This window comes from Schistocerca piceifrons, chromosome 1 (genome assembly GCF_021461385.2).
Source record: "Schistocerca piceifrons isolate TAMUIC-IGC-003096 chromosome 1, iqSchPice1.1, whole genome shotgun sequence".
NCBI classification, from domain to species: domain Eukaryota; kingdom Metazoa; phylum Arthropoda; class Insecta; order Orthoptera; family Acrididae; genus Schistocerca; species Schistocerca piceifrons.
The window spans coordinates 794,937,430-795,423,130 of NC_060138.1; the positions used below are offsets into that span (position 1 = coordinate 794,937,430).

A 485,701-nucleotide genomic window follows, 5' to 3' on the forward strand; every position below is an offset into this window, starting at 1 on the left:
ATTCGGTGGAAGTTGAGAAACCAATCATGACTTGCAATATTGATTAAAATGGCTTATAAAAGTCACAGCTACATTAAATTGATTTATGAAATGAAAATCTAACCTTATTTTGGTGTGATTCATGCATGGAACCTTAGGGACGTTCACCTATATTCCGTTAATACACTGTTATTAGATAATCCATCCAGATGAATATTAAGAGAATGTAACTATTTATAAAATAATCCGCCAAGCTTTTAGTGCATAGGTAAATGCCTCAATACTTCTATGTTGATTAATATGTTGAAGATAGGTAATTTTTTAGTATTGCATGTGTTCATTTGCAATTATTTTGTGGGCCGGTATAGAAAAGCAAATATCCTTCGGTAACAGCACAAGTAGCCCATTATTGTTGAAGGTTATCATAGACAATTGGTCTATAACAGCCGCTTCTTTGTATTAATTTAGCCCGTGAAGCGGGAGAGACCCCGCAGGAGAGGAAAATAAGGTTGATTTTGCTTTACAACATGCCCCACAGTTAATACTAGTACTTAGCACGGAATCTTTTGAACCAATTTTCCAAAAAAAAAAAAAAAAAAAAAAGAATTCACTTCGTCTTTTTCTGTGTGTTCACAAATATGTATGAGTAAATACCTTTCTAAATGTACTAACGAACTAGTTTGTTGATTATATACGCGTTCAGAGTTTTTCAACTTATGTTTTGTCCAATTGACATTAATATTATAGATTCTGAAATCGTAGCAAACAAATGAAAATATAGACACAGAGAGCTATCTGAACTCTTTGTTTCGTAGCTTGTATGCTCCTTCTTCACTCGTTGATTTTTGTTACACTCTATGATACACTCTGATGGAGTGGCCTCGAACAACGAAGTCTAACCTCCTTGGTCTCGAATGACGCAAGTGATGTAAAGGTGATCTGTGGTGTTTGAATGATTGCTGGTACTGATGCTAGTGTCGTATTGTGTGACAGGAAGTTAAGTGCAGGTTAAACGTTTATTACTTGGCTATATGTGTGTAAGTTTCTGTACCACACAAGTGAATGACTGTGTTTTTAACTGATATTGTGAAATAACAATGCCACCCAAGCAGAGAAAGATAGCGATTATGGGGTACAGGTCTGTTGGTGAGTAACGTTGTTGCATTGTAAAATTTGTATTTACGTGCAGTGCAGTGAAGTGGAGTGACATCTGCGTTTTTTCCACAGGGAAATCATCCCTAAGCATACAGTTCGTGGAAGGGCAGTTTGTCGATTCATACGACCCTACAATTGAAAATAGTAAGTATTGTTCATTATCAGCTTTTTGTACACTTAATTCATCACTCATCCGGTAAAATGAAGGCTGTTCGTAGTATCTTCGGAACTGACGCCGATAGTTGTCTGCTATGCTGCCGTTCACACATTAGATTGCGACACCTAGCTGAGCTAGTTATTGCCAGCCAGTGGAAAATGAGTTCACTATGTGGCTGTTTTTGCCCACAACATATCTGTTTTTCTGTTGCTCATTTGGGCACGTTCTTCAGAAACAACTAGTGAATGAAGGCAATTTTATGCCTAAGACGCATCATATCAGTCTTCCATTTATTTAATTTTTTCGTACTGAATTGGCATTACATGTTACAGCTAAAATTGTTGCTGTAGGATTTTCCATAATAAAATTTGTCTTATCCTGAGTGTTTTTAAGTACAGTGAACTATATGTTATCTTGGGAAAGACTGAGCTTGATATTTGTAAACTTTCAAGTGGCAGTAAATGTCAGGTGGCTTCTATTATTTTGCTGTTGCTATATTTCATATTAACTCAAGACAGATTGACTTCTTAATTTGCTAGTATTGCAGGGTGTTTCTTGTTGTGGATTTGTAATTCAATATTTTCATATGAACTTGTCACAATATTGTTGCATATCCACGAAGTAGATGCAGTGCTACAGACATTTTTAAACAGAACTGTTGATGAAACATGTTTTGTTGTAGTGTTATGATTGTGCTGGCTAAAGATGACAGTGAGACATGTTGACACATACACTGTTATATGAGATTTTCAAGGCTGTAAATTTTGACTAGAAGTCCAATGAAAATCTGAACTTTTTCTGGCTCCTATCACGTGCACTAGTGTGTTATGGTTCATCTGCTTGTAAGCACCCATGATACACTTGTTTATGTAACCAGAGCTGTAATTTTATGTAGCACTTGCATACCATAAGGAGGAATACTCTGTAAATATCCTGCAAAGGTACCTCGAGTAAGTTTATATTCATTCTCAAGATGTAGGCTAGTTATGATAGTTTTTGTAGTATTTAATGTATGATGGATGTGCTGGTTCTGGTGTTTTATAGAAACTACTATAATAACCATCACATAAATAGTGACTCTTCCTCGGACTTTGGGAGGTAGATTTTAGCTGAACAAGGAAAGCTGCCTTGGAGATAGATTTGAGTAATGTGCAAACTCAAAAATTCTTGCAAAGTAGTGTTAGTGTATCAGTTGATTAATTCAGATGCTGTTGATTGACTACAACTGGCCATTTGAGATTGAGCTTGAAGAGATTGATTTTGAAATGCTCTTACTTCTGGTGAGGCATGGCTTCATTTATTCGGAGTACATGGACTTGCAAAACAAACAGTGGTGTTTTCAAAATTGTTGTCAGTAACGTGAAGAGTATCTCCATACTGTGAAGTGTGCTATGCATTACTGTAACACTAATTACCAGACCAATCTTTTTTCATAACTTTTGACAGCTAAGTGAACAAAATGCGGTAATGTCTGCCCCTGAGAAAAGGCTTAAAATTATTTCATGAAGGACAGTGCAAGACTGCATATATTGTGTAGACACCATTATTCTGAGGGTATGTCCTATCATCAAAAACAACTCTTTTTCAGAACTCCAATATTGACTGCAAGAAAAATTTGTGTAGGTTACTGGCTACAACTGTGAGCAGCTGATGGCAAAAAAAATCTTTTCTGTAAAATAAGAGTACCTGTACCCAATGCCTGCAGCCATGCTTAATCAGAAAAAAAGGAGTATTTCAGGATAGGCTTCTCCATTAGGCCCTGGCTACAAAAACCATTTGAAGGACTCATACCGAGCGACTGTAAGTGAATTATGGTCAGTCGATCCACTGCCATTACTTTTTAATGCCTCATTTTGACTGATCACAGCATCTGTAAGCAGATGCTACTGAACATCAATGTGAACTGCTAAATGGAACAACAATTTTGTCATAGTCCTTTTCTAGGCCATTCCTAACTCATTTAGTTAATCTAAAACCATTGTGCCACCTGCCAAAGTCCAGGCAGTAGGTCATAGCATACACAGTGATTGGAACCTGCCTCCCAGTATTGGTTCACACACAATCCCAGAAACAGTACTTTTGTTGTACCCTGTACTTCAACTTATATGAAAAGCTCTCTACAAATGACAAATGGATAATATAAATATTGGAGACTCCTAAGTCTAAGTTTTCATTACATTCATTTCCAAAAATTTTCCTTGAGGTGATGCTATGGCATAGTGAAGGTCTTTGTCTTTTTTACAGTGATAGAACTCGAAATTTGAAATGATACAGGATCATTACCCACTGTATTGGAATTAAGATACATTTTAAATTGTACTGTCAGATTAGAAGAATCTAGAAGCTACTATGTAATGCAAAATTGACCACAAGATGTCACGGGAGGCAGACCTGCCAGCATAAAATGAGGTGGAGGTAATGTGTAGCCAGTAGAAAAGCAGCAACAGGCAACGGGTCAGTAATTCAGGAGAGCTTATTGACTGCGAATGTGGACCAGTCATTGAATGTCACCTGAGTGATGAATCCATCAGGGACATTTCAACCCATCTAAAGCTGCCCAAGTCAACTGTTGCTGATGGGATAGTGAAGTGGAAACATGAAGGTATAGCCGCAGCTAAACCAATACCACGCAGACCTCATGTACTGATCAAATTCGACTGGGACCATCGAGTGTTGCAGAGAGTGGGTGCAAAAAATTGCTTGAAATCATCTGAAGAAGTCAGCTGGGAGTATCAAAGTGATGCCAGCAGTCCACCTAGCACTGTGACTGTGTGTAGCAAGTTAAAAAGAATAGGGTACAGTGTTCTCACAAGCGACACATTTTTGTAGTCGATGCCAACTGGCGTTTAGGAGGTGTAAAGTGATACCACTAGAGAGTGGATTACTGGAAATGAGTGATTTGGAGCGATGAATCATTCTAGATCCTGTGGCAATCTGATGGAAGAATTTGGTTTTGGCAAATATGTGTGTAGTTCCAACAGTGAAGTACAGAGGAGGGGATATTACAGTATGGTAGTTTTTATATGGTTGGGGTCTGATACCCCTATTACGCTTCAGAAAACATTAAATGCAGGAGGAGATGAACACATTTTACAGCATTATGTACTGCCTACAGTATGCATGACAATGCATCGTACTGTAAAGAGTCTCTGAGGCAATGGTTTGAGGACAACATTCCTGAAATGGGCTCGTCTGCCTAGAAATTAGACCTGAACCCAGTGGAACTCCTTAGGTAAGAGTTACATTGTCACCTTTGCCCCAACATCCAACATCACTCCCGTCTCTGATTTTATAACGAGCATTAAAAAAGAAATGAAATGGAGGCATAATTACAGAAACCAGTACCTATATGTTAGAAGTACTGACTCTGGCTGTTGACACACTTGTTCCAGTGTGACACAAGGCAGTGAATGGCTGTCTCATAAAATTCCGGGGCTGCGATGTTAACCAGTTCCACACATACAGCTGGGTGTCGTTGTCCGAATCGTTTGCCCCTCAGAGCCTTTTTAAGGGGACCAAAAGTGGTATAATCATATGGAGAGGACCAGACTGTGTGTAGGGTAGCCGAGAACCTCCCATTTGAATTTCTGCAGGGGTGCCGTGACTGTTGGCTGTATGTGGCTTTGCATTGTTGTGGAGCAGAATGACCCCACGGGTGAGATTGCCTGGTCGTTTTGATTTGATTGCTTGGCGAAGGGTGGTCAAGGTTTGTGAGTAATGCTGGGCATTCATTGTTGTCCCATGCTGCAGGAAGTGGATCAGAAGGGTCCCCCTTAAAAAGGCTCTGAAGGGCAAATGGCTCACCTCGGACGACGACGTACAGCTGTACGTGCAGAAATGGTTAACATCGCAGCCCCAGGAATTTTATGAGACAACCATTTACTCACGACCTTGTCACAGTGGGAAAAGTGTTTCAATAGCCAGGGTCAATACTTCTAACATACAGGTACTGGTTTCTGTAATTATGCCTCCAGCTCATTTCTTTTTGAATGCCCCTTATAGCCCCTTGAGGAAGAATACACTGCAATTCTTCGAGGCATTCAGACACCTCATTGAAAGTGTCCTCAACAAAGTTCAAGCCACTATAAAGGAAAGGGGTGGACACAACCCATATCAATGTTTGCTGATAGCAGCCCAGATACTTTCGATCAAATAGTGTATTTAACATTTTAATGTTTGTTTACAGTTCCTTCATAGTGACTACTGCTTGACATGTATATTCAAGAGACTTAAATATAGATTATTCTGAATTTAAAATACAAGTCTGTTTTTACTGAGGTGGAAATATTGATACTTTGGTCTATTTACTTTTTAAAATCTTTATTAAAGATAAAGTAATTAACTATATTTGTTGATACGTGGTGTAGCTAATAGTCAGTTGACAACGAATTCAAGAAGCAGTGAGCAATAAACAGAATTTTGATGCAGTTGTGAAAGGGTGAAGTCAATGGGTCAGTAAAAGTATGTAACAGCCAGACTATGTAACATGCGACAAGATGTCTTCTGCTGCCATCCTTGCCCCCCCCCCCTCCCCCCCATTTCTTTTCCTACGTTATTCTGTTCAGTGATTTGCCTGTGTATCTAATTTTTAATGAAGGTATTGTTAGTTTTTGGAAAATCCAGGACAGAATGTAACAATATTATTGTTAGTTTTAAATTTTTATACAGTTATGAAATATTTGGTGTTTTAATTATGTAATCCACATGTATAGTTTTCCATAGGTAATAATTAGTATTTGGTCTTCAGTGTTTACATTTTTAAGTGGACTACTTTAATTTTTCTTTCTTTTTTTCAGCTTTTACAAAATCGACTCGTGTCAACAGTCAAGAATATGAACTTAAACTAGTGGATACTGCTGGTCAAGATGAATATTCAATATTTCCAGCACAATATTCAATGGATATTCATGGTTATGTACTTGTGTATTCAATTGACTCTGCAAAATCATTTGAAGTTGTACAAATAATATATGACAAACTACTTGATATGACAGGGAAAGTCCAGTTAGTATTGCTGCACAATTATGTGGAGAACCTTTTTACTTAATATTGTTGAAATAACTTCTTGTTAATTTAGAAATGTGTTTAGTATAGAGAACTTAAAACTTTAACTTATTCTAATTTCTCTTCAGATCTAATTCAGAATAGATGTTTTTGTATGGTATGTTAGGAACTAAAACATAACATTGTTCACTTTTTTACTCACATTGTAGTATATAAATATTAGCTATCATCTTGACGTTCATCAGGATGACTGACACAGGCGTCTCACTTTTAGCAAGTATGGCAACAATGATGTCACAGATTCGACAGTGTGAAGTGATCAAAGACAATTACACAGTACAAAATTTATTTGTGGTAATTTAAATAAGAGCCAACAGTCTTGCTGCCGTGGTAACACTGGTTACCATCATATTACCAGGCTGGGCTAGCACTTGGAATTATCACTGTGCCGTTCTGCCAGGAGCTGTTGGCGAGTGAGGTGCACTTGGCCCTTGTGGAGCCAGTCAAGGAACTACTTGATGGAGAAGTAGTGGCACTGATAATGACTAGTCGAGCAGTGTGCTGATTACCTGCCCTTCCCTATCCCCATTCGCTGATGGCTAAGGCCTGAGGGTAACACGGCAGGTGGGGTTTAGGCAGGAGCAGACAAAATAAATGACTTTCTTTTCCTACACACACACACACACACACACACACACACACACACACACACACACACACACACAGAGAGAGAGAGAGAGAGAGAGAGAGAGAGAGAGAGAGAGAGAGAGAGAGCGTGTTTGGGCTAATACGTCACATGACGTAAGTCCACAATACCACCAAACCATCAGTAAACAATATTAACTATCAGACATCTGAAATGTGCAAATTCATACTTTATGTGAATTTATGTTGTTGTGGTGGTCTTCAGTCCTGAGACTGGTTTGCCGCAGCTCTCCATGCTGCTCTATCCTGTGCAAGCTCCTTCATCTCCCAGTACGTACTGCAGCCTACATCCTTCTGAATCTGCTTAGTGTATTCATCTCTTGGTATCCCTCTACGATTTTTACCCTCCACACTGCCCTCCAGTACTAAATTGGTGATCCCTTGATGCCTGAGAACATGTCCTACCAACCGATCCCTTCTTCTAGTCAAGTTGTGCCACAAACTCCTCTTCTCCCCAATTCTATTCAATACCTCCTCATTAGTTATGTGATCTACCCATCTAATCTTCAGCATTCTTCTGTAGCACCTCATTTCGAAAGCTTCTATTCTCTTCTTGCCTAAACTATTTATCGTCCATGTTTCACTTCCATACATGGTTACACTCCATACACACTTTCAGAAATGACTTCCTGACATTTAAATCTATACTCGATGTTAACAAATTTCTCTTCTTCAGAAACACTTTCCCATTACCAGTCTACATTTTATATCCTCTCTATTTCGACCATCATGTTATTTAGCTCCCCAAATAGCAAAACTCCTTTACTACTTTTAGGTGTCTCATTTCCTAATCTAATTCCCTCAGCATCACCCGACTTAATTCGGCTACATTCCATTATCCACGTTTTGCTTTTGTTGAAGTTCATCTTATATGTTCCTTTCAAGACACTGTCCATTCCATTCAACTGCTCTTCCAAGTCCTTTGCGGTCTCTGACAGAATTACAATGTCATCGGCAAACCTCAAAGTTTTTATTTCTTCTCCATGGATTTTAATGCCTACTCTGAATTTTTCTTCTGTTTCCTTTACTGCTTGCTCAATATACAGATTGAATAGCATCGGGGAGAGGCTACAACCCTGTCTCACTCCCTTCCCAACCACTGCTTCCCTTTCATGTCCCTCGACTCTTATAACTGCCATCTGGTTTCTGTACAAATTGTAAATAGCCTTTTGCTTCCTGTATTTGACCCCTGCCACCTTCCGAATTTGAAAGAGAGTATTCCAGTCAACATTGTCAAAAGCTTTCTCTAAGTCTACAAATGCTAGAAAGGTAGGTTTGCCTTTCCTTAATCTAGCTTCTAAGATAAGCCATAGGGTCAGTATTGCCTCATGTGTTCCAACATTTCTACGGAATCCAAAGTGGTCTTCCCCGAGGTTCGCTTCTACCAGTTTTTCCATTCGTCTGTAAAGAATTTGCGTTAGTATTTTGCAGCCGTGACTTATTAAACTGATAGTTCGGTAGTTTTCACATCTGTCAACACCTGCTTTCTTTGGGATTGGAATTATTATATTCTTCTTGAAGTCTGAGGGTATTTCACCTCTCTCGTGCATCTTGCTCACCAGATGGTAGAGTTTTGTCAGGACTGGCTCTCCCAAGCCTGTCAGTAGTTCTAACGGAATGTTGTCTACTCCCGGGGCCTTGTTTCAACTTGGGTCTTTCAGTGCTCTGTCAAACTCTTCACACAGTATCATATCTCCCATTTCCATAATATTGCCCTCAAGTACATCGCCCTTGTATAGACCCTCTATATACTCCTTCCACCTTTCTGCTTTCCCTTCTTTGCTTAGAACTGGGTTTCCATCAGAGCTCTTGATATTCATACAAGTGTTTCTCTTTTCTCCAAAGGTCTCTTTAATTTTCCTTTAGGCAGTTTCTATCTTACCCCTAGTGAGTTAAGCCTCTACATCCTTACATTTGTCCTCTAGCCATCCCTGCTTAGCCATTTTGCATTTCCGGTCGATCTCATTTTTGAGACGTTTGTATTCCTTTTGACCTGCTTCATTTACTGCATTTTTATATTTTGTCCTTTCATCAATTATATTCAATATTTCTTCTGTTACCCAAGGATTTCTACTAGCCCTCGTCTTTTTACCTACTTGATCCTCTCCTGCCTTCACTACTTCATCCCTCAAAGCTACCCATTCTTCTTCTACTTTATGTCTTTCCCCCATCCTGTCAGTTGTTCCCTTATGCTCTCCCTGAAACTCTGTACAACCTCTGGTTTAGTCAGTTTACCCAGGTCCCATTTCCTTAAATTCCCACCTTTTTCCAGTTTCTTCAGTTTTAAACTACAGTTCATAACCAATAGATTGTGGTCAGAGTCCATATCTCCCCCTGGAAATGGTTCCTGAATCTCTGTCTTACCATTATATAATCTATCTGGAACCTGTCAGTATCTCCAGGCTTCTTCCATGTACACAACCTTCTTTTCCCCCCTGCGGGTTCGGGGGTTAGAATAGGCCCACGGTATTCCTGCCTGTCGTAAGAGGCGACTAAAAGGAGTCTCAAATGTTTCGGCCTTATGTGATGGTCCCCTCTCGGGTTTGACCTCCATCTTTCTAAATTGTTCCGAAGAGCGAGCCAATTGGGGAAGGGCGCCTTACATGGTGCACTGTATCTGTCATGCATTGAGACCTTTAGCCGGCTTTCTCGTCGTTACAATGGTGTCCAGCTTGTTTTCCATCTCTTGGGCGAGGATACATCCATGGGTGCGATTTCCACGCTGCACTGTGCAGTGTTGCTTTCGCTGCGACGACCACCTCATACATTTTTGCACCTAAGATCCAGCACGGTAGCCAGTCCGTTGTGGTGGGGCCGCCATGTACCCTGTTGGTTGTAGCCCCCTGACAACACAGGGATCGCTCTACTGATGCCTGCGCCGTTTACTCCCCATGTATGCCAAGGAGTAGATGCCCATCTCCCTGGGGCATCAGGACTCCCGGCAATGGCCATCCTGCCAGGTGGCCCTTGCTGTGGCTGGGTGGCGCCCATGGGGAGGTCCCTTGGTCGGAGTAGGTGGCATCAGGGTGGATGAAACGCAATGAAGCGTGGCACATCATCTGTTGCTGGTGGCCAGCCACCAGCAGTCTCTAAGCGTTCGAGGGCTCATTTTAAAGGTAACGTTTATGACCCCAAATCGTTCCCATCCCTGGCCACACCATGGGAGGAATGAAAGGCAATGAATGACAGTGACACGTATTCGCCCCGGTATCTCGTCTGTACCAGAGCTGATGGGGAATCCTTTGTATCCGTGAAGTCTCAGTTCTTTGTAGAGCATTTAGAGGACAAGTTTGGGGAGGTGGAGGGCTTGTCCAAAATGCGCTTTGGGTCAGTTTTGATAAAAACGGCATCCTCCGCCCAGTCACGCAGGTTACTTGCTTGTGACAAGTTGGGGGATGTTAACGTTACCATCACACCACATAAGAGTTTAAATATGGTCCAGAGTGTTATTTTCCATAGGGACCTACTTTTGCAGTCTGATGACGAGCTGCGCGCCAACTTAGAGCGTAGATGTGTTCATTTTGTCCGGCGCATTCATCGGGGTCCGAGGGACAATCAGGTTGCTATCGGTGCCTTCATCTTGGCCTTCGAGGATGATACATTACCGGAGAAGGTCAAGGTGATGGTCTACCGTTGTGACGTCAAGCCCTATATCCCTCCCTCGATGCGGTGCCTTAAGTGCTGGAAGTTCAGCCATATGTCTTCCCGCTGCACTTCCAGCCTCACATGTCGAGATTGCGGACGCCCATCTCATCCCGATACTCCATGTGCTCCGCCTCCCATCTGTGTCAACTGTGGAGAGCCTCATTCACCTTGCTCGCCAGACTGCAGGATCTTACAGAAAGAACGCAAAATCATGGAATGTAAGACCCTGGACCGACTGACTTACACTGAGGTTAAGCGGAAATTTGAACGGCTACATCCCGTGCGCATGATGGAATCTTATGCCTCAACTGTCACTCCTGCTCCAGCTCCTTTAGCTGCAACACAAACAGTCAGCTCTCAGATTCAAAGGACCTCACCTGCCCCCTTGACGACGGGGGCCCCTTCTCTCGCTGTTGCTCCCACACCATCTACCTCGGGAGCAGCACCCACTAAACCACCGGGGACACCAGTCCCCACTTCTAAGCTGGAGAAGCGTAAGTCTTCTTCGGCTTCTCTCACTCGGAAGGGATCCCTTGGGTCACTCCCTTCCCAGGTTCCTACCAGCGGCACAGCAGACACCAACCAGTGGCTGAAGAAGCCACAGGTCGCTGGTCGTCGAGCTTCGCGATCATCTTCGGTCCCGGAGACTGACTCCAGTAAGCCCTCTCAACAATGACAACCAAAGGAACAGCGACAGAAAACGACATTGAAGACCCGTAAGACCAAGGCACCTGCGGTGGCACCTACTCCACCGCTACCTACAAGCTCTGCGTCTGAGGATGCGGTGGAGATTCTTGCATCCGCTGAGGACCTCGATCTCGCCGGTCCCTCAGACGCAATGGATAGCACTTGCACGGGTGCTCCATAGGAGGCAGCAGGTGACCCAGAGGCGTAATCTGCCTTCCCAGTCCCGTCACGCCTTTCTCTGCCATGGACAATACCATCCTCCAGTGGAACTGCAGCGGCTTCTTCCACCATCTAGCTGAGCTCCGACAGCTTATCAGCCTTCACCCTTTCTTCTGCATTACTCTTCAGGAAACTTGGTTTCCAGCAATGCGAACCCCTGCCCTCCGTGGCTATCGGGGTTATTATAAGAACCGGGCAGCTTATGAAAGGGTGTCTGGTGACGTCTGCGTATATGTCCTTAACTCTCTTCACAGCGAGTCTATCCCTCTACAAACAGCTTTAGAGGCTGTCGCTGTTCGGGTGTGGACGCCATAGGCTGTTACCGTCTGCAGTCTTTACCTTCCACCGGATGGTGATGTCGCGCAGCATGTCCTGGCTGCGCTGATAGCCCAATTGCCTCCACCTTTCTTATTACTGGGCGACTTCAACGCCCATAACCCTCTGTGGGGTGGGTCAGTGGCGACAGGTCGAGGCGCCACCATTGAGCATTTATTAGCACAGCTCGATCTTTCGCTGTTAAATGATGGTTCCTTCACACACTTCAGTGTGGCGCATGGCACGTACTCCGCCATTGACCTTTCGATCTGCAGCCCTAACCTCTTACCATCTGTCCAGTGGAGAGTGCATGACAACCTGTGTGGTAGTGACCACTTTCCGATCTTTCTGTCACTGCCACAGCGTCAGTCTTCTGGGCACCCTTGCAGGTGGGCAATGAATAAGGCTGACTGGGACTTGTTTTCCTCCATTGCCACTATTGTGCCTCTCTCTAATGATGGCATTGATGCGGTGGTTCAGTCAGTCACCACCAGCATCGTTACTGCCGCCGAATCTTCCATTCCCAGTTCTTCTGGGTCCCCTCGGCGGCGGACTGTGCCTTGGTGGTCGCCTGAGATCGCTGAAGCGATTAAAGATCGCCGGCGGGCGCTCCAGCGTCACAAGAGACATCCCTGCATTGAACACCTCATTACCTTCAAACGTCTGCGTGCGCGGGCCCGCCGCCTTATCCGCCAAAGCAAGCAGGAGTGCTGGGATCGGTATGTGTCCACCATTGGCCTTCATGTCTCTCCATCGCAGGTCTGGGCCAAGATCCGACGCCTCTATGGCTATCGGACCCCTGTCAGCGTCCCTGCGCTCTCACTGAATGGAGTAGTTTGTACAGACTCCGACGAAATTGCAAACCGCTTGGCAGAGCATTTTGCTCTGAGTTCCGCTTCTTCCAATTACCCCCTGGCCTTCCGCTCCATTAATGAGCGGATGGAAAGTCAGAGCCTTTCTTTTCGCACCCACCATTCTGAATCTTACAATGCTGCATTCAGTGAGTGGGAATTTCACAGTGCCCTTGCTGCTTGCCCTGATACCGCTCCTGGGCCAGATCGCATCCACTGTCAGATGCTGAAACACCTTTCAGTGGACTGCAAGCGACGCCTCCTCGACCTTTACAATCGTCTCTGGGTCGAGGGTGAGTTTCCGTCACAATGGCGGGAAAGGATTGTCATCCCCATTTTGAAACCGGGCAAGAGCCCTTTGGAGGTGGACAGCTACCGCCCCATTAGCCTCACCAACGTTCTTTGCAAGCTTCTCGAACGGATCGTGAGCCGGCGCTTGAATTGGGTACTGGAGTCTCGGGGCCTTCTGGCTCCGTCTCAAGATGGGTTCCGTAAAGGCCGCTCCGCCATCGACAATCTGGTGAGTCTGGAGGCGGCCATCCGTACTGCCTTTGCCTGCCGTCAGCACCTGGTCGCTGTCTTTTTCGACATGCGGAAGGCGTACGATACGACATGGCGTCATCACATACTTTCTACGTTTCATGGATGGGGTCTTTGGGGCCCTCTGCCGATCTTTATCCGAAATTTTCTGTCGTATCGTACCTTCCGCGTGCAAGTCGCGGCCTCCCATAGTTCCTCCCTAGTCCAAGAGAACGGGGTACCACAGGGATCTGTCCTCAGTGTCTGGCGGTTTTTAATCGCAATAAACGGGCTCGCTGCGGCGGTGGGAAATTGTCTCCGCTTCACTGTATGCTGACGACTTCTGCCTTTACTACCGCTCTACTGGCATTGCAGCTGTTGAACGTCAGCTACAGGGCACTATCCGCAAGGTGCAGTCTTGGGCTGTAGCACATGGTTTTCAGTTTTCGGCTGCCAAGACCCGTGTTATGCATTTCTGCCGGCGCCGAACAGTCCATCCTGAGCCACGGCTTTATCTTGCCGACGAACTCCTTGCTGTGGTGGAGACCCACAGGTTTTTGGGTGTAGTTTTTGATGCCCGGCTGACTTGGCTGCCTCATATTCGGCAGCTTAAACAGGCGTGTTGGCGGCACCTAAATGCTCTGAGATGCTTGAGCCACACCCGCTGGGGTGCCGACCGATCTACCCTGTTACGGCTCTACCAGGCGTTAATCCAGTCTCGTCTGGATTATGGGAGCCTGGCTTGTGGCTCAGTATCCCCATCTGCGCTGCGGGTACTGGACCCAATCCTACACAGCGGAATACGCCTTGCCACTAGTGCTTTCCGGACCAGCCCAGTAGACAGCATACTTGCTGAGGCAGGTGTCCCTCCATTGCAGTTCAGGCACCAAAATTTACTGGCCGCTTATGCTGCCCATGTTTTTAGCTTGCCCGGGCATCCAAACTATCGTCTCCTGTTCCCGCAATCGGTCATCCATCTGCCAGAACGTCGGCCCCGGTCAGGTTGTACGATCGCGGTCCGCGTCAAAGAGCTTCTCTCCGGGCTTAGGGTTTTCACTGTTCCACCTCCTTTTCAGGCCACTTTGCGTACACCCCCATGGTGTGTTCCTCGCCCTTGCCTTCGGCTTGACTTGGCACAGGGCCTGAATGACTCAGTCCCTCCAGAGGCCTTCCGCCGCCGCTTTTATTCCATCCTGGCCACGTATCAGGGCTCTGACGTTGTTTACACTGACGGCTCGATGGTTACCGGTTGTGTCGGTTATGCGCTAACTCTAGGGGACCATTCCGAACAACGTTCCTTGCCGGCTAGCTGCAGCGTTTGCACTGGTGAGCTGGTCGCCATCTTTCGAGCCCTAGCTCCTGCTCAGGTGAGTCCTTCATGATCTGTAGCGATTCCCTGAGCGGTTTACGAGCTCTCGACCAGTATTTCCCTCGTTCTCGTCTGGTGATGGCTATCCAGGAGTCCCTGCATACTCTTGCCCGTTGCGGCCGCTCTGTGGTCTTTGTGTGGACCCCCGGTCATGTCGGTATCCTGGGCAATGAACATGTTGACCGCCTGGCGAAAGAGGCCACCAGGCAATCATCTCTGGATGTTGGCCTCCCAGAGACTGATTTGCGGGCAGTCCTCTGCCGAAAAGTTTTTGCGCTTTGGGACGCTGAATGGCGCGATCGGATCACACCCAATAAACTCCGTGCGATTAAGGAGACGATGACTGTGTGGCGGTCATCCATGCAAGCCAACCGCAGGGACTCAGTCGTCCTTTGTCGGCTCCGCATTGGCCACTCCCGGCTGACACACAGTTACTTACTGCGTCGGGAGGACCCTCCTCTGTGTCGCTGCGGGGCGGCTTTGACAGTGGCCCACATTTTGTTGGCCTGCCCCCTTTAGCTGTGGTCAGGCGGACATTTGCGCTCCCTGATACGCTCCCTGCCCTTTTAACTGATGACCCTGATATGGCTGGCTTAGTTTTACGTTTTATTCGGGCAGGGGTTTTTTATCATTTAATATGAGTGTTTATGTTTTATTTTATTGTTTTGTGTTGATTCTGGCCTTTGGCATACGGTTTTAAATTGAGTTTTTAATGTGTTCTCGGTGGTTGGCGTTTGCTTTTTTTATTCTATGGTCGGCCAACCACTGCCACACTCCGTGTGATTTTAATTGGTTATGTCTGTTCTTTGTCTGAGTTTTTCTTGTCCTGTGTTGTCTGTTTTCTCTATTATCCGATTTTTTACTCTGTGTGGTAGTTTTTAAGTTTTGGAACAAGGGACCGATGACCATTGCAGTCTGGTCCCTTTAATCCCACAAACCAACCAATCAACCTTCTTTATGATTCTTGAACCAAGTGTTAGCTATGATTGGGTTATGCTCTGTGCAAAATTCTACCAGGCGGCTTCCGCTTTCATTTCTTACCCCCAATCCATATTCACCTACTACATTTCCTTCTCTTCCTTTTCCTACTATCGAATTCCAGTCACCCATGACTATTAAATTTTCGTCTCCCTTCATTATCTGAATAATTTCTTTTATCTCCATCATACATTTCTTCAATTTCTTCGTCATCTGCAGAGTTAGTTGGCATATAAACTTGTACTACTGTGGTAATACCCACTGTATCTAACTTTAACCTATCCATTCCCTTTTTAAATTTTCTAACCTACCTACCCAATTAAGGGATCTGACGTTCCACGCTCCGATCCATAGAACGCCAGTTTTCTTTCTCCTGATAGCGGCGTCCTCTTGATTAGTCCCTGCCCGGAGATCCAAATGAGGGACTATTTTACCTCCAGAATATTTTACCCAAGAGGACGCCATCATCATTTAACCATACAGTAAAGCTGCATGCCCTCGGGAAAAATTACAGCTGCAGTTTCCCCTTGCTTTCAGCCGTTCGCAGTACCAGCACAGCAAGGCCGTTTTGCTTAGTGTTACAAGGCCAGATCAGTCAATCATCCAGACTGTTGCTCCTGCAACTACTGAAAAGGCAGCTGCCCCTCTTCAGGAACCACACGTTTGTCTGGCCTCTCAATAGATACCCCTCTGTTGTGGTTGCACCTACGGTACGGCTATCTGTATCGGTGAGGCACACAAGCCTCCCCACCAACGGCAAGGTCTATGGTTCATGGGGGTGTGTGAATTTCTATGTATAATTAAATATGATCCACAGAACCAAGTACACACATAGAACATAGTTCTTTAAACAAATAAATATTATAAACATATGAGGGCAAATAAGTATGAGAGCAAATTATAAAGTTTTTGCCCCTATTGTTTTTATCTAAAGTAAGGTACTTACAGCTAATGACATATGTTATACTTGCTATTCTATGTTCCTTAAACTATTTCTCCCCATAGTTCCCACATCATTTCACACCTTTGTCCCATCGCAGCACTAAATTTGAGATCCCGATGCTGTAGAATTTGTCTGGCTATGGAATTACCATCGGCCTGCTGCTTTGGCTTCATCATTACTTGTTAATTGCTGTCCTGCCAGGACCTTGTTCAGTGGTCTGAAAACATGGAAGTCACTAGGGGCGAAGTGTGGACTGTATGATGGGTGGTTCACAATCTCCCAGTGAAATGCCCGGAGATTTTTGGCAGTTTTGATTGCTACATGCCGTCATTGTCCATGTAACGAATCCCAGGGCGCCTTCTCCTGGTGGCAGCCCTCAGATGTAACAGTGTGGAAATATAACTTGTTGGCATTGATGGTTGCACTATATGGCATGAAATCCAGCAGGAGCAGTCCCCACTATAGCTATCCCAGGAGGCTGTTAACATAACTTTCCCAACAGACTGTGCTGAATGGAACTATGTGTCACAGGCAAACCTAGATGCTCTGCTGCTTGGATTCTGGCATGAAAAGTCCATGTTTCATCACCAGCAACAATGTGGCCCAGGAAACCTCCACCCTCCTTGGAGTACCTTTCCAGATGGTTCAGTGAGGACATCATTCACTTGCCTTTCATCATGTCATCCAGCTGCTTAGGCACCCACCGACATGAAACTTTCCTGTATCCTAAGGGCCCGTGAAAAATGTCATAAGCACTGGCTTATGGTATGCCAAGCTCCCAACTCCTGGGCAATGGCCACGATGTGCACACATCTATCTGCTTTCACCATTGCATCCACGTGGGAAATGTGGTTGTCGGTCAGTGATGAATGCCGCTGCCGCCCCCCCCCCCCCCCTCCCCCTGACAGCTCATTGTCATGTAGACTTCATGGCATTTCTCACACTACCAGCACCTCAATTCATCCCTTGCTCTGTAGAAAATGAATTGCACTTCGTTGCTCTAATGCCGTGGCCGTGTGTTGCACAACCTCCATCTTTAACAACTGACAGCAGAGCCATGTGGCGGAGCTACCAGCAGGTAGGGCTGGCACAAACCAAAAAAGGTCCAACGCTGGGAATGGATATGTTGACATGGCATCTACAGCCGTGATTTGGCTAAAAAAAATGTAAGGGCAAAGACTTTCTGATGTACCCTTGCACTTGTCAACCAAAATCCGCCTTCACACAAACCTATATTGGTGGAACACAGAAAAAAGAAGCCATCATTCACTAACAAACAAAACTTGTAGAAAGAAATAAATCACCCATTATTTGCCACCCATCACCCTCCCAGACCTCAATCCCATCTGCCACTCAACTAATACCTATTCCCAACACTAAGTTTAAATGTAATGTTACCATAAAGTAAATGTTAAACTACTTCAAAAAGAAAAAATGAAACCAAAAATACTCCAACAACCCCCCCCCCCCCCCCCCCCCCACCACCACCACCACCACCACCACCACTTTCCTGCTCCCCACAGAAACAAACAAAACCTGTGTAACTACCTTAATACTCAAACTGAATTAAACAACCTAGTCCCAGTTAAACTCTGCCCTTACCCATCCACACCCATCACTAACTCAACTTGTAACTTTTGTCCTAAACATTTTGCCTGTAGCATTCAGCATATACTGAAACAGATAAAATTATTGCTCAGACATCTTACTTTTAGATGAGACAGCAAGGTGAAAGAGCACCTCTTACTCTTCCCTAACACAGATTAAATGAGCCCCCAGTATCCCTTTATTTATTACACACACACACACACACACACACACACACACACACACACACACACACACACAAAAATCACCTAAGAAGGCAGCTGCATGAGAGAGAGAGAGAGAGAGAGAGAGAGAGAATAATAGACATTGTTGACTGTTTACTTTCTGTCTCTCTCCCACACGTAACATTCCAGGTGCTGACTACTCTGCTCACTGGGGTGAGCACTACACTGAGCCACTATTTATGCTTCTGACTCTTTCATAGGCCAGTTTATACACTTGGGAAACTATCTGGCACTTCTCAACACAATGCTTGCCATTTTTGCTTTGGAAGCATTAGTGGTGAGAGTGCAAACTGAGCTACCACTATTTGAACAATTATTTACCACCAGGCAGGCCACTTACATCCCTTCAGATAAGTCTTAAACCAACAACACACCTCACCACCCCCTACCCCTCTCCCTCCACTCTCCCAGTTTCATGGGGAAGTAACATTTTGTCTGGTAGGGGTCTTCAGTGACGGTACTCCTATACGTTTCAGTGCCACACATGGCACCTTTTTGGCTGTCAGCCTTTATGATGTGTTGTCCCTAGCTTTTGGCTTTGCTACATTAGTCGCCCCATGATCTTTGCAACAGTGACTTAAGTCATTCCTGCATTAGAGAGGTAGCCAGGTAAGAATAGGATATTGGAACTGCCACAATGTGGATTGCAAAATGTTTAGCACTTTGTGGTGGTCACTTCCTTGTCACCGCTTGATGGTCCAGTTACCTCTTCAAAGAGAAAACTGGCAGTTATACATGGGAGCTGATCAACAAAGACAAGCTGATTTCTTTTCACAGGTGTTTATTACTCCATTTCAATGTTTGCATGATCTTTTTCAAAGTACTCCTTTCCTGCTTGAATGCTGTTTTTAGAGCATCTCTGCCAGTTCTCTTGACACACAGTGAAGGCCATTCTTTTTGAGGTCCTTCAAAATTGCGTCGCATTTCTTGACCACTACTTCAGACTTCTCATATTGAATGCTGCAAAGCTTTGCCTTTAGTGATGGAAATGGAGGGGGGGGGGGGGGGGGGGAATATTACAGGCAGCAACATTGGGGCTATAAGGCAGATGCGCTGCATGGGTAATGTTGATGGTGCCAGAAATTGCTTGACTTGATTTACAAGATAAAGTCGTGCATTGTTGTGATTAAGTCGCCACTCTGTCCAAGAAGTCGTCCTTTGAAGTCCTTGACGAACCATCTAAACGCTGTTGCATGAGGCGGTGCACCTTCACCTTATGCTTTCTGCAGCTATTCGTTAGTTTTGGTTGCTGTATAGTTTAAATGCACACAGAATTTTATTTCGCCATACTACTACTATCACGTCACCTCCGTTGTTTATTATGCAAAGAGTGTCTACAAAATAGAGCATTACTAGCAACCTACCACTACAGGTGTGTTGCCGCCTATGGAATTATACATAAAAGCCCGCTCTTTTCAAACATTCATGGTACATGTGGGAAACTATTATGGAAGGTACAGGAAAAAGTCATTCTGTCCCTGTTGATCAGCCCTCGTCCCTCTGCTGTCACCTTCACCATACACAATCACCTCTGCTGCTGGAACTGCTATTACTAATTCTGCTGGCAAGTTTCACTGCAAGTCAGTCCAAAGGTGGTCCAAAAACATTGCAACAGTTGTTCAGGAAAGTCTTAGGGCCCTGCAACATCATAGGCCACTGTCCTAACTTTTAAGTTGATCTGCACTAAAGCTCGCTCTGTAATGAAGCACAGTAAGAAGGAATACTGGGAGCATTACATCCCATTTTTGGGAATGTATGTTTCTTCTTCCCAGGTGTGGACCAAGCTCTGTTGTCTTTTGGGCCACCGAAGGTCAACAGCTGTTCCTTCTGGGTGTTCTTTGTACCAATGCGTCCAGTCTTGCTAAACATCTTGTAACTCACATTGTGGCAGCTCCAGTGTCCTGTTCTTACCAGATTACCCCTCTAACACAGGAATGATACGTTGAAGATGTCTTCCTATGTTTCAGCCACAAGCCAAATTATACACAGAACCTTTCTCTGACTAGGAACTGCTTCAAGCTCTTTCCTCATCTCACAGTATGACCCCAAGCTATGATTAAATTGATAATCAGATGATCCAACATCTGAATGTACTCATAGCCTACATCTACTCAGGGTCATCAACTGTATGTGGCTCAAAGGTGTCCACCCTTTAACACGAGATTCTTTTGCAAACACAGAGCCTCAAGCTACTGCAGCACCTACTTTCTTTCATATGCTGCATTCTCTCTCTCTCTCTCTCTCTCTCTCTCTCTCTCTCTCTCTCTCTCTCTCTCTCTCTCTCTCTCTGTGGTGACAGCCTTGTCAATCTGGCTGTTCCCTAGGCTCTGCTTTCCTTTCTTGTAATATTCTTTCATTCTTCACCTTCTTGGCTGAAGTAATTTGTGGTACCCTTTTCAATTTGGCCTTCATTTTCCAAATTTTTCTGCGGTACAGACCAACTGGGGAAAAACATCTTAAATAGTGCCTACTGCTTGCAGTGTTAAAGATCTGTGCACAGTATGTGCTTAAGCTCTTATTTGTGCTTCAAAGCCAGTGCGGTAGCCAATACAACATGTGGGGATGTTAAGTACCCTTTCGGTTTAGCCCCCCTGACAACACAGGTATCACACTTTCTGATGTTTGAGTTACTAGTTCACCACACAAACCAAGGAGTAGATTCCTGTGTTCATGGGGCATCAGAGCTTCTGGCAATAGCCTACATTCCAGATGGCCATTGCTGCGGCTGGGGCTCCTATGGGTTGAGCCCTTGATTAGAACAGATGGCATCAGGGTGGTCATTTGATGCATGAAACACTAAACACATGAAATCAGTAGCCATTTTAATCCAGGCATGTCAGGTATAGAAACTTCAGTGCAAATAGCTATATTCCTACTACTTTCCCTACACTGGCTATTCCATGGGAAAAGGGACAAGCTAGACGTCTAGGAGCGAAACAATTTAACAATTATTAGTAAGTAATCAAACTGATGGAGACATTTTTATTGCGACAAAGCTGTTATCTTTCGTGAAGCGTATTGAAGATAAATTTGTAGAAGTTGAGTTATTGACAAAAATGCAAAATGGATCACAATTTATTAAAACCACATCTGCTGCACAATCACAGCTCTTCAGGCGTATGCACATCTGAGTGACATACCAATGACCATTGCCCAAGCGACTGATAACCCAGCAGTTTAGATCCTTTACTCCCCAAACCAACCAATCAATCATTGCCTCACACAAGACTTTGAATATCACTCAAGGAGTCACCTTCCACCATACCTTTGGCTTCAAAGAGATGAGATATGGGCTAATCTTGAGCAGGGGTGTGGGTGTGGTGTACATTTTGTTGGACACATCCAAAAAGATAACAAGGATAATAAAATATATACAAGAATCTTTATCTTAGCCTTAGAAGGGAATGTCCTCTCAGAAAAAGTCATTGTATACAGGTGCGATGTGAAATCTCATGTCTCACTGTCCGCGAGGTGCTTCCAGTGCTTGTGCCTGGATAATATGTCATCCTGCTGCATGGCAGATCCAAACTGTAATAACTGTGGGTGGTCACTCCATGATGATAGTTCTTGTGTGAAGAACTGCCTTTGCATGTCACTTGCACGAAACAGTGTCGTCCACCTTCACTGGTTGACCCAATCTTCTGGGAAGAAAAGAAAATACAGGAATGTAAATCTATTGACCACCTGTCTTAGGTATACTGAAGTGCATAAAAAATCTGAACTATGTACTGTTGATATAACATCCCCATTATGTGAAAGTCACAACTATCACTCTCGCTGTCTCAGTTGTCTTTAAACAATTTCTCCCACTGCCATTTGCTCTTGTGGTTCTCCTGGCACATCTTCAGGAACCACTTCCCACACTTGGCCGGAGGAGCAGCTTCCTCCTCTGGTGTGTACCAGTAACAGGATTCCCTCTCAGGAGTTCTCTCCCTGGAAAACCACATGTCAGAGGCCCAAATCCAGACAGTGGCTGAAGGAACCGCAACCTGGTAATCCCAGGGCAGCCTGTTCTTCATCCACCCACACGTGTGTTGAGGATAGGCCCTCACAAGAATCCCGGCAACCAATGGCTGCAAAGAAGAACCAGAAGAAGAATCATGACAAGGCTACTCCAGTGCCCCTGGAGGCACCCATGCTGTATAATTATGAACCGATGCTCATTGGTGTGGTTCCAACTGCATCAGTGACAGGCAGTGATCCTGGGGTGTGACCAATCCTGATCCCTTCACGGCTAATAGGGACACTTGTAACATGGCCATTCAGGGAAACTTTAATGGATATTATTATTACCTGCTGGAATTAAGACACCTTATTTTCTCCTTTGCAGTTTGTATTGATCTATGAGAAATACATGTCACTGATGACCATTCACCAGTGCTCCATGGTTATTGTGCATTTTGTTGGAAGTGGCCCTGAGAGAGCAATGGAGGGGTCTGCACATTGTTTCACATAGATCTGATCAGTGAGTGGGTTCCCCTTCATACCACATGGGAAGCAATAGCAGTGCAAGTGCAAACAACCTATGTTACCATCTTTGCAACATTTTCCTGCTGGAAGGTTACTTACTTACTTACTCAGTGTTGACCATCTGTGGGCGAGTAGCTCTCCGTCTGGTAGGGGCCTTCTACTTATTCAGCTTTTTACTGGCTATGATCTCTCTCCCCCTCAATGGTGGTACTTGTACCCACTTCAAGGTCACCCGTGGCACCTTTTCAGCTATCAGTCTCTCTCTTCTCCCTCGCGGCCACTTTCTGGTGATCCTGTGACTTGCTGCCACCAGGTGGACTGACTATCACATTGGGTGCTCAAAGAGCCAACTGGTGGTTGTATGCCTCTGCTTTTACCTCCACCCTCTCTCGTCAGATTGCATCAACAAGATGTCTCTGATGCGATCATCCACACCACTAGAACTGCTACTCCCCTTTCTAAATGACCTCAGGCTGGCACCATGGTGACTCAAAGCATTGCAGCAGCTGTGCATGATTTCCAAAGAGCCCTGCAATGTTCCAAGCAACATCCTTTGCAAACCAGCGTATCACTTACAAGGGAACCTCCCCATCGCACCCCCCTCAGATTTAGTTATAAGTTGGCACAGTGGATAGGCCTTGATAAACTGAACACAGATCAATTGAGAAAACATGAAGAAGTTGTGTGGAACTGTGAAAAAATAAGCAAAATATACAAACTGAGTAGTCCATGGGCCACATAAGCAACATCATGGACGAAGTGTGCTTAGAAGCGCCGTGGTCCCGTGGTAGCGTGAGCAGCTGCTGAACGATAGATCCTTGGTTCAAGTCTTCCCTCGACTGAAAATTTTACTTTCTTTATTTTTGCATAGTTATTATCTGTCCGTTCGTTCATTGACATCTCTGTTCGCTGTAATAAGTTTAGTGTCCGTGTTTTGCGACCGCACTGCAAAACCGTGCGATTAGTAGACGAAAGGACGTGCCTCTCCAATGGGAACAGAAAACATTTGATCGTAAGGTCATAGGTCAACCGATTCCTCCACAGGAAAACAAATCTGATATATTCTATACGACACTGGTGACGGCATGTGCGTCACATGACAGGAATATGTTGTCGACCCACCTAACTTGTACACTTGGCGAATGGGTAAAAAGATTCTTCTACCTTGCCCGATTTAAGTTTTCTTGTGGATGTGATAATCACTTCCAAAAAAGTGATGAAAACATAAGAGTTTGTCACATAAACTGAAAATAAAAAATTAAAATTTACACTTGTTGGAAGATTTGAACCTGGGACCTTTCGTTCCGCAGCTGCTCACGTTACCACGAGACCACGGCGCTCCTGCGTTCCTATCGTCTTTATTGTTGCTTATCTCCCTTGAACTACTCAGTTTGTATATTTTGTTTATTTTTTCACAGTTCTACACAACTTCTTCCTGTTTTCTCAATTGATCTGTGTTCAGTTTGTCAAGGCCTATCCACTGTGCCAACTTATAACTAAATCTGAGGGGGGTGCGATGGGGAGGTTCCCTTGTTAGTGCTAAGGCTCAGTAGCTAATTAAATTCAATAAGAAGGAGTACTGGAATCATTACATCTACTCCCCAAGAACAAATACCCCTCCTTTCCAGGTATGGGCCAAGCTTTTCTAGTCTTCTGGGCCACCAATGATAAACGACTTTTTGGGTCTTGGCCTTCCGGGTGTCTTTCAACTGATGTGCCAGTTCTTGTTAAATGCTTTGCGATAGTATCAGCATCCTTATCCAGCTACCTTTCTGCTGCTCCCCACAAGGGCCTTGCATCACTTTTTGTTAGTATGTGCTTGGCCAGCATGGAGCTCTGGCCCTTGCAGCACTACTACCTTTTCTGTGATGCAAGTATGTCCTTCCATTATTCTTTTCCCCCTGCGGGTCCGGGCATTAGAATAGGCCCGAGGTATTCCTGTCTGTTGTAAGAGGTGACTAAAAGGAGTCTCACACTTTTTGGACCTCTGAGTACGGGTCCCATTCTATAGTTTGTCCTTTCAAAATTCTGAAGAAGGATGCCTTGCGTGGTGCACGAGTGCCCTTATGTTATATCTTCTGAATCTCTTGTCATGGCTTTGCGTCTCCACCTACGATTCAACTATTTGGGCGAGGACATTTTCCGGGGTGTGTCATCTTCTTCCATTGTCTCCTGTCTCTTTCGCCCCCGTGGCAATATTGGATTTCTCTGCACCTAATATCCAGCACGGTGGCCAGTATATTGTGGTGGGGTCGTCATGTACTCATTTAGTGGTAGCCCCCTGGTAACACAAGGATCGCTCTGCTGATGCCTGAGTGTAAACTCCCTACATATGCCAAGGGGTAGATGCCTGTCTTCCTGTGGCATCAGGACTCCTGGCAACGGCCATCATGCCATGTGGCCTTTGCTGTGGCTGGGTGGCGCCCGTGGGGAGAGCCCCTGATTGGAGTGGGTGGCATCAGGGCGGATGACCCGCAATGAAGCGGACTAAGTCATCTCTTGCTGGTGACCTTACGGTACCAGCAGTCTCTAAGAAGGGCAAGATAGAATTTAATGCCAACAGGAACGACCCTAAATAGTTTCCCTCCATCAGTACACCATGGGAGGAACATAGAGCTACAGAACGGAGAGAACCATATTCGCCTTGGTTTTTAGTCTGTAGCAGAACTAATGGGGACTCTTTTCTACCGATGAAGCCTCAATTTTTCTTTGAACACCTTGAGGATAAGTTTGGAGAAGTGACAGCGCTGTCCAAGATGCAAAATACCACAGTCTTGATTCAGACAGCATCCCCGGCCCAATCCCGAGCATTACTCGCCAGTGACAAGCTGGGTGATATTCCTGTTTCCATCACTCCCCATAAAAGCCTCAACATGGTCCAGGGGTTATTTTCCATTGTGACATCCTCTTACAGTCTGACAACAAGCTCCGTGCCAATTTAGGATGGCGGGGAGTTCATTTCATCCAGTGCGTTTATAGGGAACCCAAAAATAACAGGGTTGCTACCAGTGCCTTCATTTTGACCTTTGAGGGTGATTCATTGCCTGAAATGGTCAAGGTGGTGGTTTACTACTGTGACATTAAACCATGTGGTGTGCTGGAAGTTTGGGCACGTTTTCCCGCTGCACTTCACCAGTTTCACATGTCGAGACTGTGGATGTCCAATGCACCCAGATACTCCATGTGCGCCACCTCCCACTTGCATCAACTGTCTAGAGCACCACTCCCCCTGCTCGCCAGACTGCCCAGTACTCCAAAAGGAGTGGAAAATTATGAAGTGCAAGACCCTGGACCAGTTGACTTACACAGCGGCTAAACGTAAATTCGAAAGATTACAACGCTTTCGGTTGACGTCAACATACACTACAGCTACATCACCATCGCTGTCCCAAGTGCCAGTGGTTCCTCACTCCATGCCATGAACAGTGGGCCCTCCAGGCCACCAGAATACATCTGCCCCTTGGTGGTAGGGGGCAAATCTTCCTCCATTGCTCCCAAAGCACCTACTTCAATAGCAAAGTCCCCCAAACACAGGGGACATGAGTCCCCTCCTTCCTGCCAAAGAAGCAACAGCCTCCTCTAGCTCCTCTCGTGCGGAAGGGGTCCCTTGGGGTCCTCTCTTCCATGGCAGACACTCGTCAGTGGCTCAAGGAGCCAAAAGCTGCTGGACGAAGAGCTTCACGGTCTTCCTCTGTGCCTGAAGCTGCTTTGGAGAAATCTTCCCAGCAAGCTCCTAAAGAGAAGCGAGAGAGCAAGCAAACTAAAAAGAAGTCTGCTAAGAAACAGGACCCTCTGGTGGCCCCAACACCACCATTCCCTATCAATTCTGCAGATGCAGTGGAGATCTTAGCGTCCCCTGCTGACCTGGATCTCACTGATGCCTCATCCTCCACAGAAATGGCTACAAATACTCAGTCACAGGCAGCAGGTAACCATGAGGCATAACCTGCCTCCATAGGTGCTTCGTGCCTTCCCAGCCTCACGATATCATCATCCTCCAGTGGAATTGTGGAGGTTTTTTCCACCACCTGGCTGAGCTACAGCAACAGTTAAGCTTTACACTTGCTTTCTGCATTGCCATCCAGGAAACCTGGTTCCCAGCATTGCGGACCCCTGCCCTCTGTGGCTATAAGGAATATTGCAGGAACCGTAGCAACTGTAATAAGGTGTCAGGTGGATTTTACGTCTATGTCCTGAATTCAATATGCAGTGAACCTGTGCCCCTCCAAACCCCTCTTGAAGCTATGGCTGCGAGGATAAGGATGACACAGGAAATAACTGTCTGAAATGTATATCTTCCTCCAGATGGTGCAGTACCCCTGAACGCATTGGCTGCACTGATTGATCAACTCCCTAAACCTTTCCTGCTTTTGAGATGTTAACACCCATAACCCCTTGGGTGGCACCGTGCTTACTGGCCGAGGCAGAAATGTCAAAAATTTACAGTCACAACTCTACCTCTGACTCTTAAATACAGGTGCCCCCACACATTTCAGTGTGGCACATGGCACATATTCGGCCATTGATCTCTCGGTTTGCAGATGTACAGCAGCACACTCCCCTGGGGCACCTCATAGCCTTTAAGCAGCTATGTGCCCATGTTCACCTGCTTATAAAACGACGGAACCAGAAGTGTTGGGAGAGACAAGTCTTGACCATTGGGTGCCATACGTCACCTTCCCAAGTTTGGGCAAAGAAACGAGACCCCAACAGGTTTTCCTGGTATTAACATAAATGGTGTTATCTACCGACGCAAACGCAATTGCCAAGCACTTTGCTGAGCACTATGCTCGAGCCTCTGCATCAGAGAATTACCCCCCCCACCAGCCTTCTACGCTCTCACACGGCGGCTGGAGGGAAAGTCCTCTCGTTCACTTCACGCCACAGTGAATCCTATAATTCCCCATTTACGGAGTGGGAGGTCCTCAGTGCCCTTGCACATTGCCCCGACACAGCTCCTGGGCCTGATCGGGTCCACAGCTCGATGATTAAACATCTCTCATCTGACTACAAGCCACATCTCCTTGTGATCTTCCACTGGATCTGGTGCGATGGTGTCTTTCCATCGCACTGGTGGGAGAGCACCATCATACAGTGCTCAAACCTGGCAAAAACCCACTTGATGTGGATAGCTATCAGCCCATCAGCCTCACCAACATTCTTTGTAAGCTGGTGCGTATGGTTTGTTGGCGGTTTGGTTGGGTCCTGGAATCACGTGGCCTACTGGCTCCGTGCAGGGTGGTTTCTGCCGGGGTTTTCGGCCTGGGTTGCTGTACCACTGATAACCTTGTGTCCCTCGAGTCTGCCTTCCAAACAGCCTTTTCCAGACTCCAACATCTGGTTGCCGTCTTTTTTGATTTACGAAAAGCGTATTACACAACCTGGCGACATCATATCATTGTCACATTATATGAGTGGGGTCTCAGAGACCCACTCCAGATTTATCCAGAATTTCCCTGTCGCTTCGTACTTTCACATGTTCAAGTTGGTGCCTCCCATAGTTCCCCCCCTAAATCCAGTAGAATGGGGTCCTGCAGGGCTCTGTGTTGAGTGTATCTCTATTTTTAGTGGTCATTAGCGGTTCTAGCAGCAGCTGTAGGGCCGTCTGTCTCACCCTCTCTGTATGCAGACGACTTCTGCATTTCGTACTGCTCCACCAGTAACTGGTGGTGCTGAGTGGCGCCTACAGGGAGCCATCCACAAGGTGCAGTCATGGGCTCAAGCGCATACGGCTTCCAGTTTTCAGCTGCAAAGTCATGTGTTATGCACTTCTGTCAATGTTGTTTCGTTCATTCAGAACCAGAACTTTAGCTTACTGACGATCCCCTCACTAAAGTGGAGACACGTTGATTTTTAGGACTGGTTTTTGATGCCCGATTAACTTGGCTTCCTCACCTTCGTCAGCTTAAGCGGAAGTGCTGGCAGCACGTCAATGCCCTCCGCTGCCTGAGCAACACCAACAGGGGTGCAGATTGCTCTACGCTGCTGCAGCTATACAGAGCCCTTGTTCAACCCCTCCTTGACTATGAGAGTGTGGTTTATGGTTCGGTGGCACCCTCAGTGTTGCGTTTAATCGACCCAGTGTTCACATAGTGGAGGGAGCTTTTAGGATGAGTCCTGTGACCAGCGTCCTGGTGGAGGCTGGAGTCCCTCCATTGCAGGTCAGGCATGCACAACTGCTCGCCAGTTATGTTGCACATGTTCCTAGTTCTCTTGCCCATCCGAATTACCGTCTTCTTCTCCCACCCACGACAGTTCATCCTCCGCATCGGTGGCCCAGGTCAGGGCCTACAATTGCAGTTCGCGTCCAATCCCTTCTATCTCAACTGAAGTCCTTGCCTTTACCACCTATCCTTGAGGTCCATTTGCGTACACCTCCATGGTGTACACCTAGGCCGCGTCTTCGCCAGGACTTTCCACATGGCCCAAAGGACTCAGTTCACCCCGCGGCTCTCTGCTCTCACTTCCTCTCTATTCTTGACATGTTCAGAAGTGGTTTACACTGATGGCTCGATGGCTAATGGTCACTTTGGCTTCGTGTATGTCCATGGAGGACATATTGAACAGCATTCCTTGCCCAATGGCTTCAGTGTTTTCACTGCAGAGCTGGTAGCTATACCTCGTGCTCTTGAGCACATCTGTTCAGGCCCAGGGGAGTCATTTCTTCTGTGTACTGACTCCTTGAGCAGCCTACAAGCTATCGACTAGTGCTACGCTCATCATCCTTTGGTAATGACCATCCAGGAGTTCATCTATGTCCTGGAATGGTCCAGCCGTTCAGTGATGTTTGTGTGGACCCCAGCACACGTCGGAATCCCAGGCAACGAACCTTACATGCTGTCCAAACAGGCTACACAGAAACCGCTTATTGAGATCGGCATTCCAAACTGACCTGCATTCATTTTTATGCCACCAGATTTTTCAGCTTTGGGAGATGGAATGGCATAGCCTCAGTACGCACAATGTGTGTGGCAATCCTCCATGCGGGCCTCTCACAGGGAGTTTGTGGTTCTCTGCCAGCTGTGCATTGGTCACACTTGCATGACCCACAGCTACCTCCTGCACCATGAAGACCCGCCTCAGTGTCGATGCGGCACCCGGTTGACAGTGGCCTATATTCTGGTGCGCTGCCCCACTTCGACTGCCCTGCGACAAAATCTTCGGTTACCAGGCTCGTTGCCACTAATCTTATCTGACAACGCCTCATCACCTGATTTAGTTTTACGTTTTATTCAGGAGGGTAGATTTTTTCATTTGATCTAAGTTTTAGCGCATGTCCTTTGTCCCTCTGTGTCTTCCACCATAGTGCTTTTAGGGTGGAGGTTTTAATGTGTTGCAGAGTGGCTGGCTTCTCCTTTTATTCTCATAATCAGCCAGCCATGATAATCTGTTTTGTCATTTTAATCTCTTCTATCTGTGTCTTGTGTTTCTGTTCTTTTCTTTTCCCCTTTTGTCCATTTAAGTGTTTGTTGCCCTTCTGTCATTCTTGTGGTTTTTCCTTTCTCTCCGTTTTGTGTTGTCTGTCTCACTTGTTTTAGCATCACCCTCGTGGCATTGTTTTATTCGGAACAAGGGACCGATGACTTAGGAGTTTGGTCCCTTCCCCCCCTCTTTTTTTTAAATCAACTAACCTGCCTTTTTATGGGATGGCCTTCTTGGTGCCAGTCGTGCTTGGGTTTGGTTTATGATTTTGGACACACTTTTTCTCTTCTGGCACTTCACGTAACTTTTCATCCTTCTACATGGGCTCCATTGTTAGAATTGACATACCATTCCTCTTGCAAAATTTACAGACATGCGGGTTGTGTGGGGGTGGTTGCTCAGTATTGTGTACATGCCCCCTTATGTGCCTTTCTATCTTTGCACCCTTCCTTTTTGGCAAAAATAGTACACCCAATACCCATTGAGTGAGGGGGGGGGGGGGAGGTTATTAAATGTGTGTGTGTGTGTGGGGGGGGGGGGGGGGAGCAGACTAACAAGTACACACACAGTGATAGCCACCTGACCACACAGGGATTGCACTATTGGGCCCTGAGCTGGAAATGCCCTGTGTGTACCAAGGAGTATGTGCCCATCATGGCTGGGGCATGGGGTATCCAGGGCAGTGGTTAACCGGCCAGATTTCTGTTGCTGTGGCTGATGGTCTTGAGAGGAGAGCCCCTATTTGGAGTGGGTTGTACAAAGGCAGATGACTTGCAGATGAAGCAGCTCAAACTGTCTTCTGCTGGTGGCCGCACGGCCCCAGCCATCTCGTCCGAAAGAGAGGTTTAATACAATGCAGGGAGATATGACCGCACAATGTTTTCTTCCCAGACTACTCTGTGGGAGGAATGTAGGGCTAAGAGACAAGGGGAGAAACACTCCCCACAATACTTAGTTTGCTGTAGGACAGACAGGTATTCCTTTTCATCAAAAAATCATAAGTATTTGTTGAACACTTTGAGGGCATGTTTGGAGAAGTAGCAGCAATTTTGAAAGTGAAAAGTGGTTCAGTTCTGATTAAAATGGCATCACCTGCTCAGTAGCAGGTGCTGCTCTCTTGATACAAGCTGGGTGACTCTCCTGTAACTGTGACCCCCCCCCCCCCCCCCCCCCATAATGGTCTCAATATAATACAAGGTATCATCCACCACAGCCTGCTTTTACAGATGAGTGACGAGTTATATGCCAGTTTGGAGTGATGGGGTGTGTATTTCGTCTGTCATGTCCAGCAGGCGTCAGAAAACAGTAGGGTTGATATTGGGGCCTTCATCTTGGTCTTTGGAGGTGACTCTGTGCCTGAAAAGGTCTAGATGGTGGTGTATCAGTGTGATGTGAAACTGTATGCTCCCCTGCCATGCAGTGTTTCAAATGCATGACATTTGGGCACATGTCTTTGTGTTGTAACACTAGTCTGTCTGTATGGACTGTGGGTGTCAGTTGCATGCGAAAACTTCTTGTGGCCATCTGTCGCAGCTGCGGGGAGCACCATTCCCACTGTTCAGCAGACTGCACTGTCTTCCAAAGGGAAAAGAAAATCCAAGAATAGAAGACCCTTGACCGGCTCACTTACCAGGAGCCCAAGAACAATGTGATCGTTTGCATCATGTATGAATGACAATGACCTTAGCTACAGCTAAGGTGAAGTCATCTTCTCTAATGACAGCACCCTGCCCTTTATGCCTTTTACGCCAGACCCTCGTTGCTACCTGACTACTTGCGTTCCCCGTGTGGTTAGGGTCCCCTCTTGTGCAGTTTCCGCCACACCCACTTTAGGAGCTTTGGCTCCTCACCCACCGGTAAGATTGATCCCCATCTCAGCCAGAGAAGCAACACCCTCCTACGGCATGCCTTGCCATGTAGGAGGTTCCTCAGTATGCTCCCCTCAGGATTCTGCTTATCTGCAACTGGCTACCAGCCAGTGGCTGAAGGTACGGATTGCTGGTCATAGGGCTTCGCATTCCCGCTCTGTCCATCAAACTAGGGCAAATAGGCCCTCGCAGACATCAAAATCGTCCGAAGAAAAGGGAACTAAAAGAGGACCTTCAAGACGGAGGAGGTTCCTATTATCCCCATGCTATAGGACACCACCTGTTCCAGCTCTGTAACTGAGGCAGAGTTCCTGGTGACCCCTGTTGCACCAGGTCCACCCACACAACCCGCTTCATAACCAATGTGTATTGATGCCATAGTCTGCAACTGTTAGTAGCTGGCGACCCTGGAGCATGACCTGTCACCTTGATCCCTTCACGCCTACACAGGTTACCTATAATGGGATTCTCCAGTGGGACTGTAGCAGTTTTTTACATCACCTGGCTGATTTCCAATGTCTCTTATGAGTTTCCCCTACTTTCTGCAGTGCCCTCCAGGAAAATCAGTTCCCAGCTTTGCAAACCCGTATTCTCTGCAGTCATCAGGGCTATTTGAAGAATTGACCTGACTGTGACAGTGTGTCAGATGGAATCTGGATGCACGTTCTGAACTCTGTGTACAGCGAACATGTGCCATTCAAAAAGACTTTAGAGGCTTTGGCTGTTTGTGTGAGGATCTCTCTGCCTTTTACTGTCTATAATGTTTATCTCCTTCTCAACAATGATGTGTATCAGACCGTGTTATCTGCACTGATTTCTCAGCTTCCCCCACCCTTCCTCTGGCTGGGTAACTTCAATGCCCACAATCCTTTGTGGAGTGGAACTATGACCATTGGCCTCGGTAACCATCAAAACGTTTCTTGCAGAGCTTGATCTTTGACTCCAGAATACTGATGCCCCTACACACTTACTGTAGCATATGGCTCTTATTCATCCATTGATCTTTCCTTTTGCAACCCTGCTCTTCTTTCCTCCATTCATCGAAGAGTCCATGATGACTTATGTGGCAGTGATTGTTTTCTGATTGTCCTGTTGCTCACTGAGCGTCATCTGTCTGGGTGTCCATCCAGATGGGCCCTCCACAGTGTTGTTTGGGATGCGTTTGCCTCTGCTGTCACCCTGAACACCCTGCCACATAGAGGTATTTATGTGGGTGTCCACAGCACAACCGTAGCCATTCTATCAGCAGCAGACTTACTTATCCTCAGGATCCACCCATTGGGAACAGTACTTTTGTGCACTTCAAAAATCGCCATGGTGGTTAGAGATCACAGACGGGTGCTCTAATTCCATAAATGTCATCCATTGATTGAGCACCTCATTGCCTTTAAACAAATGCATCCACCACCTAATAAAACAACAGAAACCAGAATGCTGGGAACAGTATATTACTACTATTGGGCCACATACCTCACTTTCACAGGTTTGAGCAAAGGTTCAAATGGCTCTGAGCACTATGGGACTTAACATCTGAGGTCATCAGTCCCCTAGAACTTAGAACTACTTAAACCTAACTAACCTAAGGACATCGCACACATCCATGCCCAAAGCAGGATTCGAACCTGTGACCGTAGTGGTCGTGCGGATCCAGACTGAAACGCGTAGAACCGCTCGGCCACACCGGCCGGCAGCAAAGGTTCGACACATGTATGGACACCAGTCCCCCACAAGTGTACCTGATGTCTCCCAGAATGGTAGTGGCCATAATGACCCAGATGCTGTTGCAGAACACTTGGCTCAAGCCTCTGTGTCCGAGAATTGTCAGCCTGCATTTTGTGCCCTCAAACAGTGGGTGGAGCAAATTCACTTAACTTTTACTATACGTCTCTTAGAGCTGTATGACACTTCATTCAGTGAGTGAAAATTCTTCAATTCTGCTGACCAAAGTGGCCGAGCAGTTCTAGGGGCTACAGTCTGGAAGCGTGCGACTGCTACAATCGCAGGTTCGAATCCTGCCTTGGGCATGGATGTGTGTGCTGTCCTTAGGTTAGTTAGGTTTAAGTAGTTCTAAGTTCTAGGGGACTGACGACCTCAGCAGTTAAGTCCCATGGTGCTCAGAGCCATTTTCTTCAATTCTGTACTGTACCTCTTTGCTGTGACATAGCTCTAGAGACAGAGCGCATTCACAGCTAAAAGCTCCAACACCAGTCAGTGGATTCCTGTCATGTTCTTGCCATTTCCAATCATATTTGGAGTGAGGGTTAATTCCCATCTCAGTGGTGAGAAAACATTATCATCCTGGAACAGTGAAACTGGATGAACACCCCCTCGAAATGAAAAGTTATCATTGAAATAGTCTCACTCGTATCCCCTGCAAGTTGTTAAGAGTGCATGGTGAGCTGGTGGCTGTTGGTACCTTGAATGTCAGGGTCTTTTTGGCTCTGTTCCAAGGCAGTTTTGCCAACTCCATCCTACTGCTGACAGTTTGGAAGTCTGCTATCCAGTCAGCTTTTGCTCAGTATCAACATGTTATCACTGTGTTCTTTGACTTGGAAAGGGCATATGACACCACAAGGCATCATCACATCCTCACTACTCTACATGAGTGGGATCTCTAGAGCCTGCTCCCGATATTTCTCTGGAACTTTGACGTGCCATGCTTTCTGGGTTCAGGTTAGTGCTTCCCACAGTTCTTCCATGCGTATACAAGAGAAAAGTGTCACCCATGACTGTATTGTGTGTGTCTCTTTGTCTAGTCACTGTCAATGGCCTAGCTGGACAGTCACCCTGCCTGTATCCTGAAGATTTTTGCACTTGCTTATGCTTCTCTATTGTGTGCATTGCTGACTGCCAACTGCAAGTGTCATACGAAATGTGCAGTCGTGCTCTCACCTATGGCTTCAGATTTTCAGCCACCAAGACACACATCATGTACTTCTGTCACCATCGTACTGTCCATCCAATCACAACTCTACATCAACTACCAATTCTCAATGTGCTAGAGTCTTATTGCTTTCTGGGTCTGGCCTTCAATGCCCATTTGTGTGGCTTCCTCATCCTTGCGAACTTAAGCAAACATGCCGGTCACACCTTAATGTTCTTTGCTGCCTCTGTACCACCAGCTAGGGTGCAGAATTTACTACAGTTTCACGGCTTTATAAAGCACGGATCCTGTTCCATCTTCATTACGGGAGTCTGGCATATGGCTCAGCATTGGGGATGCTGGAGCTGACACACCATTGTGGGGTTTGACTTGCAGCAGGTGCCTTTCAGACCAGCTCTCTAAACAGCTTACTCACAGAGGCTGGGGTCCATCCCTACAGCCCAGGTGCCAACAACTGCTGCTCAACTATGTAGTATACATTCTCTGCTCCACTAAGCATCTGCACTACCATGTCCTTTTTCCTTTTAGGAAGATGTATGCTCCACAAGAGTCCTATGACTGGGGTTAAGATTGCAGTTCATAGTGTCCCTGCTCTGAACTCTGATCTCACGTACTGTCACCTCTTGTCAGGTAGCAGTCTTGTATGCCCCCATGGGGTGCACCCTGTCATTGGATCTGTCTTGATCTATCCTTTGGACCAAAAGACTCTGTTGGCCCCATCGTTTTTTGCTGGCATGTTTCTGATGATCCTTGATGCATTTATAGGTTTGAAAGTAGTGACACTGATGGCTCTGTGGTTGACTGATGAACCAGTTTTACCTTCACACATGCAAGGTGCAGTGAACGAAGCTCCCTGCCAAATGGGTGCAGTGTATTCACTGCAGAATTGGTGGCTAGCATTCATTCTTGCACTGGTGATACATTCTTAATCAGCAGTGACACCCATTGGTTGTGGCTATCCAGGATCTCCTCTGTGACTTCCAAGCTGGATGGTTGGTTGTCTTTGGAACCTAGGTCATGTTAGTATCCCAGCCAATGAACATACTGATGAGTTGGCCAACTTCACTATCAGGATGCCAACTTTGAAGATAGAAATATTGGAACCAGACCTTCAGCTGTCTGTAGGGATCAATTGTTAGAGGCTTAGAATATGGCTTCATGTGCCCTGGTTTATCCAAACTGCGAGCAGTAAAGTGGCCGACCACCATGTGGCAGTCTTTGTGCTTATTGTAGGAAATCTCCCATGCTGTTGGCTATAGTTGGCTGACACATGACCAAATCCTGTGACATGAGGATCTGCTGTCTGTGTGGTGCCTGTCTGATGCTCCCCACAGGAGGTTCACCACACTTTGGCTCAGCCTTTGCCACACCTTTGCCATTCTGTGATGCATGTCTCTCATCCTGCTATTCTTTTTCCCTCCCTTGGGGAACATGTCTAGGATATTTTTAGGAATGTGTTCTTAATTTTCAGTAATCTGACATCAGAACAGTACATCCGCTGTTTTTTCTTTCTTCATTCTCCATCTCCTATCCTTTCTCCGCTTTGGCATTTTAGGTTCCTCTTTGCTTATTCTTCCTCCCTGTGTTTTTCTGAAGGCCAGCCCATGTGTCTGGCGCGTAACAGGTGACTAGATAACATGTAATTCCCAGTCCCATGTCGATAGGCGGGGTTCACACATGCCCCCTGGTAGAGACCAAGCCTAGGGAGGGTGATTGCCTGAGCTGTTGCCTTCTGTCAGGAGTTCGGGAAGTGTGTGTGTGTGTGTGTGTGTGTGTGTGTGTGTGTGTGTGTGTGTGTGTGAACAGTCATCAAAGGCGGGTGAGCCCCACCCCTGAGAGGGGCACTCCAGTTGGAAGAAATGCACCATCAGAGGCATTGGCTCCTTCCTGCCGTATCAATTGCAATGGTGACCATGCATCCTCGTCTCAAGAATATCCCTTGTATTTCGATGAGTGGCCCTTCTAGAAGATCTGGGTGAAGGAAAAGTGCCCTGTCACCCACAAGTTGTTTGCTAGTGGAAAGCCCTGTGTTTTACTCTCTGGCACTTGCAGCACTGTTCTTGTTGCACCTCACTCCACGAAGACGGGGGCAGTCAGACTTGTGACCTCAAATTCAGCACCCAATGTCATGATCAGCATCCCTGTCTCCTCCTCCTTCCTCCTCCTCCTTCCTCCTCCTCCTCCTTCCTCCCCCTCCTCCTCCAGCTGTGCAAAATCTCCCAAATTTTTGTCTCTGGCAGCAAAATCACCTGCTAGACAACCGGCAGGCTGGAAAGTACAGAAGGAATACCCCTATGAAGACATTTTACGTCCATCCAGCCAACAAACATCTAAGTCTTCATCTGTGAACCGCAAAGGCTCCAAGAAATCACACAAAGGCAAATGGTCTTATCCTTCGCCAACTCTGGGATCCTCTTCAACAGTGTCACCGCGTGATACTCTCACCCAGCTAACCTCCATTTCACTCGTTGCACACCCCGAACTGTTTTTCTGCCCTAGAATCCGCAGGCCGACCCAGTGAGAATGCTGACGCTTCTTTAGATCTTGTGGAGCAGGATCCTCCAGCCTCTTGAGCCCAGTATTAGTGAGTCTTTGAAGGCTGGCACTTGGCAGCCACCAAGGTGACAACACTTCATTTTTTCCCCCCTCCTCTTTCCCCCATCATGACTCTCCTCCAATGGAATGTTTTGCATTGTTAGACCCAACAAGAAAGAATTGCAGAGTCCACTTGTTTCCTGCCTCCAGGAAACATAAGTGCACCCTCGCAACTGCAGTTACCTCTCACATTTCTTTCCAGTCCATTTTGACCTTCCTCCCAAGGATGGCATTTCATCTCAAGGGGAATTGTGCCGCTTATCTGCGATGACTTTCATAGTCATATTGTCCCACTGAATGCTCAGCTGCAAGCACTCAGCCCGCATATACACATAATCCCCTTTGGGGCTCTTCCAGAACCTGTCAGAGAGGTGCCATCTTGGTTGACCTTCTCTGTCAATTCAGCCTCATCTGCCTTAACACTGGAGCACCCAAATCCCTTTTGTACTCCACACGTGCACGCACGTGCAAACACACACGCGCGCGCGCACACACACACACACACACACACACACACACACACACACACACACAACCCTCAGGGGCTCAGCATTTATTTGCTGAGTAGGGGCGTGGCGACCCAGTGGTTCCTGAGCTGGGGACTGGTAAGTGCCAGGAGTCTCCTGTCACTGTAAGCTCTGGCATGCTTCAACGACCACTGTATGGTGAGGCAGTGAAACGTTTTGTGTCACAGGGAGTGGAGATCTAGGCTTGACTGAACAATTATGAAGATGGTAAAAACCTCTATAAAAAAACTCCTCAATGCCAAGATGTTCTGTGCGCTGATGAGATGCTTGGCTGTTGAGGCGGAACAGTCATTAGCAGGCAACATCTGGGGATCCTGCCGCACCTCAGTTGTATACAGCTTACTCAGGCATGTAGGACTCTGACTGAGTGGACCCTTGTTTTCCTAGCTGCTTGTGGGATCAACGTGGAGCCCTTGAAAACATCTTCCCCTCCCAGTGGGGAGGGTGTACAGCCTGGGAATATTCACACCCAGTTCTCCGAACGAATGAGGGAGGCTAGCCCTAGAGGTAAGCTGCATCAGTTGAATTATAGTAACAGGGCTCAAGGAGTCATAAATCAAAATGTGTTTTCAGTCATTAAGAGGAAGACGGGACATCTCGAAAAGTGTCCTCCTCCTATATATATTAAGGCTTGGAAGGACTTGCAGGGAACTTGAAGCCTATTAAGCAGCTGCAGAATGGTTCCCTAATGGTTGAGACTAATAGGGCAAAGCAGGTGGAACTACTTACGAAGGCTGAAAAATTCGGTGAATATGATGTAACTGTTGAATTGCATATCTCACTTAACTCTAACAAGGGTGTGGTCACATGCCATGACATTATGGATATTGACATAGCCCAACTTAAACAGGAATGTGCATTACAGGGGATAGTGGATGTAGAGGAAAGGATGCGTAGGAATAATGAAGAAATTGAGAAGACCGCCACCTTCATTGTGGCCTTTAATTCTCTAATGTTACCTGACCACATCATGGTAGGTTTCCTCCGACTTAGGGTTAGGTCTTATGTACTTAACCCTATTTGGTGCTACACATGCCAGCATTTTGGTCACACAACACTTGATTTGCAGGGGTGAAGCAACCTGTGGGAAATGTGGAAAGGTGGCCCATGAAGCTGGGACTGACTGCCCATATCCAGCATTCTGTGTTAACTGCTCTGGGAGCCACCCAGTTTGGAGCCAAGAATGCCCTGCTTTTGCAGAGGAACGAAAAATTCAGGAAATAAGTCACCAAGCAGATTCCCTATGCTGAAGCCAAAAAGGAATATAAGTGCCGAAACCTCCCGCCTTTACCATTTCTTATGCTTCTGTGGCACAGAAACCTGTTCCTAACGTCGCCGTCTTGACACGATGTCATCCAGCGCACAACCATCCACCACTAGCACCTTTGCTTGCATATGTGTATGCAAAGGCAAAATGAGAAGGAAAAGCAGTCCAAGCAACCGCCACAGAAAAGACCAGCAACAGTTCCGTAGTAAGAGTCAAGAAGGCACACAACAATCGAGAGTGCCTCTCAGCCCCCCCCCCCCCCCCCCTCCCCCCTCATCCTCGAAGGAACAAGGTGCAGGGAAAGGTTCACGACGTTTGGGTCAAAAGCTGTCCCGAGTGCCGTCATACGTCAGCTCTGCGTACATTAAAGTGTCGGCCAACTGCAAAGAATCTTGCAGCCTTTCGGGTGGCGAGGGCAAAGTGTTGCCAAATTATTCAAGATAGCAAGAAGAGGTCATGGCAACAGTTCCTGAGCACAATTATTTATTCCACCAAAAGTTCCATTGAATGGGAGACCATCAGGAAAATTTTTGGGAGAGGAGGCAGGTGCCCATGGTTGCGGTAATGGGGAACGGCACTCTCCAAACCAATCAGTCAGGCATTGCCCAGACTGTGGCGACGTATTTTTCCACAGTTACTGCAACAGCCAGTCAGGATCCAGGTTTCCAGTTGCGGTTGCTGAGCAGGAGAACAGTGTCCCTCAAATGTGACTGTCTTTGAAATAGCTGTTAATAGCACTACGTCCATGGTGAAAAGTCCTGTCTAGTGTTCTTTGTTTGTGGATGACTTCTCTGTGTTTTGCTCTTCTTCAAGCCTCACAGCGATAACACATCAGTTGCAACTAACTCTTCAATGTTTGGATGAATGGACACAGAAGAGTGGTTTTAAATTTTCCGTTGAGAAGTCTATTTGCATGTTCTTTTTAACTATTCTTGTTTGATTTTAAATTTTCCTGAGTTGAGGATTAGGGGGACTGTCTGTACAAGACACAGTGAGGTTTCTGGGCCTCATATTTGACTCTGAGCTTGTGTGGTTACCACCTGTTAAGGACCTGAAAAAACGGCTACTTAAGGCTTTAAGTATTTTAAAATGTCTTAGCCACATTATGTGGGGAGCAGACAGGTCTTGACTGCTCTGGTTTTACATGGCATTTGTGCAATCTCGGCTCGATTATGTGTGCACAGTGTTTGGGTCTGCGGGACCCTCTTATTTAAAGATGTTGGATGTGGTGCACCATGAAGGGATTCGGTTGGACACTGGGGCATTCTGAACAAGCCCCATACCAAGCCTCTGAGCCGAGGCCACTTCACGTCAGAAGGCTACTTACGTGCACCAAAACACTGTCCTCACCATACACACCTGCCTACCATACCATTGCTCAGCCTCCACTGGAAAGACTTTTTCGTAATTGGCAACAGGCAACCAGGCCCTATGGGATTCGTGCACAGGATTGCCTTCTAGAGGTGGGTGTGGCCGGTCTTCATATTTTACATCGCGTTGGGAGCAGATTTCCGCCTTGGATTCTCTAGAGACGCAGTCTTATTTTAGATTTGATGAATTTTAAGAAAGATCGTATGTCAGATTTTACGTTTCAATTTGTTTTTTAATATTTTAGATATACATCTCAGTTTCACAGTAGTACACACTGATAGCTCCAAACAAGGGAATTCCCTTGGCTGCTGTGTTGTGTTCCCTGACCATGTCACCAGGATTTGCCTTCCTGATGAGTATAGAGTTTTCTCAGCGGAGCTCCACACAATCCTGAAGGCACTGGAGCAAATGCGTCGTATTCGAGGCAAACAGTTTCTCATTTCCTCTGATTCCCTTAGTGCCTTACAATAGTTACAGAACCTGTACCCAGCTGAGGAGCTGGTCCGGCTGATATATGTGACCTACTGTACTTGCTCTAACAGCAGGGTAGGCAGCTGTCGTTCTGCTGGGTGTCAGGTTGTGTAGGGATATGGGGAAATGAACAGGCTGATTGGGCTGTCAAGGAGGCCTGCAGAGAACAGGAATCAGCACAGTGCCCTATTCCCTTGCAGGCTGTCATTTCTGCACTACACAGGAAGTGGATGCTGTTGTTGGACAAGGAATGGCTGGTAATGATGGCCAATAAGCTGCAGTTAGTGAAGTCAAAAACCTGGCCATGTCATTCCTCCTGCCAGTTTCTCAGGCAGGATGAAATGACCCTCATGCGTCTTAGAATTGGGCACTGCCCTCTCACAAATAGCTTTTTACTACAGTGAGAGGATCCCCCATTTTGTGATGCTTGTGGCGTGCACATGTCTGTCCGCCATATTTTAAGAGGGGGCATTTTATACCGTGATGCAAGGGCAGAAGCAAATCTGCCCTCTATTTTAGCTGATGATGAGGTGAGTGTGACTAAGGTTGTAAAGTTTTGTGATATGTCAGGACTCTGGCCTAAACTTTTAGGCTGGAGGTTTTAGTGTGTTGCACAGTAGCTGGCTTCTCTTTTTTTACTCTTGTGGTCAGTCAGCCGTGTCCATCTGGTGTATTGTTTTAGCTCGTTATACTACTTTCTTCCCGTGTCATTAATGTTTTTCACCTATTTCCATTTGGACCTCTTGGTCTGCAATTCCCAGCTTGCCTGTCATCTCAAGTGGTCCATTCTCTCTGAACAAACTTGACAAACCATTTCCAGTGTGCTACCTGTTTGCTAACTCCTACCCCAATGTGTAAACCCAGTTGGATGTTTGCTAAGGCCGACTGGAGGCTTTACTCCTCCCTGGTGACCTTCGATGAACGTTTCCCAAATTGTGATGACCAGATAGAATACCTAACAAACGTTATTCTTACCACTGCAGAAAATTCCATTCCTCGCACTTCCTTTTACGTCATGTCCTGGTCCTTTGGTAAACTAAGGCGTGCCGTGGCACAATTCACTCTGCATTTTTAACAGTCATTCTATGATGGTGAACTGCATTTGTTATAAACAGTTGCGTGCACAGTGTTGTCACATTATTTGGGTTAGCAAGAAAGCTTGCTGGATTTCATTTACTAGTTTTTTCAACAGTTGCAGTGGCTTTTCCGCCGTGTGGACCAACTTCCGATGGTTCTCTGGGACCAAGGTCTAGTCTCCAATTTGTGGCCTGACCATAACAAATGATCTCATTGTGGATCCCATTGCTACATCTAACACCTTGGGCTGCTATTTTACGGAGATTTTGAGCTCCACCCATTTTCACTCTACCTTCCACCATCGGAAACAAGTGGAGGAGGCTTGGGTGATATCCATCTCCTCTCAGAATCGTGAACACTACAGTGTCACCTTTGCTATGCAGGAGCCAGATCATTCTCTTACTTCATCCCGATCTCCTGCCCCAGGGCCAGACGATGTTTACATTCAGATTTTGGTGCACCTTTCTTTTGCAGGCAAGCACTTTCTTCTTTATACATACAATCGTGTCTGGGCGGATGGCACGTTTTGCAGATGCAAGAGTGAAGCCACTGTCATACCCATAACTAAGCTTTGTAAGGACAAACACTTTCCTGCTAGCTACTGCCCTATTTCTCTCACAGTCTGTGTTTTCAAGGTGATAGCACGTATGATTCTTGCTTGGCTGGTATGGTGGCTTGTCTCGCAATTTACTAACAACTGCACAATGTGGATTTCATGCAAGCCATTCTGCAGACGGCAGTCTTGTCAGTTTTTCAACTCGTGTCCTGAATGGTTTTCTGTGAAAGTACCAGATTGTGGCCATGTATTTTCTTTTGGAGAAAGCCTAAGACATATGTGTGAGTTTAGCCTTCTAGGGCAACTTTATCCAGGAAAATGGGGTGGCTCAAATCACTGTCCTGAGCATCATCCTCTTTACTATCACTATTAACCCTATTATGGCCTGTCTCTTGCCTGGCATCTCTGCTCCCTTTTTGTTGATGATTTTGCAATCTATTGCAGTTCTCCATAGACTTGTCTTCTTGAGCAGCGTATTCAGTTATGTCTCAATCATCTTTGTTCTTGGAGAATCAACAATGGTTTTCGCTTTTCCACTTATAAAGCAATTTGTATGAATTTCTGGTAGCACAATGGGTTTCTTCCACTGTTTTTGCATTTCAGGCCTGTTGCTCTTCCATTCCCTGAAACTATGAAATTCCTGGAGCTCATATTTGATAGGAAACTTTCTTGGTCCTCCCATGTGTCTTACCTGGCTGCCCGCGGTACCCAGTCCCTCAATGTCTTAAATGTCCTAAATGGATTGGACCACCTTCCTCAATTTGTAGCTGTCCCTTATCCATTTGTAACTAGACTATGGGTGTTTCGTTTATGCATCTGCAAGTCTGTCCGTCTTACGCTGTCTAAATATACTCCATTATTGTGGAATCTGTTTGGCCACTGGCACCTTTTTCACTAGGATGGTTGAGAGTCTTTAAGCAGAAGCTGCCGAACTGCTGCTGTTATACTGACATTGTGTTCCACCCATCGGATATGCCCAGCCATGCATCCTTTGCCTCCTCCTTTGAAGACTCCAGTGACTGCCAGTATGGAGAGTATTCCTCTTCTCTGATACCTCCTGGAGTTCACTTTTGGCTATTGCTCCAGCAGCTTAACTTCGCGCTACCTGCCACTTTCCCGATGGGTGTGAACCCTTCACCATCTTGCCTTGGTGTGGCGGCCCATGTTCGCCTCAAACTTCATTCGCCTCCTAAGGACACTACTCCAGATTTGATCTATCCCTGTAAGTTTCACGACCTTCACATGGAACTTATTGGTAGTATCTTTGTATACACTCATGACTCTTGGACTAACCATGGTGTCGGATGTGTCTTCATCATTGGCACCAACCATTTTCAGTATCGGCTTCCAGAGCGCTGCTCAGTATTTACAGCAAAGCTCTTTAGCCTACATCAGGTGACACAGTACATCTGGTGACACGGGCTCTTCAATTCTGTCATTTGCTCAGATTCTCTCTGTGCCTTGCAGAGCCTTTGTGTGCTGCACACAGCCCACCTCTTAGTGCGATGGATCCAAGAAAGCTTCCACTTGCTCACTCTTGAGGGAGCCACTGTGATATTTACGTGGATCCCTTGTCACGCTGGTCTGACAAAGTGAAGTTCTGCCAAGCCTGCAGTCCTCCTACCTCAGCCCATAGTTTCTTCTATTCCTTCCGATGATCTCCGTGTTGCTATCTGCCAGCAGGTGGTATCACTTTGGCATCACAACTGATCTTCCCATCATGGGAACAAGCTCTGGGAAATTAAACCTGTCGTGGCTGCTTGGCCAACCTCCTCTCAGCCCACACTCGGAGAGTTCATTTTAGCTAGGTTGCGTATTGGGCACTGTCGTTTTAGCCATTGCCATTTAATTGGAGATCCCCCAACCAGTTTGTGCTCATTGTCATCAATCTTTGACAGTTCGCCATTTCCTCTCTGAATGCCCTTTTTTTTAACCACTTACTTTTGATGTCTGAGTTAATGGCCTTTTTAGTGAACGCCACATGGGTTGTTGACTGCATTCTACTTTTTATCCCTCGTAGCAGTATGGAGGAGGACATTTAATCTTTAGTTTGGGATCTCCTTTGTCTCTATGGTGTATTTTGTGGCCCTTCCTCCAAGAGCAAATCCTTGTTCTTAGCTCCCTTTCCTTCTTTCAGTTGGGCTTAATGCATAGGCACTTTTAACTCCTGTTTTTATTAATGTTCTAAGATTCTGACATGGGTGCATATGACCTTAGTTGTTTTTGCACCCTAAAACAAAACAAAACTGGCCTGATGTGGTGGTCCACATTCTACTGGGCTGCTCTAATTTAGCTAAGAGTACATTGGCCTCATCAGCCGTTGAGGGATTGGAGGGAAACCTCGCTGCTGCCCCATCCCAGGGGGCCCATTTGCTGCCCTTGCTTGGTGGTCTGGCCTGGCCCATGCCCTTCCCACCTTTTTAACTCATATTCTTTTACATCTGTTGGTTTACTGTCTTGTCACCATTGTTCTCTTTTCTGAGATTTTATTAACTTGTCTGCATTGATAGTTTTCTTGTGGTAGAGGAGGATGGGGAAACACAGGTCAGTTACAGAGAAAGCATCTCTCATTGTGCAGCAGGTCATGAGGGGCCTCCAGCTATTTTCTGGGCAGAGTTTAACCCTCTTACCACTCTCTCTTCTACTTACTGTTATCGATTGGTTTTATAGTGGAGGAAATCGATATAAAGCAGGGTTCCTATGAAATAATTAAATGTCTGAAGCAACATGTGTTGAATTTACTATGAAAGTAGTAGATACATATAAGACATAGACAATCATGATGGGCTTACATAGATTCTTTCGTAACATGAGTAACAAAATGTGTTTGCATTTCCTGGCTGGAAATTTGTATAAAGGCACTCAATCTAATGTTGTATTATTCCATTCAGTACTTTTCCATCCCCTGTTCTTGTGATTACCTCAGAAATTCTCTTCGGCATTGATTTTGTTAGGGTTTGTAATTCATGCGGTGAAATTATTGCCCACTCTTCTCGTATTGCTCTTTTCAGCTCACATACAGTCTCAAATTGCCTTCATTGTAACAAACACACAGTGGGGTATTCCCCAAAGGTTTTCCACGGGGTTCAAATCCAGGCTATGTGCAGACCAGGGCACTGCAGCGATCTCTTTATCTTCAAACCAGTTTTTGATGTAGCAGACACATCCACAGATGCATTGTCTTGTTGAAACATTAGGATTTTGTCCCCTAAGTCCTCATACATTCTAATCAGTTTTGTCTCTAGCATCTCAGGATACATGTTGGAGCTCATTCTAGTGTTCAGCAAAGCAATGTGTAATTTGCTGTTAGTGCAGAAGCCTGCTCAAATCTATCCCTTCCACCACAAAATTTTCTGCTCATCTTACCTCCTGTTCTGTTCTCAGATCATGCAAATTAAATTGAGATCCATTCAGCCCATCTAAATTAAACTTCTTCTCATCACTGAAGATCATTTCATCCCATTTTGAAGTCCATAACATACATTTTTCATCAAACTTCAATCTAGTCTGTTTATGTATGGATGTTAGAGCAAGTTTCTGCTGTCATTTCTTGAATGCTAGATAGTTGTCATATGACAATTTGTCGCACATGTCTGGCATTTACTGGCAACTGAAAATTGGCAACAAGTTTGTGGCCCTTGCTTTGTCCAAAAGTAACTGTTTCCACGTGTCAGATAATTTTCTACTGTGCCCATATTTTCCTTTTTGTCCATATCGTGTGCCCAGTCTAATGAAATTATCAATCACTGTACTTGAATAGTTCAACTTCTTGGTGATTTGATGATCAATGTGTTCCATTTCATTGTATGTACTGGTTTTTGCTTTTTCATCATATGACAAGTGTTCCTTGCATGGCGTTGTCACAGTCCTGGTTTATATACACAATACACACAGTCATCAATAGTGTCTGTTTCATATCTGCAGTAAAGGCTCGCACACACACATTAACACTGCACATTGCTGACTGTCTTTGTATACCGAGTTCCACTATCTACCACCTGTCCATAATGGACCAACAGAGGCTGAATCATTTATGTCTTGTTATATACTGTATTACCAGCATCAAATGTGATGTCATTTGACTGCATTTGTCAGTATACCGGATCTCATACTATTGCACATTCACTCTACCCAAGTATTCCAATCAATAAAGTTAATTTTCCTTCAAGTGCCCATGCCTTTATATTTATTTCTTCTACTGTATTGATTCTTGGTTACTATCAGGTTTACCAGGATTGCCTTCTGTGTCCTCCTTCTGGCTAAGTATATAGGTTATTCCAGCTAAGCATATAGGTTAGAGGGAATGATGACCACGTACTTTGGTCTCTTTAAGTCTGTCAGTCCAATCAGATCCTTTCTACTGCAGAAATAACAAGTTGAAGATGTCTGCCTGTGATTCACCTCTGCCAAGCCGGATCATATGATGAACCATACAGACTGCAGACTGCTTCAGACACTTTCCTCATTTCACAAGTTGGTCCCAGGCCCTGATTCAGTTCATAATCAGATGATCAAACACCTGGATGTTACTCAAATGCTGTGTCTGCTCTGGGTCTTCAACTGTATTTGGCTCAAAGGTGTCTTCCCTTTGCAATGGCAAGACAGTATCATCATCCCCATCCTTGAGGCAGGCAAAAACCTCATGTCTCATGACAGCTAACAACCCCTTGGGCTCACAATTGGGCTCTGCAGACTGCTTGAAAGGGTGGTTGCCTACAGGTTTTGCTTGGTTCTTGAGTCTCAAAGCTTTTATCCACCTACTGGTATGGTTTCTTGGAGGGATGATCAACAACTGACCATCTGGTCCAGAAACAGCTATTTTCAGGCATTTTTCTAAATGTCAACACCTCAGTGCAGTCTGTTTTGACCTACGTATTGCATATGACACTGCTTGACGCCATCACATTTTACTTACTCTACATTACTGGGGTTTCGAGGCTCCCTGCCAATATTAATTTGTATGTCTTTATCCCAGATATTGTTGTGGGAGTGAATTGGTATTTCATTCAGCTCTCCATGTATCAAAGAGATCGGCATCGTACAGGGTTCTGTCCTGAGTGTGACACTCTTCCTTATTGCAATCAATGGATTAGTGACATCTGTTGGGCTGCTGGTCACCTTTGCACTACATGCTGATGACCTTTACGTTTGATACAGCTCCCATTCCATAGTCCCAGGTGAATACCAGCTCCTCAGTACCCAGAACTCTCTGTGGGTACAGAGGATTTGGAAGTATTTTCACAGACCCATTTTTTGAGCCTCTTTTTTTATAAGGAGCTGAGTTGGCTGCCCCATATTTGTCAAAGATTAGTTGCATGTGAACACTTAAGACTCTTTTTATTGCCTGTACCTTTTGTGGTGTAGATTGTGCTACTGTTCTCTGTACTTACAGGGCCCTGGTCTCATCCTGACTGGATGATGGTTGCCAGGCTGCATGGAGTTCTTTTGGCCCCTGACACATTCTGGACTAATTCTATAGAGTGTCTCCTTGCTGAAGTTTGGATCTTGCCTCTTCAGTTCCAACAGTACCCACTCTTGGTCTCCTGTGCCATCACTGGTCAACAATTCCCTGATCATCCAATGTATCCCATTCTTTTTGGACATCTGCCCTTAGGTTAGATTGCCAATTGCAGTCTGCATTGCAACCCTCTGCCAGGATCTCCACCTCTCCTCCAAGGAATGTGCAGCCCATGTTTTGTCACACGCCCCTCCTTGGTTGGTGCCCAAGCCATGAATTAGGACCAGTCTGTTTCAACGTCCTAAGGTCTGCTGTCTCCTTGATGTACTTTGCGTCTGTTACATTCAGTTCTTCAGGAGTTTCGGGGTGCTAACATCTTTTACAGTGACAGCTCTAAAACTGTGGGTAAGACAGGATATGCTTTTACATCCCCTGCCAGTGAGAAACATCATTCGTTGCCAGGAACATGTAGTGTTTTTACAGCTGAGCTGATAACCGTTAATAGGGCCCTCCAATTTCTTAAATATGCTCCCTTGATCACATTGTAATGTGTAGTGACTCAATGAGCAGTCTTCAGATCATTGGCCAATGTTACTTGTCACCCAATGATTTCTGTTATTCGTGACCTTCTCGCTGAACTTAGTCATATGATTGCTCAGTTATCTTTCTTTGGTTCCGAAGTCTTTTGGTTGTGAGTATCCCAGAGAATGATCTGGCCAGCAGGTTGGCTAGATGAGTGATTTTTGCCCCCCTATTCACTTTGCCAATTACAGGTGCTGATATGTGGGTGCAAATAAGATCTCTGCTCGCTCAGAGATGGAATGACATCTGATTGGCTACTAAGTCCTCTAATAAACCCCATACCATCAAGGAGTCTGTTGCTGCATGGCACTGTTCTTTCCATTCCTTCCAGAGGGAATGCACCGTTCTGTGTTGCCTCCACATTGGTAATACCAGGCTACAACAGTTTTATTTCACACAATAAACCACCATCACGTAGTAGTTGTGGAGCCTTACTTGTACAAACAATAGCTCATAGTGTTGTGGAAGGCCTCCTTGTTCTGGCCCTCCATGCTGAGCATGGCCCTCAAAAATTCTGTGCCTCAAATTTTGGCAGATGAATCACATACAGTTGAACTAGGTCTGTTTTCTCTGTGAAAGTGGCTTTTATTTTCAGATACAAGGTTTTGAGCTACCTTGAGGGCAAGGGCAAAAGTGGCTATGGTTGGAACATGCTGGTTCTGGGTAGGCCCTGATCCTTGTGTCTTGACCAACTCACTCTTTCATCCACCTCTTACTCTGTTTTAATTGCTTAGAGATGTTATTTGGCTCCTTTTCAGCTGCACCCCATTTTCTGTTTTATAGGTAGCACTCTGTTAAATACTGGGAGCTCTTTAACACTTTCACTACACAGGAGCAACCAAACAACCCCTTGCAATGACGAGATAGTATCATTGTCCCCATTCTTAAGCCAGGCAAAAACCCAACGTCTACAAAAAGCTACTAAAAAATTAGCCTCGTGAGTGTACTCTGGTTACTGCTGGGAAGGATGATTGCACACAAATTACTCTGGGTTCTTGAAACTTGGGGTGTTTTGTTCCCTTATCAGTGTGATTTCCCAGAGAGACAATCTACAACTGACGATGTGGTTATGTTGGAAATAGCAACTGAAATGTTTTAAAGGCATATAACAATGTTTGGCAATCACACTTTAGTTATCCTCCATGATAGGGACTTTCTAGTTCCCTACAAATGTGTATTTGTTTTTATCTCACTAGTTCCCCCCAGTGGGCTCGCCACACTTTGGCAGGTTCGTGCTTGGCTACCACAGGGCCCGAACCTTTGCAGCATTTTTTGCCTTCCGTGGTGCATGTCTATCCTCTTGTTCTCCTTTTTCCCCTCCCTTGGGGAACATGTCTGGGGTGTTTTTTGGAATGTTCCTCATTGTCTGTAGCTGACAAAAAGACAGTCTCACTACTGTTTTTCGTTCCCTTTTCCTTTTTTTGTTCACTTTCTCCTGTCCTTCCTCAACTTCGGCATTTGAGGCTTTTTTCTTCTTCCTTCCTGTGCACTCCTGAAGGCCGGGCCATGTGACTGACACACAACAGGTGACTCGACAATGCATAATTCCCAGCCCTAGGTCGACAGGTAGGGTTCGCACGTACCTCCTAGTACAGGCCAGGCCCAGGGAGGGGTGATTGCCTGAGCTGCCACCTTCCCAAATTGCCAATTGGTCTTTCTGTCAGGTGTTTGGGAGGTGTGAACAATCACCTAAAGAAGCAGGTGCGTCCCCTTGTGAAGAGGGCCCCCCTCCTCGGAGATGCTGACGATTGTGGGAGATTTTCTTGCAGTGAGCCAATCGTCACCTTCACAGTCAATTTCTACTAAAGGTAAACGGAATGAAGCTAACGATTCAAAGACCCTACCAGCTACACCACCTCATGATTTCATGTACTGAAGACGGTAAGTCCTTTGCTACGATAAACCCGTTTATTATCCAGGAAGGTGTTGGCCCTGTGAAATCCTGCTCTCATTTACACAATGGCATTTTACTTTTGGAGACCGCTTCTGACTCTCAAGCACAACAACAGCTTGGAGCTTTGCTCCTCCACAGCTATTCTGTTCGTGTCGACACCCATCAAACACTGTATTCTTCCCGTGGTGCTATTTACACTAGGTGTTCGATGGTCTGACCGAGGCAGAAATCCAAACATACCTCTCTGATCAAGGTGTCATTGCCGTCCATCAGGTGATGCCCCCTTAGTGCCCTCGCGCACTCTTTTTCTCATCTTTGGCAGAGTGGTTCTTCTGTCCAAGATCAAAGCAAACTATGAAGTTATCCCAGTCCGACCATACATTCCTAACCAAAAGCGCTGCTACCAGTGTCATCGTTTCAACCACTCTCGAATGTCTTGTTGATACCCAGCCAAATGTGTAACCTGTGGTAGGGGTGCGCAGAAGGGCGATTGTCCCCGCCTCCTTCTCTCACGTTGTATCAGCTGCAATGGCGATCATGCCGCCTTCTCTCAAGATTTTCCTTGTCCAGGAGATCAGGGTAAAGCAAAACGTTCCTCACCCGGTCACTCACAAGTTATTGGCAAGTCGCAAACCCTGCTTTCTACCATCTGGCTCTTATAGTACTGTTCTTGCTACATCTCGCTCCATGAAGAACATGGCCTCGCGGACATGTGATCTCAAACTCAGCTCTGAGGCCCAGTGTCATGGTAGCATTGCCACCGCCCCCCTCCCCAAAGATCCGCTTCGACGGTGTTGCCATGTGATACCTTTGCCCTGCGCTGGGCTTCACAGGCTGACAGCACAAAACAGCCTATGCTTCTGTGGACATCATGGAGCAGGATCCTTCTGTCTCTGTGTCCTGTAGCAGTGAGTCTTCATAAGCTGGCTCTCAGCAGCTGCCTTCTCCACATCCCTGTTTTCAGCTGTCTTCTCTTACATCAATTGGGATTGATGTTTAATCATTTTTAAACTCCTCTCTGTCTTCATGTTTAGTTTTAACATGGGCACCTATGACCTCAGTTTTTGGGCTTGTAGCCCCTGTCAGGCCACGATCACTTATGTGCTGTAGGTTGATAATTTTTTAGTTGTAAGGGTGTCTGCTTTTCCCTTTCACATGGTTTCCAATTATCTTCAGTAAAAATGCGCACCGTGCGTTTCTGTTGTTATACCGTGGTCCATAGTGATCCAAAACTCTGCTTGGATATCCAGCGTTTGGACATTGATACAGTCCTGTTTTTTCAGCTGCCTCTTTGATAAAAAGCTGAGTTAGCCTCTGCATATTTGTCAACTACAGACCAGTTGCGTGCGCAGGCGTAATGCTCTACACTTCCTTGCCCACACCTCTTGGGCTGTGGATCATGCTACTCTTCTGTGTTTACTGGGTACTGGTCTTGTCCCAGTTTGACTGTTATTGGCAGGTTTATGGCTTGGCAACACCTTCAGCTTTTAAATTGTTTGACCCAGTCCATCATTGTGACATTTGACTGGACTTTTCCCAGTAGCATTCTCCTTGCTGAAGCAGGAATCTTCATCTTCTGTTCCACTGGTACCAACTGTCACTCACTTAAACGATTACCACCTGACAGTTTCCTCGTCATTCAACGTACCATATTCTTTTTGCTTATGAGGGGCATCGACCCCAACACCCACCCTTGAGTGGGATTACTATTTTGGAAAGTACCTAGCAGCCCTGTGCCAGGACTCCCATTAACCTCCAGAGAATGTACTCCCCATTTTTTTATGCGCACACCCCACCCCACTTCCGCCCCTCCCCGCCTCCGCCCCTCCCCGCCTCCGCCCCTCCCCGCCTCCGCCCCTCCCCGCCTCCGCCCCTCCCCGCCTCCGCCCCTCCCCGCCTCCGCCCCTCCCCGCCTCCGCCCCTCCCCGCCTCCGCCCCTCCCCGCCTCCGCCCCTCCCCGCCTCCGCCCCTCCCCGCCTCCGCCCCTAGCCTCCCCGCCTCCGCCCCTAGCCTCCCCGCCTCCGCCCCTAGCCTCCCCGCCTCCGCCCCTAGCCTCCCCGCCTCCGCCCCTAGCCTCCCCGCCTCCGCCCCTAGCCTCCCCGCCTCCGCCCCTAGCCTCCCCGCCTCCGCCCCTAGCCTCCCCGCCTCCGCCCCTAGCCTCCCCCTCCCCTCCCATCCTCTCACTCTTGCCTTCACTTGGTATCCAGGCAGGAATTAGGAACAATCTGTCCTATGGTACTCAACGTTGTCATCCTCGTGACCTTTTAGCATCTGTTCCTTTCACTTCTCCAAGAGTATCAGGGTGCTGCTATCATCTACTGGTGGGTCTAAACTACGGATATGAAAGGATACGCTTTACATCTCGCACCTGTTAGGAATGAGATTTCTTGCTGGGAACACCTTATGTTTTCCAGTGGAACTTATACCGTTTAAACCCTTTAACATGTTGATTTTTTCAAATCATGTTCCAAAAAATTATTTTTTTATCAATGAAAAACCTCCTATTTTGAATGTAGATGTATAAAGATAGCTTTTGAAGCCCAAAATAAGTGTTACAAAATTTTGAAGACCAGCAGTAAAAAAAATCCTGAGTATATTCGTGCACTGGACTTGGACTAAAATATCCTGAAACTTGAAGTCAATTTTTAGTTTCTGTGTAGCCATAAAGTCTAACCATGCACATCACAATAGTTTGGAGGGGCTGACTGGAGCGCAGAGGATGCACTTATTTCATACTCCTGGCAAGTGCTTGTCACTCAGCTAACGAACTGTCATCATTTTGTGTCTAATGAAGTAACATCCATCTTCCTCACTTTCTAAGCAGCTAATTTCAGGATCACTATGGCCATCCTTTCTCTGAAAACATTGCCTAAATAGCAATACAGGAGAGAGGCTGAAAGCACACATTTTGTTCTAGAGTATCCAAAGCTGTAGACAGTGAGGGTGATATCTAGTGCCAACCATCTCAACCAAAACACAACAGCCAGCCTACAAATGTAGTACCAGATGCCACCCTAGCAGCCCAACACTTAACTATTTGTGCTGAAACAGATTTAAGTGTGGTTTAAATTTTTTTTTTTTTTTTTTTTTTTAAAAAAAAGGTGTCTTCATAAGTTGCCTGTGTATACTCGGGATTTTAAGTTTCTGTCAATAATAATAAAAATGAGAACTCGGAGTTTTTATGTTAAGGAATTAAAAGAACCCTTAATTTTGTTAAACTGGCCTCGTGTGAATGTGTTATAACTTGTAGTTAGTCAGTGAGCAGTTCATCTTGCAATGCTCTGTCACATGTGTGACCTGGTGCCAGAGGCAAACTTCTGTCTTTTTTGTAGTCAGATCTGCCTTAATAGACAGCACCCCATGACTTGAAGGCAATGTCAATTCAATTATGGAAACCAGGCAAGGATTGTACTGATCCTAACAGTTACTGCAGTGTAGCCCTGAACAGCTGTATGGATAACACTCTAAGAGTGTGTGGACATTCATTGCTTTGTCTGGCTCCTGGAGATGGCAACACAGGGCTCCTTATGCTGAAACCATTTGGTTGATGTGTTTCTTCACCTCAAAAAAAGCATACACACAAGTACAAAATCCTTACGATATTGTGTTGGTGATGCCTTGTCTGATTGCTGTATTCAGGAGATGGGGTTCCCCGATGCAATCACTATCAATAGCATCTCCTGTACAGTCAGGAGTCCTGTTAAATGTAAGTTTTGGGATGACTCTGCAGCCTTATACTGTATCTCTGATCGTACATGGGCAGTGAAGCAACTACAGGTGACCATCAGGAGGCTGGAAGCTTGGGCCAGTAAAACTGGTTTTAAGTTCTCACTAGAGAAGACTGTACATTAGTTTTAACCATGCTCATTGAAGTTTTAACCAACCAGAGCTCACAATGAGGGACAGTATTTTACATTTTAAGGACCCTGTGCATATTTTGTGCCTACAATTTGACTCGAAATTAACCTTGGATTCTACACCTGAAGGAACTACGAACAAAGAGCTTCAAATCATTGAATATTTTGAAATGCCTTGGCAAAAAAGTGTGTGGAGTGTGCCTCCTGCAGTTTCATATGGCATTTGTCGCATCACTGTTAGATTATGACACCATAGGTTATACATCAGCCCGTATTTCGTACTTCAAGGTGTTAGGTACTGTCTATCATGAGCGCATTCGGGTATTGACTGGAGCCTTTTGGACCAGCCCACTTCAAAGTCTGTACACAGATGCAGGTGAACCATGACTCCATATTTGGAAGCCCCTCCTTCTGCTCAACAGACCATAGAAATCTCAGCACTGCCCCAGTCATTGGCATTTAGTGTGACGGTCCTTCCAACTTTCAAGCATCTGTTCAGGAATCAGCCCCATGTGACCAAGCCATTAGGGATATGCGCCACTGACTGTTTCAAGGCTATGGGGTTATATCAGACTTCCGAATACACAGCCAGGGTGGAAGCCTTGGTCTCTTCAAATCTGCAAAATGATTTTAAGTTTGACTCACTATAAGAAAACTTTACACCAGATTACATTCTTATAACACTGTTTTCCTCAGTTTTAATTACATACCACAGTTTTATCATCATCAAGTAAATAAAAAAAATTAAATTTGCAGCTTCGGCATTTCCTGGTGCGTGCTAGGTCTGGGGAACCCTCCATCGTAACTCCTTCACCAGCTGTCTCTTCCCATCCATTTTAAGGGTAGCACTCTGTTTAATGCTCTTTAATGTCTTGACTGTAATGGCTCAGGTGTGGGATAACTGTGGATGGGACGGTTTCCGTCACTTGCAGAGGCCCAGTGACACATGCTTGCTGCCTTAACCTGTTTCTCTCATTTTGTTTTTATTATTGGCAGTTCAACTTATGTCCATTATGTTTTTAGTCTTATCGCTTTTAGTCTTATCGCTTTTACTATTGTGAATCTCCCAATTAGGAGGCATCATTTGCTCTGTAACTGTCTTCGCCTGTAATTGAGTTGCCGGAGATTGGATGCAGGTGGAATTTCTCTTGCATTTAGTGAGCCCTGGGAGACCCTGAGTCTGCTCTGATCTACAGATGTTTAAAAATATTGAAACACAGTGCGAAATGTGTGTTTGAACATACATGGAAGTACTAGCAAAACCTGCAGGTTGCGCTGTTGTATTTGACCATGAACGACACCTATGCAATATCCTCAATACATGACAAGTGTCAGCCATAGTCAGAACATTGTTCTGTGTGGTTGTGAATGCATTACGTCAGAGCTAAGCGAATTTGAACATAGGCGAATTCTTGATGCTTCTATGGTTTGTTCTTCCGTGACCGAGGGAGCTGAAGTGTGTGGTGTTTTAAAGAAGAGGATTGTGACGAAAGAAAAGATAATGAAAACTGCAAAAGTCACTAGACAACTGAAGGTCCCATGGTCAAACACTGTCAGCATCAGAACAGCACGAAGGGAGTTCCACTAGCAGAGAATGGCAGGGCAAACTGGAATTCCAAAACTATTCATCAGTGATGATGCAAATGCCCATAACAGGAAAATGTGCTGCTGAAGCCATGAAACCTGGACTATGGAGAAATGGAACAGTCATTTGATCAGATGAGTCTTGCTTCATGCTGTTTCCAACTTACGACTGACTTTACTCACCAACAGTAAACCAAGCCAGAGGTTGAATTAATTCTTGGGCAGCCATATCGTGGTATTCAATGAACCGTTCAGGTCCATCCCATGGTACAACGTTTGTTCCCCAATGGTGACGCCGTGTTCCAAGAGAAGGGTCTCTGTTCATACAGCTCACATCATCCAGGGCTGTTTTTGCATGAGGATGAACTGTCCCGTCTCCCTTAGTCTCCACTCATTGTCCATGCCCTGTATGTACCAGGCCAATCCATATAATTCTCCAGGAACTGCTTCTCAGTCCTGACATCACTATTGCCTTCAGTGCCTTGATTTTACCACTCATACATATTTTTGTCATCAGAACATGTTTCAGGCAGACATCACTGACTCCAAAGAACTACCTCTGAACCGAGGGACTCAATAACATCTTTATTTTGGTCCTCAACACACCAAACAGTCAACCTAAAATCAATCCCACCCTCCCCTATCTTATCAGTCTCCAGTACATGATAAATTCTCAGCAAACTTCATTACATAAATAAAATTATTTTGGTGTGGTAAAGTCACTAATATCCATTCTGTCTCTCATGAGCACAAAACCTGACAGACTAGTGATGACAAAAATAAGAAGTCAGAAAACAAATATCTCAGATCACCATACTAGATTTCTCGAACCAGGTACCGCAACGAATATGCTGCCAAAAGGCGTTTTCACTATGTCGTTTCGTATATTCGTCTCTGTTTCTAAAAGTGGCAGGTATCATTAATTTCATATATGTGGCACTAATTAGGCCATACTGTTATAAAAACTTAATGGTGTTACCCACGTAACACACAGAGCGAGGTGGCGCAGTGGTTAGACACTAGACTCGCATTTGGGAGGACGACGGTTCAATCCCGCATCCGGCCATCCTGATTTAGGTTTTCCGTGCTTTCCCTAAATCGCTCCAAGCAAATGCCGGGATGGTTCCTCTGAAAGGGCACGGCCGACTTCCTTCCCCGTGCTTCTCTAATCCAATGACCTCGCTGTCTGGTCTCCTTCCCCAAACAACAACAACAACAACAACAACAACAACAACAACAACCCACGTAACAGTAAAAAATGTCGTTCAACAAGTAACGATTAAATTTGTTATATCCATGTTGGCAACTACTGATAATCATAATCCAAAAACTAAATGGTCTCACTACTATCTATCTTCAGGTACTCACTAATAACGGGATAATAAATTACAAGAACTCTATATTAAACTTTATAGAGCTCCATCACAGGCTACCAAATGCCCACTTCATACACACGAATCATTTCAAATACACCGTCCATGCACGACATCAAATAACACAACATTGTTAAGGGGGGACATTCATGAAAAACACACACTATTTCAAAAATGCACCAAATCCACAGTTTTGGAGATATGGTAATGAAATTTTGTACCACACTTTACACGAAAGTATCACATTTACATATAAAATCCTTTGATTATATATATTCAACTTTTTTAATGAAATTTGAAGTTTTATTTTCAAAAAATAATGTATGTTCCTTTTTTCAGAAAGTATTCAAGAGATTTCTACAAAAATTTCTCTGTTTCATCTCTCTATATGTTGTAAGCTTCTCTCATGAGGTTTTTGGAAAAGGTCAAATAGGAGAATTTTCATAATTTTTTAATTATAATTCCACAAGTACAATTTTAAATTCATGCAAAATTCCAAGCACATTGCCCCATATCTCAGCTTGCAATCAGAATTTCAAAATTTGCTCTTGAGACAACGTTTATAGGTTTACAGAAACGTGTATAAAATTTTACGAGTATAATTCTAGAATTCATAGACTCTGAGGAAAAGGTACATAATCTTTTCAGGAAATGCAATTTAAAGTTCAACCTAATTTTTTTCCTTATGTCACTTCTTCAGAAGGTATCTTTGTACTCTGGGTCGTCTTTCCCTTCAAGGCTTCTCGTCTGTTTCTTGTTGTCTGTCTTCTTACCTTTACCAGATCTTCAACTGAATTTTCATCTGCAGAGACGCCCTGTAAATCTATTTCTCTCAGGATTTCTTGAGTAAAATTTTCTATCTTGAAGCCCATTCTTTCTAATACCTTCATCCTCCCGACGTTCCCATCACTAAATACAGTAACTGCATCATAAGCTGCACTTCTGACAACTGCAGCAGATGCAAATTTGTTTTTAGGGCATCGTTTCCATATGAGTGAATTTAGAGTGTCATTTGGATTTAGCCATGAACACACTTTTTGAGAAGTGCAGGATCAGCCAAAGATGATCAATAAAACCAAAGAGTGTGTATCACGGCCTTCTAGATGTATCCTGCATATGTTGGGTTGAAAGTAATACACAGAATCATTGTTCACTGAGCTGGTATTGAAGTGCTGCTTCAAAATGTGGGCGTGGCAGGTAGGGCGCGTCACACTTTTAATTAATTTTCAGGCACTTCGGATGCAATTTCAACATTGAAACTTTATTGTCCATGAGTTGTACTAACAAATAAAAAATAAATCAAAAATGGACATTTTTGGTCAATTTCATCAACGTCCCCCCTTAAGTCAAGAAAAAACTGAAGCCTGGTACTACACAGTTCGGTTGGCCGTGCACCCATAAATCATTTGAATTAGTGGAGGAGAAAACATAGGGAGAACAGTATGCAAACCAATCAGTTTAGAGTTAGCATATGTGTAAATATATTTTGTTAGTTATTTTAGTTGATATCTTAACTGTGAACTTAGTGAGAAGTGTTACCAATTAATTAGTAACTTGGAAAATGTCAGTGCCTTTAAAAATAAACTCCTAAAAGCGACCCATACTTGCCATCAACAGTATTAAGACATGCTGGTGAGCCAAAACATTATGACCACTTGCTTCATAGCAAGATGGTCCACCTTCAGAATGCAATACAACACTGGTTCTGCATGGCTTTGACAATTCCTTGGTAGGTTTACAGAGGTATGTGATACCAGAGGTCTATGCAAAGATCACACAATCCCAGTAAATTACAAGCCACTAATTAGACAGAGTGGATCTGATAGAATTCCAGACATGTTCTATCAACTTCAGGTCAGGCAAATTTGGTAACCAAGACATCGATTTAAGTTAACTATCATGTTCCTCAAATAACAGTTGCACGATTCTGGCGTTGTGACATGGACAGTTACCCTGCTGGAAGATGCAGTCACGGTTGGACAAGACCTCTAGCATGAAGGGGTGCAGTTAGTACTCTATAATCTTCATGTAGTCAACAGCTGTTGTGTTGCCTTGTCTTAAAATAACAGGTCTCATGGGAGCCCATGTGAATGTCCCTCATAGCATAATACTATCTCCACCGACCAGGGTCTGTGGTGCAATGTGTGTTTTGAGCAGCCATTCACATGGATAATGTTGTATCTGGACACAACCATTAACTTGATGTAACAAGAAACATAATTCATCTGTGCGGGTGATAAATTTCCATTGATCCGTGGTCCAGTCTTGATGATCCTGTGCTCACTGCAGTTGTAATTTGGCATGTTGTTGCGTTAATGTATGAACGTGTGGGAGTCATCCGCTTTGGATCCCCTTGTTCAACAGTGTACCCTAAATTATTTGATCTGAAACTCATGTACTTGCAAAGTTGTATTCGTTGTGGGATCACACTTCCGAAGAATTTTTTAAATGACCCTATATTCACCATTGACTGTATTATTTATTGTAATATCGACTACTGCAATTTCAACCTTCGGTCATTTTCCAAGTGGTAACAGGCAATTGAAAACTACTGCTTTGTTTTCAGCACCCGTAACCACTGGCATTCTACGGATCGGAGCGTGGAATGTCAGATCCCTTAATCGGGCAGGTAGGTTAGAAAATTTAAAAAGGGAAATGGATAGGTTGAAGTTAGATATAGTGGGAATTAGTGAAGTTCGGTGGCAGGAGGAACAAGACTTCTGGTCAGGTGAATACAGGGTTATAAATACAAAATCAGATAGGGCTAAAGCAGGTAAGCTACTACAAACACATAGTGAACGTATTATAGTGGCCGAGATAGACACGAAGCCCATGCCTACTACAGTAGTACAAGTTTATATGCCAACTAGCTCTGCAGATGATGAAGAAATTGAAGAAATGTATGATGAGATAAAAGAAATTATTCGTGTATTGAAGGGAGATGAAAATTTAATAGTCATGCGTGACTGGAATTCGGCAGTAGGAAAAGGCAGAGAAGGAAAAGTAGTAGGTGAATATGGATTGGGGCTAAGAAATGAAAGAGGAAGCCGCCTGGTAGAATTTTGCACAGAGCAGAACTTAATCATAGCTAACACTTGGTTCAAGAATCATAAAAGAAGGTTGTATACATGAAAGAATCCTGGAGATACTAAAAGGTATCAGATAGATTATATAATGGTAAGACAGAGATTTAGAAACCAGGTTTTAAATTGTTGGACATTTCCAGGGGCAGATGTGGACTCTGACCACAATCTATTGGTTATGAACTGTAGATTAAAACTGAAGAAATTGCAGAAAGGTGGGAATTTAAGGAGATGGGACATGGATAAACTGACTAAACCAGAGGTTGTACAGTGTTTCAGGGACAGCATAAGGGAACAATTGACAGGAATGGGGGAAAGAAATACAGTAGAAGAACAATGGGTAGCTCTGAGGGATGAAGTAGTGAAGGCAGCAGAGGATCAAGTAGGTAAAAAGACGAGGGCTAGTAGAAACCCTTGGGTAACAGAAGAAATATTGAATTTAATTGATGAAAGGAGAAAATATAAAAACGCAGTAAATGAAGCAGGCAAAAAGGAATACAAGCATCTCAAAAATGAGATCGACAGGAAGTGCAAAATGGCTAAGCAGGCATGGCTAGAGGACAAATCTAAGGATGTAGAGGCTTATCTCACTAGGGGTAAGATAGATACTGCCTACAGGAAAGTTAAAGATACCTTTGGAGAAAGGAGAGCCACTTGTATGAACATCAAGAGCTCAGATGGAAACCCAGTTCTAAGCAAAGAAGGGAAAGCAGAAAGGTGGAAGGAGTATGTAGAGGGTCTATACAAGGGCGATGTACTTGAGGACAATATTATGGAAATGGAAGAGGATGTAGATGAAGATGAAATGGGAGATACGATACTGCGTGAAGAGTTTGACAGAGCACTGAAAGACCTGAGTCGAAACAAAGCCCTGGGAGTAGACAACATTCCATTAGAACTACTGACGGCCTTGGGAGAGCCAGCCCTGACAAAACTCTACCATCTGTTGACCAAGATGTCTGAGACTTGTTAAATACTCTCAGACTTCAAGAAGAATATAATAATACCAATCCCAAAGAAAACAGGTGTTGACAGGTGGGGCAAGAATGACCCTACGAATTATCTTAGAAGAAAGATTAAGGAAAGGCAAACCTACGTTTCTAGCATTTGTAGACTTAGAGAAAGCTTTTGACAATGTTGACTGGAATACTCTCTTTCAAATTCTAAAGGTGGCAGTGGTAAAATACAGGGAGCAAAAGGCTATTGACGATTTGTACAGAAACCAGATGGCAGTTATAAGAGCCGAGGGGCATGGAAGGGAAGCAGCGGTTGGGAAGGGAGTGAGACAGGGTTGTAGCCTGTCCCCGATGTTATTCAATCTGTATATTGAGCAAGCAGTAAAGGAAACAAAAGAAAAATTTGGAGTAGGTATTAAAATTCATGGAGGAGAAATAAAAACTTTGAGGTTTGCCAATGACATTGTAATTCTGTCAGAAACAGCAAAGGACTTGGAAGACCAATTGAACGGAATGTACAGTATCTTGAAAGGAGGATATAAGATGAACATCAACAAAGGCAAAATGAGGATAAAAGATGAACATCAACAAAAGCAAAACGAGGATAATGGAATGTAGTCGAGTTAAGTCGGGTGATGCTGAGGGAATTAGATTAGGAAATGAGACACTTAAAGTAGTAAAGGAGTTTTGCTATTTGGGGAGCAAAATAACTGATGATGGTCGAAGTAGAGAGGATATAAAATGTGGACTGGCAATGGCAAGGAAACTGTTTCCGAAGAAGAGAAATTTGTTAACATCGAGTATAGATTTAAGTGTCAGGAAGTCGTTTCTGAAAGTATTTGTATGGAGTGTAGCCATGTACGGAAGTGAAACATGGACAATAAATAGTTTGGACAAGAAGAGAATAGAAGCTTTCGAAATGTGGTGCTTTCAGAAGAATGTTGAAGATTAGGTGCGTAGATCACATAACTAATGAGGAGGTATTGAATAGTATTGGGGAGAAGAGAAGTTTGTGGCACAACTTGACTAGAAGAAGGGATTGGTTGGTAGGACATGTCCTGAGGCATCAAGGGATCACAAATTTAGCATTGGAGGGCAGTGTGGAGGGTAAAAATCGTAAAGGGAGACCAAGAGATGAATACACTAAGCAGATTCAGAAGGATGTAGGTTGCAGTAGGTACTGGGAGATGAAGGAGCTCGCACAGGATAGAGTAGCATGGAGAGCTGCATCAAACCAGTCTCAGGACTGAAGACCACAACAACCACCACCATTGGATATTGCAGTAGTTGATATTGTAGTAAACAGCACAGTTGATGATCAATATGAAGTCATTTAAAAAAGTTGTGCGTGCACCAACATTGTACTCTGTCATTCGATCTGCCTCAAATTGTGCATATCCTGCTTTAGTGGGGAAATCTTTGAGCTTCTCATTTTATGATGAGATATGGATGCCCATGTCCTTGTCACCCTCTCATGCTTTTACTGTCCTTCAGCCACTTCCTATAGATATTGAAGACAGTAGTATGTGAACAGCTGAACAGCTTCACTGTTTTTGCGATGCTCATTCCCAGGCTCTGGGCTATAACAATCTACCCTTTGTCTCTTGAGTGAGTGCATTATTCTATTTGCAGCCCATATCACTCAAGTGATTCCCCATTTGTCTCTGCTCTGTTTGCAGTGGGCAGTGGAATAATGCTTCGGCTCATCAGTGTATATTGTCTAAAGCTTTTTGGCCTTATTTTCGTAAAAACTATTATTTATATTTCTCTTCCAAATCGTGAATTGAATTCAGTAGTTACCTGTTGCAGCATTGGTGGGCAATATTTCTGGGTAGTTGCTGTTTCACTAGTATCTCTATTGCTCTGAGGATTTTTCTCTCTCTCTCTCTCTCTCTCTCTCTCTCTCTCTCTCTCTCACACACACACACACACACACACACACACACACAATTGCTATTGGTATATTGCTATTGTATCCGTAACAAGAATCTTAGTTTTCTGTGTTTTAGAAGATTGTGTCTTAAGAAGCATAAGTGCCATTTTCTTTGTTAGAAAATGGGAAGGATTTTAGATGTGCAAAAACACTCTTGATAGTGCTTTTCTTAGGTGTGTTTACACACCTTGTCATACATCTTGGAGGTCAGTTTGTTTTTTATCAGTGTTTCCCGTAGCATTAAATTCTGTTTGTGCCTTGTGTTGGATTTATGGTGTAATCTTAGGTTTGGAAATATGTTGCTAGACGTGGATTCAAAACAGATATTACTATTTGATCATCATATTTCAGTGGTAGTGCCTGATCCTTAATCTGGTTCTTCAGGTTTATGTATGAAGAGCATTCAGTAAGTAATGCAACACTTTTTTACTCGGCTGATTTCAGTTGAAAAATCGCAGAATTTGTTGCGTGATATCGTGGAATATTCCTGCTTCAGCTCCTATAGTTTCATGAACTTCTGATAGGTGATAGTGCTGTTCATGGTCTCCAAAAAGGCATCTGTAATTGAGATGTGTTCCAAGAAGAGAGCTGTCAATAAGTTTCTTTTGGGAGAAAATCGGAGCATTGCAAATATTCACAGATGCTTTCAGAATGCCTGGGGAGACCCAAAAGTATGGTGAGTCATTGGGCGAGGTGTCTGTCATTGCAACAAGGTTGTGCAAACCTGTCCGATCTCCCATGTTCTGACCCACTGCACGCAGCTGTGACCCTGCAGTGTTTGAACATGTGGACACTCATTCGAGTCATTCGAGGTGACTGACGGATCACAATCAAACATCTCGTTGCACAACTGTATGTCTTTGTTAGTGGTACTTACACGCTTGTCCACCAGTTGGGTCACTCAGAGATGTGTGCCTGCTCCTTTCCTTGCAGCATATTATAAGACAATAAAGAGCAAAGAGGGACCATCTGTGTGAAATTGCTTGCGGATTACGAGGCTGATTGTGACAAGTTTTTGTCAATCATCATCCTATGCTATGAAACGCGAGTTCATCAATTCATACTCGAAACAAAACAGCAATCCACCTCTCCTTCGTAGAAAAGTTCAAAGCAGCATCCTCAGCTGGTTAAGTCATGGCGACAGCTTCTTGTACTCTGAAGGGGTTATTGTGTTTGATGTCCTCCCTCATGGTGCAATTATCAACTGTGGATTGTATTGTGCTACCATCATGAAACTGAATAGATTAGATTCAGCTTTCATTCCATAGACCTAAAAAATGAGATGATTCTTGTGGGTGTGTAACTTGTCAGAAAGTATAAACATAAAAAATACGAATATAATATTTACTACCCTGATCATTTGTCAGGGATTGTCAAATAGGTGAATACAGTGCAGTAAACTGGAACAGCTAATATTTACAGAATGAAACACTGATATGCACTATTGAAGAAACAACTACAGTGTGGTTGTTGCAACAAAAATGAAAATGAACTTCTCCTTTTCCGTGACAATGCAAGGCCTCACACAGGTCTGTCCACCCAAGAGCAGCTCACATAAAGGTGGGGAATAATATGTTGTATTGGAATCCTGAATAAAACCAAACCACTTTCAGAAAAAAATGTGTTGCATTAGTTGTTGAACTTCCCTCATATATTCTCCATAACTTTTATCTTTTATATGGAGGCTCTTTATATAGCACATGGACTACTGTCATTTTTGAGTAATACTATGAGACAGTCATCTCAAATTGCTGCCAACTGAACCTTAATCAGCCAACAAAAAAATACGAGGTGTAAGTGAGACTTTGTTTTCAGTGTGTCTTAGGATAACTCGTGAATTTTTTCCCACATTCTTACTCATCAGTGTGTTCACCCTTAGTGGCATGGATAATGTCTAGTTATAATTCCGTTTCTCACCACATACAATTCAAGATCTCTATAGGGACACGTTCAAATGCATTGTGAATGCGTGCTTTCAAGTCCTGTAGGTCTCTGTGATTTGGTACATCGGATCCTTTACAAAACCCCACGGGAAGAAGTCTATGGTGTAAGATCAGGGGATTGTGGCAGCCATCAAATTGGACCATCTTGGCCAATCCACCTATTTGGAAACTTCTCATCTAGAAATTGGCAGACATCTAGGGACCAGTGGGGTGGTGCTCCATCCTGCAGGAATATGACATCAGGTTCCGGGTGTTCCAGTTGTGGCACAGCAACCTCTTGTAACATGTGCAGGTAAACATTACTGTTGATGACAGACTTGATGAAAAAGAATGGATCAATAATGCAACTGTGCATTAGTCCGCACCAAACATTGACCATGGGACACTTTCCATTCATGCATAACACAAAGATGCTGTGAACTCTATATATGAACGTTATGATGATTTAATTTCCTAGATACGTGAAATGTTACCTCATCGGAAAACAAATCTTTTCCAACAAGCTTACCATATCCACTGCAAACCATTCAGGTTGAGGTTTGTTCGTAAGCTTTAATGCCTTAAGCAGCTGCACCTTTTAGGGATATAGCCGTAACCTCTTATGCAAGACATTGTGCACTGTTGATCATCTCATTTCAACTCTCTGTTCCCCAGCCACTGTATGCACTGATTTTGTTGGACTCCTTGAAAACATCTGTTGTACCTACTCCATGTTGGTGTGTGAAATAGATGGGTGATCCATGTCTTGTTTATGGGGAACACTACCTGCCTCCTTAAATGAAATACGGCATACCAAGTCCAAGTAGTTGCCATCCACAGTGTTCGAAAGTTTCATTGCATTTGGGTATTGGATGTTGCCTGTATGAACCAGACCACGCACTGAGCTTTCTCCTGTAGCATCCACATTTTATCAGGTTTTGAAGTTCAATTTTGCATAAAAATTGTGTTACCTGGAAGGTAAAAAACTCTATCACATGTTGCAAACCATTTGTTAATATCTAGTATAGTCTGAAAGTTATTAAAGTCTTAAATTGTAAAGATAATTTATGGGCACCCTGTGTTTGTCAGTCGAGTGTCTTAACTTAGTAGTTTTACAATGTTATTATGTTTGACTTGAGAATCAGTCATATAACTTACTATTTAAGGAGTGCAGTATTGAGATTGAGATGGTGACTGAATTGTTTCAAAATAGTTTGAACAAGTGGTGCTGTGCAGCTTGGTGCTGTGCAGCTTGCAAGTATTATATGTATGATGAGTATTATATGTATGTTGATGTAAGCTGCTTATTATGATTACATTTTAAAATTATGTAAATTTGTTGAAACATTAAAGTGCATCATACTGATGGTGCATTTTCTGTGGGATGAACATCATTTATAAGACTGAACGCCACAGACATTGAACATCCAGTTTTTAGAGACCAATAGAAACATCCATGAATCTTGACACAGCAGTTAAATATTATGCACTGCACATAGTACAGTGTTATACAAAAAATTTGAACTTTAGGGAACAGAGTTTACAATACACTGATTAACTTATCATCTAAATGAGCCAATGCAAATGACACACATTAAATCACGTAATGCATTATACTGAAAAATGTTCATTCCCTATGGAAAAGGGGGCAAGTTTTGTGTCATTGCTATGTATCTGAAATAAAGCAATAATTTTTCGGATTCAAAATATCGAAATGTATCTGTACAAAAAAGGGGAGGTGTAAATTGCAGAATCAGAGTGTCTTAGTGGATGTTTTGAGGTACCATACTTGAAAAATGTTGCATCTTGAGGTGCTGGTAAAATAGTTTATTTGTACAACCAGTTTATTGTTTGACCATCCAGTTCATAAAGTATTCACAGTATCATGTTAGGCAAAATATAAAATTGTATTTCTCCTAACATGATGCTGTGAATACATTTATGAACCTGGTGATAGTCAGATAACTGAAACTGCTTGTATAACTGAAGTATTTCACCAGCAAAGGTGATAATGTGAGATTTTTCAAATAAGTAAGTTGTGGAGCACCACCTCCTAAAAATATGTTTTGAGGTATAGTTGTGTCATTATGTTGCTGTTGTGCATTACGTTTCACATCCAAACATTGATCTGTCAACACAGTATTTTTTAATTTGAGGTCACAGTGGAAATGACTTGATACAGAAATTACAGCAAAAAGAAAAGAATAGTGTGCAGTTGTAGATTGTATATTTTCACCAATCATTAAATTCTACAAATGGCAAATGGAGAAAACTGAGAGAATTTTAATCCTCTTGGCTTTTATGATGTATGATGAGTAAAATGATTGTATTTAGTAAAATTGTTTTACAGTGTTCCAATTGTTTTGGTTGGAAATAAAACTGATCTGCACATGGACCGAATTGTAAGCAGTGAGGAAGGGAAGAGGTTGGCTGATTCCTGGAAAGCTGCATTCCTTGAGGCGTCAGCAAAACAGAATGAGGTAACAAAAATTATTACATGACATTCTGAAAGCTTTATCCTGAAGTAGAAATTACATTTTAATGATCTTACATTTTAATGATCTACGTGTTCCTGGTATCGTGCATCTACTGCTGCCATTTGTGCTTTAGGCCACAGTGCCATCTGCTCCTGATATTTTGTATAATTATGCAGTCAGTAATTTCCCCCAGTTTCCTAATATCTCAAATATAAATATGAGGATAATTTTATTGAATGCAACTAGAAAATTTATCATAAATGTTCATGGAATTAATATGTCTAGAGTATCTGTGTTTATGAACATAATGACAGTTCACTCAGAAGAGTCATTGGATTTAATGCATAGGGTACTGGATACAAATTATGGATAAATGCCAAACAGTATGCCCAGACAATTTGATTAAAGTTTGCTCTTAAATAATTCTCTTTTCACTATGCCCCATGCCAGCCTCCTTCATATTGACCTCCATCTTGCTGATGGCTAACTTTTTGTGTTGATACATTCAAACTCGACAACAACAAAAAATTCTTGCACTTGGGTGATTAACATCCTAACCATGTCACTTATGCTCTCTACTACAGCCCTGTCTTTTGTCGGAAACATAGCTTTTCCTTTTCTGGCTGAATCATTGCATAATAAATAATTCACCATTGTTTTTGCCTTCATAATAATGCCACCTGTCTGGGTTGGAAGCAGCTTTACTGCCTGATTTAAGCTGGCACCTAAATTATTGCTTATCACTAACAGCAAAAGAGTGTACCTTTTGTGAAACAGTGATTGCTTAACATGTGTGTGTCAGTAAAAACACTCTATAGAGCTTTGATTTTATTAAACTCTTAGTTTATGCTGAGATCAACATAACCACTATTTGCCCTATTCCCCGCCCCCCTCTCCCCCTTCCCCTCCCCCAAACCATTGCAAAATTATGGTCAAAACCAGATGTCCTTGTATGCCAATTCCTGTTGCTCCATAATCACTCCTCATTTCCCTTGAGCATGTTCCAAGTGGAAGATTTATCCTCTAATAACCTCCTTTCGCATCCAGTAGTAGCCCACCTGAAAGAGGAGGTTGAGAGGATTTCACTGTCTGTAGCATTTTCTGGCATACACCTGGCACCTACATTGTACTAAATTTTGAGTACCTCAAGGCATTCTTTCAGCTCTGGCTTGTCAGGTGAGTCCAGTGACAGTTGCAGTCAGGCTCCAGGGCCTGGAGACAGTGGTCTTGTGTGTGTGTGTGTGTGTGTGTGTGTGTGTGTGTGTGATATTTTAGCAGTCATTTTCATTCGACCTGTGACTCAGTGCCTCATCTATGTGGTGAGTAGCAGTCTATCCTTTCCATATTGTTGTTATTCCATTCAGGGCTTTCATTATTTGACATATTACATTTTTATGGATGGCAATTTCACAAATAAAATTCCATGCTCTCTGGAAAAAAAACACCTTGACCTGCAAAATTCTGTTCATTAATCCATATGCATTCTATTTTATCATTATGACGTAACAAGTAATGAAAACTATCTACAAAGGACAGGAAATCAGTGACAGCACTTTTTTTTTTTTTCCTGTCTAATTGAATGTGAAAAGTCTGACTCAATAATATAAACTATTGCCTCTACTGAACACATACTTCATCCTTGTAATACATCAGTAAATGGACATAATCCTTCTTCATAATCATAACATTTACTTATCTTCATAATGAATCCTCAATACTTCATAATAATTCTGAATATTTGAACTCACAACTTCCTCTCATTCCAAGAGTATGTAAGTAGTGCAGTTGCCCCGTTTCGTAAGCTCTCAAATATCCCACAGACTTACTTTCCAGCTATCGTACTCCGCAAGTAATACCCTTTTGAAAAACTTCACATAACTTCCTTCAGTAACCTGAAATTTTCCCCTACAACATCTCTAGAGATATCTTTGGCTTATTCTCTGCTACTGTGTCCTGGTGGACCTGGGGCAGTTTGACACCATGAGGACAAATGAATTGTCTTATATCCATGTGGTGCCTCAGTGTATAGATTGTTTGGGTCAGTATCACATAATGTAAATACAGGAAAAAGTCTCTACCATCCTATTTTGTTGTGACACTTAGACCATGCTATACTAAGTCACTGCTGAACTGCCACTGATTACATCTACCTTTACTAAGTGTGCCCAGTTCCAGTTATTCACATAGTTCACGTAATATAAGTCTAGTCTAAAAGTTCCTCAAATCTGTTACCTAAACTTAATATCTACTGTATTCACTCTACCTTATAAAATTCCTGTTTGCAACAAAAACTTATGGCTATTTTGGTCTTCTCAAAAGTCCTCTCAGTACCCGTGGTGTCCCATATCAAAGCAAAACATGATCTTGTTACTGGCATGTGTAATGACCCTTTTGATGGCATATCCAAAAAATTACATTGTACAACTTGGTACTTGGGGCTGAGAGACCTGGTAATTACAGTCTGTGTATGTTACCTGAGATACTGGGTCAGATCTCGGGCCTTCACCAAATACAACAGAATTTAAACTCGAAATAGTCATGAACAAGGCAGTGTAAAGTTACGATGATAAGAGAAAACAAGAATTCAAAGATACAAGAATGTACGCATTCCACAAGTGGAAAAAAAGTCTGTGCTGCTGCTCCCATATGTTGTTTTCCCACTTCAGTCACCACTGTCATTTGAATGAAGCATACCTTCTACAAACCATCCCACTTCTGACTCCTGAATTAAGTGTTGCAGCAAGATGGGCTGTAGTATCGATTCCCCATGTGGATGTCAATGTGTAGCAGGTTGGTGATGTGGTACACACTACAGATCCCTGGAAGAGACCTTGTGGTCAGGATGTTGGTCTCTCCCACCCTGGGTATCAAGGGTTCCTTTACAGCTTGAGAGACAGGAATTACTTTATGGGTAGCTGCAAACAAACAGTCTATAAACATAAACAGTTATTTATTAATCCATTAAATGTGAGCAGTCATTTGGTTGTGCCCTCATCTCTAACAGGGTTTGGAATGGCTTTGAATTATTTCTACTCAGCATGACTAACGAGCCAGGTTGCCAGCGGTGCTTCCCACTCAGCTGCTTACACAGGAATGTGCAGACTCAGAGGGCCCCCGTTCTGATGCCATCCCTCCTGAAATGTTCCTCACCCTGTCCTTCCACTCTGCCCTGCCTCATTGCACCCCCAACTATGGCCAACTCCCTGCTCCCCACCCTCCTGTGATGGCTCCTTTTTTCTTTCTCGTTCCCTCTGGCAACGTCCCGACTCCTTCGGTGCTTCTCCTTCGGTGCCTCTCCTTTGGTGCCTCTCATAACATCTCCATCTTTGGCTACACACTACTTAACAAGTCTCTTCTGGCTTGTAGCTTCAAACCATTCACTTTCCTGAAGAAATAATTTGCTGTTAATTATTTTTTAGTTTCTGCTCAAATGTTTCTTTTTTAACTCATACTCTTGTTCAGTTTCCACGTTGAACTGTTACTTTCCTAAATTACTGTCTTTCTGGTCATTGGTAGGCAAGATTTACCGCGTACAAAAGACCACTATTCTGTGGTTGTTCATTCTTTATGGTGTAGGGCAACAGTACTTTGTTGTTAATTGCTGAAAGAGGGAAACAGGACAGAAAATAACCCACTGAGTGGATGCTGAATCTTTATCTTTTATAGTAAGAATTGAAGTGACAGTTTATTACATTGTTGTTTCTTGGGATTTCACCTTTGTTGCTGCTTAAGAGAAACTAGGGGCCCTCTGCAGCTCCCCACAATTTATTTTTCCTTCTTTTGCGTGCATATCTTGTGTTTGCAATAATTGAAGATTTTGAATATACACACAATTCTTTAAATTTGTTTAATTTGTTTTGAATTTATAGACTAATCATGTCTACATTACTTAATCTCCCTACCTTTCCTTTGCTAGTCTGTTGCAGATATTTTTCACACGGCATTGTTGGAAATAGAAAAAGCCAATGGCAATGTACAAGAAAAATCGAGTTGCACCATTTCTTGAAAGAAGATTATTTTAGCTGAAGTTGCACATATAATATACAAATGTTATTTTTTGTTTCTTTTGAATAACATTTTTATTGTAATATTGTGTTTTATAGGATTTATTTGTACCAATTTATCGATTATAATCATGTGATTATAATCTCTCAATATGATATGTATCTAATGTGTATATTTTGTATTTAGGGATGGTATATGTTGATTTAATGTGTTGTACACTGAAATTATTTTAGAGAAATTTGTATAAAAGTTCTGTTTTAATAGTAATTTGGAAAATAATCTGTTAAATATTTTGCTTGTGTACATATGTGTAAAGGTTGATCACTTACACAGAACTGACAGGTTAGCAATATCTTTAAGATTTTGAATGACACGTCCAGTGTTACTGTGTGAATGAAACCATTTAAACCATGTAGTGCTACAGAATTCTGAATAAACTGTCATAATGGTTTATTGTTTGTTTTGCATATAAACCACATTTCCTCAGGAAACATTTTAAATTGATATAGGTTTGACTCTTTTTGTTGTGTGTGTGCTATGAGAAAGATAGATTTCAGAATGTCACTGTCTCTTGAATGGAAAATATACTCTCATTTGCAAGAGAACATAGACTGATCACTAAATAATTTACAGTTAATACTTAGGAACCAATTCTCTGAAAAATAATTAATTTTCATGAATGTGAAAATTATTGACTCTGGAAGTATATATGTTAACTGTATTTTTAATTTTGTTTGACAAATTGAGACAGGTATACTGTAGCACTAGTCATTTTTATTCATGCTTTAGTAATCTTTAAAACTAAGGTTTCTCTCACAAAATAATGTTTTAATCAGACAGAATCAAGAATGTTTATCGCAGTAAAAACCTTTCCTTAACCTGAAAGAACTGGAGAGCTGGGTGGTGGTAAAAATGTCGGTATCCCCTGTCCTAGTTCCCACCCGTTCCCTCTGCCTTTTGCACATTTATTCAATATACATTACAAATTTGCCTGCAGCCATTTAGTTTGAGAATTTAATGACTGTACAACTGTGTAAAAACAGTATGCTAAAGACAGAAGCAACACTATTTTGAACAAGCAGATGCCTCGTCAGAGGAATTTCCAAAGGCTTGCCACAAGGAACCATAGGTGATCCAGTTGTCTGGGATTTTATGTTGCATTCACTCCTTGCGAAGCTTAGAAAATAAAGAATAGTCTGATGGTGTGTAGTTGTTTTTATGACCCTTGTCAAGGGAAACTAAAGAAACGATCTGGAAAAAGAAAGAGGTTTTTCTTTTAGTTCATATAGAAAGACATAAATTGTGTGAAGGAGTAAAGTTATCTTTAGCATTAGGAATTTCTCTTGCTTGAAGTACTCAAGATAAGCCAAATTCTTTTCTTTTCAACATGTTAGAAATACTCACTCAAAGTGCAGCAAGCAGATTGTTTTAGCTGATCAAGTATTTTGTTTACCTGCTGCGACACATGTGAAACATTTATGTATCTGAGATGTTGCACCTTGTCCCGTTTGCCAAGACAACATACCCTGAGATTGGAGGTATTTGTCCTGTAATTAGAGATAGTAGAACAAAACAATTAGAGCTGATATCTTTTTATTTATACAACACAACTTTTCCATGCAGGTAATAGTATTAACAAAATCAGATCACTCCATACAGTGTTGTCTGCAGCCGTTGTACTAGTTTCATAATTTCTTTATTTTACATAGTGAAATTATTAAAGTAACATGAAGGTAGGAGCAGAATTAATGTGAGGAAAAGTTGGCATATTTAAAAATACAAGCTAATAGGCTACACAGAGTCAAAAAGGACTTCACAAATTTGGAATTATGCAGATTTTTATTAAGATAACTTAAAGAATTACTAGATGTATCATTTTGTAGCAAACCACCTCAAATTTGGTTCACGTATTGCATCAGACACTCATCCCGCCACCAGGAGTGCCAGTGTAGTGCACAGTTAAAATGGCTACTTTCACAGGTGCAGAGCATGCTCCATGTGTGTTTTGGTTTCATGAAGCAAACTCTGCAACAATTGCTCGGTGTACGTTTTGCACTGAATACACTAGAGTCTCCAAGTGGGCTTTAAATTTACTCTTCGCACAAGAACTGTGTTGAGACATTGTTCCCTAAGATGTGTCACATCACAAGGTCACCCACATGTTGATGATTATGTCAAACAAGTTAGAGAGAACTCTGCCCGCAGTCCACAAAAATCAACATGGCATGCATCACGTGAGACTGGCATTCCACAAACAACAATTTGGTGAGTATTGTGTAGACATTTAGCTTGAAACCATACAGATTCACAATGGCACAGCACGTTAGCAATGCTGATAAGGTTGCTATTGTGGAATTCTGTGTGGAAATATTGCATCAGAAAGAGGGCGACAAGATATTCTTGAATACAATAATCTTAAACGATAACCAACATTTCATATCAGTGGCATGGTGAACGCATGGAACAGTGGAAATCCAGATGCAATCCTGGAACATGTCCGTGACAGACCGAAAGTCATTGTGTTTCATGCTCTTAGCAAACTGAAAGTGTACGGCCCTTTCTTCTTCATGGAGACCAGTCACTGGTTTTGTAAATCTGGAGGAAATGCTTGAAAACTTTTTAATTCCACAGATCGATGAAGATGACAAAGATGGGATGGTTTGCCACCAGCAAGACAGTGCACCACCTCATTTCCTCATGGAAGTTAGAGCTTTCCTCGATAATCAGATCCCTGGTTGGTGAACTGGCCATGAAAGACCAGTTGCATGGCCACCTTGCTTCCCAGACTTGACGCTCACTGAATTTCTTTCTCTGGGGGTTTCATTAAAGACCTTTTATGCATTCGTCCCATACCAAACAATTTAGCTGACCGAAAAATAGAATCTGTGCTGCCATTGCACAAGTTACCCCCAATTTGCTGCAATGAGCGTGGGAAGAAATTTATTACTCTTAGGATGTTTGGCGCATCACAAATGGTAGTCATGTCGAACCAAAATGATACTTGACGCTTTTGTGTGAAACCTGGGTTGGTTTGCTCAAAAATGACACATCTACTGATCTTGTAAGTTATCTCAATACATTTTTGTACCATTTCAAAGATGTGAAGTCCATTTTGATTCACCCTGTACTGTGGATTAAAGCAATTGTTTACTGTATATTGTAGTGAACCTTAGAAGGGATGAAGATTCAGGGAATGCTATTATTATTTGTGAAGTAGTGCCAGAGCATAGAAAATTTTCTCAGTTTTAGACAATGAGTTATCACAACGCTTTCATTGATAGAAAATGGGTGTTTCATTAAATACCTTAAATGAAAGTATTGTTACTTTACTGAAGGTTAATGAAAGATTTAAAGATTAAGACTGGTTCACCTCATTTGATGTGAGCTATTATAGTAGCTGTAGATATTGAGGTCAGTATCCTGTAAATCTGCCAATTTTTCTTGTCTCTGACATCTATAGTTCCAACATGTTCCTTCAGTGTACACATGCCTCAACCATTTCTGTACCAAGAATTATTATGTATCCTTTGGTTATTCTTCAGCCAGTGACAAGTAGTTTACAGCTGCAGTCACTTTCACACTTTACATTTTAAATGAATAATCTATTTGTGAAGTTCGTTTTTATAAAAATAAAATTGGAGTGATAATAGGTAACACTTCCCAACTGATAGTGAAGGATCACCCTAACTTTTCAAAATTTGAAGTTTTGCTTAACACAGTTTTAACTAATATGTTAAATTTAAAATTTAGTTGGAAAGTTTTGATAGAGTGTAAATGCTTTAGGACAAAAGGAGGGCACTCACCAAAAAGCAGTAGCTCAGGAGGAGGCGGCCAGTTAGCCAATTAGGAATCCATCAGGGAGAGGTGGTAGGTGCATACGATAGGCATGTGTTCAACAGTTCTTAGAGACCGTGGGGAATGGCACATACTGAAGTTGATGTGAGGATGTGATTGACAGGACAGAGGAAGGGGAACTGTTGGGTGGATGGTGCGAGGACTTTCACTTACGGAAGACTGAGGGCAGGATGATTACAATAGTGAAGGATATGTTACAGAGATAACTCCCATTTGCATAGCTTAGAGAAGCTGGTGTTGTGGGGAAGAATTCAGGTGGACCGGGTTGCAAAGCAGCTATTGAAATTGAGCATATTATGTTCATCTGCATGTTTTGCCACTGGCTGGTCAACTTTGTTCTTGGCAACAGTTTGACAGTGGCCATTCATCCTGGTGGACAGCTGGTTGGTAGTCGCACTGACATAGGAAGCAGTGCAATGTTTGCATCATCGGAGTTGGTATATGACATGGCTCCTTTCACAGGCGGCCAGGCCTCTGATGATGAGGTATGATACGCCCGTGGCAGGACCAGAGCAGGAAGCTCTGCGTTGATGGACTTTGCAGGTCTTTCACGTTGTTCTTTCACAGGAATATGATCCCTTTGGCAAGAGGTTGGGAATGGGAGTGGTGTTTGGATGGACAAGAATATTGTGTAGGTTGGGTGGGCAAGAAACACAACGTTAGAAGTGAGAAGGTTCTTGACACAGGGATTATACACTGTGGAAGACAAAGGTGCAGTACATGCCCAGTCCCTCCACCCAGCACTTCCTGCTCCAGTCCTGTCACAGGCCTGTCCTATCACATCAGAGTTTACCCATAACCTGCATAAAGTGTTAGCAGCAGGTGACCTGATTCTGTTTTATTTGAATACCTTTAAGCCATTTAATCCATCTAGTCAGTGTTACGTATGACATTTTTCATACAGAAATAAAATTGTAGTACAATCACCAGTTGTCTTTTTTAGATTAGATTAGATTTACTTTCATTCCAATTGATCCCTAGTGAGGAGGTCCTCCAGGATGTAGAACATGACAGAAAAATGACAATACATGACAAATATTAACAACTCAAACAAATAAGCTAATGTACCATTCCACAGGTCCCAAGTAGAATGATTGTAATTTTTTAATGAACACTATATGAAAAAATCATTTTACAAATACTAATGCACTGAATTTAAAATAAAAAAAGTTTTATTTATTAGTTTATAAGGTAATAAATGTGTAATACAACTACTACAATACTTATTTACAATAAACACATTACTGCACTGAAATTGTGCAGAAGTTATATTGTACTTACATATATACACACACAAATCAGTTGGTTCTGCTGAGAAATTCATCAATGAAGTAGGAGGAGTTGGCCACCAATAAATCCTTTAGGCTTCTCTTAAACTGAATTTCATTAGTTGTTAAGCTTTTTATGGCTGCTGGCAGGTTATTGAAAATGTGTGTTCCTGAATAATGCACACCTTTTTGTACAAGACTAGTGACTTTAAATCCTTGTGAAGATTATTCTTTTTTCTAGTATTCATTCCATGAATTGAATTGAGCTGTTGGTTTGAAAAAGTGATATATTTTTAATGACAAATTTCATTAAAGAATAAATATATTGGGAAGCAGTAGTTAGTATCCCTAGTTCCCAAACAGGCTTCTGCAGGATGTTCTTGAGTTCACAGCACATATAACTCTTACTGCACATTTATGTGCCCAGAAAACTTTAGCTTGGCTTGATGAATTACCCCAAAAAATAATCCCATATGACATTATGTAATGAAAGTAAGCATAGTATGCCAGCTTTTTCATTTTTATATCCCCTATGTCTGACACAATTTGCATTACAAATAGAGATTTGTTAAGACGCTTCAACTGTTCTGTGGTGTGCTTTTCCCAGCTGAATTTATTGTAAAGCTGTAATCCCAAGAATTGAACACTGTCCTCTTCTTCTATCTGCTTGTCGTCATATGTTAGGCATATACATGTAGGACACCCCTCACAAGCTCTGAACTGCATGTAGTGTGTTTTTTCAAAGTTTAGTGACAAGGAATTGGCTAGGAACCAGTGATTAATGTCCACAAATATTTTATTTGCTGATCTTTCTAAGACTACAACCGAGCGAGGTGGCGCAGTGGTTAGCACACTGGACTCGCATTCGGGAGGATGACGGTTCAATCCCGTCTCCAGCCATCCTGATTTAGGTTTTCCGTGATTTCCCTAAATTGCTTCAGGCAAATGCCGGGATGGTTCCTTTGAAAGGGCACGGCCGATTTCCTTCCCAATCCTTCCCTAACCCGAGCATGAGCTCCGTCTCTAATGACCTCGTTGTCGACGGGACGTTAAACTCTAACCACCACCATCTAAGACTACATTTGATTTGCTATTTATTGCAATGTTTGTATCATCGGCAAACAAAATGAACTTGGTATCTGGTAATGTTACTGATGAAAGGTCATTGATATACACAAGAAAAGGTAAGGGCCCTAAAATGGAACCTTGTGGGGACCCCACATGTAATTAGTTCCCAGTTGGATGATGCCTGATAGCTTGATACATGTCTCTTTCCTAATAATACCCTTTGTTTCCTGCCAGAGATATAAGATTTGAACCATTTTGCAGTATTTCCTGTTACACTATAATATTCTAATTTACTTAAAAGGATATTGTGATTTACACAGTCAAATGCCTTTGACAGATCACAAAATATACCAGTTGCCTGCAATTTTTTATGTAATGAATTAAGCTCATTTTCACTGTAACTGTAGATAGACTTCTCAATATCAGAACCCTTTAGAAATCTGAACTGTGACTTTGACAGTATGTTATTTGAGATAAGATGGTAATAAAGCTGATTGTACATTACTTGTCTAAAATTTTTGAGAATGCTGGCGAAAGTGGTGTAAAGAGTATGTAGAAATAAAACAAATTTTATGAACATAATGATATTTGTAATGAATTGTAGCCCCATCTATCCCTCTTCCTTTTTGTATAATTGGTATTTAACTTGTAATACTTACTAAAATCTCTGATAAATTGTTTTCAGACTACAAATTATGCAGAAGTGAATGTGTCTTTCTCAAACTGCCACTTGTACAATATCCCTTAATCACATTTTGTGTAATGTGTTGTAGCAATGCAGCTTGCCTTCACGTAAAAATACGTGCAATGAACTCGTGCTTATTGATAGATAACAAAATGAATATTGGACATAACAATGTTACATGGACCTTGTAAGAAATAAATTGCATTATAGTGATAAACACAATAATCGTTATTTATATATCAGCTGCATTTTGATGTAAATTACGTAGAATTAGTCTTTGTTTCTTCTAAATACAAACTCCATATTCAGGCATAGACACCATTCAATGCCAATGGACCACCATGCCATCCTTTGCAAGTATCATCATTTGTGTAAATTATGGAGGTGCATGAGGTCAGCAGACCACTCTTCTGCCCTGTATCAGATTTCCACGACTTGTAGCTGCAACTTCTCATTCAAGTAGCTCCTCAGTTGGCATCACAGGGATGGGTACAGCTTTTAGTCATCCTTCCACAAAATAAATATCCCTAGCTGTACCAGGAATACCCTCCGCGAACCATGGACCTTGCAGTTGATGGGGAGGCTTGCATGCATCAGCAATACAGATAGCTGTGCTGTAGGTACAACTACAACAGAGGGGTATCTGTTGAGAGGCCAGAGAAAGGTGTGATTCCTGAAGAGGGGCAGCAGCCTTTTCAGTAGTTGCAGGGGCAACAGTCTTAATGATTGACTGCTCTGGCCTTGTAACAATAACCAAAGCGGCCTTGCTGTGCTGATACTACGAATGACTGAAAGCAAGGGGAAACAACAGCCATAATTTTTCCCAAGGGCATGCAGCTTTACCATATGGTTAAATTATGATGACATCCTTTTGGGTAAAATATTCCAGAGGTAAAATAGCCCCCATTCGGATCCCCAGGCAGGGACTACTCAGGAGGACATCGTTATCAGGAGAAACAAAACTGGTGTTCTACAGATTGGAGCATGGAATATCAGATCCCTTAATGGGGTAGGTAGGTTAAAAAATTTAAAAAGGGAAATGGATGGGTTAAAGTTAGATATAGTGGGAATTAGTGAAGTTTGGTGACAAGAGGAACAAGACTTCTGGTCAGGTGACTACAGGGTTATAACTACAAAATCAAATAGGGTTAATGCAGGAGTAGGTTTAATAATCAATAAAAGAAATAGGGGCCCAGGTAAGCTGCTATGAACAGCATAGTGAATGCATTATTGTAGCCAAGATAGACATGAAGCCCACGCCTACCACAGTGGTACAAGTTTATATGCCAACTAGCTCTGCAGATGACAAATAGATTGAAGAAATGTATGATGAGATAAAAGAAATTATTCAGATTGTGAAGGGAGATGAAAATTTAACAGTCATGGGGGACTGGAATTCAATAATAGGAAAAGGAAGAGAAGGAAAAGTAGTAGGTGAATATGGAATGGGGGTAAGGAATGAAAGAGGAAGCTGCCTAGTAGAATTTTGCACAGAGAATAACTCAATCATAGCTAACACTTGGTTTAAGAAGCGTGACAGAAGGTTGTATATGTGTAAGCGGCCTGGAGACACTGGAAGGTTTCAGATAGATTATTTAATGGTAAGACAGATTTAGGAACAAGGTTTCAAATTGTAAGACATTTCCAGTGGCAGATGTGGACTCTGATCACAATCTATTGGTTATGAACTGTAGATTAAAACTGAATAAACTGCGAAAAGGTGGTAAGTTAAAGAGATGGGATCTCGATAAACTGAAAGAACCAGAGGTTGTAGAGAGTTTCAGAGACATAATTAGGAAACAATAGACAAGAACAGGGGAAAGAAATACAGTAGAAGAAGAATGGGTAGCTTTAAGAGATGAAATAGTCAAAGCTGCAGAGGATGAAGTAGGTTAAAAGGCAAGGTCTAGTAGAAATCCTTGGGTAACAGAAGAGATATTGAATTTAATTGAAGAAAGGAGAAAACATGAATTTAATTGAAGAAAGGAGAAAATATAAAAACGCAGTGAATGAAGCAGGCAAAAAGGAATACAAACGTCTCAAAAAAGAGATCGACAGGAATTGCAAAATAACTAAGCATGGATTGGTAGAAGACGAGTGTAAAGATGTAGAGGCATACCTCACTTGAGGTAAGATAGATACTGCGTACAAGAAAATTAAAGAGACCATTGGAGAGAAGAGAACCACTTGTATGAATATCAAGATCTCAGATGGAAAACCAGTTCTAATCAAAGAAGGGAAAGGAGAAAGGTGGAAGGAGTATATAGGCGATCTATACAAGGGTGATGTACTTTAGGGCAATATTGTGGAAATGGAAGAGGACGTAGATGGAGATGAAATGGGAGATATGATACTGCACGAAGAATTTGACAGTGCACTAAAAGACCTAAGTCAAAACAAGGCCCTGGGAGTAGACAACATTCCCTTAGAACTACTGATAGCCTTGGGAGAGCCAGCCCTGACAGAACGCTACCATCTGGTGACCAAGATGTATGAGACAGGTTAAATACCCTCAGACTTCAAGAAGAATATAATAATTCCGATCCCAAAGAAAGCAGGCATTGACAGGTGTGAAAATTATTAAACTATCAGTTTAATAAGTCACGGCTGCAAAATACTAACATGAATTCTATACAGACAAATGGAAAAACTGGTAGAAACCGACCTTGGGAAAGATCAGTTTGGATTCCGTAAAAATGTTGGAACATGTGAGGCAGTACTGACCCTAAGAATCATTGTATAAGATAGATTAAGGAAAGGCAAACCTATGTTTCCAGCATTTGTAGACTTAGAGAAAGCTTTTGACAATGTTGGCTAGAATACTCTCTTTCAAATTCTGAAGGTGGCAGGGGTAAAATACAGAGAGCGAAAGACTATTTACAATTTGTACAGAAACTAGATGGCAGTTATAAGAATCGAGGAGCATGGAAGGGAAGCAGTGTTTGGGAGGGGAGTGAGACAGGGTTGTAGCCTATCCCTGATGATCTTCAATCTGTATATTGAACAAGCAGTAAAGGAAACAAAAGAAATATTTGGAGTAGGAATTAAAATCCAGGGAGAAGAAATAAAAACTTTGAGGTTTGCCGATGACATTGTAATTCTGTCAGAGACAGCAAAGGACCTGGAAGAGCAGCTGAACGGAATGGGCAGTGTCTTGAAAGGAGGATATAAGATGAACATCAACAAAAGTAAAACGAGGATAATGGAATGTAGTCAAATTAAATCAGATGACACGGAGGGAATTAGATTATAAAATGAGACACTCAAAGCAGTAAATGAGTTTTGCTATTTGGGAATCAAAATAACTGATGATGGCCGAAGCAGAGAGGATATAAAATGTAGACTAGCAATGGCAAGGAAAGCACTTCTGAAGAAGAGAAATTTGTTAACATCGAGTGTGATATTATGGAAGAATGCTGAAGATAAGATGGGTAGGTCGTGTAACTAATGAGGAGGTACTGAACAGAATTGGGGAGAAGAGGAATTTGTGACACAACTTGATTAGAAGAAGGGATCCGTTGGTAGGACATGTTCTGAGGCATCAAGGGATCACCAATTTAGTATTGGAGGGCAGTGTGGGGGGTAAAAATCACAGAGGGAGATGAAGAGATGAATACACTAAGCAGATTCAGAAGGATGGAGGTTGCTGTAGGTACTAGGAGATGAAGAGGCTTGCACAGGATAGAGTAATGTGAAGAGATGCATCAAACCAGTCTCTGGACTTAAGACCACAACAACAACCAGAAATCCCCTCTTCCTCCCTCCCTCTCCCTCTCTCTCTCTCCCCTCCTCCCCCTCTCTCCCTCTCCATCTCTGAAGCCATCTCTTTCATCATTTCCTACACTCATCCGTACTACAGCTGATCCCTCTCGTCCTGGAGTTTTAATTTTAACATTTCCCATTCTCCTCCCCAAGGAAGGAACTATTAGTTCTGAGACCTAGGATGATGTCAACATTTTTATTTTTCTGTCTCTTTTTTTTGGTAGTACTAAACATTTTGCATTCTGAAAATAAGTACAGGCCAGGAATTCTGTCTCATGAGTACACTTTTAATGCTCTGTGTTTTTAAATTAGTACCCTTACTGTGTCGAATAGTAAAACAAATTTGAGGTACCTTGAGATACAAACTGTTATAAGAACCATTTACTCCTCTACATAGGTACTTTAATTCCCTGTCAAAGTTCATAAAAGGGTCCATACAAAGGCAGGACAATCTGTATTACCAAGCAACTATTCCAGAACCAGTTCAGGTTACCTGACACCTTCCAGATTCAAAAGAACTTTGATTTTCAATCATTCGTGTAATTATTGACTGAATTTAAAAATTGAAAATGCTGTCAATCTATGGAAAGTTTACTGCAATAGGGCAAGTATTACCGTTGCAAACTGTGTGTGTGTTTGTATTGAGGCAGTGTAATTGATGGATCACAAATCAGTCTTTCAATCAGTATATGAGGATGGGAGCACTTAGTGACTTCCAACAAATTTTACACATAATAGGCATACACACAGAATGATTAAAGAAAAACTTATTTATCATTTAGTACATTTTTGCTGTTCATGCAGTAAAACTTAAGCATCAGACGTGATGTTTTAATTTATTACTTATTGCTACCAACATTATTTGGGACGCAGTTTGCAGACAGTATCCTCATATACTACTGAGTGTACATGCAAATACGTATGATTGTATGACACACTTAGATATTTAGATGTGTGAAAACTAGTTTTGGTTAAATTGCAGCACAAATTACACACACTATATTCATTCAGCATTTCATAATTAGAGCATTTTGCAACTGCCGAGCTTCAAGCAATATTACAAACTTTTTCAAAACTTTATCTTGCTTACTTACTTTACTTTTTTGTTACCAGAGCTGTCAATCTTTTGGCCCAATTCGGGGCTAAGTCAGAAGCTTCAGGCTTGCTTAGGCAGAGGCCGTCTAGGGAGCAACGTGCAGGATAATTTTAGCATGTTAAATGATGCGCCATGTTTTATATTTCTCCATAGCTGCATTTAGTGTCATCAGGTTGTAATAGGCTACGTTTTACCAGGCTGATTTTTACAGGGGCTGTACCAGTTATGGTAAAGTTCAACATTTTCCATGAGTTGTAGTTTAATTCAGCACCATTTAGTGGATGTTCTTAAACAGAGTAGCCAACAGGGGTTCATCTAAGGAGTAATCGAGGAACCAATATCTTGATTTTAGTCTTTTTAAGCCATAAAGACTACCTTATAATTAATTGTGCTCATCAAATGTTGCTTTGAACTGCTCGTTATGTTCATGAGCTGCCCTACAAGAACTGCTGAAATCTAAAGCTTGGTAGAGCTTTTCCAGTGGAGTGGGCTTCATGCATGCTGTGACTGGCCTTACAAGTTTCGTTAAGGCTTATATTGATTTTCTTTGCTTGTGCCGTTCTAGGCCAGGCATGACGTGTACTCAGCTGCAGAAAAGCCAAGTACTAAAGTAGTGGTTCTAAGCACAGTAGACTTGGTGCCCCACTTATGCCAGTGATCGCTCTAAGGACATTATTTCTTGTAGCTACCTTATTTCAGTTTTCTTCACTTGATGTTTGTACGAAAGGGATCTCACTTACATGCTTAATGTCAAATATTTAACTTTGTAACTCATTTGTAAACTAATCAGACCTCTGAAAGTGTTTTGTATATGAGCTTGATTCTTTAAAGAATCTGGGGTTTACTGGTCTTTACGAAGATGCCAGGATAGAAAGTAGTGGAACAACATGAAATTTAAAACTGAGTTAAAGGTTGCCAAATTTATCTCTATTGAACCAGATAGTTCCAGATGCCTGCTAATGCCCTCTGCTAGATTATTCTCAGTATTATAAAAAGTCTGTGTCCCCCTCCAAAAGGAGATACGTATAATTGTTATTTATCAGCTGCTAGTACTGGATAAATAACATCTGAGAGAAAAGAATCTAGAGCACACCAGTTTATTGGAAAGTCGCTGCTTCTCTCTCCACAAGATGCAATATGGAGTGGCTCAAAATGTTATCCCAATTTCAACAGTAATTATACAGGTATATGGTAAAATATAATAGTAAAAGTGATATTGTAGCCTTGGTTCTTTTTGCAGTACAAGACCATAGTACGCCACTTGTCACATATCAGATGTAAAGAAGAAATAAACACTCTTCGTTGAACAGTTGTAATTATTATTTATTTGCCAATGATGTGTTTTTCCTGCTTCAGTATCTTCAGACTGGCTGATACTAGATAGTGTTAGGCACGTGGGGTGCCAAGCATACAGACCGTCCCAGCAAATAATTGCCCTTTTCAAATATTCAGAAACATTGCATGATTTGTCACTATTGCATGCAACATAGTCCAGTGAATACAAAACAGGATCAAAGTTACATAGGTTGGTCACCATATAAACATGTTGGAGGTGTGTTGCTCATATTCGGGCTACACAAATAATTTTTGTGTTCACTGGACTATGTTGCCTGCCTCAACAAGGACACCATGCAAAGTTTGCAAATATTTGATGAGTTATTTGCTGGGAAATTTTGTATCATTGGTATACATGTGTCTAATACCTCCTAATATCAGTCAATCTGAAAATCCCTGAATCAGGCGAAAGATGCCTTTGGTAAATTAGCAATTATTGCAACCAAGGCTATTTGTTTCTTCATCGTATATTACTGGTTGCTGGCACTAAGAGCTGGAAAAAGTTTTTTTGCATACCAGGTATTAAGCTGATAATCAGGCCTGTCCCGGTGGAGATTGCATTATAATCTACCATAACCTAGGCTGATTTGCAACTACTGGGAGGAAGCGGAATGCCATGTCCATTCCAATAAATCATCCTTATTCTGGAATGATAAACAATTTCCATAAGTAACAACAAGTTATCATAGTCAACAGAGAAAATTGTAGTTACAGTAATACAAAGGTTTTGTGTGTCAAAGAGGTTTGTGATTTTTTTTTAAACAAATAGTATTTTTAAGTGTGAAATTTCCTTTTTGCTTAAACACTGAAGACAAACTTTTGCATAGCTACTCCAGTAAAAGTATTAAAGCTCTCTGTCATTAGAATATTAAGGACCTGCTGGGTGAAAGTTTTTTTATGTTATTCTTTAGTTACAGGTGTAAATGTTCAAAATTATATATTTTCAGGGTGAACTGGAACATGCTGCAAGTGCACAAAAAGAAGACTGGGCCAGATGACTATTGAAAGTATAGTGAGAGAAGCCTCCAGAAAGGTGTTAAGGCAGTCAAGGCATGTAAAATCTCTCTCAGAAATGTATCTAAAAAAATATAGAATATCTACTAGTACACTCTCTAGGAAGTTAAACAAAAAAATCTTTTGAAAAAAGGTGTACAAACTATTTTTATGGTAGAAGACTTTAATCAGTGTTTTATTTAAATGTGTAGAATGGGATCAGCTAATAAAACAATTAAGGTTAGGTATGTTGCGAAGTGTTACTCAGACCAAAGCAGAAGAGTACAGAAGAGGTTTCAAGGCAGTAGATGTGGATACGAGTGGGTGAAAATCTGTTCTCACTTTATAAGGATCATTCTGTACATTTCAGTGAAGATACAGGGTGTTCGGAGATTCCTGTTACAAACTTCTATGACTTGTAGAGGGGATTGAGTGAATAATATTTTAAATAAAACAAACTCAAATTATGGAAAGTCTAGGATGGAATGTATCAATATTATGAAAAGGATTGTTGCTACTCACCATACAGTGGAAGATGAGTTGCAGACAGACACAACAAAAAGACTGTCAAGAAGTGAACTTTCGACCAACAAGGCCTTCATTGAGAATAGACAATATACACTTACACTCATGCAAACATAACTCACAAGGCCCTTGTCAAAAATAGACAACATACATTTATGCATGTGTGAGTTGCGTTTGTGTGAGTGTGTGTGTGTGTGTGTATGTTGTCTATTTTCGATGAAGGTCTTGTCCGTCGAAAGCTTGCTTTCTGACAGTCATTTCGTTGTGCCTATCTACATCTCAGCACCTCCGCTATATGGTGAATAGCAATTATCCTTTTCATAATATTGTAATATTTTAAATAGGAACCCATGTCCAGAAATGTACCATTTCCATGGTACATCTATTTTGAAACCATGCTTGCAAGGTAGGTTTGCAACTGAGTAATGCTTATGTTGGATTGGCTGATGTCATTTGACTTCTGCGCTACCTTTCTGACCTAGTCTGAGGCTCATTCATGTGTCTGTGAGTGTTAGGACAACATGAATGAGTACATGTTTGCAGAATATACTGACATGATCCTTCTGTAAGCCAAAGTCATGGCAATGGAAGAGCTGCTCATTGTTTTTATCAAGATTGTTATGCACAATGTCTGTCTCTGTTGCATTCCCTTTTTGCCACAATTATGCAACAGCTTCAAGAAAGGGGCACCTTCACCATCAGCAGCTGTGACTGTGGTGTTCCAGGGAGACACTGCACACCCGAATTGGAAGAGGCCATACTGCATCATGCTGAAGAGAACACATCAAGGAGCACATGAGCGATTGCACACGCAGTGGATATTTCGACCAGCACCATCTGGTGTATTGTGGATGACCAGCTACTACATCCATACCATCTCCAATATACCATAGCACCTCAAAACTGACAGGCGTGAATGAGACTCGAACTGGGTGAGGGAAGTAGGATAGAAGTGAACTGTCATCAGCTAATCTGACGTAAGTACCACCACTATAACTGCCCTGTTGCAAACCTACCTGGCAAATATGTTTTCTAATGGCTATTGCGTGGAAACAGTAGGTTTCCAGACATGAGTTCCTATTCAAAATATTTTTTAGTCAGTGCCCTCTACTAGTCCTAGAAGTTTGTAACGGGAATTTCCGAACACCCTGTAAAAAGAGAGCTAGATCTGAAGTGACAAGAGAAGTTATAGCAAACTACTTTAAAAATTAGGAGGAAACTGTGCATTGTGTCCAGCCTAGTCATATAATCAACTGTGATGAGACAATGGGCTCTGGTGCTGTCCAAGTGTGGGTCAAGAGAGGATGTAAACATCCACATAGAATAATAGACTTGTTTTAAACAAGTGAGCCTTTGATGATAGCTGCTGCAAGAGATGGACATCTGCTGTCTTATGCAGTTTATAAGGCCACTCGTCTCTAACCAGCGTGGACAGAAGGTCAAGTGAATGGTGGAGCCTACAATAGAAACCAATGTGGGCCAATGTATCTGAAGCCTGGTTTCATACAGTAGCTTTGCTGTACCTTAAGCAGCCAGAAGAGGTCTCGGTTCAGATAGGGGACAACCTCTAAAGCTACAGTTCCATGTTTTTAATCTCCCAATATGAGGAGAACAATATTAAATTAGTCTTGCTCCCCTCAGATGTAACACACATCTGCCAGGCTCTAGATGCAACTTTCTTTTGCCCAATGAAGATAGCTGAGTGGAAAACACAGACTGATTGGATGAAAGGCAGTAGCGGTGTTTGTCCAAAAATTACCATCATTACAATGTTGAGGGCGATGTTTGAAAACATGGGTGTGAAAATTCCAGACACCATTCTTGCAGGATTTTGTGCTTCTGGCATCATACCCATTAAAGAAGTTTGCAAAGTGAAACAGGTGACTGACAGCAGATGTTGTCAGACAGCTTTGTGGAAAACCTGAAAGAAGTTCGTCATAGCTCTGTAAATTCTCAACCCAAAAAAGTTGTGTAGAAAACTGAGTGTTCTTGAGAGGACACCAAGGAAGAGGAAGATGTTTATCCCCTAGTTTAGGAGCAAGAAACTGTAATATCTGATACTACCAGTATTGTAGAGGAACATGAAGCTGGAACTTCTGAGACTACTGTAATGTCATTGGCCAAAAATGATTTTGTCTTGGTTCAGTTGTCTCTTACAGGTACTAACCATTCAAAATTGGATGTAGAAAGGAATGAGGCTATGGAACAACATAATGCAGTTCGAGTTAATATTATGAGGAAGAAAATTAGTGAGACGCAAAAATATTTTTATTTTCCTGATGTGTACATGTGCGGTGTCAAAGGCACAAATTGTGATTAAGGTGAAAGGAATTGATTTATGATGAGGAAAAATGGTATTTCAAACTCTTGAAGGCATCAACATCATGTAAAGTAATATTTGGTAGTAAGTAATGAATGTTGAGTTTTGCTTTTCACTCATCATTGTCTTATGGACCCATTGAGAGGCAGAATGTTTAATAAAGCGTGTTTGTCATCGTAGTTCCACTTTCAGGAGGTCAGGATCTGTGCTATATGGCAAGCCCTTAAATTCTGCCTTGATGTCCCTCACTGGAATGGCAGCCAGGGTGTAAAAGGGCATGAGAGTGCAGCTACCTTAATCTGTGACTCACTGTGAGTTCAGCTCCCAACAATGAATAGTAGTGATCCCTGCTCAGACCACTTGGCAACGGGTGCCAAATGGGAGCTGGCCTCCTCTGCGATGGGTGGTGGTGCAGCCATTTTTGATTGCCAGTCTCTGCTCGTCTTCCAACAGCTGACACTGGATGGCAGTGGGAATTTGACTTACTGTGGCAGTGTGTGCAGGTTTTTGTTTGGACATCCCAGTTGTCCAAGCACTACCCACAGTGCTGGTCACTATGGCAGTTTGCACATGCAGACCCACACTTTTCAATGCTATGGTCATTCAGCCCTGACCCATAGTATTGGTATCTGTGACATTGCCTGTCTCCCCACCTACAGCTTTGACAGCAACCTTTCCTCTATTTTCAATGAACGCTTGCCAGTACCAGGCTGTGTCTCAGTCCACAATCTGTTCATTGTTCAGGCGAAACAGCACTGCTGCCATCTCCCACTGTTTCCGTACTTCCTCAAACAGCTTGAAGTAGCGTTGTGGTGCCATGGCCAGCACCTCTGCATCACATCCACTGCATATGTATCCAGATCCATGTTCACAGGCTATGCCATCATACGTTGGGTGCTATAAGGGAAGCACCAATGGAAAAGGCTCCACCAGAAGGCAATGCGTCACACCCTTCACTGCATCTCTCCTGTCTGCTCAGCTCAGTATCTCAGTTCAACGATTGACAGTTGACGACCAGCTCATTCCGTATTCCTGAAGATTCTCTTTCTTGATGTGATCTACAGAACACAATGAATGAATGAATGAATAAACTAACTAATTAACTGATTTCTGAATATTTCATTAGATTTCTTTTCACTAATGGGACTACTACATTTTGCTTGTACGTGCATTATCTGCAAAATGAAAAAAATTGCATCTTCTGAAACTGCAAGTATATCTGAAGCAATACAGGACACAAGGCAGAACCTTGTGATAGCCACGTCTGATTTCTTTAAATTCGAATCCCTACTGATATACGATCAACACTGAACTGACATGCCATGCTTTCTGACATATAAATTAAAAACCATGAACCTTCTGTTTGTGCTAGTCCATAATATTTTTAACTTTTGTATGAGAATATCATCTCTACATAATCAAAAACCTTGGCCATGTCACAAAATATTCAGAATTTTTTAGTGCTTTATTGTCCTAAAGTGTTGGAAAATGCAGCTTGGGTGCAGTAACACAGTACCATAATTTGCAGCTGAGTTAGCCCATCTTCTGACCGTACTGTAGTAGATCTCTCAGACAAAAACTGTGCCCAATAACTGGAAAAAAGCGCAGGTCACTCCCATCTACAAGAAAGATAGCTGAAGTGATCCATAAATGTATCATCTAATATCTTGACACCCATTTGATACAGAATCTTCAAATCTATTCTCAGTTCAAATTTCTGAAACTATGTCGTGTGAAACCTAACTTGCACTTTTCTCACATGACATTCTGAAAGCTACGGATCAAGGCTGTCAGTTAGATGATGTTTTTCTCGATTCCCAAAAATCATTTGACTCATTACTGCACCTACACTTATCAAGAGTATATGGATACATTAATACAATAAATTTTACTCATTTGAAATTGCTGAATAAGAAAAAAATTATTTTGTAGCTTGAAAACAGTACACAACATTAATTCACATTTAGAAAATCAACAAATCCCAGAGGTAGTACAACCTAAATGAACTTGTACCACTTAGCGCGAACGATGATCCACTGTGTCTGCCAGTGAGTAGTTGATGCAACGATGTGTTCTCTGATGGCAGTGCGGAGATTGGTTGGCTGGTTTGAGGAAGGAGAACAATCAGCGAGGTCATTGGTCAGCAGTGCAGAGGCCGAGTAACACTAGCAGTAATGGGCATAAATGAGTTTATTGCTGCCTACAAGATAATTATTAGCATCTTCATAATCTACTAGAGCACTCGACATGCTACTTATCATAAGTGAGTTTACTGTTGCTTAGTCCCATTTCTGTGTGGATGGTAACTGGTGGTATGATGGTGGCTGTGTGGCATGCCAAAAAACGATTTACTCAGTGACTAATTCTTTTTTCATACTTGGGCAACTGAACCTGCCCTTTATAAACTTAATTGTGCTGTTTGCTTTGGGATGTGCGAAGTTGTGCACTGAGTCAAACACTTGTTTCCACAAAAAAACGGGTACAGAATGGCCAAGGATTATGCCCAGAGACATTGCACCACAGTAAATTTTTGATCCTGCTAGAGGTACTTTTATGAACTGAGTCCCTTTTCTCCATTTGCCATGAGTTCTTGTAGCTATGCATTGGCTGCTTGTGCTGCATTGAATGTATTAAAGCAAAATAGTTGGCAACTATGTTATCTGCCCTCTAATGTTTCTCAAATCTGTAGTAAAACAATGAATAAGTTCTAATTGCTAAAATTACTTTGGGAGGAGAAAGTCTCCTTAGTCCTTTTGAAAGCAAAAGTATTTGATCTGTGGTCTGTGCATATTGCCAACAGCTGTGCTTCCATGTATGGGTGGAAGTGCTGGATGATTTGGGATATTATGAGCTACTCCCAGTCATAAGCTCTCCGCCTGGTCTGAGTGTCAATCAGCTTATGGAAAAAAAACTGGGGGTTGCCAGGCCCTCTTAACTTTCTAATGGAGTGCCATGTGCCAGCCGATTGCCAGCTCACTAGTGTCAACACTCACAGCAAGGAGATCCGCTTGTACCGGGTGTGCTTTTACCTGTGTTAAAGCACACTGCAGTTCATGTTTTGTATGACATTGATTTTCTCGTTAAGGAGACAGATGCCTGATGCATTAGTCATTTCCAGAGCATGCACTTGCCATCATTCAGAATCAAACTGTAACCTGCCAGGGTATTAAATAAATTCATAAATGTTCCAATTCATAAATGTTCTTCATCTTCCACTGCTATTTGTGAAAAGACCAGTACCGTCATCCAGAGGAGTGAAACAAAACAATAATTCATGCAGCACTTTGTCTGAAAAATGTTGCCAGGATTGCAAAGCGTTTTTTGCCTAAAGGGTGTTCATAGATATTTGAGCAGGCCACAAGGTGTTGTTACCACTGTCTTTGGAATATCATGTGGCACCACCAGCACTTGGTGGTAAGTTTTGTTGAATTCTATTAAAACTGAATATGGTTGCACCAGCTAGTGCACTCATTAAAACTTTAATATTGGGAATGAGGTAGTGACACATTTTGGAGAGATGTTTTATGCAGTGTGTCACTGAAACCACATATTTTAATCATATGCAAGTATGAATACAAAGACCAGCGAAAACAGCATTCTAACTTTGCAAACACTTAAATCGATGTGGCAGCTGTTGGCCATTCATCCTGCAGGACATGTGACCTCAAGGAAACATCAGTATTTTGTCACATGAGCACACAAAAGTCAAAACGACGCAGCACAAATACAACAGAATAGTACATGTCTGAGGTTAATATGCGAATAGTACCGTATTATGCAAAGCCATGCCTTCACATACCTTAAATAGAATGGAGAATAAAGTGGCTGGATTTCTTGAAATTTTTTCACCAAAAATGGTACAGAAAAACTGCAAGCATGGAATTGTAGCTGCCATTCATGCCTGCAATATTTTATGAAAGAACTATTCCACTGCATCCAGAATGAGATTTTCACTCTGCAGCAGAGTGTGCACTGATATGAAACTTCCTGGCAGATTAAAACTGTGTGCCCAACCGAGACTCGAACTCGGGACCTTTGCCTTTCGCGGGCAAGTGCTCTACCATCTGAGCTACCGAAGCACGACTCACGCCCGGTCCTCACAGCTTTACTTCCACTGCAGTTATACAACTCAAAAAAGACTGGTATTTTTGCCAACTCATGAAAATGGAATGACCTGTCCGATCCACAAAGTTCACACTATGGTTCAATTGTAAGTTCCTAATACCTTCAGAACCTAGCGTGTCAAATGATTTCCAGCAGTCACTTATGATTGTTATCCCAGGGAGGATCTCTTCCTTGAGCTATCAAGACATCCTCAGTCCGTGGTTCCACAGGCAGAAGGAAGATTTTTGTAGAGCCTTGTTGAATTCCACCATACACTGACTGTCCAAGGATTATATGGCCTTATTGTGTTTCCTTTTACTAAATTCCTTCTCATCTAGTTCAATGGTGACACTTTGTCTACCCTAACTGTTGTGAATTGTTAATCACATACTTGATAGACATTTCACAACAGAAAGAAGATGAGTTAGTCACCATTCATGTGGAGAAGACAAAATGTGAGATAAGTCTCTCAATCTTCAGATAAGTCATGAACATCCACATGGTGCAGAAGTTAGACATTTTTCCGTCTGTGATATGTGAGTTACCAAATCAAGTAACAGTATCAGCAATCATAAATAAATAAGAATAATGAATAAGGTCGATCTTTTATTATACTTATTTTATTCAATAAACTTAACTTATAATATTTAGTGAGTTGATATGAGAAGAATTGCACTAACTTTTCCTTTGGCCCAGTGTCACAGAAGTAAAAGTACGTGAACACATTGCCGAGTACTGAGTTGTGATTAATTATCATTCATAACATTCATGTGGCTTGTAAGAGTATTAAATCATCCTGTCATTCACTTGTCACAACACAGTGTCCTGTGTTATGGGTGACTGACAAAAGCCAGCTGAGGTATTTATCATATTGATTTAAGTGTTTGCGAAGCTAACATGCTTTATTTGGTAGTTTTCATATTTAAACTTCGCAAATTATGAAAATATGCAGTTTATTGGTACATCACATGAAAGAACTCTCCAAAATGCATCATTTTTAGTATGGTTTGTTGTGCTGAACTGTCGGGAAGTGTGACATCGACAGATTACCATAGTACCCAATTTATGCCCTTTAAAGATATGCAAAACAAAATTACGAAAAATACATGTTCCATTTCAATTCTCCATAAACCTTTCATTCCAGTTCCATCACTCATACACCTTCTTCCTCCATCTTGACAGTCCACTCATTATCGACCTGTTGGTGGCTCCCAACCAACAGCTTTCACTTGCCGTACATGCTGTTCTTGTGTGACTTACAAATGTCTCATTCAGTTTTAAGTTGCCGTAGATTTTACCTGTAAACAACATTTCTGCACTGACCACCTACTACGTGAGCATGTAGAACACCTTGGACTTGGAGACTAAAGGGTTAAGACAATATTCTTGTTCCGTACAATAGAAAAATTTTCATCATTTCTCCGATTGGTGGCAAATGAAGCATGCTTAGTGTTTATGGTACTGGAGGACTGGTTGTTTTGCTGACCAGCTGACCTCAAAAACCAACAATGTCACCAAACCTAAACCAAACCAAGATAGTCCAAGTTTTCTGAGGGCTCAAGTGCACATGTGGCTCAATGAGTGCCATGAATTAGATGAGTTATATTCTATAGTTCATTTTCAGTTAAAGGTTTCACAAGAACATAAACATTAGCTTCCTTACATTGTTAGATTAGTCCAAAATTTTTTTCAGTAAGATAAGAACTCAAACAAAAATTAAAAATGCTTTTGACACTTTCCAGTCATTGCTCAAAATAAAGGGCAAATCCCCATTCAAACCATGAATTGTGCAGTCTATCAGTATATGGTGAACTGGTACCTGTAGGTCTACATGACAAGCACTGCACATTAGTGGCTCTTCCCACTGGAGAAGAAATCCATGTACCAAGGGACAGTGCCCACACTGGTGATACGTTAGGACTTTGTCTTGCCTCACTGTCTAGAAACAGCTATGCCACCACTGGATAGTCAGTTTTATGTCACATGTTATTGTTCCTCACCTGCAGCCAAATTTCTCCCAGTGTTCATAACAGTGAGCTGGTATTAATCACGGTTCTGTTACTATATTATGAGAAGGAAAGTTGCTACTCACCATATAGCAGAGATGCTGAGTCCCAGAAAAGCACAAGAAAGAGACACTCACAATTAAAGCTTTCAACCATTACGGCCTTCATCAACAATAGACAAACACACACACACACACACACACACACACACACACACACACACACACCTGACTGCAGTCTCAGGAAACTGAAACCACTGGTGTGTGCGTGTGTGTCTATTGTTGATGAAGACCTTAATTCCCGAAAGTGTTAATTATGAGAGTCTTTTTGTTGTGCCTATCTGCGACTCAGCATTCCCGCTATATGGTGAGTAGCAACTTTCCTTCTCATAGTATTGTTACATTTCATCCTGGGTATTCCTTTGTTTTGTTACTGGCATCCTTAGCTGTCAAATTTGTTAACTGATTTCCCTGAATTTGCACATGCCCTTGTACCCAATGGAATGATACCACAAGCTTCCCATTTTTCAAAGAGGAGGGAATCCCCTATTATAGATTTGTTTTCATCCTTGGTACTTTTGCTAAAGAGTCTTGAATGGCACTCGGGAAAGCAAAACAGACAAGGAATTGTATGGTGGAGTGTCATCTCATTGATTCAGTGCTACGGTGATCATGCCAATTTTGAATGGTAAATTCCTTTGGTAAGGAAAGACAACTGAACATCCAAAGTTATGCCCCTGATAAGATTCAGCTATTTATCCTATGAGATGGTTTCCTCATCATTTAAAAATTTAGGTGAACAGAGATATAAAAATATATTCTGAAGTACTTTTATTTTAGTGCTCTCATAAATCTAACACAAGTGTGGCCTCCTAAACAATGAAGGTAGTGCATGGTTCCTCTCTGGCATTTCATCCACATTTGAAGAGTAGAAGCGGAAAACTTTCTAAGCGCCAAATCTCATGTGTCAGGAGCATCGAAAAACAATTTATCTCTTTTTGTACATAACTTATTTGCACCCAGACAACTGCAAAGGAAGAAAAAAGGAAGACAGAATTTAAAGTCCCATTGACATTGAGGCCATTAGAAATGGAGCACAAGCTCACGTTACTTTATGGATGGGGAAGGAAATGTAAATCTGGATGGCTGGATTTGAAGCATCATCTTCCTGAATACGAGCCCACTGTGCTAACCACTGCAACAATAGAGAAGGTACTCTGATACCATAGAATTACGCTGCCTTCCTCACCAATGCAAAAAATAATAAGTTTCATGTGACAGAAATTTTGAATAAAGAATTATGAAAGTTTCTGTTCCAAGTCTCATTAATACAGAGGCACTACATTTTTTTGTGATAATACAACTAAAGAAATACTGCAGTAATATTTTAACTTGTAGAATTTTAGTCAATTAAAACCATTTCTCATTTTTTTACAAGAGCATAATGGAATGAAATTCATAAAAAAATCCCTGTGCATTGTTTTTTTTTTTTTTTTTTTTTTAACTCTATTCTTGGGATCAGATGTTGCAAATTTTACTGTATAATTTCCTGTGTTGATCAGGACGAAATGGGCACATTGTCAACAGATCTTTGTTTTTCAACTGATAAAAATGGCTAGTATTTCTGACGAAGTAAGGCATGGCATACATCAACCATGCTCTTTACTCTTTTGCATGCATTGACATTTTTCCATTATTCTGTTTCAGAGTAAGAATTTTTAATGGCCTTAATCTTACATGCATGCATTGACAACAATGTTTCACCAAAACCTTTAAAATCCAAGAAGTTATTTGTTTGTATTGGCATTACTTGGAATGGGTTCATAGCTTTTTGGCACAAAGACCATGCACCTTCTAGAAATGAAAGTTTGAAATATTTTCTCCACTTGAAATGAGTCAAGGGGCATGCAGCAGAGTAAGATGAACACATCATCACTGAAAATGGGGTTTTAAAAACAATGGCACTTGGAATATTTTCCATTTCCACTCTTCATTTAATGCCACTGAGTGAGCTTTGGCCAACTCTCAAGCTGTTCCAATAGAGGGCAAGTAACATTAAGGGAGGATGCAACAGGAAGCCACACGTTTTACACACTTTAGGCAAGAAGAATTCTTCATCCAGGAGGTCCATTCCACTTAAAATCTGTGGAAGGGACATAACATTTGTTTTCTTGTAAATATGTACTATGTATTCTTGTTTTAAGGCACATTCTACAGCCTTTATGATCCCCTCACTATGGGATGAAATGTATAGGAAATCTCAAAGAAAGAATAAGATTTAACAGTGAATTGACTACAATGCCATTGTGAGACTGTGCACAAGCTGAGAATGGGAAGAAAATAGACCACATCCCTCTGAAGGGAAACATCTTTGTGTTTTTTTTTATTTATTATTATTATTTATTTTATGGCCTTCATTGGACCACTGTAGTCAAAAATACAAAGTTCTAAACAAGTTGTTACACATGGATACAATTTTGTTCGACAATAACTTAATATATTTAGGTAATATAATTATTAGAGGCTATTCTTATATGAAAGGTGTTTTGCTCTTCTGTCTGCCCGATGTTTCTTCATTCTTTCAGATATTTTCTTTCTTTCTTCATCTGAGACAACTCTTCCTGTACTCCTTTTATTGATTTTCATCTGTAGTCTGGTTTGCAGGTCTTGCAGTATTCTGGTTTTCTCTGTCTTGTTTTTTAGGTCATCTACTGTAATTTGAAGTTCTTTTATATCTTCCTCAATTTCTGTGATCCATTTAATGTCACTCTTGCTATTCCACAATTTTTGTATTATTTTTTTACTAATTCTGTTTTCTGGAGTTCTCATCAGATGTCCAAAGAATGAGACGTGTTTCTTCCTGATTGTGCTCATGACTGGTTCTATTTTCTTATATACTGTTTCATTTGATGCTATTCTCCAATGTCCATTTATTTTATACTGTTTATTTATACATGTCCTAATTATTTTTCTTTCTATTTTTAGTATTCTGTCAATTTCTGCTGTATTAGTTGTTTTGAAGATAGTTTCAGCTGCATATGTTATTTCTGGTTGTGTAACTGTTTTATAGTGTTTTAATTTTGCATCTATAGATAGGCTTTTTTTGTTGTATGTAGTTTTGGTAATGTAATTTGCATAGTTCAGTTTTTTTATTCTATTTTGCCATGATGGCTTCTCATTTAGATTGTATGTTATTATTTCGCCTAAATATTTAAATTTATCAACAATTTTGATTTCCTGTTCTCCTATTGTAATTTTGTTTGCAAGTGGTGGATCAGTTAGCATAATCTCCGTTTTTCCAAATGATATTCTAAGGCAACAACAGCAAAACGAGGATAATGGAATGTAGTCGAGTTAAGTCGGGTGATGCTGAGGGTATTAGAGTAGGAAATGAGACACTTAAAGTAGTAAAGGAGTTTTGCTATTTGGGGAGCAAAATAACTGATGATGGACGAAGTAGAGAGGATATAAAATGTAGACTGGCAATGGCAAGGAAAGCGTTTCTGAAGAAGAGAAATTTGTTAACATCGAGTATAGATTTAAGTGTCAGGAAGTTATTTCTGAAAGTATTTGTATGGAGTGTCGCCATGTATAGAAGTGAAACATGGACGGTAAATAGTTTGGACAAGAAGAGAATAGAAGCTTTTGAAATGTGGTGCTACAGAAGAATGCTGAAGATTAGATGGGTAGATCACATAACTAATGAGGAAGTATTGAATAGGATTGGGGAGAAGAGAAGTTTGTGGCACAACTTGACCAGAAGAAGGGATCGGTTGGTAGGACATGTTCTGAGGCATCAAGGGATCACCAATTTAGTATTGGAGGGCAGCGTGGAGGGTAAAAATCATAGGGGGAGACCAAGAGATGAATACACTTAGCAGATTCAGAAGGATGTAGGTTGCAGTAGGTACTGGGAGATGAAGAAGCTTGCACAGGATAGAGTAGCGTGGAGAGCTGCATCAAACCAGTCTCAGGACTGAAGACCACAACAACAACAACAACAACAACATTCTAAGGCCTACTTTCTCTGCTATTTCTTGTAGTGATTTCACTTGTTGCCTGGCTTCTTGAACGGTGTTGGCTAGGAGAGCAAGATCATCAGCAAATCCCAAGCAGTTTAAGCTAATATCATCTTTTGCACTTCCAATTCGTATCCTCTTTGGATTGTCCTTGTACCATTCTCTCATTATGTATTCCAGTGCACAGTTGAAAAGTAATGGTGATAGGCAGTCACCTTGTCTTAAGCCTGTTTTTATGAGGAATGGTTCCGAAATTTCTCCTCTAAACTTCACTTTTGATTTGGTGTTGGTTAGAGTGAGTTGTATTATTTTAATTAGTTTAGGATGGAGTCATAGATTTCTTAAAATTTTTAATACTGAAGGTCTGTGGAGACAGTCATATGCTTTTTTAAAATCTACAAATGTTATTGCCAGAGGTTTGTTCCGTTTCTTGTAGTATGCCATAATCAATTTTAAACTAATTATCTGCTCTGCACAGTTTCTCCATGGTCTGAAACCTCCCTGATATTCCCCTAACTCCTGTTCTAATTGCTCCTTGATTCTTTCATATAGGATCTTGGATAGAATTTATATGTGCAATCTAGGAGAGAGATCCCTCTGTAGTTGTCTGGGTTGCTCTTATCTCCCTTTTTGTGTAGTGGGTGGATGATAGCTGTGGTCCAATGTTCGGGAAATTGTTCTGTTACCCAAATTTTTGTTAGAGCCATGTGTAAGGAGGTCTTGACTGTGTCAATTGCATATTTCCTCATTTCAACAAAAACCTGATCTTCTCCACATGCCTTATAATTTTTTTGTTCTTTAAGAATTTCTTCTACTTCTTGGAAAGTTGGAGGGTCTAGTTTGTTAGGTTTGGTTTTTATTGGGGTATTTATGTTGATTAGTAAGGGTTCTTTGGGTTCCTCGCAATTCAGAAGTTTGTAAAATGCTTTTGCCATGATTTCTGCATTTTCCTTGTTACTGTGTGTCATTCTTCCATCTTCATCTTTCAGTATTAGTGTAGGGGCCTCATATTGTTGTAGCTGTTTCCCAAAGATTTTGTAGTAGTTCCTGGAGTTGGTTTTATGATAATTACCTTCTATAGACTTTATAATATCTTTATGAAATCCTCTCTTGACTCTTCTAATATTTTGAGTGAATTTTTTTCTTTCATTTTTTAGGTTGATGGCATTTTCTTCAGTTTTATGTGTTTGAAACTTTAACCATGCTTGGTGTCTATCTTCATGGAATTTGTCACATTCTGATGTCCACCATGCATGTTTCCTTTGTGGGTTCAAGGGAGCTAGATTCTCTGCTTCTTTTTTTAAGATTAGGCACTAGTTGTTCTAGATCATCCATTAATTTGATGGTTTGTGTTATTTGTTGGTATTTATTATTTTTAATTAACTGATGTGGGTCAAACTTTCTTTTTATTTTATTAGTTTTTCCGGTCCTCTTCTTTAACAGAGTGAATTTGATTTTAACTTTAACTATATAATGGTCTGAGCCTGTGTCTACTCCTCTCAGTACTTTAACATTGTGGATCTCCTTATGAAAATTTTTGTCCATACAGACATGGTCTAGCTGCCACTCGCCCTTCCTCCAGTTTGGATGTTTCCATGTTTTAAGTTTACTTGGCTTCCTCTTAAAGTATGTTGATTTAGATGTAAGGTTGTGTTCTCTGCAGAGTTCTACAAGTCTTTGACCGTTTTTGTTTGTAAATTTATGTGGACTCCATTTTCCAATTATATCTTTATATTTCCTTTCTTTTCCCAACTGAGCATTGAAATCTCCCAATAAGATTTTTACATTCTTTTTATTTACTCTGTTCACAGTTTGTTCTAGAAGGTCCCAAAATTTATCTACCTCTTCCTTTGTTTTTGTTAGACAATTTTTTTCATTTGTTGGGGCATGAGCATTTATTATTGTATAGGTTTTATTCATTATTTTAAAGCTTAGAGTCACAATTCTTGGTGATACTGCTTGGAAATCCGTTACTGAATCTATTATTTTTATGTTTACTAAAAACCCTGTTCCAAACTGGGGACATTGTTTCATTGCCCTCGGTCCTGGTTTCCCATTATAAATTCTGTATCCTTGTGATTCGAATGGGTTCTCTGTGGTGTTTCTCATTTCTTGGATCCCTGTTATTAAATTTTTTTATTTATTTAGTTCATCTGTGAGCTCCTTGAGTTTTCCGGTCTGAAGTAGTGAGTTTATGTTGTGTGTTGCTATATAATTTATTTGCTCATGTTTAATCTTCTTTTTGTGTTTTAGTGTGCATTTGGATGGTTGCAAATGCTCCGATTCGTTGCTGTCTTCTAGTTGACTACCCACCGAATCCGATGTAGCCTTTTCCTGCCTTTTTGAGCAGGACGGTGGAATTTTTTTCCTAAAAGACCTTTCCATTTTTGACTGTCGAAGGTTGTCAACCTTAGTTGGAGCAAGCTTCGATTTACAACTCAGGTTGTTAACCGCAGAGGGTGTGTTTGGTCCGCGAGAGCTATTTTATTTCACTCAAGTCCGCCAGTAAACCGGTGAGGACTTCCCTATCCGCCACCTGGGACGCGCCACGTAGGAGTATCACCTCTCCTCCTAATATGACAGCATAGTAGGTTCGTGTGTTTACCATAAATGATTTAGGGAAAATATGGAAAACCTTAATTTGGGAGCTGGACTGCCGTTTAAATCTTACTCTTTGCAAATGTCAGTCAGGTGAGTTAATGACGGTGCAACCTCACTCATGCACCACAAGATGATGCCACCTGGTGGCAAGTGGCAGTTTACCAGCTCAGCATGAAGACTATAGGGCTGATCCTAAAAGCTCCTTTTGCCAGCCTGAATCCCATTGTGGTGAACAAAGCTGAATTACATATTTATCTATTTATTCTTCACATTACAGCCTATTACCTACAAATCTAATATAGGTCATACATTCAAATTATTGTGGATGGTAATAAATATAAGTATTAATTATTTGTTTCTCAATTAAGATAATCAGTTTCTGAAAATATAATGTGACTGGATAGATAAAAAATCTACTCACCAAGTGGTGGCAGGAGAACACACATATAAAGGTATTAAAGTTTGCAAGCTTATGGAGCCAGTGGCTCCTTCTCCTGGCAGAAGGATAGAAGGGGAAGGAAGAGAGGTGAATGAAAAGGACTGGTGAGGTTTAGGAAAAGGGGCAGCATGAAGGAAAGTCACTCAGACTGTAGATGAGTCCGTTGTTATTTACGAATTTGCATATAACTGTTTGTTTACAGTTCACTACACTCCAGAGCCTTTTCCCAATCGTCCTTTGCTGATTTATTTCCCAATTTGACAGCAACTTTATTTCCCAATCTCCACTTACCTTGCTTATATGCAATCCTTTCACATTTCTGTGTGTTTGTTTCTTGTCAAACCACTCTGATCAACTTTGACTGCCATCTCCTACATTAATGTATACGCCAAACACAATATGTTACATTTTCTCCAGTGACTTCCTCATTCTGTTGGCCCAGTTTTTAAAAATTTGTCTATTTTCATGACTTTCCCAATCAATTTTTTTTTCTTTTCCAATCATAATATTTTATATCATATGGACCACTTTTTTGGTGAGAAATTCTTGCCGACTCATTACTTCTTGTTAACCCCTGCCTGTTCTCACAATTTTTGTATGAGCTTTTTCAATTTTTTCCTTGTTTTTATTCTGTTTTTCTGTCTTTTTCCATTTTCTGCTTCTCCTTTTTGCCATCCCCACTGTCTCTAATACTCCAAACCTTCCTTTTTTGCCATGATGAATCCCATCATGTATTACATCTTTTCCTTCTGAAAACATTCTTTCGCACTATTAAAACTGAGGTCCCACATTCTGTTTTTTGAAACATGCTTGTCCCTTTGAGTTACTCTCAAAGGCTGAACATTGAAAATCCCGGTTTCTGGATGTAATCCTGCTCTATACCAGCCTCTTTTACAGCAATCTCTTGCACTTACCCAGATAATCTGTGACCTATATGCTTCATTTGCCAATTCCCACTCTCCTCCTACAAGAATTTGTCTTTCCTTCTCATCCCATATGGTAAGTCTCTTGACCCAAGGTTCTGGATGACTTTTCTGAATTCTACCCTTTTTCCTTCATTCCTCTTCAACCTTTCTGCCAGAGGAAGGAGAAGGAACCACTGGCTCTCAAAACTTGCAAACTTTAATAACCGCTTGGTTATTTGTTATGGTTGTTGTTGTTGTTGTGGTCTTCAGTCCTGAGACTGGTTTGATGCAGCTCTCCATGCTACTCTATCCTGTGCAAGCTTTTTCATCTCCCAGTACCTACTGCAACCTACATCCTTCTGAACCTGCTTAGTGTATTCATCTCTTGGTCTCCCTCTACGATTTTTACCCTCCACGCTGCACTCCAATACTAAATTGGTGATCCCTTGATGCCTCAGAACATGTCCTACCAACCGATCCCTTCTTCTGGTCAAATTGTGCCATAAACTTCTCTTCTCCCCAATCCTATTCAATACTTCCTCATTAGTTATGTGATCTACCCATCTAATCTTCAGCATTCTTCTGTAGCACCACATTTCGAAAGCTTCTATTCTCTTCTTGTCCAAACTATTTATCGTCCATGTTTCACTTCCATACATGGCTACACTCCATACAAATACTTTCAGAAAGGACTTCCTGACACTTAAATCTATACTCGATGTTAACAAATTTCTCTTCTTCAGAAACGCTTTCCTTGCCATTGCCAGTCTACATTTTATATCCTCTCTACTTCGACCATCATCAGTTATTTTGCTCCCCAAATAGCAAAACTCCTTTACTACTTTAAGTGTCTCATTTCCTAATCTAATTCCCTCAGCATCACCCGACTTAATTAGACTACATTCCATTATCCTTGTTTTGCTTTTGTTGATGTTCATCTTATATCCTCCTTTCAAGACACTGTCCATTCCATTCAACTGCTCTTCCAAGTCCTTTGCTGTCTCTGACAGAATTACAATGTCATCGGCGAACCTCAAAGTTTTTATTTCTTCTCCATGAATTTTAATACCTACTCCGAATTTTTCTTTTGTTTCCTTTACTGCTTGCTCAATATACAGATTGAACAACATCGGGGAGAGGCTACAACCCTGTCTTACTCCCTTCCCAACCACTGCTTCCCTTTCATGTCCCTCGACTCTTATAACTGCCATCTGGTTTCTGTACAAACTGTAAATAGCCTTTCGCTCCCTGTATTTTACCCCTGCCACCTTTAGAGTTTGAAAGAGAGTATTCCAGTCAACATTGTCAAAAGCTTTCTCTAAGTCTACAAATGCTAGAAACGTAGGTTTGCCTTTCCTTAATCTTTCTTCTAAGATAAGTCGTAAGGTTAGTATTGCCTCACGTGTTCCAGTGTTTCTACGGAATCCAAACTGATCTTCCCCGAGGTTGGCTTCTACTAGTTTTTCCATTCGTCTGTAAAGAATTCGTGTTAGTATTTTGCAGCTGTGACTTATTAAACTGATAGTTCGGTAATTTTCACATCTGTCAACACCTGCTTTCTTTGGGATTGGAATTATTATATTCTTCTTGAAGTCTGAGGGTATTTCGCCTGTTTCATACATCTTGCTCACCAGATGGTAGAGTTTTGTCAGGACTGGCTCTCCCACGGCCGTCAGTAGTTCCAATGGAATATTGTCTACTCCGGGGGCCTTGTTTCGACTCAGGTCTTTCAGTGCTCTGTCAAACTCTTCACGCAGTATCATATCTCCCATTTCATCTTCATCTACATCCTCTTCCATTTCCATAATATTGTCCTCAAGTACATCGCCCTTGTATAGACCCTCTATATACTCCTTCCACCTTTCTGCTTTCCCTTCTTTGCTTAGAACCGGGTTTCCATCTGAGCTCTTGATATTCATACAAGTCGTTCTCTTATCTCCAAAGGTCTCTTTAATTTTCCTGTAGGCGGTATCTATCTTACCTCTAGTGAGATAGGCCTCTACATCCTTACATTTGTCCTCTAGCCATCCCTGCTTAGCCATTTTGCACTTCCTGTCGATCTCATTTTTGAGACGTTTGTATTCCTTTTTGCCTGTTTCACTTACTGCATTTTTATATTTTCTCCTTTCATCAATTAAATTCAATATTTCTTCTGTTACCCAAGGATTTCTACTAGCCCTCGTCTTTTTACCTACTTGATCCTCTGCTGCCTTCACTACTTCATCCCTCAAAGCTACCCATTCTTCTTCTACTGTATTTATTTCCCCCATTCCTGTCAATTGCTCCCTTATGCTCTCCCTGAATCTCTGTACAACCTCTGGTTCTTTTAGTTTGTCCAGGTCCCATCTCCTTAAATTCCCACCTTTTTGCAGTTTCTTCAGTTTTAATCTACATTTGTTATGGTACTTATAAATATTTTAAAAAATGATGATTCTACAAAAGTTCTACAGCTACGATTATTCTCTACCACTACAAAACTACAATAAAAAACTTAACCAATTACCCAGCTATTAATACTACATTAACTTATTATCATGCATCTAAACTGTTCATGTTTGTTTCCAATGCTGGTTCTGCCCTCATACTGTCCTGGTCGACAGCCATTAGCTGCTGGATTCCTTGGGATTAAGGTTAGAACATCAGCAGTGTTTCCACTTAACAAGTGATTCCATGTTTCACTGTAATGTCTTAGAATTCACTCGTCTGTGATCACTTGTACCAAAGCAATGTAGATTCTTGAAAAACCATGCCATTCTGTGGTTGCCGATCTCAGTTGTCTTCTCTCCAACTGATAGTATCTCATCTAGCTGGGATGGCAGCATACTGCTGTGCAGTTGAGTGCCTCATAAAGTTTTCCTTGGCCTTCCTCGATACTGCAGCTGCAGTATTATCTAAGATGTGCCAGACTGACTCATTCCTCAATGCTGCTCTGGGATCCAGCATCCTCTATGCATGATGATCATTACCTACCCCATTTTCACGGACTGCACAGTCTCATAATGTATGGCCTGGAGTGCCCACATTGTTGCAGGTGCAACTATCATTAATCTGCTTCTTGATTTTGTACAGATAAGTAGCATACCCACCATGACCTGTCAGGTAATGTATCAGGCCATTTGACAGCTGAAGAAGTCTCTGTTTCTCTCTCTCCCTGATGATAGAGAGAAATTTGCATGTCCACTTTGAGTGCCTGAAGACTTCCATTCATTTTTCCACAGCTGCAATATGTGAACTTTTATTAACTTTTTTGTTCTGGCCTCAGTTCCAAGTATGCTTTGTACTTCCATTTCATTGCCTTTCTTTAACCAATAAAGTGATCACCTTTTCCTAACTCCAAATCCAGTGAGCCTATTCCAAGATTTATTAACAATGCATCATTCAGGGTAATGTAGTAGGTGCCTGTTAATCTTAGCTGCACTCCTCACTGAACTCTTCAGGATAATGAAGCTATCTGCCTACACAAGTTCCAATCTATGAGCCCATCACTTGTCTCATATCCTACAACTGATGCTAATATAGATTCATGGTATGCTCTGACAGTGTTCAAGGGAGGTCAAAATTTCCTATTTGTGAAGGTTATATAATTTTGTTCATTATGTTAGTAGCTTTTCTGCCTGCCTCCTGTATACAATGTGCCATGTCATGACATTTGTGCTGCTTCTAATAGTTACATCATTTAATTTTATCTTAGGATTTCTTGCTTGATTGTGGCCTAAGTTACCAGAGTTCGCGGTCATGTGTGTCTGAGGTGTGCTTGCTTATGTGAATGAATGGCATGTGTTTCTCTTTTTCTGATGAAGACTGAGGCCAGAAGTTTATGTGTAAGTGTCTTTTAATTGTGCCTGTCTGCAAGTTAGTGTGTTATTTTTATGGTAAGTAGCAATCTAGATTTTTGTACTATGTGGATATTTCTACCTGGAGTTTCCATCGTTAGATTCCCTTTCAGCAAGAGATACATGGTTTTGTAATGTGCCAGTAACAATTTGACACTTGTACACCATCCTTCAAGCTCGTGGAGTGTTGCATTACATTTATCATATATAATTCTTCTGGAGTCACCACTTACAATGAACAGCACTTTTTTTAATGACACTACCACCATTTGACTGTAATAATTTTTATTTTATTGTTATATGATCCATGTTTCAGCCTTAGGACTTGTATTTCATACCAGTTGGATGTCTTTTGACATATAAGGTTTTGTACTTGACAATTGCCTAAGACCAAAATTTAGAACATATAACAATAAAATTAAAATTATTACAATCAAATGGCAGCAGCACCACTCAAAAAATTTACCATGACTGTGGCTTCAGTCAAAACAAAAATTATGAAATGAACAGCATGTCATCTGCGAATGCTATCAGTCCACTTACATCACTGCTATCATGCAACTTCCATAGTATGGGTTCCAATGTCATACCCCAAAACTCTGGGCCACATTGTGGTCCCTACAAACAGCCTTTTGTTATGGTCTTCTTCCTAGGCATATTAAAGTTGCATATCTCCTGTGGTAATAGCATCTTAGACAGTTATAAAGTGCCTCTGGACACTCCAACTCCTAAGGTGACCAAAGAAAGATGGCCCATAGGTTACTGAATCCGCCAGTAATATCACTCATCATTGCTTAAGTGTATGTAAAGCCAGTATCTGTCACTAATGAGATTGCCTTATTAATTGTGTCTGCAGTTGACTTGCCTCTTCTAACCCATACTGATGAGGGCTCATCTCTTGTAGTAGTCTATGATTTTGTGATCTTTTGCATAATAGTTTTCCAAACTGTTGAATCATATAATGTGTACCCATAGTCCAGATCATATAGATCATAGTCCAGACAATATCACACAAAAGCCATGCTGAACTGTAGCAGACATGCTCTTCCACACCCCCAAATCCTATGGCCAAGGCACTTTAGGGCCTGGGTCTTGTATCTTTTAGGCCTTTTACTCCGGCTTTCATGTGTCTGATAACTATGTCCGTTTCTCATTGAGTGATGCAAGTAACTCACTGAATTTTGAAAATGGTAGGAGCTGGTCTTGTACATAGTTCAGATGAATTGAAGTGTGACTTGAGAGCAATGGTCAATACGAACAGTCTTTCTCTGATGAGAACTTGAAACCACAACACTTGGCACATTCCTCCAATATGTTAACTGTCAACCAAGGAGTCAAGTCTCAATTTCAAGAGCCAATGCTAGCAGGAGTTCACCATGTGTTTAAGGTCCTTTTGTATGGCTAATAAGAGGGATGCTACTTGAACATATACAGCCTTTCCCATGCTTAAGGAGAAGAACTGAGATTTCCTTCTTCCATGAAACTGAATATTGACCTCTCTGCCTGTTTGCTACCTAATTATTGCAAACCATTGCGAAGGGCATTAGACAGAGCAGATTCCATCTCTGACTAGAACAGACAGTTGAATTCATCTTTGTGGTTGGAAATGAAATCCCACCTGTTAATAATTTTTCTGATGAGAGAAAATCTGGGTCCTAGCTAGATGAGGCTGAAACTAGTGTAATGCTCTTTCATTGCTACTGTGACCACACTTATGAATTTAAAATTGTTCTTACAGCTTCCCATACTTCAGTGTAACTGGTGATGCACTTAATTGTCTCCTAGAACTATCACCCTGCATTTGTTTTGTTCTTCCTAATAATGTGATTGAGAAAAGTGGTGGAGTGGTTAGCATACTGGACTCACATTCAGAATGATGGCATTTCACATCCACATCCAGATTAAGATTTAGTTTCCTGTGATTTCCCTAAACTGTTTCAGACAAATGCCAAGATGGTTCCTTTGAAAGGGCACAGCCAATTTCCTGCTCCATCCTCAACAAAAGCAAGTGGAGCTTGTGCTGTCTCTAATGACCTTGTTGATGATGTGATGTAAAACCCTTTTCTTCTTTCCTAATAATGCATGAGGCTTTTGGCCTCTGTGACCAAAAATTCAAGAGATTCTTTGTAGTCATTTGGTATCTGAACAGGATTTAAATTACGATTGAAGATGAGATTATTATAAATTAAACATGCAGCCACAGTCACAGATGGGATAGAACTCCAGTATGTACTTTTAAAATAATTCATTGTAGGACTTGCATTAATCCACTTTTGGGAAACCACAGGAAACTTAAATCTAAATGGCTGACAAGGATTTAAATCCTGCACCTTCAAATTATGGGTACAGTGCTTTAACCACTACACCATCTCGCTCAATAACCCTTGCAGAACCAAATGCTCTGATTGTAGAATAGTACTCCTCACTTCACCAAAGGACAGGCTATCACCACAGATGGCCTAAATAGACACAGCAACAGCTTGATATATCAGTGTCATAATGTGATCCATAAATTCCTAGATTCTGCCACAAAGTTGAAAAACAGACAGTGGCTGTGTGCCATCCAATTTACTTAGGTGAACATCTATTTCAGCAACTCCTTTGGACACTGCTTGATTTGGTACGTGTATTCAAATCTGAAAGTGATCACTGGTGTTCAAATCATTTACCACTTTGAGCAGTCTCGATGAGGGTAGGGGAGCACATTGAGACTGATGTTGGAGAATGATCCTGTAACAGTGTTGAAACGCATTCTTTCCCCTGTTTTCAGGATGGTGATGGATCTATTAGTATGAATTTCTGAAGAGTTTGGCCCTGGAAGATATGAGGGTAGAAGTCACACAGCATGATGTGTGGGCTTGAGTCTCCAAATAAAAAAATGGTTGAAGTTGTTGTGTGACAACTGTCTAGGACCTTATGCAAAGGAAAGTAATGCATGCATTGTTTCAGCTATTACTTGCAAGATTGCATTGATGGGGAGATGCTATGAGTGGTTTCCATCACTGACAACTATTAAAATGCCACATGCTGCTGCAGCCATTTTTCTTGGTATTTGATTCTGATGTCTTGTGAGTGGTAGTTTGCCAACAATAACATGCTGATACAGTTGGGTCATAATCATACAGAGTGCTCAGTAGGACAACAAGCACACTTGTTGAAGAGAAAGTTGCTCTGCAGGAGCCATACTGGTTTAAAATATTTGGGTTTGAACTGTGACCTTTGAAGTAATTTGCTTGACATGGGTCATAAGAGTAATTCCTGTGATGGAGATGTCAGTGTCTGGAAGCCTGCCAACTTTAATTGCTTTTATTCCCTAATGTTCTAATCTGATCCAGCATTATTCACTCATTAAGTGTGCAAAATGTGTGTATATTGTTTTGTCTCCACGAATCATGGATCTTGCCGAGGTGGGGCGACTTGAGTACCTCCGTGCTACAGATAACTATCCCATGGTTGCAAATACATTGGAGGGATATCTGTAGACAGACCAAATAAACACACGATTCCTGAAAAGGGGCAGCAGTGTTTTCAGTAGTTGCAGGGCCAACGATCTTGATAACTGACTAATCTGGTTTTGGACCATTAGCCAACCTGATTTTGCTGTTAGTATTGCCTATGGCTGAAAGTAAGGGGAAACTACAGCTGTTATATTTCCCCATGACATGCAGCTCTACTGTAAGGGTAAATGATGATGGCATTCTCATGAGTAAAATATTCCGGAGGTAAAACAGTCCTCCAATCAGCTCTCCAGGTGGTGACTACTCTGGAGAATGTTTCTATTAGGAGAAAGAAAGCTGATATACTACAGGTCAGTTGTGTGAAATGCCTTGATTCCTTAATCAGTCAGGAACATTAGAGAATTTATAAGGGGACATGGATAGGTTGAAGTTAGGTATAGTGAGAAATAGTGAAGTACTGTGACAGGAAGAACAGAGCTTCTGGTAAGGTTTGTATGGTGTTATCAACACACAATCAAATATCGGAATTGCAAGAGTAGGACTAATAATGAATAAGATTGTGAGTAAGGTACTGTGAATAGCAAAGTGGACTCTACTATAATCCACATTTGCACGACAACCAGCTCCACATATGATCTAAGTGTAGCATCTTTGACTAGTAATCAAAATTTTCTGGGCCCCAGGTTCAAACATCATCACTGCTTGAATTTCGAGTAAAAATCATTAGCAAAGGCGGCCAAAGACTTATGGCAAAAGAAGTCACCATTGTTCTGCCAACGACCATTGTTCTGCCAACGGCCTTGTTAAAGAGGGCGGAGGAGCAGACAGAGGTTCAGAGCACTCTCTTGCCCTTGGGGTGGGAAACTGCCCCTAAAAGGTGGTAGGAACAGTAATAGTCAACAGCATGAGGATGCAGGAGGCTATGGAAACCACTGCATTAAAGACACATTACGTGTATTCACAGGACATGTGGTCTGTAATTGAAAAGTGTCATGATGATCTCTCCATTGCCAAAAGATTCCAAACTAGACCCCCACTCGGATCTCCAGTAGGGGACTGCCAAGGGGGAGGTGACCATGAGAAAAAGATTGAATAAACAACGAAGGGGTAACATTATATGAGTCAAGGCATGGAATTTCAGAAGTTTGAATGCAGTAGGGAAGATACAATATCTGAAAAAGGAAATGATAAGACTCAGTCTAGATATAGTGGGAGGCAATGAAGTGAAATGGAAAGAAGACAAGAATTTCTGGTCAGACGAGTATAGGGTAATATCAACAACAGCAAAAAATGATGTAATGGGAGCAGAATTCATTATGAATAGGAAGGTAGGGCAGAGAGTGGGTTGCGTTGAACAGTTCAGTGACATGACTGTTCTCATCAGAATCAATAGCAAGCCAACACCACCAACAACAGTTCAGGTGTTCATGCCAATGTCACAAGAAGAAGATGAAGAGATAGGGAAAGTACATTATACTGAAATGGTAATTAATTACATAAAGGGAGATTCCTAACAGTCATCAGAGATTGGAATGTGGTTTAGGAGAAGGGGTAGACGAAAGGGTTGCGGGAAAATATGGGCTTGATAGTGGGAATGAGAGAGGAGAAAGACTAATGGAGTTCTGCAATAAATTTCAGCTAGTAATTGTGAAAATGGATGGGAGATGCAAATACATCATGGTCAGACAGAAAAATCAGATACTGGATTATAGGGCATACCCAGAAGCAGATATACACTCAGATCACAATTTAGTAATGATGAGGAGTGGGCTGAAGTTAAGAGAGACTAGTCAGGAGGAATCAATGTACAAAGAAGTGGGGTATGAAAGTATTACAAAATAAGAGATATGACTGAAGTACTCTGAGGCTATAGGTACTGCAGTAATGAATAGCTCAGCAGGCAGTTACGTTGAAGAGAAATGGATATTTCTAAAAACGGCAATCACAGACATTAGAAAGTTAAACATAAGAACAAGGAATGTAACTCCGAAGAAACCTTGGCTAACTTAAGAAATACTTCAGTTGATCAACAAAAGAAGGATGTACAAAAATGTTTAGGGAAATTCAGGAATACAAGTCACTCAGGAACAGAGTAAATAGGAAGAGTAGGGAAGCTAAGGCGAAATGGCTGCATGAGACATATGAGGAAATTGAAAAAGAAATGACTGCTGAAAGACTAATTCAGCATATAGAAAAGTCAAAACAGCCTTTGGTGAAATTAAAAGCAAGGGCAGTAACATTAAGTGAGTAATGGGAATTCCACTCATGAATGCGGAAGAGAGACCAGACATGTGGAAAGAGTACACTGAAGGCCTCTGTCAGGGGGAGGACTTGTCTGATGACGTAACAGACGAAAAAATGTGTGTGAAATCTTATGGGACTTAACTGCTAAGGTCATCAGTTCCTAAGCTTACACACTACTGAACCTAAATTATCCTAAGGCAAACACACACACCCATGCCCGAGGGAGGACTCAAACCTCCGCCAGGACCAGCCGCACAGTCCATGAGTGCAGCGCCTTAGACCTCTAGGCTAATCCCGCGCAGCCTAACAGATGTAGAAACAGGAGTCAACAGGGAGGATATAGGGCATCCAGTATTAGAATCAGAATTTAAAAGAGCTTTGGACACATTAAGATCAAATACGGCAGAAGGGATAGATAACATTCCATCAGAATTTCTAAAATCAATGGAGGAAGTGGCAACAAAACGACTATTCATGTTGGTCAACACTAGTGATCTACCATCATACTTTCAGAAAAACATCATCCACACAATTCTGAAGATAGCAAGAATTATCACACAATCAGCTTAACAGCTCATGCATCGAAGTTCTGATGTTGCAGTTGATGCTGGAAGCAAGACTGAAAAAAAATTAAGATGTGTTCATAAGAGTTATTGACCTGAAAAAAGTGTACATGATGTCAAATTCTGAGAAAAATAAGGGTAAACTATAGGGAAAGCTAGGAAATATGCAATATGTACAAGGAAAACAATAAGACTGGAAGACCAAGAACAAAGTGTAAAAATGATGTATGATATCGGTGTAGTCTTCCACCCCTACTGTTCGATCTATATGTCGAAGAAGCTAATGATGGCAATATACTAAAGGTTCAAGAGTGGGATTAAAATTCAAAGTGAATAGATATAAACGATAAGATTCACTGATGACATTGCTATCCTCAGTGTGAGTGAAGAAGTAAGCACAAAAGAGAACAGCGAGAAACTTAACATCAAAACTGAGTATCACCAAGTAGACAAAGTTAAGGAATTGTGTTGCCTAGACAGCAAAATAACCCATGATGGATGGAGCAAGGAGGACAATAAATCAGGCTAGCACTGGCAAAGAGGGCATTCTCAGCCAGGAGAAGTCTACTAGTACCAAATGTAGGCCTTAATTTGTGAAAGAAATTTCTGAGAATGTACATCTGGAGTACAGCACTGTAAGGTAGTGAAACATGGACTGTGGGAAAACTGGAACACAAGAGAATCAAAGCATTTGAGATGTGGTATACTGAGGAGCGTTAAAAATTAGGTGGACTGATAAGGTCATAAATAAGGAGGCTCTCTGGAGAATCTAAGAGGGAAGGAATATATGGAAAACCCTGACAAGAAGATGGGAAGGATGACAGATCATCTGTTAAGATCTCAGGGAATAACCTCTATGGTACTAGAGGGAGATGTACAGTGTAAAAACAGTTGAAGAAGACAAAGATTGGAATACATCCAGCATACAACTGAGGACACAAGGTGCAAATGCTATCCTGAGATGAAAAAGTTGGCACAGGAGAGGTATTTGTGATGTGCCACATCATACCAGTCAGAAGATTGATGAGTCAAAAAGCTTCACACATGACGAAGGGATTCAAGGAATGTATGAAGAGGTAAAAGATTTATTCAGACAGTCAAGAGAAACAAAAATTAATTGTGACAGGGCTGGAATTTGATAGTAGGAAAAAAGATGAGGAGGGAAAGTAGTACAACATGAACCAGGTGAAAGGAATGAAAGGGGAAGGCATGCAGGCCCGGATTTAGGGCGGCAGGGAGGGCTTGGGGGCAAACCAGGGTATCTGTCGCAGCAGCAATTTCATGGGACGCCAAATTAATATTCTTGAAGAAAAAAACCTTGTTTCATAATCGCTTAGCATCCAGCACATGTTGGACTATTGATTATTCATATGATTTTGAAATGCGTCCCAGCTGGTTTTTTGAACACATTCTAAGATGATTTCTGAACAAATCATAAGTTGATTTTTGAAAGTGTGCATAGTGTACGTGATGTCTCTGCCAGGGGAAACCCATTGCATCTAGAAATGAAAAAATTCCCCGCAGACAAAAGGGGGCGTTGCTATATGAGCTGAGTGGAATAAACCCAAATGGGTAAGTGCCAATCGTTGTTTGTTTATATAGTTGAATGGGTGTGCGAATGATCAGCATTTTAGCGAAATCCCTGGATTCAGATCACCTGAGTGTAAATAAACGACTAATGGGTAAGAAAGAGTACATATTATCTTCTTGGTGTATCTAAGAAAATGAAATTTTGACATAAAATTTTTGTCAGATCACTACACTACCAGTTGTAGAGTCCCTGGTTAACACAGTTCTACTCTTGGAATAATGCGAAGAATGCCTTGTACAAACACGTAATAACACCCTACTGGAGAATAAATGCAGGATAACTGAACTAGTGATTCTGGCAGGATTAGTGAAGTAAACCAGAGAATAAGTTTTGACAATGGCAGGAATAGTTATAGAATTAGTGATGACAACATTATTTGTTAGAATGAGGAAGAAGAAGAAAAGGGGATGTCACACAAACTACATGAAAGAATAGGAAGATTCTAAATTTATATAAAAATTTTTGTACTACTACCTTTTGATCTCATGCTTGAGAAACTGGAGCATATGAATGAAATGTGAAACTATTTCCTAACATAAAACTTTCTGCTTGTACTAGACCTAATAGGCATTTGATATTGGTACTTGGTGAATTATGTTCTGTCTGTTATTTATGTAAATGAGGTACATAAAAATGACCATTAGTGCCAAAAGTCTTGCTTATTTAGTGTGTGTTACAATTGCCACAATATCTGAATGGTCTATTTTGTTTTATCTAGCAGACAGTGACAAAATAGATGTAATCAAATTGAGAAACTACACCGGTCTTGGATGCTATTCGTATTAACAGCTTTTTCAGTATTGGACGACGACAATTTGATTTTTCATGTAGCAAAATATTTCATGAACTTTGATGAAGTAATAGATTCTTCCGCAGAAAGGAAAGCATGCCATGTAAAGCTGTAGCAAGATGAGAGGGAACAAAAATGCTGAGACCTAAGGATTGAAGAAACATTTACTGTCCTGATTGTGTCTTGTCTTCACTGTTTTTATGTTTCCTATATTTAAATTTATAGCACATAAAAGAGAAAGTTATTAGCTAATAGGCAATAAAGAGTGCAAACTTTCTGAAGAGTTCTTATTCTCCTGATCACAAATAATCCCACCCACTATTAACTGTGAGTTTTTTTTAAGGGGTGTAGGATGTCAAGCAGGCTGACTGGGAGCAGGAGAGGCACCACAGGGCATTTTAATTTGCACTGTCCTGAATATAGGGTTGATGGCTTCCATTAAGAAATTTACAGGTTTGAATTCCACAGAGGGAAATACAGTGACATGTGATAGAAGAATGCTGTGTCAAGGGGCATGGCACTGCACTTTGGTATACTAAAGACTGAATAAAATGTCTTACAGTTCCTCAACCTCTTCAGAAAGAAGTGCATTACAAAGTGAATATATTTTTGAAAAATCGATTTTTTTAAATTTTTGATGTCCTATCTCAAACACTCAAGGGGCAGGGGAGGGGGTTGCCACAATCAAGTTTTTGCCCCGGTTTGGAAAGTTCATAAGTCATTGTTAACACTTTGTTTAAGAATCATGAAAGAAATTTGTGCATACATGGAGGAAACCAGGAGACATGAGGTTTTGATGGATTATGTAATGGTAAGACAGAGATTTGATACCAGTTTAAAATGGCAAAACATTTCCAAGACCAGCTGTAGACTCTGGCCATAATTTATTCATTATCAACTGCCGATTAAAACAAGAATTTGCAGTATGGCAGGAAATTAAGGAGATTGGGCTTGGACAAACCAAAGAACATTATAGATGAGATGAGAGATAGGATACCACGAGAGCAATTTGACCAAGCACTAAAAGGCATAAGTCGAAACAAGGGCCATGGTGCAGACAACATTCTCTCAGAATTATTGAAATGACTAGGAGAGCCAGCCATGACAAATTTATTACACCAGCTATACAAAATACATGACGGGTGAAACACCTTCAGGCTTCAAAAAGGTTATTTCCGATGAAGGCAAGTGCTGACATGTGTGAATATTAACAGGACTGTGATATTACCAAACCATTAGTTTAATAACTCATGACTGTTAAATACCGACGTGAATTATCTAGAGAAGAATGAATAAGCTGATTGTAGCTGACCTCGGGGAAAATCGGTTTGAGTTTCAGGGTAATGTATGTACACATGAGACAATTCTGACCCTATAAATTATCTTAGATGAGAGACTGAAGAAAGGTAAACACACCTTTGTAACACTTGTTAATTTTTTTAAGGAAAAGGCACAGCTTTTGATAATTTTGCCTGGAAATTCTGAAGGCAGCAGACATAAAATACCAGTATGGAGAACAAAAACGTAACTACAGAAACCATAGTGCAGTTGAGAAGGGAAGGCTGTAGCCTCTTCCCTATGTTAATTAATTAATCTGTACATTGAGCAAGCAGTAAAGGATATCTGGAAAGAGAATTAAAGTTTAGGGCGAAGACAGAAAAACTGTGACATGTGTTGGTGACATTGTAATTCTGTCAGAGATGCAAGGGATTTGGAAGAGCAGTTGAATGGAATGGATAACATCTTGAAAAGAGGTTATAAGACGAACAACAACTAAAAAATTGGCACACTAAAAGTAGTAAAACGATGATCGTTTATGAAAAAACAATATTTGTAAACATTGAATATAACTTTATACATTAGGAAATCTTTTCTGAAGGTATTTATATGGTGTGTAGCATGCATGGAAGTGAAACACATATAATAAACAGTCTAGAAAAGAAAAGAAGAATACTGAAGATTAGATAGGTTAATTGAATAACTAATGAGAGGGTACTGAATCAAATAGGAAAAAAATTTATTCATTCATTTCTTTCAAGTGTAACTGGCCTGAATATAAACAATTGCAGTTTTACATACTTAGTTAATTATTCGTTCTTTCTTTTTGTATTCATTCTTTCATATGAAAACACTTTAATATTTTAATTTACTGAGCTGTCCACCCATTTTTTGAGTGAAAACTGTCTGCTTGTTTGAAACAGAGTTGTGGTATACTACTGGGACAACTGGGGAATTTATACCAACCAGAAGAGACCTCCACGGGGGTCACCGCAGTTAAAATAAACATTATTCATATTCATTTAATTATGCACTGCTTAGATTAATTCTTTTCATTTTCATAATTTAAAACTGATTTAACATATTTCTTGGATTGTTACAGGTGCAAGTATCATGTAACTAATGAAGATGTTGTATCTATTGTTGGAGGTACAAAGTTGACCAAAAATGTTCCCTCAGACTTACATGAAGAAGAAAAGAGCATTGCCAAATTGTAGTGACTGTTTACATTCAGTTTTATTGAAAAGATGTAGTGATGTCCAACAACCCTCTCAGATTGCACAAGCATCCTGCGCATTCCTGGCTGCCAAATGTGAAGGCTGCTGGCAGCGCGTAAGTGAAATCACTCAAACCCACAGACTGAGTAAAAACATTCATAAGACAGAAGTAACTACGAGAAACTTGTGTCAGTCGATTGTCTCCCACCAAGTGAAATCACTCAAACCTGTAGAGTGAGTGAAAGACATTCATATTGCTGACGTGACCATAGACACTAGTTTAGTTTCATTCAACTGAAAAAGCTGACTGAATGAAAAAGCGATTGACTTGTTAAAACTGGTCAGTCACCTCATCACTACTAAAGCATTAAGGAATAGTCAGTTTGATAATGGAAGAAAGTTTGGAGGCAGGAGGGGGGTTAAAACTGTAGAAGACATCAGCTTGAGTAAAATAAACAGGTTTACATAGACGTAAGTTGCTGCAGTTGTGCACAGATGTTAGCAGCTTATGGTTAGCACAGATGACTCTCAATAACAGGGACCCACATTTGATTTCCACTTGGGTCAGCGATTTTCTTCACTTGGAGCTCAGTTTATGTGTTGCTGTCATCGTCATCACCATTGTCAAGGGGCAAGTCTGTGGAGGAGGAGGAGGAGGAGGAGATTAGTGTTTAACGTCCCGTAGACAACGAGGTCATTAGAGACGGACCACAAGCTCGGATTAGGGAAGGAAATTGGCTGTGCCCTTTCGAAGGAACCATCCTGGCATTTGCCTGAAGTGACCTAGGGAAATCACGGAAAACCTAAATCAGGATGGCCGGATGCGGGATTGAACTGTCGTCCTCCCAAATGCAAGTCCAGTGTGCTAACCACTGCGCCACCTTGCTCGGTGGCAAGTCTGTGAAGTTGTGTCAAATAGAAGACTTGTACCAGGCGGCCGAACTCCCCGACAGAAGATGAAGAGCCTTGCTCAGAACAGACTAGCGTAGAGGGCTGCACGAACTGTGGACCACCACTGTCACAGAATTTACTAATCTGAATTTGTAACTACTATTTCAGCTCACCCAATAGCTCCTGAAAATACACCCATCTATCTCAAAATAAAGTAACAAACCATATTCTGCCTCGTTTGACAGAATAAGTTCTTGGATTTAGTGATGGTGGCTGTTATTTTCACCCACTATTGAGAGAGAGAATTTTGTATACAATTATCCCAAGGTTGTGAACGATTTGATATCAATGTAAACCTGAAACTTAAGTTTGTATTGTTGCTGTTCTACAGTCTGAAGACTGATCTGTTGCAGCTCTCCACACTATAGGAAAATTGAAGTCCCTTTCTATGACTTATACCCCCCCTCCCCCTTCCCACCAATGCCAAGTCAACACTTCCTTCATGCCTCACAATGTTTTGTATCAGTGATCCCCTTCTTTTACTCAGGTTGTGCCATAAATTCCTTTCCTCCCCAGTTTCATACAGAACTTCCTCATTTCTTATCTGTTCCAACATCTAATCTCCAGGATTCTTCTGTAGCACCATATGTCAAAAGTTTCTAGTCGAAAGTTTTCAAATTACAGAAAAGAGCAATTCGTATAATAACCAAGAGTCACAGTAGGGCTCACTGCCTTGAATATTTCCAAACGCTGGGAATCCCAACTGTCCCCTGTGAATACATTTTTCAAAGTATTATGTATGTAAAAAAAAAAATATTGACTGCTATGTTAAAAATTCTTTAGTACACAGCTATGAAACTAGAAACCAATACATTCTGCATCTAGAGAGGAAAAATAAAGTTAAAACTCAGCAGAGCTTGTCGTACAGTGCTGTTAAATTATATAATAAATTACCCCAAAATATAAAAGATATTGACACAATTGAATAGTTCAAAACAAAACTAAAAAAAAAAAATATTAAATAAAAGTTATTACACAGTAACGGACTATCTGAATTAAAACATGTAGTGTAATTAAAGTAGCCTGTAATTTGAACACACCAGATATGTATAATTCACGTTGTCCTACATTAGCATGACCACTAATGTTGTTTATTCTTTGATCTTCCCTGATTGTTATGTGTATCCAGAGATAACCACTCACTCATGATTTTCTGTGTGCTACATTTGTTAAATGTTGGGAATAAATATCTTGTTATGAGACCCACAATTTATTGGTAACATCAATGTGGCCATAAAATAGCTACACTAGATACATTTGTTAAATGTTAGAAATAAATATCTTGTTGTAAGACCCACAATTTATTGGTAACATTAATGTGACCGTAAGATAGCTGCACAAGATACAAGGTGATTAGTAAGAAACAACCAAGCTGCATGACATGGTTAAGACTCAACCATACCACAACTTGAATCGTATTTCCTATGTGATTTACATAACATACTAGACTTTGGCAATGGCAGCACCAATAGCTGCAGATGAGGTGCCAGCGAGAATGGTAGTCAGCCTCATTACAGTGAAGCCACCACCATTCTGGCAACAAAATCTGATGCTTTGGTTTGTGCAGCTGAAGAGCCAGTTTGTGCTGCCACACATTATTACCGACAAGACCGAATACAGTTTGTTGTCACTGCATTAAATGAAGAGATGGCCACTGAAGTGCAGGGCATTCTAGCCACACCTTCAGGGAGAAGAGCAGTAAACAGAGCTTAAAAATATACTGATCAACTGCATGTCGTAGTCTGAAACTAAGAGATTAGTGAAGTTCTTGCTGACTGAAGAACTAGGTGATAGAACATCATCACAGTTGTTACGTTGTCTGCGGACATTGGCAAAAAGCACATTCAATGACGACATTCTGAGAAATATTTGGTTGTCACACCTGCTATCAGATGCACCAAAGCTACTCACAGTGTGTACTGGAGAATTTGATACACCTGAACAGTAGGCTGGCTGCACTGTCGAAATGATCCATATGTGAATGTGGCACCTGTGGCCCACAACCTGTTAATACCACCACAGTGACAATTGTCTTCGAACACAGAACTTTCTACATAAGTCACAGGTTTGCAGGTGAGTACCAGCCAACAATGATGCTATTGCTCAACAAGAGTCACAGTTGCTCACCATCAGCTACAAAATTCTGCTGATACCACAGATAATTTGGTACACAAGCAGGGAAGTGCAAGCTGCCATGCAAAATGGGAAATGCGATGGGAAGTCATTAATGACAATTGACTCTCTGGCTAACAGCTGTCAGCTTTTTGTAGCTGAATAATACACAAAACAACTATTCTAGGTGGACACAGGAGTAGACATGTCAGTTTACCCAGCCACCAGCTTGCCTCACCATAGTCGTGACATTTAAAATCTGCTGCCAACAACTCCATCATTCAGATGGGCCTCCAGCAAAGATTTGGCTGAAAGTTCATAATTACTGATATTGTGCACCTAATACTAGGAGCAGACTTCTTGTCATTTTTCGGGCTGCTCACAGATCTTCGACACCATCGTCTTCTGGACATGACGACCAACTTAAGCAGCCTGGGTCAATTTTGTCAGTGACTGTGCTGGTGTATGAATAACAACACGAAATTTGCCATATATTACACTTTTTAGGTGGTTTTCAGAAATTATGTGACATTCACTCACGCTTGCGCTTCAACACACTACAGTGCACCAAATGCTGACAAATCAAGGTCCACCGACTCACGTACGACTACTAAATTAGAAACCCAAATGTTCATGGCAGCGAAACAAGAGACCAGCTTCATGTTGACATAGGGAATCTGCTAACCATTCTAGCAGCAGCTGAGTTTTGCCTCTATGTAGTGCCAAACAAAACTAATGGATGGTGCCCCTGTGTCAATATTTGTCAACTTAACAGTTGGACTATACATGACTAGTAATGTGTGCTGCACATTGAGGACTTCACACATAATAGGCATGGTAAATGTGCCTTCTCTATGATCAATCTAGTGCTCACATGCTACAAAGTACCAGTCATGCCACAAAATGGACATGTGTACACTATTTGGACTTTTTGTTTACACTTACAATACGTTATTAATGACCAGTTCAGAGGCACAATATTTTGAACACTTACATCAGCTTTCCAACAGTCTTCGCACCACAGTTTGCTCATTAATTTGTTTTCAGAACAACAGATGTGCAATTTCTGAGCTACATCATTAATGCCCTTGGAATATAGCATCCACAGGAGAGGATCGAGGCAAATTACTCATAGCCGGCTACAATATGCAAAGTTATGCCGATTTCTGGGAGTCACGAATTTTTATCATTGCTTCATTCAGAACCATGCCCTCTTTGTGGTACTACTACACAATTTCCTAATTGTACATGTAAATCTGGTGACGAAGTAGAGTAAGCTGACGAAGTACTACCAACTTTTGTTAAACTGAAATCTGCTATTGCGGACACCACACTGTTGGCACATCCAATTCCGCAAGCACCTCTTGCCCTCATGGTCGACACTTCTGCAATAGTTGTGGGTGCAGTGCTGCAGCAGCAGACAAATCAATGCTGGCAGCCATAAGCATTCTTTAGCGAGAAGCTTTCTCTAGCACAACAAATATGGCCCACTTATGATCAAACTATACATTGTGTATGCTGCCATTAAAATGTTTCGACACATGATGGAGGGGCAACCATTCACCCTTCTCACTGGCCATAAGCCTCGCATGAACGCATTTCGACAAAGACCTGAGAAAGCTTCGCCATGCCAGTTCCATCAGTTACATTACATTGGGCAACTCATGACCAACATCATACACATCGACGAGGAAAGGAACTTGCAGCCAATGCCCTATCTTACATCCAAGAGGTCAAGAGTGCAATAGATTATGAAGCACTTGCAGCTGCACAACAACTTGATCTGGAGTTACAAGAGATTTTAGTACAATGTTCCAGCCTACAGTCACAGCACATCCAGCTACCGACAATAAACACATGGATACAATGCGACATATCAGCTTCAAGAGTACACCCTTTCATGACAATTGGTTTTCGCCAACAAGCCATCACTTCATTACATCAACTGTTGCCTGCGGTGGTCGGTGTCATGTCTTACCACAGTTTATTGATTTACATGTTGGCCAAAGTTTTCCCCTACAGCAGATATCACAGCTGAGAGAGTAGCTATCACCTCTTTCCACGGGTGGATCGCCCTTTTCGCAGTTGCTTTATGTATCACCACGAATCAGAGCAGACAATCTGACTCATACCTTTTGAAAGCTCTCCCTGTATTGGTGGGCACAAAGAGGACTGGACCTACAATGTACCACCCAGTGTCAAATAGACTAATAGAATGACTTCATTGGAAAATGAAGGCGACATCATTTCATTGTCACAATGGACAGTGTTTGACAGAAACCCTACCCATCGTTCCACTGGGCACCCTTGCAATTATAATAGATGATTTAGGAACTAGGATGGCCAAGCTGGTATAAGGACAATCAAGCCTTTGGCAGCACTCCAAAGTGACGTAGTCGAAGCATCAGACTTTGTTACTAAGCTGCAGCTGCACATAAGGCAGCTGCCGTCCATTTTTCAGAGAGTTGTCAAAATGCAAGCAGTTTTGCATTCGATACAACGATGTGCATAAACCTTTACAGTCACCATATGATGGAGCTGGCAACATGTTCAGCAAACGTCATAAGCAGTTTAAGACATTGGAGGAATTTCAACCACAATTTCAGTTGCAGGTTAAAAGTCCACTTACTGCATGACCTACATCAGCTGGGACAAAGCACCTGGACAATTCAATGCCAAACACCCTTCCGCAATCCGCATCCTAGCATAGGAGCACTTCAACCACCATCAAGCAATGATGCCGGTGAAACCAAGTAAGTTGTTATAAGGTTTGGGTACCATGTATGATTCACTCAATGATATCATTGACAGGGGGGGGAGGGGGGGGGGGAGGCATGTAAGCTGTAGGGAGAGTGAACATAGTGAAAATTATCGTGACACAAAAGGGTTCCAAGTCAGAGATGTGTAATGCATGTTGTTCAGTGTTAGTATGACCACTAATGTTCATTCTTTGATTTGATTTGGTTGCTGTGTGTATCCTGAGACATCACTCACTCACTCACCATTAGGCTATGTTTGTTATCTGCTGGAAATAAATATATTGGTGTAAGATCCAACACAACCCAACACTACTGCCTGTCTGTTTTATGTCACACGACTGAAATAATGTAAATAGAAACAGTTCTTCTGGCTGAAGCAATTGGTCAGGAAATAATGTGTCAGTTATAATAAATAAATCAACAAAAAACAAATTTAAATTGATAATTTATTTTAAATTCTCACACGAAAAGGACACTTTAAACCATTGCACAAAAATGTAAGCAAATTCTTGCCTACTAATTTAGTTCACTTTATCTCAAGATCAATCACAATCACTTCAAATGCTGTTTTGTAAGCCCACAACACATACAAAATAACTTTGTTAAAATCACTAAATCTCTGTAGTTTCATTTTTAAATAAGTAAGCCAATTTTAAAATATATTGATTATAGTATTTAATAACATACATTAGCTGAAAATGTAATACACTTGTATTTCTTTAACTCATTAACATGGTATGGTTTGAAAATTGCATGGCAACTAAATGAATAATGCAGCAGTTCAATTGGACCCATGAAAATGCATTTTCAACAATGATACTTAAAAATCAATACAATATTTTGTATTAACATATATTTCAGAAATAAAATGATATAATGATTCTTTACTGTCCAACAACATGACAGGCTTTTCATATACTGAGAAGGCTAATTAGTCAACACCACATTAAATATATTGTTTGAGATTAATTAAGTAGAAGCTCTTTGTCAATATACAATTCATTCAACTGTTTCTGCCTTGTCAGTTTCTATTCCCTTTAATCAGATTGTTGTCATCAAAGACAAAACTAAATCATCCCGTTTCTTACAGGACAATATCTGATATTACAATAAAAAGCTGTATCAAGACCGAAACAGTTTCACAAAAGTTAACGTACATTCTTTGTTTTCAACATCAGATAATGATGAAACAAATATCAAAGGACAAATATGTTACTTATATCTCACAATAACATCACATTTTCAGTCTTTAGGGTATAATAAATTCATTTTTCATTTTTAACTACAGAGCTACCTGTAGTACTGATAAAGCATCATAAGACACAGCAGGAAGACAAGGAACAAAACATTTTAATATTTATATTGTGTAGTAGTCGCAGAGATAGGTATCAAAAGTACTAAATTCTGAGACTAGATTGTACTGCACTAATAACACTCCATTTTCAAAAGAATTTTCTGTCTGGTTTGTGAGAATAAAAGAAAATCGAAGTGCCTGTTTCACTCCCTTTCTTGCTGGTATTCGTTCTATTACATACTGGAAGTGTTTAACATGGGGCTCCTTTGAAGAAGTGAGTAGTGTGTTCACTGTTTTTAATAACCTATTGTATGTAATCACTAAAACATGAAAAAAAGAATTATTTAATGTAGTTTACAAGATAGAACCAAGTCATTTTTAGGCATAGTGTATTTTAAAGCCCATATTGACCATCAACTAGATCCATATCGATTATGCCATAATAAGCAACTGACACAGAGAATAAACTGCGACCAGAAAAAAAGATGAGTATTACTGTTGTATCCAAGAAAGCACACTGATAGCCATGGACACATTAACAATATGCAATATAAATAACAACTTATTTAACAAACTGCATAATAAAGAGAATATGTATGAAAATAAAATCTGCAAAATATATTAAAAATCTGATGTTATTAACAAAGAATGTTACAATTAAAACTTCATAAATAGGTTAAGCTCAGACGGAATTCAACATCACGAATCTAACATTTATTTTGACATTTACAGAAGTTCAAGACCCACGAACAACTGATATGATGTAGGAAGTCTGACAGCTTGAGTACAGCAACTAACATCATAGCTCAAAGCTGTCATTAAATATTGTGATCTCTATTTCCAACTACACACTCTAGACTTTCTAAAGAATCAAAACACTCTCACAATATTCCTGCTTCGTTTTACAAATGACTAAGATATGCCTATGTCACAGGAATTACAGAAGTCCACAGGTGCATATGTTATGATAATATACAAGTCTGAAATGCAAGTAGGAAACTATGATACCTCACAATCAAAAACATTTCCAACATTATATAATGTGCTATTTTAAACTTGTTATATTCAGCCTTGCTTTGTGTTTGATCTGTAGTATAAATTTTAACATAAGACACAACATGTGGGGAAATGAACACTTTAACATGGCAGTAGGTGAATTTAAATGATGGATCTTGATAAATGATTACAGCCAAGGAAAAAAATGCTCATTTTAACAAATACATTAGTACCCATGTTCCAGAATATATAAGAGGAAAAATATTCTTGCTATTCCGAGACTTATGGCTACTACAATAAATTTCCTGCCATTGATTCTCTGTCTCTTTGTACTCTGCAAAATTCAAACACGACTGTTTTACTTATTTTGCAAGTACTCAGTGATCACCTATTATCCCTTGTAACTTTCTTAAGATGATGGAGAATATTTGGCACTACATGTCAATCACAAATCTTTATTTTGGTTTTTCCTGAATACATAACACCATAGGATAGCATTTCAGACAGTTACATTATCATAAATATGACAAAAATTTTCATTAAGGGGAGTGGCAAGCTAAATAACAAAAAAGGATCAGATCCCAAATATCCAAGTGCTTTTTCACAGCACTAATATTAGCTTAAACTTGTTCAAAAACTGAAATAACTGCAAAATGCAATATATTATCAACACCAACATCTATAAATTAATGTTTTAAGATTTTATCACATGGTATAACTGTTTTAAATATATGAGACTAACGTGTTATACAAAATCTGCAGGTTCTATTAATGTTTACACTTGTGCAAGTCAATACAATAAATTTTAATAGCTATACAGTCTGTTGATACATCAATTCTTATAAATATTATTTATATGGAACAGCAACATTCTGATAACAGAATGAACAACGCCATCAATGAATCAAAAATTCCACTCCCCTTGCTAACATTGAACAACGCCATCAATGAATCAAAAATTCCACTCCCCTTGCTAACATATACTATCATTTTAAAGATAATTAACTAGTCACATTTTGTACTCTAAAAGTATTCTACACACACAAAAGATTCAAGCAGATTAATCCTGCATACTAGCATATCTGCCAACATTATTCTTTTTGGAAATGCAAGAATTCTAAGGTTACAAGCTCTTGAAACCCTGATATGTTCAGGAGGTTTTAGTAAAATAAATAAACAATAAATTAAACACAAAAAATAAACATTAGAATGTCATCCAGTATATCTTTTAAAAATCAGGTTTATATTACGCTTTATCCCATTTAACAACAATCAACTAACAACACTACAGTTCCAGTACATGTATTGTCACCAACAAGTGCCACAGTACCTTTAATACAGATATGCAAGAAACACGTAAACAACAGCATTACACATCATATAATGATATCAATATGTCTCATAAAACCCAAATTCTCATTAACACACCTGAAGTAAAGACACCGTGAAACAGTAGAGTCTTCAGTTAGAATATTAGAAAGTGACCAGTAGCAAATATTATTCATCAATTACATTGATGCAGCAAGACGACATTTACTGTAGTAATCACATCACTACCTATGTTACCTACTGTTACGCATTTACAGCTTTAAGTAACATGAGCACCTCTTACTAACTACTGGTCCAGCCCAAAACAACATGGCACTAATCTACTCATTCATTACTAATCTAAAATATCTTATTCAATATCTGTGAATCAAATACTCTCCTAGAAATTGTGTTATCACCCACATTTAATATATTAAACTACCACAGCCCATTTAATTAGTATTTAAATAACTGTAAGGTAATGAGATTGTGCGAGTGCAGAAGGGAATATGTAACACATCACGAAAAGGATTCATGGACAATGTGGGAGGATTTAGACAAGCGTATCAATGAGTACCCAAACACATACAACTGCACACCGACATTAAGATTTCAACAAAATACACAGTGTATGTTTCTAGAGGAGGCACAATGAACTTAGCCTAATGGCAGTTTCAACATCAATAGGAAATTCTATTCAAGTTTTTAGCAAGCTCCAAAACATTCTGAATGCTCTAAACTTGCTATTATTCAGATACAGTAAGCTTGGCACCACTACCATATTTCTCAATAATTAATCACAACCGTAAGTCAGTGAAGAAAACACTCCTAAGAGTCAAACAAATGAAAGATTACCATGGAACGACAGCATTTATATAAATGATACGGTAACTATATATTACAAAAAAGGGGACATCTTAGCATCAACATTAAAAAAAATTACTCTCTTAATTACACAGAGATTATGGACGAATATTATAAAACTGGATTTTTCATCCTCTATTCCCAATCTGAGGTACATTAACACAAGGATTAGATCTAGTCGATCAAAACTATTTGAAGTGTAGTGAACTATGGAATCCCATGGAAGGTTGCTTGTTAAAAATATAATAGCACATCTATACCCACTATACAAAGGAATGATCACAAAATTTGCCTTTATGCTTAATATCAAAAACCAAATTCCACTAGTTTTGCAAAAAGGGGACTGACAAATTTAACATTTGGAGGTCATTTTTATAAAACTGCTGACAAAAATAACTTCATTAACTGAATATTACACTCATCTCTTTCTTTAAATACTATTGCAAGCATTTGCAACTTGAACCTTTGGTCATGGAGGCGGAGGAAACAAACAATACACTAACGTAACAAGCAGTGGCACTTGGAAAATCATCACTACAGAACAAAAAAATTTAATGTTAGCTTTGTACATTTTTATGTGTATAAAATACATAAAGAATACTGATTAAGTGTTAACAACACAAACAAGTTAGGCCAAAAATAGCATTACATATATAACTGGAAGCACCTCAGGAAAAATAAAAATAAAAAGTGAGAGACTACTGGAGTTAAACATTGCTTAATTCACACATATTACATAATGTTTAACTTCATGAGTGTGTTTTCAAAATGCAGTGTTCAACAAGTAAGGTTACATGTGTAACCTTCAAAAATTAGTAGGCCTGCTTTACAAAAGAAAAAGGACACAAAAATAGAGTATAATGTTTCAGGCCAGGATCTTTGACTGATGTATAACACACTATATTAAATTTGTTTATGTTCTGACATTGCTTTAAAATTATTTTCACATAAGTCAGGCAAGCTTCTTCATTTAAAATCTTATAAATAATCATAAAATAAAATCACTGCCATGCCCAATGGTTCACTTGAAACAAATCTGAAAGTTAAAAGTATACAATAGTGTCTTGGAAATAGCTACGAGAGAAGGCAGAGGCAATCACTAAGTCTTCTAACAGATCACCTGTTTTAGAATAACATGACATTGTTACAAAGTTTATTACAATTTGGATCATTTCTTTTCTCCTCTTTACTGCAAAGCTTATACCTGTATTTGAAATTGATATGGTGCAGTAATAACAAGGCTATATGAAGTAATACATATAAAACATCTGAAAGAATATTTAAAACAATGTTAAAATACACCTTACAAAGACAAGAAGCATACATGCACTTCTTAAAAAAAATACACTTTTGCTACTCTAAATTGTCTGGTAAGTTTGGTCTCATTAAGTCATAGTTTATCACATGCATTATATTAGGATTGTCCTCTAGCTTATTCACATCTAATTTCCATCTATACATACTGAGATACATAATTTTGGTATTGTGAAGTGAATGACAAAAGATTTACACTTTTAAAGTGAATCATTATTGGCATTTTAAATATATCACAGTTCAGAAAGTTAGCAATGTCTGAGAGAAGCACCAAAAATGAATGGAAAAATTGAATGATGCATGTAACTTTTTCTCAGCCTTTCTATGAAGTGTCCTCCAATGCATGAAGTGCAAGAGTGAAGATTATTCCTTAATGCATAATACTGAAGTGCAACATCCCTGGCTTGGTCTACAGAAATATATATATATATATATTATATGTATATGTTTATATTTATATAATTACACACAGAAACTGCACCATTGGTTATAAATTGACAAGTTTGTTTCTTAGGAAATCACTGGCAAGACAAATATATTGAGCACATAAATTAACACAGAAACCTTTTTGTGCTAAACATATACTTTCTGCATTACCATTCTGTTCAAGTGATTGTCTAAATATGCAATAATAAATCAAATGCAAAATACTTTTTATAAAGAAAAGATATGGACATTTAGTCATCAAACTGTACTATAACTTTCAGTTACCTTCACATGAAAACATTAATCACAGAATGGGCTGCAGTTTTGTAATTTTATATGATAATGCAAAGTTGTAAATGGGAGATTCAGTCTTTCAGCAATATGACTGCAGAAGCTACCACAGCAAAAAGTGCATTCGTAAAATATTCATAGACAAAGCATTATTACAATAATCATTAGTAGTATTACTTTGTTATTCTTCTTAAAGGAAACAGATCACATCAAATCAGTCAACCACTGTGAATTCCCTGATTACTCTGCCACTGCTGCCACTTCAATACCACCAGTTTTAAAACAGCATGTATTCTACGAGAAAACACTATACGAAACTGCAGTTAATGGAAAACTATGAATCCAGAGAGCTACACACTTTGGTAAAAAGAAACATTTTCCATCAAAACACTTATTTCAATCTAAGAGCCATTTCTCTTTCACATTTTGATACAGCGCTCTATACAGTCAAAAACTTCTCTAAAAGTCTGCCCGGCAATAAGTAAGTACTCAGTCATCCAATGCACACTTTTTGAAATGATTTAAAGGTTTTGGCCTTTCAATAGTACCAATAGATAATACATGTACAATACATACTCCTATGTTGGATTTTGAGTGGGTCTAGGTCTTACTGATAAATTTTAGCACAGGACAAAAATAATACAAAGTGACCATACAACAACTACTTACACCTACTGCCGGGCAGTTCAGTATTGCGAATGTTCAAGCATTTCATGCTTTTATAAACTACCACAGTTGACTAGTTACCCAAAGTACTTATGTCATTTTGAGAATGATATACACATAAAATATATACATGTGTAGATCAACAGTTGAATGATAACAAAAAACATAACTTTCTTGCAATGTACACTCTTGTGCAGTCTGTCACATTTATGACAGAATAATAAGGAAAGGTTTACACTGACAGCCACAATAGGCAATAGAAGACAATTACATCAAAAATCCAAGGAAAACTGTGTGTCACTACATTAAAAGTGCATTATGACAACACAGTAGAACAAATGCTACTGCAAATTTACTTAAAATTATATATTCTGACAGTGACTTTCCTTGGCTGTCAGGAGTATTTCAGATTATACAGTTTAAAAGTAACCATGAAAAGATTGTCTGTAGAATGTGCACACTAATAAATAATTACATAACTTAGAACAGACTTCAAGAAGAATCATATCCAGATACAAAATCAGACTGATTAAAGCAGTGTAGACAAACTTTATATTACTTCTTCATATCGGTATTTGGTAGATTATTATCTGTATCTTGCAGAGCCTCATCACTTTTCTCGCCCTGGCTAAGAAGTGTTGTTTCTAGGGCACACCACATACCAGTACGAGCTTTCTTGGAAGCAATGCTTAACTCTTGAATGCTGGCTGCCAATGCCAAAATATCTGAGGAGAAAAAAATGTAAATACAATAACAATGAGATAAAAATCTGACCAATGGAATTTGAAAGTAAATCAAGTGTTCATGATACATTAATATAAACTAAGCTTATTGGATAAATGATTCAGGGACCACAACATTGTAAGAACACTGACACACCATTGAGACAAGCCAAGACAAATATAAAACTCTCAAAGCAAAATAAGAAGGAGTCAGTTGGACAACACAGCCAAAACGTCAATGAGATAAGACTTTCCAAACTATTTACCAATGGGGGATGGGAGAAAATGGGAATGCACGTGGCTAAAATGACTTAAAATTTATGAGTCAAGGGATATTTTAAACCTTCAAAGCAACAGTTTTTAGCAATTCTGTTCCAGGGTAAAGACTGGAATTTAAATGTGCATATGCCTCTGCTTTTTTTAATGGCTTGATGAACAATAGCTACAGTGTTCTAGAATATTTAGCTGCCTTCTACATAGATTCATGTGCCACTATGCACATTTTTAAAATTTTTTTTTTTCCCACAAAGACAGTTTGTAGTTCCCGGTATCTTCTAAATCACTCACTTCTAGCCAGATTTATACGCAAAGCCATAACTGAACAGAATATACCCGTTGGAATGCAAATACGATGAACAATCAAGTGCACAGTAACAACGACTGTACATGCCACCTCAAGTACCAGAACAACACAAAAGCAACAATACTGCTTACATTATTATAGCCCAAATACAATAACTGCATGAGTGACAAATTGCAGGAGCAGTGCTGCCAGTGTCCAGCCAACCCTGCTTGGCAAAACTCTGCACAAACTTGCAAAACAAACAACACAGTGAGCATATGATGCTGAAGATAAACTACAACTAACTTGTAGCTTGCCCTTACCACTTGACTCACTGAGAAAGGTATTTCAATCAGAATACTGAGGATCATTTACCATGGAATACTAGTGAATGATTCCTCCTCCCCCCCCCCCCCCCTCTTGAACTGTCCTCAGGCTGTATTACGTTTCATCAAAATATATCAGCACAGCCGCAGTGGACATGATGTTGGAATACACATACAAGATGTTGAACAATGGAAAATTCAGGATGGAATGTAACAATACGAGAGAAGGAAATTTGCTACTCACCATACAGCGGAAATGCTGAGTCGCAACAGGCACAATAAAAAGATTCACACAATCATAGCTTTCGGCCATTAAGGCCTTCGTCAGCAGTAGACACATATTCACACACACATTTATGCACACACACACTCACGCAAGCGCAACTTGCATACACATCTGCATTCTCAGAGAGCTGAAACTAGCTGGCCGAAAGCTATGATTGTGTGAATCTTTTTATTGTGCCTATCGCAATTCAGCATCTCCACTATATGGTGAGTAGCAACTTTCCTTCTCTCGTATTGTTACATACAAGATGTTGAATACAAGTATGTCTTGGACTTTAGCACAAAGCAAAAATGGCAGGGATTTTGCACAGATTCAGAAAAACAACATGCAGAAATATTTTGAGTTCTGCAAGGAATGAATGTGGACATTTGTGGACTCAAAGAGTTCTACTTTGAATGCATCACTAACAACAGCATATTTGTGTATACACAATAAATTTACAGCACAAGTCACTCCCCATAATTTCTAGTGAATCGGAATAATATATTACTACAAACTGCTCGTCTACCATGTCAGAGGTGATACATTTTAATTAAATTTATCACAACATAACAATACAGTCATCCATTATTGACACATACTTATTTTGAAATCCAGCGTCATACCTCTTTTGTGTCAATGTAGTATTTACAGTTGCATGTGTACACAGTGTTACTGTGCATTAGCCTGTTCTTCATATTGCATTTCACTGGGTGCATATTTCTGTTCAGTCTGTTTTGTGGATTACTTTTGTGTGTGCTCAATTCCTACTTTCATTTCTTATGAATATTCTTGTTCTTAATATCAGATGGTTGGTGTGAAGCTAATGCCCATAAATGGTCAACAACTGTGGAGCAGCTAGTCACATTTCACACTTATTATTTTTTATTTATATCATATTTTAAAACGTCTCAGTATTACAACTACACAGTGTCTCCCTCCTAAGAGTCGTTCTCTGATGTTTTGACAGATATTTGCAATGTGTAGCTGGAGTCACCTCTAAGAAATACTTGCATCTATGCATTGCACAATGTCAATTGAAAGTGTTGGTTTGTTTCCTGTTATGAACAAAATGATTTTTAAAGCGAAACTGAGTTGCCCATTTGATAGAGCAGCTCCTAATAAATCTTGTGTGATTTTTTTTTTTTTTTTTTTTATCAATTGCAGTAAAACACAAAGAATAAGCAGTATTCCAGTGGTGATAGCACCCTTCTGGCCTGGCCTGACAGCTACCACTACACAGCAGCACTGCTCAGTTTCTGTTGGGGTACTGGTTATTAATCATGTTTTACTGTCTCTGTTAATACATATCGATAAAACAAATACCACATTACCCTAATATAAGACCACTCTATCAAATGGGGATGTAAAATTCCCCTTTAAATATAATTTTGTTTGTAATGGAAAACATACTGAGGCTTTTGTGACACTGGGCATCACACGAAAGACGTGATGAGCAATATTCATCTGGGGTGACTCCAGCTACATATTACAAAAACAAAATTGCAGAACTCTGCCGAAAAGTGTCTGGACAGCTCTCAGGAGGGCTACCTTGTATAAGCTGCTCAACAGCTATTTTTCTGACTTGTTTATCTTTCTTTTCTGTGTGTTGAGTTTTCTGCCTTAAGTTTTAAAAATGTAGGGTGCAACAATTTTGGGAAGTGACTGTAACATCTGTTTGCTGTCATTTACATTATATATTTCATTGTTTTGTGAATGGTTTCTGTTCTTATCTGTTCTCTTTTGTTGTGTTTTTCACTATGGTGTGCTAGTGATCACAGTTATTTCTACCTATATTATTGTGTAGAATTGCTCTTTTTACAATAGGCACACTCCAAAATCATTCTCAGAAGCGCATCTGTTGAGAGGCCACACAAACATGTGGTTCCTGAAGAGGGGCAGCAGTCTTTACAGTAGTTCCAGGGGTAGCAGTCTGGATAATTGAGTGATCTGGCCTTGAAACATCAATCATAATGGTCTTGCTGTGCTGGTACTGCAAACGGCTGAAAGCATCTCTTCAGATGATGAAGACATTGAACATATGTATGGTGAGATAAATCATAAAAGAAGGGTGTATATACATGAAAGAGACCAGGAGACTCTGGAAGGTTTCAGATTGATTATATAATGGCTAGACAGAGATTTAAGAACCACATTTTTAAAATTATTACGGCATTTCAGGGGCAGATGTGGGCTCTGGCCACAATTTATTCTTTTTGAACTGCAGATTAAAACTGAAGAAGTTGCAAAAAGGAAGGAAATTAAGGAGACAGGAACGTGGTAAGTTGAAAGAACCAGAGGTTGGTTAGAGTTTCAGAAGGAGCAGTAGCAAGAACTGACTAGAGCAGGGAAATGGAATACAGTAAAAGACGAATGGGTAGCTTTACAATACGAAATAGTGAAGGCAGCAGAGGATCAAATAGTTAAAAAGACAAAGCCTAGTAGAAATCCTTCGATAACACAAAAAATATTGAATTTAATTAATGAAAGGACAAAATTTAATAATGCTGCAAATGAAGCAGGAGAAAGGGAATACAAACATTTAAAAAATGAGGCTGACAGAAAGAGCAACATGGCTAAGGACAAGGATTTAGAAGCATATTTCACTAGGGGAAAGACAGAAACTGTCTACAGGAAAATTAAAGAGGCCTTTGGGGAAAAGATAAGCAGCTGTATGAATATCAAGAGCTCACATGGAAAACCTAAGCAAAGAAGGGAAAGTTGAATGGTGGAAGGGGTATATAGAGGGTCAAGACAAGGATAATGAACTTGAAAGCAGTATTATAAAAATGGAAGTGGACGTAGATGAAGACGAGATGTGAATATGATACCGCAAGAAGATCTAAGTGGAAACAAGGCCTCGGGAGTAAACAATATTCTGTCAGAACTACTGACAGCCTTGGGAGAGCCAGTCATTACAAAACTATCCCATCTGGCGTGCAAGACCTATGAGAAAGGTGAAACACTCTCAGACTTTAAGAAGAATGTAGAATTGCAATTAAAAATTCAGGTGCTGACAGGCTTGAAAATTTCCAAGCTATAAGTTTTATAAGTCATGGTTGCAAAATACATTAATTCTTTACGGAAGAATGGAAAAGCTGGTGGAAGCTGACCCCAGGGACAATCAGTTTTGATTCTGTAGAAATTTAGGAACACGCGAGGCATACTGACCCTATGACTTATCTTAGAAGATAGGTTAAGGAAAGGCAAACCTACATTTATAGCATTTGTAGACTTTTGACAATGTTGACTGGAATACTCTCTTTCAAATTCTGAAGGTGGCAGGGGTAAAATACATGAAGCAAAAGGCTATTTACAATTTGTAAAGAAACCAGATGGCAGTTATAAGAGGGAGGGACACGAAAAAGAAGCAAGGGATGCAGCCTATTCCCATGTTGTTCAATCTGTATACTGAGCAAGCAGTAAAGAAAACGAAAGAAAAATTTGCAAGGAGAAGGAATAAAAACACTGAGGTTTGCCGATGACTTTATAATTCTGTCAGAGACAACAAAGGACTTGGAAGAGCAGTTGAACAGAATGTACAGTTTCTTGAGAGGATATAACATAAACAACAACAAAAGCAAAACGAGGATATTGGAATGTATTTGAATTAATTCAGGTGATGCTGAGGGAATTAGGTTAGGAAAGGAGACACTTAAAGTAGAAGACGAGGTTTGTTATTTCGGCAGCAAAATGACTGATGAGGGTCAAAGTAGAGAGGATATAAAATGTAGACTGGCTATGGCAAGAAGTGTTCCTGAAGAAGTAAAATTTGTTAAGACTGCATATAGTTTTAAGTGTTAGCAAGTCTTTCTTGAGGGTATTTCTATGGAGTGTTGCCATATATGGAAGTGGAAAGTGGATAATAAACAGTTAAGGCAAAAAGAGAATAGAAGCTTTCAAAATGGGATGCTACAGAAGAACATTGAGATTAGATTAGATATGTTGGTCATGTAACTAATGAGAAGGTACTGAACGGAATTGGGGAGACAAGAAAATTTGTGATTTAACTAGACCAAAAGAAGCGATCAGTTGATAGGAGACATTCTGAGACATCAAGGGATCATCAATTTAGTACTGGAGGTAATTGTGGGCAGTAAAAATCATAGAGAGAGACCAAGTAAGCAGACTCTGAGAAATGTAGGTTCTAGAAGTTATTCAGAAATGAAAAGGCTTGCACAGGATACAGTAGCTTGGAGAAGAGCTCCAATGCATATTATGGAGTCCCTTAAGGAAAAAGGTCCATGGCTGGAAAGAATTCCAGTGTACGTCCTGCAAGGGGTTGCATGTGGAGACGACCCTGCATGTGGCTATTGAGGATCTATGCAAGTTGTTGTTCATGTTGGCACCAATGGTGCCTGTCGCTTGGGTATTGAGGAATGTGCTCACAAATGTACTCTTTGGTGCTGTTCGCTTTATTAAACAACTTTGAATGATTTTCTTTCTTTCTTTTCCTTAAAAGAGAAAGAGAGAGAGAACAGTGGCACTCTACTACACATGTTTAATCAAGTACTATTTTGAGTATTTTATATTTTAAACAAGGTCAGTCCATGTAATCTCAAAATGTAGTTCCATTTTTAATGTCTTTAATTTCAAATATTTTTCTGGACGTGTCATCTAAATAAATAGTTAGTCATTAATGTTTCCTTTTGTGTTAAGTTTTAGATCTGAAGATTATCATTCCTTATGGTCGAAACTAGTAAACCAGTGTGAATATGTGCAACTGTGACTGAAAGAACATCACTGACAATGTCACTCATTATTTAAAGTATGTACTGTATTGTCAGCCACACATCTCTACCAATCTCTCACTATTATACCAATGAAGATGCCATTTTCCCACTGCAAATCTACATTATTATTATTATTATGATACTTAATGATGTTCTTTACCTCTATCATTCCTGATCTAGGTTTCTTGCTGTAAACTCACATTAAAAGAAAGCAGTGTTCACTGTATCAAAAATGTTTACACTTTTCATCAGGTGTGCTACATTTGTTATGGTACTGTTAGGTTTCTCATCAATTAATTGTTCTCATTACATATCGCATTAGCAACATTAGGTACATATATGACATTTTTACCATGTTGCGGCTTCCATGATATTTAGAAAGAACTCGAAAGGTGGCTAACTGAGGCTTTACAATATGTCAATGGGATAAATATTAACCCTACGAGCTGGTAATTTCCATGCTAACCTCTTGGCTACTGTCAGTAGTTTACATGGCCAGATGGTCAAGGAATATAGTGTTTTCTTTAAATTGCTCTGGAAAAGTATTTATATTATATATTAATAAAATTTTCAAAAACTGTTAACAACAGATCTTTATTACAATTAAAACATATATGATCCATAAAATGAACTTTCTGTGTAGTACAATCTGAGGTGATCTTAGAAACAAATTCTTATACCATAGTCTCCTCCCATGAGTTTCCAACAATTTTGTTATGACACAAAGCCTGAAATTTAAACGCACATTTTCCTTTGCTTTCTAATGGCTTGATAAGCAATAAATGCACTGCAGACTGAAATATTTAGCAGCTTTCTAAATATCTTCACAAACCACTTTACATGTTTTTTCTTTCCGCAGAGGCAGTTCACGATTTGTTCCATCTTGCTCACTTTCTGACAAAGTTAATAACAGAATGTCAGTACAGATATCCCTACACTTAAGATAATGAATTAGTGTTGCCCATCATCATTAGGTGATCTGCAAAGCTGCAACTGCTTAAGTACATGGTTGGGTTAACACCACTGTAGACGCTAACAATACATGAATACCTGTGTGGGTACCCAGCTTGAGGGGCTGAGGAAGCTCCCACATAAAACACAGATCAAGATGCTATATACACATACACCAATCAGGCAGAACATTATGACCACCCACCTACTATCAATAGCAGTGTCACATGACAAGGAATGACAGCTAGTCAGAAACACACATGATGCATTTAGTATCAGTGAGCGTGCTGTCCATGTATAGAATGGGGAAGGCGCGCTATCTGAGTCTGAATGATGGCAGATTGTGATGGTCCGGAGGCTCAGCATGAGCGTTTTGGAAACTGCATGACTTTTTGGGTGTCTAGGTTAGGTTAGGTTAGGAGTGGTGCTATGGTGAGTGTCTTCAATGTGTGGCAAAACCAAACCAAGGTAAAACCATGTCCAGATGTCATGGTGTTGGGCGGCTACCCATCATTACAGATGTCGGACTTTGTAGACTGGGCAGATTGGTAAAACAGTTGCGTTACCGCCACTGTAGATGCTAACAGTGCACAAACACCTACTTGGGTTCCCGGCTTGAGGGTGGCGAACTGCAGCAGAACTGACACCAGACTTTAATGCTAGGCAGAGTATAAGTGCGCCTGAACACACAGTGCACTGGCACTGAACACTCCTAACAATGGAACTCTGCACCCATAAACCCACGCATGTGCCAAAGTCAACAGCGCAACTGCAATGGGTACAGGACCATCAGCACTGGACACTGGCGCAGAAGCAGAGCACTGCATGGTCTGATGAATTCTGATACCTTCTTCATCGTACCAATGGAAGGGCGTGAATCCTTTGTCTTCCAGGGGAACAGCTGACATCTGTACTGTGGCACAGATACATGGCTCCATTATACTCTGGGGAACATTCATGTGGGCATCCATGAGTCCAGTGGTGCTCATGCAAAGCACGATAATGCCCAAGGAGTACCTAACATTGGTTGCGGACCACGTACAACCCTTCATGATGATCATGTTCCCGAGAGCAGTGGCATTTTTCAAGAAGATAATGTGCCACGTCACAAGGCCAGGAGTGTAATGGAGTGGTCCGCGGAACCCAGCAACGAGTTCCAATTGATGTGCTGGCCCCCTCAACTCACTAGATCTGAACCCGATCAAACATATCTTGGATGTGATTGAAAGTGGTGTCAGAGATCATCGGCCCCTCCATGGAATTTACAGGAACTGGGTAATTTGAGTTTGCAGATGTGGTGCCAACTCTCTTTAGTGACCTACTAAGGCCTCATTGCTTTCATGAAATGATGTGTCACCTCTGTTATCCACGCTAAATGTGGACATATTGGCTAGTAAGTAGGTAGTCATAATGTTCCAAGTGATCAGTACACGTTTAACCCCACTTATGAAAGTCTAATATAAACCAGGTCACAAACACAGACTCTGCAATTAGATTGGCTTTTGAGACTCCTGTTATCTTCTTCTGTGGAAACAATTAACTGCACAGAATAAAAGTCAACTGGAGAAAAGACAGATAATAACAAAAATAACAGTAATTTACAAGTAGATGTTACATTAATATAGCAAAGATTCTGAGTCACAGATAGGCACAACAGTAAGACTGTCAGAAAGGAAGTTTATGGCAAACAAGGCCTTCATTGGAAACAGACAACACACACACACACACACACACACACACACACACACACACACACACACAAATGCAGCTCACACACACACAATCACTGTCTCTGGCTCCTGAGGCCAGAATGTGAGCAGGAGGGCACAATGGGAGAAGCAACCATGTGGTGTGGATGGATAAGGAGGAGGCTGGGGCAGGGAGGGGAGGGGATAGCATGGTAGGGGTTGGGGGATGGTAAAGTGGTGCTTGTGGGAGCGTACAGGGACAAGGCAGTGAGAGGGTAGAGCAGATAGGTGCAGTTGCGAATAGGGGGGGGGGGGGGGGGCTGAAAAGGAGAGAAGTAAAAAGACTGAGTGCCTTGACGGAACAGAGGGGTGTATAGGGCTAGATGGGTAAGGACAGTGATTAACAAGTTTGAGGCCAGAAGGGTCATGGGAATAAAGATTATATTGCAGTGAGAGTTCCCACCTCTGCAGTTCAGAAATGCCGGTGTTGATGGGAACAATCCGGGTGGCACAGGCTGTGAAGCAGTCATTGAAATGATGAACATTGTGCTTGGTGGTGTTTTCAGCAGCTGGGTGGCACAGCTGTTTCTTGGCCATAGTTTGTCGATGGCCTTTCATGCAGACAGACAACTTGTTGATTGGCAACTCCATGGAGTGCTGTGTGCACAACGACCATATATGTTAAATTAAAAGGAAGGTCAGCATTGGCCGTGATATTGATGTTTTATTGATACCAGAATTGATTTTCGATCGCATAGTGATCATCTTCGGTGCTGTACACATTAAACTCAGACACTGGTATCAAGTTATCAATAACCAAAACTGAGAAGTAATCACAATAACTGAAGCCGCTGTTTACATCACCTATACAGCAGACCTTGGTGTCTGCTGTCGAGGTCTGCTGTATAGGTGATGTAAACAGCGGCTTCAGTTATTGTGGTCACTTCTCAGTTTTGGTTATTGATAACTTGATACCAGTGTCTGAGTTTAATGTGTACAGCACCAAAGATGATCACTATGTGATCGAAAATCGAGTCTGCTATCAATAAAACACCAATATTACGACCAACGCTGACCTTCCTTTTAATAAGACAACTTGTTGGTTGTCATCCCATGTAGAATGCAGCACAGTGGATGCAGCTTAGCTTGTAGATCACATGACTGGTTTCACAGGTAGCCCTGCATTTGTTGGGATAGGTGAGGCTTGTGAGCGGACTGGAGTAGCTGGTGGTGGGATGATGTATGGGAAAGATCTTGCATCTAGGTCTATTACAGGGATATGAGAGCATGAGTTGTGTAGGTATGAACAGGGATATTGTGTAAGTTCAGTGGGCAGGGGAATACCACAGTGGGAAGGGTTGGATGGATAGTGGGTAGGACATTCCTCATTTCAGTCCTGGGTGGTATTGAGTTACGGGGGGGACTGCTGCTCTGTGGCTGGACATATGGGTTTTGGGAGGTTGTAGGTGACTGGAGAGACAAGGCACGGAAGATTTGTTTTTGTACAAGTTTGGGAGGGTAATAATGGCTGTGAAGACCTCAGTGAGATCCTTGGTATATTTCGAGAGGGAATGCTCGTCGCCACAAATGCGATGGCCACCGGTGGCTAGGTTGTATAGAAAGGACTTCTTGGTATAGAATGGGTGGTAGCTATTGAATTGGAGATCTTGCTGGCAGTTGGTAGGTTTGATAGGGACAGAGGTACTGGTGTAGCCATCATGAAGGTGGAGGTCAACATCAAGGAAAGTGACTTGTTGGGCTGAGTAGGACCATGTGCAATACAAGGGGGAGAAGGTGTTGAGGTTCTGGAGGAATGTGGATAGGATATCTTCACCCTCGATCCAGATCACGAAGATGTAATCAATGAATATCAACCAGGTGAGGGGTTTGGAATTCTCTGTGTTTAGGAAGGATTCCTTTAGATGGCATAGAATGGTGCCATGTGGGTACCATAGTTGTACCCTGGATTTGTTTGTGGGTGATGTCTTCAAAGGAGAGATAATTGTGGGTGAGGATATACATGTTCATGGTCACTAGAAAGGAGATTATAGGTTTGAAATCCGTTAGGTGCTGGGCAAAGTAGTGTTTAGTGGTAAGGCCATGGACATTAGGGATATTAATGTGAAGGGAAGAGGCATCAATAGTGACGAGCAGGTCACCATGTGGTAAAGGAACATGAATGTGGAGAATCGGTGGAGGAAATGGTTGGTGTCTTTGTTATAGGTTTTGGATAATAGGCTGAAGGCATTGGTCTATTGAAGCAGAATAACCGGCCACAATGGGGCCTCCTGGGTGGTTGGGTTTATGGATTTTAGGAAGCACGTATAAAGTAGGAGCTCTGGGAGTGGTAGGGGTGAGGACAGAGATGGACCCCAGGGAGAGGTTCTGGGATGGGCCTACAGATTTGAGGAGAGACTGGAGATCCTGTTGAATTTTTGGAACAGGGTCACTGTAGCAGTGTTTGCAGGTAGATGAATCCAACAGCTGGCAGAGTGCTGCCACGTAATCTTTACAATTCAAAACAACAATGGTGGAATCTTTGTCAGCAGGTAGTATTATCAGGTAGTTTGGGTGTTGAGAGGTTTGGGAAAAGATGGTGAGGCAAGGTTGAAGGTTAAAAAATTCTAAAAGTTAACAGGAACAGTGGTGATGGATCATGGTTGGATAGAGGAGTCAGTCAGGGTTCAAGATTGGTCTTTGGTTGAGTCAGATTCCTACAGTTGGTGGCAAAAAGTGTTCTACTGTAGGGACCAGGTGAAAGATAGAAGCCCTTTACCAACCCCTGGATGACAGAATTTGGGAGTGGGGCAAAAGGCGAGGCCTTTGTACAGGACTGTTACTTCTGTGGGGCTAAGGATTTTGGAGGAAAGGTTCATGACTGTGTTTCTGGTCTGTTAAGGTTCTGAATTCTACACAGTGGTGAGAGGAAGTTTTCGAGCGTGGGATAAATGTAGTAGGGCTGTGAGGCAAGGTTTGTCAGCTAATAGGGGATTTGGGGGAGGTTTTGGCAGTAACTGTAGAGGTGGTGGATAGAGGTAGTTCAAGTTGGGAGTAGGAAGTGAACAGGATGGAGTGTTTTTTGATGTGGCGTTGTGAATGTAGTTCTAGTTACTGGACGGCACGAGTTTCAATGAGTGATATGAGATCCAGGAATTTGGGATTGCATAGCAGGAGAATTTTATGGATAGTGTGAGGTATTGCAAGGTGGTTTGTGATACACGCGTATTGACTGGACCTGTCAACCGTCCCTGTAGTTGTACTGATGCAGCTAAAGTCAGAGGTCGTGCTCTTTCTGAGCATAGAAACAGGCCTCTGCCCACACACTTGAATGGTGAGCTGTGGGCTGTCGATTGGAGAAGTTCCCTGTGCAGAGGTTTTGACGGAATCACTTGCAGCGGACGTTGGCTGCACTTCGGCAGTTGGTATTAGACAGTTGTTTTGATGTACCGGGGAGCGGCAAACATGAGCCAGTGAGGTGCCTGTGTTCGAGTGGGAGTGCTCCACGAGTGTTTTCAAGTTGTTACTGTGTTCTACTTCAATCAACTACTTTAACTGCCTGTTAAAATTTTCTTTGCTCGTACTTTGAAAAGTGTGACGGGTGCTGTCTTTCTTGCACCATTGTGGATTAATATTTCTTCCTGCTATCTGTTGTAGAAGCAGGAAGATTTATATGTAAGTAATGAAACGTCCTGAGTGTGCTGCTTGCTTAACGTTGTCAGCTGATGGCTTGTGTTTACTGGTGGCCGGTTTCTAGCTAATGGCTTGTGTTTACTGGTGGCCGGTTTCTATGCTGACAGCAAAATGCACTGGTAAACTGTCTGCAACAGAATGGGTTATATAATTTTGATTCTCGAGTGCTGAAAAGGTAGATGTCAGCTCAAGGTACTGTATGTGATCACGTATTATTGCTTCATCATTTCCAAGGGTAGTGTTGTTGGTTATTCTCTTTGATGACAAGTACGTAAAGTTCAAACTTAAGTGGTTAAATTTTAAACAGAACAAACAGTAGATTCTATTTAATGACAAAATCAGAGTACCAATTCATGTGTTATATTTTAAGGGAACCACCTGTTGTTGTCTCGCTCAATGTGGTTGTTGATTTCGGATTTAAATTATCTTTACTCTTGTTACTTACATAACAGTACTTAAGGAAAATTGGCCTATTAACATGTAGTAAGTCATTTACATTCCATACCTAAACATGTGTGATTTAATTTATCTTGGTTCAGTATTGGTCTTGTAATTTTAAAAGGGTTTGATTCCAGATCACTTTGGAAAACTTGCTAAATTTGAGATTCAAATTTTAGGTCATTCATTTCCTATGACTTTTTGGAGTAAAAATTTTATTTGCACAAGCTAACTGTCCTTAAACAACCTATGCTTTGCTGAAGGCTCTAGTGTCCATGTTTTGTAGTCCACATATTTTGCTCAGTTAAAAAATAAATTTTAAAGACAACACTGTTTGGCATTAAGCAAACATTGTAGTGCATACTTATTATCTCGTCATGTGCATTAATAGCTGTTGGTTTTGTCTTAGGCTGATAATACAGTGGATGTCCACTTCGCAAATCTGAAACAGTACCCATTAGCTTTAATTAAGATGTCATTGTATGTTATTATTGCCTTGTTTTCTTCTTTTTTTCTTTTTTCTTTTTTTAATATGTGTGTCTAGTGCCTCAAAGTAATTAAAGGAATCAGGCTAGTTTTGTTTAGAATTTTCTAATTGGCTTAGTGCCACCAATCAATAATGTCCGCCCCGGTAGCTGAGTGGTCAGCGTGACAGACTGTCAATCCTAAGGGCCCGGGTTCGATTCCCGGCTGGGTCGGAAATTTTCTCCGCTCAGGGACTGGGTGTTGTGTTGTCCTAATCATCATCATTTCATCCCCATCGACGCGCAGGTCGCCGAAGTGGCGTCAAATTGAAAGACCTGCACCAGGCGAACGGTCTACCCGACGGGAGGCCCTAGCCACACGACATTTCCATTTTTATACCAATCAATAATGTTAATGTTTTTTTATTATTATTATTTGAGTAAAACACATCATGATTTGGAATCATGATACAAGCAATCCTGTTGAATGTGCTAAATATCGATGTCTACTTCTTCAATGATGTCAATAAATGTTTTGTAAATCTATCGTCCAGGGGCTTTCCACTCAAGGATCACTGTATCCAAGCTATCTCCCTCTAAACATTTTAAAGGGCCATTAGATACAAAGCAATTCCATCTACCTTCACCAATCCTGACCCACATCTCCCTTCCTACCAGTGTTGGCCTCATTGATATGGTTTCGCAGGACTATGTTGGCAAGGATTAAGTATTGGCCGAAACTGAACAGATGGAGGTGATTGTGGCAGCTGGAGATGGTAAGCCCATTTGAGAGGATTCCATGAGCCAAGCAACAACACAACAATGGTATGTGGGACTGGGTCCCGGTTAGTGATGAAGAAATTTTTCTGTATTGACGCAGATGGAAGGACTACGGATCTGTGTGCATAAAACCAGAATCCACCACCTAAAACCTGATAATCTTGCTGCTGACAAAGGCCCAACCAATGTTTTTCTGAACCGCAAGGATTACATGGCAGAACTCCAAAATGGTTCAAATGGCTCTGAGCACTATGGGACTCAACTGCTGAGGTCATTAGTCCCCTAGAACTTAGAACAAGTTAAACCTAACTAACCTAAGGACATCACAAACATCCATGCCCGAGGCAGGATTCGAACCTGCGACCGTAGCGGTCTTGCGGTTCCAGACTGCAGCGCCTTTAACCGCACGGCCACTTCAGCCGGCGGCAGAACTCCACCAGCTGTCAGATTCATCTACCTACAAACCCTGCCGCAGTAACCCCATTCCAGAAATCCAGCAGGATCTCCTCAAATCCTTAGACCCATCCCCGAACCTCGCCCTAGAGTCCATCTCTGTCCTCACCCCCACCAACCCCGAGCTCCTACCTTCTACATGCTTCCTAAGCTCGTAAACCCAACCTCCCAGGACGCCCCACTGTGGCCAGTTACTGTGCCCCCCCCCCTCCCCCCCAAAATGAGAGAATCTCTGTCCTTGTACACCAACACCTTCAGCCTATTATCCACGGCCTATCCTCCAACATGAAAGATACAAGCCATTTCCTCTACTGACTCTCCACAGATCATGTTCCTTTACCACATGGTGCCTTGCTAGTCACTACTGACTGATGTCACCTCCCTTCACACTAACATCCCTAATGCCCATGGCCTTACTGCTATTGAACACTACCTTGTCCAAGGCCCAATGGAGTCCAAATTTATAACATCATTCCTAGTCCCAATGACCAACTATATCCTCACCCACAATTACTTCTCCTTTGAAGACATTACCTACAAACAAATACAGGGTGGCTATGGGTACCTGCATGGTACCACCCTCTGCTAACCTATTCATGAGCCATCTACAAGAATCCTTCTTAAACACCCAGAATCCCAAACCCCTCACCTGGTTCAGATTCACTGATGACATCTTCGTGACCTGGATTGAGGGTGAAGGCACGCTATCCACATTCCTCCAGAACCTCAACACCTTCTTCCCCATATACTTCACCTGGTCCTACTTAATCCAACAAGCCACTTCACCTGGTCCTACCCAACCCAACAAGCTATCTTCCTCAATGTTGATCTTTACCTCAAAGATGGCTACATCTGTACCTCTGTACATATCAAACCTACCAACCACCAGCAATACCTCCACTTTGACAGCTGTCAGCCATTCCATACCAAGACGGCCCTTCCATTAAGCCTAGCCTCCCAGGGCCGTCACATTTGTAGTGACAAAGAGGCCCCTCTTGACATATACCAAGCGTCTCACGTAGGCCTTCAGAGACCGTAATTACCCTCCCAATCTCCTACCATGCCTTCTCTCTCCAGTCACCCCCCACCTCCCAAAGTCCCTCCATCCGGCCACAGAGGAGCATGTCCCACATGACTCACTACCATCCAGGACTGGAGCAACTGAATCATATTCTCATCCAGGGTTTTGACTACTTCTCACTGTGCCCTGAAATGAGGAATGTTCTACCCACAATCCTTCCCACTCCTCACACAGTGTATTCAGCTGCCCACTGAACTTACACAATATCCCTCTTCATCCTTACACAACCACTGCCCCCTACCCCTAGCCTCATGGCTCAGCCCTGTAACAGATCTAGATGCAATACCTGTCCCATACATCATCCCACCACCACCTACTTCAGTCTGCTTACAAGCATCATCTATCCCACTAAATGCAGGGCTACCTGTGAAACCAGCCACGTGATCTACAAGCTAAACTGCAACCACTGTGCTGCATTTGACATTAGCATGACTACCAACAAGCTATTTGCCATCATGAATGGTCACCACCAAACTGTGGCCAAGAAACAGCTGGACCACCTAGTTGCTGAGCATGCTGCCCAATAGGACATTCTTCATTTCAAGGGCTGCTTCACTGCCTATGCCACATGGTTTGTTTTCGCCAACACCAGCTTTTCTGAACTGCACAGGCTGGAACTCTCCCTGCAGTATATCCTACGTTTCTGTACCCCTCATCCTTCGTTAGTCATTGTCCTTACACATCTAGCCCCTTCCCTGTTCCCATTCCGGCACAACACAGCTCTCTTTCTACCAACAGACCCACAGTCTTTTTACTTCACTTCTTTTTTGCTAACATCCCCCGTCCACCATCTAACCTCCCAACTGCACCTAACTGCCCTACCCTTTCTTCACCTTGTCCCTGCATGCTCCCACAAGCAGCACTTTACTGTCCTCCACTACTACCCTGCTATCCCTCCCCCTCCTCACCCCAACCTCCCCCTTACCCCCACTACCCAGCTGCTTCTCTCATCATGCACTCCTGCTCGCAGTCTGGCCTCAGCAACTGGAGACTGAGGACGTGTGTGTGAGAGAACGTGCATGTGAGTACATTGTCTATTTCCGAAGAAGGCCTTGGCTGAAAGCTTACTTTTTGACAGTCTTTTTGTTGTGCCCATCTGCGACTCAGCATCTCCACAATATGGCGAGTAGTAACTATCCTTTTAATAATATTTTCATATTCCATCCTGGATTTTCCATTGTTTGAAACAAGAATACAATTTTCCCACTCACTTCTCTCAATACAGATATCCAGTTGCTATTTCCAATTAGTATATTCAGGATACTTTGACAGTAGTTTCTCCCTGGCAATGATGATTATTTCACCAATGTTAAGATAAAGAAGGAGTGGAAGAGGTAACTGTGGAATTTGTTTTAGTATGGTATAAGCTGTACTTATGCTCTCTGGATAATTTTTATCCTTTTTTTGCCCAAGAGAAAAATTTTTTCTTGTAATTATCCAACTGGATGATGTAAACGATTACCATACTGGCCACTTCAGGCGATGAACAATGCATATTCCTAAAAAATTCTCTCTCTCTCTCTCTCTCAACATCTTAACGACGAACAAGGTTCTCCAGATTAAAAATCACCTACAGCAGGTTTTAGACAGGCACAAACACAACATTGGTATTCCGATCTTATTCATGCACCTATCCATAGTTTGCTGAAAGGATGAAATGGGTAAACTTTGGTAAAGATCAGAAATAAATTGAGTTCTGACTCAGCTGCTGTCATTCAAGAAACAGAAGCAATATGTTCATGGTTAGAGGATTACTTTATGTAGTAGCATTACAGGAGATGCAACCTGCTGCATGACTCAAGAGTCTAAGCGACAGTCAGTGGCATGGTGTTCATTGTCTTACTCGCCATCCTCAAGTCAGCTGACAACATCCCAGACTAAGACATGTTAAGATATGTTAATCACCTTTTTCACGAGTGAGATCATGACCCGTCATAAATTTCTACCTACGGGAGGCAGGGAAGACAATCATGCCATTGACTGTCGCTTGGTCTCTGGATCACGATGGTACCAACAGGTTTCATTTCCTGTGGTGGTGTATATATCCAACACAGTGCACGACCACGGTGCTTTGAGCGATTCCACAATAAGTGTTTACTGACAGTTTCCAACAGCTTTACACCTGATGTCAGGAGAGAGTTGCAGCTAATGGTGATTACTTTGAAGGTCAGTAAAGGTATTTTATTTGTAAACCTTGTTTCCTTTATTACCTGAGAACATTCATCAAATTTTCCAGAAGCCTACTCTAATTAAAAGAATATAAAATATACCTTTGTCTTCTTGAATTCGTGGAGTGGGAATCCCTGCTACAAAACTGTGATGGCGGTTTGTAGAATTAATTATTTCATCTCGACGGCGTGACTGTACTTTCTTTATTGCTTCAAGCCATGCCTCCATTGATGCATGAATATTTGAGTGAACAGCTTCACCACGAAGACGTTCCATTTTTGCAATGAGTGTTATTACCTAATGAAATGGAAGTCATGGGCAGCATTACTAACTATACCAAAACATTAACAATGCTATCAAATGGAAACTAATAGACAAAAAGTAACAAAGAACATGTGTATGTACTTGGGCAATAACACTATCTGAAACAAAGTACCCGGACACCTATTAATGGGCATTTACATGGGTGTGTCCACCCTGCGACTTTATGATGGCTTGAACTCTGCCGAGGACACTTTCAATGAGGTGCCTGAATGTCTGTGGAGAAATGGCAGCCCATTCTCCCCTTGGAGCCAAATCCAGAGAAGGCAACTATGTTGGACACTAGGCTATTGAGAGAAGTCGTTGTCCCAACTCATCCCAAAGATGTTCAATTGGGTTTTGGGCAGGACTCTGGGCATGCCAGACCATTACAGTAACGTTGCTGTCCACAATCCACTGCCTCCTAGATTCTGCTTCACAACAGGTTGCACTGTCACGCTGATATAATAATGATCTTCAAAACGTTCCTCTGCTGTATGCAGTGCAATATTCTTCTGCATCCAGTTTTTTATTATGCACAATAAGGCCACACACTAACCATAAAAAACACCCTCATACCCTAACACCACCTCCTCCATACTTCACTGCTGGCACTGCACATGATGACATATGAATTTCTCCAGGCATTTGCCAACCTCAAACCATTGCATTGCATTGCATTGCCACAGAACATATTGTGATACATCACACCAAACCACTGATTCCAGTAATCCACAGTCCTGACACATCACTCTTACAAATACCTCAAGCATCACTTAGAATCGGTTACCGAAATGTGTGGCTTATGAGGAGCTACTCGAACATTGTACCTCATTCTTTTGAAGTCCATACACACCGTCACTGTGCTAGCTGGACTTTTGGTAGTACTTCAGAACTTGAGAGTGAGAGCTTTCACTGATTCCATGTGATTTCTTACAACCACTCTGCCCAATCCTCAACAATCCTTGTCTGTCAGTAAATAACGTGTGCCTATTCTTGGTTTAGTTGTGGTTACTCCTTTATGTTTCCACTTCAATTTCACATCACCAACAGTCAACTTGGACTGCTCTGGACGGGTTGAAAGGTCCCTAATGGATTTGTCCCTCCACTGAGAAGACTAGCTCACGTTTGAAGTCACTGAGCTCTCCTAACTGATCCATTTTGCTCTTACTGCTTTTCTACTGACAACACAATAGCCCCTGACTCCTGTTACACTAGCTGGTCTGCCTCTTCTGACAGCTAGGGGTCAATTCCGTGTGATATGGGGTGTCCGGATACTTTTGATCAGACGCGTGTGTATAAAGGGAGAATATCAGGTAAAAAACATAGGTAACTTGAAAACCTTCTTAACTCTATGCTTGGCAGGTCACTAAATACTTTTGGAAAGACAGCCTAAACATCACATAGATTAACAAAAATTTTATACCTAGGCATGGTTTTGCTGTCACCCATTCTGAACAAGCAGACCTGCTTAAGAGAACGTTTTCTTTCCTAGAAAAATATGCTCTAATATTATGTAGAAAAATGTTAGCTAGATTCAAAAAAACACCAACATTCCACCAGTTAATTCAAGTTAAACATTATTTACATAGAAATATCACAACAAAACTGTTCTTTTTCACTAAAAAACTGAAGACTAAAAATATAAAACTTCACATAACCTACAGAAAACTTATGTCATCTGCATGTCTAGAAACAGTTATTACACAACAGACACAAAAGTAATATTAGAACATATTCTTGTAGAAAGTTTGTTTCCCTTGGATAAGGATCATTCATTATCCCTTTCTGGTGCTCTAAAGATCATACTTGTCGAGTTAGGAAACACCACGTGAAGCTAATGTGAGGTAACACAGCTTGCAATAACTGACAAAATAAATATTACACAACAAGAGAAAATAATTATTGCAATATTCCTTAAAGTGCGACTGCTGTCGTATCATGAATAGGCAGTAACATTTTTAATAACATTTTATCAGTCCATGTATCCTGTGTATTAACTAAGAAATCAATGATTACATGACTCCTTGCAAGTACAAAAATCGGTCTACACTCCTGGAAATTGAAATAAGAACACCGTGAATTCATTGTCCCAGGAAGGGGAAACTTTATTGACACATTCCTGGGGTCAGATACATCACATGATCAGAAACTTCCTGGCAGATTAAAACTGTGTGCCTGACCGAGACTCGAACTCGGGACCTTTGCCTTTCGCGGGCAAGCGCTCTACCAACTGAGCTATCGAAGCACGACTCACGCCCGGTACTCACAGCTTTACTTCTGCCAGCACCTCGTCTCCTACCTTCCAAACTTTACAGAAGCTCTCCTGCGAACCTTGCAGAACTAGCACTCCTGAAAGAAAGGATATTGCGGAGACATGGCTTAGCCACAGCCTGGGGGATGTTTCCAGAATGAGATTTTCACTCTGCAGCAGAGTGTGCGCTGATATGAAACTTCCTGGCAGATTAAAACTGTGTGCCCGACCGAGACTCGAACTCGGGACCTTTGCCTTTCGCGGGCAAGCGCTCTACCAACTGAGCTACCGAAGCACGACTCACGCCCGGTACTCACAGCAGGAGAGCTTCTGTAAAGTTTGGAAGGTAGGAGACGAGGTGCTGGCAGACGTAAAGCTGTGAGTACCGGGCGTGAGTCGTGCTTCGGTAGCTCAGTTGGTAGAGCGTTTGCCCGCGAAAGGCAAAGGTCCCGAGTTCGAGTCTCGGTCGGGCACACAGTTTTAATCTGCCAGGAAGTTTCATATCAGCGCACACTCCGCTGCAGAGTGAAAATCTCATTCTGGATCACATGATCACACTGACAGAACCATAGGCACATAGACACAGGCAACAGAGCATGCACAATGTCGGCACTAGTACAGTGTATATCCACCTTTCGCAGCAATGCAGGCTGCTATTCTCCCATGGAGACGATCGTAGAGATGCTGGATGTAGTCCTGTGGAACGGCTTGCCATGCCATTTCCACCTGGCGCCTCAGTTGGACCAGCGTTCGTGCTGGACGTGCAGACCGCATGAGACGACGCTTCATCCAGTCCCAAACATGCTCAATGGGGGACAGATCCGGAGATCTTGCTGGCCAGGGTAGTTGACTTACACCTTCTAGAGCACGTTGGGTGGCACGGGATACATGCGGACGTGCATTGTCCTGTTGGAACAGCAAGTTCCCTTGCCGGTCTAGGAATGGTAGAACGATGGGTTCGATGACGGTTTGGATGTACCGTGCACTATTCAGTGTCCCCTCGACGATCACCAGTGGTGTACGGCCAGTGTAGGAGATCGCTCCCCACACCATGATGCCGGGTGTTGGCCCTGTGTGCCTCGGTCGTATGCAGTCCTGATTGTGGCGCTCACCTGCACGGCGCCAAACACGCATACGATCATCATTGGCACCAAGGCAGAAGCGACTCTCATCGCTGAAGACGACACGTCTCCATTCGTCCCTCCATTCACGCCTGTCGCTACACCACTGGAGGCGGGCTGCACGATGTTGGGGCGTGAGCGGAAGATGGCCTAACGGTGTGCGGGACCGTAGCCCAGCTTCATGGAGACAGTTGCAAATGGTCCTCGCCGATACCCCAGGAGCAACAGTGTCCCTAATTTGCTGGGAAGTGGCGGTGCGGTCCCCTACGGCACTGCGTAGGATCCTACGGTCTTGGCGTGCATCCGTGCGTCGGTGCGGTCCGGTCCCAGGTTGACGGGCATGTGCACCTTCCGCCGACCACTGGCGACAACATCGATGTACTGTGGAGACCTCACGCCCCACGTGTTGAGCAATTCGGCGGTACGTCCACCCGGCCTCCCGCATGCCCACTATACGCCCTCGCTCACAGTCCGTCAACTGCACATACGGTTCACGTCCACGCTGTCGCGGCATGCTACCAGTGTTAAAGAATGCGATGGAGCTCCGTATGCCACGGCAAACTGGCTGACACTGACGGCGGCGGTGCACAAATGCTGCGCAGCTAGCGCCATTCGACGGCCAACACCGCGGTTCCTGGCGTGTCCGCTGTGCCGTGCGTGTGATCATTGCTTGTACAGCCCTCTCGCAGTGTCCGGAGCAAGTATGGTGGGTCTGACACACCGGTGTCAATGTGTTCTTTTTTCCATTTCCAGGAGTGTATATGCATCAAAACATACAGCTGAAATAGGATCAATCATGAACGCACAAAATAGTCTCTCCATTGAATGCGATAAAATTCCTCTATTATTTTGAAAATATGTGATATGCGATTGCTAACCCACTCTTTCCCCTTCTAGTACACGTTTTGAATTATTGCTGAAATAAAGGTAGAGTCCATCCAAAATGAAATTTGATACATTCAAGCCAAAGCATAAGAATAGTAATACAGGCCAAGTCAAACATTAGCATATCGCACAGCCAAATCTCCATTATGAATGGGTTTTCATTCAATTTATATTTTAGTGAGGAATTATGTCCTGAGTTTTTTAATCTTCTGTTTCCCTTATCACAAGTGGCTCAGCCTAAGAGGCAGTAATGTAGTGATATCCAAAGGAGAAGATACTTTATACCATTGAGAAACTCAAGGTTTTTCAGCAGCATTTAAATTTAATGTTGGCACTCTGCAAAGTATGAACAGTTATACTGGAAAATAAGATGGAACTATCATTGTGGAGAACAATGAAACAAGACAAAGAGGCTGTGAATATACCAACTGCTTCTGGCAGTAAAGACAGTTAGTTCTACAACGTCCTCATTAATTGAAGGTGTTACCGAGTATTAAATGACGATGGTTAGAGATATTTCACTATTGAATGCGGACAGGATGAGAAGGTAAATATGTTTGCATTTAAATGTTAAGAATAGATTGGATTATGTAACACCAAATAAAATAAAGATTTCAAGGACAAATAGTTACTATGAGATCGGGAAAGCAAACTATCACACTTAGAATATTGCTTTAGTTTTAATAGGATCCACAAGGACCACAACATTTCTGAACAGTAACACTGTGCTGCACTGGCTGTCATTGGTGGGACTGAAATATCCCTTTATTTTGCATTCATCATAGTGACATTTTGCTCATAAAGGCATTTTCCAACACAATGTTTAGTAGAACCCATCAAATGTCATTCAACGTTTTAAAAAAATCTTAGAGAGTAACCAGACTTGAGAAATGAAGACATGGCACTAAGAGGTTCTCGAACAGATGTGACAAAGCTACCACCCATAAACACAATAACTCCCCCACCGCACACAGAGACATAAATAAGAAACAGAAGTCATCAGAACTTCAGCTATAATTTTCAAAACCTTCTGGCATGACGCAATACATTCTCATGACATCCGTGAAAAGTGAGATGATAATGTTTTGAATTAAGATCTGAGTGTAAAAGTTATTTTTTTCTGTGTTTGAAAGTAACTGTAAGCTGACCAATGAACATCAATAGATATCGAATTATGTAACAACCTAGTGCAGACCAAAACTATATCTGCAACATGACCACAATTCCCAATAGTATAAAGCTGATGAACGTGATTTCACTTTTTCATATTTGTTAATAACAGCCACACATATAGTTGCAGATGATATGCTGTATGCCAGAGAAATGACAACAAAAAGACAGAGAATATGCTGGAAATAATTGCAAGAAACGAAGAACCCACACTATGACTTGCACGTAAAAACGGTATTATAAAACTATTCACAGAATACAATATTTGGGACCAAACAGTACACATGTAATAATGTTTTGTAATGTTTATAACTATGCTAATTTTACATGTATTAGAATAAAGAAAATCCCACTGATGATAGCGATATTGTTGCTGAAACCCACTAATGATGGTGATATTGCAGATAAAACTAGTTTGTGAGAAAAAAAAAATTACAATAAAAGTTCCATAAAATTTCGCACGTGCAGCCGCATACATTCAGCTTCATCTTCCAATACTTTAGCTGAATACTGTCCAGCCATCTTCAGAGTGAGCCAAGGTGACTAATGCTCAAGCAGTAAACCACTGTGTATGCAGCCAAAGTACTTGAGCATTAGTTACCTTGCCTCACTCTGAAGATGGCTGGATGGTATTCAGCTGAAATATCAGAAGAAGAAGAAGAAGAAGCTGAATTTATGCGGCTGCATGTCCAAAATTTTATGGAACAGTCTTTGTGCCGTGAAAACATGAAGGTACAGTAAAAGTGTTCTGCATCAAGGCAGAGCCATAGTTCCACAATATTGTTAGAATTATACAAATTTGCACAATTTAAATACACTACCTCTATGGAGCAACAAGCATAATATGTTGAAAACAGACAAACATCCTTTGAAACAACTGTAATTTATGGTAAGAGGTCTCTTGAATCACAGCCATATTTCAATACAAATACTATTCTGGTGGAAAACAATCTCACTTATGAGTCTTGTTGTGGAAAACAAATCATAATTTGAGCAGAGAAAAAGTACTATATTCACAGTAATACCAAACTCCAAATTTGGCTGAGAATACTAAAAACCAAATATTGTGTATGTGCATATGATTTTTAACTTTTCACATTGAAGCATCTAAATAAAATACACTTACCTCAAAAGATAATGATCCAGTATACAGAGTGAGTGAAAAATGACTGTACAACTTTGGAATGATATAGAAATTTATTGAGATAACTTTCAAAATCGGAACATGTGTCATTTTGTAGCAAACAACTTCAAGTTTCACATAAAAGTGTCAAGTGTCATTTTGGTTCGATGTGATTACTTCGGCAAACATCCCAAGGGTAATCAATTTCTTCACTCACTTGTTGCAGCAAATTGGTCAGGTTGGCTAAATCGTTTGGTTGGGGGAGGAACATACACATGGTCTTTAATGAAACCCCAGAGAAAGAAATCCAGTGGTGTCAAGTCTGGGGAGTGAGGTGGTCGTGTGATTAGCCGTTCACACCCAACCAATCGACTCAGAAGCAATCGCAGTACTTACCAAACAGTCTTTTGTGGAATTCCAGTCTCACGAGATGCACATCGCGTTGATTTTTGTGGAGTGTGGGCAAAGCTCTCTCTAACGCGTTAGACTTAATCATCACCACATCCTGGGCAAACTGGTGATTTATCATATCACAGTGTACAACCCGTCTTGACAAATTATTGTGCTCGGAGTAAATTGAAGGCCTGCTTGGAGGTTCTTTAGCATATTCGGTGCAAAACTTATGCCAAACATTTGCTGCAGAGCTTGTTTCATGAAATAAAAATACACAGGGAGCACACTCCACACCAGTGAAAGTAGCCATTTTAACTGTGCACTACCCTGGTGATCCAGGTGGCGTACTGATGCACTGTGTGAATCGAACTTGGTATGAAATGACATCTACCGATTCTGTAAGTTATCTCAATAAATTTCGACATCATTCCAAAGCTGTAATGTTCTTTTTGACTAACACTGTATATGTTTTCTGTGTACCACTGCAAATATCTTCCCTTCATTTATTCCTTTTTTTACACTTGCAGGCATTACTACCTACCACGCACCATAGTGCGCCTTGCAGTGAATATAAACACTGTACAAATATTAATTATTATAAATTCTAATAAATATAAGCTATACCCTTGCATGTTCACGAAGCTGATCAATTATTAGTCGATCAACTCTTGAAGGTGTTGGTGGTAATCGAGGTACAGGTATATTATTAGCTGAAGATACTTTTTTCCCTGGGTTGTGCCGTGCTAAATCTGCTTCTGTTTTCTTTCGTTCCTTTTCCAAGCTCTTAAACTGATCATAGCACTCTTCTAAGCGCAGATGAAGCTCGCTTGAGGGTCCACTTCGCCTAAAAATTAATATTTCTTAACAAACAAACATCTATTTATCTATCTATCTTTTTCTTTTCTTTTTTTTTTTTTTTTTTTTTTTTTTTTTTTTTTTTTTTTTTTTTTTTTTTTTCACATATCCATCCGCACATACACAGACACAAGCAGACATTTGTAAAGGCAAAGAGTTTGGGCAGAGATGTCAGTCGAGGCGGAAGTACAGAGGCAAAAATGTTGTCGAAAGACAGGTGAGGTATGAGCGGCGGCAAATTGAAATTAGCGGAGATGGAGGCCTGGCGGATAACGAGAAGAGAGGATATACTGAAGGGCAAGTTTAGTATATCCTCTCTTCTCATTATCCACCAGGCCTCAATCTCCGCTATTTCAATTTGCCGCCGCTCATACCTCACCTGTCTTTCGACAACATCTTTGCCTCTGTACTTCCGCCTCGACTGACATCTCTGCCCAAACTCTTTGCCTTTACAAATGTCTGTGTATGTGGGGATGGATATGTGGAAAATAATAATAATAATAATAATAATAATAATAATATATCTATCTATCTATATATATATATTTCTTGCAAAGGTTCTGTGTAGCTATATTACACACAAAACTCACCGAACTGATCGAAAACCGTAAACATGTGAAGGAATTCCAAATAATCCAGGTACATCAAATACTGGTAGCCCATCTGGTCCGACAGGTCCCGATGTGGTAAGATAACCAAGATTTGCCCTTGCTTTTAACAATTCAGTGCAAAATTCCGGAGGATACGTTGTTCCATCCAGTGGTGGAGGTGGAATCATTTGATGCAATGTTAGAGATGCATTTCCATACTGGAATGGATGGAAATTAGATGCACGATTGTCAGTATTTAAATAGTTTGCATTTTCTATTGCTGAAGATTGTGTCAGCAAGCTGTTGAAGTTTGTAGCAGAATTGGAAAATGATGAATTTCTTGCACAGTTCAAAGTAACATGACTTGCACCAGTTCCACTACTTTGTACATTTTTCATTACTGCATCATTTGCATTGCCATTTAAACGATAATTAACATTTCTGTCTGCGGTACTTGATCCGAATCTTGATGTATTGTTGTACACATATCCCGTGTTGCCTCCCGAGTCTGGGCCACAGCCAACAGATATTGCCTACAAAAGATTTTTACAATTAATTGGAGTGTCAAAACAATAACATGAACAACTGCTGTTTTGGTGTCAGAAATTTTGCAATTATTATGACAATCACTTCGTGTACCTTGATGCCAACTATGTACCTTTTTCTTAAGTTCAAATTGAAGGTATCAATTTTATATATAAATATAATGTAATTGGGTAGATAGATTGGAGCCTTTGTGGTAGAAGGGTTGAAAGGGGTTGAAAGGGAAGGAAGAGGGGTGAAGGAAAAGGACTTTGTAGTGGGACTTTGAATTTCACCGCGCTACACTCGTTCCCTCAGATAAAAAAATATCCCGTCGCAGCGGTATGAGCGCTCGACGGCAGAGAAACTACTAAAACTGTAACTCTTTTTTTGTTTTCTATTCGTTTCTTAATTGTCTCTTGATAGCCGAAGCTGAAGGCAGACGTGATCTGATGAAGACGTAAAACAAAAACTTATTAGCTAGTCTTGATCTGATTTTAATGTGTAGACATACTGTGGAAGTTGTTAAGAAATTCGGAGGATGGAAGTAGTAAAGTAAATTAAATTGCATACAGTATCAAGATAATTTTAATTGGTATAAATTAGTGATTCCTGGACAATTGCAAGATTTCGGAGCAGACTTTTCACGCAGAAATGAAAGAGATTTTTGAAGACCTGGACGCCGCACGAAAGAAGATAAGTTTACCTGGTAAAGGATGAACTCTTATCTACGTCATTTCCCCCTGTCAGTTACATTTTGTTATTCTCTGTTCTTTTTCAATACTTTTTGTAGTGGAAATTGGTTTAACTTTAGCTCAAAAATGCCACAAGGACCACCCCAACAATAGCTTTTCTGTAATACGAAGTCCGATTTGCTTTTCATTCTTTCCCTTTTTTTCACGGTCATTTACGATACTAAAACCCCTTTTTTCACCATTTTTTCCCACATTTTCAACCTTTTTCTTTTCTTCTCCTTTTTTCTTTTTTATTAACCACTACAACTTGAGAGGTTTAGGAAAAGGAGTAGGCTTTACGAAAGTCACCCAGAACCACAGGTCAGGGGACACTCAGTGGACGGTTAGAGAAGGAAAGACAGACTGTTGGGGACTGGCAGAAAATGAAAGATGTAGAAAACTAAAATGGAGTGAAGAAAGTAGTCGTTACCATGAAGAAATGCTGAGATCGAGGAAATTAATGTAAATTAAGGCCAGTAGGTAGGTGGCGAGAACCAAGGACACGCTGTAGCGCTAGTTCCCACCTGCACAGTCCTGAGAAACTAGTGTCTGGGGAGGAAGCCAGATGGGGCATGTGGTGAAACAAGCACCGAGGTCTGACTGTCATGTTGTAGAGCATGCTCTGCAGGATATTGTGTGTTGCCAGTATACACCCTCTTTCTATGCCCATTCATTCTAACTGATAACTCGGTGATGCTGATGTAAAAGAGCAAACAGTGTTTATGTAACAGCTGGTATATAATGTAAGGTTTCACAAGTGGCTCTCCCTTTGATGGTATATGTTTTGCCAGTTACAGGGCTGGTATAGGTGGTGGAAGGATGGTCCATAGCCCAAGTCTTGCAGAGGAGGCAGTCACAACGGAAGAAGCCATAGGGTGGGAGATGGGTGCAGGAGCAGCACAGGGTCTGATAAGCATATTATGGAGATTGAGAGGGTGATGGAAAGCTATTCTAGGTGTGGTGAGCAAAATCTCGGACAGAATGGATTGCTCCAAAGTTGTCTTTTGGAGGGATCAGCAGTACGAGGATGTGATGTGATTGCCAGGGACATCTGCTTTTGAACTAGGCTGGAGGGGTATTAACATCTAGTGATTACTAAGGTGACAATGGTGGTGTTTTGCTGTAAAGAGTCTGCTCCTGAACAAATACGTTTGCCTTGAATGCCAAGGTTCCCCCAACAATCAGTCTTTCCTTCTCATCCTGTCCGGTAAGTCTCCCCTGACTGTGGTTCTGGGTGACCTATCCAAAATCTATCCCTTTTCCAAAACCTCCCCAGTCCTTTCCCTTCTTCCTTCCTTTTCAACCCTACTGCCAGAAGAAAAAGCCACTGGCTGAAAGCTTGCCTAAGGTGTGTGTGTGTGTGTGTGTGTGTGTGTGTGTAGTATAATTCTTGACATAACTTCGACAATTAACACTGTCTTTTTCAATAACACTTGCACAAATGGATTTGCTACTCATTTGAATTCCACCCTAGTACTTCCTTTCCTCTTTAACCTACCTATTATATTCTCCCTGACAAACAGTGTAAATGTTCCATTAATTCACACTTGAAACACTTCAGTTTATCATCACCAAAGCACTTTGAGAACACATATGCTTATTTGGTCCCCTCCCTCAAATCAACCAACCGACATATGCACTGTCCTGATAAAGCTAGGTCTTTAGCCTTATTTGTTATCCAACTGATTTTTTTAACTTGCACCTTAGCCACAGTAGTAAATCAACACACTATTTCAGGTGGGATCTTTTTAACACAGTCCCAATAGTGCCGGTAAATTTGTTTTCATGTTTTGTTTTGCATACCTTGCACAAAGTTTTCCAATACACCCACAGTGCAGCCATTTGCCTTTAAACGAGAGTGTCCAATACAAAGGTCTGTATTTTTTTGATGTTTTATTCTGTGGTTGCAGTTAAGACATTCTACAAATTGATCATCTCCAAAGAAAAGGAGCATGTATGAACCAAGCTGGGGCGGCTCATTCTCATCTATTTAGGATGAATTTCAGTTGGCGATAAACTGAACAAAAAGAAATTCAGGTATTCCAGTTGATGCATTTGACCTACACACACGCATCACAATTACTTTAAAAAGCCATACAAACAAAATCATTTCACAAGTTAGATTAATAAGTAACATACATTATTGTCCACCATATAGTGGAGATGCCAAGTCGCGATAGGCACAACAAAAAGATTGACACAATTATAGCTTTCAGACATTAAGGCCTTTGTCGGCAGTACACACACACACACAGCTTGCACACATGTCTGCAGTCTCAGAGAACTGAAACTACACTGTGAGCAGCAGCACCAGTGCATGATGGGAGTGGCGACTGGGTGGGGGTAAGGAGGAGGCTGGGGCGCGGAGGGGGAGGGATAGTATGGTGGGAGTGGCACACAGTGAAGTGTTGCAGTTAATATGGAGGGCAGGAGAGAAGGTGTGGAGGGGGGAGGGGTTAAATAACGGAAAGGAGAGAAATAAAAAGAAATTAAAAGACTGGGTGTGGTGGTGAAATGATGGCTGTGTAGTGCTGGAATGGGAACAGGGAGGGGGCTGGATGGGTGAGGACAGTGACTAACGAAGGTTGATGCCAGGAGGGTTACGGGAACGTAGGATGTATTGCACGGAAAGTTCCCACCAGCGCAATTCAGAAAAGCTGGTGTTGGTGGTAAGGATCCATATGGCACAGGCTGTGACCACAGTCCACCATCTAGAAACTGATCCCGACCTTATAATCCTACCTGCAGACAAAGGCTCCACCACCGCTGTTTCGAACCCCAAGGATTATGTGGCAGAAGGACTCCCGCCTACAAACCATGCCACAGTGATCCCATTCCAGTAATCCAGCAGCATCTCCAGTCACTACTCAAATCCTTAGGCCCATCTCAGAACCTCTCCCCAGAGTTCATCTCTCTACTTACCCCTACCATTCCCCGCACTCCCACCTTCTACATGCTTCCTATAAGTCCATAAACCCAACCACTCAGGACACCCCATTGTGGCTGGTTGCTGTGCCCCAACTGAGAGAATCTCTGCTCTCATAGACCAACACCTTCAACCTATTACCCGGCACCTATCCTCCTATATAAAAGATACCAACCATTCCCTCGACCGACTCTCCACAGTTCCTGTCCCTTTACCACACGGTGCCCTGCTCGTCACTATTGATGCCATCTCCCTGTACACTAACATCCCTAATGCCCATGGCCTTACTGCTATTGAACACTACCTTTCCGTAGGCCCAACACGATTCCAAACTAACAACAGTCTTCCTAGTCGCCATGACCAACTACATCCTCACCCACAATTAGTTCTCCTTTGAAGGCATTACTACAAACAAGTCCAAGGTATGGCTATGGGTACCCACATGGCACCATCAGATGTCAACCTATTCATGGGCCATCTAGAGGAATCCTTCCTTAACACTTACAATCCTAAACATGGCTTAGATTCATTGAAGCCACCTTTGTGATTTGGATCAAGGCTGACGGCACCCTATCCACATTCCTCCAGAACCTCAACAACTTCTACCCCATTTGCTTCACCTTGTCCTACCCAAACCAACAAGCCACCTTCCTAGATGTTGACCTCCACCTCAAAGATGGCTGCATTAGTACCTCCGTCCACCAAACTACTAACCATCAGCAATACCTCCACTTTGACAACTGCCACCCCTTCCACACCAAGAAGTCCCTTCCGTACAGACTAACCACCCGTGGTCGTCGCATCTGCAGTGACATGCAGACCCTCTCAAAATATACCAAGGGTCTCACTGAAGCCTTCACTGACCATAATTATCCTCCCATCTTTGTACAAAAACAAATCTCCCATGCCTTATCTTTCCAGTGTCCCACCACCTCCCAAAGTTCAGCCACAGAAGAGCATTCCCCTCGTAACTCAGTACCATCCGGGACTGGAGCAACTGAATTACATTCTCCGCCAGGGTTTTGATTACCTCTCGTCATGCCCTGAAATGAGAAATGTCCTGCCCACTATCCTTCCCACTCCTACCATGGTATTCCACCGTCCACTGAACCTACACGATATAGCTCGTCCATCCTTACACAACCCCTGCTCTCAATCCCTTACCTCATGGCTGATACCCCTGTAATAGACCTAGATACAAGACCTGTCCCGTACATCCACCTACCACCACCTACTCCAGTCCGGTCACTAACATCACCTAGCCCATCAAAGGCAGGGCTACCTGTGACACCCGTCATGTGATTTACAAGCTAAGCTGCAACCACTGTGCTGCATTCCAAGTAGGCATGAAAACCAACAAGCTGTCTGTCCGCATGAATGGCCACCGACAAACTGGGGCAAAAAAAACAAGTGGACCACCGTGTTGCTGAACACGCTGCCAAACATGACATCCTTCATCTCAATGACTGCTTCACAGCCTGTGCCATATGGATCATTCCCACAACCACCAGCTTTTCTGAATTGTGCAGGTGAGAACTTTCCCTGCAATACATCCTACGTTCCCGTAACCCTCCTGGCCTAAACCTTCGTTAGTCACTGTCCTCACCCATCCAGCCCCCTCCCTGTTCCCATTCCAGCACTACACAGCTGTCATTTCACAGCCACATCAAGTCTTTCAATTTCTTTTTATCTCTCTCCTTTCTGCTATTTACCCCCTCCCCCCTTTCTCTCCTGCGCCCCGTCTAAACTGCAACACTTCACTGTCTGCCACTCCCACCATACTACCCCTCCTCCTCCTCGCCCCAGCCTCCTCATTACCCCCACCCAGTTGCCACTCGCATCATGCACTGGTGCTGCTGCTCGCAGTGTGGTTTCAGTTCTCTGAGACTGCAGACATGTGTGCAAGTTGCGTTTGCACGAGTGTGTGTGTATTTGTGTCTACTGCTGACAAAGGCCTTAATGGCCGAATGGTACTTGTGTGAATCTTTTTGTTGTGCCTATCGCGACTCAGCATCTCCACTATATGGTGAGTAGCAACTTTCCTTCTCTGGTATTGTTACATTCCATCCTAGATTTTCTATTGTTTGCTACATTATTGTCCCATACTTAATAGCAAAATCAATTTTCTCTTTCTCCTTAAACATCTGCATTCCTTCTTTAGGAACAATAATAATCCCATATATATTATGAGAAAGTTTGTGTGCGAGTATGTTTATTACTCCTTCCAGCAGAAATCGCTTGACAGATTAGGAAGAAATTTGAAATTAGCTTATACCCTGAATTAACACACAGGCTACTTTTAAAAGTGTGTAGGACACAATATTTATTGATTTGATGAATATAATGCCAAATGTGGACCAATAATTACTCTTAGAAAAAGCTATTTACTCTTTGACTTTTGAACAGTATTGTATTTTTGATTTTTATTTTATTTTTTAATGTCTTACATAGTATGATTCAACATAATGAATACAATGCCTATACAATCCTTTAAGTATTTAATCCATATTTCCATAAAAGCCCATTGCAGTTTGGCTGCTGAGCATCAGGCCTATCTTACAGCTGCTGATACGCTTGAAGACTCTCAACAACGGTGTCATTTACATGTAGAATGTGGTGGGCTTTTAGTGAGGCTGGATTTCATTATGATATATACACACTAAAACAATTATGACCTTTTCTGAGTTATGCATGTCACAAACAGTTGTGAAATTATTTACTCCATTTCATGACATTCTTTGTAATTTACTACTCAGTCGCTTAAAATTTTTTCCTTATTACATGTGTACGTCTTCTGCAATATGTATTCTGTCAGGCTTTGCCTCACAATTTGGTTTGTTATCTGGCCTTAAACAGTGTAGAGTAGAGGGCAAGAAGGTATTTTCCGTCCTTTGTTTATGAGCATGAAAGGTGGGTGGAGGTAGGAGGCAGTCACTGATGTCACTGCAAAATGGTTTGAAAAATGTTCGCATAGGCCAGATGGATCAACAGAAGTATCACTATATGAGCTGACGGCAAGGAAAAAACATCTGTTTTGGGTTTGGCAGAGGATGGTGTGTATATCCAGGGAGGAGATTTTCATTTGCAGCACTCTTTCTTGTGATGTGTTAATCGAAAAATGGGCCCTTGTGCACAGCTGTTTGAAGATTATGAGAGATTATTGAGGGATGTTTTTGAATCACTGAATAGTTTGCTGGCAGCCTCAGATTGTCACCACACAATGCCCTCAGTCAACCTTGGACCTGGTTGTATGTGACGAGTGCCCTTGGAGAACAGGATCAGAGGCATTGGTGATTGCAGTTGTTACGTATAAAGAACATCAGTAGGTCCAGATGGAAAAATGGCAAAAGTGGTGTTTGAAGTGTACATCTGCCAGTTTACACTCCAAAATGCTTACAGGCCAGTTGGTTTCAAGGGGGATGGAGTAGCAGTGGCACGATCAATGGAAAGTGGTCACTGCCACAGGTATCATTCTGTACTACCCATTGTAATAACATGACTGCATTGAGAAAGCATAGGGAATGAGCCATATGCTATGCTAAATTGGGTAGTTGATACATTACTAAGGTAACACAATTCAAAATCAGCAAACAACTATTCAATGAGGAGACCCCTAGAATGGTGTAACTGCCCCGATAGGGGGTATTGTACATTTTAAATTCGGAAAGATGAGGAAGGGTAGGGAGAAATAGTTGTATCAGATTAATCAATTCACGGTTCCATATTTCCCTGTCTGGTGGCCGGTAAAATTGCAAATAATGGTACCAATGGTTGGTCAAAGACACAGGTACCACCTCCACCAGCATTTGGAGGGGCAACCATTCACTACAGCGATTTCTATGAACGAACATGCAGACCCTCCAGATGGCCTCTCGCGATTAACATGGTTCCTACAGTAAATGCGACAGAAACTGAACTAGGATAGTCATTACACGAAAGCTGGGTTTCTTGAGGCCGATGCAGACTGCAGAATAGAATGGCAGTAGTTGTCACAGGGATGGCAGTTGCACTCATTACAATTCTTCTGTATAGTCACCATAGGTAATTTGGAAAAGGGGAGGGGATGAAGAGACTGGTGTAGCAAATCACACACCACTTTTAGTCATACATTGTGTAGGAACATTGGTTTCAGATCACTATGAATAGATAGGTCGTGCTGGCCTATCAGAATAACCTTTGTCTTGGATTTCTTCATCAACTTGTCTTCTGAACTTTTGAAGGTTTCTGAAGAGTTATCTAATTTAAGATCAGGAACAGAAGATGAGTGGGTGGCTCTCTGCTACTGGTGGCCAGCAGTTCCTGAAGCTGCTGGCCTGTGTTGGGCTGCAAATCCTCACGGTTTTGGGAGGAGGGTTACCCGGACCCTCTACTGGGGGGCACTGGAGAGCAATCCTTCTCCAGTCAAGGAGTGGGGATTGCGGATCCTGATGTTGGTATGACAGAAGACAATAAAATGGCGACACCCAATTCAGACAGAGGAGTTTCTGTTTCAGTACGATGAGGGTTAATTTCGTCTTCATGGGCAACAATTAGTCACGAAACTGATTATCACATAACAGGGTGAGGAAGTTAATATGTCCTGTTAGCATCGGAGAATGATAAATGATCAAAGTATTATGTTCTTGGACAGTCTGTTCCTTTTTGTTAATGGGAAACAGCAGCGAGGGGGAAGTGTGCCAGTCCAGACAGCTGACACAAAGTATTCCGTCACGCTGAGTACATGCACAACTGCCACAGACAGTTTCATTACGACAATGAGATGAGATATCAAAACATAAATATGTAAAGCACTGCATGGGTGATGCATAGAGTTTGACATAACATTGGCAGACCATGTGTTTCACCTTTTCTGGAAGTGTGGTTGCCTTAACACTAGAATAAATGTTCACATGGCAACTCTATTATTATTCGGTTCCTTCCTGATACAATGGCCAAACTGCACTTCTCGCTGTTACAGATTGGCAAACAGTTCTTCATCCTACTGTACATCAAATCCTGCTAAAAGGTAATGACACTTATTTTTGTTTTACTATGGGGAGTAAAAGAAACAGGAATGTCACTCAAAGAAGCACATAAAACTAAGGCTGAGGGGTTGTGCTGTCTTCATGAGGAGGTAGCTACTCCCTGTCTTTCGCAATGCTGCCATGCCTCCTAACTTATCTTTGATCTGTTGCAGGAGAACAGAGTTTCAGGAGTTAGCAAGGTCTCACAGTCCTCTCTAGTACAGACTAGGTACTGTGATGGGTAGGATTGTTAATATTGATATCACAGTCCCTACTCCCATGGCGTAATCAAGGATGTGAACATTTTGGTGTTGTAATAGAGAGAATCATATTGAGTGTTCCAACCTGAAGAAGCTAACTATAAGTTGATTCATGGGAGACAGTCTGACCTACTGTCACCCAATCCAGCTGGGAACTCTCACCATGGACACCAACCAGCCGTTCACCCAACCACAGCCATTTACCCAACTACAGCAACTGCCATCTGGCATGGTGCGTGTTCCCCAGAGCTCCAATGCACTAATGGGGATGGACATCTACTCTTTAGTGCGCATGGAGAGATTCTAGTGCAGGCACTAGCAGTGCAATTCCTTGCAATGCCAATGGGCTACAAATATCCAGGTACATGACATCACCCCTACAATGGACTGTTTACTGTGTCAGACTTTGGATCTGATAAATATTTTGCCCACAACTGGGGGTCAAGATCATAGCACTTGGGCATGTAGTACTACACAATTTTAAGGCTTTTGTCTTACATTAAAAATTATTTTATCCTATGTCATCTAGTTTTAACAACTAAATAAGAAAGGTTTTATAAATTTTTTAAGGTCACTCAGCCAAGGTAAATAATCAGGACACTCATAACATAGCTGCTGAGCATCCCAAACTTCAACAATAACAAGGGTTTGTTTTATGCAAGTTTACAAAATGAAGAATTGTTTAACTAATTAATACTGTGTAGTTTTCTGTGCAACAGCTCACTTAAATATTTCACAAAAACCAACTTATTGCAAATTCCCTTGTCACTACAGAAGAATAAAATATCACTAGTAAAGTAGCACATATTTCTTGAGAAGCAATCAAACAAATGTTGCATCTTAAATAAAGCACTCTTCACAATATAATATAAACACAATCAAGAATGCAAATTATTTCCCAAAACACGTCCTACACACTTTCAATTAAAATAAAAGTCCAAACTGACAGTATAAAATGTTTTTAATTACACTTCATAAATATTTAGGACTAAAGGAGACCACTGACAGAATAGCGAGGTGCTGAGTCATCAAGAGGGGCACATACTTACTACATATCTGTGAAAATTGCACTGTTTTTCATGTAGTTAGCCTTTCAGCAGCAGCAGCTAATTCAAACATGGCTTTAAGAAAAGGTTAACCGTTAAATGCTGTACCTGTTGGTTGTTTCCATTTCCTCTCGTCAGATTCCTTGGAAAACCAATTGCAGAATATGATGCTGAAGGTGTTTGTCCAGTAGCTTCCTTAATGTCAGGAGCAGCATTATGGACAACTTTTTTAAATTTTGGTAGTGGCAAGCTGACCTGATGATCTGGATGTGTCAAGTTACCTTCATTACTTATAACAGGTTCTTCCTTAGCAGCATAATTTGTTCCTATTTGAGATATGCTACTGGCTGGATACTGATTAATCTGCAAAGAATTAGGTGCTCTCTCATATCTGAAGAAAATACATCAAGCAATAGAACTATTGAACTAAAGAGCAATGAAAATTATCTCATACAAGAACAGTTAAAACAAAAATGTATCAATAGTGTGCAATAGCTACACTAGCATTACTACCAATTTTACATACTAGTGATATCTGATAGCATCAAACTGGCACAAAGTTAAATCTAAAATCTCACTTTACACATTGCAATTTTACATCACGGCCAATCAGTAGAAACTGTATTAAATGGCAACAAATATGGAAATGAAACTGTTCACAGAATCTTTTGTTATTATGAACAGAATTCATCTCTCTATTTCTTTTTAAGAAAAGTTGACATGTGATACAAAGGAAAACATTTGCATGTTTTCACACAGTATAACATCATAATGCTCGAGACACAGTAGCCCAAAAGCAAGAACTTTCAGTGGGAGATTAATCATTTTGAAATGCATAGGGCCAACTGCATATTCTTTTCAACACTGGAGAAAAAAATCTCTCACAAAAGTTTAAGCAGTTGCACTGAAGATGCCTCTCCATTCCACAAAATAAAACTTTTGCTCAGCCAGTTGCTGCATCCACAACTTGAAATTGAAGGACAGTAGACAGATGTTCATTACAGGACCAGAAACACTGGTGTTCTTCAAGTGGACAATAAAGAATGGGCAGAGGATTGGTGGCTCTCAATCTGCCACAAAGATCAATACCCTACTGCCAGCCAATTAAAAATTAGAAGCACCCCCTGCTTTTGAAAATTTCAGGTGAGCAGGAAGCTGATAACTACCTTTGTACAAATCTGTACTGAACATGGTTCAACTCCTACCCACTTGTACTGCATAGACATCACAGATACTCTGCAACTATCAGAAGAAAGAACCACAGCTGCTGTTTCTTTAATATGCGTAAACCACTTGCAGCAAAACATTGTGAAATTGAAGGTGCCCCTTCCCATAAATGCTCCTGTTATATTATGTCACAATGACGCTCAAATATACAAAACCCTTTTCTGTTTTCCACAAAATTTCGGGCGTATTATAGTATTTGAGAGTTGTAGCATCGCGTTTTAGTACCTGAATAGTGTAAATTCGCGTAGTCGTTTGTCTTCTGTTTTTGTTTTGAACGGTCAGTGTCGGTTGGTCACAGTCAGTGTGCTCCCTGCCGCCGTTGGATAAGCAGCTGAGCAGCAAGTCGTATACTCCTAGCCCACTCATTTGTTACATAGTTTAATTCTTAATTTCTTTGCATGTTTTTGGTACTTGCATTGTTTAATTCATAAATTTCGGGCGTATTATAGTATTTGAGAGTTGTAGCATCGTGTTTTAGTACCTGAATAGTGTAAATTCGCGTAGTCGTTTGTCTTCTGTTTTTGTTTTGAACGGCCAGTGTCGGTTGGTCACAGTCAGTGTGCTCCCTGCTGCCATTGGATAAGCAGCTGAGCAGCAAGTCGTATACTCCTAGCTCACTCATTTGTTACATAGTTTAATTCTTAATTTCTTTGCGTGTTTTTGGTACTTGCATTGTTTAATTCATAAATTTCGGGCGTATTATAGTATTTGAGAGTGTAGCATCGCGTTTTAGTACCTGAATAGTGTAAATTCGCGTAGTCTCCTTCCGCCGCCGAGCAGTGTCAGCAGTGCGCAAGTAGCAGCATTACTGCATTTACTAGGCAATATTGTATTTTAATAACCGTTTAAATTTTGTTGATTTGTTTGCGCTCTCTGTAGATTAGTTCAGACGTTCTTTGCAAAACAGTTTTTAGCATGGATAGGGACTGCAACTGCTGTGTTCGGATGCAGGCTGAGTTGGCATCCCTTCGCTCCTAGCTTCAGGCAGTGTTGGCTTCGGTCACACAGCTTGAGGCTGTTGCCAATGGGCATCACTGTGGGGGTCCGGATGGGGGTTTGTCGGGGACGGCCAGCTCGTCCCACGCATCCCCTGATCGGACTACGACTGTGGTTGCCCGGGATACTGCCCGCATTGAGGCTGATCCCTCACCTGTGGTAGAGTGGGAGGTCGTCTCAAGGTGTGGCAGGGGGCGAAAGACATTCCGGAGGGCTGAACGGAAAGCCTCTCCAGATTGTCTGACGAACCGGTTTTAGGCTCTGTCTCAGGCTGATACTGATCTTCGGCCTGACATGGCTGCTTGTCCTGTTCCAGAGGTTGCCCCTCAGTCTGCAAGATCCGGGCAGTCGCAGAGGGTGGGCTTACTGGTAGTTGGGAGCTCCAACGTGAGGCGCGTAATGGGGCCCCTTAGGGAAATGGCAGCAAGAGAGGGGAAGAAAACCAATGTGCACTCCGTGTGCATATCGGGGGGAGTCATTCCAGATGTGGAAAGGGTCCTTCCGGATGCAATGAAGGGTACAGGGTGCACCCATCTGCAGGTGGTCGCTCATGTCGGCACCAATGATGTGTGTCGCTATGGATCGGAGGAAATCCTCTCTGGCTTCCAGCGGCTATCTGATTTGGTGAAGACTGCCAGTCTTGCTAGCGGGATGAAAGCAGAGCTCACCATCTGCAGCATCGTCGACAGGACTGACTGCGGACCTTTGGTACAGAGCCGAGTGGAGGGTCTGAATCAGAGGTTGAGACGGTTCTGCGACCGTGTGGGCTGCAGATTCCTCGACTTGCGCCATAGGGTGGTGGGGTTTCGGGTTCCGCTGGATAGGTCAGGAGTCCACTACACGCAACAAGCGGCTACACGGGTAGCAGGGGTTGTGTGGCGTGGGCTGGGCGGTTTTTTAGGTTAGATGGCCTTGGGCAAGTACAGAAAGGGCAACAGCCTCAATGGGTGCGGGGCAAAGCCAGGACATGCGGGGACCAAGCAGCAATCGGTATTGTAATTGTCAACTGTCGAAGCTGCGTTGGTAAAGTACCGGAACTTCAAGCGCTGATAGAAAGCACCGAAGCTGAAATCGTTATAGGCACAGAAAGCTGGCTTAAGCCAGAGATAAATTCTGCCGAAATTTTTACAAAGGTACAGACGGTGTTTAGAAAGGATAGATTGCATGCAACCGGTGGTGGAGTGTTCGTCGCTGTTAGTAGTAGAATATCCTGTAGTGAAGTAGAAGTGGATAGTTCCTGTGAATTATTATGGGTGGAGGTTACACTCAACAACCGAACTAGGTTAATAATTGGCTCCTTTTACCGACCTCCTGACTCAGCAGCATTAGTGGCAGAACAACTGAGAGAAAATTTGGAATACATTTCACATAAATTTTCTCAGCATGTTATAGTCTTAGGTGGAGATTTCAATTTACCAGATATAGACTGGGACACTCAGATGTTTAGGACGGGTGGTAGGGACAGAGCATCGAGTGACATTATACTGGGTGCACTATCCGAAAATTACCTCGAGCAATTAAACAGAGAATCGACTTGTGGAGATAACATCTTGGACCTACTGATAACAAACAGACCCGAACTTTTCGACTCTGTATGTACAGAACAGGGAATCAGTGATCGTAAGGCCGTTGCAGCATCCCTGAATATGGAAGTTAATAGGAATATAAAAAAAGGGAGGAAGGTTTATCTGTTTAGCAAGAGTAATAGAAGGCAGATTTCAGACTACCTAACAGATCAAAACGAAAATTTCTGTTCCGACACTGACAATGTTGAGTGTTTATGGAAAAAGTTCAAGGCGATCGTAAAATGCGTTTTAGACAGGTACGTGCCGAGTAAAACTGTGAGGGACGGGAAAAACCCACCGTGGTACAACAACAAAGTTAGGAAACTACTGAGAAAGCAAAGAGAGCTCCACTCCAAGTTTAAACGCAGCCAAAACCTCTCAGACAAACAGAAGCTAAACGATGTCAAAGTTAGCGTGAGGAGGGCTATGCGTGAAGCGTTCAGTGAATTCGAAAGTAAAATTCTATGTACCGACTTGACAGAAATCCTAGGAAGTTCTGGTCTTACGTTAAATCAGTAAGTGGCTCGAAACAGCATATCCAGACACTACGGGATGATGATGGCATTGAAACAGAGGATGACACGCGTAAAGCTGAAATACTAAACACCTTTTTCCAAAGCTGTTTCACAGAGGAAGACCGCACTGCAGTTCCTTCTCTAAATCCTCGCACAAACGAAAAAATGGCTGACATCGAAATAAGTGTCCAAGGAATAGAGAATCAACTGGAATCACTCAATAGAGGAAAGTCCACTGGACCTGACGGGATACCAATTCGATTCTACATAGAGTACGCGAAAGAACTTGCCCCCCTTCTAACAGCCGTGTACCGCAAGTCTCTAGAGGAAAGGAGGGTTCCAAATGATTGGAAAAGAGCACAGATAGTCCCAGTCTTCAAGAAGGGTCGTCGAGCAGATGTGCAAAACTATAGACCTATATCTCTGACGTCGATCTGTTGTAGAATTTTAGAACATGTTTTTTGCTCGAGTATCATGTCGTTTTTGGAAACCCAGAATCTACTATGTAGGAATCAACATGGATTCCGGAAACAGCGATCGTGTGAGACCCAACTCGCTTTATTTGTTCATGAGACCCACAAAATATTAGATACAGGCTCCCAGGTAGATGCTATTTTTCTTGACTTCCGGAAGGCGTTCGATACAGTTCCGCACTGTCGCCTGATAAACAAAGTAAGAGCCTACGGAATATCAGACCAGCTGTGTGGCTGGATTGAAGAGTTTTTAGCAAACAGAACACAGCATGTTGTTATCAATGGAGAGACGTCTACAGACGTTAAAGTAACCTCTGGCGTGCCACAGGGCAGTGTTATGGGACCATTGCTTTTCACAATATATATAAATGACCTAGTAGATAGTGTCGGAAGTTCCATGCGGCTTTTCGCGGATGATGCTGTAGTTTACAGAGAAGTTGCAGCATTAGAAAATTGTAGCGAAATGCAGGAAGATCTGCAGCGGATAGGCACTTGGTGCAGGGAGTGGCAACTGACCATTAACATAGACAAATGTAATGTATTGCGAATACATAGAAAGAAGGATCCTTTATTGTATGATTATATGATAGCGGAACAAACACTGGTAGCAGTTACTCCTGTAAAATATCTGGGAGTATGCGTGTGGAACGATTTGAAGTGGAATGATCATATAAAATTAATTGTTGGTAAGGCGGGTACCAGGTTGAGATTCATTGGGAGAGTGCTTAGAAAATGTAGTCCATCAACAAAGGATATGGCTTACAAAACACTCGTTCGACCTATACTTGAGTATTGCTCATCAGTGTGGGATCCGTACCAGATCGGTCTGACGGAGGAGATAGAGAAGATCCAAAGAAGAGCGGCGCGTTTCGTCACAGGGTTATTTGGTAACCGTGATAGTGTTACGGAGATGTTTAATAAACTCAAGTGGCAGACTCTGCAAGAGAGGCGCTCTGCATCGCGGTGTAGCTTGCTCGCCAGGTTTCGAGAGGGTGCGTTTCTGGATGAGGTATCGAATATATTGCTTCCCCCTACTTATACCTCCCGAGGAGATCACGAATGTAAAATTAGAGAGATTAGAGCGCGCACGGAGGCTTTCAGACAGTCGTTCTTCCCGCGAACCATACGCGACTGGAACAGGAAAGGGAGGTAATGACAGTGGCACGTAAAGTGCCCTCCGCCACACACCGTTGGGTGGCTTGCGGAGTATAAATGTAGATGTAGATGTATATCTGAAATTTGGTGATCCTTCTACTGGTTACATAAACATTCTAATCTCTAAATGTGTGCTTCCCAATCTCTGTTAGACCGTCAGTGAGAGAGCACTTCGATTTCCTGCTGCTAATAAGGCGAGTACACCGTTCGCTTGTTACACATTTTTACGAGCTTCAAACAGGTACAACTTATTTTCAGTTATCTGGGTAGTTACTATTTTATTTTTGTAATTTCTTGCGTGTTTGAGTGCCTACTAGACACAAACGTTTATTTTAATAACAGTGTAGTGTACAGTATCGCCGTTGCTATCGACCCTCGTATCGTACAGGCTTTTCTTTGTTTGGTTAGAACAGCTCAGTGTCGGTTAGACCGTCAGTGAGAGAGCACTTCGATTTCCTGCTGCTAATAAGGCGAGTACACCGTTCGCTTGTAGGGTAAACATAGTCATGTGTAGTGACTGTGGTTGTTGTGAGCGGACGCAAGGAGAATTGGCCACTCTTCGGGGGCAGGTGGAGGCTTTGTCTGTTACGCTCATCGAGCTCGAGGCGCAGGCGTCGGCTCGTAGTGGCGTTGGGGCAACTGTGGTGAGACCTATGCCTACTTCGGTGGCCTTGGAATCGCATGGAACCCCTGATGTCGCTGCGTCTTCCGGCAGTGAGCATCTTACCGGTCAGCCATCACTCCAGGGTGAATGGCGGACAGTGGTGGGCTCGCGCGTGCCTGGCCGAAAGGCGAAGGTGGGATCTGGCCGCGTGGCAGCTGCCTTACCCCTTTCCAACAGGTACGGGGTGCTTCCTAGTGGTGATGACATCGTTTCCGAGCCACCACAGGATGCCTCGCCTGTTGGGCCAGTGGCCGATTCTCCGGCAAGGTCCCGACAGTCACAGAGGGCGGGCCTATTAGTTATAGGGAGCTCCAACGTTAGGCGGGTTATGGAGCCCCTTAGGAAAATAGCGGGTAGGTCGGGGAAGAATGCCAGAGTGCACTCGGTGTGCTTGCCGCGGGGTCTCGTCCGTAATGTGGAGGAGGCCCTTCCGGCAGCTATTGAACGCACTGGGTGTGACCGGCTGCAGATAGTAGCACATGTCGGAACGAATGACGCCTGCCGCTTGGGTTCTGAGGCCATCCTTGGTTCCTTCCGGCGGCTGGCTGATTTGGTGAAGACAACCAGCATCGCACGCGGAGTGCAAGCTGAGCTTAATATCTGCAGCATAGTGCCCAGAGTCGATCGCGGTCCTCTGGTTTGGAGCCGTGTGGAGGGTCTAAACCAGAGGCTCAGACGACTCTGCGACTATAATGGTTGCAAATTCATCGACCTCCGTTATTGGGTGGAGAACTGTAGGGCCCCCCTAGACAGGTCAGGCGTGCACTACACACCGGAAGCAGCTACTAGGGTAGCAGAGTACGTGTGGCGTGCACACGGGGGTTTTTTAGGTTAGAGGGACCCCCCCTTGGGCGAAACGATAAAATACCTGACGGCTTACCAGAGAGGACATTATCATCGTTGATAAAGAATGTCCGTCCTCAGAGACCAAAAACAGGAAAAGTCAACGTAATATTGGTAAACTGCAGGAGCATCCAGGGCAAGGTTCCTGAATTAGTATCTCTTATTGAAGGAAATAGTGCGCATATAGTATTAGGAACGGAAAGTTGGTTAAAACCGGACGTGAACAGTAACGAAATCCTAGACACAGAATGGAATATATACCGCAAGGATAGGATAAACGCCAATGGTGGAGGAGTATTTATAGCAGTAAAGAATTCAATAATATCCAGTGAAGTTATTAGCGAATGCGAATGTGAAATAATTTGGGTTAAGTTAAGTATCAAAGGTGGGTCAGATATGATAGTCGGATGCTTCTATAGACCACCTGCATCAGCAACCATAGTAGTTGAGCGCCTCAGAGAGAACCTGCAGAACGTCGTGAAGAAGTTTCGTGATCATACTATTGTAATAGGGGGAGACTTCAATCTACCAGGTATAGAATGGGATAGTCACACAATCAGAACTGGAGCCAGGGACAGAGACTCTTGTGACATTATCCTGACTGCCTTGTCCGAGAATTACTTCGAGCAGATAGTTAGAGAACCAACTCGTGAAGCTAACGTTTTAGACCTCATAGCAACAAATAGACCGGAACTTTTCGACTCCGTGAATGTAGAAGAGGGTATCAGTGATCATAAGTCAGTGGTTGCATCAATGACTACAAGTGTAATAAGAAATGCCAAGAAAGGAAGGAAAATATATTTGCTTAACAAGAGTGATAGGGCACAAATCGCAGAATATCTGAGTGACCACCATCAAACGTTCATTTCTGAGGAAGAGGATGTGGAACAAAAATGGAAAAAATTCAGAAACATCGTCCAGTACGCCTTAGATAAGTTCGTACCGACTAAGGTCCAAAGCGAGGGGAAAGATCCACCGTGGTATAACAATCATGTACGAAAGGTACTACGGAAACAAAGAAAGCTTCATCATAGGTTTAAGAGTAGTCGAATCATAGCTGATAAGGAAAAGCTGAACGAAGCGAAAAAGAGCGTAAAGAGAGCAATGAGAGAAGCATTCAACGAATTCGAACATAAAACATTGTCAAACAATCTAAACAAGAACCCTAAAAAGTTTTGGTCATATGTAAAATCGGTAAGCGGATCTAAATCCCCTATTCAGTCACTCGTTGACCACGATGGCACCGAAACAGAGGACGACCGAAGAAAGGCAGAAATACTGAATTCAGTGTTCCGAAACTGTTTCACTGCGGAAAATCGTAACACGGTCCCTGACTTCAGCCGTCGCACGGACGCCAAAATGGAAAATATTGAAATAAACGATATCGGAATTGAAAAACAACTGCTATCACTTAGTAGCGGAAAAGCATCCGGACCAGACGAGATACCCTTAAGATTCTACAGTGATTATGCTAAAGAACTTGCCCCCTTTCTATCAGCAATTTATCGTAGATCGCTGGAAGAACGTAAAGTACCTAGCGACTGGAAGAAAGCGCAGGTCGTTCCCATTTTCAAGAAGGGTCATAAATCAGATGCGAATAATTATAGGCCTATTTCGCTTACGTCAATCTGTTGTAGAATAATGGAACATGTTTTGTGTTCTCGTATTATGACGTTCTTAGATAATACAAATCTCCTTCATCATAACCAACATGGATTCCGCAAACAGAGATCATGTGAAACTCAGCTCGCCCTATTTGCCCAAGAAATTCACAGTGCCGTAGACACTGGCGAGCAGATTGATGCCGTATTCCTGGACTTCAGGAAGGCATTTGATACGGTTCCGCACTTACGTTTAGTGAAAAAAATACGAGCTTCGGAATATCGGACCAGGTTTGTGATTGGATTCAGGATTTCCTAGAAGAAAGAACACAACATGTCATTCTTAACGGTTCAAAATCTGCAGATGTAGAGGTAATTTCGGGAGTACCGCAAGGAAGCGTGATAGGACCTTTATTGTTTACAATATACATAAATGACTTAGTTGACAACATCGGTAGCTCCATGAGGCTATTTGCAGATGACACGGTTGTCTACAAGAAAGTAGCAACATCAGAAGACTCGTACGTACTCCAGGAAGACCTGCAGAGGATTAATGCATGGTGCGACAGCTGGCAGCTTTCCCTAAACGTAGATAAATGTAATATAATGCGCATACATAGGGGCAGAAATCCATTCCAGTACGATTATGCCATAGGTGGTAAATCATTGGAAGCGGTAACGACCGTAAAATACTTAGGAGTTACTATCCGGAGCGATCTAAAGTGGAATGATCACATAAAACAAATAGTGGGAAAAGCAGGCGCCAGGTTGAGATTCATAGGAAGAATTCTAAGAAAATGTGACTCATCGACGAAAGAAGTAGCTTACAAAACGCTTGTTCGTCCGATTCTTGAGTATTGCTCATCAGTATGGGACCCTTACCAGGTTGGATTAATAGAAGAGATAGACATGATCCAGCGAAAAGCAGCGCGATTCGTCATGGGGACATTTAGTCAGCGCGAGAGCGTTACGGAGATGCTGAACAAGCTCCAGTGGCGGACACTTCAAGAAAGGCGTTACGCAATACGGAGAGGTTTATTATCGAAATTACGAGAGAGCACATTCCGGGAAGAGATGGGCAACATATTACTACCGCCCACATATATCTCGCGTAATGATCACAACGAAAAGATCCGAGAAATTAGAGCAAATACGGAGACTTACAAGCAATCGTTCTTCCCACGCACAATTCGTGAATGGGACAGGGAAGGGGGGATCAGATAGTGGTACAATAAGTACCCTCCGCCACACACCGTAAGGTGGCTCGCGGAGTATAGATGTAGATGTAGATGTATATTTTATACTGTCTATAGTTAATATGTCAAGATTCAAGATGTGGAAATGGCAAAATGATGCAAAGTCACTTTTCGATCTAGTTACATTGTGATTTCTCTACACAGCAGAATGGTTCACTGAACCCAAGCCAAATAATAATAATAATAATAATAATAAAAGCACACTTTACCACACAATCACTAGGGTAAGTTAATGCACAAATCTGTGTTGGATAAGTGTGCATGAGTGGGTGGAGAGGGAAGGAGTGTGGCAATCAGGATGTGCTGAGTTCTATTGGGTAAGGTGGGGGTCACAATTTTTTTGTACACAGGAGAGTGGAATAAATGCTGCATTCAGTGGCATTGGAAAGACGAGAATAAAGAAAGATGCAATCACAAAACACAGGAGTAGGATGGGACAGAGGGAGATAGAGGAAAGTTGAGTACGATGTTTTGGACGGGACAGAAGGGGTGAGGAACTGAAGGAAGGAAGAGGGTGAGGGTAAGATTAAGTGAGTGGGACAAGGACTAGTTTTAACAAGTTTACCTGCATAATTAGGTAACTCCTGCTTTCCACTGCAGATGCTGCCTAAGGATGCCAAAATTTTTGATATGGAATGGGTGGCAGCTTTTAAAACGGAGGTACTGTTGGTGGTTGGTGCATTTGATATGGACAATGATGTTTATGGAGCCATATGACAAAGAAGAGATCTAAAAAGGTAGCTCATTTAATAGAGAGAAGAAGCATTTTAGTCCCATTTTGGAGTAGATGTTGAGGCTCCGTTACAGGGATTTTATAAGTTGAGGGTGTTGGAAGAGTGGGAACGGTGGCATGTGGGTAGCCATGTCAATTCCACAGATTTGTGTGTAAATTAGCCTTTTGAAGCAGATAGCTTTATAGATCAGAAAGTGGTTAGCCAGATGGATTAAGAAAGAGTGATGGATTTGGAACCAGGATGATGCTCAGAAAGGTAACGGCCCACTTCAGCAAGGACTTAAGCATAGGAAGTGATAGCATAAATGGTCATTGCATCTACAGTGAGAAATAAGGAGTCCTGCAGTAATGGAAGTAATTATCATATAATAGAAGGGAGAATACTGGCCAATGAAGGCAGAGGATCTTCCTGCAGGGGCACCGGAATTAGCTACAATGGAGAGACCAGTGGAATTAGATTTGTAAAAATTTGAGATTATGTGATGTGGGTGGGGTTGCCAGTATGAGAAGGGAGATGGAAGGCTTCAGCTGACAAGATCTGTGATGGACATTATATCTTTTGAAGAGTTGCTGGAGGCCATACTACACTTCAAAGATAAGATAACTGTGCTTAGTTTTGTAAGCAGCAATCTCGGAAAGTTGGCTGAGACCCTTCGCAACAAAGCTAGTGCAATTCGTGACCAAGCAGTGGAGCTCTTGCTTGAAGGAAGACTGATAACATCAGGATTTGCATAAGGATAATGAATAGCTTTCCATTCCTTGAGGAGGGAAGATTAAAGACAGATTGGAGGGGAAAAATTCTGATGTGGAAGACAGGCAAAACCCCTTGCAGTGTGTGGAGCCCCCACTCAACAAACACCATTTTTTAAAACTGATCACGCCTGATCAAATGACCTTCCGATAGGCATGCCTTGTAGTTGGATAAGAGCAGCTGCACGTATCTCACGGATACTGCTTGTTGTTAATAAACTTTATGTCTTTTTAAAAGTTAAATGTTTATCATAAAAGCAATATTAGGTATTATTCATGGGTAATACAAACAAAAGCAAACTAAAAAAAAATATTTAAAAGTAACGTTGTCAAACATAACACACATTTTCTTCCCACAGCTTCTCGAGGTACGCCGCGCAGGATTAGCCAAGCGGTCAAAGGCACTGCAGTCATGAACTGTCCTCCCTCCCTCGGGCATAGGTGTGTGTGTTTTTCCTTAGGATAATTTAGGTTAAGTAGCGTGTAAGCTTAGGGACTGATGACCTTAGCAGTTAAGTCCCATAAGATTTCACACACGTTTGATCATTTTTCTCGAGGTACTGATACATACTTCCCGTACACAAATGTCGAATTTACCCAAGATTATGCTTGAAATTTTGGTTTTTACAATATACTAAACTTATTTAGAAGCTGAAATACCATCAATGCAAACATTTCTTGAATGATGTAAGCAAAAAAGACCATCCGTATCTCTCACACTTGAAAAAGGTGATTATTTAGAGTTGAAATACAATCATTCCTAACATTTATTGAATGTTGTAAACAAACTGTCCACATATTTCACATTTGAAATAGGTGATTCTCATTTTCTTACTAACTAAATATGGCTGACATTTTTTAATCGGATGCTCCTGAGGCTGATCTTCTCCTCTTCCTTGTTGCAGTTGGTGCTCATCTTCTGTGTGTCACACATTTAAAACTTTTGTATGGAGTTCTCCTGTTACTTTAGTACTTCTCCTTTTTATGTGCTTCTGCACAAGTTTGTTCAAAAGATTTGAGACATTTTCTTCTCCTGAGATTATTGTTGGTGTTTCCTTTCCAGATTATAAATGAATTTATGGCAACAACATACATCAGAAAAGAACCTTGAGTACTTTTTAATTCTCCTTTGAACAGCTTGAAATATCTATTGGGTGCTCTCATCTTCATTGCCTTCTGAGCTGAACTCAGCACTCAGTTCTGTATCAGAATCTCTTCTTCATCAGTACCACTGTGCTCTATAAAACTGTTGTCCTGATCATTCTCATTGTTAGTATTGTGCAGAACTCAATTTATCGTAGCTTCAACAGCCAAAAGACTGCTTGAATTACACATCTCTTCGTCCCCCATAGCACCTAAGAAATAAATATGAAACTAAACTGAATAAATAACATGACACAAGCACTGAAGGTCATGTGTATCTGACACACACAATTTCTTTGTTGATTCAAGACACATGTAACTTCATCTGGTATACTATTTTAATTACTAATAAGCATTAAAAATTTAACAATATTTCTTGGAAAATAAAAAGTTACAAACTTACATGAAGGTCCATATGTATTCCTCAGGTATGAACTATGAGTTATTAGCTTCCTGTTTACAGTAACAAACAGTGACCAGGACTGAAATAGGGTGGGATCGAAAGAGGAGGCTAGAACAAAGGGGGGATTTTCCTCCCTCCCCCTTTCACGGAAAAGGTAACAAACATTGTCACTGTGTATCTGACACATACACATGGCTATCAGAAGGTTAAGTGTCATTTAGACTGAAGACAGCAACAGCAATCTACATGATACATGTGCTTCCTTACCTTGTCAATTACAGTTGGAGATATACTTGCTGAAATAGCATCTAATGATGAAATACCCTGTCTTCCATATCTTGAACATTCTTGTTGTTGTCCTGGTCCAAATGTTAGTTTGCCAGTTCTAGTTAGCAACTGAACATAATTATACATTTGCTGATCATTTGGTAAATCCTGGCCATATATCACAGGATCTGAAATGTTGAAAGTACAGTGAAAACATTTCCTTTCATTCTTTTCATTTAATGCAAATAAATCATTAGATCTAATACAGGCTTGGTTAAAATAAGAAAACTTAAACTTGCAGAACACAACACGGAGAACATTAAAGCAGAAACTTGGAAGGCACAATGGCCACAGAACAATCTGAACCAGTTGATATGCACAGTTCAATTCATTCTTGTTACTACTATATACCCCCCCCCCCCCTCCCTATTTTGTAGATTTTTAATGTAAGGCACAAAAATCAGAGGATGTGTCATGTTACACAACTACAATTACTGTGTTTTCATACTCTCTTAGCAGTGGTGGTTCTGTTATCCCGCCCCCTGGAAATTGGGATTTGTCAATGATCCTGCATGTTTCCCATCTAATTTCCTCCACCTTTTCTGCTGGCAAACCATGAACTGCTTCTTCAACACTTTAATAATGCCCTGTTTCAGAATTTTGTTTGGTAGAGGAGTAAAATGCAGCCTATTGGAGAGGGCCAAGGCTGTAGAGAGATCCAGTTCTTTATTAATCAGGTTGACAATTATTCTGGTGTCACTGACACCCTGCATCTTTTAGCTGAGCTCTTGCTGGACTCAATTTTCTATGTTGTCTGACATTAGCATGCTGTCTTTGTATTTTGCTGTTGATGAATGAGCTGCAATCTGCTCATTCCCCAGAATATGCTGATAGTGTACCATGATATGTAGGTGGCATAGAATAGAATTTGTGCAGAAGGCTAAGCTACTTCCTCGAACAATGTTAAGACAAGGACACCCTACACACTTTGCAGAACTAAAACATCCAGTAAGATTGGAGACACGACAGACTGGATTCTCGGATAAGTAAGCCATGCTATAGTGAGTGAATGTACTCACTTTACATGAAGAATGTGGTGCCTACCCAAAGAAAGATATTCCATATTCTTGTCTAGTGAGAAAATTAAGAGCTTGAAGTATATCACATAAGTTTTCAGATTGGACTGAAAGCTTCCCAGGGGCTATACTTCCTAATGTCATTAACAGAAGCTTTGAGGGTATTAAAAGGAACTGTTACAGGCCAATTATTGTTCATAATACTTTTACTTGATTTGGTGGATAAGAGTTTCTCCATGAGGTGGTCCGCATGATTATTTTGTATTTACAGTTGCTGATGCATCATCAAAAACTTGTAGAAAAATGCAAACCTACAGAGGATTGATATTTGATGCATTAATTGGCAACTGGCACTCAAAATAAATTTTTTTATGCATTCTGCATAAATAGGTGGGAGACTCATTGTTTGATTAAATGACTGGGACTCAATCACTGAAAATACTCACAAGCTTAGAATAACTACTAAAATCTGTCCACAGCAGTTTAAAGTGAAATGAGCATGTTAAACTAGTTGAGTGAAAGCAGGAGCCGAACTGGGATACATTGGAAGAATTCTTACGAAAATTAATTCATTCAAAGTACCATACAAAAGCATTACAGCCACTGATGAGTACTGCATGTCTTCAGGATAGAAAAAATATATGTGAACACTATCCATATTGCCACTGGTTTATTTAGACGGTTGGTTGGTTTAAAGGGGGGGGGGGGGTAAGATACCAAACTGTGAGGTCATCAGTCCCTTGCTCCCAGTAAAATAATTACACAAGGGGAAGAAGAAGAAGGAGACGTACAGCACAATAACAGGAGAAAGGAAGAACCAGAAGAACAACAGAAGGACAACCAACACTACTATGGGGGAAAAAAAAACACAGAGAGAAGCAAGAAAGAGGTAGAAGGGGTAAAAACAAGAGAGCAGATGACTGTGGCTGGCCAGCCACAAGAATAAAAAGGAAAAGCCGGCCACTCTGCGACACATTGAAACATCCACCCTAAAAGCATTAGAGTGGTGAACACAAAGGGACAAAGGACACGCGCTAAAACTTATCTAGAATGATAAAACCCATCGTCACATATAAAAAGTAAAACTAAATTAGCCGATGAGGCATTGTCAGCTAAAATTAATGGCAATGAGTATGGTAACTGAAGAGTCTGTCGCAGGACAGCCAAAGGAGGTCAGCTCACCAAGACATGAGCCACTATCAGCCAGGCGCCGCACCGACACTGAGATGGGTCACCACGGCGCAGGAGGTAGCCGTGTGTCACCCAAGCGTGGCCAATGCGGAGCCGGCAGAGAACTGCAGTCACTGCGAGAGGCCCACATGGAGGACTGACACACATTTGTAGTTTCCTCAATGGCACGCAGTTTGTTGTGCGTGCTGAGGTTATGCCATTTTGTCTCCCAAAGCCGCAAAACCTTGCAGCGTAGTACTGAATGCAGGTCAGTTGCAGAGAAGCCGATCTCCATAAGCGGTTTCCACATAGCCTGTTTGGCCAGCCTGTGGCAAATGCGTTGCCTGGGATTCTGACATGACCTGGGGTCCAGACAAACACCACTGAACGACTGTACCATTCCAGGGCATAGATGGACTCTTGGATGGTCGCTACAAGGGGATTACGAGGGTAGTACTGGTCAATAGCTTGTAGGCTGCTCAAGTGGTCAGTACACAGAAGAACCGACTCCCAAGGGCATGAATGGATGTGCTCAAGAGCACTAGATACAGCCACCAGCTCGGCAGTCAAAATACTGCAGCAAGCGGGCAAGGAATGCTGTTCAATATGTCCTCCATGGACATATGCAAAGCCGACGTGAGTATAAGCCATCGAGCCACCGGTGTAAACCACTTTGTGGCCTCAGTACATGTCAAGAATCGAGAGGAAGTGGTAGCAGAGAGCCGCAGGTTAACAGAGTCCTAAGGTCCAGGTGAAGCTGCGGCCTAGGTGTACACCATGGAGTTTACGTGAATGGATCTGAAATATTGCTGGTAAAGGCAAGGACACCAGCTCGGAAAGAAGGGATCGGACATGAACTGCAATTGTAAGCCTGATCTAAGGCGCCGATGCAGGAGATAAACCGCCGTGGGTGGGAAAAGGAGACGGTAATTCGGATGCGCAGGAGAACTACGAACGTGTTGTGCACGCCTGACCTGCAATGGAGGGACTCCAGCCTGTGCCATGACACTGGGCACTGGACTCGTCCTAAAAGCTCCCATGGCTTGGTGAATGCCACAGTGGTGCACTGGATCGAGTAAATGCAATGCTGAGGGTGCCGACAAACCATAAACCAGACTCCCATAGTCAAGGCGGGATTGAACAAGGGCTCTGTAGAGCTGCAGCAGCGTAGAGCGATCTGCACCCCAGTTGGTGTTGCTCAGGCAGCAGAGGGCATTGAGGTGTTGCCGGCACTTCTGCTTAAGCTGATGAAGATGAGGAAGCCAAGTTAATCAGTCCTAAGAATTGATATGTCTCCACTACAGTGAATGGATCGTCATTAAGGTAAAGTTCTCGGAACGGTACGACACCAACATAACTGCATAACATGAGACTTTGCGACCGAAAACTGGAAATCGTGGGCTACAGACCATGACTGCGCCTTATGGATGGCTCCCTGTAGGCGCTGCTCAGCAACACCAGTACTGGTGGAGCAGTACGAAAACCAGAAGTCATTTGCACACAGAGAAGGTGAGACGGACGGCCCTACAGCTGCTGCTAGACCGTTAATAACCACTAAAAATAGAGATACACTCAATACAGAGACCTGCGGGACACCATTCTCCTGGATATTGGGGGAACTACGAGAGGCACCAAATTGGACATGGAAAGTACGAAGCAACAGGAAATTTTGGGTAAAAAATCGGAGGGGGCCTCAGAATCTCTGCTCGTATAATGTGGCAAGGATATGATGTTGCCAGGTTGTGTAATATGCTTTTCGTAAATCAAAAACGACGGCAATCAGATGTTGGCATCTGGAAAAGGCTGTTCAGATGGCAGACTCGAAGGACACAAGGTTATCAGTGGTAGAGCAACCCAGGCGGAACCGCCCTGACATGGAGCCAGTAGGCCACGTAACTCAGGACCCAACCCAATCACCGACACACCATATGTTCCAGCAGCTTAGAAAAGAACGTTGGGGAGGCTGATGGGCCGGTAGCTATCCATATCACGCGGGTTTTTACTGGGTTTGAGCACCGAAATGATTATGCTCTTCCACCACTGCAATGGAAAGACGCCGTAGCATCAGATCCAGTTGAAGATGACAAGGAGATGTCGCTTGTAGTCAGATGAGAGATGTTTGTTTAATCATCTGACTGTGGATCCGACCTGGCCCAGGAGCTGTGTCGGGGCAATGTGCAAAGGCACTGAAGAGCTCCCACTTGGTAAATGGGGCAATCTAGGATTCACTGTGACGCATAGTGAACGAGAGGTCTTTCCCTTCCAACCACCGTCTGAGAGTGCGAAAGACTGGGGGGTACTTTTCCGATGCAGAGGCTCGAGCATAGTGCTCAGCAAAGTGCTCGGCAATCGCATTTGCGTCGGTAGATAACACGCCATTTATGTTAACACTGGGTACACCTGTTGGGGTCTGGTACCCAAAAACTCATTTGATCCTAGTCCAGACTTGGGAAAGTGACACGTGGCACCCAATGGTCGACACAAACCTCTCCAAACACTCCCGTTTACGTGGTTTTTTAAGGTGGTGAATGCAGGCATGGAGCTGTTTAAAGGCTATGAGGTGCTCCAGGGAAGGGTGCCGCTTATGCTGCTGTAGAGCTCACTGACGCTCCTTAATTGCTCCAGCAATTTCTGGCGACCACCAAGGGACTGCCTTTCGATGGGGGCACCCTAAAGAATGAGGGATCGCCATTTCCACCGCAGAAACGATTTTTGTAGTTACCTGCTCAACCACCACATCTTTGTTACCTTGTGGGGGAGATTCAAGAGTGACAGCAGAGGTGAAAGTTTCCCAGTCCACCTTGTTTAAAGCCCATCTGGGCAGGCAACCATGGGCCTGACACCAGGGCAGTGACAGGAAGATGGGGAAGTGATTACTACCACACAGGTCATCATGTGCTTTGCACTGGATAGATGGGAGAAGTCCTGGGCTGCAAATTGATAAATGAATGGCCGGATAACTAGCATGAGCCACATTAAATGTATGGCGGCCTCAGTATTTAAGAGGCAGAGGTCGAACTGAGACAGTAAAGTTTTGATATCTCTGCTTCTGCCAGTAAGCACGGTGCCACCCCACAAGGGGTTATGGGCATTACAATCTCCCAAAAGTAGTAAAGGTTTACGGAGTTGATCAATCAGTGCCACCCCACAAGGGGTTATGGGCATTACAAACTCCCAAAAGTAGTAAAGGTTTACAGAGTTGATCAATCAGTGCAGTTAATACATTCAAGGATAGTGCACCATTTGGACGAAGATATACACTGCAGACAGTTAGTTCCAGTGTCTTCCTTTTTCTGACAAGCACAGCTTCAAGAGGGGTTTGAAGGGGCACAGGTTCAATACAGACTGAGTTCAGGACATAGACATGAACTCCACCTGACACTCTATTATAGTCACTACGGTTCCTGTAATATCCCTTGATACCCGCGGGGGGCAGGGGACTGCACTGCCGGGAATGAGGTTTCCTGGAGGGGAATGCAGAAAGAAGGTGTAAGCAAAAGCAGGTGTAAAGCTTAACTGTTGCCGTAGCTCAGCCAAGCAGGTGAAAAAACTGCTGCAGTTCCACTGGAGGATGACGTCATCATAACACTGGGAAGGCATGGAACTTTCAATGAGGCAGTTTACGCCCCAGGGTCACCTGTTGCCATCAATCTTTGGCCTGAGCAGTCTATATCCATTGTGTCTGAGGGTCCAGTGAGATCTAGGTTCTCAGCAGATGTCAGAAGCTCCACCTCATCCGCAGATGCAGAGCTTATAGGCAGCGGTGGTATGAGTGCCACCGCAATTCCTTTGGTCTTGGGGAGCTTCTTTTTGGAGTTCTCTTCGCTTTGCTCTTTGGGTTTCCCCGGCTCGGACGACTTCAGTGGTTCAGACTCCGCGACTGAGAAAGAGTGTGAAGCCCAGCCCAACAACCAACTGCTTTTTGTCTCTTCAGCCACTGGCAGGTGTCATCTTTCCCACTAGCAGAAACCTGGGAAGAGACTGACCAAAAGTGCATTTTGGACAAGCCCTCCAACTCCCCAAACTTGTCCTAAAAATGCTCCAAAAAAAAACTGAGGCTTCATGAACATGAAAGATTTCCCATCAACTCTCGTACATACCAGGGTGAATAAGCTTCACTTCCATCCTTAGCCTGGCATTCCTCCCATGGTGTGGCCAGGGAGGGGAACGATTTGGGGTTATATTTCTTAGCATTTCTTTGCCCGCTTAGAGACTGCTGGCGGTCAACCACCAGCAAGAGAAGACATACTATGCTTCATGGCATGTCATCCTCTCTGATGACACCCACTCCAACCTGGCACCCTCCCCACGAGCGCCACCCAGCTGCAGCAAAGGCCACCATGCAGGATGGCCATTGGCGGGAGTACTGATGCCCCAAGGTGACTGGTTTCTGCTCCTTGGCATGCGTGGGGAGTTAACGGTGCATCACATAAAGGCCGAACGATGTGAGGCTCCTTTTAGTCGCCTCTTACGACAGGCAGGACTACCTCGGGCCTATTCTAACCCCCGGGCCTGCCGAGGGGGTTAGTTAGTGTAGGGGTACTCAACACAACACCAATGATACAAACTACAATTAAATTGTTGCGTACCAGAGATGTGCTTAATGTAAATTTACACACACACACACACACACACACACACACACACACACCCTGCTTTGAGGGTGATAAGATTCAGTGATTCCACACAAAAAGTTACATATGGGCATGTATCCTGCTATGAACGGTTTCTGATGTGTAACCAATTTTATGTACACTGTACTTGTTTTCTGTACTATTCAAACATTTTCATTGTTTCCAATGTACCACAGTGGTGTACCACAGTAGTATGATCCTGAACAAAAAAACTTCATAAGGACTATTCCAGAGATGTAATTATATTTGTTCTTCCTATGCAGCACTCTTGAATTACACTGGATCCTGTAACCTGTAGAGTACAAATATAGATTTAAGCGTAAATTTTTGAAGCAAGCATTTGTTCAAGAAAAAAAGATTCAAATAATTAAAAGCAGACTATTGAAAAAGCTTTCTTTCAGTGAAGGATATTACATTTTATGAACTCATATAAATCAGTAACCAAAGACAAAGTTTTTAAAAATATGAGCTTCCTGCTATTTCACATCAGCTATTTACAAATGAGGTACAGTAATATGATTTCTCCGATATTAGGTACAGCCAACAGAGGAGCACAAATATCTCTTGTAGAGCCTGAACTTTCTGCCTGAAATGAAACCAGAGACATTCTGCAAGTTCTATACAGATAAGAGAATCAACATGTCACAGACACTGCTAATGAAATGTCCAGAAGGGGGTCTAATTTTGTCGTAAAACTGCGTGACACTGAAGTGATAGACGTACATGACGGGTATGCTGCATTTGTACTCTGCTCTCACCACCCTGCCCCCACAAACAGATATTTCTAAAGATGCTCACACAGAGTGGATCATTAATGAAGGATGTGAAACAAGGATAAATACTGTGTTACCTTCCAAGGTCTGAGCACTATTGGAAAGACTAGCTGCCACACACAAACATCGACTGTTGTCGGAGCTTATCATCATTTGCACACAACACTTGGGGACACTTCTGCCTGTCTGAATATCCCCATACCTAAGGCACCAAACATGCATGTTTTTGATAGCTCTCACTGCTTCCTCCTACCATACAAAGGAATAATTTTGCTATTAAGGGGAGACATGGGACAAACAGCAGCTAACTGTTTCCTCCCCATGAAAATACAAACGAAGCAAATAACTATGCATGAGGACTCCTTCCAGAGCGACAAAATAAGTCTGACTTGGAAAAGGAATCACTCTTTGGTCATTATCATACATATGGTGGTAGCAAGAAATGTGTGACTAATAGTTTTACTGAGTGCGACTGGAGGCAGAAAAAGTAAATGTCACATGGCAAATTTCAGAATGTGCATGTGAAATGTCACATGTCTCTGAAAATAAAGGCTATTCAGCCACAACAGTGAATGTAAGGAAAGAAACTTAATGTCAACAGGGTGACAAATGACTGATAAGCGAGAGGCTACTAGCAAAGATCTATTTCACTAAGTATTATGACCCAAACAATGCTACTTTCATATAAATGCACAGAAGAACATGGGATTTTGTTTCATGATGAGTAAATCATGTTTTTTGCCTGCTGATGGACTTTGCAATTTTCTGATGCAACTGAAATGCAGCAGTACATTCACAATACTGCTCCAATCACTTTTTAAATGTGAAAGAAAAAAATGAAGAAGGCAAGATGATGCCATTGGAATTGTGCAGTGACACAGCAACCCAAATACAAAGTTAAATGTTTCTTCATGCATGAAGTATCAAAAAATGCATAGTTGTCCCTAAACAGACATATAGGGCCACAAAATATTTGCTGAAACACCATTAATGAATATGCAGGGCTTTACCCTTACAATTTGTGTTCTCCATAATGACTTTGTAACAACAACTTTGAGGATAGAGTGCCATGATGAGAGATCTGCAGAACGTCTTTAGTAGTGCAATAGTGAAGCACTTTCTGTATCCCAGCAGCAATGTCAGCCAGCAGTGCTGCCATGGTGACAGACTACTGATCAGCCGAAATAGGCTTCCTTATACACAAATATTCTGCACATCCACGGCCTCGCTGCGATGGAACACTTCCTTTCACGCCGATAACCTGCCACCCTACCTAAAACCTCTTTCCTCATTACCTTAGCCAGCTTCATCCTGACTCACAACTTCTTCACTTTCGAGGGCCAGACATACCAACAAGAACAGCCATGGGTACCAGGATGGCCCCCTCGTACGCCAACCTATTTATGGGTCGCTTAGAGGAAGCCTTCTTGGTTACCCAGGCCTGCCAACCCAAAGTTTGGTACAGATTTATTGATGGCATCTTCACGATCTGGACTCACAGTGAAGAAGAACTCCAGAATTTCCTCTCCAACCTCAACTCCTTTGGTTCCATCAGACTCACCTGGTCCTACTCCAAATCCCATGCCACTTTCCTTGATGTTGACCTCCATCTGTCCAATGGCCAGCTTCACACATCCGTCCACATAAAACCCACCAACAAGCAACAGTACCTCTATTATGACAGCTGTCACCCATTCCATATCAAACAGTCCCTTCCCTACAGCCTAGGTCTTCGTGGCAAACAAATCTGCTCCAGTCCTGAATCCCTGAACCATTACACCAACAACCTGAATACAGCTTTCGCATCCTGCAGCTACCCTCCCGACCTGGTACAGAAGCAAATAACCAGAGCCACTTCCTCATCCCCTCAAACCCAGAACCTCCCACAGAAGAACCCCAAAACTGCCCCACTTGTGACAGGATACTTTCCGGGACTGGATCAGACTCTGAACGTGGCTCAGGGATACGACTTCCTCAAATCCTGCCCTGAAATGAGATCCATCTTTCATGAAATCCTCCCCACTCCACCAAAAGTGTCTTCCCTCCGTCCACCCAATCTTCGTAACCTCTTGGTTCATCCCTATGAAATCCCCATACCACCTTCCCTGCCTTCTGGCTCATACCCTTGTAAACGACCCCGGTGTAAAACCTGTCCCATGCACCCTCCCACCACCACCTACTCCAGTCCTGTAACCCAGAAGGTGTACACAATCAAAGGCAGAGCCACGTGTGAAAGCACCCACATGATTTACCAACTGACCTGCCTACACTGTGAAGCTTTCTATGTGGGAATGACCAGCAACAAACTGTCCATTCGCACGAATGGACACAGGCAGACAGTGTTTGTTGGTAATGAGGATCACCCTGTGGCTAAACATGCCCTGGTGCACGGCCAGCACATCTTGGCACAGTGTTACACCTTCCAGGTTATCTGGATACTTCCCACCAACACCAATCTATCAGAACTCCGGAGACGGGAACTTGCCCTTCAATATATCCTCTCTTCCCATTACCCACCAGGCCTCAACCTCCACCTATTTGAAGTTGCCGCCGCTCATACTTCACCTGTCATTCAACAACATCTTTGCCTCTGTACTTCCGTCTCGACTGACATCTCTGCCCAAACTCTTTGCCTTTACTTATGTCTGCCTGTGCCTGTATATGTGCGGGTGGATATGTGTGTGTGTGCGCGAGTGTATACCTTAGTCCAGTGAAACTGTCAGAAAAAAAGGCCTGTACCTTGCAAAAGGTGGGGTAGAAGATTTTATTTTTTTAACTCGTTCATGTTGTTGGAAAGGTTAGAAAACCAACTTTTGCCAACAAAATTTCTCTTGGGAAAACTTTCTGCAGTCAAAAAACTTCGAAAATTTCGGACTTTTTTCAGTTTTTTTCAAAATATCTCAGTTTCATTTGCTCCTATCGCTTTGACGTCTATTTTCTTTTTTAAAGAGCACAAAATTCTCTACAAATTTGATTCTTGCCATTTTTTTCTACTCCCAGTATCTAAGTCGCTACAGCGCGTCAAAAAATACCAATTTTTCAAATTTCGAGCAAAGTGGCAAATTACCTCATTTTTGAACACTGTTATTTCAGTTTCTATTTGTGTAGTATAAACATATTACTCATCATGTTATTCATTGGAATTTACCACCTCACTCTGCTGCAGGGCCAGGACAAACAGCATCACATTCAGTAACTACGAACACATTCACGTCGGACTGCGTGAAGTTTATTTGTGTTACAATATGTAATACAATTGAATGCAGGTGCCGTACGTTTTCTACAGTTGATTGACGTTAATGATCAGTTATAAGAAAAAGTATGTAGGAACTGTTCTTTAATGGACAAAAGCGTATTTATTCTTTGGCGGGCGGAAGGCGATTATCTCTGCGATTGTTCACAGCACGCTGACAGCTATTAGCACACAACAATAAGGGTCCTACAGTTTGGAGTCGCTTCCATTCACCATATGTTGTGGTGCTCAAAATGAGTATGTCTGACATGAATTTGTGTTTCATTTGCAAAAAAACTGTGGTGAGTGGTGGACGCAATGTCAAAAAGAAAGGACTGAGCACACTTACCAATTGTAGTGCTAAACGCAGGGAGTCTGCTCACACCCATTTTTTGAAAACGCTCAGTGAAGTGATGGTGCATGAAGCATGCTACAAAAAGTACATCACAATGAGAGAATGATAGCAGCTAGCCTTCGACATCCTCAGGAAGCAACAGGCGAGCTACGTCGGTCGCAGGAAAAAGGTCAGTTCAGTATCAAAGAGAAATGCTTCTTATGTGCAAAAGGGAATTCTGATGACTTTTTAACCAAGAAGTTAAGATTGCCATATGCCAAACTAAATTTTGTTTACAAAGTAATGAAATTGGAAGTGCAATCGACAATATTAGAACAGGCTAAACGAGGTGGTGATGAATTTGGTCAACAAGTGATAGAGCGGTTTCTAAATGTAAATGATTTGGTTGCTGCAGATGGGTGATACCACAGATTTTGCTACAGAAAGTTCTTTCACCGTGTTTCAGCTACTGGACAGAAATGAGGTTACCGACCTGCAACACAAGTAGATGAAGGCATGGAGGCTATATTTGCCTACCTGGAAACCAATACGGAAGAATGTCAGTTTTCTATGGACGATCTGTTAGAGCAAATACCCACGTTACCTCGTCCTCATATTCGAACTGTCAAGGCTCGCCTTTTCCAGAAATATGGTGACGATGTGGTGATAGCTGAAACAGCTTCAAAGCCAGGCACAACAAGATGCTGACGTTATGATTGTAACATCTGCCATTTCAAGAACCAAAGATTTTGGAAGTGTTGTCATTGTAGGAGAAGATGTTGACCTGCTTGTGCTCATGACCGGTTTGGGGCAAGGCACTGAAAACTTATTTTTCTTAAAGCCAGGAAGAGGAAATGCAGAAGACAAGTGGTTTTCCACTGCATCTTACAAGTTTGACAGTGAATATATTCTGTTCATTCACGCCTTTAGTGGATGTGATATAACATCCGCTTTTTTTGGTCAAGGAAAAATTAAGTGCTGCAATATTGTTGCAAAAAATTAACACCTAACCTCAGAGCTTTGCACGTTCAATAAACCACATGCTACCCGTGAAGAAATAATAACAGCAGAACAGTTTACTATCGCATTGTATAGTGGAGGTGTCAGCAGTTCCCACACACTAGACCATTTGCGGTACCAGCTATTCGCCAAGTCTGCCACAAAAAGCAAACTGAATCTTGCATGGTTGCCACCTACACTAGATGCTGCACAACATCATTCATTGCGGACTTACCAACAAGTCCAAAGTTGGATGGGAAACTGGAAACCTCCTGAGAAATGGGGCTGGAATCACAGTGACCACGGTCCAATACCCATTATAATGACCCAAGATCCAGCACCTGAAGCATTTCTTCACATTGTTTCATGCTCATGTAAGCTGAACTGTGGTGGAGCGTGCTCCTGCAGAAAAGCGGGTTTGAAATGTTCTTCAATTTGAAAGAAATGTATTGGGGTCAACTGTGAAAACGTGCCAAAATTTCTATATGAAGACAGTGAAGAAGATGTTATGGAGGATGTTGAGGTAACCGCTGACGAAATCAACGAACTTGCCGAGGTTGACTCGCTGTTTAAAGAAGAGGTCAATCTTGGGATCAACTCTATGCACAGACCCTGAATCCGTAACTCAAGGTATTTCTGGTGACACTGAGGAAAGTGGCCCATCAAAACGTTGGAAGTGATGCTCATATCTGTCTCAAGTGCACTAAAGTGCGATATTACAAGTATTACACACCCAGAACTGTCAACATTTTTTAGTAACTGACAATACATTTTAATTGTAATAAAGCTACTTATTTTTAATGTCCACTGTGTGGCTTTTATACACAAGAATAATTACCTACCTAATTAGGTTGCCTATTACAGGTAATAATAGTTCAGTTTCCTGAGACAATTTATTTTGTGTGTGTGTGTGTGTGTGTGTGTGTGTGTGTGTGTGTGTGTGTGTGCGTCTTAATGATGTATTTTTATATTTATAGTTTTACAAATACCAGGGCTGAGGTGGCCCAAAGTGAACTTCAGGTAGTGATGTAAGAATCACAATAGTTGGGTGCCCAGCAATCCTCATGTTGCATACAGAGAAATTGAATACCTGAAAGTGAGGTGGTAAATTCCAACATATAACATGATGTATAATGTATTTATACTACACAAACAGAAACTGAAAAAATAGTGTTCAAAAATAAGGTATCTTGCCACTATGCTCAAAATTTGAAAAATTGGTATTTTTTGAGTTGCTGTAGTGCCTTAGATATTGGGAGTAGAAAAAAATGGCAAGAATCAAATTTGTAGAGAATTTTGTGCTCTTTAAAAAAGAAAATAGACGTTAAAGCAATAGGAGCAAATGAAACTAAGACATTTTGAAAAAACTAAAAAAAGTCCGAAATTTTCGAAGTTTTTTGACTGCAGAAAGTTTTCCCCAAGAGAAATATTGTTGGCAAAAGTTGGTTTTCTAACCTTTCCAACAATATGAACGAGTTAAAAAAATAAAATCTTCTACCCCACCTTTTGCAAGGTATATCTGCTATTTGACTGGACTACCTGTCCCTTTTTCCCCCTAAGGTAAGTCTTTCCGCTCCCGGGATTGGAATGACTCTATACCCTCTCCCTTAAAACCCACATCCTTTCGTCTTTCCCTCTCCTTCCCTCTTTCGTGATGAAGCAACCGTGGGTTGCGAAAGCCTGAATTTTGTGTGGGTGTTTGCGTTTGTTAGTGTCTCTATCAACATACCAACACTTTCGTTTGGTAAGTTACATCATCTTAGTTTTTAGATATATTTTTCCCATGTGGAATGTTTCCCTCTATTATATTCATTTTCGAAAGTGAACGCATGTGGTAGCCTCTCGTGTTGCCTTTTATAGTTGTCAAAAACAACCGAATCAATCATATCGCGCATGGGCTGCTGAACTTCACGGCCTCAGTAGAAAGTGTCAATTTGTTACTGAAGTTCACAAAGAATCCTACGCCGATTCCATGGTACGGGATGCTATCATCCGATCAGCACCCAACAAAGAAATTAGGCAACGTGCTGTAATGGATCTGGGAGATGTGTTATTTTCTATCGGATTTGTCGATACCAAATCTAATGAGGGAGGTTGTAAATGTTTTCTTATATTTTTGTCAGAATATTTTTTGTGAATTGTAATTTGCCTTATTTTATGCTAATTTACTTATATTTCCGAGAGTGACAGCATATTGATTTATATTAGTAGATGTGACGAAGAATATCAAAGAGATTGGTTACAAGTGGAAGCTTGTGTGTTGTGTGAAATGTCTTTGACGCTGGAGTCGTCTTTGAACGTAGTCAGTCGGCAGTGAACTCTCGGTGTGTGACAGTGGAACAATGTGCAGGTCCCCGTTATAATAATTTGCAAGTGACCAGCAAAAAATGAGTTATTCTACTACTTTTTTTATATAAACATCAAGAAGGAAGCACATTCGGAGAAATGGTATTTGAAGCACCAAAAATGAGGCAAATGCATTGAACCAGAACATTTCAGCAGCCAACGAAACAGCATTATGGAATCATACTTCCACTAGACAACCGAAGCCAACACTAAAAAGTCAAATATCATCTTATAAACATTTTCACAGAAAAGTGAGTACTGTCACAAAATATGCTAAATTCAAATATATAAAAATAGTGAGCATATTTCAATTGCAGGCTCAGCCGGGATATTGTGTTCACGTGATCTTCAACAGTGCTACGAAGAAGAAAATTTTTGTGCTAATACCAGTTTTTCAAAATGTGTGTTGCAGTATTTGTGTTCATCGGGAAGTAAAAGTTTTGGAGAAGAAATGTTTAGGCAAAAAATATAATTTTCGAAAGAAGAAGGAATTTCAAGAATTTTGGTCAACAATCACATGGATGAAAAACGTGGATTTGCAACAGTAGAAGAGAGTTCCAGATAAGTCACGAAACCCTCGTATGTTTTCTATTGCTGTGTTTTTAATTTTTTTTCTCTTCACAATGACTTATGAGATTTTCGAGAGAATTGTGCCTAAAGTAGAAAACAGTAATTTAATAGACTTCGAAAATCAGGACAGGTCAAATGAAAGAGAAAGAACCAATCAATTTGATTTGAAAAGTTTTCTTGTAAATTTCACGAAAGAAATTAAACAATCAGTTGACGACAATAAGACATACTGGGATGAAAACATTGATGACATTTTGTTGCAAGCCCAAGCAGTCAATACCCAAGTGGGTGATCCTTTGAACAGGGTTGGGGGTGTTGAGGAAAAAAATTGAATCTGTGGAAGCAAAAGTAAAAGAAATTGATGCTAAATTGAGTGATGAAATTAATACTGTAAAAAATGAGTTACTGGCACTTAGGGAGAGAAATTTAATTATTTTAATGAGATAAAAGGGGAAATTAAAAATTTGGATGAGAACACAAAAGTTTTAGTAAAAAATGTAGAACAAAAAACTGACACTCGTTTGGTTACTCTAGAAAAAAAAGAAGAATGCAATGATTTAGAAAACAAAAAATCTGTTAAAGAACTTAGCGAAAAAATTGAAAGTTTCGACAATGAATTTCAAAGCAAAAATCACAATGTCAAAACGTGCAATTTTGTATCTAATATTCCAGTGAAGCACTGTTCGGTAGATGGACCCTTACATCCCATTGATTTTATACAGTATTGTAAGGATTGTTTCTTACCTCACTCACCAGATGATATGAAAATTAAATTTGTGAAAAAATTCTTGGAAGGCTAAGCTTTGACTTGGGCAAACCAGATTGTAACTGTGGGGACGACCTTTTCAGAATTTGAATCAAAATTTCTGGAAAATTTTTGGGATGATCTTAAACAAACTAAAATCAAAAGTGAATTTTTGAATGGGAGAAACTACAGAGAATCAGATGGGAGCATGAAACAATTTTGCAAAAGTGAACTTCAAAAACTTATTAATTTAACAAAACCTTTGGATGACTTGATCAAAATCTATACCTTAAAGAGAAGATTGCCATCGGCAATGCAGTTGAGTATAGTTCATTGTCCTGAAGTAATGTTGAGCAGTTTCTCAATTATATTGAAAAGTTGGGTAGGGTAACAACAAGAACACACAGTGGGTTTACTCAGAAAGGTAGTGGTCAAAATTGGGGGATCATAACTTTCAAAAAAGGGAACAAAACAATTATCATGGTATCAGTCAAAATTCAGGGGGAAATAACAATAATTTTCAAAGAAGGACCATAATTTTCATCCAAAACAAGAACAACATTTTCACGGAAATAATCAACGAAATAGAGAACACTTTAGGGATCAAAATCACAGAAATGTTGCTAGAGTTCAGTACAATAGTAACTACCAAAAACCAGATAATGTTTGGCATAGGAATGGAAACAGAAATGTTGATCAGAGATATTGGCAAAACTACAATCAGCAGTTTAAACAGGAACCAGTTGTTATTCAGGAAATAAAAAACGAGTAGACGCCCCTTTGAAGGTCCGACATAGCGGAAGAAGTGCTTCGGTTTCCTGTCTGACAGTCGTGTGGGGACATGGCAAACAGGTACTAGATGAGTTTCTTGAACACCTCAACAGCATCCATCCGAACATCAAATTTACAATGGAAAAGGAGGTGGCCCTTCAAACTGCGAGACAGAAACCAAAGCACTTCTTCCGCTATGCCGACGACACTTTTGTCGTGTGGGGACATGGCAAACAGGCGCTAGATGAGTTTCTTGAACACCTCAACAGCATCCATCAGAACATCAAATTTATAATGGAAATGGAGGAAAATGAATGCCTCCCCTTCCTTGATATTTTAATTAAGAGGAAGACAGATGGATCACTAGGCCATGCAGTACATAGGAAGAAGACACACACAGATCTATACCTTCATGCAATAAGCTGCCACCATCCAGCACAAAGACAAACAGTGACCACCCTGGTACATAGGGCGCACGCTGTCTGCGACAAAGACAGCCTACTATCCGAGCTGCAACACCTGAGGGAAGTCTTCCAACAAAATGGTTACAGTGAAACGCAGATCAACAGGGCGCTTAAAAGGAAGAAGGAAGCAGTGAGAACCCCAGAAGAAAATAATGAAGGAGAAGAAGAAGATAAACGACTCGCGTTCCTTCCGTACGTGGGTCCGCTCTCGGCCAAAATTGCACGACTTCTGGGAAAATACAAGATCAAAACCATTCTCCGACCACTACTGAAGACGAGGGAGCTCCTAGGTTCTGCCAAAGGCGCGCTGAACCTTAACACACCAGGAGTATATAGTATACCATGCGAATGCGGAAAGCAATACATTGGGCAAACACAGCACTGCATATCTAAATGCTGCAAAGAACATATCAGACGTGTGCGGCTAGGCCACACAGAAAAATCAGCCATAGCAGAACACAGCATCAATGAAGAACACAACTTCAACTTCGTAGACAAGAAGGTACTGTGCCGAGCACCTGGCTTTTGGGAAAGCGTTATCAAAGAATCCATAGAAATAAGGATTCATGATAATCTGGTCAACAGAGATGAGGGATACCAACTCAGTGCAGCATGGAACCCTGCGATAGCGGGAATCAGTCGGGAGCACGCCCGTCAATGTCCTCCGCCGCGGATGCGGACAGAATGCTTACACCGAGAACCGAACGCGGCCGCTGGGGGCGCCCGCCATCCCCACCACCGTGCGTAGGCCGCTGGTTCACCGCAGCCACCCAAGGTCTAGTGTAGCGGGGGGTGACCGCGCATATAAATAGGCCGCTCTCTGCGAATCTCGACACTTCGCCAGAAGATGGGTAGTATGACACTTCCCGAAACGCTGCGAAATTTCAATGCTACCACCCGGTTGGAGACCCGAGAAACCTTCATCAAGATTTGTAGTAGTTCAGAGACGTGTGAATGAAAGAGAGAGTGCATGCTGTGAGAATGAATATATTGGTGAAAGGTATCTGGTAACTTTAGAATAGGGAAATAATATTTTGGGGGATAATTTGAATGTGTATGACCTAAATATGTGTAATGATAATGATGTTGATGATGAAGTTGATAATGATGGTAATGGTATTGATGATGATGTTGAAGAAAGGTGTTTCACTAGTTTAAATAGGGAGTTGGGTATACACATGGTTGAAAATGGATTAAATAGTGAGAATATTAAAGAAATTCCCAGGGATGTTACCAGGATGAATAAGGCTGGCAAGCAAGGTATATGTAAAAGTGTGAATTTTGATGTTGTTGGTAAAGAATCTGACTACACAAATAATGATGACACACGTATAACTTCTAGCCTAAGTGAAACATTTACAGATACTAATGACACACACACATTTCTTATGAATCTATGGCTGAACAATGAAAATATTTCTTTTGACAAAAACTTTAAAAAGATGCTTATTAATGTATGTGAAACCATATGTCCTGAGTGGTGGAAAAAGATGAGAATTTTATTTTTTAAAAGCTGAAGGGTAAGTACTTCAATAGTATTCAATGTGATTTGGATGAAAATTCTTGGCTATTTGAGATAATAGAGAATTGTTGTTGTTGTGGTCTTCAGTCCTGAGACTGGTTTGATGCAGCTCTCCATGCTACTCTATCCTGTGCAAGCTTCTTCATCTCCCAGTACCTACTGCAACCTACATCCTTCTGAATCTGCTTAGTGTATTCATCTCTTGGTCTCCCTCTACGATTTTTACCATCCACGCTGCCCTCCAATGCTAAATTTGTGATCCCTTGATGCCTCAAAACATGTCCTACCAACCGATCCCTTCTTCTAGTCAAGTTGTGCCACAAACTTCTCTTCTCTCCAATCCTATTCAATACCTCCTCATTAGTTACGTGATCTACCCACCTTACCTTCAGCATTCTGCTGTAGCACCACATTTCGAAAGCTTCTATTCTCTTCTTGTCCAAACTAGTTATCGTCCATGTTTCACTTCCATACATGGCTACACTCATTACAAATACTTTCAGAAACGACTTCCTGACACCTAAATCTATACTCGATGTTAACAAATTTCTCTTCTTCAGAAACGATTTCCTTGCCATTGCCAGTCTACATTTTATATCCTCTCTACTTCGACCATCATCAGTTATTTTACTGCCTAAATAGCAAAACTACTTAAAGTGTCTCATTTCCTAATCTAATTCCCTCAGCATCACCCGATTTAATTTGACTACATTCCATTCAATAGAGAGTACTAATGACAATTTTGTATCTTGTGCAAATTTTGAACTGTGACAAACAATACATATAATGGTATACCATATGATTCTGATAAGTACAGGTTTGGGGAAATTGGAAGTGATTTATTACATGAGGATACTGGTTCTGCAAAAAGCGATCAATTTTGCAGTCCTTATACAAAAGTTCAAATTGGGTCATGGGTTGTTAAATGTTTAATTGATACAGGAAGTGAGGTCTCAGGAATCTCTGAAAGGTTAAACAAGAAATTAAAAGTGGGGAAAGATTATGTTGAAATGCCAGTTGTTGGGGTAAAGATAAAAGGTGCTACTGGGAAAAGCAGTAAATTGGTAAAAAGCCAGGCTTTAGTGACATTTTTAATTGAAGGCAAGTTGTTCACACAGGGATGTTTTGTGATTCAGGAATTTAATTAGGATTTTCTTTTGGTTATGAATTGGATAGTAAAAGTAAATACAGCATTTGATTGGGGTGGAAGAAAACTTTTCATAGAAACCAGTGAAAGGGAATACATTCAGAGAAAATTTGTGAAGACACTTGGGGATCAGAGTAATGGAAATCTTGACAGGATCAATTTACTAAAAGAAAATAGGTTGGAGAACATTGAAATTCATAGATTTGATACTGATGAAGTTGAATTTGGAAATTTAGTATATTTGAAAATTTAAGAAACACAAAATTTATCTGGGGAGCAAAAACAACAGTTAGAAAATCTGCTGTGGGAGTACAGTGATGTTTTCAGTGACATACCTGGTCGGGATGATGTAAAGGGTTATCAGTGTGAGCTTCAGGTAAAACCTCATGAACCACTTTTCATAAAACCATACAGTATTGCAATATCAAAAATACCTGATGTTGAGAAAGAGCTGACACAGATGGAAGGATGTAATATAATACTCTATAAATTTACAGATATAAAATATATGTCAAGTTTGGATCTAACTTCGGGTTTTCATCAGGAACCACTTTCGGTTAATTCTAGAAAATATACCGCTTGCTTGTACAATCGTAAGAGTTACCAATATTGTGTTGTGCCATTTGGGTTAAATTCTGTTTCCGAATTTATAAGAGCTTTGGATCATGTACTGGGGCCAGAACTTGCAATTAAACTGATAATTTATGTAGATGACGTTTTGGTTACAGGGCAAAATTGGGAGGAACATTTTTCAATTTTGAAGTCAGTTTGTGAAAAACTTAGGAAAGGAGGGATGACATTGAAATTAGGGAAATGTAAATTTGCAGTTTCTGAATTAAAATTTTTGGGACATGTTGTCACAGACAAGGGAAAAGGCAGACCCAGAAAAAATTAAAGCAATTTCAGAAGTTCCTATTCCTAAGACTAAAAAACAATTAAAGTCGTTCTTTGGATTATGCGGCTATTACCAAAAACATATAAGTGATCAGAGTCTGAATGCACCATGTTTAAGGCAGTTACTCAAGAAAAACACTGTTTGGGTTTGGGGTAAAAATTGTCAGGAAGAGTTTGATAAAATTAAGCAAGTGTTGAGGAAGCAACACTTATTACCCAGACCTGATTTTAATTTACCATTTTGTTTGAACCCTGATAGCAGTAATTATGGGCTTGGAGCAGAGTTATTTCAAGAAAGAGTAGAGAATGGGGTTCAGATACATTGTACCATAGCATTTGCAAGCAGAATGTTGCTCAAGCATGAGAAAAAATTATACAGTCACAGAGAAGGAACTTTTGGCAATTCATTGGGCTTTTACAAAATTTAGAATTTACCTCATTGGACATAAAACCATAGTATTTTTGGATCACAAAGCTTTGAGTTACTTACAAGAGTGCAAATTATACCACAGTAGATTGACCAGATGGGCAATATTTCTGCAACAGTTTGACTTTGAAATCAAGCACATAAAAGGTTCTGAGAATGTAGTAGCTGATTCACTTTCAAGGGACAAAAGTGAGCTTTTTGAACAAGAGGAGTAAAAGCAATTTAAAATTAGATACTTGAAAGGGGTGGGAAATGAGAAAACAATTAGAGTTATGTGTAACAAAATTAGGGAAAATCAAAATTTAGATCAAAGTTGGAAATTAATCAAAGAATGTTTAGGCAATAAGGAGTATGAGAAACTTGATAAATTTTACAAATTACATAAGCGGATATTATTTCGGAGAGCAGATGTAGATTCTGATAATTGGAAACTTTGTTGGCCAGAGGCAGATGCTGAAAAGCTTATCATTTACATACATGAAAATTTTGGTCATTGTGTGATACAGAAGTGCATTCAAAAGATACAAGAAAATGTTTATTTTTTCAATATTGGAAAGAAGGTAAGAAAAGAATTGGCAACCTGTGACAAATGTCAGAGAGTTAAAGTGAGCAATCAAAGACGTGGAGGAGAGATGCAAAACATTATTCTGGAAAAACGATTAGATCTTATCGCTATGGACTTATATGGAATGTTACCAAAGAGTAAAGGAGGTCACTGTTACATATTTGTTATGGTAGATGTATTTTCAAAATTAATTAAACTATATCCAGTGAAAAAAGCTACTAGCTATTAAATTATAATAAAAATTGAGAGAGATTATTTCGCACAGATGGGTAAACCAAAACCTGTATTATCAGATAATGGTTCACTGTTCACCTCTAAAATTTGGAAAAAGTTTATTCAAATTTTGAAAATATTATGAATAGCTAACAACATAGTTCCACACGATTTTCACCGTATCAGATTATGTTTAATATCAGACCTGCAAATCGTATATCAGAACTTATTGAATTTCCTAAATGTACACCTTTAACTATGCAAGAGAGAGAGGATCATCAGTCTACTTAATGGTTTGATGCGGCCCACCACGAATTCCTTTCCTGTGCTAACCTCTTCATCTCAGAGTAGCACTTGCAACCTACGTCCTCAATTATTTGCTTGACATATTCCAATCTCTGTCTTCCTCTACAGTTTTTGCCCTCTACAGCTCCCTCTAGTACCATGGAAGTCATTCCCTCATGTCTTAGCAGATGTCCTACCATCCTGTCCCTTCTCCTTATCAGTGTTTTCCACCGATTCCTTTCCTCTCCGATTCTGTGTAGAACCTCGTCATTCTTTACCTTATCAGTCCACCTAATTTTCAACATTCATCTATAGCACCACATCTCAAATCCTTCGATTCTCTTCTGTTCTGGTTTTCCCACAGTCCACGTTTCATTACCATACAATGCTGTACTCCAGACGTACCTCCTCAGAAATTTCTTCCTCAAATTAAGGCCGGTATTTGATATTAGTAGACTTCTCTTGGCCAGAAATGCCTTTTTTGCCATAGCGAGTCTGCTTTTGATGTCCTCCTTGCTCCGTCCGCCATTGGTTATTTTACTGCCTAGGTAGCAGAATTCCTTAACTTCAATGACTTCGTGACCATCAATCCTGATGTTAAGTTTCTCGCTGTTCTCATTTCTACTACTTCTCATTACCTTCGTCTTTCTCCAATTTACTCTCAAACCATACTGTGTACTCATTAGACTGTTCATTCCGTTCAGCAGATAATTTAATTCTTCTTCACTTTCACTCAGGATAGCAATGTCATCAGAGAATCGTATCATTGATGTCCTTTCACCTTGTATTTTAATTCCATTCCTGAACCTTTCTTTTATTTCCACCATTGCTTCCTAGATGTACAGATTGAAGAGTAGGGGCGAAAGGCTACAGCCTTGTCTTACACCCTTCTTAATACGAGCACTTCGTTCTTGATCGTCCACACTTATTATTCTCTCTTGGTCGTTGTACATATTGTATATGACCCGTCTCTCCCTATAGCTTACCCCTACTTTTTTCGGAATCTCGAACAGCTTGCACCATTTTATACTGTCGAACGCTTTTTCCAGGTCGACAAATCTTATGAAAGTGTCTTCATTTTTCTTTAGCCTTGCTTCCATTACTAGCCGTAACATCAGAATTGCCTCTCTCGTCCCTTTACTTTTCCTAAAGCCAAACTGATCGTCACCTACTGCATTCTCAATTTTCTTTTCCATTCTTCTGTATATTATTCTTGTAAGCAGCTTCGATGCATGAGCTGTTAAGCTGATTGTGCGATAATTCTCGCACTTGTCAGCTCTTGCCGTCTTCGGAATTGTGTGGATGATGCTTTTCCGAAAGTCAGATGGTATGTCGCCAGGCTCATATATTCTACACACCAACGCGAATAGTCGTTTTGTTGCCACTTCCCCCAATGATTTTAGAAATTCTGATGGAATGTTATCTATCCCTTCTGCCTTATTTGACCGTAAGTCCTCCAAAGCTCTTTTAAATTCTGATTCTAATACTGGATCCCCTATCTCTTCTAAATCGACTCCTGTTTCTTCTTCTATCACATCAGACAAATCTTCACCCTCATATAGGCTTTCAATGTATTCTTTCCACCTATCTGCTCTCTCCTCTGCATTTAACAGTGGAATTCCCATTGCACTCTTAATGTTACCACCGTTGCTTTTAATGTCACCAAAGGTTGTTTTGACTTTCCTGTATGCTGAGTCTGTCCTTCCGACAATCATATCTTTTTCGATGTCTTCACATTTTTTCTGCAGCCATTTCGTCTTAGCTTCCCTGCACTTCCTATTTATTTCATTCCTCAGCGACTTGAATTTCTGTATTCCTGATTTTCCCGGAAGATGTTTGTACTTCCACCTTTCATCAATCAACTGAAGTATTTCTTCTGTTACCCATAGTTTCTCCGCAGCTACCTTCTTTGTACCTATGTTTTCCTTCCCAACTTCTGTGATGGCCCTTTTTAGAGATGTCCATTCCTCTTCAACTGTACTGCCTACTGCACTATTCCTTATTGCTGTATCTATAGCGTTAAGAGAACTTCAAACGTATCTCGTCATTCCTTAGTACTTCCGTATCCCACTTCTTTGCGTATTGATTCTTCCTGACTAATGTCTTTAACTTCAGCCTAGTCTTCATCACTACTATATTGTGATCTGAGTCTATATCTGCTCCTGGGTACGCCTTACAATCCAGTATCTGATTTCGGAATCTCTGTCTGACCATGATGTAATCTAATTGAAATCTTCCTGTATCTCCCGGCCTTTTCCAAGTATACCTCCTCCTCTTGTGATTCTTGAACAGGGTATTCGCTATTACTAGCTGAAACTTGTTACAGAACTCAATTAGTCTTTCTCCTCTTTCATTCCTTGTCCCAAGCCCATATTCTCCTGTAACCTTTTCTTCTACTCCTTCCCCTACAACTGTATTCCAGTCGCCCATGACTATTAGATTTTCGTCCCCCTTTACATACTGCATTACCATTTCAATATCCTCATACACTTTCTCTATCTGTTCATCTTCAGCTTGCGACGTCGGCATGTATACCTGAACTACCATTGTTGGTGTTGGTCTGCTGTCAATTCTGATTAGAACAACCCTGTCACTGAACTGTTCACAGTAACACACCCTCTGCCCTACCTTCCTATTCATAACGAATCCTACACCTGTTATACCATTTTCTGCTGCTGTTGATAATGGTATAACAGGTGTAGGATTCATTATGAATAGGAAGGTAGGGCAGAGGGTGTGTTACTGTGAACAGTAGTGAGAAGATATTGTCAGGGTAACTATGAGGAAACAAGGAGAAAAGAGGAATAAAAGACATAACAACAGGGTAAAATTAACCACTTTCGAAATTGGGGATCTTGTTCTGGTAAAATCTCAAATCAAAAATGTTAACTTCAGAAATAAAAAAATTCTTTGATATCTATTTTGGGCCTTTTGAAGTCATTGAAAATCCACACCCTAACACTTATCGTTTGGTATACCCTAAGTCAAAGAAATTATTTGGTCTCAGGAATGTTGTCTCTTTGAAACTATATAAACACAAATCATAATTTCAAAATTTAAATAACCTATTTTCATCTAAAACAAAAGCCCTCCACTGGGATATGCTTGTTAGAACAAAACTACCTGTACAACCAAGTTTGTATATTTGCATGTATAAATTAATAATTTGAAGTCAAATGTTAATTGAAACTGATGAAAAAACACTGTTGTAACAAAGAATGACAGAAAGATTTATTACTACTTTTTTTACAAAAAAAAGTCTCCATAGTGAGCATTTATGAATTTTTTATAATTTTTGGAAGCTAAGTCTTCCCTGTGGGTGAAGGCATGCATGTGAGGACATGCATGCAATGATATAAGTTTCAAAACCAATTTTAGATAAAGCCTCATGATATATGAGCAATTTATTAATCTTTATACTGATGTTGTGGGGAGCAAAGGTTCTCTTCACAAGAATGTGACTTGTAGTAATATTGTAGTAGAGAGGCAAGTGCACATAAATAATTGTAAAAAAATTTAGATAATGCTGATGTATCTTTAGCTTTACTTAAAGAAAATCATATATACAAAAAAAATTCAAAAATTCAAATAAAAAGAAAATCATAAGTAAAAAAATTATACAAAATAAAAAAATGAGTAAAAAAATATATAAAATTCAAAAAGAAAATCAGAACTACACAATATATGCACAGCATCATTTTTTATTGTACATAATATAAGCAAAATGAAATTAACATTAATATGAGGAACAAAAACTTTAAATATGAGAACCAGTTGGTACAAAGTGTGACCAAAGAAGTGGTTGTAGATATCTTATTCTAGCAGATGAGTTTTACCTTACTATTATTTTCAATCTGTATGCTGTATTTTAGAATATGTTAAATAATTTCTTTACTTGAATTATTCATGTATGAGATTGATGGGGAAGGATCACTGCAACAACAGCCAGTAACAAGTCCACAGATTCAAAGAATCCAAATTTGGAAGAGGTTATCAGACTTCATCATTTACGTACTAATTTTGTAACACAGATCCATTACCGAGTGTGGTCGGCATTTTGTTGTATATGTTCATAACAACAAAAGCCCTGGGGAGGAGTTGTAATGGATCTGGGAGATGTGTTATTTTCTATCGGATTTGTTGATACAAAACCTAATGAGGGAGGTTGTAAATGTTTTCTTATATTTTTGTCAGAATATTTTTTGTGAATTGTAATTTGCCTTATTTTATGCCAATTTGTTTATACACTCCTGGAAATTGAAATAAGAACACCGTGAATTAATTGTCCCAGGAAGGGGAAACTTTATTGACACATTCCTGGGGTCAGATACATCACATGATCACACTGACAGAACCACAGGCACATAGACACAGGCAACAGAGCATGCACAATGTCGGCACTAGTACAGTGTATATCCACCTTTCGCAGCAATGCAGGCTGCTATTCTCCCATGGAGACGATCGTAGAGATGCTGGATGTAGTCCTGTGGAACGGCTTGCCACGCCATTTCCACCTGGCGCCTCAGTTGGACCAGCGTTCGTGCTGGACGTGCAGACCGCGTGAGACGACGCTTCATCCAGTCCCAAACATGCTCAATGGGGGACAGATCCGGAGATCTTGCTGGCCAGGGTAGTTGACTTACACCTTCTAGAGCACGTTGGGTGGCACAGGATACATGCGGACGTGCATTGTCCTGTTGGAACAGCAAGTTCCCTTGCCGGTCTAGGAATGGTAGAATGATGGGTTCGATGACGGTTTGGATGTACCGTGCACTATTCAGTGTCCCCTCGACGATCACCAGTGGTGTACGGCCAGTGTAGGAGATCGCTCCCCACACCATGATGCCGGGTGTTGGCCCTGTGTGCCTCGGTCGTATGCAGTCCTGATTGTGGCGCTCACCTGCACGGCGCCAAACACGCATACGACCATCATTGGCACCAAGGCAGAAGCGACTCTCATCGCTGAAGACGACACGTCTCCATTCGTCCCTCCATTCACGCCTGTCGCGACACCACTGGAGGCGGGCTGCACGATGTTGGGGCGTGAGCGGAAGATGGCCTAACGGTGTGCGGGACCGTAGCCCAGCTTCATGGAGACGGTTGCGAATGGTCCTCGCTGATACCCCAGGAGCAACAGTGTCCCTAATTTGCTGGGAAGTGGCGGTGCGGTCCCCTACGGCACTGCGTAGGATCCTACGGTCTTGGCGTGCATCCGTGCGTCGCTGCGGTCCGGTCCCAGGTCGACGGGCACGTGCACCTTCCGCCGACACTGGCGACAACATCGATGTACTGTGGAGACCTCACGCCCCACGTGTTGAGCAATTCGGCGGTACGTCCACCCGGCCTCCCGCATGCCCACTATACGCCCTCGCTCAAAGTCCGTCAACTGCACATACGGTTCACGTCCACGCTGTCGCGGCATGCTACCAGTGTTAAAAGACTGCGATGGAGCTCCGTATGCCACGGCAAACTGGCTGACACTGACGGCGGCGGTGCACAAATGCTGCGCAGCTAGCGCCATTCGACGGCCAACACCGCGGTTCCTGGTGTGTCCGCTGTGCCGTGCGTGTGATCATTGCTTGTGCAGCCCTCTCGCAGTGTCCGGAGCAAGTATGGTGGGTCTGACACACCGGTGTCAATGTGTTCTTTCTTCCATTTCCAGGAGTGTATGTTCAGGAGTGACAGCATATTGATTTATATTAGTAGATGTGACGAAGAATATCATAGAGACTTGTTACAAGTGGAAGCTTGTGTGTTGTGTGAAATGTCTTTGACGCTGGAGTCGTCTTTGACCGTAGTCAGTCAGCAGTGAACTCTCAGTGTGTGACGGTGGAACAATGTGCAGGTCCCCGTTATAATAATTTGCAAGTGACCAGCAAAAAATGAGTTATTCTACTACTTTTTTTATATAAACATCAAGAAGGAAGCACATTCGGAGAAATGGTATTTGAAGCACCAAAAATGAGGCAAATGCATTGAACCAGGACATTTCAGCAGCCAACGAAACAGCATTATGGAATCATACTTCCACTAGACGACTGAAGCCAACACTAAAAAGTCAAATATCATCTTATAAACATTTTCACAGAAAAGTGAGTACTGTCACGAAATATGCTAAATTCAAGTATATAAAAATAGTGAGCATATTTCAGTGCCCTTCAGTTGGCAAATCCAACTCTAGATGAAGTCCTTCCTATCCATCGCTCAGTCTTTTGAAATTTCTCGCGCCGCTGGAGCACAAATAGAGGCATGGGGCAACGTCGGGGAAATACAACCTCTGTGCGATGTTGACGAAGCGTGTGGTGTGTCCCCGCCGGCCGACGTGGCCACAGTACGCTCCCAAGTACAGCCTCGGCCTAACCGTAAACAAACCTCTAAGAAACTGCAGCAAAACCCACGGCAACTTCCTTCATGTCTGCGGTGTTTTACGAAACATTCATGAGAAGATTGTCCACAATGTTGGGTCGTGTGTCACAAATGCAAAAAAAAAAAAAATGGTCATCTGTCATCCGTTTGCAAATCTGACCGCATACATGATGTTCATGAACATGACGCTGATTCTGATTCTGTATTGTCTGTCAATTGCACTTCTTCCCTTTCAGGGAAGTTATTCCTCACTGTCCAAATACTTGGTCGAGATGTTCGCATGCAGGTGGATACTGGTTCTGCTGCCACTATCATCAATTCTCAGACGTATCTTCAGTTGGGTTCTCCAATCATGGCACCTGTCACTAGGCAATTACGGACTAACAATAAACAGAAGATTTCTCTCTTGGGACAATTTGATGCTGAGGTATCATACAAATCTGTCGTTCACACTGTTCCCATATTTGTGGTTGACCGTAGTAACGTGGAGAATCTTTTTGGTTTCAATGCCTTTCGTGTTTTTGGGTTCTCCATAGATGACTCTGTCAATATCGTCTCTGATGCTATTCCTTATGCTCAATTGGATTCCTTGTCGATGACATTTTTGACCCTTTTTTCTCCTGGGTTAGGCTGTGCAAACAACTTTGAAGCTCATATCACACTCAAACCCACTGCTCGGCTTAAGTTTTTTCGAGCTCGGCCAATTCCTGTGGCCCTTCGTGATCAGGTAAAACGGGAGCTGGATCGTCTCACTGCTTCAGGGGTCTTGCTTCCTGTCACTTCCAGTGAGTGGTCCTCTCCTGTCATTGTCGTTGCTAAGCCAAATGGTGATATTCGTCTCTGCGGCGATTTCAAAGCCACTGTAAATGCTCAATGCCTTATCGACACTTACCCTATGCCTCGACCTGAAGAATAGTTCTCTAAACTTGCTGGAGGCCAGTATTTTTCTAAACTTGATCTGTCAGAAGCTTATCATCAACTTCCTCTCGACGCTGCTTCCCGGCAGTTTCTGGTCCTTAACACGCCTTTCGGCCTCTATCAATACCAATGATTGCCTTTTGGGGTTGCCAGCGCCCCTGCTCTCTTTCAGCAATTCTTGGAACTGCCCCTGGGTGTATAAATTACATGGACGACATTGCTGTCACTGGCTCCACCACTGACGAACATCTTCAAAGTCTCTGCACACTTTTTCATGTCTTACAGACTGCCGGTCTTAAGTGTAATATTCAGAAATCACAATTTTTTCAGGCATCTATCACGTACTTGGGGTTTCAACCCTCTCGGGATGGTATTCGTCCGCTTCCACAAACTGTCGCTGTGATCGATGCCCTTCCTCACCCTACATCTGTTAAGGAACTGCAGGCCTCCTTGGGGAAAATAGCATACTATCACAAGTTTCTACCGTCTGCTGCTTTGGTGGCTCAGCCATTGCATCACCTGTTGCTTAAAAACGTGCCTTTTCACTGGTCAGCGTCACGCGATGCGGCTTTCCAGAAGTTGAGAACTATGCTGAAACAGACCCCGTGCCTGGCTACTTATCGACCTGGCCAACATCTTGTTCTTGCCACAGACGCCTCGCAATACGGGGTCGATGCAGTCCTTGCGCACCGTTTCTCTGACGGTTCTGAACAACCCATTGCTTATGCCTCCAAAACGCTCACGGATGCCCAACAAAAGTATTCTCAAATTGAAAAAGAAGCTTTGGCCATTATTTATGCTCTTCATAAGTTTGGTGTTTTTCTCTATGGATCCTAATTTCACCTTGTTACGAATCACAAACCTCTTGTTTCCTTGTTTCATCCATCAACGTCACTTCCCAACTAGGCTGCACACCGCCTCCAGCGTTGGGCTCTTTACTTGTCTCGTTTCAATTATGAGGTTCATTTCCGGCCGATGGCTCAACACGCGAATGCTGATGCACTGTCTCGCCTTCCCATGGGTCCTGATCTGGCATTCGATAGAGGCGAACTTTTGTGTTTCCACCTGGATGTTGCCGAGCAGCGGGTTGTGGTTTGGTTCCCCATCACTGTGGACCATCTGGCGGCTGCTACGGGTTCTGACCCAACCCTCTCCCGGGTTTTACGCTGTATTCAGAAGGGTTGGCCAGATCGTCCGTCCGCTAAGACTTCTGATCCGTTGCGGAACTACTACGCTTTGCGTTACGCCTCACGGTTAGGGATGGTGTTATCTTCCTTTCCACCGAAAATGCTTCGCTGCATGTTGTGGTACCTGCGTCTTTGCGTGCTTCGGTCTTGCGCCTCCTTCACCAAGGGCACTGGGGTGTCTCTCGCACAAAATCTCAGGCGCGCTGTCATGTGTACTGGCCCGGCATCAACTCTGAAATCGCACACATGGTCACTGCCTGTGGCCCTTGTGCGTCACAGGCCGCCGCCCCGAAGTCATCTTTGTCACCGTGGCCTTCGCCTGAGAAGCCCTGGGAACATATTCATGCTGACTTCGTGGGACCTTTTTTAGGTACTTATTGGCTTCTCGTTATTGACGCCTACTCTAAGTTTCCTTTCATTGTCCGTTGCACATCGCCTACCGCCGCGGCAACCACCAATGCTCTAGCTCACATTTTCTCTTTGGAAGGCCTTCCCTCTACTCTTGTTACTGATAATGGTCCGGAATTTGCCTCTTCCAATTTTGCGGATTTTTGTGCCCGTCACGGCGTCATGCATGTCACGGCCCCTCCGTTCCATCCACAGTCAAACGGTGAGGCTGAACGACTGGTCCGCACATTTAAGGCTCAGATGAGGAAACTCTTGACTTCTTCTACTGATGATTCACTTCTCCAATTTCTGGCTTCTTACCGTTTCACCCTCATGGGCAACCACAGCCCGGCTGAGCTCTTACATGCCTGACAGCCCTGCACGCTACTTCATCTTCTGCGGTCTTCCACCTCACGGCCGCGGGTGCCTTCGCTTGGCCGGTTCACCGCCGACGACCTTGTATGAGTACGGGGATATGGCAGGCGGCCAAAATGGATTCCTGTCCGCATCTTACAACACTGCTGCCGACGCCTGTATGAAATCCAGATGGACACGGGTGTTGCAGTGTGTCCTTCGGACCGGCTTCGGCCTCGTGTGCCAGCAACGCCTGTTCTGGATGCCGCTACACCATATTCGGGTCTACCTGACGCTCGGGATACTGGAATCTCTCATTACTCACAACGCAGTCCTCTCACCATCATATTGGTGCCAGCACAAGAACTGACGCCACCAGGAGATGTGCCCATGCAGGAACCAGATGACCATCATTTGTCGGAGCAACTCTACTCACCTCCTCCTCCTACGGACGCGGACACATCGCCCATGTCTCCTGTTATAACAACCGGACTTGCCGCAACGGGCAGATTGGTGCAGGGGCCCCAGCAGATTCGACCCCCGCGTCTCCTGTCATCTCGACCCGTTATCTTCAGGGACACTTCCGTCCGTACGGGATACCTCCTCCTCGAGACTTTATGGCCAGCCAAACAACACCTATGGATGTTAGCAATCTACAGGCCACCTATATCAAGACCTGTGCAAAAAATTCAAAGGGGGGAAAAGTGTTGTGACTCGCCGATCTTTCAAAGTGCCGCCACACAGTTACGTGCATCCTCTACATGCGGCGCTGTCTGCCAGCCATGCAACAGCAGCGCCACCTAAGCGGCCAGCCAGCCAGCGGCCACTAGACTTGGACTCAGTTATGATTTGACTGTTAAAGTGTATACACGTCTTACTCTGTTTACTTGATCTGTGACTTTCATGTATTGCATCTTCCTTGAAATAAATTTGTTCAACTTGAAGTTATTACAATTTTATTGTTTACAGTTAACTACATATATGAATTTCTTCCCTCCACTATTCCACTTCAATAAAATGTATATCCTAATTTAAATTTTATTTGGTGTTTGTTTATCACCTTCCATTAAATGCCAGTTAATCCATCTTGCTACTCTACTAATTCAACTGCAATTCCTAAGTTTCTGAAAATTATTGTCCGTAAATATCTAGCCTTATAAGCATTTGGGTTTCTAAGATCTTCATTATTGTTTATTCGCATTTATTATTCTCATGGTTGTAATTTAATGGTACAAACAAATAACAGTATAATTTTGGACTGTGTACTTATAGTCTATGATTCTGCATGAAATTTGTACACCTTGAAAGTCAATGAACATGACTTAACTGTTGTAGGAACATGAGGCAACAGAAGTTCATTAAACAGCATACAACGTTAATTTCCTCAAACCATTTAGCATTTTACAAGGTATTTATTTTATGAAATACATAAACATCCATTACCTGTAGCATTAATTGTTAATGATTGTGCTGCTGTATCTTGCTGAGTAGAGTCAGATGAAGAAAATAGTGATAACTGAGTATTTCCAGTAAATGTACTTCCTAATGATAAATCTTTCCCAGGGTCAATATGACAGAAATTCTGATGAGATTCCTGCAAATTCAGAATAATTATTTTCTTTACACACATGTTCAAGTACACCAACCACACAAAAATTCAAAACTTAAGATAAAAAGCCACTTTTAAACACAACATAACATTTTCTGCAATAACATGTCTTGTGTATCACATGTCTCCAAGTAACACACATATGGCACTTTCAGCCTCATCTTTCTTCTAAAAATTGGGTAATATTTTGTTTACAGCTACTAATTTACAATGACCTATATGCTTCCTGTTATCAAAATAACATATAACATATTTGTGGCTCACATTTGCATGTTGGAAAAAAAGTCAACATAAGGCAGTTTTTCTGAGTTTTCTATCAGAATGCAGGATATCTGTCGAAAGCATCACATCTAAATGAAGTTTTTACCTTTCACTATTGGTGGCTTGCAACAAGAAAGCATGCATTTATGTTACGTCAATATGCAGTGCTGTAAACATCTGGAGTGTCATATTCAATATTCAATCAGGTTATCACTGGTCTGTTTCCAAATCTCACACAGAGTGCGTAAATACAGTGGTGATAAAAAAGAAACTGAAATTTAACACCTTTACTGCTTATTGTACAAAAATTTTAAGCACTGTTGCCCTCAAAATAGTCCCCTCTGCTAGCAATACACTACCCCCATCATTGTTCTTCTTTTGGAAAGCCTCTTGGAAAGCATTTTCTGGGGTGGTTGGCAGATCTATTGTCCATTGTCCTAAATCTCTTCTATGGCTCAGAATGTTCTGGTTCAGAAACTATGTTCTCTCAATGTGGTTTTAATTTTGCGAAAGAGGAAAAAGTCTACTCTGGCTCAGTCTGGAGAATACGATGGGGCTCAATGGGAATGTTTTTGCTAGACAGCTGTGGACAAGGTGTGATGTGTGAGCCAGAGAATTGACATGATGCAACATCCAAATCTGGTTTTCCCTAAATTCAGCCTCTTCCTGCACACAGCGGAAAATCATTCTGTTTGGTTTGTTACAGACTAACATCCTGCCCTGCTGACCTAACTCGTAAAACTGTGTGTGACTCATACCAGCTCTTTCACTATCACTTCAACACAAATCCAACAGGCAGCTTGTGCACAACCTCACTTCATCGCCTGTATCTCACTTTCTAACAGAGCGAACTGCAGCAAATGGCAGTTTGCTGTCTAAACCTCCTGCTATGTGTGCTCTATAGCCGCAGCCTCCTCCCTCTGTTGGTTGGCACTCTGTGTTCGATGTTTCTTCCTTTCTGGACACGCCTTGTATAAAACTGAGAGCGATACGATTCACAGAAAAGAGTACAGATTAGCAGCCAGTCTTATTCAACTTTTTTCATATAGGAGCTTCATCGGAAAACTTTGTTTCCCAACTAGTCGAACAGTACACTACGAAAATCTGGGCAGGAACCTTAGAGGGAAAATATATGTATTAATGCAAAAGTTGCCTTCTCGACAGATACAAAACATCTCTATGTTCATATTCCCCAAGCCACATTATGGTTTGTCACAGATATTACATCATTTACCAATATCATTTCCCAACTCTCCTGTTCCACTTGTGAATAGTACATGAAAAGAATAACAGCCACTAACCGGATTTTCTTGGTATACTCATTTTGTGATATACACGATGGAGGAAGTAATATGTTGCTTTAATCTTTTTGGAGTGCATACTCTTGGAATTTAAATCTTCACTGTCATGTAAATGCCCCTTTTTCAGTGTCTACTACTAAAATTGTTTGATCATGTTGATGATGCTCTTACAGTGGACAAAGGAACATGTTGAAAAAGTGATTCTAAAATTCTTTTCTTAACAATATCTGACAAGAATGTGACACCAAACAGCAAGGTCAAACAAATAATGGTTTTGCAATAAACATGGTTTTCAATGTGACGCAAGCAGCATACTAATGTTCCTCTTCACCATAATCAGTTTCCGCTTTTTGCGTGTTGATGCTCTATCAAAGATGCAGTCCAAGACTTGTTTCAACGTATTTTTGTATTATGAAACAATAAGCTGCAGCACAAACCTTAACAGATGCCTTGCTGTCAACTGCGATAATCAGGAACAGCTTTCCACAAGAATTTTATCAAAGCACCCCAGCTGTTGCACATGTTACTTTTCCTTGCAGATTACTATGTACCCAATATTTCTTCCAAAAATACAGTCCTTAACTATAGCTGGAATAGCACATGGGAAACAAGAATGCAAAATACGAAAAAAAAAATCTTTAAAATGAATGAGACGGAGCTTTATACTAGTATAATATGAAGATGCATTTGGGAAATTTATCTTTAACTCTTAATTAAGTTTCACAGTACTTCACACATCAAATCTTCCATTTACACTGCTGGCCACCGTAAATGCAACACCAAGAAAGACAAGAGGTAGCACAACAAAATTTATTTTGTAGATAACATGTTGACCAAGTGTCAAATGATTACGTTTACAGACGTCTGTGACATGTGGTTCCTGCCAGACTCAGTAGCCAGAGTAGCCGCCATTGTTGGAGATCACCGCTGCCACACGTCTCGGCATTGAGTCAAAGAGACGTTGGATGTGTTCCTGGGGTACAGCAGCCCAAGCAGCTTCCACACGTTGCCAAAGATCATCTGGTGTGGCAGCTGGGGATTTAATCTGGGTCACTCGTTGAGCAACCATGGACCACATGTTTTCTATCGGCGAAAGATCCAGAGAGCGAGCCGACCAGGGAAGCAATTCAATCTGGTTATTGTCGAAGAACCTTTGGACAATGCGTGCCACGTGTGGTCACGCATTATCCTGTCGAAATATGGCTGTGGCCGAGCCCTGAAGGTAAGGAAGGATAACTGGCTCCAGCACCTCGGATATGTAGCGCCGGCTATTTAAACTACCGGCAATGCGTACTAGAGGCGTGCGAGAGTAATATCCAATACCGCCCCATACCATAATACCCGGTGCAAGACCAGTGTGGCGGTGCATAATGCAGCTGTCCAGCATCCTCTCTCCACGGTGTCTCCACACTCGAATCCGACCATCGTGGTGCTGCAGACAGAAGCGTGCCTCGTCAGTAAAGACAACGTCATTCCATTCTGCCGTCCACATCCGTCTGTCATCACACCATTGGCGATGGAGACGTCTGTGGTTCTGCGTCAATGGTAGATGAAGCAATGGACGTCTTGCGGACAGACCACTCTGCTGTAAACGGCGTCGAATGGTACGCGCAGACACTGGATGATGCGTTACAGACGCAATGTGCTGTGCTATGGTTCGGGATGTCACTGAGCGATCCGTCAGTGCCATGCGCACAATTTGCCTATCAGCACGTGCAGTGGTGCACCGAGGTGAATGCGATCGACCACGTCGGTCCATCGTACCCTCCTGCATCCAACGGTCACATATCCGCATTACAGTTGTTTGGTTTCGTCCAACACGACTAGCGATTTCTCTGTATGATAATCCACAATCTCGGTAAGCCACTATCCTTCCTCTGTCGAACTCGGATACTTGATCAAAAGATGTTCGCTGTTGTCTACGAGGCATAACTGATCGTCTTGTGAAACAACCACAAGGTAAACACACGTGCCGAACGTACACTCGTCGAAATCGCCAAGCCTTAAATGGCGCTATGAGGTGGTGCCACAGGCGCGCGTGATGTGCGTCTGCGCTGAAATTCTAATCAGTTGCATATCTCATCGCTGCAAACTCATGGTGTAAATTTCACTTGATTCAGATGCTTCCTTCAGGGTGTTGCATTTACGGTGGCCAGCAGTGTATTTTCCAATTTTATGATGTTTAAATTAAATGCATTGGTGGCCAGTCCCTCAATCAATATAATTTTCATAAAGCTGAAATACCTGGTTATGTTGATGTTCTGGTAACCCTTGAGTCACATATGATTCAGCCTGTAAGCGAGCGTGTGCAGGAGGAGGAAGAGACAAAGCTTGAGTCTGGTTTACACCATTCCCCTCTAGAGACAGTATGCCTAAATCAAAATCCAACTGGTCTAGTCTGGGGAGCTCTATGCACGGAAATTCATTGTTAATATTCTGAAAATATAGAAAAGTGAAACAATTACAAATAAAGTTTCAACAAATGTAACAAAGCTACAACTGAAGGAGTCGGGGGAAGAAAGCATTAAAACTCGGTTTAAAAAAGATTTGTCTGATCTCATAACCTATTGCATTTTCAAATACAGTACAAGCTGATATCAAGTAGTTCCTGATGTACTGTGACAAAGCACTGTCTACTATATAAATTCCTGTCTTATCATGTTTAAGTATGTTGTTGTCTCTGTAACTAACCAAACATACAACATGTAATAGTCCAAAATACATTGTTGTGAATTAACACTTTTTTGTGCCGACCCATTCAATTTTTATTTGCACTTTCTGACAGTTCACATTAAAACACAATGTTATGAACTACCACAAGAGCTCCAGGAGAACCTCATTTGTAATCAGTTACAAATGAATAGAAATGAAATATTTTATTCTGTAATGTACTAATTTAAGGTGTGCGGATACTGGAACACACTGTAATGAAAGAGGCTGTGTTGTGTCATGGGGAGTGCCTGAAACAGTGGGTTTCATAGTGTGCGATACACGCTGAAACAGATGTGGGTGGTGTGCAGGGACACTTGGAGGATAGGGCCACTTAGTGCAGCTTTGTGAAGTGGTTGTGACAAAAATGTTAAACTGTGTCACAGACCAGTTAATGTATGTTCTTAGTCAAAGTGATGTACAGTTAGGATAAGTCACTGCCACTTTGATATGAATTTCGGGATGTTTTGAGGAGAAAGAACAAGTTCTGGGATCAGTGTTAACAGTGTATAAATTTTAGTAGCCTTTTTCATTCACTTTTGCAATTATAATTCAATTTGTAAAAATTCATTGTTTACCATAATGCAAATTAACTGTGTAAACCATTAATTTTGGAAAAGCTTAAGATTTATGTATCTTTGCAAGTCATGACAACATATTCCTATGGAAATCACCAACTAAAAATCTGTAACTAAACTTGTAATTAATGTTTCTGGAACATTGTTATAGAAATTCAGTGCAACGTCCACATATTACGAAAATGAGAAGATTCGTTTAAAATGTTAGAAGAACGATTCATTAATCTTTTGTAACATGATTTAAAGATTTTGGGTTGTAAATAATTATTCCGCATTTTAGCCTTCAAATGTTATAAAAAGTCATTTTGAGCTTTGAATTGTAATTTTGATGTTGTAGAAATATTATCAAGCTCAAAATTGTTTCATAAAATCGCATAATTAATTAAATTATGAAAAGATATTAGAGTGTGTTCTGGACTGAATAATAAGAACTTAATTGTTAACTGTATGTATGTTTCAACATTGCACTTGTAAAAGATCATTAATTTCGGAAATACGCATTATCATTGTACTACTTGTTTCAATTTCTACTAAAACTCCATAATGTCAGTTTTTGCTGGGTTAACTTATTGCAATTATAACACCAAACATGAAATAACATAACAATGTCAAAGAACATAATTGTTAAAAGATGTATAAATACACTTTGTCAAAAAGGCTTGAAAGCAGAAGTGCGGTTGGAGTACTAGCTGGTGTGTTCCAGTGCCTGTAAAGTTGTGACAAACAAACAAGTGTTGCTAACAGATTAATTGGTGTACGGTTGGTAGTGATCCAAGACTTTCTGCAGTGAAAACATACTGTGCTTCTGGATCTGGTTACACAGAACATGAAAAGAAAGATTGGAATGAGTTACAATTTAGAGGACATGTAGAATAGCAGCTAACAACTGGTGATTAGCTGAAACCAGATTTTATGTAATTACATGTTTTGTTCCTTTATAGGTAGTTTGAAGAAAAACTAAAATGTCAACAAGTAACACTGAAATGGCTCTTATTTCCAAGTTTTAAATTACATATTTTTACAGATTTTGAGGTATAATACATCTTTCACACTATACTACATAATTTTATGTCCTTTAGTATTACTGTAGAATAATCATACATTTTCAAAATTCACACACAGCTTCACTACATAGCAAGGAGAGAAAAAAATTTTTATGTTTAATATTTGTGTTTCTCGTTTTTACTTTTGCATTTCTCATGCTGTCAACAATCCCGTTACACTCAAAGCTAAATTACACAAGTTTGATGCAGACAATAATGACTTTCCTTTCTTACTTGTTCCCAAACACTTCACTTTGTGAAACAATCAATTGCACATAATTTGACCATAGCACCGGTTGAGTCTTCACTGTCATCAAAGGTAAAAACATGGATTTCTACTGACAGCGCTTTAACAACTGATGGTAAAACATTCCTGTGCCAAACCTTGAGAGAAACATATAGGATGCACAATGAAATCTCAAATTAGACAACATTTCGAAGGCAATCTACATGTTAGGAATAAGCAATGGATTTCTTCAAAGAAAAATAAATTCTACTTACACAGTTGCAGGGACAGCTTACACATTTAATAGTGAGTTTTAAAAAGAACTTAATCTTGCATTGGTTGCAGGGAACATACCCTGGAACAAACTTCAAATATTTCCAGAAATACTGCAACTGCAACATTCCTGAGGAGTCCACTCTAGGAAGTTCTCGATTCTGGCTATGTTGACACATTTGAAAAAATCACGGCCGACATTAGCACATCATCCATATGGATTTCTGCTATGTGAGATTGTATGTTGTAGGCCATTTATCACTTAATCTAATAGTGGCAAGTTGGACTCCGACACTGCATCTAAACTCTGTTTAAGTTACTGTAAACGTTTAGAGGCAGCAAATAGTTCAAGAATTGCTAGATTCATTAATGATGGACTTGTGGAACTATGGCCAGATGGTGTAACATAAGAGAGGTTCCCACTGATGTACACAGATGCAACTCCATACTTGCTGAAAGCAGGGAATCATTTAATGTAGTTTATCCAGACTTAGTGCATCTTACATGTATGGCTCATGATTGCAAAGAGTGGCAGAACAGTTAAACATCTATTCCCAGTAGTAAATAAACTGGTATCAGCTAAGAAAATGGTTTTCATGAAATGATTTTATCATGTACACTCATGCTCATAAATTAAGGATAATGCTGATACATGGTGAAACAATGTTCTGGTGGGCGGTTTGCGGGTTTAAATCACCTTTGGGTATGACCATGCAATGCAGTGCATTTGACCTGCAGTCGTCACACGGTGCCGCTGGCATCAGTTCACATACGCAGAGGTGTGTTGGTGCCATGTCAGAGTACGGTGCAGCGAGTACATGTGCAGACTTTTCAGACGTGCTAATGGTGACTGTGTGTTGAAAATGGCTCAAAGAACACATATTGATGACGTTATGAGGGGTAGAATACTAGGGCGACTGGAGGCTGGTCAAACACAGCAGGTCATAGCATGGGCCCTCCGTGTGCCATAAAGTGTGATCTCAAGATTATGGCAACGATTCCAGCAGACAGGAAACGTGTCCAGGCACTACAGTATGGGACGTCCACAGTGTACAACACCACAAAAAGACTAATATCTCACCATCAGTGCCCGCAGACGGCCACGGAGTACTGCAGGTAGCCTTGCTTGGGACCTTACCACAGCCACTGGAACAGTTGTCTCCACACACACAGTTTACAGACGACTGAACAGACATGGTTTATTTGCCTGGAGACCTGAAAGGTGCATTCAACTGACCCCTGGTCACAGGAGAGCCTGTAAAGCCTGGTGTCAAGAACACAGTACATGGTCACTGGAACAGTGGTCCCAGGTTATGTTCACGGACGAGTCCAGGTATAGTCTGAACAGTGATTCTCGCCAGGTTTTCATCTAGCGTGAACCAGGAACCAGATACCAACCCCTTAACGTCTTTGAAAGGAACCTGTATGGAGGTCGTACTCTGATGGTGTGGAGTGGGATTATGATTGGTGCACGTACACCCCTGCATGTCTTTGACAGAGGAACTGTAACAGGTCAAGTGTATTGGGACGTCATTTTGCACCAGTATGTCCGCCTTTTTAGGGGTGCAGTGGGTCTCACCTTCCTCCTGATGGATGATCAACACACGGTCCCACCAAGCTGCCATGATAGAAGAGTCCCTTGAAACAGAAGATCGCTATGCCTGAACCCCATTGAGCATGTCTGGGACGCTCTCGGTCGAAATATCGCTGCACGTCATCAAACCTATAGGATACTTCAGGAGCTCCGCCAGGCACTGGTGCAAGAATCGGAGGCTATACCCCAGCAGCTGCTTGACCACCTGATCCCAAGTATGCCAACCTGTTGTGCGGCCTGTGTACGTGTGCATGGTGATCATATTCCATATTGATGTCGGGGTATATGTGCAGGAAACAGTGGCATTTTGTAGCACATGTATTTCGGAATGGTTTTCTCAGCTTATCGCCAATACCGTGGACTTACAGATCTGTGTCATGTGTGTTCACTATGTGCCTATGCTATTAGTGCCAATTTTGTGTAGTGCCACGTGTGGCACCACATTCTGCAATTATCGTTAATTTATGAGCATGAGTGTACTATGCTACAAGCAGCAGCTACCTGATGTAGCTCTGCTTCTGCAACCACTGATAACAAGGTGGGCAACATGGATTGAAGTTGTGATGTTCTAAAATAAGCACTTTGGAGCTATGTAGTCAGTGATGGAGAACTTTTCTTCTGACCCTGCTGTGTCTGTGAGTAGATCCTTGTCAGCAGTCAACAGTTAAGTGCTCGGTTCAGTTTGAAACTGGAGACTTCTTGTATGCCTCTACAAGAGACTGTGGGAATAATGGAAGATGCAATTTGGAAGGTCAGTGTTGTACCAGGTGAAGTGGGTAGCATAGTTTCCCGTAAACTGCAACCTGAGCTGAATAAGAATCCCAGATACTTAAATCTTGTTATTTTGTCTTGCTTATTTTAATGGTAAAATTGTAGAACAACCTGACAATATTATTCCTTGCACAATCCCTCTGCATAAATATGCACTGCTGACTTTTGAAAAATTGAGTAAGCTTTCTCAATTTATAAAACCATATTCAAACAATGTACACTCCAGTTTGGAATATCAACAATGTAAGGAAGAGACAGATTGCTACTCACTGTTAAGTTACATGCTGAATCACGGACAGGTACTATGAAAAGACACTTACACATTAGCTTTTGGCCAAAGTCTTCTTCAGAACAGGGAACACAAATTCATTCACACAAGCTAGCACACCTCACACAACACAAGCTAGCACACCCAGCTCAGAATGGAATGCAATTATCACGTAGAACAGAAGCAGCATTCTGGAAACAGCAGGAAAGGGAAAGGGACAGCAGGGTACAGGTGGGGGAAGAGGAGAGTGCTGTCTGGTGCAGCATGCAGGGACTTGACTGCCAACAGGCGCAGCATCGTGAAGCTGTGGGGCAGGGAGGCGCAGCATCGTGAAGCTGTGGGGCAGGGAGGTGGATAGGGGGATGGGAGAAACAGGGAATGAGAAAGGATAGAAGTGGGGAAAGGGAAACATGGGCAGGTGCATTGGCAGAGGGCAGTGCACAAAGAGGGCAAGGGGTCGAGAATAAGTAGGGGTTGATAAGGCAGAGGAGGGTGGAAACTGTTGGGTGGAGGGTGTAGGGACATTAGGTTACTGTAGGTTGAGACTGGTATAATTCTGGGAGCTGAGAACAACTCCCATCTGTGCAGTTCAGAATAGCTGGTGGTGGAGAGGAGAATTCAGATGGCTCGGGTAATGAAACATCCACTGAAATCAAGCATGTTATGTTCAGATGCATGTTGTGCCACAGGGTGGTCTACTTTGCTCTTGCAGTTTATCAGTGGACAGCTGGTTGGTACCCATACAAATATAAAAACCTGTGCAATGAGTGCAGCAGAGCTGGTATATTACATGGTTGTTTTCACAGGTGGCCCAGCCTTGATGGGGTAGGGTAAACCAGTAACAGGACTGAAAAAGAAAAGCTGGGAGAGTGGAGTGGATTGGACAGGTCTTGAACCTGGGTCTTCCACAGGAATATGATCCCTGTGGCAAGGGGTTGGGATTCAGAGTAGCATAGGGATGGACTAGGTAGTTGTAGAGATTGGGTGGTCGATGGAAAAACACTTCAGGAGGGGTGGGAAGGATTTTGTGTAGAATGTCCCTCATTTCAGGGCATGATGGTAGATAATCAAAAGCCCTGATGAAGGATGTGGTTTAGTTGGGTCTGGGGTGGTACTGGGTGACATAGGGGCACTCCTTTATAACTGGTACTTGGGTGGTGGGAGGATTAGGGGTGCATCAGGAGGACAAGGGGAAGTGGATGGGAGAGGAAGTGTTGAGGCTGTGAAGGAATGAGGATGGTGTGTTTTGGCCCTGAGTCCAAATCATGAAGGTATCATCAATGAACCTGAACCACTTTAAGGGTTTGTGTTTAGGGAAGCTAGGAAGGTCTCCTTGTATGGCAGATTTGTTTGTATACCATCTGTTCAAAGGAGAAATAGTTGTAGTTAGGATAAAGTTAGTAAGATGTATGATGAATAAGGTAGTGGGTTTAGACTGTGAAGGATGTTGGGAAAGGTAGCACTCAACAGTGGTAAGACCACAGGCATGATGGCTGCTTGTGTATAGGGAAGTTGCGTCAACAGTAATGAGTGGGAATCCAAGATGTATAGGGATGGGCACAGAGGAGAGTCAGTGAATGAAATAGTTGGTATCTTTGATGTGGCAGGGTACATTAAGGGCAATTGCCTGGATGAGTTAGTCATGAGTTGGTCAATGAGGGCCAAGATTCTACCAGTGGAGGCACAACAACCAGCTACAATGGGGTGCCAAAGATTGTTGAGTTTGTGGAATTTGTGGAGCACATTGAAGGTGGATGTATCGGGTGCCATAGGGGTGAGGAGGGATACGGATTAATGGGAGAGGTTATGGCTTCAAGCAGGGGCTGAAGGTTACAGTATTTGCCTGATTATAAAACAACGTTTTTCCCAAATTTGTCATTAAAAAAAACTACAGGTTGTCTTATATTCACATATTTAACTACTGCTGCAGAGGTCAACATTTTTAGACTACTTAAGACTGAAATGCTAGATGTAATACCGACCTCGCTAGTATAAACACGATATTTGAATCACGCAGTACTAGTGCAAGAGGCATGCGAGAAACTTTGAACTAGCCACCACAACAATCAATTGCTCCCCTTAAAATCTGATAAATTTGTGAAACACATGAGGAAACAGCATTAAATTACATCATTATACAAACTACTGTTGTATTTGAACAGACTTGCAAATAAAAGTTTCAGTTTGCATGAAAGGCCAAAAAATGTCGTCCTTCAAAAACGTTGCTTGATTGTGAACACAACTCTATATTTTCTTTGATTATATGGTCCCCAGGGACTCACACCTAGTGAGTACGTGGCTGGCGACCACGGGGCCCAGAGCTGAGTCCTGGCATTGCTTCCATTTACCTATGCCAGGCTCCTCACTTCTGTCTTTCCTATCTGGCCATCCTCGGTCACCTCTTGTTTCTTTCCAACCCTGATGCTATTAGGTTTCGAGGGCTAGCAGTCTTTCATTTCCCAACCTATACTTCTCATCTGGGATGGTCAACGGCCTGGAAGACAGAAGAGGGTGATTAGTGACACCTCAACGGCAGAAAGGGCGGAGGAACCACCATTACTAACTAGTCCCCCATCGGGCGCCTCCCTGAGTGGTGGATAGAGGAATGTCTCTCAGATATGGGTGATACTGGTGAAATGAAAAAGCCAGGGTGGACCAAAACTCGTGAACTGTAGCGTCTGTCTCAGAATGAGCTGCTGCAAACAGCGTCTGACCCAGAATGGGCGGCTGAATTTCACACATTGTGGGGCTCGCTACCTCATTAGTCAAAATCCCGTTATCCTTCGGGATAACCCAAAATTTCCTTATCTTTATTTTTATTCTCTTTTCATGATGGAAACACAACCGCTTGGATTACACACCCCAGATGGTAATCAATCCACTCCCGTTCATGGGACAAGTAGACCTGTGGATTCTGGGGAGTCTGCAACATTATGTCATAAGAAACATGACTTTCTTGGCAACCATAAATATAAACTCTCTTCTTCAAGTTGGAAAATTGAAACAAACGCTAGACATACAAAGAGAAAAAAGTGTAATGATATCAGCTGTACAGGAGACCAGATTCACAGATGAATGTTGTTTTGAATCAGACGGCTTTAGAATATTCAAAGGTAAACCTGGCAAAAGAGTCACAAAAAATATACCACATCTGGGCACTTGCTTTATTGTCAACAAGAAAATGATCGATTCAGTCTTGGATTTCTCTTCAAGTTGTGGAAGAATGTCAAAATTCTCTTTCAAATCTATGAATAAGCTTATACGATAGCAAATTTCCATGCTCCCACAAATAAATCAAACAAAAAAGAATCAGAATCAGTTGACAAAATTTGGGAAAAACTAGAAGAAACAACTGACAAAGTTCCAAAACACCATTCCATAATTTTGATGGACAATTTTAATGCACAAATTGGTAGAGAAAAGAAGTATAAACAAATTGTTGGTGACTACCCTGCACATAAAAGAACAAATAAAAATGGTGAGCGACTAATTGATATTTGTAAGAATGATATGTGTAAGAACCGTGATCTTCTTTTAAAATCCACATCCTTCAAGCGTCTACCTCGAAAAGCCAAAACTTGGAAACACCCTAACACAATGTTTGGAGAATTCCAGCTAGGCCATGTAGCTATTTCTAAAAAATCCACTAGGGAAATTTTCAATGTTAAAGTTTTGAGGAATTCCAACATTAATTCTGATCATTACTTGTCTCTGGTAAAAATGAATATCATCCTAGATAGCAGAAAGAACCTTTCCAATATTTCAAGAAAAAAAAGACCTCCAAAATTTGATATAAGTAAACTGAAAGATGTCAACAACAAATTTACAGAAACTCTACACAGCAAACAAAATAAAACGGACTGAAACAGAATTAAAGAAGTCATGGTACAATCAGCCACTGAAACTATACTGGCCAATAAAAATATAAACACCCATGGTGGAACGAAGATTTTAATGAAGCAATTGAAAAGCGAAGACAGGCTTGGATAAAATGGAATAGCAAGAAAACCTCCGAAAATCATGAAAACTTCTTGAAGGTTAGGGAAGGTACGCCAAAAATATTGAGAACAACTAAGACACTCTTCAACAAAAACCAAATCGATGAAATAGAAGCAAATTTTAAGAGACATCACACTCGGGAATTTTATAAAGCCTTTAAATCACAACTATGAAAGTTTAAACCTCCTACGTTACATATAAGAGGACTCGATGGAAAACTAAATTTGAATGACAAATCATGTGCTGCAGCTTTTGGAAATTACTTTTCATCCCTACTGAATGCTGAAAATCCAAATGAAAAACTTGATATCTATGCTACTGTTCCTCCTGCAGATAGTCCCCCTCCCACATCAGATGAAATCATGAAAACTATACAAGGCTTGAAAAATAACAAATCTGGAGGTGAGGATCGTATCTTGGGTGAAATGTGGAAATACGCACATCATGATACAATAAAACATCTCCATGATATCATAGTGAAGATTTGGGAAACTGAAACTCTACCTCCAGACTGGACCATAGCAATTATTCACCCACTTTATAAAAAAGGCGATAAGATTGATCTGAATAATTACCAAGGAATCTCTTTGCTACCAACGACGTACCAAGATCTTTTCCAGACTGTTGTTAAACAGAGCTGAATCAGTCTTAAATCAACAATTGGGCAAATATCAAGCTGGTTTCAGGGCATAAAGATCCTGTGCAGAGCACATCCATAATCTGTTATATCATACACCAAATCAAGATCAAAAACGTTTGTTGTGACCTTTGTCAACTTTCAAAAAGTGTATGACTCAATTGATCGAGAAACAATAAAGAACACCCTTGTGAATTTGGTCTAGATAGGGAAACAATCAAGCTGATAAGCGCCACTTTAAATAACACAGTGTCAAAGGTCAAGTTCAGAAGCGAACTATCAGAACCATTTGAAATCTGTACACGGGTGAGACGAGGTGACCTGCTCTCTCCATTGCTTTTCAACTGTGTCTTGGAAAAGATACTCTAAGAGTGGAAAACAACCATACCGACACGTTATGGGATTCAAATTGGACACAAAAGAAATGGCCTCAGTGGAAACTGTTTGGCTTTTGCTGATGATCTGGCACTCATTGCAAATAATATTGACAAAGCTAAGGTTCAAGTGTCCAGCCTACAGTCAATTGCTGCTAAGACTGGCCTAAAAATATAATTTAACAAAACTGAATTCATCACAAACATCAAAGCTCCTCCTCATGTTGAAATACAAGAGAAAATCAAGCAGTCGAAGAAATTTAAATATCTCGGAGAAATAATTACACCTGACGGTTCAGAAAATGCAGCTGTAGAAAGTAGGTGTTCTAACTAGAAGGTGCTTTTCATCTATGCAAAGACTTATACAAAAGCAAAAGCCTGTCTTTAAACCTAAAACTTTGTCATTATAACAATGTAATTAGACCATCAGCTTTGTCTGCATCAGAAATGTTTAAACACGACGAAGAAAGAACCACTACGAAAACTTTAAATAAAAGACCAGAAAATTTTGAGGAAAATCCTTGGCCCTGTCAAAGAAAACTGAGAATTCCGCTGAAGACAGAACTGTGAATTATACCAACATACAGAAGCCATTGTTACCAGAATGAGGAAGTGGAGAATGATGTTTTTTGGACATCTGGAAAGAATGAACCTGCAAAGACTTACTCATTGCATACATTGATGAAGTTCAAAAACAAAATTGTATTCAAAATGGGCAAGCCAAGTTAAAAAGGATTTACAGGAAGCGAAATTTCATTTGATGACATTCAGGATCAAGAAGTTTTCAGAGAAAAAGTCAAAATTACTAAAAACCTTATTTCGCTTACTATGCCAGCTCCACGTCCTGTCTGCAAATGGTCAAAATAGAGAGAAGAAGCACAGTCAGCCAAACTGAAAATCTACTGCCAAAAGAGGAAAACACAATCAGGAAAGAGATAAAAATCTTCGTGGTCCATAGCAGCCCAAAACGATAGAGGGGGTTGGGGGTGGGAGGGGTGGGGGGCGGGGGGGGGGGGGGGGAGAGGGAGGAATAATAACAATAACAATTGATTATACGACACTAATGATTTACCAACTGGAATGCAAACGAAAAATTCGGTTGCAGTTGGCATTTTAGAATACTAGATAAAAACTAACACCTTTCAAACCATTTAATCAGCTTTAGAACAATATGGTGGCATTTAGATGAAACAAAAAAAGGAAAACAAGCCAGAATTAAATGTCTAAAAAATGAAATAAACTGACTGTAACTGTTATCATGAGAGTAAATTAGTGTCAAGACCCATCGTGAAGATAGTGCCCACAAATGTCACTTTTATTTACGTATTAATTGGTGTTGTTACATATGACCTGTACCCTTGAAGATATTGCAGTCCGTCTTTTACAGCTGCTCAAGTGCAGCACTATGGAGGGCTAATAGCAACACCAGCGGACCAGCTTGGCTTCGAGCTCAACTGTGATTAGTGTGGGGAGGGGGATAGTGAGCGGCAGCTAATTACGTGTTGTTCGGACATGGAGGAGATACAGAGAGACAGGAACTGTTGATGACATGCCTCGCTCAAGCCACCCAAGGGCTACTACTGCAGTGGATGACCACTACCTACAGATTATGGGTCGGAGAAACCCTGACAGCAATGGCACCATGTTGAATAATGCTTTTCGTGCAGTCACAGGACATCACGTTACGACTCAAACTGTGTGCAATAGGCTGCATGATGCGCAACTTCACTCCTGATGTCCACGGCAAGGTCAATCTTTGCAGCCATGACACAATGCAGTGCAGTACAGATGGGCCCAACAACATGCTGAATGGACCGCTCAGGATTGGCATCACATTCTCTTCACCAATGAGTGTCGCATACGCCTTCAAGCAGACAATTGTTGGAGACGTGTTTGGAGGCAACCCGGTCAGATTGAACGCCTTAGATACACTGTCCAGCGAGTGCAGCAAGGTGGAGGTTCCCTGCTGTTTTGGGGTAGCATTTTGTGGGGCCAACATATGCCACTGGTGGTCCTGGAAGATGATACATGAATGCCATCCTCCAACCAATAGTGCAACCATATCGGCAGCATACTGGCAAGGCATTCATCTTCATGGATGACAACTCGCACCCCCATCGTGCACATCTTGTGAATGACTTCCTTCAGGATCATATCGCTAGACAGGTGTGGCCAGCATGTTCTCCAGACATAAATCCTATCGAACATCTCTGGGATAGATGGAAAAGGGCTGTTTATGGATGATGTGACCCACCAACCACTCTGAGGGTTGTACACAAAATCGCCGTTGAGGAGTGAGACAATCTGGATCAACAGTGCCCTCTTCCAGGCATTTAAGTGTGAATTTCAAAGTACCCATGTAGATGTAGATGGACTCGTGGGTAGTATGTCATGACAAGTACAAGCATGCATCAATGCAAGAGACGTGCTACTGGGTATTAGAGGTACCGGTGTGTACAGCAATCTGGACCACCACATCTCAAGGTCTCGCTACATGGTGGTACGACGATTACATCATGTCGCCAACCATGGGAATCCATGACACATAATTTGTCTGTTTATGAACATCTACCACATTTAAACTGCAGTTTGCCTGAATACATTTGAATTGACTTTGTAATTGGACAAATACACAAAAGTGGTACCCATTTCTCCAAGAAACGATAAAAGCCAGAAGTGGCCAGTGGCATACTTATGTGTTTTCTGTAGCAATTTTGTCAATGCTCGAACATGAGCCATGACAGGAACGAAATTGGGTGTGCCACCTGATGGTTCTAAGCAGGCAATCAGATCGACGATATGTTTGGAAGTAAGAAACAGTGCAACATTACCACGTGCGAAATCTGATATGTTTTCAGAAAAGAAAACAGCTGCAGTTTCAGATTCCACCATAACCACAACTTCAGAAATCATAATATATATTGCAGAAACAGCAAAATATCTGTGACAGTGAAGACACACATTTCACAACTGTGCTATTAGGATGATGGTAATGATTAAAAATAGTGATGCTACGAAAACAGGCTTAGTAAGCAAAAAAGGTAGTTAAGACAAAAATTAATATTGTCACGGCAGAAGCTGAGTAGCACCGTGGTGTAGTGGTTATGATACTAAACTGTTGCATGAAGGGTTGTGAGTTCAAAACTCACCAAGACTGTGCAATTTTAATTTCTATATTTGGTTCAAGTATATTCTAGAAATATCCACAAATGTCAAGAATAATTGAACTGGAATGTTCTGTAGTTGTGTATACAGGGTGTTACAAAAAGGTACAGCCAAACTTTCAGAAAACATTCCTCACACACAAAGAAAGAAAATATGTTATGTGGACATGTGTCCGGAAATGCTTACTTTCCATGTTAGAGCTCATTTTATTACGTCTCTTCAAATCACATTAATCATGGAATGGAGACACACAGCAACAGAACGTACCTGTGTGACTTCAAACACTTTTGTTATAGGAAATGTTCAAAATGTCCTCCGTTAGCGAGGGTACATGCATCCACCCTCCGTCGCATGGAATCCCTGATGCGCTGATGCAGCTCTGGAGAATGGCGTATTGTATCACAGCCGTCCACAATACGAACACGAGGAGTCTCTACATTTGGTACCAGGGTTGCGTAGACAAGAGCTTTCAAATGCCCCCATAAATGAAAGTCAAGAGGGATGAGGTCAGGAGAGCGTGGAAGCCATGGAATTGGTCCGCCTCTACCAATCCATCGGTCACCGAATCTGTTGTTGACATGCGTACAAACACGTCGACTGAAATGTGCAGGAGTTCCATCATGCATGAACCATATGTTGAGTCGTACTTGTAAAGGCACATGTTCTAGCAGCACAGGTAGAGTATCCTGTATGAAATCATGATTAACGTGCTCCATTGAGCATAGGTGGAAGAACATGGGGTCCAATCAATACATCACCAACAACGCCTGCCCAAACGTTCACAGAAAATCTGTGTTGATGATGTGATTGCACAATTGCGTGCGGACTCTCGTCAGCCCACACATGTTGATTGTGAAAATTTACAATTTGATCACGTTGGAATGAAGCCTCATCCGTAGAGAGAACATTTGCACTGAAATGAGGATTGACACATTGTTGGATGAACCATTCGCAGAAGTGTACCCGTGGAGGCCAATCAGCTGCTGAAAGTGCCTGCACACGCTGTACGTAGTACGGAAACAACTGGTTCTCCCATAGCACTCTCCATGCAGTGATGTGGTCAACGTTACCTTGTACAGCAGCAACTTCTCTGACGCTGGCATTAGGGTTATCGTCAACTGCACGAAGAATTGCCTCGTCCATTGCAGGTGTCCTCGTCGTTCTAGGTCTTCCCCAGTTGCGAGTCATAGGCTGGAATGTTCCGTGCTCCCTAAGACGCCGATCAATTGCTTTGAATGTCTTCCTGTCGGGACACCTTCGTTCTGGAAATCTGTGTCGATACAAACGTACCGCGCCACGGTTATTGCCCTGTGCTAATCCATACATCAAATGGGCATCTGCCAACTCTGCATTTGCAACCATTGCACTGACTGCAAAACCACGAACACTGACCTGTTGATGCTACGTACTGATGTGCTTGATGCTAGTACTGTAGAGCAATGAGTCTGTCAACACAAGCACCGGAGTCAACATTACCTTCCTTCGATGGACCAACTGGCGATGAATCGAGGAAGTACAGTACATACTGACGAAACCAAAATGAGCTCTAACATGGAAATTAAGCGTTTCCGGACACATGTCCACATAACATCTTTTCTTTATTTGTGTGTGAGGAATGTTTCCTGAAAGTTTGGCCGTACCTTTTTGTAACACCCTGTATACTATACGTATTCTGTCCAGAGGCAGTTCGCTCCGCGCTCTTGTATGTGCAAGTGCTGAATAAACCTTCGTTAAGTGAAGTTCGCGTTCGTCATTCACCTAATTACACCTTCTTCTACACGACATTATTCAGATGGAGGTCCTGGGAATTGTAACTTGTGATAGCGCACATTATCTACGAGACAGAGTCTCCCATCAGGCCATGACAGAGCCGCCGTTTACGTGGCGAGAAACCCGAGTTCGAGCCATGTTCAGCAGATCACAATCTATTGGGGACAGAAGAAGAAGAGGACATTACGATGACAGCAACTGTGTGCCACGACATGAGACATCCTTCCAGGTTCTCTGGTGACAATAGGCCAAGATCCAAACAAGTGGCTGAAGGTATATGAACGTATAGCCAAATTTAACAAATGGGATGATACTGTGTGTTTGGCTAACGTATTTTTCTACTTGGAGGGCACTGCCAAGCAATGGTATGAGAATAACGAGGACAAGTTCACAAATTGGGAAGTATTCCAGGCACAACTGCGCAAGTATTTCGGCGACACACAAGGCTGAAGATAAACTAAAGTGCAGGGCACAGCGTCCAGGAGAAATTACAGCATCCTACATTCAAGACATTTTGGAGCTATGTAAAATAGTGGATCCTAGAATGAAGGAGGAAGATAAGGTTGCACATCTTATGAAGCGTGTTGCTGAGGACATGTATCAAGCCATCAAGCCCTATTCATGAAGGAGGTTTCAACAGCAGACGACTTCACAAAATGGTGCCAGTATATCGAGACAATGCATCAAAAAAGAATTACACGCAAGAAGTTTGATCGGCTTCCAAACATTGTAACGATGTCTGTGATGGAGGAAGCAACTGATTTCACAAGTGTTCTTCATCATATATTGAGAGCGGAAGTTCAGAAGGCACTTGGATTGCACGGCGAGTAAAAAACTGGGACACTTCAAGCGGTCATAAAGGGAGGAAGTGGAACAGACATTGAACCCAATCACTCATCCTTCATTTCCCTTTAAAATGGTGAAAAAGTCAAGACCCTGACGGAGTTACATTTCTACAATGCCACATGAGGAACCTGTTTGGACACCAAGGAAGACTGACATCTGGAGGACCCAGGATAACCAACCAATACGTTTCCACTGCAGACGACCGGGACATGTGGTGCGTTATTGTCGAGAAAAGCTGCGGATATTTGATGACGCCCACGCCAGAAGACAGCAGACGTATCTTAGCCAACGCCAACTCCAGGCCGACGAAGATGAACAAGAAGATGTGGGTGCAAGACAACTTATGTCACCATCACTGCAACCTAGCCTCTGGAGAGGTCGCTCCCCAACACGCCGATCAAAGTCTCCATCGCCGTATAGAATCTACAGCTGATCACTGCAACTTGGAAAACTAAAGGGTGCAATCTTCCTTGGAGGTGAGGCCGCCAAAGAGAAAAATCCTCCGCCATCGATCACTACAAAAATGATAGGAAACTACGTCAATATCCTCATGGATGGCCGACCAGCCAAAGCTCTTGTGGACTTTGGAGCATCATATTCAGTCAATTCGGAGAAGTACCGCCGCCAGTTACAGAAAACCGTATTCGTCGACAACAAAACATTTCTGCTGAAGGTGGCTTATGGGAAATTTGTAAAACTTACAGGTAGATGTGTCATTCATGTGGGTATAAGTGGGCGTACACAGCCCTTAGAATTCTTCATCTTACAAGAGTGTAGTCATTATGTCATTCTCGGATGGCACTTTTTGAAAGCTTCTCAGGCTATTATAGATTGTGGTCGCTCGAAGATCATTCTAGACGAGTTGAGATACTGTGGGCAGGAAGATGCGCATCTGAGTGTGTGGAGACTATGTGGGCAGGATGAATTGATCATTCCTGCAGTCAGGACTAGAAAGGTAAATATCATGTGTCATGCCATGCATCAACCCATGGATCTTGTAGTGGAATGTAAGAGAAGCATACCACTGAAGAATAACTTGGTCATCCCAGCCTGTGTCATCTCATTTAAGAATGGATTCAGCGAATTGTGGACAATTAAAAGTCACCGAGAACCGCAGATCCTTCCAAGACACACCTGCGTAGCAAACGCTGAGCCGATAGTTGAAGAACAGCTGAGCATAATAGAAACCTCCCATGCTGAGTCTTTGGGCGAAATTAGTTCTACCAGTACGAGACAAGATTTTCTAGCTCGATTATCACCAGATCTCACTAAGGAACAACAGATGAATCTACTTGCCATTCTTCAAGAGTTCTCTGAATGCTTGAATCCACAGGTGAAGAGCAAATTAGACAAATCAACGGTGAAGCACAGGATTAGCACGGAAGACCATCAACCAATAAGCCAGACAGCATACCATGTGTCAGCAATGGAACGTTGAATAATTCGTGATGAGGTAGAGAAAATGATGAAGAATGACATTATTCAGCCTTCGCAGAGTCCATGGTCATCACCAGTGGTCCTCGTCAGGAAGAAGGATGGCAGTTGACACTTTTGTGTTGATTACAGGAAGCTCAATAAGATAACTAAAAAGGACATTTACCCTCTTCCATGAATTGACGATACACTAGATTGTCTGAAGGGGGATAAGTCCCGCCAGACAACTGCATTCAATGCACCTGAGGACCTGTATGAGTTTAAGGTAATGCCGTTTGGTTTATCTAATGCACCAGCAACTTTTGAACAGATGATCGATAATCTTCTAAGGCACCTGAAGTGGACGATGTGTCTTTGTTATTTAGATGACATTATATTGTTCTCAGAGACGTTTGATGAACAGATAAAAAGACTAAGGGCCGTTCTTAAGTGTCGCCAACAAACCAAACTTAAACTCTTTGTCTCTTTGGAGCAAAAGAAATCTAAATACTTGGACATCTTGTGTCAAACGAAGGTTTGCGGCCAGACCCACAAATGGTGAGATCTATAATGGAATTTCTTATTCCTAAAAGTATTAGAGATGTGAGAAGCTTCCTCGGATTGTGTTCTTATTACCGTCGTTTTATCGAAGACTTTTGCACCAAAGCCAGGCCACTCCAAGATTTGTTAAAAGCTGATGCTAAATTTATCTGGGGTGGTGCTCAACAAGATTCTTTCGATGTGCTGCGAAAAGCTCTGATGACTGACCCTGTACTTGGTCTGTATAATGAGAGAGCACCTACAGAACTACACACAGATGCCAGCGGGTAAGGGATCAGTGCTGTTCTGGTGCAAACTTCGAATGGAAAAGAGAAGGTTATAGCCTATGCTTCTAAGACACTTTCAAAAGCTGAGAGAAACTAATAAACTACAGAAAGAGAATGAATGTCTTACTGTGATCTGGGCCATGTGCATGTTTCGACAGTATCTCTATGAAAGGCCATTCACAGTTGTTACAGACTGTCATTCCCTTTGTTGGTTGACAGGTTTTAAGGATCCAACAGGATGACTCGCAAGGTGGGCACTACGTCTTGAAGAGTATGACATTACCGTAGTGTACAAAAGTGGAAGAAAATACCAAGATGCCGACTGTCTCTCAAGAAAGAACCTTCAACATCGCAGCAAATCAGCAATCGTTAGTTAATATATTAAAAAACTAAAAACCCACTTCGATTGCGAAAAAAGCACCTAGTGCTTTTTTCGCAATTGAGGTGGGTTTTTAGTTTTTTAATATTTTAATATCTCTCTAAAGAAACCCTGTGCAAGACCATCAAGACTTTGATGAAGACAGTGACTGTCTCGCTGCACTCCAGGATCTCTCTGCTGAGCAGAAGGACGCCAAGATATCTCAATTTATGCTTGCCTTAAATCGCTCAGACGATGTGAAAGGACAATTTAAGGTAGTTAATGGATTTCTTTGCAAGACATACGATAGAATCCGCAAGAGATTTTTCTGGCCAGGTTTATTTAAGTGCCCGTCACTATGTGTTGCACTGTTGAGAGTGCCACAGGAGAAAGGCAGTTCCTCAGAAACCACCTGGCCAACTCATACCAATTTCACCAGGCAAAACGCCTTTCCATCGTGTTGGGATTGACCTCCTCGGACGATTTCCAATGCCTGCTAGTGGCAATAAATGGATTATTGTTCGCACTGATTATCTAACATGCTATTCCATTACAAAAGCCATGAAAACAGCCGAAGCATGCGAGGTAGCCAAATTCATCGTGGAAGATATTGAATTGAAACACGGTGCCCCAAGGTCATTAATTACGGATCAAGGGAAAGTTTTTCAATCGAATCTTGTGACAGAGAGAAACCGTTGATGCAACATTACTCATCACATGACGACTGCCTACCATCCGCAAACTAATGGGCTTACTGAACACCTTAATAAGACCTTGGCCGACATGCTACCAATGTTAATTCATGTTGAGCAGAGCTACTGAGATAAGGTGCTGCCTTTTGTGATGTTTGCCTACAACACCGCCAAACAAGACACCACAGGATTTACAACATTTTTCCCAGTGCATGGGCGTGAGGCGACTACGATGATGGACACTGTGTTTCCGTTGCATCCTGATGACGGGGATGACGACTACATTGGCCAGGTGTTAACCAGAGCTGAGGAAGCTCGGCAGTTAGCTCAACTTCGCATGCTGCAGGCTCAAGAAAATGATCGCAGAAGGTATGACACGAGCCACCGCCCTGTTGTCTACCACCTGGGTGGCATCATCTGGATCTTCACTCCCGTTCGGAAGGTTGGTCTCACTGAGAAGCTCCTCAGGTGCTACTTTGGGCCTTATAAGGTTGTAAGACAGTTGTCTGATGTTACTTATGAAGTTCAAGATTTTGACCCTGACATAAGATGATGAAAGATCAGAGATATGGTCCACATCCTTCGAATGAAGGATAGGGATGATGAATAAGGATCCTTCAACCCAGGGTAAATTCAAAGCTCCAGCGTCAGGCAGCAAGCGGAAAGGTGACAAAGAGCGTAGCGGCAAAAGAAGTTCTAAGAAGATCACCGCCAGGGCGAGAATCAGTCATCGGGAGTCGGAGTATGCAGGAGCGATGATCGTTCCCGCATTAGGACATCATAACACCAAGACGCTTTTCTCTTAATGAGGGAGCAATGTCGCAGAAGAAGCCGAGTAGCACTGTGGTGCAGTGGTTATGATACTAAACTGTTGCATGAAGAGTCGTGAGTTCAAAACTCACCTGGACTGTACAATTTTAATTTTTATATTCGATTAGAATATATTCTAGAAGTATCCACAAATGTCAAGAATCGTTGTATTGGTATGTTCTGTAGCAGTACATATACTGTTTGTGTTCTGGCTGGAGGCAGTTCGCTCCGCGCTCTTTGTATGTGCAAGTGCTGAATAAACCTTCGTTAAGTGAAGTTACTGTTCATCATTCATATAATCACCTTCTTCTATGTGACAATACAAACAATTTCTTTTTTTTATTTCTGATTAGGTCAGGATTTGTTTCAAGACTGTATGGCTGTCCTGTCTTTGGCTGGAAGGTTGGTGTTCGGAGGAAGGGACCTGGGGCCGCTTCGATAAGAGGGGGAAAGGATCACATTTGGATGTTGGTATAACTGGGAGAATCAGAGTTCAATGTTAGGATTAGGTTGGCTTTAGTTGGAGGGACTGGCGGCAAAGAACTGTTTCTAATGAAGGGATCGGGTGAAGCGAATAAGCATTTCACATGTCCAACATGGTTATATTTGGGTGCAGAGCCTTTGGATAGGACTGAAACTTCTATGAGGGTTGAGAGTTTTGGTGTAAGGTTTAACAAAAGTCTTATGGGTATGTTTCAGCTCTGGATTCAGTGCAGTGTTGGGAGGTAGTTTTGGGGGATGTGGCAGTTTGAAAAGGTCATCTAGGCAGGTTCTGGGTGCGATGAGCAGTTGATGAGGAGGGACACTGCGGGTTGGATACAGGTTAGATAGTGGTGTCTTGAGACAGCAGTAGGATGTCAGCATCTCGGATAACTTATGGAGCTGGTGTCTAGAAAGCTCCTCCAGTTTCAGAGATGTGATGTATGCAGCAGGGATTGCACAGTAGCAGTATCTTTTGGAGGAAGCAGAGGTGGTTCTGGGAGACCTGTGCCATGGAGATGTGTTTCACACGTCTACATCTACATCTATGTGGCTACTCTGCAAATAACACTTAAGGCTGGCAAGAGGGTTCACTGAACCACCTTCACACTAATTCTCTATTATTCCACTCTCGAACAGCGAGCACAGAAAACAAACGCCTATATCCTTCCGTGTGACCTCCAATTTCCATTATTTTATGATGATTGTTTCTCTTCACGTAGGCTGACATCAACAAAACATTTTTGCAGTCGGAGGAGGAAGTTGGTGACAGGAATCTTGTTAGAAGATCCCGCGAAAAAAAAAAAAAAAACCTTTGGTTTAATTACTTCCACCCTAAATCCTGTATCATGTGCGTGGTACCCTCTCCCCTACTTCTCAATAAAACAACACATGCTGCCCTTCTTTGAACTTTATCGACATACTGCATTAATCCTGTCGGTAAGGATCTACATCTACATCTACATACATACTCTGCAATCCACCATACGGTGCGTGGCGGAGGGTACCTCGTACCACAACTAGCATCTTCTCTTCCTGTTCCACTCCCAAACAGAACAAGGGAAAAATGACTGCCTATATGCCTCTGTACGAGCCCTAATCTCTCTTATCTTATCTTATCTTTGTGGTCTTTCCGTGAAATATAAGTTGGCAGCAGTAAAATTGTACTGCAGTCAGCCTCAAATGCTGGTTCTCTAAATTTCCTCGTAGCGATTCACGAAAAGAACGCCTCCTTGCCTCTGGAGACTCCCACCAGAGTTCCTGAAGCATTTCTGTAACACTCGCATGATGATCAAACCTACCAGTAACAAATCTAACAGCCTGCCTCTGCATTGCTTCTATGTCCTCTCTCAATTCGACCTGATAGGGATCCCAAACGCTCGAGCAGTACTCAAGAATAGGTCGTATTAGTGTTTTATAAGCAGTCTCCTTTACAGATGAACCACATCTTCCCAAAATTCTACCAATGAACTGAAGACAACTATCCACCTTCCCCACAACTGCCATTACATGATTGTCCCACTTCATATCACTCTGCAATATTACGCCCAATTTAATCGACGTGACTGTGTCAAGCGCTACACTACTAATGGAGTATTCAAACATTATGGGATTCGTTTTCCTATTCATCTGCATTAATTTACATTTATTTATATTTAGAGTTTGCTGCCATTCTTTACACCAATGACAAATCCTGTCCAAGTCATCTTGTATCCTACGACAGTCACTCAACGACGACACCTTCCCATACACCACAGCATCATCAGCAAACAGCTGCACATTGCTATCCTCCCTATCCAAAAGGTCACTTATGTAGATAGAAAACAACAGCGGACCCACCACACTTCCCTGGGGCACTCCAGATGATACCCTCACCTCCCATATAGTGCAGCAATATTACAAAAGAGGACAGACAAGTGTAGTGTAGGCATTCTCTTTAATACAGGGTGTACACGGGGACAAGGAAAAAAAAATCCCGGATTTTTCCCGGACTTCCCGGTTAAAAATACACTTTCTCCTGGATGAAAACACACTTTTTCCGTGTAATTAAGTGACAGTATATTTTCCCTCGGAACTGTGAAACTTTTCAATCCTTTGAATGGTTATGTTTTTATACACGGGCGTAGAACTTCCCGGCACTTTAGGAAACGAATCTTTGGGAAGAAAACTCCTTTTGGAAAGATTTTTGATGTGCAGCAACATGTACACTGCATATTTTCGTATTACGAAAGTATAAATTCGAATTCCACTAAACACCGCATGTTACTTCCAAAACATTGTAATCGAGATTGCGATGCGCTTTTGTAAGCCAGTCCTAGCTCTTGTCACGTGATCCCGCCAGCCGATGACAGCAGATGTTCAGATCACAGGACACGCAATGTAGTCAGCTAATAGCAACATCACTGTTAAGTAGTGCGGATACACAAACAGGAAAAGTTAATGTTTTAAATTAATATACATAGCATTGCTACAAGAAAAGCAATATTGGTCTCTTAAGGTTAATAATCTGCAAGAGAACCTAAGCTTTCATATATAATGTTCATATTTTTTGCGCATGTTACGCTTTCAGATCTATCACACAAATGTGCCAGTAAAATTTTTAGCCGAGTCCAGTGATTTGTCCTCAAAGTTTTCCACAAATAAATTCGCTACCGCAGAGGAGAGAGAGCTTCCTGTAGCACTACATCAATTTGCTCATAATAAAGACATTAATGTCTGATCTTCTGGGCTCGAAATACTTCTAAATGGCTCGTCATCAAAAGCTCTGTGATTTAAGAAATTCATCAGACATTCTCGCACATAGTTCAACTTGCACAAAAGGAAATTTACTTTGAAAGTAACGCTTTTCAAATAACCATTTGCAATACTTTCCCGCGACCTGTTAGAAATACGTTTGTTTCAGTAATCATCAGCGAGCACCAGATAACTCGCCACTGCGCTTTGGCAGCTGCTATTACGCAGGAAGCCCGTATGTTCGTACGTGTAAAACATTAAAAGATCTTACATTATGTCATAAAAGAAAAAAAGACATCAGAGGATACTCCAAGAGCATCGGCATTTCGTGTACCATACTAAAATGGCACATTTAAAATGCATACTTCAAGAGCACATTCGTATGTCCAGATTCCCAATGAAGTAGGCCTTGACCTGATATTAAGCTTTTCAGTGTGGGTTTTGGGATGTAAATTTTTTTTGGAGTACCAGTACTGTATTAACTCATTTTTGATTTTCTATTGTGGCATACTGCCATACGTGCTAGAAGATGAATACGTGCACTTGAAATGCAGCGCGCAGTTGAAATTAGCCAATAGTGTGGAACTAAACACTTTGTTTCAAACACAATGACTGCCTCAGCGTAAAAGCTTAATAAAAACCAAATTTCTTTAGCAGACCGACAAAAATAGCTTCATTGTTCTACAAGGCAATTAATGCATGCCTGTCAGAAAAGTGGAAATAAAATAAACTCTGAAACTAATAACATATATTAGCATTCCGTAATTATGTGACTGTATTTTAATTCATTTGATAGCTCCTGGCCACAGAAATCCATTTTGTTTTCATTTGACGTGAGGGCAGTAAACGAAGAGGAAACACAGGTCATGTGGAGACTACACACTTCCCCCCTATAACTCAGACTGTTCTGCGCATCAGCCTCGGACCTACGATATTTCCGAACCGGGGCAATATTAATGTAGTGGCGCCCCCCCGCAACCCGCCCCCCTCCATCGAACGTTTGAGATACGTCAAAAAATTAAAAAATCGATTTTTTCAAAAATATGTTCATTTTGTAGCACACATCTTTCTGAAGAGTCTGATCCATAAAACATATATGTTCGAAGAAATGTAAGGCATGTTATTTGGTCTTAAGTGTGCCGGTGTGCAGTGCCACCCCTCTTCACACAGCATTCTTCTATCGCACTTCACTGTATTTTGCTCTGTGGAATTGAAACGTGTATATTTTTTACTAGATGCCATCAAACTATATTCAGGACAGTGGAAATTAAAATGTCCTGTGGTGCCTCTCCTGCTCCCAGGCACCCGGTTTGACATCCTGCTCCTCCTAAAATTTCACAATTAATACTGGATGGGATTATTTGTAATCGGGAGAACAAGAACTCTTCAGAAAATTTGCACTCTTTATTGCCTGTTAGCTAATAACTTTCTGTTTCGGGTGACATAATATTAAATATAGGATACCTAAAACCAGTAAAGACAAGAGACAAGCAATACAGTACACATTTCTTCAATCCTTAGCCCCTAGCGTTGTTTTCTTTCTAATCTTGCTACAGCTTTACATGGCGTGCTTTCCTTTCTGTGACAGAATCTATTACGTCATCAAAGTTCGTCAAACGTTTTCCTACATGAAAAATTGAAATATCATTGTCTGCTGTTAATACAAATAGTACCCAATACTGGTGTGGTTTCTCGATCTGATTATGTCTATTTTGTCGCTGTTTGCTCGATAAAACAAAACAGGCATTTCTAACACTGCAGAAATTGTAACACACACCAATTGTAACACAAATGGTCATTTTTATAACCCGACAGAATATAATTCATGAAGATCAACATAAAATGCCTATTAGGCCTACTACAAGGAAAGAGCTTTATGTTAGAAAATAGTTTCACATTTCATTCATACGCTCCAGTTTCTCGAGCATGAGATCCAAAAGTAGTAGTACGAGATTTTTAAATAAATTTGGAATCGTCATATTCTTCCCTACTTTGTGTGATGTCCCGTTTCTTCTCCTTCCTCAGTCTAACAATCAATCTTGTCATGACTAATTCTGGAACTATTCCTGTCTTTGTCAAAACTTGTTCGCCGGTTAACTTCACTAACCCTGCCAGAATCACGGCTTTAGTTATCCCTGATTATTCTCCAGTTAGGCATTGTTATGTTCATACAAACCATTTTCCGTGCTACTTCCAGAATAGAATGTAAGAGGCTGCTAGACGGGGACTGTACAACTGGCCCTTACTAGTGTAGCTATCTCGCCAAAAATTTTCTGACAACATTTCATTTTCCTGGATACACCAAGAAGATAATACGTAATCTTTCTTACCTGTTCTTGTTAGTCATTTATTTCCACTCTGGTGGCCTGAACCTATGGATTTCCCTAGTAATTATAACAAAGCTGACCATTCGCAAACCCAAACAACATAATCAGACAGCGATCGGCGTTCACTCGTTCGACTTTAGTCCGCTCAGCTTGTATATCCCAGTCCCCTTTAGCCTGCAGGAAAGTTTATTTCTAAATGCGATGAGGATTCCCCTAACAGACACATCACATACACTATGCACGCAATCAAAAATCAACTTATGATTTTTTTTTTCCCCATGGGACCAAACTGCTGATGTAATCGGTCCCTAGGCTTAGACACTACTTAATCGACCTTACACTAACTTACGCTAAGGACAACACATACACTCATGCCCGAGGGAGGATTCCCGAGGGAGGATTCGAACCTCCGACGAGGGGAGCCGCGCAAACCGTGACAAGTCGCCCCGGACTGCACGGCTATCCCGCGCGGCTTATGATTCATTCAGAAATCAACTTACAGAGTGTGTTCAAAAACCAACAGGGATGTGCATCAAAATCATTTGAGTAATCAATAGACTAACGTGCACTGGATGCTAGGTGCTTTGTGAAACAAGTTTTTTTCTGTCCTCAAGAATATGAATTTGGCCCCCCACCCCGTACCCTCATAGATCAGGGCCCCCTGCGCATGCGTGAATCTGGCAACTTGGGCGCAGCAGTAAAATTTTTCCCGGTCGCCTCTAGCTACTTGCTGTGACTGCTTACACAGCCAATAGCCCTGTTTCTGTAGCCAAAAACGGGAGAAGGTACTACACACATGCCACTCAACTGCGCATGCGCATGAGCTCGCTCTTAACTGCTGAAACGAATCTAATGTAAACAGTTGTGACGTCACGCTCATCGGAGGCAATTTGTTGTTATGAAGCATTGCATAGTCTTCCTAAAGCCTTTGACACATTTTGCTGTTGGCAAACGCTTGCATGAGCATTGTGTTTTGATGTTGTATATGGAACATTTCCTTTGCAATTTATGTTTTAATTTCATTTTTTTTTTAATTTCTTTTTTTTCCTCATTCATGTTTTATTGTTGCAGGATTATTCTGCAGTAGCGAGATTCAGTAATATTCTTTATTAGAGTATCGATTCTTACCAGTCAAAATTACAAAAAAAATTTAACTGACAACTAAAACAACAAAAAATTGCTGGAATTCTAAAAAATTCCTGGGTTTTTCCTAGATCTCCCGGTTGTCCCAGGTCGTATACACCCTGTAATAGATCTGTTGCATCTTCCAAATCTTCTGCCAATAAAATGCTGTCTTTGTTTTTCCTTCGCATTTCCTGTGTGTTCTTTCCAATTTAAGTTATTTGTAATTATCATTCCTAGCTATCTAATTGAATTTACAGCCTTTAGATTTGATTCCTTTATTGTGTAACTGAAGTTTAACAGATTCTTTACCATTCATGTGGATGACCTCACACTTATCATTATTTACAGTCAATTGCCAATTTTCACACCATGCATGTATCTTATATAAATCGTTTTGCAATTGGTTTTAATATTCTAATAACTTTACTAGTCAATAAATGATAGTATCATAAGCAAAGAACCTGTGATGGCTGCTCAGATTGTCTCCTAAGTTGTTTATAAAGACATGAAGAAAGCAGAGGGCCTATAACACTATCTTGGGGAATGCCAGAAATCACTTCTGTTTTACAATGTTACTTATATTCCATCTCGATTGCAAAATGTTTATTCACATGACCGTTTTCGGTTCCTCTACAACCATCTTCAGTTCTGCAATTTTGGTTACAGAAGTAACCCGTCCACACACAGCAACCTTCACATGCTGCGTCACATATATGATGCATTTCACAAGATTAAATGTTTTTTAAATCAGTATTGACTACGTCTCAATAGACTGTTCTCTTTGAGGTAATTTACAATACTGGAACACAATGTAAGTTCCAAAATCCTGCTGCATACCACATCCACGAAATGAGCCTTTAATGCAGTGGATTGCTCCTACTGCCTGTCCCGAATATTGGTGTGGCCGGTGCAACTTTCCAGTCTTTGAGTATGCATCACTTGCTGAGCAAGTGATTGTATACTTGTGTTAAGACTTGCTTTTATTAAACAATTTAAGTTCCTTCACTACTCTGGGGATATCTACTTCTTAGTTATTCATTTTGGCAGCAGTTCTTGATTCAAATTCTGGAATCTGTACTTTGTCTTCTTTGGTGAAGGAATTTCAGATGGCTGTGTTTAGCAACTCAGCTTTAGCAGCACTGACATCAATAGTATTTCCATTGCTATCACACAGAGAAAGCATTGACTGTGTCTTGCCGCTAGCATACTTTACATACGACCAGAATCTCTTTGGATTTGCTGCCAAGTTTTGAGACAAAGTTGTTATGTAAACTATTACAAGCATCTCACATTGAAGTCTGTGCTAAATTTCAAGCTCCCATAAAAGATGACCCATCATGGAGATTTTGTGTTCATTTTAACTGGCATGGTATTTTCATTATTTCTGCAGCAGTGTTCTGACGTCCGCCTATTGTTACTTTATTTGGTATAAATCTCTCAATTACTTTCTATACTATTTCTTTCAATTCAAGCCCCATCTCATTTACACTTACACTGTTAATTTGGAAGGAGTGGAGATTGTCTCACAGGAAGGCAACAACTGAATTTTATCTGCTTTTTTGAATAGATGTATTTTTCATTTATTTTTGGTCGATGTAGGATTTATGTTATTTGGTTAGGCTACAGCAACTCTGTGTTCACTAATCCCTATATCCATTTTGATGCTCCTTATTAGCTCAGGATTATTTTCTGATAAGAGGTTGAGTGTGTTTTCACAACCGTTTACTATTCAAATGGGCTCATGACTAATTGCTCGAAATAATTTTCAGAGAATGCATTTTGCACAATTTCTAATGACATTAAATGCGTACCTCCAGATTTAAACATGTATTTTGATTGACATATTGAGGGTAAATTTAAGTCACCACCAACTACAATTGCACAAGTTGGTTATGTGTTTGAAATAAGACTAAAGTTTTCTTTGAACCTTTCAGCAATTGCATCACCTGAGTTAGGAGGTTAGGAAAGGAACCAATTACTATTTTATTCCAGTTGCCAAGAATAACCTCTACCCATACTAACTCTCAAGAACTATGTACTTCAATTCTGTTACAACATAAACTACTTCTAACAAAAACAAGCATGCCGCCAACAACTTTGTGAACACCAATAGGTTCTTCGTAAAAATTTCGGCCAAACTGACCTCCAGCTTTAATGAGCTGTGGGTGCCTATAATTATTTGAGCATCAGTGCTTTCTATTCGCGCCTGCAGTGACTTAGCAAAATTTCTAGTAGTTGTGATGAATGGCACCTTGTTACAAATTCAGGAAAATGTAAGTTAATGCCGACGAGTAGGAAAAACAATCCCCTAATGTTTAAATACAGTATTAGTAGCGTGCTGTTTGATACAGTTATGTTGTTAAATATCTAGGCATAATGCTGCAACAAGAATGAACTGCAATGAACATGTAATGATGTCAACAGGGAAGGAGGAAGGCAAATGGTCAACTTCAGATTATTGGGAGAATTTTGGGACAGAGTGGTTCATCTGTAGAGGAGGCTGCATACAGAATACTAGTGCAAGTCGTTCTTAAGTACTGCTTGAGTGTTTGCAATTCCCACCAGGTCGAATTAAAGGAAGACATCAAATGAATTCAGAGGCTCAGTCAACACACAAGAATCAGAGAGATGCTCATGAATTGTAATCCCTGGAGGGAAGACAATGTTCTTTTCATGAAATACTATTGGGAAAATTTATATATCTGGCATTTGAAGCTAACCAGAGAATCGTCAACATACACTCTGAGTCAGTCCCATGAGCCATGGACCTTGCCGTTGGTGGGGAGGCTTGCGTGCCTCAATGATACAGATAGCCGTACTGTAGGTGCAGCCACAATGGAGGGGTATCTGTTGAGAGGCCAGACAAACGTGTGGTTTCTGAAGAGGGTCAGCAGCCTTTTCAATAGTTGCAGGGGCAACAGTCTGGATGATTGACTGATCTGGCCTTGTAACACTAACCAAAATGGCCTTGCTGTTCTGGTACTGCGAACGGCTGAAAGCAAGGGGAAACTACAGCTGTAATTTTTCCCGAGGACATGCAGCTTTCCTGTATGATTAAATGATGATGGCGTCCTCTTGGGTAAAATATTCCGGAGGTAAAATAGTCCCCCATTCGGATCTCCGGGCGGGGACTACTCAAGAGGACATCGTTGTCAGGAGAAAGAAAACTGGCGTTCTACGGATCGGGGCGTGGAATGTCAGATCCCTTAATCGGGCAGGTACGTTAGAAAATTTTAAAAAGGGAAATGGATAGGTTAAAGTTAGATATAGTGGGAATTAGTGAAGTTCGGTGGCAGGAGAAACAAGACTTCTGGTCAGGTGAATACAGGGTTATAAATACAAAATTAAATAGGGGTAATGCAAAAGTACGTTTAATAATGAATAAAAAAAATAGGAGTGCGGGTAAGCTACTACAAACAGCATAGTGAACGCATTATTGTGGCCAAGATAGACACGAAGCCCACGCCTACTACATTAGTACAAGTTTATATGCCAACTAGCTCTGCAGATGATGAAGAAATTGGTAAAATGTATGACGAGATAAAAGAAATTATTCAGGTAGTGAAGGGAGATGAAAATTTAATCATCATGGGTGACGGGAATTCGACAGTAGGAAAAGGAAGAGATGGAAACTTAGTAGGTGAATATGGATTAGGGCTAAGAAATGAAAGAGGAAGCCGCCTGGTAGAATTTTGCACAGAGCAGAACTTAATCATAGCTAACACTTGGTTCAAGAATCGTGAAAGAAGGTTGTATACATGGAAGAACCCTGGAGCTACTAGGTTATGAACTGCAGATTAAAACTGAAGAAACTGCAAAAAGGTGGGAATTTAAGGAGATGCGACCTGGATAAACTGAATAAACCAGAGGTTGTACAGAGTTTCAGGGAGAGCGTAAGGGAACAATTGACAGGAATGGGGGAAAGAAATGCAAAAAGAAATACACACGTCTCAAAAATGGGATCGACAGGAAGTGCAAAATGGCTAAGCAGGGATGGCTACAGGACAAATGTAAGGATGTAGAGGCTTTTCTCATGAGGGGTAAGATAGATACTGCCTACAGGAAAATTAGAGAGACCTTTGGAGAAAAGAAAACCACCTGCATGAATATCAAAGAGCTCAGATGGAAACCCAGTTCTAAGCAAAGAAGGGAAAGCAGAAAGATGGAAGGAGTATATAGAGGGTCTATACAAAGGCGATGTTCTCGAGGACAATATCATGGAAATGGAAGAGGAGGTAGATGAAGATGAAATGGGAGATATGATACAGCGTGAAGAGTTTGACAGAGCACTGAAAGACCTAAGTCAAAATGAGGTCCCAAGAGTAGACAAATTCCATTAGAACTACTGTTGGCCTTGGGAGAGCCAGTCCTGACAAAACTCTACCATCTGGTGAGCAAGATGTATAAGACAGGCAAAATTCCCTCAGACTTCAAGAAGAATATAATAATTCCAATCCCAAAGAAAGCAGGTGTTGACAGATATGAAAATTACCGAACCATCAGTTTAATAAGTCACTGCTGCAAAATACTAACGCGAATTCTTTAGAGACAAATGGAAAAACTGGTAGAAGCCGACCTCGGGAAAGATCAGTTTGGATTCTGTAGAAATGTCGGAACACGTGAGGCAATACTGACCCTACGACTTATCTTAGAAGAAAGATTAAGGAAAGGCAAACCTATGTTTCTAGCATTTGTAGACTTAGAGAAAGCTTTTGACAATGTTGACTGGAATACTCTCTTTCAAACTCTAAAGGTGGCAGGGGTAAAATACAGGGAGCGAAAGGCTATTTACAATTTGTACAGAAACCAGATGGCAGTTATAAGAGTCGATGGACATGAAAGGGAAGCAGTGGTTGGGATGGGAGTGAGACAGGGTTGTTGCCTCTCTCCGATGCTATTCAATCTGTATATTGAGCAAGCAGTAAAGGAAACAAAAGAAAAGTTCGGAGCAGGTATTAAAATCCATGGAGAAGAAATAAAAACTTTGAGGTTCGCCGATGACATTGTAATTCTATTAGAAACAGCAAAGGACTTGGAAGAGCAGTTGAACGGAATGGACAGTCTCTTGAAAGGAGGGTATAAGATGAACATCAACAAAAGCAAAACAAGGATAATGGAATGTAGTTGAATTAAGTCGAGTGATGCTGAGGGAATTAGATTAGGAAATGAGACACTTAAATCAGTAAAGGAGTTTTGCTATTTGGGGAGCAAAATAACTGTGGATGGTCGAAGTAGAGAGGATATAAAATGTAGACTGGCAATGGCAAGGAAAGCATTTCTGAAGAAGAGAAATTTGTTAACATCGAGTATTGATTTAAGTGTTAGGAAGTCGTTTCTGAAAGTATTGACATGGAGTGTAGCCATGTATGGAAGTGAAACGTGGACGATAAATAGTTTAGACAAGAAGAGAATAGAAGCTTTTGAAATGTGGTACTACAGAGGAATGCTGAAGATTAGATGGGTAGATCACATAACTAATGAGGAGGTATTGAACAGAATTAGGGAGAAGAGGAGTTTGTGGCACAACTTGACTAGAAGAAGGGATCGGTTGGTGGGACATGTTCTGAGTCATCAAGGGATCACCAATTTAGTACTGGAGGGCAGCATGGAGGGTAAAAATTGTAAAGGGAGACCAAGAGATGAATACACTAAGCAGATTCAGAAGGATGTAGGCTGCAGTAGGTACTCAGAGATGAAGAAGCTTGCACAGGATAGAGTAGCACGGAGAGCTGCATCAAACCAGTCTCAGGACTTACGACCACAACAACAACATTTTGAGTAACAACCTCAAAGATAAGACTACAGAAATTAGGGCTCATATGGAGGCATATAGACAGTCAGTTTTACCTCACTCTATTTGCAAGTGTTAGCAGGAAAGGAAACGGGTCAAAGTGGAACAAGGTACCCTTTGTCACGCATCATATGGTTGCTTGCGGAGTATGTACTCAGAAGCAAACGTAGTTCACAAAGACTGGTTACTTTGGCAAGAGAGACCTGTTTAACAAAGTGGATAGGTGAAGAAAATGACCATTCACAGTATCAACATACAATATTAATGATATTAGACAACAAATAATGTTTGTTCCTAGACCTATACATGTGTTTGATAAAAATTTCTCATGAAATGCTGCACAATAAACTGCAAATCACTGGTATCCGAATAATGGCAAGAAGGTTCTTCCAATTGTACTTACATGAGGGATATCATGTTACACAAATTGTACCCAAAGATGCTAACATTTTAAGAAGTACAGCTTTAGTCCAGTTATGGCAAAGTGTGGTGTGCCCCAAGAGCCAGTTCTGGGGTCTGAATCATTCAAATTACATGTTAGAGGTATAAACACTGCACCCAATAGCAAGGTACCTAGTTATGAGAATGACAACTTTTGTTACTTGGGGTCCAATAACAATGAACTGGTACCACACAATTGTGGTGTATCAAGTGGCTTGAGAAATTACTTCGAAAGTAAATATTTCAAGTTTAAACTTTAGTAAAACAAATCAAATGTACTTTAATGCACTTTAAACAGAATCAACAACCTGATGTAGGTACTGACCATATTGGATAATACAACTGCCTTCATTGGGGGCAGGGAAAGAGCAGGGACAGAGGAGAGTTTGGCAGGGGGAGAGGGGGTGTTGGCAAGAAGAGAGAGAGAAGGGGGGTTGGCACAAAAAGAGTGGGGGGCAGAGGGAGAGAGGGGGTGGAGGGAAAGAGTGGGCGGGGAGGAAGAGGGGCAGGGAGAAAGAGGGGGTGGGGGAAAGGGGGTGTAGGGAAAGAGGGGGTGGGGGGAAAGAGGGGGCAGGGGGAAAGAGGGGGCAGGGGGAAAGAGGGGGCGGGGGAAAGAAGGGGTGGGGGGAAAGAGGGGGCGGGGGAAAGAAGGGGTGGGGGGAAAGAGGGGGGGGAAAGAAGGGGTGGGGGGAAAGAGGGGGGTGTAGGGAAAGAGGGGGCGGGGGGAGAAAGAGGGGTCGGGGGGAAAGAGGGGTCGGGGGGAAAGAGGGGTCGGGGGGAAAGAGGGGTCGGGGGGAAAGAGGGGTCGGGGGGAAAGAGGGGTCGGGGGGAAAGAGGGGTCGGGGGGAAAGAGGGGTCGGGGGGAAAGAGGGGTCGGGGGGAAAGAGGGGTCGGGGGGAAAGAGGGGTCGGGGGGAAAGAGGGGTCGGGGGGAAAGAGGGGTCGGGGGGAAAGAGGGGTCGGGGGGAAAGAGGGGTCGGGGGGAAAGAGGGGTCGGGGGGAAAGAGGGGTCGGGGGGAAAGAGGGGTCGGGTTGGAGAGGGGGGTGGAGAGAGGGGGGTGGAGAGAGGGGGGTGGAGAGAGGGGGGGCACTGGGAGAGGGGGCACTGGGAGAGGGGGCACTGGGAGAGGGGGCACAGGGAGAGGGGGCACAGGGAGAGGGGGCACAGGGAGAGGGGGCACAGGGAGAGGGGGCACAGGGAGAGGGGGCGGAGGGAGGAGGCAGAGGGAGAGAGGGGGTGGGGAGAGTGGGCAAAAGGGACAGGGCTGCAAGGAAAGAGAGGGAGCAGAGGAAAAAAAGGCGAAGAGAGAGAGGGGCACAAGGACAAAGAGATGGGGCAGGGAGATAGAGAGGAGAGCAGGGAGATAGAGAGGAGAGCAGAGAGATGGAGAGGGGGCACGGACACACAGAGGGGGCAGGGCAGGTAGACAGAGGGGGGAAGGGCAGGGAGATAGAGGGAGGACGAGGGCAGAGAGGGAGGACAAGGGCAGAGAGGGAGGACAGTGGCGGAGGGAGGACGGGAGGGGCAAGAGGGATGACGGGGTGCAGAGAGGGAGGAAGGGGGCAGAGGGGGCAGGGCAGGGACACAAAGAGGGGGCAGGGCAGGGACACACAGAGGGGGGAAGGACAGGGAGACAGAGGGAGGACGAGGGCAGAGAGGGAGGACAGTGGCAAAGGGAGGATGGGGGGCAGAGAGGGAGGATGGGGGGGCAAAAGCGGAGAGGGAGGACGGGGGCTGAGAGGGAGGACGGGGGCGGAGAGGGAGGACGGGGGCGGAGAGGGAGGACGGGGGCGGAGAGGGAGGACGGGGGCGGAGAGGGAGGACGGGGGCGGAGAGGGAGGACGGGGGCGGAGAGGGAGGACGGGGGCGGAGAGGGAGGACGGGGGCGGAGAGGGAGGACGGGGGCGGAGAGGGAGGACGGGGGCGGAGGGGGGAGGACGGGGGCGGAGGGGGGAGGACGGGGGCGGAGGGGGAGGACGGGGGCGGAGGGGGAGGACGGGGGCGGAGGGGGAGGACGGGGGCGGAGGGGGAGGACGGGGGCAGAGGGGGAGGACGGGGGCGGAGGGGGAGGACGGGGGCGGAGAGGGAGGACGGGGGCGGAGAGGGAGGACGGGGGCAGGGGCAGGGAGACGGTTGCAGGGGGAGAGAGGGTGGCAGGGGGAAAGAGGGTGGCAGGGGGAAAGAGGGTGGCAGGGGGAAAGAGGGTGGCAGGGGGAAAGAGGGTGGCAGGGGGAAAGAGGGTGGCAGGGGGAAAGAGGGTGGCAGGGGGAAAGAGGGTGGCAGGGGGAAAGAGGGTGGCAGGGGGAAAGAGGGTGGCAGGGGGAAAGAGGGTGGCAGGGGGAAAGAGGGTGGCAGGGGGAAAGAGGGTGGCAGGGGGAAAGAGGGTGGCAGGGGGAAAGAGGGTGGCAGGGGGAAAGAGGGTGGCAGGGGGAAAGAGGGTGGCAGGGGGAAAGAGGGTGGCAGGGGGAAAGAGGGTGGCAGGGGGAAAGAGGGTGGCAGGGGGAAAGAGGGTGGCAGGGGGAAAGAGGGTGGCAGGGGGAAAGAGGGTGGCAGGGGGAAAGAGGGTGGCAGGGGGAAAGAGGGTGGCAGGGGGAAAGAGGGTGGCAGGGGGAAAGAGGGTGGACACTTGCCACCATAGTTGGGACAACACCAGATGAATATTTCGCATACAGGATGGGACTCAGACACAGAAAGAACTGTTCAAAAAACCAAAAAAATGTGCCTTTTGCCCTCCTCATCTGAAGTGGAAAACGAGATTTCTGAATCGACAGTGTGGCAATTCGATTCATCTGGAGTGTTCTACGAAGGTCTTTGTGAAATGTGTACAGGTTGAAAGTGATTGAAGTAAGATTCAGGGCCTCATAAGACTACATAAGTAGTTTGTACTCGTTCTTTCAAAAGTAATATGTGGCAAAGTTTCTCCCTGTATTGAATTAAGGAGTTTAACTAGCACTCTACACTGAAACAATGGGCAGTAAACTCAGAGCTGACTTGGCATACAATTTCTCATAAATGAAGTGTGTTTTTCCAACTAGTTCTGTTGTGAAACTATAATATTACCTTTCTGATGATGCTCTGTGAGTGACCAGTAGAGCCAACTATCTACCGTTATTTTTGTAAAACACAAATTAAAAATATACTGCAAATTTTGCAACGTGTTAAGTCTGGCATTGTTTAAAAACATTCAAATTTCAACGAAGTCTACTTCTCAGAAGTGTAATGAATGATAGGAAGTCATGAAAATATACAGGGTGAGCACAAAGTCTTGCCCTGATTATAAAAATTTATAACAGAATAACCGGTTGACATGAGTTTCATTTGATGCCATTACATAGGTTAGTGTTAGTAGTTGTTGTGACCAATAGATGGCGCTAGTGCTACACAACACCAACGCAGTCTGTTAGATCATGTTAGTTGCTGGCAAAATGGTGTCGAAGAAGGAGAAAGCGCAATGTGTGCTTTTGTTTCACAAAACAAAATCGCCCATCAGCGTTCAGCATAAATTTCGGGCTTCTTATGGACGCAGCCTCCTGATGTTAAATCAACAAAGCGGTGGTATGCAAAGTTTAACGAAACACGCAGTGTTGAAGATCATCCTCGAAGTGGCAGGCCTCGTGTAAGTGATGCAACTGTTGGTCACGTTTGCAATCGTTTCAACGGAGTCCGTCTAAATCAACTTATCAAGCATCACGTGAACTTCAAATACTGCAAGCAAGTGTAGTGGAGATTCTTCATGAAAGACTTAGGTTTCATGCTTACAAAGTACAAATTGTGCAGGCCTTACAACCAAATGATTTGCTGACACATGCTGAATTTGCAACTGATATTCTCAACAGGATCGATGGCGCTAACAATTACTTAAATCACATATGCTTTACCAATGAATCCACCTTTCATTTAAGTGGAATGGTAAATAGGCATAATGTCCATGTATGGGGTTCAGTCTCCACATGTTACTGTACAGTTACAGCGAAAAAGTGAATGTCTGGTGCAGCCTCAAGCATAACAAGGTTTTTGGACCGTTTTTCATCGCAGAAAAATCCATTACCACTAACATTTACTTAGACGTTTTGCAACAGTTCATTGCCCCACAGTTATAAGTATATCTACCATGGATACTTTTCCACCAAGAAGGAGCACCTCCTCCTAATGGACTATGATAGTGCGTGACTTCCTGGATGAAACATTTCCGGATCGGTGGATTGGAAGGAACAGTCCAACACCCTGGGCGTCGTCCTCTCCGGACATTACGCCCCTTGATTTTTTTTTTCTGGGGCTATATCAAGGACAGAGCCTTCGTCACACCTGTTGCTGATGTTGACGAACTGAAGGCTAGGATACAAGACGCTGTGGGTATTGTGACAGAACACGTTACGAAACATCTGGCGGGAACTGGAATACCACCTCGATATTCTCCGAGCTACCAAGGGAGCAAACATTGAGGTTTACTAACGTAAGTGGTCCTTTTAAAAAAAAAAAAAAAAAAAAAAAAAAAAAAAAAAAAAAAAAAAAAACCGCTAGTAACACTAACCTATGTAACGGCATCAAATGTAAATTATTATGTCAAACGGTTATTCTGTAATAAATTGTTATAATCAGGGCAAGACTTTGTGCTCACCCTCTATATTCAGCAAAACACTGGTTGTGTATATAAAAAATAAAAAGGTGATCTGAGAGACCCCTCTGTTGTAACTGTGTTCCTGTGTTTTTCCAATTAGTTCTGTTGAGACTCTGTAATATCCGTAGTAGTAGTAGTTAAAGAATTCCTCTCAGAGGATTGTCTTTATTGCACCATATTATTTGTAAGAATGAGATATACTATGTTTCTGTAACTGTTCGCAAACAGTTACGAAATGAATTGCTGCACAATTGCATCCACTTTTTTTTTTTGGGGGGGGGGGGGGGGGGGGGTGAGGAATAAACAAATAGAAAAGCAATAGGGTAGAATATCAGTATATAGCAGCAATGAATTCAAACACGCAAAATGTCCTGTCTCTGGAAAATAGATCAGTTATACCAAGATATTTTGGCATGCATAGCTCACGCTGTTTTGACAGGTATGTGTATTTGGAAAAAGGGAATAGAAGGAAGACAGCTTGCAGTGACTAATGGGATACGAACCACGCAGTTTGACCACAGCACTGGATGACCTCCGTCTTGTCCAAATGGCCATAACAAGCTACATAGCCTTGTTCTGTGTTGGTCTGACACTGAATCACTTCAATGGGCACCAGCTCATTTGCATCAACAAGTTCATACTGTCCGCTCTGAACTGGACTGGTTTCACACATGCCATTGTGATGGCAACTATTTTCCAGAAATTATACACGCTTAGGACTGTGAATCTCACACAATTATGGTTATGCTGAGGGGCAAAATGTAGTGTTTTAAGAGTAATTTCAATCTAAGTTGATCCATAGGTTTTACATACTATTGTAGTGACAACAGTGTAGCAACTATATTTTTGAATAGGATAACTAACAAAAACAATGTGATGTGATAATACCACAACTCCTATGTGCTGAAGGCAACTTTAATAGTAACCACTACCTCTAGGCTTTAGAGCCAGAGGTACCTTCAGGAGAGTCCACATACCATACCACAACAGAACAATGCCCAACCACAAGTAGTGAAGCACGTACAAAACTTCTTCAAAAAGTGACAGGTGCCACTGCATCCCTAATTTGCATATTTACCTGATGCAATACATCGAACTTTGTGGTTAGCAAACTACACTCCTGGAAATGGAAAAAAGAACACATTGACACTGGTGTGTCAGACCCACCATACTTGATCTGGACACTGCGAGAGGGCTGTACAAGCAATGATCACACGCTCGGCACAGCGGACACACCAGGAACCGCGGTGTTGGCCGTCGAATGGCGCTAGCTGCGCAGCATTTGTGCACCGCCGCCGTCAGTGTCAGCCAGTTTGCCGTGGCATACGGAGCTCCATCGCAGTCTTTAACACTGGTAGCATGCCGCGACAGCGTGGACGTGAACCGTATGTGCAGTGGACGGACTTTGAGCGAGGGCGTATAGTGGGCATGCGGGAGGCCGGGTGGACGTACCGCCGAATTGCTCAACACGTGGGGCGTGAGGTCTCCACAGTACATCGATGTTGTCGCCAGTGGTCGGCGGAAGGTGCACGTGCCCGTCAACCTGGGACTGGACCGCAGCGACGCACGGATGCACGCCAAGACCGTAGGATCCTACGCAGTGCCGTAGGGGACCGCACCGCCACTTCCCAGCAAATTAGGGACACTGTTGCTCCTGGGGTATCGGCGAGGACCATTCGCAACCGTCTCCATGAAGCTGGGCTACGGTCCCGCACACCGTTAGGCCGTCTTCCGCTCACGCCCCAACATCGTGCAGCCCGCCTCCAGTGGTGTCGCGACAGGCGTGAATGGAGGGACGAATGGAGACGTGTCGTCTTCAGCGATGAGAGTCGCTTCTGCCTTGGTGCCAATGATGGTCGTATGCGTGTTTGGCGCCGTGCAGGTGAGCGCCACAATCAGGACTGCATACGACCGAGGCACACAGGGCCAACACCCAGCATCATGGTGTGGGGAGCGATCTCCTACACTGGCCGTACACCACTGGTGATCGTCGAGGGGACACTGAATAGTGCACGGTACATCCAAACCGTCATCGAACCTATCGTTCTACCATTCCTAGACCGGCAAGGGAACTTGCTGTTCCAACAGGACAATGCACGTCCGCATGTATCCCGTGCCACCCAACGTGTTCTAGAAGGTGTAAGTCAACTACCCTGGCCAGCAAGATCTCCAGATCTGTCCCCCATTGAGCCTGTTTGGGACTGGATGAAGCGTCGTCTCACGCGGGCTGCACGTCCAGCACGAACGCTGGTCCAACTGAGGCGCCAGGTGGAAATGGCATGGCAAGCCGTTCCACAGGACTACATCCAGCATCTCTACGATCGTCTCCATGGGAGAATAGCAGCCTGCATTGCTGCGAAAGGTGGATATACACTGTACTAGTGCCGACATTGTGCATGCTCTGTTGCCTGTGTCTATGTGCCTGTGGTTCTGTCAGTGTGATCATGTGATGTATCTGACCCCAGGAATGTGTCAATAAAGTTTCCCCTTCCTGGGACAATGAATTCACGGTGTTCTTATTTCAATTTCCAGGAGTGTATTTTCTAAAATCCTCCAACATCCACAATTGACATTTGATGGGCCATGACTGGACATTATGTCCAGTATCTATTTTATCCAAAAACATCAAGGTCCTGACAGCATTTTGCATGTACAAATGCACTTTACTTAAACCATTCTGCCTCACCAAGTTATAGTGCAATTTACTGCTCCCTTTCCTTATTTATAAATCCCAATTTTTATTGAGTACAAGAAAATGGTATCTTAGCCTCATGCAAGCTCATGGCTACAGAATGTTTCAAACGTCATGTTTGCTGCTTGGGGAAGCAAGAAAGCGAAGACCAGAGTTTTAGTTTATGACTATGGTATCAACAACCTATGTATAGTATTTTTTTATGTGCTATTCTTACGCTCTATACTTTAGTTCCATTAGTGCAATTGCACACAGGAACAAAATACACAAGAAGACAACAAAAGTAGTATTAGTGTTCCATCAATGGCAACGTCATTAAACATGGGAGTGCCTGCAAGGCAAGAGCAAGGATGACTAAGGAAATATGCAGTGTCTTTTTGAAGCATCTGAGTACACTGCTGTTTGTGAAGTGGGAAAGTTGGGAGAGCACTTGCCTGCGAAAGGCAAAGATCTCGAGTTCGAGTCTCGGTCCAGCACTCAGTTTTAATCTGCCAGGAAGTTTCATATCAGCGCACACTCCGCTGCAGAGTGAAAATCTCATTCTGGAAATATCCCCCAGGCTGTGGCTAAGCCATGTCTCCACAATATCCTTTCTTTCAGGAGTGCTAGTTCTGCAAGGTTTGCAGGAGACCTTCTGTAAAGTTTGGAAGGTAGGAGACGAGATACTGGCAGAAGTGAAGCTGTGAGGACCGGGTGTGAGTTGTGCTTCGGTAGCTCAGATGGTAGAGCACTTGCCCGCGAAAGGCAAAGGTCCCAAGTTCGAGTCTCGGTCCGGCACACAGTTTTAATCTGCCAGAAAGTTTCATATCAGCGCACACTTCGCTGCACAGTGAAAATCTCATTCTGGAAGTTTTTCATGACTTTTTAAAATTGTATAAAAAAATGAACATGGTTATTCATGAAGCCAATAAACTATTTAACTGGCAGTTTATGTTCTACTCCAGACGTAAATATACAGCCTTGTCGCAGGTTACAATGATAAAACACAGTGTGCTGCCTGTCTACAATTTACCGAAGAATGGTGTTCTATAAATTCAGAAAACTGAACATATTTTGGTTTTCCATAATTAGTGAATATATTTTAATTCTCTTGATAGTTCCCAGCCACAGAAACAGGTTCTGTTACCATTTGATGGGAAAGCTGTAAACGAACAGAAAACAGCAAAATCATGACACACGAACACAGGTCCTGTGGAAACCACCGTCCACTACAACTCTGCACAGGTGCAAATCTGGCAGCTTGGGTGTGACAGAAAATTTTTTCCAGGTAGCATCCTGGCAGCTTCTTGCTACTCCTCATACATCTATCAGCCACACTTCAAGTAGCCAGAAGTGGGAGGAGGCACTGCTCACATGTGACTTCAGCCCTGCACAAGCATGTGAACCCGCTGGCAACTGCACAAACAATCTTAATTTTAGCAGTTGTTACGTCACACTCATCGAAAGGAGTTTGTTGTTTGTTGCATTATCATTGTCATAAAGCCTTTGACACATTTTGGTGTCACCAGATGCTTGTTTGCAGACTATGATCTGTTGTTGTAAATGGTCCATTTTCTTTGGAACTTCAGTTTTATTTTCATGTTTATGTTTTATTGCTGAAGTATTATTCTGCAGTAAAGGGCTACAATAAAATTCTTTGTTAAAAAGCTAAAGGATAAAATTTTGTCAGATGATACACACATTAGGGGTCACCTACCAGATCAAACTGTGAATGAATTTCAGCAGTAATATGGTTTAGCAATTAGAAATAATGTAAATAATATGCAGGAAATGAGGCAGGCTATATGGGCAACATATTTACACTGACCATCAACTGATAACAATCCTCTTCATTTTGCTTGTTCAGGTGATCCTACACCTATATCAACATGGTGCAAATACAAAAAATGCTTACATTACTGGAGTTCCTTATCAGCATAAAAATTCTATCACAGTGGCTGTTATGGAAAAAATTAAGCCCATATAAAGAGACTTGGGCAAAAATGCAGCTCTGGTGTACACAGATGTTATGTTGCATTGTGAAGTTGATATCTGTGGGATGAATGATGGAAGATGACAAATCACTGGGTGGATGTCCATAGCTGATGATATTCTCCATTTGTAATGTCACATATAATATAAATGTTCATAGCAAAAAGAGTAGGAAATGTCGTGTCATTGATAATGATGCAGTAAGCCACAATAAACGAGATAATCTAATTGAAAGCAGTCGTAAAAGTCAAATGTATTGACAACAACATTTTTCTGGCATCATAATGTGAAATATAGCAAGTGAACCATTTTTCACACATATAAGTTGTACTCTTACATTTCTGCCTAACCAAAACCTCAAAATCTTGATGTATTCATAAAAAATGAGAAACAAATTTTAACAAAAGGACTGTACATATGATTGCTCCTTGACAGGGAAAAAAATTAAGTGGTACTGGTCTTGCTAGCTTCCTGCCTTATATATATATATATATATATATAATGTGACTTACCAAATGAAAGTGCTGGCAGGTCGACAGACACACAAACAAACACACAAAATTCAAGCTTTCGCAACAAACTGTTGCCTCATCAGGAAAGAGGGAAGGAGAGGGGAAGACGAAAGGATGTGGGTTTTAAGGGAGAGGGTAAGAAGTCACTCCAATCCCGGGAGCGGAAAGACTTACCTTAGGGGGCAAAAAGGACGGGTATACACTCGCGCACACACACACATATCCATCAACACATAAACAGACACAAGCAGACATATACAGAGGCAAAGGGTTTGGGCAGAGATGTCAGTCGAGGCGGAAGTGCAGAGGCAAAGATGTTGTTGGATGACAGGTGAGGTATGAGTGGCGGCAACTTGAAATTAGCGGAGATTGAGGCCTGGTGGATAACGAGAAGAGAGGATATATTGAAGAGCAAGTTCCCATCTCCGGAGTTCGGATAGGTTGGTGTTAGTGGGAAGTATCCAGATAACCCGGACGGTGTAACACTGTGCCAAGATGTGCTGGCCGTGCACCAAGCCACAGGGTGATCCTCATTACCAACAAACACTGTCTGCCTGTGTCCATTCATGCGAATGGACAGCTTGTTGCTGGTCATTCCCACGTAGAATGCGTCACAGTGTAGGCAGGTCAGTTGGTAAATCACATGGGTGCTTTCACACGTGGCTCTGCCTTTGATCGTGTACACCTTCCGGGTTACAGGACTGGAGTAGGTGGTGGTGGGAGGGTGCATGGGACAGGTTTTACACCGGGGGCGGTTACAAGGGTAGGAGCCAGAGGGTAGGGAAGGTGGTTTGGGGATTTCATAGGGATGAACTAAGAGGTTACGAAGGTTAGGTGGACGGCGGAAAGACACTCTTGGTGGAGTGGGGAGGATTTCATGAAGGATGGATCTCATTTCAGGGCAGGATTTGAGGAAGTCGTATCCCTGCTGGAGAGCCACATTCAGAGTCTGATCCAGTCCCGGAAAGTATCCTGTCACAAGTGGGGCACTTTTGTGTTTCTTCTGTGGGAGGTTCTGGGTTTGAGAGGATGAGGGAGTGGCTCTGGTTATTTGCTTCTGTACCAGGTCGGGAGGGTAATTGCGGGATGCGAAAGCTGTTGTCAGGTTGTTGGTGTAATGGTTCAGGGATTCCGGACTGGAGCAGATTCGTTTGCCATGAAGACCTAGGCTGTAGGGAAGGGACCGTTTGATGTGGAATGGGTGGCAGCTGTCATAATGGAGGTACTGTTGCTTGTTGGTGGGTTTGATGTGGACGGACGTGTGAAGCTGGCCATTGGACAGGTGGAGGTCAACATCAAGGAAAGTGGCATGGGATTTGGAGTAGGACCAGGTGAATCTGATGGAACCAAAGGAGTTGAGGTTGGAGAGGAAAATCTGGAGTTCTTCTTCACTGTGAGTCCAGATCATGAAGATGTCGTCAATAAATCTGTACCAAACTTTGGGTTGGCAGGCTTGGGTAACCAAGAAGGCTTCCTCTAAGCGACCCATGAATAGGTTGGCGTACGAGGGGGCCATCCTGGTACCCCTGATGTCCAGGCGGAGCTTCAAGGAATCCTCAGAACCTTAGGCACCCTACAAAACCTTTCACCTGACTCCATCAACCTCCTGACCCCAACGACACCCCACACCCCTACCTTCTACCTTCTTCCTAAAATTCACAAACCCAATCATCCCGGCCGCCCCATTGTAGCTGGTTACCAAGCCCCCACAGAACGTATCTCTGCCTACGTAGATCAACACCTTCAACCCATTACATGCAGTCTCCCATCTTTCATCAAAGACACCAACCACTTTCTCGAACGCCTGGAATCCTTACCCAATCCGTTACCCCCGGAAACCATCCTTGTAACCATTGATGCCACTTCCTTATACACAAATATCCCGCACGTCCAGGGCCTCGCTGCGATGGAGCACTTCCTTTCACGCCGATCAACTGCCACCCTACCTAAAACCTCTTTCCTCATTACCTTACCCAGCTTCATCCTGACCCACAACTTCTTCACTTTTGAAGGCCAGACATACCAACAATTAAAGGGAACAGCCATGGGTACCAGGATGGCCCCCTCGTACGCCAACCTATTCATGGGTCGCTTAGAGGAAGCCTTCTTGGTTACCCAAGCCTGCCAACCCAAAGTTTGGTACAGATTTATTGACGACATCTTCATCATCTGGACTCACAGTGAAGAAGAACTCCAGATTTTCCTCTCCAACCTCAACTCCTTTGGTTCCATCAGATTCACCTGGTCCTACTCCAAATCCCATGCCACTTTCCTTGATGTTGACCTCCACCCGTCCAATGGCCAGCTTCACACATCCGTCCACATCAAACCCACCAACAAGCAACAGTACCTCCATTATGACAGCTGCCACCCATTCCACATCAAACGGTCCCTTACCTACAGCCTATGTCTTCGTGGCAAACAAATCTGCTGCAGTCCGGAATCCCTGAACCATTACACCAACAACCTGACAACAGCTTTCGCATCCCGTAATTACCCTCCCGACCTGGTACAGAAGCAAATAACCAAAGCCACTTCCTCATCCTCTCAAACCCAGAACCTCCCACAGAAGAAACACAAAAGTGCCCCACTTGTAACAGGATACTTTCCGGGACTGGATCAGACTCTGAATGTGGCTCTCCAGCAGGGATACGACTTCCTCAAATCCTGCCCTGAAATGAGATCCATCCTTCATGAAATCCTCCCCACTCCACCAAGAGTGTCTTTCCGCCGTCCACCTAACCTTCGTAACCTCTTAGTTCATCCCTATGAAATCCCCAAACCACCTTCCCTACCCTCTGGCTCCTACCCTTGTAACCGCCCCCGGTGTAAAACCTGTCCCATGCACCCTCCCACCACCACCACCTACTCCAGTCCTGTAACCCGGAAGGTGTACACGATCAAAGGCAGAGCCATGTGTGAAAGCACCCATGTGATTTACCAACTGACCTGCCTACACTGTGACGCATTCTACGTGGGAATGACCAGCAACAAGCTGTCCATTCGCATGAATGGACACAGGCAGACAGTGTTTGTTGGTAATGAGGATCACCCTGTGGCTTGGTGCACGGCCAGCACATCTTGGCACAGTGTTACACCGTCCGGGTTATCTGGATACTTCCCACTAACACCAACCTATCCGAACTCCGGAGATGGGAACTTGCTCTTCAATATATCCTCTCTTCCCGTTATCCACCAGGCCTCAATCTCCGCTAATTTCAAGTTGCCGCCACTCATACCTCACTTGCCATTCAACAACATCTTTGCCTCTGCACTTCCGCCTCGACTGACATCTCTGCCAAAACTCTTTGCCTCTGTATATGTCTGCTTGTGTCTGTATATGCGTTGATGGATATGTGTGTGTGCGCGAGTGTATACCCGTCCTTTTGTCCCCCTAAGGTAAGTCTTTCCGCTCCCGGGATTGGAATGACTCCTTACCCTCTCCCTTAAAACCCACATCCTTTCGTCTTTCCCTCTCCTTCCCTCTTTCCTGATGAGGCAACAGTTTGTTGCGAAAGCTTGAATTTTGTGTGTATGTTTGTGTGTCTATCGACGTGCCAGCGCTTTCGTTTGGTAAGTCACATCATCTTTGTTTTTAGATATATTTTTCCCACGTGGAATGTTTCCCTCTATTATATATATATATATATATATATATATATATATATATATATATATATATATATATATATATATATATATATATATATATATATATATATACACACACACACACACACACACACACACACACACACAAAAAAAATTCAAGCTTTCGCAACAACGGATTGGAATGACTCCTCCTTCCCTCTTTCCTGATGAAGCAACAGTTTGTTGCGAAAGTTTGAATTTTGGGTGTATGTTTGTGTTTGTTTGTGTGTCTTTCGACCTGCCAGCGCTTTTGTTTGGTAAGTCTCATCATCTTTGTTTTTAGATATATTTTTCCTATGTGGAATGTTTCCCTCTGCTGTCTAGCTATATATTTGGAAATGGCGAAATAGTCATAAAAACCAGGGAAGTAATTTTAAGAAGAGAACTGGAAATATGGTTCCCGCTCATTTCGTCTGCAGCAATTTTAGCTTGTTCTTGGGTTCCTGCCTATCCACATACTCGAAAATTGTGACAACAATGAAAACAGAAAAGCAATTACAAAATCAGTATTGGAAATATGATGACTGATCATTTCACTCGTATTAACTAAAGCTATTGTCTTAGGTTTGCTGCCTAACCACGTACTCAAAAGTCGTGACCGTTGTAAAAAATGAGAAAGAAATTTTAGGCAGAATTACAGAAAATACAGATGCTGCACAATTCATTCAGAGTAATTTAAGCAGTGCTGTTAGGAATCCCACATAATCACATACTCAAAAATCTTTACACATACATAATAAACAACAAAGTGTTTTTCACAAACAAGACTACACCTAATAGCTTTATTCAGAATTGTAAACTTTAGAAACAACTTTAATGAACTTCGATGAATAAGCAAATCTCATGGCTCTATTTCCTCCTCCACATATATTCAAATAAGTAGAGTCAAACATATTTCTGCAATGGTTCGTCTCACGAAGCGACCTCTCTATGGCCACCAATGTCCCTTCTATCATATCGGTACACACTGCGATTTCTGGGTCTTTGAAAGTTATTGTGTGACTGACTGCTATGTGGACAAAAGCTTCATCAGAGAGCCCTTGTAGGACTGAAAGTAATGGCAATTGTAACACCAGGCAATATATTAATTCCTCTCTCCACTGTACCAAGCAACCATCTGCCGGAGACAAGTTTACTACCTCGTCAGTATTACTACTTCCCAAACAATGATTCATCAATTTCTACGACAGACTCAATATCTCCCAGCTTTTCCCCATTCTTTACATAGTCTACTACACAAACTTCATGGCAGGAGTTGGTCCAATCCATGACATTTCGATAAGACAAGTGCAGCTCTTTAACAGTAAATGTAGTATTTTTTTTTACCCACAAACACGTCATTTTCAATATGTTTCCCATGCTCAGTCTACTTTCCTCAAACCAATTTTTTTGTTGAATGCTCATTCGATAAATGTGTAAAGTCTGTGTGCATAACTGGTGCAGTCCATAACTTGTCTTTTTGAGCTGCAAGTATCACACTCCAAGAACATTTAGTGCAGAATCTTTCTTTAGCAATGAATCTGTGCTCCATGCACCATCTCATTGTTTCATCCTACAAACTGAAAAGAACAATGTTGAAATACAAAACAATACAATCAAGAAATGTGATAATACTCCAATAAATGTAGGATCTAGAAAATTTTTATGACAGTCAGCAACCAACTTTATAATCAATAATATGAGATCTGTATGTGTCAAATTCTTTGCCTCAGAAACAAAACCAGAAATTATCAAATTGCTTCTTGGGCAAAAACAATATGAAACAAGAGGTAATCAAATAGCTTGTTATGCAGAAACAAAATGAAATCATAATTTGCACCAAAACAAACAATTAGAATCTCTGATTCTCACTGTCCATACCGCACATTATCACCCAATTGGCTACGAGCAACGGAAACAAAAACAAAATAAACTGCCAACTTCACATGAGCTAAGTACACTGTAACTTCATTTTAGCTGACCTGGGACATTCTTATCTTCTCATGACCAAAACGAGACATTCCAACCTCACATAGACTTGTGTGCTTAAGAATGTATTTGTTTGGGTAAGGAGATTAATATGAAATTAATCCCAATTAAAAATGGCTCAAGGACACAAAATTCATAAATCCGAGGGTTATTGGGAAAGTATGGTCCAAATCACATAACTACTCAAATGTCGCACGAACACTGAAATGTGCATGCGCACCGACTCCTAGCATGCCCCGCTTATCAAATGATTCCATTTGCACTAATATTGTCATAGTGTGCCGTTTACAGTGTCAGTTCAAAATGTCTAAAACAGCTGATCAGCCGGCCGACTGTGAAACATAGTCTGTGATTCAATTTTTGAAAGCAAGGAACATTGCAGCAAGAGATATTCATTGACACCTAAGTGAGGTGTATGGCCCCAATGTGATGAGTGGCAGCAAAGTGTATAATTGGGTGAAAAAGATGGGAGAATGTCCATGATGAACTGGGATCATGCAGAACATTAGTGGTGTCAGCAGATTTGGTCAAAGCTGTGGACAAAAAGATTTGTGAAGACTGGCGACTCACAATTTCCACTTCAGCACAGAGTTTCCAAATGTTATTAGAATATCTTTGCACAAAATTGTTTCTGCAAAACTGCAATTTTGCAACTTGTGCATACGGGTTTCCAAGCTGCTTCCTCAGAAACACAAAATGGAAAGAATGGCTTTCGCTCTTGATTTTTGGACCATTAATATAAGAAAGCGATAATTTTTTTGAGAACATTCTCATTGGGAATGAGATGTGGGTTTCTAACATGACCCCAGAATCTAAACATCAGTCAATGGTGGTGGTGGTGGTGGTGGTGGTGGTTAGTGTTTAACATCTCGTCGACAACGAGGTCATTAGAGACGGAGCGCAAGCTCGGGTTAGGGAAGGATTGGGAAGGAAATCGGCCATGCCCTTTCAAAGGAACCATCCCGGCATTTGCCAGAAACGATTTAGGGAAATCACGGAAAACCTAAATCAGGATGGCCGGAGACGGGATTGAACTGTCGTCCTCCCGAATGCGAGTCCAGTGTGCTAACCACTGTGCAGTCAATGGAATGGTGTCAGGTGACATCAGCAGTAGTCAAGGTCAAGCAATCTCAACACGCAAGATTATGACAATCTCGTTTTTGGATGGACATACGAGTATTGTTAGTCAAGTTTCTGCAGCAAGGGACAACGATAAATGCAGCAGCACTTACTGCACTACCCTGATTAAACTCCGATGTGCATTACAGAATAATGCAGTATGTTCTTCTGACACCTGGAGTTTTGTTGCAGCACAGCAATGCCAGATCCTGTCCTTCCATTGACACCTAAAATCCGATCAGATCTTTTGGACGGGAACAGACTGTTCACACACCTTACAGTCCAGACTTGACACTAAGTGATTTTCACTTGTTCCACTACCCAAAGCATTTTCTTGGTGGCAAGTGCTCCACAACAGATAACGACATGAAAGAACTAGATATAGACTGGTTATCCTCACAGGCAGCAGCTGTCTATGACATAGGAATATAAATGCTTGTAGAATGTTATGACAAATGTTTAAACATATATGGAAACTATGTAGGAAAATAGAGACATATGTAGGCCACTAAATAAAAAACTTTTTTTAAAAACCTCTGATGGTTCATGTTCTATAGGAAATAGGACCTTACTTTCTGCATAACTGTTGTATTATGCTAACAAAAAAGAAACTCTGATTCTAGTTTGGTGAGATAACAATACATGCTGAAAAAAGCTGTCAAAATTTTTAAGTTTTTAGTAGGACACTTCCAGATAAAAAGGTACATAAAGTTATCAAATCTAATATTGGCAAGATATGATGTTCTGGGTCCCCTTAATTATATTAAGTCTACTTTGTTGTCAATAAGAACTCCTCTCGATCGCCAGGAAACAATCGTCTTGGCCACGCACATATGATATGCCGAACAGTTTGTCACTCTGCATCACAATCACAGCTGGGAAATGTTGTTGATCCGATATGCAGAGTGAGATAGCAAGACTTCCACTATTTTGAGAGAATACCAGATTTTTTATACTGCAACACAACATTATGGAATATGCTGCAACAGTTAAAAAGCAGAAGTACTTAGTGTTAGAGCTGATGGACCCTATGTTGTATCACAGAGTTTTTGCAAGATTTATTTTGTGTCTTCATCTTAGTGGAAGTTCTCAGCTCCTTGCTGGTAATACTGTTGTAAATGCGGTAATTGGTGACTTCTTTTTTGGCAGCATCTAGCTGTAAACACCAATTATGGAAGTATTTGTCAACAATTTGTAAGCCTTTGGGAAAGACAGACACAGTAAAATGTTACTAATTTACAAAGCATTCCTTATGCAGTACGTGTACCCAGGAAATTCTAAACTAGTAACAACAATACTGGTGCCAGACAACCCAGTGCTCTCCTGGCATATATCACATCACCGTATAAAAAGTAGATATGAATGAGTAGAACAATGGCCCTCTTAAGGAACATCTGTACAGCAAATTATAGTCTTCAGTGGTGAAAACATATCAGAAGATCAAATACAGTATTTTGATCTTTTTTCTGTCATCCTCCATTTTGGTGCCAGCATGGTCACTGACCGACTGAGTTATTATTTCAATATGCTTACTGACTTTACATATGACAAAAACTTCTTAGGATTATTATTATTACTACTATTATTCTTTTGTCAGGTTGGCAAAATTTTATTTTTGAGTTCACTGAAATGCTTCTCGTATTGCTCTTCTTTGACTGATTGGGATATTTCTCTGAGGTACCCTTTGTCTCTGGATACTGTGGAATGACAATATGCATAGGTCTAATGCTTTCTGTGCTGAGAGGATACGGTTGTGGCCTCTCTTGGTGGCTGCTTCATGTTTGTACCCTTGCCAGGAATTTATAGTCTTCTGGTGCTGGCACAGCAGCAAGGTGGTGGTTGGTGGAGGTATACAGAGTGGCAGGGACCACCTACTGTTGTCCAGCTGGCATCTTGGCTGCTTCCACATTAACCTTCAGCACAGTGGTCATCTTCTGTATCAATTACTCAACCATGCTCATCCCAGATTCAAACACCTTCAAAAGTGACCAGGCTGCTGGTATCACCACTTCTCAGGGCATTGTCATAGTTGTTGGTGGGTGCTGAGTTATATAGAGGTCAGCAGCTGCAGTGCGGCCACTGTTGGCACCATCCATGATGTCGAAGTCTCGCCTGGCATTTTCTATGCAATAATGATGGAGACTACTGCCTTTTCCTCCTCCTTTTCTGTGTGAAGGTCACCCCACACTTCCAGCTCGTGTGGGTTGTCCATCTGCAGTTGCAGAGTAAGCTTTCTGGTGCATGCACACTGTCTTCTATGGTTTGGAGTGACCATGGCTGCTATATCTGCGGCCAGCATCTGTGACAGTGCTTTACCAATGACTTCGTCCACCTGTCTCACACAGTGACATGCATTACAGTGCAGACATCTATCTAACCACTTCTTTGCATTGCTGGCTTCTTGTTCCTGCCTGGGTTGCAGATGACAGTCAAGCGGGCTGCCTTCAGCTTCTGTGGTGCCTTGTATGGTATTACATGTTGGCAAGATAGGCCTTACAGCTTTGAATTTCCTGCACCTGTAATAACTCGTCATATGCTTCCCTCCACAGTTCGCATATGTCAGCAAATCTTCTATACGAGGTGTACATTGCGGGCCTGGATGGGTGCCAGCTCACATCACGCGGACGTCACGCATCGAGCAGTGGGGTGCCACGTGCCCAGTGCACTGGCATTTGAATCATTGTGATGACCCTCGCCGTAACTTCAGTTTCTCCATGGTGACCATCTTCTTAGCCACCAGGGTGACACAAAACAACTTCAAATTCTCGGGGTTATCTGTGCAATGGCCTGCAGGAGAGATCCATTGTTGCTTGTGCCTGAGGATTTTGTGTGCACCACAGTACGCACACCGAACCCAATGTCTTCCAAGCTCTTCTTTAAGGTGACTTGGCAGTACTGTCCACAGGAAGACCTAACACAGCCTTGACCACCTGTCTAGATGCGTGGTGTAGAATGTAAAAATGGCCAAAAGTGTGTGGCTGCTTCACTCTTCATGCCACAGTAGCTTTGTCATTGTGAAGGTTGACGTGCTCTAGGTCCTTTCCTGATAATTTTAGAATGATGTCAGATTTGACCCATTGTGAGAACTGTTGCAGGAAACAGTAGTAGCGTCTGTCACTTGAATGACATTAGTGTCTGTCACTCGAATGACAATCTGCGGTGGTCTCAGCTTCCGCTCAGCAGGCTATGGGCCACGGGTATTGGAACCACGATCTCCATCTGCAGTGCCTGCTAGCGAGAGAGTGTCATCTTCATCAGCAAGAACTGCAAATTCGCTGCCAGTCACTGCACTGCAGCTCAATACAACTCTCTCCATCCAAGGGTGACCGTGTCCAACTTGCTTTGACTGGTTACCAGTGTAGACCAGCCTCGCTTATTGACCAAAATTTTCATCTTACATTCTTTGTTGGCTGGCGGAATGACATGTTTTTCAAAAGCCACATTAAAGGTCCCCTACCCCCAATTGGATAACTGCGTTAGGTTAGTGGCACACAAGTTGCCAACATGGCATCCAATCGATAGATTTGTACTTGGCCATTCAGCCACACACAATTGTTATTATTGCTGCTGCTGTCATTTACAGCACTCCAAAGCAAACAGTGTGCTCTTTTAACAGGTTATTAGATGTAGCCTAGATGATATCTTCTCACATCTCCCATCCTTTCCTTATGCCATCTTCTCTTGGAGAAGCAGAATATTTGCTACAATCAGTTGAAATTTAGAACAGAGCTCCTGAAGCCTCTCATTTATTTACCAAAATCATTTTTCTCCAGCAGAATATGTTATTTCTTACTATAAACTTCCAGTTCCCTGTAACTATCAAATTTTCTTTGTCTTTCAAATATTTTATTAAATGCCCAAGTCTACTTCCCATCTTCACCTTTTCACATGGGCATGTAAAGTTAGTCATAGATTTGTCGTCTTTACATTCATTTCACTCCTCAAAAACATACTTCTGTTACTGCGTAGTTCATAGTTAACAACTGACTGTTATCCACCTTACCATTCATAAAAATATCAGCAACTGCTGCACATGCCATTGCATTTTACCCTCATTTCACCTTGTTATGAATTTCTGTACTTCCATTTCACCTTCCTACTCTACATTTATTATAAAAATGGATACATGTATGTATGTTCCACATCTCCTCCTAAACCAATGGATTGATTTCAACTAAACTTAGTACAACATCAGTTACTATCTACAAAGAAGAACTGAGGATAAGGAACACCTATCTCGTAAGGAGGTTGGAGGTGGTGGTGAAACCAAGGTGACGGATAGACAGAGAGAGGTGGTAGGAGAAAATGTATGGAGAGAAAGGAAGGAGGAGGTGGAAACACTGGGTGGGGAGGTGAAGGCGGGTAGACAGGGTGAGGAGGAGAAGGTGGAGAGAGAGAGAGAGAGAGAGAGAGAGAGAGAGGAAGGAGTGGAGGTGGATAGAGAAGGGGCTGGAGGAGATGGACAGAGAAGCAGAGGCAAAGGTGGACATGGAAAAAGAGGGGGAGAGAAGATGGACAGAGAGAATGAGGAGATGTAGAAGACAGGCACAAGACGGAGAGGGTAGTGAGCAGGTAGAGAGGGGAGAGGATGTGAGTAGGCAGGTGGAGAAGGGAGACGGTGTGAGTACGCAGGTGGAAAAGGGAAATGGTGTGAGTACGCAGGTGGAGAAGGGAAATGGTGTGAGTATGCAGGTGGAGAAGGGAAATGGTGTGAGTAGGCAGGTAGAGGATGTGAGTAGGCAGGTAGAGGATGTGAGTAGGCAGGTGGAGAAGGTAGAGGATGTGAGTAGGCATGTGGAGAAAGGAGAGGGTATGAGTAGGCACGTGGGTGTGAGGAGACAGGTGGATGAGAAACATGGTGTGATTAACCATGTGGAAGAGGAAACAGAGAAATGCAAGGAGGAAGGTAGATTAAGGGATTCCCCACTACCCCAGGGTATGCGGATGAGAAGGGGGTGATTAAAGTTGTTTTGATGTAATCTTTTTATATTTCTTTCCTGTATTTAGTTGACTTGGAATATTTTAAAAGTACGAATCACACTTTGTCTCTTATTTGTGCTGTACAGTGTGTCAACCAGGTCACATGAATGAGCACTGCAATGAGCCAGTGTTTATGTCTGCGTGTTTTGGGACCAAATATTACACTACATGGCTAAAGGCCACAGGTAAATTTAAGTTCCTCCCTGGAGTCATACTGTGCAGAGATTCAAACATATATGTGTGCAATATGTAACATACGTACGTACGTATGTACGTATACACACACACACACACACACACACACACACACACACCACAGAATACCAAGATGACACTGTGCATTTGGTCTTCCTTTTTCCAGATGTGGCAGCCTGGGTGCATGATGAATTAATAAATGCCCAACACATTTATTAATTGCAGCATTTAATACAATTCAGTGATGTACTGATGTCTACCTAAACACCTGCATTTATTCGGATTGGCATTGACTGACGGAGTTGTTGGATGTCCTGCTGAGGGATAACATGTCAAATTCTGTTCAATTGATGCGTTACATCCTCAAAATTACGAGCTGGTTGGAGGGCCCTGCCACAATGCTTCCAACATTCTCAACTGGGCTGAGATCAGGCGACCTTGCTTGCCGAGGAAGAGTTTGGCAAGCACGAAGACTAGCAGTAAACTTTTGCTATGTGCAGGCGGGCATTACCTTGCTGAAATGTAAGCAGAGGATGGCTTGCCATGAAGCGCAACAAAATAAGGCATAGAATATTGTTGACATACCACTGTGCTGTAAGGATGCCACGAATGACAACCAAAGCAGTCTTGCTATGAAAAGAAATAGCATCCCAAACCACCACTCCTGGTTGTCGAGCTGTGTGGTGGATGACAGTCACGTTGGTATCCCAACGCTGTCTGGGAGTGTCACCACACACATCACTGCTTGTCATCAGCGCTCAATTTTAAGTGGGACTCATCACTGAAGAGAATTTACCCCAGTCAATGAATTTCAGGCTAGAGATGTGTCTGGAGATGTCCCAGACATTGGTAGGATACCAACCTGACTGTCTCCTGCCGTACGACCCGACAACCTGGAGTGACAGACTGGGGTGCTATTTCTTTTCATGGGGAGCGGGACCCTTTGGTCATCATCTGCAGCACCCTTACACTAAAGCAGTATGTCAACGATATTCTACACCTCATTTTCTTCCCCTTCATGGCAAGCAATCCTGGGCTTACACTTCAGCAAGATAATGCTCACACACACAGCAAGATAATGCTTACGCAGAAATACGGCGAGAGTTTCTACTGCTTGTCTTCACACTTGCCAAATCCTATCTTGGCCAGCAAGGTCACTGGATATAGTGTGTCTCTTCTAGACTGTCGCATGCCATTTCTCTAGTATTTCTATAGAAGGTTTCAATTTTGTTTTGTAATATCTGAGTGGCACAACTGCAAACAAAGACTGCTAAAGATGTTTCATACAACATCCCATGTCATCAGAAAATGTTATGTTTTGGTTTCCCTTATAACCCAAATGTTGATTAAATCATGCTGTTCCAATTCAAGTGCCCATTCACAGGCAACTAGGTGCCTGGGACACCAGTGGACAGGAATGGGCAAACAGCTGACACATGGGCAGTCTTGCAGCTGGGCCATAGTGTATGCAGTTGTACTGCACTGGCTGAAGTGCATGTGGGCAAGTGTGACTAAGCAGCTTGTGCATGCACATAACATGCAGTAGGACTGCCTGGTCTGTAGCCCACACTATACACTATCTACATCAGGCTGAAAACTTGGTAAGGGGCACCCTTAACCTACAGAGCAGCGTTGGAACAGCCTGGTCCAAACTGAATCCTTATGAGGTCAGCTGATACAGCAACATCAAACTAATGTGATCGGTTGTCAACAATGCAAGTGTCTGTTTACACTAACTAAAAAACCGGTATAATACCCAGTATTTCCAGCTATGACTGAATGTGGTTGCCATGTTGCACCAAACTTTCTTCACACTCTCATGTACAATTTTTGTGATGATGCTTAAATGTCACTGTTGCACAGCTTGGCTACTATTCTTTCTAGCAGCAGGAACACCAACTTTTCATTGAGTTTTGTAGTCATTGCCAATAAATATTCATGACTGAATATCACATAAGACTGACCTAAGTTTGTTCTGTTGACTGGGTGCATCAAATTACAATTTTGAAACATTTCATTTACATTTAGTGCTAAAATACCTACAGAAGTACCACAGCAAAAATACCCAACAGCTCTTAGAAGTTACACGTATTATGTCTTTCATGAAACTATTAATGTCCTTTCATGAAACTATTAATGTCTCATCTGAAAATAATAACAAAATGGAACTTACACAATCTTTTGTTCCAGATGAGTTATGTAGTTCCAAGTCAGAAAGTTTTATCCCATCGAGGGCACTAAAGCTATTTGGGAAACTCAGTTGTGCACCATTCATACCATTCTGGTACTGATCGTTCCAGTCAACTGCTGACAGACAGCTGCCATTGTAAAGAGAGTATAAGCTGGGCTCCCTGAAAGCAAACAAATGAAAAACTAATTTTAGGACATTCAAAATGTGATACAGATATGTGAATTGCTACCCAAGATTATCATAATGGTCAAACAAACTAAATGAAAACTGTTTTGACAGTTTGCACAAATAATCTAAACATTCCTGTGGAGATGTCAGTGCAGTAAAATTAGATGACATAGATAATACAAGAGGTAGTAGAATTATGCGATACAGTGCAATTTAAACTGTTATAAATGTAAAGCAGACACAAGACTGTTATGGTTTAAATACTTACATATTGCTAGAAACAAATTTAGGAATGAAGACAAATTTGTTTAGGTTCATTCTGTGCATCTAAAGTGACACATACCCCAATGGTTAGTGTGCCCACTGCTTCCCACTATCTTGTCATTCGAAACTTTGAATATAATTACACCAAGTTTTTCAGGTATTTATGACAGTAGACTAAATAAACAAGTCAAGCAGGAAACAGCAGTTTGATTACCGATGTTGCCAGACCTCGTAAACATCACATAAATTACATGTGCAAACCATAGCTGTCATTGCAAATCAGCAGTGCTTAAAGCCCTGTATATATAGGAAGTAGCAACAACCTTTTACCTGTAGATAGCCGACACTGCATCCTGCAGTTGGGCAGTTGAATCTCATGTGGTACTCAGCTGCCATTTTTGAGCTAATCGAATCAAGTATGTGTATTGTAGAAACGTACGGTTTCCTTAACTATGTAAATCTTTCGTGTAATACCACATCATTTTTTTATTAACTAAAGAACTTAGTAATTTGTTTTTGTGGTATGGATCTGAAGACTAGATACAGCAATTTTGTTTTTAAATTCCTGTGGTGCACCAAGCTCATATTTCTGTGCCTGGGGAAAATTTTAGTTAATTTGCATCTAATCATGTTTAATATAACATTTTTTATGTTTTATATCTAAAAACAAAGATGATGTGACTTACCAAATGAAAGTGCTGGCAGGTCGACAGACACACAAACAAACACAAACATACACACAAAATTCAAGCTTTCGCAAGACTTTCCCTCTCCTTCCCTCTTTCCTGATGAGGCAACAGTTTGTTGCGAAAGCTTGAATTTTGTGTGTATGTTTGTGTGTCTGTCGACCTACCAGCACTTTCATTTGGTAAGTCACATCATCTTTGTTTTTAGATATATTTTTTATGCTTTCTTTTATATAACCATCAATAAACTGTAAAATTCTAGCATTTCACCCAATAGTGCACTTATAAAATCATTTTACTTTACCAACAATTAGTGCTAATAAGCATCAATTGTGCCAGTGTAGTTACAGTGTAGGGCGCAGGTTACATGGGTTTCATATTTGATGATCTGCAGTGTGTGTGTGTGTGTGTGTGTGTGTGTGTGTGTGTGTGTGTGTGTGTGTGTGTGTGAGCACGCGAGACCTCATCCAATCCTATCCGCTTTTTTTATACAAGCTATTCAAGATCCCACAAGAGGAAATAAATGTGGAATGTCACAGTGTGTGGTTGCACACCATACGGAGAAAGGACTGTTTCTATTATGAATCAGCTACACTTTGTGTGGTAAGTAACCACGCCCATGTAAAATTGCTGTACAGTATAACCTTGTTAACATGAATCCGAAGGGACAGAAAAATCAAGAGTTTATGTTAAAAATTCATGTTAAGTACAAGTACTTACAACTTGCACTATTTTCTGAAGTTCAAGCCTAGTTTGCTGACATTCACAGGAATGAAAGTATCATGTAATTTCACAACCAATTGTAACTATAGTGGCCATAAACCCAGCAGTGACAGCAGATGTTGAAGCAAATCATTCTAAACTGTTCTCTCTGGAAACATCTCCTGACGGGCAGATAGAATGATATCTACAGCTTCCTCCTCCTCACTTTCTTTTGATGATCCTTCTTGCGCCACATTTCTTCTGATGACCCTTCTTGCACTTTGATCCTAGCTTTTGTCACCTCAGGTTCCACAGAAGCACATACGGCAACACTGTCGTCTGCACTAATGAATTCCTCAAAACTAATCCCAGGGTTTGCAATGTCTTGCAGAACTGTCCATTCATCGGGTGAAGTGGCACTGTCTAACTCATGGACATCATCAGTGTTGCTATGTCTCCAGGCTCTGTTAAAGCACTTCTGTATCTGGTATGGCAACGCAGATCTGCACCAAGCAGATTTCAATTTGGGGTTGCAGTATTGTTTTCTGCAACACGAATTATAGCTTGTACAAGTTGCTTGTGATAAGCTCTCTTAATGAGAAAAATGATGCCTTGGTGCAAAGGCTGAAGGTGGCTTGTCACATTTGACAAAAAACTACATCCTTATGATGGTTAGGTTCAGATCCTGTATACATTATGGGCATTACGTCTGTCCACTATAAGAAGAACATGTGTATTTTGGGCAACCATTCAACTGTTGAAACGAAGAAGCGACTTGCGAAATGATGTGCTGTCAATCCAAGTTTTTTTACAGTGAGAGTAGATGCAAGGTTAAGTGTCCACATATGTTTTTTAAAACAACGAGGCTTCTCGGACTTACAACCCAGGAAAAAACTTCTCACTGTCATCCACATTACAAACAATGGCAAGAGTTACACACTGCTCTTTGCTCCACTGTGACACTTATTACCTTTTATACCCAAGGCATAGTTTGGAAAAAGTATTTTCAATTATAATGGACATGTAACATAAGGCAAGCTTTCCCCTCACTTGTTCAAATTCATGCAACCAACTGTTCGAACTTTCTTCATAAACTTTATTTGCTTCATCACAAATTTGTATAGATGAAACTGAATGTCTGTTTTGGAACCGATATAGCCAACCAGCAAAACAACTGCAGTCTTTGATGCCTATATTTTTGGCAATCTAATTTATTTTTGATTGAATCAAAGGGCCATTTAAAGGTATGTTTGATGCATGCATATGATTGACCCATTCAACCAGTAACATCTTAATGTCTTCACGCTTAGTGCTAGTCATTTGGATTTGTTTCCAGAGCCTATTTGGGAATTCCAAACTGATCTGCATTTGCTATTTTCTTTGTACCATGGTCCACTTCACCAAGAATTGTAAGCTTGGCCTCTACATTTAGAGCTATCTGTTTCCTCTTTGTCATGTTTTGCATGCTACCATTTGTCGATTTTTATTAAGTACTCTAACTCTATTTGGCTATGACTGGCATCAAATACATTTCTATATGTTAATGCACACATTATTGAATTTATTTAAGTATACCATACACACTGATTGTTGAGGTGATACCAGCAGCTGCCAAACTACTCCACTGCCCACCTACTTTGGAAATGAATTAACAATGAATAGTTACCTTTGTAGAATCAACAGTGGGTAGTTTCTTTTTAAGTTATATTTCTTGGACTCATTTCTGAACTCTTAAAAAAATACTGTAGCATCAGAAGTTTATGTTACAATGGAATTTAATTACGATTCGTGTTAACTGATAAAGCTTCCCACAAGAACTAATGTATTCATACTGTGGCCAATATTTTTTTTCATGTTAACCATAATTTACTCTTAGGCAAGTTCACACCAATGAGGTTATATTGTACCTTATCGAAGAATTATATCACTTTCTTCCCGTGTGCTGACTTCTCTAATGTACACTACAGAAAGTTTAACTGTACCATACATTAAACTTTAATTTTTACCTTTTCTCATCCTCACTTTATAACCAATCATTTTGAAAAATAATCGTAAAAAAGGCTGGTGTTCGGAAGCTACAACCAAATGATTTACCATCAATTTTCAGTCACTGATCCTTAAAAGAGAAAAGGAAGTACGAATATACAAGATTATTTAGTGGACACTTTAAATAAGGGTGTTGAGCCAGGTAATATTTAAATGTACGCAACAAGAAAGCGAACTCTTTTCTCACTTCCTCCAGTTTTAAGAAAGTCAAATATAAATGATTTTTTTTCTCATATTTTCAGTAAATGAAATAGATGATTCACTTGACTTAGATGGTTCATCAAAGAGCAATGGAATAAACTTGCAAGGATCTGCTGAAAGCACTTTAAAATTGGAAATTGAAATTTTACAGTGGAAACTTCAATCCTCACAAATGAAACTGCACAATTCAATTGAGCAAAATGAAAGTATGTTTGCCTCCACGAAGCATTTTCTGAATGAAGATCAGTTAACAGTACTGGATAAGGAAATAATGAGGAGAGCTAAATGATCATCACAGACAGTAAGAGTTTAGCCTTTGGAAGCAGTGGCTACAATACAGTGAGAGAACTGGGACAACCACTGCCAAGTGAGTGCACGCAGCAAGGAAATCTGAAATTACTGCTTTTTTACATCAGCTATTTTTGATGATATGCACTGGACAGAAATTTAACGTGCACACACTGAAGCCTCATGAAAAACATGCAGCTCATATGCTAGAAGTGATAGCAAAACACCAGTGTTACAAAATGATGTTTCCGCAAAAGTCGTCATTGGGCAGTCAACACTTCTTGGAGTTAATGGTTCATACGAACCCCATGCTTTCCATGTGCTGGTGTTCATGCTTGGTAGACTAAGCACCTGATGAAAGCAAGTTGTTGCATATCATTTCACAGGATAGTCTACTTCATCTGTGGCTCTCACGTCATTCTCTTGCGATCAAACCAAGAGGTGTGATGATATTGGTCCGAAAGCAAATGTGACTCTGTCTAATAAGTAAAGACAAAATCCTTATGATATGAATATGTCACTGTAACTGTGTGTGTGTGTGTGTGTGTGTGTGTGTGTGTGTGTGTGTGTGTAAAAACAATAACAACAACAATTGCCTGAGGAGGGATAATGTCTCTGTTATCTGGTTGGAGAGCTATACAACAAATTAAAATGAGATATATGATTTGTTAGGAATGTGAGGGACAACTTTATGCACGAGGATCAAACTGTGAAGACATCTGTATATTAACTGACCATATTGTATACATCAGAAGTAGTTTTCATTGTGCTGAAAGTGGCAGTAAACATTTGTTGTGTGAATGAAAAACAACTTTGTTTCAAAAACGTATTAGACACTGACACTGTCATAGCACCAAAGAAGTTGGCTCACAATATATCACCCTGTTACTAGACTGTACACAAAAGTTTTCATATATTCATACAACATGAATATATACACTTTTCAAGAACCATAACAGGGTTGTACCAAAATTTATTATGTATTTATTCCTACTTACATTGAAATTAAAAGCAGTGTTTAAGAATTTGATCTGGCAAAAAGATTACAAATTCCTTCACATTGCCATTTAATCATGCAAAACTGTATTGTTGTGGATATTTTAATATCACCTGTACTTTCACTTCTATCAAAAAGCAATTATAAACTCATTACAACTTAGTGGGCCTTCGGTGCTGTAAGGCAAACGTGCCAGCCACTCGGCCCAAAAATGGTGGCCACCACAGAGTTGGTGCTACTTTCTTCAAACAGGGTTTTAGCATTGTAACAGTTGTCATTCCTGTCTGGGTCTGCTTCACCTGTATTTTTTGATGACTGACTGTAAATGAAGCTTCAAAAGGGCAAAATCAAAGCTTAAAAACAAACTAAATTGTGTGTGTATCCATATAAGTACACTAGACGTTCATTCCTTAATGACTTGGGATGAGCCTGAAATAATGCAGTACTTTATAAAACACAGTGTGCAGTTGAAATCATTGGACCAATTTGTAGGGATCTCACCCACAATATTTTAAAGGGACAATTAAAAAACATGCAATTAACCAAAAATTTATTTTATTTATAGAAAGCAACAGGGAAACTATACAGGGTGTTACACAAAGGTACGGCCAAACTTTCAGGAAACATTCCTCACACACAAATAAAGAAAAGATGTTATGTGGACATGTGTCCGGAAACGCTTAATTTCCATGTTAGAGCTCATTTTAGTTTCGTCCACCTGCGCTCAATGGAGCACGTTATCATGATTTCATACGGGATACTCTACCTGTGCTGCTAGAACATGTACCTTTACAAGTACGACACAACATGTGGCTCATGCGCGATGGAGCTCCTGCACATTTCAGTCGAAGTGTTCGTATGCTTCTCAACAACAGATTCGGTGACCGATAATTTGGTAGAGACGGACCAATTCCATGGCCTTCACGCTCTCCTGACCTCAACCCTCTTGACTTTCATTTATGGGGGCATTTGAAAGCTCTTGTCTACCCAACCCCGGTACCAAATGTAGAGACTCTTCGTGCTCGTATTGTGGACGGCTGTGATACAATACGCCATTCTCCAGAGCTGCATCAGCGCATCAGGGATTCCATGCGACGGAGGGTGGAAGCATGTATCCTCGCTAGCGGAGGACATTTTGAACATTTCCTGTAATAAAGTGTTTGAAGACACGCTGGTACGTTCTGTTGCTGTGTGTTTCCATTCCATGATAAATGTGATTTGAAGAGAAGTAATAAAATGAGCTCTAACATGGAAAGTAAGCATTTCCAGACACATATCCACATAACATATTTTCTTTCTTTGTGTGTGACGAATGTTTCCTGAAAGTTTGGCCGTACCTTTTTGTAACACCTTGTATATTTCTTTAATCAATTTTTAAAGACAGTGTTTTCCAAGTGGTGGCCATTATTAATGGTATATTGTTTGAGCCTGCATTCTTTTGCAACAAAGGCTTCATTGGTCCTTTACGTGGTCACTAACGAGAGGTCTCTCAACTGAAACATTATCAAGTTACAGGACTCAACAGTTTTTTGAGTGAGGACCATGTACAATATTTCACAACCACAGCTTGAACAGTGAAAGGGAATTCATCCCACAGTCATGTTAACACTTCAGAGGTGCGAGAAAAGCTTCTGGACTAAACAACTCAACACACCAGGGAGCAATGAAAGGGTGAAAATCAACCACACACCCACTGTTATTGGCTGGTACACAATAGGGAAGTTCAGCATGTGATTTCTTTATTTATCTGGAAAAAAAGGGACATGGGTAAAGACAGTCACTCATATCACAACATGTTACAGAATTTTCTGCAATCCAAAACTGAATGGCCTTTGAGACAATTGTAGTTTCAAACGCACAGGGTCACAACTATTATTGTCACCTATTAGTTGTCACAGCAATGTTACCATTTCATCTAATTGTCAGCATGATGATATAATGGCTGTACTTGTCACCACAGAATTAAATTTAAAAGAAGAATTAGAGATGGATGTCTGCTCCCAATGGCCCAGAAAGCCATGGCAAGGCTTCGGAAGTATATCACTACTTAATTTTCAAAAATGATTTAAAAAATCCACATGTATATAAGTTTTACAAATAAGAGGATGAGGTCCTTGTTTAATTTTATTGTTACCATGTCTGAAGCAGAGGAAGACATGACTGACCATCACTGGCTCTAAGGTTGAGCAATATGCAAATTAAATTCAAATTTGTGTTAAGTGGCACAGTTAAAGAGGTGCCTTGACATAATATTCTACTTAATATGAAAAAAAAAGTTTTGTTATGAAAAAGAAGTTTGGTTATTTACAAGATTCTTCCAAGACACCATGTTGCAAAGAGCAGTCAGCAGCAGGAAAATCCAACACACAACTGCCTAGTAAGCAAAAGATATCAGGTTCTAATACCAGCCCGGCACACTTTTTGCTGATGATTCTGCATAAAGTCCCACTGCAGCTGACATCAATAATTCCTTTCCTTTCTCCCCCATCCACCTTCAATTTACATAAAGCTTTAGTTATCAGCTCAAAAAATGAAACTGTGGCCACGGAACTTGGTGATGTGTTAGTTACTTTCTCTTCATATTCACCCTTCTGTGTGATATGAATCCCAACAATTACTTGGCGAAGACCTTGGTTGGCTGTTCAGAAACTGTTCCAACTCTAAAATCGTCTCATTTTCATTTTGAAAATATCTACTATGCAATCGTTTCTCCATCTGAGGAAGGAGGAAGCAGTCACTGAATGCTATGTCAGGAGAATAAGAACGTGAGGCAAAATTTGATATCTCAAGGAGGTGCATGTGTCACTGTATCCTGTGCAGAATCACATGTGGTGTTGCTGTGAAGCAAAAACACCCCCTTAGACAGCTCCCCATGATACTCTGTCTTAACAACTTCACATAACCTCATAAGAAAGATGATTTTGGTAACATGCTGCTATGACAGTTTGGCCCTTACGAGCAGAATATCTCAGCACCACATCATGACAGTCCCAAAAATCCCAGCATGAACTTGCCCAATGAATGTTGGGTCGTCATCTTTTTCAGCAGTTGTGAACCCATATATTTCCACTGCTTTCTTTCCTCCATTGTCTTGGGGTCACAGTAGTAGACCCAGCATTGTTTGGTGGTGACTAGGAGGCTAGAAGTCACTGAATTGACCTGATGCAGCTGCAACACTTTTGCTACTGCCTCAGATTTGTGGGCTTTGAGAATTGGTGTGACCTGTTGCAAAACACCGTAGGCAACAATGCTAGTACTAAAAGCTTCCTTGCAGGTTAAGACTGTGTGCCAAACCAGGACTCAAACTCAAGTCAACACATATTCAGCTGCACAGTGAAAATCCATTCTGGAACCTTGGTAAGATGCAAGGTGTCAAAAACTAAACCATGACGGAGTTTCACTTTTTCCACTTTTGCCTGAATTTAGATATGCTAGTCTTTGACCACCTGGGTCTCTACTTCTCTTGAAATTCTCAGTTCTTCACAAAGAGATTGTCTGCCATTTCATCCCTCAACATTCAAAGTTGTTTTTCTATAATGGAAGCGTCTTCACCACCTAACCACTGTTTCATATGATGGTGCATTGTTGCCAAACACTTCCACCAACTCAGTACACATTGTTGCAGTGTTGTTTCCCTTAACCCGAAACATGGGTCTCTCAGACCCCTCATTTATTTTAAATGTCGAGCATGGCAGCACTGCAAAAAAGCGCGGCTTCACTTTCCCAGTACCTTCGCCACAATACTTGCCGCATGTAAAGCAGTAGTCAATAATCAGTTTTATTTTGTCAGTGAAGAGTAGAGCGTGAAGTTGCATGCCTGAGTACCGCGTGTTTCGTATTACGTACAAGAATTTGGTAGGGCCGATATACCTCATGTTTCTAATTCCAACATATTCTGCTTTCATTGGCTGTTATTTTATAATGTCGTCTTCTATGTGTGAATTTATGTTATATTTCAGGTATAACAGGGATTGACTTTCTAAGAAGAGTAACACATCTGCAACTAATCCAGATTTGGAAGCTTGGGTGCAAGTGCAGTTACATGATTTAGATGAAGAGGAAAATGGGATTGATGATGACACATTTGACGATTCTGATGATGATCCAGATTTTGTGATGGGTGATAGTCAGCATGAAACAGTAATACTAGTGAAGAAAATGTTTTATTGGAAGAAGAGCCTGGAGCGATGTATACTACAGATAATACCCGACAGCAAACATAGTATTTTTATGGTAAAAACGATTTCCAATGGGAATGTTCTGAGCCTGTTAGAACAAAAAGAACACCAGAGCACAGCATTCTGAGAGGAGGAATGCCTGGTCTAACAGGCAAAAGTCGAAGTTTGAGACAAAGTCCTACTATCTCAAATGTGGGAGAATTTATTTGATGATGACATGATAGGTAAATAGTTTTAGAGACAAGCATGAAACTGAATACAATAAGGGCAAAGTTCCAGGAAACAACTAATCCATCCAATTACAGAGATACTGACTGCTCAAATCAAAGCTTTCATAGGCCTTCTAATGATCACATCAATATTCAAATCGTCTCATGAAGATATGTTGTCTCTTTTCGAAAAGGACCTGACCAGTCGTCCTATATTTGTGGTGACAATGTTGGCAAAGCGCTTTGAAATACTTCTAAACAGAATGAGACTTGATGATGCGACTACCAGAGACAAAAGAAATAAGTCAGGTTGCTCAGCTGCAATATCAAACATTTTTGAGAAATTCATTTTCAATTCTCAGCAATTATACTGTGTAAAAGGCAACATTACAGTGGACGAAATATTAATACCATTCAGGGGAAAATGTCCTTTCCATGTTTATATGCCTAGCAAACCAGCTAAATCCGGCATAAAAATTATATGCCTAGCAACCTCTGGAAGTGCTTACCACTTCAATACCTACATATATTCAGGGAAAGACAGTAATGGATGTGGCCTGACAGAAGAAGAGAAAAAGCTTGCCAAACCAACTCAGGCTGTTTTACATTTGTGCAAACCAATAGAAGTAAGTAACAGAAATATTACCGCTGACAACTGGCTTACATCTATTGAACTCATTCGTGAGCTGAGAAAGAGAGGACTAATATATGTAGGAACAGTCAGAAAGAACAAATGCGAAATTCAAGAAGTGTTTTTGGAAAAGTAGGTCAGTTGGGTCAGCGTTATATGGATTCTCTGAGAATACAACACTGGTTTCATCTGTTCCCAAAAGAAACAAGGCAGTAACTCCTGTGCCTTCAATGCATCATTCCATTGAAAATGATACCATTAAAAATAAGCCAGAAATTATTTGTTACTACAATGCAACAAAATCTGGAGTAGATTTGCTCGACATGAAATGTGCCAATTATTCGTCAAACAGATGTACAAGGCGCTGGCCAACGGCAGTCTTTTACACACTTGTAAACATCAGTTACGCAAACAGTTCGATGTTACAGAGGAAACCCCACACTAACTTCTTTCAAATTCACCAAAAGTCTGGCTATGGAGCTGATAGAGCCACATCTACGAAGACACCTGGAAATTCAAAATTTACCCAGAAATTTCGAGGAAATGATCCACAGAGTTTTCGGAGACACTCAGCAATCAAGTGGAGGTATACCAAGTGATAGAATGGAAAAAAGGAAGACGTGTATGAAGTGCCCTGCATTTTGCCTGGAATGCAGCAGAAAGATGAGTGTCGACTATGCAAAAGAGATGCGATTTTATATTTCAGTTAAGTTGATTATTATCTTTTTTTTTACATTTTCTGCAATATTTTATTTATATTTAGGAATATTTATCCATATTAAATTTACTCATAACATGAATTAACTATTTACTTGATTTCTATCAACTTATGTGGAGTTCTGCGATATAAAATATTTGGTGGTCCGAGAGACCACGTTTCTAGTTATGCACATTTCAGGGATGTTTCGGGTTAAGGGCTAAAATGTAGAAAAATGCCTGCAGAACATTCATTTTAACAATGAGCTACATCATTTTGTTCTTTCAGTGGAGTGCTACAGTAGCGTGTACCAGGACTGCACATAGTTGCCTCCAAGCAAACAAAAAATAATTATGGGCAGCAAAATAACTAATGCACCTGAAGTAAAGAGAACATAAAATATTGAGTCCTAAAAGCAGGAAAATATTCCCTGAAAAAGAGATATATGTTAACATCTAATACAAATTTGAAAACAGATATGAAAGGTATATCCCAGACATTATACACAAGTTAAACATGAACTCTACAGGCAAGAAGAGAAATGTATCGTTATAGCCACATGCTCATGATTAGATGGATAGATTGAGGGAACTAATGAAGAGTTAACGAATCAAGTTAACTGAGAAATGAGCTTTATGGCACAAATAGACTAAAAAAGGATAGGCCAACAAGATGCATTCTGAGGCATGCGGGAACCATTTGATAATGAAAGAAATAAGAGTGTTTGACTGCACGCATGTGGATTTGAATATAGCAGTAGCTTCAAAGAGATGTAAAGTGGAGTAGTTATCCAGATTTATAAAGACTTGCCCAAAATAGGCTAGTATTTAGAGCAGTATGAAACAGTCAGTCCAATAAATTCCTGTTAATGTACTGCGATCAATTCCATGGTAACGCTTTTTTGCTGTGGCCACACGTGCCATCTAACATCATTTCATCTATTGTCCTTCCAATGAGCTGCAGTGAAACTGTTTGCATTCCACTGGTGCTAAGGGTTACCCACAATGCATAAGGAAATGTTGCCCTAATGCCATTACAAGGACGCATAATGAGTTGACATCATATGGCAATTCAAGTTCCAAGGATTCACAAGTGGAACAACAGTTCATCGTGCACCAGTAATGTATTTCACTAATCATTTATATATATTTACCTCTTTTTACATGTGACAATACCAGAGAAGGAAAGTTGCTACTCACCATATAGTGGAGACGCTGAGTCGCGATAAGCACAACAAAAAGATTCACACAATTAAAGCTTTCGGCCACTAAGGCCTTTGTCAGCAGTAGACACACACACACACACACACACACACACACACACACACACACACACACGCAAACACAACTTGCACACGTCTGTAGTCTCAGAGAGCTGAAACTACACTGCGAGCAGCAGCACTAGTGCATGATGGGAGTGGCGACTGGGTGGGGGTAAGGAGGAGGCTGGGGCGGGGAGGGGGAGAGATAGTATGGTGGGAGTGGCAGACAGTGAAGGGTTGCAGTTTAGACGGATGGCAGGAGAGAATGTGTGGAGGGGGGAGGGGGTAAGTAACGGAAAGGAGAGAAATAAAAAGAAATTAAAAGACTGGGTGTGGCGGTGAAATGACGGCTGTTTAGTGCTGGAATGGGAACAGGGAGGGGGCTGGATGGCCGAGGACAGTGACTACCAAAGGTTGAGGCCAGAAGGGTTACAGGAACGTAGAATGTATTGCAGGGAAAGTTCCCATCTGCGCAATTCAGAAAAGCTGGTGTTGGTGGGAAGGATCCATATGGCACAGGCTGTAAAGCAGTCATTGAGATGAGGGATATCATGTTTGGCAGCATTTTCAGCAACAGGGTGGTCCACTTGTTTTTTGGTCACAGTTTGTCAGTGGCCGTTCATGTGGACAGACAGCTTGTTGGCTGTCATTCCTACATAGAATGCAGCACAGTGGTTGCAGCTTAGCTTGTAAATCGCTTGACTGGTTTCACAGGCAGCCCTGCCTTTGATGGGATAGGTGATGTTAGTGACCGGACTGGAGTAGGTGGTGGTAGGAGGATGTATGGGACAGGTCTTGCATCTAGGTCTATTACAGGGGTATGAGCTATGAAGTAAGGGATTGGGAGCAGGGTTGTGTAAGGATGGACAAGCTATATTGTGTAGGTTCGGTGGACAGCAGAATACCACGGTAGGAGGGTGGGAAGGATAGTGGGCAGGACATTTCTCATTTCAGGGCACAACGAGAGGTAATCGAAATACTGGCGGAGTATATAATTCAGTTGCTCCAGTCCCGGAGGCTTCTATTCTACGTCTATAATTATAGAACTGTAATTTTGTCATTTGTTTGTGCCACTGTTCATAGCTGTTAGTTCTCCATTGGACATATGAGACATGCAGGGCATGTCATTGTCTTCCCTCCTCCTACCCAACATGTGTGCAATATAAAACTGCCAGCTGGTTACTACTGATACATAAAGTGCAGCAGAACAACTGTACACTGTTCACACAACATATCACTTCTGACTTCTACAGTAATAACTTCAGATCATTACAGTCAACAATTGTGAAAAATTATGATATATAGAAATAATTGTCCAAAATAATTGAAAATCAGCAGCAATAGATGATTACAATCACAAGGAGAAGTTATACAATAATGACCAAAAACTGTGGCGATTATTGACAGAACCCAACTGCAGCATGGTATTAAATGCCTAGGTACACAAAAAATTTATGAGAGGATAAATCGGCTGGGAAAAGAAGTGTGAGTTAAGAGGTTTACTCTCGCATTTTTAACTGAAAGTAAAAATTCAGGCAGTCAGTAGTGAAGTTTTCATTTCTTCTGAACAGTCACCTACACAGTTCATTCATTAGCACCCTTTGATGACACATCATGAGGGTAGCAAGTTGCATATCCAAATACCTAGGTTTTGTCTGCTTTTATAGTTTACTGCTTCTGTTAGTCTTCCTAGAATGATCAGGATGTGTGCAGGCTGTGGCGGTGGCGGAGAATCTGGTGTTTCACATGGAACATTGCAGGTGTTGCTTGTTTTGCCCATGGGCTTTTACTGCTGAGGCATCTCCTAGTGTACTTGATGTGGTTGATCTGGCCTCAGAGCAAGGTGAGTGGCAGGTGGCAACGCGTTTGCGTTACTAGAGGTGGAGGGCCAATGTGGAGGTTGGTTGTATGGCCTCACCTATTTGACCTGTGAGTGAAGAAGCAACTGTTTCTTCAGCAGGGTCTAAGCAGGCACACATGGGCAAAAGTTTGCTAGTTATCAGATTTCAAATATTAGGCACACTATGGAGCCTCTTAGGATGACAGCATTCAGGGCAGGAAAGACCGCCAATGTGCACTTCATATGTCTGCCAGGGGGCCTCATCCAAGATGTGGAGGTAGCCTTGCCTGCGGCTATTGAGCGTGCAGTCATCCGCAAGTTGTGTCTCAATCAGCACTGATGATGCCTGTTGTATGGTTTCTGAGGCCATTCTCAATTCACATACTGGCGGCTGGTGGAGGAAGTGAAAGCTTCTTAGCCTCACACACAGGGTGTGAGCAGAGCTTGCAATTCGCAGTATTGTTTCCAGAGCTGATCACAGTCCTTTAGTTTGGATCCAAGTGGAGGGTTTCAACCACAGGCTTCATCAACTCTGGCACAGTCTTGGCTGCAGATTTATGGACCTGCATTACCAGGTGGGGATTTAAAGGACTTCCCATGATTGGTCAGGGTTGTACTACACAAAGGAAGCAGCTATTCATGCAGTAGAGTACTTGTGGATTGTAAATGGAGTTATTTTCAGCTAGGCAGTATTTTGAAGTATTCTGAAGCACACTCGCAAACTGATATGCAGATAGTGAAATTAGACCGAATTCAGAGTAAAGACACTTCGACTGTCAATATTTTATCAGTAAACTGCCAAAGTAACAGAGTTCTCAAATTACACTGCCCTTGAGGAAATTTCTAGTGCTCAGATTATTCTTGGGACCGAGAGCTTGCTGAAACCCAAAGTAGAAAGCTCCGAGACGTTTAGCGACTCAAGGAATGTATACTGCAAAGACAAATTAGATGCCATAGGAGGGGGAGTGTACACTGCAGTTGACATAAATATTCTCTCTATTGAGGTCGAAGTTGAGTGTGACAGTGAAGTTATCTGATCGCATACAACTGATTTAGGTAGAATCAAGTTAATTGTTGGTTGTTTTTAGTGGTCACCTGATTCTATTGTGATAGTTCTAGACTCATTCAAAGGAAGTCTACAGTCTGTAGTGCATAAATACTCAGATCATACAATACTAGTTGGAGGCAACTTTAATCTACAGAATATAGACAGTCAGAATCTAAATGCAGCAGCCCATTACAAACAGTATTGTAAGGCGGTTAAAAATGTTATTACGAAGGCAAAAAGTATGTGGTATGCAGATAGAATAGCTACGTCTCAGGATAAAATTAAAACCATATGGTCAGTCGTAAAGGAAGTGGCTGGTCTGCAGAGACAGGTCGAGGATATAGAATCAGTGTGTAGTGGGAATGTCCGTATTACTGATAAGTCGCATATATGTACAGTATTTAATAATCATTTTCTGAATATAGCAGGTGAACTAAATAGAAACCTAGTCCCAGCAGGGAATCATATAGCGCTCTTAGAAAAAAAGTGTTCCGAGACTGTTACCTGCAATGTTCCTCCATGATACTGACAAGAGGGAGATTGAGTTAATAATTAAATCACTAAAGACCAAGAACTCTCATGGATATGACGGGGTATCTAGTAGGATACTGAAGTATTGTTCTATGTATGTTAGCCCAGTACTTAGCCATATCTGTAACTTTTCCTTTAGGAGTAGTCGGTTTCCTGACCGATTAAAGTACTCGGTAGTGAAGCCACTTTATAAAAATGGAGACAAGGATAATATTGACAATTATAGACCTATTTCTATGCCATCAGTGTTTGCTAAAGTTATCGAGAAGGTTGTATATACAAGGTTACTGGAGCATTTAAATTCACATAATTTGCTGTCAAATGTTCAGTTTGGTTTTAGAAATGGTTTAACAACTGAAAATGCTATATTCTCTTTTCTCTGTGATGTTTTGGACGGATTAAATAAAAGGTTGCGAACGCTAGGAGTTTTCTTTGGTTTAACGAAGGCTTTTGACTGTGTTGACCACAAAATATTACTGCAGAAGTTGGACCATTACGGAGTAAGGGGAGTAGCTTACAATTGGTTCACCTCTTACTTTAAGAACAAAAAGCAGAAGGTAATTCTCCGCAATATTGAGAGTGGTAGTGATGTTCAGTCCCAATGGGGCACTGTTAAGTGGGGCGTTCCCCAAGGGTCGGTGCTGGGGCCACTGCTGTTTCTTATTTATATAAATGATATGCCTTCTAGTATTACAGGTGATTCAAAAATATTTCTGTTTGCTGATGACACCAGCTTGGTAGTGAAGGATCTTGTGTGTAATATTGAAACAGTATCAAATAATGTAGTTCATGAAATAAGTTCGTGGCTTGTGGAAAATAATTTGATGTTAAATCACAGTAAGACTCAGTTTTTACAGTTTCTAACTCACAATTCAACAAGAACCGACATTTTCATCAGACAGAATGGGCATATTATAAGCGAGACGGAACAGTTCAAGTCCCTAGGCGTTCGGATAGATAGTAAGCTGTTGTGGAAAGCCCATGTCCAGGATCTTGTTCAGAAACTAAATGCTGCTTTATTTGCCATTAGAACAGTATCTGAAATAAGTGACACTTCAACATGAAAAGTAGACTACTTCGCATATTTTCATACGCTTATGTCGTATGGTATTATTTGTTGGGGTAATTCTTCTGATTCAAAAAGGGTATTTTTGGCTCAAAAACGGGCTGTTCGAGCTATATGTGGTGTAAGTTCAAGAACGTCTTGTCGACCCCTATTCTATAGTCTGGGAATTATGACATTGCCCTCACAGTATATATTTTCTTTAATGTCGTTTGTTGTTTGCAATATTAGCCTATTCCCCAGAGTTAGCAGCTTTCACTCAGTTAATTGTGGTGTCACCGCCAGACACCACACTTGCTAGGTGGTAGCCTTTAAATCGGCCGCGGTCCGTTAGTATACGTCGGTCCCGTGTGTCGCCACTGTCAGTGATTGCAGACCGAGCGCCATCACACAGCAGGTCTAGAGAGACTTACTAGCACTCGCCCCAGTTGTACAGCCGACGTTCATAGCAATGGTTCACTGACAAATACGCTCTCATTTGCCGAGACGATAGTTAGCATAGCCTTCAGCTACGTCATTTGCTACGACCTAGCAAGGCGCCATTACCAGTGTATATTGAAATGGAAATTATGTACAGTCAAGAGCGATGTTCTCCAATTGTGGATTAAAGTTAAGTATTCCAAGAACTACGTTCTTTTCTTTATAGGATAATTACTTTACCTTGTTCCAGACCTCACGCCAATCTACGTGAGATTAAAAGCGTGCATTTCGGCCTCCTCTATCAACACATTATTAATACTAGGCAGAAATGCAATCTGCATGTGGAATGCACTTCCTTGACTCTTGTGCAGAAAGGAGTGCAGTATTCTGCTGCATCCATTTTCAATAAGCTACCACAAGAACTCAAAAATCTTAGCAGTAGCCCAAACTCTTTTAAGTCTAAACTGAAGAGTTTCCTCATGGCTCACTCCTCCTATTCTGTCGAGGAGCTCCTGGAAGATCTAAAAAATTAAGCAAATTCCAGTGTTACATTGTTGATTTTCTTTATTTATACTTACTTGTCACCTGAATATGTTTTTTATATTTCATTTTATCTGTTTCTAATATCGTGTTATAATTTCATGTATTGACTTGTTCTATGACCATGGAGACTTCTCCTTAATTTGGTCCCATGGAACAATACATAAATAAATAAAAATAATAAACGTCTATGGACTCATTGCGGGGGTAAATACAGAGTCTTGCGAAGTATTTTTGAAAGCATTTTACGAAAACTATCTTGAGTAGTTAGTTTGACGACCAACATGCAATGGAAATATCTTAAACCTGGTACATATAAACAGGATGGACCTTATCAACGGCTTCAGTATACAGACGGGGATTAGTGCTCCATACTGACTAAGGTTACAGATGTTAATAAATAAGTCAAGAAGACTGAGCAGATAAGCGGTTGTTAGCACCTCACACAGAAAATGAATTTACATCACTTAGCTCCATTAATATGGATGTAGAGGAAATTATAAATCGTGGTCTGGAGAATTATGTGCCTGGAGTGGGTTAAAGACGGAAAAGATGCACCCTGGTTTAACAAAGAAATTCAGAAAATGCTGAGGAAGTAAAGCACATTGCACTCTTGGTTCAAAAGAGAACACACAAATGACAGGCAAAGATATATTTGCCAAGCCTACAATAATTACCACTTTCACACCTTTGCAAAACATATGGTCAAGAACCCAAGAAAATTCTGGCCCTATGTAAAACTGCTACATGGGTCTAAGGCTTCATCTGGTCACTTGTTGACCAGCCTACTGTGGCAGTTGAAAATATCAAAACGAAAGCCGAAGTTTTAAATTTCTCATTCAAGAAATCATTTACATAGAAGAATTGTACTAGCAAATCACCAGAATCCCTGACACAGAGAAACAAATGAGAAAGCTGGAAACAAATAAGTCACCAGATGGGATCCCAAATCAGTTTTACAAAGAACACTTTACAGCATTGACACCTTACTTAGTTTGTAATTATCGCAAATCTCTCATCCACCACAAAGTCCCAAGCGACTGTAAAAAAGTGCAGGTGACTACTATATATAAGATGGGTTAAAAGAACAGACCCATAAAATTACAAACCAGTATCCTTAATATCAGTTTTCTGAAGAATTCTTGAACATATTCTCAGTCTGAATACAATAAATTGCCATGTGACTGAGAAACTTATGTCCACAAATCAGTACAGTTTTAGAAAACATCGCTCTTTTTAAACTCGTCTGACCTTTTTCTCACATGATATACAGTGAACTATTGAGGAAAGGCAACAGGCAGATTACATATTTCTAGATTTCTGAAAAGCATTTGACACGATCTCCCACTGCAGACTGTTAACGAAGGTGCGAGCATATGGAATAGATTCCCAGATATGTGAGTGGCTCAAAGTCTTCTTAAGTAATAGAACTCAGTATGTTGTCCTTCATGGCGAGTGTTCGCCTTGAGACACAGGTATTGTCGGGAGGCCTCAGGGGAGTGCGATAGGACCACTATTGTTTTCTATATACATAAATGATCTGGTGGACATGGTGGGCAGCACATGTTTCAACATGTACATGAACAAGATAGTTTTCTCAGTGAGAATGAAAGTGCCATAGACAAATAAAGTGTTGCTTTAGTATTCATGATAATTTGTTCTAGTAAACTCTGTTCTACATGGTAATGGAAAAAAACACCTCTGCCTTTTTACAGGCTTAGTAAACTACATTCAATGCAGGCTTTCATGCCCAATATTTGAATCATTTGTGATGTTTGATTCAGGGGCATTATGTCTGGTTCAAAGCACATTTATATGCGTAACATTTTGTCTTCCATTGTTGGAGACATCATCAGAGGCTATAATGACACCAAAAGCAGTTACAAGTTCAGGTCCCAGCAAGCTTGCCGAGTTTGTTTTGAGATTATATCTGCTTTCAGAATCATTATTGCCTCTCATAATGTCTCCAGTATTGGAAGACGAAATTTTAGGCACAGAAATATCCCTTGTACTCGAGCTGATACCCATAAAAAATAAAAATACTACACTAGACTACAGTTTGTGAACCAGTGTTTCAACTAAATGACTTATGCAAGGAAGAGCCAATAGTTCAAATCTCTCTCTTTGTAGATAGTGGTAGTTTTAGGTATGTATGTACGTACTTATGTATGTACAGCAATGGTGAACACATGGCATTACAAAACTGCTAAATATTTTTTAATTAAGTGTAATTTTATTTTCAATCACAGAATACTTGAAACACATAGAATACTGTGTGCTCGTATGTTTTCCTGGTGGTACGCTGCTTCAAAGTCTCTGGGACATGCAGCAAGAATGACTTGACTGCTGTAGAATGAATTTTTGATGGCGTGATGTGCCATCATCATCATCATCATCATCATCATCATCATCATCAGGCTATTCCTGCTTACTGACATCCTGGACCACAGGGTGTAACATTATTAATGGTTGTCTCCTCCCTCCACTGACCCCTTGTACGGACCATGTGAAGTACACGCCGCACTGGTGGGAGTAGCTCGCACTCCGGAGTCGAGTGTCAGCGCTCAGTCTGTACTCCACCTTTGGCATGTTCAGTGTTCAGTTTCCGCTGCATTTGGATAATCTTCAATGCTGGAGTCCATGCTTGAGTAATTTGAAATCCACTGTCCTTGTTCATGAGGTTTTCATGTAGCCAGATTTCAATAGACTCCTTGTATACACTGCCCCAATAGTGGGATGTGTTGTGCAGAATTTTTGTATTTCATTTTGTGGTTGGTTTCAAGGCAATGTTCAGCAGCTGCTGATTTTGTAAACCAGCAGGTTTGGCACTCCTTCTCTTTGTGACAGGTGATAACAGGCAAAAATGTGAACGTACTGGTCCGTGTGGGTTTTCTTCCAAGAGACGCTATGTTCCATCTGGTTTTCTCTGTACCAAAACATCCAAGAATGGCAGATGACTGTTTTGCTCCATCTCCATGGTGAACTGAATTTGGTTGGGGATAGAGTTCAGGTGTTGCAGCACAACTTTAATCTCTCTTCCCTGTGAAGCCAAATGACACACATGTTGTCAACATATCTGTAAAACACTGTTGGTTTTAATGGTGCCGAGTCTAGTCTAGAGTTTTGTCCTCAACGTCTTCCATGTACATATTGGCCACCACAGGTGACAGAGCACTACCCATAAACATGCCATCAATCTAGTCCTTAGTAATGTCCTTCAAAAATAAAATATGTGGACATGATCAGAAAACTGAATAGTTTGGTAAATGATGGTCCAAAACTGCTTTTCAGTAATTGAATGAACCTCCGATGTAAAGTGACAGCATCGAAACCGATCATGAGCTCTGAGATGGCGAATCTGAGTTTTCATAGACATTCCATGAACTGAGCACAGTTCTTGATGTGGTGGTCACGTTTGATAACCAACGAACTCAAACCCAAAGTCAACTGTTTCACAAGCTGGCTCATTGGCACTCCTAGTGCACTCACTCTTGGTCTCAGAGGCGTGCTCTCTCTGTACACTTTCAGAAGCCCATAGAGCCTAGGTGATGCGGCAGCAAGCACATGGCCAAAGTTTTCTTCACTGCCTATTCTCTAAAAGTACTTTAGTGGAGTTCAATCACCTTGCGCTGCATCCAGATGGTTGGGTCCGTTGTCATCATCTGGTATAAGTCAGGTCGCCTAGGAGTTTGTATATTTTCTCTTTGTATTCTGTGACTGTTTGTAAAACAATCATCTTCCCCTTATCTACTGGTAGGACGACAATGCCTGGATCATCACGCAGAGAATGCAGCACCATCTGGAGGTGTTCTGCCTCGGCGGCGCATACCTGTCAAGTTTCCCGCTGTATCCCTCTGTCTACCAGATGGTAGAATGGAGGCACCTTGCTCCGTTCCGCTGCCGATTTCTGAAACACGTAGTGCTGCTGGTGCTGGGGTAAAGCTTAAGCCTTTCTCAAGGACACACAATGCAGCATCATAGATGAATTTCCCTGTAAGATTCATACTGGCTCATCTAGTCTCTGGTTTTGGCTGTTTTGATGCTAGTTGGCTGAATTCTGAAGAATATTTCTTAGGTGCATTTCATTGCGCCCACTCTCAGGTAATGGGGGTGAGCAAGGATGGCAATTCTAGATGGAGGGCAAACAGTTTGCGTACCATGGAGTCCAGCTGGCGGCACGTCTCTGATCTTCTTGGGCACTGGGCACTATAGATAAGCTGACTCTTCTAGTAATTCAATTCACTGCTTGTGTCTGGCTATGGCGTACAATCTAGGTGAAGGTCGGCACAAAGCGGATGTTGAGGAACCTTTTCAAAAAGGCAAGGGAACTAACAAGGCATTGTTTCTTGTATCGGAGCTTATCACACTTCTAGACTTGATGCAGCATTCCCTCCCCATAGTGAAAACTAATGTGTGTTCATTGGTTTGCCCATGAAACATGCTGCTTGAAAGTCTCTTGGGCAAGCAGGTGGATTGACTGATCAGGGTAGAATGAATTTTCGATGGCCGAAGGTCCTACTGACTGACATCCCGGACTAGTGAGTGTTATACACCCATCGGTCGGCTTCCCTCTCCATTGACCCGCTGCATGTGTGGCACAACATGCTGGCCACGGTAGTGGGGTAGCTCGTGCTTGAGAGTCCGGAGGCAGCTCTCAGTCTACACTCCGCCTTCGTCATGCTTGGTTTTCCACTTCCACTGCGTTTGAAGAATTTTCAGTGCCGGAGCCCGCACTTGACTAATTTGAAATCCACTGACCTTGATGATAAGGTTCCTGTGCAGCTGTATTTCAATAGCCTCTATGTATGGCAACCTAGCTACAACGGTCTCCTCATGGTGAGAGGGCAGAGAGAAGGTCATTCATGCTGCTGAGAGAGGTTTAATTTCCTGGAGCTTATCTTCATGAAGGGAGGAGCAGTGGTGACGCCGAAGTGACTGCACCTGCTGACAGGCAGCAACACAAAGATCATCAGAGGGAATGGAAGAACTTGCAGGCCGAGTTACCAGAATGGCAGCCTTGGCAGGACCATCAGCAGCCTCATTTCCCATCAGACTGACTTTACCAGCAACCCACATAACATCACAGTGGTTCCAGCAAGAGCTGGATCCATTACACTAAGGAATGGGCAGTGTACAGCAAACAGGTCTGAATGGCACTGAGATGGTTGGAGCAGATGGCACAATTGAAAAGCCTGTCTCTTCAGATATACTTCATGGCCTGATTCATGGTGAAGAACTCTGCTATAAATACTGAGTACTGTTCTGGAAGCCGATACAGAAAACATCGGGGCCAATGACGAAGGCACACCCAACACTATGGTCAGTCTGACAGCCATCAGTGTACACAAGTATATTATTGCGAAGTTTCGTGCAAAGGCTGTGAAACTTACGGTGATAGAGCAACACTGGAGTAGTGTCCTTAGGAAGTGAATGAAGGCCAAGGCCGCCACACAAAGCCAAGATGGTGATGGGTTCACACCCATCGCGAAAGTGGCAGGTAATGGAACGTGGAGTGAAGTTGTTGGAGCAAGAGCCGATAGCGAACACCAGGAGGTAACAGAGAAGAGGGACAAACCACATACTGGCGAACAAAGGAATCATTGAAGAAGGAGGCACAGGATGGGTGGCTAGGCATGGCAGAAAAGCGGCATGCGTATCTGCTGAGGAGGAAGTTATGGCGGTATGAGAGCAGTAGTTTGGCAGCTTCGGCATACAGACTCTCAACTAGTGTAAAAGGTGCCACTGGCCAAAAGGGTGCCACGATATTGAATTGTATTGAGATGGCATAAGATTGACAGATGTGCAGATGCATAAACAAAACACCCATAGTCTTATTTTGAACGGACAAGGGACCGGTACTAATGGAGCAGGATGATCCGATCTGCTCTCCAGGAAGTACCACTGAGGATACTTAGGAACCGCATACATCGGGCAGTCATGTAGGGCACATGGGAGGACCAAGAAAGTTTCCTATCAAGCATGAGCCCCCAAAAATTTTGTAGTTTCAATGACCGGAAGAGCAACAGGCCCATGACGTAAAGACAGTGAAAGAAACCAACTGCACTGCCAGAAATTTGTACAAACAGTTTGGTCGGTGGAAAAGCAAAAACCATTATCCATGCTCCATGAGTAAAGGAAATCGAGACAATTCTGAAGATGTCACTCAAGGATACAAGTCCGTGGAGAACTGCAACAGATCATAAAATCGTAAATGAAAAGGAAGCTGGAGATGCGTGGCAGGAGAGAGTTTTCTTGGGTAAAGGCGTTTGACAACGCACAACCCACACAGACCTTAAAAACTTGGTCTTTTAAAAATTCATGAAGGAAACAGGGCATGCGTCCTCAGAAGCCCCACATGTAGAGAGTACGGAGGATACCAGTCCTCTAGCATGTGTTGTAGACTTTCATGACATGGATTGAGAAAGTGGTAGATGGTCAATTGTAGAAGTAAATCCACACTGTACAGTGGTCATTAAACAGCAAGACTCAAGCCGCCATACCAGTCAGGTATGAACCACACATTCCATCACCTTGCAAATGCAGCTGGTGAGAGAAATGGGGCGATAAGTAGACGCAGGTATTCGTCCCTACCAGGCTTAGGTATGGGGTATGACTGTGGCTTCACACCAGTATCTGGGAAACGTGCCATCTGCCGCGATGCGATTGTATATGTGATGGAGAAAGTGCTTGCCTGCAAGAGAAAGGTTCGGCAAAGTCTGAATATGAACATTGTCTGGCCCTTGGGCTGAAGATCAGGGTGAAGTGAGAGCATGATCTACCTCCCTCATAGTAAAGGCGGCATTGTGCCACTCACTATTCTGAGAAGAGAAGGGTACTGCCCGAGCCTCCTGCACTTGTTTCCAATGAAGGAAGACAAGGTGATAGTGGGAAGAGCTTGAAATCTCCACAAAATAGCAGCCCCACATGTTGAAGATAGCAATAGGGTCAACTATGACATCGCCTGCTACTGTCAAGGCCAGAAATTGCGGTACGGCCCTTGGTCCCAGAGAGCCGTCAGAGATTGGCCCACACGATGGAAGAGGGAGTGGAATTGTTAAAAGAACTAGTAATGAAATCCAGCTAGCTTTTTTGCTATCCCAAAGGACACGACAACACTGTGCACGCATCTGTTTATAACAAATGCAGTCTGCCACCGTAGGATGACCATTAAAACGGGGAGAGCACATCTCCGAGTGGGAACTGCATCATGGCACGCCTCGGTCCACCAAGGGACTGGGACACAGCGTGGTAAAGAAGAAGTGTGAGGAATGGAATGTTCTGCGGCAGTAAGAACAATGTTTGTAAGATATTCTACCTGGTCATCGCAACTGGGAAAATGTGGTGCGTCGAAGGTCACCAGGGAGGAGTAAAGCCTCCAGTCGGCCTTAGAAACCTGCCACTTGGGTGTGCACATAGGTGGCGTAGGAGACAGCAAATGGATAGCACATGGGAATGGTCACTTGAGTACATGTCAGAGAGAACAGACAACTCGAGACAATGGGCAGGCTGGGCAGTGCAGAAGGATAGGTCCGAATGGGAACCGGTTTGTGTGGAGTCTGAAACGAACGCGGGTGCTCCCGTGTTAAGGCAGATGCGGTTAAGTTGATGGAGGTCAGCAAAGGGGGCACCTCTCTGACAGGATCTGGGAGAACTCCAAAGGGGATGGTACGCATTAAAGTCACTGAGCAGCAGAAAGGGGGAGGGAGTTGCCCAATAAGTTGGACGAAGTCTGCCTTGGTGACATCAAATGATGGAGGGATGTAAAAGATAAAAAGGGAAAAGGACAAGTTAGGAAGGAAATGGTGAACTGCAACAACTTGAAACTGAGTAGTCAGGGAGGTGGGTCAAGTGTCAATGTCATCCCAAATCAGCAGCACGACTCCCCCACAAGATAGAATGCTGTCCTCGGGGGAAGAAATGCGGGAGCTCAGAGTGGCCGAGAGGACACAATTTTGTTTTCTTGAGGGAGAGAAAAAGCTGACACTGGGAAAGGCAGCCAGAAGTCCTCTCTGTTGGATCGAAGGCCGCGAATGGTACATTGGAGCGGTCACGGTGAGGAAAGGGGAGGAGGGGGAAAAATAATGGGTTGTCACCTTGACTGCTGCCAAGTGCCAGCCTTTAAAGACTAACAGCCTTCAAAGACTAACTGCTACAAGGCACAGAGGCCCGAGGATCCTGCTCCACGAAATCTACGGAGGTGTCGGCATTCTCCCTCTGTTGGTCTGAGGAGTCCAGGGCAGAAAGACGGTTGGTGGTACACACCGGCCAGGCGAGGGTATCATGTGGCGACACCGTCGAAGAGGATCTCTTGAGTCAGTGAAGGAGAAGAGCATTTGCCTTTGTTTGACTTCTTGTAGCCTTTCCAGTTGGCAGAGGAAGACTCAGATCTTTATTGGCTAGAGGGATGTAGGGAGCCTTCATAGGAGTATTCCTTCCGTCTTTGCAGCCTGCTGGTTGCATAAAAGGTGACTTCGCCCCAGAAGTGAAAGTTTTGTGGCTTGTTGCACAGCTGGAGGAGGAGATGGCGATGCTACCATAACACTGGGTGATTTTACACCCGTGGCATTGAATCTGAGGTCACATGTCTGCATAGCCATGTCCTTCGTGGAGCAAGACACAGCAAGAACAGTAATGTAAGTGACGGATGGTAGGACGCAGGGTTTTTGACCAGGCAACAATTTGCCAGCGACCAGGTAATGCACTTTTTCCTTCATCTGGATCTCCTGGACCGACCGCTCATCGAGATACATGGGACAATCTCGGAAGGCAGCAGCATAGTCATCACTGCAGTTAATACAGTGGGAAGAGGCAGGCGGACAATCGCTCTTGTGAGCATCCCTACACAGGTTACATATTTGGCTGGGTGTCAACAAGACATTTAAATGTGGCTGTAACAATCACACTGGTAGCAGGGTATCAGGTTCGGAATATGCGGTCAGACTGGGATTTATTTATTTACACATCAAGTTCCGTAGGACCAACTTGAGGAGCAAATCTCCAAGATCAGGGAACGTGTCAATACATGAAATTACAACATAAAAGTAATAACAGATAAAATAAAATGTTTATGAACCTGAAAAAAGTCAATCCATAAGTTTAAGTAAATCAGCAACCTAACATAAGAATCAGCTTAATTTTTCAAGAAACTCCTCGACAGAATAGAAGGAGTGACCCATGAGGAAACTCTTCAGTTTCGATTTGAAAGTGCATGGATTACTACTAAGATTTTTGAATTCTAGTGCTAGAATTACTGAAAATGGATGCAGCAGTATACTGCCCATCTTCCTGCACAAGAGTTAAGGAAGTCTGATCCAAATGCAGGTTTGATTTCTGCCGAGTATTAACCAGTGAAATCTGCTTATTATTGGGAATAAGCTAATATTGTTAACAACAGACGATAATAAGGAATATATATATTGAGAGTTCAATGTCAAAATACCCAGACTCATGAACAGGGGTCGACAAGACGTTCGTGAACTTACACCACTTATTGCCCAAACCGCCTATTTCTGAGTCAAAAATATCCTTTTACAATGGGAAGAGTTACCCCAAAATATAGTACCATACGACATAAGCGAATGAAAATAAGCAAAGTAGACTAATTTTCATGTTGAATTATCACTCACTTCAGATACTGTTTGAACAGTAAAAATGGCAGCATTAAGTCTTTGAACAAGATCCTGATCATGGGCTTTCCACGACAGTTTATTATCTATCAGAACACCTAGAAACTTGAACTGCTCAGTTTCACTAATCATATGCCCTATCTATCAAAACACCTTGAAACTTGAACTGTTCAGTTTCACTAATCATATGCCCATTCTTTGAAGTAAAACACCACGTTTCATTAAACTGTGTGTTAGAAACTGTAAAAACTGAATCTTATTGTGATTTAGTATTAGTTTATTTTCTACAAGCCATGAACTTAGGTCATGAACTGTACTATTTGAAACTGAGCCAATGTTGCACACAACATCCTTTACTACCAAGCTAGTGTCATCAGCGAACAGAAATATTTTAGAGTTACCTGTAATACTAGAGGGCATATCATTTATATAAATAAGGAACAGGAGTGGTCCCAACACTGATCCCTGGGGAACCCCCCCCACTTAGACCCCACATCACAGCCATTCTCAACATTGTGCATAATGACCTTTTGCTGTCTGTAGCTAAAGTGAACCAACTGTGAGCTACACCCCGTATTCCATAATGGTCCAACTTCTGGAGCAATATTTTATGATCAACACAGTCAAATGCCTTAGTTAAATTAAAAAATATGCCTAGCGTTCAAAACCTTTTGTTTAACCCTTCCATTCCTCACAGAGAAAATAAAATACAGCATTTTCAGTTGTTAAACGACTTCCAAAGCCGAACTGTACATCTGATAGCAAATCGTGCGATATAAAATGATCAATTATCCTTACATACACAGCCTTTTCAATAACTCTAGCAAACACTGAAGGCATAGAAATAGTTCTAAAATTGTCTACATTATCCCTTTCTCCCTTTTTACAAAGCAGCTTTACTACTGAGTTCAGGAAACTGACCATTCATAAAGGAAAAATTACAAATACGGCTAAATACAGGGCTAAAATGTGCAGCACAGTACTTAAATATGCTGCTAGGCACTCCATCATAACCATGAAAGTCCTCAGTCTTCAGTGATTTAATTATTGACTCAATCTCCCCCTTGTCTGTATCCCAGAGGAGTATTTCTGACATCGTCAGTCTCAGAAAGGCATTTGCCAAGAAAGTTATATGATTCCCTGTAGAAACTAAATTTTTATTTAATTCACTACCAATGCTGAGAAAATTATTGTTAAATACTGTACATATATCTGATTTATCAGTAACATAAATATTTTTACTACAATCTGACTTTATATCGTCGACCCAGTGCTCCTGCCAGACACTTTCTTCACAACTGACCATATGGTTTAATTTTATCCTGTGAATTAGTTATTCTATTTGTATACCACATACTCTTTGTCTTCCTAATAACATTTTTAAGCACCTTACCTGTTTGTAATAGGCAACTGTAACTTGATTTTGACTACTTCTAACATTTTGATATAATTCCCGCTTTGTTCTACATGATATCCTTATCTCACTAGTCAGCCACCCGGACTGCCTTTTACTGCCAGTACCCCATTTAGAACGTTCTAATGGAAAGTAACTATCAAAGAGCATGATAAATGTGTTAAAGAAAGCATTATGTTCATCATCTAAGTTATCGGCACTATAAACATCCTGCCCCTCTTGTTCCCTGACAAGGCTTAAAAAAAACCCTCTATTGCTGTTAGATTAACTTTCCTATAGAGTTTGTAATTGCATGTGACAATTGTTTGAGTACAAAATGGTCTGAAACGCCATTCACCCTTTTACTAACAGAATGCCCATCTAGTAATAAAGAACGAATAAAAATAGTGTCTATGGCTGTGCTACTGTTCCCCTGTGCCCCAGTTGGAAAAAACGCTGTCTGTATCATATCATATGAATTTATGAGATCTACCAACATCCTTTTTCTTGCACCATCATATACAAAATTATTATTGAAGTCACCACATATAAACTAATTTCTGATACTTCCTACAAAGTGAATCAAGAATCCCCTCTAGCTTGAGCAGAAATGTTCTGAAGTCAGAGTTAGGGGACCTATAAACAACAACAATTAGAAGTTTAGTTTCACTAAATTCAACTGCCCCTGCACAACATTCAAATATCTATTCAGTGGTGACCTGGTACTCAAACCCCAAATCTTCCTGCAACTGCTGGCCCACACCTCTACAACGCGAACTACCTGGCAGCAGAACCTCCTTCTTTCTGTTAGGCTTTACAACTGATGTAGGCCTCCTAACTGCTGAGAACTGGTGCATGTTCCCTACATCTACAAGGGGCTCCTCTCCACTCAACTCTGACAGTTGGTGAAATCTATTGCATATAGGCAAAGTATAACTGTCTGAATACCTCCTCCTCCTCCTCCAATTCCTAGGTACCTTCTGGCCAACTGCCGGTTCCCATTCCCCACCACCCTTCACCCTCCTCGACCTATCTAGTTCCTCCTTTGTGCGTTGTTCCTCCTTTGCACGTTGTAGCTGCACCTGAAGGGCACAGATCTTATGCTCCTGCTTCTCTATCACCTTATTTCTACTACAGATTCTGCATTCCCAGGAGAGGATCTTGCTAGAATGCCCACTGGCTTCCCACTGCATCCTCCTCCCCCCCCCCCTTCCCAATGAAAATACTTTGAACAAATCCCACACCGTAACCCACTACTCACAAACCTATGACAGAGCCTACACTTCTCACACATGGTAAAATTTTACAGTTGCTGAAAAAAACTGTATGTCTATATTACATAAGTTCAGTTACACCAGTAGAATTATTTATAGTAACAATAGTAGTCTCAAAATTCTCTGTCTACTAAGAAAGCAACTACTTGTATTAATACTACTACAATACAACTAATACGAATACCAACAAAACTCCACAAAATTATTAGCTAAAACCAAAAATTCAAGCGGCCACTGGAACACTCAACAAAGCTTTAAAAAAAAAAAAAAAAAAAAAAAAAAAAAAAAAAAAAAAAAAAAAAAAAAAAAAAAAACCCGCATAGAAAACTTTACAAAACAAGGCAAGTGAACGTTTCCAGAAGTTTATTAAATCGTTATTCCGCCACAAACAACAAGAAACACCACTGAATACTATTAAATTTAATAACTGTATAACAGCGCACAAATAACTTTGCCAGTACTTAGCTTTATAACCTCTACAGCTGCAACTGCTCATCACAAAATGTAAACACACTACTGAGACGTGAGGCTTGGATGAACGATCTAAGCACACTCATGAATAACAGACCACTTGAGTCCATAACACAGGAAGAAAGACTGAGATTAATTAAAATCCACTAATAAGTTACTTTTACAGCAAAAATTAACACAAATAAACTTTAAAATAAGTAAATGAAGACTAAAACTTTATAAAATATTGAGAAGCAATTTCAACAGCAGTCCAACACACGTGACGTCGCACCAAGATTTCTTAAACTGCTTTTATCTTTGATGGAAGCACCACTCTATGAAACGTGAGAAAAAGAGTGTGTGTGGGCACTGAGGAGGCATCTACGAGTACCTTTGTCATCACCTGATGGACTGCAATGACGCCCTGATCAGAGAGGTACGTCTGGATTTCTGCCTCAGTCAGACTAACGAGCACCTAGTGTAAATAACACCACGGGAAGAATACAGTGTTCGATGGGCCTCGGCACTAACAGGAGAGCTGTGGAGGAGCAAAACTCCAAGTAGTAGTTGTGCTTGAGAATCAGAATGGGTCACCAAAAGCAAAATGCCATTGCATAAATGAGAGCAGGATTTCAAAGGGCCAACAACTGCATCAACACCTACAGGGTGTTTCAAAAATGACCGGTATATTTTAAACGGCAATAAAAACTAAACGTGCAGTGATAGAAATACACCGTTTGTTGCAATATGCTTGGGACAACAGTACATTTTCAGGCGGACAAACTTTCGAAATTACAGTAGTTACAATTTTCAACAACAGATGGCGCTGCAAGTGATGTGAAAGATATAGAAGACAACGCAGTCTGTGGGTGCGCCATTCTGTACGTCGTCTTTCTGCTGTAAGCGTGTGCTGTTCACAATGTGCAAGTGTGCTGTAGACAACATGGTTTATTCCTTAGAACAGAGGATTTTTCTGGTGTTGGAATTCCACCACCTAGAACACAGTGTTGTTGCAACAAGACGAAGTTTTCAACGGAGGTTTAATGTAACCAAAGGACCGAAAAGCGATACAATAAAGGATCTGTTTGAAAAATTTCAACGGACTGGGAACGTGACGGATGAACATGCTGGAAAGGTAGAGCGACCGCGTACGGCAACCACAGAGGGCAACGCGCAGCTAGTGCAGCAGGTGATCCAACAGCGGCCTCAGGTTTCCGTTCGCCGTGTTGCAGCTGCGGTCCAAATGACGCCAACGTCCACGTATCGTCTCATGCGCCAGAGTTTACACCTCTATCCATACAAAATTCAAACGCGGCAACCCCTCAGCGCCGCTACCATTGCTGCACGAGAGACATTCGCTAACGATATAGTGCACAGGATTGATGACGGCGATATGCATGTGGGCAGCATTTGGTTTACTGACGAAGCTTATTTTTACCTGGACGGCTTCGTCAATAAACAGAACTGGCGCACATGGGGAACCGAAAAGCCCCATGTTGCAGTCCCATCGTCCCTGCATCCTCAAAAAGTACTGGTCTGGGCCGCCATTTCTTCCAAAGGAATCATTGGCCCATTTTTCAGATCCGAAACGATTACTGCATCACGCTATCTGGACATTCTTCGTGAATTTGTGGCGGTACAAACTGCCTTAGACGACACTGCGAACGCCTCGTGGTTTATGCAAGATGGAGCCCGGCCACATTGCACGGCCGACGTCTTTAATTTCCTGAATGAATATTTCGATGATCGTGTGATTGCTTTGGGCTATCCGAAACATACAGGAGGCGGCGTGGATTGGCCTCCCTATTCGCCAGACATGAACCCCTGTGACTTCTTTCTGTGGGGACATTTGAAAGACCAGGTGTACCGCCAGAATCCAGAAACAATTGAACAGCTGAAGCAGTACATCTCATCTGCATGTGAAGCCATTCCGCCAGACACGTTGTCAAAGGTTTCGGGTAATTTCATTCAGAGACTACGCCATATTATTGCTACGCATGGTGGATATGTGGAAAATATCGTACTATAGAGTTTCCCAGACCGCAGCGCCATCTGTTGTTGAAAATTGTAACTACTGTAATTTCGAAAGTTTGTCTGCCTGAAAATGTACTGTTGTCCCAAGCATATTGCAACAAACGGTGTATTTCTATCGCTGCTCGTTTAGTTTTTATTGCCGTTTCAAATATACCGGTCATTTTTGAAACACCCTGTATCTGAATAATAAACGGATTTATGTAGCAAATGACTAACCATCTTCAATACATGAAACAAACAGGTGGTGCAGCTGGAAGGATCTTTGAATCATTAGCTTAATTCCGTTTAAGTTTAGTAGACAGTGTCTGTGAAGATGATGATTGGCTCATTGTGAGAAAATCTACCATGATTGCCAGCGACTCCAATGGTGTGCTGGTGTGCTCGTTCCCACGGGGCAGAGGGGGAGGGGGGGGGGGCCTTCAGAAGGAGGCACATCCGTCTTAGGTGATTGTTCACACCTCAGGCCACACCTCTTGAACACTGACAGAGGGACCAATTGACAATTTGGGAAGTTCAGGCAATCACCCATCCCTGGGCCTAGCCTGTACCAGGAGGTATGTGCGAATCCTACCTGTCAACCTGGTGCTGGGAATTACACGTTACCAAGTCACCTGTTACACGTCTGACGCATGGGCTAACCTTCGGGAGTGTAGAGAGGAAGAAGAAAAGGAGGAACCTCAAATGCCAAAGCGGAGGAAGGATAGGAGAAGGGGAAAAAAACAAAGAACACTGGAGAGACAGTTCTGACATCAGCTACTGAAAATGCAGAGCACATTTCCAAATACATCCCAGACATGTTCCCCAATCGAGTGGGGAAAAGAATAGCGAGAGGGTAGACAAGCAGCACAGAAGGGAAATGATGCTGCAAAGGCTCTGGCCCCGTGGTAGTCAAGCAAAGAGCTGTGTACCCCCTGCAGTAATGATGAGAGCTGCAAGCTACTGCACTGCCAAGTGCACCTGACCATGGTGCCAGTTTGTTGTGAGCTGTGGCCACTGACCAGCAGCCCGCCTCCAGCACCAGTCCAGGGCAAGTACATTTTGTGTGGACCTTTTCCCGCATTACCCTTCACATCCCTTAAACTTTAAATCTATACAAAAAAATCTATTCTTACCAGCTTCATATCCCCTATGTGATCCATTGCACATAATTTAGAGGTAGCTCTCACCAGCCTGGCACTGCAATTGGCAACCATACACCAATCTCCTCTTCCCACAAATAACCATTAGGTGGCAATGGCATCGTTTTCACATCAGCGAGGGACTTTATTTAATCACAGTTCAGCCAATTTGCATGAGATATTTAAAAATTATATACATTAAACTACACCATGAATCAACGTGTCAGTGAAAACCGAATCAGTATTTCATTCCTCTGATCAGCCCAAACATACAGAGAGAAGCTGTGGTGGGGGACTTCAACTAGACAGAACATGAATTAAGAACATTCTTGATGTATGTGTAAATAGATTTCACGAAAATATTTTGAAATCCAAACAGTGACTGTGCCAGTATATTATTTGTAGTCAGGTCGTTAAAAAGCTACTTCTGCATTATATATTCTGAAAAAATATTACATATATTCTGAAATTTTAGAGAACGTTGGCATAAGCAAAGTTGGACAGAATTTGATGGTATTTCTTTAACTCTTTTCTTATGCAAATGCTTAATGCCAGCATATTTCCGTTGTTCAATGTTCGAATGTTGAATGGCTGTTATACATGTAATGTAATATATTATAAAAGTCAGAAAAACATACTAATTGATTAACTTTGCTTGTTTTGCTATAACAGCTTGAGATTTGATTTTAAAGATTTTATTGTGGACATTATTCATGCTGGTGTACTGTGGGCCATATTCACTGCAGAAGTTTTCAGTTGTGAACTTGGCTGTACCTTTTATTAGTGTGCTTGTGTCATTAGCAAACTTCATAAAGTTTTTAATGAGACCTTTAAAGTTATCTGAAGGTCATTTATGTGGATTAGAACAGGATCAGACCTAATTCCAAAAATTTGTGCAATAACTTATTTTGGCATCACCCATTCAAAATTTAGTTTTATTTCTGTAGCACACTTAGTCAAAGCGATACCCTGTTTTGGTGAAAGTAAGAACCCGTCAGTGCAATATTTTAGTTTACATTTACATACATTTTCTGTAAGCCAATATACAATGACTGACAGCACAATTACACACAGCCTTTCCTGAATTCTGATTTAGCTAAACTTACCCAACAAGGTTTTCCAAAAACATTCGAGAAAGTCATGTACTCAGGAGTAGCTGCACTCTTAAGTGGTAACAATTTGCTTAGCATATCTTATTTTGGATTCCAGACAGGTCACTTGACTGAGAATGGTATTTATACATTCAATTATTAAATAGTACAAGTCTCAAATAATATTATATCACCAGTTGGTATTTTTTTCTGATTGCTTCAAAGCTATTGATTGTGCAGATTATGATAATCTTCTAGAAAAACTCAAGTTTTATGGAACTGATGGCTTTACAAGCTGGTTTGAATCATACTTGGCGAACAGAGTGCAAAAGGTTGCGCTGAATAGCTCAGGCAATGTTGGAAAGGTAGAAAATTTTGGTGAGTGGTGTAAAATCACAGAGGGACTCCCACAGGATTAAATTCCGGGTCCATTCCTATTCCTTATAAATGTGAATGACCTTCCACTTAACATTCGACAAGCAAAATTGGTACTTTTTGCACATCATCCTAGTGTTAGAATAAATCCCATTATCAAGAAAGCAACACAAGAGTTACTAAATGATATTCTTCAAAGAGTTATTAAGTGGTTCTCTGAAAATGGATTCTCCCCAAATTTTGAGGAGGGGTGGGGGGTGGGGGGGGTGGGGGGGGGGGGGGGGTGGGGGGGGGGAGACACACTATGTTCGGTTCTGTACAACAGTTGCACCAACAACTGATGCAGCACATGAGCAACAGCCAGTAAGTAGCGTAGAATACTCCAAATTTTTGAGTATACATATTGATGGAAACTTGAACTGGAATAAGCATATTACAGAGCTTCTCAAACTTTTGCTCTTCATATAACTGCTGATCTTGGAAACAAGTATATCAAGCTCCTAACACGTTTTGCATATTTCCACTCAATAATCTTGTACAGAATAATATTCTGGGTAACTCATCACACTGAAAGAAAGTATTGATTGCACAAAAATGAGCAGCAAGAATAATATGTGGTGTTCAGCCACTGACAACATGCACGATAGCTGTGTTTTAACTGCGCTATCAAAACACACATTTTCACGAATGAAATTTGTCATAAATAATCCATCACAATTTGAGAAAAACAGTGATATACATACCTACAACACTAGAGGGAAAAATGACCTACTAAAGCTGTCAGTGGCTCAGAGAGCACTTCAATATGCAACAATAAAAATTTTTATCATTGCCCCAATAACATAACATGTCTGACACATAGCCAGGGTGGGAAAACACACACACACACACACACACACACACACACAAGATGTCTGACATGTAGCCAGGGTAAAAAGCTCTTTGTTATTAAGTTCATTAATGTTAATACTAATCATGTAAACTGACTCATTCTACATCATTTCGATAAAGAATCACTCAAATGAGCTATGGAATATCTAACTAGCTAACTAACTGCAAGAACAATGTCAAACTTCTTTTACATATCCCCTTGAAGTCCCTCAGCATCTCTCATACTTTTGCAACTTGTTGCAGTCAAAGCATCAATTGAAGGGCTCGGAGAGATATAGTCATAAGCCACAACTTTCACGAAATTGAGTTTTTCATGTTGCGGCATTCTTAACAATGTCTTCTTCACAATGTGTTGAAAAAGTTCCATTTTACTGCAACAGATGGCAGGCTATGATGGAGTGCAGTTCTATGCTGTGCCATCTGGTAGTAGTTTCAGAAGATACATAGTCACAAGCCACGGCAAGATGGCAAGTGGGTCAGGAACGTCTGAAGCGTCTTCGGGTCTTCAACGCATATTTGACACAGACAGTAGTGGAAGTGAAGAGCTTTACCCTTTGGATCCTGTCAGTGATGAATCTTGGCATCCATCGAGCAGTAGTTACGAGCAGTAGTTACAGCTCAGATGATGTTTCGGTAAGTGTATAAAACGGTTTATTTCTGGCGATTAATTTTCTGTGGCTTGTGACTTTGTTTCTCTCAACATTGCCAACACATTTGACACCCATCCTGTGTGTTAATGATGAAACTTGATGGGCACATTTATATTACTGCTTAATGGTGCAATAATGTAGTTTCATAGGCAAAAGATGTGTAAAAAATATTTTCCCATTAACGTGATTTTAGTGAAATTTAATGTTTTGTGTGGCTTATATATCTCTCACAAATTCTTAGACTATTTTGCTCTTCATATTATAGCTTGAAATAAGTAGAATAAATGAAGAATCACCCGAAAAACCAAAGCCTTCACGGAAAAGAAAGCGAAATATTGATCAGTGGACGAAAAATAAAGCAAAACGTCGACAAAATGCTGGTCAGCAGTATAAGTCTTTAAAAACCCACAAGACTGTTCAGGCTGCTACTATAGGAAGTCCCTGTACTTGTTTAAATAAATGCTTCACAAAACTGCTTGGAGAGGAAGAAAACATTTTTCATTCATTTTAGGACATAGAAAACCTTAATGCCCAGAATACTTACCTGATGAGCTGTATGAAAATGGAACCGAAAAAGCGGAGGTTTGTTCACTATTTAAATAAAAATGGTTTAATATTTTGCATATTTATTTCATTTTGTTATATTTGTCATAATTTCTTTCAGAGCTATCCAAAAATGACTTCCAAGAAAATATCATCCACGGATGTTACATTTTCTTATAATGTGAGGGTATGTGGAAGAGAAGTCGTGATCTGCAAGGAAGCTTCCCTAAGGGTTCATGGTTTACAGATATATGCATGAAGAGTGAGGAATTTGCAACATCAAATGAAGCAGGGATTTGCAGTGCCAAAAGAAGATGGAAGAGGTTTGTATGTTACTCTGTGCTATAAGTTAGGGATGTACTCAAACTGAGTACTATACAAATATTTCTATTAGGAAGAGGATGTAAGCTCATATTTTTTTTCTTTCAGGAAAACATGGAAACTACCCACATAAATTTCAAGACGAAGCGGTACAAAGTGTTTGAGAATTTCTCAACGCCATACCGAAATATAACAGTCATTACAGTAGGCAACAGAACCCCAATAAAGTGTATTTGTATTGTGATCTCACAACTGCTTCCTTATTTCGAGATAAAAACTCGGAATACTGCAAGGAAAAGCAGGTTCCTGCAGTATCTGAAAGTAAATTCAGAGAAATTTTCGTATCTGAATTTAACATAGGCTTCAAACTACCAAAAAGAGACACCTGTTCAAAACGTGATGGATTTCTAATTGCAATAAATAACCCAGAATTACGCGCAGAAGAAGTCACAGAAAAGAAACAACAATATGAACTGCATCTCAAAAAAGCTGACAGAGGACAAAATATGATTGCGTCTTTAACTGCTCTGGCTACAGAAAATTCGAAAGAGCATCAGGTGATAGCAATGAATATACAGCAAACGTTCCCCACACCTAAACTAACAGTTGGTCCAGCATTTTACAAGAGGAAAATATGGACATATGGTATCCATGACTGTGGATCAAATAAGGGTTATATGTTTCTGTGGAGCGAGAAAGATGGAGGATGGGGTTCAGATGAGGTTGGGAGTTGCTTGTTGAAGTACTTGGAAATAACTAATCCTCAGAAAAAACATCTCCACATAATCACAGACAACTGCGAGGGTCAGGCAAAGAATTGGACTATTATTGCTTTGGAAAGGTCCCTTGTTGCTACCAAAAGATTTGATTCTGTCCAGCATTACTTCCCTGTGGTAGGTCGCACCATGCTACCTTGCAATCATGATTTTGGTCGCATTGAACGGTATGCAAGAAACAGACGTCCAATAGTGTACACTCCAGATGAATGGGCAGAAGTAATAAAATCTGCGAGTCCAAAACATTTCATCGTAACTAAAATGGAAAGAGAAGACTTCAGAAGTTCAGAAAGCCTGAAGACATTGATCTCAAAACGTACAGCATCCACGTCTGGAGATCCCCATCATTTCAGTGAAGCTACTCAATTTAAGTTTGAGTCTGAAGATCCCTTCCAGCTAAGTGTAAAGCACTCTTATTCAGACATAGGAGCTTTCATGTCAGTGGATATTCATGTCAAAAAAAAGGAAGGCTAGTCGAACCAAATCCATATCAGCTGCCAATAAAGTACATAAAGCCACTACCAATTAACCAGAAAAAAATTGATGATGTACTGTCTCTTATGCCATACATACCTGAAGCAAATAAAGATTTCTTTTGGTCATGTACTGGAAATAATGTGTACAATGATGAGGTAGAGGAACTTCCTTGATGTAACTGTATCAATGAAAAAGTAATTTATACATCTCAGATACCTGATCTGTATATATTAATGTGCAAAAATTATATATTCCGCTTGCTGTGTAAGAGCAGTTAAAATAAATCCTTACAAATTCATACTTGAAGTTTTAAACAATTTTTTGGGAGATATAGTCATAAGCCACCATTGACTACATCTTAATTAGAATCATTCTAAAATTAATATTTTATAGCATGCAGAGAATGGACTATTTAACAACATGCCTCACAAGTATTAAGCAAGTGTTTGCAGTAGAAATAAAGTTTCTATTTTGTATTAAACATTTTCAGACCTCCGTGGAACTTTAAACTCACTGTATCTCAAAACTAGTTCGATGTGGCTTATGACTATATCTCTCTGACCCCTTCAATTTCTAAATTTGTTCTGCTGTCACGGTTACTTGATAAAGACTGCTAAAACTTGGAACATTGCTCTAAAATAGATCGCTCTGGTGTCTTTTATATGATTTCCAGCTGCGATGCAGTTCCAAAACACTGCCAACAAATCTAAGACTTCAATTTGCCTTCTCAACTACTTATTTTATGTGCTCACCCACATTTAATTTTGCATCTTATTGTTACTTCTAAATACAGAATGATTCTAAGGTAGTTACCTACAAGTAATATCAAATAATGCTGGAGACTTACTTACTTTAAGTAATTTATTCTCAGTTATGAAACTTACAGAACATCAAGTTCATTTGTACAAATGTTCCTTGTAGCTTTCTATTGACACATGTCAGATATCCCACCAGGTACCTGCCACGTGTCCTACTATCCATGGGCAACCTTGACCTTTCTCTGTGCCATACAACCTGTTTCCACGAAACGATCACACCATGCTTTTATAGCCTTTGCCTAAGGTGGAGATTTGTTATACTCCATTCTTCTTACAATAGCTGGTGATGGTATTTTGAGGTACCACAAGTGACACTTGGCACTTCCGTACTACTGTACGGCTCCACTGTTACTGCGGCCACACACTGTTTCTGCATAACAAGGGAATGGAGCAAAGCCTGGAGGTGTAGGATTGAATCTTAAGAACATGGCACAAGGTCTGAAGAGCACCCAGAGAATAATAAGACAATGGTTTCAAAATTATTTACTGTTACTTACAGGTAACTAACTTAAACTACCTGCTGGCTTCAGAAGTTTATTATAATTATCTAATCAGATTCAATATTTTTACTGTGGACATTATTTGGAATTCTGTCATGGCCTGGTGTCTTAATTGCTTTGAATAGTCTGTAATTTTTTTTCTGTACCGTGTGTACTTATTTGAGTATCTCTCATTTGAGGCCTGTCCGCCCCAACAGCTGAGTGATCAACATGATGGATTGCCGCCCCACAGGCCCGGGTTCGATTCCCGGTTGGGTCAGGGATTTTCTCTGCTCAGGGACTGAGTGTTGTGTTATCTTCATTATCATTTCATCATCATCTGGAGTGCAGGTCGCCCAATGTGGCATCAAATGTAATAAGGCCTGCACCAGGGCGGATGGACCAGACCCAGAAGGGGCCTCCTGGCCAATGACGCCAAACGCTCATTTCCATTTGAGACTTAATCAGTGGTGTTATAATGTCCTCATCGGTGAACACATTTTCAATTGCACAATTTAATGCTTTGGTTTTGTCTATTATTGTCAGTTTCAAAATAAGAGATATCCACAAGAGCTTAAATTGAAGATTTAGACGCATTCATTGACTTCATGCAACTAGAACCTACTAAGAGTTTCTGAAAGATGCTTTGTTGGGACATGACTGTAGAAATTATTATAAGATAACACAAAATCTCTCAGAAGGATGCAAAATATGCCTCCCCCCCTTTCTCCCTCACTCGTGTGTGTGTATGGGCGCGCGCGCGCGCGCGCGGGGGCGGGGGGGTGTATCATTAAACCAAAAGCAGATAGTTATGAATATCACTTCAGTCAAAAAAAATACTCTCCTACCATTCTTATTAACCCTTTTGTTTTTATTATCCCAACTGTTACTGGGAAATTACAGTCACTACCAGTACCACACATTACCACAACTGTATGATTGGGTATTTCCATGTTATTCGAGTTTCTGAATTATGTATTGGGTAGAATTTTGACACAATCAAAGCTGTGAGCAACATCAGAGAATAAACAAATAGTATAGTCCGAACTATATGTCCTGACTGACTGACTCACCTTTGCCCAGCCCAAACCGCTGAGGAGAGAAACTTGAAATTTGGGGATGGTATTGATTGTATTCAAGCTTTCGCAACAAACTGTTGCCTCATCAGGAAAGAGGGAAGGAGAGGGAAAGACGAAAGGATGTGGGTTTTAAGGGAGAGGGTAAGGAGTCATTCCAATCCCGGGAGTGGAAAGACTTACCTTAGGGGGGAAAAAAGGACAGGTATACACTTGCGCGCACACACACACACACACACACACACACACACACACACACACACATACATATCCATCCGCACATACACAGACACAAGCAGACACGCAAAAAAAAATATATATATATATATATATATATATATATATATATATATATAATAGAGGGAAACATTCCACGTGGGAAAAATATATCTAAAAAGAAAGATGATGAAACTTACCAACAAAAGCGCTGGCAGGTCGATAGACACACAAACAAACACAAACATACACACAAAATTCTAGCTTTCGCAACCAATGGTTGCCTCGTCAGGAAAGAGGGAAGGAGAAGGAAAGACAAAAGGATATGGGTTTTAAGGGGGAGGGTAAGGAGTCATTCCAATCCCGGGAGCGGAAAGACTTACCTTAGGGGGAAAAAAGGACAGGTATACACTCGCACACACACACATATCCATCCACACATACACAGACACAAGCAGACATTTGTAAAGGCAAAGAGTTTGGGCCCAAACTCTTTGCCTTTACAAATGTCTGCTTGTGTCTGTGTATGTGTGGATGGATATGTGTGTGTGTGCGAGTGTATACCTGTCCTTTTTTCCCCCTAAGGTAAGTCTTTCCGCTCCCGGGATTGGAATGACTCCTTACCCTCCCCCTTAAAACCCATATCCTTTTGTCTTTCCTTCTCCTTCCCTCTTTCCTGACGAGGCAACCATTGGTTGCGAAAGCTAGAATTTTGTGTGTATGTTTGTGTTTGTTTGTGTGTCTATCGACCTGCCAGCGCTTTTGTTGGTAAGTTTCATCATCTTTCTTTTTAGATATATATATATATATATATATATATATATATATATATATATAAAAAACAAAGATGAGGTGACTTACCGAGCAAAAGCGCTGGCAGGTCGATAGACACACAAACAAACACAAACATACACACAAAATTCAAGCTTTCGCAACAAACTGTTGCCTCATCAGGAAAGAGGGAAGGAGAGGGGAAGACGAAAGGAAGTGGGTTTTAAGGGAGAGGGTAAGGAGTCATTCCAATCCCGGGAGCGGAAAGACTTACCTTAGGGGGAAAAAAGGACAGGTATACACTCGCACACACGCACATATCCATCCACACATACAGACACAAGCAACAGTTTGTTGCGAAAGCTTGAATTTTGTGTGTATGTTTGTGTGTCTATCGACCTGCCAGCGCTTTTGTTCGGTAAGTCACCTCATCTTTGTTTTTATATATAATTTTTCCCACGTGGAATGTTATATATATATATAGAGAGAGAGAGAGAGAGAGAGAGAGAGAGAGAGAGAGGGAAACATTCCACATGGGAAAAATATATATAAAAACAAAGATGATGTGACTTACCAAATGAAAGCGCTGGCAGGTCGATAGACACACAAACATACACACAAAATTCAAGCTTTCGCAACAAACTGTTGCCTCATCAGGAAAGAGGGAAGGAGAGGGAAAGACGAAAGGATGTGGGTTTTAAGGGAGAGGGTAAGGAGTCATTCCAATCCCGGAAGCGGAAAGACTTACCTTAGGGGGAAAAAAGGACGGGTATACACTCGCGCGTGCGCACGCGCACACAGATATATAAGCAGACATATTTTTTTGTCTGCTTGTGTCTGTATATATATATGTGTGTGTGTGTGTGTGTGTGTGTGTGTGTGTGTGTGTGTGTGTGTGTGTGTGTGTGTGTGTGTGCGCGCGCGCGCTGCGCGCGCGCGCGCGCTGCGCGCGCGCGCGCGCGCGCGCGCGAGCGAGTGTATACCCGTCCTTTTTTCCCCCTAAGGTAAGTCTTTCCGCTCCCGGGATTGGAATGACTCCTTACCCTCTCCCTTAAAACCCACATCCTTTCGTCTTTCCCTCTCCTTCCCTCTTTCCTGATGAGGCAACAGTTTGTTGCGAAAGCTTGAATTTTGTGTGTATGTTTGTATTTGTTTGTGTGTCTATCGACCTGCCAGTGCTTTCGTTTGGTAAGTCACATCATCTTTGTTTTTATATATATATATATATATATATATATATATATATATATATATATATAAATACAAAGATGAGGTGACTTACCGAACAAAAACGCTGGCAGGTCGATAGACACACAAACAAACACAAACATACACACAAAATTCAAGCTTTCGCAACAAGTTGTTGCGAAAGCTTGAATTTTGTGTGTATGTTTGTGTGTCTATCGACCTGCCAGCGTTTTTGTTCGGTAAGTCACCTCATCTTTGTATTTATATATAATTTTTCCCACGTGGAATGTTTCCTTCCATTATATATATATATATATATATATATATATATATATATATATATATATATATATAAAAGTTTCTATAGGAATATCATCAGAGGAATGTGAAAGGCATAATTAACAAAAACCTTGGTTTCCAACTACCAGAATTGCATTTTAATCAAGAGTACATTCAGAGAAGATCACCCTTCCGTAGTCTTAACTAGTATGAAAAGCTTAGAAGGTGTTGCAATGTGTGAACAACATAAAAATTCGATTAGAGGAAAACAGAAAGATCTGTGCATACCATACAACCTACACGAGTGAGCAGATGCTAAGTTATTAACACATATGACTCTCTCTGTATACAATCCAGTGAGTAAACCCAGAGGAAATTAGCATATTCTGTGAGAAAAATTTGGAGGTTGGATCACAAATATTTTTACATAATGGGAAGGAGAGAATATGTCTTGTTACAGGGGACTTCATTTTCTCAATTTTTAAATATTGATGTCTCTATTGCATGAAGAACTCTGTCAGGAAATAAACTAGAGTCATTGTCTGATTACAAAGATGTCTCCTGAGTAGTCCTATAATGTCAGCACAAGATTTTACCATTCTACTACAAACTCTCATTGCTCGAACAATAGGAAATTGTTTAGTAGGTGGCGAGAGTTTTTAAAATTCACCTGGATGCATCTAAAGGAGAGCAACTTCAATAAGTGACAAAAATGAAGGAACTTAACCTTAAACTGAAGTGTATGCAACTGTTGAGATGGACAGACAGACAAGTGACTTGTATGACAGAAAAAAACAATGTTGCTAAAGTGATTGAATTACAGTTACCATCCTGGTTTCATCATCCTTTTTTCCACTAGTGCCTTTGTCCCGCATTTTTGCGCAGGGTCAGGCTGGTCAAGTCGGATTTGGCATGGTTAATTTAAGGGGTGGCTGGACGCCCTTCCTGCCGCCACCCCATACCACCCAAGGAAGGAATGAGTGTACCCCAGCTGTCTGCGTTTAGTGTAAACCATGGAATAGTGTGAACGTTTTTCAAGTGTCCGCGAGACGTGTAACTGAGGCCGGACATGGGGACCAGACCAGTGTTCACCTAGTGGGATGTGGAAAACCGCCTAAAAACCGCATCCAGGCTGGCCAGCTCACTGGCTCTCGTCATTAATCCACCGGGCGGATTCAATCTGGGGCCGGTGCACCTACCCAAGTCCAGGAAGTAGCACATTAATGCTCTCGGTTAACCTGACGGGTGCTATCATCTTAGTTTCATATAAAAAGTTGAAAACCCTAGGTTTTTATTCTACATTATTTTTCCTTTCTTAAATCTTCCTCAAATTATTAATAAAGATCTGGTTAAAAACATCAGTGTTTTGATATTAATTGACCAAATGTATCTCCATAACCAAACTGACTATCCATTGATGCCTCAAGATGTGTCAACCAATCAAGTTGTACCACAATGCTCATATCTCCCAATTCTATGAAGTACCTCTTCATTACTTATTTGATTTATTCTCTAATCTCCAGCATCAAATTCCAAAAGCTTTATCCTCTCTCTGTGCATACAGCTTAGCTTCCATGTTACACTTCCATACAAGGCTACATTCCAGACAAATACTCTCAAAAAAGATTTCCTGACACAAATTTATTTCGTTCATAAACTGATTTTATTTTTCAGAAACACTTCTCTTGTCACTGATGATATGCATTTTATATCCTCTCTACTTTGGCCATCACCACTTCTCTTGTGATTCTTCAGTTTCTCCCGGTGTACTTCTTGCTCGAAGAGTCCACGGGTGTACTGCCTGTCCATAGTGTCCAACGGGCACAATTTTTCGGTGGTCAGACATGTCACCATCGCCAGCGCACCTGACGATGCCGACATGTCTGATCGCCGAAATATTGTGCCCGTTGGACACTATGGACTGGCAGTACACCCGTGGACTGTTCAATCACTTACCTTGCTGCCGAAGTAGCAAAACTTGTCTAATACTTTAAGTGTAAGTTTCTAATTAATTCCCTCACCATTGCTAGATTTAATTCGACTACATTCTGTTACCCTAGTTTTGTTATTGTTGACGTTCATTTTATAATATCTTTTCAAGGAACCATCCATTTCATTCAACTGCTCTTCGAAGCCCCATGCATTACAATGTCATTGGCGAACTGCAAAGTTTTCATTTCTTCTTGATGGACTATAATTTCCTTCCCTAATTTTTGCTCGATTTCTTCTGTTTCTTGCTCAATGCAAGCACTGAAAAAACATCTGGGATATGTTACAACTTTGTCTCATTGTGGTTTTAATTACTGCTTTTCCTTCATATCCTCAGCTCTTGCAATTACAGTCAGGTTTCTGTACAAGTTTTAAATATCTTTCGCTCCCTGTATTTTATCCTTGCTACTTTCAGAATGTCAAATGGTGTATGCCAATCAACACCATCAAAAGCTTTCTCGAAATCTACGGAGCTGTTACAGTGATCTCCAATGGCTGCTAGTTTTATTATTCCCATTTCTTGCTTGTATTGAACTTGAGAAAATGGCAGTTAGACACCATTGTTGACCTTATACCAGAATGTAGCCATTTTGTGGGCTGTGTGTTGTGGTATTTCAAACTGAAGTCTATCATTACTTATTCTAATGGTCCGATATAGAAAGTTCATACTGTTATCTACTTGGTGCTCAACTGTGAACAGTTTGTACCTCTTTTCAGCCTGAGTGTATATATAACTAGGGCGTATACGTGGACGAGGAAGAAAAATTCCCCTATTTTCCCCAGATTTCGCAGTTAAAAATACACTTTCTCCCGGGTGAAAATACACTTTTCCTGTGTTAAGTAACAGTATACTTTTCATCGGAACTCTAAAACTTATCAATCTTTTCAATGGTTGTGGTTTAATACACTGGCATAGAATTTCCCGGCACTCTAGAAAACGAAACCCAGGGAAAAAAAGATAACAGGTTTTGGAAAGATGTCTGATGTGCAGCAACATGAACAGGGGTGTAAGCCAGTCGTAGCTCATGTCAAGCGATCTCAGCAGCCGATGATAAGGATATTCAGAGCACAGAACACGTGATGTAGTCAGCCAATAGCAACATAACTGTTAAGTAGTACGAACACACAAATAGAAAAGGTAATGGTTCAAATTAATATACATAGTGTTTCCAGAAGAAAAGAAAACCTTTCACATATAATAGTGGTCTCTAAGATTATTAAGCTGCAAGAGAAGCTAAGCTTTCACACATAATGTTTATATTTTCTGCGCGTGTTACACTTTAAGATACATCACACAAATGTGCCAGTAAAATTTTTAACGACTACACAAATGTCTGGTCTTCAGGGCTAGAAATTATTCTAAATGGTCATCCTCAAAGAGTTGATTTTTGAATGAGAGTGATTTAAGAAATTCATCGTACATTCGAGCATAGAGTTCATCTTGCATAAAAGGAAATTTACTTTGACAGTAACGCTTTTCAAACAACCATTCAGAATATTTTTCCGCAACCTGTTAGAAATAGGTTTGCTTCAGCAGTTGCCAGAGTGTGCCAGATAACAAGTATCACTGTGCTTATTAAAAGATCTTACATTATGTCACAAAAGAAACAAAAAATTAGAGGATACTCCAAGAGCATTGGAGTTTTGTGAGCCATACTAAAATGCATAATTCGACTTAAAGTGCACATTCGTATGTCCAAATTCGGACGTAAATTTTCTTGGAGTATCAGTACTGTATTACCTCATGTTTGGTTCTTTATTATGGCATAATGCCATACATGCTAGAAGATGAAAAAGTGCACTTGAAATTCAGCGAACAGTTGAAACTAGCCAATATTGTGGAATTGAACACACTGCCTCTGGAGGAAAGATTAATAAAAGTCAAATTTCTTTAACAAACCGACAAAAATAACTTCATTGTACTGCAAGGCGATTAATGCTAGACTGTCAGTAGGTAGAAATAAAATCTGAAACTAACAACATATTTTAGCCTTCCGTAATTATGTGAATCTATTTTAATTCACTTGATAGCTCCTGGCCACAGAAATCCGTTTTGTTTTCATTTGACGTGAGAGCAATAAACGAAGAGGATACAGAAAAATCACTTAACATAAACACGGGTCACGCGGAGACTACTACCTCCCCACTACAACTCAGACTGCTCTGCGCACCGGGTCTGGATCTACGATATTCCCAAACTGGGGCAATATTAGATAGTGGTGCTCCCCCTCCCCGAGCGTTTGAGGTAGGAAGCCAAAAATGTAAAAAATTGACTTTTCAAAAATATCTTCATTTTGTAGCGCACATCTTCCTGAAGAGTCTGATACACAAAACATCTATGTTTGAGGGAACGTAAGATGTTATTTCGTCGTAAGTGCGCCAAAATGCAGTGCCACGTCTCTTCACACAGCATTCTTCCAGTGCACATCTCTGTATTTCGGTCTGTGGAATTCAAACGTGTAATACTTTGTAATGGGTGCCATCAAACTATATTCAGGCCAGAGGAAATTAAAAATGTCCTGTGGCGCCTCTCCTGCTCCCAGTCAGCCAGTTTGACATCCTGCCCCTCTTTTTTTTAAAAAAAAAAGAAAATAAATAAATAAATAAAAATAAAAAAAACTCACAATTAATACTGGCTGGGATTATTTGTAACCAGCAGAACAAGAACTCTTCAGAAAATTTGCCGTCTTTACTGCCTGTTAGCTAATAACTTGCTGTTTTGTGTGACGTAAAATTAAATATAGGATACATAAAACCAGTAAAGACAAGCAAGACTACACATTTCTTCAATCCTCAAGTCCTTGCATTTTTTCTCTCTTATCTTGCCACTGCTTTATATGGCGTACTTTCCTTTCTGGGAAAGAATCTATCACCTCACCAAAGTTTGTCAACGTTTTGCTACATGAAAAAACAAAATGTTGTTTTCTAATACTAGAAAAGCTGTTAATACAAACAGTACCCAAGACTGGCGTGGTTCCTCGACCTGATTACGTGTATTTTGTCATTGTCTGAAATGAAATAGGCCTGCCTAATATTGCAGCAATTGTTACACACACCAAATAAACGAGATTGTTTTGGCACAAATTCACGAAGTACCAATATCAAATGCATATTGCGCCTACTACAAGCAAAAAGTTTTATGTTAGGAAACAGTTTCACATTTAATTCATACTCTCTAGCTTCTGAAGCATGAGATCAAAAAGTGGTAGTACAAAATTTTTATATAAATTTGGAATCGTCACATTCTTCCATAATTTGTGTGAGTCCCCGTTTCTTCTCCTTCCTTGTCTAACAAACAATCTTGTCATCACTAACTCTGTAACTATTCCTGCCAGTGTCAAAACTTATTCTCTTGGTTAACTTCACTAACCCTGCCACAATCACCGGTTTAGTTGTCCCGCATTCATTCTCTGGTTAGGCTTTATTACGTGTTCGTAGAACGCGTTTTCTGCACTACTCCCAGAATAGAACTTCAGCGGCTGCTAGTCATGGACTGTACAACTGGCCCTTACTAGCGTAATGGTCTGGTCAAAAATTTCATCTTCTTGGATACACGGAGAAGATAATACGTAATCTTTGTTACCTGTTATTTCCGTTAGTAGTTTATTTCCACTCCGGTAGTCTGAATCTATGGATTTCGCTAGTAATTATAACAACGCTGATCATTTCCAAACCCAGTCAACCACATGAACAGCAATTGGCATTCACACGTTCGGCTTTATTCCACTCAGGTCGTATAGCCCCGTCCTCTTTTGTCTGCAGGAAAGTTTATTTCTAGATGCAATGGGGATTCCCCTGGCAGAGACTTCACGTACACTATGCATGTATTCAACGATCAACTTATGATTCATTCAGAAATCAACTTAGAATTTGTTCAAAACTGTTCAAAAACCAAAAGTGACGTGGTTCAAAATTATATGAATAATCAATAGACCAACGTGCGCTGGATGCTAGGCACTTTGTGACACAAGGTCTTTTTCCTCCCTGAAATTGCCGCCCAGGGCAGACACCCCAATTTGTCCCCGTCCCCTAGTTCCGGGCCTGTTGCGCATACGTGAATCTGGCAGCTTAGGCACACCAGTAAAATTTTTTCGGATAGCATCTGGCTGCTTACTGCTATTGCTTATACTGCCACACTTCTGTAGCCAGAAGCGGGAGAAGGTACTACTCATACGCAACTCAATTGCACATGTGCATGAGCTCGCTCGAAACCACTCAAATGGGTCTAATTAAACAGTGGTGACGTCACGCTCATCAGAGCCAATTTGTTGTTATGAAGCATTGCATAGTCTTTCTAAAGCCTTTGACACATTTTGCTGTTGGCAGACGCTTGTATGAGCACTGTGTTTTGGTCTTATATATGGTACATTTCCCTTGCAACTTAAGTTTTATTTTCGTTTTTTCTCTCTCGTTCGTGTTTTATTGGTGCAGTATTATTCTGCAGTAGCGAGATACAGTAATATTCTTTCTTAGAGTATTGGTTCTTACCAGTCAAAGTTAAAAAATTTAATTGAAAACTAAGACAATGAAAAATTCATGGAATTCTAAAAATTCCCGGATTTTTCTTTGTTCTCTCCCGGATGAAAAAGTTCCCGAGTTTTTCCCGGGTCTCCCGGGTCATATACACCCTGATAACCTGTCCCGTTTATATTACTAAGATCTATATGCATATTAGAGCTATATGCATATTATTAATTCCTTATCAATGTGTTACTTCAATCATTACTTAGTTATAACATGTAAGAGACGTAATCTTAAACTCATAGGTCTAGCTTAACCAAAACTTTGCTCTCTTTCTACCACATTCTCTATCTCTGAATAGCAACCCCCCCCCCCCCCTTCCTTGTTGGAGGAAATCATTGGTATCTTTTATACATGAGGGTAGGTTCCAAGTAAAACTAACCTTACATTCGATCTTATAATCCTGAAATCCAGCAGGATCTTCAGTCGCTCAACAAATCCTTAGGCTCATCACAGAACCTCTCCCCAGAGTCCATCTCTCTGCTCACCCCTACCTCTCCCCACATTCTACATGCTTCCTGAAGTCCATAAACTATCACCCAGGATGCCCCATTGTGGCCGGTTACTGTGCCCCAATGAGAGAATTTCTGCTCTCTTAGACCAACACCTTCAACCTATTACCCGGAACTTACCCTCCTATATAAAAGATACCAACCATTTCCTCCACCAACTCTCCACAGTTCCTGTCCCTTTACCATACAGTGCCCTGCTCATCACTATTGGTGCCACCTCCCTTCACACCAACATCCCTAATGCCCATGGCCTTACTGCTATTGAACACTACCTTTCCCAAGGCCCGACACGATTCCAAACTAACAACATTCTTCCTAGTCGCCATGACCAACTACATCCTCACCCACAATTAGTTCTCCTTTGAAGGCATTACCACAAACAAGTCCAAGGTATGGCTATGGTTTTTAGTTAAAAAAATGAACCCACCACCAGTTTTTCACCTTTCTTGGGTCTTTTGAAATATCTTGATTATTCCAAGCAAATTACTACCTTAAATTGCCAAATTTCTTAATGTGTGTTCTCTGTTTCCCACGTCTTTCACTAGCTGTTTTACACTGCTGCCTCAGCCCGAAATGGTATCTTGTCATTCAAAATTTATTTTCCCTGTTCCTGATTCCAATGAGTTAGATAATAACAGTGACTGTGTGGTTACAGTAGACTGTTCCACGGTAGATCTGTAACTGTCTGTCATTCATATATATATATATATATATATATATATATATATATATACACACACACACACACACACACACACACACACACACACAGGGTGTTTCAAAAATGACCGGTATATTTTAAACGGCAATAAAAACTAAACGAGCAGCGATAGAAATACACCGTTTGTTACAATATGCTTGGGACAACAGTACATTTTCAGGCAGACAAATTTTCGAAATTACAGTAGTTACAATTTTCAACAACAGATGGCGCTGCAAGTGATGTGAAAGATATAGAAGACAACGCAGTCTGTGGGTGCTCCATTCTGTACGTCGTCTTTCTGCTGTAAGCGTGTGCTGTTCACAATGTGCAAGTGTGCTGTAGACAACATGGTTTATTCCTTAGAACAGAGGATTTTTCTGGTGTTGGAATTCCACCACCTAGAACACAGTGTTGTTGCAACAAGACGAAGTTTTCAAAGGAGGTTTAATGTAACCAAAGGACCGAAAAGCGATACAATAAAGGATCTGTTTGAAAAATTTCAACGGACTGGGAACGTGACGGATGAACGACCTGGAAAGGTAGGGCGACCGCGTACGGCAACCACAGAGGGCAACGCGCAGCTAGTGCAGCAGGTGATCCAACAGCGGCCTCGGGTTTCCGTTCGCCATGTTGCAGCTGCGGTCCAAATGACACCAACGTCCACGTATCGTCTCATGCGCCAGAGTTTACACCTCTATCCATACAAAATTCAAACGCGGCAACCCCTCAGCGCCACTACCATTGCTGCACGAGAGACATTCGCTAACGATATAGTGCACAGGATTGATGACGGCGATATGCATCTGGGCAGCATTTGGTTTACTGACGAAGCTTATTTTTACCTGGACGGCTTCGTCAATAAACAGAACTGGCGCACATGGGGAACCGAAAAGCCCCATGTTGCAGTCCCATCGTCCCTGCATCCTCAAAAAGTACTGGTCTGGGCCGCCATTTCTTCCAAAGGAATCATTGGCCCATTTTTCAGATCCGAAACGATTACTGCATCACGCTATCTGGACATTCTTCGTGAATTTGTGGCGGTACGAACTGCCTTAGACGACACTGCGAACACCTCGTGGTTTATGCAAGATGGTGCCCGGCCACATTGCACGGCCGACGTCTTTAATTTCCTGAATGAATATTTCGATGATCGTGTGACTGCTTTGGGCTATCTGAAACATACAGGAGGCGGCGTGGATTGGCCTCCCTATTCGCCAGACATGAACCCCTGTGACTTCTTTCTGTGGGGACATTTGAAAGACCAGGTGTACCGCCAGAATCCAGAAACAATTGAACAGCTGAAGCAGTACATCTCATCTGCACGTGAAGCCATTCCGCCAGACACGTTGTCAAAGGTTTCGGGTAATTTCATTCAGAGACTACGCCATATTATTGCTACGCATGGTGGATATGTGGAAAATATCATACTATAGAGTTTCCCAGACCGCAGCGCCATCTGTTGTTGAAAATTGTAACTACTGTAATTTCGAAAGTTTGTCTGCCTGAAAATGTACTGTTGTCCCAAGCATATTGCAACAAACGGTGTATTTCTATCGCTGCTTGTTTAGTTTTTATTGCCGTTTCAAATATACCAGTCATTTTTGAAACACCCGATGTGACTTACCAAACGAAAGCGCTGGCAGGTCGATAGACACACAGGCAGGTCAATAGACACACAAACAAACACAAACATACACACAAAATATATTTTTCCCACGTGGAATGTTTCCCTATATATTTATATATATATAAAGAGCAGAGACAGAGAGGTGGAGACAGTTACAAATTACAGAGGCAAAGAGAAAACAATCAGTACTGTTCGGTTTATTCTATTCATAAATTATTACAAGTTCTCTAATAAGAGGATTAATTACCCCTACAAAAACATTATTTCACCTTTCAATTATTTGTTTTTGTTTTTTTTTTTTTTTTTGGGAAACCTAGCGGAGTAAGCAATGATTTTAACTTTCAAAATTAATATTGTACTAATAAATTTACACCCCAAAAGGATCACTGGAATGTTTTCTAACTACACAAAAAGTATTTCAGTAATTCTATCACTACACCTGATTTCCATGACAAGTCAGCTTGCACATATATTCACCTATGCACCAAGAAATTACTGGATGTAACTTGTATAAGATTCAGTCACGGGGGGCCTCAACCCCCACAATGGCTAACAAAGGGTGTGCTGTATACGTGCTGCACAGGTGAGAATACGGCATAACTAAACAAGCACCTTCATATAAACCACACAAACTTATGCAATATGGGGAATTTAAATTAGTTTTCAGACAGAAGAACTGCTGGCTTCTCTTTTGCTCCCAATGGCTGAAAGGTCAGATAATGATATGCCATACACACCAGTTATCAAGGCTTGGCTTGAATATACTCTAGTGTATGCAATCCATTCCTGATTTGAAGCTTGCCACTGTATGTTCCACATTACATGAGCCATTGTGATGGTTCCAAACTCACAGTGTGAGGATCACTTCCTGACAAGCTGAGATCAACCTTAAACTCAAACCAAAGGAACTCCTGTGTTTCCTCTACCTTTACTTTTTTTTCTTTTTCCTAGAAGTCTTTTGGATAAGGGTATCAGACAGGCTTTGAGTAAAACTAGGAGCCTGGACCTGCAAACCTGTGTCAGCACATCATTAATGTTATTTATAGCAACCTGATGTACAAAACTGCTGTTAGCAATTCAGGGCATAACAATGTGATTAAAAAATGCTTCCAATCTTTCAATGCACAAATAACTATTTTTTTTGAAAATACAGATACAGTTCCACAAAAGGGAAAACATGTACGAGTAGGTATAAATAGCAAATGGAAATACAGGAACTTTTTCCCAAGGGTTTATTGCCCATCAACAGATACAAATAAAAGAAGCTGAATACACATGTCTAAAAAATTACAAGTGTATATTATCAATTCTTTCTACAAATTGTCTTAATTCCTGGGTCTGAAATTCAGATACATCTAATTACCCTACACTTCCTTCATCAAAACACAAATTGATTGAAAATAATCATGTGCACATGTCTCTGCTAACCTGCAGTGCATAAACAGATATGTTTTATTTTTTTTAAACTGTCAATTTTTTCATGTTAATTAAAGATATTGACTATGAAATAATACGAGGGTGAGACAAATGAAAACCTTCAATTTGTAATAACAAATTGAAATTTGCACCGTTGTCCTGTAAGTTGGTAAGTGTGCTACAAACAGCATGCAGAATGGCCTGTAGGTGGCAGCATAGTGCTGATGTACACATACCGTCGCAGTATCAGTATAAAGATGACCACCCCACTTGTGACTTGCACCAGGGAAGAACAGCGTTCTGTTATTTGGTCTTGCGTAGTGAACGTGTAAAATCTATTTAAATTCATCGATGAATGAAGGTTCAGTACGGTGATGCATGTTTGTCACAGTAGCAAGTCTACGAATGGAGTAGGAAGTTCGCAAATGGTGTGACTTCAGTGGAAGATGCTCCTCAGCCAGGTCAGACACAACGAGTTGTGACTCCACTGAACAATGCAGCAGTTGAAGCATTAGTGAAGGAAAACCGCCAAGTGACACTGTATTACATTGCAGCATGTTTACAGATTAGTCATGGGTCAGCACACCACACTGTGCATGATGTGCTCCAGTTTCACAAAGTGTCTTCAAGATGGGTGCCACGGCAACTGACTCCTGAAATGAGAGAAGGATGTGTAGAAGCTTGTGAAGAACTTCTTTGGCACTTTGAACGAGAAGGTGATGGGTTCCTTGCAAGAATCGTTACTGTGGACAAAGCCTGGGTTCACTTCGACCAACCAGAAACAAAGAGAGCGAGCAAGAAATGGCACCATTCCTCATCATCAAAACCAAAGAAGTTTTGAACAGAACGATCAGCAGGGAAGGTTATGCTGACACTCTTATGGGACGAAGAAGGCATCATTTTGGAGCATTACATGCCTAGAGGGACCATTATCACCTGTGCATCAAATGCAGATCTCCTAAAAACTCATCTGCGCCTGCAATCAAATCGAAGTGACGTGGATTGCTGTCAGCATGTGTCCTTTAGCAACATGACAATGCAAGGCCCCACACTGCACGTACAACAGTTGCAACAATTGCAACAATCACAGACCTGCATTTTGGGTGTCTTCCTCATCCACCATACTCGCTAGACCTTGCCCTAAGTGATTTCCATATGTTTGAACCACTCAAAGACGCAATGGGAGGAAAGAAGTTCCGTTCTGATGAAGGGGTACACCACGCGGTGCAAGAGTCGTTGCACTGACTACCAAAAGAATTTTTTTCTAAAGGAATTTATGCACATTGTAAGTGCTGGAGGACTTGCATTGAGTGTGGGGGAGATTATGTTGAAAAGTGATACAGCTTTGTACCACTCCCGACAATAAATAATATTTTAAAAAAATATTTAAGCTTTTCATTTGACTCACCCTTATAGTTTAAACACAAAAGTGTATCTCAGATATCCCACAAAAAGATATATCATTCCAGATACTTGGTACAGTGAGGTGCCCAATTATTAAAGCTACCTTCTTTGCACTTCCAGCTGTTTTTAGTTATTCCGTTCAGTTTATTGCCTAGATGCATTGGTGCATCACAGCAATTTGGGAAGTATACTGTTTCATGGAGTAGCTGTCCCCTCTCCATATGTCACATCTGAGTATCTGTCTGTCTTTGAGCTGGATGTCTTCCTGTGTTTTTACAGCAGAGTAGTACCTTTATATATGTAGAACAATTACAGTCACAATACTGACATTACATAAAAAGGACCTCATGAATATTCACGAGCATCTCTTGCAGTGTTCTGATACACCTGTTTAGAAGTATAAAAACTTTTCTTAAAACGTCTGGTTGTGCAATTCCCATTACTTGTTCATTTTTATTTACAGGTATGACCTATCTACTTTCAAAATGTGGATGTTCTTTGGGAAATACAAATTTGGGATGAAAGGACAGGCCAATAATTAACCTTTTTCCAATCCAATTTTTTTTATTCACTGCATTCTCCCCAACTCTTCATTTATATTACATGGCAAAGTATGTAAGGCATTACAGGTTATTATGTTATTGTTTTAAAAAATAAAATGCAATATAAGGTCACGTGAAATTTTATTTTATTTTACAATAGTTCTTGAAACTACACTGGTGTTTCTTATGGTTGTTAATATTTTTTCTGTATGGTACTTCTTAAAAAAAATATATGGTACTTCTTAAAAAAAATATATGGTACTTCTGAAAACAGTTGCCCGGGTGAATTCCAGGCATCCTCTTGCATGTTTTCCAGTACGAATTGTTTCTCTTCTTTCTCCTTGTATTTGCTGCAATCCACGAAACCTTTCTTTCTTTCATCTTTTTTTGCATTATAAAATGCATCTCAACTATGTGTATTCCAAAACAACAGTGGGTATCAGGAGCTACACAGGTTCTTTCTTCCTATAACCAGTGATCAATCAGGTTTGAGGAGCAAAGAATGCACTCAATTTATTCACTACCCTCGTCATGGGATGAGAGAAACAATTTTCATCTCACTTTGAAAGGCAACTCATATTCAACAAGTTTCGACTTCAAATCACATGGAAAATGCATAATTGTACATGTTAGATTAAATTTCATTTTGTGTAATTCCTGGGCAAGTTGAGGGCTTGCACAAAACCTGTCAATAAAAATGTGACTGCCTGAACCACCTGCAGAAACTAGCAATTGCTGTGCCAAATGAAACACTGTTTGACTTATGAAAGGTAAATCTGGATGAATCAGACTTTCTGTAATTGTCTTTCACAGTATGGAATATGAGGAAAAAATGTAACCATTTTCTGAATCACAGAGACAGAAAATGTGTAAATCCTACTTCGTAGGCTTCTTTGGATTGCAGCAGTTTAACTGAATTCTTCCTCATTCTGAATTAGGATTTAAATCCTATGGTGCTCTCATCTATGGCCACATTTCTTATTGGTATGTAAAGTTCTTTGCATTTACCATAAATATAATCATTAACATTCTCAACTTTGATCCTTCTTGTACTTTGACACCTCTCAGTTGTGACAGGTGGAACTAAACGGAGCATTCAAAATATTTGCCTTTGGTGGTGGTGGTGGTGGTGGTGGTGGTGGAGGGTGGAGGGTGGGGGGTGGGGAGGCTGTTTCTAATTGTGGGAATTTTAATTAGACTAGCAGAAATCACTTTTCCCGCTTTCTATAATAACACAACATTTCAAAGCAATGAAAATATTGCAAATAAGCACTGCTCATTTTCAAAAACAATTTTATTTAAAATCAAATATTGTAGCACTGATGCTATGGCAAACTAATATGCAAGTTTTTTTACCTAGATATTAGTTAAACATGAAAACACCAAGGTGGAACAAATACCGAAAAACACTGGTTATTCGGAATTACAATAACAGTATTGGTTTTAACCAATCAGTTTTTCCCATCCCTACTGGGGGTTATAATTCAAGTGCAGCTACTCATGGAGGTCCAGTGTGGGCTGTAATCATTGCATGGAAGTGAAACTTTGTCAATATGCTAATGTGTTAACAAATAACCAATTTACGCTGGAAAAAAATTAGTCCCGATTTTGACCACCAGTTGCAAATCCGGTGCTTTACAGTATTTGTATGGCAGGATGATGACAACACTGTCATTTGCCAAGCCACGACATGAGTGAAAAGTATGGCTATCCAGAAGAGGGACCATTCGCTAGAGTACCACTGAAAGGTCTAAGGAGAGGCCCAATTTCATTAAATGGTTTCAAGATGACACTGAAATTTGAAAACATGGAGAGTTTGGTGTGTCATCTGGAAGAGGAAGGCATCCTAACCCAGTGGAAGTTATTGATGAGGTTGCTGTTGCCGTAATTAACCATGCCGTACATCTCATGATGCACAGCAATATTCTGAATTTGATATTTGATTTCTGGCACAGATCAAAGTTGTATAATGTGGCCAGAGGATATGGTCATATGATTTTTGGTTCATACATATGCGATGCATGTACGTGACCTTATCAATTTCTGGAGTTAGTGCATCTTTACGCAAAGAAAAATTGTTTTATCATCAGAGATGCTAGACATGGATTGCAGTTTTAAGCAAGCACCGGGCGAGCCTGTGACTTGTGGACTGGACAACAGAGAGCAGAGCAGGCTGTGTAGCAAGAGCTGGGTGCATACTAGATGTCCACTGCAAGTGTGGTAAGTGCTACAACAGCATCGTCTGGGTGATGGGTCAGCAGCCCAGAGGTTGCTGTTTAGCCAGCAGATGGCAGGAACACATCACTTCGGAACTAGTGCCTGGCATTCCTGGTGATTTTGGTGAGCATCAGCATTCATTTTGGAATTTGAACTGGGTCAATTAGTCTTGGCTGGAACAATAATTCATCTGTCTGTGATCGACTCGTCGTGTGTAGGTTCATCCTGTAAATGAACTGTTTTCAGTTAACAATTCTTGGGAGCATTTTTTCTATTTCCTCTAGGACACATAACATTGTATGTTGGGCTTACCATTGACTGTAGTGTCACGAAATTGTACCCTGGCTGTGTTCTGCAAATTTCCATGTATGTGCAGCTAATGGGATGCTTTCTGTTGTAGACCTTCTGGGGTGAGTAAATCATGTTGAACTATGTGCGTGATATTCTACAAAAGTGATGTCAGCTTCAGGACACTTTGTGATTGTGGATTCATGTCCTCAGGTTCCACTAGTCGAAATTTGCACGAAAGGGAGTCAATTAATTTCTGTGATTACACAGCTGTTGATCAATCCCACTGACATTTAACTGTATTATTCCAAATTGGCTCATGTTCAAGAGGCAAGGTGAACATATAAAGTGAGCCACTGATGAAAGGTTGATTGTGTGTGACTACATTAGTGCATGTTATACTTCAGTGAATTGCAATTAAATTTGTTAATGGTTCTTCTGCAACTACCATAACGTTGGTTTTCTGAGCTGGATTGGCTGAACTGACGTTAAGTCATTCACATGTCAGCATCCCTATGGCCAGTTATGGTGCACATGAACGAGTTTCTGAGCTTAACCTTATTTGATTTAAAAAGGATACCTTGGATGATTTTAAATTTTTAAAGTTACTGGTCATAATGTTTAAATAAAAAGGAAACTTGGGCAATTTACAACTTCAATGAAATACCTTGGATTATTGTAATTTATTTTAAAGGCTATTGGTTCTAATGTTAAAGGGAAAGGAAATTTTGGATAATTTAGGATTTCAGTTAATTACCTTTAAATACTGAATAATCTTACATTCTTTTAAAAAAAAATTGCACGATTTTAATGTTTCAAGGATTATTGGTTTTAATGTTTTAAGAAAAAGAAAGTATGAATTTTCTGCATACCTATATAAACTAAGTAAACCAATAAATGTTCAGCTGCTTTGCTCAGCCATTTAGTACACGAGAACCGTTGTGTTCTAGCTTGACCAGCTCCAAAGGTTACCTTTCCCTTTCGAATCCTTAAGAGAAGGTATCACCGGGCAGTATTCTATGGAGTGACAAGGAACACTTAATGCTACAGAATGCGGTGTATGCAAAGAACTGGTGAATTTGGGTACAGTTAAACCGTGTGTTCTGTACAAAGAGCCATTGCATTTGCCTTATGTGACTCTGTGGTGTGTATGCACAAGCATCTTTATTCTCAGTCAGTTGTTCTTTAAGGAGAATACATGTAGAAGGCCTGTCAGGTCTGCCATGACGTCTGCACGTTATTGTAACCTCCTTGTACAAACGTGAACCCTGCCATGGAAGAGCACAACTGTGTGGAAACCACTGTTTTCATTCAAGATGGGAGATACCTCAGGTCGCTCGACCAGTGAAAGAACTGTTTAATGCAACCTTCCACAAATGTGTTATCTCCAACAGTTTTCCAGATGCATGGTCAGCTAGATCACCTGATTTGACTCCATGTGACTTTTGACTCTTAGGATATCTAAAAGAATATATATGGTCTCTACCAGATCTGAAGGGCAGTATATAGTGACATTTTGCTCGAATTCCACCAGAACTGCTTTGAGACACTGTTGATCACGTCATTTTACGGATGTAGCACCTCATTGATGTCTCCAGTGTTCATACTGAGTAAACTGTGTAAGAGGTGGTTAATAATACGAGGGTGGGAACTTTAATACTGGCAACTATTTATTTACAGCTCATACAAAATAGATACGTGTTTCAATGTTTTACTGGCCTTCAAAGTAGTCACTTGCAGTCTGTACAACCCGTTGCCAGCAATGTGGAAGTCTTAGGATACTCTTAGCTGTGTTGACAGTTCAAACAGCGTGGTCTACTGCCCGACGAATTTGAAGCATTTCTGAAGCAAATGCGCTGAAGTGTTTCCTTCAGATTAGAAATCGAGTTGAACTCACGAGGGCTAAGACAGGGGAGTGCAGTAGGTGGTATAGCACTTAACAGCCCCATCAGCCAAACAAATCAGTAACAACTTGCATTGCACATGCTTGAGCATTGTCCTGCAAAATGATAGTCAGATCCTGCAGAAAGTGTCATCACTTCTGTCACTATGCTGTTCATTTTTGGAACACAACCTACGACCGACAGAGACAAAAGTGACGACACTTTCTGCAGGATCTGACCATCATTTTGCAGGACAATGCTCAAGCATGTACAGTGCAAGCTGTTACTGATTTGTTTGACTGATGGGGCTGCTACATGCTATACCACCTACTGCACTCCCCTGCCCTCGTGAGTTCAACTCCATTTATAAACTGAAGGAAACACTTCACGGCATTCGCTTCAGAACCGCTACAAATTCGTCGGGCAATAGACCGCACCGCTCGAACTGTCAACACAACTGGCACTGCTAAGAGTATCCTACGACTTCCACATCGCTGGCAACGGGTTACACACAATGCTGGTGACTACTTTGAAAGTCAGTAACACTTTGAAACGGTATCTATTTTGTACGAGCTGTAAATAAATAGTTGCCACCATTAAAGTTCCAACCCTTGTAAATTCAACATTATGCCCATCTCTCTTGTTAGACCTTTTCTGCCCCCATCCTGTTCCTAATCCACTGCATGTGGAAACATTCCTATAAGTCTTTCTTGCATTCGCAGTGCCAGATTTGCATCTGTGGAACTAATTTTTTTCAGAACAAATTGGTTCCGCATTAGCATATCTACCATGTTTCACTGCCACACTACAATTACCGCCCATACTGCATCTCTGTGAATGGCTGCTTGATACATAGTAATTTCATATATGGTAATGACATTTGAAGATACTGACTTAAATACATTTGGCTTACATACTCTATTAATGTTTTGACGGACACAGACTACACATTTTCTAAATATATATGGTATACATGTACATACACACTATTAAATGGGAACGGTTGTTACAAAAAAAATCTCTCGCAGTACTTGATGAAATTACTTCTTTTTTTCACACAATACTCTATAAACATACAAACAGACTTACGCTACCTTTTTAAAATATAATGTAATGAGGAAATGTTGTTAGTAAAAAAATCTATAAAAGTTCTTGATTGATTGAGTTCAAATTTTTACACAATACCCTAATATACTTTTGGATAGACATAGGTCACACTTTTTTTTTAAATATGTGGTAAATAAATTTATATATAATACATAAAACAGAATAAATTTATATATAACACATAAAACAGAAATGTTGTTAGTAAATTCTCAAAGTTCTTGAACGATTTATTTAAAAATTTTTACACAATAGTGTAATAAACTTTTGAACGGATGTAGGCTATATATTTTTAAATATATATGGTAAATAAGTATATATGTAATATGTAAAGAGGAAACTTTGTTAGCAAGTTCCTGACTAATTTAATTCTAATTTTTATACGATACTCTAATAAACATTCAGACAGATATTAACTGTATATTTTTTAAATGTATGTAATATAAAAATTACATTTAATACATAAAGAGGACACATTGTAAGCAAAAATCTAAAAAACTTCTTGATAGTTTTACTTCAAACTGTTCCACAATACTCTGCTAAAATTCATAAAGACATAGACTATATATTTTTAAAAAACAATGTACAGATTTTCTGTAACAAGAGACTGTAAGAATGAAAATACTGTGCTGTAAAAAAGCGTGGTTTCGTTTTCTTTCTTGCTGTCCGTGTTAATGTAGATATCAAGACATTTAAACAATTAGACAAACTGTTTCTTCCTTATACATTCTTTCTCCTTATGTATAAATTGAAATAAAAATTGTGTACACACCAGTGTGCTGCTTTGTCTTCATCATCACAGTCAGTTTTGTGAGGAACATTGTACTTATGGCTTATCAAGTTATGGCTAGAATACTGCTATGAATTGAATCATTCAAAATTTTGCAATCCTACATACATATAGATTAAAATGAGAAATACTGTCGTTGAAGCTACCAACCTTACAGATCCAACCACTAGAAAGGCTCTCCTGTACCCCTTATGTTAATGATCCCAACCAATTTACCCATTAATTTAAGTGACTTCATTTAACAATCGAGGATTTATTTGCAATACCAATAAACATGGCTCCAAGGTCACAGAGAGAGAGTGGAAGAGATGCACAGAGGGGGAGAAATTGGACAGACAGCAGGAGGAGGAGGAGCAGGAGAGGAGGAGGAGGAGATGGACAGAGAGAGGGGTGAGGAGGAGATGGAGATAGATTCTGGGAGGGGAGAAGGAGGTGGACAGTGTGGAGTGAGGAAGAGGGGCGATGAACAAAGAGAGGGGGATTGTTTTGCTTTGCTTGTTTTAGCGTGCAAAAACAACTAAGGACATCAGCACCCATGTCATAGCCTTAGATCGTCAAGAAGTAAGATAACAATGTCATAACCTTAGATCATCAGGAAGTAACAGAACTTAAAAATGACTATATGTTAAGCCCAGTCAATAGAAGGAAAGCGACTAAAAACAAGGACTTCCTTGTGGAGAAAGGTCCCTAAAATACACTTTAGAGACAGTGGACGTCCAGAACTAAAGATTAACGTCCTTCGCCACACTGCTATGACAGATAGAAAGTAAAACGTGGTTGACAGGCCGCACATTGTTTCCTAAAACAGCCTATAATGCAGACCACAAACACACACGACAATCCAAGGGCATTTGGCCAGAAAATGGTGAACTGTCAATGACTGACAACAATGAGCACAAAGTGTTTTTTTTTTTTTTTTTTGGCGCAAAACTTCTATGGTCATTAGCGCCCAGCCCGTGACGTAGGAAACAGGAAAAAAACGAAATTTAAAATCAGCAGCAAGGGGAACAAAGTCATAAAATTTGAGAAACTAAAGGCAGAAGGAATGCTTAAAAATCCACTATAGAAAGGGGTTGGTTGTCCCCCCAAAAAAAAAAAAAAAAAAATCAAATGACTGACGTCATTTCACTGTCACTAATAAATTGTAGAACGCGGTCAGCTGAGCGCGTGTCATCTGCTAAAATCAACGATAGATCAGGCGATAGCTGTAGACGGGAGCGTAACGGATTAAAATAGGGGCATTCAATTAAAAGGTGTCTGACCGTCCACAGCTGAGAGCAGTGGGGACAGAGTGGGGGAGGATCACCGCTTAAAAGATGTCGATGGCTAAAAAGACAGTGCCCTATCTGTAGTCTAGCTAAAATTACCTCCTCCCGACGACGCGTTCGGGAGGAAGACGTCCAAGCGCAAGGAAGGGCTTTCACTTCCCGCAATTTATTATGGGGAAGTGTTGACCAATGCGCATGCCATAAATGAGCAACTTGGCGACATAAACCGCTCCGTAGATCGGTAAACGGAAGAGACTGAATAGCTGGCCGAGGAAGAGAGACTGCAGCCTTGGCCGCTATATCGGCCGCCTCATTCCCGCAGATACCAGCGTGTCCCGGGAGCCAGAGGAACGCCACTGAGACGCCCCCCAGGTGGAGCAAGCGCAGACAGTCCTGAATCCGGTGGACCAGAGGGTGCACAGGGTAAAGAGCTTGGAGACTTAGGAGAGAGCTGAGAGAATCTGAGCAGATTACGTACTGTATCCGCTGATGGCGGCGGATGTAGTGGACAGCCTGGAGAACAACGTAAAGCTCCGCAGTATAAACCGAACACTGGTCGGGAAGCCGAAAGTGATTTGGGGTGTCGCCAACAATATAGGCACTCCCTACACCTAACGATGTTTTCGAGCCGTCGGTGTAAATAAATGTGGCTTCCGTCATTTGTGCACATAGAGCAGCAAATGCCCGACGGTAGACAAGTGTAGGGGTACCATCCTTGGGAAATTGACATAGGTCTCTGAGCAAGTCGATCCGGGGACGGAGCCAAGGCGGCGCTGTACCCCAAGTTGTCAAGAAGGTTTTAGGAAAGCGGAAGGAGAGAGAATGGAGCAGTTGACGGAAGCGGACTCCCGGGGGTAGTAGGGAGGAGGAGCAGCCTGCATACCCGACATCAAAGGAGGTGTCGAAAAAAAGGTCATGGGCTGGATTAGCAGGCATGGAAGACAGATGACTAGCATAACGACTCAGAAGGACTGCCCGCCGATTGGACAGCGGAGGTTCAGCAGTCTCAGCATAAAGGCTTTCCACAGGGCTGGTGTAAAAAGCTCCAGACACTAAACGTAATCCACGGTGGTGGATAGAGTCGAGACGCCGAAGAATAGACGGCCGAGCAGAGGAGTAGATGATGCTTCCATAATCCAATTTCGAGCGCACTAAGGCGCGATAGAGGCGGAGAAGGACCACTCGGTCCGCTCCCCAGGAGGTACCATTCAGGACACGGAGGGTGTTAAGGGAACGCAGACAGCGAGCCGAAAGATAGGAAACGTGGGAGGACCAGCACAGTTTTCTGCCAAACATAAGACCCAAGAATTTAGCGACGTCGGAAAACGGAAGGTTGACAGGACCTAGATGTAAGGAGGGCGGAAGAAACTCCTTACGTCGCCAAAAATTAACACAAACGGTCTTACTGGGTGAGAAACGGAAGCCGGTTTCAATGCTCCACGAGTGGAGGCGATCGAGACATCCTTGAAGACGTCTTTCAAGCAGGCTGGTCCGTTGAGAGCTGTAGTAGATCACAAAATCGTCCACAAAGAGGGAGCCCGAGACATCAGGAAGGAGACAATCCATAATTGGATTAATGGCGATGGCAAACAGTACAACACTCAGCACGGAGCCCTGGGGTACCCCGTTTTCTTGGGAGAAAGTACGGGAGAGAGTAGTGTTCACCCGCACCCTAAATGTGCGCTCCGCCATAAATTCGCGAAGAAAAAGGGGCAGCCGGCCTCGAAAGCCCCAAGAGAACAGTGTGCGGAGGATGCCTGTCCTCCAACAGGTATCGTATGCTCTCTCCAGATCAAAAAATATTGCTACCGTTTGGCGTTTCCGGAGAAAATTGTTCATGATATAAGTGGAGAGAGCAACAAGATGGTCAACGGCAGAACGATGCTTTCGGAATCCGCATTGGGCTGGTGTTAAAAGACTGCGGGATTCCAGCCACCAAGCTAAACGGTAATTCACCATACGCTCCAAAACCTTACAGACACTACTCGTGAGAGAAATGGGGCGATAGCTAGAGGGGAGATGTTTGTCCTTTTCAGGTTTCGGAACGGGAACGACAATAGCTTCCCGCCATCGCCTGGGAAAGGTACTGTCGGTCCAAATTCGATTGTAAAGGCGAAGGAGGTAACGCAGGCTATGGGTTGATAAATGCAGCAACATTTGGACATGGATACCATCCGGTCCTGGGGCGGAGGAGCGAGAAGAAGAGAGGGCATGTTGGAGTTCCCGCATGGAGAAAACAGTATTGTAGCTTTCGCGATTTTGAGAGGAGAAAGCAAGATGTCGCACTTCCGCTGCACGTTTCTTCGGGAGAAACGCTGGCGGGTAATTTGAAGAGCTCGAAATCTCAGCAAAGTGCTGACCCAATGAGTTAGAAATTGCGACGGGGTCCACTAAGGTATCATGCGCGACAGTGAGCCCAGAGACCGGGGAGAAACTAGGCGCGCCTGAGAACCGTCGAAGCCGACTCCAAACTTCCGAGGAGGGAGTGAAGGTGTTAAATGAGCTAATAAAGAATTTCCAGCTTGCCTTCTTGCTTATATCGGATACAGTTTGCCAAAGTTGGATGGTGACGGAAAATGCGAAGAGCACGTCGCCGCTCACGTATTGCGTCACGGCATGCCTCGTTCCACCAAGGAACTGGGGGGCGCCGGGGCAATTCGGAGGTGCGTGGTATTGAACGTTCCGCAGCTGTGAGAATAACGTCGGTAATATGTGTGACCTCATCGTCGACGCTGGGAAAGCGACGGTCATCGAATGTCGCTAGAGACGAAAAAAGTGTCCAATCGGCTTGGGCAAACTTCCAGCGTCGCGAGCGCATATATATGGCAGTTGAGGCTGCAGTCTAAGAACACATGGAAAGTGGTCACTCGAGTGTGTATCATCAAGGGCGAACCATTCGAAGCGCCGAGCTAGCGGAACAGTACCGACCGCAAGGTCCAAATGAGATAAATTTGTCGTGGAGGCAGACAAAAATGTGGGGACCCCAGTGTTGAGGCAGACTAGATCCGCTTGGTGGAAGACGTCTAGCAATAGTGAGCCACGTGGACAAGGATGTGGAGATCTCCAAAGCGGGTGGTGGGCATTGAAGTCCCCAACCAGCAAATAGGGGGGTGGAAGCTGACCAAGAAGATGAAGGAGATCAGCTCGTGCCATTGGTGTGGACGATGGAATGTATACCGTACAAAGAGAGAACGTATATCCAGAAAGGGAAAGACGGACGGCGACAGCTTGGAAGGAACTGTTTAAGGGGATTTGGTGATAATGGAGAGTATCGTGGAGCAGAATCATGAGTCCTCCATGGGCTGGAGTGCCTTCAACAGAGGGGAGGTCATATCGGACGGACTGAAAATGAGGGAGAACAAAGCGGTCATGGGGACGCAGCTTTGTCCTGAAGACAGAAGATGACCGGTGAGTAGGATCGTAAGAGGATCGACAATTCATCCCGATTGGCTCGAATGCCACGGATATTCCAGTGGATAATGGACATAGGGTGAACAGAAAATGGAGGAACGTGACCAAGGGTGCTGTCAACTCAACGACTGCTCAGAGCTTGCGACCGACAGCATGGAACGGCATTCAGTCGAAGGCAGAAGATCCTGATCCATAGGTTGGTCAGGAGCAGCTCCAGCCACCAACGATCGGCCAGTTGACCGGCCACCAGCAGTGCGCCTCGGCGACACAGAAGACGGCCGAGGGCGATTTCCGCCAGGTGGTGCTGTAGATGGGACACGCCTTGGCGGAGAAGGAGAGGAACTGTGTTTCTTCGTAGCCTTCTTGGAAGTATGATGTTTAGATGGAGGAGGAACCGATGGTTGTGAAGTTGCGGTACGTAAAAACTCTTCACGAGAATGCTCTTTTTTCGAAGACTTGGAGTCTGACTTTTGGGCTCGAGATTTAGCAGAACCCGACGAAGGGTGAGCCATTGAGTGGGCAGGCGAAAGTGGTGAGGTTTAACGGGCGATCTTTGCGCTGGCTGATCTGACGACCGTGGTACTAAAGGTGAGGTCGCAAGTCTGCGTGGCCGCCTCCTTTGTTGGCCGAGGAGAAGCAAGGACAGCGCTGTATTTTCCTTTCTGAGGCACAGTGGGCTGTCGACTGGCGAGTAACTTTCGAGCAGCAAAGGTCGACACCTTTTCCTTCACTCTTATTTCCTGGATGAGTTTTTTGTCCTTAAAAACGGGGCAATCTCGAGAGGAAGCAGCGTGGTCACCCATACAGTTGATGCAGCGAGGGGATGGAGGTGGACAAGCACCCTCATGGGCATCCTTGCCACACGTAACACATTTGGCCGGATTGGAACAGGACTGGCTGGTGTGATTGAACCGCTGACATCGATAGCAACGCGTGGGGTTTGGGACATAAGGGCGAACGGAAATTATCTCATAGCCTGCTTTGATTTTTGATGGGAGTTGAACTTTGTCAAATGTCAAGAAGACAGTGCGGGTTGAAATGATGTTCGAGTCAACCCTTTTCATAACCCGATGAACAGCTGTGACGCCCTGGTCAGACAGGTAGTGCTGAATTTCTTCGTCAGACAATCCATCGAGGGAGCGTGTATAAACGACTCCACGCGAGGAATTTAAGGTACGGTGCGGTTCCACCCGGACAGGGAAGGTGTGGAGCAGAGAAGTACGCAGCAATTTTTTAGCCTGGAGGGCACTGTGTGTTTCCAACAACAGGGTGCCATTCCGTAATCTGGAACAAGACTTTACAGGACCCGCAATTGAGTCGACACCTTTCTGAATAATGGAAGGGTTGACCGTGGAAAAGTCGTGACCTTCGTCAGACCGAGAAACAACAAGGAACTGTGGCAACGATGGAAGAACCGTCTGTGGCTGAGACTCAGTGAACTTATGTTTGTGAGCAGACATAGTGGAAGGTGAGGAAACCATTGCGGAAGAATCCCCCATGATTACCGGCGTCTCCGATGGCGCGCTCCTTCCTTGTGGGGGCCCTCACCGAGGGCACACCCGCCTTAGGTGATTGTTCACACCTCAGGTCACGCCTCCCGACAAACGGACGGAGGGACCAATCGGCACTTTCGGAAGGTATCAGCTCGGGTAATCACCCCTCCCTGGGCCTGGCCATTACCAGGGGGTACGTACGTGTCCTACCTGTCTACCCGGGGCGGGGAATTACGCGTTACCCCGTCACCGGCTACGCATGGAAGTGCGTGGGTCGGCCTTCAGACACGCACAGGGAGGAAGAAAGAGACAGGGAAAGGAAAGAAGAGAGGTCTCAAACGCCGCAGCGGAGAAAAGGGTAAAGAGAAGAGGTAAAGAGAAGAGGTAAGGAAAAGAGAAGGACGAAGAAAGATGAAGACATACAAGCAAGGAAGGCGAAGAGTGCGGTACATTTACAAGCGTCCGTCTCCGGACGTAGGCACAAACCATACTCCCAAAGGGGGAGAAAGGGAAGGAAAGAGCCAGAGGTGAGGGGGGGGGGGGCGAAGATGGGGGATGGCGAAGGATACGGAAAGGGGGGGTATGCAGCCCGGAAAAGAAGGCAGGCCACATTAGCTTGGGGTCCCGTGCTCGCTACACACGTATCCACAAAAGAGTTGTGGATCCCCTGGGGGAGAGCACAAAGTGCCAGGGGATCACCACTTAAAACAGCGACGGCTGAAACAACAATGCCCAATACGCAATCTAGGTAAAATGATGGACTCACAGTGACAGGGCCGAGATGAGGTTGGGCAGGCCACTGGGAGAGGTCTGATTCACCTGAACTTGTTCCTCTGAAGAGAAAACCAGGGACCAGGGGTGATGCCAAAGTGACACCACCTGCCGAGAGATGGGGCAACACCGAGATCAACCAAAGTGATGGAAGAGCTAGCAGACTGAAGTACGAGGACTGCAGTCTTGGCAGTAGTGTCAGCAGCCACATTTCCTTCAGACCAACTTGACCAGGAACCCACAGGTACGTCACAGTGGCTCCCTCAACAGTGAACAAATGGATACTTTCTTGGACCCGTTGCATTAAGGGATGGACTGTGTACAGCACACAGAGGCTCTGACGGGCACTGAGAAAATCGCAGCGTATGACATAATCAAAAAGCCTGTGTCGCCGGATGTACTGGGTGGCCTGATAGAGGGCAAAGAGCTCTGCTGTAAATATTGAGCAGTGTTCTGGAAGCTGATATCGAAAATGATTGATGCCAATAGCACACCCAATACCACAATCAGTCTCAGAGTCATCATTGTACACGAAGGTACCATAGCTAAGTTCTGTGCGGAGGTCAAGACACTTACAGCGATAGATCGAATCCAGAAACGAATGAAGTCCACAATGAAGATGGGTCGCCGCACTAAGCCAAGGTGGTGAAGGACACCCCCATTGGGAACACATTGGGTAGTGTGAAGTGAAGCTGCTGGTGCAATAGCCAAAAGCAAACTCCGGGAGGTAACAGAGAAGAAGGACACACTCGATACTGGGAGCCAATGGAGTCATTAAAGAACGTGGCATAGGGTGGGTGGCCGGGCTTGGCAGACAAGCAGCAAAATGAGAAGGGGAGGAGTGGGAGAAGGAGATTATAACATATATAAAGTTCCTATACATATTCTGCAGTTATGAAACATTGCCAGGTTCCTTAGTTTGCAAATTAACGCAAAAACGTGTCTGCTGAAATGCTCCTATTAAACTATAGTACTCTTAAGATAGGTAAAAAATAATAATAACTGGTACATAACATCTGTTGCAGAAGATGCCTTTGCAAGTAATCATATGGGGTTTTGTTTTGAAAGTGTTTAAAAGCATTCAGAAATAAGTTGCAAATAAAACAATTGTAAAGCATTCAGAAATAAGTTACAAATAAAACAACTGTATATTTCAAAGAGGAAAAGTTGCCATTTCATAAATTATCAGTGAGTTCAAATCAATGCCTTCATGAATTTTTGACTTCCAGTTCTCTTTACGCTGACACCGATGTCACAGACAACTGTAAGACTTTCTTTTTTAGGCACGTGCTGATGCTATAGACGCACACAATAGAATGACACATGGTTGGAGTGTCACATGGTACAGGTTGGGGCATCGCAGGGCTCACTGTTCATTGCCTCACCAGCTACTTCATTTTGTGCACACTACTATAGCTCGCTGTAAGACGTGATTATGTTGCTCTGAGTAAAACCACATTATCGAATTAAGGCAAGTTCATAGAATATGTATGGCTTTCACCAACTTTTGGGCATTTCCCCATCACAAAACTCATAAACAATTCCCAAAACCATCTAGAGAAACATCATGACAAAATCTCTGTCACAGGAAATGTTAACTTATCCAAGTTTACTCTCCAGCAGTAAACCCAATCTAACCATAACCTGAGTGGGTGATACTACAAAATATCATTGTAAATCAGCAGCAAGTCTTGGCTTTAAAAAAAGTAAAAGACAATGACTTCTTCAATGAAAGTATGAAATTTTAACTCCTATAAAAAATAAATGGGAAGCATGTTTATTCATTAATTCAGGATCCATTCCCTTTAGTAAATAAGACAAATTTTCAGTAATTGATGTACAAATATCACTGGAATAGGAAACGTCGAGACTAGGCAGCAGAAAGAATTGAGAGAGGAGTAAACACTCCCAATCCCCAACATCTACAAAGTTTTTGTGTCTGAATAACAGGGATGTACGAATGCATCTGCCTAGACAAGAAATCCAAAAGCTGAATACAACACAGCACCACTCACTGACAGCCGAGACATTTTGAGACACTTTAACTCTATTGAACTGTAACTCTGCAGCTGCAGAATATTTTCTTCACTAATTTTCTGTAACATCTGCCACAACCTTGCAATGGCTGCACCAGTTGTCACTTACAGATTTCAGTTTCTGTAACTTCTGCCACAACCTTGCAATGGCTGCACCAGTTGTCACTTACAGATTTCAGCAAAGTTCACCAAAGTGAAACAGGGAAAGACACTGGGAACTGATAATACTCCTCTAGAACTCCTAAAAAATGATTATCTTATTCTTTCCATTTGGGAAACCCGAAAAGTACAAGATGATATGAAAAATTTCCTGAGTCACCATACTTAAATGAAGGTGTTTGATCCTTTTCTACCACCACACATAAGTTTGCCATCCAATGTGATGCTCAATACAATACTGCATAATGACAGGTACACTTGAGCTTGGTATTAGTCGGAGCAGCATGTGTTCCTATACATTGAAGTGTTTAGAGCAGCCAGTATCTCAGTCAACAGATTACACTTTAATGGGGTCAGTCAGGGCTGGGAAGTGTTAGCATTTCTCCTCACAATTGGGAAGCAATTTATAATGGAGATCCATCATTTTCGTGGTTGTGTGTCTATACATCCAACTAGGATTTTCATCATGTACATTCACTTGAATTTTGAATATTTCTGTAGAGGGAACTGGGCTTCTGTTACTCCATTGTTACTCGACAGATCTGGTGTGAGTAGTTTCAGTGCAGATGTGACAAGATTTCTAATAAGCTGGCAAATGGAGCAAGAGCCCAGTACGATGACACCTGGCTGCGTGTGGAAGGCGGGTAACACTCGCAGACAATAGGAATGATGTCAGGTAAAAACCAGTATAGATCAGTATTCTGGAGGCAGGGAATGGCTTCCATTCTCAGCTCAGCGGAGTATGGCAGATAGTGGAGAATATTCATTTTGAGCGTCCAAAAATAAATAATAGACAAATACACAGCCACGAAGAGAGTTAATGGACAAGATTCATGGCGGCAATGCCTTTACTCTAGAGCAATTACTTTACAAGTTACACTACATAAGAGCTTATACAATTTACATCTTCAGTATGTTAGTCTGATTGTGACAAACAAGTTGCTGATTAGCTATTATTAAGGGTGATCATTTTAGCTGCACAGAATTTACACGATATACAAAACACAGGTGCAATCACATGTGGTAATAGAATGGTAGAATTAATTAGCTTATAGACACTTACAGGTAAGACACAGAGTGACACAGCAGCATGCCATTCTGGGATCACTGTAGTCGTATAATTCAAGATCTGAAGATGCAGTTCACTAATTTATGCAGATAAGTTAATGAATGATTATGATAAAATTAAATAGGCAAATTAGGATAATATGATACAAAAAACGCAAATTCAAAAACAAACAGGAGACAGTTTCCTTCCAGAATAACATGAAACATTGATGAGCATTTCATTTATGTGCATTTCTGTTGTACTATAAATTATAAAACATAAGAACAGTATTTACCAGTATGTAGCTCAGGTACCAATCATTGCAGAACCAAGCACTTAAGCTTAATTTTCTTGTTTCATTGGTGTGCATGTAATAACATACATTTTAGTAACAAACTACGATTAATTTAAATAATTTAGATCGTACTTGTAAGACACAATCTGACATCAATTTGTAATGTCACAGGCCATGTAAAAAAGTGTGCAGAAGAACAGGAAGCCAGAGGCAATATTGGCTCATGGGCTACTTACCATGGGAGCATGGTCTTGACCGGTTGTGTGGTAGGAATCGCCAGTGGTTCGGGCTGGTACTGGTCACATTGATGAATTGCATAGAAGTTGTAGAGATATTTAATTTCATTGGGAAATTGTTAGCAGTTTGTTGAGTACTCTGTGTTACGAATGTGCACTGGTTTTGTTGTATAACAGAATGATTCCTGCCAGTTTTATGGCATGCCTACTTTGATGTAGCTCTCAAAGGAAAGCATTATTAAGACACCTTTGACAGAAGAAACTTTTACTGACACACATGATCCAGATGTGTCACTTAAACCAAATTTTTTGAACTGGTCCACACCTACTGAAATTTCCGTAAGATGGTGTAAACCTACACTTAAAGGGAACAGGTAATTACAGCAGTCTGCAAACACCCCAAAGAGACATAATAGTATTCAGCACACTTAACTGTTTCACCAGAAATAATACGTTTCATTACTTTTGCTGCTCAATCCCTTGTGTGAGTGTGTATGGTATCACAATTTCAGACTTGGTTCCCCATGGACAGTAGCAACAATACTTTCTTGTGATGGCGCGACTTTGAAAAATTTAGTGAGTGTTGAACTATAGCTTATTAATTCCACAGTATTGATCTGAGTTAGATCATACCAGTGATGAGCATTGGTTGGTATACAAATCTCAATTCACAAATAGTGAAGAGTAACTAATATTTTTTGGTGGGAAAAAGAGAAAGAGAGAGAGAGAAAAAAAAAAAAAAAAATCACATTTATTGAATTTGTATATATTTGTCCAAGAACATTATTGAAGCTATAAGCTACCACTACACTTTTCTCAAGAACATTATTTATTATTTGAGCTGTAAGCACTGTGGATTTTTTACTTGGGACTTAATGCAGGTGGGTATTGTCAATCTCAGACTAGATTCAAGAAACCTTTTCACTTCACTTCGTAACTGGAATTAAGAGAATGCCAAATCAGACCACTTGTAATACAAATTGTGTGAACAGAGCAGCTCCTATTCATCAGTAATTGAGCCTTGTTAACGGACCTACATTACCGAGTGATGGAAAGGTCAGATAACGGGAAGAGGTAAATGATGAAGGGCTGAGTTCCAGTATCCCAACCAATGAAATCATGCAACAATTTGATCAAATCTGTGATCTGATCTGCGACTAGTGCTCTGGCAGATGAATTTATTTATGCTGGACACCCAACTATTTACACAGCTGTCACAGAAATGCTCTGATACTGCAAACTGGGCGCAAGATGGGTACAGCATGCACACCTGACAAGGGTAACACATGGCTGTCGAAAAGTTTCAGTGTATCCACACTGCAATAGGCATAATTCAATGTCAACATCAAAAGCCAACAGCAATTGCGCTATTTAGATCTTTCTCATGAGCTATTTCACTGTTCTGTCTTTTAATCACTTCACTGAAACTCCACATTTGATCTTTAATGACTAAAACATGAAGAACATTAGACAACAACACAACATCTATTTTGACTCCGTAAGTTCTGCATGTCTTAATACATATGTTGTGAAACTACTTTGTGTTGTCCAGTTGATCACGACTCTCTGTTACCCAATTTGTTCCTTCAGTAAATTCTGCTGCTTCTACCTTTAGATTTGTTAACTTTCTAAGACCAACTGTACATAAAATCAGAGTTTTACAGATAAAGCAATGTGATGCGAGGTAAAACAGACAAGGTTTCAGCAATTCAAGGTGGGGTAATTCTCTTGTCAGTGGGAAGATTACAGTTTTTGCTCAAAACTGTTTTACACACACACACACACACACACACACACACACACACACACACACACTGGGGAAAATTTTTGGCATGTCTCCATCATTCAACTCTCATGGTCTGGGAAATACACACACAGTGGGGAAAATTTTTGGCATGTCTCCATCATTCAACTCTCATGGTCTGGGAAATTTCAATCATATTTCAGTCAGTGAAAAAAATGTTTGGATGGACACTGTAGTGTTCTTGAAAGCTTTCAGAGATAATGTCTATGCAACATATTCCGAACAATACATTCGCTTTGAATCAATTTTGTAATTAAAGTTAATTGAAAGCAGTGGTAGATGTTCCAGACTTACCCATTGAAAGTATCCTTCAGTCCATTAGTTCCCACAAGTGACTCTTCATCCAATATTTTTGCCACCAAGTCATCGACCATAGAATTGCTAGAAATAGCTCCATCTTGGTTTAAAAGCTCCCTGTCCTGTCCATTCTGCAATCATGTCATTTCGAAGGCACAAATGTAGTATAACTCCAACACATGTTAAAAATACTGGAACTAAAAAATTCCTAACAACTGGATAGAGGATGGTCTTGCACCTGAATGTAACATTTGCATAAGTTATTCATGTAAACATTGCATAAGGTAGTAAACCATAATGTCAACACAAGACATGACCATTTACCAAATAGGATCAGTAGTGAGTGATAAAGGTATGACTATACAAGTGCTCTATCAGTACATTATGCACAGTCATTAAAAGAAAATGAGATGGAAGAAAAGGGCATTACCACATCAACAAAGTAACTAGTTTGAATTGAAAAGCTGAGAAATGACAAAGTAGTTAGCAACATGGATATTAACAAAACAAGAATGAAAAATGGACAAAGGGGATACACAAAGTGAGGCAGTCCAAGGTAATGAGCGGTGAGGACAGATGAACTGGGGTTTGTCCATTGCATGTATGAGAACCACTGGACAAACATGACTAGTAGAACAAAATCTCTCCAAATAATGGGAAAACAAACAGGCAAGAAAGAAAATAAAGAATTAATAAAAGGCTGAAAACTATAAGAGTGAGGTATTGGTTATTAGCATGAACAAAAAATGAAAAAGATGAGTTACAGAGGTGATTATGTCGTAGGTTGTCATCTTATGGAAATAATTTTCAACGGGAGTCTTTCCGAAAGCCACTATAAGAAGATTATAGATCACAACAAACATGAAGCAATAATTGTGGATATTATGAGATACGTGAACTGCAGTTCTAAATTTCAATATTTTAAATAGAGCAACAAATCCCTCAAATACAGTCATCTTGTTTCCTATCATAGACAAAAAATCATTGTACAATAAATGCCACAGCACATAAAACCTACTGAAAGTTCAAAACAGTAATATTAGTACTCCCATGTATAACACATTTTTCAATAGTTTATTATTTACCAGACAAATTCTCTCACAATTACAATAAATAAACTATCATAAAGTCCCTTGACAAAGAGGACTAGGTGTAAAGCTGATAATAAAACAGCAGTTGTAGTACTGCCCCTGTATCCTGCATGAGCATTAGCAAGTAACATTATGTAAATTTACTACACAGCACAAATATTGAGATTTACAAAAGTTTTATCGCCCTTAGAGCCAAAAAAATAAGTTTTTAAATCACTGCAAAAATTCAATCTCTATCATTGCTGCCAAATGCTTTTCTAAAAACCGACCCTTGTGCCCCATTTTTTTTTTCAATATTGGGAGTGCTAAGTTATTTGAAGAGAAATGCAAGATTATCCCTTCATCGATAACCCGACACTGCTTCTTACATTTTACATGAACAGTAATTCCACCAAACACCGCATGTTACTTTCCGAATCATTGAAATCTAGATTGCAATGCGCTTTTGTAAGCCAGTCATAGCCCATGTCACGTCATCTCGCCAGCTAATGACAGCACATAATCAGAGCATAGGACATATGATGCAGTCAGCCAATAGAACCTTCACCGTTAAGTAGCACGAACACACAAACAGGGAAAGTTACAAATGTGCCAGTAAAATTTTTAATAGTGACATAAATGTCTGATCTTCAGGATTCAAAATTCTAAATGGCTCGTCATCAAAGTGTTCATTTTTAACTGAGAGTCAAACGCTCTGCGATTTAAGAAATTCATGGTACATTCTCGCACGTAGTTCAACATACGTAAAAGGATATTTACTTTGAAAGTAACGCTTTCCAAACCACCATTCGCAATATTTTCCCGCGACCTGTTAGAAATAGGTTCATTTCAGCAGTTGCCAGAGAGCGCAGATAACGACGACACCGCAGTTGCGCAGCTACCATGACATAGAAAGCCCATATGTACGTACGTGTAAAACATTGAAAGATCATACATTATGTCATAAAAGAAACAAGACATCAGAGGATACTCCAAGAACATCAGTATCTCGTGAACCATGCTAAAATGTGCACATTTAAAATGCATACTTAAAGTGCACATTCGTATGTCCAGATTCCCAATAAGCTTTTCAGTGTGGTTTCCGGGATATAAATTTTCTTGGATCAGTACTGTATTATATCATGTTTGGTTCTTTATTATGGCATAATGCCATACGTACTAGAAGATGAAAACATGCACTTTAAATGCAGCGAACAGTCGAAACTAGCCAATATTGTGGAATTAAACATTTCGTTTCAAATACATTGACTGCCTTTGCGGGAAAGGTTAATAAAAGTCAAATTCCTTTAGCACACAGACAAAAATAACTTCATTGCTTTGCAAGGCGATTAATGCTTGACTGTCAGAAAGGTGGAAATAAAATCTGTAACTAATAACATATTTTAGCCTTCTGTAATTATGTGAATGCATTTTAATTCACTTGATAGCTCCCGGCAACAGATATCCATTTTTTCATTTGACGCACGAGTAAACGAAGGAGAAATAGCAAAATCACTAAATGTAAACATGGTCACGTGGAGACTGGCCACTATAACTCAAACAGCATCAGCCTTGGATCTACGATATTTGCTAACTGGGTCAATACCAAAAAAAAAAATCGAATTTTCAAAAATAGGTTCATCTTGTAGCGCACGTCTTTCTGAAAAGTCTAAAACATAAAACATATGTGTTCGAGGAAATGTAAGACATGTAGTTTGGTCTTAAGTGTGGTTCAAATGGCTCTGGGCACTATGGGACTTAACTTCTGAGGTCATCAGTCCCCTAGAACTTAGAACTACTTAACCTAACTAACCTAAGGACATCACACACATCCATGCCCGAGGCAGGATTCGAACCTGCGACCGTAGCGGTCGCGCGATTCCAGACTGTAGCGCCTAGAACTGCTCGGCCACCCCGGTCGTCTCTTAAGTGTGGCAAAGTGCAGTGCCACGCCTCTTCATACAGCATTCCTCTATCGCACGTCACTGTATTTCGCTCTGTGGTATTGAAACATGTATATTTTTTTAATGGATGCCATCAAACTATCTTCAGGACAGTGGAAATTGAAATTCCCTGTGGTGCCTCTCCTGCTCCCAGTCAGCCGGTTTGGCAGCCTGACCCTCTTTAAAAAAAATCTCGCAATTAATAGCGAATGGGATTATTTGTAATCAGGAGAACAAGAACTCTTCAGAAAATTTCCACTCTTTATTGTCTATTAGCTAATAACTTGCTCTTTCGTGTGACAAATTAAATATAGGATACATAAAACCAATAAAGACAAGGGACAAGCAAGAAAGTACACATTTCTTCAATCCTTAGCTCCTAGCATCTTTTTTTCTCTCTCTAATCATGCTACAGCTTTACATGGCATGCTTTCCTGTCTGTGAAAGAATCTATTACTTCATTGAAGTTCGTCAAACGTTCTGCTACATGAAAAATCGAAATGCCGTTATCTAGTACTGAAAAAGCTGTTAATACAAATAATACCCAAGACTGGTGTGGTTTCTCGATCTGATTACGTCTATTTTGTCACTGTCTGCTAGATAAAACAAAATAGGCCTTTCTAATATTGCAGCAGTTTTGTAAAACACACCAAATCAACGAGGCTGTTTTGGCACAAATGGTTGTTTTTATAACACGACAGAAAATAATTCACGAAGTACCATTATCAAATGCCTATTAGGCATTCCCACTGTTAATTCTTTAACTTGCTACTAAGCCCATTTTAGTAACCACAAGCTATACAACATGCTCTGGCTAGTTACTGGATAGATGGGTACCTACTTATTTATCTTTTTTCTGTTCCAATGCCATCACGGAGGTGGCACTATTATTTGAGGAGAGGAACACTAATAAAGGCAAAGAAAATAAATGAATATATGATGTATTGTGACAATTATTAAAATAATAAGTTATCCGAAGAGAACTGCAGGATAGAATAAAACTAATATCCAATGTAATCCTTACAGCACACTTCTGTACTTTGATAATCTCTAAAAAAAAAAAGTGTTTATTAAGCAGAATGAATCAGGTTCTATATTTTTAAATTAGTGTATAAAATTAATCAGGTGCACTGCAAAAGTACCTGAACTAAGATGCTTCGATAGTTTTGAAGTGTGGGTTTGCCAAGCCAAACTGTGGTCCAAAAGTTGCCACAAAAACTGCACATTACCTAGTCCTTGTATTTCATTCTCTCATTCTCTGAACAAACTATGGTTGCAGGATATGAAGCTCTATGAAAACTACTGAGTAATACCATATGCCTTTTCAGTAAGAGGGCTAGTACTTTATTCCATTGCTTCTTGTCATCTGCAGGAGGGAAAGTTTTTGCATCTTACAACAATGTTAATGAAAGGTCATTAGATATAACACAGACATGATTGCTTCGAATTCTTAGTGCCTATTACTGTGTTATGGATTTGTTGGTTGGTTGTTTGTTCCGGGGTTAAGGGGCTAAACAGATGTCAACAGTCCCTTGTTCAGGAGATATTCCATCTTAAGTTAAAGACATCAACCAGAGATCGTATCGAATTTATGATATTATGAAGATGTGGTAAAATCAACGAACAGAAAGAAACACTGGTACCACAAATGAAAAATAATACAGATAGAGATAATAGTATACAAATCGGGTCGGTATGCTAGTTAGACTGTAGACAAGAGCTGTCCCAGGCCTCATCTGCAGTGATACATACCTCACCCCCCCCCCCCCCACATCTACCCCACCCCTCCCACCAATCGAACACAGGGCTAAGACAGCAACAGAATAAATAATGATTCCCCATGAGATGATTAATAATAGTAAACAGGAGAAAATAATGCAATTACGATTCCAAAAACACAGTGGGCCCAAAAGTCTACAAAACATGAGCAAGCTAAAGATATAATTAACATCAGTACGACTGACAACAGCCAAACAAAATGAGGTAAATTATCAAATCACTAGGTGGGTCAGCAGTGTTGAGTGTCTCCCAGGGCTCAGTATGCAGCAGAGGGTATCCCTCCCACAACTGTCTCACCCTTCATCCGTTGCTTTCACAAGGTTAAAGATGAGAACAGACGCCTAATGTGGCAGTAGACACCCAACCCCAACCATCATGACCCTGCCCTGAAAGCAGTTTAAAATGTTATATCTGAGAATAAGAATCACTTTCTCAGATGAAACAAACAACCAGTTCAAATGTCCATTTGTCATCTGCAAACACCCTGGAAGACCAAGCTTGACATCGAGAGTGTAAAGACAGGGGCATTACACCAGGATGTGTGGTTTACTTACTTATTTGCATATTCTGTAATTATATACTGAGGTGATGTAAGTTATGGGATAACTCCTCACATATGTGAGGACCTCCTTTTGCCCAGCGTAGTGTAGCAATTTGACAAGACATGGACAAAAGTTGTTAGATGTCCCCTGTAGAAATAATGAGCCATGCTGCCTCTACAGCCATCCATAATTGCAGAAGTGTTGCCAATGCAATATTTTGTGCACGAACTGATCTACCGATTATGTCCTACAAATTTCGATGGGATTCCTGTCAGCAATCTGGGTGGCCAAATTATTCACTTGAACTGTCCAAATTGTTCTTCAAATCAATTGTGTACAATTGCGGCCTGGTGATTGTCATCCACAAAAATTCCAGTGTTGTTTGGCACGAATGGCTGCAAATGGTTTCCAGGCAGTCGGACATAGCCACTTCCAGTCAATGATCAGTTCAGCTGGACTAGGAAAAACCAGTCAACTCCATGTCAATACAGCCCACATCATTGTGGAGCCACCACCACCTTGCACAGTGCTTTGTTGACAACTTGGATCCATGGGTTCGTGGAGTATGCGTCACACACTAACCCTGCTATCAACTCTTCCCATATTAAATCACGACTCATGTGACCAGGCCACAGTTTTCAAGACATCTAGGGTACAAGCAATATGGTCATGAGCCCAGGATAGGCACTGCAGTTGATGTCATACTGTTAGCAAAGGCACACGTGTAGGTCGTCTGTTGCCACAGCCCAGTAATCCCACAATTCGGGATACTGACTCAACAGATACATTCATGTGCCCCAAATTGATTTCTGCAGTTACTTCACGCAGTGTTGCTTGTCTGTTAGCAATGACAACTGCATGCAAACACTACTGTTGTCTGCCGTTAAGTGAAGACCATTGGCCACTGGGTTGTCCATGGTGAGAAGTAATGCCTGCAATTTGGTATTCTCGTCACTCTTGACACTGTGGACCACAGAATACTGAATTCCCTAATGATTTCCAAAATGGAATGCCCCACATGTCAAGATCCAACTACCATTCCAGATCCCAAGTCTGTTAATTCCTGTTGTGCAGCCATAATCACATCTGGAACCTTTTCACATGAATCATCTAAGTAAAAATGACAGTTCCACCAATGCACTGCCCTTTTATGCCTTGCGTATGCAATACTACCGCCACCTGTGTATAAACATATCACTATCCCATGACTTTTGTCACCTCAGTGTATAGGACCTGCCATAACAACACAGAGACAATGAAGCTCACATGCACACACAAGAAGATAGAAGTACAATTTGTGAGGATAGGACATGTGGTCAGCTGTGATCTTGCTGAAATGATTTAGGGAAAGTACGGAACACTTTTAATTAGAATGGCCAGAAACAGCTAACTCCATTCTCCTGAATGTGAAGTAAGTACCTCAACACTGCACTGCCTCATTCAGTAGGTCCCCATTGTACAAAGCTCTTTGGGTCATACATAATTTGCACTGTATAACTTAAGACAGTTTTACACTACACCACTGCGCACACTTGGGCACCCAGTGGCCAGCAAATACCATGAGCATCTATGTATCCATGTCCTCCCTTCAGCCCATCTACAAAACTGAGGCAGCATCCCCCAGACGAGTGAGATGCTGAGCTCAAGGGAACAGCAAGACATCATCATCATACATTATAGATCTTCACACTTTTGCTTGTAAAAGTATTACACTGTTATATATTGTTATGTGGCAGGTTGTTGTTGTTCCCTATTATTATTAACCCCTACTCTTCTGAGTCCCACAAGTCAGTTTTGACCATAATGTGCAAGACCTCACACAGATACAATGTGCTGCACATATGCAGTCCTGGGCTCAGCTTGCCTCAGCACTATTGGGCATGTCTTAGCTTCGTAAGATTTGTTTTGGCTATGTTGGTCCTTCTTGAGACTACTTGGTACCATGCAACATTTCATTTGACAGTGTGATGCAATACTGTTTCTTCCGGTATTTGGTACCCCATCTTTCAGTCAGCATGACTCTCCTATTGTGGTGGCAACACTGTTTATCTCTAGCTATTTTTTTGTGATATAAAGGAAATTCAAAGGTCCAGTGGCTGTTGCAATGGGACTTCCATTCTAAAAGAGGCAGTCGTGCAACATAAAAAAAATCTGAAGCACAGTTCTTGTCCAACTGAAGGAAGAGAATTCTCAATATTTATTATGCAGCTTTGTAACTGCTAGATACTGCAAATTTTCTACAAAAAAACTTTAAAACTCCATTCACAAAGGACAAAGATTTAGTTTGTGATGAAAAATAAAAAATTACAAGAATCAACAGTCAAGTAACATGGGAATCATTAGTTTTTACATCAATACACACTTTGTTCTAAATTTACAAGCATGGAACATGTGAAGTAGGTGGTATGAATAGTAAATTTTCTAAAGTCGCATGGGTTACTGAACCAACAGTTTTTGGAGGAATAAATGGACAATATGGAAACTTTATACGTGGTGATTTTTCTAAATGAGAACAAACTGCAAAAAACAATTCCTGAGAAGATAAGAAGCAAGCAAGTTGTATGGACATATGGCCGGAAATGTATTCAAGTCAGGTACACCTACTTGGAGGTACAAAATAAAAAAAGATCTTTCATAGTGTTGGTTTCAGTGATTGAAAGCACATATGAGAGTAGGATTGTTCTGTATGTACTAGTGTTTTAGCTTCGCACTCAAGGGGGCAGTGAGCTGGAACACCATCATGTAGTAGCAGCCACATTGCCCTTCATACTACCAATGGCATGTCTTCCAACAGCGGAGGCAGGATGACCCGCAGGAAGTGCAGATATGGCTCGCATGAGAGGCATTGTCAGGGATGACTGGGCACCTACACACTGAGGCTAAACCAGTGCTGACAGTTCACTGCCAACATACCAAGGCACTTCTTCGTAGCCCACAGTTGGGTGTTATGAAGTTACAGCCTGTTAAGTACGGGCATGGTTGGCACACACAGATGATAAAAGATATTGCACTAGTTCTTTCACAGGCCAAGGTTCTCACCTTTGTTCTTCATGCAACATCCATAAATCATTAGTTTACCTTAGATTTTTTACTAGAGAGAAGAGACTCGAGTGCAGCTTATGCTTCAAATTATGAGGCTGTTTTTCTCTGTAGCCCCCCCCCCCCCACTTCCCCTCCCCTCCCCTCCCCTCCCCTCCCCACCCCTACCCTACCCTCCCCTCCCCTCCCCTACCATCCCATCCCATCCCCCCAACAAATTAGTCAAGTCGTACTGTCTTAATAATCAAAGTCATTTGTAAAAAAGTGGACAATACACTACAAATTGGTTAAAAGTGTGGATGACTTTCATGAACATGGTACAGTCGGCGAAGTGAAACCCAAAGCACGAAAAATGATTCTGGAACTTCTTTCAGGAAACCCATTCTTAACATAGCATCAAGCTCAAGCAAAATTCACTCTGAAACAGCTGTTCATGCAAATTCCACACATTTGGAGGTCACAGCCACATGAAAAGGCAGAGAACCTGGTTTCAAGCATGCCTCAGGAATGGAAAGCAATTATCAATGCTGCAGGTGACTGGATGTGTTATTAATTGTAAATGCATGTTCCTTTTATTCATATAGGATGTCTGTATGTGTTTTAGTCTGTTGCCAAGTAGACTGTTCTCCTGATTAACCTGACCACAATCTTACGTAAGAGAATGTGTGTTACTGATGTAACAGACTTATATGTTACTAATGCTGAAAAAGGTAGTGATTGACAGAAGTCCCAGCACCATGGTGACCTGTACAACAAAATAGTTACCACATAGGCAAGTCTGTAGGAAATAAGGCCTGCAAGCATTTTGTAAGTAGTATGGAACCATCCTTGTAGAATGGAACTTGCCACTGGTGGCTGGCTTTTGCGCCTCAGTGAACAGGTTGTCATACTACAGGTGAAAGCACAACAGAGGGTTTAACTGCAGAGAGGTCAGACAATTGCGTGGTTCCTGAGGAGGAACAACATCCTTTTCAGTCGTTGCAGGGTAACAGTCTGGATGACTGACTGATGTGGCCTTATAACATCAACCAAAACAGCCTTGCAGTGCTGGTAAAGCTAATGACTAACAGCAAGGGGTAACTAAAGCTGTAATTTTTCCCCGAGGCATGCAGTTCTACTATATGGTTAAAATATTCCTGAGGTAAAATAGTTCCCCATCTGGATCTCCGTGTGGGGACTACTCAGGAGGATTTCGTCATCAGGAGAAACAAGACAGGCAATCTATGGATCGGAACGAGGAATGTTACATCCCTTAATCGGGCATGTAGATTAGAAAATTTAAAAAGGGAAAAAGATAAGTTGAAGTTAGATATAGTGGAAATTAGTGAAGCTCGGTTGCAGGAGGATCAGGACTTCTGATCTGGTGAATACAGTGTTATAAATACAAATATGCTTAATGCAGGGGTAGGTTTAGTAATGAATAAGAAAATAGGAATGCAGGTAAGGTACTATGAACTGCATTGTGAATGCATTGTTGTAGCCAAGATAGACATGAAACCCATGCCTATCACAGTTTACATGCCAACTAGCTCTGCAGATAATTAAGAGAGTGAAGAAATGTATGGTGAGGTAAAAGAAATTATTCGGATAGTTAAAGGAGATGAAAATTTAATTGTGATGGGGGACTGGAATTCAATACTAGGAAACAGAGGAAAAGGAAAAATAGTAGGTGAATATGGATTGCTGGAACGAGATGAAAGAGGAACCCACCTGGTAGAATTTTGCACAGAGCATAATTTGATCATTCACGAATCATAAGAGAAGGTTGTATTCATGGAAGACACCTGCAGCCACTGGAAGATTTCAGACTGATTATATAATGCTAAGACAGAGATTTTGAAGCCAGATTTTAAGTTGTAAGATATTCTCAGGGGTACAAGTGGCCTCCAGCCACAATTAATTGGTTATGAACTGTAGATTAAAACCAAAGAAATTGCAAAGAGGTAGGTAATTAAAGAGATTGGACCTGGATACTGGAAAAGTTGAAAACACCAGACTTTGTTTAGAGTTTCAGAGGGAGCACTAGACAACAATTGATAGAACATGAGAAAGAAATAAAGTAGAAGACGAATTGGTAGCTCTGAGAGGTGAAATAGTGACGGAAGCAGAGGATCAAAGAGGTAAAGAGACAAGCCCTGGTAGAAATCTCTGGATAACACAAGAGATACTGAATTTAACAGATGAAAGGAGAAACTATAAACATGCAGCACATGAAGCTTATAAAAATGCAGCACACGAAGCATGCAAATGGGAATACAAATGTCTAAAAACTGAGACTGACAAGAAATGCAAAATTGCTAAGCAGGAATAGCTGGAGAACAAAAGTAAGGATTTAGAAGCATATTTCACTAGGGGTACGGTAGATACCACCTTCAGGAAAATTTAAGAGGCCTTTGGATAAAAGAGAAGCAGATGTACAAATACCAAGAGCTCATATGGAAAACCAGTCCTAAGCAAATTAGGGAAATCTGAAAGGCGGAAGGAGTATAGAGGGTCTATACAAAGGGGATGACCTTTAAAGCAATATCATAGAACTGGAAGAGAATGTAGATGAAGACGAGATAGGAGATATGATGGCAAGACAAATTTGACAGAGCACTAGAAGACCTAACTAGAAACAAGGCTCTGGGAGTAGATGACATTCTGCCTTGCCACAGCCAGCCATGACAAAACTCTTTAGGCAAAACACTTTCAGACTTCAAAAAGAATATAATAAATCCAATTCCAAAGAAAGCAGGTGCTGACAGGTGTGAATATTACTGAACTATGAATTTAATAAATCATGGTTGCAAAATACTAACATGAATTATTTATAAAAGAATAGAGAGACTGGTACAAGCTAATCTCGAGAAGATGAGTTTGGATTCTGGAGAAACATAAGAACATGCGGGGCAATACTGACCCTAAGATTAGACTTAGATAAAGCTTTTAACAATGTTGACTGGATCACTCTCTTTGAAATTCTGGAGGTAGCAGGTGTAAAATACATGGTGCAAAAGACTACTTACAACCTGTACAGAAGTCAGCTGGCAGTTACAACAGTCGAGGGGCATGGAAGGGAAGCAATGGTTAGAAGGGAGTGATATGGGTTGTAGCCTATCACCAATGTTATTCAACCTGTATTTTGAGCAAGCAGTAAAGGAAACAAAAGAAAATTTGAGGAAGGAATTATGGTTCAGAGAGAAGAAATAAGAACTATAAAGTTTGCCAATGGCATCATCATTCTGTCAGAGACAACAAAGGACTGAAGAGCAGCTGAACAGACTGGACAATGTCTTGAAAGGATAATAAAGGATGAACATAAACAACAGCAAAACAAGGATAATGGAATGTAGTCTATATCAGGTGATGCTGAGGGAATTAGATTAGGAGATGAGACACTTACAAGGAGTACATTGGTTTTGTTATTTGTGGAGCAGAATAACTGATGATGGCCGAAGTAAAGAGGATTGAAAGTATAGACTGGCAATGGCAAGAAAACCATTTCTGAAGAAAAGAAATTAGTTAACATCAACACAGAGTTAGAAATTCTTTTCTGAATGTATTTGACTGGAGTGTAGCCACATATGGAAGTGAAACATGGATGATAAACAGTTTAAACAAGAAGAGTATAGATGCTTTTGAAATGTTGCTTTGCAGAAGAATGTTGAAGATTAGGTGGACAGATCATGTAAACAATAAGGAGGTACTGAATAGAACTGGGGAGAAAAGAAATTTGTGGCACAACCTGACTCTAAGAAGGGATCAGTTGGTAGGACACATTCTGATACATTAAGAAATCACCAATTTCGTACTGAAGGGAAGTACGGGGGTAAAAATTGTAGAAGGAGACTACAGGATGAATAGAGTAAGCAGATTCAGAAGGATGTATAAGGGGCGTTCAAAAAGAAACGAGCCGGAGTATGGAATGCGCAAACCGGTGACAGGAGGCTAATATCGTGGCGAGTGTAACGAGGTGTGGTTCCGATCAGAGCAAGGAAGTTCACAGGCCGTCGCTAGAGGGCACATGTGCACGTCACTTGACTATACAGAGCTAGCAGCTGCAGGCATCAATCGTCCAACACTGCCAGACGCATTGCAAACAGAGACAAAGAAGTGTCAAATGAAGAGCAAAGAGATATTGTTCATTTTATGATAGCAGAAGGAGTGTGAGGAATGGACATTCATCGACAAATGTCATAAGTGTGTTGTGAACACTGCATGTCCCTTGCAAGGGTCAAGGTGTGGCACAAACGCTTCAGGGAAGGACGGGTGCTGTTAGCCGATGATGCACGGTCTGGAGCACCACACTGCATTACCGATGACATCGTCTAGATGGTGGATGTACTCTTTACCCAGGACTGCCAAATAACAGTGAAAGCCATAGCCGCCATGGTCGGATTGAGCGTCTGAAGTGTTCACACCATCTTGAAGGAATGACTGCACAAGCATAAAGGGTGTGTCCAATGGGTGACCCACAGTCTTCAACCACACCAGGAAGCATGTCAAATGGCCCACTGTCTTCCTCATCTGTAGCACTATGCTCGGGAAGGAGAATACGTTCCTGTCATGAGTGGTGGCTGGAGATGAATCATGGTGTCATCACTTCCAACCAGAAACAGAACGACAGAGTCTCCTGTGGAAGCATCCAGGGTCACCACCACCAAAAAAAGCCAAGGCCATCCACATGAGTGCAGGAAAGGTTATACTGACGTTCTTCTTTGACCAAGAAGGCCGCCTCCTGATTCGCTTCCCACAGCATGGGACAACAGTGAATGCCAAGCATTATTCGCAAACCTTGACCACCCTTTGCCAAGCCATCAAATCAAAACAAACAGGCAATCTCCAGTTGCGGAACTCCTGCATATATTCAAATGAGAGGTTCTCGGCCACCCTCCTTACAGTATGGATCTCTCTCCCTGTGATTACGCCATTTCTGGTCCCCTTAAAAAGGTTCTGACGGGCAAACAATTCACCTCAGACAACAACGTCCAGCTATACATGTGGAACTGGTTAACATAGCACCCCGGGAATTTCATGAGACTGCCATTCACCGTCTTGTGTCACAATGGGACAAGTGTCTCAACAGCTAGGGTCAATACTTCTAACATACAGATACTGGTTTCTGTAATTATGCCTCCGGCTCGTTTCTTTTTGAACACCCCTTATAAGTGGCAGTAGATATTCGGAGATGATGAGCCTTGCACTGGTTACAGCAGCATGGAGATTGGAACCAAACCAATTTTCAGACAGAAGACCACAACAATAATGGCTAGTGGCAGTTGTCATGAAGAATGTTTCACACCACTGTCTGTCTTACCTCATACTGGTGAACCACCTGTCTGGTGCTGATACCAGGGTTACTGTCAAAGATACTTTATCTCCACCTTCAACTGATTGAAATGCAGCTCTGACCATACGCCCATTTATGCCCATTACAACCCTTCTCATTTCTTGTCCTCTCGAGGACTGTTTCCTACACTTTGTCCCCACATACCATACAAAAAATAACCATTTATATTACTGCAACTTGTAATGGTTGAATTGATGGACCCGCTTGCAACATTATTTTCAATTTAAGATCTGCGTTGTTGAATTTACGAAAAACAGAAAACATGAATGAATTGCAGACATCGCATTTTCCTGGACTTAACTGCACATTTTAACACCCTCAGTAAGACATTGAAAGGTGAGAAGCAACATATTCGTATGTGCTGTTTTGTTTTGTTTTAGGGCAAAAAAGAAGCTAAGGTCATACACGCCAATGTCAAAACCTTAGAACACTAATATGAAAAAGAAATTAAAAGCGACTATGCATTAAGCCCAATCAATTGAAGAAAAGGAGGCTAAGAACAAGGACTTCTCTTGGAGGAAGGTCCACAACACACACCCTAGACAAAACAGAGGTCCCGAACTAAAGATTACAGTGCTATATTGCTATGATGGATAAGAAGTAAAACTACAGTATCGTTCACTAAAATGGCCAATAACAGATCACAAACATACATTAGAATGTAAGTGGTTACAAAAAGGGCATTCGGTACGGAAATGGAAAACTGTCAAAAGTTGATGACCACGAGCACAAGAGTGGTGAGGGATGACCACTTAACAAATGGCAACAGCTAGAACGACAGTGCCCAATACACAATCTAGCTAAAATGATCTCCTCGCGGCTAAGAGGAGGTAAGCCAGGCAGACAGGAGAGGTTTGCTTCCCCAGAGCTTGTGCCCACGAAGGGAAGATCAGTCGTGATGCCACAGCTACACCGAATGCTGCAGACGGCAACATGGAGATTATCAGAAGGAATGGAAAAACTAGCTGGCTGTGGTAGGAGGGAGGACTGCAGCCTTGGCAGTAGTGTCAGCAGCCTCGTTTCCCATCAGAATAATGTGGCCGAGAACCCACATAAACATCACAGTGGCTCCCTCAAGAATGAGCAAGTGGAAGCTTTTTTGGACCCTTTGGACTGTGTACAGCACACAGAGGTTCTAAAGGGCACTGGGAGAATCGGTGCCGATGGCACAATTGAAAAGCCAGTGTCACTGGATGTACTGCATGGCTGACACAGGACGAAGAGCTCTGCTGTAAATAATGAGCAGTGTTCCAGAAGCTGACACCAAAAATGGTCGGTGCCAATGAAGAAAGCACACGTGACACCACAGTCAGTCTGAGAGCGTTCAGTGTACAAAAAGGTAGCATTGATAAGTTCCATGCAAAGGTTGAGAAACTTACACCAATAGATCGAATCTGAAGGCTTCATTACAAAGCTAATGAAGTCCAAGGTGAAAACAGGCCGTCGCATGAAGCCAAGGTGGTGGAGGGTACACACCCATCGGGAAAGTGGCACACAGAGTGAAGTTAAGCTGCTGGAGCAATAGCCGGAAGCAAACTCCAGGAGGTAGCAGAAAACAGGGACACGCCCAATACTGGCAGTCAAAGGAATCATCAAAGAAGGAGGCGTAGGATGGGTGGCCATGCATGTCAGACAAATGGCATGCATATCTGCTGAGCAGAACATCATGCCGGTATGACAGCGATAGTGTGGCAGTTTCTGCATAGAGACGCTCAAGCCGGATAGCGTGAAAGGTGCCAGTGGCCAAACGGATTCCACAATGGAGGATTGTTTTTCAACAGTGTAAGATGGACAGATGTGCAGATTTATAAACGAAACACCCACAGTCTAGTTTCAAATGGTCAAAGGATTGGTACCAACAGATGAGGGTGGTCCAATCCGCTCCCAAAGAAGTACCGCGTAGAACACTGAGGGACCGGGTGCAGTGCCAGCCAGGTAAGACATATGGGAGGACCAAGAAAAGTTTCCTACCAAGCATGAGCCCCAGGAATTTCACAGTTCCAGTGAACGGAAGAACAACAGTCCCAAGATGTAAAGACAGTGGAAGAAACCCACTGCACTGCCGCAAAGTCACGAAAGCCATTGTCACTGCTTCAAGAGTAAATACAATTAGATCATCAATGAAGACAGCACTCAAGCAGACACATCCATGGAGAACTGCAATAGATTGCAAAACTGTCGACGAAATGGGAGACGGAGATGCCTGGCAGGAGACAAGCCATAATAGGGTTAAAGGCTAAAGCACATAGGACAACACTCAGGACACAGCCCAGAGTCACACCATTTTCCTACATAAAGGTGTCTGACAATGCAAAACCCACACATAACTTGAAGAGCAGGTGACTTCGGAAGCCCCGTGTGCACAGAGTATGGAGGATACCAGTCCTCTAGCAAGTGTCATTCGCTTTCTCCATATCAAAAAACCTGGCCACAGCTGTTATTTCCGCAGAAAATCGTTCATGACATGGATTGACAAAGTGACGAGATGCTCAACTACAAAGCGGCACTCTCAAAATCCACACTGTGCAATTGTTAGTAAATTGTGAGACTCGCGCCAACATAACCAAATGGGCATGAATCATACGTTTCATCACCTTTCAAACACAGCTGATAAGAGGAATGCGGTGGTAGCTAGAAGAAAGATATTTGTCCTTACCAGGCTTAGATATGGATACGACAGTTGCTTCACATCAGTGTCTGGGAAACATGCTATCTGTCCAGATGTGATTGTACATATGAAGGAGAAAGTGCTTGCCCACAAGAGAAAGGGGTTGCAACATCTGAAAGTTATTACAACAAATATAGTTCCCCATCATAGGATGATGGTTAAATCACAGAGAGCATGCCTCCCCGCAAGAATTGCGTCACTGCATGCCTCAGTCCACCAAGGAATTGGGATGCGGTATGGTAAAGATGAAGTGCTAGGTGTGGAACGTTCTGCGCTGCTAAGGATGAATTTTGTAAGGAACTCTACCTGGTCATCCACAACTGGGGAAATGTTGTTCACTGAAGGTCGCCAGGGAGTAGTAAAGCCGACAGACAGCCTTCGGAAGCTGCCAATTGGGTTTCACATAGTTGGGGGAGGAGTCATCAATCGGATAGCACACAGGAACTGGTCCCTTGAGTACTGGTCAGAGAGAACGCACCACCTGAGACAATGGATAAACTGTGCAGTACAAAACAAGAGGTCTAAATGGTAACAGAAGTGCATAGAGTGTGAAAGGAATGTGGGTGCTCCAGTGTTATGACAGATGAGGCTCATCTGATTGAGAATGTAAGCCAACAGTGCACATCTTGGACAGGTTCTGGAAGAGCCCCAAAGGGGATGGCACGAATTTAAGTCACCAAACAGCAAAAAAGGGTGAGGGAATTGCACAATAAGCTGGAGGAAATCTGGAAACTCCTGCTCTACAAGATTTACAGAGGTGTCAGCAATATCAATGGGTTGGCCCGCAGTTTCCAGGGCAGAAAAACAGTCGGTAGTGCGCAACCAGAGAAATGAAAGTTGCTCGGGTGAGAGTATCACATGACGACACCACTGAAGAGGACCTCTGAGTCAGCAAAGAAAAAGACCATTTGCCTTTGATTTCTTGGAGCCTTTGCGGTTGGCGAATGAAGACTTGATGTTTGTTGGCTGTAGGTATGTAAAAAGTCTCCAAGGAAGTTCTTTCCAGCCTGCCAGTTGTGTAGCAGGTGATTTTGCCATCTGAGACAAAAATTTGGGAGCTTGTTGCACAGCTGGAGGAGAAGGAGATGAATATGCTACCGTGACATTCAGAGATTCTCTTCAACAGTGTCGCAATGTGATACCTTCACCCAGTCAACTTCCGTTTTGCTGGTGGCACACTGCCAACCATTCTTCTGCTCCAGAATCAGCACACTGACCCGGTGAGAATGCAGACACCTCTGTAGATCTCATGGAGCAGGATCCTTCAGGTTCCGCATCAAGTGTGTCTTTATAACCACAGTGCTGAATTTGAGGTCACAAGTCTGCACGGCCATGTCCTTCGTGGAGTGAGATGTAGCAAGAATGGTACTGTAGTGACAGATGATAGCAGAGCTTCCAACTAGCCAATAACTCGCGAGCAACAGGGTAAGGCACTTTTTCCTTCACCCTGATCTCCTGGACAGTCTGCTCATTGAGACACACGGGACAACATTCTTGGGATGAGGCTGCACTGTTGCTATTGCAATTGATACAGGGGGAGAAAGAGGCAGGCAATTGCCCTTGTGAGCATCCCTAACATGAGTACCACATAGGTGTGTTGCGACAGCACTTAAGTGTGGTTGTAATGTAGACAGTGAGGTTGTATCAATTTTTTTCATTAGCCGATAGAATGCAATGATTCCCTGATCAGAGAGGTAAGTTTGGATTTCTCCGTCGGTCAGACTATCGCGCAGCCCAGTGGAAAAAATACCACATGAGGAATTCAGCACTCAATGGGCCTCAACAAGTATAGGATAGCCGTGGAGGAGCGAAGACGCAAGCAGGGCTTGGGCTTGAATATCACAATTGGTCTCCATAAGCAAAGTGCCATTACGTAAATGAGAGCAAGATTTCATATGGTCTGCAATTGCATCAACACCTTTCTGAATAAGAAATGGAGTAACTGTAACAAAGGATTGACCTCCTTCAGTACATGATAACATGAGAAACCAATGTACAGCAGCTGGGGGATTCTTAGGATCTTTAGCCTAATTCCATTTACATTTAGTAGACATAGACAGATTGTGATTGGCCCACTGTGAGAAGATCCCCACGATTGCCTGTGTCTCCAATGGCATGCTCCTTCCGACTGGGGGCTCATCCCCTTATGTAACTGTTCACACCTCACGTCACATCTCACGATCTCCTGACAGAGGGGACAACTGGCAATTTGGGAAGGTACCAGTTTAGGCCATTGCTCCTCCCTGGGCCTGGTCTGTACCAAGGGGTACGTGCAAACCCTACCAGTCAACCCAGGCCTGGGAATTATGTATTACCCAGTCACCCATTATGCGTCAGACGTGTGTGCTGGCCTTCAAAAGTGCAAAGAGAGCAAGAAGAAACAAAAAAGGAACCTCAAATGCCAAAGCAGGGGAAGAGTATGAGCTGGAGAACTAAGAAAGAAAGAAAAAGCAGTGGAAGGACTGTTCTGATATGAATAGCTGGAGGATAGACATGCAGCATGGAATGGGAGAAGGTGCTGCACAAGCTGGGACCCTTTGGTAGCCAAGCACGAACTCATCAAGGAGTGGTGAGCCGCCTGGAGGCTGTACATGTGCTGACAGTATGTGCCGGATATAAATTTTGTTACACTAAATTTTAGCTAATCCAGGCCTCAGTAAATCAGTCTCTCAGTAATCAGGCCCACATTCAGCCTCTACTCGCTCAAGCAAGAATGAAGCGTACAATAATGAATTATTGTGTACAACAATGTTGTTATTTAATTACGATGTTAAGGAATGCTATCTGTGTTTGAAATAGTGGCTTTCTTTGTGGTTAATTTTCATGGCTTCTAAAAGGAAACACCTCAAGCAGGAACTCTAAATTAGGGGCAAGATGAACTGAGATCCTTCGCAGAAAGCCATTGCGGCCAAGTATAACGTTGGACAAGCAACTACTTATGGCCAAACTGTAACAGATGAAGAGATAATCAAATGCATACAGGAAAATTATAACAGAAGTGATGAAGAGGACATGGGAGGACAGAACACTAAGGCCTCTGATGCTGCCGGTGCTGAAGCTGCAGACATCTCCCTGGAGTACATTATGCAACAATCAGAAACACAAAATACTGATTTAATACTTATAAAGCTGTTGTGTGATAATACATATCAACATGTATCATCACTGTGACAACCAAAACTTTGGGATATATTTCCTAGTGAGTGGCCCTAAGGTACATGCAATAACTCAAGGACTACATTTTCTATGCAAATGAACTTATCTATGAATTTAATAAAGTATAATCCCTATGCATTTACTCCGAATTTAAGACACTCAATAATCCAGCACTTCCACTAAACCAGCAGCCATAAGTGCACAGAATGGCTGGACTGGTAAGAGTCCAATGTATATCTTCAGCAAACCAAAGATTATTAAATAATAAGGAAAGTTTGCGATCTATGCTGTTGAGAGATGTAGCCATTGCTATGTCGGTAGAGTAGTTCTAGATAATAAAATAATTATTCTGGTTCTATGTGAAAAAAACATTTACTCCATCTCTAACGACATACTATTTTTGTTATTAAATAGCTATCACAGGACATGGTAACCCAGTTCCAATTGCAGGTTGCCTCTCTAATGGCATCCAGGGGCAAATGAAATTCGATTTTCAATGAAATTGACTTTTAAAAACTATGTTCATTTTGTAACCCACATCTTTCCGAAGAGTCATATATAAAACATATATGTTCGAAGAAATGTGAGACATTTGCTCTCAAGCGTGCCACAGCTCTTCACACAGCATTTTTCCATCGCACATCTCTGTATTTCGGTCTGTGGAATTCAAACGTGTAATATTTTGTAATGGGTGCCATCAAACTATATTCAGGCCAGAGGAAATTAAAATGTCCTAGGGTGCCTCTCCTGCTCCCAGTCAGTCGGTTTGACATCCTGCCCCTCTTTAAAATAAATAAATAAATAAATGAAAAATTTAAAAAAAACTCGCAATTAATACTGGATGGGATTATTTGTAACTGGGATAACAAGAACTCTTCAGATAATTTGCACTCTTTATTGCCTATTACCTAATAACTTGCTTTTTTGTGTGATGCAAAATCAAATACAGAATACATAAAACCAGTAAAGACAGGAGACAGCAAGACAGTACAAATTTCTTCAATCCTTAAGTTGAAGTACTTTTTCTCTCTTAAATCTTGCTACAGCTTTACGTAACATGTTTTCCTTTCTGGGAAAGACTATTACATTTGTCAAACATTTTGCTACATGAAAAAAAGAAATGTTGTTGCCTAATTCTGAAAAACTGTTAATACAAATAATACTCTAGACTGGTGTGGTTTCTCGATCTGATTACATGTATTTTGTTACTGTCTGCTAGATAAAATGAAAAAGGCTGATCTACTATTGCAGCAAATTGTAACAACCACCAAATAAACCTGACTGTTTTGGCACAAATGGTCATTTATATAACACAACAGAATACAAGTCACAAAGTACCAATATCAAATGCCTAATAGGCCTACTACAAGCAAAAACCTTTATGTTCGGAAATAGTTTCACATTTCATTCATACACTCCAGCTTCTCAAGTATGAGAACGAAAAGTAGTAGTGCAAAATTTTTATATAAATTTGAAATCTACATATTCTTCCGTAATTTGTGTGATAGCCCCGTTTCTTCTCCTTCCCCGTTCCAACAAACAATCTTGCCATCATTAATTCTGTAACTATTCCTGTCAGGGTCAAAACTTATTCTTTGGTTAACTTCACTAACCCTGCCACAATCAACAGCTTAGTTACCCCACATTTATTCTCCGGTTAGGTGTTACAGGTGTTCGTACAAAGCATTTTCCACGCTACTCCCAGAACAGAACATAGGCGGCTGTTACAGGGGTCTGTACAACTGGCCCTTACTAGTATAGCGGTCTGGCCAAAATTTTTCTGTCAAAATTTCATTTTCTTGGATACACCGAGAAGATAATACGTAATCTTTCTGTTAGTCGTTTATTCCCACTCTGATCGTCTGAATCTATGGAGTTCGCTGGTAATTATACCAATGCTGATCATTCGCAAACCCAGTCAACACATAAACAGCAAATGGCATTCACCCGTTTGGCCTTATTCTACTGAGCTCATATAGACCTGCCCCCTTCTGTCTGCAGGGAAGTTTATTTATAGATATGATTGGGATTCTCCTGGCAGAGGCATGCATTCAAATATCAACTTATGATTCATTCAGAAATAAACTCAGAATATATTCAAAAGTGTTCAAAAACCAACAGGGACGTGATTCAAAATCATATAAATGATCGATAGACCAAATTTGGCAGCTTGCGCGCGCCAGTAAAATTTTTCCAGGTAGCACCTTGCTGCTTGCTGCTACTGCTTATACAGTTAACAGCCACAGTTTGGTAGCCAGAAGCTGGAGAAGGTGCTACACATCCACAACTCAACTGCGCATATGCATGAGCCCGCTCGCAACTGCTCAAACGAATCTAATGTAAACAGTTGTGACATCACGCTTATCGTAGGCAATTTGTTGTTATGAAGCATTGCATAGTCTTCCTAAAGCCCCTGACACATTTAGCTGTTGGCAGACGCTTGTACGTGCACTGTGTAATTTTATATGGCGCATTTCCTTTGCAATTTAAGTTTTATTTTCGTTTTTATCTCTTGTTCATATTTTAATGCTGCAGTATTAGTCTGCAACAGCGGGATACAGTAATATCCTTGGTTAGAGTATTGGTTCTTACCAATCAAAATTACAAGAATTTAACTGCAAACTAAAATAACCAAAAATTCCCGTGTTTCTCCCGGTTTTCTCCCAGATGAAAAATTTCCCGGTTTTTCCCAGATCATATACACCCTGACTGCCCTTTTATATCTTGCGTGTGTAATATCACTGACATCTGTGTATGTGCATATTGCTATAGTAAGACTTTTGTCACCTCAGTGCATTATCACAGCAATACAAAGGAACTCAAATTCACAGACACTTCTGTCTGTTAGTAATTAACAGAGCAGTCATTAAAGCACACAAGACACTTGGTCCCAGGGCCCCTCTTTTCATTACAATGACTGCCTGATAGTCATTTTTATTCCACCAGCCCCTCAACAAATGTAAATCCACTGCCCCCCCCCCCCCCCCTCCCGCAAGTGGCAATAACAGTCAGGTTCAGAAAGCAGCAGTCAAGATAATTCCATGTTTTCAGATCTGCAGAGCAGTTCAACACAGGCCTATCATTATGCCTTGAAAAAGAAATATATAACAATGAAATTATGAATGCTGACTTTTGAAATTAAATACATCCAAACCCAGGTGATACACAAAGACAGGGGAAACTGCTCTTGAAATGTATCTCCAACTACAGCCATGAACATTTGTTAATCTATGTAAAGGTGGATTGCAGCCAGACTTTAATCCACAAACTCCATTTAATGTAAAAATTATGTCAACTGAAAATGTATGTGTGTTATCACAGTTTGGTAATGTGAATGAGGGAAGCTGAGGATACGGCTCTCTGCAACAGCCAACACAGAGTTAAGTACCTGCACCATACATGTGAAACTATGTACTAAATCACAATTAAAGGCCCAATAAAGAAATATAAACACTGGCCACAAATGAAAACTGAAGAGATTTTCACCGAAAACTGCTGTTAGTGCTAATGGTAGTCTGTGGAGTCAGTGTTGGGCCTGTCTCTCAAAAAGACAGCAGTTTTCTGAAGAAGATAATAGCAGACTTGTAAATACAAACAACAATAGATAATATAAAACTTCAAATCTGCAATTACAGGAGGAAAGATGCAGAATGTTCTACAGTATTACCTACAAAATTCCATGCCAGACTAAAAAATAAAATTTAGGCATTTTATACGTTGCATCTCTTCTTTGTGTTATAACGAATTGTTTTCCTATATGTTTCGAAGACATGTAATAATACTTTACTAGCACCTTTCCAAGACTGTGAAAACTTTTTTAAATTAGACTCTAGAGGCTACATATCAAGAAAAAATGTCTTTAGTGTCAAGAGATTATTCATCAGCTATGACAATGAGCAGCACAACTTCAGAACATCGCTAAATGCTTTGCTCGGTTGGTTTAGAGACACGCTATCATTTTCCAAGATTGGGTTTCACTATAAAACTCCCAGTGTGATGTGTAAACAGCAAGGCAGGGGATGCTGTAGGGCCTGTTACACAAACTTAAGAGATTTTTGGATCTAAGCAGTGTCTGTAGACAATCGAGTCATTTTCTGTGTATAAAATTGAGACATTTCTCATCTACAGACATACTTTTGCAGCAAAATCACAGAACTTCTAACTTCCATTTGAAATAAGAGACACGAGACAATTTTTAGACAATGTTGTGCAACATTACATACAGGGGGTATTTAAAAAACAAGTTGCCGTGGGTGGAGCTTGTGTAAAACACATTTCTGCTGCTAGGTGTGTATAGTGAACTCACTGCCAGTTCAGTGCCGCTGTGTTGTTGACCTGGCTTGATCTGTTCATACACTACTGGCCATTAAAATTGCTACACCACGAAGATGACGTGCTACAGATGACAAATTTAACCGACAGAAGATGCTGTGATATACAAATGATTAGCTTTTCCGACCATTCACATATTGTTGGTGCCCGTGGCGACACCTACAACGTGCTGACATGAGGAAAGTTTCCAACCGATTTCTCATACACAAACAGCAGTTGACCGGCGTTGTCTGGTGAAATGTTGTTGTGATGCCTCATGTAAGGAGGAGAAATGCGTACCATCACATTTCCGACTTTGATAAAGGTCGGATTGTAGCATATCGCGATTGCGGTTTATCGTATCGCGACACTGCTGCTCGCATTGGTTGAGATCCAATGACTGTTAGCAGAATATGGAATCGGTGGGTTCAGGAGGGTAATACGGAACGCCGTGCTGGATCCCAATGGCCTCATATCATTAGCAGTCGCGATGACAGGCATCTTATTCGCATGGCTGTTAAGGATCTTGCAGCCACGTCTCAATCCCTGAGTCACCAGATGGGGATATTTGCAAGACAACAACCACCTGCACAAACAGTTAGACGACGTTTGCAGCAACAGGGACCATCAGCTCGGAGACCATGGCTGCGGTTACCCTTGATGCTGCATCACAGACAGGAGCACCTGCGATGGTGTAGTCAACGACGAACCTGGGTGCACAAATGGCAAAACGTCATTTTTTCAGATTAATCCAGGTTCTGTTTACAGCATCACGACAGTCGCATCCATGTTTGGCAACATCGCCGTGAACACACATTGGAAGCGTGTATTCGTCATCGCCATACTGGCGTATCACCCTGCGTGATGGTATGGGGTGCCTTTGGTTACACGTCTCTTGTCACCTCTTGCTCGCATTGACACCAATTTGAACAGTGGACGTTACATTTCAGATGTGTTACAACCCATGGCTCTACCCTCCATTCGATCCCTGCAAAACCCTACATTTCAGCAGGATAATGCACGACCGTATGTTGCAGGTGAGAGATCTGGAGCCGAACATTTTCTGTATCCAGAAAGGCCTGTACAGGACCTGCAACATGCGGGTGCGCATTATCCTGCTGAAACGTAGAGTTTCGCAGGGATCGAATGAAGGGTAGAGCCACGGGTCGTAACACATCTGAAATGTAACGTCCACTGTTCAAAGTGCCGTCAATGCGAACAAGAGGTGACCGAGACGTGTAACCAATGGCACCCCATACCATCACGCCGGATGATATGCCAGTATGGCAATGACAAACACACGCTTTCAATGTGTGTTCACCGCGATGATGCCAAACACGGATGCGACCATCGTGATGCTGTAAACAGAATTTGGATTAATCTGGAAAAATGACGTTTTGCCATTCGTGCACCCAGGTTCGTCGTTGAGTACACCATCGCAGGTGCTCCTGTCTGTGATGCAGCGTCAAGGGTAACCGCAGCCATGGTCTCGAAGCTGATAGTCCATGCTGCTGCAAACGTTGTCGAACTGTTCGTGCAGATGGTTGTCTTGCAAACGTCCCCATCTGTTCACTCAGGGATCAAGACGTGGCTGCAGTATCCGTTACAGCCATGCGGATAAGATGCTTGTCATCTTGACTGCTAGTGATACGAGGCCGTTGGGATCCAGCATGGCGTTCTGTATTACCCTCCTGAACCCACCAATTCCATATTCTGCTAACAGTCATTGGATCTCGAACAATGTGAGCAGCAATGTCGCGATACAATAAACCGCAATCACAATAGGCTACAATCCGACCTTTATCAAAGTCGGAAATGTGTGGTACGCATTTCTCCTCCTTACACGAGGCATCATAACAACGTTTCACCAGGCAACGCCGGTCAACTGCAGTTTGTGTATGAGAAATCGGTTGGGAACGTTCCTCATGTCAGCACCTTGTAGGTGTCGCCACGGGCACCAACCTTGTGTGAATGCTCTGAAAAGCTAATCATTTGTATATCACAGCATCTTCTTCCTGTTGGTTAAATTTCGCATATGTAGCACATCATCTTCGTGGTGTAGCAATTTTAATGGCCAGTATTGTATATTTGTCCAATAAATACCCGTTTATTATCTGTATTTCTTCTTGGTGTAGCAATTTTAATGGTCAGTAGTGTATGTAGTGATTGCTTTTACTAGCAATGTTTTGTTCTTTTATGAAGGCAAGTTTGAGTGAACAATGTGCAGCTGTGACAGTTTGTTTTTTACTTGGTAAGAACACTGTAGAAACTGTTGTAATGTTGAAAACAGCTTATCAAGATGACGTTATGAGAAAAACTCAAGTGTAAGAGTGGTTTGCTCGATTTAAAAATGGGGACATGTCAATTGACAATCCTCGTTCTGGACATCTATCAACTGCCCAAATCATTCACATTTTGTTCCCCAGGTCAGACCCAATTTGTGGTAGACAGGAGACTGGTTTTCCACCACGACAACACATCTGCACACACAGTAACAGTTTTCGCCTAAAATGGCATTGTTCTGCTGGGCAGAGTCCATGTGAGGTTTTCTTGTTTTCACACACGAAAATTGCAATGAAAGGACATCAATTTAATTTGACAACATAAAAAAGTAAATAAGTAAATAAATAAATAAGAGAGAGAGAGAGAGAGAGAGAGAGAGAGAGAGAGAGGAGGAGGAGGAGCTGTCAGACATTTCTAAAAATGGCTATAAAAAATGTTTTGAACAGTGGGAGCACCGGTGAGACAAATGTATTCATTGTAATGAAGAGTATTTTGAAGGGGATAAGGTTGTTTTGGAAACAATTTGAAAATATATAGCTTTTAAAAAATAATTGCATTGTTTTTTTGTATCCTACTATTTTCCAGTATTTATTACTTTTCCATCTCTTTCCCACATCCAGTGTCTCCTCTCTCAGTACAAAAAAACTTAAATACGTTTACATGCTAAAATTTTTGAAGGTGCAGAGGATGTGGAATGAGGTAACTAGTACTCCGCTCTTAGTCGAGTTTTGAAACAAGAGCATATTTGCCTTTTTCGTGCTCTGATGAGAGCGTTTTTCTGCTGGTTCCCTTCTTTTCCCTGCCACAGCAGGGCACATCACTCAAATGAAAATAATTTTACTGCTCAGTAAAATTTTGATATTTTACTTATGTGAAATTGAAATAATGCAAAAGTAATTTTGCAGTACAGCCTGGATGTCACACGCACAAAAATTTGCATGGGCTTCAGTACTACAATATGAGGTTCCCAAAATCCTTCCGACTATAAAAAGAGCCTCTAAACAGCATGTTTCTCCAGGTTGCCAGGTTTCACCTCACATCACATTTTGTGTGTCGAAGTAGTGTTAACTTTGAATCTGTATTTCAGAGAGAGATAAAAATATCAAGAAAATTATCAGGTTGTTCGAGATCAGGATCTTAGGAATATCTCATAAAAATTTCAGTCATCTGCAGTGCATAGCTGTCTTGGAATCTGTGGCTTGTTTTCAGTATGAAAAAACTGTAAAAAAATGCTTTTGGGTTTTTTGAAGGAACTATCTATGAACTGATGGTGCCTCTGCAAAAAAGTTGCTCCATTTGCCTGATCAGCAGGAACTGTGTAATATTCATACTTTGGCCCTGTTCTGAAGCATAGTTATACTAAGACAATCCTGTTGGGTATAGTAACAGTCCCTATCCCAAGAACTATCCACAACACTTGACCCTACCTTTCTATTACCAAAATAACCCAAGGTGTGGCCAAGAAGAATCCCATTTTTATGTTCGGAATTTTGAAACGTATCAGGTAGTGCATGCTGTTGCACAAGTTCCAATAAGGAATTATAGACTAGCATCATTTTCATGTGGAGTTATAATAAAAAAAAAGTGGAGTAGCAACATGCGTAAATGATAGACACAAACTTAAAAAATACTGAACACACAGTTTTTGTATTGATCAGAACCTGGAAGCATGTGCTTGTGAGTTGTTACTGCAGAACACTTCTGATAATTGTAACAGTCTACAGATCCCCTCTATGAAATTTTCAGCTATTTATGAGAAATCTAGGTGCCTTATTGAGCTACTTATCAGAGGAGAAGAAACAGATAGTAGTTTGTGGACATTTATACAGATTTCTTGAAGGTATGGGCAAGAAAAGTTAACTAGAATAAATATTCAGATTTTTCAGCCTAATTTCAATGGCAAATTTTCCAACTTGTGAGCAGCAAGATAGTAGGACACTTATTGATATCATTTTTATACGCTGATACAGTTAATGTGTACCCAATTGTTAATGGACTACTGGATCATTACAAACAATTGATGGCTATAAACAACATGCCACTTCACAGCTCTGAGGCCGGTTCATACAAAGTAGTGAGGCTTATTAATGAGAATAGGATACAATGCTTTAACAGCAAGTTAAAAGAGATGTTATAGGAACGTCTACTAATGTTCATATAGGTATAGAAAGAGCTGATAATGTCAAATTCAATTTATTCCACAGTAAATTTGTGTCAAATTTGAAAGTTGCTTTCCTAAGAAGCTACCCAGAAGATCCACAAAAAAGAAGTGAGCTGTGGATAACTGAGGGAACTGGAAACTAGTGGAAGAGGAAAATTTAGGCCACATTAAGTAAAGATTCAAAACTACCTGCATTCTACAGAAAATACTGTAATATTTTAAGGAAAGTCATAAAAATGTCAAGAAGTATATACATCCAGGCGGAAATTAATAAAGCAAGTAAGATTAAAACTGTGCCGTATATTGTCAAACGGAATGAAGGACAGTCAGTTTGCATACAAGATACAACAAAAATTACTAACAACAATGTCGTGGCTGATAATTCACAAGGAGCAAGTACTTGCAAAAATCTAGCAGCAAAAATAGGATTAAATGATTGGGTTGAAGAAGCAAGAAAACACATTTAAAAAGTTATTTCACAAAACTTTCAACAACTACAAGTAACACTGACATCCATCAATGAAATTAACAGAATCCTACAAAACAAAAGTTCATGTGATGTTAATGAAGTGTCAAGCAGAATTCTGGAAAGTTGTTCTAACTTAGTAAATAATGTCCTGAGGGGTATCTAATACATCACTGGTACAGGGAATTTTTCCAGACGGACCTATTGTTAAACAATTATAATCCAATTCCCTTACTAACATCTTCCAAAATATTCGGGGCGGGGCGAGGGGGGGGGGGGGGGTGTTGAAAAACAATGTGCTCAAGAGTAACCTAAGTAGAAACAATTTACTTAGCACATGGCAGTTTGGATTCAAGAGGGGTTGCTCAACTGAAATTACTATTTATAGTCACTTATCAAACAGTACAAACCTTAAATAATAATATATCACCAGTTGGTATTTTTTGTGTGCTTGTATAGATCATGATTTTTTTAAAAACTCAAGTTTTATGGAATTGATAGCTTTCCACACAGCTGATTTGAATCACACTTGACAAACAAAATGCAAATGGCTGTGCTGTGTAATTCAGACATCAGACAGGCAGAAAATTTTAGTGACTTGCATGGAGGTGGGGAGATCACGAAGGGAGCCCGCCACACAAGGTTCTATTTTGGGTCCACTCCTGTTCCTTATATATGTAAATGACCTTTCACTTAACATTTATAATAAATCCCATTAGAGAGAAAGCAGCAGAAGCGTTTGTAAATGATATTTTCCAAAGAATTATTAAGTGGTTCTCTGAAAATGGACTATCCCTAAATTTTGCAAAATTAGACACACTACATTCAGTTCTGTACAACAGTAATAGCTACAATTCAAGTAGTACATGAGCAGGTGTCACTAAGCAGGGTAGAGTGCTCCAAATTTTTAGGTGTAGGCTATCTATCGATGAAAACTTTAACTGGAAGAAGCAGATTACTGAGCTTTTCAAACAAGTAAGTTCAGCTGCTTTTGCTCTTTGTGTAATTGCTAATCTTGGAAACAAATATATCAACCTCCCTACATATTTTGCATATTTCCAAACAATTATGTCGTATGGAATAATTTTCTGGAGTAACTCATCACTTAGGGAAAAAAAAAGTATTGATAACACACAAGCGTGCAGTAAGAATAACATGTGTTCATCCACAGACGTCATGTAGGTACCTCTTCAAGAAGCTAGGCATTTTAACTGTGCCATCACACTACATATATTCGCTAATGAAATTAGTCATAAATAATCCCTCACAATATAAGAAGAACAGTAAGCATCATACCTACAACACTAGAGGGGAAATGACCTTTATTAAGCATAATTAAAGCTGTTAATGGCTGAGACAGAAGTCCAATACTCAACAACAAAAATTTTTGACTACTTGTACAATAAATGGACTAAATAGGAACAGGACTAAAAACAATGTGTGTACCCTCAGTGTTAACACTAATCATGTTTACATGTCCTGTAAACTGACTTGTTCCACATCATTTCAATAAAAATAATCGTTCAAATGATCTATGGAACATGTAACTAACGGTGGTAACTGACAACTGGAGTAGTTGAGTGATACGACAATGAACAGAAGGTGTAACCAAGCTTATTCTCCGATTCCCCGTTGCAATGGTAACTGTCATGCATGTATGGTGACAGCCATTTTAACACTGCAGCGTCTGTAAGGGGTACAAGGCATGGAAAATCAGCAACTGAGAGCAAAGTGTTCTATTCCTTTACACGCAGAATAGATTATGCATCCAACTTGTTACCACATTAATTCTTAAGGCATATCTGTGTATGTCCCTGGTTAGTGATTTTTTTTTCCACTTAAATATTAACAATCTCAAATTTCCCACACATTCACTGTAGCTCTTGGTTTTGTGAAATTTCACAAATCCTTTGGCATTCATCATTGAAAAAAGTTGCTCAATGACAAGTCTAAAAAATAAAAACTGTTCAAAGAATGTGGCAAAAAAAAAGTTGCTCAATGACAAGTCTAAAAAATAAAAACTGTTCAAAGAATGTGGCAAAAAAACTAAGTCATTACTTAATCAGCAATACAAATTCCTAAACTGAGCAAGCTGGCACAGTGGTCAGCACACTGGACTTGCATTCAGGAAGACGACAGTTCAATCCCGCGTTGACCATCCTGATTTAGGTTTTCCGTGATTTCCCTAAATCGCTCCAGGCAAATGCCAGGATGGTTCCTTTGAAAAGGCACAACTGACTTCCTTCCCCGTCCTTCCCTAATCCGAGAGACCGATGACCTTGCTGTTTGGTCTCTTCCTCCAAACAACCCAACCCAGATTCCTAACTTAATGCATTTTACTACTATAATTTCTACAAAGGTAATTCCAGTTGTCAATGAACTCTAAAAAAAAGCTGTTTACTATTTTCTATTCCTTGACTTCGCAAAAACTCAACAATTAATACATTAATGGAATGAAGCAGATTATATATAAACAAAGTCGTTTGGTAAGTCACATCATCTTTGTTTTTAGATATATTTTTCCCATGTGGAATGTTTCCCCTCAATTTTTTTGATTGTACCTGATTTCCCTCACAAGGGACACCTTTGACCCCAAACGCTCAGAACCACACAAAACCATGCTTACACTAACACTTGATCATAAAAACAACATGAGTCTGTGTAATTTCCATTCAAAACGCTGCACTTGTCTGCAAGCACCATCAGACGGTGGCATGTTGCAGCTGCACTAACTAGCACCCAAGTTGCATGAATTGTATAGCTGCAGTACGACTGTGTCTCTTGGAGTGCTCGCATCTTTGTTACTGCTAAACTATGTACCATCATGAAGATAATTAATCCTATCAATGAGGTCCAAATATTAGGAACAAAGTTGTGATATACTGAATACAGAAATGAAATCTGAGTCAAGAGCAGAGAGTTTGCAGGTACATTAATTCAGAAACATACTGGGGATGGCAACGAAATACATGACGTTAGGCTGGATAGATATACTGATTTTGAAGGACAGGAAGAACCTGAACCTGAAGGTGACTGTTCAACAAGCAGTATATGACATTCATCTCCAAAGTAATAGGAACAGTCCAGTCAAAGTGTGTACAAACTATCTCAGGGTGTATATGTGGACAAGGAAAAAAAATTCCCAGGTTTTTCCCGGATTACCTGGTTAAAAATACTCTCTCTCCCCGGTTACAGTAGATTTTCCCTTATCAATCCTTTGAATGGTTATGGTTTTATACATGGGCGTACAATTTCCCAGCACTTTAGAAAACGAAACTCAGGGAAAAAGACACGTTTTGGAAATATCTTTGATGTGCAGCAACATCTAGGCTGCGTATTTTCGTATTACGAATGTATACATTAAAATTCCACCAAACGCCCCATGCTACTTTCCCAATCATTGAAATCTAGATTTCGATGCACTTTTGTAAGCCGTTAGTAGCTCATGTCACGTGATCTCACCAGCCGATGACAGCGGATATTGAGAGCATAGGACATATGATGTAGTCAACTAACAGCAACATCACTGTTAAGTAGCACGAACACAAACAGGGAAAGTTAATAGTTTAAATTAATATACTTCGTGTTGCTACAAGAAAAGAAAAGCTTTCACATATAATATTGGTCTCAAGCTGCAAGATAAGCTAAGCTTTTGCATATACTGTTGATCTTTTTTGTGGGTGTTACCCTTTAAGATATATCACACAAATGTGGCAGTAAAGTTTTTGATGATGACATAAATGTCTAATCTTTAGGGTTCGAAATTCTTCTAAATGGCTCGTCATCAAAGAGTTGATTTTTAAATGAGAGCCAAATGCTCTGCGATTTAATAAATTAATGGTACATTCTTGCACATAGTGCAACTTACGTAAAAGGATATTTACTTTGAAAGTAACGCTTTTCAAACCACTATTCGCAATATTTTCCCGCGACCTGTTAGAAAGAGGTTCGTTTCAGCAGTTGCCAAGAGCGCAGGTAACAGGCGACACAGCACTTTGGTAGCTATCATGACGTAGGGAGAACGTATATACTTATGTGCAAAACAGTGAAAGATCATACATTATGTCATAAAAGAAACATGATATCAGAGGATAATGCAAGAGCATCGGAATTTCATGAACCATATTAAAATGTGCACATTTAAAGTGCATACTTAAAGGGCACATTCGTATGTCCAGATTCCCAATGAAGTAGACCTCGACCTGATATTAAATTTTTCAGTGTGGGTTTCGGGACGTAAATTTTCTTGGAGCACCAGTACTGTATTATATCATGTTTGGTTCTTTAATTATGGCATAATGTCATACGTGCTAGAAAATGAAAACGTGCACTTGAAATGCAGCGAACAGTTGAAACTAGCCAGTACTGTGGAATCAAACATTTCGTTTCAAATACATTGACTGCCTCTGCGGAAAAGGTTAACAAGAGTCAAATTTCTTTAGCAAACAGACAAAAATAACTTCATTGTTCCGCAAGGCGATTAATGCTTGACTGTCAGAAAGGTGGAAATAAAATAAAATCTGAAACTAATGACGTATTTCAGCCTTCTGTAATTATGTGAATGTGTTTTAATTCACTTGATAGATCCCGGCCAGAGATATCCTTTTTGTTATCATTGGACGTGAGAGTAAACGAAGGGGAAACAGGAAAATCACTAAATGTAAACACGGGTCACGTGGAGACTACCAACTATAACTCAGACTGCTCTGCGCATCAGCCCCGGATCTACGACATTGCGAACCGGGTCAATACTACAAATAATCGAATTTTCAAAATATGTTTATCTTGTAGCGCACATCTTTCTGAAAAGTCTGAAACACGAAACATATGTATTCGATGAAATGTAAGACATATTATTTGGTCTTAAGTATGCCAAAGCGCAGTGCCACGCCTCTTCATAAAGCATTTTTCTACCGCACGTCCACACTATATTCAGGAGAGCGGAAATTGAAATGTCCTGTGGTGCTTCTCCTGCTCCCAGTCGGCCGGTTTGACAGCCTGGCCCTCTTTAAAAAAATCTCGCAATTAATAGCAGATGGGAACTCTTTACTGCCTATTAGTTAATAACTTACTGTTTTGTGTGACATAAAATTAAATACAGGATATATAAAACCAATACTGACAAGATATATCTAAAAACAAAGATGATGTGACTTACCAAATGAAAGTGCTGGCAGGTCGACAGACACACAAACAAACACAAACATACACACAAAATTCAAGCTTTCGCAACAAACTGTTGCCTCATCAGGAAAGAGGGAAGGAGAGGGAAAGACGAAAGGATGTGGGTTTTAAGGGAGAGGATAAGGAGTCATTCCAATCCCGGGAGCAGAAAGACTGACAAGAGATACGCAAGAAATAACACATTCTTCAAACCTTAGCTCGTAGCATTTTTTTCTCTCTAATCTAGCTACAGCTTTACATGGCGTTCTTTCCTTTCTGCGAAAGAATCTATTACCTCATCAAAGTTCGTCATATGTTTTGCTACATGAAAAACGTAAACGTCGTTATGTAATACTGAAAAAGCTGTTAGTACAAATAATACCCAAGACTGGTGTGGTTTCTCGATCTGATTACCTCTATTTTGTCACTGTCTGCTGGATAAAACAAAATAGTCCTTTCTAATATGGCAGCACTTTTGTAACACACCAAATAAACGAGACTCTTTTGGCACAAATGGCCATTTTTATAACACGACAGAATATAATCCATGAAGTACCAATATCAAATGCCTATTAGCCCTACTACAAGCAAAAAGCTTTGTGTAAGGAAATAGTTTCACATTTCATTCATACGCACCAGCTTCTCAAGCATTAGATCAAATAGTAGTATTATGAAATTTTTATATAAATTTGGAATCGTCTTATTTTTCCATAATTTGTGTGACGTCCCCATTTCTTCTCCTTCCTCGTTCTAACAAACAATCTTGCCATCACCAATTCTGTAGCTGTTGCTGCCACTGTCAAAATTTGTTCACCGATTAACTTCACTAACCCTGCCAGAATCACAGGTTTAGTTATCCCGCGATTATTTTCCGGTTAGGCGTTATTACATGTTTGAACAACACGTTTTCCGTGTTACTTCCAGGATAGAACTTAAGCGGCTACTAGCCGGGGACTGTACTGCTGGTCCTTACTAGTGTAGCAATCTGGCCAAAAATTTTCGGTCAAAATTTAATTTTCTTGGATACACAGAGAAGATAATACGTGAACTTTCTCACCTGTTATTCCTGTCAGTCGTTTATTTCCATTCTGGTAGTCTGAATCTATAGATTTCGCTAGTAATTATAACAATGCTGATCATTCGCAAACCCAATCAACCACATAATCAGCCAGCGATTGGCGTTCATCTTTTCGGTTTTACTCCGCTCAACTCGTACAGCCCCGTCTCCTTTTGTCTGCGGAAAGTTTATTTCTAGAAGCGACGAGGATTCTCCTGACAGAGACATCGCGTACACTATGCATGCATTCAAAAGTCAACTTATGATTCATTCAGAAATCAACCTAAAATGTGTTAAAAAATGTTCAAAAACCAACAGGGAAGCGTTTCAAAATCATATGAATAATCGATAGACAAACTTGCGCTGGATGCTAGGCGCTCTGTGAAACAAGTTTTTTTCCTCAAGAATATGAATTTGGCGCCCCCTTTTCCCGGTAGCATCTAGCTGCTTGCTACGACTGCTTGCACAGCCAACAGCCACATTCCTGTAGCCAGAGGCAGGAGCATCTACTACTCAAACGTGACTCAACTGCGCATGCGCATGAGCCCGCGCGTAACAGCTAAAACAAATCGAAAGTAAACAATTGCAACTTCACACTCATTGGAGACAATTTCTTGTTATGAAGCACTGCATAGTCTTCCTAAAGCCTTTGACACATTTCCATTCGGCAGACGCTTGCATGAGCACTGTGTGTCGTCATTGTACATGGCGCATTTCCTTTGCAATTTAAGTTATTTTCGTTTTTTTTTCTCTCGCTTATGTTTTATTGTTCAAGTATTATTCTGCAGTAGCGGGATACAGTAATATTCTTTGTTAGAGTATCGGTTCTTACCTGTCAAAATTACAAAAATTTAACTGAAAACTAAAACAATGAAAAATTCCCAGAATTCTAAAAAAAATTCCGGGTTTTTCTCGGTTTTTTCCCGGATCTCCCGGTCGTCCCGGGTCGTATACACCCTGTATCTCCACCCAAACTGTCGAGGCCCAGCGTATTAGAAGATATTGATGATAGGATAGTAGAGAACATTTATGAAGACTATCACAATTGTGGTTTCAATTCCTATAGCAAACTACTGTATATTTAGGCAAATAAGATGACCTTCAGATAAGAAAAAATATAAATTTTCACCAAAGATATATAGTTTTACCATATGCCATCCTTATAATATGATATCCACACTATCAACGACCTGTAAATTTAGTTTAGAACAGTGATCATCAAGGACAATAATATGCATACTGAAGCGGGTAATATTCTTGAGTCATATTGGCTATTCAGTTTTGTGGAAATATCCACTCTGTACTACTAAACCATTGGTACTGTTGCACACATCATAAAGCAAACACCTCCTTCAGCTTTGTTACTGTTTTCCCTGTAGAAGCACATGCTGAATAACGAACTCTTATGAACAGCTAACGAGTACTGTTGTAGGTTGAGTTGTGTTTTCGAACAGTTCATACTGTAAGTGTAACCAGTGTAAAATTTGTAAATTGTGTGCCTAATGATGGCACCGACAAAAAGAAAATACAAAGAAAGATTCAAGTTAAAGGTCATAAAACAAGATAAAGAATCAAACAAGTGTGCTGTAGGAAGGGCTTTCGATATAACAGAGTAGATGGTAAGAGATTGGTGAAAGAATGGAGATCCTATTTTTTAAGAAAAATGTTCTATGAGGAGAGGCTATTAAAAAAAAATATTCCATTAGGAGAGGCTTTTAAAATAATGTCCCATGAGGAGAGGAACAGCTTGATGGCCATATTTAGAAAATTGTGTTGCAGAATGGGTACAAGAGTAGAGGCAGAACTATTATGTTGTTACAAGAAATATGATTAGGTCTTGTGCACTGAAATGGGCATGAGCCAATCCAGAGGGCAGCAAAGAATTTAATGCAAAAGTAGGTTGGTGCAATTGTTTCATAAACAGAAAAAATCTGATAATAGAGCAGAAATTACTGAAAGATCTTGACCATAAAGTTACAAGTTTTCATAAGACTGTTATTTATATATGGCAAAAATATAACTTTCGACTATCTCTTATTGGAAATATGAATGAAACACCCATGAACTTCAATATGATAAACAACAGAATTGTGGAAACAAAAAGAGTAAATACTGTTCAACTCAGAAGTACAGGCCATGAAAAAACCAGCTTTACAGTAGTATGAACATGCAAGACAGACTGAACAAAATTAAAACCTATTGTCACTTTCAAGTGGAAAACCATTCCTAAAATAAAATCTCCATCTGGCATTTTTGTACATTTTCACGAAAAGGGTTGGATGGACAAGAATCGTGTAAAATTGTGGATGGAAAATATCTGGCAGAGACTACCAGGCACTCTACAAAATCAACCAAGTTTGTCGGTGTGGATATGTTTCGCAGTCACAAAACTGAGAATACCAACAATCACACAGCATGAAGCAATACAAAGACCGCTGACATACCGGGTGATTTGACTTCAATGCTACAACCTTTAGACGTTTCTCTGAATAAACCATTCAAAGACCACATGCGTGAACAATAGAACAACTGGATGATGAGTGACCAAAAGTCATATACAAAAGATGGCACTATATGGACTGCATCACTTAATGTTTTGTGTGATTTGATGATCAACTCATGGGAAAAAGTTAAAGTGGAAACAGTGTTTAAATCAAAACATTCTGGCAGATTAAAACTGTGTGCCGGGCCGAGACTCAAACTCGGGGCCTCTGCCTTTTGCGGGCAAGTGCTCTATCATCTGAGCTACCCAAGCACGATTCAGGTCCAGTCCTCACAGCTTTACTTCTGCCAGTACCTTGTCTCCTACCTTCCAAACTTCACAGAAGCTCTCCTGCGAAACTTGCAGAACTAGAACGCCTGGAAGAAAGGATATTGCAGAGATGTGGCTTAGCCACAGCCTGGGGGATGTTCCCAGAATGAGATAGAGTGTGCGCCGATTTGAAACTTCCTGGCAGATTAAAATTGTGTGCGGGACCGTTGCAGGGTAAAAATCTCTCTCCGCTGCAGGGTGAAAATCTCATTCTGGAAACATCCCCCAGGCTGTGGCTAAGCCATGTCTCCACAATATCCTTTCTTCCAGGAGTGCTGGTTCTGCAAGTTTCGCAGGAGACCTTCTGTGAAGTTTGGAAGGTAGGAGACGAGGTACTGGCAGAAGTAAAGCTGTGAGGACTGGTCGTGAGCACTTGCCCGCAAAAGTCAAAGGCCCCAAGTTCAAGTCTCGGTCCGGCACACAGTTTTCATCTGCCAGGAAGTTTCAAATCAGCACACACTCTGCTGTAGAGTGAAAATCTTATTGTGATTAAATCCTTCAAAAAGTGTGGGATTTCCAATGCTATGGATGGCACTGAGGACAATTTGTTATGGGATACTGATGATGAAGCAGAAATCGATTCACAAGGTGCAGAATGGGAGCCATTTGACGAGCTTCTAAACAATGAAAGTGAGGCTGTACTTGAGGAGCTGCTTTCCTTAGATGATGACTGTGAGGATTTTGCAGCATTTTAAATACACTAGTGAGTAATTTATTTGGAAATACGGAAGCTTTGACCCATGACGGCATAAATATGGCGGAAACAAAAACAAACACACACACACTTTCCACAAGAAGCCTAATGACACTAACGGGACAAGCGCGGGAAATGGGGTGTTTTGGGTGGGGGCCAAACTAAATATAAACAAATTTAGACGCCTTGCGTAGCTACAACGTGTAAGTGAAGACAGCCATGCATGAATACCCACCCACCTCCCCAGCGGTCGTAACCCCTGCAACCCATAGAAGATAAAGATGCTTCAGTAGCTGATTAGTGTTTTTTGTCTTTTTAAAAAAAAATCTCACGGGATAGAACGAACAGATCAGAAAGATAAATATAATAAACTAAAACAGGAATTGGAGGAAACAGATAATTAAAATAAGTAATAAGTGTTTTTAAATTTTAAAAAAATCTCACGAGATAGAACGAACAGATCAGAAAAGTAAATAAAATTAGATAAAACAGAACTGGAGACAGCCACACACAAACCAAACTCCGCGCCGTCATGACGTCACACACGACAACACCCTTACGTCACGGGTCAAAGCCGACGCGTTGGATCGGACGCTTCTGTCGACCCATTTATTTTATTTTATAATGGTTTTAATTTATATAAATTTCAATCTACATTTCAGCTGATACATACGGCAATGAGGCACTGTAAGTGAGATTAAAAGTAAAAATGTAAATAAGTTATACAGAACTGCAACCAGTCACTTTTTGAATAACTATGTTTTATTCCATGAACCGGTTTTCGAACCTTTTCAGGTTCATCTTCAGATAGTTTCAGGAAGTTACATCATTGCTGGTAGTAGCATAATGCTGGGTGCTGGCTTGCGACAGTATAGGCGGCTTTTTTCGGTTAGTGTCCATCTGTCTGCATCCATTTTTATGTCCAGTAGTTATATAAGGACACACACTTCCACACAAACTATATTAAAGTGTAAATTAATATAGTGCGAAAGCTACAGCTAGTGTGATGCAGTCTGTGCATAGCTCTATCTCCGGCTGTACAACTCATGTTGCTTCATCAAAGACATGCAGACTAGCAAACAAGTTGTCCATCTGTTTTCAAGAGAGACATTGCGCTATCAGCTCAAATAATTCAAAAAAACTTTAAACAACTTGTTCACAAAACATTCATGTGGAGGCAAGCAAAATTGGAAAAAAGACTAAAGAACACATAATCAAACAATGGAAAATTCAGGATGGAATGCACTGGTGCTATTTTTGACAAAGGCCTTGTTGGCCGAAAGCCTTATTTTGTGACAGTCTTTTTGTTGTACCTATCTGCGACTCAGCATTTCCGCTATAATATTGTCAAAGAACACACAAAATGTTTTCTACCTTCAGTTCTTGGCTAACACATAACTAGTGAAAAGATCGTATTAATGTGCGATACCTGATCAAGTTGTACGAACATACTCTTCTAGATGCACGTTTTCGAATCAAAGCTGTAATGTTAAAGATATTACCACCGAAAACTATTAAATAATGCCAACCCCTTGACGTTTACTTCTTTCGGCAACATGACCTCCATTATCAGAAAGATTTCCGATTTTGTAAGACTACAATGTGCCAAACCACAAGTAAAGATAAACGATTTCATCATTAAACTTCACTCTGCGATTTACAATCAATATTCTGCACTGAAGTATACGCCTATTTCGCAATGAGGCTGGCGAAAGGCAGGCTTAACACTGGCACTGGCATACCCATATCATCATTTGAAAATGTAATTAGTGCGGCTTCTGATATTTAACTGCTTGAATGCTAAGAGTGACTTTTAATGTAAAAAATGTGGCTGTAGTGAGGTGTGCACACTGTTCTCTCCACTATTTTTTTTTTGTTATTTTTTTAACCACTCCTGCACTATCAGATGTGGAGGATGTGTGTGTTCTACACTATTATAATTACTTTAAGCAGAGGGTACTGATAGGAAATGTTACTTTTGTTTCTCTTTATTAAAATGTCGCTTTTGGTAGAATGCAAAATAAAAGAACCTAAAATAAATGTGCTTCAAAACTATACAATATGTGATGTACACATCAACAATATTATATGTCTTAATAATACCTTCAAAGCATATGCAAAAAGTGTATTGCATAGCATACTGGTCAAGTAAAACATGGAATATGGGATAGTAATTGGCAACATAAGATATACAGTATAATTGATAATTTACAAACTGCAAGTTATTACACAGTTTTGAAGACTTTTTTCCTTGTTATACGAATTTGATCTGCTCCGTACAATACCAGTGTATATTGTCTGTGGCTCCAATAAACACTAATTACTACTAATTCTAATCTAACACTATATCTATCTACATTCTACAAAAACAGAGACAGTGTATTACTACGAAAATAAAAAGTGGTGACTGGAGATGAAATACGAGAATAAATAGGTTTCATTCTCTGTGATAAGAGATTAAGCAGCCAATTTTTCAATTTCTTCCAGCACTATTGAAGCAACATGTAAACAGTGTAGTAAGTAGTGAGATTGATACTAAACCAGTGGAGTAATCATCACACCTAAAACTCATGGCAAAGGGACATCTGACCCTTCCACCCTCCATTATTAATGCAGGTAGTTACAGTAGTGTTATCAGTACATAACTACAACACAACTTATAAGTAATCCCTCCTCCTGTTCAGAAACCGCGACATTAACTTAACAATTTACGAAGGTCTATTTACATATCAAGATGGTATTACAGGTCTCACACCACTTTACAGAACTGAATTCATAGTTTTAACTGCAAAAATTGAGGAAGAGCTAACTGATAAGTGTATCACAGAGTCAATAAAAAGAGTTGAAATGAAGATGTTACTGGGTATTATTACTGACTGCAAAATAAACTGGTATCTTCGTACAATAAATCTTCACAAGAGACTCAGCATCAATTTTTGCCTGACGTATAATCTCCGAGAGTGGGAATTTAAAACACTATGAAAGCAGCATACTACGGATACTTACATTTCCTAACAACATATGGAATTATCTTTTTGGGGAAACCTATCACTAGCAAAGAAAATACTCTTTTCCCAAAAAGACGTTACGAATAATGAGATGTGTAGATTGTAGATACCTTTCTGGCAACAAAAAAATTCTTACTACTACTTCCCAATACTTATTTAAGGAAATAATGAATCTTATGAATACAACACAAGGAAGAAGCATGACTTCCACAGTGATCTTTTAAGGATGTATGTTCAACTTTGTCTATATAAATTATTTATTTCACAATTACAATTTCAGTCTCTGGGCCATTTCCAAGCGGTACTGCAAAAGATTTTGCTTCAGCACATGTCAGACTTTAAAATCTTCTGAATGTATATATGTCTGAGAATTTTAAAGTCTGACATGCACTGAAGCAAAATCTTTTGCAGTACCACTTGAAAATTACCCAAGGTGAAAATCGTAATTTTGAAATAATTTATACAGTCAATTTCAAATATGATGTCATTTAAAAAATTCTACTGTGAACCCTGACCACGAGAAGTTCCACAGTGATTGTCAAAATCTGATAATGCTGGGGAAGGGTGTGCAGTACACTGGCAGTAAAGTTTATAACTCTCTCCCTCTGGATATTACATGAAAATTTGATAACAAGTCAATGTATATGGAACCACTTACACTTTTCTTCTGCCAAGGTCATTTTACAGTTTGGAAGAGTTTCTTAGTCACAATGAAAAACACTCTTAGAAATATAAAATTTATGTACTCCTTAATGTGATGTACAACGGAACAATACTGCAGATACTCATGTTATATACGTAGTTCTGTTCATTGTTTCCTCTTCAATTTTTACTTGCTAGGTCCACTGTATGGAGTAGCCTGTCAGTACATATAGTGCATAATTTAAATGTAATCTAGTATAACAATTGTCTCTTTTGTAAAATTGTTACTTATGTACCGATTTGCTTAGAAAGATCACACATTGTCATATAAAATGAAGAACAAAATAAACCGACTGACCACTACATCCTCATGAGCTTATAAACAGATAGATCACTGAACTAAGAAAAAAATAAACAAAATTAAGCACATAAATCACCACAGCAAAAAAGTACAATAGTGCACGATCGAGTGCAATGCAAGTCACTAACAAAATTTTAGATCGAATTCCACGGAATCAAAGTGGCAAGACGCCAGAACTAGATTGACAGGAGAAGTCATGGAGGGCTACACAAAAAGGACTGTAAGGGATGTAAGGTTCAAGATCGGAAAAGAAAAGAAAAAGCAGCAGAAGTAGAAGTAGTAGTGGTGGTGGTGGTGGTGGTGACTGTGGTGAGATTAACAATGACACTACTAGTCCATATGTCGACATACCCCTCCACAAAATGGTATCAATTTTTTGAACGGTTTACCACATTACATAGATAAGTGTGAAATAAAAAAAATGAAAGTGACAGCCACTCCAGGCAAGAGAAAGAAATAAGAAAAGCGAAAAGGTAGACATTCAAGCAACACACAGTAATTTCCCCATGACAAAATTTCAAATGTGTTACAAAATATTTTTAAACACCCATGTCTAAATTAGATAGTTCACAATTTACTTCCCTCTATATATATATATATATCTATCTATTACTTGAATCGGGATTTGAAGTGTCCATTTTTAATAATGAGTAAATAGTATATCCAGAAAACGCTTTTGTGGATAAAAAATTTCAGGTTCCCACGCACTGTAGAGAATGGAAGATATCAACACAATATGCCTAAGTGTGCGCAAAACAAATACTGTTTATATAATTATATCTACATATTACTTTCATGAGTAATAAGCTCTTCAATTAAAAAATAAATCATGCTGACAGGTTCTATAGTTGGTACAAGCTGCAAAATTAAGATTGCTACTGCTATTACCAAGCAATAGCTCACACACCTGAGTGAAATCGGAAAGTGTGCCACTGAATGACCACAGCGGATAACCTCCTGACACAATATTTTCATCCATAATTTTGCCTCGCATATCTTTCCCATTCTCTTCACACTGAAAAATGAAGCAAACATCTTAACTCACTTGTGCCATATTAATCTTCACACCAAACAAGACTGAAAAATAAAGTTTCCAGAAACACAATTAATTATTTATCTACATATCCTTAAAAAACGTATTGGAAGAGAATGAATTGTTCCTAAACTACAGAAGTAAACTAAATTAGTAAGCATACACAAAACCATCACTCCAGTTTAATCAACTAATTCATACCATTCACAGCAAGTAGGAAACGAATAAATAATATCCATAAGAAAAGAGACACTTTTCATGCAAAACTGATCAATTTTATTAAGGTTTACACATACAAGCTCATGAAATTGTATTTACTTCTGCACATGATCTAACCTACTAAAATCACATGGTCCGCTAGAAAACAAGTGCGTTGACACTTCAATTTTGATACTGCAAACATCGTCTGAAAGTAATCTTCCTGCAACACTCTGCATATGTCAAAATATAAATCTGATTAAAAATCCAGAACAAACACTATCACTCGTATCTATTACACGTGAAACCCAAAATCAATTCACCTGTACTAACCGTACCATTCATTGTATTTCACATCTTATACTGCAATTTTCATCCACTGGCATCTAATCCCGCACGTTTCCTTTTTCAAACAACTGTATCGATGACATCCGTATTACTTTTTCACCCAGATGACAGACTGTTCCCTACAAAGATACTGTTAACCAAATATGTGACCGCCCACGTCATTCTACTCCAGCATTTACTGTTTTCAAAATTATCACAAAATATTTTGAAGCAATGTTTGCGAACAACTACAAAAACCCGCGGCAAATAAATTTTTCAATGGTATTCTCTCTTTCGCGGAGTGGTACGTACTCACAATAATATCGCTTAGGTCAGGTTTGAAAGTAGGTGGGTTCCCCTACTTACAGGGAGTATCTCCGTAAGAAACAATGACTGTTTAGATATGAATTACGTATGTAGAAATCATTGCTCTGTTTCCGTATATTCGACAATGACTAAGATTACGACGTACAGTACTAGAACATCGCCATTGTATGAATCCAACAATACCAATTCCCACAGTTTACTTAGTTTAATAACTGGCCGAATGGACTTATCGAAGACACTACGCACAACATTCTAAAAACCACAAGCCAAGTTGCTATTTAATAGGCTCGTTTCTGTAATGCTTGAAAACCCAAAAGAAATCGGTTGCTACCGCCAATGCTCTAATTCGATCATACTATATCCAGAAGTCCACCACACCTACTGAAAACTATATGGCAAAAAAAAATGACTAATTTATTGCTCACCTGCATTTTACGCACTTTAACAATGCCCAATGTTGTGTGCAGCTCTACAGCTTATTGCAACATGTTGCAATGGTACTTCCGCCACTTTCCAAATGGCAACGAAACATCAAAAAAAAAAAAAAAAATCCATTCGACAGAGTTCCTGCAACAATACCATGGCACTGACGAAGCGATAGTTGTTGCAACAAAAAAAAAGCTGAATGAAATAAACTAAAACTTTTTATTACAAACCTACATAAGTTAAATATCGCAATAAATGTATATTTGTGGTTATGACTTATACAACTAGAGAAGTAGCATTGCAATTATGCTTCTTAATGTTGACTGAACTGGTGTTCCTAAATGTCATAACCATTTCATTTTCGAAGAATATATTATGCGCTTGAAAGTCCATAACTCATGTGATAGATCGTGCATTCCTCTATAAACAGAAACGAGAAAGTTAATTAATTTCCATCTGCATGACACTGATTTCAAGGATAGCAGACACTAACGTATCGTGCTACTTGCCAACCGAAATTTGTATTTCTTAAGTCACATATATACTGTACAATTAGCATTTCAATGTATTGCACAAAGGCATCAATTTAATTATTTTTTATATTGGTATAGAAAACTAGAAATCGTCAGACAACATAATTATGAGAGGTACCATTCTAGCCTGTTTCCCAGATTTATACCCAAATCACCTCTGCCGAAGGTTAATAAAGATCGCTTTTACAAGACGACGACCAATGTCTCGCATAACTGTGTTAGTGCTCTATCTTAAATTACTTCGATGTTTAAGTGGCATTCTGTTCCTTCAAATTCTCCTTAAAAAGAACGACACCTACACAGACAATGGAAAACAATATTATCCGTACTGGGTCCGTATTTTATGATTATTGCAGATTGTACAGTACCATAATAGACTGATTCATTGTACAATCTGGAGCAGAACCGCAGTCTAAACAAAAGCATATTTTGGGGCCTAAAAGAACTCTTAAGTTATTACTGAACAAACATGTAACAACAGTTGTGGAAATCTAAATGATCAGCAGCCTCAGGCAACTGCATGCGCCTACGCGGAAGTATAGAGCATGGCGATGCACAGGAGTGTAAAATTGTCGTTTTTGATGTAAATGAGTTGGTTAGCTTCGTGACATTGCATCATTTCAGAGCTAAATTTTATAGATGACACGAAAAACTTGAGAACTGATGGGTTATCCACTCGTTTCTGGAAGTGTGTGATAATTCTGTTCTGTAATGAATAAAAACACTGTGCTCCAGAGTGCTAGGGGGGGAGGGTTGGTGCCGCAAACCGGTTCCCACCCACACCCCCACCCTGCCAATACAACATACAACATGGATACGCCAAAGCCCACATTTGGGATGTTTTCTATTCACAACATCAATTTGATAATTTCGCTGTCTTTTCTTACTTTGTTTTCTAAATGCACACACACACAGACTCTCTCTCTCTCTCTCTCTCTCTCTCTCTCTCTCACACACACACACACACACACACACACACCCACACACACACATGCACGCAATATATATCCACAAACTGAGTACAAATGCGTAAGTAGCTGATGGGAAACAGGCCTGAGTACAAAGAGGCCCCAACCCCATCACAACATGTCCCAGTTGCTTATAAGGAAAGTTCTGCAAGCATACATGATTTGTACCAATAAGGCACAGCCAAATAACAACCAACATATTATTTGAGGATGTATCCAGGTCTGATTTAAGAACCAGAGAAACAAGTGGCCTCTAGAAACATCAAGTCCGCAGCTCGTGGTCTCGCAGCAGTGTTCTCGATTCCCGAGCACGTCGTTCCGGGTTCGATGCTCGGTGGGGTTAGGGATTTTCACCTGCCCCAAGATGACTGGGTGTTGTTGTGTCGTCTTCATCATCAACATTCATCCCGATTACAGTTGAAGTAAGGCAACAGCAAACCACCTCCTTTAGGACCTTGCCTAGTACTGCGGTGTGGGTCTCCTGCATTGTTCCCCTATGCTCTGTCAAGAAGCATGGGACTTCATTTCCAGGTACATCAAACTGAGAGAGGTGCCAGAAGCAACCACGTGCAAAATTTGTATACTGGGTACAGATATATGTACTTTCAGCATATGGGTACAGTAGAACTAGGAGCAATTAGCTACAAGTGGAGAAAGAGAACTTAATTGTTGTAGACCTATACAGACCTCCAAGTAGGAGCCTAGATATTTTCCTTGAAGTTCTTTATGACCTCATTTTTGAGACAGAGAGTGAAAAATGAAATACAAGTGGCCGAGTTAACATAGTACTAATTGGAAATATTGATGCTGACTTGCTGTCTACTGACTCTAGTTCAAAAATGGGTATGCTAACACTAACTTTTCTGATAAATGATCCCACTAGAGAGGTCAATAGCATTAAATCATGCATTGACAACACAATAACCAAGATGTCTCACTTCAGATACACTGCATCAGTACTAGAACTTGCCATTTCTGACCACCATGCTGTACAGATACTAATAGAAGATAAAAATCTTCATAGTAGAAGCAAAAAGAAACATATGTCACAAAAATAACTACCAAGACGAGAATGTTTAATATCTAATTAACACGTTAAAAAGTTTAAAATGGTATGAAAAGAACTACATTACTTTCAGTGAATTTGTATCAAATTTTTATTATAGCTTGACTTTCTCATGGCCAGACATTAACTTGCCAGTAAATGACTACAAAAAGTAAAAAATAAGTAACTGGATATACCACAGAGCGAAAACAGCAAGAGAAAAACTTAAACATTGCCTGTTTGCAATGCTAAAAATACTAATAATAATACACTAAATACAGAATTTAAAACTTATCATGATTATTACAAAGAACTACCGCTAAAAACTAAAAGTAAATAAGTAGCCACAAGATTAAGAAACTCTACTAACACTGGCTTAGCTGTTTGGAAAGTTATAAGTAGCTTTAGATATTGTGAGGACCAATCAATTAGTGTCCTTACCCTATACTATGAAGAGAGTATCATTAAACAGCAATATCAGATCACAAATTTTTGAGCAAGTACTTTTGTCCTGTTCGAAAATCCATCAATGACCGTTTTAACAATCATCAGTACAGATATAAGGGCATTTCACTCAAGTAAAACATATACTTGACGTCAGCAAACAGCAAAGAAACAAAGTACATATTAATGTCACTATAAATACAAAATCAGCATCCTAGGATGGATGTTCTATCAATAAATTGAAAAGGTTCATAGACAATGTATCTGATAACATTGCCACAGCAGTAAATGATGGTACTGCATGGGATATTTTCCCAGCATCTAAAGTTAGCACCAGTAGCCCCAATTTATAAGAATAGTGTAAATCAAAAACTGAAAACTATTATCCTTTCTCTCTGTTACCTACATTTTTAGGTTATTAAGAAACTTATATATTGTAGACTAATGACATTTCTGAGACAACAAAATCCAATATTCGAAAATATGATTGATTTTATAAAGAATTAGTCAATTTTAGTAGTCACAGCAAAATTAATAGACGCAATAACAACTTCTATAAAGAACTAGGAGTATATTACTGGAGTGTTCATTGATCTAGAAAAACCTATTAAGTGTGTCAACATCAACATATTACTTGGCAAGCTGTGGAATATGGATATTAAAGGAACTGGGTAGGAGTTAATAAAATCGTATATGAACAACAGGAAACATTTTGTGTTGCCTAAAAGAAACAATGGATCCTTCAAATTAAAAATTGCTGGTATCAGACATTGAGTGCCTCAAGTTTCTATCTTGGGATTCCTTCTTTTCTTGATATACATCAATGATATATAGTATTGTTCTCCTAACTCTGAAAGAGACATTGTATGTAGATGATACATCACTTTTGTGCAAACGTAAGGCCTATAACAGACTGGAAGCGCTGTGCAACAGCGTAACCAACGAAATAGTGAAGCACTTCAATGAAAGACATCTAAATGTAATAATGGAACCCAGAAACAGAGCATTATTTTCTTAGGAATCCCTTCACCATAGCTGAACTCGAAGCTGCCATCTCCAGCTTGAAGATGCACAAGGCTACAGGTGTCGATGATCTTAGAGTTGAACAGATAAAGAACTTCGGCTATAAAACAATGGAGTGGCTACTATGCCTAGTGAACACAAGTGTCGCCAAGCTACACATCCCCAAAATGTGGCGGAAGTGTCGAGTAATTGCAATACTTAAGCTTGGGAAGGAACCAAACGATCCAAAAAAATTTCGACCTATCTCCCTTTTATGCCACACCTTGAAGATATTAGAACGGCTGGTACTTGACCGAATCGGTGCTGCTCTCAAAGCCTTGCGAGTTACTGAAATGGCTTGCAGCAATATTCCACCAGCTTGCATCGTTTCTTCTGCAAATGGATCCTCTTCATAGAGAGTTTGGTATCTTTCTAACAACAGTTTGTTGTCACTGGACATACTTGGAACATACAGAATTCTGCATCCACTCGAAATAATTTTCCTCCAAACTTGTTGGACGCATTTGATGAAGGTTTCATACACTTCAGGTTGTGGTGGAATGTTTATCACTTTTGAGTCAAGCTCTTCACTGAACTTCTACGAGTTAGCCTTCTTGAAGTTAAACCTCTTCTTGAATTGTACCTCTTCAGGCGCTACTACAGGATTCACAGTGCATATGACAGGTCTGTGACAGATATGGGGGTGGGCTCTCCTGCTGTCTTCACACATTGTTCAGTTACCTTTGAAGAAACAAAGATGCTGTCTGGGTTGTACCCTCTTCTCCACCTGCCACTGTCAAAAGTAGGTGGGAACTTCAGATTATGGCTCAGGTCTAGGTCATGAGCCTCAGCCCATATTTCTAGACTCGTTTGTGTCAGGATCTGGGTATCCCATGATGTACTTCTGCAATTGAAATCGCCTATGACAAAGTTCACGTCCTGATCGTTGAAGTTGGCTGTGTTTTAATGCTGAAATTGGCATTGGGTGGTTTGTAGACCAATGTTACACAGAAGAATGGATTTCGCACTGTGAGGAACTCGATGTTGTCTTCAGTCAGTGAGGCTGATGTGATATTCATTAGGTCTGGCAAAGATGGCACTGCCGTATTTTATGTGAGGCTTTTCCACTATTAATTCCATACCAGCAATTATTGGACGGTTTTTAGTACTTCCCCTGTGTGTTATCTGGATTAACAAAATGTCACATGTATATTTTTGGCATAAATTTGCTACTAAAAATTCTTTCTCTCGGGAAAATCCCTCGATATTTATGGAAATAAAAACAAATGGTCTTGAAAAAGACCGATCGGAATGAATCCATCTGAATGGAGACCAGTTGTGAAAGGATCTGCCATCAGTGTGCTTCATAGCATCCTCTGATGTAGCCCAGGGTATACCCGATTGCTACTCATTTCTTCTTCTTCTTCTCTTATTGCAATCTTCGTGGAGAATCCTTTCATATACCCTGAATAAATATTAATATTGGTAATAGTAGTAATATAATTAGTAACATGAACTGAAACAGAGATAAGTGTACAGTCATAAAAGGAAAAATGTTCCAGTAAACATAGGTATACAGGGCTATTACAAATGATTGAAGCGATTTCATAAATTCACTGTAGCTCCATCCATTGACATATGGTCACGACACACTACAGATACGAAGAAAAACTCATAAAGTTATGTTCGGCTGAAGCCACACTTCAAGTTTCTGCCGCCAGAGCGCTCGAGAGCGCAGTGAGACAAAATGGCGACAGGAGCCGAGAAAGCGTATGTCGTGCTTGAAATGCACTCACATCAGTCAGTCATAACAGTGCAACGACACTTCAGGACGAAGTTCAACAAAGATCCACCAACTGCTAACTCCATTCGGCGATGGTATGCGCAGTTTAAAGCTTCTGGATGCCTCTGTAAGGGGAAATCAACGGGTCGGCCTGCAGTGAGCGAAGAAACGGTTGAAAGCGTGAGGGCAAGTTTCACGCGTAGCCCGCGGAAGTCGACGAATAAAGCAAGCAGGGAGCTAAACGTACCACAGCCGACGGTTTGGAAAATCTTACGGACAACGCTAAAGCAGAAGTCTTACCGGTTACAATTGCTACAAGCCCTGACACCCGATGACAAAGTCAAACGCTTTGAATTTTCGGCGCGGTTGTAACAGCTCATGGAAGAGGATGCGTTCAGTGCGAAACTTGTTATCAGTGATGAAGCAACATTTTTTCTTAATGGTGAAGTGAACAGACACAATGTGCGAATCTGGGCGGTAGAGAATCCTCACGCATTCGTGCAGCAAATTCGCAATTCACCAAAAGCTAACGTGTTTTGTGCAATCTCACGGTTTAAAGTTTACGGCCCCTTTTTCTTCTGCGAAAAAAACGTTACAGGAAACGTGTATCTGGACATTCTGGAAAATTGACTCATTCCACAACTGGAGACCGACAGCGCCGACTTCATCTTTCAACAGGATGGTGCTCCACCGCACTTCCATCATGATGTTCGGCATTTCTTAAACAGGAGATTGGAAAACCGATGGATCGGTCGTGGTGGAGATCATGATCAGCAATTCATGTCATGGCCTCCACGCTCTCCCGACTTAACCCCATGCGATTTCTTTCTGTGGGGTTATGTGAAAGATTCAGTGTTTAAACCTCCTCTACCAAGAAACGTGCCAGAACTGCGAGCTCGCATCAACGATGCTTTCGAACTCATTGATGGGTACATGCTGCGCCGAGTGTGGGAGGAACTTGATTATCAGCTTGATGTCTGCCGAATCACTAAAGGGGCACATATCGAACATTTGTGAATGCCTAAAAAAACTTTTTGAGTTTTTGTATGTGTGTGCAAAGCATTGTGAAAATATCTCAAATAATAAAGTTATTGTAGAGCTGTGAAATCGCTTCAATCATTTGTAATAACCCTGTACAAACAAGCTGAGATAATACGAAATGTGTGACTATGAGCTGCTACTGGCATCAGTATCCATTATTGTCCTAGTGTTTGAAATTTAATTTTCCAAGTAAGTCCCCATCTAATTGGGCTCAAATTTCTCCCAGTTTACTTAATATTTCAATAACTGCATTTTATATTGCCAAAAGGAACACTTGCCTCACACACCGTTAACTTACCGTATGACTGCAGGCAATAGTCAGATGAAGTAACTGACAAACACACAAGAAGTGCTATTCAGATAACTAATGTTCAGTTTCCTCTGGTAAGAGAAGTAGAAGATTTACTCTAGCAAGCCACAAAATAGAGTTGTATAGTGGTGAAGGAAACTGTAAAGAGCTGCTCATTTATTCTGTCAAAAAATTATTTTTTCTTTGAAAACTTTTTACTGCTAAATTATCTTGCTTGCAGGTAAATCAAGAAAACTATGTCCAGATTTTCGGCTCAACACGAAAATACTTGAAACTAAAGAATGAATAACAATCTTGGCGAAAAATCTACTTGCCTTGTTCTCTAGGCTAAAAGTATTATGAAGAAAATTGATGACTACTTATTAAGGCTGAGACAGAACACTCAAATGTTTTGTCATGTATGCGCGTTGAAAGTGAATTTCTGAAGAGCAAGTTCTCTTGAAATCAACGTCCGCTACCTCAGAAGAGCTCTGTTCTGTTTTTCAATAAATGTTCAAGACTACAGTTTAAGTGAACTTAAAGAAGCAACATACTGCTCAGTTATTTTAGTTTACACTCCTGAAAAGAGTCACACAAAATAATTGACAATATCCATTCATTTTGTTCTGACAGAGTCTGGATGAGAAATTGTATCAAGCTACAATTCACCATCAATCCCAGGTATGACAGCCTTTTGTCAGCACTTACATTCTGTAGAAGATCATTCAATTCATTCCTGTTTAGTGCCAGAGTCCTCCAATTATGAATTCCAAATTCCAGTTTTCCTTTAGCCTCTCTGACACCTTCTTACAATTTACCTTTGGTCTAGCAACCATCCTGTTTCCTTCAGGCATTGCACTTAATATATTCTTAATCATTTTGTCGTTAGCTCTAAGTACATGCCCATTCTAGACTTTTAATCTTAACATAACTGAAAATGTTTGCTTCATCACATAGATTATATAACTCCTAGTTGAATCTCCTCCTTCAGACATCATTTTCTTCCACTGACCCAAGAATTTATCTCATGTTATTTCTTTCAAACATGTCATGTTGGTTTTTGTCGAATTTCGTTAATATCATGTTGCAGCACCCTATGTTAGTTCTTTTCTCCCAAAAAACTTATTTTATTTATATATTATGAATTCCATGAATCCATATTGTCCTAAATCACAAGGGTGTGGAATGAGTCTGGCTTACATCACTATAGAGATGCAATAAACAAATGTACAATAACAAAAATGTAGCTAATTTTTCGAGTAAGCTTAAACATGGAAGTAAAATTAATATGGTATAATTCAATTAAGAGGACATAAATTATGAAGAAGTACTTCATATATAGACAAAAGTAATATTTACACATTGACTGTCTTAAGCAAGGGACACAAATTTTGGCTAACACATTATTAAGTCTATAAACATGAATACAAATGATAATGCAAATTTACAAAAACAATCATTGATTAATCTGTATGTACTAATAAAGAGAGGAGTAGGACTTTATCCATAGGATATTTTCTTCATTTGATTTAAATGTAAGTGGAATATTAATGTGGACTTTGATATCTCATGGAGGAGAATTGAAACATTTTGTAGCAGAATAAGGACCACCTTTTTGTCAAGACTGAGATATCTCTATGTGAATCATTTTTAGACCATGTATTATCATTATGGTAAGCACTGTAGGATTAAAAAGAAAACGTTTATTAGGGACAAAAATCACCAAAGAAAATAAGCATTGTGATGAGGTGGCTAATATTTAGAACTTACACAACAGGTTTCTGAAAGGATATCTTGAATGAACACCACTCATGATTCTAACTGTTCTTTTTGAATAAAGATTTTTATGGCTACAGATTGATTGCCCCAAACAATTAAACCACTTGACATCATAAAGTGAAAATAACCAAAATAAGCACATTTGATAGCATTTGTATGACCAAAAGGGGTAATTAGATGCAGGATATAATCTGTCCCACTAAGTATTTTTTGAAAGTCTAGAATATGCCCAGATCAATTTAACTTAACATCGATTAGAATGCCTGTAAACGTAGAAGCTACATAATGTAATATATTCTGGTTATCAGAGTTCAAGTGGGTTACTTAATTTTGTTGTTCAGATGCATGAATTGCAAATATTTAGCTTTAATCTATTGATTTAAACGTGTAAGATGACTACAAGTGCAGAATTACATTTTTTGTAGTTAACTGATAGTTCAGCTTTCAAGCAGAATAGTGATCAGCAAAAAGAGAAAATTTGCTTTCAGTGTTTGTAAAAAGTTAGAGAGCGTAGGTAAAGATAAGAAACAGTAAAGTCCCCAAAATGGACCCTTTTGGCACTCCCCCCTCTATTTTAATGTGCTCCAGTCAAATGAAAGAGGGAAGTCATCAGCACAATTAGGTATCAACTTCTACTGTCTATTGTAGAGATATGATTCAATCCACCTGCTAGTGCTGCCATTTATACCATGAAAATCGGCTTTCCTTAGTAGAATGATATGGCCTACACAGCTAAAGTCCTTTCAGAAGTCACAGAAAATCTCAGTGGAAAACTGTTGTTATTTATTGATTCAAGAATTTAATTTGTTGAGAAAAAATATTCTGCTCTGTCGATTTTTTAAACCAAATTGGTTTTTGTTGAGCATATTGTGACTATTGAGGTGGTCTACAAATCCTTTATACATAAGTTTCTCTAAATTCTCGAGAAGTAACTTTTCAAAGGTTTTGGAGAGTAGTTTAGTTCTGGCAGTCTTCTTAAAAGGTGTTATGACAATAGCAAACATTAATCTCTCTGGAAAGAACCTTGCTGCAAAGATGCATTGCAAATGTGACATGGAATTTGGGATGTATATTAACTACACTGATTTATAACTTTAGATGAACTATTGTCAATAAATATGGTGTTCTTGTTTCTTAAGGCCTATATTATATTTTTAACTTCCCTAATTGTGACTGGAACTATACAGAGTGGATCATAAGTGTTGTGCTCAACTCATAATAAATTCACAGTCCAATTTAATAGCTCTTGCAGTCTACTTGTTCTATTGCAGTTAAGAACTTCTTGTTGTATATAATAGAAATTCTTACAGGATTATGTACTATCTTGTCAGTATAGCTTGTCTCTATGGTAGTATTACTCCCACTACTCTTGTCACATTCTCTCTTTGTGATATTCCAAAATTGATTTTATTTTGTTCTTAGAGTTATCGATTTCAGATTTAATACATAAGCTACAGGATTTGCTTATCACCCTTTTTAAAACTTTACAGTGCAGTTTATAATAAGATCTTTGAAGGGGAACATGTGATACTCTTAATGAGGCATGCAGTTCCCTCTTAGTACAGTTAGGGTAGTCCTTGCAGTTGTGCAAAGCCACTGTGCCATAGTGGTGTAGTGGTTAGTGCATCTACCTAGTGAGTGGGGGACCCAGTTCGAATCCCAGCCATGCTTTAAATATTTATTAGCCATTTCAGTCAGCAGATACATATCCTAGGTGTTTGAGACTTGGGAAGGTCTATGGAACCAAATAGTTTCATTTGATTAAAGCACCCTTGCCTGGGTTTCGGGCAGGATCCTCCATTTTGTTCCATGCTGAGACGCTATTCCAATACAGTTGGGGAACCTCTGAAATGCTATTCGCATTTAGGGGGAATACCAAGTGGGCTGAGGATTGAATGGGAGTTTGGATTGGGGAGGGAGGTGCTCTAGGGTAGTCTGTACAGTTGTTCAAAGGCACTTTGCCATGGTGGCATAGTGGTTAGTACATCTGACTGGTGAACAGCGGACCTGTCTTCAAATCCTGGCCTTGGTATAAATTTTCATTTGTCTCTTCAGTCTGAAAATGTATAGCTTAGGTTTCAGGTGTTTTCTGAGGCCATGGTAGCACTTGTTAAAATGACAATATCCGTTTTTGGATTTCAGAGCTGGCATTGTTGTTACAGTTTGCTTCTCATCCAAGGTACTAGTAAGTGAAACTACATGTGTCATCAAACTTATATGAACCAGTTTCTATGAATGGCGGCTCATTTGGATAATGTGTCTTAGTTATGGGCACATATGTAGTTTTTCCTTCTTTTATCTGTAGGCTTAGCTTCCTAACAGCTCCTTCAATGCTTGACAATGGCCTCTTTCATTGTTCTTGGCACTCTGGAAATTATATATACATCATTCGCATATGCCAGCATCTGAAGTATTTATACAGGTTAGTCCCCTCTTATTAGTACGTGCATCTCTTGTAACCTTTTCCACAGCTACAGTAAGCAGAAGACAGGATAATGAATTTCCTCTCCTTATTACATTTTTTGTGGTCGCAGCACTGTATAACATATTTTGAACTTTATCTTGACTCCAGGCATTTTCCATATAAGCTATCATTAGAATGATCAATTTACTGTGGATCTGTAAGTCTTCAATTGCTGCATAAAACTTCCTGTTGTCAGTTCCGCTGTAGACTGATCTGAAGGCTCAAGTATCAATCCCAAATTCTTTAGATTTTTCTGGAATTTGCTGTATTGTGAAGATATGATCAACATTAGATTTTCCTTAACAAAATCCACCATTTGTTGGAGAATATTTCATACACTGCAGGTAATAGCCAAATTCCGCTATAGTTAGAGCTCACCATATTTCTTGTGTATAGAGTATATGATATTTATGTTCCATTCATGAGAGATATCTTCGTCTTACCAAATCTTGATTACAAGTTTGTGAAAGTGTTTGACAGACTTCTTCCCTCCACTTTTAGGCAGTTCTGCTTGCATTAGTTCCATTCCTGGGGCCATATTGCTCTTCAGCTTCTTGATGACTGCCACCACTTCTTTTGCAGTTGGTGCTTGTTCCTCTGTTTCTGTGTTCCTTGTGTTTATAGAGAGTAAGATTCCTTGGTTTTCGTTCAGCAGTCCATGGACTATTGAAACAATCTTCTACACATTGATTCCTCACTTCTCTAAACTGAGCCATATGTATTTATACATAAATTCGTCATGCATTGGGAATCCTTTCGGTTTACTTTATTTATCCATTTCACCTGATCAATTTCTTCCAATTCTTTCCTTTCATACTCGCTCTTATTTTTTCTTTTCTTCTCTTCTTCCTATTCTATAAGCTTCTGTTGATCTTCTGGTATGATTTCCTGCTGCATTCTCTCATAGGCCGCATTTCTAATTGTTACTTGTGTACAATTTTCATCAAACTAGCCATTGGGTGTTGCTCGATCTCTCTTACTATACTTTAAGGTCACTCCATGAACATCTTGAAGTTGACAGTATGGATGACAAAAAACCTGAACCAATTACTGAACAGCAACATAAGCTGGTTTTAAGACTACCACATTGTCGGCTTCAGTGCAAAGATCACGTGTAATTGTGCAACCTTCTGTTTCTATACAGTTGTGTTACAGCTTCGACTAAAGTTTTTATTTGTTAAAAAAAATGTTACCAAAAAGATGTCATTAACTAAGTGACAATGCATTGCGTCATGAAGTACCATTAAATACTCAGGCTTCAGAATTACTATGAAGACCACGTGAGTTTTATGAGCAAGAAAATGAATTTGTTTCTGTTCATGGGTGTCCATCAATTCCAACTGATAAGGCTTTAGAGTGTGCTTCGAAAACACTATAACTCAGTGAAAGAACAGTATTAAAGAAAGATGTGCTACTTCAAGATTTTGGAGATACTAAAGTAAACTATGTGGAACAAAGCGCAAAGCCCCTGTGAAGAAAACAGTGTATTTTTAAGTACCCCTGGAAAGAAAAAAAAGTCACCCATTCACAGATTTAGATTCATTCCAAACCGAAGCATTTCCTCGGCACGTTTAGGATATTATAGTATGAAAGAACATCCCAAAATAGCGAAGTATCAGCTACTTTCTTTAGAAGAATGTTAACTTTTCGCCAGCTGGTGCGGCCAAGCGGTTCTAGGCGCTTCAGTCTGGAACCGCGCGACCGCTACGGTCGCAGGTTCGAATCCTGCCTCGGGTATGGATGTGTGTGATGTCTTTAGGTTAGTTAGTTTTAAGAAGTTCTAATTTCCAGGGGACTGATGACCTCCGATGTTAATCCCCATAGTGCTCAGAGCCATCTGAACCATTTGATAACTTCTCTCAGAGAGGGAAAATGTCACTCCAAATTGTGATCAACCCTGGAGAAGCAGATGATAAATGCTGGACACATGATACTCCAAGTAGCAACAGCCATGAGCCAACGTGAAGTGGAGCCAGGTTAATTTGACTCACATGGGGTTTCAAACAGTTTTGAGCAGGAAGGAAGGAGTTTCAGTTTTTCGATCGAGGAGAACCTGTGACTACCAAAAGGATATGGACCATCCGTGATTACTGCAATGGTTTAAAAATTTGTTGCTCCAGTTTTTATTCGTAATGGATAATGCAGTTTACCATTCAGTGATATTAGACAAAAATCTGACAATTAGTGACCACAAGGAAATTACAGTGCAGTGATTGCTGGCGAGAAACATGGCTCTGGACATGATTATGACAAAGCTGCTGTTACATTCACTTGTAAAACGAAGTAAGCCTGTGACGCATATGTATGCTGTAGATGAAGTTCCAAGGGAATGGGAACATATGATAAGTAGAACACCACTTTATCATTGGTTTCTGTAATTATGCCTCTGGCTCGTTTCTTTTTGAATGCCCCTTATACATTTAATGTTGTTTATATTAAGAATATACATATGTTAAAGAATTAGGTACATAAAAACACGCCTGTACCAGACAAGATGGCACACTGGCTAGAACACTGGACTCGCATTTGGGAGGACATGGTTCAAACACACGTCCAGCCATCCTGATTTAGGTTTACCATGATTTCCCTAAATCACTTCAGGTAAATGTCTGGGTGGTTCCTTTGGAAAGACACAGCGGATTTCCTTCCCCATCCTTTCCTCATCCGATGGGAATGATGACCTTCGTGTTTGGCACTCTCTCCCAAACCAATCAACCAACCAACATGCCTTTATTAGAATTCAATGGTGTGTCAAAATTTCAAAGTAATCAGTCAAGATCTTTCGGACTTTGACGATTTTAAACAAAGTTTTACATTTTTATAACGTTTCCACTTTATTACTCATACATTACATATACAATAGGTGTGTCCCAGTAGGCATGTAAAGCACTTTGTAACCTCCCCCTCACTCATCGACCTTAATAACAGTGAAAAATTAAACCGCGTGTACCTAATGGAAATTTGGGAAAAGCAATCGTCACCGAAGTTAATCTGTCGGTTAAGAGGGAGGAAAGGGTTACATCTAAATGAAAGGAAAAATGCAAATGAAAGTGGTGGAAATTAATTTTGAAAAGGGGTAAAGTTAATAAAGAAAGTAAATGTGCGGCTGTCACGTTTACAATTAACTAGCGGTAATTAGATATTTGAGGTCTGGGGGAAATTACGGTCGCCAGTCCTATGGATAATTACTATAGTAACTGAAAAAGAAAGGTTATTACACCTATAATTAGCACTAGAAGCGTGGCAACTGAAGGTTGACACGTGTAGTGTGAAAACTGAAAGTTTGACAGAAGTAATAAATTTCGATACACTCTGACTTAATTTAGCAAAAGAATTAATAAAACTGGGAAATTGAAAGTTAATTTAGTGACTGAAATTAATAGTGAGCTTTGTTTCTGAAGCACATCGAAATTCAGTAAAATACGGTTAGTCTTGGGCTACCTCAACAATCATTTCAAAAGCTACTTGAATCTACGCAATTTAGAAATAAGAGATTTAACTTTGAACTTGAATTAAATTAGTAATAGCAAAATTTAGTATGTACCAAGCTGAGCTGCAGTCACAGGTAAGCTAAAATATGGTAACAAAACTCGCACTCTTAATTTGTGCTTATGTAATCTATATATTGTAGCCAGCTATGAATACCTTAACTGAACTTTGAAATGAAAGCAGTGAAATCGAATGATATTACTTTAATGCTGGCGTTTGAATTTCCACGACACTCGGGTTCATTCCGGAAAAGGAAGGGACCCTGCTTGGTAATGCAATTGGGACAATGAGCAACAAAGGTTCATGCTACATTACTGTAATTTAGTGAGAAAAATTCAAGTTTGAAAAGCTGAGGTCTGCCATACAGTTCTAAAACTTTCCGTGCTACCAGTCTTCCTTGTTGGTTGATTGAAGGTTTGAAGTCGTCGATCGAGGAGGTGGCGACAGTCACTCATTGTCGGCCGTCGCTGTTGCAGAAGCTGGATGTTGGCGCGCCTTCTTCTCGACATGGTCTCCAGCCGAAACGGGCTCTTGATGTGTGCCAGCTAACGCTCCCGTCCGTGACACCATGTCAGATACTAACATAGCAAGTCGAGCGCAATTACATGCTGCCAAACCCCGAAAGCGCGGCAACTCGCGGGAGCGTCACACAACACACCCGCTCAACCGCACTACTCCAGCAGACCCTCCTCTGCCCGCGCTCTACGCGCCCAAGTTCACACTACCAAAGATCCTAAACACTTTGATTCTCCACACGACCTATCGATGTATTCGTTCGATAGCATAGTTTTCCCTAGGCAAGACCCAGCGTAAAAATACAAATAGTATTTACAAAACAAACCAATTATACATCGACATAAATGCATGTATGAACAATTAGTAAAACAATTACAACATACAAAGACACAGGAACGTCATATCTTCAGGTAACAAAAGAAGGAAACAAATTTATAGTACAATAGATGGAAATAGGAGGATATGCATTTCCGGCATTACAACTTGAGTATTCAAATGCAATGTTGTGTCAAAATTTCATAGCAATCCATGAAGAACTTTTGGAGATTCGAGATTCTGAAGGAACGAGAATCTAGATTTGTACTTACATAGAACACATAAATGTTCCTAATTGCAAGCCTCTGAAAGCTTTTACCAATTGCTATGAAATTTTGACATGATGTTCCAAAGATATATAGATATGTTTTTATTTACCTATTTTTTAAATATACATAACATATAGATTAATACAAATTTCATAGCAGGGTAACATTTTTACAAAAAATCTCAACAAGTTACAAATATACATATTATACATCATATATCAAAGAACTAGGAACTTAAAAACACGCCAGTATTAGAATTCGACGTTATGTCAAAATATCGAAGCAATCAATTGAGAACTTTCAGAGTTTAACGATTTTGAACAAACCAACATTTACATTCGTATTATGTTTCCGCTTGTGTTACATATATAACAGATGTCGTTCCAGTAGGTATATAAAACACTGGAGTATTTCAGTTCAATGTTGGGTCAAAATTTCAAAGCAATTCATGAAGAAATTACAGAGATCTGAGATTTTCAAGAAAAAACGTCTACACTTGTACTTTCTGAGGAAATGAGCATCTACATTTGTACTTATATAGAACACATAAATGTTCCTAATTGCAAGCCTCTGAAAGTTTTTCACCGATTGCTATGAAATTGTGACATGATGTTCCAAAGAAACTGTAATGACCACATGTGTATGAAAATAACATTTATAGGATTCAAATGTAGCTTGCAGGGATAGATTATACAAGAGAAAGGAGACTGCAAAACAAAGCAAAAGAAGTCTGGGTCTGAAAAATGTCATTATGTAGTACAGAAGGGGAATTTCACACGCTATAAAATGTACTCAAGGGAGAAAAAGCTGCATTTTATAAGTATTTTAGAAAGTCGAGGCACCAGTTTTTTCTCTTTTGATGTTGAACTGCAACCAGAAGTAATAAAGGGAACACAGTGTTATAAACTGCCATCACATCCCATGAAATACTGGTTTGTTTAAGGATAAGTTTAGTTGCCAGGCCAGTGCAAATTTTTGTAGAATAATCATACCTCCCTCAACGTCTATCCTTCAAGATTTATTGCTTTTCTTTACATTTTGTGTTTGGTTTTAATAGTTCAAGTGCCTTATTTGTTCAGGGCTTCGCTAGTCAAACCACATAAATATTGACCACCGATACTGCAAAACTGTTTCACATGCAATCTATAGAGCCTGCCACAAACATATATTTAAACAAATAAAAAGCGTTTTGCTAGTGTTGCAGTGTCTGAAGATTGCAGTCCATTTCTTCTAAAAAAACATTAAAAATGCTTAATAATATACAAATAAATTCCACATAATAATCAGTCTGATTTTACCCACAGTACTTTTTTCACTTCAAGCTGCAGCCGTATTGCAATCCATTCTATTGTAAAATATTAAATATGGTACCAGTATGTACAAAAATCCACTTTTAAATGTGGCATATGGCAAGGAATTTGGTACACTCATGTCATGAAATTCAGACTGCTGCCTCACTGTTGCAATTAATCTTCTGTTAGTTATTATAAAATTAAAAATTTTAACAAAAAATAACGAAACGAAACAGTTTATAACAAATAACTAAAAAATAAACAACAAACAACTGATGTCAGCCATGAAAACCATGTCTCAGAGTAAATGAGGTTGGTATCACATGGTCAATGACCGATATATGATGTAACCCATCAAAACTTTCTTCCTGAGTATCCTTGGTGGTGACATGACATGATGTGATGGACCACCACTGTGGATGGCATCATTCGAAATGCATTGCAGAATGTTTTGACAGGACATGACAGACAATGTGAATTGGCCTTAAATGTTCCTAATTGCGAATCTCCGAAAGTTTTTGACTGAATGCTTTGAAATTTTTGCACAATATTGCATTGGAATATGCATGTGTTTTTGAATATTTTTTAACATATCTAACACATGTCTTTTATAAATTTAATAACAGGCAAATGTTGTTACAAAAATCTCAAAAAGTTGAATATATACAGGGTGCATCAAAAAAATGTATACACACTTTGAACAGTCATAGACAATTTATTTCCCGTTCTACAAGGTTAAATATCTGTGAGAAAGTAATGTTATGTTTCTTCAACAGGTGGCAGCACTGGCAAAGAAGTAATTGCAACATGGCGGATGTGCGTTTGAGCTTTGAAACACGGATGCAGATAATTAAGTGGTACTGGACGTTTGAGAATGTAGCTGCGGTTCGAAGACAGTGGAGAAGTGACTATGGTACAGAACCACCTACAAGGTTAACAATTACACATTTACGAGACAAATTCGAAATTCATGGAACAGTGTGTGATGTGCCTAAAGGTCGATAAGGGCGACTTCATCCAGCTACAAGTGATGATTCCACAACTGCGGTCTTGGAACTGTTTCAGCATTCGCCTCAAATATCTTCAAGGCAAGCGGCACGTGAGAGTAATGTAAGTGCTAGTAGTGTGATACGCATTCTGAAGAAAGGCAAGTTTCGTGTGTACATTCCAAGGCTGGTGCAACAGCTAAGTGACGACAATCCATATCGAAGGTTAGAATTTTGTGAATGGGTTCAGGAGATGGTGAGACGTGAACCGGGGTTTATGGGTAGCATAATTTGGTCGGATGAAGCCCAATTGAAACTCAATGGAACTGTCAATAGGCACAATTGTGTGTACTGGGCTGAAGATAATCCTCACATTACAGTTGAAAAGGTTTGACTGCAAGGGGACTCATTGGGCCTTTCCACTTTGAAAGTACTGTTATTGGAGAAACGTACCTAACAATGCTTGCTGACTCCATATTCACTGCCATTCGTGCGTTATACGGTAATAATGAGTTTTATTTCCAACAAGATGGCGCCCTGCCACAATATCATAGGGAGTGCGAGCATACCTGGATTACAATTTGCCAGGCCAGTGGATAGGACACAGGTGACCCCAATCAAGTTTCCTGCACGCTCTCCAGACCTCACGCCACTGGATTTCTTCTTATGGGGCACAGTAAAAGATGAGGTGTACAAACGTAAACCACATAACCTGGACACACTTTGGAATGAGATTCAGGTGGTGTGCGCAGAGATCTCTTTGGAATCTTTGGAACGATGTACGGAATCAGTGGTGACTCGTACTCAGAAATGTATTGATGTTGAAGGCCGCCAGTTTGAACATTAATCACATTTGCAAAGTACATTTATTTTTCCAATTGGACTTTAAGCTTTCCATTGCCAAAAATTTAACATTGTAGAATGGGAAATAAATTTTCTATGATGCGTCAAAGTGTGTATACATTTTTTGATGCATGCTGTATATGAATTAAAGGAATATGTACCCAAAAATACACTTGCAGTAATATGTAACATTGTGTCAAAATTTCAAAGCAGTTGGTCAAGAAGTTTTGGAGATACACTATTTTGAACAAATGACCATTTACATCTTTATTCGTACAGGTTTCAGATTTATACAAAATTTTGATAGAATTCAGAATGACTTCTCACTGTCATTAACTTCGTTTGTTATTTATGTCTTTTGTGGTTTCATATATTAACAAAAGCTTTTTCTCTGTATTTGTGTTTTCCATTGCCAGAAACATGTTCTTTGTCATACTTGCATATACATTATTGTGCAACAGCTTATCCACTGTGGTTTTAACCCACATTTACAAAACATATTTTGGGGCTACCGCCTGGGGCTTTAGCGGTGGCAGCTATTGCAACCTGGTAACTGCAGTATAGCTAACGGCACATGATATGTCAAGTGAAATGTTCCACCAGCCCAATTATAGATCTTTGTCAGAAGCTATTTTAAGAGTGACTTTAGATTCTTCCTTATTTCCTCGACACTCTCACTGTTAGAAAAGTGTGCCACGTCTACTCTGAGTAGATCAGACAATCTTCAAATTGTCTTAGGCCCCTTGAGCTTATCAATATGGAATTTCATTGCGTGAAATCTGCGTACCTTCTCCATATTAGATGTCGACTTCTGATTATTGTTATTACAAGGTAATGGTCAGAGTCAGATTAGTACCCCTACAGTTTCTAACGTCTAATACATTGGACACATGTAGATATGTTAGGAAATGGTCAATTTGATCAAAGTTATTTCCATATGGAGATGTCTGTGTGTTTCACGTGTTGTCAGGAAGGGTTGTACTACTGAGTATGCATTTCTTAAGGAAGCAAAGTGTCATTTGAGTCATCATGTGGACTATATTTTTCAACACAAGAGTGATATTCATCTTTTGTTTCTATTTCAGAATTCATGTCATCAAATATTTTCTTATATTCTCCTCTCAGACATTTATACTTCATCTAACTCATCATAAAAAGCATTGTTCTTTTCTTCACTTTTGTATTCAGTTGGGACACGAGGATATACGAGACTTCAGTTGGAAAATTTCCCTTTGCTTATGAGTCGACACAATCTGTTTGATTTCGCCGGGAAGTCGATAAGATGTTCTTTCCTTTTATTTCCAATAAAACCAGTACCAAATATGTGATGTTTCTCTAGGCAGCTATAAAATATCATGTGATCATCTTCTCTACCACTTCTTCATTTAACCATCTCACCTCCTGAATAGTTATTATATACAGCTGGAACTCATCCAGCTGATCATACAATTTCCTTATAGCTCTGGAATGCCAGAACATTCTGTAATTCCAATCTCAAGACCTTTATATGACTGGCAGTCCGATGTAAAAGGTTAGGCTGGCTACCTCTTCACTGGATTTCGTAACATATGATTTTTACAGGTTGGATTGTCGCCCAACGCCAACCCCCAGCAATACTGGAATGCCTACTTTTCAATGGTTGGTTCCCTTTGGTGATGGGTCGCCATTTTGAAGCATCGCCAACCCACTTTTAAGGCCTTGATTGCCCAGGAACAATGGAACGGATGTGTATCCATCAGACCTAGTAGGAATACATGGCATTTCCAGTGTTCTGTTAGTACATTTATTCCAGAAGGAAATGCATCAACAAGGTGACATACTATCCTTCAACCTGCCCCCCCCCCTCCCCCGCAACATTTAGTTGTATTTACTTGGCTTTATTCCAGTTACAAACACTGTTGGTGAATGTGTAACTGATGTTCTCTTAAACGAATGTGTGCCGTATGGCCGTGTTTAATTTTGCTTAATTTTCGAGGATTTGGAATCCCTCTGGCTGCAAGAGCGCATGGAGCGTTATTGTTTCCAGTACAGGGCAGGTCGGAGGAGAAGGTAGTTCAGGGCTGCGGCGACCTGGAGGAGAAGAGAGTGTGACACGGGTGGCGAAGACCGTTAGTGAGGCGGCTTGTTGTTGTTGTGGCTAAGCGTCTGCTGTGGCCTGTTGGCAAGAGTGGTGCTTTTGCTCATTGCGGGTTTGGCGTGGCCGTGTTGCTCGCAACTATGAACACTGCTCGTTAAAGCTACTTCAGCAGGATGCACAGTATTCGGCCTGTCCTCTACTATTTAAGTAGCAAGAAGTTTGTGTCCATTGTGGTGCCAGCTTGGACTACAGTGTGACTTTTGCAAGTACTGAACGCGGTGGCGTCTGCTGGGTGATACCCATGGGTTTCCGACTACGAGTAATCTTCGTTTCATTCTTCTTTCGGCGCTCTCTAAGCAAGCGTTTGTCAATGGGCGCTGGATTTTACGAGGAATCACGGTGAAATTCCGATTAGTGTGCACGTCATTGGTGCCGCGTGGTGGCTATTTTCACTCTGTATCCTGGATATATATATATATATATATATATATATATATATATATATATATATATATATATATATATATATTTGTGTGTGTGTGTGTGTGTGTGTGTGTTATTTATGAAGGTTTTGCCTGGTACTACTTGAGTTCAGTTCTGTCAGTGTGTGTGGGCTTGTGACTGTCACTATTCCAAACTGATTTTAGAATCTAAGAGTATAGAATGCAGATGTAATTCTCCTGAATTACGAATTGCACTTTATAGTCAGTGAAAATTGGTTAACCTAGTTACCTGTTGGCTAGTATCACGAGCTCGAGCTGTTTACTAAATTGTTTGCAGCTACTAAAAAGAAAAAGTAGAGAAAAATTTTATGCCTCAGTAGTCAAGTCAAAGTTTCCTGCATATCGTTCATACTTTTCTGCATTTGTAGTATGTTTAATTTTTACTAAATAATTTTTACAGTATAGGTGATTGTATCTCTTGTTAATTGTGTTTAACGATGGCTGTGTACCATGACTGAAATTTTTAATAGCGTTTTCCAGTACCGTGGTAGCGGCAACCGCTATCCTATGTTAGTAGAGAAGGAGGAATTATTGCTACTGATGTTGCCTCTGCCACCACCTCTATCATCATTTGTCAGCCGTTTTGGCTACTTCGATGGCAATAGCATTTTCATAATTACTAGCAATAGCCGATGGTTGAAATTTGTGACATATTCATTTGATCATATGTTTTGCTGTTTGTAATGTAATCCTACCGCATTTCAGAATTGGTATGAAGACTAATTCTTTCGAAAACTGTGGATCTCCAACGATATAACGTTTCGCCTATGAAAGGGAAAAATCCAGGAATTCATAAAATTATTAATGACTTTAGCCTCTGAGGATTTTTTTCCATTTGAGACTCATATGTTGAAAGGGTACAGTACCGCCCAACATTGAAAATAGGTACGAAATTCTTGTCAGAACAACACATTTTTTGTGTAAAAGTAACTCAATTTCAATTAATACAGCGAAGCCGGATACCAGTGTGGGAAAGAATGACAATTTATTTATTTAATTGATCACATGTGCACTCCCTCAAAATAAATCCCTACATCCAGTTTGGTGAGATCTGTGAAAGGAATGAATGTATGGTCGTCTGCTAACCACAGATAGTGAATCGGAATATATGATCATCTTTGAGTCGATCCTTTGGCTACCTTTGGTGAGACCAAAGAGATGGAAGTTACCAGAGCTTTGAGCGTCTGAAATGTGGCTGACCAATAAGGTAGCAGGGTGCTTCTCCCACTTCGAGAGAGGTGCGAGAGAATCGGAATACGGCCATGTTTCAGGCACTCTGCCGCTGAACCTTCTGCTGTAAAGACCTGTTTTTTTGTTGTGCTCCGGAATGAAAGAGTGGAGGCATGGTATGGATGTGGAATATTTAAGAGTAGTTAGAATTAATAATTTCTCTTTCACAGGACCTTTTGTGGGGAAAATTACAAAGTGAGGCAGGTAATTTTAAGGGGATTGTAGTAAACCAACGGTCACAAAGAGCCCACGTGTAGATATAAGTTGAGATACTTCCGTGAGCTTAAGCTGAAATATTTAAGAATTAATAGCGTGTGTACAATAAGCTGAAATATTTAAGAATTAATAGCGTGTGTACAATAAGCTGAAATATTTAAGAAATAGCGTGTGTATCATAAGTTGAAGTATTTAAGAAATATCATTCCGTGTGACGCTGAATTTAAACTCTGAGAGAGAAAGAATCAAGGTGAGTCGGCCGTTTTTCCAGCAACGCCACATGGCTTGCATTGCACTGGAAGACGTGCGTTTATCTCCAGAGTTCACATTAGGAAAGTAGAAATTACAAAGTGGGGCAGTGTCGTGTGAAACTGGGATAAGTTGTAACCGTTCTTTGTGTAATATTTCATATTGTTGTGTTGTGTATGTCTTGTAATTTGGGTATGTGTGTTTTGCATGGGAGTAGCAAGGTAGTTTCGAAAGATTTGTGGGTATGCCTGTTCCTTCTGTATCGCCCGATCTGGAGGAAAGTTTCGTGAGGATTATTGTGAGAGGCGAAGTGTGAGGTATAATAAAAGATCCACCATCCAATCCAGGGAGTGCACTGTTGCGGTAAATAGATTACGAGACCATAGTATAGAGATTCACTAACGTAAAGCCATGCCCACTGGGCGGAATTTCTCATGTGATTTTGTTGTAGGTTGTAGAATTTGTGTGTTTAGGAATAAATCAAATAGTGAAAAGAAAGAGATTGGTGGCCTTTTTTCATTAAATTGTATGTTATTGTAATGTCCCGAATTTATATAAAAGCCGTTAAATCAAAGACAAAAGGTAAATGTGGTATTGCCAGTGCGTAGTGTACAGTCAGAGTTCTATAAATCACTGATAGTCAGATGCGTGTTTCCGTTGCGTATTATTCATACAGGAGGATAATTTGTAACTAAATAGTAAGATACGAGAATTCATGTTGCTCGATAAATTAAGGAAGATTCCACTCGCTTGGCAAACCACACATCTTGCAGGCCTGACTGCTTGATGCCACAGTATGAGAAAGGCAAGTGGGTGCCTCTCATAATTTCGACCCTGCCAGGATTCCGTTTTTTGCCACGATAATTTTGTTACCTGGATATTTAATTTGTTGCCAGGATTCCATTTTTTGCCACGATAATTTTGTTACCAGGATATTTAATTTGTTGCCAGGATTCCATTTTTTTGCCACGATAATTTTGTTACCTGGATATTTAATTTGTTGCCAGGATTCCATTTTTTGCCACGATAATTTTGTTACCAGGATATTTAATTTGTTGCCAGGATTCCGTTTTTTGCCACGATAATTTTGTTACCAGGATATTTAATTTGTTGCCAGGATTCCTTTGCCAGGATCGTTTTTGTTAGGATATTTTGTTGTAAGGGTTTGCTGTTAAGATTTTTTTTATGGAATGTATTGTGATAGCGCTAAGAAGTAAAATTTTTTCTGTTTGGAAATTCTTTCTGGATTGGTGAGGATCTTTTATTTTATTTTATGTAATTAATTGCTATATCGCACAAGGCTGGAAGATCGTTTCATAATTTTTTTTTTTTTTTGCGTAATGTCCGTAGTAACTAGGTCGCAGTCAAAAGGTGTAGCCACCATGGAGAATAGTGATTCTGGGGTGGACGTAGCAGTGCAGCAGGAAGTAACTGTTGACCATGGGTTAATAAGCGAGAAAGACAAACACTCCGAAGGGGCTGTATTGTTCAGTGGACCGCTGCAAGGGGATCCTTTATGCGGCGGGCTTTGTCCACAAACGCGGGCTTTTCCCGACGACGCGGGCGAGCCGAGACTAGGCCAGGTGTGCGGTGAAAGTGCAGCTACCCTTAGCGAAGCTACGGTTTCTCAGGCGAACGAGGTGAGCGCGTCGAAAGTAGGAAATAACGATGTGATACTGCAGTTTTTACAAGCGATGAGTAGGGAGACTAACGAAAGATTAGAAGCAATCAATAGAGATAATAAGGAGAGAGATAGGGAGGCTAAGGAGAGAGATAGGGAGACTAAGGAGAGATTGGAAGCAAATAAGGAAAGATTGGAGGCAATTGATAAGGGAAATAAAGAGGCAATGAGGAAGCTACACACAGTTATCGATGAGCGTCTGTCCGCAGTTAATAATCGGTTAGATGAGGGGGAGAAGAATCTGGATGCGGTGCAGCAAGAATGTGATGCTGTGAAAGAAAAGGCCAATAATTTGGAGGTACGAATAAGTGCAATAGAAAGCGATATTACAGAACATAGGGGCGTGTGGCCGGATGAGCGAATCAAAGAGATAGTGGAGGACTTACTTGCAGATAAACAAGGGGCATTAGACAGCGTGGAAGCTCAAGTCACACGGCAGGAAATGGCGCTAAATAAACACAGGGATGAAGTTGCGGAGGTAGTGGTCAGAATGAATACGATTAGCGCAGATGTAGAAAAGATCAGTATAAGAGGCGAAACAGGCTCTGACAGTACGCAGCGAGAGGTTTATGCCGACCAGGAGGAGATACAATCACTATTACAGTTTAAAGAGGCACAATTAGAAACAAATAGGAAACATAGGGAAGAACTAGCACAGTTGCAATTAGCGTGCAGAAGCGAAGGTGAAACACCACCAGGTAGACTGCGGAGGGAGAGTGAGATAAATTCAAAAATCGAAAATAGGCAGAAAGAGGATGACGAACTCAGAGAGTTAGAAGAACGGTTGTGTCGGATAAAACAGGTAGCAAACCCAACTGGGTATAGCCCAAGGTCGGAAAACATAAATGCGGAAGAAGAATGTAGGAGACACTTCGTGTCGGTACAAACGTACACTTGTTTTCCGGATCCTGATAATTACCAACATCCATGCCTGTGGCTGTCTCAATTTCAAGATTCATTACCTTCATCGTGGGGACCGCTCCTAAAAATGAAGTTTGTGTGTAACCATTTGAGGGACGAGGCTAGAGCGAAAATGCAGGAAGTTATTAAAGACTGTAGTAGCTACAAGATGTTTTGTGACAAATTTTTAAATGAATTCTGGTCGAAAAGTAAGCAGGACCAGGTTAAGCAAAGCATATTGATGATGCCAAATTGTAACGAAGGTGGTATAAGAGATCCAGTGTCGTGTTATCAGGAAATGCTGAGACGAAACAGGTATTTGGATGTGCCATACGAAACTGGGGAGTTCATTAGAATCTGTATAAATAAGTTGCCAGTGAGATTGCGCAGAGGTATAGTGATGGGAGGCAGAGGCTTAGACAATTCTGCGTCATTTCAGCACTTCTTACAAGAATTGGGTAATGAGAGCAATATCGTGAACGGAGACACGACTCATAGGTCAGATAGTGTCGAGGATAGGAACGGCAGAAGCTATCAGAATGACAGGAGAGCATGGAATCCTGGTATTTCTTTCTTGTCGTAATAGATTGATGGATAGGAGAAACAAATCCAACATATCAGCCCTTAGCATCTTGCCTTAAAACACATGCAGCTGGCACTGAAAATTGTCTATGTAGCAGACATACTCTACTGATATGTAGGAATGCAAATACCATACTTCTGATCAGAGAATAAAACACCAGTAATGGCATCTGTTAGGCTGGTCTCTCAGAGCAAAATTTGCAAATTTTTATTTCGAACAGTAAAGTAAAAGGACTGCTTCCTCAAAGAAACCAGTTGCTAAAATGTTGTGTAATAATGCCAATGAGTCCAGTTTAATTAGAGTGATTTGACTATTGCAGGTACTTAACACGTAATGTAAAAGGTAAACATTGTGATCTGTATGGAATAGGGTACGTTTATACTGCTGTTACAGGTAACATCAGTAATGTGATCGAAGTTTTTAAATTAGATGCCATCTGATCTATAGTATGTCATAGTCGTGGTGACAGTTATAATTAGGTGCTGTGTATGGTTGTTCGGATTCTGGTGTTAGTGAAAGAGGCTACTAGCACCAAAGTTTCTAACACTTGGGCTGTCCCATTTCTCCCAGCTTGTATATTCTCTGCATACATTTAATTTTCATGTAAGCTTAAATTCCTAACTAGCAAATTCTTTATAGTGGACCATTCAGAGCGAGGCGGATTGTCCATGAAAATGCTGTACTGATTGAGACGATCAAGGGAAAACAGTCTCGTGGGCTTCATCACATTTCTAACATCAAATTATGGAAAAGTTAAGGATAGATCTAAAGTAGGCAATTTATGGTAGATAGTCAGTGTATTTATTTGTGGTGTGTAACGTTGTGCAGGGTCAAATCGAACATAAGAATTTTCAGGCGGGATGTCAGGAAGTATGACGGAATAGACTGGTCAAATGAGTCATGAACAGGAGTCGACAGAGTGGTGTATGTACGTATTTTTTGTCATATGAATAAGGATCAAGCAGAAACGACGTGATGATTTATGAGGGAATAAAGATGGTAGATAGAGAAGCGACATGATAAATAGTAGTGGATAAAGGTGATAGGTAAGGGAAGAAGCGACGTGAAGCAGTGTGATTAATAAATAGAGATTCGACGTGGTGAAACAGTGGTAAATAAAGGTGAGTAGAATTGAATAATGTGGAGATGTCTTAGATGTATGTTACAGAGAGACCTGTGTATGCTGCAATAGAGATTGATGCGAATGGCGAAGGAAGACCAGGAAATGATGGAGTAATGGACGGACGGAGAGCCGAAATACGAATGAAGAGATGAGGACAACTGCACAATGTGAAAGGACATAAAGGGAGTATGAGATCCAGATGGTGAACGTTGTGGAACACTGACGTAAGATGTAATATAAGTGTAAGATCTAATTCTTAGCATAACATTTGCGATTTGGCAAAAATAATATTTATTGTTGTTGTTGAAGCCTGGTACCAGGATAACTAATCAAAACGGTACCAAGAATGTGTACAGTTATTTTGCAGGTTGAATAATTTGTGTATTTTTGTTTCTTAGATGAAATGTCGCAATTCTAAGTTGATATTTAGCATGAAGTGAATGCGGAGGTAAGCCGATGGAGAGAGGTGCCAGAGTGAAAGGACGAATTCGGAGACTGGAAAGCTATCTCCGGAACAGCTTCATGTGTTATGTGGTTGAGTATAAGGGAGCAAAGGTATGGTATGTTGTCGTGAGTGTGGTGGTGTTATAAGTATAAGGGAGCAAAGGTATGGTATGTTGTCGTGAGTGTGGTGGTGTTAAGGTTAGCCGACTTCTAGACCTATTCTGTTAGTGTATCTATGGATTGAATGAGAGGGAAAATGTGATGTCTGGTGAGTGAGAGTCGTAGAGAAGTGTGATCAATGCGCACACTCCTGTAAAGGGGATGCTACCGTTCTGTAACTACAACATTATTATGTATTGTTTGATTGGGATGAACCTCGATGGCAGGTCAGGATTTGACATCATGTGGATGGTTCATACATGTCCTAGAAATGTTGTTATATATAATAAAATGTAAAATGTATAAAGAGATACTAATTTCAGTCTGTCACAAACACAAAGGTGCATTGTATGTTGTAGATTTAGAGTCACCAGTTTCTAAAATGTTTATTGTGTTAGGATGTTAAAGTAGTTTAATATTTAATAACCTGTGGTAGGTAATTGTGAGCTGTATAGATTATTTCTTATTTTTTTTTTGTTAGAACACTTTCAAGTGATATTAATTTCAATCTGTCACAAGCACAAAGGTGCATTGTATGTTGTAGATTTAGAGTCACCAGTTTCTAAAATGTTTATTGTGTTAGGAGGTTAAAGTAGTTTAATATTTAATAACCTGTGGTAGGTAATTGTGAGCTGTATAGATTATTTCTTATTTTTTTTGTTAGAACACTTTCAAGGGGTATTAATTTCAGTCTGTCACGAGCACAAAAGTTCATTGTATATTGTAGTTTTAGGATAAAGTTTCTAATACTTTCACTGTGATAGGATGTTAGAGTAGCCTACTATTTGCTATTGTAATTATGAGCTGTATAGATTGTTTATTATTCCTTTTGTTTTTTTTTACACTTTCATGTTTTGTATGAGGGACGACAGGTACAATGAATAGAACGAGTGTGGGCTGTCTATAGAAAAGAGATAAATGTTGATGTTGTATGTGTAGAAAACTAGGGTGTATAATTTTGATGTAAGAATTTCCTTTTGTCTGTAATGTTGCGAGATGCACAGAAGGCTAACTGATTGGGTGTCGTAACGCCCATACCGCTAGCGGGCCGAGCTGACGATGCCATGGCGACAGGCGACAGAGCCGCGGCACTCCCCACTCCACTGTCGGACGGGGTACACTCCACGCGCCCGCTACAGCAGGTCAACGGCCTGGGGCGACACGCACGCACCACTGGCCATTCATGAGTTCCGCCACCCTTACGACTGGGGAAGGTATCCCGCGGAGGCAACAGCGGGTGGTTTCTTCTGCTCAACGGCGCGCGCAGCGGCGCTACTGCAGAATGGACGAGGCGCGGCAGAGCCCGGCGAGCATTTTTTTTACCAGCAGCTAATAACTAGTACTGGACTGTGGAGCCGTGAAACAAGATGACTGCGACTTTCCATAATGTGGAAAGTGAAGGACTGGTGTTTCCACGTTGTGAGTGGTGGAAAAGATTTTGTCTTTAGCAGACAGGACGATCGTTTTGTTTTGTCTTGACCACTGAATGGTGGGATCCATAAACTTTTGGCAGTGACTTGTTAAGTGTGCTTTGTGAATTGCACGTGGGACACTTGGTACACTTAGAGGACAGTTGTCGTTTGGTGAACAATTATTGTATGAAGGCAAGAAACTAGAGTGGGACATTGACATTTGCGTCTGTAGTAGGAGACATTTCTTGAACTGGTGCGGGAATAAGTGCTGTTTGTTGAAACTTACGACTTTTAATTACACCATGAACTGAAAGGACAGAACCGTGGGTAATAGTAGTTGTAGGGCCATTTTTTTGGGCGAACAGATTCGTGTGGATGGTACTCTGACAGTGACTATGACGTTTGTGTTTAATGTGAGATACAGTTTGCTGTCCAGTGCGTGTTCAAAATGCCGATTTGAGTGACTCAAAGACTTTCGTCCGGGTAACCATGGGAGAGCTTTGACACCGAGACAGTGGTTCTAGGAAAACTATCAGCAACTTTTTGACCACAAGAAAATCACAGAATGAAAGGTTTCCGTGTGACTCGCAAGATAGGAAATAATGTATTTGTAATTGTGTAAATGTTTTTTTTATGTGTTTCATTCCTGAAGGGACAGCAAGTGTAATTGTATTTCATCAACATTTGTGTTTAGAATAGTTAGTGTGTGTTTTTTGTCTGTTCTGGGTTATCAAGTTCACGTAGCATGTTTATTAGAATATTTCGTACAATGATGCTCTAATTATAAGCAAGTGGCGTAATACTAACGTAGCGGTTCATGTAGCATTGATCAGTAAGATTGTCACAGGGGACAAGAGTTTGCATTGCACAACAAATATCGGAATTAACTGATGTATTTTGATGTCGTCCATAGTAATAATCTTGTTGGTGTTTTGACTGAAGCCACTTATTTTTATTATCACAGTGGTGACATTTCACATTAAAGTGTAACGAAGGCTAGTCGAAATGCAAGTTCTTGTCGTCTATATGTGTGACAACAGAGAAAGTATTTTTTATTTGTTTTAGAATTATTGAAATTTGGATTACTCATAAAAATAACGTAGATCCCAGTAACTAAAGCAAAATTTTATCTCAAGATTATTTTTTCATTTCTATGATGTGATGTTTTATTTGTCATGTAGATTGTTGTAAATTTGTATGTGTACGTTACTCCGGATTGTGGAGAGTACAATAATGCAACAACTGCCAATTGCGTAAAGTAACAACCTTTGCTCGTCTATTTGAGGTCACCAGGGGCTAAGGTCTCCTCCTGGTTACTTTGATGATATGCTACGTTTGTTCTAATACAGTTTTCTTAAAAAAATGTTCGGAACTACCCTCGCATTGCAAGGATAGTACCGTGCCATTTTTTTCTGCATGGGTAGCCGGTGGTGAAAGGGTACAGTACCGCCCAACATTGAAAATAGGTACGAAATTCTTGTCAGAACAACACATTTTTTGTGTAAAAGTAACTCAATTTCAATTAATACAGCGAAGCCGGATACCAGTGTGGGAAAGAATGACAATTTATTTATTTAATTGATCACATGTGCACTCCCTCAAAATAAATCCCTACATCCAGTTTGGTGAGATCTGTGAAAGGAATGAATGTATGGTCGTCTGCTAACCACAGATAGTGAATCGGAATATATGATCATCTTTGAGTCGATCCTTTGGCTACCTTTGGTGAGACCAAAGAGATGGAAGTTACCAGAGCTTTGAGCGTCTGAAATGTGGCTGACCAATAAGGTAGCAGGGTGCTTCTCCCACTTCGAGAGAGGTGCGAGAGAATCGGAATACGGCCATGTTTCAGGCACTCTGCCGCTGAACCTTCTGCTGTAAAGACCTGTTTTTTTGTTGTGCTCCGGAATGAAAGAGTGGAGGCATGGTATGGATGTGGAATATTTAAGAGTAGTTAGAATTAATAATTTCTCTTTCACAGGACCTTTTGTGGGGAAAATTACAAAGTGAGGCAGGTAATTTTAAGGGGATTGTAGTAAACCAACGGTCACAAAGAGCCCACGTGTAGATATAAGTTGAGATACTTCCGTGAGCTTAAGCTGAAATATTTAAGAATTAATAGCGTGTGTACAATAAGCTGAAATATTTAAGAATTAATAGCGTGTGTACAATAAGCTGAAATATTTAAGAAATAGCGTGTGTATCATAAGTTGAAGTATTTAAGAAATATCATTCCGTGTGACGCTGAATTTAAACTCTGAGAGAGAAAGAATCAAGGTGAGTCGGCCGTTTTTCCAGCAACGCCACATGGCTTGCATTGCACTGGAAGACGTGCGTTTATCTCCAGAGTTCACATTAGGAAAGTAGAAATTACAAAGTGGGGCAGTGTCGTGTGAAACTGGGATAAGTTGTAACCGTTCTTTGTGTAATATTTCATATTGTTGTGTTGTGTATGTCTTGTAATTTGGGTATGTGTGTTTTGCATGGGAGTAGCAAGGTAGTTTCGAAAGATTTGTGGGTATGCCTGTTCCTTCTGTATCGCCCGATCTGGAGGAAAGTTTCGTGAGGATTATTGTGAGAGGCGAAGTGTGAGGTATAATAAAAGATCCACCATCCGATCCAGGGAGTGCACTGTTGCGGTAAATAGATTACGAGACCATAGTATAGAGATTCACTAACGTAAAGCCATGCCCACTGGGCGGAATTTCTCATGTGATTTTGTTGTAGGTTGTAGAATTTGTGTGTTTAGGAATAAATCAAATAGTGAAAAGAAAGAGATTGGTGGCCTTTTTTCATTAAATTGTATGTTATTGTAATGTCCCGAATTTATATAAAAGCCGTTAAATCAAAGACAAAAGGTAAATGTGGTATTGCCAGTGCGTAGTGTACAGTCAGAGTTCTATAAATCACTGATAGTCAGATGCGTGTTTCCGTTGCGTATTATTCATACAGGAGGATAATTTGTAACTAAATAGTAAGATACGAGAATTCATGTTGCTCGATAAATTAAGGAAGATTCCACTCGCTTGGCAAACCACACATCTTGCAGGCCTGACTGCTTGATGCCACAGTATGAGAAAGGCAAGTGGGTGCCTCTCAATGTTAAACATAGTCATAAATGATGAAGCGGTATAATATCCTGTTGCTGTCAATTATTTCAGGTAAAGAAGTTTCCGTCGCTTTTCTGCATCTACCTATCAGTGGGGTATTTTGAAGCTGCAACTATCTAATCTGATTGTTTACCCTCTCAACACTGTCCACTCGGAAAGATGAAGAGTTGTATTTGATCCTCTTAGATACTACACTGAACAATTGCTTGATGCTACTTTTGAAGCTAGTGAAGTTTCTAAAGTTGGTGTTTCTGGAAGAAACAGTGCCACTGACATTGCAAAAAAAATTACAAAATTCAGATTGCTTTGTTGTACAGTAGTCTGGTACGAAAATAAATTCAGTATCAAACAGGTCAACAAAGATTTGCAAAGAGTTATGGAAATCAACAGAGTAACTCTCTCATCTAGTTGAAAATGTTGGCATTTTTTTAAGAAAATGAGATCAGAAGAGGAAATTAATAGTGTCATAACAGACGCTGAAAAGCTTGCTGACAAACTTCGATCTCATTGAGAGATTGAGGAAGAAAAGGAAAATAGTCTTAGGAGAGTGAAAAACCAATTTACAGTGAACCTAAAGATGTCATTACTGCACCATGGCTGTGAGGAACTGATTTAACTGCGTTCTTGGTGTCAGGCATAGGTCTCAACCATCTATAGAAAGGATAGTAGAAGTGAAACTTAAAACTACAGTCGACTATCCTTGATATTCATTTTTTGCTCTCAACCATCTATAGAAAGGATAGTAGAAGAGAAACTTAAAACTACAGTCGACTATCCTTGATATTCATTTTTTGCACAATTTTAGAAAATATTCTGAGCTTAAATGCAATGCAGTAACTCAGACAAAATGATCTCCTCCATGCCAACTAGCGTGGAATCCAGGACTATCGACTGGATAAGAACCAACTCACACTTTTCCCATATGACATTCTGAAAATCATGGATTAAAACAATATGCTAGATGTAGTACTTCTTGACTTCGAGAATGGATTTGAATCAGTACTGTAACTACACTCGTTACCGGAAGTGTGACTGTATGCAGTATCAAGTGAAATTTGTGATAGGATTGAAGATTTCTTGATGGGCAGACTATTGCATGTTATCTTGTATAGTCATTGATGGATGTAGTAGTTAAGATGAGATTCAGATGATCCCAAATCTGACAAAAAATCTCTATAAATACTCAGTCAGACCTTCATAAGAATGCAAAGCTGTTCACAGATTGCCAACTTGTTTTGAACGTTCAGAAATTTAGAATTGTGGACTACACAAAACAAAAAAATGTAGTATCCAATGCCTACATCAGTGAGTCGCAGTAAGTCTTAATCAATTCGTACAAATTCCTGGATGTAACAATTTATAGTTATATGAATGGGAATGATCATATGCAGACTCAGTTTTAGGTAAAGTAAGTGGCAGGCTTCGGTTCATTGGCTGAATACTGGGAAAATCCAAACAATCTACTGAAACGATTGCTAACAAACCACTCATGTGATCAGCCCTAGGCCAGACATCAAAAGTAAGTTCCATGCTGTTACCATTACACATTAAGAGTGGTCTGTTGTCTGAAGAGAGCACATATTCCTGGTTTCCTGCAAAGATAGTTCTGCAGCACTATGATAACAGGTGTGTCATAGTGTGCAACTGAAAAGGCGCAACAAATGGAAACGTATTCCAAAGTCTGCAGGGCAGTACAAATCTTGCGAGCTAAGTCTAAACTGCCCTCGTATTATAGTCTGATTCTTGTGTGCAAAATGTCTAACCTGTATACAGATTCAGTGTGAAATTCTGGAGCTATATGGATCAAATGCAATGTTATATTCAGTCATAGTGAAACGGTCTCAACAGTCTAACCAAGACCACATAGATGTGAATGATACTGATTGGGAATTCCGTATATTGCAGCATGCGACTTCCATCTTTTATGTAAGCTGAAAGAACATCTGGAAGGAAAGGGATTTACCAGTTATGAGGACATTCACACAGTGGTTCTCAAATGTCTCCATGACCAACAAGTGGAATTCTGTCATCCAGGAATGTGTAACGCCGGAAATGCATATACTCCTATTTCCATCTATTGTACTATTATTTTTTTTCCTTGTTTTGTTACCTCAAGATATGACATTTCTGTCTCTTTATATATTGTAATTGTTTTACTGTTTGTATATATATATATATTTATGCACTCATGTCGATGTATAATTGGTTTGTTTCGTAAATATTATTTGTATTTTTACGCTGGGTCTTGCCTAGGGAAAACTGCTATCGAACGATTACGTCGATAGGTCGTGTGACGAATCAAAGTGTGTAGGATCTTTGGTAGTGTTAACTCTGCCGCGTGGAGCGCGGGCAGAACAGTGAGAGTCTGGCGGGAGTAGCGAGTGGAGCAGGTGTTGTGTGACGCTCCCGCGAGTTGCCGCGCTTTCGGGGTTTGGCAGCATATAATTGCGCTCGACTCGCGATGATAGTTTCTGACATGGTGTCGCGGACGGGAAGCATTAGCTGGCGCACATCAAGAGCCCGTTTCGCCTGGTGACCGTGTCGAGAAGAAGGCGCGCCAACATCCAGCTTCTGCAACAGCGACGGCCGACAATGAGTGACTGTCGCCACCTCCTCGATCGACGGCTTCAAACCTTCAATCAACCAACAAGGAAGACTAAAAGCACGTAAAGTTTCAGAACTGTATGGCAGACCTCAGCTTTTCAAATTGTTCCATTTGCCTCGCAAAATTACAGCAACTTAGCATGAACCTTTGTTGCTCATTGTCCCAATTGCATTGCCAAGCAGGGTCCCTTCCTTTTCCGAAATGAACCCGAGTGTCGTTGAAATTCAAACGCCAGCATTAAAATAATATAATTAGATTTCACTGCTTTAATTTCAAAGTTCAGTAGCTGGCTACAATATTTAGGTTACACGAGCACAAATTTAGAGTGCGAGTTTTGTTAGCATATTTTAGCTTACCTGTGACTGCAGCTCAGCTTGGTACGTACTAAACTTTACTATTGTTAATAGTTCAGAATCATTTAATTCAAGTTCAAAGTTAAATCTCTTGTTTCTAAATTGCGTAGAGTCAAGTTGCTTTTGAAATGATTGTTGAGGTAGTTCAAGACTAACCGTATGTTACTGAATTTCGATGTGCTTCAGAAACAAAGCTCACTATTAACTTCAGTCACTAAATTAACTTTCGATTTTCCGGTTTTATTAATTCTTTTGCTAAATTAAGTCAGGGTGTAGCGAAATTTATTACTTCTGACAAACTTTCAGTTTTCACACTACACGTGTCAACCTTCAGTTGCCACGCTTCTAGTGCTAATTATATAAAATGTGTAATAACCTTTCTTTTTCAGTTACTGTAGTAAGTGTCCTTAGGACTGGCGACCGTGATTTCCCCCAAATCTCAAATATCTAATTACCGCTAGTTAATTGTTAACGTAACGGCCGCACATTTACTTTCTTTATTAACTTTACCTCTTTTCAAAATTAATTTCCACCAGTTTCATTTGCATTTTTCCTTTCATTTAGATGTAACCCTTTCCTCCCTCTTTACCGACAGGTTAACTTCGGTGACGATTGCTTTTCCAAAACTCCCATTAGGTACACGCGGTTTCATTTTTCACTGTCATTAAGGTCGGTAAGTGAGGGGGGAGGTTACACGTGGCGACCTGGTGACAGGACAATCTTCAATTTTGAGGTTGTTCTGGACACGAATTTGGCATTGTGCAAATCTCGTAACAAAGTACTGTTTACGTACAGGCCGTTACGTCAGCGAGAATAAGTAGTGGGAGTAATCCTAATTATATTTGAGGTTTGGCATTTATATTGAAAATTATTAAAATGAGTGAAGGCAACAATTACCAAAATTTGGTAGACTTGGATACGGAACAATCGGTCGAACAGTGGGAAACGCGCACCGCGGTACCCATTGTTCAGGGGCAGGCGGCTAGCATGAAAGACGCGACCGCCGAAACGCAACAAAGGGCAGAAATGGAATTCCAAACTTTAGAAAATGTTTCCGAATCGGAAGTGAAAATCAAATCTGAATCCCTTGATGACGAATACGGGGGGACAATTAAAGAGGAAGCCGCTACGGAAGTGAAACCGGTAGTTTCCGGGAATTTAACTGATTTATTGAATGTTTTGATTAATGAAATCAAGAGTCAATCGGCAGAAATTATAGCTCTGTCTGCCAAGCAAGAAGCTCAGTCTGAAAAGATTGAACGAAAGCTAGACAATCAGAACAAAGCTATTAATGTTGTTAACAACAATGTTGGAGTTGTTAATACAAAAGTTGATAAAATCAAAGAAGATATTGTTGTAATTAATACCGAAATCGGTAATCTTAAACAGGAAATGATAGGCTTTCAGGCGGAAATTGCGAGCATAAATACTCGTTTTGATTCCGAAATTAGCAGAATCGAGAAAAGTGTAGGAGAAGCAGTTGCTCCGGTCATCGAGAATAAGGTGACGGAACAAATTCAATTAGTGAAAAAAGAGGATCAACAGAAGGTGGAAACTTTAAAGGCTTTAGTGTCCGAAGTAGACACTAAAGTGAGGGAGCAGGCTAATACCTGCGAAGAGAAAAAGAGGGAAGTGGAAACGCTTGCGACTACCACTTGCCAAGTAATTACGAGAGTGTCGGAATTAGAAAAGAAACTTGACGAAAAACAGAGCTATGTGCCAATCTGTGCACATAGTTCGGAATTGCTGACGAAAGAGGAGCGGTTCGACCCCTTGAAAAAAGGCGGTATACACGCGATGGATTTCATTAAGAATTGTGAAAGAGTTTTACCCAGATCATGGACTAATGAGAGAAAAATTAATGCGGTTATTGATGTGCTGGCTGGTGATGCCAAGCGTTGGGGCTTAAACCTCAACATTACGAACCCGACTTTTGACGAGTTTAAAAATTTGTTTCTGGCTGAATACTGGTCGGAGCAAAAACAGCAAAGTGTCTGGCGCGAATTTGTCGTATCGAGGCCTTTCGATGCGAATTCGCGCGGTTCGATGAGGGAGTTTTGTGAGGGCTGGATCCGCAAGTTGGAATATTTGCGTGATCGCCGCACGGAATCCGAAATAGTCTGGGAACTCTACAAAAAGCTTCCAGATGATACAAAACGCTACGTAGGAAGCAATTATAGGACAATAAATGATTTCCTGGAAAGAGTGGAGGACGAGGACAATTGGCGCAATAATCGCGACAGTGGTAGAGGCCGTGGTAACAACGACGGGTACCACAGCAACCACAACAACGATAACCATGGGAATAATGCATACCGCAACCATGGCAGCAATAACAATAATGGTTCGGACCGTAATAACAATCGGTACAATGCAAATAATAACCGGAATGACGGAAACCAATATCATACTAGCGTGATACGGGCTGCGCAGAATAGTAATAACGCCAGAGGGTGTGACCAGCCGCCTCAGCAGTATCCGGGGAGCGTATCTGCTGGGACGAGACAGGGAAACCATTAGCCGCGCCGGTGAGGGGCCGACCGGGCGTGGAGAAGTTTTGGCGGCCCAATAACAGCAGAAAACCGAGGTGTCGTCGTTATGAAAATTCCGTATGGAATAATCAACGGCGGGAGAGTGTGCCAGTATTAGGAGAAAGGAGTGCGCCCACAAGTAGTAGATCAGCTGTAGACACGGCAGCAGAAAATACATTCACTGTCAGTGAGAACAATTTAAGTAGTGTTCCGGAAATCGATTATAAAGTGGCAGCTGTAATACCCACAGCGGAACTGGAGATTGAGTTTAAGAATGATTCGCAATTGTTGAGAGAAGATCAGATGTCGGATAAAACGTCCGTCATCGAGCGAGGGGATGCAGAGAGGGATGAGGTCTGGTTAAGGCAGTTCGGTCGCTTATACGACGAAGTAAGAGATTATAGGGGCCTGTACGGGAGAAGTGTTTATGGGGAGCGCGGGCAGGATTTGCCGCGTCTCGTCCCGCAGGAAGATAGTGATTGTGAAGTGATAGGAAGTTCTGGCCCTAACCGGCAGACTTTACTAGAAATAGTTGATGTTAATGGGGAGCACGAGCAAGATGCGTCGTGTTTCGTCCCGCAGGAGTTGAATGTTGAAGTAGTAACGGAAAGTTCTGGCCCTAACCGGCAGACTTTACCGAAAGTTGTAATAGTAGAAGTAGCCGACCCATCCGACGCAAACCTCCAGTTTAAACATTGCGAGAGTATTAAGGGGAAAGATTACGAAAATTTTAGTGATAGCCGGACACAATTGGTAGAAAAGCACATAGATTTCAGCGTGTATGAGGTTAGAGCTGACGTTATGCGGTCAGACGGTAGCAGTGTGGGTTGCGCAGATCCAGAGGAAGTAATTTCAGATGCGACTGGGCACATTCCTCCAGGTAGATTGGCAGATGAGATCAATCTGATTAAAGAGGAATCAACGAAGGTGACAATTAGTGAATTGATAGCAAAGCAACACTCACTAGTTGACGAGTTACAGGAAAAGGTTTCGGTATTGGAGGCGAAGCTAGAGACTGAGCCTCAGGACAAACGTGTTGAAATTAAAACTGTATGTGAACAGAGGCTGAAAAAGCCGCCAGATAAACCGGATTTAGGATCAAAGCCGGATGGTTTTTTCTGGAATGACCTGGATATAGACGAGGATTTACTGTGGGAAAATAAAGAAACAGTCGAGGACAAGTGTAGACAGATAGTAGTGTCTGTTAATATGCACGACCTACAACTAAACGTGTTGATTGACACCGGTGCAGAATTGAGTGCTGTATCTGGGAAAATATTTGAGTTACTGAAAGACAGACCTGGCATCGTAGTTATGCCAGTAACAGGAGTGAAAATTATCGGTGCTACTGGGAAGGCCAGTAAACCGGTCACAAAACAGATTTTTGTCAACTTCGAGATATGTGGGGCACGATTTGAACAAGAGTTTGTCGTCGTGCCAGACTTAACTGCGGAAGTAATTATCGGGTTAGATTGGCTATTAAAGTACCGTGCAGTGATTAACTGCGAAAGGAAAACTTTGACATGTATGTCACTAGATAAAACGGGATGGTAGTGTGCGTATTGTGATTGACGCACGCACGTTGAATAGGGTCGTTCAACGTGAAACAGACAGACCAGAGAGTATGGAAGAGATTTTGCAACGTTTTCATGACGTTAAGTTCATGACTAGCCTCGATCTGACAGCTAGTTACTGGCAAATAGAACTGGAAGAAGAATCTAGGCCATACACCGCCTTCTTGTTTGCGGGCAGGTGTTATCAGTATAGAGTACTGCCGTTTGGACTTAATATATCTGTGTCCGTATTCATCAGGGCCCTAGATAAAGTGCTAGGACCGGCTTTGAGTTCAAGATTAACTGTATATGTTGACGACCTATTGTTGGCCAATGCCACTTGGCATGACCATTGTGACCTGTTAGATGAAGTTTTTAGAGCATTGCGCCGTGGCGGAATGACTCTAAAGCTAAAGAAATGCGAATTTGTGAAGCAGGAACTGAAATTTTTAGGGCATGTAATTACCACTGCTGGTATTACGAAAGACCCAGAGAAACTAGAGGCAATAAAGAATTGTCCTCCACCCAAGTCTAGGAAACAGTTAAAAAGTTTTCTAGGGCTCACAGGATTTTACCGTAAATTTGTAAAAGGACAAGTGTTTAATGATGAAAATTTGAATAACCTCTTACGCAAAAATGTTCCGTTTGTGTGGACTGACGGGTGTCAGACCGCTTTCGAGAGATTAAAAGACGAGTTGTTAAGATCTAACATACTATTTCATCCTGATTTATCGCTACCCTTCCATCTGGGAACGGATTCGTCGAATTACGGGGTGGGGGTAGAACTGTTCCAAGAAGTTGGTAAAGGAGTGGATAAGGAACACCGGACGATAGCGTTCGCGAGTCGAACTTTATCAAAAAGTGAGCGAAACTACACGATTTCTGAGAAAGAGTGTCTCGCTATCGTGTGGGGATTCAAGAAGTTCAAGGGTTACCTATGGGACCGTAAGGTGATTATTCATACGGACCATAAGGCGCTCACTTATCTGAAGGATTGTAAACTACTTCACGAAAGACTGACTAGGTGGTCGCTGTATTTACAGCAATTTAACTATGACATCTGTTACGTAAAAGGGACCGACAATTGCGTAGCGGATGCGCTGTCGCGGTTGCCCGAGTCTAATCAAGGTCTATTGAAAGATGACGCAGATGGAGTGGTCAAATTGTACTATTTTAAAGAAGTTGAGGGACGTAAATTAATAATGAACATTTGTAAGAATCTACGTCGTCATCAGAACGAGGATGGTTGTTTAAATATGGTGAAAACCCGATATGATGAAAAGAGTCCAGAAGGAGAGAAATTAAGGAAGTATTACAAGATATACGATCATATCTTGTACATACGTAAGGGTGAAGATAGTAATATTTGGCGGGTATGCTGGCCCAGCAAATACGTCACGGAAATAATAGACTACTACCATTTGGCGTATGGTCACTGTGGACCAAAGAAATGTACGGAAAAGCTGAGTGAAGTAGTGCATTTCAACAACATGTTAAAACGAGTTACTGACAGAGTGAAAACTTGCGATTTATGTCAGAAGGTGAACGTTACCAACTGTACGAGTCGTGGTCCTATGCAAAGTATAAGGCCTAACGACACCTTTGAGTTACTGTGCGTGGACTTGTACGGACCTTTGCCCAAGTCATCAGGAAACTTTGCTTACATTTTAGTAGTGCTAGAAGCTTTTTCCAAGTTCATCAAACTATACCCGATTAGGAAAGCTACAGCCAAAGCAGTCTATAGCAAGCTTGTGAACGATTATTTTGTTCATATTGGTAAGCCCAAGGCGATTCTATCAGACAATGGGGCACAATTTACTTCTAAGTTGTGGAATGAAGGCTTGGAAAGTAATGGGGTCGAGGTGATCCATATTTCAGCTTATTGTCCGGCTGGGAATCCCGCTGAGAGGTATATGCGCGAGCTAGGCCGACTGTGCCGTACCTATTGCCATCACAACCATAGGGCATGGGGCAAATATGTAGCAGTATTTGAGAGAATTATGAACACCTTGAGACATGAATCGACGGGATTTTCTCCAGAGGAAATCCTGTTGGATGACAGAAGTAAAAGTTTAGTGGAAGAGATAATCAAATTCCCTCCACGGATTGACATTAGTATTGGTGTGAAAAAAGATCGTTTGCGAGAAGTAATGAAGCTAAAAGCCGATGCTCGCATACGTCGTCATGACGCTAAAGCGCGTTTTGCTAAGTTTGCGATCGGAGACTTAGTACTTGTAAAAGCTCATGAGAAATCGAGCGAGATAGACAATGAAATCTCTAAATTTAAGTTTGTTTATAATGGACCATATAAAGTCATTGGTATACCTCACACAAATGCTTATTGCTTAGAGTATCCAAGCTCTGGAAAGCTATTAGGTATACGAAATATAGTAGATTTGAAATTGTACCAACCTAGGATCGATTAATACCACACAATGGGTAATTTGTACAATATGTAAATATAGAGTGTAAGATTTAAGGTTTGCTAGATTGCCATGCTTCTGACTGACCAAGGTCATTAAAGAAGTTGTAATTAATAAGTAATTAATTTTGATTAATCAATTTAATTTTAATCAATTTAACCATGATCTAATCAACTGAAAAATCCAAGCTGCTGGTTTAAGTTTTCAGCTGAGTCACAGTAGATTAAGCAACGTAAATATGATTTTGTAACTAGCTGTAAGATTTCATGAATATGTGTTTTACTAGTCATTGCCGATGTACTTAGACGCTGTTTTAAGTTTCAGGCTAGTACATGCGTGTGATGATGGACAGTGTTGAGTTATCCACTGTGATAGTATTAAGGGACTCCTTGAGATTACTCGGGAGTGAGTTTTTCCTAAAGAATTCAGTGAAACGGACGTTCTGGAAACGCCGTCACAAGGGCGAGTGAGATCAAGCGTGCCGCACACGCGGGCGCAACAATACTGGCGAGGCGAGCCGCTGTCGGCTCTTGTGCCGCTGTTGGCTCTTGTGCCGCTGTCGGCATTCTTTGTACTTGCGAGTACGAAAGGCGGAATAGTTTTTCTTCCCGGACAGCTGATGTGAAAGAATTCTGCTGTCAATATTTATGTTTTTTTCGATCTACTGAATATTATTTTCTTGTTTAGCGTTAAGTGGAATCTCATGACGAGATATTAATTATGAAAAGGTTATGTAAAAATGTGTATTCTATGTAATTAATTATTAACTTGCGTATTTTGATCTACCTGTTTTTATGACCATGTACTCTGATTAATTTTGCAAATAGTATTCCATTTCTCATAGTGTTACGAATTTTAATGATTTTGGAATAGCTAAACCATTTTCTATATCTTCTATGAATTTTAATATGTTGTCAACCTGTTTTATTTTGTGCAAGATGACAGAGTGGAATAAGATTAGGAGTGTCCCCACTCAATTATTATGGTCTAAAAATTGATTTATGATTAATTAGACGAATGCTAAATTTTGTTGATGTTTTGAGCATATGCATTTCCGCTGTTTCTTTTTTGGGACATTTTCTGAGTCTGTTTACGTTACACGAACATCCTCAGACAATGTGGGGCACGTGTAACGCCGGAAATGCATATACTCCTATTTCCATCTATTGTACTATTATTTTTTTTCCTTGTTTTGTTACCTCAAGATATGACATTTCTGTCTCTTTATATATTGTAATTGTTTTACTGTTTGTATATATATATTTATGCACTCATGTCGATGTATAATTGGTTTGTTTCGTAAATATTATTTGTATTTTTACGCTGGGTCTTGCCTAGGGAAAACTGCTATCGAACGATTACGTCGATAGGTCGTGTGACGAATCAAAGTGTGTAGGATCTTTGGTAGTGTTAACTCTGCCGCGTGGAGCGCGGGCAGAACAGTGAGAGTCTGGCGGGAGTAGCGAGTGGAGCAGGTGTTGTGTGACGCTCCCGCGAGTTGCCGCGCTTTCGGGGTTTGGCAGCATATAATTGCGCTCGACTCGCGATGATAGTTTCTGACATGGTGTCGCGGACGGGAAGCATTAGCTGGCGCACATCAAGAGCCCGTTTCGCCTGGTGACCGTGTCGAGAAGAAGGCGCGCCAACATCCAGCTTCTGCAACAGCGACGGCCGACAATGAGTGACTGTCGCCACCTCCTCGATCGACGGCTTCAAACCTTCAATCAACCAACAAGGAAGACTAAAAGCACGTAAAGTTTCAGAACTGTATGGCAGACCTCAGCTTTTCAAATTGTTCCATTTGCCTCGCAAAATTACAGCAACTTAGCATGAACCTTTGTTGCTCATTGTCCCAATTGCATTGCCAAGCAGGGTCCCTTCCTTTTCCGAAATGAACCCGAGTGTCGTTGAAATTCAAACGCCAGCATTAAAATAATATAATTAGATTTCACTGCTTTAATTTCAAAGTTCAGTAGCTGGCTACAATATTTAGGTTACACGAGCACAAATTTAGAGTGCGAGTTTTGTTAGCATATTTTAGCTTACCTGTGACTGCAGCTCAGCTTGGTACGTACTAAACTTTACTATTGTTAATAGTTCAGAATCATTTAATTCAAGTTCAAAGTTAAATCTCTTGTTTCTAAATTGCGTAGAGTCAAGTTGCTTTTGAAATGATTGTTGAGGTAGTCCAAGACTAACCGTATGTTACTGAATTTCGATGTGCTTCAGAAACAAAGCTCACTATTAACTTCAGTCACTAAATTAACTTTCGATTTTCCGATTTTATTAATTCTTTTGCTAAATTAAGTCAGGGTGTAGCGAAATTTATTACTTCTGACAAACTTTCAGTTTTCACACTACACGTGTCAACCTTCAGTTGCCACGCTTCTAGTGCTAATTATATAAAATGTGTAATAACCTTTCTTTTTCAGTTACTGTAGTAAGTGTCCTTAGGACTGGCGACCGTGATTTCCCCCAAATCTCAAATATCTAATTACCGCTAGTTAATTGTTAACGTAACGGCCGCACATTTACTTTCTTTATTAACTTTACCTCTTTTCAAAATTAATTTCCACCAGTTTCATTTGCATTTTTCCTTTCATTTAGATGTAACCCTTTCCTCCCTCTTTACCGACAGGTTAACTTCGGTGACGATTGCTTTTCCAAAACTCCCATTAGGTACACGCGGTTTCATTTTTCACTGTCATTAAGGTCGGTAAGTGAGGGGGGAGGTTACAAATGAAACAACTGGTAGGACACGCCAACCGTTGTGAGTACAAAACTGCAGTGCCTGTGTAAAGAAGAAGTATAATGCAGTGTTCCTTCAGACATGTATACATATCCAAATAAACATTGCATTGTACTTTTCTGCAGCAATGGCTCTGCAGTTTCGTACTTATGAGCCAGCACTGGGCCTATAACTTATGAAACAAAATGTCTCCCCCACATAGGAATAACATTAATATGATGTACAAGTACAGGTACGAGGGTTGAGTCTGTGTGTGAGTGATGCTTGGATACTCGAAGTGGTTCAAATGACTGCCTGTGTAAAGTGGGAAATCCAGATTTGAGTCCCCATCTGGTAAATATTTTTATTGTCATCATTCCATTATACAGCTGGAGGTTGTTCCTATTCGCAACTGTGAACACATTTTGTGTCTTATTCCAACCATTGCTTACAGAATCAAGGTGACTATGTTGCAATATAGTGTCATGTGTCTGTGTCACTTTGAAGTTTAGTGCAACATTCAATAAATGTTACTTGGCTTGCCATAATAATGTGTAACTTTCTTTTGAATTACTCTGGTAAAACACTGCTCAAGAATGTGGGATTGTTAACAGATAGAATTAAAGGGGATACTGAACGTAGACAAAGAAAAACAGCTCAAATGGCCACAAGTCTATTAAATCCGTGATAAAGTATGATGGAAATGCCGAGGAAGCTGAACTGACAGTCACCTGAGAAAACCTGTTTACAAAGTTTCAAGAACCAGCTTTAAATGAGGAATCTATAAATAAACTACAACCCCGTATGTATCCCCCACCCCCACTCGCACAGGGATTGCAAGGACAAGATTAAATCATATAAGTCAGCACAAGGCTTTTAAACTGTCATCATTCGCGCACTCCATATGTGAATAGAACAGGAAGAAACATTAGTAGCCGACCAGTGTGGCCGAGCGGTTCTAGGCGCTTCAGTCTGGAACCGCGCGACCGCTACGGTTGCAGGTTCGAATCCTGCCTCTGGCACAGATGTGTGTGATGTCCTTAGGTTAGTTAGGTTTAAGTAGTTCTAAGTTCTAGGGGACTGATGACCTGAGATGTTAAGTCCCATAGTGCTCTGAGCCATTTGAACCAAACCTTAGTAAGTTGTACAGTGAGTAATCCCCCCTGCTATGTACTTTGTATTGGTTTTCAGATTATGGATATACAGGGCTATTACAAATGATTGAAGCGATTTCATAAATTCACTGTAGCTCCATTCATTGACATATGGTCACGACACACTACAGATACGTAGAAAAACTCATAAAGTTTTGATCGGCTGAAGCCGCACTTCAGGTTTCTGCCGCCAGAGCGCTCGAGAGCGCAGTGAGACAAAATGGCGACAGGAGCCGAGAAAGCGTATGTCGTGCTTGAAATGCACTCACATCAGTCAGTCATAAGAGTGCAACGACACTTCAGGACGAAGTTCAACAAAGATCCACCAACTGCTAACTCCATTCGGCGATGGTATGCGCAGTTTAAAACTTCTGGATGCCTTTGTAAGGGGAAATCAACGGATCGGCCTGCAGTGAGCGAAGAAACGGTTGAACGCGTGCGGGCAAGTTTCACGCGTAGCCCGCGGAAGTCGACGAATAAAGCAAACAGGGAGCTAAACGTACCACAGCCGACGGTTTGGAAAATCTTACGGAAAAGGCTAGAGCAGAAGCCTTACCGTTTACAATTGCTACAAGCCCTGACACCCGATGACAAAGTCAAACGCTTTGAAATTTCGGCTCCACCGCACTTCCATCATGATGTTCGGCACTTCTTAAACAGGAGATTGGAAAACCGATGGATCGGTCGTGGTGGAGATCATGATCAGCAATTCATGTCATGGCCTCCACGCTCTCCCGACTTAACCCCATGCGATTTCTTTCTGTGGGGTTATGTGAAAGATTCAGTGTTTAAACCTCCTCTACCAAGAAACGTGCCAGACCTGCGAGCTCACATCAACGATGCTTTCGAACTCATTGATGGGGACATGCTACGCCGAGTGTGGGAGGAACTTGATTATCGGCTTGATGTCTGCCGAATCACTAAAGGGGCACATATCGAACATTTGTGAATGCCTAAAAAAAACTTTTTGATTTTGTGTGTGTGTGTGCAAAGCATTGTGAAAATATCTCAAATAATAAAGTTATTGTAGAGCTGTGAAATCGGTTCAATCATTTGTAATAACCCTGTAGATGCACAAATCAACAATCACATATTTAATTTATTGGCTATGGACCAGGCATGACATTAAGCTCCATTACCTTTCAGTCAAGAGAATACAATGAATAAAATCAAGGTTAAATTGTCCAGTATATCGCCACAGACATTGTTTGGTTTGGAGCCCTGTAATTTCAAAGAATCAAAAATTGACTTTCATAAATCCTTAGCAATTCATGTATGCTGGTACATCCACCAATCACTGATAAAATAACTCGAAGATGATCTAGCAATGTGCAACTGGCATTGCTGACCTAAAGTGAAGTGTGCTATATCCTTTTAAAACTTAGAAATTTGTTTTGTTGCTGCAGTACAACAGAACTAAAACTAAACAGAGTTGCATTCCCTACAAACAAGGAAGTCACCGACAATGTATTAATATTAGAATGTGCTAACAACAGAATAGGTCACTTAGCGTGCAGTACAACTTTTCACACGAACTGCAGGCTATTCAGATGAGTACGTTGAGTCCATCCATATAATAGCTTCCAGGGTATATAGATCAAAGGAATAGACAGTCACTACAAACTAGTAAGTGGCGATTTCAGCACCTATGCTGTCGGAAAAATTGAAACCATGACAAGTAACTATGAGCAACAGAAGAGTAATACTGATTCGGCTTGCAGCGTATTACATCACATTGATATGAAGAGGTCCTGCAGGCAGCATCACGATTGGCAGTGAACGTGAGTGAACATGGAAAATCCTCAACATTAATAATAAAAATGAGAGGCGTTGTCCTTCCAAATACAGCTTATGTTGTTAAAGATACATCTGTACTAAACAACTACAACTCTGGCTGTAGTCTTGTTATTGAAAGAATTTTGGATAAAAGGAGTAGCTCAGAGTGTAATATTTCTCCACATAATATAGTGTAATATCTTGCGAAAAAACAACTAGGTAAATTATTCGAAACAGATAACCCTCGTGCACAAAGTGTAATTTTCTTGTACATCAGTGTGCATTCTTTCAAGTACAAAGATTGAGTCACACTTGAGGGCATGAGGACGTAGGGAAGAGAACGTCAAAAGATTCCTCAAAGCATTTCAGATATCTGTTTGATCTGAGGTTTTCCTAGCGTGCAGAAATCTTGAAAATTTCTCCGGCATTCAGCCAGGTAGCATCGTCCAAAAGGTACGATATTTCGGCAACCTGACTTCTTGCCATCTTCAGGCGTTCTTGGAGTCTGATTGATCTCTGCCACTGCAGGGGTTGTTGGGGCATCTTGGGTTGCCCGGTCTGAAAGATAGAAGTACAAGTCTTGTGGCTACGCCTTCAATAATAAAAATATATTGAAAATAACACATTGGCTTTTTGGTTGGCTTATTTGTTTTCCTGCATCAAAAAGTTTTTAAAACACTGGCTGGATGTTTTTTTTCCATTCGCTCTCATATTCACACGATATATACATTGTACACATTTATACATCTTACTGTAAACATATTCACACACACATTCATTCTTTTTTATTCTTTTATATATATATATATATATATATATATATATATATATATATTAAACTATATAAAATATATATACACAAGGTGTATGGTCTTATTATTCTCATAGGACGTCCGACGATCTGGTAGAGGCCTGGTAGTGGACCCTGTGTCCAAGTTCTCCTATAAGATTGTTTTCTGGATTTTGTGTTCATTCGTAGAAAGCTGTGGCAGTGGTTCTGAATCAGTCCCCCAGGTAGGGCACCCCTGCGAGCTGGTGAAGCTCGTTCCTTGGGAAATTGTATGGCAGGTGGAGTGCCATTTTCAGAGCACGGTTTTGAATTCTTTGTAGTTGTTGTATGTGGGTTGGAGCAGCATTGCCCCACACGACAGCAGCGTAGTATAGGACTGGCCACACCAACGTAAGGTACAATATCACCCCTAGTCTTGATGGTAGCGTTGATGATGGGTTTAGTAGTGGGTAAAGCACTACCATTCTTCTCCTGGCTTTCTCTCGCATGTTTTCTGTGTGAGAGTGCCATGTCAGACGTCTGTCGAGGGTCACACCCAGGTATTTCGCTGTTTTTGACCATGGGACTGGAGTGCCCATTATCTCGATGGGCTGGATGTTCGGTGAAAAAGGTCTTCTGCAAATAGCTGTTGCCTGCATCTTCGTGCCATTAAAGGACAATCGCCATTTCGTCGCCCATTCGCTCAGAGTATTACACACTTGTTGCAGTCTTGTCTGAAGGTGTGCAGCATTTATACTTCGGGAGTAGATGGCCGTGTCATCGGCATATAGAGACAGGTGTGTTCTGGCTGCCGATGGTAGGTCAGATGTATACAATGTGTATAACAGGGGTCCCAATACACTGCCCTGAGGTACTCCTGCTTTGATGAGTCTGGTGGACGATGTACCATCTTGAGTGCAGACATGAAAAGTTCGGTTTTCGAGGTAGCTTTTCAGGAGTGTTGCCTGTGACACCAGGGCCCCGCTATCTAGAAGTTTGTACAAGAGGCCCTCGTGCCACATGCAATCAAAGGCACATGAGACGTCCAGAAATACAGCCCCGAAGAAGTCCTTCCTTTCCATGGCGCCGAATGCTTCCTCAACTAGCCGTAGTAGCCGCTGGGTGGTGGAGTGGCCTTGGCGAAAGCCGAACTGGACGTCTGGTGTCAGGTGCTCTGCTTTCACATGCTGCTGAAGTCTCTTTATATACAGACATTCAAAGAGCTTTGATATAACTGGTAAGAGACTGATTGGTCTGTAGCTTGCTGGCGATCTGGGGTCCTTTCCCATCTTTGGTATGGCGACGACCTCAGCATGTTTCCATGTGAGGGGGAAGTCGCCAGTTGCCAAGATCTCGTTGATTGCCGCCGCTATTAGTGATACTGCGGTGGGTGGTAGTTGCTTCAGCAGCTCATTTGTTAGGAGGTCTGGTCCTCCTGTTTTTTTCCATTTAGTTCTGCGAGCTGTTTTGTTACTTCTGCTGTGGAAATAGGTTGGATGTGATCGTCTTATCTTGCCTGGTGAGGAATCTTGGAAGGCGCTCGTTAACTAGGCCAATGTGGGCTCCATCGGAAAGGTCGTTCGTCGGCGAGTAATTTTTAAGAATGCATATGCCAAGGTATTAGCTTTGGCGTCTGGTTCTCTGACAATATTGTTGTCCACATGTAGTGGGGTAACTTCTGTCCCTTCCTTAGTAGAGACTTCGTCATCTTCCAAGTTATCGGTCTAGTAGCTGTAGTAATGGCATCTTATCTGCCCAAACTTTGTTCTTGTGTTTTTCTACTGCTACCCTTATTTCTCGTAGCATTCGGTTTACTTGGCGCTTTGTGGCTGGCTTGTGCGTTGCCTGCCATTCTCTGAATGCACAGTTTTTTTCTCTGATGGGTGCTGTGATGGGTGTAGGCAGTTGGTGAGATTTTGGTCGTGTAGGTCGTGTGGCGGTTTATGTGTATCATCAACATCGACAAGTGCAATGAATATGGATATACGATACTCTATGGTATTCTGCGGTTTGAATTCACTCTATTTTTTCAGCAGTTGCCTTGATTTGTTTTTGTAAATGATACTGACAATATTATACACATGTATAATGCATCATTCAAACTACAACTTCTCCCAGATAATTATTTTGTTCAAATTGCACCAGAATTCCACCTGACGTAGTGTAATAATGTTGACTGTAAGCTGTGTTCGTATCACTAAAATTTCATATCATACATCAGAGCTTTTATAATTTTTGTCTTCGATGGATTTAATTATTCTTAGCAAATTGATCATGGAAGGGAACCACAGAATACCACCCGCACACAATACTGACGTATGCTACCAAAAATATTTTTCTCCATGATTCGTGTGTAGTTTAATTTTGGCCACGTACATCAGCAATTCAATTTTGTTCAACAATAAATCAGCACTGTTCTTAGAAAATGCAGTCTGATCTGATTAATTTTTTTCTTTTATAAACAGAGTTCAGTACCACCAGTGCACATTTATTTCTTACACATCAAAATATAGAAAGGTTGCAGTTTCAAGTAATTTAAATTTGCCACTGTAATAAAATTTAAGATGGCGGCCGACAAAAGATAGAGGATTTCCTTTTCAATTAAGATTTTCCTTTTCCCAATAAATCATTTAAATTGATGCCACCAATAAAAAAAATTATTAAATTTTTTCCAAATGAGTTTAACACAAACCCATACTATTTTCAACTAGAAGTACAGACGAAGTTGCTATATAATCGCAACTAACAATGGCTGCGTTTCTTGCAGCTATGATAAAACAATTAACATAAAATTATAATTAAAGGAGGAAGTGAATTTTCAATAATTAATGATAAATAGTTTTAATGCATTTGGCTCTATTTGTTTTACCAGCAAATGAACATAAAAGTACAATAATTTTACATTAAATGTTTTTCATTTAACAGACCTCAAATCAATTCACGTCTTGCATCGGCGATGTACATCAGAGGAAGATGACTAAAGGGTACAAAACAAAAGAAAAGAATGACATAGATTAACGAAGAATGTGAGACAAATATTGTCTCTGTTTTACATAATTATCATCTTTTTAAGAAATAATTACTTAACTGAATGAATATTATCCACACATTCATATTCCACTCGTAATAAATATATATATATATATATTGTAGATGTTATATTGCCCCATGGGCTGATAAAAAAATAGTTTATTCACCATGTTAAGTTCTCATTACCCTTTTTTTTATCAGTCCACATAATCCACGAAGATTCATTGTTTTTAATGTCCGAATATTTGATTTCAAGGTAATTTGACACAGAAAATTGTATTTGAATTGAGCAATAAAAAAACTCCGTGGCTGTATTGCCTCGGAAATTGCTTCGGATACTTCCTGGATTATCTTATTCCCCCCCCCCCCCCTCCATTCGGGTTAGCTGAAATCGGAAAACCGGGATCAAAACCGCCCAAGGGGCTTCAAGACAATACATTCACCTACTATTTACAGTCAGGTTTGACATAGTTGAGATTATACAAACTGGAACACGAATTTATGTTTCTGTTGAATGTGCGAAATACATCGAAGTTTTATGATGGTTTTTTTAAACAGTTTTAATATATTTCTTGTGTATGACAAATATTTCTTCCAAGTCGACCCGTCGGAACACAGTCAGGTAGTGACTGCCGCCGGTCCGCCACTGGCCGCGTCGCCGTAGAGTCAACTGCCGTCGGCTGCGTCGTGATTGCGATCTGCTGCCGGCCGGAACTACCCCTGCAGCAGCTCTGGATTCTCTTGTGCCTCGTCATTCAGTTCCAAGACAGGTACATGAAATGTCAAAATACATGTGTCAGTGACAAGATAAACACTCTTACCATCCTGTGGAGAAAATTTGTTAGTGTCCATATCACTCGCATCCAAACAGAAGGAATTAATTTTGTCATGTATCTTGACACTGTTCAATACAATGTAGTGACTCATTTAGGAATTCATCACAATATGCACATTTCAGTCACGGCACTGTTAATCACACACGTGTCCATATCGTGCTTCGTGTATACACGGAGAATGTGATTACACTTTCTCTCTCGTGACGCGCTGCGAAGGCAACATTGCATTGTTTTTGTGCGGCGCGGCTGGCTCTACAGTCAATCACATAATGTCTTACCCACAAAGACGCTCCGAATCGAATTATTAGAGGTCACGAGTTCCTTTTAACTGCTAATATTGGCAACAGAACTTAACATCCATAGCGTTGCTGTTACCTTCGGCACTACATGAGTGTTCTTAAGGTTTTTTGATCACAGTTTATCACTGTTCACATTTTTCGCTAAATAAATCAGTGTCCACTAGACTTTTGTGCAGTTTTTGTAAGACACAGATCAAGTTTCTGATTGCTGTGAATACATGTCCTTAGTTCTTACACACAGTCTATATGCGGACACCTTTCATGAAAAGAGGTCTGGTTCATTTGCACATATTTTCGCATTACAATGACTGAATAACAAGATCAAAATTTTATCCAGTTACGTAAACATCATACAGTATAAAACTTTAGGAATCTGCTACATTGTTGTGATCATTAGATCATTCTAGAACAATCGAGATAACAGTACATTTCCATGTTCATGGCAAATACACATATTTTATCATTTCTTGGGGCAAAGATCCATGTTTGACTTCTTTTAAGCGGAATGTCCCTGATAAGTCATTTTATGTGACTTCATACTGAAATGTGTACATTAATTAGTACACAGTACAATTCGAGAGGTGGCTGACAGGATCACACAGCTCACACATGACCAACACTCGTTCCATTATGGGACTATGTGACTCAATCTCATTTAAAACATTTTATGCATTTCATTGATATGTATGCTACATAAAAAATAATAAAATTTATTACATCTAATACAATAATGTTTAAGTGAACTTTTGTGAAGATACTGATTTCTTTTATTAAAATGTGTTTATCATGGAGATTCTTTACTCCTTGCACAAATAATTCAAGAATATTAATTGTGACACTTGACGTGTAAATCTACAAACTAACAAACATATATCATTGAATTACTGAAACCAAACATCACATTTATTAATGTTCGGTACATTAGCACCTCTTATTAGTCCTTTCTAAATACAAACATTTTATTGCAAATATTTCTTCATGTCTTTATGGCAATATAGCCCCCTCCTCTTCATCCAGGGAACCGAGTAAGCTGCTCTACAATAGGTCTTGCGCAGAAATACATTCATTTTATATTGATAATCTTTTATGATACCTGGTTGTTCAACGAATACTTCATGATATTCAGACAATAGTTCGGTCAATTGCTTAGCCTCAGACGTATTAATGCAAGTTGTCTCCTTTATTTTTTCTTGTATTGTTGCAGCGATGTCATTCACATCGCTGGGTACATCATTATTTCGGTTTTGATTACGTATCTGCGGAAGCTCTTGGTTCAACATTAACATCTTCTGTTTACTGACAGAAAGGTGTACCTTTTGCATTAATGGAAGGTTTGCACCGAACTCCCGATTCAACATCAAAGTTATCGGTCACTGTTGGTGATTAACATCACACGTCCCCCGGGCAAGATTAATTATACCTTCCTTTCCCTGAAGGAACTCAAGTCCAAGTACCACTGGTACAGATAAGTTATCTATCAATAGGAACGTCCATGACAAGCGATCATTTCCTAAGGTAACTTCCGCCTGTGTCTGGAATTTTATGGTTTGTGTCTTATTTCCCAATGCTCCAATAACCTTGCAATTTGTGACGGGTAAGATCGGTAATTTTCCTAGTTGCGAAACATTCTTGAAAAATTGCATATTCATTATGGATACATTTCCACCGATATCGAGCAGAATTGTAGTTGGTATCCCATTTATACTCCCGTTGACACTTGCTTGAATTATTTCCTTTTTTATTTTATCAGAAATGACAGGTTCTTGATATAGCTCATCTTCTAATTTATTTCCATCCTGATATCGAATCATGTTTATATTGTGCTTTTTCGGCCTATTGCCTTCCTTGTTGCCCTCCGTCGCCTGGCGAAGGCCTACAGGGACCGCAATTACTTTGTCGGCTTCTGTGAATTTTGTTTGGTATCAGAAGGTACTCTGTTATTTTCACATTTTGTGAATTTTCTGTTGTAGTTGGAGGTGGCCTGCTTGTATCCCACCACAGTGGATATTGGCTGTTTGACATCGGAATAGCTTGGACATAGTTTACCGGCTGGCCTGTATTAAAAGAACCTTGCAACGGTTGCCAATGGCTTGGTCCTGGTTGCCGCCAATATTCGTTATCTCCGCGCATATTCTTTGGCTTATCTTTGTACGGACTGTTTGGTCTGTGATCATTCCATATTTTTCGGTTATTAATGTCACTATGAAAATTTGAATTTGTAACACTACACTCGGGTGCATGATACTCTTTAAAGCCTGTACTATGGTAAGTTGACGGGCTTCACCTTATAAGAAAGGATTTTGGAATATATGTTGACCACGTGTACCTGAATGGAGGCAAAATCAGACTCACACCCACTCAGTAACAACAGTGATACGTCAAGCAAGTCTGAAGTGCAACTACACGTTAGGACGGACAAGAAACAACACAGCAGATGCTACCAATTGTTAATAATACGGTCGCCAGCCTAATTAGGCATTAACTGAGTTTCTTCCCTGTACAAGTGGATGTACGTTCAAGCATAACAACACGTAGTAACACTGCATTATATGGTAAATTTTAGAACCGGAAAATCTACTGAACTGATAATTTCACTTTCTGTACCAATATGGATAAATCATAAATACATAACATTACACTATAATGTTTACTACAAAACTACTATAATGTTTACTACAAAACTGATTAAAATCGGGCATAGGTTACTCTAGAAATAGCACTTTCGAAACACATACACAATGTCAATTTTGATAAATGTAAAACACTGATAAATTTTGGTTTCTACTGACTTTAACTTGGCTGGTCAAATCAGTTCAGTACACTTCAGAATTCAAATGAATAAGAAAGAAGGGGGGGGGACCCTGAAACTGTTATGATCACTGTATTGAAAATTTAAATTATTAAAATCATTAAGTGCTCAAAATTTACACTATATGAGTTACTACTCTATTTTATCTTATTTCCTGCTCATTTAACTACCATTAATTTTGACTCAAATTAATTAAACTTCATTACTAAACCAATTTCAACATTATCTTCCAACTTTGTCAGACCTATATTATTTACCTATATATTCATTAACAACAAAGTTCTTTAAACATCATTCTAACATAACTAGGTCTGCAGGTAATTATTATTAACATAAACTTTAAATCTTCATCTCGGGACACTCGGATTGCACAACTTGTGGAAAGGACCCTGTCTAGGTTAGCTGTGAGGATAATTAAACGATAGTACAGTTCTGGTAAAATTTAAGTTGTAATTGAACAGTATGGAACAAAAGTAACACTGGTCCACACGAATACAGTACTAAAAGTTTCAACCTGTTTGTATCGATGTGGCGGTTGGCGGGCGGCGAGATGGCGAGGCACAGAGCACACATGCAATCACAGCAATGGCTCTTGATGTATCGGCACTTTGCTTCTTCTTAGCGTCGCCATACTTTTCCGATTAGTGCCTATGGAATATTGCCATGCTGTATAGGCGTCGGAAACGGCACATCCGAGGCTCAACGAAATCACGTTTTCCAGGAGAGCCTCCTCTATCCAAAACGTGTTTCTCAGATCAATGCCCAACTCCGACTACTACTACTGCTGAGCCCGTTATGCTGTGCAGCGTCCGTGTGCATTTTCCCGCGCTCGCCTGCCATCCACCTTTTACCGCTCCCCTACAGACAGGGTATTCACCAAAGGTTTTGCATTCTACATATCCTAATACATTGCCTATGTATGGACCAGACGCACAGTTACAACTTTGACATCTTACAATAGTTTCAACGGTTCTTACATTTCATTTCTGTTATAATATTGCTTAAACATTTGACATAAACATTAATATTCACATCGAAAATCGTTTACAGTTTCTTTAACATAATGGCATGAAACAAAAAAAAGAAATGAAATCAGAACATCGATTACACTAATTTATCGAAAATCAGAAGAAAAAATTACTATATGTACAATAGTATAGCGTTGGTGTTTTTACACATGCCCCTGTTTCCAGTAAATTTCACTACTTGCAAATTTGATGGGAACACTAATGTTTATATTTATACAGTGGTTCTGAATCTTTGTATGATTGTCCCATCAAAAAAATTTATACCATAAACTTCCTTTCACTCACATTATATAGGTCTATAATTTTTTTTATATATCAAGAACATTTACTTATCGTTTGCTTAAGTTTCTTTGGCACAGTACAACCTCCTATCACAACATGAATTAAATAGCAAATTACTCATTTTTATTAAATTTCTCAAAGAAATAATTTCAAAATCTGGAACACAAACACTTAACTACAAAAGCAAATGCAAATATCTATATACACTATAAGACAATTTGTTGCTGCTTGCATTGAATGGCAGTCCATTTCCTTACTTACTACAAAAAAACCAACAATATTATTTAGAAAAATCACTACATATTTTTGCTGCCTATTATTCAGATTTGGGCAGTCCATTTCACATCATTTTATCACATCTCCTGTACCACACTCACAATTCTCCTTTGACTATTTATCTGCCCTCTTTGATTTTTGGCAGTCCTTTATATTATGACTCATATACTTCCCACTTTGGTTTTTGGCAGTCCCATCTTTTATTTGGCTTGCAGCATTTGCTATTTCTTTTCAGCCCTTTTCTCCATACATCTTTACATTTACAGTACATTTGGTAATCTGAAACTCACATAACTACATTAGCACACTGATATTGGTACACATATATTTTCAAAGATTATTTACATTTGGAATAAATTATTTTCAGCATAAGATACAGCACATTTACTGCAAATTGCTTTCTTATTGTACTTAGGTCACTCACTCCTAGGAACATACAGTTTCAGGTCCACAATGTTCCTTACACCTAAAGGTCTTTTGGATTTTAGGTAGATCAGGTAGTAAGCATTACCATGCGGAATGTTCTGTATTATATACGGTCCATTATAAATATATTTAAATTTGGAAATTTCATGGTTCAGTTCACTAGACTTTTCGTGGGTTTTTAAAAGAACATAATCCCCAATTTTAAATTTTGAATCTTTCAGATTTTTATCGTGTCTTTTAGATCTAGATTCAGCTTTTTGCTTTGCCCTTTTTCTGACTAATTCTTTCCTTTGACTCAACCCCACGCTTGTACAAGGTGGAAGCTCTAGTTTTTCCCCAATTATACTTCTGCTGCCTAACAAAATTTCTTCCGGTGGGAACCCAGTAAATTCATGATGTAAGGTGTTCATGACATTCTCAAAGTCTAATATAAATCTGCCCCAGACTCTAATTCATGCCCCTTCTTGTTTTTTCCGCAACGCACCTTGGTCGACTGTGACATTGTCCCAAGATACATTCCTGACCCGTGAACCATTTATATCTGGTGGCTTTCTCGGTTTCTGGAGTTCAAAGTCTTTGCTTACTTGAACTCTTTGCAAAATAAAAACTGAGTCGTCAGGTGGTTCTTTCTTTCTTTGTTCAGCCTCAACATCTAGATTTTGTTTTGAAACTTCGTCATCATTAGGTCCAATATCGCAATTAGCTGTATCCCCATTATTTTCACTAGTACCGAAATATTCGTCATCTGAACTATCGTCAGAATCCGACCATTCTGGATCGCTTTCGGGTTCTAACATAAAAGCTTTCCTGAGACAGGCACTAAGTTCTCCCTCTGCATTTTCGTCAGGCTTTAATTTTAATTCAATATCCTCTTTTGGCAAAACAGCCTCATTATCAGCTTTACTCACATCCACTGTTACTTCATATTTAGTGTAATCCTCGTGGACTTCAATTACTTTCAGGTAATTACCTGCCTCTTCCTCACAGTGCCTTTCGGTAGCAGCTTGTACTGTTGGTGGATTGTTAACAGAAGTTACTTCCTTGTCAATGCTTAGGATTTCATCCGCCAATTCCTTCCTATCTTTAACCTTCGTCCTATCGGCAGCACGCGTACTTTGCGCGGCGCTATTTACTCTCTCCTCTTTAAATTCGGGCCACGTCACCTTATCGACGTCCCTACTATCTCCTTTTTCACTAATTAACCTCCTTGCCTCATACTCCTTCTTAAAATCCTCCCACTCACATTGCTTGAGGCCCTTGTACAGATCGTCGATCTGCACACGCCAATTACTTACTTCCGCTAATTCATTCCCGCCATTAACTTCATTGCTAACACTGCTAACCGCACCTCTCTATGTATCCACAGTTTCATTTATTATTTCCTTCGCCATGGAATTACCACTCGTAATGTATTCACCAGCTCTTACGGCAATGTTCGTACATAATGCTGCCGTATCTGTTTGCTTGTAGGATGTACCGGCTGCTAATAGCTATCATTTTTTATATAGACCTGATGGAGTAATAGTATTATTTCTGACTCGTGATCTGGTGTGTTCATTATCCACTAGACGTGTCCGCAGGGCTATATTGGGCTCGTATCACAGAAAGGAAAAGTTTTACGATTGGGGTAGAGATAGCTCAGCGTAAGGTGACCGGGGAGAATTATGTATGTCTGACAGGACGGAAAAGTAAGCGATCTAACGTTTTTGCCCTTTTTTAAGTGCTGAACGTTCTAGTCTTAGGAGTGTGTGTGTGTTTATGCTTTCTCTCTCTCTCTCTCTCTCTCTCTCTCTCTCTCTCTCTCTCTCCTACCAGAACCTTCGATGCACCGATCATGGACTCTAGAACAATACTTAACACATGATAGATTGGATGATTTGCTTAAAAATCTATCGAACTGCGTTGTGTGTAAATATCGCTCCGTTCTTGTTCTTCTTCACTGTATGCTATTAAATTAAGGCACTTTGAGATCTGTTACTATAGATTGATATGGTGTGCTAAGCTCCAAGACGTGGTTACATTTCGAGAAATGTGGTGCACTTGGATGGATTAGGTCTAGGAAAGCTCTATTCAGTCAAGAGAGGTGGAGTGTAGCTGTATTCGTCTGCTCGGTTGAGGAATAATTGGGTAGCGATGTTGCGGGGTAGGTAGGTCAATGCTGAGGTGAGGATGGTCTTTTAACGTAAGAGGACTAGATAGCTGTGTGACCGCCATACGCAGAACGATTGATCAAGTACTATGCGCGAGGTCTTAGAAATATGTATAGCGTTGTCTGGTATAATTTGATCGTCCTTATGTGTTGGAGAATTAAGTGTGAATGGACGTGTTGAGCAGTAATCTATGAATGATCGCAATGATACTTGCAAAGTAGAGGATGTATGGGTTAGCTATGATACTGTAATTAAGAAAACAAGCTGTCACATGATTGGCCAGTGTTGGACTTACTGTAAAATTTTTCGCGATATCAGCTGTGATAGATAATATTACAGTAGACCGGTGGTGTCTTATCCATCGCATCTGTGCATTGGGTACGACATAATGATTGACTGACAATGCTTGCTTGAGTTGGGGGAGAAATTTTGGTTGATGGACTGCAACTTCCAGGGTTGCTAGCACAGAAAACGGTGATCCTGTACTTGTGTGCAAAAATGACCAATCACTAGAAATTGAATGCAGAGTTATAAACTATTCGGTCACTACGACATATGAGTTTAAATGTAGAGGTGGTCAATCACTTTCGAGGGAAGTGGATACAACGCCAGCAGGCTCTTCTATTTTCCTTGTGTTGTGGGTGTCCTTTATTTAAAATCATTCAATGTTATGCTATCAACTGTGAGAATATGATTTATAAGGTGTAAGGTATAGTTTCCTGTGAGAGGCCGTGCATCAGTCCTTGTTAATGTCTGTTTAGAATCAGACAATGACTTCGAAGTCGTGGCAGAAAGACGAAATGCTCAGCAGTGTGCAAAAGCGTGTTAGAAAACACTGTTTGAACAAGGGCCAGAGGCAGCTTCTCATTCGCTTAGAGTATGGGTGATCAAACTTTAAAGGGCTCTCTGCAGCGTGTGTGTATATTTAATATGATCTTGTTCATATAGGCATTTGTAGTTTGAGGTGTTGGATTTGGTGAGCTGTTAGGAATTTTTGGATGGTTGCACTCTGAGTTATTCGGGGGGAGTATTGTGAATTCCGTTTGTCCGTGCTGGAGGTGGATCGCATTGGTGCCTTCATGACTTTTTAACTGTTTGATGCTAGAGGATAAAGATGATAGGGTGTTGAGGATCTGTTGTACTTGTACCTAGTTTGAGGCGTACAACATTGCACGCTTTTCCGGCGAATGGTCAAAACAAGGTCCTGTTGTAGTAACTGAGATTGTTCTGTTTATAGACAGGTATGTCTTTCTCCAACTTAAATTGCAGAGATCAGGGACCAGGCTTTGAATATTGTCGTATGTTCTTGATGCTTTGTATAAAAGTTTGAATCTTTAATTGAGTTTGGTATTTATGGGTGTGTGTAAAATTAATTTTACTGTTGAAAGTACGAGAAAGATGAGTTGATTGGTGTTTAGATAGAGGCTACGTTTGTAATTCGAAAAGAGGGGATGAGAATGGTAAATTTATTGATGGGCATGGTTTGTGGGGTGATATATGAGTGCCAGGATAGGGTTGAGGACATTGCATATGTTGATGGTGGGACGTGTGTGAGGTTAGATGCGGTGGGAGGTGTAAATTAGATCTTATTTTTTTTTAAAAAGTTGTAAAGTAGGAATAATATTGAGAAGGTTTTTAGATGGCTGGTCACACGACGAGGCGAGAGCAGGGATGTGTAGTTATGTTAAGTTAAAGGGCCATGTAATGTCTTGTAAGGAGCAATGTGCTGTGTGCTACAGTGTCATAGGAGGTAAAGACATGTGCTGCCATGATGTGTCTAGTGTGTGGAGGGTGTGCTTTGGAATTATGCTACGATGATATAAAGTTGACTTTCACCTGCGTTCAGAGGTCGCAGCTCAGGATCGCGGTCCTGGACGGTCGTATGTGTGTGCTTTGACCACTGACGAGTGCGTTGACCGCGCCAACTCATGCTTGCGGAAGCTGAGCAGGGGCTGTGCGAGGTCTGAAATCAGATGGATGGGTGGCTTCACGATCCAGTGGGCAGGGTGAAGAGTGTTGGTACCTGCGCACGTCTGCTGAGTTACACTCCTGGAAATGGAAAAAAGAACACATTGACACCGGTGTGTCAGACCCACCATACTTGCTCCGTACACTGCGAGAGGGCTGTACAAGCAATGATCACACGCACGGCACAGCGGACACACCAGGAACCGCGGTGTTGGCCGTCGAATGGCGCTAGCTGCGCAGCATTTGTGCACCGCCGCCGTTAGTGTCAGCCAGTTTGCCGTGGCATACGGAGCTCCATCGCAGTCTTTAACACTGGTAGCATGCCGCGACAGCGTGGACGTGAACCGTATGTGCAGTTGACGGAGTTTGAGCGAGGGCGTATAGTGGGCATGCGGGAGGCCGGGTGGACGTACCGCCGAATTGCTCAACACGTGGGGCGTGAGGTCTCCACAGTACATCGATGTTGTCGCCAGTGGTCGGCGAAAGGTGCACGTGCCCGTCGACCTGGGACCGGACCGCAGCGACGCACGGATGCACGCCAAGACCGTAGGATCCTACGCAGTGCCGTAGGGGACCGCACCGCCACTTCCCAGCAAATTAGGGACACTGTTGCTCCTGGGGTATCGGCGAGGACCATTCGCAACCGTCTCCATGAAGCTGGGCTACGGTCCCGCACACCGTTAGGCCGTCTTCCGCTCACGCCCCAACATCGTGCAGCCCGCCTCCAGTGGTGTCGCGACAGGCGTGAATGGAGGGACGAATGGAGACGTGTCGTCTTCAGCGATGAGAGTCGCTTCTGCCTTGGTGCCAATGATGGTCGTATGCGTGTTTGGCGCCGTGCAGGTGAGTGCCACAATCAGGACTGAATACAACTGAGGCACACAGGGCCAACACCCGGCATCATGGTGTGGGGAGCGATCTCCTACACTGGCCGTACACCACTGGTGATCGTCGAGGGGACACTGAGTAGTGCACGGTACATCCAAACCGTCATCGAACCCATCGTTCTACCATTCCTAGACCGGCAAGGGAACTTGCTGTTCCAACAGGACAATGCACGTCCGCATGTATCCCGTGCCACCCAACGTGTTCTAGAAGGTGTAAGTCAACTACCCTGGCCAGCAAGATCTCCGGATCTGTCCCCCATTGAGCATGTTTGGGACTGGATGAAGCGTCGTCTCACGCGGTCTGCACGTCCAGCACGAACGCTGGTCCAACTGAGGCGCCAGGTGGAAATGGCATGGCAAGCCGTTCCACAGGACTACATCCAGCATCTCTACGATCGTCTCCATGGGAGAATAGCAGCCTGCATTGCTGTGAAAGGTGGATATACACTGTACTAGTGCCGACATTGTGCATGCTCTGTTGCCTGTGTCTATGTGCCTGTGGTTCTGTCAGTGTGATCATGTGATGTATCTGACCCCAGGAATGTGTCAATAAAGTTTCCCCTTCCTGGGACAATGAATTCACGGTGTTCTTATTTCAATTTCCAGGAGTGTATTTTGCGAGCGGATCTGCAGGGTATGCTAGGCGTTAATAGGATAGTTTACGAGTACTGAGCGTATCTACACATCTGTGTGATGTATTTAGTAGCAGTTTTCTATAGTGTGTACTGAAATTATGATTGGGTGCGTGTCTGTCGGCTGTGCAACATGGTCCAGGGCACATATGGGATTGGTGTTTGTGATAGCGTGATAGATACACTGTATGATTAAATAAGTTGTTCGAAAAAAATAAATAGTGTTCTCAATGATTACACGCACCTGCAGCGCAGATCAGAGTGATTTGGTTTTTCTGTCACCATCTCGGTTGCATGCGAGTAGTAAATGTTTTCCTGGCCACGTTAATCGAGTGTGTCAACGAACTATGAGCTGTTCTGAGAATAGACGTGAAGGCAGGTCCAGACCTGAGACGCCGGCGGTATACATGAGAAGAACAATGCAGCTTTCACATGTGTCGGCTGTCACGAGCACTCGGAAGATGAACTTGGCTGGAGACTCTGGAATCCCCTTCCCCGCCGACCACACGCGCGCGCGGTCTGCCTTGGAGCGTAATCTAAGGTGCATAGGCGATATCAATTTCTCCGGTGATAGGTGCGAATGCGACTGTGTTGAGGTCATGTTTGGGGGAGGCCGAGCAGAGACTTTTGGTCGGTTTGGCAGCTGGTGGTGTTTGGGCGCGGCTGTTGCACTATTTTGCGAGCATGTTTGTGTTCTGTGCGGTGCTTTATTTGGAGAGTTTAAGAGTACAGAGCTCGTCTGCTGATATTGTGTACTGCATTATTTAAGAGCTGTTTGCTATTGTGTGGTGAAATTAGGAGTTGTTTACGTGTTTGTGGCCTGTGTCAGATGACCACAGTCGGATCAGTGCGGGTGTTTTGTGACAAATATACTCCACGACTAAATAAAAGGGCTACAAACAAATGGAGTGCAGCAATTCCTTACTTCCCCGAGCAGCACAGCGCAGTCTGAGCTGTTTTTGCGCAATAACGGCAATCTGGTCAGAATGTGAGTGAGTAGACAAATAACTAGACAAATTTATCAGTAGAGGAGTTACAGGTCTGGAATGGAATGAATATCTTGATGGGTGTGGTTGTGTTGCCAAGTGTAGTGCACTGCTGGAGTTCAGAAACTGCCTTATGTCAGCCTTACATATCGAAACCTATGAGAAGTAAAAGTTTGAAAAAGATATGTAGCAAATAAATAAAGTACACTCGTTCTTCCTTCCATCAGCCTATGCACTGAAATTATTTGCGAAAATTAGCAGTTGTTTGGCTATTTGGAGGTAAATGTTTTGCATTATTTACGAGCGGTTCGCATGTCTGTAGGCTGTGCTATGAGTTATTTTTAACTGTTTACAATTAGCAAGCGTGTGTCTAGAACATTATAAATGAGTTATGTAGGAGTGTTTTGCAGGTCTGTATGATGTGGGACATATCGGTGTGATATATATACTCCATTCCTAAATAAAGTTAATTGGTTCCTTGGTCCGTGGACCTAGTGCAGGGTGAGTCCGTTTACCAGAAACGTGTAGGAAGAGGTTGAGTGCTGGTGGCTTAGTTTGAAACAATTTTCTTAGGTTGGTGGCGGAAGCGCAAGTGAGCTTTGTTTACTGGCAGATTTAAAACTTGGCGCTGGTTCCTAGGAGGAGGAGGAGGAGGCGGTCTGGTCCTCGAAAAGTAGTTGAAATTAGGGAGTTGAACACGTTTGCATACGTATATGAAATTGTAAATTGAATTATTTAATGTGGTGGTGAGAGTGAATTAGCGAGCATTCTCGCGACGAGCAAACACGCTGTTATACGGTCATGGTGGATTCCACTGCCGGTCAAACTCTGGCGCCAAATGTATCCTTTGTCCGGCACACAGTCAACAGGTTCCATCCTGTCCAGCGTTAAGCGCTCGCGGGCAAGGAAAGATGTTTACGTAGTCGGACTCTGAGGCTAGCGAGGCTGACCGTTTGTGGCGGGCACCGCTGGTCGCTTGACGTCAGCTGGCCAGGGAGCGGGCTCAGCCGGCTGCGTGTACGTCAGCTGCGCTCTGGAGTTTCGCTGTGTGAGCATGGAGAAGTCAGTTGGGACACACCTGCATGACCGTAATGTCTGAAATAAAGAGTCATTTTCCATGTATTTACAGAAGGCTATGTCCGTCGCGTGTATGGAGGGTGTGTGACATAAGCTGGGCGGCGGCGCAGCGATTGTACAGTTATCACGCGCGCATGAGAGCGAGTCAATTAGCGGGCGTTCTAGTGCGGTCCAAAGTTGCTGTTATATAGTCATGGCGGGTTCCACTGTCGATCAAACTTTGCCGCCAAAAGTGTAGCACTGGGTTGTCGCTCGCACAGGGACACGTGGCAAACGGCTGTGTGAGGTCGGCATCGACAGGTTTGAACGTGGTGCCGAAAGTGTTGCAGGGAAACGGCCGACCGTTGTGCGATTCAGCTCCGAGGCAGACAATTTTGGCGGGAAACGTGTGGAAGCGACGAATGCACGTGGTGAGCGGACAAGGGCTGCTGTGACGTCAAACTCGATAAGTTCAAGCGTGTCCAGCGAAAACATGTCTACGACGTGGGAGTGATCGCTGGGCTCGCCCCCCGCGCTAGTGGCCGGCCGCCTCACGTGACAGGCGTAGGCAGTGTCTCCGCACGCTGGCCAGGGGTTGGCGAGGATTTGAACTAATTCAGTTGGAGCGCGGACGTCGTGGTGACTGCACTACGATATCAAAGATGTGTGTGCTGACTGTGTTGGAGAACAAGTGATGATCATACTGCTTGAAATAAAGTCTTCAGTCCCTTCCCCCCTGCAAAATCAAAGGACGTGAATTATGTTACTATAAGTGCAGTTTATTATTTGAAGTGATTACGATAGGCTAGAAGCGAAAAAAGGTAAGTGACGGAGAAAGCTCGTACATGTGATCAATTATGGTGTTGGAGATTTGAACTTGTGATAGATTTTTGTTATGGATGTAAGGAGAATGGCTTTCTCACCGAGAAAATCGGACATCTTGAATAAATAATGAATGATAATAATACATAGAAGTACAGTTTTCGAGAGAATATCGTGTTGGAATTTGAATTTGGCGCAATTTTCTAGTGGAGGTAGGCCTATAATAATAAATGATAATGAATGTTAATAAATGATAATGAATAATAAACAAAAGTTAGGTTTTGCAGCCATTATCGTGTTGGAATTTGAATTTGGAGCGATTTTTTAGTGGAGGCAGGTCAATAATAATAATAATAATAATAATAATAAATAATAATAAATGATAATAAATGATAACGAATGATAACGAATGATAATGAATGATAATGAATGTTAATAAATCATAACGAATGATAATAAATGACAATGAATGATAATGAATAATAAATGATAATGAATAATAAACAAAAGTAAGGTTTTACAGCGATTATCATGTTGAATTTGAATTTGGAGGGAATTTTCTAGTGGAAGCAGGTCAATAATAATAAATAATAATAAATGATAATGAATGTTAATAAATGATAATGAATAATAACAATAAAGACAAGTATGGTCTTTGCATGCATTATCCAGTTGGAATTCAAACTTCCCACAATTTTTTGTTCTGGTGGCTTAGGTTAGTGGACATAGCACAACTGGACTATTTTCCCGCCAAAATTCAAACTTCCCGCCATTTTTTCTGAAGGTTAGGTTAGTGGACGTAGCACAATTGGACTATCCTCCTGCCAAAAGCCGCCATCTTGGATGACGTCATGCAATGTTGCCAAGCCTACATGCCGCCATCTTTAATAAATTTGGCAACAATAGAGAGTGGGGTGGCAAGCCCCTTGTCCCCCTACTACTATATACCTCAAGAAAACTATATGCGAGTAGTGCATGGATCACCAAGAATCTATTTTTTCCTTTGGTGTAGAAGCAATTTGGTGTAGAAGCCGTTTGAAGTTTCTTATCATAGTTAATGGGATAGAGAACTTGCAGGGTGAATGTATGTCACGTGCTGGAAATATATTTTCTACGTTGCGATATTAACAGCGTTTCATTCCATGCGACTAATATTTCGGAAACCACACTGCTTTAACATTATAGCATGCTTAAGTGCAGAACCATGCAGCCTTAGGAGTGTGTGTTTATGTTCGACGATTATTTCTCTCTTGCCAGTACCTTCTTGGCATGAAATCAAAACACTGCAACAATTCTACAAAATTGATAGAACAAGTGCTTTATGTAAAAAGCTTCAAATTCCTTCCATCTGGAGCCCCGTTATGCATAAATCATACATTTGCGAATTGTTTGTCCAATATACTTGCTGCCACATTTACAGAGTACACCATATACACCGGACACTCGAAGAGCAAAGTCGTCTTTAACAGGGCACAACGCTTTCAAGGGCCGCCAACGAAAGACACCTTGTGAATCAATAGAAGAGGCTAAAGGGACTCTATTCCTGCCATACTGTGGAGCAACTAGCAGTAAGTTAGGACGTCTGCTGCAGAAACAGCGGATAAGACCAGTTACGCTTTCGAATTGCAATTTGTAGTCCACTTGTACTCTGCATAATTGTGAATCTCCTCGTGAAGGTAAGTGTGCTATTTCTCTCATTGTGATAGCTCTCTATATAGTTAGTGACACATAGAGAACTAGACAGACTTCTAACTATGGTACAGGGCATTTGGATCGTGATGGGATTTCGAGAGAATTGGCTGCGATATAAGTTCTCCCTTCTCTGCCAAAAGCCAGACATCATGCAAGAATGTTCCTAACATAAATAAAAGACCCTAAGGCTTTTTAATTTTAATTACGTCCTTTATCCCTCGACAAAAATGTGGTGGAAGGGTTTTGCTACTGAGAAGCTATGGTAGGCTGTGCAAAACGACACCCAGTTGGTGTGAGTGCAGAAATACCATAATTTTTTGGACGCAATACACCTATAATGATAATCATGCTACTTGTCAGGGATGTTATGCTGTTGTAACGTGACGTTATTGTGGTCAGTGTTCTGGCATGTGCATTGAAAATATTTGTGATCGGTCATAAAGGATATAAAGATTTCATGTTGAGCATTGCGAATTTCATCGTACTAATAGCTGTAAGGAGTATGCGAGATTTTACGCAGAAAATTATGTGCAGTCGTAAGGAGGGTATAGATATCGATATTTCAACGCGAGATTCGTCATGAGGAGGCATTTGCGGCACTTTGCTGTTTGTCAGACTGGCGGAATCGGAATATTTTGTTGCTGTTACATTGATAAATATGTGGCTTCTTTCACCGGGCGCGAGGCGGAGGTAGCCACTGGCTGATGCTTTGCTCTGAGGACTATCGAGACTTCACGTCCGGGGTCGGTGACCCCTTGCGGTTGAAGTGTGGCTTGGAGTTCGTGCGGCCACAAAAACTCTAGATTGCGTCCGCGCTCATGGCGCTTTCTGGGCGGATGAATAACGAACTGATACCCAGTATGCGTTGGGCGGCCGTCGCGATCAAGTGTGTTGCTAGTATTCTCCGATTTTTACGTGGAAATTTGAGAAGGTTAAATATGACGACTGTTTGGGCTGGACGATTATCTCGCCCATGTAAACTGAGTGGTGAACTGCTCGGTGATAGTCCCTCTGACCTCTGAGTGTCCAGTAATGCCAGTGTGTGGATCCTGGCACGTCCAACGTGCAGCGGTGGCCTAAGTAAGTTTCTGCGATCTCCGACCTCTAACTGTGACAGCTACTATGGGATGGATCGTGGTCTAAGTGTGTGTGTTTAGTGTTTTGCTTCTCAATACAGCATGGTGGACTCTGTCTTGAAATGGTATTTGTTGTTGTTACTACTCTACCACGCATTAGACCATTCCTACTCCTCTTACTCCTTCTGCTTCTCCAGAGAGAACCAACTTAGGAATTCTATAGTGTTTTAAAAAAACACTTATCAGACTTGTAATGGGTGGGAGTTCCACAAATGTGATGGCATAAATTCTCGCCGAAATTTGAAATCCCCGACGGATCAATTTCTTGTTTACAGTAGTGGTACTATGAGCATGAATCTGTCCAACCCCTCACACAAATTGCTTAAGGACATGCTGCAATTGAGCTGAATCTGTAAATTCTCAGCTACGTCCAATCTAATGGACTTCTTGCCAAATGTCCTAACTGTCCCAGTATCTACCAATACGAGGTAGTGAAAATTTGGAAGAGGGAAGAGTAGGGTTTGGAAACCAGGTGGCTGCGGGCTCAAATCCCATAGTTTGCCACCACATATACAAGTCCCAGTACCCACCAATAGGATGCAAGGAAAAGCTGTCCCACACAGAGGGTTTCGATTTAATTAAGTAGTCAATCAGTTTGAAAGAGTGGGGGGCCTATTTCCAAGACATCCATAGTCCAAAATTTTCCTGACTTGTTCAGGACAAAGGCGGGGTTATTGCAGCACACAGCAGGCACTCCAGGTGCACTAGAGAGAGAGAGAGAGAGAGGAAGGGAGAGAGAGAGAGAGAGAGAGAGAGAGAGAGAGAGAGAGAGAGACATAAAGTGTGTCTGGTATCAAAGGAACTCTGGGACCTGATGATTTTGTTTGGACGATTAGTGCTGTCTGGCAGCTCCTATCAAATAAAAGAGGGATCCAACCCCTCAAATTGAATTTTATAATATTATACCCTCCACTCTGTAACTGAATTTCGCGTTGAGAGATCCTTTCTCTCAGACTAAGCGATTTTTTCTGGGAGGGGTGGGGAGGGAGTGGTTGATGGGTGGTGGTTGTACTTCCTCTGATGGTTGCGTTTAGCAGTAGTGTAGTTGATCGCTGCACATCAAAAGGTGCGCACAGACGAAAATTTTCCGAGAAGACAACACCTCCATTCTGCATAAGTGTAGTAATAAAATTAGGGCATGTAATGGCTGGACAAGATAAAACTTGTACCTTCCAGTCCAACAGCTCAGTACAGGCAGAGTGATTCCCGTAGGAAGGGGGGGGGGGGGGGCTGAGCTTTTCTCGCGATTTCTAACAGGGTAGCACCCAAAATAAAGAAAATAAATTACCCTACGTCCTTCCTCTCCAATGGCACAGACTAAGCCTTTTTGATAGTCAGTTTCCAGATAGAAGTGGGAGGGGGGAGTAGAGAGAGTTGGGGGATTTCCCAGAGGAGGAGTGGTTAATTAATTGATAAATTTAATTAATTTGTATATCAATTTGATATCAAAAATGTGCTTGTATTAGTGAGGGGGAGGGATTGGTGATTACCTAGAGGTGGCGAAGAGGATGAAGAGGGGAAGGGGTGGGGGGTTTCTCAGTAGGACAGATTATCCCCAAGGGGTCACATGTCACCCCCAGGGGTCTTAAAGCAATTAGCATAACAATAGGTTATGGGGAGGAGGAGGTCAGGGATTACATGAAAAATCACTTAGCAGAACAGTAGGTTAAGGTCATAAATCAATCAAGTTTGACCCTGATTGTGTGCAACCCACATTAACAAAATGTCAGTGTTGCCTTCTTGCCCCACTACCGACTGTTTGGTTTGCCCTGGAATATAGCCAGTGTAGACCCATCCACCACAAAATGACTAACTTACCACATGATGTATATTGGTGTTTCTACTGTCACCTTAAGTGCTAAAGTTCAGCTGCCATTAGAAATATTGCAAGTATAGTTCCACTCAAAATTCCTTCAACCTAGAACTAATAGTAAACGTTTTGTTTATGTTCACTTGAGAGCCTCTTTCACAAAAATAACATCCTCTACAATGCAATCTTTCCTAAAGCATAAATATAACCATAACATGTATACAGACATAACCCAAATACTTACTGAGAAAACATAAAAAATTCACAGTTGCATTAAATTCACAATTATTTTGCACTCCTCTAGTTACTGTACTATTCCCGTTCGTGGCTGAAATGCATAATGGTGTGCCATGGTAACTATAAAACTGTCTCGCTCTTCTTTTCTAATCATTGCCTTCCTTCCCATTTTCCCAAATTCTCTTATTCCCTCTCTGGAAGATACAGCCGACAGTGGAGGCAGCACTCCTATTGTCCCCTTAAAAGTACAAATCTGACTGTCATGGACTATCGTAGGGCGAGTTGGTTGGGAGCTGTAGCTCAACGTCAGTAGTCTGTCACAAACTTCTTAGTTTTTCCTTTTGGTACTTAGGGTGCTCTTAATAATCCATTGACCTGTGTGATGCTTTGGTAACAGTGCTTTGTTATTATGTGTCCTGTCTTGTCATTCCAAGGTTTGGTGTACATGTTCTTTACCTGTTACCAGGCGCGGCTCGTGGTTTCTATATTGGGGAAGGCTGCGGCATTTATCGATTGGAACCAACATAGACCTCGGGTTACACTACAGATTAGTCTGACATAAACAACTAAAAATTCAGGGGGATGGGGGTGGCAGATCACTCTCTACCCATAATTTTACGTACTGTATCTTCTATAATCAGGTATTAAATATGATTAAAAGCTAACTTCCAATTAAAATCTTTGGTTAGTGTTTTTATATGTCATCATTACATATTCTGACACTGCAGCAAATCATATGAAAAGACGCGTTTTGGAGAGATCTTTAATGCGATGAATGTTAACTTTGCGGTTGCTTAATATTTTTGGTGTTTTCAGTACTAAACGTAAGGCGTTTATTGTGGTTAACCTCCAAAGCTCGAAGTTTACGAGTTCGCATGACGATACTGTAATGTTTTCGTGACGTCACAAGTCTTGTGCTGTGATTGGGTGGCATGAGCAATCCGTGCAACTGCCATATTATTTCGCATGTTTGAGAAGCGAACAGTTCGTATTTATTGTGTATTATGAAAATATGCATTTATATGAAATAGCGCACTAAAGATCTCTCCAAAATACGTCATTTTTAGTACGGTTTGTTGTGCTAAAGTACACAAAACGTGACACTGTAGCGCAACACACTGTACCGGTACCAAAAGTGATTCGTTTCGGAAAATGTCATCACGTTTATGACTGGCTAAACATGACACTACACTTTTTTATCCACTTCACTTAATAGGCTAAGTAGGACTTAATATAAAGAATTACCTCTTATCAATTATGAATGCACTTTTGCTTACCTCAATTCATTTGTTTATAGACGAAGTCAGCTCGTCTCCCCTTCTGCGCAGCAAAGTGGTCTATGACCATTTCATTGAAATTTGGCCGATTCAATAATTCTTTTTCTAGGGAACACATTGCAAGCGCACAAAGTCTGTCCTCATTCATAGTGTTGCGCATGAATGTTTTCACTCGCTTTAACGTCGAGAAGCAGCGTTCTGCCTCGCCGGTCGTCATAGGGAATGTTACTATTATTTGCAGAAGTTTTACACTTTCAGGAAAAGCTTTAGCCAGATTGTTATCGTAAAGACAGTTCAACAAGGTCAAAGCACCTGACGCCTTCATAAAATCTTTTCGGCTGTACAACACGTTCAGCTCATGACGTAGATCAGAAGACTGTAAATTGAACAAATTAACAGCTATTTTAAACTCTTTTTCCGGAAAAATAGTTTGATGTTTTGCAAACAACGATGGATCAAACAGCTGTGCAATCGATAAGTGATCATTGAAACTGAATCGTTCTCTGATCTGAGTTGTGATGAGGTCGCAAACGTTTCGTGCACACACTATTCTTGATTCTGTGAAACGTCCCCGTTTTGCAGTTGGTTCTACCTGTTCCCAGAGATCGTCAGTTTCAAGTGAGGCCCTAACTTGCTGGACAGAATCTGCAAAGTGCGAAACATATTCAACAGTTTTCACTGCATCAATATTCCTCTGCTGCAGTTGATTACAGAGAATGTCACAGTGAGGCATGACTGTATTAAAAAAATTTAACCAGAAGAGGAAATCTTCGTCTTGCAGGAAACCCTTCAGTCCCGTGGCCTTGTTTATTGTCTTGTAATCACTGGCATCATCATCAATAATTCTTTCTAGGCACTCAACAATTTCCTTTTGGTATTTGTACACAGTGGTTACGCTCCGTGATTTAAAATTCCATCTGATGGACTGAGGACAGGTAGGAATACGCTTCTTCACTACTTCGTCAAGAATGGCTGTACGGCTAGAAGACCGTGAAAAAAAGGTGGAAATTCCTTCCAAGTTGCTAAAGAAGATCCTCACTTGTTTATTGCCCGTCACACAACGTTCAACAATTAAATTTAACTGATGGGCGTAACAGTGAATAAAGTGAGCATTCCTGTACACTTCTCTAATTCTAGTTTGAACTCCACTTTTATGGCCACTCATAACAGGAGCACCGTCGTAACACTGAGCTATCAGTTTTTCAGGTGTTTCTTGTACATACATTTTCTCTAGCTCGCAGAGAACAGCTGCAGTTACATCGTCTGCACTGTGACTTTTTGGGCGTACAAAGGAAATAAATCTTTCATTTATTTGTCCCAGTAGCTCATAGCGAATTATTAGGACCAATTGTGACAAATTTGCACAGTCAGTAGTTTCATCAACTTCTATTGCGAGAAAGTTTGCCTTCGACAGTTCACTCTTGATGAGATTAAGGCACACCTCATAAATTGATTCCAGGAGTTCATTTTGAATTGTCTTCGATAGGCCTAAGAAAACACGGTTTTCTGATTTCTCAATGTGCTGCTTCAAGACGCAGTCCAGTTCTGCCATAAGACTGACTAATCCTCGAAAAATTCCTGGGTTTTTGGAATCTTCTGTTTCATCGTGGCCCCTTAAGGCAAGCTCGAATTTGCCGCAAAATTTAATACAGTCTATCAGTTTACCCAGAATATACCGATTTTTTGATACATTTTCATTATATATCTTTATATTACGGCGGTAAGCACTGTCTAATTGGCACATAATGTCCACTTTCCCTAGCATTGAAAACTCAATGAACCCATTTAAATGTTTTTCGCTGGAATTATGTTTTTTCACCTTTGCGTGAAAATTCTTTAAGTCAGCGATACCAGTTTCAGTCCAGGCACTATCAGTACTATTTGTAAGAAGACAGGTGAAACAGAAAAATGCGTTTTTCACTTCACAACCACACAACCACTCAGCTGCATCGTACATTGCTCTATTAAAACTGCGTTTGTATCCTTGCCTAGATTTACACTGTTTCTGTTCTTGATTGATCGTTAGATCGGGTCTGGGTGCACCAAGTTCTTTCACTTTCATCCTGTGGCCGTGTTCCAAGCTTTTACCTATTAAATTGCACACTGAATTCATGTTGCGCTGGTTTCACACTCGCCGTAATTCGCAGATATTCACAAGGAAGTAAAACTCACTAAAATCTTGCAAAATACACTCCGAAATAGAAACTTGCTAATATCACACGGTGTCAACAAAAGCAGTCAGCATCAGCAAGCACGGAAAATAAAGTAACGGGACAAATTTCGCGCGCTTTGTCCTCTAATCACTTACGAAACTCTCGCTAGATGGCAGTACTGTTATGTTACTGTAGTCTAGTGCACTCTGGCGGGATATTTGCAAACTTACTCAAAATGTGGATACAATAGCCAATGGCAGAAACAAAACTACTATGTAAAACATTATCAAAACAAAAATACTAAACGTCGATTAATGACGCATCGAGGCGTAGTAGAGATGTGCAGAGACAGATATTGGATAGCGAAGTTTCGGCCACTCTACATTCCTTTATTACATAGATAGTGGAACGTGAAAAACGTGTGGTGGTTGGTATAACACCCTTAGGCTGCAAGCTCTGAGCCTTCGGATCGCCCATAACGAGCAATGCTATGTAGAAGCCACGCCCCTAAACCGCTAATACACGCAGCTTACGGACTTTCCAAGGCGCAGCCTAAACACTACTAACCGTTCGGAAAACATTCATCGATACAAACAGTTCCAAAAACGTTGAACGTCGTTATTTTAATCGGAATGGGAAATATACGAAATTCGTCCTGATAATTTAAATTATGTAATACGTTCTTGCGAAATTTACTTTAACATATATTTTGGGGCGGCTCCGCCTCAGAGCCTTTAATTACGAGCCGCGCCTGCCTGTTACCAAAGACTTTTCAACCTTTTAGAGAAAGTATTTACTTCCGAAATATCACTTCCTGGGGGAGGCTTGCGAAACTCAAAAGGAGACAGCATCACGTGACCAAAAAACTTAGTAGGCCTACAGCAACAAACCTTTGTTTGCGGATTTTTGAACTGTACACTCCTATGATGAATGCTAGTAGAGCATCACAGTGAATTATCGCAGTAGCTTAGCATCTTTGCAATAATTCTATGAACCCTTTCTGTTTGACCATTTGCCTGTGGATTTAAGGCACTAATCCAAAGTTTCTTAATGTGCAGCAACCTGCATAACTGCTTCATTAAATCAGACATAAAATATGCCCCTTGTCAGTTCTTATTGTCTCAGGCATTCAGAACGTGAGTGTCTACTGGTTCATCATTGCCTGTGCTACTGTTTCGGTCTGCTGGTTCGGTATGGCTGCCATAGAAACGAGACAAGAGAAATGCTCGATTATCGTCAAAACATAATTTCCTAATGGTGTTTGCACGAATGGTCTGAGGATATCCATCTCAATTATTTGAAATGATTTACCTTTTATCTTTGTAAAATAATCCTTTGGTGGCCAAGCTCCACCCTTTCTGTGCATGGTAAACATTTCGTTATGAGACAGGCCAGAGTCAGTGAGACTGTTTTGTGCTCTTTGTAAATTCCTTTATTACTGTTCCCCATCGTGATTCCTTACAAGCAGCAGCAGTGTGCCTCAGACATCCAGTTGCCTCCCATGTGTGTGTCCTTGACATCCAGTAATGCTGACACGGTGCAGTATGGCCAAGCAGTGGCATAACGCCACTGCTTCTGTCAATGACTTCGCAGGACTCGGCAGCTAAGGCCGAGGTGTGGCTGATGTCTCTGACACTGTCCGGCTGGCAATAACAGGAGACACAGCGACCGCAGTCCACTGCAGAAGCGCTGTGGCTAGTGTGCTATGTCCCAGGGCTCGGCTGGCCCTGCCACAGTGGCACCTCTGCGTCTCGTGTCTCACGGAAGGCTGCCCTGACACGGGGCCTAACTGCAGACCCCATACAGCCTTCCAGATGGCGCCTGAAATGTCACAGCGCTGTGATGGTAGTGGTGTGATTCTAGCACAAGATGATTTCAGTACTAATGCTTCTGGTTATTTATACACGAATGGACTGCACTTGCTTGGGCTTTGCTATGTCTTACAGCATGTATATGAAGCACTTCCGCACTTTCTGGGCTTAGGTGCTGCTGTGTCAACAATTTCCACACCTTGCCTGGCCAGCTCACCTTGCAATGTCCAATGGCTGTGTTGTGTTCTGTAAGGCATAACATCTGCTATCACCAGCTGGCTCTACTTTAATCTATTTCCTATTTTGCGCATTTCTGAGCGAATATGGTCAGTGTTCCGTATGCCTTCCCTCTTAAGAAGACCCATTCCATCAGGTCATCTTAACTAGACTATCCTTAAACACTAGAATGACAGATCCTGGCTGACGGTCCAACTGACTCCTTGCCATTCTTTCAAGATTACTTTTACCATCAAATTCTCTTAAATACTACTTATCGTAAGTCCCTTAGTTTGTTGCTTAACTTAACTTACTGCTAACAGTTATCTCTACTGCCTCCTTGCCTCTGGTAATCAATTCCACCAGGATTTGAACAATGGCTGGGTCCAAAATTTGTCTTCTATTTCACTTTTTGTACATGTAAACAAGGATTACATTTCGCAGAGTAAGTGTCACTGTGATAGTTAGTATGACAACTGTCAAAATTATTTCCCTCTAGTACTGATTTTCCCTGTACTGACTCAAATGCTTCACCAGTGTCTCCACTGAGGCTGGACCCTCCTGCTCACTAACGAGTTTGTCTGTAGACTGTTTTAACTGTGGTCCCAATGGCTGGTTTAACACAGTCAGACCAGTGGGTGGCAACATTTCCATGGGTTCCTCAGGCCCATACAGTCAAAGCTGCGAAATGCTTCGATGGGTTATCCCTGAAATTATGGTCAGTAGATGGAAAATGGGTCCCATTATTTCCCGTTTGTTAAAAATATACTTTCATATGAGTAACATTTTTGCTGTGATGAGTTTCCCCCGCTCGAAACGACTGGCTACTACTATTACTTTATCGAAGACGGATTACAATCAATGTGCCTCAACCAGCTGGAAGTACAACTCAGGCTTATTCTCCTCTTTCTTGCAAGCCTTCTCCGTTCTCTCACCCATCAGGAACTTCACTACACAGGAATTCTGATCCTCTCTTGCTATCCTGTTTGGATAAACTGTAATTTCTCTTGTACCATTTCGGTAACTTCAGTTTTTTCATTTCCACATGTCTGCTTCTGTCTTCCACAGTTAATAACAACTGTTGACTTCTTCAGCATAACCCATTTAACAGGATATGTGTGGACTATATAACTTGCCTGATATCAAAAAGGAAACTAAAACGTACATCTCTGCTCCATATGTCCTTGCTTCTACTGTGGCCAGGTTGAAATAAAAGGGTGAATTTTTATGGTTAATTTCCAAGACCAGCCCTAACTCTGGTGGGTAATCATTTTGCAACTGCCATAGCCCCTGCAGGTACTGTTCTTTTAACAAGTCCTCTCCTAACTGGCCTTGCACAGCTAGCTGCATAGATTCCTGTAACTCTCCTATCTCCCTTTGTGCTTCCCAAACACTTTCTCCAAGGAGTGTAAACACTTTGGAACCATTACTTCCTTGTCCAATATTTCTACTTCAGTTTGCAACCTCTTGATATTCCTGTTTTGTTTATCTCATCACTTCCCAGCCAGCTTGTGCAGTAACCAAGTATTTTTCATCACATCTTTCTCCAAACTCACGATTTGCTTGGAGTGCCACTCACTTGCTGCCGTCTTTCCTATCACACATTGTTTCCTTACTTTCACTGTATCATTCACCCTCCTAACGTCCTCCTTGTCTGCTGTGAGGTAGTGAGTGGACCTTAAACATACCAGCACCCACACAGATGTATAAGTTGAGAAACAGGACCACACTTACAAATCTGTACAAATGTGGCATCATCTGTATACATAGCAGCAGCTTCATGAAAAATGACATTTACAGTTGGATGTCTATTGTGAGGAAACTATTGCTGTTTGTACAGATGATGCCACATTTGTACTGATTTGTAAGCGCGGTCCTATTTCTGCACTTGTCTGTCTGTGGATACTGGTGTGTTTGAAGTCCATGCCCTCATGCAATTTTATGACTGCTTATTTGCAGAATGCTATATAATCTTATGATGCCCCATAGGGTGAAATATGTTATTAAACAAGCATTATTTTGCTTCCACGATTCATGGGTGTATTGCCAGATCCAATTGTCTATGGTCCATGATATTTCGGCAAATAACTGCTCCACCATCATTAGGTGGTGCTGATAGGGTAATGCGTCTGCTGCCGTGACTGCAGCAATTGGGGGGTGGGCACATTTTCAGATGCATTATGTCCGCTGTCCCTGTCGCATGTCGCATTGTGTACCTGGGTGTCGTTTTCTGCTTTGATGGAACTTAATATTGAGTCCCATGCCTTGCTCAGTTGGAAGCTCATTGTCACTGTTGATTAAATTATCGGCCACACAGATTTCAATTGCTGCTTTGAAAATGGAGTCTCAAAATTTATCAGTGGTGGGCAATACTTTCGATTGCTGGTAATTCATTTTATGTCCATTTCTAACGCAGTGTTCTGCTATTGCAGACTAGCATTCACATGATACACCTCCACTTTCTTGAGATGCAGGTCGTCTTTCACTGTCCGTAAGAAAGCTCATATTTTGGCTGGTGAGTGGAAACTGGCATTATGTGGTGTTTTTGCAGCATTTTGCAAATTTTGATGATACATTTCCAGGAAATGGTATGAAAGTAGACTTCTTCTGTGTTTTCAGCCTCTGTTTTGTTCCTAGGGCTCTTGCATCCCAGGAGTATCCAAATTTGTCAGTTTCTGTATCCATTCTCGTGGAAGACCCATTCCAGGTGCTGAAACTCTGCAGTCAGGCTTTGTTAATCTGAAATAGAGTATGCCATGTATGCTAGAATGTTGAGGGTGCTGTTGTCCTTCGATGGATGGTGGCAACAGGAGGCATGGAGAAATGGAGCCAGCAAGCCTGAGCTGAACTTGGATGTTGATAAAAGGAAGTTTGCCACATTTTTCTATTTCCACAATAAGCTGGATGTTTTATGGATGGAGTTCAAATGTTCTAAGAACCTGAGTATTTTTCAGGTCCGTGTGGCTAGAAAAGTGTCGTTGACATCTCTAAAAAAACAAAAAGGTTTTGGTTCAGTAGTTTCCAGTGTTCTGTCCTCACAGTACTCCATAAACAAATTTGCTACAACTGGTGAGATCGGGCTTCTCAAGGCTAGACCATCAGATTGCACACAGTACTATCAATTCAAAATAAAACAGGTCAGTGTCAGAACATGTCTATTAAACTATGTCAGCTAAGAACTGAACATCTCATTGCTTAGTTTTATGGAGTGTTCCAAGGAACTCAAGTGAAAATTGAGACAACATCAAAGCAGACCAAACTATCAAACTCCTGCAGCCTTAGTTCCTTCACACTTGCTGATGCGAGGGCCTGCCAGATAAAGCAGGTGCTTCAGCAGGGGATATATTGGTGTCCCAATGTTCCTCACTATTGGTGAAATGTCTTCTTCTACATCTACATTTATACTCCGCAAGCCACCCAACGGTGTGTGGCGGAGGGCACTTTACGTGTCACTGTCATTACCTCCCTTTCCTGTTCCAGTCGCTTATGGTTCGCGGGAAGAACGACTGTCTGAAAGCCTCCGTGCGTGCTCTAATCTCTCTAATTTTACATTCGTTATCTCCTCGGGAGGTATAAGTATGGGGAAGCAATACATTCGATACCTCATCCAGAACCTGGCGAGCAAGCTACACCACAATGCAGAGTGCCTCTCTTGCAGAGTCTGCCACTTGAGTTTGTTAAACATCTCCGTAACGCTATCACGGTTACCAAATAACCCTGTGACGAAACGCGCCGCTCTTCTTTGGATCTTCTCTATCTCCTCCGTCAACCCGACCTGGTACGGATCCCACACTGATGAGCAATACTCAAGTATAGGTCGAACGAGTGTTTTGTAAGCCACCTCCTTTGTTGATGGACGACATTTTCTAAGGACTCTCCCAATGAATCTCAACCTGGTACCCGCCTTACCAACAATTAATTTTATATGATCATTCCACTTCAAATCGTTCCGCACGCATACTCCCAGATATTTTACAGAAGTAACTGCTACCAGTGCTTGTTCCGCTATCATATAATCATACAATAAAGGATCCTTCTTTCTATGTATTCGCAATACATTACATTTGTCTATGTTAAGGGTCAGTTGCCACTCCCTGCACCAAGTGCCTATCCGCTGCAGATCTTCCTGCATTTCGCTACAATTTTCTAATGCTGCAACTTCTCTGTATACTACAGCATCATCCGCGAAAAGCCGCATGGGACTTCCGACACTATCTACTAGGTCATTTATATATATTGTGACAAGCAATGGTCCCATAACACTCCCCTGTGGCACGCCAGAGGTTACTTTAACGTCTGTAGACGTCTCTCCATTTGATAACAACATGCTGTGCTCTGTTTGCTAAAAACTCTTCAATCCAGCCACACGGCTGGTCTGATATTCCGTAGGCTCTTACTTTGTTTATCAGGCGACAGTGCGGAACTGTATCGAACGCCTTCCAGAAGTCAAGAAAAAAAGCATCTACCTGGGAGCCTGTATCTAATATTTTCTGGGTCTCATGAAAAAATAAAGCGAGTTGGGTCTCACACGATCGCTGTTTCCGGAATCCATGTTGATTCCTACATAGTAGATTCTGGGTTTCCAAAAACGACATGATACTCGAGCAAAAAACATGTTCTAAAATTCTACAACAGATCGACGTCAGAGATATAGGTCTATAGTTTTACGCATCTGCTCGATGACCCTTCTTGAAGACTGGGACTACCTGTGCTCTTTTCCAATCATTTGGAACCTTCCGTTCCTCTAGAGACTTGCGGTACATGGCTGTTAGTAGGGGGGCAAGTTCTTTCGCGTACTCTGTGTAGAATCGAATTGGTATCCCGTCAGGTCCAGTGGACTTTCCTCTGTTGAGTGATTCCAGTTGCTTTTCTATTCCTTGGACACTTATTTCGATGTCAGCCATTTTTTCGTTTGTGCGAGGATTTATAGAAGGAACTGCAGTGCGCTCTTCCTCTGTGAAACAGCTTTGGAAAAAGGCGTTTAGTATTTCAGCTTTACGCGTGTCATCCTCTGTTTCAATGCCGTCATCATCCCGGAGTGTCTGGATATGCTGTTTCGAGCCACTTACTGATTTAACGTAAGACCAGAACTTTCTAGGATTTTCTGTCAAGTCGGTACATAGAATTTTACTTTCGAATTCACTGAACGCTTCACTCATAGCCCTCCTTACGCTAACTTTGACATCGTTTAGCTTCTGTTTGTCTGAGAGGTTTTGGCTGCGTTTAAACTTAGAGTGAAGCTCTCTTTGCTTTCGCAGTAGCTTCCTAACTTTGTTGTTGTACCACGGTGGGTTTTTCCCGTCCCTCACAGTTTTACTCGGCACGTACCTGTCTAAAATGCATTTTACGATTGCCTTGAACTTTTTCCATAAACACTCAACATTGTCAGCATCAGAACAGAAATTTTCGTTTTGATCTGTTAGGTAGCCTGAAATCTACCTTCTATTACTCTTGCTAAACAGATAAACCTTCCTCCCTTTTTTTATATTCCTATTAACTTCCATATTCAGGGATGCTGCAACGGCCTTATGATCACTGATTCCCTGTTCTGTACATACAGAGTCGAAAAGTTCGGGTCTGTTTGTTATCAGTAGGTCCAAGATGTTTTCTCCACGAGTCGGTTCTCTGTTTAATTGCTCGAGGTAATTTTTGGATAGTGCACTCAGTATAATGTCACTCGATGCTCTGTCCCTACCACCCGTCCTAAACATCTGAGTGTCCCAGTCTATATATGGTAAATTGAAATCTCCACCTAAGACTATAACATGCTGAGAAAATTTATGTGAAATGTATTCCAAATTTTCTCTCAGTTGTTCTGCCACTAATGCTGCTGAGTCGGGAGGTCGGTAAAAGGAGCCAATTATTAACCTAGCTCGGTTGTTGAGTGTAACCTCCACCCATAATAATTCACAGGAACTATCCACTTCTACTTCACTACAGGATAAACTACTACTAAGAGCGACAAACACTCCACCACCGGTTGCATGCAATCTGTCCTTTCTAAACACCATCTGTACCTTTGTAAAAATTTCGGCAGAATTTATCTCTGGCTTCAACCAGCTTTCTGTACCTATAACGATTTCGGCTTCGATGCTTTCTATCAGCACTTGAAGTTCCGGTACTTTACCAACGCAGCTTCGACAGTTTACAATTACAATACCGATTGCTGCTTGGTCCCCGCATGTCCTGACTTTGCCCTGCACCCGTTGAGGCTGTTGCCCTTTCTGTACTTGCCCAAGGCCATCTAACCTAAAAAACCGCCCAGCCCATGCCACACAACCCCTGCTACCCGTGTAGCCGCTTGTTGCGTGTAGTGGACTCCTGACCTATCCAGCGGAACCCGAAACCCCACCACCCTATGGCGCAAGTCGAGGAATCTGCAGCCCACACGGTCGCAGAACCGTCTCAGCCTCTGATTCAGACCCTCCACTCGGCTCTGTACCAAAGGTCCGCAGTCAGTCCTGTCGACGATGCTGCAGATGGTGAGCTCTGCTTTCATCCCGCTAGCGAGACTGGCAGTCGTCACCAAATCAGATAGCCGCCGGAAGCCAGAGAGGATTTCCTCGGATCCATAGTGACACACATCATTGGTGCCAACATGAGCGACCACGTGCAGATGGGTGCACCCTGTACTCTTCATGGCATCCGGAAGGACCCTTTCCACATCTGGAATGACTCCCCCCGGTATGCACACGGAGTGCACATTGGTTTTCTTCCCCTCTCTTGCTGCCATATCCCTAAGGGCCCCCATTACGCGCCTGACGTTGGAGCTCCCAACTACCAGTAAGCCCACCCTCTGCGACCGCCCGGATCTAGCAGACTGAGGGGCAACCTCTGGAACAGGACAAGCAGCCATGTCAGGCCAAAGATCACTATCAGCCTGAGACAGAGCCTGAAACCGGTTCCTCAGACAAACTGGAGAGGCCTTCCGTTCAGCCCTCCGGAATGTCTTTCGCCCCCTGCCACAACTTGAGACGACCTCCCACTCTACCACAGGTTAGGGATCAGCCTCAATGTGGGCAGTATCCCGGGCCACACAATCTAGGTGATACAGCAGGGCGCTGGTGAAGTGATCTGGCATCATCATCATCGTGCGCACCATTCTTTAACAGGCGGAGGTGCTCTGCTGCTTTTTGTTGGTTGGATCTGCTGCTATTTTCTGGTATCGTGGATTGTTCAGGGACTTCAGCATTTTCCCTTTCATAGTAGTTATGCTGGAGAAGAACTGTTACCTTGCCCTTGTCAGCTGGAAGGACAATGATTTCTTGATCTTCTCCGAGGACACGAAGTGCTGTCCTTTTTGCTTTGAAGATGTTGCTTCGTGGTGGAACCAAGTTGGTGAGAATTCAGCAGGTTTTCCAATGAATTTCCTCTGCAGCATCACTTGATACTCATTGGTTAGCCTGCCCCACAGCACTCATAATATCAGCTGTTAGAAGAGATGTAAGTGTTGGCACAAAGTTAAGCCCTTTCTCCACTTCTGCTGCGTTGTCCAGTGGGTTTCCTGTAAAACTGATCATGCTGCATCTGTTGGCTGCATCTCTTTACAACTACTTAACTGGAAATTGAGAAAACTTGGTGATTTGTCTTTTGGTTGATTTCTTGTACAACAAATCCAACTGGGCCCCAAGTGATTCCACTGACCCAGTCCCGTGAATCTGCAGGGAGTACAGGGGACATCCACAGATGAAGCATTAAGAGCTCTCTGGCATTAACATAGAGCTGTCCTCAAGTTAACAGGATCCTTTCCCTGACCAGGACCAGGTTGGCTCTTTGTTTGATGCAGTTAGTTGCAGTGGTGCTGATGAGAGGTGCCACTTTGCTACAGGTAGGTAGCACCCTCATCCCCACGTCTTAGTAAAAAGGAGAGGCAGCTTAGCAGATGTCCTTTCTTTTTTCGAAGCTTGTCCACCCATTTTCACAAGCTGACATACATCCTCCCCATCGAGGGGGGTAGTAAGGAGCCTGACACTTTCCCGGCAACCAAGACTGTTTTCTTTTTGAGATAATTAGTAATTGTCACTTTACCAGCCAGCCAATGGAGTGGGGAAAAGATTTTGTATAAAATATTTTTGTATGGTCCCAGCTACTTGTATGAAGTGGAGCGGAGACACACAGTTACAAACAAATTAAGCCAGAGCTGCAGAAGTAACATGATTGGATTCACGTTTCAAGCAAATTTTGAGGGAGGCCATGAAGGTAATGCACTTCTGTTTTGGTTTTCTACACTTCACAGATATCTCATCGCATCTTCAAAATCATGTATTACCTCCTCTTGCACTGATCGCACATACAACATTTCAGGCATGAACTTGGAAAGTGCTACAATGTCCTCTTGAAGAATCATCTCCTGTTCATTCAGGAAGGCTTCCCATAGGTCGTGCAGGGGCTCTGAATAGTGCTGATTGGCCCTTCTCTCCAGCTTGCCCATACATGCTCAATATGATTAAATTAAGGCTTCAAGCAGACCAAGACATAGCATGAATCTCTGGTTCATCCAAGGACTCTTCCACAATTGTCACAGCATGTGGGTGTGCATTGTTAAGCATTAGTGTAAAGCCATCACCAATAAATGGAGTGAAATGCAAAACATTCTCCAAAAGGATTTCCTCCGCATAGTGATATGCTGTAAAACTCCCATCTCCAGCTACATCTACACCTACATACATTCTTAACAAGCCACTGTGCACTGTGTGGCAGAGGGTACCTTATACCACTATTAGTAATTAGGAATTTTCCATGCCCCATTAAGACCAAATCTGTCTCTACAGTCATACTGATTCCTCCCACACCCAGAAGGCCTCTTGGATGATAATGTGCAAAGGAAATACCTTTCCTCAGGCTTTCTTCAGACCCTCTCCCTATAATCATGTGATCACAAACCAAATCATGACTCATTGGTAACCAACACTTGCTCCCATTGTTGTAATCTCCAGCCTACATAATCCCTTATGATGGTTGGTTGGTTGGTTGGTTTGTGGGGGTTGAAGGGACCAGACTACAAAGGCCATCGGTCCCTTTTTCCACGATCATGAAACACCCGCAAGGGACAAAAACAAGCAACGGAGATGACAAGGGATGACACAGAAGATGACAGACAGAGACAAAGACCAGAAAAGAGGAATTAAAAACACACAGAGTGTTACAATGGTTGGCCAAACATGGAAACAAAAAAGGGAAAGCCAACCACCAAGAGACACACTAAAAACCCCAATCTAAAACTGTTGGCTAAAGGCCAGACGTAACACACAAAAGAAACAAAGCCTCAGATTGAGTGATAAAAGCCCCCAGCTCGAATAAAAGGCAAAACTAAGCCTGCCATGGCAGCATCATCTGTTAAAAGGGCAGGGAGCGTATCAAGCAGTGCAAACATCTGCCAGAGCGCAGTTAAAAGCGGACGGTCCAACAAAATGTGGACCACTGTCAATGCTGAACCACAGCGACAGAGAGGTGGGTCCTCACGGTACAGTAAATAACCATGCATCATCCATGTGTGGCCAACATGCAGCCGGTAGAGTACAACAGAGTCCTTGCGAGAGGCCTGCAAGGAGGAGCGCCACACACTGGTAGCCTCCTTGACGACCCGAAGTTTGTTGGGCGAAGACAGGGTGCACCATTCATAACCCCAGGAACCGAGTACCTTCTGCCGCAAAACTGACTGGAGATCACACTCCAAAAGGCCAATCTCCAAGGCTGGCGCGCTGACAGCCTATTTGGCCAGCGTATCAACATGTTCATTACCCGGGATGCCGACGTGACCCGGGGTCCACACAAAGACCACAGAGCAGCCGCAACGGGCAAGAGTATAGAGGGACTCCTGGATAGCCATCACCAGCCAAGAGTGAGGAAGATACTGGTCGATAGGTCGTAAACCACTCAGGGAGTCACAACAGATAACAAAGGACTCACCTGAGCAGGAGTGGATATACACAAGGGCGCGAGAGATGGCGACAAGTTCTGCAGTGAAAACACTGCAGCGAGCCAGCAATGAGCTTTGTTCAGAATGATCCCCAAGAGTAATAGCATAACCAACTTGACCAGCAACCATCAAACCGTCAATATAGGCCACGGCAGAGCCGTGAAACGTGACAAGGATGGAAAGAAAGCGGTGGCGGAGTGTCTCAGGAGGGACTGAGTCCTTCGGGCCCTGGGCCAACCCCAGCCAAAGGCATGAGCAGGGCACACACCATGGAAGTATATGAATATGGGTCCGGAAAAGACGTGGGAGAGGGAAAAACTCAAGCCCAGAGAGAAGAGCCCAGATACAAACGGTGATCGTACACCCTGACCAGGGCCGCTGTTTGGGAAGATGGATGACTGAGTTGGGGAACAGGAAATGGTAAGTGGGATGCCCGGGCAAGCTACAAACATGTGCAGCATAAGCGGCAAGTAGATGTAGGTGACGGATCCGCAATGGAGGGACACCAGCCTCCACAAGTATGCTGTTTACAGGGCTTGTGCAGAAAGCTACAGTTGCGAGTCGGATCCCGCAGTGAAGTATGGGGTCAAGCGATCGCAATGCGGAAGGTGATGCCATATCGTAAGCCAGGCTCCCATAACTGAGACAGGACTGAATCAACACCTGGTACAGTCATAGAAGGGTAGACAGATCGGCACCCCAGCTGGTGTGACTCAAGTAACGAAGAGCATTAAGATGGCGCCAGCATGTTTGTTTAAGCTGCCGAATATGAGGGAGCCAAGTCAACCTGGCATCAAAAAGCAAGCCCTAAAACCAATGCGTCTCCACCACGGCAAGAAGTTCACCATCAAGATAAAGCCATGGCTCAGGGTTAACAGTGCGACGTCGGCAGAAATGCACGATGCAGGTCTTGGCGGCTGAGAACAGGAAGCCGTGCGTGATGGCCCAAGACTGCGCCCTGAGGATAGCACTCTGTAGCTGCCGTTCAGCAACCGCAAAGCCAGTGGAGCTATAGTCAGGCAAAAGTCATCGGCATATAAAGAAGCCAATACGGATGTTCTCACAGCTGCAGCTTGCCCATTGATAGCAACTAAAAAGAGGCAGACACTCAAGACAGAGCCTTGCGGGACCCCATTCTCCTGGACTTGGGAGGAACTATGGGAGGGACTAACTTGCACAAGGAAGGAACAGAGCGACAGAAAATTTTGAATAAAAATCGGGAGTGGGCCCCTATGACCCTACCCATGAAGCGTGGTGAGGATATGATGTCGCCATGTTGTATCGTATGCCTTCCGCATGTCACAAAAGACAGAAACCAGATGCTGACGGCGGGTAAATGCCATAAGGAGGGCAGACTCCAGGCAGACCAGATTATCGATGGCAGAGTGGCCCTTACGGAACCCACCCTGGAACAGAGCCAGAAGGCCCCGTAACAAGTAGCCAACTCAACCTCCAGCTCACCATGCGTTCGAGCAACTTGCACGGAATGTTGGTGAGGCAAATGGGGTGATAGCTACCTGCCTCCATTGGGTTCTTGCCAGGCTTCAACATGGGGAGGATGATGCTTTCCCACCATTGTGACGGGAACTCACCCTCAACCCAGGTACGGTTGAAAAGGTCTGGGAGGCGTCACTGGCAGTTCACCGAGAGGTATTTCAGCATCTGATAGTGGATGCAGTCTGGCCCGGGAGCTGTATCAGAGCAAGCGGCTAGGACGCTTTGGAATTCCCACTCACTGAAAGGAGCATTGCAAGATTCGGGGTGGCATGTATGGAGTGAAAGGCTCCGACGTTCCAACCGCTCTTTCAGGGAGTGGAAGAGCGGAAAGTAATTTGTAGAAGTGGAACTCTGAGCAAAATGCTCTGCTAAGAGTTCTGCAATTATGTCTGGTTCAATACAGACTGTACCATCCAGGGAAAGCCCACAGACGCTGACAGGGTCTGAAACCCATAGAGTCGCCTAATCTTGGTGCAAACCTGCAATGGAGTAGTACGGATGCCAGTGGTGGAGACATATCTTTCCCAGCACTCCTGCTTCCGATGGCGAATAAGGCGGCGGGCCTGGGCACGGAGCTGTTTAAAGGCGATGAGGTATTCCAATGAGAGGTGCCGGTATTGACGTGGAGGGTCCACCTGCAATCTCTAATCGCCTCAGCGATCTCAGGTGACCACCAAGGCCCAGTCTTCTATTGAGGGGACCCGGAAGAACAGGGAATTGAAGATTTCGCAGCAGAAATTATGCCGGTGGTGACCGTAGGAACCACCACATCAATGGCGTCATGAGAAAGAGGCTCAATAGTGGCAATGAAGGCAAACGAGTCCCAGTCAGCCTTATTCAAAGCATATCTGGGGAGGCGCCCAGAAGAGTGACGCTGTGGCAGTGACAGAAAGATCGGAAAGTGGTCACTACCGCACAAGTTGTCATGTACACTCCATTGGAAAAATGGTAGAAGGCCAGGACTGCAGACTGAAAGGCCAATGGCTGAGTATGTGCCATGCGCCACACTGAAATGTGTGGAGGCACCTTTATTTAAGAGAGAAAGGTCGAGCTGTGCCACCACCTCCACAACAGTGCCTTGGCCTGTTGCCACCAATCCACCCCACAAAGGGTTATGGACATTAAAGTCACCCAGTAACAGAAAAGGTGGCGGCAGTTGGGCTATCAGCACAGCCAGTACATGCTGTGGGACATAACTATCAGGTGGAAGGTAGACACTGCAGACAGTAACAGCCTGAGGCATCCACACCCGAACAGCGACAGCCTCTAAAGGTGTTTGAAGAGGTACATGCTGTAAAGAGAGTTAAGGACGTAGATACAGACGCCACCAGATACCCTCTCATAAGCTGCGCGATTCTTATAATAACCCTGATAGCCATGGAGGGTGGGGGTTCGCATCGCCGGAAACCAAGTTTCCTGAAGAGCAATGCAGAAGAAAGGGTGAAGGCTGATAAGTTGTCGGAGCTCAGCAAGGTGGTGGAAAAAACAGCTGCAATTCCACTGGACACTGTCCGTGGCCGAAAAAGGCATGAAGGGACCAAGGAGACAGATTACACCACTGGGTCACCTGCTACCACCGATTGAGTACTTGTGCATTTGACATCCATTGTGTCTGAGGATCTGACAAGATCTAGGTCCTCAGCGGACACCAGAAACTCCGTTTCATCCTCAGACGTAGAGCTTGTAGGGAGCGGTGGTATGGGCGCCACCGCGAAGTCTGGATTCATGGGTGCATTCTTCTTTTTTTTGTTTCTCTTGCTATTCCTTTGGTGGTTCTGGCTAGGAGGGCTTCACTGGGTCAGTCTCAGGGTCGGAGACTGTGAAGCCCTACGACCTGTGGTTGCTTCAGCCACTGGCCAGAACCCGGGAAGGGAGTGACCCAAT

General features: G+C 41.4%; 2 protein-coding genes and 3 non-coding genes across 5 annotated transcripts; 2 read left to right on the forward strand and 3 right to left on the reverse strand.

The window, feature by feature from the left end:
• Positions 1-880: 880 nt before the first annotated feature.
• LOC124713535 (GTP-binding protein Rheb homolog) lies at positions 881-72,443 on the forward strand. The gene is made up of 5 exons (XM_047242954.1): positions 881-1,125; positions 1,207-1,278; positions 6,088-6,295; positions 67,859-67,988; positions 71,902-72,443. Exons 1-5 carry the CDS (start codon positions 1,077-1,079, stop codon positions 71,989-71,991), a joined length of 549 nt encoding a protein of 182 aa, XP_047098910.1. The 5' UTR covers positions 881-1,076; the 3' UTR covers positions 71,992-72,443.
• A 57,845-nt stretch (positions 72,444-130,288) lies between these two features.
• Positions 130,289-395,354, reverse strand: LOC124713552. Its single transcript, XM_047242955.1, has 12 exons — positions 395,199-395,354; positions 394,542-394,649; positions 351,145-351,278; positions 275,700-275,877; positions 218,815-219,006; positions 214,843-214,993; positions 182,021-182,208; positions 168,538-168,792; positions 157,939-158,471; positions 157,118-157,337; positions 149,349-149,544; positions 130,289-131,650 (listed from the first exon to the last, which is right to left on the reverse strand). The coding sequence occupies exons 1-12, from the start codon at positions 395,208-395,210 to the stop codon at positions 131,481-131,483; spliced, it is 2,337 nt and encodes a 778-aa protein (XP_047098911.1). The 5' UTR covers positions 395,211-395,354; the 3' UTR covers positions 130,289-131,480.
• Positions 151,722-151,796, reverse strand: Trnas-cga. The gene has a single exon. It is a non-coding gene; the product is annotated as a tRNA-Ser (tRNA).
• Positions 152,023-152,097, reverse strand: Trnas-cga. The gene has a single exon. It is a non-coding gene; the product is annotated as a tRNA-Ser (tRNA).
• Trnas-cga lies at positions 152,201-152,275 on the forward strand. The gene has a single exon. It is a non-coding gene; the product is annotated as a tRNA-Ser (tRNA).
• Positions 395,355-485,701: the final 90,347 nt, after the last annotated feature.

What these genes read in the sequence shown, in the direction of transcription:
- LOC124713552 (XM_047242955.1), bottom strand. An exon ending in ATTAACAATTAATGCTACAG is followed by an intron (nt 182,209 to 214,842) that starts GTAATGGATGTT and finishes TCAACATTTCAG; the next exon opens with ATCCTGTGATATATGGCCAG. An exon ending in GAAATGGAAACAACCAACAG is followed by an intron (nt 158,472 to 168,537) that starts GTACAGCATTTA and finishes AATCTTTTGTAG; the next exon opens with GCAATATCTGTTGGCTGTGG.
- LOC124713535 (XM_047242954.1), top strand. Translation starts at nt 1,077, where the DNA reads ATGCCACCCAAGCAGAGAAAGATAGCGATTATGGGGTACAGGTCTGTT. An exon ending in TATGGGGTACAGGTCTGTTG is followed by an intron (nt 1,126 to 1,206) that starts GTGAGTAACGTT and finishes TTTTTTCCACAG; the next exon opens with GGAAATCATCCCTAAGCATA. An exon ending in CGTCAGCAAAACAGAATGAG is followed by an intron (nt 67,989 to 71,901) that starts GTAACAAAAATT and finishes TTCCTTTGCTAG; the next exon opens with TCTGTTGCAGATATTTTTCA.